This window comes from Dermacentor albipictus, chromosome 1 (assembly GCF_038994185.2).
Source record: "Dermacentor albipictus isolate Rhodes 1998 colony chromosome 1, USDA_Dalb.pri_finalv2, whole genome shotgun sequence".
Lineage (NCBI taxonomy): Eukaryota > Metazoa > Arthropoda > Arachnida > Ixodida > Ixodidae > Dermacentor > Dermacentor albipictus.
In genome coordinates this window covers 285,309,861-285,803,125 of record NC_091821.1, presented here as the reverse complement: position 1 = coordinate 285,803,125, position 493,265 = coordinate 285,309,861, and the positions used below count along the sequence as shown (strand labels likewise).

The 493,265-nt window shown below is 47.3% G+C and overlaps 1 protein-coding gene and 1 long non-coding RNA gene across 4 annotated transcripts; both read left to right on the top strand.

The window, feature by feature from the left end:
- The first annotated feature begins 111,218 nt into the window (after window positions 1-111,218).
- On the top strand, window positions 111,219-449,116 carry LOC139054432 (uncharacterized protein ZK1073.1). 3 transcript variants are annotated; one of them, XM_070531380.1, is made up of 15 exons: window positions 111,219-111,434; window positions 184,458-184,499; window positions 186,154-186,183; window positions 221,309-221,359; window positions 267,657-267,720; window positions 302,339-302,456; window positions 341,070-341,132; window positions 357,241-357,301; window positions 360,655-360,741; window positions 364,789-364,866; window positions 388,729-388,838; window positions 391,951-391,989; window positions 428,842-428,977; window positions 442,356-442,407; window positions 448,145-449,116. In XM_070531380.1, exons 1-15 carry the CDS (start codon window positions 111,231-111,233, stop codon window positions 448,300-448,302), a joined length of 1,293 nt encoding a protein of 430 aa, XP_070387481.1. In that variant the 5' UTR covers window positions 111,219-111,230; the 3' UTR covers window positions 448,303-449,116. The 3 variants fall into 3 exon arrangements, with proteins under 3 accessions (XP_070387481.1, XP_070387482.1, XP_070387484.1); XM_070531381.1 differs by lacking the exon at window positions 184,458-184,499 and having other exon boundaries at window positions 364,789-364,867; window positions 388,727-388,838; XM_070531383.1 differs by lacking the exons at window positions 184,458-184,499; window positions 186,154-186,183 and having other exon boundaries at window positions 364,789-364,867; window positions 388,727-388,838.
- Window positions 449,117-478,539: 29,423 nt separating this feature from the next.
- LOC139057157 (uncharacterized) lies at window positions 478,540-481,549 on the top strand. Its single transcript, XR_011512600.1, has 3 exons — window positions 478,540-478,898; window positions 480,291-480,500; window positions 481,326-481,549. It is a non-coding gene; the product is annotated as an uncharacterized lncRNA (long non-coding RNA).
- Window positions 481,550-493,265: the final 11,716 nt, after the last annotated feature.

Sequence of the window (493,265 nt, the reverse complement as noted above, 5' to 3'; positions counted from 1 at the left end):
GACGGAGACGGCGTAAGCGGGCCTGGAGTTTCCATGTACTATTGCAGTAAAATAAAAGATAAAGATCGCAGTTTCGCCCGACAGGCGAAGTTTCAATTGCGATTGCAAATTAGCAGACAACAATAGGAAATAAGGATAGTAATAGTACACCGGTCGTATAAAGTTGGAAACATTCGCTTACTAAGGAATTAGCAAGCGTGTCTTTCAATATTTTTCTCTCTCTATCAGCATGTGGTACGTGCACAGGGAAACATAAAATTACATAAAAAATATATAAAGCGCCAAGTATCAAGTTCTAGGCTGGCAATACCAGATAAAATGTGTGAAAAGACAGTACAAAGGTAGGATCAAAAGGGAACGTGAATAGAATCTGAATGTACCACATCAGATATTTTCGCACCAAAGCACATGTGTACTCATGCACAGATTTTGCAGAATAGTGAAGCGAATACGCCCTTCTACTTCTACGGACGTCACTGGTCGTCCTTATACGAGTATAATGGTACGCCCTCATGTTGTTTTCCCCACATGGCTCTCGTGGCTCCCTGTATATAGCCTGCCCGCGTAACACATGAGGCGTTCGTGGTTGCGCAATAGTACGATATATGGCACAGGATCAGCTCGGCGGATCTGACGGCGGGAACTGTACAGAGGCTTGCGCAGGCCGCCTATCTTATGCGCCATAAGCGATGCTCGGCAGGTGTAACCAAGAAGCACCGAATACATTATCATAAACAGGAACATTAGCTTTTTTAGTAGGCCATAGTTATCTGGAATGGAGTTATTTATTTGGCAGTGTTCCGGTGAAGCATTCTTGAACATTATTTCGTATCGCGACAGAAATCATAGGGACATTTGAGGCTCATTTTTCCAGTCACCGTCGCTGTGATGTTCTGTATAAAGACCAATGGCGATACCCAGTCACACAGCGCGAGACAGCAGCTTCGACTTCGTCAACACGTGCACACATTGCATTGTCGCGTGCGCACTCACCTGCCGTGTCTTGAAAGGGATCTCTTAACACATTTGAGCGCGTGAGCGCTCATGGGCTGAAGCAATGGACGGTCACTTCGCTCGCTGCTGCTGCCGCGCATGCTCACACCAGCCTTATAACAGCGAGTGACCGCGGTCATAAAGTGTGATGTGTTCATGCTTGCTTGTGCGCGCTGACACCACGCTTGCTAATTCCTTAGTAAGCGAATGTTTCCAACTTTATACGACCGGTCTAATATGTCTGCTAATTTGTTGTAATTTGTTGCCTGCTAATTTGCAATCACAATTGATACTTCGCCTGACGGGCGAAACTGCTATCTTTATCTTTTATTTTACTGCAATAGTACATGGAAACTCCAGGCGCACTTACGCCGTCTCCGTCGGCGGCGTCGAAGAGAAAGAAAGTCAACAAGAGGGCACACTCGGCGAAAACTGGGAACGCCATCACAACTGGCTACTGGAAACTTTCATTCGAATCAGCCTTATCTGCAAAATCGAGCATACAACACCAGCCCAAATAACCCAACATTTTTGTGAGAGCGGCACCACTTCAGTGACCATTTCGTTTCAGCACACATAGCGCATCTTACAGATCCTGCCGCTGGTCACCAACACTTTTCCGCCTGGAAGGAAGCCCGCGGTTTTTTCTAGAATCATCACTGCGTGCCGGGATCGTCATCACATCAGGCTACTAGAAAATTCCAAGGGGATTGACCTTATCTCCTGAAACAGAGCACATAAAACCAGCACAAATCGTTCCAGTCTTCAGTGAGACGAGCAACACTCCAGTGACCATCTCGCTTCAGCACACATGGCTCGTCTTACAGATCCTGCCGCTGGTCATCAACACTTCAACGCGGGGAAGGAAGCCCCCGGTTTTTTCTGGAATCATCACTGCGTTCCGGGAACGTCATCACAACAGGCAACTGAAAAACTCCAAACGGTTCAACCTTATATGCGAAAACCGAGCATATAAAACCAGCCCCAATCTCCCCAGCATTCAGTGAGAGTGGCCGCACTGCAGTGACCATGTCGCTTCAGCACACAGGGCGCATCTTACAGATCCTGATGCTGGTCATCAACCCTTGGCCGCCTGGTAGGAAGCCCCTGGCTTTTTCTGGAATCATCACTGCGTGCCGCCAACGTCATCACAACTGGCTACTAGAACAATGCATGCGGTTCCACCTTGTCTGCCAAAACCGAGCATGTAAACCAGCCCAATTCTCCCCAGTCTTCATTGAGAGGAGCAACACTGCAGTGACCATCTCGTATCAGCACACATGGCTCATCATACAGATCCTCCCGCTATTCATAAACACTTCGCCGCGTGGAAGGAAGCCCCCGGTATTTTATGAAATCATCACTTCATGCCGCGAACCTCATCACAACTGGCTACTAGAAAATTTCAAACGGTTCAACCTTATATGCCAAAACAGAATACAAAACCAGCCCAAATCTAACCTGTCTTCAGTGAAAGCAGCAACACTGCAGTGACGATGTCGTTTGAACACACATGGCGCATCTTACAGATCCTGCCGCAGGTCATCAACACTTTGCCGCCTGGACGGAAGCCCCCGGTTTTTTCTGGAATCATCACTGCGTTCCGGGAGCGTCATCACAACTGGCAACTGGAAAATTACAAATGGGTCAACCTTATATACCACAACCTAGCCTATAAAACGAGCCCCAATCACCCCAGTCTTCAATGAGAGTGGCAGCACTGCAGTGACTATGTCGCTTCAGCACACATGGCTCGTCTTACAGATCATGCGGCTCGTCATCAACAAGCAGGGGCCTGGTAGGAAGCCCCCTTCTTTTTATCGAATCATTACGGCGTGCCGGGAACATCATTAGGACTGGCTAGTAGAAATTTCCAAGCGGTTCCACCTTGTCTGCTAAAACCGAGCATAAAAAACCAGCCCAAACCTCCCCAGTCTGCAGTGAGCGCATCAACACTGTTGTGTCCATGTCGCTTCAGCACACATGGCTCATCTTACATATTCTGCCGCTGGTGATTAACAATTCGCCGAATAGAAGGAAGCCCCCGGATTTTTTGGAATCATCACTGCACGCCGCGAACGTCATCACAACTGGCTACTGGAAAAATCCAAACGGTTCAACCTTATATGCCAAAACAGAAACTAAAAACAGCCCCACTCTCGCCAGTCTTCAGTGAAAGTGGCAGTACTGCAGTGACCATGATGCTTCAGCACACATGGCTCGTTTTACAGTTCCTGCCGCTGGTCATCAACACTTCGCCGCCTGGAAGGAAACCTCCGGTTTTTTCTGGTATCATCACTGTGTGTCGCGAACGTCATCACAACTGGCTACTAGAAAATTTCAAGCCGTTCCACCTTATCTGCCAAAACCGAGCATATAAAACCAGCCCCGATTCCCCATTCTTCAGTGAGAGTGGCAGCACAGCAGTGACCATGTCGCTTCAGCACACATGGCTCGTCTTACAGATCCTGCCATCGGTCATCTACACTTGCCCGCCTGGAAGTAAGCCCCTGTTTTTTTTTTTAATCTTCACTGCGTTCCGGGAGCGTCATCACAGCAGGCGACTGGAAAATTCCAAACGGTTCAATCTTATATGCAAAAACCGAGCATATAAACGATCCCCAATCTCCCAAGTCTTCAGTGAGAGTGGCAGCACTGCAGTGTCGATGTCGCGTCAGCACACATGGCTCGTCTTACAGATCCTGCTGCTGGTCATGAACACTTGGCCGCCTGGTAGCAAGCCCCCTGCTTTTTCTGCAGTCATTACTGCGTGCTGAGAACATCATTACAACTGGCTACTCAAAAATTCCAAGCGGTTCCACCTTGCTACCAAAACCGAGCATGGAAAAGCAGCCCATGTCTCCCCAGTCTTCAGTGCGAGCATCAACACTGCAGTGACCATGTCGCTTCATGACACATAGCTCGTTTTAATGATCCTGCCGCTGGCCATCAACACTGCGCCGCTTGCAATCAAGCCCCCGGATTTTGATGGACTCATCACTGCGCGCCCGGAACGTCATCTCAACCGGCTACTGGTATATTCCAAACGGTTCAACCTTATATGCCAAAACCGAGCATATAAAACCAGCCTCGATTTCGCCAGCCTTCAGCGAGGGCATCAACACTGCAGTGACCATGTCGCTCCAGCACACATGTCTCGTCCTACAGATCCTGCCGCTGCTCATTAACAATTCGCCACCTGGTCTGAAGCCCCCGGTTTTTTCTGGAATCATCACTGCCCGCGAGTGTCATCACAACTGGCTTCTAGAAAATTCCATGCGGTTCCACGTTGTCTACAAAATCCGAGCATATATAATGAGCCCAAATCTCCCCAGTCTTCTGTGAGAGTAGCAACCCTGTGGTGTCCATGTCGTTTCAGCACACATGGCGCATCTCACAGATCCTGACGCTGGCCATCAACAATTGGCCGCCTGGTAGGAAGCCCCCGGCTTTTTCTGAAGTCATCAGTGCGTGCCCGGAACGTCATCACAACTGGTTACCAGAAAATTACAAACAGTTGTACCTTATATGACAAACCCAAGCATATAAAACGAGCCTCAATTTCCCCAGTCTTCAATGAAAGTGCCACCACTGCAGTGACCATGTCGCTTCAGCACACATGGCTCGTCTTACAGATCCTGCCACTGGTCATCAACACTTTGTCGCCTGGTAGGAAGCCCCCGAAGATTTATGGAATCATCACTGCACGCCGGGAACGTCATCACAACTGGCTACAGGCCAAAACAGAAAATAAAAACAGCCCTAATCTCACCAGTCTTTAGTGAGAGTGGCAGCACTGCAGTGACCGTGTCGCTTCGGCATACATGGCTAGTCTTAGGATCCTGTCTTTGCTCATGAACACTTGGAACCTGGAAGGAAGCCTCCGGTTTTTTCTGGAATAATCACTGCATTCCGGAAACGTCATCACAACAGGCAACTGGAAAATTCCAAACTGTTCAACCTTATATGCAAAAATCGAGCATATAAAACCAGCCCAAGTCTCCCCAGTCTTCAGTGAGAGCATCAACACTGGAGTGACCATGTCGCTTCAGCATACATGGCTCGTCCTACAAATCCTGCCGCTGGTCATCAACAATTCGCCGCCTGGTAGGAAGCCCCCGGTTATTTCTGGAATCATCACTGCATGCCGGGAACGTTATCACAACAGGCTGCTAGAAAATTCTAAGCGGTTCCACGTTGTCTACCAAAACTGAGCATATCAAACCAGCCCAAATCTCCCCTGTCTTCTGTGAGAGCAGCAACATTGCGGTGGCCATGTCGTTTCAGAAAACATGGCGCATCTTACAGATCCTGACGCTGGTCATGAACACTTTGCCGCCTGGTAGGAAGCCCCCGGCTTTTTCTGGAATCATCACTGCGTGCCGGGAACGTCATCACAACTGGCTACTAGAAAATTCCAAGCGTTTCAACCTTATATGCCTAAACCGAGCGTGTAAAAGTAGGCCAAATCTCTCCAGTGGTCCGTGAGAGTAGCAACACTGCAGTGTCCATGTCGTTTCAGCACACATGGCGCATGTTACAGATCCTGACGCTGGCCATCAACCCTTGGCCGCCTGGTAGAAAGCCCCCAGTTATTTCTGGAATCATCACTGCATGCCGGGAACGTTATCACAACAGGCTGCTAGAAAATTCTAAGCGGTTCCACGTTGTCTACCAAAACCGAGCATATAAAACCAGCCCCGATCTCCCCAGTCTTCAGTGAAAGTGGCAGCACTACAGTGACCATGTCATTTCAGCAGACATGGCGCATCTTACAGATCCAAACGCTGGTCATCAACACTTCGCTGCCTAGAACGAAGCGCCAGGTTTTCTTTCTGGAGTCATCTCTACTTGCCGGGGACGTCATCATAACTGGCTACTGAAAATTTCCAAGCGGATCGACCGTATCTGCAAAACAAAGCATATTAAACCAGCCCAAATCACCCCAGTCTTCAGCGAGAGTGGCGGCACTGCAGTGGCCATGTCGCTTCGGCACACATGGCTCGACTTAAAGATCCTGCCGCTGATCATGAATACTTCGCAGCATGGAAGGAAGCCCCGCTTTTCTCTGGAATCATCAGTGCATGCCGGGAACGTCATCAGAAATGGCTACTTGAAAATTGCAAGCGGATAGACCTTACCTACCAAATGCGACCAAATAAAACCAGCCCCAATCATCCCAGTCTTCAGCGAGAGCGGCAGCACTGCAGTGACCATGTCGCTTCAGCACACATGACGCATCTTAATGATTCTGCGGCTGGTAATCAAGACTTCGCCGCTGGAATGAAGCGGCAGGTTTTTTTTCTGTAATCATCTCTGCGTGCGGGGAATGTCATCGTCACTGGCTACTGGAAAATTCCAAGCGAATCGACCGTATCTGTCGAAAACGTGCATAATAAACTCGCCCAAATCACCCCAGTCTTCAGTGAGAGCAGCAGCACTGCAATGACCATGTCGCTTCAGCACACATGGCGCATCTTACAGATCCTACAAGTATTCATCAAACAGTGCCGCCTGGGAGTAAGCCCCCGTTTTTTTTCTGGAATCTTCACAGCGTGCTGGGAATGTCATCACAACTGGCTACTAGAAAATTTATTTATTTATTTATTTATTTATTTATTTATTTATTTATTTATTTATTTATTTATTTATTTATTAGTACCTCAAGGGCCCAAAAATACATGAGGGGTGGGCATGTAAAAGGCGGGATTGACGATGTGGAAATTAGAAAGATGAGTCGGAACACTCAATGGCAAATCTAAAGCGTGCTGTATCGCGGATGAGTGCAGTTTGTCTGCGAAGGCCATTCCAGTTTCGGGCAGTTCGGACGAAGAATGACTGTAGGAACGTAGTGGTGCAGGCTTGTGGTGGGATCGCGGAGTTCGGATGGCCTGTTCGACGAACACGATGAGCCAGCTGGACCAGCTTGCTGTCACGAGGTAGGGAATAAAAAAACCTGTGATAGAGGCATAGGCGAGAGATGCGAGGAGGAGAGGCAAGCGGCGATAGGTCTAGTTTAGCGTTTAGTGAGGAAACGCTGTTGTGATATGAGTAATGTGAAAGAATAAATCTAGCAGCATGGTTTTGAACGCTTTCAAGGGCTTATGCGAGATTAGTTTGGTAAGGGTCAAAGATGGCACATGCATATTCAAGTTTTGGTCGCACAAGCGTTTTATAGGCAACTGATTTCACGGGTGGTTGTGCCATGAAGAGATTACGTCGAAGATAAACAAGAATATTGTTAGCTGAAATTATTATGTGGCTTACGTGATTTGCCCAAGACAAATCTTCTAAGTACTTGAAGGAGTCGGTAGTAGATATAGTGCAGTTGTTAATCTTGTTGGCAGGGAGAATGTAGTTAGGTCGACGATGGAATGAAATATGCAGACTTACTAACGTTTAGGGACATAAGCCATGTAGAACACCAGTCTTGAATATGAAAGAGGTCTTCCTGAAGAGTAGAGACGTCTGCGACGGTATTTATAGGGTGGTATAGGACACAATCATCAGCGAAAGGACGTATTGCAGAGGTTACAGTGAATGGCAGGTCATTAATGTAGATTAAAAATAGGAGTGGCCCAAGAGCAGTGCCCTGAGGTACACCAGATAGAACGGAGGAAACGGAAGATGTAAGGTTGTTAGCATATACAAACTGTTTTCGGTTAGTTAAAAAATACTGGATCCAGTTAAGAACAAGTGCGTGGATGTTTAGGCGTGATAATTTTAGTAAAAGGCGAGAATGTGGAACCTTATCGAAAGCTTTTTCGAAATCTAAAAAGAGGGCGTCAGTTGGAATGTTAGAGTCGAGGCTTAAATGAGTATCATGAATAAATAAAGCAAACTGCGTTTCGCATGAGTGATCTTTCCTGAAGCCTGAAGCCATGTTGATTAGGGCGAAAGAACTTCACTGAAGTTAAGAAGTTAGCAACATGAGAGCAAATGACATGTTGCATGATTTTGGAGCATACGCTGGTGAGTGAAATGGGGCGGTAGTTACCTGGGAAAGACCAATCACCTTTCTTGAAGACTGGAATGATCTTCGCTATTTTCCAGTCTCTTGGAACAATGCCTGTGTAAAGTGATTGCTGAAAGATGATACAGAGGATCGAACTACAGACATACTTCGTATTTTTTAACACTTTGGCATTATTGCCGTCGGTCCCACAGGCTGATGAGCACTTTAGGCCATCTATTACCTTAACGATGCCTTCCGGCCTAGAATTAATACCTTCCATTGGTGTAAAACCGAAAAATGGTAAATCTGGTAGTTTATTGGCAGGTTCTTTTGTAAACATTGAACAAAATGCAAGGTTTACGGCATCAGGAACATTTGAGTCAGAAATGGGTGAGCCAGAATTATCACATAGAGAAATAGAGCTATTAGTTTCGGGTTTTGTCGTTTTCCAAAAACGCTGCGGGTTAGAGTGCAACATGTTTTTTTGGGACGGTAGTAGAAAAGAAATAACGTTTTGTGTGTGCTTTTCATCAGTTGTATTCTTTAGTAGCTTTGTTATATTTTTCCCAGGGAACCTGAGCATTTGGCTGCACGAAATAATCGTTTTTTCTTATTGTTTAAGCGCTTTGAAGTAGTGTTGAACCGGGGGGAACGCGCTCTTTCATTTATCGTGATAGTTGGAATGTAAAGACCTATTAAACGCAGCATTTTTCTTTTGAAAAGTACCCAGTCTCTCTTAGTCAACTGCTGCTGATACGTAAGGGCAAGTTGCTCATGAAAGATAGAAAGTTCTCGATTAATGCTTGAATAATCGGCTTTATCATAAAGTGTTAGTACTTTCTTTGATATTTTACTTTTGAGTATATTGCAAGGAAACGTGGCATGAATGACGGTGTGATCGCTAAGACCACTGACGTACATAAGAGGAGGCATCTTATCGGGGTGCGACGCTAAGACGGGATCTAGAATATTTGATGAGTGTTGAGTTATTCGCGTAGGTTTAGTAACAAGCTGCGATAGACCGAACAGCAACAAATGTTTATAAATTCGCTAGCCATTTTTGTGTTAGACATGACGCAACGTTACTCCAATCTATAGTTGGAAAGTTGAAGTCACCGAGTAAAAATATGGGGGTGTTAGGATAAACCGTTGTTAGTTCAAACAACGCATCGTCAAAAAACGAAAGAAAGGAGCTATCAGTGCAGCGTGGACGATAGCAACAGCCGATGAGCGTGCACGATGAAGTGGCGTGGCAGCACGTCCAAATCATTTCTAGAGGCGTTCTTATATTCACAAAAGAGCACTTAAGTTGGCGATGAGTAGCAATAGCCACACCGCCGCCACGGGTTTCATCGCACCTATCTTTGCAAAAATAATCAAACTCTGGTAGATAAGGAAGAGTTTCGCAATCAAGTATTGTGGAATTTAACCACGTTTCCGTTGGTGCAACAATGTTACTGGATGACGAGGAAATGAGGTTGCATAACGAATCCTGTTTGGGTATCAGGCTGCGGATGTTAATGTAGAGGAACGATAGATTGTGCTTAACACGCTGAGTCGGCCTCAGTGGCTTTTGCACTTGCTGCTAGGATTGAAGTTCGACGACCGACTGTTTGGCGTGATCGTAAACGTAGGTTTTTCGGCCAGAGATAAGTTTGTCGTAACAGAGCTTGAATGAAGATTGCTGCGCTTTTCCAAATTCGATTAGACGTCTCCTGGCCAGACGAGTTTCTGGGGCGAAGTCTTCGCTAATGCCGTATTCGGTGCCCTTCAGCTTACCGCTTGAGAAAAGGATGCTTTATTTATCTTTAAAGTGGGTGAATTTCACTATTATTGGCCTCCACTCTCCTTCCTGAAAGGTACCAAGTCTGTGGGCACGTTCTATATCACGACTCTGAATAGTTACGCCAAGGTTTTTGTGGCAGTGTTCAATTAATGATTCCTCAGAAACACGCCACGACTCATTTCGCGCATCGCTGAGCCCGTAAAAAACCAGGTTACATCTTCGGGATCTGTTTTCGATCTCATTAATGCGGTCAGTCAGCACAGTTACCTGAGCAGCGCTGCGATTAGCGACGCTTTATAAGTTATTTACTTCGAACATTATATTCGAAAGTGACAACAGTTCGGATTCAATCTTGGTCAACCATGTGCAGAGTTTGCTGAACATTTTCTCATGATCAGCAAGGGTTGACCTAATTGAATTTAGCTGCTCTAGCATGGCCGACTGCCCGATTTGCAACGTCTTCAGAACATCAAGCATATCAGCAGGAAGTACAGTTGGATCATTTCTAGGTCCAGAATTAGTCTCAATATCTCCAGCCAAAAAAGTAATTTCAATAGCATGCGAGCACAGTCAAATACTACACAAAGAGAGTGCCGTGGGCTCGGCAGCACAAGTAATGTTCGGTAACCAGTGCGTTTAGCGAAAAGGCAACAGCAATTTGTTACCTGCGTAGCGAAGCAGTGAAGTCGGTTAAGATGGCCCATCACTGACATGCCGCCAAGCCCACTGAGCGTGGCGATGGTTTGTCTAGGCTTTATATGGGGAATCCGAGGGAAGATGGCGCTGTCAATCGAAGATAGTGGGCCAGGAAGCCAGGGCGTCAGCCGATGACACCGCAGTGACAGAAGTGGCGTAATCTGTGATGCGCACTCTCATGTTCTGTTGAGGTAGGTCCGGCACAGCTAGCCATGGCAATGCGGGGCGTCCTCATCGGCAGGCAGTGGAATCCAGGCAGGCTGTTCAAAGCACGGTGTTAGCTTCAGAATCCAGTACAGCACCAAGAACTGCGTAGCGAAAAAAGTGAAGTCGGTTAGGATGCCATCACTGACATATGCCGCCAAGCCAAGTTCCAATTCCAAGCGGACCAACCTTATCTGCTGAAACCGAGCATGATAAACCAGCACAAATCACCCCAGTCTTCAGTGAGAGCAGCAGCACTGCAATGACCATGTCGCTTCAAAACAAATGGTGCATATTACAGATCCTACCACTGGTCATCAACACTTCGCCACCTGGAAGGAAGCCCCTGCTTTTTTTTCTGGAATCATCACTGCGTGCCGGGAACGTCATCGCAACTGGCTACTGAAACATTTCAAGCGGAGCGACCTTATCTGCTGAAACCGAGCATATAAAACCAGCCCCAATCACCCCAGTTTTCAGTGAGAGCGGCAGCACTGCAATGACCATGTCGCTTTAGCACACATGGCGCATCTTAAAGGTACTGCCGCTGGTAATGAACACTCGCCGCCTGGATCGAACCGCTAAGTTTTCTCTGGGATCATCTCCGCGTGCCGGGAATGTCATCACAAATGGCTACTGGAAAATTTCAAGCGGATCGAACTTATCTGCCAAATCCGACCATATAATACCAGCCCCAATCATCCCAGTCTTCAGTGAGAGCGGCATCACTGCAGTGACCGTGTCGCTTCAGTACACATGGCTCGTCGTACAAATTCTGCCGCTTGTCATCAACACTTCGCCGACTGGAAGGAAGCCCCCGATTTTTTCTAGAATCTTCACTGCGTTCTGGGAACGTCATCACAACTGGCTACTCTACATTCCAAGCGGATGAACCTTATCAGCTGAAACCGAGCATAAAACAGCAGCACAAATCACTCCCGTCTTGAGTGAGAGCGGCAGCACTGTAGTGACCATGTCGCTTCAGTACACATGGCGCATATTACAGATCCTACCGCTGGTCATCAACACTTCGCCGCCTGGAAGGAAGCGCCCGCTTTTTTCTGAAATCATCACTGCATGCCGGGAAGGTCATCACAACTGGCTACTCGAAAATTCCAAGCGGATCGGCCTTATCTGCTGCAACCGAGCGGATAAAACCAACCCAAATCACCCCACTCTAGAGTGAGAGCCGCAGCACTTAACTGACCATGTCGCTTCAGAACACATGGCGCATCTTACAGATCCTGCCACTGATCATGAACACTTCGCCTCCTAGAAGGAAGCCCCTGTATTTTATGGAATCATCACTGCGTACTGGGAACCTCATCACAACTGGCTACTAGGAAATTCCTAGCGCATCAACCTTATCTGCTGAAACCGACCATAAAAACTCGCACAAATCCCTCTAGTCTTCTTTGAGAGCGGCAGCACAGCAGTGGCCACGTCGCTTCAGCGTACATGGTGCATCTTACAGATCCTCCCACTGGTCATCAGCACTTCACCGCCTTGAAGAAAGACCCTGGTTTTTATCTGGAATCGTCACTGCGTGCCGGGAACGTCATCCCAACTGGATACTGGAAAATTCCATGCGGATCGACCGTATCTACCAAAACCGAGCATATTGTTACAGTTAATCTTAAACCGGCTTTATTTAAGGGCCGAGATTGATGGTGAAGTCAAGATGGCGTCCCGAGGCTGCACCAGCTAACGTCTTCTTTCTCTTCTGCTCGCCCGGCTCATGCCGTAGCAATCCCCGTTTGCCAGACAAAGCCCGCTGGGCTAGTCCAAATCACTCGGAAAGCGTAGGGTGAAACCGCTTAAAACGGGCAACATGTACTAACTGGGTCCGCCTAGACCGACGACCAGCGGACGTCAAGCGTGCCACCACGTACGTCAAGTCACTCAAGTGATCTACAATGACGAATGGGCCCGTGTACTGGGGTAAAAGCTTTCAGATAAGCCACGTTTACATTCCGGAGTCCACAACCACACAAAGTCTCCTTTAGCGTACGAGACAGACTGGTGTCGGCTGTCATAGCGCTCTTTCGATCGGTGTTGCGATGCCACAGTACGAAAACGAGGCATACGCCGGGCTTCTTCGGCAAGACAAAGCGTCTTGGCAACAGAGTACTGGATGTGAAAGTCAAACGGTAGTATAGTGTCAATGCAGCTTATGGTGAACGTGCGTAAAGGAGATAAAAAGGACTGTAATCGGTCGTCTCATGCTTTGCAGTATTATAAGCATAGGTGATCAAGGGGAGTACGTCATCCCAGTCCTTGTGATCGGAAGATACGTACATGGCCAGCATGTTAGTTACGGTTCTGTTCGTACGTTCTACAAGCCCATTTGTCTTAGGGGGGTAAGGCGTTGAGTGACGGAACTGCGAACTCCAGAGACGAAGCAGTTCTTCTACGGCATCCGCAACGAACTGACGACCGCGATCGCTAACGATGACACGGGGGGCACCATGTCGAAGAATAATGAATCGAAGCAAAAACGTCGCAACAGATGCAGCTGTTGAAGATGGTACGGCCGCCGTTTCCGCGTAACGGGTCAGATGGTCCACACATACGATCACCCATCGGTTGTTGTTAGATGATCGAGGAAATGGGCCCAGAAGATCGATACTCACTTGTTCAAATGGCAGGCGAGGCGGCGGCAGAGATTGGAGAAAACCTGGCGGAGCGGTCGTAGGACGCTTGTAGCGTTGACACTGTTCCCAACTGGCGACATAGTGCTTGACTGTGTCCCACATTCTGCGCCAGTAAAAACGCTCCTGTGTCCGGTTCAAAGTTTTGATGAATCCTAGATGGCCAGAGGTCACATCGTCGTGCATGGCTCTCAGTATATCCGTTTGGTGACTCTGTGGCACCACCAGAAGGAAGCGTGTGCCTTTAGCCGAATAATTGGGCTTGTAAAGCAGGCCGTCACGGACAGAAAATCTACCGGTGGCTCCAGGACGTGATGCGGCTACAAATAGAGGTTCCAAATTAATATCATTTTCCTGCTCTACTTTGAAAGTCATCGAGTCTGGGAATGTAGAAGAAATGGGAGCAAAACAGTCATCAAAATTGTCTTCGTCACACTCCGCCGTCGTCAGGGGAAGGCGGGAGAGACAGTCCGCATCTGCGTGGCGATGTCCGGACTTGTAGGAAATAACGAAGTCGTACTCCTGCAGTCGAAGAGCCCAACTTGTCAGTCGTCCACTCGGGTCACGGAGATTCATTAACCAGCCTAACGCGTGGTGATCAGTAACGATAGTGAATGGCGTCTAGAATAGGGCCGAAATTTCTGGACAGTGAAAACAGCTGCCAAGCATTCTGGCTCGGTAACAGTGTAATTGCGTTCCGCCTTAGTCAAAGAGCGACTAGCATAAGCCACAAAGTGTTCAGCTTCTTGATGACGTTGTACTAGTACGCAACCGATGTCGGTGCCACTAGCATCCGCGTGCACTTCCGTAGGTGCGAATGCATCGAAGTGACGCAATATGGGCCCTGACGTCAGTAGAAATTTTAGCTGGCGGAACGCGTCGGCGCAAGCTGATGTCCAGTTGAAAGGGACGGCTTTTTGGAGAAGACATGTTAGGGGGTACACCACGTCGGCGAATCTTAGGACGAAGCGACGAAAATACGAGGACAGGCCCAAGAAACTCCTCAACTCCCGCGCTGACTTCGGCGCTTCGAAGGAGCTGACTGCCTCAATCTTCCGTGGATCTGGCCTCACAGCGTTTTTGTCGACCAGATGCCCAAGTACTAATGTCTCGGTTTCCCCGAAACGACATTTCTTGCAGTTTAGGATCAAGCCGCCTTGTTTGACACAATCCAGAACAAGACTGAGACGGCTGTTACGCTCACTCAATGTGCTGCCAAAAAATCACCACGTCGTCGAGGTAGCACAAACAAATTTCCCATTTAAGTCCTCGGAGGATGGTATCCATAAATCGTTCGAATGTTGCTGGCGCATTACAAAGGCCGAACGGCATAACATTAAATTCATAAAGACCGTCTGGTGTCACGAATGCCGTTTTCTCCTTATCGTCTGGGTGCATGGGTATCTGCCAATACCCTGATCGAAAATCCAGTGATGAAGAGTAGGCAGCGGAATGTAAACAATTGATGACACCATCAATTCTAGGAAGTAGATACACATCCTTTTTGGTGACCGCATTCAGTTTCCTGTAACCAACGCAAAACCGCCACGATCCATCCTTATTCTTTACTAAGGTCACTGGTGCTGCCCACGGACTAGAGGACTCTTGAACAACACTTTCCCGCAGCATGTCTTTCACCTGTTCAGCAATAACTGTCCTCTCTGCTGAAGAAACGCGGTAAGGCTTTTGTCGAATGGGGTGCGCAGATCCGGTGTCAATTCTGTGGCGAGCACGAGAACGCGGGAGTGAAGCGTGCTTGTCGCTTTGTGTGAAATCGAATACAGAAAGATGTCCCACAAAACTTGTGCGAGAGCGTGGTGCTCCTGTGAGGGCAGCGCCTTGTTGATCATCCATAGAATCTGGTCTTCAGAAGTGCTTTGGTGAGGAGCGCTAGTATGAGACTGGTCCTCCTCGCTTAGAACTGTAATGGAGCTGTAAGTAATCTCGTCAAATTCAGCGAGGTTCATGTCACGTGGAAGAACAGCAGGGACGCAAGAACAATTAAAAGCCCACAAATTTGAGGCGCCATTGACTACTCTCACGACAGAGCGCGGTACAAGTACATCTTTCTTTGCGCAGCTCGACGTAAGTGGCTGGACTTGCACGTCAAACGATGAAAGGTCGGCAGCAGCGAGTTTGACAGAGACACGTGACAGCGACCAAGGCGGTAGCAGCAAATTGTTCGAAACAACACAATAGTTTTTCACTGGTAAGGATGTGTCGGCAAGGGTGGCGAGAAGCGCGCTATTCAAAGTAATTTCGCCTGTGCCACAGTTAACCGATGCACCACAATCCTGAAGAAAGTCAATCCCGAGAATCAGTAGGAGGAATGTCGGTGGAATGTCATCAGTACTGGCTACTAGAAAATTCCAAGCGCATCAACCTTATCTGCTGAAACGGTGCGTAAGATACCAGCACAAATCACCCCAGTTTTCCGTGAGAGGTGAAGCACTGCTGTGATCATGTCGTTTTATCACACATGGCCCATCTTACAGACCCTGCCACTGGTCATCAACACTTCGTCGTCTGGAAGGAAGACAACTGTTTTTTGTGGAATCATCACTCTGTGCAGGGAACGTCATCACAACTGGCTACTGGAAAATTCCAAGCGGTTCAACTTTATCTGCAAAACCGAGCATATAAACCCAGGCCAAATCTCCCCAGTCTTCATAGAGGGCGGCAGCACTTCACTGACCATGTCCATTCAGCTCACAATGCGCATCTTACAGATCCTGCCACTGGTCATCAACACTTCGCCGCCTGGAAGGAAGCCCCGGTTATTTCTGGAACCATAACTGCGTGCCGGGAACGTCATCATAAACGGCTACTAGAAAATTCCAAGCGGATGGACCTTATCTACCAAAACCGACCATATAAAACCAGCCCCAATCATCCCAGTCTTCCGTGAGAGCGGCAGCACTGCAGTGACCATGTCGCTTCTGGACACATAGAGCATCTTAAAGATCCTGACGCTGGTCATAAACACTTCGCCGCCTAGAAGGAGGCGCCCGGGTTTTTCTGGAATTATCACTGCGCGCCGGGATGCTCATCACAACTCGCTACAGCAAAATGCCAACCGGATCGACCTTATCTGCCAAACCGACCATATTAATGCAGCCCAAATCACCCCAGTCTTCAATGAGAGCTGCAGCACTGCAGTGACCATTTCGCTTCAGCACACATAGCGCATCATACAGATCCTGCCGCTTGTCATCAACACTTCGCCGCCTTGAAGGAAGCCCCCTGTTTTCTGTGGAATCATCACTGTGTGGCGGGAACGTCATCACAACTGGCTACTGGAAAACTCCAAGTGGTTAAATTTATCTGCAAAATCGAGCATATAAACCCAGCCCAAATCTGTCCAGCATTCAGGGAGGGCGACAGCACTTCACTGACCATGTCGATTCAGCACACCTGTCGCATACTACAGATCCTGCCGCTGATCATAAAGACTTCACCGCCTGGAAGGAAGCCCCCGGTTTTTTCTGGAATCATCTCTGCGTGCCGGGAATGTCATCATAAATGGCTACTAGAAAATTCCAAGCGGATTGACCTCATCTGCTGCAACCCAGCATGTACAAACCAGCCCCAATCTCCCCAGTTTTCAGTGAGAGCGGCAGCACTGCAGTGACCATGTCGCTTCAGAACAGATGGCGCATCATACATATCCTGCGCTGGTCGCCAACACTTCATCACCTAGAAGGAAGCCCCCTGTACTTTCTGGAATCATCACTGCGTATTGGGAACGTCATCACAACGGGCTACAGGAAAGTCACATTCGGATCGGCCTTATCTGCTGAAACCGAGCGTATAAAACCAGCCCAAATCACCCCACTCTACAGTGGAGTGGCAGCACTTCATTGACCTTGTCGCTCCTGCACACGTGGCGCATCTTACAGATCCTGCCGTTGGTCATCGACCCTTCGCCACCTGGAAGGAAGCCCCCGTTTTTTTCTGCAATCTTCACTGCGTGCGGGGTACGTCATCACAACTAGCTTGGTTTCTCCTATTCCAAGTTTCTTTCTCCTTGATTTCAGGCTGTGTCCATTTTTATGGCTTCACCAGTCTTTCTCACGAGGTAGTTTCCAATATCACTTACTTTCACCTTGTTGATGAGTTGAGACAGTTCTGCTAATTCTATCTTATCTCTTGAGTTGGACATTTTCATTCTTTGCCGTTATCTTATTAGTTCATTTGTTAATTGGGAGAGCTTGCCTACTGGTTGCCTTCGTCCATTGCCTTCCAAGTGCTGCCTCTGAAGCCAGCCTAGTTATGCTTTAGTTCATTACGTCTATGTCAGCTTCATCTCTCTAAGGGTTCATATTTGTTTGGAAGTACCAAGTTGAATTGGTCTGCTTTTACTCTTACTGCCTCTAGGTTGACCTGTTGCTTCTTGACCAATTTTACTCTTTCTCCCTTCAACTTTTGGTGAATCCTAGCCCACACTGGCCTATGAATCACTGCACTTTACCCTACCTATCCCTTATGCATCCTCTACTATGCTGGGATCAGCATAAAGTATGAAGTCCATTTTATTTGTTTCACGATTAGGGCTTTTGCCGGTCCATTTTCTGTGGCTTAGCTTCCTAGAAAATGGTGTTCATTATTCCAAGCTTATTTTTTTCTGCGAATTCTACCGGCCCCCATCTCACCTATATCCTTCCTAGAATTGATGCCGTTGTTGCCAACTTCTTGTTCAGCAGCCTGCTTTTTCCCTACTTTTAGGTGCACGGTAAAGAACCCTAGGTGGTCCAAATTTTCGGAGTCCCCCACTACGGTGTGTCTCAATCTGGTCATGATTTTGGCGCGTAAAACCCCGTAATTCCATTAAAATCTAGAGAATGACATCAGACGTTATTGTAAAGTGGGCACGGCGGACCCAGCATAGGCATTTGGCCTAACACGCGTTTCCTCTGCTTCGCGCATTTTTTTTTTGTTAGCCTTGCCGGTACGCCATCACAGCAAGATGACTCAACGAATGACGCATGCCTGGCGGCCTCATCCATATCAGCGACGCCCTGTTGCTGCCCTCCTGTGATTCGTGTTAATACCAACCTAGCCCCATCTACCAGAGGCGTTACGTCATCAAACGCTCCTATAAAAGACTATCCACAAGCCTTCGAGTTCAGTAGGCGCGGCGGACTCAGCATAGGCATGCGGCCTAACACGCGTTTCCTCTGCTTTACGCAGGTCAGTTATTATTACTCCACAATTGTGAGGGATTCGCGCTGTCTCTTGGTTCTGCCATGCCCACGTCAGTGCATTTCTATTCTTTGTGAAGTGTTTATTGTGTGCAAGCTCATGCTCTGCGGGGACGTTCAGTTAAAACCCGGTCCGAATACGGGAGACCCCAGTACAAAAGATCTACTGAGGCAGTTGCTGGCTGGCCAGAATAAACTTACAGACGAGGTTGCAGCTCTTCGGGTACAACAGGCAAAGATGGAAAAACTGATGTCTGGTTTCACCTACAAGTTCGCCGACTTGGAAAGCCGTGTAGCAAGAATAGAGGGCATCGCAGAAACATTCAATACACTTCAGGCGAAAGTCGTCAGTTTAGAGGACAGAAGCAGGCGCTCGAACTTGATGGTTTTCGGTTTGTCCGAAGACGACGGTGAAACTGTGTTGCAATGCAACTAAAACAAAAAGTTGTCGATACATTTACTGAAAAGCTTAGCACCCCCTGCAACTCAATTGGAAGAATTCATCGGGTTGGAAAGCCTGGAAAGCGAAGGCCAGTTATAATAATCTCCCAAAAGTGCAATGAAAAACAGGAAATTATGAAAACGCTTACAAACTTAAAGGAACAGACTTATCGGTTCAACACGATTACTGACGCGAGACGCATCGCAAGCGAAAGCTTCTTTGGGCTAATGCCAAACGGGGGAAAAAAGACGGAAGGAAAATAATGCTTATAAACGATAAACAGAAAGTGGACAGTGAAATTTACGCTTGGGACGATGCCACATGTGCGGGGGTCAAACTGCCTCGACGTCAGTCCAGTTCAGGCAGTGAGTGACGTCATGCTTCCAGCGATAAAGAGCTATGCCTACTGAACCTTAATGCCCGTGTTATTGCTAATACAAGCGACCAACTTGAAGCTCTAATCTTAGATTAAAATCCGCATAGTGTGGTAATAACGGAAACTTGGCTCATAGATGAAATAAATGACGAAGACGTTTTTCCTCCGTTGTCTAACGCGTTTCTTTGCGACAGAAAATCAACGGGTGGTGGTGTAGCTGTGTTGGTGAAGCAGGGTATCCAAGCTTTTGTTTTACCGCATCTTACTCATCCCGAGAGCGTCTCTTGAAAACTGTGCTGCTGGGGCCGGTTCTTGCTTTCATCTGTGGTTCACCGACCACCTGATTCACCACAAATGTTTTTTTTTTCCCGACTTGGCTAATCACATGTTTAAGTACATTCACAATAAAATAATTCTTGGTGGCGATTTCAACCTGCCTGGATTGGATTTGAATTGTCTTGTTTCTCGTTCTGCCCCTGGCACGCATTACATTTTTGATATTAGGTTACAACATGACCTTCAACAGGTAGTTGCAAAACCCACGCGTGTCCAGGGTACTTGTGCTTCCATACTTGACATGGTGTTTATCACCTGAGCGATTGAAAATTTGTGTGTCTCGGTGGAAAACGGGCTCTCCGATCAAAATGTGGCGTAGTTTTCGAGCAGCATCCAAAACCCCAACAACTCTTCACCTACAAAGCCTGTCTGTGTAAGAGACTTTTCGCTAGCCAGGGACGAAAGCGTGCTTGATTACCTTGATCTATGCCTGAGCGATTTTAAAGAAAATGATGTGCATATACTATGGGATAAGTGTAACGAAATCTGAACGTACTGCATAAAACATTTTATTCCCAATAGTAAAATATAGAAAACCCACAAACGAAATCTCTGGATCACGCGTAGAGTCTTGCATTTAAAAAGAAAACTAAAGTGATTAAAACGTACACGTGTCTGCCGAAACGCTATAGCAACTGCACGACTTGCACTGCGTCAAGCTGTGAGCCAATCAAAACGCCCTTACTTTGCACACACGCTGCCGAGCTTTGTTCAAAACGCTCCGCAGAAGCTTTGGAGACACTTGTCCCGGAAAAACAAGCCTGTAGACCATGTTATGAACAATGACGTTCTTGACGCCGATAAAGCTGCTGATAATTGCTGACATTTTAATGCATATTTTTAAAGGGTGTTTTCGAAATCCAACTCCAAAATACGACAAACAGCTCCATGATGTCCCATGATGTCCTCAATCAAGCATTTTATCTTCTGCAGGCATGTTATCTTATCATCAAAGCAGACCAAACAAAAGTGCGAAAAATATGCAGAGCAAGTTTCACGTTCTGCCTCTCACTATTTGTGGGATTTAATGCTTTATACGTTAGCCCAAAAACCACTTTCACACTATAAGTTTGTTCAGCCTCATGAAGCTTTCTCAGTTATGTGACCTTCCATTTTCGTACTTTCTGTGGTTCCACAGGGTAAAGGTGGGTAATATAGACATTTGTCAGGATTTCTTTGGTTTAGCGAATTGTTTTGATGCATTACAGGCTCAACAATATGAAAAAGTGGCTGCTGCGGATTAGCTGGGTGTGGGTAAACGATATCGAGCTTGGCGGCCTCACTGAACATAGCCATTACTTTCACGTTAATGGAATTATTGTCTTTGATGACTGCAATGATATGAGGGTTCGCTTCTTGAAGTCTCAAGACTACTTTCTTTACAGTTTCGTGCAGTTCCTCCGCAGTAATTTTTGACACTGGAGGGATGTGTCCAACATCTTTGAACGGTCACAGGACAGACTGCACCATATATACATGCGCTGTCTTCGCAGGTTGAGAACAGTTCGCAGCAGCCCCTGTTATGCTACCACCCTTGTATTCAAAAAACTGCTGTAAGTGTATTACATCTACCATTAATGTTGCATTTCTTTCATGAGCTTTCAGCATACTTGCCCTCCTTTTCATATATCTTAGGAAGCCCTCTTCATTTTGCTCCTTTAAAGGACTAACACTACGTGCACCACAGACACGCTTGATTGTTTCAGTATTAGGCAACACTAACTTTCCACTGCTCCTCAAAAACTTGCAGCCATGCGGTGAAATAGTACACAAAATGCTACACACCACCAAAAGTTCCGAAGAGTACCGAACAGCATTATTCTCCTCCATGAGGAGATGACAGTACTCGTTGGGGAACGTCACAGCGCCCACCTTTTCGTCCTCCAGAAGGTCTCCCCTTGAAATGTCATCAAGAAGTGAGATCACGAATTTGAGTGCTGCCTTTCCTTTGTCCACCTGTTTTGGTTCGCCTTTAGTGCAGTGGTCCACGACATTAGCCAAGAGCTTAACAAGCGCACGGAATCGTGGATATGATCCGGGATCTCAAAACAAGTGTTAGATGTAAGACGAGCACCTCTCCAAAACACACGCACAGACATATCCGACGACACAGTCACTCACACCAAAATCTCGGGAGCATCTGTTGTCACTTTAATGCGAGCAAAGATCATGCAGCTGTCGCAAGGTACCGCTGCCCAAAACCTTTTCTCTCCTAGCTTGTGCAGGCGTGAACTGATGTCTTGGAGGGTGTTAACTTTCTTTTCTCGTTCCTCGCTCTCGTGTGCTAAAGCTGACTGCTTTAAGGTCCTTTGAAGCTGTTCTTTCTCCACACGTGTTCTCTTTGCACCATGGTCTTCTCTCGACTGGCGAGAATCCGAAATATATTGCGGGCAGTGGGGAAAGATCGTTGGAATGGCATCTGGCGTAAGCCGGGTATGCTTCATTAGAACCTCGATGGTCCGTCCGTCGCAGCCCGTGTATTTTGATGTACGTAGGTGGCTCGGGCTTGAAATGCCGTTCACAAACCTGCTAAGCAACCAGCGCCGTCATAATGACAGAATGATGTGGGGCTCCCGCACCATGGGACGGCGCGCGCAAAGGTTGGTGCCATGAAAGACGATGAAGCGCGTGAGCTGCACGTTCTCCTGGCCCGCCATTAAACAGAAGCGTCTATTTTGTAACACTCCGTCTTCAATCTACGTTACATTTTTTCTGGTGGAGGTGCTGGGTACATGACACCACTCCCAGATCGAACACCGCCTATAAGCCCACTACGAAGTCCGGTCGAACTGACTCCAGTTCACGTACGGAAAAGCCGTCGACTTCAAGGACTGCCACCTGAACACGAGCCTCTACCCAATCGAATCATAAGGATGAGTACCTCAGTTCCGTCTTCTTCCTCAACCGCACCGACCGAGGTCGTCCTTAACCATCCGCGAATCCCCACATCCTTCCATGCGGACACCTTGGAAGATGTTGAAGACTGGCTCGATCACTTTGAGCGTGTCACAGAATTCAACGGCTGGATTCCAGAGCGCAAGCTTCGCAACGCCTACTTTGCCCTCGAGTACTATGCGCGGAAATGGTTTGAGAACCGTGAGGCGGCCCTATCGACATGGGACGAATTCCGACGGCAGCTAATCAGCACATACGCCAGCCTCGATCGCAAGGAGCGAGCTGAATCTGCGATTCAGGCGAGAGTGCAGCGGCCGAGCAAAAGCGCCGCAATTTTTGTGGAAGATATGTGCCGACTTTCGCGACGCGCGGATCCATCCATGCCGGAAGAAAAGAAGCTCAGGGACTTGATGCGCGGCGTCAAGCAAGAGTTATTCGGTGGACTAATACGCAACCCACCAAAGACCCTTGCAGAATTTCTCCCGGAAGCCATATCAATGTAAAAGGCACTGCAGCAGCGAACAAGGCAGTACAACCATGATGTGCCGACCCTATCGCGTGAGCCTCTCGCTATGCCCTTGGAAAATACCGACGCCTTGCGGGAGCTCATTAGGCTTGTTGTCAGAGAAGAGTTTAAAAAGGTTCAGGTGGCTCTGGCATCGGTACCGCGACTCGCTCTGGCTGAGGTCGTCCGGGAGGGAGTCAGGCAGGCAGTACAAGTCCCTGAGCGAAGCGAGACACCACAGCACGAGGTACGGCAGCCACAGCCTCGCATGTCATATGTGGAAGCTGCGCGAAGTCCGTTGTCCCCGACTTTTTACGATGTGCGCGACGTCCCGGACTTTCATGTTGCGCGCGCCGTTGAAGAAGCAACTGGCGACTTCAGGAATACCCGAACGCCATTCATGTCTGAAACACGACCACCCCGCAAGAGCGACGTATGGCGCACTGCAGACCGGAGGCCCTTGAGTTTTCATTGCGGTGAAGCCGATCACCTCTACAGGGCGTGTCCTTACCGCCGAGCTGGGTTCCGTGGATTTTCACTGAATGCGCCGTGCCCGCGCAATGATGAACGCCCCCTGGAGATTGAAGCCTACCTCGCGTACGCCCGGACCTCGTTTTCCCCACGATTCTGTGTCCCCTGGTCACCATCACCCGCCCGAAACAGGTCTTCCAGCCCCATCTTCACGCCTAGCGCAACGAGGCGTCGCTCACCCAGCCCTGCCTCCCGGGAAAACTGAGTCTAGCGAACTGTGGAGGTGAGGTCGCTGACGTTGCGAACGCTGAAGATCCTCCACTAAGGCGACCGCGATATGACGTGATTGAGACGCAGAGAAAGCAGTGTAGTTCGGTGTCAGTATTTTGCGACGTACCACTTACCATAGATGACCACGAAGTCACGGCTTTAATCGACACAGGTCCGGAAACGTCTGTTATGAGCCAGAATCTCGCTCGTATCCTGAACAAAGTTTCGACGCAATGGTACTCCAGGAGGGCACCTCATGACTCCAATGGGCCGGTGCACGGCACGAGTCAACATTCGGGGCTTCATGTACATCGGCGACTTCCTCATTCTTCCTGAATGTTCGAAGGACCTTATACTCGGCATGGATTTCCTTCAGGCGAATGTTGCCATCACCGACATGCAAGAGTTTAGAGTCAGCTTCGCTATTGCGCAAGCCATAGCCAACAGCAATGGGAACGACCGCGACATCGCGTAGCTGAAGATCACGTTACGTTACCACCCAAGAGCAGCGTACTTGCCCTTGTCCGATGCGACATGGAGGACGACGCCGAAGGAATTGAGGGGTCAAACATCCCTCTGCTTCTGGAGCGCCACATCTACACAGGCAGAGGGCTTCTTCAGGTGTGCAACAAATGTTCAGTCATCTTGCTAACAAACATAATCAACGAATATCGGCATGTACCGTGAGGAATGACAATCGCATTTCTTCGCGAAATCATTGATGTTACTGACATTGCCACATTGGCAATTGCATAGTCTCAGCAATCTGAGTTACCCAGCCTAAAAGAACGGATTCACATTAACGCTGCTCTGCCAGAAAATCAGAAAGACCGTCCACTGAGTCTCGGGAATCAATTTGCGGACTGTTTTTCAACGTCGTCCAAAGTACGGCGCACGTCCATCACAAAGCACGTCATTATAATGGACGAGTGCACACGTCCTGTTCGTCAGCATCCTTATAGAGTGTCTCCAGTGGAAAGGGAAGCGATCAAACAACAGGTGAAAGAGATGCTCCAAGACGACGTGATCTAGCCGTCCACAAGCCCATGAGCCTCCCCTGTAGTGTTAGTCAGAAAGACAACACACTACGCTTCTGTGTAGAATATATAAAGTTGAACCGTGTCACCAAGCGTGATGTTTACCCATTGCCACGTATCGACGACGCATTGGATCGTCTCCAACATGCCAATTTTTTTTCTTCGTTGGATCTTAAATCATGGCATCGGCAAATCGAAGTCGATGAACAGGATCGTGAAAAACACAGCGTTTGTGACACCTGACGGGCTTTATGAGTTCAAAGTTCTCCCCTTCGGTCTCTGTTCCGTGCCTGCGAACTTTCAGCGGATGATGGATACCATGCTTGCTGAACTCAAATGGCAAACCTGCCTCGAATACTTGGACGACGTCGCCTTGTTCTCGAGCACGTTTGACGAACATATCGCACGACTCGAGAGTGTCCTCGTGGCGATCCGTACTGCCGGCCTCACCATAAAGCCTGAAAAATGCTACTTCGAGATTCAACAGCTCAAATTTCTTGGCCATGTCATTGGTCCTAAAGGCGTCCGGCCAGACCCCGACAAGTTAGCTGCCATAGACGAGTTTCGCCACCCACAGAGAAGAAGGCTGTCCAACGCTTCCTTGGTTTGTGCGCATATTATAGGCGCTTCGTCGAGGGATTCTCAAGAATCGCTGAGACTCTGACATGGCTCACAGACGACGATGGGCCTTTCATTTGGGCGGACGAGCAGAAGCAGTTGTTCAATGAATTGCGCAAGCGCTTGGAAGCGGCTCCGATACTTGCTCATTTCGACGAAGGGGTTGACACTGAAATTCATACTGACGCCAGCAATACGGGTGTCGGCGCAGTTCTTGTACAGTGGCAAGCTGGTGCGGAACGCCCCATTACTTATGCAAGCCGCAGTCTCACCAAGGCTGAGAAAAACTACTAAACCACTGAAAAAGAATGCTTAGCGGTTGTGTGGGCAATTGGAGAATTCCGACCATACTTGTACGGTAGACCCTTTAGGCTGTCAGCAACCAACCATGCCCTGTGCTGACTTGTCAACCTCAAAGATCCTTCAGGCAGACTAGCCCGTCGGAGCCTGTGCTTACAAGAGTACTACATTACAGTTGTCTACCGATCTGGAAGGAAGCACAGTGACGCCGACTGTTTGTCACGCGCACCACTCCCTACAATGTCCTCGGACCCTGACTATGACTTACTATCTGTCGGCGTTATCGATGCTATAAAGATGGCTCAGTCCCTGTGCGCTGACCCTGATCTGCTGCCGCTGATCGAGCGCCTTCAAGGAGCTGAAGGTATCTTACCTCGGTCGCTCGTGCGCGGCTTATCATCGTACTCTTTGCACAACAACGTCCTTTACAGGAAAAGCTGCGGAAGCGGTCCAGATATGTACCTTCTTGTCGTGCCGTCGACGCTGCGCCAAGACATTTTGCAGGCCTGCCATGATGAACCATGTGCGGGACACCTGGGATTCGCTAAGACATTAGCAAGGACAGGCCAGAAGTATTACTGGCCCCGGCATTTTTATACTGTGCAACGGTACGTGAAGATGTGCCGTGATTGTAAGTGCCGCAAGAAACCACCAGAGAAACCAGCTGGCTTCCTCCACCCTGTGGACCCTCCTCAAGCACTGTTCCAACAAATAGGAATGGGTCTACATGGGCCATTCCCAGTGACCTCTTCGCGCAACAAATGGATAGTCGTCGCTACCGACTACTTTACCCGGTACACCGAAACCGAAGCTATTCCGCAAGCAAACTCGTATGAAGTGGCCAAGTTCTTTGTACGCCACATCGTCCTACGACATGGTGCACCGTCTGTTCTCATCACCGACCGCGGTGCAGCATTTACAGCTGAACTTATGGAGGACGCTCTCCAGCTGACGCATTGCTCTCACCGCAAGAGCACTGCGTATCACCCCCAAACCAATGGAATAACTGAACATCTGAACAGAACGCTGGCTGATATGCTCTTCATATATATCGACGTAGAGTACAAGACGTGGGAGGAGATTTTACCCTATGTGACCTTCGCGTATAACACTTCTGTACAGGAGACTACACAGCTTACGCCGTTCGAACTTGTATACGGGCGCCACGTCACGTCAACACTTGATGTCATGCTACCTCTGGTTGATAATAGCCCGACCAGCGAACACGCGGTAGAATTCGTACAAAGTGCCCGAGAAGCACGCCAGCCTGCTCGGCATCTTATTCGGAGTCAACAGCATACCGACACCCGTCGATACAACCAGGGTCGACGCGACGTCCATTACAATACCGGCGCCTTCGTGTGGGTCTCGACGCCCATCCGTCACCGTGGACTCTCGGAAAAGTTGCTCTGTCGGTGTTTTGGTCCCTACAAGATTACACGCCGCCTCAGTGACGTGACCTACGAAGTCGTTCTTGCAGTTCTGACCCCGGTTGGCTCCGTTGCCGTCCTCGCGCGGAAGCTGTTCATGTAGTGCGCATGCAACCATACTATGCGCGTACGTAAACGCCGAGATGCACTTGAGGAGCTCCATTTCGTGCCGCCGAAAGAACTTTTTGACGCGATCGAGACGGTAGCTTTTCACCAGGGGGGGGGAGGGGGGGGGGCAATTGACACAATGATGTGGGGCTCCCGCACGGCGGGACGGCGCGCGCAAAGGTTGGCGACATGAAAGACGATGAAGCGCGTGAGCTGCACGTTCTTCTCCTGGCCCGCCATAAAACAAGCGTTTATTTTTTTAATTATGAGGTTTTACGTGCCAAAACCACTTTCTGATTATGCGGCCCGCCGTAGTGGAGGACTCCAGAAATTTCGACCACCTGGGGTCGCATTTCGCCCCCATCGAAATGCGGTCGCGGTGGTGGTGGTAGTAGAAACATTTATTGCCAAAGAAATGAATGGTGGGGGCGAAGCCCCCTAGCAGCCCAACACCAAAGCCACTGAGCAACCACGGCAGGTCGTCTATATTGTAAGACTCCGTCTTCAGTCTACGTTACAATATTACGAACACACCTTGACGCCTACAAAATTGTGACATACGCATACAAATTTAAGTGCGAGATAGGTGAAAAGAGCATTTTACTGACCCATTCAACGAATGAATATACACACACCATCACAAACGCACGCAAGCCCACGTGGTTTACACGTGTAAATAAATGGTCACTTGAAAACGGATTTATATAACAATGGAATATCGTAGTTTGAACTAATTCACTTTCATTCTACATTACTTGTATAAATCATCACTGCACGATTCGAAAAGCGAGACAACACTTACCAGCGGATCTTTCAGTTTTCCAACGTCGACATCGTCCCGCTACCATATTTTCCTTCGTTCGGGATCACTTGGGAACCCAAACAGCCTGACCTTTGGACCGTTGTCGTAGTTTCCTCTACAGTTTGGCACACAACATTGGCCCACGACATCGAACAGACTGCACGTGTACACAGAGGAATAAATGCGAAAAAGCGAACCACTTGCAGCGACGTTCTCCTGCGGTGTCTCGACGGCGCAGGATATGCGCGTCCCGAGCGTCGCGTACCAGCTAGAGTTACTGTATATGCTACCAAAGGTAGCAGAGTTGCGCGTCTCATTTATCACGCCGCTAGCGCCTCTATTGGCAGAACGTCATGACGTGGTAGTCAAGCAACCGTGCATTTCGGAGAAGCAGGGGTGCTATTCCGGCCATTCCGCCATTTTCTTCGATGCGTGACGTAGGCGCGACGCAAACAAAATGGCGCTGGTGGCCCAGTTTTGCTCACGTAACGTGACGCCAACTTTACGTTTTGCCTAAGAAACTGAAATGAAGGCACTGAATGTAGCGTTATCGGTAAAGCAAAACAGTTTTCCTGCGCAGTAAAAATAAAGCAGCTATTTCAAAGCGTATGATTATTCTGTCGGAAACGCTTCTCGCTTCCGTCGTCTGCTGCATACAAGCCGTCGTTTGCTTCAATAGCTAGGATGCGTGTCCCCGGAAAATGGAATGAGTGATCGCACGTTGGCGCCAACGCGCTTGTTTTCTTTCTCGAGACAACATACGCGACCTACCAGTGGTGATGCGCGCACGTTCTAGGCCACGTTATCGCTATTTCGTGAAACTCAAGTGACTCTGCAGCCCGACTCGGCTGGCTGAGAAACGGCCGAATATCACCGATAGCGTTGCGTGCGCCAGAGATATCCACTAGAGCGACGCAAGCGCCGGCGCTGCCATCTCTTGTTCACTTCGCTGGTTACTCGCACCGCGGGAGGAAACTTCAAGGCGCTGCCTTGCGTACATTGCTTTTTATAAATTAGAAATAGGCCGTTGTCCTAACTTTTGATTGTGCGAAAAGGCATTAATCTCGATTACAATACAAATGCAGCAGTGAAAGGTGGAAAACATTGCTGAAAGTTTGCTATATTCAACCAATATTATTTCGTATAAACGCGTTCTTTTAAAAAACGATGGCCCCAAACACAAATGCCAACACCACCCGAGAGCGATGCAAATACTATGAGCACGCGTTATTAACAAAATATTTTCGTGGTGCCAAACGACGGGGAAAATGTGGCGATACGCATTCCTCTCGGCTGCCATTGCATATGGCTGCCCATTAGCATAATTCGCGCGGCTCGTCGCAGTAAAAATTATGGCGGAAAATCTCAGCAATGGCGGCCCAGCGCAACGTCACGCATCGTCAAAATGACGTTTACGAAACAGCCTTTCCTGCGACGCTCCCCACGAGATATTCCTTCAGCCAATCAGCAAGCTGGCATGGTGCATATCTTGGATCGCCACCACATATTCGCGCAATTGCAGATGCATTGCACTGGCTTTTGCACGCTACCGCTCACATTCTTTTTGAAGCGCTAACATCACAATATATCTGCCAAGGACCAAAAAAAATGTATTAGTCCATAAAATTTGCAGCTCCACGTCACGTTTCGTCATCTTGATAAAAACACAAAATTGCATTTTGCAATACTTCCGCTTCCCGGCACAAAGTTCAAAACACGTGACCTCTCGACTGCCAATCAGAGAGTAAACATGGCGGATAATGGCGGCCGTGCAGCCGCCATGCGTGTCCAGAATAGCGCCCCAGATGCCCGGGCCAATTTTTGTATTTCCCAACGCCGCCGCTGCCGCGAACTGGATTGACACAAGTTATCGCCAGTCAAATTCAAAGCGAATCCGGCCGATCTTGGCGTTCGCTGTTCGCGTGCGCGTTAGCTGCGGAGCAACAACACAACGTGCGCAGCGCATCTCTCAGTTGGTTCATCGCAGTGTCCTCCTCTCAGTCCCATCGGAATGATTTATTTATTTATTTACATATACTGCCATCTTGCATAGCAAGATTTTGCAGGAGTGAGTGCATACATATGTCAATCAGTTGAAGAATACATTTGAGTGGCAAAAAGAAAACAAACAATAGAAAAAAACAATATCAGGAATAGCTAGTTGATTAATGAACATGATTAGGTAATAGGTTGGCAAATACATCACTTGGTAACTCGCGCAAGGACCCCTCAAGGCCATTCCAAATCACAATTGTATGCGGAAAAAAGGAAAACTTAAAACAATCAATCGTTGCATTCAAAGGAACAATGTTAAGATGATGACTTCTTCTGGTGGGCCGAGAAGAAGGGTTAGTGAAAACAATAGGTGCATTGACATAAGTTTTCTCATGAGCAATTTTATGTAGCAGAACAACACGGTCACAAGTACGACTATGGGCCAGTGGCTTTAGTAGTAGCTTGCTCGCATGTGATGTCGGTGAGAAATGGCGGTCATAACGATTATATATAAACCTTATGGCCTTTTTCTGAATAGACTCAAGCATGTCTATGTCTTTGGAATGATGTGGCGACCACACTACCGACGCGTATTCAAGTAGAGGCCTTATTAGTGATCTGTATGCCATTAACTTACATTCTTTAGTTGCATCTCGTAAGGTTCTTTTAAGAAAACCCAGTTTTCTCAACGCCTTGTTGGTTATACAGTTAATGTGAGCATGCCATTTTAGATCAGGGGAGAAAGTAACACCAAGGTATTTAAACGTGTGGACGCTTGCAAGCTTGTGCGCTTCATTAAAATATGTAAATTGTAATGGTTGTTTTTTTATTCGAAAAAGTCATTGATACTGTTTTCTTAAAATTAAGTGACATTTGCCATGTTCTGCTCCATTCGCAAAAACGGGTGAAGACTTCATTCAGCTCTAACTGATCATGATTACTACTTATAGTAGAATAAAGGACGCAGTCATGAGCATATAGTCTTATTTTGACAGAAGTGCCCGCGGTTACTTCAACGACATCATTTACATAGACTACAAACAGCAAAGGACCCAAGACAGACCCCTGTGGTACACCGGATGTAACATTGACACGAGATGAGTGAACATTGTTAAATGCAACAAACTGCGTTCTTGTACTTAGGTAGTCCTGTATCCAACCTAGTAATTTATAATCATGAATTATTGCCTTGAGTTTAATGAGAAGCTTTTTATGGCACACTGTGTCAAAAGCTTTACTGTAATCAATAAAAATAGCATCAAGTTGTCCTCTAAGGTTAAGTGTGGATGCAATATCATGGGAGAATTCTAGAAGTTGTGTTACCGTGGAGAATCCGGAACGGAAGCCATGTTGAGCATGCGAAAGAAGACTATGTTCAGATAAGTACTCAATGATATATTTATGAATAATGTGTTCCAATAGTTTACAAGATGTTGATATTAAAGAAATAGGTCTGTAGTTAGATATTTCCTGCTTATTACCGTCTTTGGGAATTGGAACAACTTTAGCACATTTCCAGAGTATTGGAACAGTGGATGATTCTACAGATTTCGAAAAAATTAGGAATAAGTACCGAGAGCTCCATTCAGAATATCGCCGTAAAAACATATCTGGTATGTTATCTGGCCCAGTACTTTTCATAGTCTCGATCTTGAGTATAAGATTGTGTACACCAGCTGAAGTGATTGCCATACTAGGAAAAGGTGATGACGAAAGAGTAGTGCAAAACGTGGGGGTGCGTCCATCATCACAGGGGAACACTGATTTAAAGTAATTATTAAAAGCTTCAGTAATGCTAAGATTGTCTGAGCATGGTTGATTAGCAATTATGAATGAAGGAGAGCTCTCACTTGGTGGACTGATGGTTCGCCAGAACTTTGATGGCTTGTTTTTAATGAAGTATGACAAGGTGCTATTAAAATAGAAACTTTTCGCATTTGACATAGCAGATTTTAATTTGTTTTTAAGTGTGGTCAATACTGAAGCTTTCATTGGATTGTTTGCATAGGGTTGTTTGCGGAGACGCCTGATGCGACGAATTAGGTGTATAATTTCACGTGTGTACCAAGGGTGCTTGGGATTGCGCTTTATACACTTGATTGATTGATTTGTAGAGTTTATTGGCACAAGGGCCAGATGTGGCCAAAGAGCGCCAAGTCGATGATCTGTTCTTGTCAATGATATGTGAGTTTTGATTGTGGGGAGTAAATGATACACGGCTGCATAGTGGCCTAAAAATATTCGCTTAAAGGTGGAAAATATACATGTGATGCAATGTGGCTGTAAAAGGGCCTAAAATTTATTCGCTCTGAAGTGCGTAAAATACAAGTATAAAAACATGACTGTGATGGATGGTGTCTGCGATGAAAATAGATGTTTCATGAGATATGCATGATCAGTAAAACAACAAATGGCTGTAGCACTAGTGCCTCAGCAAGGCCTTGAAAGCAAGGGATGGGAGGCACGGGCTCTAGAAAATGGTTTCATTGCAGCTACGACCTCCAGGTGGAGGCCGTGCTACAAGTAGCCTGGCCAAATTACATTTAGTGTGCCAGTTTCAGTTTTTTTTTTTTATTCAGCATTGATTCAGACACAGTGAAGGTCTTGGATGGCAAGGCTAAAGGCAGTACATTGTCTGCCTGACTAAGGCCCTGTCACCCATACATTGCTCAACAGTGTGGTAGCATATAACATACAGATAGTATACACACATATCAATAGCGTGGATTAGACGTACATAGCATACATTGCAAACATACGTGCATTAAATACAACAATAACTATACAACTTTCTAAGCAGAAACCGTTTAGGATCAACAGAGTAATATAAGCACAAAAAAAACTATATACATAATATATATACATATACACATATATATACACATATATACACACACACACACACACACACACACACACACACATATATACAATGGCTTAAAAAGTTTAATACTGTTCCAAAAGTAAAAAGGGGTTCGTTGCTCAGAAAGAATGCTGGGTGTAATGGTATGTGTTGGAGATAAGCGGAGGGGAAGTACTTTTTCCTTTCTGCCTCTATTTCAGTGCATTGGATGAGAACATGAATAACTGTAAGCCTGTTGCCACATTTGGGACATGTAGGGGGTTCGCTTCCCGTCAAAAGGTAAGAGTGAGTGGCGTACGTATGTCCTATTCTTAATCTACACAGAAGTACTTCCTTATGCCTTGCTGTTCTTTCAGTTATCCAGTTCCCTAATTTTGGTTTGATAACGTGTAGCTTATTCTGTACTGCATTATCCCATTGATGTTGCCAGTACTTCCTAAGTTTATGGCGTAAGAAGGGCTTAAGTTCTGTTGCTGCTATGGGTCTATTAACATCCGTTTCATTAAAGACGACTGACGTTGCACTTTCGTCAGCAGCTACATTACCTTTTATGCCCCTATGGCCAGGTACCCAACATAGGACGATGTTTTGGTTGCATACTAAGGCTAAGCATAGTTCTATGTACAGTTTATTAAAAACAGGATTCCTATGTTTTCGAAAACTGATTAAGGCCCTTATTACGCTTAATGAATCTGTGAAAATGATGGCCTTATTGAGATTTGTTTGTCTGATATGTTTTACAGCAGAGAGTATCGCGTACGCCTCAGCCGTGAAAATACTTGTGTAGGGATTTAGAGAATCCGAGGTGGAAAAAGATGGCCCAAGAGCTGCATACGCGACACCAGCACATGATCTGGAAGCATCTGTATAATATTCGGCACAGCAGTACTTCGCTTGGAGCTCGAGGAAGTGTGACTGTATGTGTGCCTCAGGTGCATGTTTTGTTATTTCGACAAACGAGGTATCGCACTCTATGGTCTGCCAATCCCAAGGCGGTGGAATGCGAGTGGGAGGCATTAGGATATTTTCTGGGAGATGTATGTCTGTTTTTTCTGTCATTGCTTCCAAGCGTAGGCTCAAAGGAGTTCTAATACGCGGGCGGTTGCTATAACGTCTTGGCGGCACCGCGATGAAAGGACTGACAAACTCAGTTTTGTTCTTCACACAGGCGGTGTTGCTGTCGTGTCCGGTTCAAGCGCAAGCCGAGGATGAATTCACACTTCTTCCCAAAATCGAGTTCTTCAGTGCGACTGCTTCCGTGTACTCCGCTGGAACAACCGACTTCATACCGCTGCGCACCCGGGCATTGACTGCATCGTGGGAAGCACTGAGGTCATCGATATCACCGAAGAGGGCGGTTTCTTCGACGATGGACTATCGCTCCGGCGCCAGTGGGCTTGGCGGCACCGCGATGAAAGGACTGACAAACTCAGTTTTGTTCTTCACACAGGTTGGTGACAAACGCTCTTATATTTGTTTCAAAGACGACTGTCCTGGTTTGCTAGTGCTGCCGAGCCCACAAGCCATTTGTGCAATTTCCAGTGAATGCTTGGATGTTATGATGCAATTGATATGTTGTGGTGACGTTGAAACGAATCCGGGTCCTGAAAGACAGTTACTAGAACAAATTCTGGCTGAAATTAAAGGGTTGAAGACTGATGTGACCGACCTAAAGGCAACAGTTGCTCAGGTTGAGACTATTGTGTCTAGTATTCCTGAGCTAACTAAGAAAATAGAACAATCAGAAATAGAAATTTCTAACTTACGTACGTGTTTGCATGGCATGCAGAAAAAACTCGAAGTTCTCGAAAACCGCAGTCGAAGCAATAACCTCATCGTAATGGGACTCTCCGAGACAGAAAATGAAACATCAGAGTCATTGAAAGATGAAGTAGTTGGCAGAATTTTTCTAGAGAAGCTAAATGTTCCTGTTACGGGTGTAGAACGCATGCACAGAATTGGAAAGTATTCTTCAGGCAAAACAAGGCCAATATTCTTGCGTCTTACTAATTTTGATGAAAGGCGGGCTGTACTTCGGAGTGCTCGGAAGCTGAAAGGGACAGGTATTTTTATTAATGAAGATTATTCAAAAGATGTTAGACAGAAGCGACGGAACCTTTGGAACAGTGCTTTGGGGGATAGAGAGAGCGGGCACAAAGTTATTCTTGTTTACGACAAGATGAAGATTGACGGCACCACTTACGCTTGGGATGACGTGAAAAAGCAACGTTATGTAATGTATCAGCAAAAGACAGACCCGAACGCAACTGCAACTAGAGCGATAGCATCTGACTGACGTCACCCGACGCGCAGGCTTCATTTGCTCAATATTAACGCCCGTAGCCTCTTAAACAAAAGCGTTGAACTGGAGTATGTTTTGACCGAGCACGAGCCGGATGTAGTGATTGTGACGGAAACATGGCTCTGCTCTGAAGTTTATGATCACGAAATCTGCCCGCCGGGGTACAAAGTGATAAGGAACGACCGTAGCAGCCGTGGTGGGGGTGTGGCGATTTTTATTGATAGCAGACTGCAGTATACAGTATTTGAGTATCCTTTAAATATAGAAACAGCGTGGTGTAAAATTTTTTGGGGGGTAACCGAAGTTGTAATCGGTGCAGTGTATCGCCCACCTGGGACAAGTGCAGCAGCTATCGAGAGACTGAATGATTTCATGCATTCCCTGCGTGTACAAAACAAGAACGTTATTGTAGCAGGTGATTTTAATGTTCCTGGAGTATTGTGGGACAGCATGTTGCCGGGAAGTAGGGAATGCGAGTCTGCCACCGCATTAATCGAAATGTGTTTTTCGCACAGTCTTCACCAAGTTGTCAATGAATACACTCGTGTCCAGCAAGCCAGCAAGTCTGTCCTTGACCTCGTATTTCTGAGTGAAAAGTTGTTCCTCCGGCCACACAAAGTTGAGATTTTTTCTGGAATTTCTGATCATTTCATCGTTGGCTTAACACTGACGTTGCAGCAAAATGGAAATATATCCAGACGTGTTTCGACTTACAGGGAATACAATATGGCCGATGATACGGCTATACTTGACGAATTGGACATTTCTTTTGAACGGTTTAGGGAGCTTTGTCTCCAACAAAATACGGATATAAACAAAGCTTGGCTAATGTTTAAAGCCCTTGTACACAAATGCATAGCCCAGTTTGTGCCCTTGAGGGTAAAAAAGAAACGTGTGCATAACCCCTGGATATCACGCGAAATTATCCATGTGAAAAGGAGGGTACAACGATCCAGAGCAAGGTACAAACGTGTTCCCGATCTTGATCTGTTAGAACAGATTATTGCGCTCAAAAAAGAGTTGAAGGATAAAATAAGAGAGTCCAAACAGAAGTATTTTAATGTTACAATGCCAAAGTTCCTTAAAGACTCACCCCAGCAGTTTTGGAGGCACTTTTCAAAAGATAAAAAGGCAATCTCTGAGTTGTGTACGCCTCAAGGCTATATTACTAATGAAGAAGATATTGCAAAGGAGCTTAACAGCTTCTTCTCCAGTGTCTTTACTACAGACAATGGCGAAGTAGACGACTTTAGCGTTTATCGTTGCTTCCCTCCTCTAGGCGAACTCCAGCTTTCCGAGCGAGGTATATTTAAACTATTGCTCAATCTAAAACAATGTAAATCATCTGGACCTGACGAAATTCCTAATGCATTTTTAAAGAGGTATGCGGAGTGGATGGCCAAATACCTCTTAGTTATCTTTCGAAAATCACTGTCGTCGGGGGCCCTGCCTGACGATTGGAAATTAAGTAAAATAATCCCAATACCAAAAGGCGGAGATCTCAAATGTGTTTCCAACTACAGACCTATTGCACTAACGTCAACACCATGTAAGATTCTTGAACACGTTGTCTCCAAACACATCAGAGAATTTCTGACGCGCGAAAATTTCTTCAGTGAGTCTCAGCATGGTTTTCGTAGCGGCCTCTCGACAGTGACCCAACTTGTGGAAACAGTGCATTTCATCTGTGAAGTGCTAGATCGAAGAGGGCAAGTAGATATCATTTATCTAGACTTTAGAAAGGCATTCGATACGGTTAGTCACACGAAATTATTATTGAAGTTAAGAGTCGTGTTAGGTAACTCCAAAGTCGTCCAATGGATCGAAGCTTTTCTAAAGAATCGCCGACAGTTCGTTAGTGTTAAAGAAAGCCAGTCTACAATATGTGAGGTCGTCTCCGGAGTGCCGCAGGGCTCTGTGCTGGGACCCCTGCTATTCCTAATATATATCAATGATCTGATAGCAGACCCATCGATACAAGTCAAATTATTTGCAGATGATTGCGTTATTTTCACTGAAGTAACCTCCGCACATGACCAACTTAAACTTAATTCTTACTTATATCAAATACATGAATGGTGTAGAAAATGGCAAATGTCACTGAACTTGGATAAAACTGTATGCATGACAATATCGCACAAACACGCCCCATTACAGTTCAACTACTCCCTATCGGGTACCCCACTAACTCGAGTGACAGAATACAAGTACTTGGGTGTAACTTTGACTGCAAATATGAGTTGGACTACCCACATTGACAATATAGTAGGCAAGGCAAATCAAAGATTAGGATTTATTCGGCGGACTTTCAAACAAGCATCCGCAGAATCCAAGCTTATTGTATATAAAATGCTAGTGCGTCCTATAATGGAATATGCATGTGAAGTCTGGGATCCTTACGACCAAAAGAACACACTAAAATTAGAAGGTGTGCAACGGCGTGCCTTGCGCTTCATTTTTTCCAAATATCGAAGACGAGACTCGGTGTCACCGCTTTATGAAAAGGCAAACCTTCCATTGCTTAAAATGCGAAGGAAACACAAAAGGCTGAGCCTTTTTTACAGCATTATGAATCAGATGGTGCTGGTAAACAAGGAACGCTACATAACGGAGACAACGTCACGGGTAGTGAGGAATAAACATTCAAAGCACGTGAAAGAAGATAGATTTTCTAAGGATTGTTTTAAATATTCGTTCTTTTTGCAAACTGCGAGAGAATGGAATAAACTGCCGGAGAGAATGATAAGCGCGAGAGACTGCGAGCAGTTTCGGTCCCAACTTCAAGAATACTCTTCCTAGTTTGCTGGTGATTTCAGTTTTTGTTACCCTATAGTGCTGTACTAAGTACCACAAGCTGCTGCACTAAGGGTCACGAATTGTTCTTAATATTGTTTGTGTATACCTGATCATATGCACTGCTGTGTGTTTAGTGTTTGTTGTTGTACAGTATGTAATACGTTATTGTACTCATTCCTATCTTGGCCCTGTAAAGGGCTGATAGTATGTTCAAATAAAATAAAAAACAAATAAAAAAAATAAAGTCTGGCAGCACCCAGGTCGCTAACGATCGAATGGCATGGATGTTCGGTGTCTGATTTTACCCTAATATAGTATGATAAACTTAAGAATATTCTTCGTAGATGTAAGGACCATTCGTTGGACTCAACGTAGAGACTTTCAACAGGGCTTGTTCTAAAGGCGCATGTTGCCAGTCGTATACCGAGGTTGTGGACTGGGTCGAGAATCTTTAGCGCGCTGTCTGTAGCGGAATGGTACACCACGGCTCCGTAGTCGAGGCGTGATTGTACGAGACTCTTATACAAGCTAAGCAGACACTTCCTGTCACTGCCCCAGGTTGTTCGAGAGAGCAGTTTGAGGAGGTTCATGGTCTTCAGGCACTTTTCTTTAAGATATTTTAGGTGGGGAATAAAGTTCAGTTTTGTGTCCAGGATAACACATAAGAATTTGTGTTCAGGGCTGAAAGTTAGTGTTTCTCCATTAAGGTTAATATCGGGTTGTGTTAGTACACTTATCTTGTTAGAAAACAGGACACATGTGCTCTTTTGGGGGTTCAATTTGAAACCATTCTCGTCCGCCCACCTTGAGAATCTATTCAAGCCAAGTTGTAGCTGCCTCTCGCAAATGCTAAGATTACATGACCTGAACCCTATCTGTACGTCGTCCACATAGACGGAATAGAAAAGTGTGCGAGGTAATACGGTGTGGAGGGAATTCATTTTAACAATAAATAACGTACAGCTCAGTACTCCACCCTGCGGTACGCCTGTCTCCTGTATGAATGGTCGAGATTGCACGTTGCCAACTCTTACACGAAATATCCTGTTAGAGAGATAGCTTTCAATTATTCTCAGCAGGTTGCCGCGAATGCCCATTGCAGAAAGATCCCGAAGGATCCCGAAGCGCCACGTGGTATCATACGCCTTCTCCATGTCAAGAAACACGGACAGCACAAGCTGTTTGTGGACAAACGCTTCCCAGATATACATTTCCATGCGTACAAGCTGATCTGTCGTCGATCTGCCTTCTCTAAAGCCACATTGATATGGATCTAATTTCTTGTTAATTTCTAGATAATGTACCAGGCGACTGTTTACCATCTTTTCAAAAACTTTGCATAAGCAGCTCGTCAATGCTACAGGCCTATAACTATTTGCCAAAGAAGGGTCCTTACCCTGTTTCAAAATAGGAATTATGATGGCCTCTTTCCAAGCAGAGGGAATGCGGCCGGACGACCATATAGAATTGTAGAGACAAAGAAGGGTTTTTTGTGTTTCAGGCGGCAGGTGTTTAAGTATTTCATATAGGATGCGGTCAGATCCAGGGGCAGATTGGTTGCAGCTGTTTAGGGCTGCCTGAAGCTGTGCCATGCAATAGGGGCTATTGTATGCCTCGTATTTTGTGCTTTTCCGTTCTAATGGTTGTCCTTCTATTTGCCTTTTGTATCTTTGGAATGTTTCAGAGTAGTGCGACGAGCTGGATATCTGTTCGAAATGTGCGCCAAGAAAGTTCGCCTGATCTTCCAGGCTGTCGCCTTGAGTATTCACTAAAGGCAGAGAGTAAGACCGGCGACCCTTTATTCTATTAACTCTATTCCAAACCTTTGTTTCATCGGTGTAAGAGTTAATGCCTGATATATACTTTCTCCAACTCTCTCTTCTAGCTTGTCGCCGCGTTCTTCGACCCTGGGATTTGACCTGCTTGAAATTGACTAGATTTTCTGCTGTCGGAGAATCCCGAAGTAAACCCCATGCCTTGTTTTGCTTCTTTCGCGCTTTCCGACACTCATCGTTCCACCACGGAAGACGGCGTTTTGTGGACAATCCACTTGTTAAAGGGATACATTTGGAGGAGGTGTCAAGGAGAAAAGCCGTAAAATATTCAACCCCAGCGTCTATGCTTAAAGCACACATGTCGTCCCAGGATAAGCAAGCAAGCTTTTTGAACGTTTCCCAGTCAGCCGAGTCAGTTCTCCAGCGAGGTAATTGTAGGAGGCATTCATTAGCCATTGGTGTGCTTAGAACTACAGGGAAATGATCACTGCCGTATGGGTTTTTAATAACTTTCCATTTAAAGTAAGGTAAAAGAGTAGGAGATGCTATGCTAAGATCTATTGAGGAGTATGTTTTGTTTGCCATGGTATAATACGTGGGCTCCTTCCCGTTCAAAAGACATGCACCTGAAGAAAAAAGGAACTGTTCAATCAAGCGACCTCTCGCGTCGCAGCGCGAGTCGCCCCACAGGTTGCTGTGCGCATTTAAATCTCCAAGCACAAGATATGGTTCAGGCAACTGATCTATTAGTGTTTGAAATTCTTGTTTGTGGAGCTGAAAATGTGGCGGTATATATAGGGAGCAGATGGTTATCAGCTTATTTAACAGTACAGCTCGAATGGCCACTGCCTCAAGGGGTGTTTGTAGCTGTATGTGTTGACAGGCTATAGATTTGTCAGCTATGATGGCTACGCCACCGGATGATGCGAGGGCATCATCGCGATCCTTCCGAAAAATAACATACTGACGTAGGAAGTGTTTGTGTTTAGATTTCAAATGAGTCTCTTGGACACACAGCACTTTAGGAGTTAGTTGATTAAGGAGTTCTTGGATATCATCGAGGTTGCAAAGCAGGCCTCTGATATTCCACTGAATAATCAGTGTATCCATATTAAAATAAATATTGTGCTATGTGTCAAAGAGGACTTGATTTAGCTTACAGCGCCCTTTTGAGGCCCTGTAATTGGAGTTTTGTCTTTCCTGGTGCGGTCGACAATGTCGCGCCGCTCCTTAGGCGTCAACTGCGCCTTCTGACTGGGTGTTGTGTCCATGGCCTCTTGAGAGGCACTGGACACGCGCTCTTGCGAGCGGTGTGTTTTACGCGAAGGCCTTGTCTCTAAAGAGAAGGCCTTGGAGCCCACCGTCCTGGTGGTTGGTGGGTTTGTCTTGACCTCGGAGCTGGGCTGACTCGTGCCAGCACCAGCAGAGGCCTCCACTGTGAACAAATTCGGGAGAGGTAGGGCAGCCTTCGCTGCTCCCACCGTGGGGGCGGGTGGCGTTGCCGCATGCTCGCTATGCGTGGCGCTGGCGTCCGCCAAGTGCCGTTGTGGTACTGCCCCCCGAAGTACCACTTCGGCGAAAGATGTGCTCTGTGCAAATTTTGGTGAGATGCGTTGTCTTGCTTCTCTGAAAGTTATGTTTTCTTTTACCTTTATCGTAATTATTTCTTTTTCTTTTTTCCAGACTGCGCATGATCGAGAATATGCAGGGTGGCCACCGTTACAATTACTACAACGGGGCTCAGCCTTACAGTCATCTGCAGAGTGATCATTAATGCCGCATTTCGCACATGTTAGCCGCCCTCGGCAGCTCTGGGAAGCATGGCCGAACCTCTGGCATTTAAAACAGCGTCGCGGGTTGGGAATGTATGGTCGTACTCTGATTTTGATATATCCAGTTTCTAATGTCTCTGGTAACGTGCTAGAGCCAAAGGTAACTATTAGGTGTTTAGTTGGCAGCTCCTTGTTGTCCCGTCTGATCTTAATTCTTTGTACGTTTATGACATTTTCATCCTTCCATCCTTCCAGGAGTTCTTCATCGGTCAAGTCCATCAAGTCGATGTCAGAGATTACGCCTTTGGCCGTATTCATGGTTCGGTGTGCTGTTACACTGACAGGGATGTCTCCAAGTTGTACAAGGTTCGGTAGCTTGTCATGTTGTGCTTTGTCTTTCAGTTCAAGTAATAGGTCCCCACTGGCCAGCTTGGTGATTTTATAGCCGCCTCGAATGGTCTCTGTGAGATACTTCGCCACAATGAATGGTGAAATAGTTCGTGCCTTCTTGTCAGGTTTGTCACTGTGTACAACGTGAAATTTCGGGAAAGTCTGAGAGGGTTTTAGAGAAAAGTGAAATGTAGCATCGGTGCGCCCCCTTTTAGAGGGAGGATCGGTTGAAAAAGGGTTGGAAGTTCCCATGAAATATGTTGAGTGTTCAGCAACGATGCCAGTCACCCACCACCGAGCCCAACAAGGGGACAAGGCAAGGTATGTGGTGAGACAAGCCCTGCCATGCCAACTGTACATCGTCGCTATAACCACATATGTTATAACCAAGGTAGGTCATACCACACCAGGTTAACCCTCGCCGCCAGGAATGTTGGAAGTTATCAGAAAAAAAAAAGAAGACAGGAAAGACTAAAAGCGAGAGGGAAAGACGAAGATGTGCGAAGAGAGAGACAGGAAAAGGCGACTGCCGATTTCCCCCGGGTGGGTCAGTCCGGGGGTGCCGTCTACGTGAAGCAGAGGCCAAAGAGGTGTGTTGCCTCCGCCGGGGGGCCTTAAAGGTCCAAACACCCGGCATCGGATCAACCCCCAGGATCCCCCTTTCCCCGGACACGGCTAAGCCGCGCACGGCTACACGCGGGAGGGTCCAACCCTCGTGTGCTCGGGTACGTGGTGTCGCAACACACCAAACGCCTGCTGAAGCAGACGCCCCTGCGGGGGCTTTATACACTTGGCTGAAATGTAATCAGTTATACCTTGATTGACAATTGAGTAAAAACGGTTCACTAACACGTTAACAGAGGAATGGTTTACGCAACTCGAAAATTCATCAAAAGAGCATGCGAGCAACTCAGTTATGGAGTTGTCATCAGCACGTTCAAAGTTCAATACTGTTTGATGTGAGGGGCGCTTAGGCATAGTTGTTAAATTCAAATAAACAATGACCCCCTTATGGTCCGAGAGGCCTTCAACGATAGTACTATCGTAACCATTTTGTCTAAGTTGCTCATTTATGAAAACAAGATCTAAAATTGAGCTTTCTCGGGTTGCGGAATTCACAATTTGCGTCAGATCGAAAGAAATAGACATGTTAATCAAGTAATCACAAATGGCTTTGTGACGGCCACCAGCAGATAGCGTTGGCCAATCTATGCCAGGGGTGTTGAAATCACCAGCAAGTAACATTTTACAACAGTTAAGTTTATGTTTGCTTATATAATCGGTAAGATCGGAAAAGACACTGAGATCTGTGTCAGGGGGTCGATAAACAGCTCCTACAGCCAAAGTGAATCCACAAAGCCTTATTTTGCACCATACTGATTCGCAGTTAGGAACGTCAGGCAATGCTGTAAACTCAATGTCTTGGTTTACGAAGAGTGCCGCACCGCCACCGCGCCGGTCACTTCTATCTTTCCTGAGGACGCTGTAACCTGGTGGTAAAATTTCAGTATCTAAGATGCGTTCACCAAGCCACGTTTCAGTCACGCAAATCACAGAAGGATGATAAAATGCCACGAGGTGGTGAAAGTCTTGAATTTTGTTAAGAAGGCTGCGGGCATTAATGTTTACCAGCGAGAAATTAGCATCGGAATGCAGTCAAGTTTCGTGTACTGCAGAGGTTTGATTTATGGTTTTAATCATTGAATCACCTGACTCACTCAGCACATAGCGTACATTGTCTATCAGCAAGGAATCATATTGCAGACGAACGGTAGATGCATTTTTCCTTTGATTTACAGAAAGCCTCCAAAGAGCTTTGCGTATCTTTCGAACCCGTTCAGAGAAGTCCTCATTTATATATATATATCTGTACCTTTAGGCTTTCGGGCATTCTTTAATATTGCAATCTTTGACCTGTAGTCCAAAAATTTGAAAATAGCAGGACGTGGTTTATCACCTCTACGCACCCCAAGCCTGTGCCAACGTTCAATGTCTGCACACTGAACACCACGTTTATCAGATATCAAGTTTGTGAATGCATCAAGTAGTTGCCCGGAGGGCTCAGAATGGGGTTCAGGTAATCCATAGACAACAAGGTTATTTCTGCGGGACCTGTTTTCAAGATCGTCAGACCGACTTTCCAGCTTCAATACCACGTTTTTAAGATGAGCGACAGTTTTTTCAAGTTCCTGAACTTGCGGAATCACTTCCGCGACTGGCAGTACTGACGTCTCAAGCCTGTTTAGCCTCTCTTCAATGGAAGAAAACTTGGCTCTCCAAGAAGATATTTCGGAACGAATTTTTTCCTGCCCTGCGAGCAATTGCAATAGCGTTTCCTGTAACTTATCGGGACCAGGATTGGTCTCGACGTCACCAGATAACATCAACAACATTCTACGGACAGAAAAAATAGAAAACGCTCTCATCAGTGGGCCAGGCAGCAGCACTACTCATCGATCATCGCTTCTATAACAAGGAAAATTGTACTTCAGGCATACCTGAAAGACAGTGCAGACAAGTTTGAACCACGTGCTCATCGTGCCGCTGCAAGACCCAGTGAAGAGCATAGCGTCCGTCCTCGGCTTTATAGTGCAGTGTAAACGACCAGGTGACGCTGTGGTAGTACTCCATGCGCAGAAGGGCTCGCCAAAGGTCAAGCCATGCAGGTCCGGTGCTTCAATCCAACGATGATGCGATGTTTGTATCACATCCTCCGATATGGCGGTCCTCAGTAACGTTTCGAAGGATGGGCCAAAGGGATCATGCGCAGAGGTAGCACATTCCTGAAGACATCTGGATTTGGTGCAAGCGGCAATCTGAAAGACAGTGCAGACAAGCTTGAACCATGTGCTCATCGTGCCGCTGCAAGACCCACTGAAGAGCATAGCGTCCGTCCTCGGCTTTATAGCGCAGTGTAAACGACCAGGTGACGCTGTGGTAGTACTCCATGCGCAGAAGGGCTCGCCAAAGGTCAAGCCACGCAGGTCCGGTGCTTCAATCCAACGATGATGCGATGTTTGTATCACATCCTCCGATATGGCGGTCCTGAGTAACGTTTCGAAGGATGGGCCAAAGGGATCATGCGCAGAGGTAGCACATTCCTGAAGACATCTGGATTTGGTGCAAGCGGCAATCTGAAAGACAGTGCAGACAAGCTTGAACCATGTGCTCATCGTGCCGCTGCAAGACCCACTGAAGAGCATAGCGTCCGTCCTCGGCTTTATAGCGCAGTGTAAACGACCAGGTGACGCTGTGGTAGTACTCCATGCGCAGAAGGGCTCGCCAAAGGTCAAGCCATGCAGGTCCGGTGCTTCAATCCAACGATGATGCGATGTTTGTATCACATCCTCCGATATGGCGGTCCTCAGTAACGTTTCGAAGGATGGGCCAAAGGGATCATGCGCAGAGGTAGCACATTCCTGAAGACATCTGGATTTGGTGCAAGCGGCAATCTGAAAGACAGTGCAGACAAGCTTGAACCATGTGCTCATCGTGCCGCTGCAAGACCCACTGAAGAGCATAGCGTCCGTCCTCGGCTTTATAGCGCAGTGTAAACGACCAGGTGACGCTGTGGTAGTACTCCATGCGCAGAAGGGCTCGCCAAAGGTCAAGCCATGCAGGTCCGGTGCTTCAATCCAACGATGATGCGATGTTTGTATCACATCCTCCGATATGGCGGTCCTCAGTAACGTTTCGAAGGATGGGCCAAAGGGATCATGCGCAGAGGTAGCACATTCCTGAAGACATCTGGATTTGGTGCAAGCGGCAATCTGAAAGACAGTGCAGACAAGCTTGAACCATGTGCTCATCGTGCCGCTGCAAGACCCACTGAAGAGCATAGCGTCCGTCCTCGGCTTTATAGCGCAGTGTAAACGACCAGGTGACGCTGTGGTAGTACTCCATGCGCAGAAGGGCTCGCCAAAGGTCAAGCCACGCAGGTCCGGTGCTTCAATCCAACGATGATGCGATGTTTGTATCACATCCTCCGATATGGCGGTCCTGAGTAACGTTTCGAAGGATGGACCAAAGGGATCATGCGCAGAGGTAGCACATTCCTGAAGACATCTGGATTTGGTGCAAGCGGCAATCTGAAAGACAGTGCAGACAAGTTTGAACCATGTGCTCATCGTGCCGCTGCGAGACCCACCGGGTGCTCTGCTCCCGACTGCACAAATCGCTCTGAAAGCGGAAAAGCTTTTTATTCAATCCCATTCAATCCCATGCACCACACTGCTTTCACCGAACTGTAATAAAAAAGCCTGCTCCCATCTTCATGATAATTCACCACTCGGGTTGTTGTTTCTGAACATAAAAGAGGTTACACTACTAAGTACAAATATTTCATCTACTACTGCTTATGTGAAGCAGGATGCAAGAGGAATTAATGTCGTTATTTACCATACGGTAAGGGCCTTACTGTGTTTTGCATTATTACCGATAATGTAGCTAAGTCAATCCTGTGAGAGAAAAACTTTCACTATACTCCCACAGAAGGTTACTTTTCGAATCCCTGCAGTGAAAAGGCACATAATGAAGTGGCACTTCAAGGTCTGGCTGCTATCCAGTGCCTGCTAGTAGGTGGGTACGTTCGTACAGCAAATTTAATGGGGTACCAGAGTCGAAATACTAATGGTTGGTTGATGGTGGTTGTAATGGTAATGGTTGTAATGGATGGTGGTTGTAATGTAATGGTGGTAATGATGGTTGGTTGGTACTAATGGTTGATTCCCCAGTAATATTTAAGACTGCCCACACGTTGAGACCTTGGGCACATAAGCAGGTATACCTATTGCAAAACCCAGTATTCAGAGCAGAGTTGGATTATGGGCCCAGTGGCGCGCGCTGGATGCTGAGGCGCTGGGCAGGCGCGGAGTACTGGGAGGACCTGGGTACTGGTGCGAAAAGCAGCTCTAGCGCGTTAAATACATGGTGTCTGGACACCGTATATATATTTTTGAGAACATAAAGTAACAGAGAGCGTTTTTGCGCAAAAGAAAAAAAAGCATAAAGAATGCCAGGATTCGGTCGTCGGACCTACAAATCCAAAAGCCTGGTACTTTACCACTACGCCACGCCGGATGCCGAACGTGGTTGCATAATTTTCCGCGTCAAGGACCGAGAAGCAGTTGTAGAGTCATAGTGATAAGTCTCGCTCAGTCATGGTAGATGCGCTATCACCCAGCAACTTAAGCTCACGCCTGTACCACAAAGAAAATTTTGATGTCCATATTCAGTAGCATGCTCGGAAGTGCCACAACACCGATTTTCACTTGCGATTGGCATTTCAACTTCGAAAAAAGTCCTAAATGAACCACCGACCCGGGACGCTGCATGGGCTGTTACTACCGATTTGGATAGCCGTTTCTTGTTCTTCACGCGAAGGATATGCAACGTTTTCTTAGTTCAGTGATGCCTTTCAGTCGACAGGTCTCTCTATTCATATATCTTTGTCAGAGAAGCGCAGGCTAGGGCTGTAAGCCTTCGGCGACAGCACATATATACTTGTGTTCATGACGCGTCATATCGGCGCTCATCGCTACTTGTGCAGGCACTATAAACATGAAAAAATGGCTTATTAAAGAACACTGATGCAAAAGCTGAAATATGGTGATTTCTCCTTGTTAGACTTCTTGATTCCTGAGCCTCGACGCGCCGAGAGCGTGCAGACGGACTCGGCGGACACGCTTGGCCTAAGCTTCGGTGGGGACCGATCTCGGTGCCTTTTTCTTGATGATCTTGTTCAGTCAGCTGTTTCGATATGCTTTGTTTGCGATAAGGCGGAAGAACCGTCCACAAGCGATCCAAAAGCGTCCGCGGTCGATCGACGATTCGGTAGGCATGTCGCCCGCAAAAAGAGAGTGCGGCATCGCCGCACAGATTTGGTTGCTTCCCAGGCAAGATGGCGGACCTACGCGCAACCCTGCTACCTTTGCTAGTATATACAGAAACTCTAATACCACCTAGCGCCATCTGGTGGTCAGGGGCGATACCACGCGCAGTGGACCGGCTAGGGCATAGCGGGGTGACGTCAGAAGCTTGGTGCGGGCGAGTGTGGAGGCCTTCTCCTAGTCTAGGTGGTTCTGGGCTAGTTTGTCCCTCGTCACGCTCTAGCGATCACGTCCCAACCGGTCCGGCGAGTACAGGAACAATGGGAAGCTATCGTCCCTATCGCCGTGTAAGCGGCTGCGGCGGCAATGGCGGCCATGTCGAGATGGACACAGGAACGCACTTTGTTGCACCACACCGACGACAAGAATGTTATTCTAATAACATTCAAAACCAACCCAATGCTGTGCACGCGCACCTTAAGGAGACCGCACTCGCTACGCAACTCGTAGGACACGCGAACTATCACGTCGTAATGTGGGTCATGGTTCGTGGAAGGTGTCGCACAAGTCATTAGCCACGCACATCTCCACCACGCTATCAGCCAGTCAGCGGGCTCCACAACTCACGTGCGAAAAGACAAAACAAAACTATCGATAAAATAATGGTCACGAGAATTCACAGCTTCAAAATAAATGCGAGAATGTATTGTCCCCTTGGGCCGGGTGACTGGCGCAAACCACGGCAGAGCCCATAGGCGTATTCGGCACGCAACAATTACCACACACGAAAAATACACAAAGAACAGAGAGACCGGTAAATTAAAGGGCTGAAAAATCAAGCAATAAACAAATGCATCAAACATAAAAAAGTAACATGGCAAGATCCACAAAACGAGATGATCAATTAAGTACAGGCTGCCCTTCTAAATACCCGCTTTTCTTCAATCATACTCGCTCGGGTCGCATTCCTGCCGACCCCCAAGCTCTGCCTACGCAAAGGTGGCGAGACACAAAATGCGCTCCGCAACCGCATGCTATTTCGTGCCTCGGCTGCGTGCTCTCGACTCGGTGATTGGGGTACCCTGTCCTTCCTTCGGTCCCCGCCCATGCGCAGCGCATGACCACATGGGTGCTCAGTGGTGCCTGCCGCAGACAAGCTGAACTACCCGATCGCGTCCTGTTTCGCGGCGACGAGCGATGCCCCACGCGCGACCGCCAAGGTCTGTCGACACCTCCGCCGTCGCGACCTCTTTGTCGTTTTGATTGACGGCCTCTGCCTCACTCTCTGCCAGCGGTCCGTACCTCGTATCCCCGTGGTGTGCTGTCGCTCGCCAGCCTCCACCGCGCCACACACTTCACTCTCGCCTGCGATGGCACGATTTGCCTGCCCGGCGGCTGACGTTTTTCGTGGCCAGCCTCTGACTATCGTTAATCGTTACCCACCACACCGCCTGACTCTCGAAGCCCCGGCCCCTCGTTCGCTTCGTAGGCCCCGGCACCCAAGAGCTGAGGCACGAGGGAGGATTTGGGCTGAGCACAAACCTGAGGAAAGCTCACTCCAAAGGTATGACGTTCCTCAGCGGCGGCGGTCGAGCTCGGCAGGCCCTCCGAATCGCGAATGCTCTCGACACGCCCTATCTTCCCGCGCATCAGCGCAATCTCGCTCTCCAACTTGAGGACGTGCCGGGAAGACCGTGGCCAAGCATCCTCGTCGGTCTCGCATTGTCGAGCTTCCCCGCGCCTCAAAGGCTGCTCCTGTTTGAGGCACTGGTCCTTCTTGCGCTGTCGCAGCTCTCGCGCTTTCCTGCGCCCGCAACGATCAGGCTCTTCTTCGGTGTCTATCTTGCGCAAAAACTCCCGGAGCGCTAGGCCCTCAAGGCCCGTGTGCCTTCCGACGGCTACGACGCGCTCCAATTCATGTATTAGAACGTCGGCCGTATCACGGCCTTCTTCCGCCTCGGCGGTGCGCGTTTGCTCCGCCCGTTATGCCTCGTGGTCACGGAAGATTGTGGTCAGCAAGTCCTATCGTGCGGATGCCAGTTGCTAAAGGCTGGTTGTAATGCGTTCGCACTCTCCGAACCGGAAGGGCTGGGGCGACAGCAAATTCACCCCGCGCGCATTTACGGATGGTTTGACTGCTGACCGGCGATAAGGACCACGACGGATCGACCGTGGACCAGAGGCATGAGACGGGAGTCAACGTAAAAACACACGCTCAATTTAATAAAATAAAATCAGGCTAGAGACACGATGAAAAAAAGAATAAGCAAACTGCAAGCAGATGGTGCAAAGCTTCGCGGAAGGCGAGCGGATAACACACAACACACTCTCACGCGACGTGTGACACAAAGCCCACCACGTGGAAATTTACAGCACTCGCGAAATAATAAAAAAATACGTGGTGCGAATAAAAAATACACGTGACAATAAATGCGCCAAACACTACACTAACAGAACATACAAAAATCAACACGCGATCAATAAGTAAATGGAAGATGAAACGCGGTTGAAAGAAAGGATCTGGCGGAAAGTTCGGAGAGCAGGTTGGGACACGAGGCTTAACTGTGGCGTGCTCGCCGAGATGGCGACCTGAAGAAGCGTCGCACTGCTGGTAGCTCGCTGCCGAAGATCTTGACGGACTTGCGCCGTCTATCGATCTACCGACGAAGGCTTCGGCATGGGGGATCCAGCCTGCCGACCACATCTCCAGCTGTCGGTGGCCGACCATGCCGCTCCGTCTTCCAAACCACTCTCACCGTGGCTTGCTCGCCCGTCGTCACGCTCTGGCGACCCACGTGACCAACCGGTTCGGCGAGTACAGGAAGAATGGGCAGCTTTCCTTCCTATCGTCGGGTAAGCGGCTGCGGCGGCAATGTCGAGATGCACACAGGCACGCACTTTGTGACACAGAGTGAACATACAGTGTTATGCAAAAGCCCCTTACATTGATGGCTTCTGCAAGCATAATGTTTATAGGGCAAAATTTAAAGCATTTTTGCACATACTAAATTTCTGGACTTGAAATAGAGTGCACTGTGAAGCACTGTATTAGCCTTCGCAGACACATACATACTTGTTTTGCGACGAAGACAAGGTTCTGTGAAGCGCGATAATTTTTCTTACTTTAGTGTACATGAACCACTTGAGTAGGAAAAAGCTTTGGTTTCAGGTAGTTGGTTCATTGCGCAAGTATATGTATAGCCGCATGCAAAATCAACGGGTATGGAAGGGATATGTAAAACAGGATGGTACTTTTCCCCATTTATGATTTGCTTCATTGTTTTTCGTGCAGTACCCTACCTGTACTTATGCTTATGTCGCCTTTGATGCATCATATTCATCACATATCATTCTTTGTTCACACCTGAAGCCCTGCTGTACTTCAGTCAGACTACGTTTTCAACTAGTCACAACAATCTATGTAATTTTACAAGCTGCTCCTCACAAGTATAGCGTTCGTACTCTAATGCAGATGAAAAGATCTTATATATGACAAGAAATTTGATGCGCAAGATTTTAATGCCAATGCGCCTGCAGTTTTATACTCATTTGCTGCACACTAGATAGTATTGTAAATTTTATTTTATTTATTTGTCAGAAAGTTCGACGGCTCAATCCCAACAGTACCAGGAAACTACTTTAGTGAGGACGGCAACCGAATAGGAAATATCATACACCTCTGTACCGCTTTGAGACCGGGCGGGGAATTCGACACACGCTTAGAAACAATGAGGTGCAGCCCATACATAAATAAGCTTGTGTGAAATATTTATAACCGATACTTATTTCATAATATCATAAATATTATGAAATATTTATTAAGATTATAAATATTATAATATTATACATATTATAACCTGTGGCCTCACATGAGAATATAGGACACATTTTTATATGCACTGTACTATCAGTCAGGAACAGCCATATATTGTACAGGGCGTTATCAAATGAGCTGCTGTCTTTGAATATGGCACAAAACGTTTCTTGCACAATTTGTCTACGTTAACAGTTCCATCATTAGCCGCTCAACTGGTAACCTCTGGCACATAAGTGCATGCATTTTGTGCTAATATTCCGTTCGCTGGCCAGTAATGTGGTGCATATTGATTGACAGCACTTAAAGAATATACATATCTTGGCCTAGTAATATCAAACCATCTCAGGTGGGATTCTCATGTTAAAGCCGTAACATTTAAAGCTTTGAAAAGACTTTTCTTCCTCCGAAGGCGCCTCCATCCAACTACACCAGAAATTAAACTACTCACCAATACCAAATTCGGTAGACCTATCCTAGAATGCATAATAGTCTCCTGGATTCCACATACCAATAAACTAATAACAATGCTAGAGAGAGTGCAGAGAAAGGCAATCAGGTTTATTTACAATGACTACAACCTTACTACATCCAACTAATTAACAGAGCCGGATTACTTACTTTACAAAATCGTGCCGAACTTTCTCGTCTGAAAGTAATCTACCAACTACTACATTGGAGGTTATTTTTAGATAGCTCCCGCTGCTTGTCTAAAACTGAAACTAGACACACGCGTCATAATCATCCCCAATCACTACAACATTACCGTTTTAGCACCGACTCTTTTAGATTTTCATTCTTTCCACTCGCTGTGGGAGAATGGAACTTACCTTCACATATTATCCTCCGTCCATCACTAGGAGCCTTTATACAATTTTATGAGACTTACCTACATGCCTCGCAGACGTGACTTGTCCACCTCATTCCATTGCGTTGCGAATACCATTAAAAAACTTGTTAATTCTTCGTTTCCTTAAATCATTCTCTGCTTTAAAAATTTACGTAATGATAAAAAAAATCTGAAACCTAATCCACTTCGCACTACCCCTTGTGTTTGTGCATATTGATGACGTACACTTGATGACTAATATTGCATGTTTTCTATGAACAACACTGTAATACTCTCACTACTCCGTAAGAAATCAGTCTTCCTGCATATCACTCTTCGATTTGTATTTGTTGTTGTGTACGTTTCTTCCCTCCCTCCCTGCAATAATGCCTTCTTGGGACTGGAAGTATGTTTGCATAAATAAATTATATTTCTCTTCAATTGTAGTGTCAATACTTTGTGAGTTTGCACACGTTGGTTTCATGTTTAGCTTCCCATTGTATGCATTATTTTGAAAAAGAGGAAGCCAATTTAAATAAAGGATATTTCTACACTGCAATACCGATGAACTTTTAGAGAATATACTTGTTTTGTTAGAAGATATGTTGTAAAGTTTCTACACAGCATTGTAATCTGATTTTTGTGTGTGTCAGTTTGTTTCATGAACTATAATTTTTGTCTTGTGAATAATCAATAAAGATTTTGACCTTTTAAGAGAAAAAAATGTTTCATTTGAGTAACACGTCGACTACAGATTACATCCAATTCACCAAGCATAAGTGCAAGGGCTGCTTATGAAGGAATCAAATATTCCCCTTATGTAAGTATTGCGAATCCCTTCTAACGTGATCATGGCTCTACATAGCAAGTGCTTTTACGCTACTGGGAAGAGTATTAGCACTTTGTACTAAATGAGCACAATCTCGTTGTTAAGAGTACAAGCACTCTGTATGGGGGTGTAGAAACACTCGGTTTGTAGGAGTAGAAGTATTCGGCTTTGAGGAGTAGAAGCACTCGGTCTGGGTGAGTAAAAACACTCGTTTTAGAGGAGTACTCTTAAAAAAAGTACACCTTTTGGGGGTTATCTTGTCCCACAACAATAATCATCTGTCTTGCCCGCATCTCCTTTCTTTATTGATGCGAGCCCGGTACCCCCAGTCACGAACGGCGTGCGCGTTATCAGCGTAACACAGCATTCTCGACAGGAAAGTAGCGAGTCCCAAGTTTTCAAGAAAGGAAACGCAAGACGCAAGCAAGGCAGATGACGCTTATTGTTGTTGGACAAATATACACACCAAAGGGTACAACTGTTTTAAGGGTGCAGAAATACTCGCTTTGGAGGAGTAGAAGCACTCGGTCTGGGGGAGTACTAGCAGTCCCCTGCGGTGGAGTAATAAACCTCTGTCGCAAGGAGTTGAAATTCAACTCTCTCTCATAGGGTGTCCATCTACTCTAGAAAAGGGACGTAAATATGGGACAAGCAGATACTCCCTCAAGGAGAGTTCCTGGAACTCTTTGTTTTTAGAGTGAAGGCTAAAGCGATGAATGATTATTCGTTAATGGAATAAAAAAATTAATCGACGATCCCCGCAGACCCCACACACTAAACAAAAATAACGCGAAACGGGAGTAAACCGCTCGTCCTGTATCGCATTCCCGTTTCTGGGTTTTTTTCACTACGTACCAGTCGAGGTAAAAATGTACTACCATGCTGACTAAGGTTTTTGTATGTAGAAACGAGAGTAATTTTTTAATCTGTGGGAAGGTTTTTAGGGACGATAGTGGGACTATATTTTTACTGCCATCACGAAGTTCTAGCGGCTATTCCTGAGAGTTATTTTTCAAGCCCATTCGCGAGTTTCTTGGGTCTGATGTGGGAGTATTTTTTTACCTCTTTCATTAACTTTTCTCAGCTTTATCTGATAGTAATTTTTCAAGCCCAAACTGGAGTTTGTTGGAGGTGATGTGGGATTACTTTTTTACATCATTCATCCAGTTTTCTAGGCTATTCCTGGGAGTTATTTTTAGGCCTATTCTCGAGGTTGTTGGCACTGATGTCGGGGTATTTTCTTACCTCGTTATCAAGGTTTCGTAGCTCTACCTGAGAGTAATTTTTCAAGCCCATTCTGGGGTTTGTTGGAGCTGATCTCGGAGTATTTTTTTACCTCGTTCATCAGGTTTTCTCGGTTCTTTCCGAGAGTAATTTTTCAAGCCCGTTCTGGAGTTTCTTGGGGCCTGATGTGGAAATATTTCGAAGACAATTGAAAGATTACAAAGATGATTTCATGGATCCCAAGCATGAGTGATTGTTTATTAGTTCTGACATGTTTCTGATAAAAAAGTCAGGCATGAGTTAATCATCACAAAAGTATAGCCTTAGAAAATGCTGTGATAAGCATACTAAATATTTGTACTAACACACAGACTGGGGGCTGGTAACTGCCCATTAGATCTCTCATAGCAAAATAAAATACATCACAACACATTTAATGTGCAATCCCACTAAAGTACAGTGAAAACAAGCAACATACAATATAAAATCTAACTGATAAATATACAGTCAGTACTAGAGACGTTCACATTAAACCCACTGAATATGCAGGTCATTTCTTCAAACAGGCAGTTGTCCAGAACATGGGTGTGCAATGCATTCAATTGGTTAGTATGAACATAACTATGCAACATAAAAATATTGCACTTTAGGCCAAATGGCATCTACTGCTAATGGCCATTACTGCGCCAGACAAAATGAAACAACCATGTGGTAAATACAGCAAGCATTCGTACTATCACATTAGTGCCGGCCACTCCCCACCATATCTCTCACTGCAAAAGGAAAACTATCATCGCATTCACGATGTAGTGAAACTAAAGCACAGTGAAAACAAAATGACACACAATACAAAATCTAACTCACAAATACACAGGCAGTACTAGAGATGTTCACATTAGACACACTGAATATGTAGATCATTCCTTCAAACAGGCAGTTGTCCAGAACATGGGTCTGCAGTGCATTCAATGCATGATTATGGACAAAACTATGCAACATAAAAATATTGCACATAAGGCCAAATGACATCTGCTGCTAACGGCCACTAGTGCCTCAGACGAAATGAAACAACCATGTGGTAAATACAGCAAGCATTCGTACTATCACATTAGTGCCGGCAACTGCCCACCACATGTGTCACGGCAAAATAAAAACTATCACAACACATTCAAGATGTAGTGAAGCTAAGTCAGTAGTAGAGATGTTCACATTAGACCCACTGAATATGCAGACAATTTCTTCAAACAGGCAGTTGTCCACAACATGCGCGTGCAGTGCATTCAATGGATCATGAACAATACTATGCAACATAAAAACATTGCACTTAAGGGCAGCTAGCATCTGCTGCTAATGACCATTAGTGCCCCAGCGAAATGAAAGAATCATGATAAATACAGCAAGCATTCATACTATCACATTAGTGTCGGCAACTGTCCACCATATCTTTCATTGCAAAAGAAAAACTATCACAACACATTCAAGATGTAGTGAAACTAAAGTACAGTGAAAATAAACAAGTGACACAATATACAAAATCTAACTCTTCGGTATTGCAACAAGCAAATGAGAGGGCACTAGAGATTATCATTAGACCCATCGATAGCATACTGACCATCAAACAGCTAGTTGCCCAAGACATGGGTGCACAGTGCAATGAATGGATAGTTAGGAAGAAAACTGCAACAACCATGAGCAACATGTTCTATAAACTTTCAAACTTTCTAAAAAATGACCTCACTCAGATAAGGAAAGTGGTGATTGCTAATACACACGACAAAACATATATGTGAAAACAGTCATTAACTGATACTAAAGCCCCTCCATACACGTTTCCGCCGACCAGGTTAAGTACCGCCAACCTACCCTCTTCCTCCACGCTCCTCTGCCACTCACCCCCTTAGCTTCCGGTGTCAAGCGGAACTTCCGTAGCTGCAGCTTCCTGTTTCGAGTGGAAGTAACGCTATGTTTTTCTTAACGTTGTTTACTTTCGCGTCGATGGAGAGGCTTTAATTGCACCAGCTGCGGTTTAAACTGTGAATGCGATTCCATCCAAGTACCACCGCCTATTGTAATCAGCGATCTGATCGTGTTCGCTGTTTCACGTCAACCTGCGACGGGTTGTGCCACGAGAGACAACGTACAGTGGAATGTAGTGCCTGGGCGCTTGGAGACCACTGCCGTTTTTCATGCATTTAGAAAACAGCGACCGCAAATTACTACTTCAGCGGAATACAACAGCTTGTCGCCTTTGCATTCTTCTCATGGTGACTCCCACAGCTCTGCTAAGCACGCGTGGGCCTCTCAACATCGGCAGTCAAAGTGGAAATTCCCGCAGCACAACTCCAGGAAGCGGTAACGCCGGAACCGAAAACTTTTAAACCTGAAATGCTGGAACCGGATTTGGTGTGAGGGGAAAAGGCGGCGCACAACAAAGGTTGTCGCTACTTAAGAAAGCGGCAGTGGCGCGTGGATGGAGGGGCTCTAACTGATACCACTCCCCCTTGTGGTCAAAGGAAACATATGCAGCCCTTTTTCCACACAAGAGGAACATGTTGCACAACTGTATTGCAGTACTTATGGGTACAAGCCAGATTTCAATTTCGTTGCCTAAAAATTGTAGTGCTTCTTAGACAGACTAAAAGGGAATTGAGTGTGTTGCCCTTGTCTGTTTCTAGGCATGCAGTTGTGATGGATGCCATATGCTTGTGGGATAAATTGAACATAGTGCTATAGGTACGACTACAAGGATGTATATTTGTAGCTGCCCTCAAACCCCTTCATGTTGCCAGTCAGCATCTATGGTGTATCTTTGTATTGCTCACCTAACACTGTTTACACACAGAAGGCATGTCTGAATACCAAACCACCTTATTCTCCACAGTTACTTTAAAGTGAATGTGTTGTGACAAAGTGTAATGTGAGAAGTCCATGATAAAGAAGAAAAAAGAAATAAAAATAGCTAATTCAACTCCTCCCTGAATTACCAATTTCTGGGCCATTAAGTTTTGCATAATACACTTGTGGTGATTAACACAGAGCCACGTTGGCCTAACCCTAGTGGAACAGGACATCCTTCAAGTTATCAGTTGGTACAGAATCATTGAGCATGCTGCTGGTGCTTTTACCCCGCTGAGAATACCTGTGGCATACTAACACACATTTTGTTGCTGAAGGTCCATTACAGAGATACTAAAGAGAAACAGTAAATCATTTTAGACTGATAAAACAATCTTTCAGAACTGTATTCATGAACATTGTGGCAATAAGCGGAATAGATGAGAAAATGAAGATTTAACTTTCATTTTTCAAGTTTTATGCAGTGGCCGCACATCAGTGTGGAGTCATACTTCAACTAAGTATATGCTTTCACACCTTTACAACAGAATTCATCAATATTGGCCAGTAGAACATTTGCTAGACCCGAACAGACACCGTCAAATTCCATATCACAGCGAGCTGGTGCAGGAACTATAAGGTGGTGGTGGCGACACCAGTTTTCGTTTTTGCAAGTTATCTGGCTTATCAAGCCAATTCTCATGGTGGGAGCTGTTTTTTCGGTGTTGTAGAAGAATGATTTAATAAAGCTCAAAAAAATTTTCTCTTTTTTTCCCTTTAAAGCAAGCACTGTGCTACATGGCTTGGGCAACCTGCCAGCCACAGAACCCACGAGTGCTTTTGTTAGGCAAAATAATTTTTACAGAAACTTTCTTGAGGATATGCATCTGAAAATTTTGTTGCCTAGCAATAGTTCTTGTAAAAATTGACTAAATCCAATGCTTTGACCTGCGGCTTTGTGTAGCGAAAATCGAGAAAGCAGTGCTCAATAAATGTCAAAATCCTGTGGGCCTTTTTCGAGTAGATAACGTGGAAGACCCAGAACGAAGCGAAAAGGCAGGCCAGGCCTGCCAGCAGTGACGCTGGCACAAACAATCGCTGCGCATCCATGTGTAGCGCCTCCCTTAAACCTCTTCTTTTGTAAAAGGAGCCTTAAGGAGGCCCCCCGCGAACTGAAAGCCTGAGTTATTAGCATCCAGGCGCAGCCTCTTCAGCAGGCCCTTTTCAACATATACACCGTCACCGATGTCTACCTGTGAAACAACAGAACAAGCACAGATTAATTTTCTACACTTTTGATCAAGGAAAGGTTAGGAAATAAGGTAAGGTTTTCAAAAATGGAAGTAGCTGCTTCTTGTTGATACGGTTTAAAGAACAAAGTACCCTTACGTATACCATACATGCGTTGTGCTGAGCTGTGTACTTTCACCTAAGACTAGAAAGTATTGGGAACTTCAATGCAAAAGAAACACATTCATCTGCCTAGCTCTAAGCAAATGCGTTCCACCCCTTGGCACAGAATGAAATCTGGTGCTGTTCTAGCAATTAGCACACATTGAAAGCTTCAAGCCTGATTTAGTATTAGGCCAAGGGTCAAGCTGTGCTCGATTATAGTCGGATACAACTTTAGAAAAACAGGGGTGTTTACTCCTCAGAGGCGGATGCACACGAGCATCCACTAATGGGTGCGCACTCTGGACTGACGTCATGCGCCGGACGGCCGGTGGCCCGCCGTCGGAGAAGATGGCCGCCCGGGCTTCGAACTGGGCCAAGTCGCGTCAGCTGTGCGTGTCAAGTCCTCGTCACAGTGAATTCCCAAACTGTTTGTCATTGTCTATCATGCCGGAAATATTACTGCGAGCTTACAATGCGGCATCTTTCCCGCGTGCGTTTATTCTAAGCCGTGATCCGGCGAAGAAACATTGCAGCGAGCATCGCTGATGCTGCGCTACACTTTGCCTGAAAACAGGATGCCTCGGTGACTACTGCAAACACACATCCTGCCTGTTTGTTTCATGTCTTTTTTATTTCGCTCCTGAGTGAAGTTAGGACAACAAAAGTTTGCCAAAGTCTGGTGCCTGCTTTCAGCGGCGGGTGAGTTCGTGTACCGTGTCGCTGCATTTTTCGTCGGACGGGGTAAAGTGATGGAGCAAAACCATTCTGAGGAGAAATTAGAAAAGCGTGCGCACGTGAAACAAACCTACGAGCGTCTCAACAGAAAATATTTGACAAAGAAGCCTCCAATGCAAAGATTTGTCGCCGTCAACTTAGCGTGAGTGATCGTTGTCAACAGTGAGATAGCCGAGCGTCTAACGGCGGTGTTCGAGCGTTGTGTATAGCACCGTCGATCGATTTCTTTCCACCAGTGCTCACCGCGCACGCAAGCTGTAGAATGCGTGATGTGGCACAGTCACGCATAAGTTGTGTTGCCAGCGTTCCTGCTTCCATGCGTGTTTGCACTTACTCATATTTGTCCTTTTATTTTATATTAGCATTTGTTTTTGATAGTTTTCTTTCAGCAAAGTCCTTACACATTTTCATTAGCCAATCTCATTCAAAGCACTAACTCCTGTACACTGCAGGACTGGCCTCTTCCATCGCATTAAAACCTTTCTCACTGGTCTACCTCGTCTTCTCAATCTGCCTACTCGCTGCGTTTTCTGTCCTTGTTTCTTGTGTTGTTGCTGCAATGTGATTAACCAACTTGCTCAAAACAAATTTTGATCGCCGTTCAAAACAGAAAGGCTTAGAGATACATTTTCTTAAAAGCGTCATGTGGGTTGCACAGTAACTTTGCCTCTTACCTCTGTTCATGTTTATGCGTCAGTGCATGTGGCAGCTAGCCAGAAGTGCGCATGAAAGGCTGCATATTGTGAAACACCTTGCTATGCTGTTGCATTTTTCATGCATTCAGTCTTAGTAAACAAACGGTTTCGCTGCCTATCACATATGATGGCGAAAATTTTCAGCACGAATAACGATGTGCAGTGGGCTGTGATTTCTGTCTGACGCTTTCGCCGTAGCAAAGACATTCTTCAGTGAATGGAGCCCAGCAAAGCAGTGCACTGAGAGCTTTTGCAACTTTCACCATTTATTACTTCACAAATGACGTTGTCTGAACCTGGCCGTTGATCGACATGCCGATGGTTTGTAAATTAAATAATTGCCTCAATAAAACACATTCAACTTCACTCAGCATTTTTTAGCACAATGCTAGCAGAGCTATTCAGGGTGAATAATTGTGCTTACATTGGTGTTACTTGCCCGGTCAGATAAACAAATACAACAATGGCTGCGGTATGACTGTGATTTGACGTGCAGACTGCTAATGGTCCCTTTCAAGCGTGCCCTTGACTACTGCTATTAATAGCTACCCGCCTGGGTATATTGGGCCTAACTAAGCTAATGATGTTTGATAATAGTTCTCTTATTCGCATTGCTTGCCTGGGCCAGGTAACCAAAATAAACAATGCCACCACATAAATGTGTGTTTGCATGCAAGCTGCCAACAGTGGCTGTCATTCTCGCATTGATAGCTGCCGTTTCACCAACAGTGGTGACGGCTTGACTGGGCTTTGACGTGCAGACTGCTAAAGGTGCCTTTGAAGTGTGCCCTGATGACTGTTATTTCATCACAGGGCCCGTCATGCTCATATGTGGCTGCCCAATAGAGTATTTTGGGCCTTCTGACATTGGCATTATTCATCTCAACGGGCTGGAAAAAACAGTAGGGGCGGCACAACTGCACGCAAAGCACAATGTGCTTTGGCGTGCAGGCTGCTAAGAGTGGCTATCAATTTCATTCACGTTGACTACTGCTTTTTCATGTGAAGCTGGACAGTGGCTGCCCGAATGAGCATTTCGGGCCCCACATAGTTATTCAGAGTTAATAAATGCATTTGCATTCAGATTTTCCGGCATTTCAGCACGTTTCCATGCCAACGCTTATATTGAGCATGATCTGTGCAGGACTTTGCTTTTTCAGAATTGGGCTTCCATTAGAAGGAATATGTCATCAAATGAACCGCTTATTTATTTGAGAGGCCGCGGGAGAATGCTTGGCTGCTGTGCTTGACACACAGTACACCGCTTCAGTGATGGGAGATCCATTGTTGCGTTTGCCGAGGTATGTGTGGCTGGCAGGAGGTCTGGACCTCGCTTCACGCAGAGTCAGAGACGAGGAGAGTTTTCTCTGCGAATAATTCTTTATACGATGTTTACATGTTGTCGTCGTTATCAGGACAGAGACCAACAGAGCAGCTGCAAGCTGCTTAAATAACACCCCTCAGTCCAAAGATCCCCCAGACAGTCCCCAAGGACGAAACAAGGTCGTGAGAGAGAGGGTCCGGGCAGCCTCCGGAGACCTAACGCCACTATCGGTGGCCGGCGCTTCCTTGAACCGCGCTGCGGCGTCAGGACGATTTGGCGGTCGGTCAGAATGGTGCGCCGGGCAAGTTTTATGGCCCGCATAGGACAAAGGGAACCAACTGCAACGCACCGGGTCGAAACACAGCCCTCCTTTGGAAACTGTCCCAAACACAGCGGGAGTCGTTTGTGGTGCGAACACCGCCGGACAAACGAGGGGGGGGGGGGATTGCATTGCTGCCGGGACGGGGAGGGGCCGAATAGCAGTCCGTGATCCGGTGGCTGCTTCCGTCGTGGACGCTGTGCAGCAGCGAGGAAACTCGAGCCGTGCACGTAGTCGTGTCCGAAGCAGGCAGGCACCATGCGGGGATGAATGCTGCCTCCACGGTCGACAAACCATAGCACTGGCCTTCCGTCAGGCAAATCCCAGGGCACAAACACAACACAGTATACGCTTCGAGAACTCGTTAGTGATCTTCTCGATCGTCGGTATCTCGTTGTGGTGAAAGAAATCGTGCACACGACCTCAGCGCACACGTGTCCTACTTCGTGCTGCTTCTTCTTTTCTCCACATTTTGTGGGCGTTTTCGCGAGGGCGTCGATAGTTTGCCACCCGAAATATGCGAAGCTTTGACCTCCCTCCTCACCTTTAACACGGTGCTTTCGCTGACGCTGAGCATCTTGGGTTTGTAATGGTTACGATAAATGCATTGTTTTATATAAGTACTTGTTCAGTAGCAACTGATTCATTTGAAGCTCGGAACAGGAGTAGTAAATGTGCCGTGTACATGTAAACAAGCACAAATGCCATGCAGAGTTGCTCTTTCTACTTTTGCCACTTGCAATGAAGCTAAAAAGCAGACGACGGGCAGCGTTGTGTAAGGCACGGGGATATTTTTCTGTCGCGATCTGGAATGTGCTGTAGCACATGAGAGCTCTACTAAACCAGTCATCAAAGTCTTTATTTATACTGAGAATTGCGCGTTTCCTAAGCACGATTTTTTGAGCGGGATTATTTTAGTCGCGGAGGCAATCGGACGTCGCGCTTCATTCATCTGGGCGGGGCCTCCCCTTTTTTCTAAATTTGTATCCGACTATAGTGACGCACAAGTGCGCGAGAACTATTGAACAAGACGCAATTGTTTTCGATTTACTGACTGCACTTGGGTGTGAAGCTTTTGTCTGAGAAATGAATAAACCACATACACAAGCAGCATTTTCTTAGTTAGCACAGTCTTTAATAGGTACTGATACCTTCAATTTAGAAAGCCCTGTATATTGGGCCTCATCAAACTAATTTCATAAAAGGTTTGGCAAGGTAGAAGCATAGAATTTTAGAGTCATTAGAAGACAGGTGAAATGAGTTATTTATTGCAATTATTACTCAAATTTAAAATTTGAATTTGAATTTAAAATAGAAATTGATGCAAGCAGTTTGTACATGCCACATAAGCATTTAGATATCAAAAATACGGATTAGAGAAAACCTTTTCTTGGAGGTTCATTATTGCAAGCAGTCATGCCCTCGAGGAGAAATAACTTCTTTTTCTGCAGGCAGAAATGAGGCTCGAGTATTTTATTCACACATATATATGCCCATGCATATATGTTATATCCCCGCAGGGGCGTCTGCGCAAGCAGGCGTTTGGTGTGTTGCGACACCACGTACCCGAGCACACGAGGGTTGGACCCTCCCGCGTGTAGCCGTGCGCGGCTTAGCCGTGTCCGGGGAAAAGGGGATCCTGGGGGTTGAGCCACTGCTGGGTGTTTGGACCTTTACGGCCCCTCGGCGGCGGCAACACACCCCTTTGGCCTCGTCTTCACGTAGACGGCACCCCCGGACTTACCCACCCGGGGGAAATCGGCAGTCGCCCCTTCCTATCTCTTCTTCTCGAATCTTTGTCTTTATCTCTTACTTTTTTACCTTTCCTGTCTTCTCCTCTCTTCCATTTACTTCATTCTCCTCGGCGGCAAGGGTTAACCCTGTGTGGTTATCCAACCTTGGGTACACCATATTTGGTTATAGTGGCGGCGTACGGCTGGCGTCGTGCAGACTTGCATGCAAGCTCTGCCGCGTCCCCTCGTTGGGGTCCGTGGTGGGCGGTCGGCGCTGTTGCCGAATCTTTATATATTTCATGGAAACTTGTTTCCCCAAACTTCCTGATCGCCCTCAGAAACGAGGGCGCACCGAAGATCTCCTTCAATTTTTCGGACAAGTCCACAACTTTCCTTGATTCCACGTGATTCACTCAGAAAAGCCAGACAAACTTGTGCGATCCATTTCATCCTTCCTTGTTTCCAAGTCTCTGACCGAAGTTTTCGGTACAGGATATAAGGTGTCGAGAATGTCAAGTGGTGATCTCCTTTTGGAGCTCCAAAATCAGAAGCAGTATGAGAAGCTGCCGAAACTTGTGTCATTTGGGGAGACCCAAGCAACAGTAACCCCGCACCGTACCATGAACACAAGCCGCGGTGTTGTCTCGGACGATGACTTGCTGGAGCTCACGGAGGATGAACTCTTGGAGGGCTTCAGTGACCAGAACGCTATCAATGTTAAAAGAATTAAGATCAGGCGTGACAGCAAAGAAATCAAGACCAAACACCTTATATTGACTTTCGGCTCAAGTATTCTGCCCGAGTCTGTAGAGGCCGGGTACATCAAGCTCCGTGTTAGGCCATATGTGCCAAATCCGCTTAGATGTTTCAAATGCCAACTCTTCGGTCACAGTTCGCAGAGCTGCCGAGGCCGTCAAACCTGTGCGAAGTGCAGTGCACACGAACATACTTCTGAAGCTTGCGTGAACACTCTCCATTGTGTAAACTGTGAAGGCGAGCACGCCGCATACTCGCGGTCATGCCCGTCCTGGAAAAAAGAGAAAGACATAGTCACAATCAAAGTAAAGGAAAACATATCATTCGAAGAGGCACGCAGGCGGGTAGCATACTTGCCAAAGAAAAGCTTTGCCGAAGTGGCGCGTCAGGGGGCAGCGTCACAACAGCCTCCGGCGGCTGTCCGACCCACAGGCAGTGAGTCGGCAGCTACGCCATCTGCCCCCACGGCGGTTGCAGCTAGCGCTGCTCCGTCAACCCTGAATGAGGGATCATCGACCCCGAAGGTGGGCGCAGCCGAGGTTGCCCCGGCCTCCCCGGCCCCTTCCTGCGCTGGCAACAGCCGGCACAGCCAAATCCCTCAGGGAGCCCCATCGACCTCCGGGCTGATGGGCGCAGGGGTCTTGCCCTCCAAGGCGGGACCCTCTCTAGTAACTTCTCGCTCGCAAGAGCACGTGTCCGGCGCCTCACACGAGGCAATGGACACTACACCTGTCCTCACGGCGCGCCAAGCACTTAAGGAGCGGCGAGGCTCCCTCGAACGCTCCAGAAAGGGCAAAACCCCGATTACAGGGCCTCGAAAGAGCTCTGTAATCTAAGACATCTTTCCGTTTCCGTACACACAGCACCAACTTACTTTAAATATGTATACACAAATGATACAATGGAACGTCAGAGGTCTTAGTAACCTTGATGATGTGCAGGAAATCATCCAACAACACAATCCAAAAGTGCTGTGTTTACAGGAAACACACCTAAAATCCAAACACACAAACTTTCTCCGACAGTACATAACTTTTCGCAAAGATCGCGATGATGCCGTCGCATCATCGGGTGGTGTGGCGATTCTCAACCATAAAAGTATAGCATGTCAGCCTTTACAGCTACGAACGCCCCTTGAAGCAGTGGCAGTGCGAGCTGTTCTGCTAAACAAACTTATCACTATTTGCTCAATTTATATACCGCCACACTACAAACTAAGCAAACATGAATTTCAGTCCTTCATAGATGAATTGCCAGAACCTTACGTTGTACTTGGGGATTTCAATGCGCACAACAGCCTGTGGGGTGACTCTCGTATAGATGCGCGAGGTCGTCTTGTTGAACAGTTCCTATTCTCTTCTGGTGCATGCCTGCTGAATAAGAAGGCACCCACATATTATTCTCTCGCCAACAGAACATTTTCATCAATTGACCTCAGCCTAGTTTCCCCGTGTATACTGCCTGAACTCGTATGGGAAGTTATGAACAATCCTTACGGGAGCGACCACTTCCCCATACTGATAAGAACATCTAAAGAAAACGAATATCCTCCACAAGCTCCTAGGTGGAAGATAGACACAGCCGACTGGCAGAAATTTCGAACTCTCTCTAGGATCTCATGGGCTGACCTGCCTTCTTTAGAAATTGATGCTGCTGTGGATTATATTACAGCATTCATAATAGATGCCGCATCAAGATGCATATCCGAAGTAAGTGGTTTGGTATGCAAACCACGTGTACCGTGGTGGAACAGTGAATGTCGGACCGCCCGTAAGAATCAGAACAAGGCGTGGGGGTTGCTGCGAGCTTCTCCCACCGCAGAGAATCTTATCAACTTTAAAAAAATAAAATCCCAAGGTAGGAGAACCCGCCGGCAGGCCAGAAGAAAAAGCTGGCACAAGTTTTTATCGAGCATTAACTCCTTTAGGGATGAGGCCAAAGCCTGGAACAGAGTTAATAGGATTAGAGGGCGGGAAACACATTCACTCCCCCTGGTAAACACACAGGGCGATACACTGCAAGACCAGGCAGACTCACTTGGGGAATATTTTGAGAGCGTCTCAAGTCAAACAAATTACACACAATCCTTTCTCAAATACAAACAAACAGAAGAACGTAAGCCACTAACAAGAAAAGGTCGAGAGAATGAGTCCTACAACCTTCCTTTTGGTATTGCTGAATTGAGAGCTGCCTTGAGCGCATGCAAGAGCTCCGCACCAGGATCGGATCGAATCATGTATGAAATGCTCAAAAATTTACACAATGACACGCAAGTTACACTACTCACACTTTTCAACACCATCTGGGATGCAGGGTACCTTCCAATTGCGTGGAAGGAAGCCATTGTGGTCCCTGTTTTGAAACAAGGAAAAATCCCTTCCTCGGTGGCAAGTTACCGCCCGATAGCCCTCACAAGTTGCATTTGTAAGGTGTTTGAAAAAATGATAAATCGGCGACTCATCTTTTTCCTTGAACAGAGCAAAATGCTTGATCCTTATCAGTGCGGCTTCCGAGAAGGGCGCTCCACTACCGATCATCTTATACGTGTTGAAGGGAATATCCGGGACGCATTCATACATAAACAGTTCTTCCTATCGATATTTCTCGATATGGAAAAGGCGTATGACACAACGTGGCGTTACGGAATCTTAAGAGACCTATCAGAAATAGGCATCCACGGTAATATGCTTAATATAATAGAAAGCTATCTGTCAAATCGTACCTTCCGGGTAAAAGTCGGCAATGCACTCTCACATCCTTTTACGCAAGAAACGGGTGTACCCCAAGGAGGCGTGCTCAGCTGCACCCTCTTTATCGTGAAGATGAACACGCTTCATGATTCACTACCACCCGCCATCTTTTACTCTGTCTACGTAGACGACATTCAAATAGCTTTCAAATCTTGTAACCTCGCAGTCTGCGAGAGACAGGTACAGCATGGCCTGAACAAAGTGTCAACGTGGGCAGACAGGAATGGATTTAGGATCAATCCTAACAAAAGCTCTTGTGTTCTTTTTACAAGAAAGAGAGGACTTATCCCAGATCCTTGCATAGAACTGCGTGGACAACAGATACCTGTAAACAAAGAACACAAATTTCTGGGTGTCATACTTGACTACAGACTCACTTTCGTCCCACACATTAAATATCTTAAAGAAAAATGTCTGAAAACAATGAACATAATCAAACTTCTATCCCAGACAACATGGGGTAGTGACAGGAAGTGTTTAATGAATATCTATAAGAGCCTCATTCGATCACGACTAGACTATGGTCCCGTGATCTATCATTCTGCAGCCCCAAGCGCGCTAAAGATGCTAGATCCGGTCCACCATCTAGGAATCCGACTGGCCACAGGCGCTTTCAGAACGAGTCCCATACAAAGTTTATATGTAGAATCAAATGAGTGGTCACTTCATCTGCAGAGAACATACATTAGCCAAACATATTTTCTGAAAGTCCACTCAAATCCACAACATCCCTGTTTTAATACCATTAATGACATGACATATGCTACACTCTTTCGCAATCGTCCCTCCGTAAGACAGCCTTTCTCGCTGCGTGTGAGGGAGCTTAGTGATGAAATGCATGTCCCACTCCTCGAGCTCCCCCTAATGCATCCAGCCAAGCTACTACCTCCTTGGGAGTGGCAGCTCATACAATGCGATATATCTTTCATGCAAGTTACAAAACACGCTTCAGACATTGAAATCCAAATGCATTTCCGGGAACTCCAGCACAAACACTCCTGCACGGAGTTCTACACAGACGCATCGAAGTCACATGACGGGGTGTCCTATGCAGCCGTCGGGCCATCCTTCTCGGAATCCGACGTACTGCATCCGGAAACTAGTATCTTCACGGCTGAGGCCTACGCAATATTGTCGACCGTGAAGCATATAAGGAAATCAAAACTCAAAAAATCAGTTATATATACGGACTCCCTAAGTGTTGTGAAGGCTTTGATATCGTTCTGCAAGCACAAAAATCCTGTTATAATTGAACTCTATTCCGTCTTATGTAAAGCATATGTATCTAACCAGTATGTGATTATATGCTGGGTGCCAGGTCATAGGGCCATCGAAGGTAATGTTCTGGCGGACCAGATTGCCACGTCAGTTGCATGGCATTCTGCTAATCCCACCGCTGCAGTTCCTGTCATAGATCTGAAGCCCTTCTTACGGAGGAAACTACGCAACCACTGGCAACGCCTATGGGACGCGGAAACAAATAATAAGCTCCACGTGATAAAGCGACAGTTAGGATTCTGGCCCTCTGTAACAAAATCACGCCGAACAGATGTCCTATTCTGTTGTCTGAGAATAGGACACACATTTGGCACGCATAACTATTTACTCACTGAAAATGATCCTCCTACCTGCGGTAGATGCGGGGAGAGGCTGACCGTCCTCCACGTCCTCCTGGAGTGTCGGGAAGCCGAATATGAAAGAAACATTTTCCCTTAGCCTACCGGCAGCGCATCCCCCTCCATCCTGTTATGTTACTCGGCCAAGAACCTTTATTTGACACCAACGCAGTCCTAAGTTTTCTGAAAGATGTTGTCTTGCGTGTTTTTAGCCCTACATGTTCATAGCGGGTCCTCTCTTCAGAGGACGCCACTGTGATAGCTCCTTGGTATAGCACATGCCTCTAGACCCTTGTTTTCAAGGGCTCTGGCGAGGCAGCAGTGCTCCAAGTAATTTTACCATCTTATACATTTTATATTTTGCATCATTCATTTACGATGGATTTTATTGTTCATAGTATTCGTCATTTGTCATCGCCATAATTTTATAGCACGTAGATTTTACGCACTTTACAGCGAATATTTTTAGGCCACTTTACAGCCAAGTCACATCTTCCATAATACATCGTCAACATTACCACGTGTCATGGCGCTCTTTGGCCAAACTTGGCCCTTGCGCCACAAAACACCACATATCATCATCATCATCATATGTTATCTCTGTTGTAAACCTTTTTTTCGTGTATATGAAAGGTGTGTGTGTAACATCTCATTGTGCACAAAATCAAATCCATAAGAACCCGACAAGAAGCTAAACAAACAAGAGAGCAATCCCAGTGACAAGCCATGTTAAACCAACGAGGTAGCCATCCCAGTAACAAACCGTATCAAAAATTTTACTGACATGAATTCTGACCTTTGAAACATAACATGTGTATATGAATACTATCTACATTAGAGCAATGGGCAACTTTACGCAATGGCTACGCCAACATCAGAACGATGTGGATGAGGAAAGAGTGGCATCCAATGCTTTGGCAGAGCATGCAGCAATGACTAAACACAATAGTTACTGGATATTGTCTAGCATAATCGGCCAGGAAAGAAATTGGAAGCCATGCCTCTACCCGGATTCCCTGGAGATGCAATCAACAGGACACACGTTTATCTGAAACCAAGGAGCCCACGCCCATCTTATGCTAAAACTTAATTAAATATGCACTTCCACTTTTTTTAGCCTTATTGTGAACAAGGCTTCCATATGGAAGCCAAAATGTATTGCTTTTAATGTTGTATTTGGTTGGTCTATGTCTGTCTTTGTCATGTTTCATACCGACCACACAGGCTTCTCTGAAACTCTTGATGATACAACTTTTGTGCGAAAGCATTGCTTAAGGCAATTTTGCGTAAACCATGTCTTTAGGTGGTACAACGCATTTTTCTAGACACTCTAGAGCACATTATTCAAGGCACGAAACCGGAATTCATGGTTCTTAAAAAGACATTTTGGCTAGATTAATATAGTCTATATGGAGTATATAAAGCATAATTACTCAAGCGCCCAATTATATTTAACTCAGAGGAGGCTACTTTAGGTAAATTCATTAAACTGAGGGCACTCCACCAAAACATGAAATTCGTGATCAGCCACTAGAAATCCTGAAAATGGCAATACAGTAAAATGATTGCATATAACACAAATGTATCCTACAACTCGAAAGGCAGCGCCAGTTTTGTATGCACCTATGAGAAAGCACACAGATCACGTGCTTTATTGTCGTGCTGTCCAGCTCCCAGCAGTGTAGCAGGTTCCTGCTCGATGTAGGGATGCCTCCAGAATCCGCATAGTCTTCAAAAGTAAGAAATGTTTAATTTATTGTGCTGTGAACCTGGGAATTTGTGATTTACCAGTGTCATGTGGAATTGCAAAGAGAGCCTCACACAGCCAGCTGCATGAATTTGCGCCTGGTTGCACAAATGTCTCTTTGTTATATCTAAAGAGGTTACACTGATATTTTGTAACAAGTGAAGTTTCAGGAAGGAACGTAATCAGGAACAACAGGCTACCAGGACAATCAAAAACAAAACTCATATATGCAGTAAAACGTGGCGCAGTGGATTAAACAAAAATATTGAGCACATGAAAAGCATTCTGAAAGCTAGATCGCGATTTCGTAGCGATGCTATTCCTTTTCGTTATTATTGGTTTGACCGCCGCCCCGGCCCGTGCTACGTACTGGAACATCCGGCCGTTTGCGGTGGGTGACAAGAGTGGTATAGAATCGAGGGGTAAGTATCGCTACAAAATCGCAGTCCTTACTTTATTACGCGCTGCCGTATAACCTACGATTGCAAGAGCTGGCATCCCGTTCGTAAGAATTGGTTGGTCTATGTCTTTCTTAAAGGCCGGTGTCTGAAATGTCTCGATTAAGAATAAACTTCGTTACTGTAATATCGGCCTATGTCGGGTTTGTAACATAGAAGACAAATACCCGAAGACACTCAAGAACATAAACAATACACAGGTTCTCGCGACGTGGTCCTCCAAACCAAACTGTATACATACAAAAATCTTCATACAAGCTTCTATCCGCTTAAGAGGAAGCTTTAGCTCGGGCCCAACTCCGACGCTGCCTATTCAAATACATGTAAAAACGCAAAAACGTTTTTATGAGATAACCCCTGGACCGATTTTGATGAAATTTGTTGCATTTGAAAGAGAACGTTAAATTCTAGTGACTGTTGGAAGCGGAATTTCGATTTATGGCTTGAATTTTCTTACAACGATTTTCAAATATTTGACCGCTTGAAAAAAATAGAAGCACGAAGTTTACAAATTCATAGCTCTGCATCAAGAACTGATATCGCGGTTCTGTAAACGGCATCCATTAGATCATTCAAAGCGGACAAATGCAATATGTCATTTTACATCTTACGTGAATTTGTTACGTGTGTTACAACGGTTTTGCAAAAGTTGTATTACCCTATGATTCAATTTTTTCATGTTCATTTGTAACATATCAATTTTGTCCGCTTTAGATGTACTATTAAAATCAATTCACAGAATTGTATTATCATTTTCAGCTGTTGAGTTACAGAGTTGTAAACTTCATAGTTTCGTTTTCTGAAAATTTTCAAATTTTCCCAATTTTCAATAAAAAATTGACGACCTAACTCAAAAATTCGAAACCAACAGTCACTAAATTTTAAGTTTTTCTTTTAAATGCAGCAAACCCCGTGAAATTTGGTGCAGTGGTTGCCGAGAAAAACGAATTCTCCTTTTACATGTATTTAGATAGGAGCACCTGAGCTAAAGCTTCCTCTTAAGCGTCAAACATAGGAATCGTGTGCCAACGCGCGAAGCCCATGATACATCGACGGATACATTACACATGTACTGTACTTGCGGGAATGCATATATAACGAATAACTTCGTGCCAGAAAACTACCGAACGACAGCAACTTTCAGTGTTTTCATAATTGTGTGCCCATTCAGGCATAGCAATCAAGGCGGGTAGCATATATTTTACAGCAGAATGCAAGTACGCTGTAACATCAGAGGAAGCCTTCGTGAAATTGCTTGCTAAATGTGCACAGCAAGACGGCCAACCTACGATCAGAAAGCGCTTTGATCTAGCTAGTTACACAACGTTCATTACGTAAATCATAAGTTCAAGAATACGCGCAAGGGCCAAACTTGCTTACCTTTCAAATAGACTTGGCCAACGCTCCTTCGTCTCAAAGGTACCGAGGCACCGACGTCTTTCTGGCGCAAGCACTGCAGAACTTCCGATGAACTCCAGCTCCACAAAAGCACAACCTTCAACAGCCTTCCATACATTACGATTCGAAGCTCCAGTACCAGACTTTTCACGGGAGCGCGGGCAGGCAGCTCGGCAGAACAAAGGCAGCTCGGACGGGCGCTGTAGTAAGACACTCACTGTCGACACTGGTAGATCGCACGAAACACACGGCGAACTAACGGCGTTACACGAGTCCGGAGGGTTTGCGATGGTTACTGCACACGACAAGGAGCACATTTTGTCTAGGCACTTCTAAAATATAACTCAAATACCGCCTTACTGCAATGTGCATTCACTACAACCAACGTGGTATGTCGACCAAACAAATACTGCAGTGGCGCCACTCTGCGGTTTTTAGAAAAATGTGTCGTAAATGAGAAAATTACGTGTTTTTTCCTAACAACAATCGGTAGGGACACTTTAACAAATTTCTTGGGTCCAAAAGTGTGAACTCTGTATAAGTATGCACTTTTTTATACGAAGTTTAAGAAAATGTACTGTATATATTAAAAAAAAACGAAGCGGATGTCACCTTCAAGATTCGCAACCGCTTCAGTCACATGCAGTTTGCAAAAGCACGGCCTACGAAATCAGACTTTGTCGCTCAAACGAAAGTGTAGCTGGGAGGAGGGCAGGCATTTAGGCCCCGATTGTTGGGTTTACAGTGCCTAGGTAGGCTTCCTTATTTATAAAGAATATACAGGGACTAACGCCGAACCATGAGCGAGCTTTAAGCAGGGGACACACGGTACGATTCGGCATCCGATCCAACGTGCGTGTATCCGAACGGTCGAGCGGCGCGTAAGCTCCGCCCAGATCCAGCCCCCCTTCCCCCCCCCCCAGCTTGAGTTCAGATTCACGTCGAGAAACGCAATATAAAAACTCTACACAACACTGCTTCGCTTTACATGAACACTGTCAATAAAATTATGCCCCCTGCAAGTGACAGAACACTTCACGACGGCGCGTTGTCCACTGACGGCTTCGGTAACAGTCAGCGATACAGCCGGCAGGCATAGCTAGGCGGACGCTGCGGCCGACGGCGCTTGATTCAGCCCGAGCTCGATGAAGAGGGCTTATTTTTGCCAAAACAATTAACGCTGTGCACTTAGGTAGCCCGTAATCACATACAATTGGCTTACTCGACGCAGTCGTTGCGAAGGGCAAACGTGCAAGCGAAGCGAGCAGCCTCGCTCGGACGGTCGGTGCATAGAGATCGATGTGTGCTGTTTCTCCGCGGAAAGGCCCTCGCGTCGCGGCTCCCGATTTCGACGGTAGCTTAGTGCTAGTGTACTAGGCGCTGTTTTGCATAATAAGCACATGTTCGAGATAACTTTATTTAACTGGTAACTATTTCGTGTCGGCAACAAACTGCAGCAGGCAAGGGAAAAAAAAAAAGACGGCGAGAATTTGGCCTGCCAGCGCCGCCTCCGTGGAGAGAACGTCACATTAGCTGCGGCCAAACGACGGTGCGGAGAGTGCGGTTGTCTGACACATCGGACGATGAAAATTTGCCCGATTTAATTGTCGCACGCCGGACGTCCGATCCGGCGCTTCGGCACGGCAAAACACCTCGTTTCCGGCTGCCGTTCAGGCGCGTCGGACGCCGGATCGGACACCGAATCGGACCGTGTGTCTCGCTTTAGTCGGCGAACACGAGCCCATCAGCGCGCCGGCGCGTCCGTGCTGCTCCGTCTGCTTGCAATGGTGGATGGCCTACGGGCTTCTTTGACGCCTACTGAGCATAAATTCTTGATCACCGCTCGTATACATGCTTCCTACAGCGCTAGCTGTCGTGTTTACGAGATTATGTGCCCTCACCTTGAATTGGTGAAACCGCCCGTCATGATCGCATCTATTTCTAGTGCGTGAGGCTTTCCATTGACTGTCACTACAACTAACCAACGTTTTGTTCATTTTGTGCTACAGTGGGTCGTGACGATTCCGTTCACAGCTTCAAAGTGGACAAGAGACAGCCGTTTTCTCGCTCGTAGAAGCATGAAAAAGTGGGCTTGTGCTTGGCAATGAACTTTGACCGACACGCTTGCTTCCGGCCGGAGCAGCAGACGCGACAACTCGCCGTTTGTAGGCTGCCGGCCGATGGCGGTATCCCTCGCGAACGGCAAGATATTTACCTGCCGTAGAGAGGATCGGTCCAGGAACGATTCTTGAGGCGATTTTTGTCGCTGAATGCGAGCATGGCCACACCGGTTCGCCGTGCAGAGCGGAATCGGAACATTATTTTTCGATGAGTTCGCACTGACGCAATGCAGTCGATTGGCTCGTCGGTCGTGCAACGGGCGGCGCGCCGGCAGGAAGCCGCGTCCACTTGAGACACCTCTTACGCGGCGTATGTAGTACATACGTTCCAAGTTTCCAACGTTCTGCCGTTCCGCTGGTGGATGCACCGCCACGGCATCGATCTTTGCCATTCCTGCCGCGGCCGTGCCTGTCGCCGAGCGTAGGCTTAACTGGATTGGGCGGAGCTTGCAACCTTGGGGAGTAAAGTGGTAGTATTTAATCACGTGATCTTCAGGTTGGTTCCAAATCACGTGGTTTTAAACTCTCAATAGATGGTTTTCGGTCACGTCATCTAAAACTCTGTACGTCGTAAAGCCGGCTCATGACCCTTTTACTACGTTTCTCAGAGATGGTAGTAAAACGATGTAATGTAACGCATTTTACTGCCTCATGCCAGAGTAATTTTCTGGTGCAAGGTAGTCTTCAAAGCTGATGAGCCGCAAAAACCCCAATGTCGGCTAACTTTTGCTTACAGTGCAGCCAAAGGTTGAACGCGAAACGGGTCGCGGCGGCTGAGGGAGCCACGCTACCGGTTTAAGGACTTCAGAGATTGTGCGCGCTGGCAGGTTTTGTTCCGGCCGTCTCATTCGGTGCGTTCTCCAGGAAAGAATGTAATCCGTCGCGGGCGGCCCGCGGCCCTGATGCGGCGTGTTAGCTGAGGGCATTAGAGTTACTGCATAGGCTCCCTTTCAAGGGAGCTTAAACAGTAATTCTAGGGGATATATAGGTAGGCAACGATTATATTTTTTCTACAAGTAGGGTTACTTTTTTACTACGCCGTGTTAGCGCAAGATCATGGTCGGTACTAGGAGGAACCCGCGTGTGCGTTGTTCTCATTGCGAGCGTTCCTACGCAGTGGAAAAGACGCGGTTTGAGTCAGTACACGAACCAAACCGGCCGCTTTTATCCGTTGCAGGTGTGCGCTAGGGTCACGACTACACCGTGTAGAGCAGAAGAAGAATAGCTAAGTGGGTTGGAAAGCTAGAAAAGCAGCTCAAGAGCGAACAGAAGCAGAGAAAGCGGGTAGAAGAAACGGGAGCCAACGCTTAAAGATAGCGGGGAGCCACCATTACGCAAAGCCATGAGGAACACTTGAATGCGAGCATGGCGAACGGAGCTGGCTTAGAAGCCAGAGCAGGTAAAGACAAATCCACCACGCCGGTAAGCAGTGGCGGACACCTCAGTGATGGTCACGAAGGGGCGACCACTGCCGTGCCGACCACAGAACGCAACCGAGGGAACGGAGCAACAGTTCCGCTAAACTAGTACGTCAGGGAGAGAGGGCGTTGCGGGCCCAGATGCAGCTTTCGGCGGTGAGGAGGAAGAAAGGAGTCAAATTATCTTTGTGGTCTTGAAAGAATTCTGTGGTCCAGAACGAAAGCGACGTGGATATTTCTCAGTGAACGTAGGCTTTATTTGTCCATTGTGCGAGGTGAAATCATGCAATGCATTCCATTCTGTTTAGCTTTTCGGGTGAATCCCTATTGGGGGCGAGCTCCACCACTGGAAAAGCTGGCGCTGCTGTCGGCGTGACGTGGTATGAGGAATCACGTGGACACAGCGGCCGCGTCGGTTGCTTTGGAAGCGCCGAAGCGAGCTGAAAACGAAAATTTAAAGTCCCACCTGCGCTGCGGTTCTGATTAGGTGGGGGCGTTTTCGTGCTTCGCGTGTCTGCTTAACAACTCTTCAAAGTACTATAATAGGTAGTAGCTACCTTTGAACGCGTCCAAAAGGGTAGACTACTGCTCGATGCCGCAGTGCCGGACATGCGCACTGGTGTAAGCCTTCACACGTACTCGCAGGATAAGAACCTGCGCGAAGCTTGGATCGCGAAACTTAGAACCGTCAGGCAGCCATCGGCTAGAACTCGGGTGCGCAGCAAGCACTTCCCCGAGGAAGATTTCTGCTACGACGTCGGGACTGCGATGTTCGGTGAGTAGCAGAAAGCGCGCACTGAGACGCTCACCCCCGCGCGCGCTCTGCCCGGCTAATGTCATGAAGCTTTGATCTATGAACTTGTTGATGCTAGATATTGGCAAGTTTTATTTATTTTATTTATTTCTCTATTTATTCATACTGTCGATCCCATCAGGGATCATAACAGGAAGGGCATACATAGTTATCTTGCAGTGTAACAATAATAATTAGCGCAATAATAAGATTAGACATATTAGACATGCAGTTAGCAGAGGCAGACAATGTAGTAGGCAGCAAAGTAACGTTATACACTGTAATTATGTTACGAAAAAAACAACAACAACAGGTAATTAAAGGTAGAAAATTTACAAAGGTGAACAAAATGGTAGGCATAAATTATACAATAATACATAGCATTAAATTTACGAGTAACAAGGGGCGATGAGGTAGTATGTCAAATATCAATGGTGGTAAGCAATAATTACAAAAGGAAAGAAGTAAGCAATTTCCATAAATATACAATAGTACTCAGTAATGGCAAGTAATACAAGTTATAAAACTGAGGTATACACAAGAGGTAGTAATCCATAAGATACGTTTAAGGTGTCCTTAAAGAAATTGTGATTATCTTCACAATGTAATGAAATAAAATGGCGCAAAAATAGAAGGTGACACAGGTACATCATAATTGTGAAGCACGCAATTCATTTTCTGCTAATGTTAAAAAAGTTGTTAACGATGCGCTGTCTGTAATACTAGGGTCCAGCTTATTCCGTTCACGTGTCATTAAAGGGAAAAACGAATGCTTATGGCTTTCCGTATGATATGGGTGTTCGTTTAATGATAGTGAATGTTTATGTCGGGTGAGTCGTGGTTGTGCTAATGATAAGCATTTGGAACTGTCTATTTTCAATTCATTATGAATAAGTTGATACACAAATTTTAATCGTGCAAGCTTGGCTCGTTTTTGTAAGGTCAGCATACCGGCCTGTTTTAGCAATTCTGTGGGTGAGTCTGTTAACATATGTTTGTTGTAAATATATCTTAGTGCCTTCCTTTGAATTGCGTCTAGTTTGTTAATGAGTTCTTTGGTGAAAGGAAACCAAACCACGTTAGCATACTCGAATACAGATCTGACAAATATGTTATATGCTAGTAGGTTTGTGTTTGGGGGTGCTAGTCTAAGACGTCTGTTCAGGAAAAACAATTTTGTTGCGCGGTCGAGGTAACGTTGTTAACATAGCGCTCCCATCTGATATCGTGTGTTACTAATGTTAAGCCAAGGTACATGTACTCCTTCAATTTGTTTAGTGTGGCGTTATTTATAGTGTAGTTAAATTCTGATGCGAGCTTTCTTCTAGTAATTGATAAAATAGCTGATTTTTAATATTTAATGTCATTTGCTATTCGTCACACCATGTGTACACAAGTGACAAAGCGTCGTTCAAGGCCACATGGTCATTATGAGAATTGATTACCTGATACAGAACACAATCGTCAGGAAAAAGTCTAACATTCACTGGAATATTAGAGGGCAGATCATTAATGTATATGAGAAATAAAACTGGGGCCAGAACACTTCCTTGTGGAACTCCGGATCTTACGCTAGATTTTATGGAATATTGCTGATTAACTTCTACAAATTCAGTGCGGTTAGTAAGGTAGTCTTGATCCAGTTCAGAATAGGGCCGTTTCCCAAGGTAAGTTCGAGTTTATAAATTATTTCTTATGTGTTACGCGATCGAAAGCTTTTGAAAAATCTAGAAAGAGTAGATTGATTTGTTTCTGTACTTAACGATACATCGTGGACAAGCGCAATTAGTTGTGTGACTGTCGAAACTCCTTTGCGAAAACCATGCTGACAATTCGTTAGTACTTCTTCCTGCTCAAGGTGTTTGGTTATGTGCTTTAAGATAATGTGCTCTAGTAGTTCACAAACAGTGCATGTTGGTGAGATTGGTCTGTAGTTAGCGGGTTCTGTTTTACTTCCCGATTTATGAATTGGTTTCACTTTAGCTGTTTTCCAATCCTTAGGGAGGGTACCTGAGGAGATTGATTTGTTAAAAATTATTAATTAGTACTTGGCCATCCACTCAGCGTATCTGCGAAGGAATGCATTTGGAATATTATCAGGTCCTGGTGATTTCTTTGCGTCTAAGTTAAGCAGTAGGTTAAGTACGCCTGATTCGGTTAATGTGAGTGGCTCTAGTGGCTTATTTCTTGAGAAGCCTGCTTGTGGTAGTGTACCGCTGTCCTCAGTGAAAACGGAGCAGAAGTAGTCGTTAAGCAAGTTAGCAGAGTTCCTGTTATCTTCATTTGAGACTTCGTTGTCGTTACGATTCCTTTGGTTAATGTAGCTCCAGAACTTTGTGGAAGCAGTTTTCAAAAATTTTGGGAGTGTATTAGTAAAGTAGAACTGTTTGGCTGTCTTAATTTTTTATTTCATAAGTTGGATAGCTGCGCTGAGATTTTCATGCGTAAATTTAATGGGTTAGTATTCAGCAATTTTCGCATTCGGTTTACTTTACGTTTCGCATGTATAACGTCACGCGTTATCCATGGATTACGCCTAGTAAGTTTCTTTTTTCTAGTTGGTATGTAATTGGTTATACAATGAGATATAATGATGGAAAATGCGAGCCACAATGTATCGATGTCTGTAGTGCTGTTATGGGAAAGTTGCGAAAACGTGTGGTATTCATTAATCAGGTAATCAAGTGTACTAGTGACGTTAGCTTTACTATTGTCGCGGTAAGCGATGATTTGCTGAGGGGTAGCGCTGTCATGAAGAGGTATAGTGCAATGGTTAATATTGTGATCCGAAATACCATCTGGTAAGCTTAATCTTGTTTCGTCATTTATAAAGTGATTGCTGAGGAATATTAGATCTAGTATGGAACTGCTGGATCCCTGTACACGTGTGGGTTCAGTTATACTGTATGTAAGGTTGAACGATAACATAAAGTCAAGTAACACATCCGCACAGGGTGAATGATGCTGCATTGGTTGCCAATTCACTTCAGGAACATTAAAATCACCTGCGATTATTAATCTGGACCCTGATGCATATTGCTCAGTATATTCATGCAATCGGCGCGCATTGTCGAGGCCCGAAGAAGGACTGCGATAGACGCAGCCTACGACAACGGTGTAAGGTGCGAAGCGCAGTTTACAAAGGATAGCCTCAACGCCCGCAACATCCGGTAACATTAAAAACGGGATTTCTTTCTTCACTAGAATGGCCACGCCACCGCCTCGTGTTGTACGGTCTTTCCGGATGATAGCGTAGTGGCCAGGGGCTCTGTCAACATCTTTAATATCAGCTGTTAGCCAGGTTTCTGTTAGTGTTAGAAAGTCAGGTTCATATGCAAGAAGCAAGGCTTCAAGGGAGTCCGTTTTTTTTAATATGCTACGGGCATTTATGTTCAAGAAGGATAAGTCGGATATCAAGTCCGGCGTGAACGTAGGCTTCGAGGGCCGTGTTGCTGCTTTTTTAGATCAGGATTGACGGAACCTGGTTTCAAAGGAGCTACATTATTATTTTCTTCGTACCAGTAGAACATCTCGCTATTGATTCGTAGTTTGTCATAAATTAAATTAATTTTATCTCCAGATTCTTTCCTAGGTGTGGCAGAATTCCATAACTTCCTTAAGTTTCGTACGTGAGGAGAAAAATCTTCGGAGATCGAAAAACTTGACCCCTTTAGCTTGAAACAGTTTCTCAAGATTTTAGTTTTGTCTCTAAAGTCGAGAAGTTTAAAAATTATTGATCTTGTTTTTGTGGTATCCGGCCTGCCTAATCCATGAATACGTTCGATACTTACAGCTTCGAGTTTCAGGACATTTTTGACATTTTTTTTCATTTACTGTAAGTTGTAATGTGTCTTCATTTTCCTTTTCCTCTTCTGGCACACCATACACAATTAGATTGGATCGTCTGGAGTGGTTTTTTCAAGGTCGTCTAGTCTTAGTTCCAGCGTTGAAACGACTTTCTGTAGTTTAGTTACCGTCTCCGCGCAAGAAGAAATCTTTTTGTCTAGGGTTGCTCTAGTTTCTTGTCTATTGCGGTAAAACGCTGCACCTTAATTTCTTTTAAATCCTTCAGGATTTGTCGCAGTTGCCGCAAAATATCGGGTGTATCCGGACCCGGGTTTCTTTCGATATCTCCAGCTAGTAGCAATAATTTCACGAGATCCACTATGTCAAAGATTAGTTCACACAGCAGCCCCGGGCACGGCAGCACAACTAAACAAAGCTCGTTCGAATGCATGCAATCTTTAAAGTGCTTTCTTACCTGCGCGATGAATACAAAAGGGTTATCCATGTGCCCCTGCGGCCAGCTGCCGGGCCCTATGGCCCGCGGAAATGTGTCACCCCTTCTTATAGCACGAAGCGATTGATGCGCCACCAACGTCGAGTTGAACCCTGGACTGGCGCTCGGAGTGGTCGAAGAAGTATGTCGATAGTGCGGGCTGTTGCTGTGCAGGCTGTGCAGTGCCAGCGGGACTGGCTCGGTGGTATAGCGGTCCGGAAGCGGATGCGCAGCCTGCGTGTTGTCCATCTGGAGGCTTGGTGTTTCATAGGGGCCATGACCTGCGGCTACAGCAGCAAGGTTGCGGCTATCGGCATGATGAACACAAAAGGGTTATCCATGTGCCCCTGCGGCCAGCTGCCGTGCCCTATCTCTGGAAGTTCACTGGAATGGAAAGGAAATGGTAAGAAGCGCATTACAAAAAAGGCATGGCATATTCTCATGTTCGTGTTAGCACCAAAAAATGTATGTACTGGATAGAGTAAAAGAACCAGCGGGAAATTGCTCGGGGAGAAGACCTCTAAACATATAGTGCGACGTTACTTAAGAAATAATGATATTGAAATATCCAAGAATTTAGAAGGAAAAAAAGAGAGTACATCGTCGCAACGGCACTCCACAAGTCGCCGTAGGCGTCGAAGGTCTGAGTTATGAAGAAAATATTTTTGAACAGCTCTGATAGTCCACACAACAGTGGCTGCTTATGCACTATCAAATGCTAATATGGAGTGGCGTAAAGCTCACAGCACGAAGCGAAACATTGTGCGCGGACATGCATGCAGACGCGCAGTGGGTCGCTGCGACCCCGTGTGATCGCTGAATTGAGGCTTCAGTGTTTATGTTCCGTTTGGTTATATAGACAACCCCCTAGAAGAATACATTTTACTTTGCTCTCAGTGACTACCTACCTTTCACGCCAGAAGACGGTTTGATGGACTCCATCGCAGTGACTGCACGCTGTGGGCGTGCACGGCACGTATTCTGTAAAGATATAGTGTCTGTAAACGATTCTATGCTTCCTGTTTGTCCAAGATCATTATTTTGAGAGTAAAAAAACTTCCATACTTTCGACAGTACTTACAGAAATGTCGACAGCCAAACGTAAGCAGGAGCGCGCCGCGTTATTCCTCCCGCGTTATACTACAAAAGCGAGGCGCTTACTGCAGATGGCGACTCCGTAAGTCCCCGTGCCCAATACATGGGGACGATCTACTCATGCGGGGCTTTGTTTGGTAGTGATGATGAATGCAACACTGCGTGTTACTGCAGTGATCCACTTCAAATGTCTGCACTGGGTGGGTAATAGAGCGGTCGCTGATCGGCTGGCCATCTGGTCTTTGATTTGATCCCACGATTCGTCGTTTTCAAATATGCCCTTCATGTAAAAACGGAAGGCCTCACTGGTGGTGTATTCGTTGAAGTGTTTGACCAACCAGAATGCAGCTGTTGCATGGATCTCGCAATGGTGTAACCATTCCCCATCTTTCGCTGATCCGGCGTACTTGGGGAATGTCCAGGGCTTCCGACGATGCAGTGATGACTGTGTATAGGCTGTGGGAATCTGTGTTGGGGTTTCACGGCTCGGTGTTGAAGATTCTCTTCATAATGTGAGGCCTATCAAATGGCTGCCAGCTCCTCTTCATTCCGTCTACTTGTGTGACACAAGCAGGAGGCTGCGGACGTAGACAAACATTGTCGCCCGAACACTGTCTTTATTCGTCGTCTACCTCTCCTTTCCAGACACCGTCATTCCGTCCACCGTTACGTTCATATGGTATAACTACCAGTCGTTTTTCATTGCGCAGGTGCCCTTTTGATTTTTGATCTTGATTAGAGCCTATAATAAACTTGATAAATGTTTACCGGCCCTCTCGACGTCAGCGCAGCCCAGCAACTTCGAACCTTCAATCTGGCTCCAGAAACCTTCCAGTAGCACATGTGTACATATTTTCTAGAGCTCAGGAAGCAGTGCAGTACCACCTTACACAACCCGGGAATGTCTGAAAAAAATCGACGTTAGGGAGCGGGGCATATATTGCCAGCAAAAATCTTCATCCCGGAACCTGAGTCTGGTATCTAGAAATTCAAGCTATCTATTAACAGGTAACTAAAGGGTGAAGTTCAAACTTTCTTTCCCTTTCACATTTCTAGGGCGCGTCCTTGGTTAATCTATTCGCCTTTCCTGGTCACCACACTCTCTCTCTCTCAAACGAAAGCTGCATTCTCTGAAATGTTTAATATATCAACAAAGTGACGGTTCAGGTCAAATTTGTCTGTGGTGACTAGACAGCCATCAATATACCTAAAGACCCCCTTATAGGCATTCCACTTAAATGCTTGGCGATGCACCTGTCAACGCTACTAAGAAATTTAAATTCGTGGGAACTGTTTCTAATCCTTACGTGAGGGATCCTTCCATAGGCAAGTGGCAGCGACCACGTAAAGGTAAAAGAAACCGGCGGAGGTGTGGACCGAAACAGATGGCCACCGGGGTTCGGACCGGGAATCCTAAGCGACCTTAAAATTGGCGTGCACCTTTGGTCGATGCACACCCCAGACTTTTGCTCAAACGTCTTCCCATTCCACTCAGCCCACGTAGAACGTAACTAAAAGAAAGTTTTTTTTTTTCAATGTAGTGCCAGAGTTAACAGTGAACTTCGTTCAATCTTTCTCCTCAACTGAACATGACTTAACGCTCTGCAATATTTCACCACGTTGAAGTAAATAAAACAAGTCTTCAATGTCTATGCTAGACACCGAACAAGAACGGGGTTTGTGGGCTCGTATTGGTAAAGTGAAATACTAACAAAAAGCTCTGCAAATTTCGCCTCCGTGTCTAATGAAAATTAACGTCACAATTCGGACGCTTGGCTATAAAAGGGCGTACAACATTAGGGGCATCAAAATGTGTCTGTAGGAAATCAGAAATTGCGCATTGCCATGTTGCCCGTTTCGAAATTATGGTACTAAATGGGAACTCTGGTTTGTGGGTATTAACTGAAAAAATGTGGCCGTAAATGTAAACCCGTCACTTTCCTAGCTCGAGACATTCGACGAACTACTTGTCATGCCTTTACCTCAGCCTGCTTGAAAGTTTTCAACAATACAGCTTCAGATTTCGCCGCAATATCTCTTCCAACATGACCACGAACATTCCTTCCTTTAGCCCACCCTCTTCTCCGCCAGTAAGTCCACAACAAAATTCACTGGCGAAGGCTTATTCCTAGTGAAGGACGACTCGGCACAAACGTCGATGCATCTATAAGCAAGTCGTGCTTGTCACCCTCAGGCACATACCAAACCACAGACCTTCAAAAGGCCACCATCAGGTTCAAAAGCATACTTTGGTTCCAAGCCAAGCAGCGAAACAGCATGCATGCACCCCAAATTTCACATTGTATGAGCCTTCTCTTCTTCCTAGTCGGTAACGCTGGCCGTACCACAGTCACATAAAGCTTGGCGGTCCACAGCGTTGTCAACCGGGCCACTCTTGAAGGTTACCCGGCTGCCTGTACGTTCTTTGTCGAGAACGCAACCCACAAACAGTACTCGAAAATCGCATCCGCGGGCTACATTCCCATCTGAGCATTTTTATCCTTCTTGTTAACGCAGTTTTTGTCAAGTAGGAGCACAAGAATTAGGTGCTTGAGACAGACGCCATGGAAAGTAATATATCAGGTGTTTCTGAAAATGCGCTCGAAATTCTATAAAGATATGAGAAATGCTTTAATGAAGCTACTACCTCGGGAACGTTTTTGCGAGGCTTGGTTGAAGATATTAATCAGACAATTGGTGTGGTGTTGCCAGAGTCGAGATAAGTGGAGATATGTAGTATTGCATGAAACTAACGAAGGGACGGCGAAGACGGAGAAACAGAGTGGTGACAGCGCATCGCCCGCGTGGGGAGCTTTGGAGGGACATGGCTAACATACGACGGAACGGAGAAGATGGTGTCCAGGCAGGGGAATAGCGGCCCGTCGGGTTTTTAAGCGATTGTTGCCCAGCCACACACACGTCATCAAGCGCATTTCCCATAGCCTGTGGCTCGCCAATGTTGTAAGGGCGGACGCGTCTGTGTCTTGTCCACTGTAACTATAAAGCAGCAGAACTGTAACCTTTAAACCTGTAAAGCTAACTGTTAAATGTAAACCGAGTGTCTCCCGCGCTGTGTTCAAGCTTCGGCTGGCGAACACCGAGAGGGCGTCCGGCCGCTTGCTCTCTCCGCCGGGCCTGCTCTACACTACGAACGCCATGTGCGCATGTCCTACAGTGCCTCACTGTCTCATCCATGACCAGATAAAGCTTAGTAGTCCTTGTGCTCTCTGAACATTCTTGTCAAAGCATAGGCTAGTTTCTTTTGTGTATTTTGTATTTGGTTGTTCTTGCGCGAATGTACAGGTTTCACTACTTGCAATTTCTGAAAGCCTGCCAAATTTAACCCAAATACGGCTCTAAGGATGAATTATCTGCCCAGGCGGACATTATCTGCAAGAAAAACAAGAACAATCCATTACCTACAAAATTCGATTAATTGACTTTGGAGCTACAAATATTACGGCCCATGTTTATATTAGAAATTTCAAGGTAATCGTTGCCAACGTCTAGGTCTGTCTTTCAACATTTCAATATGGTCATGTGGACCAAGATAACTGGCGCCAAATGATTCGTTTCCCCATTACGCATGCAGCACTGTGAAGCACGGCTCGCCTTGCGGTTCGCCGTACTTCGTTACGTGGCGTGAAACGAAGCCTCTTCCCCACGAACTGATTTCGATTGGAACATTGCTCAAATTGAACGCCGCAGCAGCGGCTAGACAAAGCATTTAGCCAAGCTTCAACTCAATCCACCCCACTACGTCACAAAGGGGTAGCACCGCTAGCCGCTCTTGGCAGTTCAGCGTGCCTAAGGAGAATAATTTAACGGATAATCTTGTACCAATTATTCCGGCCTGCATGGCCACTTTCAAGTTAAAAAAATCATATAACAACGATCCTCATAGCTTCCTGGCAATAATTATGACATTAAACTCATTAGCTTTTTGACAGAAAGTAAGACGATTGATCCGAACGCAAGATTTGAAGCCCGTCGACTGAAAATTCACAACCGGTTGAAGATACGCAAACATACCGTGCTGTTACTTGCTGTAGTGCAGTGTATTCCAGTTATTCCTCCCATAAGGAAACAGTTCGCCAGCAACCAGAAAAAGCTCTTCTCCTAGAATTGTTCGGGAGTATAAATTGATGCGAGAACAGACAATTTCCCGAATGTTATTGACTAAATACTTACAAGTATTCAAGCTACTAGACTGGGGAAGATTAAGAGTGAGCGTGAACGGAGAATCTCTCAAGAACCTGCGGTTTGCAGGTGACATTGTCATGTTCAGCATCGGCGGGCATGAATTGCAACAAACTATTGAGAGCCTTATGCGAGAATGTGTAAGAGTAGCGTTGTAAATTATTATGCAGAAAACAAAAGTAATATGATGATATCCTGGCAAAGGCACGAGAATTCATGATTGCCATTCAGCCTCTAGAGACTGTGCAGGAGTGCGTTTATCTATATCAATTACTTGCAGGGGACCTTATTCGTGAGCAGGAAATGTACAGAAGAATAAAAATAGGTTGGAGGGCATATTGGAGGCATTAGCACATCATCACCGGCTCCATGTTGATTTCCTTGACAAGTGTACAATCACTGCATTCTTCTGGTACTTGCATATGGGACAGAAACTTGGCGGTTAACAAAGAAGCTCGAGAACAAGTTGAGGACCGCGCAAAGAGCGATGCTACGAAAAAATGTTGGGCGTAAATTAAAGCGACATGAAGAGAGTGGTGCCGACTGGAAAGAAAACGGGTGTAGCCGACATTCTAGTCGACAATAATAGTAAAACATGGATTGGCCATCCTTGGGCCTTGCTCCATAAAGAAAGAGTAAAAAAATGGAGCTCGGCAGGTCATAGAATGTGTAGGGTAGATAAGCCGTGGTTTATTAGATTTATAGAATGGGTGCGAAGGGAAGGAAAGCGCAGTCGAGGATGGCGGAGGTCGTGTGATGAAATTAGAAAATTTGCGGGCATAGCTAGAAATCAGTTAGCGAAATAAAGGGATTCGAAATCGTTGGGAGAGGTCTTCGTCCTGCAAAGTGGGCTCATCAAATTGTCTGAAGGTTATGATGACGATGATTACAAATTGCAGTGAATTGCTGTGCTGGACACGTAATCAACGGTGGTGGCCGGCCAATCTCAAAGATGGAACGAAAAACTTCTCTGCTGAGGAGCGAAAGTGTAGAGCACTACATGCAGTGACGTTCCGCTGCGGAGCCAGAGGGCCAAGGATGCGGCCACCACATTTCTATGGGGACGGCATGTAGAAGCGTCCTCGTGCCAGCCATTGGGTGCACGTTAAAAACCCCACCTTGGGCAAATTATTTCACAGTGACCCCCTACCACATGCGTCTTACACATATGGCTCTAGCACATGAAATCGCAGGACTTAACTTTTCATGCTCTGAACATATGCTATGGGAATGCCAGGAACTAATACAGGACAATGCGAGCGCAGCCTCCATTGACCGCCTCCGCGCGCGATGGCAAGCCGCGCTGCTCAGCTCGAACCTGGAAGACCAACTCTAGGCAATCCAGCGGGCCAAGGAAGCCGCCGAGAGGCAAGAAGTCTTGGCCGTAACCTGGGCAGGTGCCCCAGCCCACTAACTCACCGGACGTGAATCGTCCTGATTCGAAATAAAGTTTTCTGACCGACCGACCAACTGACTGACTGACTGAGCAGGCGCCCACGCCGCACTGCCGGGCGAGCATGAAGCTAGCGTCCTGGTTATGCCACGATCCAGTGTGCTAAATGCTCGGCCAGCGGTAAGCCCAAACCCCGCAACAATTGCAAACCGTGTAGTAACCGCAGAACATTTCTGCGGGCACTTGTTACCGCCATGCGTGTTTTGAAATGCGCCAATTTTGTGCAAGAAGGTTGTTTTTACTATCATCATCACGTTAAGCATTACACACACACACACACACACACACACACACATATATATATATATATATATATATATATATATATATATATATATATATATATATATATATATATATATATATATATATATATACAGTAAAAGCTCATTAATTCGAACCGCAAGGGGAAGCCGCTTCAGTTCGAATTAACGAAAGTTCGAACTAACGAAAGTGAAGGAGAGCAACAGTACACTGCGATTTGGAAGCAGTAGGGCATGTCAGAAATTTGGCGTGTCAGAAAGTGATGGCGTGTGCCGCGGGCACACGCCATCTTCAAGGCGAAGCTCTGGGTCCGACTGTGCCACACCACCGATGTCCACCGAAATGAACGTTAGCGGAGGCTTAACACTATCACAATGATTCGCGATGGCCGATACCTCCTAAGCTGAAAACAGAGGTGCACAACCGATGAAGACTGCCGAGACAAAGACGCTGAACATGTGAAGGTGGCGAAGGCCCTGATTCGTTATTTCTTGATTGCAAGCGCAGCTGCGACGTACTTGATTCGCTGTGTTTTGGCGCTTGCCGTGCCATCTCCGCACAACATTAGCAGCTGTACAAGATTTGCAAAGCCTCCGAGATTCGCAACGGGCAAGAAGTCTTGGAGGTTACGTAGAACGGATAGGCGGCAGCCGCCACTGCCTTCTGGCAGACCCCGCGTCGGTTAGATTTTTTTCCGATTTTGCCTTCTCTCGCCGTTCTCTCCATTTCGGAGGCAATACAGCCTTGTGTGTAGGCAGTAGGCGCTTTTCTCTGGCCGTGTGCCAGGTGAGCGTAGTTCGAATTATCCGTGAGGGAACCTTCTCGCGTTCGAATTAACGGACTTTTTTATACATAGACTTCTGTGGAGCTTGGCCGGACCAAATCGTACAGTTCGAATTATGCATAAATTCGAATTATTGAAGTTCGAATTAACGAGCTTTCACTGTATAGTCACCTGGGCCGTTTGCTGCTGGGTCCTCGGATCCTGCGAGCGGACCGACACTGATCGCCTGCCTCTTCCCTGGCCTACTGCAACCCTTCCGTGGCCGTACTGGGCCACGGAAGCCGCAACCCTTACTGGGCCGTACTTGGACGTAATGGGCGCTTCAATCTGGCAACACGGAACTTCGTCATCGACACGTGACTTCAGCGGTTGTGCAAGGCGGATTTAAAGTGGTGGCGAAGGCTAGGCCGAAAAGTGGTTTAGCGCGACTGCAGCACAACCAGAGGATGGGGGGCAAAACACTCATATAAAGAAATGATAAAGCTACAAAATTGGAATGTAATCTGCCAATAGAAAAGAAAAAATATATTAGCACCTTGTTTTATGAAAGAGGTAAGTCATGTAGCGTTCCTACTTAAAGGACACAGTAAACGTAAAGCATTGCTGTGGAACTGGCGTCCATCTTGTCTACATTTTATTCTCACTTCCTTCTTCTCTTCTCCTGAACCCAGACTCCTGCGCTTCTTCATCTTCTATTCCAAGGCTCATACCGCTTCACCCTTCCAGGTTTCTTTTGCTAACCCCTCCTGGGGTAATACTTGAAAACGTTTCCAATCGAAGCACATTCAACTGAGCCACGTTCGCCAATGTACCACACAGTCTTCAATATTCCTTTCTGAGTGGCCGTCTTTGTCACAGAGTAAGGACCATAAAATTTGGCATTGGATTCTCTTACTCCTTTCCTAACTAGAATGAGGTCGGTGACTTGAATGTCTGGAATATCTGAGCAATGTCTCTTGTCAAAATTTTTTTTCATTCGTTTACGGTACCTCTCCTCCTGCGATTTCTGTTTCCTTTCCTCGACGATCTGGAGATTTTCTAACAGCCCAAGTTCACGGTCCGCCTGAAGAATAGGGGTTTCTCCTGAAGAAGCGAATTGCGGGCTGCATCCCAAGCCGCTGGTGTAGGAGTGATTGTGATGTCTTACAGCTGCTTCTAAAGAGCATTTCCTACCACCAGGGAAACTATCGTACATCCTGATGTATTGTTTAACATCTCGTATAGCACGCTCTGCAAGCCCATTCGCTGCGGGATGGTATGGCGCACAGAACTGGATTGATATATTATGGTCTCGAGCCCATCTTGCTAGCTTTTCGCTCTTGAACGCTGGACCGTTGTCACATACAATTGTCTTGGTTGTCCTAAACATATCCAGTTCGAGAAGGGCGATGACACTATTCGCATCTTCTTTTCCTGCCCGTGCCGCGACCATCCTGGTGCATTCGTCTATGGCCAGAAGAAAAGCTTGCGTTTTTCGGACTCCTTCTCGTTTCTTATTTAGCTCGGCGAAATCCAGGTGTATAACTTCAAAAGGCACGTTTGAGTGGCAAGGTATTATCATGGCGTCCGTAGGCTGCTTATATTTCACTTTGTTGATTTGACAAATGTGGCACGAACGAACGTATCGATTGACGTCGTCTTTCATGTGAGGCCACGTAAATCTCTTGACTAGCTTGTTGCAGGTGCGCCAAAATCCGTCGTGTCCTCCAGATTCTGGGCTATCGTGGTACAAATAAAGCACCCTGGAAACCAGCGTTGGCGGGACTTGATAGCGACCTTCCCTAAAAATCAATTGTTCAGTGCCTTCCCACAATTTAATTTCATTGATTTCTGCCGATTGTTCGTTGTTGGCCTGTATCATCAGTCTAGACAATGCATCTGCATCAGTCAAAAGGGGTCCAGGTCTGTGGGAGATGGTGAAATCGAACTGCTGCAAATAGTTCACCCATCTGGCGATACGTCCCTTAGGTTGGGTCATATTCAAGAGATGAGTGAGGGCTTGGTGATCGGTGAACAAAGTAAACTTCGCACCTTCTAGGTACGTACGGAAGTACTGAATTGCTTTGAGGACTGCAAGAGCTTCCTTTTCAGTAGTGGTGTAGTTAACTTCAGGTGGCTTGAGGGTGTAGCTGTAGCAACCTACTACGTGTCGCTTTTCTCGGCCGGATGCTTCTGGACATTTCTGGTACAAGACTGCACCTGTCCCATAGTGTGAGGCGTCGGTATTCAGTTCAAAGGGTAAAGTGAAATCTGGTATGCGTAGAATAGGGTCAGCAGATATTCTGTGCACCAGATCACGGTAGACTCTCTCACATTCCTCATTCCACTCAAATGGAACTTCTTTCTGTGTTAGGCGCGTGAGGCATCTTGTTTTGATGGCAAAGTCTTTTATGAAGGGCCTGAAATGTCCTGCTAATCCCAAAAATACACGCAATGAGTGTACGTCATATGGTTTTACCAGTTGGGATATCCTCTCGACGGACTCTTGTTTCGTGCTTTTGGTAGTCCCATCAAAGACTCTTCCAAGAAACACCACTTTTCTTTGAAAGAACGCACTTTTCTTAAAATTAACCTTGAGGTGTGCCAAGCTCAAGGCATTTAATACCTGGGACAGGTGTGCCTGATGCTCCGTCTCTGTTTTGGAGAAGACGATAATATCGTCTATGTACACGTTACAAAAGACACCTAGGAAAGGCTTCAGGACTTCGTTCATAATCTTCTGGAACCATGCTGGTGAGTTTTTCCAGCCGAAAGGAAGCCGGTTATACTCGTACAGGTCGAAGGGCGTGATAAAAGCAGTGTACATTTTTGTTTCTTCGGTTAGCGGGATCTGCCAGAAACCTTTGCACAAGTCAATACGTGAAAAACATCGGCAACCACCTGTCTCATCTATAATCGTGTCTATCTTCGGCATGGGAAATGGTATAAGTTCTGTCTGTCGGTTGAGAACCCTGTAATCTGTGCACAGTCTGAAAGTTCCATCTTCTTTCGGCGCAATAGTTATGGGAGAGGCGAAGGGTGACACCGAAGGCCGGATTATATTGGCGTCTAGCATCTCCTGCAATTCCTTCTTCAACCATATCTTGCGCTCTCTTGACATGTTGTAAGGTGATTTTCGGATGACGGTCTTGTCGGTGAGTTCGAAAGGCACCTTGTGTGACGTCATCGCCGGTGGATAGCTTCCTATGCATACTAGTTCAGGATAGGTCGTTGCAATATCCTCCGCGCAATTGACAACTCGCAGGTTATCCTTTCTATCCGGCTGTGTCTCTTGCCTTGATAGTCCTTCCACTAAAACCGCATCGTCCCAGTATACGTTGATTTTTAGTTTCTTTATATCTGGTCTGGATAGCAGAAAGTCATACGTCACCCCCTCAATCACCAGTACTTCACTCGCTATTTCATGACCTTGGAACCCGATGTTTACTGAAGCCCACTGATTATGCATTGTCACTTTTCCATCGTAGCCTTGCACCCGTAGTACTCTTCCACTATGCAGGTGACTTGCATCTACCAGCTTGGCATTTATTATAGACACAGAAGCACCGCTGTCAACCAAAGCCATCATGTGTCTGTTTCCCACTTTCACAGGGATGTGAAGTAGGCTAGAGCAAGTTAAATAAACAGTCTCAGTTGTGGTCATCGGGTCGGACTGATCGCCCTTGTTTATCAGTTTTTTGTCGTCGGAGCCTCTTCAGCGTCCGAAAGTAGGGGAACAGGGTCGCTGTCGATGTTATGCACCCGACCTCTGGGAGCGCGCCAACCCAAGCTCTCTGTGCCGCCTGCAAGGCGGCGCGGTTCTCGCTGATTACGGCTTGACCAATCCGTGCCGGACCGTGTGAAGTGACCGCTTGAGCTAGCGTTTATATTTTCTTCTGAAGTAAATGATATGTCGTGAAGGCACTCCAGGAGCCCGTCCATAGTTTTAGGTGACCGTAGTTGCACTTGCTTCAGGACTTGCGCGTGCAGTCCGTGCATTATTAGTGCTACTACGGCAGACGGAGGAAGCATAGGCTCGGCCAGCTTTAAAAGGCGGCATTTGTCAAAGTAATACTCTACGAGGGAGCCTTGCTTGAATTTGAAATTAAGCGCGGCGTCCCACCTTTGCACCGGGTTGCTTCGGAATGTCGTCAAGAATTTTTCTTTCCACTGATTCCAAGAGTTGCCAGCCTCTTCAATAATGTGCAAATCATACCACTTCCGTGCAACACCGCTTAAGTAACTACGCATGTTAGTAATCTTGTCCTCATTAGAGTGCCAGTTGTTCTTTCCAGCGGCATATTCATAGAATTCAAGCCAACCTTCTGGACTTGATGACATGCCGTCGAATGCATCAGGTTCTACAAATTTAGTCACTGGCTTCTCAGCGTTTAAAGAGCTTATAAGCGATGTCACCAGCTGGTTTTGTTGCGAAATCTGTTCTTGTTGTAGCCGAAGTGCTTTCAAAACGAGGCTCACCTCTTCCGTCGACGACTGTGATCCAGAGTCCTTCCGACGCATCGGTTGAAGAACTAATTCGTCGAAGATCACCAGAGGCAAGTTCACGTTCACAGCACCCTTCCTACGTAGTTCATCAGGGTCCATGGAAGCCTTCTCTAAAATCAGGTTCATGAGTTCTGCCGAGTTGAGTTCGCGAGGTAGTTCCACCGCTGGTTCATCTTCAGCTTGGTATCTCGAAAAGATGATCTTGTCCGCGGAGGTCTCCTCAAGGAAAAATCTCACCCACATGTTGGAGTTCGCTGTCGACTGCGCCAAAATAATGTAGCGTTCCTACTTAAAGGACACAGTAAACGTAAAGCATTGCTGTTGAACTGGCGTCCATCTTGTCTACATTTTATTCTCACTTCCTTCTTCTCTTCTCCTGAACCCAGACTCCTGCGCTTCTTCATCTTCTATTCCAAGGCTCATACCGCTTCAAGTCATTTTATTAAAACCTGGCAAATTTTGTATTTTTGCAACACTCTTGACCTGCCCCCTATTTATGAGTGTGCGGTGCATTACAGCGCGTCTTTGCAGGCCTTGTTTTGATACCCGGCTAACCCGGCCACAGTGGCGGGAGCTTACGAAGCGATTTGTTATCGCCAGCTGTCTGCGATGGCGCGCCTGGTAAAGCGTATAAATTTAGCTCGCCGGTCTCAAAATGCTCCTTTTGCGAAGTTTTCGTCGTCCTTGCACGTCGCTTCTTTGTCACCGTTCCGTAAGATTTGCAGCCCACTGCACCGCTGCGGCAGTTTTCTCGGTTTTGTCGTTTCCTTCGGCGTGCGGCCAGTGCGAAGTCTTTTTCCGTCTTTGCACGCTTCGCGCTCTTCTTTTGAAGCGCTTAGCGCTTCATTTCAAGATGAGCTTGCGGCATGTGAAGAAACGATGCTCCGTGGTACACTGCGACAGCGTGTACTTTTGTTGACGTACATGTGTACTTTTGTTGACGTAAAATTACTTCAAATTGATCCGGCTAACGACTAGAAGTACTCTGGAGATGGTACGCCGGCTCAATGTTTGGTATTTGCTCCTACGTTGAGCACGTTTGAGGGTGCTAAAGCTGGCTTTAACATTGCCTTGCAGATGTAAACGCACCTGCTATATTCTTTCAGCTGAAGAAATTAAATGTGAAGAATAATCCCAGTGTGCTCTATGGTCTGTGTTGGTGCGCCTACTTATGTCATGTTATGTTTGCTTCAATTGAAGCTGTCGTAGCATTGTTTTCTATACTTTGCAATTTCCTAACTGACAACGTTCGTGGCACTACAGGGCTTTTTCCTATCTTCACTGTGACTATTGAGATGATTAGCCAACTTAAACAATACTGCTTGTGCTGCCTGTGACATGTATTTTTTGTTTGTGTGCCAAGGGTGTGCGTTGTGACTGTATTTGTTTGGTTGCTGCAATAAACAATGAATATGAAACAATGAAAACCATACTTGCCGTACACTCTATTGCGAACTGTGCACGTGAGCCAGTGCTTTGTGCATCATACCTTGCTGTACTCAAAAGCTCTCAAAAGTACTAGCACCAGTATTTGCACTATGAATCATGCATGCTTCGCCAGTGTCTGGAAGTGTTGCTGCCTTTCTATGCTGCCCCTCCTTTACCAGTCACTTTCATTGCGTTCCCAATTGCACATTAACAAGGCCATAACTAGCAGGAACTCGAGCACATTTGACTGGCAAAGGTTAGGGCGCGCTGAAAGGCAGCAACCTTCGAGAGGTACGGGCTCGAAAGCGCGGATTCTACGGAAAGACCGCTTTATAATTCGCGCCAAAAGCATACGTAAGCGTGACGTCATTCTACGTCACGTTTGCGTTGTTTGCCCCCCAAAATCCAGGGGGCGCTGGAGTGCCCACGAGCCGCCATTTTTTGGACCAATGGGCGTCTATGGAGCCTTCGCTACCAGTACATCTACCTTGGGTTGTGCATACAATCGCCAGCCTTCATCCGCCTGCTTTGGGTATGGCACCGCATCTGGGATGGGTGACTTACGTCTTCGGCTGTTACAGGTTAGTTATATGAGGGGTGCTAATTCCTGTACCAAGTGCAATCATTCCTGTCTTATTGCGGTGTCGTGCCCACCAGACTTTTACGATGACTTGAGGCGATTGTTGTGCATTCCGTACAAACTGTGTTATGACGTCCTGAACATATTGCTTATGCTCTCGGGCTATGTGGAATCGAACCCGGGCCCCATGAGTAAAGCGAAAGCTGATGCCTTTGCTTCGGCCATAAAAAAGCATTGATAAACTAGTAGCTGATCATGCCACAACGTTAGCTCATCTGAAACAAGTAAGTGACGAGCAAGAAACGGCTAAAAAATCAGATCAAGGGTGCTATGCAGGATGCGCCGAGTTTGACGAAACTCGGGATCTTCACGAGCTCTGGCGACACCCCAAGATGAAAGCACGAATCGTACAGAGACGCAGTTTATCTTTCGACAAGCCTCCAGTTTCATTGGTTTATCTAGATTCACTCTGGCTGGCTATCATTCCTTGGGCGTTGCCTTCTGGGCGGTCGACAAACTGGGGCTCACGTGATCACACCGTCGGTGCATGGTCGTGCCTTCTTTCACTTGTTTGTCGTTCCACTGAGTGCATTACATGCACAAGCAAGTTATAAAACAAATGCATTTAGTACAATATTATTAGTTACTTTAACGTGGTTTAAAAGCATTTTAAAGCTTACAACATCTACACTGAATATGCATTAGACTAATTTGTAATTTAGTACGTTTCGCATTATACCACGAGGGAACGCTGTGGTGGCGTCATCACATCCATTCACCGGGCGAGCATGGCGGCTAAACATCGAAGAGGCCCAGTGTAAAAAAACTCGTACAACGAGCTTGCAGTGCGCGTCGCAGTGATCAGGCTCGACGATGACCACTATTTCTTGGATAGTTCTGTACCTCCGTCAGCAATCTTTCCGGGCACTCCGTAAGACTGCCAATAGCTTCGGCGATTTTACATATCGCAACGTGCGCCTACTGTTCACGGCGCAGTGCTGAAGAAACGACTTGTCCGGTGCTGCTTCTGCGAGGAGTTCATCCACTCTGCGTGACTGCGAGCGTCACGAACATTACATAGTGTGTGAAAAAGGAACACAGCCTATATAGCTACGATGCGACAAGGAGGTGGTACCGACGATGGATCTGGCTAACAACACAGTCAAGGAGACATCGACAAACCGCAGATAAGTATATTTCTACTGTTTCATATTTAGCATAATAAGAGTGCACGGATTAGGCCACTTTCGTAGTAACGAACTGAATGTCCAGCAGTTTAAAGAAAGCAGTGAGAACCAATGAGTGTTCGTGCTTTTACATGCAAGTGGGCCCGCTAAAATATGGAAAAGATGAAGGTAACCTTCACTAACTTCGCGAGATAACAGAAATTTATGAGTCACATTAAGCCCGCAAAATTTATGTAAGAGTACCTTTATCCAGGTGAAATATCAATAGCAGGTATTGATATAAAGCAGGAAACTTATAAAAAAATTTCATGGGTTGATCAGCACATGACAGGCATTACCGAATCGTGATCGCCACGTTACCGATATCCTTGAAAAAAGTTTAGAATCATTGCATTCTACCGGTTATGCAATAGGGGACATAAACCTGGAGGTTAACAAAGAAATTTGAGATGTCAAGGACTGTGGAGAAAGCGAAGTAACAAAAATTGATGGAGATAGCATTAAGGCAGGAAGACAGTGGCGTAGTAAACCGTGGCAACAGATATGCTAGTTGAGATTAAGAAAAGAATGGAATCGGCAGGCAGGCCATGCATGTATTCGATCACTTGTTGCCAATTCATAACAGGTGATCAGATAAGCGTAACAGAATGGATGTCAAGGAGAGAGAACTACAGCCGAGTATGGTAGAAAATTGCGTAATGGGACAAAAATATGATGTTTGTAGGCATAGGATGCAATCCGCTCGTATAAGACGGGATTGTAGGGTGAGGCATTTGTTTTGCAGCGAACAAAAATGGCCGCCATTAGAATATGAACCTGGCAACGTTTAACGCTACAACGTTATCTAGTGAGGCGAGTCTAGCACTGCTATTGGAGGAATTAGAGGGCAGTAAATGGGATATAATAGGGCTCAGTGAAGTTAGGAGGCCAAAAGAAGCATATACAGTGCTAAAAAGCGGGCACGTACGTCCTGTGCTACTGGGGCTTAGCGGAGAGAAGAGAACTAGGAGTCGGATTCCTGATTAATAAGAATATAGCTAGTAACATACAGGAATTTTATAGCATTAACGAGAGGGGGGCAGGTCTTGTTGTGAAACTTAGTAAGAGGTACAAAATGAAGATTGTACAGGTATACGCGCCTACATCCAGTCATGATGACAAGGAAGTCGAAAGCTTCTATGAAGACGTGGAATCGGCGATGGGTAGAGTGAAAACTAAATACACCATACTAATGGGCGACTTTAATGCTAAGGTAGGCAAGAAGCAGGCTGGAGACAAGGCACTGGGGGATTATGGCATAGGCACTAGGAATAGCAGAGGAGAGTTATTAATAGAGTTTGCGGAACAGAATAATATGAGGATAATGAACACCTTCTTCCGCAAGCGGGATAGCCGAAAGTGGACGTGGAGGAGCCCGAACGGCGAGACTAGAAATGAAATAGACTTCATACTCTGCGCTAACCCTGGCATCATACAAGATGTGGACGTGCTCTGCAAGGTGCGCTGCAGTGACCACAGGATGGTAAGAACTCGAATTAGCCCAGACCTGAGGAGGGAACGAAAGAAACTGGTACATAAGAAGCCGATTTATGAGTTAGCGGTAAGAGGGAAAATAGAGGAATTCCAGATCAAGCTACAGAACAGGTATTCGGCTTTAAATCAGGAAGAGGACCTTAGTGTTGAAGCAATGAACGACAATCTTGTGGGCATTATTAAGCAGAGTGAAATAGGAGTCGGTGGTAACTCCATTAGGCAGGATACCAGCAAACTATCGCAGGAGACGAAAGATCTGATCAAGAAACGCCAATGTATGAAAGCATCTAACCCTACAGCTAGAATAGAACTGGCAGAACTTTCGAAGTTAATCAACAAGCGTAAGACAGCTGACATAAGGAAGTTTATGATATGGATAGAATTGAACATGCTCTCAGGAACGGAGGAAGCCTAAAACAGTGAAGAAGAAACTAGGAATTGGCAAGAATCAGATGTATGCGTTAAGAGACAAAGCCGGCAATGTCATTACTAATATGGATGAGATAGTTCAAGTGGCTGAGGAGTTCTATAGAGATTTATACAGTACCAGTGGCACCCACGACGATAATGGAAGACACAATAGTATAGACGAATTGGAAATCCCAAACTTAACGCCGGAAGAAGTAAAGAAAGCCTTGGGAGATATGCTAAGGGGGAAGGCAGCTGGGGAGGATCAGGTAATAGCAGATTTGTTGAAGGATGGTGGACAGATTGTTCTAGAGAAACTGGCCACCCTGTATACGCAATGCCTCATGACCTCGAGCGTACCGGAATCTTGGAAGAACGCTAAAATAATCCTAATGCATAATAAAGGGGACGCCAAAGACTTGAAAAATTATACACCGATCAGCTTACTGTCCGTTGCGTACAAACTATTTACTAAGCTAATCGCAAACAGAATCAGGAGCACCTTAGACTTCTGTCAAGCAAAGGACCAGGCAGGCTTCCGTAAAGGCTACTCAACAATAGATCATATTCACACTATCAATCAGGTGATAGAGAAATGTGCAGAATATAACCAACCCTTATATATAGCTTTCATTGATTACGAGAAAGCGTTTGATTCTGTCGAAACCTCGGCAGTCATGGAGGCGTTACAGAATCAGGGTGTAAAACAAGCCGTATGTAAAAGTACTGAAAGATATCTGTAGCGGCTCCACATCCACCGTAGTCCTCCATAAAGCAAGCAGCAAAATCCCAATAAAGAAAGGCGTCAGGCAGGGAGATACGATATCTCCAATGCTATTCACAGCGTGTTTACAGGAGGTATTCACAGACCTGGATTGGGAAGAATTGGGGATAAAAGTTAATGGAGAATACCTTAGTAACTTGGGATTCACTGATGATATTGCCTTGCTTAGTAACTCAGGGGACCAATTGCAATGCATGCTCACTGACCTGGAGAGGCAAAGCAGAAGAGTGGGTCTAAAAATTAATCTGCAGAAAACTAAAGTAATGCTTAACAGTCTCGGAAGAGAACAGCAATTTACAATAGGCAGCGAGGCACTGGAAGCCGTAAGGGAATACGTCTACTTAGGGCAGGTAGTGACGGCGGATCCGGATCATAAGAGGGAAATAATCAGAAGAATAAGAATGGGCTGGGGTGCATTTGGCAGGCATTCTGAGATCATGAACAGCAGGTTGCCATTATCCCTCAAGAGAAAAGTACATAATAGCTGTGTCTTACCAGTACTCCCCTACGGGACAGAAACCTGGAGGCTTAAAAGGGTTCTACTCAAATTGAGGACGACGCAACGAGCTATGGAAAGAAGAATGATAGGTGTAACGTTAAGGGATAAGAAAAGAGCAGATTGGGTGAAGGAACAAAGGCGAGTTAATGACATCTTAGTTGAAAATCAAGAAAAAGAAATGGGCATGGGCAGGACATGTAATGAGGAGGGAAGATAACCGATGGTCATTCAGGGTTACGGACTGGATCCCAAGGGAAGGGAAGCGTAGCAGGGGGTGGCAGAAAGTTAGGTGGGCGGATGAGATTAAGTTTGCAGGCACAGCATGGCCACAATTAGTACATGACCCGGGTTGTTCGAGAAGTATGGGATAGGCCTTTGCCCTGCAGTGGGCGTAACCAGGCTGATGATGATGATGAACAAAAATAGGTTTGTGATGCTCACAGTAGAGACTCGAGAAGGTGGGGGGCACCTGAGCTGCTGGCACACTAATCAACATGACAATTGGCTCTGAAAAAGAAAACCCCAGTTATAAAAAATAAAGCAACGTTGTCCCGATACATTGTTTTATTATGCATACTACACTAAAGGCTTCCACAGTTAAGGGCACTTGGTACTAATAGTGCAACAAGCATTTTTTTTTGTAAATAATGGTTTGTATGCGGCTGATTCATTCCAATACACTTCTTTGCAGTAAAACGTTCTGCTGCTGGAGGCACTGAACCGCCTGGGGGCAGTAGGCGAGCTCCAGGCACGTGCTCTTGAGAGTGTGGCAGAGGTCCCGAGGGTTGCTCTGCAACAGTAGCATCAGTGCCCTCACTGCTCTCCTGTCGAGCCCACAGAAGGCACCTTATAAAGGAGCTTTCAGTTTCATATTTTGTTTATTATTCAAGAACATGCATAAAATTATTGCAGTAAACATTGTGCTGTGCATATTAGGAGACTTGTAACATGCACTTGGTGTCCTTTCAAAATAGGCAAAAACGTAAGACAACCTGTGCCACTCTTGGACCATGTAAATAAAAAATATACTAATGCAGGCTACACGTCCTTGCGCTGTTTGTTCATTCTATGTGCAAAAATACAGTGCGTGTTGATTAGCCACAAGATGAACGGTGTGCGTTATTCACAATGAAGACAGGAAACAGCAGGAGCCTAATAATGCTATCACCTATACACTGTGCATATGACTGCAACACTCCCCGATTCAAATGTGCCATTACAGATATGTTCGATACCACATATTTTTTAACATTGTCTTATAATTGCATGCACTAATTTTCACACATCTTAAGCCCTTACATAGCCCACTTCTCATGTATCCATTTCATAGGCCAAATAATTGTACACTTTGTCCTTTCGTGTTGTATGAAAAGCAGCAACCTTTACAGTCGGATTAAACTTCAGAAGACAGGAGAGGCCCCGCCTAGATGACCAAAGCGCAGCAGTCGATTGCCTCCATGTCTAAAGAAATAGTCCCTCTCCAACGAGCAGGTATTAGTCTGTCTGGCGGCACGATGTCAGTCTAGAGTGCGTGCCCACTGGTACAGGCTTGTGTTCACCTGCCTTAAAGTGCAGATTCCGCAGCCTCCTAAAGTTGTATCCGACTATAGAAACATGTAATGCCTTGCACCAGTTGCATAGACTTCTGCAACTTGATAGCACACAATGATCAGGAGCAGAAATCTATAAAGGCATCCAAGCAAAGCTGGCTGGCCACACTTCCATTATGAGGGGCTGTAAAAAGGCCTCGCCAAATATTCCCATGTCATCCTTGAAAAAGAGTTGGTGTTTGGCACTTCTTTAGAATCAAAAACAGATTACAGTGAATGTGGTGTAGCACGTCAAAACAAACTGAGCTTGGTTATCTGCACAGCATGTAATGGAAAGTTGTGCTTTACATAGGAAACAAACTGCTCTGTCCAGTACAATTTTGAGGCCGGTATGACACCTATCATGTCAACAGTGTCAATACACAAATTACACTTTTCACAGGCCACTGACTTCACCATTTTTTTGTATAATGGTTCTTTCAATCAGTGCTTGTATTACATGAGCAGGTGGATGTGAAAGCAAAGCTTTGTTTGCAAACCTTCCGACTTCCATAATTGTGTGGCAAGGCACTGGCATATTGTCGAATAGCTCACACTTCCTCGGTCCTGCACCAAAGAAGCCCAATGCTTTATTTGAACTTGGATCGCACAACAATTCAACGGCACACGAATAAGAGTAACACACACAGCAGAGCATTCTGCTGTGTGTATTTCTCTTTGTGTCCCGTCGAATTTTTGTGCAATTAAACTTCAAGCTTCTATACCAATACACCCAGTCTTCAACCTAACCAATGCTCTAGTTATTAGGCCACAATGGGGCACATCTTTGAAATGTCCTAACACAAATTAGCTCTCCAAAAAATCACAAGTGTTAAATTTTGCAGCACAGGTGTATATATGCACGTGCCATATTCTTACCACTAAGCTCACAGGAATCAAAGGGGCAAGCATTAACCAGCCTTGCTGCTGCCATTACCATTATCATCATGACACCAATGGAAAGACAGTGCCACGTTTCAGTAAAGGGCGTGCCGGAGGGAAAGGTGTGACAGAGAGGGCGTACAATAAAAATAACGGTTACAAGACATGTTCAATGCCAATATATGCTGCATGTCGCTCATCCTACTTTGGCATTGCGGCAAGTGTTTACTCATTTGAGCATATCACGTTTTGTGTAATCATTGCTCTAAAGCTGTACAAACGGTCTATATGCTCGGCAATCTTTATTTTTATCATGGTGGGTTAAAGACCCACTTTTCATTGGCATCTGCACCACGTTTCTCCCGATATGTAATTTTGCCTTGGTGCTTCATGACATCTTCACGTACAGAGAGTTCTGCAGAGCATTGGAAGTGCATTGTTCTACTGCTTAAGAATTAGAGCCCCATTATAAGACGAAAATATATGATTTATCCATCCAGAATAACGCCGCCCCCCCCCCCTCCATAAAAAAGAAGATACACTGAACCTCTGGCACATGCATCGACAGTGAACACAGCAAACAATCTGAAGTATTTTCTTCATGCAAGCCAACACACTAAGATTCTCAATGCATTTTCATTTCGCCACAAATGCATAGGCACAACCGGCTTGGCGCAACATCCACATCTCGCGCTGCAACAAATTGTGCAATGCCTCGCTGTTTCATAGTGCGGCGATAGATTACGCATGACCAAAATTCAGCATTGTGCATACTAAGTTACTTCACCAATGAAGAACCCCAAGTTCTATATGAAATTGGCATTCATAGGCTACTTCACACAATTTAGTCTAGCAATCTAGTTATACTTAATTAACCTCTTTCCCAAGAAAGTGAGCCATTTGGAAGGCGCCCTGACAGACAAGTAGAACAATCGGAAAAAGGTCATCAACCAGCGAGAAAGTCAGTATCATAAGCAGCCGCATGTGAAATGTCGCTAACACAAAATTTCAGTCGGCTACACAGAAGTGACAAATTTGGCAATATGGTGCGTCTAAATATTGCTTCAATGTTAATCACAGTAACACTGACATTGAAGGCGCATTAATTCCTACGTACGTTCCGTCGACACACCCGACTACGTTCGTAATGTTCCCACGAAGTAGGAAGCATTCTTTTATATATGCCCGCTCAGCCGCAGTATTCGGGAAAGCTAGCCAACGCTTACGCACTGCCGCATCGATAAGCGCGTCAGACACATCTCTGACACAGTGGCTAACAGTAGTTTGATGGCGTCCAATGTAACGCTCGGCGCCGACGCTTCCCTGAAAAGTCCCAGTCCAATAGAAACGGAAGGCACAGAGGGCTTGCTCTACGACGGTGAGCGAATGAAGCCCGCCACGCTGTTTCCGCAGACGAGAGCCTTCGCCTAGCACGTCACACAGCAAGCGCACTGATGTCTTCGACAGGCGAAAATGACGCTGAAACTCCCCGTCCGTCATGTAGGTGAACGGGTCCGGACGGTCATACTGACGCTTGCTGCCGCTGGATGCATTGACACAGGCTGCTGCTGCCGCCGCCATGTTCCCGAGTTGAACTCGGAGGGGGTTTCGCGGTGTACGAGTTTAGCACGAGTTCGCCTGTCAATCAAAACTAGAGGTCGCGCCCAACGCGAGGCATGTAACTCTTGTGCGCGCACCCACTATAGTTGGGCCACGCCCAACTTATCTTCCGGCAACAGCGACGCGGTGTTGAGCTGAGAGGCATCAACAATCTTGACCGCCGACATAAAGCACGCACAACGCACTGTCATCGGTGATGTACTGAGCACCACTATCAAAAACAAAGCGTTGACTGTCGCTGGCTTATGCATACATCTCGGGCTGAGATGGCCCCACAACACGGTTTCATTGCCTGCAATGTGGCGCGTAGCGCACAGTAAATAATTATCGGCACGTCACTGCAGCTGCTTGCAAGGCGTCGATGCGCCGAGGGGGACGACGATGCTGAGCAGTGCGTATTGCAGCAGTCGTTTGAGATGGCTGCTCTGTCATCGGTGATGAAATGGAGCCACAGCGTCGTAAACACGATCAGCGCCCGAGAATCGCTCGCTCTGCTTGACCCAGTGCAATGGCATTTCTTCATCACAAGCACTGCGCACTCAACAGTTCCAACACCTCTCTCCGTTCGAAGTCTGATTTCATAACTGCACACAAGAGCCCTCACCTGCCAAAATGCGTGTGCTGCGGTGTCATTACGATATCCATCTGCGATCGCTGCTGGTTCCACCAGCGGTAATCCGCAAGCACCTTCGACTGCACAACACACTCATATACTGCGTGCATGCGCTCAGAGGCACCTTCACTGGGCAAGCGATGACAAGCGATGAATTGTGTCGCTGGGAAGCACGCACTTTTCGCAACGTATCGCAGAGGCTTCGTGTACAAAGATAAACTGGCACATTTCCGCGGAACTGCGTCACTACGGACCCTAACATAACATACCGCCATTCAACAGCGACAGCCGTTGCGTCGTTTTCAGTTGCTAAAGCGGGGCCCTTAATAGCCTAGTGAAGCGCCTGCGATGAACAGCCGTACCGCGGCGCTGCGTTTCTATTCTCCTAATAGAGAAAGAGTGGCCAGGACCGTCCATGGATCATGACCGACTTTATTGAGAATGGCACTGCAGCGCCCCTTGGCGACTTATCACCGTATGAACGCCCTCGTGTGTGTGACCCCCTTCAATGTATCTGCTTCTAAGCTTTCGCCTCACTGTCGCCACTCGCGGCAAGAAGTGCAAAATTTAATAATTTGCTCGATCTGCGTTTGTCATCACAAATTTCTAGCACTGAAAACAAAAAACAAACACAAAGCAATAAAAATGTTCGTTATCTTATTTGTTGTACTTTAACGTATTCGTTTGAGGGAAAGTGTAGGTGCAAGAATGCGCCGCATGTACCCTGTTCGCATTCGATGGAGGAAAGAGTGATAGTGCACGAAAGAGGAGGCACGCCCTTGACGCGCCCGGGAAAGGCGTGGCCAGCGGCTCACGGCAAGTGTGCAGACAGACAGCGGGACAGTCACGGTATTGCTAAGTTGCGATAATCCGCTGATAACAATACGCGGCGCTGGCGCGTTTCGTTGTGCAGCCGTCTTCGCTTCAAACGTGGTAGCAGCGCGCCGCGCAGGGTGCACTCACGTTGTCATACGCGGCTTTTTGTCAACGTATTTTTTTGCCTGTAGCTTTTGCGCGTTCTGCGCTATCTCCGTTCACTGACTGCCGTCGGGCAAACTCGGGTAAAACTCGGGTGAACGAGAAACTCGGCACATCTTGCATAGCACCCCAAGTTACTGAACGCTAAAGTCGCTGCCCTCGAGACAATGATTGCATTGCGGCGTAACACCGAAGGTTCTAATGACGACAGCCTATTCAAGGTTTCAGATCAGTTGGCAGCCTCATTGCCACGATGCTGAAAACAGGCAGCGACGATGAAATCTTCTCTTTTTAGGGATTGAAGGTAATGAGGGAGAAGAATGGGCCAGTGCCGAGGAGAAAATAATAAGCTTTTACTCTGAACCATTAGAAATAACGACCACTAGTTCACAATTCGAGCGTGTTCACAGGATCGGCAAGTTCACCGAAGAAAAAAAAACAGACCGATTATCGTAAAACTGCTAAAATGAGTGATAGGTGTAACGTTAAGGGATAAGAAAACAGCAGATTGGGTGAGGGAACAAACACGAGTTATTGACATCTTAGTTGAAATCAAGAAAAAGAAATGGGCATGGGCAGGACATGTAATGAGGAGGGAAGATAACAGATGGTCATTAAGGGTTACGGACTGCATTCCAAGGGAAGGGATGCGTAGCAGGGGGCGGCAGAGAGTTAGGTGGGCGGATGAGATTAAGAAGTTTGCAGGGACAACATGGCCACAATTAGTACATGACCGGGGTAGTTGGAGAAGTATGGGAGAGGCCTTTGCCTTGCAGTGGGCGTAACCAGGCTGATGATGATGATGAATACTGCTTCGCCTTTCTGGCGAAACTGCAGCTTCTCTCTCTCTCTCTTGTGAGTCCGCGTATATTCGCTGCAGCGCATGAGTGCTGTTGATTCTGATTTCGAGGGAATCCGGATTTACCTCATTTTGGTTATTGAGTGAATTATACGGGGTGCCCCAACTATCACGTACCAAGACATAAAGAAAGACCACTTCGGTTACTCTAACAAAACCTGGTGCATATATGTTATTTCCAGTGCAATGAAGTAGCCGTCAGTAATTTTTTTGTTACTGAGATTTAATTCGTTAATTGCAATAAATTATCTAACTCGATAAGTACTGTCCTAATTATTTAGGTGTCAATGAGGCCTTTATGGGCTCCCGCAAATGACATCTTACTACGGTGTTTTCGGCAGCGTACTAATTGCGTACAATTTTTTCCGACTGGCAAAGAAACCTTAAGAAATAGGAAAAATACACGTCACTGCGCTCCCACACACACCCATTAAGAAGCGACCTGAAATACGCTGATTGAAAGCAACTGCATTGCCTGTGGCAAACCCGAAGACACAGCGCATCACCTTGATAATGGTATACGGAAGGAGAACAAACAGCAGGTTTCGCGGCTTCGCAGCTATTCCTTCCTCTCATTTCTACGTCACACTTATTATCCGTCTCTCAAGGCCGACTGATACTGTTGATACCGAAAACCCTTGATAACGCGGCCGAAGCCCGGCTCTAACCACGCACGAAACGCGAAAAGCAATGGAAGAGGCTCTTCTCGCACCGCATCGAAAAAGTGCGCGCGCAGCTTTATTTCATGCCAGAAATTGCTTGACGGTTTTATTTTTCATTAGAGTGTATACGTGCTGCAAAAACCTTGTTCGTGGCAAAAAATAAAAGCGAGATAAACAGAACGGGAAACGACTTACGTGTAGAAAAAAGGGAAAACCGATGCGTTGAAGAAAGTAAGTGTACCACTTCTAAATGAGCCGAATCGGTAATTGAGACGTCTGCACAAAAAAAGAAGAAAATAATATGCACGCAGAATCTTCTCTGCGATTTATTTGAATGATGCGTAAGCATTTCGTAATACTCACGTGGTGCTTCGTGGCGGTATGTAGGGGTCTTTCGTATAACCGCGAGAACGACAGCGAAAGAACCGTGAAACGGAGAAGCGTGGTAGCAACACCAAAATGTCAAGTAAAACTGCACGAGACGACGTAGAAGAGGCGACTAAAAGCAATGTAGAAGCGGATGCGGACGTGGGATGAAAGGACCAAGTAAATGTAGCAAATGAAGAAAACATGGGGGACATTTGTTAGGTAGAGTGAACCATGATGAAGCGTGATCAACCGTTCTCCGGCAGAGTCTACGTGTGGCGCGGCGGTGCGGCCCGTGTCCCGAAAGCGGTCTGCGAAAGCGGCCGAGTGCGGCATGTGCTGAGAGCTCCGTGAGCGCGGTGTTCTCGCCGCTTCGTTGGCGTTCAAGCGAGAGGGAGCACGCAGGTGAATTCGCTCGCTGCTGCGAGCGCTGTGTTGAAAGCGATCGTCTTACGGCACAGATGGAGGGATGGTTTTTCCGCTGGGTAATGATAGGAACGCTTGCGCATTTAAAACCATCAGATTTCAGTGTGCCCTTGTTATCTTTGAATTCGTCAGCACCATTGAACACCAGCTGCTTCCTAAAGGTCTCCTTTTGCAGCTACGCAGTACTATACTGAGCCCGCTTTATCACATCTTCTGTGACTTTCTTGATGACTGACGCTGGAATTCTACAGCAGACATCCGTGATTCTTGCCTTGAGCTCATCTGATGTCCGTCACGATCATGCAAACACGATCTTTCGCATAACCCTAAAGAAAGAAAGGGAGTGGAGCTAGATCAGGTGACCTAGCCGGCCAAATTACAGGCCCCTGCCTTCCAACCTATTGAGCGTGAGAAGTCGCATCCAGCCAGTTTCGTGCTCGGCTACTGCTGTGTGCTGGCGCCCCGTCTTGCTGATACCACAGAAGTTGAAGACGTGACAGCGGGACTTCGCCTGGAAACTCATCCACTACTCGTTCAAGGACTTCGTCCACGTAACGCTGTTCAGTCAATATGTGACCAAAGAAGATGGGACCGGTTATAGCACCGGCGTAAGTTCCGAACCACACATTGAACGACCACTGGTACTGGTGCCGAGTGTGGATTGGAGTAACTCCAATAGTGTGTATTGTGCTAACTTATGGGGCCATTTCTGCAAACATTGGCTTCATCTGTGCACGTGTCGTTCCTCAAAACGTCAGGTGACTCACTAGCTTTTGCGAGAACCGAATTCCAGAAATCTAGACGATTATGCAGGCCGCTATCTTCCAAGCATTGGTGCAGCGTAAGGTAGTACGGGTCATTTAGTACCTGGGCGGCCACGTCCCGCGCGCAAGCATCAGGGCTTGTGACCATAAATGCCGGAACATCCGTGCGTAGGCTACGACTCAAAGATGGAGTCCTCCGCCACTGTTTTCATCATTTCTGATGATAGTCGAGGCGTTTGGTCTACCGCCACACTTCCATGACTGATATACATGTGCGGCCTTCCTCTTGTTGCCTTTGCAGCTCCCAAGGCAAGGACCATGTTTTCCTTCTGCTCATTAGAGAAGGACATGGCGACTGGGACGACACATAACGCACATTTAAACATTTGCACTCACATTGTCAATTCGCTTCTGTGGTGACCGGTCTTGTGGCAAAAAAGTGAAGAAAAACCATCCGTGCACTTTATCTACGCTAAGACAACAACTATCGCAACTTGTTGCCAACACCAAACACGACGTGTTACTGCGGCAGATAAGGAACTACATCAGGATGTTTTTATTTATTTGCTTATTTCGTTCTGGCTAACCCAGCGGAACTTGTTCTAGGGCACTGCTTTATGGTGTGGGTGGGAACGCATTCATGTAGCCTTTTTCATATTTCGCAAGGTTTATTTATCGGTCGGAAAAAATTTGTTCGCAGCTAGTGCGTCGCTCAAAATACCGCAAGTAGAGCTCCCTTGGCTGTGTCTACAAATGCCTCATTAACGCTTTAATAATCAGGATAGTACGTCTCGAGTTAGATAAAGTACGATTACCTAACTACATCTCGGTAATGGAAAAATTACTGGAAGCTACTTCACTGTACCGGAAACAATATGCACTAGGTTTTCTTCGCGTAATGCAATTGCTCTTCTATTGTAAATCTGGGTGCACGATACTTAACTGGGACACCCTATACATATTTATCACCTCTGTGTGCAAGTGACAATGTTTCCATCCCTAATAAATGTTGTAAATTATTAGAAGTGTTCTTGTTTCATGAGTCATTTACATTGCTTACCGAAAAGAGAAGCAATACTGAGGCACATATCATTCGCGTGCATTTCACACGCCGCTGATGAAAGAGTCTGCCGATCGGGTCACGGAAATCTACATTTTTGTTTTTTATGGTCAAAAAAGCACGTAAGGCAATTTGAAGCGAAGCGAATTTGAAGCATTGATTACGAGAAAGCATTTGATTCAGTCGATACCTCAACAGTCATGGAGGCATTACGGAATCAGGGTGTAGATGAGCCATATGTAAAAATACTGAAAGATATCTATAGCGGCTCCACAGCCACCGTAGTCCTCCACAAAGAAAGCAACAAAATCCCAATAAAGAAAGGCGTCAGACAGGGAGTTACGATCTCTCCAATGCTATTCACAGCATGTTTACAGGAGGTATTCAGAGACCTGCAGTGGGAAGAATTGGGGATAAAAGTTGATGGAGAATACCTTAGAAACTTGCGCTTCGCTGATGATATTGCCTTGCTTAGTAACTCAGGAGACCAATTGCAATGCATGCTCACTGACCTGGAGAGGCAAAGCAGAAGGGCGGGTCTGAAAATTAATCTGCAGAAAACTATAGTAAGGTTTAACAGTCTCGGAAGAGAACAGCAGTTTACGATAGGTAGCGAGGCACTGGAAGTGGTAAGGGAATACATTTACTTAGGGCAGGTAGTGACCACGGATCCGGATCATGAGACTGAAATAACCAGAAGAATAAGAATGGACTGGGGTGCGTTTGGCAGGCATTCTCAAATCATGAACAGGAGGTTGCCAGTATCCCTCAAGAGGAAAGTGTATAACAGCTGCGTGTTACCAGTACTCACATATGGGGCAGAAACCTGGAGGCTTACGAAAAGGGTTCTGCGGAAATTGAGGACGACACAACGAGCTATGGAAAGAAGAATGATGGGTGTAACGTTATGGGATAAGAAAAGAGCAGATTGGGTGAGGGAACAAACGCGGGTAAATGACATCTTAGTTGAAATCAAGAAAAAGAAATGGGCATGGGCCGGACATGTAATGAGGAGGGAAGATAACCGATGGTCATTGAGGGTTACGGACTGGATTCCAATGGAAGGGAAGCGTAGCAGGGGGCGGCAGAAAGTTAGGTGGGCGGATGACATTAAGACGTTTGCAGGGACAACATGGCCACAATTAGTACATGACCGGGGTAGTTGGAGAAGTATGGGAGAGGCCTTTGCCGTGCAGTAGGCGTAACTAGGCTGATGATGATGATGATGATGATGATGATGAGCATCCAGCAACGTATTCTTTCTCTCGGCATAGGCTATCCATACCTTTAGAACTAAATTTTAATTGGCTACCTGTATATTTCTAACATCCTTTAAACATTGAATAAACTTTGTCCTGTGTGTATATTTAAAGATATTGTGTACGTGCTTTGTGTATGCAATGGAAAATTAAAACAATGCTGAAGTGAGAAAATAAGGATGAAGCAGCCGCCGCTAGTGCTTCTAATGAGCTTGTCCTCCTTTTCAGGATTTGCAGAAGTAAAGCGAAAGTACGAATTAAAAGCCGTGCACGTCCGCGCCAACAATGACGCAGTAAACTATTAGCAATAACAAAATTTCCAGTGAAAGGGTCGAGGCAAGTGAAAAGAAACATCAAATGACGTGGGTGATGAAACTGTGGTAATGACATTTTAGGTGTTTCTGTGTGTAGGGGGGGACTCTGCTCTTTCCGGACAACTCCGGAGCGGGTTCGAGCCCCGGTGATCAGCGCCTATGCAACACATAACACGGCAAGCGTAACGGGAGACTAGTGCACAACGTCGTTTGCGAGCGTTTCGACCTCTCGCCGGCCAGATAGGGCGGCGCGCGAGAGCGAGAAGGGGCCGGGATGCGCCGCGCGTCCGCCAGCCGGAGCCGCGGTCTGTGCCCGCCGAACGGGCGGCGGCAGAGCAGCTCTGGCGATCAGCGTGCCTGGAGCTCGTGGCGCACCCTCTCCCGCGACGCGGCACCCCGACGCGGAGTTCGGTCGAGCGGCCTGCAGCTACGAGAAAGTATGTCCGCCGCCAGCCCGGCCCCCGAAGAGGCGACGCAGGTGCGAACCCTTCTTTACTTGGAGAACAGACCAGGAGCCCCTGGCGCCTCCTTGTCTGTTTGCGCGCGGCCACTCGTTTGGTCCAAGCTCTTGTATGCTCTACGAACGTCGCTCTAAGCAGCACAAGCGTGCGGGCTCGCTATTGATACACGCTGCACTTGACTGCTCAGTATTGCGAGGACGCGGGGCAAGCTCTCGCTTACCACAGCATTGGACACGCTGCAGGCGGGAATGGCGAACGGACGCCCCGACGCCCTTCCCGCCGGCTCCATTCGGCGCGGCCATTTTTTTTCTTGGTTTCTCTGACTGGTCCCGTTCCAGCGCATCCAACGACGCCAAAATTTAAGGCGACACCGTTGCTTCGTCAGAATTAGCTTGCTCCGTACTTGCAGCACAGAGACAGTCAGACTGCAACGATGCGTTCTATTTTTTCGCATGTTTTTCTGTTTGTCTTGTCATTAATAGCATTGGTAAACACGAATCCATGATTCAACGTTATTCGGGCGACAATGAGTGCTCGCCTGTTGTGCAACAAGAACTGCGTTTTTCTTCCCTTGTTGAGCACCCCCGAGAGGGGGCTCATATCAGCCGGCTTTGAAATAAGAGAGCTCCTCTGAGAAAGCCTCTGCTCCCGCGTTGTTGTTGTTATGCACTTGCCTGCTCTCGCTTGTCTTTTTTTCCTCCTCTATAGATACTTTTCGCTCGCCTTCTGACAACAGATTGTCTGCGTTTCCTAGGAATTTGTTCGTGTAGAGATTGCCAAATGTATATTCTTTGAATATTCGTTTTAACCTTCAGCCTCATTTTTCATGAGGACTAACAATTCTTGCGCATGTCATACTTTCTAGGCCCTCTGTGCTTCTTTGTATTGTGGGAAAATATATCCAGTAGTAAAGAATGCACAAATATTAGCGCCAGGAAGCGGCATCAGCTATATTCTTTGTGGACTAAGCTTGTGTGAGAATTCTGAGTTACGAGATAATCGATAAAATATCGCGCATAGAACCCGTACAGAGCGCACAGTAACAATGCTCAAAATGACATCTCGCACAACTTTGTCCACTTTAGACGATGGTGCAATTTGCGCATTCGAGATTTTTGCCTTTTTTGCGCGAGAATTTGCGAGTATTGAACTTCATTTTTTGTATTTGCTATTTTTTTGCAGCCTAAGGAAACATTCATCTTCCAGATATTAGTATATGCCATTCATTTATTGCTGAAATTTAATTCCTTTGTATTCAGTGGTTGCCCAAGGTAATTATTTCTGCAGTTTACGTGTATACGAATGGGAAGTTGCAGTAGGTCCTCAACGAGAGCTTCCTTTTAAAGCTCAGTTGTGATAAATGAAATTGTGTTCTATGCTATGCGACACGGGCTCATACTGTAGTCCTTCCCTTTATACATTCCGGTGCGTTAAATAAACAACACTTGTTTAGCATGTTACCAAATCCAAGCAATGCTTCGACCGTAATACTCACTATGAGTAAAGAGTAATATTGTTAAAGGGTTAAATTAAAACAGTCATTGGCGCATAATGGAATAGTTCTGTCGAATGTGTTTCAATGGAAAGAAGTTTTCGGTTTTTGTCAATTGCGCTTGAGAGCTGCTGCCACATGGGGATGAAAGGTGGAACGAATACACGCGAGCCGTGCAGTTTATCGGGCTCGAACCTTTGGCCTTGCCCACCTAGTGCAGTGGGCTCAGTCGTTATTTCTCTTGTTATTCAAGTCAGTGTACGGCTTTGCTGTTTGTCTTCTTCCTTGGACTACATACTGAGATGCGCCAAGAAAAGGTCATGAAATATCAACTCGCCCGAACCGCCACTCCGGAGAAATCTTGTTTCGCAATACCGAAAAGTCAAATATTATCACGGCAGTTGTGCCCAATTTGGTGAAAGCTCCAACTACGGGAAGCCGCCACTTGGGGCCTAATTTACCTGGTACCTAGAAGGGGACACTTTTTAAAGGGTGCATTGTGTGCGCTTTCTATAATGGCGTTCGTCCTATTCTGTTTCTGATGTAAAAGTGACATTTCCACGCTACCTGTTTAGTATGTCTCAGTTCTAACTTGTACTAGAAGTTGACGAATCAGTGCCACTGGCTTTGCAACGTAACGCAAGAAGGCAACAGTAAAGACGCCACTTGATCGAATTCTAAGCAACGGTCCGTTCAAGGAACTGCTATAGCAGCGTAACCAAATAAGTGAATTTCATTTCAACAAATTTCAGCATGTGGTGTCTTGCGGTTGTGCTAAAATTGCAGCCCGCCCTATGCCTCGAGGCCGTTCTTGTGCACACATCGTATTTTCGCTCAGCGAAGCGTGTTATTTTGTGAAGACCATTGTTATCAGCCTTCTTGGTGGCTGTGAAATGGGGCACAAAGCAGGCGCCTCGGTGGCAGAGCGCGTGCAGCGGATTCACGTTCCTCATTGGTCCTGGCCTCGCCACCATACTCGGCTGCTGCTCGTGAGTGGCATTCACTGTCAGGAGTCACTGTCAGCCTGGAGCTTAAAACGTCAGGGGTTTGAGAAGGGAATTTGTAAGTTACAGTATATAAGTATATTCAAATTGTTCTCGAAAATTGCTGCGAATAATTTTATTGAAGTGAGTTTTGTCCCTTTCCTCCTGCTGCAATTGAAAGATAATTTTGAGATGGACACAATACTATCCTCGGCTATTGGTCCAGTGCTGGTGTGTGTAAAATGCTGGTGCTCAATAAAAAAAAAAGTGCTCAGGTTCCAAAACTACCAGGCGCTATCGTCTTGCTTCCTCTTTTTTGACTTAACGTGCGTCTTGTAATGATTACGCTGCTTGCGACACCTGGCCTTAATTTTATATTATGTGGTGTCGCTTGATCTAACCGCCTTTCCAAAATCATTTTCACATTAAGATTAGAAGTGACCATATACGCGGCATGTAATGCCGGTGGGACACAGACCATTTTCATGCCGGTCGAGCCTGACGGGTATAAAATATTTTTTTTTTATCGCGATTGCCCCCTATCCGCGAGCTAGCGCCTAGTGGATAATCGTGTAATAGTACGAGTTTGATCACGCTTGATCCCGACCAGACTCTATCAAGTTCTAAATTGCCTGTCTGCTTGTTCGTGAGAAGCGCCTTTTCTGCGTGTATCATTGTATCATTGTCGATACGGTCTTCGGTGACGTCGATGCACGTAGCTTGTAAACAAACCCATACGACTGTTACGAATTTGTAACGCGAATTATTCAAGCGTTATCTGTGGCACGAGGAGTGCACTTTCCCTCGCTATCTCGAGACATCTGTGAATTCAAAGGTGTTCAAATCTAGCAACTGATGACAATAGTGTAACGACGAAGGTGTGACGACGAATGCGTGACGACCCTGTGCATGACGATGGTATAACGACTGTATGACTTGACTGCCGCACGGCTGCGTCGTCGTCTTATAACACATTTATTTTTTATTTGTACATATACTGCAATCCTAGGAAGGGTTATCGCAGGAGTGTGCTAAAAACAAGCATTGCAAAATACGCATTCAAAAACCTAACGCAAATGCCAGCAGCCTGTCAATAGCAGCTACAAGGTGCTTCGGTGTGAAAGACTCCACATCACCAGGCAGCCTGTTCCAACATTCGATACCATGAGGGAGGAGGCTATGCTTAAATCTGTCGGGTTTAGCATAAATCGGAGCACGAGGTCGCGGGATTGAATCCTGGCCACGGCGGCCGCATTTCGATGAGGGCGAAATGCGAAAACACCCGTGTACTTAGAATTAGGTGCATGTTAAAGAACCCCAGGTGGTCGAAATTTCCGGAGTCCACTACTGCGTGCCTCATAATCAGAAAGTGGTTTTGGCACGTAAAACCCCATAATTTAATTTTTTAGCATAAATCGGTACAATATTGAGATAGTGACAAGTTCTAGTGGAAGAAAGATAGGAAAGCTTGACATATTGTAATGGCGAGGAGCGCTGAGTATTGTAAAAAAAATGTAAGACATCCAACCTGCACAGACAGGTGCATGAAGGGTAGTGCGATTCAAGGAAGATAGGTTTCAAGTCACGATCGCCTCGCTGGCAAATAAAAGGAGTGGCTTTCTTTTGAGCCCATTCTCACTTCAAGATTTTAAATAGGGATTCCACATTACCGAGCCACATTCTAGGATAGCGCGCACTAGGGTCTTATAACTGGCGGCCTTAGGAGCTGAACGAAGCATGCCTTGTAAATCATCGAAACGAAAAAGTGCTTTAGTACAGGTGAAATGAATATTTATAGACCATGACTAATCGTGCGTAAATAGAACATCCAGGTACATCATATACTCTTTGCTGCGAAGAACCATTATATGAGTAAGTGAGAGATGAATGTGAAATACATGTTGAAAAAGACAGAACTGTTTTATTGAAATTATTGCCCATTTGCGAAGCATCGCACGAAGAATAAGAACGTTCACCGGAGGTACTAAAAGAAAGGTGATCCTCACTGCAGGTAATGGCCTGATTAATGACACAGTCGGCAACGTATAGTAGTAGTTTTGCTGAAGCATGGTTGGGTAAATTATTCATATACAGCAAGAAAAGAAGTGAGCCCAATGCCGAACCTTGCGAAACTCCAGACGTAGCATCGGCGATAGGTGATTTACCAGGACTGAAACAGACATATTTTGAACCATGAGTAGAAAGTAGTATATCCAATTCAATATTGTCGGGTTATTTAATATGCGATCCACTGCATTCAATGATTTTGAGTGAAAAGCCGTTTTAAAAGCTTTTCAAAAGTGTAGTAATATGCATGGCTACAATTTGAAAACTTAAATGAGACATTCGCAGGCATCATGACTTGAGTGGTAGTATTCACTACTATACGAAAACCATGTTAACAGGCAGTTGAAATGTTGTTAGGTACAAAGGACTCAATAATATGTTTATAGATTGCGTGCTCTAGACGCCTGCTACATTTAGAGGCTAAAGAAATTTGTCAGTAGTTGGAAAGATCGTGTTTACTCCAACACTTATTCAATGAAATCACTTTCGCTACTTCACAGGTTCAAGAAGCAGATAAAATTAGTAAAGTATTTCTGAAATATCATTGGGTGGAACCTGCTAGACCAAAACGCATTCCAAACAAAAATGGAATTGGCAAGTTCATCAGAACCACAGCACTTTTTAGAATCTAAGCTAAGAACCAAATTTAAGACGCCTTGCGGTGATATAGTAATTTCAATAATGCAACACTTCAACGTACTGTAAAGAAGGAGGAATGTCGAAGTTCTCTGCCGAAAATGCTGAATGAAAGTGATTGTTAAAAGTCGTAGCAATTATGCTCGAATCGTTAGTGTATGTATAATCTATGGAACCGTATTAGATTACGTTTTGGCAGGTGGAATCAGGCCGCAAGATTTCTCAGGATCTGATGCTATTATATTTGACAAATTAATGGCGTAGGAAAACTTCTTTGTCGCATTAGTTTTCAGTTGAATTTGTGGTCTGGAACTGAGCAGTTGCGTCAGAATTACCGGTGCGCCTACGACGCCGTAATCTCGCAAGGAGATGGGAAAGATAATCTCTGGTTATTTTTGAAAGATCAACATTCCTCTTTATTGTTTTCAATGGAACAAAGCGGTTGGTTCATGATTCGGCAGTACTTAAAAAAAAACTGGACGAGAGTCTTTACACCTACTGACACACTGAGATGTTCAAACGCTTGAACAGAATTGGCAAGAAAATTTGTGACAGATAGTCTTCCTAGAGAAATCATAAAAAGTACACTAAGAAAATTAATTTTAAAAATGGAAATATTGACAGAAACGGTGACAGCCTTTTGGTAGAATATTCCATCAATGGCATAAGATGACAACAATTGTCAACGAGACGTCTGCTAAGAAATACCAAGTCGAGAATTGTTGAGGTCACACCAACTTGCGCCATGTTGCACGAGAGGGAACTATTAAAAAGCACAAACCAGACACCGGGGAGGAAAGCCATGGCGAATTGAAATTGAAGAAACTCAACATTTTTCAAGCAGAAAAATCTTTAAAAAAATACAAAAGTTCAACAGTGCTCTATGGGGGCAGTACATTACACAAATAATTATATTCTATTCAGGAAAGGTAGCTTGGGACCATACAGACATTACATCATTAGGGCCGTGGAGCAAAGAGCAGTTAATTATAACAACACCGCGAGCTCTTCCATGTTTCCTGTCGCAACGGACATTGAAAAAGCCAGGTGGCGCAATATCAGCATCCTATATCGACACGTGTACTTGTTGATCTTTTTCGAGAGAGCGCTTTTCACCGTCTAACAAATGTTCTCGCTCAGCACGAGATGCGCCCGCATGTATCGGAAGTTTCTGGAGTGATATCGATGGTTCTGTGGTCACTGAAGCTTGTGTAGTCGAATTGCATGTGCGACGCGAATTGTGTAGAACTTTCGGGAAGACCACGGGAACCACCTATTACTCTGGAAACTTTGATGACTCGTGTATAAAAACCGACGCGCTCGACCGACAGATCAGACTTTTGACGATCGCCAACTGTGTTCGCCGATATCGTTGCACTTTAAGAGTAGCTTGCTTTTGTGGGCAGAGGTTCGCCCAATAAAAGTTAGTTTTGTCATTCAGAGTATTGCTACTGTGTTCTTTGCCGTCACTACCACATGACATTTGGTGGAAGTGTGGGGTAGTGACGAAATGACGAACTCCACCACCGACGATGACGCTTCAAGATCCATTTCAACGACGCAGTGACGACATGCCGCCATCCCGACGAAGCCTGGACACCAAGAATACGCCAACGAAAAACGACCGGACGACGCCACGTACCAGCCACAGGTCAACGCGACGCAGCCGTGGCCCGATGCCAAGGTCTAACCGCAACGGGAGACAAATAACCACCTACCTCGACGTGCTTCTCGACGGCCCCGAAGTTACCGCGCTTGTAGACACTGGAGCCGACTGCTCGGTCATCAATGGCTTATTCGCCTCCAAGCTGAAGAAAGACTGCATGGGATGGCCCTCAAACTGGACAGCTGGAGGACACCTAATAACGCCGACTGGAATCTGCACGTCAAGAATAACCGTTCATGACCGGACCTATCCTGCCACCTTCGCTAAGCGCCCCCGCCCTGACCCAGTGAGCAGCATTGGCTGCTCCATGCAGTTATCACCACTCCAAGTTCATAGCCGCGTTCCGCATTCGAGAACGTTTTAGTGTGTCCACCATCTCCCGAGGACTATTGCTGAACAACCTCCGACGTATAATTAGCGCTACTGGGCCAACCTTAATTGTCACATTCAACAAGCCACAAGGACCATTGCTATAAATGTCTACGACGAAGCCCGCTTTGGGTCCCTGACCACAACGGGGGATCGTGCAAATATACCGCACCCTTGGCCAAATGTTGGCTTATATAGCACGATGACACGGACTCGAGGACGTACACTCGGCAAACCCTTGACTACTACGCAACTTTTGAGGGGCAAGAAACCCGCGCCAGGGGTAAAAAGAGTGCCTGTCTATAGTTGCTTTCGGCAGCCCCAAACTGCCGAGACTGTGGTCGAATATTACGCCGGGTGCATGACTCCGCATACCGGCGACAATAACGTGGAAACACTGCCTAGGGGCCGACATTTGTGCCACCTCTGCCCGCTGCTCAGCGTCCTTTCGAATGTTCACTGGTGCAACATCCAGGAACCCTACTCTCCGAATTCCAAGGACTAGCAGTGCTCGGTCACCGCTCGTGTCTGTAACAAACAGCTCTTCCAGCACCCTCGAAAGCGCCACAATTGGGACAAAGCAAAGACCACGCTCGCCCCAGCCAAGTCACCAGGGCAATCGATAAGCACAGCACTTCTTGAGCTGAAATAACACAGAGTTGCTTTTTGCCTTGCAGAAGTTTCATTCACTTGCTTTCTTGGCGTATGTTCAAGTGGCTATAAAGCAAAGCGCATAGTCGAAACTAGGCTGTAGAGAACCACGTGAACATAATAAATAGCGTCTGAATTATGTCTTTTACAAACTCTCCCACGCAGCATTTTATAAAGCAAGAAGGCACGCATCACTCAATGACTTAAAGAGGAAGCTCTTTCGACCACCAAAAATGCATTTAGCGTGTTTTGACCGGCACGGGGGTCCTTCATTCTCCAATAAGAGGATGCTTTAGAATACATTTTTTTTAACTTAAGCATTGCGTCCCGCTACGCTGTCAAAAATTATTGTGCAGTTGCAGAGCGGGTGTTTTGAACTCGGGCATTGCGGGCGAAAAAATTTTTTGTAGTGGAAGGACTGCGCAGGATGAAAGTAACTTGCAAAAAAAAAATTTGCCTGTGGCTTAGCTCAGCAACCGTGGATATGCAAAACGAAAGCTTGGTTTAGCCTGGTTAGTCTTGGTTTCACTTGGTTAACCTTTGATTTAGCTCTTATTATGCGTAGGTATACAATCATCCCTAAAGCGAGGCATGACGGCTGTGTCTAGGTCGGTGGCTGGACATGACATTGATTATTCTTCGCTAGACAGACATCGTTCGACTGTGCGACTCCTCTTGTGCCAACGGGAAAGCGCAAGTGCTAGACTTGCAATGAGATACCTCGAAGACACCGCGAACTAGCGCAGCGTTGAAGCACAAACGGACAGGGTGCGAACGCGGTCGCTAAATTGATCTCGACGGTGCGGTGCGTGTTGCATTCCGGACCTTCTCCAGTGACGCAGCTCGCTGGGCGGTATCCGCGGGGTGGTCAGACGCCGCTTGGCGACGACGGCTGAAGCCTCCTGCTTCCGCGTAACGCACAGAGGAGACCACCCGGCCTCGCTCTCATCCATGGCTAAGCTCGCACTGGATGGTTGAATGGATGTTATGAGCGTCTCCTTTGGAAAGGGGTGGTTGGTTGCGTCACCAAGCTCTTGCTATTATACTGCCTAATGTCCTACCTAAGTTAAACAATAAAAAAAACACTATGAACTCCCACACCCAAATTTTCTGATCCCCTATTGCTAACTGTGCTTTTGTACGTCTCCGTTCCTTGTTGTTTCCGTACTTTTCGTCCACCAATCCTCCAATCGCCTCTTACTAATGCCTATTGCGGACATGTTTACTTTTCCACTGCTCCCGCTGAACCCAAGGGCTTCAAGGAGGCTAGTGGTGCCTAAATCGGCCACTGGGTAGACGTCTTCACATTCTAATAAAATAGGCTCCATAGTTTCCCTAGCTTTACAGCAGCAAGCACATGCTTTTTGTTCCTTCTTATATCTCGCTTTATAGGTGCGTGTTCTAAGGCATTCCGATCTTTTTTCGAAAAGTAATGAGCTTCCTCTTGAGTTATCATAAATTGTTCCTTTCCTGATTTCATTTGTTTCCTCTTAAGTTGTTACTCATGGCAGGTTTCCTCTCCATTGCCGCCACCCATGAGATTATTTCAGCCTCTCTGACTTTCCGCTTGACCGTCTTTGTTGCTGTGTTGCCCACCCTACAGGCCACATACTTGCTGGTAAGCTTCCTAGTTCTTTTCCCCCACTGTGAATCAATGTTTTTTCTGTACAGATACCTCAACACACTCCCAACCCATTTACTTTCTTCCATATTCCTCAGGCGTTCTTCATACTCAATTTTACAGCGAGCTTCCCTCACTTCAAAACTAGCCCAACCCGTATCACACTGCACAGCTTCATTTGTAGTCTTCCCGTGAGCGCCCAATGCGAGGCGACCCACTCACCTTTGTTTCCCATCGAGTCCTGATTGTACACCTGATTTAAAGCAAACGACCGCATTTCCAAAAGTAAGTCCTGGAACCATTACACCTTTCCACATACCTCGGAGCACCTCGTACCTATATTATCTCCATAGCGCTCTGTGCTTCATTGTGGCTGCATTACTCTTCCCCTTCACTGTTATTGTTTTTCTCCTGTTTTTCCATATATGTATTGGCCTCGTTTATCCATATACCAAGGTATTTATATTCTGTCACCGAGGTATTTCCTGGCCCTGTATCTCCACTGCCTGTTCGCTGCCTTCATTGAATACCACACCTGATTCTCTAACACTAAGAGGAGCGCGGCGCTCCTCTTAGCCACGCGTTGACGATTTGTCTGCGGTGCCTTCTCTGCGCCGAATCGACGAAGCCGGACGTAGCGCCCTTGTCCGTCGCGCTGTCGAGGAGCGTCGCGTCCTTTCCTGTCCGCGCTTGCAGGCTGAGCCTCGCGCAAAGCCGTCTGCACAACATATCGTCTGTATTAGTTGAAATTTGCATGGTATATGATAAGCACACGTGCATTATACCCTGCGCCAAAAGTGCTTGCTGCTGCGCCAAATCGGTGTTTTGCCTGTGCCCTGGCCTGCTCCGAAAGGTGAAATGGCTGTAACACAGAAAATCAGACAAGGTAACAAAATAAAAGGCGACAGCAGGTTGTCATAAGGTACCTGGAATGGCAATGGCGTGATATATAGGTCATAGCGCTATGCACGTGTACGCGCACGAGAAAAATAAAATAAAAAGCAAGAAAAATCAAATGGAAAGAAAGTGTTCACGGAATGCGTAAGGGTTAGTAATACTGGCGGCTGAGGCGCGCAGCTGATAAGGGCAATGGGAATATATTGGAGTGGATTGAAATTTATTCGCAACCAAGAAATGTCGCGAGGAGGACAGGTAAAATTCTCTAAAAACAGCTTGAGGAGTCCTGACCTCCGAGTATACGAGCAACACTGTGACGTGCGGCGATACACATTTATACAGAAATCGGCTCACCTTCGATCAAAAAGCAAGCTAAAAATCAGGGCAGGCAAAAAAAGAAGAAAAAGTATATTATTATACAAACATAGCACGCAATCCCATTGATGAAATTGTGGATATCTCATTATTTGTTTCCATAAAAATGTGATTTAGAATCGTCGGCGATGAATATTTTAACATTTGATTCTCGTTGTTTGTTCGGCATTTGGTGAGGTACCAGGGTTCCTAATAACGTATGTTATAAGTGGGGGTGTTTTTCTGCAGTTGGGTTCTTCGCTAATGTATCATAATTTTTTATACCCCTAGTTTATATAAAGGCGGCATAGTTTGTAATTGTAGAAAAATGTAATAGGAACATTATTGTGTTTTTTGAATAGGTCTGGAGTATGAGAACGATGTGGAACTTTGCAGACCAGGCCTAAGATGTTTTTCTGCAATATTGACGGCTTGCTAATGTTTGCAGCTGTTGTTGTAGACCATACTAAAAAGGCACAGTTTGAAAGAATTATTTAAAAGTGCAATAACTGAGGCAGGGAAATAACAGTGATGGCGAATGATGTCAGTAGTCCTTTATAACTAGTTAACCATGTACTTCACCTGTTCATCCCATGCCATATTTTCTGAAAAGTCTACACCTAGTGATTTAAAGGTCTTTACTATTTCGATATTGGTGTTGTTTAACACAATGTGCGGCAGTTGAATTTGTCTGTGGCCGTGATGAAATAGGATAGCTTTTGTTTTGTGATTGTTCAGTGCTAAGCAATTACTTTGAGCCTATGTATTTATTTTACACAACGCACTATTGGCTTGATTAGCTAACTTTTGGGATGAATTGTTTGAAAAGAATAGTGTCATCCGCATAGATTATGTAGTGGGCAGTTTTATCAAGGTGTACTGTTTCATTTACATACAGGATAAACATAGACGGACCCAGAATACTACCCTGTGGGAGGCCTGTTTTTAAAGATTTGACTGAAGAATTTTGTACTCCTATTACTAGGAACAGATCTATGTTGTAAATATGATGTGGTTAATTATTGTGCTGTGCCCCTAATGCCACTATCTTCAAGTTCTTTACTGAGCAACCTGTGATTTATAAGCTCAAATATTTTTGAAAAGCCCCAAAATAGTCCAAGCACCATATTTTTCCGTTCGAAATTCTCCAGAATAAATTCTTTTTGAGCCAAAAGTGCCAGCTTTGTTGACTTGTTCTTTCGAAACCCATATTGGGCTGAACACATAAGGTTATGACTGTCAGTAAATGAGCATAAGCGCTTTAGAATTCTTTTCTCCAGACCTCTGGAAAAAAACGGGTAGAACCGATATAGGACGATAATTTGACATATCGCTCCTATATCCTTTCTTAAATATAACTGTGACCTTTCCTATTTGCATGGTACGTGGGAAAATTGCAGTCGACAAGCATATATTAAAAATGTGGGTAGAAGAAGGAGCTATTACGTTAATTACATATTCTATAGGCTCTATCTGAATGGCCCCGGCATCAGTTGCTTTACTGTTAATAATCGCCAAAAATGTAGTTACAACTTCGCTTTCCGAAACTGGTTCTAAAACTATTGTATGTTCATTTGGGTTATTCATAATAGTTAAATCAGGAGTGTTTTCGCTAACGTCGCCAAGTGACAGGGAAAAAAACTATTAAAGGCATTGGCTAGTTCAGCACCTTTTAACACTATTCCAACTTTTGTTATTTTACTTACTGTTTCGGTTGCAGTTGTGCTTTCCAGACATTCCCTGTACGCCCTTCTGTCGAGTTAAACAGGTTAATATAATATTCTTTCTTCAGCACGAAGGTGTTTGGTGACAAAATTTGTGTATGTCTCGGATGCTTTCAGAGCTTCCCGAGAATTATCACGTATGAATGTTTTATATAATTCATCTCGTTTCTTCATAAGGTTTAGTCTTTCTTTAGTTCTTTAGTTACCCAGGGTTGGCGACTTTTTTTACCTGTTCTACACTTCTTCACGGGAAAAGATGCAAGGTATAATTCAGAAAACTTGCATAAAAATGTGTCATACGCTACATTCGGGTCACTTGCTGCGAGCACATCGTTCGAACTGACTTCGTTAGACGGTCTCTAAATGCGCAGAGCGTTGCAGGATTCATAAGCCGGTAACAGAACATGGAACGTGGTTGCGTTACTATAATAATTGGCTGATTTACTGACATAACTATAGGCAAGTGGTCGCTAGCACTATAAATTGAAGTACAAGCTCTAACTAGGGATGCGTCAAAGTTGGCTAAAAACAGGTGTAAAAGTGTCGTTGATTGTATGGTGATTCGTGTTGCTGTTGTTATAATATTTTGACAGGAATGTGTTTAACAGTGATTCTGGTTCTAATATTGCATTGCTATCAATGAGCATATTTATGTTCATGTCACCACCAATTATTAATTGATTAAATCTAAAAATGAAAAGAAAGCAAGTGGATGTTGGTTGAATGAGGACGGCACCATACACAGAACACTGTTGTACCACATCTGATCACAAAGATTTCATAAAGGGGGGTAGCAAAACAAAATTCAGACAGTATTTTGGAATCCATTGAATTTGAAACAAACATTGGTACACCGCCACTGCTTTTGTTACCTCGTGCAATGGGATATGCGTTTTAAATGTATACACATCCCCTTCCGAAGAAAACCAAGTTTCAGAAAACATTAAAACATCAAAGCGTGCTTGCGCTTCAGTAATGAGATAATCGAGTTGATCTCGCTTGTTTCTTCCAGCTCTAAGATTACAATGAATACAATTCAGGCATCGCCGATCATCAGCGTTGAGAAAGTTCTTAAGGTTTGACAAGTCTACTTTATATGTAAAAAAAGGAAACGTTTGAAAAGAAAGCGCACTGAAAAGAAAATGGAAGGAATGCCAGGTCAAGGGGCATCACAGACTGTCAAGGTCTGCGGCACAGCGAATGTGAATGGTGCTATCACCTTCTTTTCTCCTGATAAGTATATTGCCTTTGCGGTGCCACGAAAACTTATCATTGTCATTTGCCCAATCCCTTGTGCGGCGCAACAGCTATCTGTTCTGGTTAGTCATGTTCTCGGTCATTGAAGCATTCGGTGAACTAAGTTGCTTCCGCCTTTGAAACGACAATTCACGAACTGACTGCTGGACAAATCGGATGATTATTCCAGGTGCTTTGTTTTCAAGGAGGTATATGAATAACACCAGTGCCATTTTTTGTGGCCTTGTGATCTTGTGAACCCTTGTGATCCGATGTGGTACAACAGCATTCGGTGTATGCTGCCGTCCTCCTTCGACCAACGTCCACTTGTTTTATTTTAATTTTTCGTTTTCTTCTTTCGTTTTTAGAATCATTCAGCTTGCACATCGTCTTTTTCCGTTACCTGGATGCCATGCACTTCTAGACTGAGTTTTCTGCTACGCCATTCAATGTTATTTACGGTCGATTTCATTTGTTCAATGTCATTTGCGGTACAGCTAGCCTCAAGCTTGGCTACATACACGCCTGTTGAAGTTACCAGCATCATTTTCCTGTGGAACATGTCAGTTCAGAATCTAATTGTACTTTGCTGACATCAGTTCATTTGAGACCTTAGTCTCTCTAACTTGAACAGGCAGGTGCACGAGAGCATCAAGCAGTTTAGGCATGTCTGCCACACAGACAGCAATATCAGACTGTGTGTGTCGGCAGGCCATGTGCGGCGGCTGCTCTCGCCTTTGGATTTCAACGTTGACTCTGACCGGCCCGAACAACTACCTATGTGAAAAGACCTCTCACGTTCGCCAGACTTCAGGAAGGGTTCATCTTTAAGCTCACTACGCTGTTTTTGCTCGAGGATTATGAACTTTGTAATGCTAGTCAAAGCGTAGTGATATGAAAGCAGCAGGCTGTATCTAGCGTAACTTAAGTACGTGATTTTGACATATCTTTTGGAGGGACAGAGGCGAGACAATTTTCTGCGCATGACAAGGGAAGGGAGATTAAGGCTATCTTTCATGGTAGGTGCACTGAATGTGCAATGATAGTTTCTCAGTATGAAACGTGCTCACCGATTTTCAACGGCTTTGAGCTTGCTGATTACTAGTACCTGGCCGGGATTCCATTCGCTTGAAGCGTATGCAAGCACAGGATGAACGTGATATATATATATATATATATATATATATATATATATATATATATATATATATATATATATATATATATATATATATATATATATAGTGCAGAGGGGCAAGAAAATAAATTGTTTTCGGTAACTGAGCATGCGTTGGATTTGTGTACCGCGTAATCAATGCGATCAGCCTATGACAAAGAGTTAGTAATGTGTATACCAAGATACTTATAGACCGAGCAGATTCAAAAGCGTGATTGCTTTCAAAGAATACGCGCAGTTAGGGAAGGGTGCGTGGTCACGGGAAACTCATATCTTTTTTTGCATTCAGAAATGTTGTTTCATGTTTCAGAGGTCACAACAATGCGTGTTATTATTTAGGTGTGTTCGAAGGAGTTCAACGTCGCTATCATTAGTAACTTCCCGGCACACAACGCAATTGTCATCAAAAAGACAAATAGACCAGTTCACAGGCAAATCATTAATGTAAACTACAAAAAGTAGTGGGCCTAGAACAGAACCCTGGGATATGCCCGAGCGCACGGGTGCCTTGGGAGAGTCTGCATCGTTATTAGTGGAACTGCGGGCGGTGGTGACTTTTCTATCTACTGGGAGCAATTACCGGCGAGTCAATACGCAAGTGGTGTAGTAGGAGCAGCTGATGGTTAACCTTGTACATGTATAATGTTTTCGCGAAGTCTAGAAAGATGCAGTCAATCGCCACACCTGTGTCAAGGACCACGTACAAATGATAAGTAAATATGACAAGTTGCGTTTCGCATGCAAAGAACTTACGAAAGCCATATTGGGGGCTGTGGAACGAGTTATTTGAGTCTAAAAATTAACTACCTGAGTGTAAATAATATGCTGCATTCGTTTATAAAGAGGATAAGGGAAATAGGGTGATAGTTACCGGGTTTATGCCTGTCGCAAAACTTGTGAAGAACTTTGCAGTTTTGCAGTCTTTTGGCAGATAGCTATCCTGAAGCGATTCAGTATAAAGGGAACGTAATATGATAGAACTATATTCTTTTGTATCCTGGAGTAATTTAGAGCTACTTACGTCAGTACCAGGCTATGACGATCGTTTCGATTTCTTTGTGATAGCCGCTATACCGGTGGTTTCAAAAGTGATGGGATCGCTAGGAAAATAGCTCAAACCGTGCGGTAAATTAATACTGTTTTGGTCTAAGAAATCTTGAGCAACCGTTCAAGTAATGAGTTACAAATATTCTTTGGAACTGGATCACCAGACTCATCAATGAGGCATATGGATATTTCATTTTTTGGCTTCACTGCGCTCAAAAACTACTTTGGACTAGCTCGTAGTAAATTTGAAGCGTAATGTGAAAAAAGAAACGAATTTAGTAGTGTCGAGAGCGTGAGCATACATACAATTTAGCAGCCATTTGACAGGGAGACCAGCGCTCGGCGATTTCATTGCAGCGCGAAGGAGGCTTTTTGTGAGATATTCCCAGCGGATAGTTAGAGTCACTGTATATGGTTCCTGAAGGGACGTACAGGTTAAACAGTTTTTGCTTAACAGCTGCCAGAGTACTTTTATCTGAATAATTTTCAAGTAATAGCTTCGAAATGGGTCTCGTATCATATGTGCTAGGTAAAATGAATGATCACTCGACTCGTGTGCTTGTTACAGATAGCTAGAGCTGGTACCAAATCAAGTAGTGACGCTGTGGTGGGGGTCACACGCGTCGGCTGACGAACAAGTTGACACAGATGGAAATCTGAACAAACTTTAAGGAAACTGACATCTTCTGTGGATGATAGGTTAGCAAATGGGCTTAGTTCTGACCATTGTATGTCTACAAATCGCCGGCAAGAAAGAGAACCACTTCAGGAAATGGCACAGTCATCATCATCATCAGCCTGGTTACGCGGACTGCAGGGCAAAGGCCTCTCCCATACTTCTGCAACTACCCCGGTCATGTACTAATTGTGGCCATGCCGTCCCTGCAAACTTCTTAATCTCATCCGCCCACCTAACTTTCTGGCGCCCCCTGCTACGCTTCCCTTCTCTTGGAATCCAGTCCGTAACCCTTAATTACCATCGGTTACCTTCCCTCCTCATTACATGTCCGGCCCATGCCCATTTCTTTTTCTTGATTTCAACTAAGATGTCATTAACTCGCGTTTGTTCGCTCACGCAATCTGCTCTTTTCTTATCCCTTAACGTTACACCCATCATTCTCCTTTCCATAGCTCGTTGAGTCGTCCTCAATTGAAGTAGAACCCTTTTCGTAAGCCTCCAGGTTTCTGCCCCGTAGGTAAGTACTGGTAAGACACAGCTATTAAACACTTTTCTCTTGAGGGATAATGGCAACCTGCTGTTCATGATCTGAGAATGCCTGCCAAACGCACAGGAGCCCATTCTTATTCTGATTATTTCTGTCTCATGATCCGAATCCGTGGTCACTACCTGCCCTAAGTATATGTATTCCCTTACCACTTCCAGTGCCTCGCTACCTATTGTGAATTGCTCTTCTGAGACTATTAAATATTACTTTAGTTTTCTGCAGATTAATTTTTACACCCACTCTTCTGCTTTGCCTCACCAGGTCAGTGAGCATGTATTGCAATTGGTCCCCTGAGTTACTAAGCAAGGCAATATCATCAATGAATCGTAAGTTACTAGGGTATTCTCCATTAACTCTTATCCCCAATTCTTCCCAATCCAGGTCTCTGAATACCTCCTGTAAACACGCTGTGAATAGCATTGGAGAGATCGTATCTCCCTGCCTGACGCCTTTATTTATTGGGATTTTGTTGCTTTCTTTATGGAGGACTACGTTGGCTGTGGAGCCGCTATATATATCTTTCAGTATTTTTACATACGGCTTGTCTACACCCTGATTCCCTAATGCCTTCATGACTGCTGAGATTTCGACTGAATCAAACACTTTCTCGTTATGAATGAAAGCTATATATAAGGGTTGTTTATATTCTGCACATTTTTCTATCACCTGATTGATAGTGTGAATATGGTCTATTGTTGAGTAGCCTTTACGGAATCCTGCCTGGTCCTTTGCTTGGCAGAAGTCTAAGGTGTTCCTGATTCTATTTGCGATTACCTTAGTAAATAGTTTCTAGGCAACTGACAGTAAGCTGATCGATCTATAATTTTTCAAGTCTTTGGTAAAAAAATTTATAGACCGATCAGCTTACTGTAATTTCACAGTAATTTCACATGGAGTAATTTCACATGGCACAATAATTTATTCCGAAGAATCATGTAGCGACTCAGAAAAACTGCTAGCACAGCTTGGTAAATGACAGCAAGCGCCAAGAATTTTTTTAATGAATCGTTCAACACCAAATTATGTCCAGACTACTACGTACGTTCATTAACCTGAACTCAGGTTCACGGTGAGCTAGCGTCGCCTTCTTTCACACAAGCTCCGATACGGCGCTCGTATCCAAGGTTCATCTTGCTCGATACTATATTTGGTTTTATAAGCCGGGATTTTACAGAACACACTGGTATAGTTGAAGAAGGTTTATCGGAACACTGTCTTGTATATATGTCAATTCCCCTAGTGAAATTTGTTTCTCATAAAACTAGTAGCATGCGCTGTTTTAAAGATTACGAAAGACCTGATGATGCTTTTGTTATGGCGTATATGGAAAATTGCCTCAGTGATTTTCCTGAAGAGCATGATAATGTATGTTTGCTATGGTAAAAGTTTGCTGAAATGTGCAATTGTTATTTGAATACGTTCGTACCAAACAAGCGAAAGAAAGTGTACAAACGTACACCCTGGGTAACGCGAAAGATTATTCATTTGAAACGGAAACTAAAGCAGGGCGAATGGTCTACTCCCAATCCTATTATCATCAATGATATCAAAAACGATATCACACGTGCAATGCACGAGTCTAAGGACTTCTTTTTCACAATCACTTTACCTAACTTGATAAAAAAGGAACCAAGAAAATTTTGGGATTACTTGAGCGATGCTGACAGGCGCGTGGCGCAGGTTTCGGTTCATGGTAACTCTGTTACAGAGCAGCAAGTTATCGCTGAGTGTTTCAATACTTATTTAACTAGAGTATTTTCGAAAGCAAGTACACCCGTCAATCTGCGTCATGGGGCATTTTTAGCATCCCAGGTTGATATTATCTCATATCAGGGTGTAATCGCAATGCTGTTAAATGTGAAAACAAAATCGACTTGCGGTCCTTATGGTTTCCTAATATTTTTCTTCGTCGTTATGCCGAAACAATAGCTATATTTCTTGTTATTTTGTTTCGATGTTCACTATTAAGTGCGAGGCTACTTGATGAATGGAAGACAGCTCAAGTTATACCCGTCTATAGAAAGAAAGGTGACTGTTTGCTATCAGAAAATTATCGCCCTATATTCTTAACATCTTCTTGTTGTAAATAATTGGAACACGTTGTAGCTAAACGTATCGTTCAATTCTTGAGGAAAACTCCGTACTATCAAGCTTTCGGCACGGGTTTAGAATTTTTCTACTGCGACGCAACTAGTCACGGTAGTGTATTCATTTGCAGCATGCATAGATAATAATGGACAAATTGACGGGATATTCTTAGATTTTAGCAAAGCGTTTGACAGAGCTATTCATGATAAATTGCTCGATAAACTCATCAATATTAACCTTCCCGACATTTTGGTCTCTTGGGTTTCGGAGTACCTACATAACCGAACGCAGTTTGTTTCAGTTAATGGTTTTGATCCCTGCAGTCTTCCTGTAACATCAGATGTGCCTCAAGGAAGTGTTCTGGGACTCTTGCTATTTTTTATATATATAAATGACATTGTCTCTGTAATTACTCCTGGAACTCATATTAGGTTATTCGCAGATGATGTTTTATTTTGTGAAATCAGAGGTATACATGATCAGGTTGAGTTGAATTCTAATCTCACTAATGTATCTAAGGGGTGCACAGATTTTGGCTTGACTGTTAACACCGATAAAACTGTTATCTGTGTGTAACGCTTAAGAAAACTCCTCTTAAATATACTTATAGCGTGACATCTCTTCCTTTGAAACAGGTTACCAGTTACAAGTACCTAGGAGGGACAATCACTAATGACGTATCTTGGAATCTGCACATTGATAACATTTGCTCTTCAGCTATCCGCTAACTTCGTTCTTTAAGATATAAACTTGGAAATTCTCCTCCTAAGCTCAAACTTCTTAGCTATTTCACATTTATACGACCTAAACTTGAATATTGCTCTATTCTTTTGGATCCTTACACTAAACTTAACATCAAAAAGTTAGAAAGGATTCAGCGAAAAGCTGTCAGGTTTATGTATTCTAAATTTAAGTACACTGATTCTCTTTCTGAGCTCATGAAAGCTAACATTGAACTGCTTGAATCGAGAAGAAAAAGTCTCGTCTGAATTTTCTAAACTCATTTCTTAACGGTAAAATGGCTATTGATAAGATCTTTCCCCTTTGGCCACAAGACCTACGCGACACTTTCTAACCCCTTACTTTGCGAGAACAAACCTTTATAAGTTTTCATTTGTTTTCCGCGTTCTGTGTCCGACTGAAATAGCCTAACAGAACCTTATGACGCACTGTATAAATAGATGATTGTCATTTTGTGTTCTTTCCTCAGGTGGTATCATGTTTCTTTTCTTGTTGCTGTTCTCTTTTTGTGTAATAGAGATGTACTGTAAATTGTATTGCCCGTGCTGCTTGGACCAGATTGGTCTGCAGTATGTAATAAATAAAAATAAATAAAATGCCTTGTATGAATCAATTTTATTGACTAATTGTCTCACGCGCCGTCAGAGAGCGAGGAATAGACCTCGACATGTGGCCGCCAAAAGCCTGCTAGAAAAAGGACTTGTATGGCAAATGTGGCTTGTAAAAAAGAAAATGGAAGAAACTTGTATTATAATCCTTCCATGGCGGGAAGCGTGGAAGATGGAGGCCTGCTGCTTTTTAAGTGACGAAGAGTGTTGTTGACCATAATCATGGAGAGCAAAGCAAGTGGTTATCTGAGACAGTGGCCCACTTTTCGAACATTCAAAGCCGACCTCCATGATGGAAAGATTCTTGTTTAGTTGGATCCTATTTACTTCTTTTCATCCACCGTTAACCACCGGAAGGTTCTCGCTCAGATCCAAACAATTAAGGTCCTTACAGCCCAGGGTAGCAAACCACACACCGGATCGAGAGGCGAGAATCACTGTCGAACACGCTGCTCTTTTCTCGTCTACACGGGAATATAGTTGATATTTTTTGCGTGCATGATAACCTCTGCTTTGTTACAAGGCACGAGAAATTACAATCACGCGCTGAGTGAGACGACTGTTTGTGTGTCTTGAGGCGGCCCGCAGGACGAGAGGAAGACACAGCGCTCTGTCCTTACGCCAACTTGTCTTTGACGATACGGCTTTCTCGTTATTCCGTCCCTGAAATGGATCGCAGAGGTTGCTTGGCAGAGTAACGCCTGTGTGTGTTCGTTTAGTTAATGAGGCTATGTCATAAAGAACAAGTCATAAGCTATGTCATAATGAATAATGCTATGTCAATGCCAATGTGGCGTCATTTCGTTTGTTTAGTGATTATTTGAAGAATAAAAAGGCCTGCACTAGATGACTCAGCCAAATCTTGAGCTTGCGGAGTGCTGCTTTCATTGAGTCCCAACTAAAACAACGGCTCACACGTCGCGGATCGAGTAGGTTTTAGTGACCGGTGGGCTTCTTTTGCTTGGGAAAGCTCATGATGACAAACGATGTAATGACGACAGGTACCTGTACTGGTATTAAAAAAAGAATCAGCTGAACCAAAAGAATACTCTCTGAGGACCCTGGCACTTTCTTACTGGCAACATGCTTATTTCGTGTCTAGTTGTACACATAAATAGAACGTGTCCTTAAACGCCCAATGCATCCTTCTAATGCTGCATTGAAGAATTCCTGTGGGATGCACGGCGTTCTGCTTGTAACACGAAGAGCGCCATGTTCGAGGGCGTTTCTCCATCGCGGCTGCGCAGAAAGCCGCAGCGCCGAGCCATCGATCGGCGGCGCGAAATGGCGTTCCTCGCGCCGCGTCGATTGGTGGCTGTGCCCCGGCAGTCACAATACGCCCGAACGCGTTGGGCCAGGATTTTATTGCTGAGGTGGCCCGTTTCAAAGCCGAGAATAGAGCAAAGAAGCTCAATGGCCGCACTGCTCAACAAATGCCGGTTTCACCGATACGAGCGTGTCTGTGCCCCGTGAAGAGCGATTAAGCTGCTCGGCAAGAAAATAATTTTTTTTCCAGTATGCCACCGTCATGCCGTTGTGAATTAATATAATTAGCGGCGAAGCGCATGGACAAAGAATTGCGTCAACACAGTGTTAGCATGGCAATACGTAAGGAAAAAAAGGATCTTGGGATGGGTTTCACACACTCCACGGTAGAATTTACGTTCACCATTTTGGGTCCGTGTCCACAAAAAGCTCTTGCGTTAGAATTCATCGTAAGAGAAAAAAATGTCACTCAATATTGACCCTCAACGTATCATCACCTAAGGCGCCCGTGCAATGGCCAACAGCTCTTCTGAACGAAAACCTTCGTGAATTGGGCCCCCAATCGTCTTGTAATTGACCAAGTAGGCGCACCTTGCCGTGAGAGTTGAGCACTAGTTCACATCGCTCCTTGTCTGACGCCACGTCACCCTTCTAACCCTGCTACTCCCAGCCAACAGCGTTTTTCCTGTTCGCTTTATGGTGTGCACCTACTCTCGGATGGTCGCTTTGCCACTTTCAGTGCGTGCTTATCGGCTGGTTGAGCAAAAGCGGGTGGACTGATTGGCTGGTTGAACTATACGTCACACGAAAGCGTTAGTATAACCGAAAGGGATTGTCCGAGAATACGTCTCCTGATTCTCATTTGAGCCTTTCGTTTTTGAGATCGTTCTCCATATAGCTTTGTTGCCTTACATGGCCTACGCTTGCTCAATCCGCCGTCCGCTCCGTCCGCGTCTCCCGAGTGCGGATGACTATCCGGTCTCTGGGCGAACGGTCGCAGCTTTGCCATTGGGCTCGTTTCTCATGTCCGAGGTGGATGGCGTTGGGCGTCTTAACGGCAGACATGGCGCTTGCTCGAAGTGGCGACGCGAGGCCTAAGCTACAGCCGCGTACAGCCTATTTTTCTCCTTCTTAGGATTTTACAGCGCAGCTGTTCCTGCGCTGAACGTTGGCGTGCCTCGTCCGCCCTCGGTGTAACCTGGCGGACGAACGAAGGGGGAACGCGGACCTAAACGACCGATGAAAGTCGGCGACAGCAAAGAGAGCGCGAGGAGGAACGCGGAGGAAGCCACTTAATGCACATGGCGCTCACCGTGCTTCCATGGCGCGCGCATAGTTCCGTCGTGGCAATGGAGAAAAAAATCTGCTATGATGGGAAAAAACAAAATTAGGAAACAAACAATTTATAACTCAAAGCGCAGCTCATTACTTTTCTAAGCGAGATCAGGGTGCCTTAGAACACGCACTTATAAAACGAGATACAACAAGGAAGAAGAAGCGTGTGCTTGCTGCGGTAAAGCTAGGGAAACGATGGAGCATGTTTTATTATAATGCAAAGGTATCTGCCCAGCGGTCAATTTAGGTATCTCCTTGAAGTCCTTTGGTTCAGCGAGATCAGGGCGAACGTATACATATCCCCAAGAGAGATTACTAAGGGGCGATTGCAAGATTGGCGGAAGATAAGTAGGGAAGCGATAAACAAAGGCGGCGTACAAAAACAAAGTTCCCAGTAGGGGTTCTGAATGTTTGGGGATAGAAATTCTTGGTTGTTTTTCTCCTTTCCCCTTTTCCTTTTTCTAACACAAGTAGGACAACAGGCAATATAATTACAAGAGTTTGGTGGTGCAACCCATCGCCCCGTTGCAAAGGGAACGCTCACGTCATCCATTCATCCATCCATCTATCTGCGGCAGCGGGGGCACCGGCCGTTCGGGGGAACGGAAAAAAAAGAATCTCAGTGCCCTTCCACTCCGTGAAGAAAGGCGACCAACGGAGCTGCGTATGTGGGCCCCCTAAATAGAGAGTTTTAGTATAGCGTAAAGCAGCAAACGCAAAGAGTTAGCGTTAGCGTTAGCGTTGCGTGCACCACACTGCGCATGCGCTATACGTAAACGCTGCTGGAGCTCTTACGTACGTACGCTATTTTCAGGATTTAGCGTTGAACGCTAACGCACGCAAGGGGAGCCTTACGTACGGCAAGATGGCGGCGCCAGTCGAAGTGAGAGCAGCCCGCTTCGGATCTATCGAGCCGTCTGCTTGCACTGCTAGGCTCTATCCTTCCCCACTAATGCTCGTGTTCGCCTTAGATTTGTGTGATGATGCTTCGGCAGCGGTGCACAGGTGACAAATGGGCGTTGTTTACGATATACGTTCTCGATTAGCGGCGCAGTAGGCTTAACGAGAGGGTTTGCTCATAGAGTTAGTAGAACAACTCTATGGGTTTGCTAAATGTGTTTGCTGTATCCGCCTCGAGATGGCGCCCAAGTGTATTTCGCTCGTTCGCTTGGTGTAAAGCCGCATGTGGAACCGATGCATGTCATGTTTTCCGCGGCAAAACACAGTCGTGTGGTTGGTGCTGTGGTCACAATGCGTGTGCGTTTTACCAACGACGACGATATGAACCTCGTGAAGGAGGTTTTCGCCTTGAACCCATTCGGATGGACGTCAAGGTGGGCGTCCGTTGCAAAAAATTGGAAACAAGTGGGAAATCGGCTTTCTGGAAGAGAAATTGCCGGCGAAACGTTCCCTCCGGTATAGCTTCGACGTTGAGTGGATCTTGAGGACACGTAGAACCTGCGCGGTCGCTCTCATTCCCGAAGCATGAGGGTGTCTATGTCATCCCAACTTAAAAAGGACACGTAATATGGGTCCCACAGAACACTCGATCGCAGCATGCCAAGATTAATCGGTATGTTTCGCGACTCTCGACAAAACAACGCTCAAACCAAACACCTACATGCGTAATTAACGCAGCGACTGTGGCTTTCAATAAGCTTGACTTAGGGACACACTTGTGGATTCGGCATTGGATAAGCTCGACATTTCGTGTGGATTTGGCTTTCCAGTACTTTGTGTCTTTGCATCTAGATGGCGCTGTATTTGTTTGCGTTAACGTTAGCGCTTTTCTCCGTTCCGCTATTCTAAAACACTGCCTTGTGCCGCGCAGTGCAGTCTTTCTTTGCGTTAGCGTTGCGTCGCACGCTAACGCTAACGCAAGGGTTTTACGCTATACTAAAACTCTCTATTCGAACTGCACCTCCGCCGCGGGTAGGCCCAGTGTTGCGCTATCTTCGGGATCGGCCTACGTAAGGGGATTGCTTAACGTCTGCTTCACCTCAGCCGTGAGTCGGGCCGGTATTGCACTAGCTTCGGGATCGGCCCACGTAAGGGGCCGATCCCTAAGGAAAACTGGGAAAACATGTAAATTGTTCAGTAAAAAATTGTCTAAAGGCATTTACGTGCACAATCTAACATAACCAAAACGCCGGTAAGCTTCGCAGCAGGGAAACAGGCAGCTAATAAGCTAGGAAAATAGCTTCTTGAAGAAAGTATCAGGAAATTGCAAAAAAAAGACGAAAAGGAAACGTCATGCGCTAAGTTCGGCTGGCAACTTTATCTAAATGCGCCTAGCGCCCAAAAGTGAATGGAAAACGGCACCAACTTTTGGTACGCGGAAAAGAAAATGCATTGGAGCGTGCACGTTAGCCAGCGTCACGCTGTGAAGAAGTGCAAGCTTTCGCACTGGCTAACAGATGAGGATAAAATTTGGTGGGCGATGCTGGGAGCAACAAGCAGTTTTCTCAGCACAGAGGTGGCGATAAAAGAGCTGGCGCGCGACGCGTTCGGGTGCTGCACATATCCAGCTGCCCTTGAGAGGGGATTGGACGAGCCAGCCTCCACGCGCGCCACATTCATCGACGGTGGCGCCGGCTCAATCAAAAGCCACTGCGCGCTTGTTGTGCGAGGCCGGCGCTCTTGTCTGTGCGACATAGAAACGGCGCACTGCTTATAACCGGGAAAAGCTCTCTGAGCGGAATACTTCTGTTACAGTTGTGGAAGCTGTTTTTGCTTTGGTGCTGCTGGAACGAGCGCAGTGGGTGACAGGATCGAGCTGCTTCACGACCCCAAGAGCCCGTTTGTGACACTTCGTGCCTGTAAATAAAACTTCGGGCAGAAAATTCACCGACAATTGCGATACTCCCTAATGCCAAATTTGAGCGCAGCCTTAGCTTTGTTGTAAACGCCCGCCTCGGCTGCGGCAGGTTGTGAGTTCGATTCCCACTGCCGCCGGGCACCCACTGGATCTCAATGGGCTCAAGTGTACCCCGGCCTGGCGCTTCCTTCAGGGGTGATACGCTTGGGAAATGGAGCCTTGTCGAAACCCTCCTGCATATTGGAGGCAACCTGCTCTGGTTTACAAGCCTAGACGACCGGAGAAAGCGTGTGGCTTCGTGTGCGCCGTCTTCTTGCGCGCCTAGTTCGCGTTGAAGCGATATCTCTGCGCCAAACAGAATTCACCTGCCGGCCTCTGTTCATCACGCCAGCGTGATGAATGTCCGCGATCATCGAGTGGCATTCGTGTGTGTGTGCGGGTGACAACGTGCTGGTTAATTCAGTTAGTAAGCGAATGCTTACAGCAGCTTACGAAACTCATAAAACGACTGAGCTTACTTCTTATAGCTGTCTAATAACTTGCTTTCGCAATGAATGATTCGACTTTGGGGTGAAACCGTGATGCTTCTCCGACTTTCGCCGCTACCAGATCTCTCGGGTGCGCTTCTGATAGACCAGCGTCATCTGTCGCCGTCCATGTGCGCCTGAATCTCGCAGAACAGTCGCAGTGAAACACAGACACTGCCCTTCTGCACAATGCACATGAAGCCAACAGACCGAAAGTGCCCTCGCCCCTACCACGAAGCAGTGGCAGGGAGTCCCGCTCTGAAACAATATGAGGACATCAATACGCATACAAGTCTTGCGCCGCACCTGCCAATGAGCTCAGCGGAGACGAAAAGTCGTGCAAGTGCGTCAGGCGTCAGCAATGCTGGACCGCGCGAACTCAGCGTGGTTCAGGCACCAGCTGCAGAGCGGACCTTGACCGCAGGCAGTTGATTGGCCTGCTCGCGTCGACTTGCCTGCAGTGTGACAGAAAAAAATTTGCAAGAACTGCGCTAGCGCTGCTAAGACCCGGGTTCAGTGCCATTTGAACCATTTGCCGGTTCCTTACTTATGAAAACGTCCCAGAAGAATGTTCAATGATTAAATAAAAGAACGCTTCAAATTACTGGTAAACCGGGACCATCTTTGGGACGATGGACATTTCTGTGCTGGTCTGGAAATGTTTGCCCCTGGCCCGCTTGCACATTCCCACACGTCGGAGAAGAATAATCCATTATAATTACAAGTAGTTCATCCAGTCATTTTTTATTACGGTGACCAATTACTGCCGTATAATCGCAATTGAGCAATTACTAAAATGTAATCGATTATATTTACGTTATTTTACTCTCAACTTTTATTAACGATGCACAAGTGCAAAAAATACAGCGATTTGGCCTGACTCTTTAAATGCGTCCTGTGTAGTACTTCACAATTTTGTTATCTTCAATAGCATATTTGATTTTTAAACTTTTCATCGGCCATCTTTCCTCAGTGTGCGCGCTCGAGCGAAGAACGGTATTGTAGCGTAAGTTAACGCTGTATCCACTTGAAATGAGCCTCCAGGTTGACACCAGTTTCGAGGTATATTTCCCAATGTGTGTGGCTAAATACATAGGCGTTACATTTACTTTGAGCTTCCATGCATAAAAGAGTGTTTTCTTGAAGAAGTAAGTGGAAATACAGTGCATTCTTACGGCGACTTTGATGGCACATATCTCCAAACTGATGTAATTCTGGAAATTCATTCCAAGTGGATACGCATTGCTACCTAACCGCGTACAATTCGTAAATCAGTATATGTGCCGTAAGGTATTTAATCAAATAGATAGTTTGCGATTTTTAATTATTTGAATATGTGTTTTGATTTCTCGTGAATGTAATGTTCTCCTCACTGAATAATCCAGTCTAAAGGGACACTAAAGACAAATGTTAGTCAAGCCAGAGGGATATATTAGTGCTCTAGAGCGTGTAAGGCGCCAATAATATCAGGAACAGAGCTTTAAAATCGATAAATTAAGTTAAAGGCAGGACACGATTCGAGACTCCTCCGGGACATTCAAGTACATGGTTGGATGGTACTTGCAGCACACTGGTGGCCTGGGAGTACCATGCAACTGCATGTTAACCCCTTTTACCTTATCATTCATCCCATTTGAAACTTGTTAAAAGAGCAATAGTTTGACAGTGCCTGGATAACACTCTGAAGAAATCTTTTCATTCCATGGCAAGATGTTTCGAAAGGCAAGTGGCACGACTTTTGTCAGCAGGGTATCCTGACAATGTTCTAGTATCCACAGCAGAGGCGAAGTTGAAAAATAAACAAAAAAGGAAAGATGCTTTCAAGAAGGAAATACATACCCCACTGTAGTAATTCCATACATGCACAATACCTCGCACCGCCTAAAAAAGATAGAAAATCGTAGAAATGTCAGAGTAGTGCTTTCCGCCCCTGAGAAGCTACGGAAACTGAGCCAAATGACTAATTCTTTCCAAAAAAGGAATGAGCCGCTCACTTTCAAAGATCTTGGTCCTTTTGTAACGTTTCTGTCTAGCGTGGTGTATGATGTTCCCATATCGTGTGGTTCCAGCTATATCGGTGAGACAGGAAGGTGTCTGAATGAAAGACTTATAGAACACAGGAGGAAGGTGGGGAATAACGGCGATGTGAATCTTTCTGTGCATCGTCATGACTGTGGAATAAAGAAGAAGCCGTGTAAACCTTTGTTCAACACGTGTAAGATGGCAGACAAAAATAAGAACCAGGATGTCAGGAGATAACTGAAGAAGATTGCATTAGAAAGGCGGGTGTGTCGTGTGTCAGCACATCTTCTGTTTTTCTGCCATCCAAAGAAACGTAAGTTTCTGAGCGTGGCCACCTGATGTCGGCATTTCGGTCTTGTGACGTCATGAAGGAAAGTGTTCATATGATGTAATTTTGTAAATACAGGATCAATTGTAAGTAAGCGCTTGTGGTGTCTACTCCTTACTTTATTCTTGTTTGTCCGCGCTTAACCGTGATCTGCTATATGCGTAACCTACTAGCCCAAAAGTCTGTGCTCGTGGCACATGGATGGTTTGTAATTCCACAGAATTAAGTTTCATCTACTCTACTTGTCTGATCGCGCTGCCTAAAGCTAAATGAGCACGCCAAGTCGCCTGCCCACAAAGCTATCTCCGCTTATCTCCGAGCTACGGAGCTCTAAAAACAGGTGGGTTGCTAAAACACAATATAGCCTGTTCGCGAAGCTTTCATCGCTTGCCTCAAAGCTACGGAGGTCTAAAACAGGCGGGTTGTTAAAACTCAGCATAGCCTCTTCGCGAAGCTTTCATCGCTTACCTACGAGCTACGCAGCTCTAAATACAGGCGGGTTGTGAAACACAGTATAGCCTCTTCGCTAACCTCCGGGCTACGGAGCTCTAAAAACAGGCGGGTTGTTAAAAAACAGTGTAGCCTCTTCGCGAAGTTTTCATATCTTACCTCCGAACTACGGAGGTCTAAAAACAGGCAGGTTGTTAAAACACAGTATAGAATCCTCGCGAAGCTTTCATGGCTTGCCTTCGAGCTACGGATCTCTAAAAACAGGCGGGTTCTTAAAATGAATGCCTTGCATGAACTGAAAGATAACCAAGAAGCGCTGGCACACAAAGTTTGCGACCTGACGATTAGGTTGACTGCTATTGAAGCAATCGTTGAAATTATTGAATGCAATAGATCGGAAACTGAAATCTCAAGCATTGTATCAGAGGTAGCCCAGCGACAGAACGTTTTAATACAATCCCGTCTGGACGACTTGGTAGACCGTTCCAGACGTGACAACCTTTTGTTTTGTGGCATCCCTGACAATTCAGCTGAAACATGGGCTCAGTCACAAAGCACTGTGCGTGATTTGCTCTCAAGACAGCTTAACTTGCAGTTATCCGATGGCGATATTTTTAGGGCACACAGACTAGGCAGTTTCAATGACAGCAAACCTCCCCCTATTATTGCCAAATTCTCTTCAGCGAAGCTCAAGGACACGATCTTCTCCCAAAGAAGTAAAATTAAAATGTCCGGCATAACTGTCGGTGAAGATTTTTGTAGATCAACCCGTCAGTCGCGTAAGAAGTTAATTGAATTTTGTGAGTCGAAGGGCCAGTCAGGTTCACTGCGATATAACAAACTCATCATGAATAATAAAATGTATGCTTACTGCGCAGTCACTGACTCAGTGCGCGAAATAGAACCTGTTGCTAAGACGCATGCGCGGGGCAATCGGGGCGCAACTTCAAGTTCATCATAGCTGAGAACCGTTAAGAAAGACGGAAACGATGTGATGTATCGCTGCTCTTTACAAATGCGCGGAGCATTCTTAACAAACGTGTCGCGTTATCATCAGCCATAGACTCATGCACTGCTGATATAATTGTTATAACTGAGACCTGGCTCTCTGCTAAGATAAAGGACTACGAAATATTCCAATGTGAAAAGACTTACAATATATACCGCTGGGACCGTGACGTCCGATCTGGGGGCGGTGTACTTATTGCTGTTCGTGACATGTTCGCATCCTCAGCTGTTGCAGTCGTATCGTCTTTGGAACTTGTTTGCGTAAGTGTATCTATTGCAAATCGTGAATTTATTTTCTGTGCATTGTACCGTCCTCCAGCTGCCCCATCTTCTTTTTGTAACGATCTTTATGATGTCCTTAATAGCCTTGTAATTAGGTTTCCCAATTCACCTCTGGTTACTTTAGGCGACTTCAACTTTCCCACAATACTATGGAACAATGATTCCTCTACCGTCGAAAATGTCTCATCGGAATGTATGCAATTCCTTAATATTTGTGCTGACTTTAACCTTACTCAACTCGTTCATGAGTCGACTCGTTCAACCGCAGCATCTTCCAGTATTCTTGACCTACTATTTTCTACAATTCCAGAGTTAGTTTCTGACTTAACTTACCTCCCAGGATTAAGTGACCATTGATTGATTCACTTTACCTTAAAAACACGACACAGAAATGAGAAAAAATATACAATACGGGACTATAACAGAGCTGATACAAGTTCAATAATAGCCGAGTTAGAATTATTTACAGAAGGCTATGTCAGCAACTTCGACAAACATTCCATAGAAGAAAACTGGACCATGTATAAAGAAAAGATTCTACATCTCGTTGAACGATATATTCCGAAAAAGAAAATCATCTACAATTCCCGGTCACCATGGTTCAACTCTTCGTTAAAGCGCCTATCAAATAAAAAGAAAAGAATGTTCCGTCGCGCAAAGCGAACTAACAATACTGATCATTGGGCAGCACATCAGCGAGTTCATAAAGAATATACTGGTGCGATTCAGTGCGCAAAAGATTCTTTTCTTAACAACTCCCTGCCATCGGTACTCCGAACAAACCCTCGCAAATTTTGGAGCATTGTCAGTGGTTGAAAAACACGACTCATATAGTTATCTGATAGCGATGACACTATCCTTCCTCTTAGCCACTCTTGCACAGCCTTAAACAACGCATTTGTTTCCGCCTTCAATACAGCTTCTCCTGCATTATTACCCCGTTTACCTGACCAAAACTTTCCCCCTATGGACCCCATTGTTATAGATTGGGTTGGTGTTAACAAGCTCATTGACAATCTGAAGATATCCTCTTCCGCTGGTGCTGACCTACTCAACTCAAAGATGCTAAAAATAACCACAGTGTACTCAGCAGTCATACTCTCAAAAATTTTGAGTTCCACATTACACAGCGACTGGAAGGTGGGGAAGGTGGTCCTTATCTTCAAATCGGGTAATGCTCATTCAGCAGATAACTATCGTCCGATCTCACTGACTAGCATACCATGCAAAATGATAGAACACATCATACATTCACAGCTAATTGAATTTTTGGAGAACAATTCTTTTTTTAATAATTCTCAACATGGATTTAGGAAATTGCTTTCGTGTGAGACCCAACTACTAACGTTTACTAATGATCTGTTTATAGCTGCTGACCTCGGTTTCGATATAGACTCCATTTTTTTCCATTTCGCAAAGGCATTTGACTCAGTACCTCATGACTTACTCCTATTCAAGCTTAGTAAACTCAATATCGACACTGGCGTATTTAACTGGATTAAAGACTTTCTTTCAAACCGTACTCAATATGTAACTGCTAACAATTATTCTTCTGCTCTTTCTCCTGTTACGTCCGGCGTACCACAGGGGTCTGTACTGGGCCCTTTGTTGTTTCTTGTATGTATAAATGATCTTCCTGACAGTATTGTTTTTTCATCAATTGAGCTTTGCACACCTGGGGGAGCGCGAACGGAAACGAGCGGGGGGGCAAGAAATGGACGGCAAAGGGCCACTCGAGGCCCGAGTGGGTTGCCTACGCGCATGTACGCGCACCCTCGCTGGACGGATCCCGATGGAAGGTGTTCGAGGCAACGTCCTTCTGCTGGATCTTGAAGCGGATCGAGCCATTAACCGGTCGGCAGTCGGCGTTAGCGATAGATGTCTCGCTGGGGAACGCTAGCCATTGGACGCACAAGGTTTCAAGAAAGAAAGGCAAAATGGTGAGCGTGTCCCGAGGCAGCCGGTCCGTTCGGGGGCGCGTGACGTGGCGAGCCGTATGTGCAACAAGCATCGCCAAGTTCACGATTGGTTTGTAATAACAAGTCATCATTGGTACCGGCGAAACATCCGCGCGCAAAAAAATGCTAAACGCTTCCCCGTTGCAGGGAATCTCGATTCGAACTCGCGGTAGCTATAAATAACCTACTTCACTTACACTTGCTCCATTAAATTGTATGTGAACGATACAGATCAGCTTTGGTGTCGTTTTACGTTGTTGCGAAGGGACAAACAGCAGTCGACGTTATTACATGTCACATGGTGCTGTTGGTGCTAATGAAAATTATTGTGCGCGATATCTTTCAGTGTGTGTACGCTGTGAAAAATAGCGCTGAATGTACTGCAAGCATTCGCACACAGCACGAGTACACAGCTCCTTAAGTTGCGGCATGTCTCACTGTGACAGGGTGGCGGCGCCCAGTCCAATGGCGGCATCGCCACGAGAGCTTCATTGAAAAAAGATGCTTGCATTAATTGTTCCGTTTCTTGCGGTATGTGCCATTGCAAGAAAAGGACTTGTGGATGCTCTTTTAACCCCTTCCTCTCTCCCTCTTCTTTCCTGTAGGCACTAGGGACCGTGTATGAGGAAGTTAGTTGCAATGTGAGCACTTCTAATACCTTTTGACAGCCTGCGCCTTGCATGCGATTGCCTGGTTGTTACGCCCGCTAAACTCGCTAGGCCTGAAGCACGACACAAGCAGTGCGTCGCCGTTTATACGAGCTAATGGCAATAAGCTCCTGCCTGGCTTTTTTTCACTAAGCAGAAGTTCAGCCGCGACTATACAAGGTGTTTCACGTAACTTGAGTCAAACATTAAAAATATGCAAATGACACGTAGCTAGAAAGAACTAATGTAATGTTGTTTGTCGTCGCTTGGAGGTACTCTGATTATTTCTTTTTTCGCATTCCGCCTATTAGATACTCTTAATTGATTAATCGACTTCTCCGTTACTATAATTAGATGAAAAGTGCGCGCAGTGTTTTTCATTGCTGTTAATCCCTTGCAGTTTATTCACGCCAGTGAAAACGCAGGCGGATGCGATACGCGGAGCGATAAAATGGCGCTATAACCGGCCACATACAGCGGTTGTATAGAGGGGCAGTAGATTACACGGGGCAGAAAAATGCTCACGCTCGTTCCCACAGGGCGTTTCACGTAACTTGAGTCAACCTTTAAAAATTTGCAAATTCCACGCAGCTGGGCCGAAAAAAGGCAGTGTTGTTTGCCGTCGCTTGCAGATAATCTGGTTGTTCCTTTTTTCGCACTCCGCCTAATGAGACAGTATTAATTGATTATTCAACTGCTCCATTACTACAATTAGATGAAAAGTGTCAATGAGAAAATTGTAGAGTGGCACGAAAAACTCCCGATGCAGGTTTGTGTTGCTCAATACATGCTACATAAAAGTGTTCTTCCGAGCGTGTAAGAGGCCCTCGAATCCGTGTATTCGCGGCTTCTTTCACGCTCGGAAAAACACTTTTATGTAGCGCGTATTTAGACAGAAAGCTGTATCGGGAGTTTTTTATGTCGCTCTACAATTTTCTCATTGACACTTTTCAACTAATTGTAGTAATGGAGCAGTTGATTATTCAATTAATACTGTCTCATTAGGCGGAGTGCGAAAAAGGGAACAACCAGATTATCTGCAAGCGACGGCAAACAACACTGCCTTGTTTCGGCCCAGCTGCGTGGAATTTGCAAATTTTTAAATGTTGACTCAAGTTGCGTGAAACGCCCTGTAGGAACGAGCGTAAGCATTTTTCTGCCCCGTGTAATAGCGCCATTTTATCGCTCCCCGTATCGCATCCGCCTGCGTTTTCACTGGCGTGAATAAACTGCAAGGGATTAACAGCAATGAAAAACACTACGCGCTTTGTGTAACGGCCGTCATGCCGGGATTAGGCATATGCTATTTTTGTCGCAAGGTTGACGACGAAGTCATATGTTCAATTCGAGATGACGCGTCAAGTGAAGTGTACAAAATGTGGAAGGCTAAGGTGCTCGCACTGCAAGCACAGTCGTTTTCCGGTTTGTATCACTGGACTTGAGTAGTCAACAAGGAAGATGTTTTGCAAGTTCCTTATGGTAACCTTTGGGGTGGGATCAAGCCTCGGGCAGGGAGCACAGTTGTTGAAAGACAGCGATGACCCCCTTTACAGCCACTGCATTTTCAAGTTGACATTATATTTGCAAGTCTAGTAGTCCAGGGCTGATCTGCTTAGGACTCCTTGGCAGTCGACATTAAGCGCGGCATTTACGTCAAGAACGAGAGAAAGCTGAGCGTCCTGTTCACTTCTGCATGACCACACTTTTTCTATGTCAAATCGAGCTTCTCGAATTTTAAGGGTTACAAATTGCATATGCAAGAGCCGCTCGCTTGTCAAAATAGTCGCCCCAATTCAAGGCACTGCTTAGCTCGTCGTGTATCACTTTCCTGTTAACCAGAATGAACTAGCACCTGCTACCTGCTTGAAGCGCATGTCGATGAAGGTCATGTCTGCGAAAACTTGACCTGAACTGCCACCCTAGTCTGCACGGCTCTCCGAAAGCGGGTTCATTGTTTTGCTTTGCATGCGGCTTTCGATGTTGTGTCCATGTGGGTTTCAGCACCTTTTGGCGAGGCCCCAAACAAAGCACTCACAGCCACCGAAGGAACACAAAGACTAGTCAGTGCGCGTTCAGCACTTATGCTGTTTACTGCGGGCTCTTGCATTAATTTGTTGTTAGCCTTGCCGCAGCGACTACTGCATAGGTCGCTGCGCACAAACTGCGACAATGAACAACCGTGGTTCCTCTCACCGTCATTCCACTCGTAAGTTTATTTACTGAGGTGATTTCATCTTTATAGCAACATCTCGGCGAAGTTTTTTATTGGTCTCTACATATCTACGCGCAAAAATGTTTCGATGCAGCTTTTTATTCCAAAGAGGTGCTATGGTCACTCGTAATGTCGCAAAAAAGGAGTTTCCGTCAAGGCTACCTGGCTGGGTATTTCGAATAGTCGGCAGCTACCACTAGCACAGAAAAATAAGCGTTAATTCAAGTGCCGTTTCGAATGCTCCGTCAATATTTGGCTAAGCATTCCGTGCAAACCGAGTGCAGTCGCTCGCTGAACCACACAGAAGTCTCAAAGGCTGGTCTGTACATGCGCGGGAACCTTGGTGTGGTTGCACTCACGTTTAGCAATTAGCAGAATAGTCGCCGAGAGTTGCATAATTTCAGTAGAACTTCTGGAGCTTCATCTGAGGAGCGAATTCACATTTCGCTAAAGAACAGCAAAGACGTAGAGAGTATTTACAGCAATCGGATAAGACAAGAAGAGCCATTCTTGAGCTGAGCATGTTTTTGAGGAGTATCTGTGTTCAGCAGCTGCGCCTGTGTAAGGGCCATTGTTCTAGCGCTGATACAGCACTCGATACACAAAAACAATAAGTGCGTCTTTTGGAGTTGTGTCCTCTACGAAAAGCCCAGCCGGACCCGCCATATGAAAGCAAGGATATCTGCAACACTCACCACTTGCTTCTTTAATCATCTTGGCAAGGAATGGGCTTTCATATGAAAGAAACAATTTCAGATCATTTGTATGGGAGAAACAGATATGTGCCAATATACTATGGCTTCTGCAGTGAAGCGCACGATATCAAAAATGGAAAGGGCCTCAGAATTAGGCGACCAAGTTTTCTTTCTACGGCACATCTAAACCGTGACTGGGAGCATAACAAACTCGAAACGAATGCACCGAGCATACTACGAACGAAAAAATAACTGTTCTTCCCCATTTAGAATTGCTCAAGCTGGCGAGCCACGACGCACCTCGGTTTTCTCTTCGCAGTGCACTAACAGGCACACATTCTGCCTGTTCCTTTATTGGCGATGTTTACAAGGCAAGCAGTACACAGGCCCATAATACCAAGTTCATAATTGCGCCAAACTTGCGCGCTATCACTTATTCCGCTTTGATTCTATTCCGTTTCTGCCATTAGCGATTGGTCACGGATGCGCTAACTTGAACGGTTTCTCACGAGACACCACGAAACCGTAACAACTTGCCATTTTAAAAGACATGTGCGCAGTAATTATGCATGAGTATGCCAAACAGAACAATTTTTTCTCGATTGTGTGCCTTTGTGGTCATTAGTGCTCCGCTAATTTTAAAGAAATGTCATGCCGCACCCTCTAGGCATGTCTGTCACGCAACGTCACCATACCGCCCAAATTCACGACGTCAATAATAATAATATTTGGGGTTTTACGTGCCAAAACCACTTTCTGATTATGAGGCACGCCGTAGTGGAGGACTCCGGAAATTTTGACCGCCTGGGGTTCTTTAACGTGCGCCTAAATCTAAGCACACGGATGTTTTCGCATTTCGCCCCCATCGAAATGCGGCCGCCGTGGCCGGGATTCGATCCCGCGACCTCGTGCTCAGCAGCCCAACACCATAGCCACTGAGCAACCACGGCGGGTACCATGACGTCAAATGGACGTACTAATCGTGCAACATCATTCCGAGCAAACCCGATTATTTTTCTGGAATAGCCGGAGACAGCCACGTCCCGAATTAGTGAACAGAAGACGTGGCTGCCCGCCAATGCTGTTCGGAGCCGCCGGCTGGAACGCATTTTCCCGAGCATGTGTTGGCTGTTTCCAACACTCCCGAAGCCGTTTTCATTGACTGGAAAAGTCCGCTGAGATTGCGTGACAAAGTGGCCAGGAAAATCGCGAGATGTTCGAGCCACTGCGGTGACTTGCAAAGCGAATGTTGTGGTGCGCTGGTGAGTGATGAGGCGATTGACCATGCTCGGCCTTTCGTAAATCCTTCAACTGCGTACATGCGCAGAAGCACGTTTATCACATCCTAAATACGTAAATCGGGCCATCGCAGCCCTTCAGTGCACAGTGAATGCAATATTACGGTTTGGTAGGACAGTACGTGTGACCAATACAACGCACTCATGTCCAAGTAAAACACTTATACAGAGCACAACTTAAGCGCGTCACTGAAATATTCATAACATTGATATCAACATATCATAATGACAGTACTAATTGGAGAACTGGCACATTATACACTATTAGAGTCGTCGGACGATCCCACCGCTGTTACTAGTTGTAGGGGTTGTCGGACGCCCCCACCGCGGCCACCAGTTATTAGAGTCGTCGGACGATCCCACCGCTGCCACCAGATGTAGGAGTTCTCGGACGATCTCGCCGCTGCCACCATTTGAAGGAGTTGAAGGTCGTAGAGAGGAACTTGGGAGGAAGTAGGTGAATAAGGTTTATTGACATTATTTACATCTTAAAAAAGAGACACATCGACAGTCGAGCGTGACTCCCAAATGGAGTCCGCAAGACGAAGCATACAGCAATAGAGCACACAGCTCACGAGTGCATTTCGAGCACAGAGCACGACGACAAGCACGCTCTAGCAGCCGACAATCGCTGTTTATGAGCACTCCGTTCGACGTCATCGTTCGAAGACATCGCAGACTACAGGCCTTTTTGGAGGAGGAGGGCTCACACACACGTGCCGCATAGGTTTCGGTGCTCTCTCGAGGGCAGTCCACCTTTGCAGCGCAGTCGTCGTGGTATCCATTGTCTGGCGTCCCCGTAGTCAGCTGGTCACGCCCGACCTTAGCCGGCACCACTAAATTCCAGAGCTGCTTTTTTCCTGTAGTCGCCACGTGTGTCAGCAGAATGTGACGAATCCTGGGGCCCCCGTACCGCAAAGCACGAAAGAGTGTAGGAAATTGATGGCAGGGAAAAATTCGAAATGGAGGAATAGGTGAGGTTAAAAATTAAGGTTACTGGTGGCGCAATTTGTTTTGTGCCTTGGTTGATGATATGAGAATTTCAGATTTAAGCTACAGCTTTTAAAGATTATATGTTGCCACATGCCAAAGAAATTCCCGTCGGGTATAGGCACTTAAACTTGTGCATGAGGCATGATTCCGTATATTTCCTCTAGCGAGGTGAACGGAAATTTGTGTGTAGTATATAGAGCTTTCCTTTGTCGAATATATGACCATGTTCCTTGAAGTGGCTGGCTACTGCTTTATGTAAATTATGTTTTGTATCTGCGCGGTGACCGTTAAGACTGATATGAATTTGTTGTCCAGTCTCACCTATTTATTGTTTGCTACAAGCGGCACATTCTATAAAGTATACTACGTTGTGTGATGTGCAGGTGAAACTCGAAGTTACCTTGTGTGAGTAAATGTGTGAGTCCAATACTCACACAAGGCAACTTCGAGTTCGTGAAAACTTAGAATCTTTAAAAGCTGTAGCTTAAATCTGAAATTCTCATATCATCAACCAAGGCACAAAACAAATTGCGCCAATAGGTAACCTTAATTTTTAACCTGAGCTATTCCTCCATTTCGAATTTTTCCCTGCCATCAATTCCCTACACTCTTTCATACTTTTACGTTTTCGTAAACTGTACGACCCCTTTTCCTATGTACACCTGCCCCCGACCGCATTTACTCATGTCACTCTCCTATTTGTTATTCAGGTTTAGGTCCCGCCCTTTTTATGTCAGTTTTTATAATATTTTCTTGAAACACCCTCACCAACACATTCCAATGTCCCAGACGTTAGGATACCTTTTCCGGTGCCTCAGTCACTCAGCGTATCGCCACTTGTGTATACCACCGTGACGACAGCTACGTTAAGCTACAGGGGCTAACGTCCCTTGAAAGACCATGCCGCGTTTTTCCAGCTACTCCATGCATTGCATCCCAGACTCCTTGCCGCCGTCTTAACTCCTTGAACATTACCCGATGCACTGCTGCTACGCTATTTAAGTCCTTCTTTCAACTCATGTATTTTTGGGTCTTTTTGTTACTCGCGCATTGACCGCCGGCCCGGCTCTGCTAATGCCACAAAACATGCCGCCAACGACATCCCTGATTCTTCCTAACTTCTCGCTTCCCCAACACCTCTGATGCCTTTTTTTTCTTGTTCTTTTTTTCCCCGCTTGCCGTCCGTTTTTTCTTTCTTTTCTTTTGTCCCCGCCTTCCCGCCCCCGTTTTTGTACCCTCGTCTTAGAAACCACGCTTACAGACGTCAAACGACAACGCTCATTCTCTTTGAAGTCTATTCCTTTACAACCAGCCCCCCACCGACGGCAATCGTGCGGGACGTCACTATACTAACCCTTTAAAACTAACACGCCGCGGATGAGGAGACCGCCTTTGACGAAGATAGGTGCACCTATCTAAACGTAGGCCAGCCTTTCTGAGGCACTTCTCCCTGTCTATAACGTGTATACTACTGTGGATACACGTAATGTAATTCATCGGATCGAAAACGGTACGAGACAGACTAAAATCCAGCACAAGGACCATTTCGGTGCGTAATTTTAACGACATTTCGAAAAGCTCCAGTTACACTCTTATCCTTTGTCTACCATAAAACAGTGCAACCTCTTTAGTTTCACCGTCATTTCACTTTTGCATTTTGCATTCGTTGCGTGTAATCATAAAAATCTGCTCTTGCACACTTTGAAGGAGGATGACCAGCGAACCTGTGTCTATGGGCCCATTAATGGCGAATGGCACATCCCCCACGGATCGGCCCATGTATGGGTAGTGCTTAACGCCAGCCTCACCTCCGCTGCGGGTCGACTCGGCATTGCACTACCTTCGGAATCGATTCACGTATGGGGAAGGTTTAACGCCTCTCACCTGCGCCACTTGTCGGCCGGGCGTTGCACTACCTTCAGAATCGATTCACGTATGGGGAAATCTTAACGCCTCTCACCTCCGCCGCCTTACGGTCTGGCATTTCAACACCTTCGGAATCGGTTCACGTATGGGGAGGGCTTAACACCTCTCACCTGCGCCGCCGGTCGGCCGGGCATTGCAATACCTTCGGGATCGGATCACGTATGGGGAGTGCTTCACGCCTGTCACCTCCGCCGCGGGTCGGCTCGACATTCCACTACCGTCAGAATCGATTCACGTATGGGGAAATCTTAACGCCTCTCACCTGCGCCGCCGGTCGGCTGGGCATTGCAATACCTTCGGAATAGGTTCACCTATGGCGAGGGCTTAACACCTCTCACCTCGGCCGCCTTACGGCCGGGCATTGCAATACCTTCGGAACCGGTTCACGTATGGGCAGGGCTTAACGCCTCTCTCCTGCACCGCCGGTCGGCCGGGCATCGCAATGCCTTCGGAATCGGTTAACGTATGGGGAGGGCCTAATGCCTCTCACCTGCGCCGCCGGTCGGCCGGGCATTGCAATACCTTCGGAATCGGTTCACGTATGGGGAGGGCTTAACGCCTCTCACCTGCGCCGCCGGTCCATCGGGCATTGCAATACCTTCGGAATCGGTTCACGTATGGGGAGGGCTTAACGCCTCTCACCTGCGCCGCCGGTCCATCGGGCATTGCAATACCTTCGGAATCGGTTCACGTATGGGGAGGGCTTAACGACTCTCACCTGCGCCGCCGGTCCATCGGGCATTGCAATACCTTCGGAATCGGTTCACGTATGGGGAGGGCTTAACGCCTCTCACCTGCGCCGCCGGTCCATCGGGCATTGCAATACCTTCGGAATCGGTTCACGCATGGGGAGGGCTTAACGCCTCTCACCTGCGCCGCCGGTCGGCCGGGCATTGCAATACCTTCGGAATCGGTTCACGTATGGGGAGGGCTTAACGCCTCTCACCTGCGCCGCCGGTCAATCGGGCATTGCAATACCTTCGGAATCGGTTCACGTATGGGCAGGGCTTAACGCCTCTCACCTGCGCCGCCGGTCGGCCGGGCATTGCAATACCTTCGGAATCGGTTCACGTATGGGCAGGGCTTAACGCCTCTCACCTGCGCCGCCGGTCGATCGGGCATTGCAATACCTTCGGAATCGGTTCACGTATGGGCAGGGCTTAACGCCTCTCACCTGCGCCGCCGGTCGGCCGGGCATTGCAATACCTTCGGAATCGGTTCACGTATGGGCAGGGCTTAACGCCTCTCACCTGCGCCGCCGGTCGGCCGGGCATTGCAATACCTTCGGAATCGGTTCACGTATGGGGAGGGCTTAACGCCTCTCACCTGCGCCGCCGGTCGATCGGGCATTGCAATACCTTCGGAATCGGTTCACGTATGGGCAGGGCTTAACGCCTCTCACCTGCGCCGCCGGTCGGCCGGGCATTGCAATACCTTCGGAATCGGTTCACGTATGGGCAGGGCTTAACGCCTCTCACCTGCGCCGCCGGTCGATCGGGCATTGCAATACCTTCGGAATCGGTTCACGTATGGGCAGGGCTTAACGCCTCTCACCTGCGCCGCCGGTCGGCCGGGCATTGCAATACCTTCGGAATCGGTTCACGTATGGGGAGGGCTTAACGCCTCTCACCTGCGCCGCCGGTCGATCGGGCATTGCAATACCTTCGGAATCGGTTCACGTATGGGCAGGGCTTAACGCCTCTCACCTGCGCCGCCGGTCGGCCGGGCATTGCAATACCTTCGGAATCGGTTCACGTATGGGCAGGGCTTAACGCCTCTCACCTGCGCCGCCGGTCGATCGGGCATTGCAATACCTTCGGAATCGGTTCACGTATGGGGAGGGCTTAACGCCTCTCACCTGCGCCGCCGGTCGGCCGGGCATTGCAATACCTTCGGAATCGGTTCACGTATGGGGAGGGCTTAACGCCTCTCACCTGCGCCGCCGGTCGATCGGGGATTGCAATACCTTCGGAATCGGTTCACGTATGGGGAGGGCTTAACGCCTCTCACCTGCGCCGCCGGTCAATCGGGCATTGCAATACCGTCAGAATCGATTCACGTATGGGGAAATCTTAACGCCTCTCACCTGCGCCGCCGGTCGGCTGGGCATTGCAATACCTTCGGAATAGGTTCACCTATGGCGAGGGCTTAACACCTCTCACCTCCGCCGCCTTACGGCCGGGCATTGCAATACCTTCGGAACCGGTTCACGTATGGGCAGGGCTTAACGCCTCTCTCCTGCACCGCCGGTCGGCCGGGCATCGCAATGCCTTCGGAATCGGTTAACGTATGGGGAGGGCCTAATGCCTCTCACCTGCGCCGCCGGTCGGCCGGGCATTGCAATACCTTCGGAATCGGTTCACGTATGGGGAGGGCTTAACGCCTCTCACCTGCGCCGCCGGTCCATCGGGCATTGCAATACCTTCGGAATCGGTTCACGTATGGGGAGGGCTTAACGCCTCTCACCTGCGCCGCCGGTCCATCGGGCATTGGAATACCTTCGGAATCGGTTCACGTATGGGGAGGGCTTAACGACTCTCACCTGCGCCGCCGGTCCATCGGGCATTGCAATACCTTCGGAATCGGTTCACGTATGGGCAGGGCTTAACGCCTCTCACCTGCGCCGCCGGTCGATCGGGCATTGCAATACCTTCGGAATCGGTTCACGTATGGGGAGGGCTTAACGCCTCTCACCTGCGCCGCCGGTCAATCGGGCATTGCAATACCTTCGGAATCGGTTCACGTATGGGGAGGGCTTAACGCCTCTCACCTGCGCCGCCGGTCAATCGGGCATTGCAATACCTTCGGAATCGGTTCACGTATGGGCAGGGCTTAACGCCTCTCACCTGCGCCGCCGGTCGATCGGGCATTGCAATACCTTCGGAATCGGTTCACGTATGGGGAGGGCTTAACGCCTCTCACCTGCGCCGCCGGTCAATCGGGCATTGCAATACCTTCGGAATCGGTTCACGTATGGGGAGGGCTTAACGCCTCTCACCTGCGCCGCCGGTCAATCGGGCATTGCAATACCTTCGGAATCGGTTCACGTATGGGGAGGGCTTAACGCCTCTCACCTGCGCCGCCGGTCGATCGGGCATTGCAATACCTTCGGAATCGGTTCACGTATGGGGAGGGCTTAACGCCTCTCACCTGCGCCGCCGGTCAATCGGGCATTGCAATACCTTCGGAATCGGTTCACGTATGGGGAGGGCTTAACGCCTCTCACCTGCGCCGCCGGTCAATCGGGCATTGCAATACCTTCGGAATCGGTTCACGTATGGGGAGGGCTTAACGACTCTCACCTGCGCCGCCGGTCAATCGGGCATTGCAATACCTTCGGAATCGGTTCACGTATGGGGAGGGCTTAACGCCTCTCACCTGCGCCGCCGGTCAATCGGGCATCGCAATACCTTCGGAATCGGTTCACGTATGGGGAGGGCTTAACGCCTCTCACCTGCGCCGCCGGTCAATCGGGCATTGCAATACCTTCGGAATCGGTTCACGTATGGGCAGGGCTTAACGCCTCTCACCTGCGCCGCCGGTCGATCGGGCATTGCAATACCTTCGGAATCGGTTCACGTATGGGCAGGGCTTAACGCCTCTCACCTGCGCCGCCGGTCAATCGGGCATTGCAATACCTTCGGAATCGGTTCACGTATGGGGAGGGCTTAACGACTCTCACCTGCGCCGCCGGTCAATCGGGCATTGCAATACCTTCGGAATCGGTTCACGTATGGGGAGGGCTTAACGCCTCTCACCTGCGCCGCCGGTCAATCGGGCATTGCAATACCTTCGGAATCGGTTCACGTATGGGGAGGGCTTAACGACTCTCACCTGCGCCGCCGGTCAATCGGGCATTGCAATACCTTCGGAATCGGTTAGCGTATGAGGAGGGCTTAAGGCCTCTCTCCTGCGCCGCCGGTCGATGAGGCATTGCAATACCTTCGGAATCGGTTCATGTGTGGGGAGGGCTTAGCGCCTCTCACTTGCGCCGCCGGAGGGCCGGGCATTTCACTACCTTCGGAATCAGTTGAGGTATGGGGACTGCTTAACGTCTGCTTCACCACAGCCGTGGGTCGACCCGATAGTGCACTACCATCGGAATCGGCTTACGTATGGGGAGTGCTTAACGACTGCTCACGTTTGGGGAGTGCTTAAAATTCGCTTCACCTGCGCCGCGGGTCCGCCCGGCATTGCACAATCTTCGGAATCGGCCCACGTTCTTAACACCCGCATCACCTCTGTCGTGGGTCAGCCCCGTATTGCACTATCTTCGGGATGCTCCCACGTATTGGGAGTGCTTAAGGACTGCTCACGTTTGCGAGCGCGTAACACCCACTTCACCTCCGCCGCGGGTCGGCCTGGCATTGCACTATCTGTGGGATCGACCCGCGTATCTAATCATTAACACCTTCGCTGTGAAAACAATGACGTCATGAACCATTCCATTCGGTGAAGGTGGATGGCCAGCGAAGCTGTGTAGCACACAAGACGTACCACAGAATTTTGAACAAAGAAACGAGCATATTTGTTGTCTTGATCGCTTGTCACCGTAACGAAAGATACGCACACAGATATTTTTATACATTCGTGTTCGTTCGTGTTATACATTCTTTATATAGGTTCGTGTTTTCATGTCGCGATATAATGCGGCAATGAATTTGTGAGCGAAATCTGCGTTTAAACTCACTAGGCTCCAGCACCTCGGAGCAGCGGGACTTTCGCCGCATAATCTTAGCCGCCATACTGCTTCGACGCAGGGACCATATTATCCGTCCTTCCTGGAATTTATAAAATCCGCCAATCTTATTTCATTCTTCTAATTATCCTTATTCGCCCGCATCCCATATCCCTGTATGCCTTGAGGCATTAACCCTCGTAAATAAATAATAATCGCCCCAATTGCCATGAGTCCCCTTCGCTCAGTGAGGAGCACTACGGGAACACTGGCATGACGAGCGACAACAGAGCGTGTTGTGGAAGAAGACGACGACGACGAAAGCGGGAGCAGTGGCACCAGCCATCGCTGATGATAATATTTTTTGCCCTCGCAGGTATGCATACGGATACGAAAAATGTGTGGAACCCTAGCTACATACAGCTTCGCTTTAAAATTGACACTGATCGCATGGTTTAGAGGAGTACTGACACAAACATTTTCGATCTTGTTTTTTCTGCTGCAATAAGTAGCTAATGACCCATGTTGGAAAAGGAGGACAATCCCAATTGCTGTCCCCCAGATATTGGACCTTGCCGTTGGGTGCGGGAGTTGGCCGAGGTTGAGGAGGACTTTGAGATGAAAAACGTGAGGTTTATTTACATTATTTACAGTGAGAGTACATAGAAATTAACAGTCATAAAGTCATTACGGGCCGGCAGCAACTCGGACGCTGCGGCTCATGGCAAGAAGCTCGATAGAGATGAATGAAGAAATGCTCCCTTGCTGCTCCCGGTCTCTGGCTTTTAAGCCCTTCGGTGTCTCGAAGTCACGTCACGTTCGACCAATCGACGAGCCCGCTCAGGTGACGCCATTTTCGGCCAATCGGCGAGCCCGCTCAGGTGTCCTCGTTTTCGGCCAATGGTAGGCGCCCGTGCGATTTTGTCACACCCGGCGCAGGGGGTTGCTCCTTGGGCTGCGATTGTCCGAGGGCTTACTTCTCTCTGCGGTACTGCCTTGCGGGCTTGCAAGCGCCGTCACAATAGTCGGAAGGGGGCGACGTTCAGTGCTGCAAAGCAGCTTTGCTCGAGACCTGCATTACCTGGAACCGTGCCAGGCTCCCGCAACACTTTCGGGAAGAGTCAAGCAATGAATAGCTCCACCTGCGGCGCACCACGTGGGGGACGCCAACTCGTTTGCACGTGCCGCGCCTCGGGAGCGGGGTAGATGTGCTTCTGCGCTCCTTAATTAGCTGTGGCGCGATTCGATGTGGTCTGGTGAACTCGAAGGAGGCTCAGAAAAAGGTCCCGTATCTAAGAGCTCCTCCTCGCCCCGGAAGTTCGGAATGGCCGGTGAAATAAATTCGCTGACCACGAGGAACGCTGAAGGAACCTGCAGGGTATTGGTGTCGAGCCTCGTTTGACGAACTTCGGGATCTTGGGCCCTGGAGAACGTACGTCAAACAAACAAAACAACACAGCGCTGCACCACGTGCAAGCGCAGGCTCTTCACCCCTGACTCGCCAGGCTATTACTGAGTCAAAATGAACCCTGATCTTTTATTTCCCCAATTTTGACAAAGCAGTTCCAACCACCTTTCCAAACCGCTATCCATTGCTCCCCGAATGCCGACAAGGCCAGAGTGACATTGTTGTTGCAAAACAAAGGGCCGTTGTCGTTGCAACCAACAAATGAAAACAGCCGAACATAACTTAAGTGGCCTAACTACACGAACAGCATGTTTCCAACCAATCGCAGCGGTGTGCTTATCGCACGTGTTGGGGCCACTTAACAGTCCGGTCAACTCTACAAGTACGTAATCACAAGCGCGCTAGCTTTGTTGTCACTATTGAGACCGCGTACTTGCGTCGTAGGCAAACGTTTCATTATGCTTACTCACGTTTCTTCCTTTAGTCCCTACACGACATCTAACTTACGCGAGCAATTAAACTTGCGGGACTTACGCACTCCGTAGAACCATTAAAAAATGCGTCTGCTTATAACTAGTCCCATGCACGCTAACTAGAGAAGTCAGAACACGGCCGCCCTAAAGACACACGAGCAACCCAGTCATAAACTTTCTGCTTGCTTGCGTCCGCACAGGACGCGCGCTAATTGAACTACGAACGCTTCTCAGTGCAAATTACGCACTTACTGCAAATCTACGCGCTTAACCTTAGAAAATTGAAAAACACTTATAAAAAAAGAAGGTTAACTAATACACATGCGCGTTACCATAGGCCTCTCACCGATAACCTTGACACTCAGCTTACTCACACACAAAAAAAGCCTATCTACTCATTAATGAACACCTCGCGAAACTACAGGTTTACATAAAAAGCATCTTTCAAATCTCGGAGCTTCTCGAACAAGAACACAAAGCTCATATCTTACATATTGAAAGAAATTTTAGTCTTAAATCGCGAAATTTTGAAATGCTAAAAAAAAACAACGCGTTTCACTTCTACGGAAGCTCCCTTGGCCTCCCGTTACAAACATTTACGTCTGACTCATACTTTTGAGCCGTACTCGAGGTGGTCGCGGTTCGAAAGCTATTGTGGCTACCGAGGAACAACAAAAGGGCTGATTCACTATCAGTTCCTTCAAGACGTTACAGTTTCTTGCCAATTCGCGTCCTGGCGCCACGTTTTCCTCACGAACTCGACTGACCGCATCGTGACTCCTCATCACCTCCTCTCGTCTTGCCACCTTGCAGTCCTTCGCACTACAAGCTGCACCCCGAAAAGAACGACGGAACGACGAGGAACGTAACTGCCCCGTGCCCTTTGTCCGCGTCCGTGCAGAACATGATTCTGGGTCTCTTTTTGACCGGTGGCTCCAACGTGCTTGATGCGCACACATCGACAACGACGACAGCATCTTTCTTTTCCTCGCGCCCTGGCTTTTTGCCTCTGTCGCCGTGTTTGGCTGCGCTACCTTATTCGCCGCATTCCGTTCTTTACGGCGTTTTTTTTTTCTGCGGCGCTTTCTCTTCGAACTGGCTTTTATGCCGCTCTCTCGCGCCTCGTGCTAGCCGGTACACATCTCTTCGGCCCAGATCGGTCTCCTACCCGCACAGTCTGAATGATCCTTAACTAACTCATCCTTCTCTTGGCTACCTAGACTGGCGGAGAGCTGCAACGATCCCTGAACTATGCAGTTGTTTTCCCTTGAGCTACGCAGCTCGCAATCCTGCGTACTGCCCTCAACTGCATCGTCCAGCTGGCACTGCACTTCGGCACGCAGATCCGACTCGACAGTTACGTCGACATGGATGCTTGCGTCTGTCGGGTCAGCGGTATTCTGTGCTTCGTTAACTACCTCGTTAACGTTACATGCAACGCAGACGCGTGGTGACTGTGTCAATTCATTCACAGCTGACCTAGCTGTCTCTACAGTGCTCTGTTAGCACAGCACCTCGTCGCTCTCGCTAGAGCCTTTAACGGCCTCTGTTGCCACTACGGCATCGTTAGTAGCTAGCCCTTTCCGTTCGCGTATGAATGGGCCGCTAATCTCACAGGCACTACTTTTCTCGTCGCCTTTTGGTGAAAATGCGCTAGATACTTCCTCATTATTTTGCTTTGCACTACCTACAAAATTTTTAGACAGCCGTTGTCTCTGTGCCTTTAACTGCTCACAATATTGTATCTGTTTAATCAATGGCGCCTTCTCTCTCTCGTACTTTTGCTCACGCTCATGCTTACGTTCTTGATACTCACGTTCACGTTCATTCTCACGTTCATGACGCTGACGTTCTTGAAGCTCACGCTTCCGTTCATACTCGCGTTCTTGACGCTTACGCTCACTTACGTTCACGACGCTCACGCCCACGTTCACGACGCTGACGCTCCCGTGGTTCTTGTATCACCTCCCAAGCAAGCTCAATGCTTTTATCATCATTGCCACTATCTTGAATCGCCTTTATGATAGTTGGCGTTTTCATCTCTTCGTCCGCCTCAACTCCCAAATCCCAAATTAGACGTGACCAACCACACTTGATTGGATCCACTACAAAGCAGCGACTGGGAAAGTGCCGCTAGCGACAGCTATATCAATATACGTACGCACCGGTACAAGTCCGCGAGGCCGCTTTGGGAATGAAGCATATTCCGGAGCAGGACACCAGGCTAGGTAAAAGTCGACACAGCATGAGGCTTGGGGGTATACGTAGTTTTTGCGGAAGATCATCGGGCTGCTCGAAGCTCTACCGGTTTTGTTTATACCACGCTCGCTCGAAATGAAACGAAAAAATCTGGCTGCTCTTCAGCGCGGTCCATTCTACGCGTCCAGCGGCGCGCACGAACTCGGACCACTTCTGCCGCTTAAGGTGGATACACACGGGAGGGCAAAATCCCGCCTGCTCCGCGGACAAATAGTGACGTCATCACTTGAATCCGGCGCAGCCGAGTTAGGTCGCATTCACACAGCCGGAGCACCGTTTGCGGAATCCGCGTGCTTATTCTCGACGCCAACGCCACGCACGTTGCCAAACTGCTGGGTACGAGTGCGCATTCCAAGATAGACAGCTATCGGAGGCGGCGTTTGTCCGCGTTGGCTGTTCTACTCGAAGTGAGTGAAGACAGCTAGGTGTAGGCTGTAAAAAGAAAACGATTATGCTTGAAGAAACCACGGATGTCGAAGAATACGCTTTGTGTTCAGAGCTTGCTTTGTGAAGATCTGCTAGAGTGTGATCCGCACGAATACAAGCGCCTACTGCGCGTCAGCAGCACGCAGTTTTTCGAACTTCTGGCCCGCGTTCAACATACAATCGAGCGGCAAGAAACCATCGTGAGACCATCTGTGCCAGCGAAGACACGGCTTCAAATCACTCTTCGCTTTCTCGCCGCAGGTAAGCACTAGTGTTCGCTTCAATTTGAAGTATCAAGTGTCACTTTTCATGAGGCGCGCTGACTTTTAAAGCGAAGGCATCCCCTAGCTTTCTCGACTGTGACTGCTGCCGCTCTCTTGGGAAGTGCGCGCTTCACGTCGCGTGTAATGTGCGCGTGCACTTATTTCCGTTAGCCCGCGGACGCAGGAATAAAATGAAAAAAAAGAACCAACCCACTCTTTAGCGCCCTACATCTCTATGCAGTGTGTACAATGACAAACACATCTTCGTTGTGACGTGACTGCCCTTACCTCTCGCAACGAACAGTTCGTGTATTTCGGCGTAGATATAGCAAATGCTACGGCGCATGAACATCGTATAAACATGTTGCATAAGAATGTTGGAAATATGGTGAAATAAAGGCAACTGTGTGTATGAAATTTAGTTTTATAGCATGAAAATAGCCGCTTTATAAGAGATCCGCTTTACACAGATTCCAGTGTGAATATCAGATGTGCATATTTTATTCGAATGCGGAGTTCTGTCTTTCTTTGTTAATTTTTAGCGTAACCAACAATTTCTTGTTTTTCTTTTTTTAATAGGAGAAACGCACTACTCATTAAGCTGACAGTTCAGGGAGGACACTCAACTGTCAACCAGCTCATAAAAGAGACATGTGTGGCAATCTGCCTGGAGCTGAAAGACGAATTCTTGAAGACCCCCAAGACTGACGGAGAGTGGTCTAGAGCCATGCAAGACATCAAAGAAAAGTGGCAGTTCCCCAATTGTATTGGTGCTATAGATGGAAAACATGTGTGCATCATCAAGCCAAATATTCAGGCTCTTTGTATTTCAACTACAATAAAACCTTCAGCATAGTGCTATTTGCGCTTGTTGATGCGAACTATAGGTTTCGCTATTTGGACATTGGCGCCCCTGGTTCACAAGGTGATGGCTGAATTTGGCAGTCAACACCTCTGCGAAAAGCAATTGATGAAATAAAATGCGGGACGGCCCAAAACCGTAAAAGTGGCAAGTTCGCCGGATCTTCAAATGCCCCCGGTTATTGTAGGAGATGATGCTTTTCCTCTGGGTGAAAATTCCTGAAGGTGCGGCGTTTGTTCGCGAAAACCGTTTTTAGAAACTCTGCAGAGGTTCAATCAGATGAAGAAAACAATGGGTCAAATCTAGAAGAGCATTCCCAAAAATGAAGTAAATTTTTCGGCTACATGGTTCATATTCAACTGGTAACATGCTGCTGACCACAAAAGAAAAAAAAAAGAGAGACAGGGCTGAGCGCAGAAATGACAGAGCGCCCTGCCCTCTCTCTTTCTTTATTTTTTGATTACGCAGCACGTCATTATCCCAGAAGTGACGTTATAGCTAATAATACACGCCGACAGAGTAAGGTGCTGATTCTGCATGCCGCTGAGCCATTTCGAGAGCGATCTCTTGCCATAGCCTGTTACGCAGCTGCGCGCTTGCATAAGCGGTGAGCTCTACATTCAATAGCGCTGCGAATCCATCAACAAGAGCAAAAAAAGTACCGGTTGCTTCGTCACTTAGCATTTTCTTGTGCACCTCACTCATGTTGAGGTCACGCAGGCTGCGCGGTCTAAATAGAAATGCGCGCGCAACCACGACTCGCTTTTCCCGCTGCACCACAACAAAAGCACATGCGGTGACTCCTGCACAACAAAAACACACGTGGCATCAAGCCACGGATGCATCAAGCCGACAACACGCCATCGTAGCCACGCCAACCCGTCCAATGTTGGCAGATTTGACGCTGACTACGTTAAATTGAGGCCAGACGACCGCCAAACGGACGGATGGAAATACCGGCGAGCATTTTCAATCCGGACCGCGAGCGGAGGAGGCCGGACAAGGCGAGGGCGGCAAGTTTTGATGACGCGCGCGTCACGTGATGCGCGATCCGCTGCGAAAATTCCTCCTCCATCCGGTCGTGTGAATGCACCTTTATCGACGCTGAGGAAGTCAAGCGAGCTGGCGATCGCTGGGAAATGCCATACAGGCCTAGCTCGCTAGCCGTAGGATCCGAGGCCGATGGTCCTTGCGACCCGTCCGCAGCTGGTAATAAAGCATCGGTATTCGTCAATACAATCAACGTCTGCACATTTATGTCGCTCTAAGTGACAATACCATTCGTCTTCCCGACGCCGCTAGTAGCGATGAGAAAAAAATTGGAGGACGCTTAAGCTTCGCCTTCAAGAGTGGGACGCGACAGCGTTCCCGTCGAGCCGCCAAGGGGTGTGAGACAATGCGCTACGGCACAGCGATCACTTACGATGCGCCCCGCATCGGACTTAGCGCCCACCTATCACGCGGTGAGCGTCGAGCAACGCAGCGTTCGCCGCGGCAACGAAACGTGCGCCTGAGCGAAAGAAACGAACCAAAGAACTCGGTGTCTCGGAGGGGAAGCGATCTACGCCAGCCAAACGTCGTGATCGGCACGGGCAGAGAGATAGATAGTAATCTAAACCGGGAGCACGGCGAAGCGTCGTCAGGGGAGAGGGAGTCCCGCGACGCGCCTGGCAGCGGTCCCAATGCGCGCGCGGCGCGCCTCCTGTCGGGGCAGCGCCGTACATTGAGAGGAGCGGGTCTTCTGTGTTTGCCGCAAGATGGCTCTGCGTGTGCGGAAAGCGCAGAAGAAATGCAGCGGAAACGCACTTCGCAACTCGTGTAATTGTGACTTCTGTACGTTACATGTTCATAATTACCGATATACACTGCAGTATAAGTTTCCACGGCTCGTTTCGAAGGCAACACCGCATTCACTAGAGGCGCGTTTGCACCGCTTGGAAGCATCGAACTCGTGGCTGAGTGGTAGCGTCTCCGTCTCACACTCCGGAGACCTGGGTTCGATTCCCACCGGGCCAATCTTGGAAGTTGCTTTTTATTTATGAAGGGCCTGCCGTGATTTATCGCTCACGGTCAACGCCGCCGACGCCGACGACACCGGCTTTTCTGCGACACGAGCTCCTTAACGCTATCGCGTTAAAACACGCTAGCCAGGCGAGCCGCTTCGCAGAGACGATTGCACTGCGCTGACTGCGTGCGAGTCAAAATCATGGCAATGATTTAATATATATATATATATATATATATATATATATATATATATAATGCGGTTTTTTACGTGCCAAAATCACTTTGTGGACTATGAGGCACGTCGTAGTGGAGGACTCCGGAAATTTCGACCACCTGGGGTTATTTAACGTGCACATAAATCTAAGTGCACGGGTGTTTTCGCATTTCGCCCCCATCGAAATGCGGCCGCCGTGGCCGGGATTCCAAACTGCGACCTCGCGCTCAGCAGCCCAACACCATAGCCGCCGAGCAACCACGGCGGGTCCGATTTACTCTATCGCGCAACGTTTTATAACATACACACTTTCGAGGTCGCTTTATGAGTTATTTCGTGTCAGAAACAAAGTTTAGCTGATTTTCGTGCCGCCGTCAGCTGCGAATGAGGTCAGCGTCACGACCATGGAGAACAAAAAAGACACCAGCGGAGGGGAGGGGGGGGCGTTATTCTGTATGAGTCCACCTAGTGAACTGTCCATTCGGGCTGCTGCTGATTGGATGCAGCTGCACGAGAGAGGAGGAGGCGGGCGGCCCATCAGCAGCGCCCGAAATGGGCAGTCCACTAGGTGGCAGGACGATGGGATCGGCGAGTAACTTGCTCGCAGGGCCCGCCCCGACGGCAGCGCAAACTCCTGACGTAGCGTTTTCTCGGTTGCTTACAATCCTTTCTTGTTATCGATGTCGCGAGGTGCTGCGTTTCGGAGTTGGCTGCGCGATCGTACTTTAAAATTTATATTAAATATGTCCGAATATCAACGGCGAATATTCGCCGTTGATATTTTGCAGACAATGTGTGTGTGGCCACATAAATCGATCTCACACGTTACCTCGACTTGGAATTTTTGTGCCAGTATTCCTTTAGCGTTGCGCTGGGACTCTTCGGATGGTGTCCGCAGCATACGCGGCTGTAACGTCATAGCGCATCGCATCGTGCAACTGCTGTTGGGTAACAGCGCCCAACGAACCGTTTCACAACGCTGACGCGATGAAGAGCGCCTGCACTCCGGTCGAGCAGCTTCCGCGTGAGCAAGGACAGGTTCTGCTATATAAAAAAAGATAATTCTGGCGGTTGCCAGAACCACCACATTATGAAGAGGCATGCCGTCGTGGATCATGTTGACCAGCTGGAATGCCTTAACGTGCACCCAATGCACGGGCGCTTCTTGCAATGCCAGCCGATACGATTGGTGTGATTTCGCGCCCTCGGGCTTAGCAGCGCAACGGCGGCGGCTCACGTCCCCGCGCTGGCCACGCTGACTGCGCCAGACGCTTGACTGTACGAGCGTCCACTTTTTGCTGGGGTAGCGCAAGTGCGCCGCGCGTTCCCGCTGCTATCATAACTCTTGGCTTACTCGAATACAGCGGCGCACTTAAAGGGACACTAAAGGTTACTATTAAGTCAACGTGGACTGTTGAAATATCATCCCAGAAACCTCGAAACGCTTGTTTCGTGCCAAGGGAAGACTTCTTTTTAGAGAAAACGCGTTCTGAAGCGTCCGCGTACCTCTAGCGCAGTTCAATTCGCCCGCCTTCCGATTGAGAAGTACTAATATCATGGTCTCATAGTGACGTTGCGCCATCGGTGAGTAGAACGGCGTCCGCAGACGGCGCTACGGCTTTTCTGCGCAAAACGCAAACGCGCGGCCAGAAACAGCCAAGACAGAGCCGACAGTAGAGCGAAAGCGGAAGTATGGTGGCTATAGCGGAAGGAGAAACGCGCGACCATAAGCTGGTATTTCATTCTATGACGCAAACTTCGACGCTCGTCGCAATGGACCCTGACAACGACAGATTGGCTCGCGATGCTGCGATCAACTTCAGCGATTTGAGCACTGACGAGCGCGACCTGCTGCTGAGGGCTCGCGCTGCCGATATCGTTGCGTACTACGACGGTGGCCTCGACACCGGCTCTCGGGAGCGGGAAAGCAACGAGGGCTTCCCACGACATCACATGGACGTGGCATTCTCTGTGCTTGTTCCAAATGAAAGTTTCGCGAGCCAGCAGAACCCGCACAGCACGACGCGATAACGAAACTACTCAAACTCCAAAGCGTGCGCGGCGCAGAGTCGAGCGAAAACGAAACCTTTCGACCACCCATACTATTCAAGAGTAACGTCAAAATGTTATTTTTTCTTAGAATCGAATAGACGTAGACAAGCAGCATTTTCTTCCGTCTTATAATCGAATGAAATGATATTTTTAATACGAGTAGTTGAGTATTAGTAACACAAATTATGAGGAGTGCTTTCGTCATCGGGCTGGTACTGGAATGTCGCTGGGGGGTCTCAAATTGTGTCATGCATTTACGTCAATTTATTGGTTACTAAAGCTCTGTTCGCGATTATATTGACGTCTTAGACGTTCTAGAACATTGCTCTACCACTTTAACTTGACTTTCTGGTAAACTTTAGTGTCCCTTTTAGGTCGCGGCCACTGAGTAGCGATCACTTTCGCCTCCGCGCGTACCCACGAGAGACAGCGCGCACTTCTCCCACTCAGCTCCGAAGCCTAGGGTATCCAGGCTGCCTTGATTGGCGCTCACTCCCTCTCGCCGCACGCGCACTGATACACGGTATCGATGATGTTGAAGATTTAATGACATCCCCTGTGAAATGAGGCGGTGACGAAGTTACCGAGCCTGCTTGAGTTAATCGGAAATGCTATAAACGCCTTTCATTCTAGCATTTTTGCATACATCTCCTTAGTCTTTTTTCTTGTCCTCAAAATCAAAGCTTCTCTGTGTTCCTTGTACTGTTACCTGTGCGAATAATTCAACTCTGGCACTCCACGTGATCTGGCGGAGACCGCAGCTGTTGAGTTCGATGGGGCGGCTCCACAGCAGCAGGCCACAGCAACATAGAGACCCACCCCGGCTAATTACACTCACCTCTTACCACGGCTAATTACACTCGTTGTTTAGTATATCCGTTGTTTCTCACTATCGCTATGCATTCTCGACATGACATGGTATCACTTAACGCCATTGTCATGTTTATGCGACACTTCCAAGTCACCTAACCAACCGTTTCTCTCTAGAACTGGTCACAAGATACCCAGATCCGAGATATGCGAAATCCGTTTGAATTCTTCTAAGAGCTCGTCTTCTAAATCCAACGTGCACGGAACCGTTGCGTAACGTGGTGGTGAAGCTAGGATACCTGGCTGGTATCACTTGGCATGGGACAGAAAACGGTTGCTTTAACGAGGCCGCAGAGGGGTCTTGCGATTCTCGTGTTAAGTGAAGGTTCATTTGTGGCGTTCTTTTGTGACCGACATGCACTGCGCATATCTAAACGTGATGCACCGTTTCGTCTTACCTACTCGCCTATTTTTATCCGACGGCGAAAATTCGCCTGGAGTGTCCACCTAATCGCTATCACAACGGAATTAAGTTCCAAGCGTAACATGGAGCGACAATTTGAGTACATTGTGCGCTGAACACGCATTTATTGAGCTTATCCTCGCGCGCAACGTAGTTCCTCAAAACGGTTCACCTATCCTTTCATGGTTTGACCCGCTTGATTGCAGCAAATACAATGGATTTAAAGTACACATTGGAAGCCGAGACCTCAATTCAAGTACAGGAAGCGCGGCTCGTAGAGCCGATCAGATGTTTCCACTGCCATCGGCGCTGAACGAGCTCGCCACCAGCGCTTTTCGAAGGGGCCCGAAAGGGCGCCGCCAGGGGGCGTCGTTCCAGCCTGCTTGCTCAGAGTTGGTTTGGATTTTGTGGCGAATGGACGTGCTTTTCGGGGCTCCGTGGCGACGACGAAATCATAAGTTTTTGTGCATGCTTTGAGCTTGCTTCTGTTTTTATTTGCTGTTTTTTTGCATTTAAATAGTAATTGGGAGTTTTTCCGTTTCTTTCCTTTTTTTTCTTTGTCTCTCGTATTTCGGGTGCGCGGGTGTGCTTCGTGTACGTTTGTTTTGCAGGATGATTAGAGCGTCCTTTCGTGCCCCGTGTTCCAACATGTGCAGCCGAGTGGGACGTTGAGTGACTTTGTAGTCTTTAAGTAGTAGCTCGGAAGTGGCAAGAGAAATAGCTATTAGTGGTTTTACTGTGCGTGTTTGGCAAAAAAGTGAGAGCGTGACCGCGTGGTTGAGCGCGTCATTCCTTTGGTCTCCGCGGCATTGATTGTTTTTGAAACAGTGGTGAGAGTTGCTTTGCGGCATTTTGAGGATTTGAATCCTGTGCGTATCGGTTTTTTCTAGAAGGCACGTGCTCTGCATTGATATAGTATTATAGTATTTGCAAAAAGCCGTGCAATACATGGCGAGAAAGCCGGTAAAGCAGGCAGTACGGGGGGCGACCCTCAAGGCAGATGAGGAGACATGTGAGAATGGAGAGGGCGTCGAATCAACCGGCACACAATGTGATGTCGAAACTAGGCTGCAGAAAATGGAGAGTTTCCAGGAAGAGCTTCTCAAACAGGTGCAAGAGCTCAAAAATGAGCTAAACACGGAGCGTGAGGCACGGAAGGTAGTTGAAAAGAGACTGGAAGCAGCCGAGGAAAAGCTGAACAGGGCCGCCATTGTGACCGAGAATGTGCGTGACAATGGAGCGCAGACCCCCGACGCGACAGGCGCGGGAGGGTCAAGGCGGAACCGCATGGCGCGATTTCAGGCGCGATTGACGCGCGCGTCATTTTGACGCGTGCCCAGCATAATCCGTCACGAAATCGCGCCGCCGCGTGCTGCTGCTCGGAGTAGAAAAAAAACGCGTCGCGCGGCGCGTCCACCAATCAGAGTTCAGGCAAGTCACGTGGCATTTGGTCACGTTGTATTTTGGTTCTTTTTTTGCCACCAGATGGCCCTGCTCTCCGCGCATCTCTAAAGCCCCTTGATAATTTGAAAGTAGTGACACTCTCCTCCTCACGGTGCTTTCCTCCTCGATTCTCCTCGCCCGCCGGCTGCGCACGGCACGCTATTCCTCCTGGGCTCCCTCGGACGGGCCGCAGGATTCTATGGAGGCGTGTTATATTGGGCCAGTTGCGCGCCCCAGTGGGGTTGAAAATTTTGAGAAATGCTAATAACAGCATCGATAATGCTGGAGGCAACGTTTGTGAGGAGGCTGGTTTTTTCTTAAAGCCGTATGAACGCGGCATACTGATTTAAAGGGAGCTCTGAGGCGAGTTCTATACTCCAGACGATTTTTCTGCCACATGATCAGATGCTTTACTTCGTGCTTCTGGTCTAGTATTGCTTGTGACACATCCCTTTGTGTGTGGCTTATGAAGCGAAAGCCTTAGACCTCTGTTTCAAGGTCCCGTTGTGAGCTACAGAAAATATCACGTGACCGAAGGAAGGCGGGAAGCGAACCAAAGCATGTGCAGCCGCGTATAAGAGATGATTAATGATTACCAAAGTAATGATTGATTAGTGATTAGATTGTTGTTCATGCAGCCTAATCTACCCCAATCGGTCTTAATACCCTTTCATCAACACTTCACCCTAATCCACCATAATCCGCCTTAATTCTCCTCCACGCACCTAAATCTTTATTCATGCATCTTAATCCTTCGTAATGCACTCTAATCCACCTTAATATTCTTTAATACACTCTAATCAACCTTAATCCTCCCTAATCCACCTTATGTCAACCACTAATGATTCATTAATTAACTTGGGTAATCATTCTCTCATACAGGGGTGGACATGCTTTGGGTCCCCTCTGGCCTTCCTTGGGTTACGTGATACTTCCAGTTTAGAACGCGACCTTGAAACATAAAGATCTAAAGGCTTTCGCCTTAAAACTTAAAAGCTCAATTTTGACTAGTGAACGCTCATCACCTGCAATACTACGGGGATACTTGCCACTAATTTTTTCAGGGCGCAAAGCAGAATCAACAATACTGCGCTTCCGACTGAATAACAACAGTTAGCGACGTGCGAAGTGATGGAGCCACCCCAGAATATTAAGCATACTGAGGACAACCGCAACAAAAACGCTGGTGAGCAGGCCGGAAGAATGATAAAAAAATGCAGCATTACGGGATGCTTTGCTACGAGCTATAAGAAAGACTCCTCAGCTCGCAAACAACGCTGTTCTTTCTCAGAACAAAGTTGCTTCGGCCAATGTCATGCAGCCACTGCTTCCTACGCAAGCCGTTACGCTTTCGTTGTGGTGTCATAAAAACGGCATAACCATCTTCAGGCTTCTTGCTGCAGTTATATGCGCAACAGCCCGGCATAGCGCTAGCACATAGACCAGAAACACTGCGCACAACGTTCGCTACGCCGAGCTAAAGCACCGAGCCAGCCGTGCTCAGGAGGAAAATGGCGCGAACGAAAAAGAGAAACACAAGCAAAACTCAAAATCCGCGCGTTTCCAAGGGCAACGGCAGGGAGACCAATCGTCGTGCAGAAAAACGGGGGCAAAACTGGTTGCCGCGGGGAGGACACGCAAGGGGTGAGGAGGAGGCGAGGAGGTCGCGCGGCGGCGGCAGAGTTCAAAGAGTGGCGGTACTTTCAAATTATCAAGGGACTTTACGCATCTCGACGGAACCTCCTCGGCAGAATTTTTTTTTTCTCGGCAGAACTGGCGCGCGCGTCGAGGAAAACATGTGCTACCGTGATTTCGTTCGCGCATCGTGTTGGTTCGCGCATCGTGTTCACCTAAAATGAACAAAGCAACCTTTAACGAGGCCCTAATAACTAAAGTGGAGAAGCGTCGCGTCTCATCGCTAATACTGGCAAGACAATTTGCTAATAATACCAGTGTATGGTGCTCGCTCTCTTCTCAACCAGGCAGGCCGCACCCACATGTACCTCTTGACCCGCATTTTTTCTTGCTTCAGTATCAGCATCCCCCTTAATAGTAGCAATCGCCTCTTCTGCTCGGTAGTAAGCGGCCGACCCTCCTTTTTATATGTGAAGTTGTAAACAAGCAGCGGCTTCTCAGCATGCGGACGGTACATAGTCGCAGTTTCGCACACAATATTGCTGCTTGAAATTAAGCTTGACAAGTACACTTGGGAAAGAAATGTCGCTGTCTAATTACACTCAGATTATTTTTATTGTAGTGTTCTGTAAGTTTAAGGGCATATTATATATGCGGTAACAGAGACAATACATGTCGTTGAGAGTTATGTTGTCTGGCAACCCGGAAAACGCGGCGCGAAAGCGCCGCTCCTTTTTTTTCGTACGGGTGCTCGCGCGTCGGCGGCAACGCGGGCGTTTGCCGCTCGTCGCGTTTTTCGCTCGCGAAAAACGCGCCATGTGGTTCCAGCTTTCAGAGAAATACGTGGAACGCTGGCAGGGTGATGATGGGTTAGCTGGAAAGAGCAGCACCTACCTTGAGGCCGCTACGCGGAAAAAGCAGGAGCCGAGGGGACAATGCCCCTGGTCGAGTCCGAATCACGTGGAAAGTGACAAAGGGAAGCAGGGAGAGGTAGGAGAGAGTGAAAGGGTGATTATTGCAGGCGATTCAAACCTGGCTTGGTGCTCAAAAGCAATTGTGGAGAGGGTGAAAGGCGACAAAAGAGTGGCGCTAGGGACATTTCCAGGGCGCACACTGGGTGCTGTCATGGAGCGAGCAAAAGAAAAGCTCGCGGAAAATGCCCACGTGCGCAACCTCGTCATAGTAGCAGGTGGCTAAATGACGTCCTAAACAGGAAAGGGCCAGGACTAGCCCAGCGCTTAGCGAAGGGGGTGGACGACTTGCGTGAGCTATCCCCTCAGGTGCAGATCGTGGTGTGCACGGTGCCGGAGGTGCCTGTGCGTGACAGTCACGTACAAAGAGCCGTAGTGGCTGCTAATGAGGCAATATGGAAAATGAGCCGAGAGAAAGGCTTCGAGGTTGTTGAAGTAAACAGGGAAGTGAGAAGTTGCGGTGGTTTTAAACGAGACGGGATCCACTTCAATTACAGGTTAGCACGAGAAGTGGGCTGGCGACTTGGTGGTCGCGCTGTTGCTTTTTTAGGGGGCCCGTGGGCGCTCAGGAGATCAGAGTAGATAGTAACGAAGAAGGTCCCCTAGGGGAACATCAGAAGAGCATCGCCGTCGATAATAGAAAAAGGAGGAAAACAAGAAAAAGAGCTCGCCATGCAATAGGTTACGTAAACATGCAGGGCGGCAGAAGCAAGGAAAAGTGGGCAGAGATTGAGGAGCAGTTACACAGAGAACAAATAGGGGTGTATGCGGTTACAGAAACGCACCTTAGAGACGCAGAAGTGCCACCAGTTATTGACAATTATGTTTGGGAAGGGTGCAACAGAACTAAGTCGGAAAGAAAGGGAGGGGGAGTCGGAACGCTCATCCATCAGGGAGCCAAATGGAAAAGAGTAAATTCACAATGTCAAGAGCATCTTTGGTTATCAGGTACAATGAGTGGGAAAGAAACTTGGGTGGGCGTTACGTATTTGTGGACTGGAAAAAATTGCACAGGGAAGAATAAAGAGTTAGTGGAATGCATAAGCGCTGATATTAAGGGTTTCGGGAGTGGTGCTGAAATTGTCTTATTAGGTGACATGAATGCCCACATACAGGATTTATATGGCAATACTGACAATAACGGGAAGTCAATGCTGGACCTTTGTGAGCAAAATAACCTCGTGATCGTGAATTCAGGGCCTAAGTGTGAAGGACAGATCACGTGGGAAGTGGGAAACCGGCAATGGACCATTGATTACTGTCTGATGACAGAAGGAAGTCATGATAAGTTGAGAGAAATGGTCATCGATGAGGAAGGGTTTAGCAGAATAGGGAGTGACCATAAACGCATCATATTGAAAATGGGATATGTGGTTGGGAAAGAGAGCAAGGAGAGCAAAATGGCCAGTCCAAATTTGGACGCTGAACAAATAGCAAATACAGTCACTAGAGTTGAGGAAGAACTTGGCAAATGGCCAAGTAAAGAGTGGGAATATGGTGAGCTTATAAGTGTAATAAAGACAGAAATACGGAAAGAGAACCAACATGTTCGTTGGAAAGGAAAAAAGAAACCGAAAAGCTGGTGGAACAAGGAGATACGAGAAGCGATCGCCGAACGACAGAAAGCATCTCGAGAGCACAGGCAGGTAAAGAAGGCGCAGTTGCCGAAGGATGAAGTAACTAGTAAATGGGAAATATACCGGGAGAAAAAGTCTATGGTTCAAATACTGGTGCAAGCAAAATTAAAAGGTGAAAGTGAACGTTGGTTGTCAGAAATACGTGAGAAACAAAAGGCCGCACCTAGAGTATTTTGGAACCACAAAAAATTATTAGGCAGGAAATCAACAACAATACAACAACATATCCTAGACGAAGATGAAAACAGACTCGAAGGAGAAGCGGCAATAAATTACATCCGAAAAGCAACAGCCGAATCTTTCCAAAGCAATGACGAGGTTATACTTGTTGAAAAAAAGAGCATGAAAGAGACCCAAGGGGAAAAGCAGCTGATGCTAACAAATTTAAACTGGAAGAAAGCGGAAGAGAAAATTCCTAAGCGTACAGCCACAGGGCTAGACGAGGTTCCCATTAGGCTGATAAATGAACTATGACCAAAAAGTAAGGAAGCTCTGGCGAAAGCAGTGGAAAGAACTTTGAAAGATAGAAGAATACCAGACAGTTGGCGACAAAGTAGAAGGAATTTGATTTATAAAGGAAAGGGGGAGAAAGACAGAATTCACTCGTATAGACCGTTGACCATTACATCGGTAATATACAGGCTAGCAATGCAGGCAGTCAAATTAAAGCTTCAAGCATGGACAGAGAATAATGGCATTTTGGGGGAGCTTCAGAATGGCTTCAGAATAGGTAGGCGTTTGGATGACAACTTGTTTGTTCTTACTCAGTGTATTGAAATATCAAAAGCAGAAAGCAGACCGTTGTATGTGGCCTTTTTAGACATTACAGGAGCCTAGGACAACGTGGACCGCAACATTTTGTGGGATATCCTGGAAGGGGAAGGCTTAGGTAACGATTGTATACAGCTTTTGAGAGAGATTTACCTAGAAAATACCGTTTGCGTTGAATGGGAAGGGATGAGGAGCGAGGAGAAAGTTCGAATAACCTATGGCTTACCGTACCAAATCCTGAACAGGGAGGAGGAAAAGCAGGCTGACACAATAATCCGAACCGCTTTCAAAGCTGCTCTGGGCCTGCCTAAATGTACTTCAACGGAGCGCATGTTAGCTTTGGGAGTGCACAATACTTTCGACGAACTGAGGCAAGCCACCCTGATGCGACAGAGGGAGCGCCTCAGCTTCACAAAAACTGGTAGGGCAATATTGGCTAGACTCAATATCCCAGCATACCCCATTTATCTCACAGAGCAGGCCGTACCTCTCCCTCCTTCGATGAGATCTAAAATTACAGTAGCCCCAATTCCAAAGAATGTGCATCCAGAGTACAACAAAGAAAGGCGCAAAGCACGTGCACAACACATTCAATCAGCCTACTCTAACAACCATAGGTACAACACGTACTACACGGACGCAGCTCTGTATGCAGAGACGACCGGGCAGCGCTACCAAAGGAGGTACGCCCTGGCAGTCGTGAACGCTGTCAGCCAACAGCAAATTACCGCGTCGGCCACGGCGGGATCCCCAACCTCGGCCGAAATATTAGCAGTGGCGATCGCACTCGCTCACGCGGAGCGTTCGCAAAGGGACTCGGTCGTGGTCACGGACTCCCAGGAGACATGTCGCATGTTTCTCAAGGGGCACGTGACTGCGGCTAGCCTCGCGATAATCCCGAAATCCTTCAACCACCATCATCGCCTACTCTGGTGCCCGGGCCACGCGGGGGTACAGGGGAATGAAAAGGCTAACGCGTTAGCTCGAGGGTTCACTAACCGAGCGACGGCGTCCTCTTCTAACCCCAACCACCCGCACTACCCATCACAAAATTCCACCAATTTAAATGCCAAAGACATCCTTGCTCATCAGCGTGGAGTCCGAAGAAAATACCCGCCGCCTCACCCACAACTTAACGGGGAAGAGGCCGCCGATTGGCGTAAAATACAGACCGGGGTGTTCCCCCATTTAAAATTGCTAAACGCCATGTATCCCACTCGTTATAGGGCCAACTGTCCTTGGTGCGGTGGCATACCTACTCTAATGCACATAACCTGGGAGTGCACTAAGCACCCTCATAGGCCAAACACCAGTAGGACAATGGAGCAGTGGAAGGCACAGCTCGCCCGCTCCGATCTGGCAGGACAAAAGTCCTTAATTAGCCAGGCCTGGCAGGCGGCAGAGGCCAGTGGGGCCCTGGACTGAGAGGCTCCGACCACCCCTCCTTCAAATCTTTACAATCACAATAAAGTTTCTCTCTCTCTCTCTCATATCAACAAGGGACTGAGGCAGGGGTGCCCTTTATCCCCGCTGTTGTTTATGATGTACATGGTGAGGATGAAGAGGGCGCTAGAAGGAAGTAATGTCGGGTTTAATCTCTCGTACAAACAGGCGGGTACAGTAATAGAGCAGCAACTCCCAGGTTTATTTTATGCGGACGACATTGTGTTGCTAGCTAACAAGCAAAGTGATTTGCAACGTCTGGCTAATATCTGTGGACAGGAAGGCAACGATTTAGGTTTGAAGTTTAGTGTTAGAAAATCAGGTGTTATGGTATTCAATGAAAACAGTGAACAGACAGTGGAGATACAGGGCCAAGAAATACCTCGGGTAACAGAATATAAATACCTTGGTATATGGATAAACGAAGGCAATGGATATGTGGAAACACAGGAAAAAACCATAACAGTAATGGGGAAGAGAAATGCAGCCATAATGAAGCACAGAGCGCTATGGGGATACAATAGGTACGAGGTCCTCCGAGGTATGTGGAAAGGTGTAATGGTTCCAGGACTTACTTTTGGAAATGCGGTTGTTTGCTATAAATCAGGGGTACAATCAGGACTCGACGGGAACCAAAGTCAGTTGGTCGCCTCGCATTGGGCGCTCACGGGAAGACTACAAATGAAGCTGTGCAGGGTGATATGGGCTGGACTAGTTTTGAAGTCAGGGAAGCTTGCAGTAAAATTGAGTATGAAGAACGGCTGAGGAATATGGAAGAAATTAAATGGGCTGGGAGAGTGTTCAGGTATCTGTACAGAAAAAACCTTGATTCACAGTGGAGGAAAAGAACTAGGAAGCTTACCAGCAAGTATGCGGCCTGTAGGGTGGACAACACAACAACAAAGGTCAAGCGAAAAGTCAGAGAAGCTGAATTAATCTCATGGGTGGCGGCAATGTAAAAGAAACCTGCCATGAGTAACTACTTAAGAGGAAAAAACGAAATCAGGAAAGAAACCATTTATGATAACTCAAAGGGAAGCTCATTACTTTTCGAAGCGAGATCAGGATGCCTTAGAACACGCACCTATAAAGCGAGATATAAGAAGGAAGAAGAAGCATGTGCTTGCTGTGGTAAAGCTAGGGAAACTACGGAGCATCTTTTATTGGAATGTGAAGACGTCTACCCAGCGGTCGATTTAGGCACCACTGGCCTCCTTGAAGCCCTTGGGTTCAGAGGGAGCAGTGGTAAAGCAAACATGTCCGCAATAGACATTAATAAGAGGCGACTGGAGGATTGGTGGAAGAAAAGTAGGGAAGCGACAAAAGACGGAGACGTACTAAAGCACAGTTCGCAATAGGGGATCAGAAAATTTGGGCGTGGTAGTTCATAGTGTTTTTTTGTGTCTTTTTTATTGTTTACCCTAGGTAGAATATTAGGCAGTATAGTAGCAAGAGCTTGGTGGCGCAACCCACCGCCGCGTTCCAAAGGGGACGCTCATAACATCCATCCATCCATGCTGGCTCGGGCGGGTCCTCGAAGGACCGCGCCGTTCAGTTGGACATTATGGACAAGTGCTTAGCCGCCCTCCGATTTGTATTGGTAGTTTCGTTTCCAGCATCATTACTCTAACGGGTGCATCTTAAGACAAGCTTTTATTGTGCAAAAAACGGTCTCTGTTCTATCTGGCCTTACCATATCATGTGTGCCTCTTTTGCCATTACTGAAACGAGAGAGAGTGACAGATACAACAAACTTGAGAGTCGGAACTCACATGGGCGTTTTATTGCGATAGCAATTATATGGGCAATCCAGGTGCATTTCTGCCATGGCTGTCGCCGTTAGGTTCCGTATAAAGTCCGGGGGCAATGAGCGCCGTATGATGTGCAATGAAAAGCGTGCGAGCCCTTGTTAGTAGCTCAATCTCACGCACGCAAAGGAGGGAAGCGCGCCCTCTTCCGCCGCGCGCAAGGCTTCGGAGGGAGGGTAGGGAGGAATGGGGCGCTTTCTAATTCGGGCCGCACGGGCGGCCCCTGCCCGGACCGCTACATCTTGAAACAAGCCATCTGCGACAGCGCCAAAGCCCACCGTGCGCTTTGATTCCGCGGCTTAGTTCGCGTTGATCCAGCCTATTGACAGCGAGCTTCCGCGGTCATCGAGTGAGATGCGTTCTTGTTTGCTTGTGCGCGCGTGGCAGCTTGACTGTTAATTTAGTTAGCATGCCTATGTTCTCAAGTTTACGCGGCCCATAAAACTGCTATCCTTACTTCGTATACCTGTTCGCTATAGCAATGGATGCTTCGCTTTTAGGGCGAAACTGCAACATTTTTGGGTGCCCTTTGCCATTGAAGCGCACATTCAGGGCCATACAACGTTCGACAGAATGCCAATGTTATGAATCTTTTTTCTCACTGCGGAGCTTGAGAATACCGCAGCCACGTGCCCTCCACATCAATTACCGAGTTTCAGTAACGCGCCCTCCAACTCTGCATGCGCCGGAGCCGTGTTTACTGAAGGGCTGCAGAGCTGCTTGCTCTCCGCAACGACTCTCTAGCTTATATAGATAAAGAAGACCTGTCATGGTCGGACAATGCTATTCGCTTTAAGACCAAATAAATTGGACCCTTTGTCAGCAAGATCGTTTGATTTGGCTGTTCAAAAAACGTCGCGGGTCCCCGCGAATGTTTGCGATGGTGGTTGCGTAAATTCGACGCCAGGAGATTGGAATGTTATAGCTTTACGTTATCGCGACTCTGGCCGATTACTACACGTTCCCTAAGCCTATTACAAGTTTTCAGTTCATGAAGAGGTTGAAGGTGTTCCAAGGCTATAGGACAGGCAGGCCTTTTCGAACTGGTTGAGGGAATTTCTAAGCAACTGGCCGGCTTGCGGCTACCTTGCATGTTTATATAGCAAACTGTAAAACCAATATTAGGAGCCTCTGTGCGTGGTCGTTTATTAACTCCTTGTGTTTCAGCTTTGGTCCTTGTCTTGCGTGTGAGTTCCCGGGATGCAGGCCTCGCCGTCAATCGACTACCTGTACGCGCTCACTAAAGTGTATTCTGTCACGCGCGTGAACAGCTCGCACTTCCCGATTGATGTCAATGATTGTAAAGTTCATTAGCGTTCAAACCACCCTGTTTACTGCAAACACTGCTTTATCAGTATGGGACCTCTGCCTTTCAAACTCTGGCACCGTGCAAACCACGATATATGCACTCCCTCGGAAACCGCCCTGAGTTCGCTGTCCCACTTGTCTTGGCGATCTTTTCCTCCTATCCTGTAGCTCATCAATTCTACATGGCCCCTCCTCCCCCCAAGAAATGAACACCACCAAGAGCAGTAACGTTGGGAGAATTAGTTCACATTGATGAGCGGAATCGACCAGTGGAAAAACACTAAGAAGGACAGGAAACGCGCTGCAATCAACTCATATTTATTGAAACGATAGCCCCCGACATCGAACCTGTAGTGCATGCGTCCACCCCGCCACCTGACAGTCTGTGAATACGGAGTGGTGGGTTCAGTTCTCTTTAAAAGCATTTTTTCAAGCGGCCCCGAAAATATGGAGAGAACGGAAATAGGCCAATAATTGCTTACGTTATTTATGTCTCACATATATTTTCTCCTTTCTCATGTTGGTTGGGTTAATACTTCTGGTTATTGTGACAGGTTAAACATTGACGCCGGAGCGATGGTGCCTCCTATAAATTTTGTTGGTCGTATTTAGAAGTTAGGGGAGAAAGGAAAGAGCGCGGCAAGCGTGTCCCGAAATACGGTGTGATTCACAATGGCGGACTGTATTGAGCCGTGTGATACGACGCCAGAGCACATGCATCCAAGCACTGCGGCAATAGAACAAGAAAGTTTCACCTTACCCCTTTTTAAAAGTTCAAGCACATGTAGAAACTTGAACTGCTTAAACCACAATTTACGAAAAACCACCTTTTACGACAAAAAAAAAACTGATTCCTCATTAAGCCACACTGCATAAAACCGGCTTTATCTTATGCATAGCACACCAATTAGACCAGCATTATGTGAATGCACATAGTATGCTTATACTAGGTTCGTTATGTGAAACTTTACAACTATGTGTTTCTTGAAGGAAGTCGACAATTGCTCACCACTATGATCTGTACCGCGAACTACTCGCACATTCACTTGTCAGTTACTCGGCGTGGTATTCCATATCCAAAGAAATATTAGCCATGCCTAATTTCTTGGCAGCAACGATAACTGCTTGCCTAACGCACGACGATCGTCACAAGTCGACATGCTCGGGTCGCGCTGACAGTCGTAGGGGTTACTTCGCTGGTTGCCACTCCATGCACGTTAACCACCTCCTTCCTCGCTCGTCCCCTCAGCTTCCGGGGTCAAACCGGACTTGCGTCTTGCTTCGAGTTTCACTCCTGCATAGCAGGGCGAACGTGTGAACAAAGGGTTTCGTTTTTTTAACCTTCTTGTGCACAAAACACGAACATTTGGGAACTGGGAATCACGGAAGTGGAACAATTGAAAACAGAAACCCCGGAAGCGGAAGCCTCGGAAACAGAAACCTCGGAAGCAGAACTGACGTGAGAGACGAATCAGGTAATAGCGGCGCAAATCAAAGGTTGGCGCTACGTAGCGAAAGCGGCCAGGGTCGATGCAAATAGGTCGCGAAGCTTCGGGTGAAAAGTGGTTCAGTACAAGTTGTCACGACATCAGCAAGGGGAGTTATGGGAGCAGCGATTGAAGCGGGAGTATGTTTGGAGGGAACAAACATTTGGAAAGTGTTTCTTTATTTCAAACGCGACACAGATTCATTCAACGAAACTAAAATTCGTGGTCAATTTTATATATTCGTCAGTAGTTAAGAAAATACAATTGTATTTAATTTTAATATAATCAATAAATACATTTCTTTTCAGCGCCCATTGTTACAGGGGGCGTTGACGCCGCTGTCACTCGCAATGCATTGCACCTCTTGAAATGCGCAGAAAGGCGCACTCGTAAAGTTCACCTGTTGAAATACGCCCACCTCACGCGTTGTGCTTTTTTGCTTGTCGATGTTTGTCTGAATTTGCTGACGCAGGTAGCTTCATAGCTTCTTAACCCTTTCAGTCAAAAATAGTGAGTTACGACCGCCAGATGATTGTTTAGTTGTTTTCGTTCGACTGTGCTGGCCGACGGGCTTGGCATCCGACGATAGAATCAGCGCTCTACACCTAAAGCTTTCGTCGACCTCTAAAAAAAGTATATTCTGTGCAGGGGTGCGATTTCGACAACCGTACGGCTGGCCTTTTCCTGCATCGCTTTCCGCGCTGAAATCTCAAAACGCCCATCAAGTCGAATGGCGGGGCACTTTAATATATAGCTCTAAAGGCAGGCCAACAAAAATTTCGCGCCTTCGAAAACAAAATGACGTCGCTTGTGTTTTTAACGGATGTGGCGTCAGATTATTTTTTCTTCCGCCGGAAGTGTTCCCTCCACGTACAGATGGCGGTAAGCCCCATGAACCGCCATGTTTGGAACGTATCGGCTCCTATGGAAGCTTCGCTACCAGGCATATTTTCCTTGAAGCGGCGGTGGGGCGTGGACAGTGGGGCTTTAGTTGCTCTTTTCTGCTCACGTATCCCAACGATACAGTGGAGGCGACACACAGCTCACACCAGTGCGAGGCCACCGAGAGCCTCGGAAAAGCGCCCACAAAGCCGAGCTCGCATGAAAGCCATTGATGCGACGTGGTGGCTACGCTGTTGCGCCCGAGGGGTCCCGGCCGCATCTCGATGTGGGGCGAAACCGCCCGTGTATCGTGCATTGGGTTAAAGAACCGCAGGTGGTCAAAACTAATCGGAAGCCCGTCACTACGGTGTGCCTCATAATCGAATCGTGGTTTGGGCGCTGAAAACAGCACAAGTTGGTTTTAATTTGGTGCGACAAGAGATTAAGCAGTTCATGAGTCACGGTCATCCCTAAGGCGTTCACAAGATGCCATCGAACGAAGCCTGCGCGACAAAGATTTCTGCTAGATATCCGGAATACGCGTAAATGGTGTTGAGTTGCATGGTCGGTCCTCTGCCGCGGAAGTGCCGCATCCTCTCTGCACCTGTTTGCGCACGCCACCAGCGATGACCAGGCGTTGTCCCACAGCCGTCGCTGGTTCCCCATCTGCTTTCCTTGCCGTCACGCGGGTCTTTCGTGACCAGTGCAACGGAGCTCCGAGCTGGCGGTCCTGGCTTTCATTTTCCGCTTCGGAGACTGCCCTTCGCAACGTTGCCTGGCTACAACGTTGTCTGCTTGGCTACAACGTTTCTCAACTACTTTTATCTTCTGCCTTGTGCTCGCTTTTGCCTCCATACACTCTTAAAACAGTTGCACCCTTTGGGGTGCATATTTGTCCCACAACAATAATCGTCATCTGCCTCGCTTGCGTTTCCTTTCCTGAAAACTCGGCGCTCGCTACTTTCCTGTCGAGAATGCTGCGTCACACTGATAACGCGCATGCCGTTCGTGACTGGAAAGTACCGGGCTCGCAGCGTTAAAGAAAGGAAGCGCGGGCAGCACGGATGACGATTATTGTTGTGGGACAAGATACGCCCCTAAGGGTGTAAATTTTTCTAAGAGTGTACACTCTTAGAAAAAAATTACACCCTTTGGGGCGTATCTTGTCCCACAATAATCGTCATCTGTCTTGCCCGCGTTTCCTTTCTTTAATGCTGCGAGCCCGGTACTTCCCAGTCACGAACGGCATGCGCGTTATCAGTGTGACGCAGCATTTTCGACAGGAAAGTAGCGAGCGCCGAGTTTCCAAGAAAGGAAACGCAAGCAAGGCAGATGACGATTATTGTCGTGGTGCAAATATACACCCCAAAGGGTGCAACCGTTTTAAGAGTGTACTTGCGTCACCAGCTCTCGCATGCTGCGTGGCGTATGCCGGTGGCTTAATTTTATGGAGAATTCTGGAGTTCTCACTAATTTCGGTGCACTGCTGACGTAGTACTTGCCTAGTCTGTAAGAGCACGCAGGCCTTCATATAAATTTTAATCACGTTTTATAGTGCACAGAGGTGTGATACGTTCCAGTCACGGTTTTTGCTGATTGACACACGCAGCACCCTTGTTTGTTTGGATGCTGAAACCTAATGAGGAGCTTCGTATGAATATTAAGATTATGTGCTGTGAAGCATTTCATTGACAGTGTGGGCGGTAAAGGGGCTCACCATTAAAAGGACAATAAAAGCAAATATTATGTCAAGCTGAAGTGATATATTATTGCTTGACAATCTGTAAAGCGTCAATATTATCGCGAGCAGGGCCTTAATAATCGAGAAACTGAGGTAAATGCAGGACACGACTAGAGACTGCCCCGAGACATTCAAGCATTTGCCCGATGACGAAAGCACTCCTAAGTTAAATTCTGTCATTAGTACTCGAGCACACGTTGGAAAAACACATCACTGTATTGTATTACAAGACAAATGCTACTTGCCCAGTTCTATTTCATTTTTAGAAAAAAAATATTTGAAATCACCCTTGAAAACGACGTGGTTGGTCTAACGGTTTCGTTTTCGCTCGACTCTGTGCCACCCACGCCTTCGTGTTTCAATAGTTTCGTTACTGCGTAGTGCTGTGCTGGTTTTGCTGCTCGCGAAACTCGCACAAACTGGAAGTAGCAGAGAATTCAACTTCCATGTGATGTCGCGGGATGCCCGAACGTTCTACGCCACTTAACCAAAAAGTAGCTGTAGCGGTGAATCTGTCTTCGCTCGGTGCCGCCGTCTTTCGAGCGCAGTTTTACTCACCGACGGCAGCAAAGAGCGGTGATGACGTATGCAACGTCACCACTCCCCCGGTTGGGAGGCGGGAGATCTGAATTTAGAAAAAGGTATTTGGACCCTTAAGATGCAATTTTCTTGTAAACCAAGTCCTTTCATGGCCACGAAACAAGCGTTGCGAGGTTTCTGTAATGGTATTTAAAAAGTCAACGTCAACTTATTATTTGCCTTTAACATCCCTGCAAAAACATAGTTTCTTGAACATGCTCGCCTTGCACAACGCTGAGAGGTCATGCTACATGACAGAGACCTTTGAAGGACAGACTCTGCCGACTATTGTCAATTTTAGCTCCACTAAGCTGTGTTATCTTTGCTGCATCAATTGCTCAAATTGGTTTGAAAAATTAGCTTAGTGGTTGACGTTAGGAAACGCTGGCTTAACGTGATAATTGCCAACAGCATATGTGCGTGCGGGTATAACAGCAGGTGCCACATACTCACCTGCTGGTTTCTACCGATCATGTCAACTTGTGGAGTGCTATCAGCGAGGGGGCGCCGATTAAATGCTGGTTTGGTGGCGCCCAAGTAATGACGGTGCAAGGTGTACTGTGAAATATGGCACCCTTCAAATGGCGCCCGATATCTGCAGAAAGGCGAGTAAGCGGGCCAGTTTTCAATTACTTTATACATTTATTCAACCCGAGGTGGTCTAATTTAATCTGGGGACTTCCAATATGGCGCCATTTATGGCCCCTGGGTTGAATTTAATTCATATTTATTACAGGGGCGCCATTCATGCAGTGCGAAAGAAAAATGAAGACAGCAGACAGACAGATACTTTTGCGCTGCATTACTTTCCCAAACAGTCAAGTAGTGCTCGGCCAATTTCATTTTGTGGCAGGCCCGATGCAGGCCCGCAGAAGTAATCTAAGGTGCTTTTCAAGACGCACCTCTCAGTTGCGGCTTGCGGTAATCGTCTATAATTGACCTTGTTCAGGCATATACAAATGTACGTTTGTACGATGCTCACGAAAGTGTCCGACCCGGGCCTGTTGCATTGGAAGATAATAAAATGCACATTCAGAACCAATTCCTTCCTTCTTCTTTTGTCTCTTTTTAGGCTCCAAAGGGGCCTCCAGCATCCAGTAGAAAGTGCCTAAGGGTAACTACGTGTGTGTCGTCATGCTTGCCTATGTCGCGACACTAACTCTTTTTTGTCTACACTGACGTGTTTCTCTTGTGCCTCCCTGTACTACATTCCCGAGTTGCCCTTACAGTGATCTCCTTTAAGGAAATCTCGAGATCGCAACCTTTGCACAATTGGCTCCAGCAGCCTTCCATGCACGCAGCTGGGGTCGTTTTGTTTTGCTCGATAATGATTGCACAAGAAAGCATGCGTGTTCGTTTGCCATGGCTGACTAACTACGGCGATGTCATCCATCCGTCTGCGCTTTCACGCTCAGGCTGAGAACACATGTAATGAGCTACGCAGTCCTTGCCGTCACCTGTCAGAAGATGATCGAGAAGCTCTCTAAGTATATATACGCCTTTTTCCCTACTATTTTTCCGTTCCTAATAAATTAATGGATAAAATGAAAATATCTGTTAGCAACGGTAAGTTTGCTTATCTTCGCAAAACGTTTGATGTATGTCCCAAAAAGCTGCGGCGCAGACGCCGATAGCAATGCCCGAAGGGCTCGATTTGAGGTAACACACATTGGGCTACAATACGGCGTTCGTCATGTAGTTATAATGTTCCGTTGGACTCATCAATAAATGAATCAATAGTTTCTGGCCTCATCCAATTCCGTAAATTTTCCGCGACATCCTTTAGAAAAACAAACGTCGTTTCAAGTAACTCGGATTTTCAATATTGTGAAAAATTTATAATATTAATTCTTTCTTCACTTCTTTTTTACGCAACCATTTCACCAAAATAAATTTTACTTTTTTGAATGGGGGCCAGTAAATAAGTATACAATTTACTTGAAAAACTAAATAGGACTATACGCATACGTTCACCCTAAGCTTGACGCATAGTTTCGCCAAACTTTCTGTGTAAAGGGACATGATTCTGCCATATTAAGCTTTGAAAAACGGTGAGAAGAATTTTAACGGAGACAATGCTAGCGCGAACTTGTGACTTCCCCAGAGATTATGCAAAACATGATCTTCCAGATGTGTCTACGGCATTTACACCGTCTACGCGATGCTATATTTCACTCGTCATAGTTGTTCAGAAGCTACGAACAGTCAGAGAAAGCATGCCCGTCAAAAATTCCCTAATATATTGAGATAGGGAAGATTTTAGCCAATAACGAAGAAACGCCGACAAAACGCAGTGCATAGATGAAACATTCTCCAAGTTGCACTGCTTCGCAAACTGTCACATTTGAGCCCTGTCCTCCGCATTTTTTTTTTGCCAACCCACCTTGATTTCTTCAATCCTGAGCAGTTTTCAATAATTGTGAAGGACCTAACATAATTGCAAAATAGTATTCCTTGGGAGCAGGACATTGTGCAGTCGCAAAGCAGATTCCATGCTCATACGAGTTTTCAGTTGACTATATGACGGGGCGGCCACTGTATAAACGATTAATTTGGATCTCACACGTAAGGGTGCTGACTTTGTGGTCTGTCATTCCTGTAGAGAGAACCCCTCTGCTGTTTCTCAAGGCCGTTGTGCCGTATCAGTCACAGTTGCGTACCACGCCATGCAGATCAATCGTTTTGCACAGCGTACAGTTGTGCGCTCTGGCGCCTGAGTGGCATGCATCCCACGCTGTGACTGACGCATCCCGTTTGCTTGTTTTCAGGACATCCAGGAACACGAGGATTCGATGATGGTACGTACTGCCACAAAGCACTTGCCTCCAATGGGATAGATCAAAAATCTGTGCTTCTCAAGCACCGTCAATGAATGTGGTCACTCTTAGCTAGCCGCTGCACTGAGGCGCATTTATTTCACGCCACGAACTGACACGGGAGCCTTGCGCTTTTTCTATTACTAGCAGACTGCGTGGAGTAGTAGGGCCTCCTTTAATGTCGCGAGAGACTCTCTTTTCGGGGTGATATAGCTAATTATCGTTTGAGAAAAAGAGAAATAAGCACTGCCAGTGGTCAGACGCCATTCAGGACGTTGAATTTCTACAGCAGGTGGGGGTAATGATGAGCCATTGTGGAGCAGCTTCAAATGGCACAGCCAAAGTTTCTGTGCCAAATGTCATTGGCGCCACTCATAAGTAACTCATTTGCTTGATGCCACAAAGCCTGCGTGCTTAAAGAGTGGCCGGCTGTGAATTTTTCTGGCCACGTCACCCTCAATGCAGTGTTCTCATTAGATATTTGAACGTCGCTGTACATGCTTGTACATGCTGTAGAAGCACGTACAAATTGTACATGCTCCTGTCATTGTCGACGTGACATTTGTTAGCTCCTCGGCACGTGCAACGCCAATCCCTTGAATATTGTTCCCGTCCGAGCTCACTTAGCTTCAAATTTTCTTTCTTGTCATTTACCATTGAATTGTGGAATAACCTACATACTCATCTCCGAGAATTGCCACATGAGCGTGTTGTAGACCAAGTTGCCACTTGCAGCTGTCACGGGACAAAGTTTTGGTTCGATAAATTCTCACGACATTCGTGAACTCGCTGAGAACGAGAGCGGGGTTCCCTCGTCGTGTGGGTGCACACGCGAGCCGGTCACACTTTTCACGGGCTGTGCTGCGCAGTGCAGCGTAAACAATGCTCGCGGTCTCGCGCTTTGCAACTGGTGTGCGACTAGGGGTGGTTTCTTGCCTGAAGCAATGGCGCCAAACGATTGGTGTCGCGACGCGCGCATCATTCGCTGCCTGATTGTTGTCCCATGGGTGGCGCGCGCTCCCTCGCCGGGTCGTTTGTAGGTCTGCAGTCTCGCGGGAATGAACTGATAGCTCGGCAATCCAGTCTGCGGCGAGACCTTGTGACTGCACCATTTCTATGAATTTTGTCCACAGTTTGGTAAGTATGGAGTAGTAACCGATAAAGAAAACGAGCATGATTGCAAAAGGGAGGCAGCGACAAATAACTAATTACTCGAGGGTACCAGTCTGTTTCAAGTTCTTTTTGGTCATAGATCTGCTTTAGGGGAACAATCGTTCTACTAAATTGCACTGGCCAAGAAACAACGGGCTCAGCATTGCGGTCCAACACGTGTTTTACATAAACTTTGTAGTCCAACTACTAAAAACATACGTAAACGCGCGAAACATAGTAAACATGCGTCCTCTTATCGAACACACCCAAGATAGAACGGTAGGCGGGTTCAAATTTTTTATATTTTCACTCTTACAGAAAAAAATCTCTAATTTGAAATGTGTGCTCGCAATCGCACTCTTGATGAAGGCTGGACACCGGCCAAGGCGTCGAAATTAAATGCTTGATTTTTCTTTTCTACGTACCCATGCACTTTCTACATACATACATACATACATACATACATACATACATACATACATACATACATACATACATACATACATACATACATACATACATACATACATACATACATACATACATACATACATACATACATACATACATACATACACACATACATACATACATACATACATACATACATACATACATACATACATACATACATACATACATACATACATACATACATACATACATACATACATACATACATACATACATACATACATACATACATACATACATACATACATACATACATACATACATACATACATACATACATACATACGCTCTAATGCTAATCTCCCATCCCCTCTCTGCCACGTTGCCACAATTCAAACACACAGACTTTTAACTTTGACACTGCTAATGCTCACGCATTATAAAAAACGAAATACCGTCGCACTCAATGCACTAGCCTTCATTTTGCAAGCTGCAAATGGTGCTTTCCCGTTCGGCCAGTTTCATCATCATCATCAGCCTGGCTACGCCCACTACAGTGCAAAAGCCTCTCCTATACTTCTCTGACTACCCCGGTCATGCACTTATTGTTGCCATGTTGTCCCTGCAAACTTCCTAATCTCATCCGCCCACCTAACTTTCTGCCGCCGCCTGCTACGCTTCCCTTCCCTTGGAATCCAGGCCGTAACCCTTAATGACCATCGGTTATCTTCCCTCCTCATTACATGTCCTGCCCGTGCCCATTTCTTTTTCTTGATTTCAACTAAGATGTCATTAACTCGCGTTTGTTCCCTCACCCAATCTACTCTTTTCTTATCCCTTAACGTTACACCCATCATTCTTCTTTCCATAGCTCGTTGCGTCGTCCTCGATTTGAGTAGAACCCTCTTCGTAAGCCTCCAGGTTTCTGCCCCGTAGGTGAGTACTGGTAAGACACAGTGGTTATACACTTTTCTCTTGAGGGATAATGACAACCGGCTGTTCATGATCTGAGAATGCCTGCCAAATGCACCCCAGCCCATTCTTATTCTTCTGATGATTTGAGTCTCATGATCCGGATGCGCAGTCACTACCTGTCCTAAGTAGATGTATTCCCTTACCACTTCCAGTGCCTCGCTACCTATCGTAAACTGCTGTTTTCTTCCGAGACTGTTGAACATTACTTTAGTTTTCTGCGGATTAATTTTTAGACCCATGCTTCTGCTTTGCCTCTCCATGTCAGTGAGCATGCATTGCAATTGGTCCCCTGAGTTACTAAGCAAGGCAATATCATCAGGGAATCGCAAGTTACTAAGGTATTCTCCATGAACTCTTATCCCCAATTCTTCCCAATCCAGGTCTCTGAACACGTCCTGTAAACACGCTGTGAATAGGATTGGAGAGATCGTATCTCCCTGCCTAACGCTTTCTTTATTGGGATTTTGTTGCTTTCTGTATGGAAGACTATATATACGGTGGCTGTGGAGCCGCTATAGATATCTTTCAGTATTTTTACATATGGCGCGTCTACACCCTGATTCTGTAATCCCTCCATGACTGCTGAGGTTTCGACTGAATCAAACGCTTTCTCGTAATCAATTAAAGCTATATATAAGGGTTGGTTATATTCCACAAATTTATCTTATCACCTGATCGATAGTGTGAATATGGTCTATTGTTGAGTAGCCTTTACCGAATCCCGCCTGGTCCTTTGATTGACAGAAGCCTAAGGTGTTCCTGATTCTGAGTCCTCATTCCGGCCAGTTTACTGCTTCCGAAATTTTACTTTTGCGCAAATTCCGAGCTCTGAAAAGTTTTGCACTGTGCCGTATGTTAGCTGTATGATCTGGGGCATTACACACGCGGTAACATTTTTTTTCTGTCTTTTTATTTATAAAAACGGCAGTACTTGCACTGCTGATGCAGGCCCGAAAACACGACCTCTCCTTTGCTCGCGCTTTTGAAAAACACTCGCGCACGTGTATTTCACTGCACATTGCAGCGTATTGTTTATGGTGCTCGAGCACCGAAAATGAGATGCACGACACGCTGCTGAACAACTCTCTTAGTGGCTGCTAACTATACAGCTCGAACAGGCTGCTGTTCTTTAATGCAAGTTTTCGTTGCCTGTCCTGACGGACTTGGCGTAATAGTAATAATTTTTTATTATTTCTAGAAAATATACTACATTCATCAGGCCGGCCAAAGCCACAAGGGCTTGGCTGGCTATGTACTGTAGATACGAAGGCTATATGTGCGCCGAATGCGAGTACGAGCGAACGGGCTTATTTTGACCCCCGTATTCACCGACCGACACAGTCGAGACAGTAAGCGCTCCTCTGTTCTGAGTGATAGAAAGAATGATTACCTACATAAACCACTCAACGGATATTTAGGCTCACACGTATCTCTGAAGGAAGCCAATGGATTGGGCTTCTGCCTCCGGGTGTGTGCCCAACTGTTGCCCACCACACCTCAGAGTAGCCCAGTAGTGCTTTGCTGAACTGTGTACACCGAAGCAGCCTCTTGCACCACTAGACTGTGTGCGCGGAGAGGTCAGCGTCGCGTGTGTTGGCGCCATTTCTTTCCTGGTACCCAAAAGCACCAAAATAAAAAGAATAAAGACCGTCGCCATGGCAACGGTTGATGGCGCTGACGCGCGCGCGCGAAAGCGTGATTTTGCACCACTGCGATCTCGCACTGCATTCGAGGATTACATAATATCATTGGGCTACGAAAGAATTCTTTCCGACTGAGAATGTTGTCTGTTTTCTTTTCTCACACATTATGTTGTCCTCCTTTTTCGGTGCAGGGAAGTTCACCCACAAGGATGTAATCACTCTACTGAACCTACAAAGGCTACGCAGATTAATTCTTTGTGCCGGCCCTCTCCATGGTTTCTGACCCATGCACTAAGTAGGCCACGTGATTCTACTACGTCCTAAATATATTTGACAAAGCCTCCTTTTTTGCCCGATGGTGTCACGGGACGCCATCAGGCAAAAATAATGCTTCACATCCGTCCACATTGGTTCGGAGTGGCGCTAGCTAACACTCTTTGGGCTCGATCTAGTAAACACAAGATTAGTGGAGGGATTGAAACCCGTCGCCGTAGCACCATTGGTAGTGCAACTCACGCGCAATGCGGATGTTGTGCGGCCCACTCGTCGTCTTTTCGTCCGTATCCCTTATTATTTTCTGCATTTCACTTTCCACTAAAGCTAATTTCCCTGATGCTTTCCTTGGATGGCGTAGTAATAAATGCTTCAATGCCTAGCTTATAAACGTGATCAACGCGTGATGAGCTGTGATGCGGCGAAGGAATGAGATCACCTTGTAGGGCTGGATGGTGAAACAACTTGTGAAACATCGTTAAACGCGTAATTGTACGACGAAGCGAGAGTATGGTGGCCAGAAGGCGGTAGTGTGAGGGGCGGGAGCCGGCTGGGCGCACAGAGGTACGATGAAAGACCGCGCTACTTGCAGCTGGTGTGCAGCTTTCGAAGGGGGTGGCGCGTGGCAGATAGCACGCGCGTCTCGTTCACGTCGCGTGTGAATGCTTAATGCAGTGCGCGATGCAAACATCACCAAGTGTTTGCAACTCAGAGGTGCATTATTAAGACTGGTGGCACTTCCTCGGAGAGAACGGAAAGGTGACATCAACGCCGGAACGCGCAGCAGATGTTTAGCCATGCGATTTGGAGACAACATTTCAAGGCCACTCTGAACAAATTGGTTTTTACCAAAATGCTTGGTGTTGGCGCAAGCGAACATGAACCATGAACACAAACAACCCGAAACGCCGCTTTCATCTTTTTTCCATTCGCTGATCTGCCGCATATATGGTCATTGGTGGCAGAGAAAACTGTACACGCAAACAGACAAAAACAACTCCGGGGCTGCACGCAATGCACCGGGGAATAAGTCGTTCAGTTCACCTTCTGCCAGCAACATGCCCTTTAAAAAGCTTTCTAAAAAAATTAGGTACATATGTGGTCGCTTTGGCGAACCTCAGCATGCACCAAGTATTTTCCATCACTGTTTATTTTGTACAGGTCACTTTATTACATAGCACAGTAACCTACACATCAGACCGAGCCGACCGAACTTTCATCGCTCATCGCTTCCTCGCACGGCGCAGATACGCCGCCCGTCACACTGCCCCCTTTTACCATAACAATAGGCTAGGTATGTTTAGGCATGCTTTCATGTGAGTATACTTGCGGTACGCGAATAATTGGATAGTATATGAAACGCACGGACTTATTCTGAACAAGTTCAAGAGGCTTAATTAGGTTATCGGGACAAGTGTCTCATACTGAGGCAGCATGCCCAAGTTTTGAACGTCTTGCTGGCTTGTTGGCCTGCGGGATCCTTCTGGATGGCTGCACATTGGCCATTACGCCTTCAAGAATATACCTTTTCTGTCAGCTACAAGAGGGGTCGGTGTCATGCTGACTGCTTGTCTCGTCTCCCGTCGCCACACTCCGTCGCCAACGATGACGACTTCGACGACCATCTTGCCAGCATAACCGAGTTTCCTGGCCTCGGCACCTTCAAACATGAATAACGTGGTGATCCTACACTCATACCCCTATTGTAGGCTGCCCACACGTCAGGTCAGACAACGCCCTTCACGCTGTGTAACGGCCTGCTTTACAAAAAGAATTACTCTGCGATGGCGCTTCCATAGAGTAACATAGTAAACGTAAAGAGCCGACACTCCCATAGGCGCCTGCGGCCGACTTTGGCTCTCATCGCACCTAGCGGAATCGGCGAAACGCACCAGCCTCCAAGATGGTCGCGCACGCTGCCGAATCTCGGAGGCTACAATTTCAGTTTCTTGTATTTTTTTTTTTAACCTTTGCTTAAATCGCGTGATTTCATGCAGGCGCTTGTGCCGCTGTTTATATGTTGTGACGACGAGTGCGCAAAGGTGTTTCACTCACGTTAATTTCATTTAAATTCATATTTGCTGTTTCAAGCTGTAGCTTGCGCAACAATCATGCCAACTGTTGAGGAAGAACTTTATCGCTTATGATATTGTACGTCTAGTAATTCAGGCCAAAAGGTGTATCGTACATTAATGTGCCGTGTTCCTTAAATATAAATAAACTTGCTGCACAGTCAAGAACACGAAAATAGCAGACAACAATTTATTGCAGCAAGGATGTAAGAGGCAGATACATGAAAACGGGAAGAAACAGCGAAATGCAAGTAATACGGGTGTCACACGGCGCACTTTTAAACGCGATCAAGCATAATCCGATTTGAATTTCTAAGTCACGATTGGTTCTTTTGCGCAAGCTGCGCGATGGCGCCAATATCAGTCGCGAATTTCAATCCGGATTCGACTTAATTGTTTGCGATCGAAAGTGGTCGTGTGACACCGGTATAATGGAGAATAGTCAGAAGTCAATGGCGTGATGCCAATAACTTTGGCGTCATGCCCACACATAGAAGATGTGTTGCAACTATCCAGATAATGAAAAAAGAACTGCAAATACACGACAGCAATTAATTTCCTCAAAATGGGATTGTTTTATAAGGAAAGAAATATTACGTTTCTTCTTGTACTTCTGCGAAGGAGGGTGAATTACGGCAGCAAAATTATGTGAATGGTAGCGGGCCGAAATAAAATGGCTGCAAAAATAATTGAGTACGCACCAACATCTTCATCTCGAATGTGTAAGCCAGTGTGTCCGTCATAAAAGAGCTGCAATTAAGCACTTTGAGTTGGGGGTCTTCACCGGCTGTCTTCGAAGCCTTTCAATCGTCTTCTGATACTTGGAATTTCGCCCTTGAGTATGCGTGATGTCCTTTGGCTGTGCAGTGTATTTTGAGGAAATGGTGAAGATTCTGGCAATACGTAGAATGACAGACAAAAGGTAAGCAATACTGGAGCCTTCAAAGCTATTCAATGTAGACGCAGCGTTCCTTCGTATAAGCAATATTGGAGCCTGCAAAGCTTTATGATGGGGATGCTTCGTTCTTTCATGCAATGCGTATTTTAATTTTGGTTAAGGAAGTACTGTTATAAAGGCTAAGAAACAAGGAAAATTCTACGGTAACGACTCCATACACAATTAAAACACGAAAACACGTATCTTCAGCCCAATGCAGAACAGCTAACAACGCTCGAGCGCACATAAGCTGCTACAGAGGTTGGGAGAGAGCGCATTATTGCCATACTGCAAATATTGCACGTGTAGCGCTTAGTAATAACTACATTTCTTTCTACGATTCCGCCGGGCTCTTTCTGTAAAATGCACCTGAGCATCGTTGTTGGGTTCTTCTGCCAGCGTCTGCTTCGTCGCCGTTTCATGGTAAGGCCACAGCAAGTTCTTTTGCGCGTTGTTAACGACTTAGGGCCAGACAATGAAATCTTCCTTACCTCAGTAAGGAAGCCTTCATTGCAGTGAGGCTACCTTATGTCACTCTGAAAGGTTCCTTACTGAGGCGCCCTCGGTGAAGGCTTCCTTGGTGCTTCCTTGGTACTTCCTCAGCATAAGAAGCCAAACAATGAAATCTTCCTTACCTCACTAAGGAAGCCTTCATTGGGGTGAGGCTACCTTATGTCACTCTGAAAGCTTCCTTACTGAGGGGCCCTCGGTGAAGGCTTCCTTGGTGCTTCCTCAGCATAAGGTAGCTCCAAAGCTACCTTCATGCGTCCTTACGCCGCTCCTGGCCCTGAACGAGCGCTTCACCTCACTGCTTAACCACATGGCATTCGCTTGCGCATGCGCACTGTCGCCCACCTGCGGAGAAGAGCGAGCACGGAACGTCTTGCCAGGCATGTTCGTTTCAGTCACGCGTGCGGCATGCAAGCATTGCTAGGCGTTGCTAGGCGTTGCAAGACGCCGGCGTGCCAGCGTTGCTGGAGCATATCAAGTTTTGCACTGTAATGCGCAACTTTTTTTTAACTTTAGTAAACGAAACTAGAAGAAAGCGTCCACGCTTCTCTATATTAGCTATTCAATTTAAAGATTGTGCGACGATACAACTGTTTTTAATAGAATAATGGTGTTCGCGGAAAGATTTGAAGAGATAATCTCGAACCCAGGCACGCGGCAACCGCTCCTTAGGTGAGGACGGGTGAAGGGAGCTTTCAGAGTACGCTTGCTTCCTCCATCGGTCCTTCGCTGTAAGGAGGCCTCACGTAAGGTTAGGAAGCGCTCGAAGGAAAGGAACTAGGGGTGTGCGAATATTCGGAATTTCGAATACGAATCGAATATTTTCCATATTCGAAGCGTATTCGATTCGAGAAATGCATGTTCGGAAATTCACGAATATCCGAGGACGGCCGAATAACGGTGGAAACGGCGAATATTCGGATAGACTGCGAATAATTGAGCAATTAACCAATTGTATGCTTGCTCCGCATTCTCCTAAGAACATGTTTATTAACTGAGAACTTCGCATGATCCGCTCATTATCTGTATGCTCTGTTTCAGTCTATCTGCTTCAGGCATTTGAGACATGATCAGTTTCCGTTTCTTTTTCACCAAGCTTTATAATTCCAATTATTTTGGAATGCCCCATTGCCTCAAAGGTTGCAAAGGCAACTCAGGGTTGCCTTTGCAACCCTGAGTTGCCATTATCTGTATGCTCTGTTTCAGTCTATCTGCTTCAGGCATTTGAGACATGATCAGTTTCGGTTTCTTTTTCACCAAGCTTTATAATTCCAATTATTTTTGGAATGCCCCATTGCCTTGAAGGTTGCAAAGGCAACTCAGGGTTTGCTAACATTGATTCAAGATGTATCAAGGCTCTTTGTGCGGAGTGGAAATTTGATGAAGTGGCCAGCCTAGGCATATTTCTTGATCCGCGCTTTATGGCCACAGTTCATCAGATGATCATGTCAGATGATCTGGCTGAAAAACCTTGTGACAAGGGAGCTCCAGGAAGCCGTCGTGGAACATCATGGGGACACCGCCGTGCCAGCGTCGACTTCGTGTCCACTGGTGGCATCGAGTGTATGGAATGCTTTTGACGATCTAGTGATGAACAAAGAGAAGACACATTTGGCATCTGCCCCTGAGAGGGAAGGTACAGACTACGCGCAAAAGCCTCTTCTGGAAAGGGGCATGAATCCTTGTGAGTGGTGGCAGTCCATTGGCCGCTTCAGGTACCCGCTTTTAAGTGCACTCGCCCGGAAGTACTTGGCGATCCCTGCCACTTCAGTTCCTAGTGAAAGAGTCTTTTCTACCGGTAGAAATGTGACAGTGCATAGAGAGCGTTTACTTTCTGGCCATATTGAGCAGTTAATTTTCCTTCACGACAATCTGTAACAAGCGTTTTACCTGACTGAGGGCATTACCTGAGTCCGTTATCTATAACTGAGTACCTCTTTAATTTGAAGCAACCTTGTAAAATGCAATGTTATTTTTAAAAGGGTAATAAAGCTATTGTTACCTCTCTTGCAATTTTTTAATACTACACATGTATTCGATATTCAATTCGATATTCGAAGAGAGTTCTTCGTCTTATTCGTATTCGATTCGTAATCGAAAATTTCAATATTCGCACACCCCTAAAAGGAACGTTTTATTGTTTGGGCCAAGCTACCTTCATGCGTCCTTACGCCGCTCCTGGCCCTGAACGAGCACTTCGCCTCACTGCTTAACCACGTGACGTTTGCTTGCGCGTGCGTGCTGTCGCCCACCTTCGGAGAAGCGCGAGCACGGTACGTTTTGCCAGGCACGTTCGTTTCAGTCACGCGTGCGGCATGGAAGCGTTGCTAGGCGTTGCACGACGCCGGCGTGCCAGCGTCGCTGGAGCACATCAAGTTTCGCACTGTAATGCACTGCTTCTTTAGATTTAGTAAACAAAACTAAAAAATAGCGTCCACGCTTCTCTATATTAGCTCATCAACTTAGAGATTGTGCGACGATACAACCTTTTTTATTGAATAGGGGTGTTCTGGTGTTCGCCTAAAGCTTTTAAGAGATAATCTCGAACCCAGGCATGGCGGCAACCGCTCCTTACGTGAGGACGGGTGAAGGGAGCTTTCAGAGTATGCTTGCTTCCTCCATCGCTCCTTCGCTGTAAGGAGGCCTCACGTAAGGTTAGGAAGCGCTCGAAGGAAAGGAACGTTTCATTGTTTGGGCCTTATTCTCTTTGCATTTCGTTATGTCACTGTTAGCCGCATGAACGAGTGACGGCGGCCTTGCAGCCATGAACAGCTGCTTCCCATTTGCTACGCTAACTTTCATTTCACTTTTTTTTTTATGCGCAGCAATGAGCGGTGATGCTAGCGATAACAGCGATGCGGCAGCATCCGAGCTGCGATACACGTTCGATACAATGACGAATTTAGAAAATAAAACAAAATGGTTCGTTAAGAAATGCGGCCTATGAACACATGCCGTTCAGGGCAGAGAGCTTTATGACACGCGCGGCGACTGCGGAAAAAGTATGGTGCTCTACGTCTGCAAAAGAAATGTAGTTATTTCTAAGTGCTACATGTGCAATATTTGCAGTATGGCAATAATGGGCTCTCTCCCAACCTCTGTAGCAGGTTATGTGCGCTAGAGCGTTGTTAGCTGTTCTGCATCGGGCTGAAGATACGTGTTTTCGTGTTTTTTGATTGCGTATGGAGTCGTTACCGTAGAAAGTTCCTTGTTTCTTAGCATTTATAACAGTACTTCTTTAACAAAAAAAAATAAGCATTGCATGAACGAACGCAGCATCTCCATTATAAAGCTTTGCAGGCTCTAATATTGCTTATACGAAGGAACGTAGCGTCTACATTCAATAGCTTTGAAGCCTCCAGTATTGCTTACCTTCTGTGTGTCATTCTACCTGTTGCAGGAATCTCCATCATTTCCTCAAAATACACTGCACAGCCAAAGGACATCACGCATACTCAAGGGCGAAATTCCAAGTATCAGAAGACGATTGAAAGGCTTCGAAGACAGCCGGTGAAGACCCCCGACTCAAAGTGCTTAATTGCAGCTCTTTTATGACGGACACACTGGCTTACACATTCGAGATGAAGATGTTGGTGCGTACTCAATTAATTTTGCAGCCATTTTATTTCGGCCCGCTACCATTCACATAATTTTGCTGCCGTAATTCACCCTCCTTCGCAGAAGTACAAGAAGAAACGTAATATTTCTTTCCTTATAAAACAATCCCATTTTGAGGAAATTAATTGCTGTCGTGTATTTGCAGTTCTTTTTTCATTATCTGGATAGTTGCAACACATCTTCTATGTGTGGGCATGACGCCAAAGTTATTGGCATCACGCCATTGACTTCTGACTATTCTCCATTATACCGGTGTCACACGACCACTTTCGATCGCAAACAATTAAGTCGAATCCGGATTGAAATTCGCGACTGATATTGGCGCCATCGCGCAGCTTGCGCAAAAGAACCAATCGTGACTTAGAAATTCAAATCGGATTATGCTTGATCGCGTTTAAAAATGCGCCGTCTGACACCCGTATTACTTGCATTTCGCTGTTTCTTCCCGTTTTCATGTATCTGCCTCTTACAATCTTGCTGCAATAAATTGTTGTCTGCTATTTTCGTGTTCTTGACTGTGCAGCAAGTTCATTTGTATTCAAGGAACACGGCACATTTATTTACGATACACCTTTTGGCGTGAATTACTAGACGTACAATATCATAAGCGATAAAGTTCTACTTCCTCAATAGTTGGCATGATTGTTGCGCCAAGTTACAGCTTGAAACAGCAAATATGAATTTAAATGAAACTAACATGAGTGAAACACCTTTGCGCGCTCGTCGTCACAACATATAAACAGCGGCACAAGCGCCTGCATGAAATCACGCGATTTAAACAAAAGTATGGGTCACACACACAAAAAAATACAAGAAGCGAAACTGACATGGGAGCCTCCGAGATTCGGCAGCTTGCGCGACCATCTTGGAGGCTGGTGTGTTTCGCCGATTCCGCTAGGTGCGCTGAGAGTCAAAGTCAACCGCAGGCGCCTGCATATGGGAGTGCCCACTATTTACGTTTACTATGTCACTCTATGGCTCGGCCGCGAAACGGCTCGAGTGTCCGCTCTTGTCGTTTACTATGTTACCCTATGGCGCTTCCTTGTTCCTAGTCGCTCCCGATCGCCTGCGTACTGCTATTCTTCGCGCCATGCATGATGACATCACATCGGGCCACCTTGGCTTTGCGCGCGCGCTTCATCGATTACGCCAGCGATTTTGTTGGCCGAAGCTATGGAAGAGCACAAGACAGTACATTGCAAGTGGCCCAGGTTGTCAATGTCGTAAGAAGCCGGCGGCAGCTTCTGCAGGCTTTTTGTAACCAGTGAAACCACCTACCTTACCATTTGAAAAAGTTGGTATTGATTTGCTCGGCCCCCTTCCCATGAGCCCTACCGGCTGTCGCTGGATTATTGTGTGCGTCGAGTACTTGACTCGCTAGACTGAGCATAGAGTTACTATACTGACTCTAGAGGACAAGCTACCTATAGGGCCCATGCATTGAAATGGGGAACCGCAAGAGCGCCGCCATGTTGCTACTCGCCGATGTTGCCAGCTCCTGACATGCTTGCTAGACTTGGTGACAGGAGTCAGTTTTAATCCGGCAACCGTAGCAGCATGGCGTCTCGCTTGTACTGTCGTGATGTGTGCGTTTAGCCGTGTGTTTGGGTTTTATAAGTTGGTTCTTTATTCTATGTTGCGGGACGGTGTGGGTGTGGTCCATGTTGGGCTTACAGGTGGCAGTTAATGCAACCGAGGGATGATCCTGTTGAAGTTTCCGGCGGTATGCGGTTTTCAGCGGTCACGCCTGTTGCAGGAGTTTCACTCGACGAGGTTACGAGCTCGAAGCTGCGGTCAGATTCCTCGTTGCCGTTCCGTGAGTCTCTTCGCACGGGCGCGGTATGTTGCAAAAGCCGCTTTCGCGATCTATCGTCGCGACGATAGATCGGGTTTTTTTTTATTATAAGTACTGATCCAGCTGTAGGGCTCATGTAACCGACAAACGGAAGCCTCAGGAGAGCACCTGAGATTATAATAAAGCAGGCGTCGCAGGAACTCCAGGGCACTCAAGGGACAGTGGGGGGATCAAAGCTCGAAGCAGAACGGTACGTAGGCTGAGGCCGCCGAGGCAGGTGTGTGCCAGGGAGTGTTCGCACGGCAAGCTCCTCTGGCACGCGCAGCAGTGCCTCGCCAGATCTAAATACTTTAAAGGCACCTGCGCCCATGATCTTTCTTTTGCCTCGGTGCAGTGAGCACGATTAACGAGAATAATATGGAGGGCATCCGGTGCAGTCCCGAATGCGTCATGGCAAATGTAGCTCGCGTCGCCTGGCATATGTAGTAATGTCAGAGTTGGTTGTATGAACTTTATGCATAATACGCTTTGTTACGGTACCTTAACGGATTGGGTCTAGAGGACGGTGTTGGTACATTTTTCCGTACCGCCCTAATCATATACCCCCCACTACAAACACACACACATACCCCCCTTTTTATGTATACATACAATTCCTTGCCATTGCGCATCATAGCCTCCTTTATTTTTGAAAAATAGAGGAGGATATAGACGGATTGACTAGTTGAAGTTGTCAACTTGTCAGTAACTGTCATAGGAATCACTGTAATAAACACAATTCGACGATCAGATTGTTTACTTTCATTTTTTGTTGTAACACCGAGGACTACATAGAACTTTATTTTGTGTATGTGAGAGAAGTATGTGGATATCACGAGCTTAAGCCAATGTGCGATACACAGACAAAGCAGCTGCTACAACATGAACTGCATTGAGGGCCACACAACACATAAGTAATTAAAGATGCAAAATATAGGGGGAAGCTTCAAAATACGCTCTGTAGCGCTGCAAATAATAACATATATTGTATGTGTGCAATAAATGTTAAAAAAACAGTGCATCAATGTCCAGTTGCCTTTAAGTTTATTATGAAGTTCAAGTTTTCTGAAGTTTATTACGAGTATATGTACAACAGGAATCTACTGACACACCCGCAGTCAAGGTGGCTGTTCGAGGTGTGCTGGCTGCCTCACTGTAAGAAAAAGAAATTGGGTGAATGTCGACACCAGTGCCACTGCTTCTTGCCTCTGACCTGCACGTGCCTCCGCGGCATGTTTGTGCACAAGTGTGCTGGCGTGGCGAGGCGTAGGTGTTATCTGAGAGAAAGAGTATCGTTTACGTGGAGAAGTGGCTGTTCACATTGCCTGTCTCTTTCCCTCAAATGTTTCCTTGGCGACCTGGGTGACACAACCACAGTCAAGGTGGCTGTTCGAGGTGTGCTGGCTGCCTAAACGAAAGAAAAAGAAAGAAATTTGATGAATGTCGATACCAGTGTTATTGCTTCTTGCCTCTTACCTGCATTTGCCTCCACGGCCTCTTGGCTTGCGGAGTCTGTATGAGGGAGCTGCTGTGCCTAGCCGTAGGCATTGTCTAAGCAAAAAGGCCATTCAAATGGGGAATTATGGAAATAAATGCAGTTGTTATGTCTGCTTCTTGCACTGTTCTTGCCTAAAAGCTTTCAAAGATAGTGTCCAGAATACACCAGCACTTTGACTGCTCTTGCTTTTCACCTGCAGGTGTTGCTGTGAGATCCTTAGTATGGCTGCATGCATCATTGTAGCACTTGGTGGAAGTACTTGAAGAGGTAGCCAAAAATATAAAGAATCATCCTTGTCTGCATGAATGCTTGCAATTTCTAAATGCAGTGGTAACTATCACTATTGGCACAAGCCCCCCCCCCTCCCCCCACATCTATGCGGCAAGTGCCATAGCTCGAAATTCAATTTTTCCTTTAGTGTTTCACAAGGTGTCTGATATATCCATTAGATGTGATCCGCTTCTTTTTATTTATCCCAGTGTGGAGAGAGCATCATTAATTGTTTTTTTTTGTTTTTGCGTGTCTTGTTTTTTGGTTTACTTCTGAATTTATCAAGCAGCAGTCTCATGATGCTAAAGTGACTTATGTAATGGCAATCAGCTTTTGTTTTGCAGAAAAACACGCATTTTCTGACCCATTGTTTGACATCCCCTCACTCGCATAATATTGCAGAGTATTCTACCTATATTGACCTGCTTGACCTCCACTAAAGAGTCTTGCATTTTCAAATACGACTCTTTCCTTAAAATCATTCAAAACTTCTCAAAATTTCTGTACTTTGGGCTTCTGATACTTTGCATTCACCATTTTTGCTTGTTTCTGTCAAGAAATGTCTTGTTTAATTTAGAGCTTAAATTTTACCTTTGGAACACACGGAAGGGCTTGCTCTTGCATATCTGCATAAAAGGGAAACATGTCTCATTAAACATTGGCAAAATCCTATTGAAGATTGATGAATGCAGCTTGCAGTGTGATGTGACTGAATGAGCCATAAAAGTAACCCATCTCACTTGGTAAATTAAAGCACATATTAGTGTGATGTACAAGATGTGTTACACTAACGTGATGGGTTCTCTTGCTTAATACAGCAAAATAATCGGTGGGCGAGAAAAAAATTATTTTTGCATACCCATTGTACACACTGATTTAAGGAAAATGAGCTGGAGCTGTCCACATGATCTACTTATTTTACCTGCGAGTATGGTCAACAAAAATGTGTCCCGGCTGCTTAGTGGTATTTTAGATTATGTCAGTATTGCATATGTGCTTGTTGTCTGAAATAATTGAATTTTGAAAATGCTCGCAGGGTTCTGATGTGCATATCTGCAGTTTATGGATACACGTAAAAGACTCAGCATCAAGTGCAAGTGAACGGTCCCACAGGCCCGGAGTGGATCATGTAAATAGATTCGCTGCACAAATTTGCGACAAGAAAAGATATTCCACATAAAATGGCATGCAAGGAAGTGTTGAAAATATTCCACAGTTAATAAAACGCCTACGCTATTAATATGTGGGTTGATGCACTCGTTATGCAAAACGGAGGTGAGGCGTGCAGACAGGACACAAGGTAGAGTAATTACAAGCAAACAACACGAGCGCCGCCCACTTCTCTACTCTTGAACTCTAAGTGGCCACCGCGAGAACGAGAGGCGGAGTCGTCCGATACGGTTCCTCCCACTTCGCCACACGCGCTCTCGTACAAAATACTAGCCATGGTGCTCGAAAGGAAGGAGACCTTCATCTAAGCTTCATTTACAGCCGTGGTCTAGACTTGTTCGTATTTACCATATAATAAATCTGAAGCATAGATTTATAAATATACCTTGTGTTGTCGTGTGTTTTTTTTTACTTTCTTAGCAAGCGAATTGTGAAATCGGCCTCCCGTAACAAAAGGGACCTTTTAAAAATGAAAGGCTCAGTTAAAAGGTGTACAGCATGCCTGCGTGCTTTGATAACTGATTCAGAGCGATTCCTGTTGACGCACTATTGCTAGAGGGTTCGTGTACTCCAAAGCGCGCGCACAATCTGAGCAGACGACGCGCAGCTGGCTCTGGCACAGAGTGCGCTTGCGCCGCCATACTTGGCGCGGCAACCCGCGGCTGACCACAGGAACTGGGATACCGTGCTGCCCTTGGTCACGTGCAATACAGCCAAGCACGAACGAACCGGGTGTGTGCCTTTCTATCGGTTGTACGCTCGCAGTCCCCAAACGTCCTTGGACACAATTTTGCCGTAGCCACTGAACGCACCCATTGCGCAGACGGGCCGAAGAAGCGCGCCGGCTCGCTCGCCGCTGTCTTCGCAAGAATAGGCGCGCTATGACGGCCGGCCTATTCCTGTCGCTCCTGGCGACCATGTGTCACTGTGGACACCTCTACGGAAGGAAGGCTTGCATCGCAAGCTCGTCTAAGCGTACAGCGGTCCATTCGTGATACTCAACCGATTAAGTGACGTCAACTACGCCGTCGCAAAACTGACCGCCAATAATCGCCGGTCGCGGAAAATTCAAGTGGTTCGTGTGGCCCGCCTGAAGCACTACCATCATGGGGTTCTCGGACTACCAATTATTAGGATGCCTAACTCGCTCGACGAGCTTCTTCCGCACCGGAGGAAGATGTCACGCTGCGCGGCGAAGAACTGCGCGCGGTGTGTCCGACTGTCTCTATGCCCCCTCGATCATTTTATAAATAAATATATCGCATCCGTGACAGTGCTAATGTTTTCTGTTTTTTTTTTAAGTACAAGTTTCAGTGAAGCAGGCGCACTGAAAAAGTTGCGGCGAAGGTAACCTAACATGCAGTTAGCGTCGTTTATTATTTAATCAATATGTAGTGACCAAGTTAGGTTGCATGCTATGTGAACACCTAAGTATTGGAATTCATAAATTCTAACCAAGTGTTATTTGAGTAGTAGGCACAGGGGCTGGCTACAACTACGGGATACACGCTTGACTTTACATTTATTAATCTTTAATTCCATGTGCGGTTGTAGACACCAGTTATAACATTAACGTCGAATTGCACAATTTTAATATATTCTTAGCTACACATTTCGTTCAAACCTACACAAATGAAAAAAATTATATTAAGGGCTTTTACGCGCCAATACCACGATCTAATTATGAGGCACGCTATAGGGGGGGGGGGGGGGGGACTCCAGACATTTGGGCCACCTGGGGTTCTTTAAAGAGCACCTAAATCTAAGTACACGGGTGTTTTGGCATATCGCCCCCATCGAAGCGCGGCCGCCGTGGCCATGATAACTACACAATAGCCAACAAAAAGATAAATGTTTACTGAAGAATGACGGTCATTGTCGTATATAAGAAAAAGCAGAGGACCCAATACAGATCCCTCGGGGAACGCCTGAATTAGCTTCCCTCAAGAGAGAGTTATGACCATTTTTATGCGAAGCATATTACGAGAGCTCAACCCAGCTCCTCAGGGGCGGCGGTGTCGCCTTCAATACCACGTGACACCGTGACGTCACGACAGAGGAGAAACGCGGCTCCAACTCGCGCCGTCGCTCGTGGCGTCGCCCCCCGCATCGGACGCGGTGAGCGTCGAGCAACGGAGCGTTCGGCGCGACAACGAAATGTGCGCCTGAGCAAGCGACGCACGCCTGAGCCGACGACACCGGCTTTTCTGCAACACGAGCTCCTTAACGCTGTCGCGTTAAAATAAAGGCTAGTATGCTTTGCATCCTGGGCTTAACCTTGGCTAAGCCACAGCCATTTTTATTAGGGAACTAAAATCGGTTAACAAGAAAATTATTAATTCATCCTAATAGATTGCACTCAATATTTAATCGGTTCAGTTTATGAACGAGGAACTTGTGACACACTTTATCAAATGCTTTGGAAAAGTCTAAAAAAAATTACGGGGTCTCTTAAAATCTCTCGTAAGAGGGGGACGGCGAAAGCCTACTCTTCCGCCTCTTATCATTAGCCTAATTAGTAAGCATTCTTAGTCATTTGTAGGCAATTGTAGTTACGATTCGTTCGTTAGACATATTGGTCATTAATAGTCATTGATAGTCATTACAAGTCATTTGAGTCATTATTTGTATTTACTGCTCACTACTAAGCATCTTTATTAATTTGTAATGAATTGTGGCCATTACAAGCCATCGTTAGATATATTGGTCATTTTGTAGTCATTAGTAGTCATTACAAGTCATTTCAGTCATCATTAGTCATTGGTGGTCATTACTAAGCATTTTCGTCATTTCGCATCAGTTGTAGTCGTTACAAGTTGTCTTAGACATATTGGTCATTTCGTAGCCATTACTAGTCATTACAAGTAATTTCAGTCATTATTAGTCATTACTGCTGACTAGTAAGCATTTTTAGTCATTTGTAATCAATAGTGGTCATTAGAAGCCGTCGTTAGACACATTGGTAATTTCGTAGTCATTAGTAGTCATTAGTAGTCATTAACATATACCAATCTCTATTATAACGTTATCATTCACTGTCACTATTATTCTTTTTCAATTCTTTAATCGGTCTTCATATGGCGTTATGACGCTCCGGCGGATACTCCGGCGGTCAGGTCTGCTGACACAAACTTCACCATGAGCCTAGAAAGGTTTTCGCCTTAATATATAGTCGGCTAATGATGATCGATCATGAATACACTGTAGCCGATGGGTGAAAGGTGTGAGCTGTGTTTTCATGGGCGTACGATATTCGAAAATCATGTTGCGCAGGGAAAAAATTTCACAACGGTTACGATACTCCCTAAGGCGTTTTTTTTTTATTTACAAATACTGCTGTCTCAGATTCTAAGACAGCAGAAGTGTGTACAAATAATAAAAAAAATTACAATTAAAGATACATTCAACAAAATTGACCAGAATAGAAGAAAACCTTAACAGAATATATAATTACGTACTTCTTTTTCAAAATGCTCAGTACCGAGTCTGTGCAGAGACCCACCAAATTTGTTCCATAAATCCACTGTCCGCGGAAAGAAAGAAAACTTAAAACAATCAAGGTTCGACCTGAAGGGCACAATGTTCAGTGGCTCAGATCGTCGATTACAGCGTGCTACAACAGAAATGGGCGCCAGAACACTCAAGCCGGTGTCAGCTATCTTATGCAGAAGGATAACACGATCACAAGTGCGCCGATGTTCGAGAGCTTGTAAAGTTAAAACGCGTGCATGCGAAATAGGCGAGAGTTGCTGGTCATAGCGACGGAAAATGAACTTGGGGCTCTATAAGTAAAATTATTCCAACATGTTTCTATTCCAATCTCCTGACGTCAAATTTGCGTAACCACCGACGCAAGCACCGGGCGGTCACCCGCAGCGTTGTCTGAACAGACCAATCAAACGCTCTCCTCGTTCATAGGAGGTCATTTTGTTTGCTTGTAAAAACTAATAACATTGCCTACACTGAGCGGCTTGTCGTATCTAATTGGCTGACAAGAAGCGAGGAGAACGCTCAAGTGGAGAGGGATTCACTGGGGCAGAGCCAGTGCACTGAAAATCGATAACCGAATGAAGAGGGTGGTGCCGGCGTCTGTGATTGGTCGGCTTTCCCTTACTTAGCTTGTGATGGCTGGTCGAAAATCACGCCGGCATGCAACGGAAGCTAAAGAATAACGCTAAAACTGACCCTCAGCAAAGAAGAGTTGGCAGAATGCGGTGGTAAACGGGCCGAAAAGGCTGGAAAACGTTACACGGCCACGCAAGAAGTTTTATTATACGCAAGTGCACCCATGCTCTCCGGCAGGTGCGAGTAGCCAGCGTCTCGGCGATCGGCGGCAGCCATCTTTTATACCTTTCGGAATGGGGCAGCCTGTGGCTATTCCGAAGAAAATTCAGTTTTGTTCGGTATATTAACGCATCTTTATCGCGTACACGTCACTTTGACGCGGTGAGTTTGTGCGGTTTTGTGACGTCGCGAGACAGGCAGGTGAAGTGGGTGCAGCCCGAAAACTTTTGACCAATAGCCGAGGGCTAATGGCAAAAAGGGGTCGAATAAGAAATAACTGTTTTTCTTTTTTCTGTCAAATCATGCATAATCAGTGAGTACACAACATATCAAATGGGGAGGTATCGCGGTTTTCGTGACGTCGCGTGACAGACACGTGAAGTGGGCGTGGTCGAAAAACGTTTTTGACCAATCGTGGAGGGCTGATAGCAGAAATGGAATAGAAAAGTTTGGAATATTTTTACGTTATAGTGCCCCTGATTGCTTTTATTTTTTGGACAGATTCTAATATAGCTATGTCGTGCATGACGTGAGGTGGCCAAACAAGCGATGCATATTCTTGTATGTGCCTGACCAAAGTTTTGTACACAGTCAGTTTGCATTCTCTTGTCGAGCTGCTTAACGCCCGTTGGAGATACCAAAGTTTTCGACGAGCCTTATTGCAGATTATTTCAACCTGCTTGCGCTATTTTAAATTTGATATTAGAGTTACACCGAGGTACCTAAACTCCGTAACATGTATTAGACTGACCCTGTCATTAGTATAAGTAAAAGAAAGGGGCTGTTTCTTGTTTGGAAAGGTCATAGCTAGTCTTTTTGAAGTTAATAGACATTTGCTAGGTTTCACTCCTCTTACAAAACAATGAAAAAACATTCAGCGCAACCTGATCATGAGCATCAGAGATGGTGTTGTAGATGACGCAGTCGTCTGCATAGATTCTATTATTAACTTGAGTATCACCTATGATTTCTGCTACGTCATTTATGACAATAATGAACAAAAGCGGCCCCAGTGCTTTTGAGCGCAGTGGTTCAGGTGTTTTGAATTAGCAATATACTGTGGCAAAGATTGGGCCTCATGAGCAGCTTGTTCTTCGGCAGTTTAAGCCAATTACACGCAACCTCCCCATACCAGCGCACGCAGTATATGAACTTACTATTCGGTTCTTTGCGCAGGCGCGGAAATGCAGCAGATAACTTGTGAGCAACCACCTGTCACCTCAAATGATCTATACGCGCTAGGCCATTAGCGCTTCTTCGGTGCAGCCAAACCGACGAGCTGGCTACGTCAGGAGCTGGGGTAGCTGTCAAAACCTCATAAAATTCACGCGAGGTCTCGAACGTTACCACCGACCATCAGATCGTTCTCGAACCGCAGTCTGTCGCACACCGCACAACTGAATCTAAAGTGTCTGTCCATAAAGTCGCTCTGAAATTTCGCATACGCACCCTTGCGCTCGCCCAATTTACGGGCGTGGTACCTGCGTCGCTAAGCCGCGTTCTTCGCTTCGCAGCACCCGTCTTCCTCTCTCGGGCGCGACCTTCTCTGCTACTCGCCGCCACTTTCCTCTTTCTACGCCAGATGTCAGCACATGTATTACTGGTTTGCTCCGCCCCCTCATAGAGGGCAGCGTTATGCAGTATTGGGTAGAGTCACTGGAAAATATTTCAGAGTACCGCAAAGGTCGGGATTTGACTGGCAACACTGAGCGGCCACCGCCATATACCTTCCAAGCGGACGGCGTCGCGGGAATGCCGCCGTGTTGGAAGAGCTTGATATTCGGTGACACATCGGGTTGAGTGTTTACTGAAGTACAAATACTTTGTGCCCGGAGATAACCGTTGCTAAGAACGAAAATATAATGTTATTTTGTGCGAAGTAATGCAGCCGGTGGTTGTTTTGCACGCCGATCGTGTTTACTGCTGGAACTGTGCTACGATTGTAGGCAGCAGCTTAGCGCTGCTATCGGGAGCTTATGCACGCGTTTTTTTCCCTTCCGCGGAGCGAGTTACGAAGGTAACATCTCGTCACTTCGAGCCGGAATGAGGCAAGCTTGTGCTTTTGAACAGGAACATCGTGGACCGCCGTCGGCTTCTATTGAATGTTTCCAAGCAGGATGAAACTAACCCCTGACAGTGTCACAGGCACGTACATTCATTGTATAATTTCACAAGCTAAATCGGATACATCGAATTTAGTTTGTAAACGGATACCGCGCGTTCTCGATTCTGCAGGGCGACTTTGTCCGCCGTATACGCAGACACACTGCGACTGCCGTGTGCGCACCGGTGTTTTGCCGTGATCGTAAGACGATCTATACAGCAGGCGTAAAAACCAAATTTGATGACCATTTTGCGCACTAAATCTTGTGGAAGGCTAATATGAGCCATTTGCGTGATTACAGCAACGTATATGTACTTCTGTACACTGATAATGAGCGAGAGTTTGCTACATTGCGATTTATGAACGCGGCTGTCTAGTGCGTTCATGAGCGGCTACTCTTCTCGACTTATTTATGACTGTTTTTTTAGACTGCCAAGATTTGCTGCCTGTGTAAAAAAAAAGCAGGAACGCCCGCTGGTGACGCAGCACTTTTTTTTCTAAGTTACATAGGCGATGTATAAAATTCTTGTGCTTGTAGAGCGGCTTATGTAACATGCATAGTGACAGAGTGAAACCAAAGCTACTGGGTATTCTGTTGTTTTGTATTTCCTGTTATGCATCAAGCACAACATTATTTGGTTAAGCACCGTAGCATTTCAACATAAAACATATGTACGCTGACTTCAGTTCACGTGCTCGGCTTACAAGCTCAAAATTTGAAGCAAGTGTTGTGAATATCACCTGGCCATTGGTTTCAAGCTCGAAATGCGTATGTATGAATGAGCAAAGGATAAGTGGAAAAAAGGAAGTATCATGGGCCTCGTATTGACCATGTTTTTATTGACTGTGATCGTCACGATCTGCGAAAAACGAGTGCCATATGGGTCGAGTGACTCGAGGCGAGAGCGCGCTCACGTGCGCGGAGAAATCATGCGAGTACTTGGTGCACGTGAAGATGCGGAATTCTCGCGCGACAAGTGTGCCTTCGCGTGCTACGAGCACGGAATAACCGCGTGTGTTGAGCAACAAACGCGTACACTTGTACCCGCGTCAAGCGTGCAAGACGCAAACGATCCCTGCAATTAACTCTTATTTTCGTAGCATCGCTAACACCGCGTGCACTTCGCTTAAATATCTTCTAAAACAGTGCCGAAAAGCACAAGCAAGGTGTGGGTGTTTTTTGTAGGCTTGAAGTTCTCCCGGCCGATTCTGTGTAACCACGCCGAACGACGCTCTCGGTCATTTTTCCCGGTCAGAATCTAGAAAAAAGTCTTTCCAGACTCAGTTCGATTGCTGCATCCGAAGGCGCAGCAGCTAGGCATGATTTCCTTGCAGTCAAATGCGAGCGTGAAATGCGAGCGTGAAAAAATACGTAGGGAACCGGCGCTGCCTGCGCTCTAACTCAGCCGGCCCGCCCGGCGCTTGGAAGGTATATGGCACCCCAGAGATCACATGGTACGGTTGGGCCAATGAACGCGTCGGCGGCGCGGGGAAAACGAATGCGGTACTCTGAAATTTTTTCCAGTGACTCTAGTATTGGGTGGTTTCGTAGCTTTCTTCTTAGTATGCCAGCTGCCAGCACATGCCGCGCTCGTTTGCTTCACCTCCTCAAAGAGGGCGCGGGAGGTTTTGAGGCACGGACATTGAAGAATGTATGGGGCGGGGGGTAGATATATACAGCCCAACTGTGAAAGCTTTGGTGACAACAGCCAACGGATAAAACTATCAATAACATTCGAGAAAGTTGTTATACACACAGACACGTCGTGCGTCGAAGCAAAACGTGTAACATTTGTTAGCCGGTGAAAAGTAACGACCGAAAAATATAAAGGAGTGACAGACGACGCGTGGTACTCTGGCGCCATCTCGTCGCTATCGTCGCAAAACACGTCTTGCGCGCCACTACGCTTCCTGTTCCTCATGGTTCCGCTGCACCCTCCTGATCCGATTTCCTCTTCGCGTTCTCTTCCCTATCGCCGCTGTTGCGCTCCGCGTTGCTCTTTCAACTTTCGCAGTTGTGTTTGTTCGCTCGGATACGCCAACGCTTGCCACAGGAACGGACGCCTAAAGCTGCGCTGTAAAAAAAAAAGAAAACGTTCACCGACGATTACGATACTTTCCAATGTGCAATTTGAGGCAGTTATATACGTGTTTTCGTTTCGCGATGTATTGGCTGGCGAGGACAATCTCTCTCATGCGGCACGCTGCAAACGGAGCGAAGTGTGGCGCCACTGCCTCGTTAATCGGGAGATCGCGAGAGCCAGCGCGTTGGCGAGACCCTCAGCAACCGACAGGCCTCCCAGACGACGCGCGCTACTCTAGCGTCATCTCGTAGCCATCGTCGCCGCACTACGCTTTTCTTCTCACCCCTTCGCCCATAGAGTTTCTCACTTTAACAATAATAGGGAAATCTGGCGCCACCGTCTATGGGAGTTTCTTAAGGGGGCACCGTGCCGTCATGGGAGTGACGGTATATATGTCTGCGAGGCTCGTGTTGGCTGGTATTGTAAGAGGCTTCGTCTAAAGCGTGGATACGTCTACACACATAGCGCGTTCTCAAAGTAAAATCTCCATAAAATGTTTCCATTCACGCATATTACGTATTCACTCACCTGCAATCACCTACAATACATGACCAAAAGAAAAAAAGCAAGAACAGACGAGAAACTGTTTCAAAGCGAGCGCGAACCTTGTCGTCTGTCCTCCAACTTTAGCGGCCCGCTGATACTTTTTACGTAACATATAGTCGTACACGTAATAACAAGTTCTCATAGTTAAACGCAAACATGTTTTAGCGTAATAATAAAGCTAAAGCAGCTTTTCTCGTGCTGTTTTAGTAGAAAATTAATCATTGTGACAGACGGAACGGCGCTTTCCAACCGCGTCTTCAAGGTGTCCTGTCTCTCCGAGAACGATGCCAATCCGAATTCACAATATACCGGCATTTCCATGCATACCACAGCGCAGCAGCGCCAGATTTCCCTCTAGGTAATGTAGTGAGAAACTCTATGCCTTCGCCATACCCTCCTCCACCGATATCCTCATCGCGTCTTTCATCCCCCGCTTCGTCTTCGCTCTTTCATCTTTTGCTGTGCTCGTTCACTCGGTTACGTGGACGCACGCCGCAGGAACGGACGCCTAAGAGCTATAAAAACAAATTTGACTCTAGAAATGTTCTGATGTTATTAGTATGATAATCATGGTAAATATTATATGCCTAACCTAGTAACTTAGAGCAAATACTTGGGATTGAAATTGGGCGGTAATTTCAGGACTTTTGCAGCAGAATTTATAGAGAGGAACTACCTTAGTGATTTTGAATTAGCTAGGAAGGCTAGATGTGACGACAGATCGCTGGAAAATTTGAGAGCGTAGCTCTTAGGCGCCCGCGTCGGCGTAAGCGCGCGAACGAGCATAGCGAAAGAAGAGCGAACACGCGGTGGGGATCGAAAGACGCAATGAGGAAAGCGGAGTATGGCGCAAGGGTGACAAGAAAAACGTAGTGCAGCGACAATGACTACGAGATGGCGCCAGAGTAGCGCGCGTCGTCTGCCTGCCGGCGGCGGCTGCTGCGAATCGCGTCGCCCACGCGCTGGCTCTCGCGATCTCCAGATTAGCGAAGTAGTCGCGCCGCACTGAGCTCTTTTGCAACCTGCTGCAGGTGAAAGATTTTCCGTGCCAGCCAATATATCGCGAAATGAGAACACGTATAGGGCTACGCTCAAATTTCGCATTAGAGAGCATCGCAATCGTTGGTGAATATTATTGCGATGGCAATTATATGGACACTGCAGGCGCATTTCAGCCGTTGGCGTCGCTGTGAGTTTCCGTGTAAAGCCCAAGGGCGATAAAAGCGTCGCCGTTTGCTGTGCGTGCGAGTGAAAGCGTGCAGGCGTGAGCCGGTCATCGCGGCCGTATAGGCAAGCGAGGAGGAAGCGCGCTCTCTTCCGTCGCGCGCAAGGATCCGGGAGGAAGGTAGGGAGGGGGCGTTCTACTCCGGGTCACTGTGTCTTGGATGCCATCTGCGACGGGGTCCAGCTGCGCGGCTTTGTTCGCGTTGATACGAGGCGCAGCACGAAGGTCAATTCCCTGCGCTTCATCACTCCAGCGTCTCGACAGGCAGTTTCTGCGCTCATCGAGTCAGATGTGCTCATGTTTACTTGTGCACGCCTGACACCATGCTTGTTAATTTAGTTAGTATGCCCATGTTTACAAGTTCGTACGGCCGATAAAACTACTAGCCTTACTTCTTATAGCTACTCTCCACTAATTTGCAATCGCAATGGATGCTTCGCCTTTCGGGCGATATACTGCGACTGTTTTCTTAGTATTCTCGAAATGAAGGCACAGGTGTTGTTTAAAAACTTTGCATCAGTATAGCCGTAACCGGGAGAACGTTGTTCCCCTAGCATCAATAAGTAGATCTACACTAGGTGTTCCAACGCAGTTGGAGGCATGCATAGCTATGCAATTGTAAGGCGTTATGACAGGTAAAGCAAGATTGAAAGCTGAGAGAAATTTCTAACAAAATCATCATTCAGAATGCTTGACAGCGGTTTGCAGGAACATTATCGCATATACTCGTGTATGGCCGCACCCGTGTAAAAGCCGCATCCAGAACTTTTGAAATATATTTTTACCAGATTTTGCTTTACACCGCACCCTTGATTTTTCTGAAGGTTGGCAGTATTATATGTTGTGCGGTGCGAAAGTTCCTTTGAAGCTTCTGTGTTTTTTTTTTTTTTTTTAGTAGGTGTCAAAACAAGGCAGCCGTGCGGGTTTTCGGCGCCTCCAGGTAGCAAAAGCACAGCCTCCGGGATTATTTAGTGGCTGCCTTCGAGACGCTGCCGTCGCTGGTCTGTGCGGCGCCACCATTTATTCCAACTGTAGGGGACGCGCTACGGGAATAGCCAAGAATTGCCAGAGCCAGTAAAACCTAGTACCATAGTTCAATAAAGGCAAGTACCGTATTTGCACGATTCTACCGCGCGCCAGATTGTAACGCGCAGTTATATTACCACCAAAATATTCCAAATTATCTACTTGGTGCCGATTCTGCCGCGCGCATCTCGTAACGACACCTGAGTCGACGTGTAGCGTGTTGACAACAATTTTGTGGAACATACAAAGGCACAGAGACACGCACACAGCTGAATCTTAGTGGTCGGTCGCCATCGAAGTCCGACGGCGCTCGCTGTTTACCGACCACAGAAAGTCATCTTCAATTCCGTGCATTTGAAATGCCACACGTATAGTAAGCTAGAATATTGTGACCACAGACCAAGGCAGGAAAAAAAAAAGTCCGTTCGATGGCACTGGGGTTAGCTACCTTGCACTGAGTTTCTTTTTTTTTTTGCTAAAAATTGGCTTCGCTTTTGATTTTACCTTGAATTATTTACGACTCTAACCTGCTTCCAAATTTGAATGCACCTTTTATCGAAAAAATGTGCACGTTAGTTAGAATTGTGCAAGTAATAATAATAATAATATTTGGGGTTTTACGTGCCAAAACCATTTTCTGATTATGAGGCACGCCGTAGTGGAGGACTCCGGAAATTTTGACCACCTGGGGTTCTTTAACGTGCACCTAAATCTAAGCACACGGGTGTTTACGCATTTCGCCCCCATCGAAATGCGGCCGCCGTGGCCGGGGATTCGATCCCGCGACCTCGTGCTCAGCAGCCCAACACCATAGCCACTGAGCAACCACGGCGGGTAATTGTGCAAGTACGTACCGCCGAAATATTTACGAAAAAAAAAAGATATTTTCTCCGTGTAATGGCCGCATCCCCGATTATCACCTGAAATTTCGGGGAAAAAACCTGCGGCCATTACAGAAGTGCATACGGTTATCAGCTCATGAATCGACTAAAGACAGAGTCATTAGATGAAAGATTAATGATGCGCCAAGATTTTCTGATGGTATTTTTCAGCATAGATTGTAGTACAGTAGATAAGAAATATTTCTTTCCGTTTTCAAATGCTGATACATATATTTGTGACGCCAATTTGAAGGCAGACCACCGCAAGTCGGGAACGTTTAGCCGAATGGAAAACACGTTTTTTCCATTATATAAACGCTTGAGGTTAGAGTTATACCACGGATTATGAGTACTTTTTTTATGTATTTAATACATACTATTAGCCTTATATATAAGGTTGTAGCAGGGTGGGCAGACAAATACAACTGTGAAAGTGGTATCAAACATCGTTAACAGTTTCTGTTTCTAGCAATTCCAAATATTGTGGACAAAGAATAAAGGCGGTGCAGTGCAGCGAGCCTGCAAGTCATGTCAATGCATCCAATTCGTATACGCAAAGGTATTAATAGCACTATAAACATATTAAGAGGCAAAGCCCAAGGGTGGGTCTAAAAATTAATCTGCAGAAAACTAAAGTAATGTTTAACAGTCTCGGAAGGGAACAGCAGTTTACGATAGGTAGCGAGGCACTGGAAGTGGTAAGGGAATACATCTACTTAGGACAGGTGGTCACCGCGGATACGGATCATGAGACTGTAATAATCAGAAGAATAAGAAAGGGCTGGGGTGCGTTTGGCAGGCATTCTTAGATCATGAACAGCAGGTTGCCATTATTGCTCAACAGAAAAGTGTATAACAGCTGTGTCTTACCAGTACTCACGTACGGGGCAGAAACCTGGAGGCTTACGAAAAGGGTTCTACTTAAATTGAGGACGACGCAACGAGCTATGGAAAGAAGAATGATGGGTGTAACGTTAAGGGATAAGAAAAGAGCAGATTGTGTGAGGCAACAAACGCGAGTTAACGACATCTTAGTTGAAATCAAGAAAAAGAAATGAGCATGGGCTGGACGTGTAATGAGGAGAGAAGATTACCGATGGTCATTAAGGGTTACGGGCTGGATTCCAAGGGAAGGGAAGCATAGCAGGGGGCGGCAGAAAGTTAGGTGGGCGGATGAGATTAAGATGTTTACAGGGACGACATGGCCACAATTAGTACATGACCGGGGTAGTTGGAGAAGTATGGGAGAGGCCTTTGCCCTGTGGTGAGCGTAACCAGGCTGATGATGATGATGATGATGATGATGATGATGATGAAACATATTAAAAAGAAAAAAACTTACCACGAACAATTACCGACATGAAAAAGACCGATACATACATTCAATTTTTCAGGCTAAGGCAGGAGGTAAATATAATTGGTTAATCTTGAGACAAACATATCAGTTGAACTACTACTTCCAACGACGTGTTCAGGTAGTGCATTCCATTGTGTTATTGTGCGTGGGAAAAATGAGAACTTAAATGTATAATTGTCGAATCTATACTCTTTCAAGTGTCTACTATGTTTTGTTCTAGTGGGCCTGGTGTTTGAGAACGATAGGAGTCGTCGGCTATTACCGTTTACTTCATTATTTAAGAGCTAGAATACGAACTTCAGACGAAGAAGCTTTGCACGCTTGTTTATTGTGAAAAGACCTGGTCTCACAAGGAGTTCAGAAGGCGAACCACGGCGTCGATACTTGTTATACACAAATCTAATTGCTTTCCTTTGTACTGCTTCTAATTTATCAATACATCTTTCCGTGTGCGGTAACCAACCTAAAATTCCATATTCAAGAATTGAGCGAAATAATGAAGTATATGCTAATAGTTTTGTGCTTGGTGAAGCAGTCCGGAGTGACCGTTTTAGTGAGCAAAGAGCAGAAAAGGCCTTACCTGAAATATATGACACCTCTATATCCCATTTTAAGTCTGTGGAAATAATTAACCCGAGGTACTTTTAAGGGTCAACGACTTTTAACGGTACTTTAATTATTACAAAGATGAACGTCAGAGCCTTCTTTTTTCTTGATATTGTCACACAGAGAGATTTATCTAGATTAATATTCATCTGCCATGATCCTCACCAGTTCGTAACGCTAGTGCATTTTTCAGAATAACTTGGTCTGTAGTATTGTTGACTTCTTTATATATTATGCAATCATCTGCGAACATGCGGACTGTCACATCCGAGTTCTCAGGTAATTCATTTATAAAAATGAGGAAAAGAATAGGAGCTAGTACTATGCCTTGCGGCACTCTATATAGAACAGGTGAGCGTTCGGATGAGTTTCCGTTGCAGTGAGTATACTGGGTCCTGTCTGAAAGGTAATTTTTAATTCATTTTGTGACCTTGCAATTACCAAATAAGTGATCAAGTTTCCAGAATAACTTATAGTGCGATACCCGGTCAAAGGCTTTCGATAGATCGAGAAATATAACGTCTGTTTTTCCGCCGTTATTGATGGAGGTTGCGAGGTCATGAATTGTTTCTGTTGAGTTGTCGTCGACCGGCCTTTTCTGAACTCACGTTGATTTTCACATAGAAGTTCGTTGTCGTTGACGAACTGCATAATGTGTGTAAGTATGATATGTTCAAACATTTTGCAAGCAGTACAGGTTAAAGAAACCGGCCGATAGTTAGAGGGCTTTGTAGCAGCTCCAGATTTATGAATCGGTATAATCTTAGGAGTTTTCCATTCACGCGCTAATTAACCAGTGTTCGTAGATTTTTTATAAATAAGTGAAAGTTATTTGGCCGTCCACTGGATTTTTTCTCATCGATGTTTAGCAGCAGTGAAAAGATCCTTGGTTCCGTAATAATTATCCAGCCCATTGGTTCCCTTCTAGAGCCTTGATCAATTCCTATTGGGGGTAAAACGCCATTATCAATGGTAAAAACAGAGTTGAAATAGTCATTAAACATTTTCGCTTTCTTTAAAGCTTCAGTGTGTGGTAGGTTCTTTTTTTTTATCAGTTCGGGAGTTCAAATATGGCCAGAATTTATGGGTAGCCGTTTTGATAAAGTTATTTAAAGTCATATTAAGGTATCTGTCTTTAGCTGCGCTTATATTTGCTTTTAGAGAATGGGAGAGCTTGCGGATTAGTTCAGTTAAGTGAGATTCGTCAGACCTATTTTTAGCTTTTCTTAGCCTTGTAATCCTACGTTTCATGTGTATTATATCACGGGTATAACACGGGTTCTCTTTATGCACTCTCTGTTTCTTTACGGGTACAAATGATGGCAAACAGTTTTGAACAATATTCTTAAACATAGCCACAAGCCATCTGCTCGAACTGTATTGTTTTGGTAATCCTTAAGAAAAGCTGAATAACAGCTTTCAAGAAAATCAATAGTGGCGACGTCATCAGCATTTGACCAGCCTAAAATATTCGTGAAAAGCTCATCCTTACGCTTTGTGAGCGCAATAACATAGAACATTTAGTTGCTTTGTGGTCTGATACGCCGCCCAATACTTCCCACGTGGCACTCTCTGAAAGGACATTGTCACTTAAAAATTTCAAATCCAGAATACTGCAGCTTGTGGAAGTGATGCGAGTGGGTTATCAAATTATCTGTCGTAAACCGAAGTTGAATGCTATCTCGAGCAGTGTTTTTGCAGAGGCTACTTCTGTGTGCCCACTGCAATTGAAATTCCAGTCTATGTGAGGAAGATTCTAACCTCCAGTAAGAATGATTTGCGTTTTTAAGATAAATTTGCATATATTCGGTGAAAGCTTGTAACCCGTCCACTCCTGAGTGTTCCAACCGCGCAGCAGATAAGTTCGCCGCCGTCGATGTGCGGGCGTCGCCCTCGACGAAAATTCCGCCACGTGTCGCTGCGTACGGTGGATCGAGTGGGGAGAGCCATGTTTCGGTGATGGCGACGGCATCAGGAGTATGCTCGAGAAGAAATGCTTCCAGTTCTTTGTTTCCGACACTTCCGGCATTGATATAAATGACGGCAAAGTTTTCTTATGTCTTGTAGGGTGAGTGGTTGCGTGCTTTGCCTAGTTTTTGTGACTGCTACTCTGGTGTTCGTCTCCTCATCCCAAGTGAATAACGGATCCTTGATTTTAATTTTGTCATAGTGGAGCGTAACCTTGTCTCACCCGAAGAAGAAAAACGATGGGGTTTGAGGACCACACGTTCGTTGCGGTGCCGCCGTGCCCAATGCCGGAAACCCATAAGCTGTTCTTTTTATAAGCGGCAGTCGTTGATGACGTCACGTAGCCTGATATCACGGTATGATACCTGTCCAGTTGATATACCCGTGTGTCGGCCAACAGACCAGACCATGGAACGTCGCAGAATACCGTGCCTGCACTTCCATCGATGGTTTGTTCGGGAAGTTGCGAAACGTGGTGCTTGCTCTGGGTCGCCAGCAGGATTCCCGGTATTGTCTGCAGAAGAAAACGAAGTGGTTTGAAGACCACATGTTCGTTGAGGTGCCGCTGTGCCCAATCCTGATATTAATGGCGCGACAGGGAATGTATTTTTTGTTAAACGGTCAACCTCAGTGGAAGGCATGCATGTCCCAGTTAGTCTGTACAGAGCGGTCTCCAAAGTTATATAGAAAACATCAAGAAATATTGATAGGTTAATACTAATAGCTTGAAACTGCCTTCTTGTAGTCTGGTATGGTCTTAATTTCTTGATAAGGTTTTGGGGTAAGGACGAGCATTGCACGCGTAATAAGACAGCGTGGGATCGACCTGCGTCGAGTTATTTTATCATTCCCGTTCAGTGTCATTAATTTATTATTTCTTTAACTCAGTTAGTAAATGCAAGTAATTTCCCCTGTTTTCCTGGGTGTCTTTGTTTGCTTCTCCTGATATGATTAATAAAAAGTCGGGCCGCTCGGTTAACCCTCTTTCTTCTCGTCTAGAAACAGACCGATTGCCACGTCGTTGAGACTGCAGTAAATGGAAGTGAACATCCGCGCGTGATGCGTGTTGTACCCATCCTTTCATGGGTCACGCTCTTTGCACAGGCCCCGCTCGTGGCCATGCTGGCGAACGCCATTAAACTGCATTTCCGGACACCTTTCAACGTGTGCACACCCACGGCAAGGACGCGCGCATGGTTGCGAGGTCCACTTTGCCCATGCAACCAATGAGGCCCGTATATTACATTCTCTCACATGCCGCTGCGGCCGATGGCTGAGGTTATGCCCGAGCCACCGACGAGAAGAACGGGGGCAGAACGAGTCGCGCTGTCGTCGCGAGGTTTCAGGCATGACGCCGGACAGCTTGCGCATTCAAAGCTGTGTGACACCGATTATGCAAGCAACAAAAGAGATCGCTGCGCTCGCAAAGTTTTTATTATCATCATGGCAGGAAAACGTTCATATACTCATCTACCATCAATAGAAAAAAGAAAGGCCATTCTCAAAAGTACTTTGACAAAACCAAGAGTGATAACAAAGCAATGACGGAGCATAGTAAAGCAGAGAGAAAAAGCGGCCGTTGCACATGTGCCATTCACTCAGGTTATTGCGATGTGTGGCCTCCAAAGCATTGCACTACCCGAACGCGCCCATGGCGCTCATCCGGCTCCTTTCGCCGCACGTGGCCTGACCCTCAACGGCAGTGACTCAGTGGGCTGCTGTACTACATAATCCTGATTCGCGTATAAAACTGTTGACGGGACAGCAAAACACAGGGTAGCTATCATGCATCGCGGTCTTTAAAAAAAAGACGGGCGATTCTACGCGAAGATGACCGAGTGCATATGCTTCGCGCTTCAGTAGAGCCAGTAATGCTTTTGTTGATGCCATTCAATTTAGCAGTAAATTGCTATGTTTTTTTATTTACTGCTGCGATGCCGCAGCGAAGGAAGCGCGGAGCCCGGCTGCGTGCGCGCCACGCATCGCGGAGGCCACGCGAACAAAGCAGCGCGACGCCCAGACGGTGCGAGACGCGTTGCACATTTCGGCAGTTACCTTGAGGACGCGTTTTGATGCGACGGCTAGTCACGTGATATTTTGCATTTGTCGCGGGCTTTCTTTATCAGCCGGGAAAAAATAGGGGGCATTAAGTAGCTGCTTGAAAACATGCCAGTTTTAACTGTATGTCGATTTTCTAGAAATTTTTCATTGACAGCACTTTCATTCAGAGTAGTAATTAAAATATTAGCTAATTGCAATTAATTAATTTTTTCCACCAACAAAGAAATTACTGCCGGCTGCTCTATACGCGTCTGTGAACAAGATTCACTTGGTTATCTTCGCGTAGAGTGACCCTTCTCTCTTAAAATACGCAATGTAAGACAGCTGGGGAACCCTGTATTAACCTATTATGTTTTCTTTACATGAAGTTATCTTTTGCAATCCCGTCGCCAACCGTGATACTATGAATTATGCGCCTACTTTTTCCGTACCTGTGTAGATGCAGCATACAAAGTGGAATTGTACTGTGTGTTTCTCAGGCTCCGATTCCTTTGAGGCATTTGAACTTTTGGAAACGTTTCCCCTCTGGAAAGATTGTAGCTTCCGCTGCGCAAGCTTGCGCTACTTTCTCTCATCAATTTTTTTCTTGTTCTTTTCAGAAAATGGAAGTCATGACGAAGAACTGTGGCAAGCTGACCGTTCACGTCCAGGTGAGCACTGCCTCATTGAACTGTGCGCGCTCTCTGATACCTTCGATTTTACAAAAAAACTAGGTTAACCATAAGCAATGCTGGCTTGCATAGATTCGTTGTTCTTGGCAGACACACTGCACATGAAAAATTATGCGCCAGTAAAGGTATTATTAAACCTAACACATTCACTGTTTTACTTTTTCCGCCTAAGCTTTACATTTATACTGTAAAGTCGAAGGCCAGTCGTAACCTAAAGTGTTTTCTTGGCGTTTTCTATAAGGCTCGCATTCCACCATATTCATTTTAATAAAACGTGTGACCATCTCTGGGCCTGCAATCATCTGGCCTTTTTTGCCAGGCGTAAGTGACAACTGCTCCGCCCAGAATTAGCGCCACTGAGTGACGAGCCTTCTAGGAAAAATCAAACCAATTGAGGTTGTCCTTGGGAGCGGTTTTTGTTTTCGAGATTAGAATATGTGCGCCGCAAACACAGTGAATGAATTTTAGTTCGCTATGCTCGCTTATGTCCAATATTTTTGCCCTAAGCAGCCCAACGCATATATTTGCAAAATCGCGTAGTGTTTAAAGTGGCCCCGTAGAGTGCGCATCGACTTGGTCGTGTGCACGAACATCAGCGGCAGCCACGAAGGCCGGTTGCTTTGGATATGCGTTCCTATAGCGCCAGAAATAATGGACACACATTCGCCAAAAGAAAGGCAGCAAAGCTTCGCACGTGTCTAAATTATGAGCCATTTTCGTCGTAATAGTGTTTTAGAGGCGTAGCACTCGCGCTGTATCGTGTTAGGCCACCAGCCGTCAAATCTGATTATGAATAACTTTCGCACTTGAGAACTCAGCGGCCAATATTAAAGTATGCGATGTCCCACTTGCACACGCATGCAGAGCCGCCACGAAAGTAGGCACCGTGTTCGAAGGGCACCGGAACACCGAGAGTTTAAGCGCTCCGGTTTGGGGCTTGTGGCGGAGCTGCATTCACTCGGCAGCTCCGCAGAAGAACCTCACGCGCGCCCTCGATCGGTCACAGAGCAGCTCGCGTGGCGAAGAGTCAAGTTATGCCAAAACCACGATCTCATTATGAGGCTCGCCGTGGGGGACTCGGAAAATGTGGACCACCTGGGCTTATTCAACATGCACCTAAACCTAAGCGCCGTGGCCGGGATTTGGTGCCGCGTGCAGCCCAACACTTTTGAACGAGCGACTGTGCGAGCCCTGATCGCTGCTCACCCGCCGCGCGACGCCTGCCGCCAAGCTCGACGAATGGCGTCCACCAAAACGACGATTGTCGTAGAAGAAAAAAAAAATGGCGGTTCGCACGTGTTGTGGAAATTGATGTAAGTGAAGTTTTGTATGCTGTGTGCTTTGATTGACCTGGCAGAAGTGTTAAACTCTAATTACGGGGCTGTGCGAAATTCAAATAATTCTATAATTGTTCGTATACATTGCATGCATACAATCGCGGTCTGCACCACGTTTCGCTGCAAAGACGCTCCTGCTTTGCGCGACGCTTCGGGCCTGGGTTTCCTCGACGTGCACGCCTTGGAGCCATCTTGCTGTTCACGTGCTCCTCGTGCATACTTGGCCAGCACGCTGTTGAGACGCCTGGTCCAAGCGCGCTCTACAGGCTGTGGACGATTGTAATGCTTCCACTATCACAGCCCAGCACGCGAGCTCCACAGCACATCACCTGCATTTTTTGGCGCATAGGACAGAAAGCACAGCACATGCCATGCGCACAAACTGTGAAACGCTGCCGTGGCGGCGCCGGCCGGGATGCACGGAGGTAAGCGCCATCTGGTGGTGTTGCCAGCGGTGGACGCAGCCAACCGCAGCAGCGCCCGAAAATTCTGGAGGCAACAAAAGCTTCGCTTGAAAAATATCCAGCTTCGTCATTTCTGGCCGAGGTGGTCGTGGTGTAGCTTCTGACGTCACAAGCACAGAGTGGCCAGTAAAAATTCATACATACGTGGGCATGAGTCGGGAACACGCAACCAATCTTTAAAATTTTTTTTCAGGAAAACTGTGGCAATTACAGCCATTAGGTATAGCGCAGGTAATCAGAATGCAAAAGAGAACATTTATTCGGAATTTTCCTAAGCTTACTGGCCACCGAAAATTGCTGGAGTTGCCCGCTAACCCACGTAAGACGCTGTCCATTATGATCTCGAATGTTGCTGGCGCATTAAAGACGCCGAATAACGTTTAACGTTGAACTCGTGTCGCCCATCTGGAGTTGCGAAAGCAGCTTTGCGGCGATCAGCTGTAGTGTCATATGAACCTGGCAATAGCCAGATATTAACTCGAATGATGAAAACAATCGGGCTCCTTGCAGACAATCTAAAAAAAATTATGGGGTTTTACGTGCCAAAACCACTTTCTCATTATGAGGGATGCCGTAGCGGGCGACTCCGAAAATTTGGACCACCTGAAGTTCTTTAACATGCACCTAAATCTAAGTACACGGGCGTTTTCGCATTTCGCCCCCATCGAAATGCGGCCGCCATGGCTGGGATTTGATCCCGCGACCTCTTGCTCAGCACACCAACACGCAGACGATCTCAGGCACCATCGATGCGCGGTAAAACTTTGCGTGTAACGTTGTTTAGGGTACGATAATCGACGCATAATCGAATTAAGCCCTCCTTTTTATTGACAACAGGTGGCGTCCATCGGCTACAGGATGGTACAATAGGTACGAGGTCCTTCGAGGAATGTGGAAAGGTGTAATGGTTCCAGGACTTACTTTTGGAAATGCGGTTGTTTGCTTTAAATCAGGGGTACAATCAGGACTGGATGGGAACCAAAGGTCAGTGGGTCGCCTCGCATTGGGCGCTCACGGGAAGACTACAAATGAAACTTTGCAGGATGATATTGGCTGGACTAGTTTTGAAGTGAGGGAAGCTCAGAGCGAAATTCCCTATGAAGAACGCCTGAGGAATATGGAAGAAAGTAAATAGGTTGGGAGAGTGTTCAGGTATCTGTATAGGAAAAGCATTGATTCACAGTGGAGGAAAAGAACTAGGAAGCTTACCAGCAAGTATGTGGCCTGTAGGGTGGGCAACACAGCAACAAAGACGGTCAAGCGAAAAGTCAGAGAGGCTGAAATAATCTCATGGGCGGCGGCAATGGAAACGAAACCTGCCAAGGCCTTGAGAGGAAAAAAGGAAATCAGCAAAGAAAGGATTTATGATAACTCAAGAGGAAGCTCATTGCTTTTCGAAGCGATCGAGATCGGGATGCCTTAGAACACGCACGTATAAAGCGAGATATAAGAAGGAACAAAAAGGATGTGCTTGCTGCGGTAAACCTAGGGAAAATATGGAGCATATTTTATTAGAATGTGAAGACGTCCACCCAGTGGTTGATTTAGGCACCACTGGCCTCCTTGAAGCCCTTGGGTTCAGCGGGAGCAGTGGAAACGTAAACATGTCCGCAATAGGCATTAGTAGAGACGATTGGAGGATTGGTGGACAAAAAGTAGGGAAACGACAGAAAACGGAGACGTACAAAAGCACAGTTAGCAATAGGGGATCAGAAAATTTGGGTGATAGGAGTTCATAGTGTTTATTTTTTTATTTTTTATTGTGTAATTTAGGTAGGATATTAGGCAGTATAATAGCAAGAGCTTGGTGGCGCAACCCACCGCCCCGTTCCAAAGGGGACGCTCATAGCATCCATCCATCTATCCATGGTAGAAGCATGTTGTCCACTTGTTCGGTGATCACATGGCGCTCAGCAAGTGACACGCTGTATGGCCGCTGTCGCAGGGGTATGTGGCATCTGGTGTCAATCTTTAGACGCGTAATCTGTCTTTGTCATTTCTCCGGCTAACAAATGTTAAAAGTTATCGCCCGGCGCAAGACACGCCTTTCTGGATCGGAAGCTTCTCGAATGTTATGGCGAGTTCTATGTGCTGGCTATGTCTTTTGCCTAGTCTTGTGTAACATACTTACGCGAGCAGCAGCGATTTCGCTTGAAGGGTCCACAAGCTGTGTGCAAACAGCGTCTGATTCGCAGGCCAGATTTGGACGATCGACCAATGTGCTCGCCGATATCGTTGTTCAGTGGTACTTCTTTTGTTGGGCACAGGTTCGCCGAAAAAGACAGCTAGTTCCGTGAGTTGCGTGCAGCTGCGGTGGTTATTCACCGCCACTACAACGTGACAATATGGTGCACAACAGCGTGTGTTAGGCCTAATGACGTCGTCTGGCGACCGAACGAGCCGCTAACCTGGTGAAAAAGTCGTGGAAATGGTGGCACCTCCCCGAGTTCGCTATCAGTCGAGGAGCCATGCGTGTTTGAAGGTGGTTGGTGAGACTCGTAGGCAGATGATATCCGTTCACTGAGCGGCAAGCCATGCGCGCCATCGAGAGAAAAAAAATGGCGGAGCCGCATAATGTTGTCCAGGCACTTCCCACTGACCAAGTTTGAAGGGTTATTCGTGACGATCAAGGCGGTAACATTACTATGGATGTCGAGCACAGCAAGCGACAAGGAAAAGCTGCGGGCGGCGAAGGACAGTGTCGGAGGGCGCGAACTGGACCGTATCCGAAATACCCGCACAGGGACAAGGGCGGCACTGTAGGGCGGTATCGTCGGCGAAAAGCACTTGTTCCATTGAGCCTATCAATTCAGCGCTATACATCGCTGAGAAAGCCACCTGGATACGGGCACAGTCAATAACAGCATGATGTCGATACAGAAAATCCCATGATGACGGCATGCGTACAGTCGGAATTGTCTGGAGCAGGCGGCTGCACAAACGCCGCCTCTCAGTAGCTGCTGCGTTCGAGAGAGGTTGGAATCAAGTGCCAGAATCGTGCATCCGGCTTGTGTCATCATCATCAGCATCATCACGAGCCTGGTTACGCCCTCTGCAGGGCAAAGGCCTCTCCCATACTTCTCCAACTACCCCGGTCATGTACTAATGTAGCGTTGAAGGAACTTATCACTGGGCCTCGAGTGCGGAATGGAATCCAAAGCAGGATTTGATCTCCAGAGTGAAAACGGAGGTCACGGCGTGTGTTGTTGCAGCGACGTTTGCGCTCAGGTTGGGTAGCTTCTGTGCTATGGCGGGTGATTTGATGGCAATGTGCAACTCGGGCAGCAAAATCTTCTGGAAGGGACGCGTTAGGCGAAGGAGGTGTTAAAGAGAATTCTCTGTCGAATATTGTGGAAGGACACCGTCCATGCACAAGGAACAAAGGGCTGTAGCCGGTAGTCCGTTGTATAGCAGTATTATATGCGAATGTCACAAAAGGAGGAATTTTATCCCAGTCAGTGTGTTCAGGACGGATATACATGGAAATCACGTCAGACAGCGTACGGTGGAAGCGCTCAGTAATGCCAATGGTTTGCGCATAACAGGTAAAAGTAGATTTGTGGGCGGTATCAGCGGCCCGAAGAACTTCCTCGCGAACTTGGGAAATAAAAGCCTTGCCACGGTCACTCAGAAGAACGTGAGGAGCCCCGTGGTAAAAGACGATGGAGCGCAAGAAAAAGTCGGCGACCTCAGAAGCGGTACCTGATCGCAGAGGGGCAGTCTTGGCCATCATAATCGTCATCATCATTATCAGCCTGGTTACGCCCACTGCAGGGCAAAGGCCTCTCCCATACTTCCCCAACTACCCGGGTCATGTACTAATTGTGGCCATGTTGTCCCTGCAAACTCCTTCATCTCATCCGTCCACCTAACTTTCTACTGCCCCCTGCTACGCTTCCCTTCCCTTAGAATCCAGTCCGTAACCCATAATGACCATCGGTTATCTTGCCTCCTCACTACATGTCCTGCCCATGCCCATTTATTTTTCTTGATTTCAACTAAGATGTCATTAACTCGTGTTTGTTCCCTCACTCAATCTGCTATTTTCTTATCCCTTATCGTTACACCTATCATTCTTCTTTTCGTTGCTCGTTGCGTCGTCCTCAATTTAAGTAGAACGCTTTTCGTAAGCCTCCAGGTTTCTGTCCCGTACGTGAGCGCTGGTAAGACACAGCTGTTATACAATTTTCTCTTGAGGGATAATGACAACCTGCTGTTCACGATCTGAGAATGCCTGCCAAACGCACCCCGGCCCATTCTTATTCTTCTGATTATTTCAGTCTTATGATCCGGGTCCGCAGTCACACCTGTCCTAAGTGGATGTATCCCCTTACCACTTCCAGTGCCTCGCTACCTATCGTAAACTGCTGTTCTCTTCCGAGACTGTTAAACATTACTTTAGTTTCCTGCAGATGAATTTTCAGACCCACCCTTCTCCTTTGCCTCTCCAGGTCAGTGAGCATGCATTGCGGTTGGTCCCCTGAGTTACTAAGCAAGGCAATATCATCACCGAATCGCAACTAACTAAGGTATTCTCCATTAACTGTTATCCCCAATTCCTCCCAATCCAGGTCTCTGAATACCTCCTGTAAACACGCTGTGAATAGCATTGGAGAGATCATATCTCCCGGCCCGACGCCTTTCTTTATTTGGGTTTTGTTGCTTTCTTTATGTAAGACTACGGTGGCTGTGGAGCCGCTATAGATATCTTTCAGTATTTTTACATACGGCTCGTCTACACCCTGATTCTGTAATGCCTCCATAACTGCTGAGGTTTTGACTGAATCAAACGCTTTCTCGTAATCAATGAAAGCTATATATAAGGGTTGGTTATATTCCGCACATTTCTCTATCATCTAATTGATAGTGTTAATATGGTCTATTGTTGAGTAGCCTTTACGGAATCCTGCCTGGTCCTTTGGTTGACGGAAGTCTAAGGTGTTCCTGACTCTATTTGCAATTACCTTAGTAAATACTTTGTAGGCAACGGACAGTAAGCTGATCGGTCAATAATTTTTCAAGTCTTTGGCGTCCTCTTTCTTATGGATTAGTATTATGTTAGCGTATTTCCAAGATTCCGGTACGCTCGAAGTCATCGGCTTGTATACTCACGGCCACACTGCGATATCGGCCGGTAAATTTTGTCATAAGAGATATTAGTTATTATTTTTTGCTTGATGTCGCTTGTGCAACAGTCGCCATTCTTGATAAGCCCGGTTTTGCGCCGTAATGTCTGCGCCAGCTCTAACAACCACATGTTATTCAACATGAAGAATGGCAATAATTCATCTGCACCGCGGTAAATGCTCACGTCAACGCCAATTGGCACATGAAGTGATAAACGCAGACGACGACTGACGCGAACGCTCTTTTTCGCCGTGGCTCCACGGCTGACCAGGGAAGAACAGCGAATGTCCCATAGAGCTATTTGTATTGTTGCAGATCGGGAACTGTGAGCCAAGTCTTGAAGGCGTACCGTGAAAAAGGTCGCATCGAATACGCTCCATGTGGCCTCCCGGAAAGGGCCACGTCACATGATAAAGACCTGCTGATTGTGGCCGTATGAGTAGCAGATCCCTTTCTATCTGCTAAAGAGATCAGGGATGAGCTCGGCTTGACAAGTGTCAGCCTACCAACGATAAGGCGGAGGCTCCACGAAGGTGGCGTTCACAGCAGGGTTGCGTCCCAAAAGACGTTGCTGGAGAAATCGCACAGAAGGGCTCGCCTTCAGTTTGCCTCCGCATGCGAGTCGTAGAGTCCCGACAATTGTTCAATTGTGCGATTGTCTTCACCGATGAAGCGTCATTTTGCATATGGTGGAGCGTTGAGCGAATAGTCGGCGGCGGAAAGGTGTCGGCAAGTAGGGAAAAATTGCATTAGGTGCTGCTATCTTGATGAAGTCGGTTTTCTTGCGTTAGGTCTACAAGGTCCAGATTTGACATTTCGGCTTTCTATTTACCATTACGATATAAATTTAAGCTGTATTATTTTCCTTGCTCAAACAACTGGGGTGCGTTACCATTTGCCTTGCCCTGTGAACTCCTATTATGTTGTCTGCCTCTAAAGCGTGAAAGTTATTTATTTTATGCATCCTTACCAGCCTGCCAACGTGCCGCTCTCGTAATTTCCAAAATGACGTCCGGCTTATTCAAGTGGCATAAGCCGCCATCTGTATAAGAAAAAGTGTGACTTGATTTCTTGGGATATAGCAAGATAATCACCTCGCGTTACATTGTAAAAGCTTGAAAGGGGTTCACCTCAGACTACAGGCGACACCCAAGCTACGCCGAAAGCCCGTGAAGTGCAGCCGATAATGCCACATTGAGTTCGATTCATTAGTGCGAGCATAACAGCTTCATTTACTCCGCTCGCTACCGACAGGGTTCAATTATTTTGCGCGCTCGCCTTTCAGTTTTGTTATACGGGATTTTAACATTTGTGGTGCAGGTTCGACGAACGATACATGTGGAATATTCGTTCCAGTGGCTCCACATCTCTCCAGGTGTGGGGTACCATCAGCTATGCAGGCCTCGGACCAATTCACCGTGTAACAGGTCGAATGACGTCCTATGACAACATGGACTTCTTGCAATATAGCCTGGTGCCTTACGTGGGGGAAGTACCATTTCCCGATGGCCTTTTTTGGCTTCAGCAAGATGGTTCTGAAGTAACCCTCCATGGCTTTAATGTGGTTCGGGGAGACAGAAAATTCGGGAGAGGAGGCGGTGTTGCTCTATTTACTCAATCTCACCTCCACTTTTCTGCCCTCCCAGCCCCACCTAATATTGAGTCCTTATGGTGCAAAGTCCAACTTGAAAATATGTGTTTGATTATAGGGGTCGTTTTACCGTCCGTCCAGTTCTAATATTGAGTGTTTGCACAATCTAGGTGAATTTTGGCATACTTATAATACTTCTTGACCCAATGTTATCTGCATTGGCGATTTTAATGCTCCTGGTGTTGATTGACCTTTAATGAAAGTTAGCAGACACGATGTAGCTATTGGTCCACATTTCATTGTCATGTGGCCTGCACCAGATCGCTCAGGCTTTCACTCGGCTAACTTCAGTCCTTGATCTTGTTTTTCCTACATCTCATTTTAATGCCGGTTATGATTGCGATGTTATTCATTGAATATCGGACCACAATGCCTTTTTAATTTCAGTTCCAGGCTTCGTCCCTAAATGCGGGTTTATCTACTGCACATTTCCTGATTTTACCCGCGCTGATGATTTTGCCATAACAGACGCCATATGCGATTGTTTTGACGAGTTTGAACTAATAAGTACCACTAGTGATACTGATACCGTAACAAGTTTCTTCGAAAATCTTGTCAGTAGGTGTATCAACCTTTACATTCCTTTAAACACGAAGAAAACAAACACTGAAATTCCTTGGATGACTATGGACCTTTTGAATTTATCACGTCGTGTAGCCAGATTACGTCGATCGAAACGCTCTGGTGTAAGATTTGGGAGTCGGGCTTGTTGGACGATCGGAGGAACTTGGGCGACAGGACTAGGCGAGCAGGATTTCTTTACATATTAACATTTTGAACAAGAGATACATTTACACAGTCTATGCGTGACTCCCAAATGGAGCCCGCAAGACGAAGCATACAGCAAACGAGCACACAGCTCACGAGTACATTTCGAGCACAGAGCACTACGACGAGCACCCTCTAGCAGCCGACAATCGCTGCTTATAAGCACTCCGTTCGACGTCATCGTTCGACGTCAGCGTTCGACGTCATCGTAGAAAGTCCCCGCGGTCGCCTTTGTGAGAAGTGGGTAGGGGTTTTTCACACACACATGCCGCACAGGTTTCGGTGCTCTCTCCGAGGACCGACGACCTTTGCAGCGCGGTCGTCGTGGTATCTATTGTCCCGCGTCCCCGTAGCCAGGTGGTCACGCCCGACCCCAGCCGGCGCCTGTAAATTCCAGAGCTGCCTTTCTCCTGTTCTCCGAACGAGGCGCTTGGTGGATGAACGCCGACGTAGTCAAGTTCTCGAAAGGAAGTTCACGGTTGGTTATGTCTGTCCTAGCTGGTTCTCTGAAGGGCGGCGCCACCGCGGGTCGGTCGAAGCACGTGCAGCGGGCTCAAATAGCAGGCACTTTGCCACCCCGGCCGGCCATTCCTAACAGCTCCTCCATGGCCAGGAAAATCTCACTTAGCCAGTGCTGGCAACCGCTGGGCAGGAAAAGAATGGCTAGCGAGTAAGACGATGGCTTTGCTCTCGGCAACCCCTGCGCACTTGGAATGCCTTCAACCATCTCACAACAACTGGCACAGAAGAGTCGATCCCGGCAACACAATACCACTCAGCGTGCAAACGCCCGGAACCAACTGGTAACTCACCAGGCTTCTTATCAAAATTTCAATGCAAGCCACTCAACTGGGAACCCCAAATTTTGCCCCCAAAAGTTTGTGCCGCCAAAATGAGCGTTCACGTTCCCCTTGAGTCCGACCAAACCCGGCCGCCGCGCTGCACAAGAGTAAAGGTATACGCAGAACTGAACCGAAGGCTCTCAACCGCCAATACTCAAACATAACTTAAGCAGCCTAAGTTCACGAACAGCCTGTTCTTACTCTATCGCAGTGGCGTACTTATCGCACTTACTTGTGCCAATGAACAGTCTGGCCAACTCGACAGCCACGTAATCACAATCGCGCTAGCTTTGTGGTCTTTATTCCGAACACGTGCTTGCGTCACACGCAAACGTTCCATCACGCCTACGTTTCTTCCTTTGGTTCATACTGGACATTGTTCCTTAAAAGAACTACCTTGCGTAACTCACGCAAACCGCAGAACCCTTTAAAAATGCGTCTGCCAATAACTCGTTCTACGCACGCTCACTAAAGAAATCAGAACACGGCCGCCCTAAACACACACGAGCAACCCAGTCATAAATCTGCTTCCTTCCGTCCACACAAGGACACGCGCGAATGCAAATAAGAACGCTTCTCATTGCAAATTATGCACTTACTGAAAACCTACGTGGTCTCCCTCAGAAAGTAGAAAAACGCATAAAGAAAGAAGCTTAACTAATACACACACGCGTTACTCTAGGCCTCCCAACGATAACCTTGTCACTCAGGTTCCTCACGCAAAAAGAAAGAGCCTATCTACTCATTAATGAACATCTCACGAAACTACATGCTTACATAAAACTCATCTTTCCAATCTCGGAGCTTCTTGAACAAAAACACAAACAAAGCTCATACTTTTACATATTGAAAGAAACTTAAATTGCGAAAATTATACGATGCTCAAAAAATAAAACAAAACACGCTTCACTTCTACGGAAGCTCTCCTGGCCTCCCGTGCCAAACGTTTACATCTGACTCATACTTTGAGCCGTACTCGAGGTGGTCGCGGTTCGAAAGCTATTCTGGCTACCCAGGAACAACAAAAGGGCTGGCTCACTATCAGCTCCTCCAAGACGTTATAGTCTCCTGCCAGTGTGCGTCCTGGCACCCCCCTTTCCTTACGAACTCGTCTGACCGCGTCACCTACCATCTCGTTTCGTCTTGCCACCTTGCGCTTCTTCGCTCTACACGCTGAACTTCGAAAACAACCACGGAACGACAAGGAACATAACTGCCCCGTGCCCTTTGTCCGCGTCCGTGCAGAACATGCTTATCGGTCTCTTTTAGACCGGTGGCTCGAACGTGTTTGAGCCGTGAACATCGTCAACGATGACCGCACCTTTCTTTTTCTTGCGCCCTGGCTTTTTGCGGCTTTCGCCGTCTTTGGCTGCGCTACATTAGCCACCGCATTCCGATCTTTAGCGCGCTTCTTTCTGCGGCGCTTTCTCTTTGAACTCCCTCTCATGTCTCCTTCTCGCGCCTCGTGCTGGCCGGTACACCTTTCGTCGGCCCGGATCGGTCTCTTACCCGCACAGCCTGAGTGATTCTTAACTAGATCGCCCTCTCTTGGCTACCTAGACTGGCGGAGAGCCGCACCGATCCCTGAACAATGCAGTGGTCTTCCCTTGAGCTACGGAGCTCGCAATCCTGCGAACTGCCCTCAACTGCATCGTCCGACTGGCACTTCTCTTCGGCACGCAGATCTGGTTCGACCTGGGTGCTCGTGTCCGTCGGGTCAACAGTACCCTGTACCTCGCTAGCGACCTCGATACCATGAGATGCGACGCACACGCGCGGTAACTGTGCCAATTTGTTCGCAGCTGGCCTAGCAGTCTCTACAGTCCTCTGTTGGCACAGCACCTCGTCGCTCTCACTGGGGCCTTTAGCGGCCTCTGCTGCCACTAAGGCATCTTCAAGGGGAGTATGGTTGCGCGATTCAAAACGGGACAAGGGAAGACACAAAGGGACACACACAGCGCACTGCATTACCAACAAGCCCACATTGCAACCCTCGTGAACTAAGGCATCGTTAGCTGCTAGCACTTCTAGTTTACTTGTGAACTTGCTGCTAATTTCGCAGGTGCTACTACTTTCCTCGGCTTTCGACTCAAATCTGCTGTCGACTTCCTCCCGCATTTGCTGCGTCCGGCCTACAGATTCCTCAAGCCGCTGTGGACTTCGTGCTTTTAACTGCTGCAAATATTTTGTCTCTTTGTTCACTGCTGTCATTTCTTTTTCAAGCTCTTGCCGTTTTTGCTTACGCTCTTGGCGTTTTCGCTCGCGCTCTTGGAATTCTTGTTTTATTGATTCCTGTTCCTGTCAGTTTTTTAGAATTCGGTTACCTAGGTTGTCGATTAGTTTCAAATCATTGCCACTTTGCAGAATAGTCTTACGAATCTCTGATTCCGTCAAGTCCTTGTCTACGTCTACCTCGAGCTCTTCACACAACCACAACAGGTCAGCTCCCGTCAAACACATTAGGACTTTGGTTGCTACTTTAAGCTTTGGCTCTGCTGTAACACAATACTTGCTGCGATACCCACAAAAATCAAAATACAAGTAAAACATCCCCAGCGAATCAAATCCAAAAACACAGTGAAATTGAAGCCTGTTAAATCTTACAGCCAAAACCAAACGCCTACCCACTGAAGCAGCGCCATATCACCAGTCCTTCCCCGCCGTATCCAGTCAGTTGCAAGAGGTGGTCAATCCCAAGTCGCCTCCAACTTGATCAGGATGCCGGTCGGTCACCATGTGCCAACGTCCGTCAGCTGCCGTTGCTGTCTCCGAGTCGTAGGCCGATTTACGAGCCGTAGGCCGATCTCACCGCTGCCATTCAGTTATTAGATTCGTCGGACGATCCCACCGCTGTCAACCAGATGTAGGAGTCGTCGGACTATCTCGCCGCTGCCACCATTTGAAGGAGTTGAAGGTCGTAGAGAGGAACTCGGGAACAAGATTTATTTACATATTTTACATTTTAAGCAAGCTACATTGGCAGTCTAGCGCGACTCCCATATGGAGCCCGCAAGACTAACATACAGCAAACAGCTTACGAGCACATTTCTAGCATGACAAGGAACACTCAGCTCCCGACGACGAGCACAGCCTAGCAGCCGGCAACCGCTGCTTATAAGCTCTTGATTCCAAGCAAACGGAAACGTTGGTCCAGTCATCGTTCGACGTCATCGTTCGACGTCACCGTTCGACGTCACCGAAGATGACCCGCCCTTTTTGGAGGAGGCGGGCTCACATATTCGTGTTGCGCACACACACAGGTGTCAAGGTCCGGAGCCGACGTCAGAGGGCTTCGTAGAACTCTGCTTTGTCCCGGGCGGCGCGGCCCATTACCACAGTCCTGAGCTGACACCGCGCCACGTGGCTGCCGGTCATCCGCAGTTCTCTGAAGTGCGCCCCGTCTGGTGGGATTGGAACACGTGCAGCGGGCTGAAAGCTGGCACGTTGCCACCGCGTACGGCCATTCCTAAGACCAGTGGTCCTTTTAGTCATATGTGGCCTCCTTGAAGCCCTTGGGTTCAGCGAGAGCAGGGGGAAAGTAAACATGTCCGCAATAGAGATTACTAAGAGGCGATTCGAAAATTGGTGGGAAAAAGTAGGCAAATGACAAACAACGAAGACACACAAAAACAAATTTCCCAATAGGGGCTCAGAAAATTCGGTACATGGGCCTGGTGGGACAACCCACCGGCCCGTTCTAAAGGCAACGCTCATAGCATCCATCCATCCAGCTTATCCGACTACATGGAGTTGACAGCAATGCAGCGTGTCGCATGTTGTTATACACAAACATTACAATAACTACGGTGTCACAATATCATGTAGAAGCATAATGTAAGTACTGCACAAGTACCGTTGTAATATACCTAACAAAATGTATCACATTATACAATCCTCGTAAAACAGTCGTGAACCATTTGTACATAGCAAGGACTACATATAAATTGAAACGGAAGTTAAAAGAAACCCTGCAGAAAATTCATTTTAGTGAGTACGGCAATTAAAATTTCATGGAACTCAGTAGAAAAAAAGAATGCTAAGAAATGAATACACCAATATAATGAATGTAAGCGCTTGAAATAGCCACAGAGTTAAGCTGTCTGGGTGTCAGCGCACATATATTCAGCCCCGAGTGCGCTGCATGTGTTAAGAAGCCCTGCTCGCCTTTCCTCGGCAACAATATGTTAAAGAGCTGCACAGCTTTCTGACTTCTTATTTTAGCGTGTTAAGGTCTCCCCGTGCCGCAGCTCCGGGTGTCGCAATGGCAAAAATAATTTCGAACTAAGTTCCGCTCCACGCATACCCAACCACTCTCCTACCACCAGAGTTGCTCATTCCTTGTCTTTCGTTTTTTACAAATCTGTTCCTCGGAATTTTGAGAACGGCAGCCCACAAACAAATGTAATGAAAAAAAAAACACCGACAGCGCATATTCTTTATGTTAGCTCTGCTCAGACTGAAATATTAAATGTGCGAAACAATAACGGAAGATCGACCCACGCAAGAGGCCGCGTTTCTTACAGAAAGCTTGCATTCGTGCATAACGTTACCGCCAGCGTTTCCCGGTAAAGCTATGTTCACACTACGGTCGTAACGCGCGTAACAGCTCTTTCGGCGTATCCAACGTAATGGCTGTAAAAAAAGTTACGGCAGTTAAGCCGGCACCTTTGTTCACATTTACTGCTGCGTAAATTACGGCTTTTACAACAGGCCAATCAAATTTGGAGCTGCAGAATAATAATAATAATAATATTTGGGGTTTTACGTGCCAAAACCATTTTCTGATTATGAGGCACGCCGTAGTGGAGGACTCCGGAAATTTTGACCACCTGGGGTTCTTTAACGTGCACCTAATTCTAAGCACACGGGTGTTTTCGCATTTCGCCCCCATCGAAATGCGGCCGCCATGGCCGGGATTCGATCCGGCGACCTCGTGCTCAGCAGCCCAACACCATAGCCACTGAGCAACCACGGCGGGTGAGCTACAGAATCGACGTCACCAGCGGTCCAATATGGCTCCTGTCAACATGCGAGCGCTGGCCGAGATCGAAGAAATTCAGGCGCAAAACAAACTTATAGTCATGTATTCAGTCGCCCAAGGGCGATGAAGGCGACGCAGAAGGGTTTGGGTGCGGCAAGCATTTCTCGACAGGGCCGTGGACGGCGATTTTCACAACCTTTTCGCCAAGCTCCGAGTTGGTGACGCTGTGATGTTTCATAACTTCATGCGCATGTCGCCCCAGCAGTTCCGCTTCCTTAAAAACCTAGTGAGACCACCCATCGAAGTTCGGAGCACGCATCCGCGGCCATCGATTTCCTCGGCGGATAAACCAGATGAACTGAAAAAAATCTCGCAAGGTGCACTGCACAAATTTTCACGAACACAGCCAACAAAATCGTGCGCACGGCATGGCGGAATGGCACTTCCCGCGCCCGGAGCTGTCTGCAGACGGGAGGACGGAAGTGTCGTCACCGGTTGTTGAAAACTGAAAGCTTATCGGTCATTGGCTGTGTCGCAACGGTCGTAATATCACAGTCGTAAATGTTGCCGACCCTTTAACACTCTCACCCACGATTTTTGCGTGAATTGCGCACGTTGGTACCTTTACGTTCGCAGTCTGAACTAGACGCATACGCTTGTTGCTCTTTTGCTTACGCATGTTACAAAAGTCGGCGCCTTACGAACATAGTCTGAACATAGCCTAAAGGTCGCGGTTACATAAGCTGCAGCTGCCGGGAAGCATGAAAAACATTCAGGGGTCTTTGAATGCGTTCCACTCTAAAAGGCGAAGCTTAAGCTTGCTCCAAATTTTTCGTCGCTTCATTATTGAAAATGAAGAAATGCAAGCTCACTGGTCTTCACTTCGATCGCCGCCACCGCGGCAGCTCTCCACAAGCAGCTGAATTACCGCACTTCTTTCATGTTGATTGACGATTGTCATACTGCCTTTCAAGACCTTGAACGGGTCCTGACATCAGACCGTGTTGTCTGTCACTTTGAGGAGTCCGCGCCTACACTTCCGCATACCGACGATAGCATTTGCGGAATTGGCGCTGTCCTCTTGCAGCGTGACGGTGATTCTCGAGAGGAAGTTTTCGGCTATGCAAGTCGAGCATAACACACCACCATCACTCAACTAGAATCTCTCGCCGTCGTATGGTCGACAGAAAAACCCCGCCCACGTGACCTTGGGGCTTAGTGGCTGTGACGTTGCACTGCTGAGCACGAGCTCTAAAACCCGGCCTCGGCGGATGCCTTTTGAAGGGGGCTAAATGCGAAAAACGACCGCGTTACCGTGCATTGTGCGCAGGTCAACGAATGTCAGGTGGTCGAAATTGATATTGAGTCGCCCGCTACAGTGTGCCTCTTAATCAGATAGGTGCGCGCAATAAAACCCCATATTTTTTTAATCCCGCCCCTACTTGCGCGGCCGCCACTTTTATCTTATCACTGGTCATCGCGCATCGCAATAGTTGTTTGCATTGAATAATTTATCTGGACAGTTCGGCCACTGTGTTCTTCGTTTTCAAATCTATTGACCCTTTTCGCGGCGATCCCGTGGGTGCTGCTATGTTTGATCACGTGGTGAGGCGTCGATTGCTTGTCTCAACTGCCTCCGTGGCCTCCGCGTTTACAATGGGTCTGTATGACGCCAGTGTGGCCTAGCAAACCTATGTTTCGGCAGATATTGTAGACGGTGACTGGGTGGACGACACGAAATTTTGGCCACAGCTTCAGAGGGCATGCAAAAGCGCTTTCAACCCGATTTTAAAAGCGAGGCTAAATGTGTATTACAAGCTATCAAAACTTTCCGCTCATGAATTGAATCAGGATTCGTGTGTTCTGATCTTCGTTCTTTATTTGGCAAATATATTGAAGCAGCGGCTTGTCACATTTATGACTCAGTAAATTTCCTTGGTGTGGTGACTATCTGATTGTTTCTGCCTAATCACTCGCGGGTGTGCTCAGTTCCGATAGATTTGTTCTTGCTACGCGCAAGGCTTGAAACGTAGCCGTTTTGTACATTATAATACCTTGTAGCAATTAAGGTATATTATCGCTAGTAATTCGCTTACTCTTGTGGACCGTCACGAAACATTCAGCTTCGACCATTCGTGCGCTATCAGTGTAATCCGTCAGTTATTGTGCGCGTATGGTGCCCATATACGAATATATATATATATATATTGTGGGTTCACCGTACGTTTCCGCGCACGGCGTCGCCAAGTGGCCCCCGAGAAGTGGAGCCCCACGACGCGGCACGACGGCGCACGGCGATAGACCCACCGCAGGTTCGAGCACTCCGAACCGCCACGCGTGCAGGGCACCGCGCGCCCGCGCCTGTGCCGACGCGCAGCTGCGCGCGTACGCGCCCCGCCGGCCCCACAGCTTAGGGGAAGGCGAGACCGCGCGCGCGCAGCAAGGGAGACCCTAGGCAAAGCTCTCGAGAAGACAAAGTACATTTATTACACTGGGAGTCAATACAAACACATGTTTTAGCATCACGTCCGAATATAAATCTGATTAGACAAAACATGGCCGAATGGTCGCCGGTGGCCGCTAGAATGGCGCACCACGACAGAGAGAGAACAAAGAACAAAGAACCCCCAGCAGTAAGAATTTGCCTATCCTTCGGTCAGCGCCTGCCATCGTGCGCCCCACAGCAGAGAAAAGGGAAATAGAGAGAAACGACAGACGAACAGACGGGGGCACGATCGGCAGACGCTGCCTCAGGACATCGAGACGACGGAAGAGTGCGCGCGCGCCCGCGAGGCCGGGACCCCGACGAGCCGAAGTAACCATCGGCCGGCGGCGGACAAAGGGGGCCGCCGCCAGCAGAGAGGAACACGTACGCACCTTCCGACGTCCCGATGTGGTCTCCGCGGGCGCCCGTCTTGCGCGCGCTTACCCGGAGTGCACGCAAGCCGGGCCCGAATCCCGCCAAAATGTCGGCCAATAGGCAAAGCCTGTTGACCTTCGCGTGGGCGGGGTGACAGCAGAGCGACAGTGTTTTATGACCCGCTGCCACCCCGTCCAGGCAAGGAGGAGAGGGACACGGAGCCCCCTCGGCAATACAACGTAATGGCCTCCACACAGCCATCGCGAGAGCCTGAAAACGCTGCGAGAGCCAGAAACCCCACATCCCTCCCTCCTTAAATGCTCCCTACCAATGCAAGGCTGGTGGCTCCGATGTCAGCCAAAGAAGAAAAGAAAACAAAGAACAAAGAAATAGTCATTACATTACGGAGCTATCCATTGGCAGTTTGAACCTAAAATCACCAGCCCCCCAAAACATAAATAAAAATGCATCAAAGGAAGAAAAGCAAGCTATTAGAATAAATTAAATAGGGACGTCTTAGGTACACAACAGCAACACAAAAGAAAGTCCACAGGAAACCACGCTTTAACGCGAACATGCACAATAAAAACATCCACCGAAGAAAATGTAAGAGTAACAACAAAAGACAAACGCTTAGAGACATAATGACATCCCGACACAAACGCGGACAAGGGAAAATAACAAAACATTGGCCTATACAAGCAATCAAAACAAAAGAGAATAACAAAAGGTTGAGAAGACGTACAGAGAATGTCCGCGCTAAGACTCTCCGGTGAGCACGAACAAATACCACATGCCACGCGTGCGACTCCAAGTCGCTCTAACAGCGTCCGGCAACGGCCTCTGGGTCCGGTGCCTCTGGCGGTGTCCGCTCCATGGTACAGCCATGGTCCGCGCCAATCGTCGTGACCGCACAGCCCGATCCGCCGCCCCACCGTCGCCAGGCCCCGATCCAGTTCGACATCACCCGTTGACGCAACACGGCAGCGGAAACACACGCGAAACACTCTCGAAACGCAAAACACATAGATACAAATAAATGACTAACACAAAAGCAACACGAACCATACCTAAGGAAACACATACACAAAAACAAAACGAAGACGGCTAGGTAAGACACTGAGAAACAAGAAGCCTAACGCAGAAACACTGAACAAAGGGAAAACAAGGACCGAGAAAGGCGGATAGCAGCTTGCCTGATTGCAGCGAAGTGGGTAGCTGAGAGCTTTTTGAAGAGAAAGGGGTGGCTGATCCAAAGTTCTGGATCCGCATAGGCATGCCTCGTCTCAGTATAGGTGGTTACTCCGTCTGAGTTCAGCCGGACACAGTAAACGTGGTCTTCACTAGCGCGATGACATACGACTTCGACGCTAGCGGAAATTCCTTCCACGGACGCACACTGTCCATCCGCGACACCAATCAAAATTGACTTCGAATACGCGATGCCTATGTGATGAACAGACGTGGAAGGTTCGGCGATAGACGAAGAGTCGCTCCACGCCGGGCCAAGTCACAGCGCGAATCGGTTTTAAAGAAAACCTTGGCGCTGCGATGACCGTGCGATACTTGCCGGAGTGGCGCTAAATCGCGTTTCTCCGGCGCCTGGGGTTACCACCTTGAACAAAGCTCTCAGATTGTAGTGTTGGCGGGTGGCACGCGATCTTCATCGGCCGAGCTCGTTGTGACCCCGCAGAGCGAACCCACCCGGGGCAACAGCGACACACGCTGTATCCGGCCCCGCGCGCCCGTTGCAACACAAGCAACGCTACGGCGCCCGCGCCCGTGCAATACCAGCCACGTTCCGGCGCTCCGCCTCCCTGAGGCCGTCGAAGAACTATTTACAATTATTTACAAACGGGTCACTCTGCGGTCCCTTCGGTGCTCTTCGGGCCGTTTCAAAAAAAATACAAGACGATTCCGACACCCTTTGGTGGGGGTGGCGGGTTTTCGTTCCCCCGGCTGGCTTACCAACCGGGCTGTCCTCCCCGTCATCGCCGCGGGGTAGCGGGGGAGCGTCCCCTTCTGCGCGCGCGACGGAGGGATGTCCGGGACGCTTGCCTCTTCGCGGAGCGGGCCTGTTTCGTGGCCTTTGTCTCCGCTCGGCTATGCGCTGCCACACGGTGTAAGAAAAAAAATTACCGACGATTACGTTACTTCCTAATGCGAAATTTGAGCGCAGCAAATAAGCTGTTTCACCTTTTCGATAGATTGAGGCAAAGAAATCGAGCAACACATGTATGCGCTATCACAGATTTTTTTTTTTATTTTTCACACGTATTCCTTTAACAAAGACTCCACTAACAGTTCTTGACAGTCATGAAGGAAGCTTTGTGGTCGGAGAAATAGACTGATATATGTTCGACTTGGTACACCAATGCTTGATTCTCAAAGACGAGATCTATATAAGTGCCTCGCGAGGTTGTCACAGCCGTGGGACGCGTTACGAGCGAGAGGACCGGGATGTTCTCCCGCATAAGTGTTAGGAAATTGCTGTTTGTCTTTATGTCAACATTAAAGTCCCCCACTACTAACATCGGTGTGGATCGATGGACGGTTAATGCGAGTTGCAGGAAGTGCACGACGTCTTTCGTGAGTGCGGTAGCGGACTCACGAAAGCGGTATCAGTCGGTCGCTGCTAGCGCTGGGGGGATGAAAGGGGGGCGGAGCTGGTTACGAGGCCGACGATAACGCCGACGGCGACGCGAAACCCAGGAACGGACGCCAAAGAGCCATTTGTGTAGCCAGCCCTCCTCCACAGCCTCTCCTCCTCCCTTCCATCATCCTCCCTCGCCCGGAGAGCCGACAGCGCGCATGCGCGGCGGCGGAGCAGATTCGTCGGCGAGCTGGTTACGAGGCCGACGACGCGAAACCCAGGAACGGACGCCAAAGAGCCATTTGTGTAGCCAGCCCTCCTCCACAGTCTCTCCTCCTCCCTTCCATCATCCTCCCTCACCCGGAGAGCCGACAGCGCGCATGCGCGGCGGCGGAGCAGCAGATTCGTCGGCGAGCTGGTGACGAGGCCGACGACAACGACGACAACGCCGACGACAACGCCGACGACGACGACGACGCGAAACCCAGGAACGGACGCCAAAGAGCTGCGCTCTAAAATTGGAGGACGCTTAAGCTTCGCCTTCAAGAGTGGAACGCGATAGCGTTCCCGTCGACCCGCCAATGGGTGTAAGACAATGGGCTACAGGGCAGCCATCACTTACGAGGCGCCCCGCATCAGACGCGGTGAGCGTCGAGCCATATGGTCGAGCAACGCGGCGTTCGGCGCAGTAATGAAACGTGCGCCTGAGCAAGCGGAGCGAACCAAAGAACTCGGTATCCCGGAGGGGGAAATGATGCACGCCAGCCAAACGCCGTGATCGGCACGGGCAGAGAGATAGAGAGATAGTGATCTAAAGAAAGGAAGGACGCTTGATTCTTCGGAGGGAGCGAGGCGAAGCGTTGTCAGGGGAGAGAGTCCGAACCGCGACAGCTCCAATGCGCGCGTGGCGCGCCATCTGTCGGGGCAGTGCCGTACATGGAGAGGAGGGGCTCTTCTGTGTTTGCCGCAAGATGGCTCTCCGTGTGCGGAAAGCGCAGAAGAAATGCAGCGAATCGCACTTCGCTACTCGTGTAATTGCGACTTCTGTAAGTTACATGTTCATAATTACCTATATACACCACAGTATAACTTTCCACGGCTCGTTTCGAAGGCAACACCGCATTCACTAGAGGCGCGTTTGTACCTTTCGGAAGCATCGAAATCGTGGCTGAGTGGTAGCGTCTCCGTCTCACACTCCGGAGACCCTGGTTCGATTCCCACCCAGACCATCTTGGAAGTTGCTTTTTATTTATGGAGTGCCTGCCGTGATTTATCGCTCACGGTCAACGCCGCAAAAACGCCGACGCCGACACCGACGCCGACACCCGACGCCGACACCGACGCCGACGACACCGGCTTTTCTGCGACACGAGCTCCTTAACGCTATCGCGTTAATAATTTAGGTGTTGACACTGCGGCCGGCGCACCGTCCTGGTTGTGTTCGCCGCCGGCGCTGTTTCCGTTTCCCGGCGACAGGTGGCGCTAGTAGGTGGAGGCTCTCGGATTTGCGCTGCGTAGGTTATCGATGCTAAGCGTTGCTCGTTTGTCGAGCTCGATATCGGGGTATATAGAAAAGTATGCACAGGCATGAATACACCGGGATTCTGCAGTAACAAGACTGATTATCTAAATGAATGTGCAACTGATTTCTCGACGACGTTTTTATTATAGATCTGGTATCTAGCATACGTTGAAGCCAGTGTATCAATCGTATTTTCTAGTTGCGCCCGCCAATGTTAGCTAATTAAAGCAAAAATAAATAAATTGTAGCCGGATTTTCGGGGAAATAGCGTAAGGACAGCTAGCCAAAATGCCGTTCCGAGCTTCGGTCGTCAACCCAGCAATCTCGCGCTGTGCGCTGGCGGTGCGGCTGCCGCCGCTGCTCATCTTCCTCTTTACAAAATAAACGTCCTCAAAGCACCTTGAACCATTGCACCTCTAGCTTACACATGTACTTGGTTACAAACTTCGCTCGACACGCGACCCCTACGCAGGCTTCTGCTCAGTGTTAAGGCGATGGCGGTTATACTTTGCGCCAGTACTGCAAGCCGTGTGCAGTACAGCTTGATGAAGGGCATGTCACACGGCTAAATCCATCGCAACTCTCAAAGCAGTATATCTTGCGCTAGTTGCCCATGAATGGGCATAATTTTTCTATTCTACTCTGTCATTTCAAGAGAACAATGCGCGCTCTTATATTAGAAAAAAAAATGTCCGACCTGAAGTAGGTCTGGTGGTGTGTACAGTGCTCTTACATTTGTGTAGAATATTAGGAATGGCATGCTGAAAGGGGGGCTGAACATATAATTTATTCTGTTACAAAACTATACATTGCATGGCACAAACTGTTTAATACATACATTCACAAAAAATCTAACAAAATTAGTACATTCTGTCAACTTGGCAACACGATTCAGGATGAACAAAGTTTCGCAAGCTTTTTTTTCTCTTGAGCTTGTTTTTTCAAGTTCATGGTTGCAGCTTTGCAGTGCTGCCTCATTCTCATGGTTAAGAAATAGTGCAGAATTTGTGCAATGACCTCTTCTTTGTGCTGAGCACATGGAAAAGTCAAGGTCTTTGTGTCAAGCACATGTTCCACCGTTTCCCAGTATACAGACTGACTGTCGGCATTTTTTGCAAAGTGCTCCTCAGCTACTCTCAACAGCTCAAAGAGATTCGCGTTGGGGTGCAACAGTCCACCCCTGCTCTTTGTGTTGGTCAGGGATGCTTCAGCAGAGCTGTTTTGCGGAATGGTAAAAGCAGACCGGCAACAATCGCACGTGGTGGCTTTCATCAACTTTCGGCTCAAGAATCCAACCACATAGTAAAGTATGCAGTCAACGACTTGCGCTGTATCCTTTCCGTTTACTGTGATAACATCCTCACATTCCCAGTCCTCAACAAGAATCAGTTTATCAAGCTTTTCTTTTAGCTGATCAATGAAGCCAGGCGAAGAGTTGCTTGCACTGCCTAGTTCGATCAGGGCTCTGAAGTCTGATGCGTCTAGTAATGGCTTCTCATCGACCACGCAGCAATTGCCAAACTTGGGAGGCCTCAGAAGGCTGTAAATGGACATTGTATTGTACAGTTGCATAAATGTTGGCATTGAAAGATGGTCATTCTGGCTTCCAGCAAGTCTTATCTTGCCAAAGAATCTTTCGATCGGATCTTGATTCATTTTATTTGTAAGAACGTATCTGAACTCGTACTGATGCAAAAGAACCTCACAAAGCTCTTTAGTTGATCTCAAGGTAACTCGGAGCCCTTCAGAAGTGCTTTTTGTCAGGAACATATCTTTCGTGATATTTCCACTCTGCAGCTCTTTTTCCCAGTTATCCAACCATTCTACCCCACGTGACAGAATGCCTAGGTCAGAGCCCTGCTTTGTGACACCTTCATGAGGAAACCGCCGGTTCAAGGCATCGAAAAGATTATTAAGAAACAATGTGAATTCTTGCGTGGCTTCAGTGTCTCCCAGACTGCGCACACCACGGTTTCTGTAAAATTCAATACCTGCTGCCATCGAGCGACTGAACACTTGCGTGGCAAGCTTTACCCGCATCTTTTCACAGTTGCTTGGATAAATGTGGGAATGTGTTATTTTTGGACACACCTTCAAAGCTCCGACATTCGCTTGGTCTTCTTTATAAACTGCTGCATAGTCCTCCCACCTAATCCAACGTCCCTCCTTTTTCAGGTACCTTTGTTGCAAAAGACGGTTCCTGATGCATTTAAAGAGGTGTGGAGCATCAGAAAATGCAAATACTTTTCGTGTGGGGTCGCTTGGATGTGTGAAGGAGTTCCGGCAGGCTTCTAGTGACCCACTTATACCCAGTGTTCGCCACATAGTCCTGTTTGTCGAAGCTCCATCACAAACAAACCCATGAATTTTTGCTCCAGCTTCCTCCATAAGTAAAATTGCCTGAAGGAGCAACTGTGCAAGAATAGTACCCCTCGTGGCACCTTTTGCTGCAAAAACACCTATTGGCTGAGCATAACTTTCACCAAAAGGGCAGAACATAAAAACAAGAGCATGGTCTGCAAGCTCGGTACTGTTTTCCGTCTCTGATGCCAGACCGACGTAGGTCATTGTCTTTGAGTTGACAGCCTTACTTTTACGGACTTGCATCTCATCAAAGATGATAATACCGTGCCGCTTGAAGTCATCTTTCTTTTCAAGTTTCTTTTTTAAGGCTATGAAGAACTTACTATCAAAGCCTGTTTTAAAGCCCACCAATGAGATGTAGCGGTGTATTGTTCGTACTGAAGGCAAGGCGAGAATTTCACTCTCCATCAAGAATCTGTATCCTCCAGGTGACCTAATATGGAGGAGAAGGCAGAGCAAGATCCAGTCATCTGAGTATCTTCTACCGTTTTTTGAGCGAGCTTTGCCTGCAGCTACACACTCTTTCAACACCAGCTTTTGCGCTTCAGGAAGGTTTGCTTCTCTGGAAAGGCGTTCGAGTGTTTCATTACTGATTTCTAGTAGTTTTGATTTGCAGTTAGCCAATTCTTGTTCAAGATTATGTTTTTGTTTTTGAAGCCGCACTTTTGACTTGTAGCAGGCAATCCTGGCGCGCCGCAACATTTCAATGCGTGTTTTTTTCGATGGACTGGCCGGAATGCGAATGTGTTTCAGTTGAGAATTCTTTTTCTTTCGTGCAGCATGAATACGAAGTACATCTTTTAACTTAGCACATGCATTGCAACTTGTACTCTCTGTCACTAGTAGGCAACGGTTGTGCCGCCAGGTTCCACATTTGTCAATATATGCGCACTCGGGGCGTATATTATTGTACATTTCACCACTGGGACCACCTGCACACACATGCATTTCATGAAAGACCCGTACTGCACACTCTATATCAGCTAGGGAATTCATGGGCAAACCAGAACTTATGGTCTGTACGTTAACAAAACGGCCATAAACAAAACATTTCACTGACAAGGAGTCATTATGTGATGTGGTTACTTCTAGTACTTTTCTATGAAAAGGCGCCTGGTTACTCTCTTTCGGCAATTCTAGCTCACTGAAAACAACAGATTTAACCCCAAATCTGTCAGAAACTTGGACTGCCCAGGCTTCACTTGGGAGTTTAAGGCTGGAAGCACAGCCTGACAGAGCGGAAATTGTCATTTGCTGTCCTCCGTCCTGGAGGAACAGGGACTCGGTGGGTCGCTGCTCTTGCGTTGGTCCATGACTTCTCTCTTGCTCCGTAGTTTTTTGAGGTGAGGAAGAAACTTGTTGCTGAATGAAAAGAAATGATAGAATTAGGAATGTTTCTGCCGTCCGAACTAAGCCAAAGTTTCGTTTACGTCATCTATATTATGTCATTACTTCTCTTAACAAGTCGGTGTTATATGTTTCTTACTATTTTATTATTTCTTATTAATCTAAAATTTTCCTGTTACCAACCTCTTCTTTAACGCCTGAACGGCGCTGAAATTAAATAAATGAATGTGCACTTTCCGGATGGCACCTAATAGTGAGCAAAGCTTATGCGATTACTAGCACACTGTGCTCTTAGATGTCCAATGAGATCCTGGCTAATTAATTATAACCAAATAAATATACTGAAGGGAAGAAAACACGGCTGCAGCAACCGTATCGTATTTACGATAATTTCCGCTCAGTAGGTATTGTAGAACAATATCATGATTTGTTGCACCTAGTGAGCTTAGGTGAAGCGGCTGGAGGAATGCCACCTGAATTTAAAACAGGAAATTACCTTTTCAGCTGTGTGACTAGGTGCGTCGGCAGTGCATGTGCCACTCAATGTGTCAGTATCGTGTTGAAAAGGATCCTTTTCTTCACGTGGAGGGGGCGCGACGCTGCTGAAATCGAAGCGTGGCCTCTTACAAGGCGCGTCTGTTGATTCGGCATCAGAATATTTTGAACTCGTTGTGTCAACCAGCAATAAACTTGGTGTATTTTCAACGGCCAGGTGTAGCTCTTCAGAAGCATTCGACGCTTCTGGCTGTCCTTGCTTCTTAGGCTTCTGAGAAGTCGGCGGCAGAGCCTGCCGTTTCCGCGGAGGTTTTCTCGTTTTTTGCTGCACAGTCAAGTATCCTGGGCAATTCGGGAAAATGCTAGGCACAGCGTCGGGTGAGAGCACCGGCTTTTTTTGTGCGTGCAGAAGGACGTTCCCCTTGTATTCCGCGTGATATGTTGCAGAGATCACTTCATTCGGGAAGTGCTTCGCGCACACGTGGTCGGTAGGCTGCAAAACTCTGTCTGCTCTCGGAATCGCCCGTCGCCACTTTTCTCAACGTTCGGGTTCACGCGGAGCCTTGAAAAGCGACACACGCTCCGTGCATGTCCGATACCCCGACTTGCAATTCGGTACAAAGCACTTCTTGCCCATTTTGAAGCGCAGCAAGCCTGAGCGCAACTAATTGCACTCGGCGTCACATGACGCGGCGTGGTATACGTTGAGTGAATCCCAGCAGAATACCAATCAGCCGAACAATGCAGTCACAGGACTGACAGGCACAACCAAACACTTTTCGAGAATCCGGAGAAGCCTTCACACACACACACACACACACACGAGTTTCAGCAAGTACACTTCTGCACCTATACCACGTGTATTCACCCCGCGCGTGGCGTGAAAATTTCTGAACGCACCCGAGCGGGCAGCGCGGGCCCCTGGACTCCCATACTACAGCGCCATCTGTACCCTTGCGGCGAAAACTACCGCCGATTCAAGGTCATCTGCGAACACAATCTGCCCGCGCGTTCTCTCTACGGGGAGCGGCGAGTGTCAGCACCTAAATTATTCTTACACCGTGGCGCTGCCAGCTTCGCCCTCAATTGGTGGTGCAGAAGGCACCACCACTAACCGGTCTTCCTAAAGGTGACAGAGGGCATATTAATTGTGCGTCAGCTATCACGGCATGAATTTTGCGAGGAAAGGCGCGCATCAACTGAGAACTGCCGGGCAAGCCACTGAGCCGCGCCAACAATAGCAAAACCGAGAACTTCTGCAGAGTTAGCCGGCCTTAGAGGCACTGTACCCGAGCAGTCCGCGCAATTAGCAGCCGCCAGAATGGTAATGATGGTAGAGACCCACGAAAATCCGTCGGACTCACCGAATCGTTGAGCAGATGGAAGGACGGAAAAGTCAGCCCTCCCGGTACGAATCGGGGAGACCTCCGGCCCCGCATGGTCTCCACAATCGATGACGACTGCAGCATCTTGGCGGCCACTTGACTCCTTTCCTCGTCCGCGCTTCGCAGCGAGGAACTTCGAAGCGGTGGTCCGATACTCTTACCACGCTACATTTACTGAGGCAAGGTATCACAAAAAGAGCGAGAGGAAAATAGAGGAATTCGGCACACGGGGGAGAGACATGGCTCGGTTAACAAAGCACGTTCGCAACGCAACCTCAGCAACGCAGCGGCCCGGACACTCGGCCAGAGGCTGATTGGGCCCCTGGCCCCACGTTGGGCGCCAATTTGTGGGTTCACCGTACGTTTCCGCGCACGGCGTCGCCAAGTGGCCCCCGAGAAGTGGAGCCCCACGACGCGGCACGACGGCGCACGGCGATAGACCCACCGCAGGTTCGAGCACTCCGAACCGCCACGCGTGCAGGGCACCGCGCGCCCGCGCCTGTGCCGACGCGCAGCTGCGCGCGTACGCGCCCCGCCGGCCCCACAGCTTAGGGGAAGGCGAGACCGCGCGCGCGCAGCAAGGGAGACCCTAGGCAAAGCTCTCGAGAAGACAAAGTACATTTATTACACTGGGAGTCAATACAAACACATGTTTTAGCATCACGTCCGAATATAAATCTGATTAGACAAAACATGGCCGAATGGTCGCCGGTGGCCGCTAGAATGGCGCACCACGACAGAGAGAGAACAAAGAATAAAGAACCCCCAGCAGTAAGAATTTGCCTATCCTTCGGTCAGCGCCTGCCATCGTGCGCCCCACAGCAGAGAAAAGGGAAATAGAGAGAAACGACAGACGAACAGACGGGGGCACGATCGGCAGACGCTGCCTCAGGACATCGAGACGACGGAAGAGTGCGCGCGCGCCCGCGAGGCCGGGACCCCGACGAGCCGAAGTAACCATCGGCCGGCGGCGGACAAAGGGGGCCGCCGCCAGCAGAGAGGAACACGTACGCACCTTCCGACGTCCCGATGTGGTCTCCGCGGGCGCCCGTCTTGCGCGCGCTTACCCGGAGTGCACGCAAGCCGGGCCCGAATCCCGCCAAAATGTCGGCCAATAGGCAAAGCCTGTTGACCTTCGCGTGGGCGGGGTGACAGCAGAGCGACAGTGTTTTATGACCCGCTGCCACCCCGTCCAGGCAAGGAGGAGAGGGACACGGAGCCCCCTCGGCAATACAACGTAATGGCCTCCACACAGCCATCGCGAGAGCCTGAAAACGCTGCGAGAGCCAGAAACCCCACAATATATATATATACATATATATATATATATATATATATATATATATATATATATATATATACCAGAAAAAAAGCAGTTCTGGGTCCGGGTAAATATTCACAGTGAAGTAGACGCGCGTATGAAGCGGTTTATTGACGTTTCGGCCGGGGTCCGGCCTTCATCAGCCTGATGAAGGCCGGACCCCGGCCGAAACGTCAATAAACCGCTTCATACGCGCGTCTACTTCACTGTGTGTGTATATATATATATATATATATATATATATATATATTCAAGTGTGCGCCCATTCACCTATTGACACGTTGGCGATAGAGTGGGCGTAATATTTCGTGCCATTTGGGGTAGATGTGTGTAGATACTGCGTGCGAAACGTACTATGAGAGGAAGCGGCGCTACTCCCTTTGTCATTGTTTAATGAATGGTACTCACTCTTACCGATGTTCTGGGGCTGAACTATTTTCTTTGAATGTTAGCGATAGAACGCTGGCGGATGAGCGAATTTCTGTATCCTCGAAGAAAGTCGTACGTCTCGAAATGCCGGTAACACGCACGGACACTTGCATCAACCGTCCGCGAACTTGCCTACAGATTCATTCTATTCCTTAATATGCCAGTCACTATTTTTGCAGCCACCTACTGCGCACGTCTTCAATCCACATCGAGCCCTATAACTTAAAACTATTCCAATGGGTTTTTATTTCCATCTCCTCACGTCAAATTTACGTAACAGCTGACGCAAGCATTGGAGGGTGAGCCGCAGCGTTCTCTGAACAACCCAATCAAGCGCTCTTGTCGTTTATAGGAGGTTACTTTTGTTTGCTTCCACAAGAAATAACATTACCCGCATTGAGCGGTTTTTCTTATCTAATTGGCTGACAAGAGCGAGAAGCACGCTCAAGTGGAGAGGATTTCGATGAGGCAGCGCCAGCGCTTTCGAATATGGATAACCGGATGAAGAAGGTGTTGCCGGCGTCTGCAATCGGTCCTCTTCGCAGTACTTAGCTTGCGGTGGCTGGTCGAAAATCGACGTGGCGTGCAACGGCAGGATAAGAATGCCGCTAAATCACATCCTCAGCAAACAAAAGTAGGCAGAGCGATGTCGTAAACGTGTCGAAATGGCTCAATAACGTTATGCCGCCACGCAAAAAGCTTCATTATACGCAAATAAACCGATACTTTTCGGCAGCCACGAGCGATCGGCGGGCAGCCATCTTCTATTCCTTTCGGAACGGGGCAATCTCCGGCTATTCAGAAAAGAAAAGTTTTGTTCGGCATATTAATGCATCTTTATCGCGTACAAGTCACTTCGACGTGTTGAGTTTTCGCGGTTTTGTGGCGTCGCGTGCCAGACAGGGGAAGCGGAGCAGCCCGAAATTTTTTCACCATAGCAGAGGACTAGTGGCGAAAAGGCGTCGAATCATAAATAATTATTTTTCTTCTGTTCGGTATAAACATACATAATCAGTGTGTACACGTCATATTAGATGGGGAGTTGTCGCGGTTTTCGGGACGTCGCGTGACAGATATATAGGCGAAGTGGGGTTGACTCAAAAATCTTTTTAACCAATTGCGGAGGGCTGATTGCAGAATTGGAATAGCCTATACTCTCCTGAGGAATAGAAAAGTTCGGAATAGTTTTACATCATAGCGCCCATGATCCAATGCGGCATGATTGGAGCACAGTGCGTTAACTCAGTGGCACTTCCGACAGCTGATCGCACAAAAGCAAGGTGGAAGCGCGGTCTCCTAGGCGACGCGCAGCGCGCCGTGGAAAGCGCCATCAAATCGGTCGGTTCTCTAGAACAAACTGCTCCGCAAGAAGGTCAATACCTGTGATGCTGTCTACAAGTCTGGCAAGAAACATCTTCATTCCGACGCTCCTTCCAGATGCCCCTTGCCACCTTCGAATACTATCTTCGTAACCACTCTCGGCGAACTTTTGGACAAGGTCGCTCAGAGACCATCTTTTGGTCTGTAGTTTTGCCAATGGCGTCTGTTGATTGGTTGCCTTGTAATACGAATCGTACGTTCGCGTCTTGCCAGCACTCGGTTTCGTATTGGGGGTGAGCTCCACTACTGGAAAAGCTAGCGCCACCGTCCGTGGCATGAGGGATCACGTGGACACAGCGGCCGCGTCGGCTGCTTCGGAATCGCTGAAGGGAGCTGAAAACGAACTAGGGTGGTTGCTCGGGCTAGTTGGTAATTCATGATCAAAAATAACGTACACCGCGAAGCACAAGGACTGCGATATATGACACACACAGCGCTGACTTCCAACAATATTTTATTGCGTTGCCAAGCTTCACGCTTCACGCTTCACGCAACTCCTTGCCCTGCGGCTACGTGTAAATAAGGCTGACACCGGGCTCCATTGCGTACGTCCGGACCTTCGGCAGCGAGCAGTAAGTATCCTGCCATGCGGCAGCCCTTCAAAGGCCGCCACTACCTATTATAGTACTTTCAAATGTTGTCAAGCAGACACCCAAAGCGGTAAAGCCTCACCACTTAATCAGAACCGCGGCGCAGGTGGCACTTTAAACTTTCGTTTTCAGCTCAAAAATAACGTACAGCGCCAAGGACAAGGACTGCGATATACGACATACACAGCGCTGACTTCCAACAATATTTTATTGCGTTGCCACATCGTGTGTATGTATACAAAAAGTGGCATGCGCAGAAAATGTACGAGAGTCAGATGGGGTGTTCTAACAGCAAGTCACTGAACTAAATGCATGGTCACCTGAAAAAAATAAAAAAAAAATAAAGCATTACGATTTCTATCTGCTTAGATAGATGACTTCACCAGGTGTCAGCGCGATAGAGGGGGTACTAACGCAATTGCTCGTTTGCCTTGGAACCTCGAAAGTCGCCGCACGAACTCCTCACCCTTGTTAGGCAAGTTGCTGGACGTGCCCCGGACACTGAATCTGAAAGGTGTGTTGCGGAAGGTGTGGATGTTTTAACGCGTTGCAAACCTTCCACAAAGGTACTCCCGATCGGATATGTTACATCGTTGCTGAAAGCGAACTCGTCATCACTTCTACCCTCTGACAAAGAAGGTGGTTTTGCTGTCCTGCCATTGGGTGACTTCAATGCGAAGGCCACCGTTGCCATTGATTAAGTTTTTAAACCTGATGACAGTGTTTCCCTTGCAAACGTGAATTTGAAAGCAACAAAACTATGCAAATCCCTTAGCCTTGACAAGCTAGCAAAAGTGATAGAAAAAACTAAAAAGCTAAGCCTAGACATTTTCTTCTCAGCTAAGACGCATAAGAATGACTGCCCTCTGCGAGTAATCGTAACTGAATCAGCGACTTGGCAGAAAGCTGTTGGCTTGTTTTTGCAAGATAAACTAAACCTTCTAATCTTTGACGATCATTTGCTCGTTAGAGATTCTGGTGAAGTTATTAGTTTTTTAAAAGAGAATGAAAAGGGACTCAACATGTTCTCGATCGACGTTAAAGATCTGTACTATTCACTTCCGCATGACAAGTTGCTTCTGGTTGTTGAAGAATGCGTTGATGACTTTGGATCAGTTGGCTTTCAGAATGCTGCAGGTGTTTCTGTTAGCGGCTTTCTTGAATTGCTCACCTTCTACTTGAAATCAACTTACATCTCATGGAAGGAACAAAATTACATACAAAGGAATGGTGTTTGTATAGGATCATGTCTGGCGCCCGTACTAAGTGATATTTATCTAGTTCATCATGATCGCAATATTCATGGTCACCTAGCCGCGTCCCCTGGCGTCAAGGTGTGCAGGTTTGTGGACGACTACCTGATATTTATTGATTGCACTAATCCCGCTTTTGAGCCTGCTGTTTCTGAAGTCTTGGAGATCTTTAAGAAAGAGCTAGAGCCTCTAGAACTTACGCATGAGGTCCCCATTGATGATTCCTTGCGCTTTCTAGATCTCAGGCTGAGCCTTGCTAACAAACATGTGTGCTGGTGCTTCGAACCGAGAAGTAAGAAGCCACTCTTGCCCTTTAACTCCGCACACTCAGAACTCGTCAAACGAGGTATTATAAAGTTATGTCTCGTTAACAGCCTCAGTGAATCGTGCCCACACCAGATGCAACATAGTCTTGCTGCTCAGATTGATCGCCTTTCTTGGGCTGGCCACCCTTTGGCCTTAATTTCAGCCTTAGCGGAACAGCTTTTGATGCGCACAAAACGTGATGATCCCGCTCAATCAGGGAACCAGCGGGCTGAAAGACGCAGGTTTGCAGTGCTACCGTATGTGCATGATGTCTCCCATAGGCTAAAAAAAATTGGGCAGCGTGCAGTAATCACAGTCGTTTTCTCAGCCCCGGAAAAATTGGCAAGGCTCTGCAAGCGTGTAAACGCGCCTAAATTGCATCAGAGTTGTTCTGTCGGGCACAGAAAACGTTTTGTGACGTGCACAACGAATGTAGTCTACCAAATTCCCGTGTCTTGCGGCAGAAAATATGTTACACAGACAGGCAGGTGCTTAAACGATCGACTAAGAGAGCACTGTAACAACGTCCGCAGCACTGTACAAGGCCACTTGTGCATCCATTGCAGGGACTGCGGCTGCGTGCCATTCTTTGAAGATACTGAACTTTTAGCAAGACACAGCTCACAGCTCACTCCGGAAATTGTGGAAGCTGATTTCATCAGAAAACTTGGTAGTAATTGCGTTAGTGCCCCCTCTATCGCGCTGACACCTGGCGAAGTCATCTATCTAAACAGATAGAAATCGTAATGCTTTATTTTTCATTTTTTTCAGGGGACCATGCTCTTAGTTCAGTGACTTGCTGTTAGAACACTCCATGTGACTGTCTTACATTTTCTGCGCATGCCCTTTCTTGTATACACACACACGATGTGACAACGCAATAAAATATTTTTGCAAGTCAGCGCTGTGTATGTCGTATATCGCAGTCCTTGTCCTCCGCGCTGTACGTTATTTTTGAGCTGAAAACGAAAGTTTAAAGTGCCACCTGCGCCGCGCTTCTGATTAAGTGGTGAAGCTTTACCGCCTTGGGTGTCTGCTTGACAACATTTGAAAGTACTATAATAGGTAGTGGCTGCCTTTGAAGGCGTGCAGCATGGCAGGATACTTACTGCTCGCTGCCGAAGGTCCGGACGTACGCAATGGAGCCCGGTGTCAGCCTTATTCACACGTAGCCGCAGGGCAAGGAGTTGCGTGAAGCTTGGCTGGCGAAACTTAGAACCGGCAGACAGCCATCGGCTACAACTCTGGTATGCAGCAAGCACAGACGCGAGGAACATTTCTGCTACGGCGCCGGGACTGCGCGATGTTCGGTCAGTAGCAGAAAACGTGCACTGAGACGCTCGCCCGCGCCCGCTGCCCGGCTAATGTCATGACGGTTTGGTCTATGAACTTGTTGATGCTAGATACTGGCAAGTTAACTGGAACGGAAAGGGAGCGGTAAGACGCACATTAAAAAAAGGAACGACATATTGTCATGTTTGTGTTATGAAATAATGCACTGGATTACGAAAAAGAAGCAGAGGGAAATCGCACGCTGAGAAGACCGATAAACTTACAATGCGACGCAACTTGAAAAATAATTTTGGAATGTCCAAGAATTTAGAAGACAGAAAAAGATGGAATCGTCGTGACGGCACATCACATGTCGCCGTAGGCGTCGAAGACTCTATAACGAAATTATTTTTGAACAGTTCTGATAGCGTACACGCAACAATGGTTGTTAGTGTGTTGTCAAATGCTCATATGCTGCGGCCCAAAGCTCACGGCAGGGTGCGAAAACGCTCTCACAGGGAAAGCAAAACATTGTACATGGACATGCGTGCATGCAGTCGCGCAGTCGGTCGCTCCATGCGATCGCTGCATTGAGGCTTTTTTTCTGTTATGCTCCATTTGGTTATACAAGCAGCCCACTATACGAACATATTTCACATAGTTTACTCTCAGCTTGTGCCTAGCTTTCGCGCAAGAAGCCGGTTCGGGAGACTCCACCGCGGCGACCGCGCGCAGTGGCGTTCACTGTACGTATTCGGTAAAGAGACAGCGTCTGTAAACGATTCTGTGCTTTCAGTTTGCCCAAGATTATTATTTAGAGAGCAAAAACTTCTCTCGTTTTGAGAGTACCTACATAAATGTCCAGGAGGGCTGCCGCGTGGTGTTTTTATTGAGCGCCGTAAGTGAAACGTATGAGGAGCGCGCCGTGTGATCCCTCATACTACGCAAGGGAGGCGATTTCGACTGATGGCGACTCTGTAACTCCTCACCGCCAATCGCCGCCGCATTACCCAACTTCTGCGGGGGCCTCTGTAATTCTCTCAACGTCCCACTTTTCCGATAACTTGCACTTCAAACTCGAAGACGATGTATTATACCGCTACGTCTACCAACCATACAGCAGTCGTTTGTTTCGTCTTGTCCCACGCTTGCTCTGCACCCAAGTTTCCAACAACAAGGGATGCACCAAGGGATTGCGCCAACAAGAGCGCCAGAGCTGCCATGGCGTCACTCTCCGCACCGTTTCGTTAAATTCTGGCGATGAAGTGTTGCTGTGCACCCGTATTCGCATTGCTGATTTAGCGCTATAGTCGCGCCATATTGGTTCTTACACGGTAGCGACACAAAACTGTGCGTCCCGTTTGGTCCCTCAAAGGGCACCTCACCAGGTCCGGACATTTTGAGTTGACAAACGCAGAGCATACAATACGCGATACGTATTACATCGCTACGTGCCGCAGAAACACGTAAAATTTCAAACCGAATGCCGGTTTCCCTTATAGACGACAAAACCATGGCTAGGCGGCGCTACTGCGCCTCCTGACAGCGCCCCCAATGTGGAAACGTTATGCAGCGCGGTCGTGCCGTGGCGCGGTCTCCGCTTTGTTGACATCGGTTCGCCCGCGCGCTTCTTCGCTGCTCATTCTCACGGCGATCAGTTTTCGACGGCGGCACATAGCCTGCTTGCGCAACAGCGATGCAAAGATTGCAATGCGGTTTCAAGAAGGTTGCCGACGCCGACAGATTTTTTTTCGTGGCGTAAACCTCACGAAAGGGGAGCGTCTGCTTCCGCACGTGTACGGCATTGAAAAAATCGAGGAGCGTGATGTGACAGTGAGAGCCAAGTGCGTGTCACAGGTGTCCGACAAGATCGTATACGACGTCGAGTTAGAGGTATGCACCAAGTTCAGAAGTTTAGCCACTTTTATTTCTATATGATGCACGCACAAAGCGGTTATGCATACTTGGGGAGATGTGCAGGAACGGCGACGATTGCCGGTAGTTTCCTCGGTAGCCGAGCGCGCACACACGGCTGCTCTTATTTTGTGCTTCCACCTTTTGCTGCTAAATTTCTTGGCTGGAGCATTAGTAAATTACACGTTTGTGTTCGTTATGATTTGCGCGGAGCCGTCAGCGAACAACGGCAAGCGTTATCGATGTCTTCGCTTCGCGAAGCCTGCTTGTTTTTGCGTTGAACCAGTGTCACTGCGAGGTTTCATATGACATATCACTTGTTGAGAGAGTTCAATGCTTAGAATGCGATCCGTTGCCTTCATCTTCCGACGCTGCTCTCTTATTAAAAGATCATCATCGCCCACTCACTTGCCCCATAAATAATTACAAAAATATTTTCTTTGCAGCTGTGTAACATCAGCTTTACCCTTTACGCTTATCTGCTGGGGCACATCCCATTTAGGACGAGCGAGAGGTGGTGTTCCGGCACCCCAACATTCGCGAGCGTTTGTTTATATATAACCTATTTAGATAGGGGCATTAAATGCCCCCATGGCTACGCTTATGCTTGTCTGCTCTACTTATAACAAATCCAAAATTGTCTACTTACGGGCAACGGCGCATATCTTGCGATTCCACCTTTATTGCACAGTTTAATCAGCTCTGCTACGTCACGAGAGCAAATAGTGCAATAAAGAGTGTTTTCAGGATTCACATGTAATTTTTGCAGTCACAAGCGTAAGTTACATCAGCAACTTCCGCTTGTCTGCCCTTGGTATGCATGGTAACAAAGGTAAAATTGCATATTCGCGTGATGTGCGCAAATTTTTTTTTATGTACTTGTGGACTGTAAGGAGTAATCTTTTAGCCTAGTTCAACTTACCTACTAGGTGCATGTTTTGGTCGAGCGGCAAAGTGTTCTTGTGCTGCGATTTGAGCAGCATAACTAAATGCGAATTCTCAAATAATACGAACAGAGGCAGCAACACGCCAACCACACAACTTCTAGACATGCAGTCTTGCAGCCACTACATGCAGTAACCAGTGAAGGCACAGTACAATCAAATAAATTCGGGGTTTTAACTGCCAAAACCATGCAAAACCACGAAATCATTATAAGGCACGCTGTAATGGGGAGTCTCAGGAATAATTTTAACCTCGGGGGGCTCTTTAATGTGCACAAAAATCAAAGCACATGGTAACATGGGTGTTCTTGCACTTCGCCCCTGTCGAAATGTGGCCGCCGTGGCCGGGAATCGAGCTCGCGTCGTCGAGCTCAGCGGCGCAACACGCATGCATTTACCGCTAACAAGCGGCGGATGTCAACACAATTCAACTACGTGGCACGACTAAACAAACGGTTGCGCGCTAAAAACGGGCATATCATTATTCCGTTTTCATCGAGCGGCCGTGATATCGCACGCGAATGCGAAAGTATGAGGCTCACTTGACTCGGCTCACTGCAGTTATCCATGCTTGTCGTCTGTCTTTCTCGTACTACTTGCCCGGAAATCCGTAGAATTTCACGGGCGGCATTCCACCTTTCGTGTTTTCGGTGCTGTTGTGGCAATCAACAACACAGCAGTATTGCGTGCCACCTTTACTGGCTGATGAGGTCGCACTCGCCATCGCAAGAGCAACGCGCATGAACCAGCGCTCCCGCCGAACAGAACACGGGCGCGCGCTAGCGCAGCGACGACCTTCGAAACTTCCATCGGTCCGCTAGGGGAGCATTCGGCACTGGTGCCGCGCGGACAAACTTTAGCTTGCCTCCTCCATCCTCGCGGCCGCCGCGCTGCAAGCCGGAGGATGGCGTGCTAGTGCGATTACGTGCGCGTGTTTGCTGTGGTGTCGCTCGTAATGACACGTGATTTGTTCTAGGCAACATCTGTTATTTGTGTAATATGTTGCATGAGTAGACGAATTAAAGCTTATAGAAATAATATAACCCACAAACCGAATGTCTGCAGGTTTTTGTTCTACTCTCACTGCGGCAAGGGAGATGTACTTCCGTTTCGTCTGCTTGTTCCCACATCGTGCAGTCGCGCGCGCGGACACCGAAACTATGTCATTTTCTACCGTGTTCCAGCGCGAAATCATGCTCTGTAATCCGCTTGTGTCTGCCCTAGTATTCGTGTAACACTGACTCTTACTGCTAGTCAGGTGTTCTCGTGCACAGCGTGCAAAATGAGACAATCACAACAGCTCGCGCACAATGCCATGAGCAGAAGTGCGCCGCACCGTAACATAGCGAGGAGAAAAACAATGAAGGCGGGGCCCATGACGTATGCGACACGCGAACCTAGAGGTGCGGTATAGGAGAACGCAGGGAAGGAATTTCGCTTGCGAAGGCTAGACCGGGCAAGTGGAGAGAGTGTCTTACTCGGCGGTGGACCTCGCCTCCTGAGATCATAAGTTCGCGACACTGAAATATTTCTACCTCGGCTAATAATGAGTCCACTTGAAATTTTTTTTTTGCTGCAGAACGCTCCCTATAAGACGTGTACCAACTTACAGCGTATAACCAAAATTTGCTATGGGGCCTGGTGAGGCGTCCTTTGACACCGCTGCTACGCAACAGCTTAGCTTGCGCCCAGGCTTTCATCCACGTGGAACAGTAGTGGGATCACCTTATGTATTTCACCTTCCTCATATCTGCACTTACTCATCATCATCCCGTCTCGTCGGTTTCATCGCTGGGCGCCGCTCGTGCTCACAAAGCGCCAGTTGCCGATTGAACGTCCGCCTTACAATACTGCCACGACAAACTTGGTGACATTCAAGTTGCGCGCCCTTTGCATTGGGCACTGTGCACGCCTTACAGTGGCGTTGTTCGGCAACAACAGGCAGCGATCTTCGTGGCACGGGCAGCCAGTTGGACCCTGCTCGCATGCGCCACGCGCACGAGGTGTCACGCGAGGAGAAGAGGAAGACGGTTCGAGCCCAGCTTGAGAACGCGACTGCCGCGGATTTCTGCACGACCTCAGTGACTTTTACTTGTGGGCACAAGTTCGCCTTTAATAAATATCCTTGTTTTACTAACATCGTTACATTTCTGGTGGAGGTGCGGGGTATGAGTCGAAGCCCCACGAATGAAAGTCAGCGTAGCCCCGACAACCCGCGAGTCCATCCCGTGGAACTGACACCTGTACACCAGCGGACCAGCCGCCGTCTTCGAGGTGACTCGCCCGAATTCGGCCCTCTTCTCTTCTTGACAAGAGAAACTCCCACAACGGACGCCGCCACAATGACTACCCAGGTAACACCGACACAGCTAGTCGTAAGCCAACCTCGCAAACCGCCAACATTCCATGGTGACTCGGTCGAAGACGTGGAAGACTGGTTGGAACTGTTCGAGAGAATGGCGAGCTTTAATGAATGGAATGAAAGACAGAAGCTCCGTAACGTATATTTCGCGTCGGAAGACTTCGCAAAAACGTGGTATGAAAACCACGAACCCTCTTTGACCTCTTGGGAGAAATCTCGGCGACAACTGCTAGCAACGTACGCGAGCACAGATCGTAAAGAAAAGGCGGAAATCGCCCTTCAAGCCAGGAACCAGCTCACAAACGAGAACGTGGCAATGTACATCGAAGATATGTCCCGCCTGTTCAAGCGTGCTGATGCCACCATGAGTGAAGATAAGAAGCTGCGCCATCTCATGCGTGGAGTAAAGCAGGAACTCTTCGCAGTTCTCGTCCGCAACCCACCGCGCACGGTCACCGAGTTCAGATGTGAAGCGACGACCATCGAAAAGACGCTGGAACAGCAGGCTCGGCAATACCACCGTGAGGCAAGCTGCGCACCTGTCCATGTCTTCCCTTGAGGCCTGCCAAACGACCTGGAAGCCCTGCGGGAGCTTGTTCGGTCAGTGATCAGGGAAGAGCTCGACAAGTTGCAGATACCTCAGGCTCCAGCTGCGCTATCTATCGTCGACGTTGTCCGGGACGAACTCAGGAACGTCATACGGGATCCAGAGCGTGAGCCACAGCCGACGCGGCGCACCCACACGTACGCCGACGTACTCAGGCAACCCGCGGTACACAGTAGTGGAGCAGTTGCGACGACCGTTCCCTGCCCGTCGACAGTACGCAGTGCATCTCGTCTACTGGAACCACCGGCTGCCTATCAGCCTTTAGGACGTAGTGCACCTCGTTTTGTGGAACAAAGGCCCCGCAAAAGTGACGTCTGGCGTGACCACGAGCGCAGGCCTCTGTGTTTCCACTGCGGAGAAGCGGGTCACCTGTATAGGTTCTGCCCGTACCGTCAAGTTGGGTTAAGGGGTTTTCCCTTAAGCGCACCATGCCCCCGAAACGGTGAACGGCCAGCGGAGATCGAAGAATACTTGTCAACGCGCCAAAGCCCCGTTACTCCTCGCCAACATCAACCACGGGCACCGTCGCCCATGCGCTACCGATCGCCTATAGCCCACGCGCGTCTCCAAGATTGCCTAGGCGTCGTTCACCAAGCCCACACCAGGAAAACTGAAGCAAGCGACCTGTGGAGGTGAGGCCGCTGATAACCAGAGTTACGAAGATCCTCCAACGCGATTCCAGTGCGGTGACGAGATAATTCCAGTCTACAGGTGCAGGAACGAAACGATTACGTCAGATTTGCGGTTGATAATATACGGATGCGAGCTGAATGCCTTAGTCGACACCGGCGCTGATTATTCAGTAGTAAGCTTCAAGATGGCGAAGCACCTTAAAAAAGTTGTGACGAAGTGGACTGGTCCGCAGATACGCACGGCAGGCGGCCATCTTATTACGCCCCTTGGCCGATGCACCGCAAGACTTACGATAAAAGGCTTCACATACGTCTCTGACTTTATTGTACTGCCAGAATGTTCACGGGAACTTATATTGGGAATGGATTTTCTACAAGCTAACGGCGCCATAATTAACCTACGTAGGTCCAGTGTATCTTTCTCGACAAAACAAGCTATACCTGTGGAAGAATCGGAGGAGCGACGTCTCGCTGCACTGCGCGTCGTTGACGATGACGTAACTGCGCCGCCACGCTGCAGTGTAATGGTTCTTGTGGAGAATGAAAGATTTTCTGACCGCGAAGACATAGCGGATGGAAACATAGAGCTCCTTTTCAACAAAGGTATTTGCGTGGCTCGGGGCCTTGTTCAGTTAAGCGATGGCCGTGCAAATGTCGCACTTACAAATTTCGGTAATGAATTCCAACACATCGCACAAGGAACAGCTATTGCCTATTCCCACGAGTTCTGTGAAGCGACCGAATTATGCAGCCTAACTACGTCAACTGCCCTGCCAGGAACCTGCAGTGTCGACAGATCAATTACCGTCAACCCGAGACTCCCTGAAGCCCAAAAGAAACAGATATATGCCCTGATAAAGGATTTTTCTGACTGCTTCTCCACGTCCTCGAAGGTACGGCGCACGTCTGTTGCGAAGCACAGAATCACAACAGAGGACGCCACAAGACCCGTATGCCAGCAGCCGTATCGAGTGTCGCCAAAAGAAAGGGAGATCATCAAGAAGTAGGTAGAGGAGATGCTTTCAGATGACGTTATTCAGACTTCCAGCAGTCCATGGGCGTCTCCGGTAGTGCTGGTTAAGAAAAAAGATAACACGCTTCGATTCTGCGTCGACTACCGTAAACTGAACAGCGTAACCAAGCGGGATGTGTACCCCCTTCCGCGTATCGACGATACGTTAGATCGAATTCGATGTGCAAAGTTTTTCTCCTCCCTGGATCTCAAGAGTGGATATTGGCAAATAGAGGTGGATGAACGGGACCGTGAAAAGACAGCATTCGTAACCCCTGATGGCCTCTACGAATTTAAAGCCCTTCCATTCGGCCTCTGTTCCGCACCCGCAATGTTCCAGCGAATGATGGACTCTGTGCTTGCAGGATTGAAATGGCAGTCATGCTTAGTGTATTTGGATGATGTGGTCGTATTTTCCACCACATTTGACCAACATCTAGAGCGCCTGCGACTAGTATTAGAAGCTATTCGCGTAGCAGACTTGACAATTAAGCCGGAAAAATGTCAATTCGGCTTCGATGAACTTCGGTTTCTCGGAGACGTCATCAGTGCTGAAGGCGTTCGGCCAGATCCCGAAAAGACAGCAGCTGTTGCGAGGTTCCCGACACCCACAGACAAAGAGTTAGTGCGATGTTTCTTGGGCTTATGCGCATACTACAGAAGATTTGTGGAAAACTTTTCAAACATTGCTGAGCCCCTTACAATACTGACAAGAGAAGATCAACCTTTCATGTGGAAAAGCGAACAACAAGACGCCTTTGACGAGTTAAGGAAACGCCTGCAAGCTTCTCCAATCCTTGCCCATTTTGATGAGACAGCCGACACTGAAGTTCATACCGATGCGAGTAACGTCGGCCTCGGTGCCATACTAGTGCGGTGGAATAACGGCCAGGAGAAAGTAATTGCTTATGCCAGCCGTAAGCTCTCGAAAGCAGAGGCAAACTACTCCGCAACCGAGAAAGAGTGCCTTGCAGTCATTTGGGCAATATGTAAATTTCGGCCCTACCTCTATGGTAGACCATTCCGAGCAGTCAGCGATCACCATTCGCTTTGCTGGCTGGCGAATCTCAAGGATCCATCCGGACGACAAGCAAGATGGAGCCTTCGGCTTGAAGAGTATGACATTACTGTCGTATACCGATCCGGGAGGAAACACAGCAATGCCGACTGCTTGTCACGCGCACCCGTCGAGACAACTGTGTCAGAAGAAGAGGATTTCCCGTTCCTTGGCATTGTTGACGCGTCACAAATTGCTCAACAACAACGAGATGACCCGGAATTGCTTCCACTTATACAGCGCCTGGAGGGACTCGACGTTCAACTGCCGCGTATTTTCTCTAGGGGGCTATCCTCGTTCTGCCTGCGAGGAAGTATCCTCTACAAGAGAAACTTCGAGAACAGCGAGACAAAGTTTTTACTTGTCGTACCCACATCTATGCGAGAAGAAATTTTGCATGCCTGTCACGATGAGCCGACGTCTGGACACTTGGACACATGGGCGTGAGCCGTACAGTCGCCAGGATTCGTCTGAAATACTACTGGCCCAAGTTATTAGCATCAGTGCAGCACTACGTCAAGACTTGTCGCGAGTGTCAAAGGCGCAAGACTCCATCCGTAAAACCGGCCGGCCTCCTCCAGCCAATAGAGCCACCAAAAGCCCCATTCCAACAAGTCGGTATGGACCTCCTTGGACCCTTCCCAACATCATCTTTAGGCAAAAAGTGGATAGTTGTGGCCACGGACTATTTGACCCGTTACGCCGAAACTGATTCCCTGTACAATGCAACGGCTGTCGAAGTTGCAAAATTCTTTGTCCACAATATCGTGCCCAGGCATGGCGCTCCCACAGTTGTTATTACCGATCGTGGAACGGCCTTTACTGCGGACCTTATGAAATGCTTGTTGCAAATGACACATACTGATCATAGGAAAACTACGGCGTACCACCCTCAGACAAACGGTTTAACTGAACGCCTTAACAGAACACTGACCGACATGCTTTCGATGTATGTCGACTTTGAACATAGGCTGCTGGACGAAATTTTGCCATACATCACCTTCGCATATAATACGGCCGTTCAGGAAACAACACGAGTCACCCCGTTTGAACTTGTATTCGGCCGAGCAGTATCCACAACTTTGGATGCTATGTTGCCGTTAGATGAAGAAAACCATAACTCATCTGACCTAGATGATTTCTTGCAACGAGCCGAGGAGGCACGACAGCTGGCAAGGTACCGAATACGCCGCCAACAACGCATCGACTTCAGGCGGTACAACCAGCGCCGTCGAAGCTCATTACCAACCCGGTGGCAAGGTGTGGGTATGGACCCCAGTGCGACACCGTGGACTGTCCGAAAAGCTTCTGTGCCGATACTTCGGCCCTTACGAAATACTTCGTCGTATAAGCGACGTCACTAACGAAGTGAAATCCGCTAGACACGAGAGCCCAAGACGGCGCAACTCCACGGAAGTTGTGCATGTTGTCCGCATGAAACCCTACCAGGAGAGGTCATGAACCACAGCAACAACAACAAAAAAAGTGAGCGCCCACAGGAGCCCCTACTTCCTCTCACGCATCGGGCCGATGCGGTAAGGAGGGGGATAATGCCACGACAAACTTGGTGACATTCAAGTTGCGCGCCCTTTGCATTGGGCACTGTGCACGCCTTACAGTGGCGTTGTTCGGCAACAACAGGCAGCGATCTTCGTGGCACGGGCAGCCAGTTGGACCCGGCTCGCATGCGCCACGCGCACGAGGTGTCACGCGAGAAGAGGAAGACGGTTCGAGCCCAGCTTGAGAACGCGACTGCCGCGGATTTCTGCACGTCCTCAGTAACTTTTACTTGTGGGCACAAGTTCGCCTTTAATAAATATCCTTGTTTTACTAACATCGTTACAATATTCTTAAGCACGAGAGCATAGAGGATGACTTCGCGGAGCTGCTCGGTTGATATAGAGGGAAAACCAAGTAAAAAGAGTATAAGATGCCGCAAAATTCAGACAGCTAGAGGAAATTCACTGAGGACTGAAGCAAGGATTTCCTCTGTCTCCCCTGTTGTTCAGGCATAAAACGACGATTGGAAAGCATCGAATTCGGTTTTGATTGTCATTCCGTAATGGGCAAAGGATGAAAAAGAGGGCGGATGTATGCGGATGACATAGTGCTACTAGCGGACAGTGCAAGACGTTTACCGACTTATGGGAATACATTGCAGTGAAGCGACATATCTAGGCCTTAATTTTAGCACTACAAGATCGGGAAACATACTCTTTAGTCAAGAGAGGAAAACAACGTGATATCGTTGAGTAAGTCGTACCCACAGTCATACCCATGCCTAGGCGTGTGCATAAACGAAGAATATAATACCTGCTCAAATATCCACCGACGTAATCTCAAGTATGAAGTGCAGTACAACAAGGATGAAACGGGGAGCGCCTCGGGGCTACAATAAAGGCGAGGTGGTGTGATGAATTTCGAAAGCAGCAATGGTTCAAGCGCTAATATTCCCCAATGCAAGTATCTGCTTAAAATCGGAGATCTTGTTAAGGTTTGAAGTTAACGAATGGTCGGAGGGACGATTGGCTTTGGAGGCTCGCGACAAAACCACTAATGAGACAGCGCAGGGTGACATCATTGGGCAAGGTCCTTTTGAAGTCAGAGAAGTGCAAAGCAAAATTTGTTCTCAAGAATGACTCGGGACCGAGCATAGATGAAAATAAATGAGTGGCTGAAGTGCGCATATATCTGTGCATCAAAACGCAATATGGAGAAAGAGGTCAAGAAAGTTCACAACAAGGTAAAGGTCAATTGAAAGCGTAAATAGACAACCAGGAGTCATAAAATAGAAGGTGAGTGAAACAGAGACAGTGAACTGAGTGGAAAGGAGGCAAACAAGAAAGACTATGGGGATTTAGAAATACCGAAGAAGTTACCAGGACAAATCTGTACGGTAACACAAAAAGCAGTGCTTTGCCTCTTGAGGCCCCAGCTGGTTGCCTCAAGAAAAGAAAACTTACCGCAGTGTCGCAAGAGGCATGTGCCTGCTGGAGAAAGTCTTGAAAATGCCTTAACACATTGCAATGGAATGCATTGATATTCTCCCAGAAAGTCCCATTTCGACTTTTCAGAAGCGCTGCGATTCAGAGCGGATGCGGTCAAGGTAAGCAAGACATGTTTAGAGTACTGGTGAGAAAAAAAAAAGGGCAATACAGTAATAGATCCGGAGTCGTTACAGGCATGTAAGTAGCTCTACAACATAGATGTTTTACTGAAGAAAGAAAATATCAAGAATAGGTAGCAATGCCATTGATTCAGGAAAAGCTGATTACATCAAGCAGGCCAGGTGATGCCGCTCCATCCTCCAATACAACTTCGTCTCCGGGAAACGCGTGACGATCTTGCTGCTGCCGTAATTCCGGTCACCATAAGCAGCTCGTTCCCTTCCTGTAACGCCCTATAGCTTTTCAAACATTTATCCACAAACGTTTGTGTGACAGTCTGCTTTCTCTTTGCAGGGAGACATGGACAACCTCGAGAAGAAAGCAGTATTCCTGACAGTGCATGACATAGGAAATAACCGTAAGTGGCTTCGTTTAAATGCTCACTACCTTCTATTCTCTTTATTCGTGTACTGGTTGGTCACACATTCCCTGAGCGGACGAAAGGTGCCCTTGGCGTGCAAAGTTTTACCGAACCTCGTCACCGCGGGCAGTGTGATCTCGGGGCGACCACTTCAGCCGGCATCCAACAGCAGCGCGGCTGTTCGTTGCCGACAATGACTGCGTGCAAGCGAGAAGCTCCGGAGGACATATCCATCCTTTCGAGTTCTTATCCAAACGTTGCAAACACTGCTACATGGTGTGGCACTAGGGGTTCTACGTTGGTGGGTACTTTCAGCGGCTGTATTAAATCACCATTCCGGTCATGCACCGCTCATCGTTTTTTTTCCGTAATTTTAGCCGATGACCTGGAAGCCAAGGGCTGTAATGTCTTATTTATTTTACTTATTTTCTACCGAACCATTTGTGCTAGGTTTTCCGAATTTCTTCCGCGCTCCATATTTGAAATGTAGTAGCTTGCAGACGATAAGTACGGGTTTTCTGGTCTGTGCGTGCGCTTCAACACATGCCAGTGGGCGTCCGTGAATTCTTCAAAGCACACGTCTGCTAGGTAGCGAAGGCATACTTACGATTAGACACCGCGCTGGCTGGTTTGGCACATATTTAACATGAATAGGAAGCTTCGATGAATCTATACTGTAGAATGTCAATCCACAAGGAAACCACCCAAGGTGTGAGAACAGTCAAAAGTATCTATGAGAACGATATGACACGTAACCAATCACACACACTACATTCGTGACACCAGTCAATCACATGATCACAACATATTCTGCGTTTTCAGTTACAAATATCAGGAGTCTGTCTGTTGTTAGCTTGATGTCTATTTGGCATCCGTTTCTCTTTGAAATTCGCATTCATTTCAATACGTGTCACGCAATACATCAGCGTTCTTTTTGTTTACACTGCCTTAAAAGTCATGCTAAAGGCACCTAAGAAGGTTGTCTGGGGAAGTTTCGAGAGTGAATACTGTTAGGGTTAGCGTCTGACACCACGTGCGACAGGAATTTCGCCCGACCTTCTACCAGGATTCGTCGAAATGAGGGTTGACTTCTCCTGCGATGGTTAACGTCAGGCACCTTGCGCACAAAGGGCCTTCTACCAGGATTCGTCGAAATGAGGGTTGACTTCTCCTGCGAGGGTTAACGTCAGGCACCTTGCGCACAAAGGGCCTTCTACCAGGATTCGTCGAAATGATGGTTGACTTCTCCTGCGAGGGTTAACGTCAGGCACCTTGCGCACAAAGGGCCTTCTACCAGGATTCGTCGAAATGAGGGTTGACTTCTCCTGCGATGGTTAACGTCAGGCACCTTGCGCACAAAGGGCCTTCTACCAGGATTCGTCGAAATGAGGGCTCACTTCTCCTGCGATGGTTAACGTCAGGCACCTTGCGCACAAAGGGCCTTCTACCAGGATTCGTCGAAATGAGGGTTGACTTCTCCTGCGATGGTTAACGTCAGGCACCTTGCGCACAAAGGGCCTTCTACCAGGATTCGTCGAAATGAGGGTTGACTTCTCCTTTCCTTGCTCGGCAATGCAGGAGGAGGGGCCCTCTCTCTGTGCCTGTCACGTGACATCGACGGAAGCAAGATCCCGCCCACACTTGTAGAGAGCCTACTTAAGGGGCTCCGAAATGTACTTTTATATACTTCATGCTTTTCTTATTTTCTTCCAACTACCTTTGAATAAACCGTGCAAGTTTCGCACTAGCAAATCGTCTCGCCCTTGCTTGGTCGCCATGGTCTACCGGATGCCTCCAGCCCGCCGACAACACCACGCTACCCAATAAGTAACGTCGGTCGAGCTTCGATAGGCAGGCGCCGTTACTTCTCGGCAGCAGTACGATACGCTACCCTGGAGTACGTTACACTACAAAGGTTATATAAGAGGGTCAGCAAATTGACTATTGTACGTGTGGAAGTTGCGCCATCTATGTATGAAAGTCTACAAAAATACTGTAGAGTAACGTCAAAAGCATACAACACCAGTGGCTTATACTAACCTTCACACTATCTCCGCTATACTCTAAAGTAATTTACACCTTCAAAAGTGAAAAAGGCTGTAAATGTGTCTATAATCACACTTTTAGGGTGTCAGTTATATAAATCACACCCTAAGATGTGTGAGTTGTACACACATTTACACCCTTTTTGACTTTCAAGGGTGTGAATTATCTTACAGTGTGCCTCCGCTTTGTTTCAACTATCTCCTAGATCGGCCCTGGCTTAGGGGATTGTCTAGCAAATAAAAAGACGGGAAGTAGCGCTGAAGAAATAATACATTTGCAGCGACGATCTGCTTCTCCAAGGTGTTCGCGTCCGTGTGGCTCGTTTGCGTGAACATTGCCGACGTATAGGCTCCACCTGGGATCATGTCGAAACTCGTGCATCAATGCTACTTGAACTTATTCTGGTAAAATCCTAATAACCATAATTGATTGACAAAGAAACAGAGTCCACAAATGTAACCGTGTGGGTGTGCAATATCTATAGATCTCAAAATGACTTAAGCACCTGAGCAACTTTTATATAAGCACCATCTATAGACAAGGAGTACACTAAAATAAATAGTTGCCTTAGCGACTTGCCCAATAACGGTATCTATAGACAAGAAATAGAGTAATAGAAATAGGCAACTAACCACATTTCGTCAGTAGACTGTCCATAGACTGTCCATAGAATGACTAAAAGTAGTGGGCAGGCGACTTTTGTCTCTAGACAATCTCAAGGATGGGAATTAACGCAACGACTTTTCTCTATAAACACACTATACATTGTGAATTGACTAAAATAGAGATACAACTTAATGACATCTGTCTATAGACACACTATAGACTGGGAATTCACTGAAAGGTAATTACTTTTTGTACGCGTATCGACTTGCGTCAGCCTGGACAGCAGCGCCAGACCTAATGGCGGTTCTCGAGCCACGGAGCGCGGGGCTGCGAGTCACGGCAGCTGCTGCAGGCGGGCTGCGCGGTGAAGCTTGGGTTCTCCAACACTGTTCTATGAACACAGAAGAAGTAGGCTGAAATTGGGGCCAAGCTGTTTTCCGATAAATATCCTGTCTAATAACTAAAATAGTGTGCTTCGTGACAACGAAGAAAATATTCCATTTCTGGCACATGTTTTCCCCGGTTGGATTACTGATTCGGACAGTGCCATGGAATTACTCAATTGGCAGCACACCGTGTAATATGAAAATGAGATATGTTCATTAAAGCTGCTCTACAACTAGCACTATAGTAAATTATCAGCGTGTTTTTTTTATTAGAATTATTTTTTTAATTGTCTTTGGCAGAGAAGCGCGATTCTAACCCTTTATCTAAGTTACTCAAGCAGCCATTACTTCTGCGAAAAATCAAAATGCTTAATAGACTAAATAAAGTTATTACTCTAATTATCTTGTTAAATAATTACTGTACGCACATATTTCAATCTACGGGTTGTAGCTAGTGAGTATGCAATGCATGTCGACTTAAAAGGAATTCTTAACAATACGCCAGTTTCGAGATATGAATTTCAATGTGTCCGATGAAATGCATTGGAGTTCCAGTTAATCTTGTGCTTTAATGCATAAACAACGTTTTCTTTAAAACGTAGACGGAACAAAAGCGCATGCATATTTACGGCAAGTTTGTCGACGCGTATTTTGAAATCGGGGCCACCCTCAAAGTTCTTTCTAAGTTGATGTGCCTTGCATACTCGCTAGCTACAATTCGTAGATTAAAATATGTGCCCTAAGGTAATTAATTAAAAGCGTAGTTGGGTGAATTGTTCAATTAAACATTTGGATGTCTCGCAGAAGCCGCACGACTGGCCGCTCGCGGCACTTTGCGTGTATCCGCGGGCGTCTTTCACACTCAGAAAAACACTAATGTAGCAGGTTTCGAGCAACAGCAAGCTGTATCGGGAGTTTTTCGTGTGGCTCTCAATTTTCTCATTGACACTTTTAATTCATTTATAATATTGGGAAAGTTGACTAATTAATGAAGAGTAATGATCTAATTAAGCGGAATGAAAAAAAATAATCTGAGTATCTCCAAGCGATGGCAAACAACATCACGTTGATTCTGTCGAGCTACGCGGCATTTGCGTATTTTTAATGTTTGGCTCAACTTACGTAGGACACCCTCTATATACATACATGGGATTCGGCAGGAATTCGATATATCTGAATCGGCAGGAACCCGCAGCATCGGTATCGTCCGATTGATCCACGGTATTGCGGAATAGGCAGTCAGCGTCTTTATGCTGGTGCCCTGACTTATGCGTAATAGAAAATGTATGTTCTTATACGCGCAATGCCCATCGTGTGTCCAGTTGGTCCCTTCAAAGAGGACAGCCAGCAGAGGGCGTGATGATCGGTCACGACGCAGAAGCCCCAACCGAAAAAGCATGGTCAAAATTTCATGACCACCCATACGAGCGCGAGACATTCCCTCTCACTAATGGTGTAAATTGGCTCGGACGTGGAAACAAGGCGGCTGGCGTAAGCGATGACACTGTCCTGGCCCTGTTGAAGCTGAGCGAGTACCATGACCACGTGTGTCAGTTCGTATTTCAGTGGGCGCAGAAGGATGACAGAATCGACGAAGCCGCTCAATCAGGGTAGAGAAGGCTTTCTCTTGCAATGGTCTTCATCAGAAAGATACATCGTTCTTAATATGGTCACTGAGAGGGCAAGCGATGTCGGCAAATTTTCTCACTAATCACCGGAAATAAGAGCATATAATCCCATAACACTACGCACATCTTTTGTTGAACAAGGTACGGGAAGATTTCGCATGGCGTAAACTTTCTGACGCTCAGGTTGGATTCTTGCGGATATATATCGGATTCCAAAATTGAGTATCAGCACGCGAATGCTGTTTTCGATGATCTGGATTACGCTTTTCGGCAGGGTAATATTGCGGGACAGCGCCAGTAAGTGGTGGTATGCCGTACTCGCCGTCAAGGAAGACATTTGTAGCAGCTTGGGGAGACAGCCTCCGCAGGACGTAAGCGCTGTGATGTGGCGTTGGCTGGTGGCGGGAAACATCAAACCCGCCTGCGGTTTGAGTAGAATGTTTCGAAAAGAAGTTGAGGTCGTGCGGACTGTGTTCAAGGACGATAAACGAAACAATGGTATAATGGCCCCCCACGGTTACTCGTGCGGTGCACATTACAATAACAAAGTTGCAACGTTTCAAAGTTTATTTGTCAATACAGCAGACAAATACACAAATTCTGACCTGCCTAAGCATGTTATGCTTGTTGGTTGGTCAGGCAGCAGGTGGAGAATCTTCTAAAAAAATAAACTTCATATACATGCATTTCATGTGATACGCGACATTGCCGATAAATCTGACAGCACAAAATTACATATACAAAACAATTAAAGCTATACAGAAGGCAATAAATTTACGCCCCAATCTCGTAAACCAGTCATCATCTTTCTCTTGTTGTTTGCAAGACATAGATCATCAGGAATTTCATTAAACATAGCTGGTACATAGTAATTGCGCATCTTTTTACCATAATTACGATAGACCCGTGGTTTAACAAACCATTCTGTTTTCCTCAACGTAACATCTTTTTTACAGGAGTTTTATATTCATTTGAATAATAATACCACGTCAACACAACAAAATAAAACAGCTCATGAATCTGTAGGATGCCTAAATCATCGTATTTCTCTTTCATGTCTAGCGAGTGTAATTTGTTACCGTAAGATATACTGTTCACGATTCGTTTTAGTATGACATTTAATGCTTGCTTCTGATATTCCGAACAGTCTCCATATAATATAATACCATATTTTAAAACAGGTTCCATTAGTGCTGTGTAGGTTACTCGTCGAAGGTTTCCCCCGAAGGCGCTGCAACATGGCCGCCCTAATCTTTCTAGAGAGGTCAACGATGTGCTCGTTCGAAGTGAGATGTTGGTCGAAATAGAGGCCCAGATATTGAAGTGTTCGCTCTACTTGCATGGCTTCGGAATCACATGGGCGACAATGGGACATGTACAGTGGTTGGATTAAAGAAACTGTTTCGTGGGGATTTTTAAAACAAGTCAGTTTTGTTTTGCGAAGGTTTAAGAAAATAAAGTTTTGCGAGAACCAATCACTTACTTCAGTATCTGCTTGAAACGTTTTAACGTCAGTACAATAGTCAGTGACTTCATGTGCGAGCGCTGTATCGTTAGTGTATCGAAAGATTTTCGATTTAATCTGCAATAGACTCAAATCAGACACATAAACGTTAAATAGCCGTGGGCCGAGTGTACTTCCTTGAGTACACCGAAAGTAACATTCTTCAAATGTCCGTACGTATTATCAAGCTTCACACTGCAACCTGTTCGTAAAATAACTGTTAAAAACTTTTTAAAATGACCGCGGAAACCAAGTGAGCGTAATTTTTTGAGTAGTAACGCATAATGTATTCTGTCAAATGCCTTCGTTAAATCCAGGAATGGGGCTAACACAACGTGATTATTTTCTATTGCAATGTAAACATAATCAGAAAATTCTACAAGAAGTGTTGTGGTATTTCTATTCTTTGTAAAGCCAAATTGCGCAGCATTGTTCAAAGAGTATTTTTTCACAGAATGATTGCATAACGTATGCAACATGCTTTTCCATAATATGTGCTATCGACGACACTATTGCAATGGGCCTATAATTTATTAAGTCGCCTTTCTTGCCGTGTTTGTGCACAGGCCTGACAAAATATATTTTAAGTTTGTCAGTTTCAAATATGCCGTTCAGTATGTTCAGAACGTCTTTTAAAATGACAAAGTTCCTGTGCGAATCTTTGAGGCGGATGTCATCATATTCTGGTGGCTTGAACTGTTTCATTATGTAAATAATGCTCCATAGATCATCCGCTGATATGAGGGGCCGATACGCTGTATGCGCACATGCTCGTTTCAATTGATATGGTGCAGGACTACTGATTTATGTTTCTCAACTTTTCTGTTGTATTCAAGAACACATCATTAAATATATCACAGGGCACCTTCACATTTTCCTTTGGAAAATTCTTCTTTACTGTTTCATCAATGGAAGCGTTTTCCTGCCTACCCATTAGTTCATACGCTATCTCCCATGTTTTCTTTCCGTCACATTTGTTCAGTAAAAAGTGTCGCATTAAAAAAAAATATTTTCGCCTGTCGCATTTTAGCCGTTGCTTGATTCCGCAATGCGCGATATTCATCTCTTAGCGCTTTATCGTATGGTTGTTTCCTGCATTTCTGCCATGCCTTTCGCGCAGCACAACTCTGCTATTTCATGAGTTATCCATTTCTTATCTGGGCTTTTTATTTTGATATTAACAGATTTAGTTGACTGTTTATAGACATTGCGAAGGATTCCTACAGTTTTATTGTATAAGCTGATGTGATCCAAATGTAAAAGGGAACTCCTGTTAACGTTATGAATTAATTGGTCTACTTTTTTGTTATCTAAAAGAGAACCTCCAATAATGCCCACATCCGTTCTATGATCGCTAGACATAATTGCAACCGCTACAAAGTAATGATCGGCTAGTTTTTGTTTGATAATTCCGGAAACATATTGCTGGTTTCGCAAACGAATTATTATGTCGTCAATGGATGACTTTGTTTTATTAGCACCTAAGTGTTCTTCTCTTGTACATTAATTAATTGTGCTAACGAGTCGAAATTCTGCCAGCAAATCGAGGTAATCAGCGGTGATACTTTCTGTCTCTTTCATAGTGTCTATCTTAAGATCCCCCGCAATAATGAAGTTCTTCTCATTCATGTACTTATAGAAAAAAGTATACAGCTCATCTAGAAATCATTCATATTCGGTGGCCTATATATTGCGCATAAAGTGCACTCTGTATTTGCTTTCGAAATAGACAGAGTCTGCATGAATAAAACAAACATCAGTTCTATTCGTCATCCACACATTTTCTATGAACACCGCCTCCTTTACGACTTTCGCGGCACAGTGCATATTGAGAATACCCAGCCAGGATAAATGTACATTTTGTCGGCGCATCTATGTTAACTTCGGTTAAAATAATAATATCAAACGGAACCGCAGAAGTCTTGAGCTTCAGTCCTAATTCATCCCAGTATTTGTTGAAACTTCTGATATTAACAAGTAGCAAACTAAGTTCGTGGTTTAATTGTGCTTCACTCTTAGCAGTTTCTACATGAATATTCCTCTCACGAAATGAGCCAGAGGAAGCTATTACGCTAGTTTACCGAGGTCTCTCTCTGAGTTGATACTAATTACCGATGCACCTTCACTTTTCCGGGCAAGGATTTTCCCGTTGCTCACCCAGACGAATTTGAATCCTCGATCTCTTGCAAGCTTCTTACACTCCGAAAGCACCATTTTCTGAGCCCTTGTCAGGTTTTCGTTGATGTAGACTTTGCCTGCCTGCAGCGCGCGCTTTTTCGCCAGCCCCATGGGCCTTGTGGTCTGGTCCACAAAGCGAACAGTAATCGGCGCAATCTTATCTTTATGTGTCTTGAACCGATGCAATGCTTCTATCACCTGTCGCTCCGGGGACTGTATGTTGAGCTTTATGCTGAGGTCAGTCAGAACTTGGCAAAGGTCCTGATTAGGGGCTTCGGGTATCCCGTGTATTTCTGCAGTTCTGCGCCTTGTGTATTGTTCAGCGCTTTCTACACACTCTTTCAATCTGGCAAGCTCAGTGTCCTTTTCAGTCAACTTCTCAGTCAGTTCCTCAGTTGTTTCTTTAGTTTAGCTATTTCATTTTGCTGATCGGCAATCTTTGACAAGAGTTCGTCGTACTTGGAAGCAAGCAGCTCCACTGACTTTTCAACTGCCTCTGTGATTGTGTTGTGTTTGTCAACTTTGCCTTCGAGGGTTCCCAGTCGGCTCAGTATTTCGGCAAGCTTCTGGCTCAAGCCTTCAATCAGGATATTCACAGAGGCTGTAGTCTTCCTGTTTTGCCTTGTCTCGTTGTCACTTTCACTATTTGATGCATCAGGCGAAGTACTACCACCGGCGACTCGCACAGTGCACGGTACGTCGAGCGTCAGAACCTTTTTGAGCCCTTGGTGGAGAGCAGCGCTCATAACGGAAAGTCCTGTGTCAGCGAGAGATGTAACAGGAACACCATCAACGTCCAGTAGATTTCCGTGTGTAGGCAGGCTCAACAGAGGAGTTGTAGGACGGGTCGGATTGGCTGCCTAATTTCCTGGAGTGAAGCGACCGGTTGCAGATGGGGACGAAAAGCGGCGAACGGGACCGACGATTGGACGGGCAGCCGCTGGACCTTGGTGGAGCACTGCCAGCGTTGATGTTCCTAGTCGCCGAGAAAGTGCAATTGCCTGACAATTCGTGATGAACCCGTAAATAAACCCGTAAATGAAATTGAAGTAAATGATATAAGTAATAACCGTAAGGAGTAACGCAAAAGACATCGATGGATTCCAGAATAAACCTATTAAGTATGCTGCCGATCTTCTAGCCCCCTTGTGTTTCTTATATATTTAACCTCTGTCTTAACCAGGCTCTTTTCCCTTGTCAAAGGCAAGTAGCTCGTGTAACAAACAAGGTAATAAAAATGACTTGGGTAATTATCGCCCCATATCAATCCTTCCTTCATTTTCGAAAATTCTAGAAAAAGTAATTTTGAATCGCTTTATTCAATTCGAACAGAAAGATGATCTTATAACTCCGTTCCAGTTTGGTTTCCGTAAGGGTCTCAGCACTGAGCTTGCGTTATTAACTCAGAAAGAATTATTCTTAACCGCTGTTCGCGATGGACAATTGGTCTTGGGAGTTTTTGTACACTTTACCAAGGCCTTGGACCATATCAACTATTCTGTTCTAATTGAGAAACGTTTACGCTATGGCTACCGCGGCAAAGCTGCACACCTGAATAAATCCTATATACAGTACCGTGTTTAGACAGTGGACATAAATCAAGGTATCTCTCGTCTGCTTGCTGTATATTGTGGTATGCCACGAGGCAGCATATTGGGCCCTTTACTTTTTAATCTGTACAATAATGACATCAGCATTATAAACTCTGCGGCAAATGATATAATTAATTTACGCTGATTACACCAGCATCTTTTTAATAGGAAATTCAGTTGATGAATTAACTGATGAAGCCAATTTAACCTTATAGAAATTAGATGAATGAGCATGTCAAAATAGTTTTAGGCTAAATACGAAAAAAACAAAAGCTATGATATTTCGCAGTAAAAATAAAGACGTTGTCCTTAATAAACCGATTCTACTAAATTCTTGTCCTATCGCTATCGTACCCAGCTTTAAAATATTGGGTGTCATATTTCAAGAAACCATATCCCGGGGTACAAATGTCGATTGTTTAGCAGTAAAACTGTCACAGGTAATTGGTATTGTTTATCGTAATCGCCATTTACTGCCACAAAACGTTCTGATGATTTTTAATAGTTTGTTTCAATCTCGGCTTAGTTATTGCCATTTAGATTGGTCTACTACCACTCAACAAAATGTGCACAACGTTCATGTCTTTCAAAAAAAGTTGCTACCGTTAATTGCAAATGTCCCTGGTTATTTTCATGCACTTCCTTTTTTTGTAAAATATAAAGTTAGGCCAATCGCAACACTGTACGATTGTTGACTGTGTAGAGCTTATCAACAAGAGTTAAACACTGGAGCGAGCTTTGTTAAGCAACTTGCCAACTTAGAAAACAATAGCACTATATGTGCAACACGCAATAAGGAATGCTGGAAAGTACCAACACTAACAACTAAATATGGGCAACAGACGCTTTGTAATAAACTACTAAGATTACTAAATAGGTTGCACAGCAAAGCGATTCAACTGGTGAACACTACCTTTAAAGCTATTTGTAGTTATTTAAACTTAAAACTAGACAAGTTTCCTTGTTTTTTTTCATTTCGTTGATTTTTCTAACAAAACAATTTTTTGTTTTTGGTCTGCTGCCCTTTCTTTTTTGGACAAGAAAGAACAGTATGTTTGCTTTGTTCGTCCTTGCTCTGCACCTACAAATAAAATATTTGCATAATAATGGGCTTTTTTTTTCTCTTTTGCATCTCTATAGAAGATTGCATTTGTCTGTGTAGGAATATATGCTTACATTTCATGCATATCTGTAAGATTATGTAAGTTTGCATTTCTGCCACACAACTTTCTTCTGTTGCCTGCACAATATTTCTGTATAATATTTCAAAAGTTATAAACTTATTGTGTTTATTGCTGCTGTAATCGCCAATGCGGGTGCCTGCGGCTTTGTCAGGCTGTGGAAATGACAGCTTTTTCCGCACGCCCCTTCGTATCATCACACTTTACTGATGCAAAAATAAACGTGATTGTGATTGTCATTATCAATTAGCGGTAGTGACTCGGAGACGATCACCGAGGAGGCGACGACCTGTGGCTGCGGCACTGACGGGCGCTGTACTGGAACAATTAAAACATATCGCTCTATCATCCGCTCTGCGCCAGTCAGCTGGCTTGCGATGGAGGACAGCTTGGCCTCTGGAAGCGAGCGGCCGCAGAAATGTGGTAGGTGTTCGCATGGCGGACCGAGAGATGGGATGCCCAAAATCGCTATTTCCTCCCGAACAACCGCTTGCATAAGCGAGATAGAGGGCACGCTTTCCCCACGGTCGGAACGAACTGGAAGCGTTGTCATGGACTCAAGCTCACGGCAAACGATGCGCGTTATATCTTCCGGTCCTATTGGCTCAACGAACCGCGGCGTTCTTCGCATGAAGATGTCGCGGCGGTATTGGGCAATCTGTCGGAGGTTGAGCCACGCGGTGGACCTCCGCTTGTTCGAAGCGCCGACACTTCTTTATCATTGCATCCCCCGTGGCACACTCCTTACACATCATGAGATTGAAGGCATTGTCGGCAGTACCCTTTAGTGTGTGACCGATCTTGTTTTCCTTGGTCATGTATTACAGCGAAGCTGTATACATCTACCGTCCAAGGATATTTTCGTGTCATCTGCGTGGTAAGCTAAAAACTCCCCATATGTGGGCCGGTCCCGGATATAGTGCAATGCCCGGCCGACCCGTGGCGGAGGTGAAGCAGGCGTTAAGCACTCCCCATACGTGGACCAATAGCGAAGATAGTGCAATACGTGCCCGACCCGCGGCTGAGGGGAAGCAGGCGTTAAGCACTCCCCATACGTGGACCAATAGCGAAGATAGTGCAATACCTGCCCGACCCGCGGCTGAGGGGAAGCAGGCGTTAAGCACTCCCCATACGTGGGCCGATCCCGAAGATAATGCAATGCCGGGCCGACCCATGGCGGTGGTGCAGTATAACATTAAGGGGACCACATACACAGCTTCGCTGGTCATCCTTCTTCACAGAGTGGAAGGGCACTGAGATTTTTTTATCTGCCCTGCGACAGAGGGCCAGCACATTCTCTATGTGCACGACAAGGGGTTCTGTTGATGTCTGAGCGCACCACGCAAGTTCTCTTTTTGGTTCCAACCGATGACTGACAGGTCTGCGAAACAGGTCTCGCATTTTTTATTTGCAGACATCTAGGCTTGCTAGGTTAGGTTCGTGTGTATCGCACCATTTCTTCGCAGTTCCTCTCATACTATCAAGAAAGCAGATAGTTTGACTAGTTGGTTTAAATGCATACTTGGTTGGCATACTTGGTTGGTTTAAATGCATAAAAAAGTCAAGAACGAGCGCAGTATATGAGGTCTGCTAACTTCAATGTTGGATCCCACCTGTTGTTGTCGCACACTCGGTCGTACATCGCAAGCCGATCCTCGGCGTCGGCGTAGTCCGTGCCACAAAATGTGTCCGCGTCCCGCGGATGAGTGAGGCTCACCATTGGCATAGACTGCTGAGGCGTTGTCGGTTGTGTAGGTTGATCTGCCATTCTGGCGGCAAGCAGATGACGTCCGTTGCGAAGTTCCGTGATTGTACCCCGCACCTCCACCAAAATGTTGCAGGAAGAAAGGAGGCCCACGAGTGTAGAATAATGTATATTTGCAAGTGCTATATATGGCGCTCAGGAAACGGCCAGAGATTTCATCTTCCTCTATTCCGTGTCAGCTTCTTCACCGTAACACACACACACACACACACACACACACACATCATGTATATATATATATATATATATATATATATATATATATATATATATATATATATATATATATATATATATATATGATCGAGACCGACCCAGCTGTCCAGCGCTTTATTAAAAACAAAGGCAACGCCCCAGCTCATGCACCAAGAACAACAGGGCAGATGATGATGATGGCTATGTGCAAATGAATACGACGAATTACGTTAATAGTGCTTACACTAACTTCCCGCCGTCATGGAAGCGGCCAGCCTGGCCGCAGATTAGAGATTATCTAAACGGGGAGTGAATGGCTTCATCTGCGAGACGTGAGCAATTTCGGCATTCCGGCGGCGTTGGTCAGTGACGGAGTGTACTAGGCGGACGAGATAGTTCACTGCATATGTTTGCTGCACAATGGTGTATGGGCCAATGTAGCGTTGAAGTAACTTATCACTGGGCCTGGAGTGCGGACTGGAGTCCAAAGCAGGACTTGGTCTCCAGGGTGAAAACGGAGGTCACGACGTGTGTTGTCGCAGCGACGTTTGCGCTCAGGTTGGGTAGCTTAATTCTGTGCTATGCCGGGTGATTTGATGGCAATGTGCAACTCGGGCAGCAAAATCTTCTGGAAGGGACGCGTTAGGCGAAGGTGGTGTTAAAAAGAATTCTCTGTCGAATATGGTGGAAGGAGACCGTCCATGCACAAGGAAAAAATGGCTCTAGCCGGTAGTCCGTTGTGTAGCAGTATTATATGCGAATGTCGCAAAAGGAGGAATTTTATCCCAGTCAGTGTGGTCAGGATGTATGTACATGGAAATCACGTCAAACAGCGTATGGTGGAAGCGCTCAGTAAGGTCATTGGTTCGCGCATAACAGTTAAAAGTATATTTGTGGCCGGTATCAGCGGCCCGAAGAACTTCCTCGCGAACTTGGGGAATAAAAACCTTACCGCGGTCACTCAGAAGAACGTGACGAGCCCCGTGGTAAAAGACGATGGAGCGCAAGAAAAAGTCAGTGATCTCAGAAGCGGTACCTGATCGCAGAGGGGCAGTCTTGGCCATCATAATCGTCATCATCATTATCAGCCTGGTTACGCCCACTGCAGGGCAAAGGCCTCTCCCATACTTCCCCAACTACCCGGGTCATGTACTAATTGTGGCCATGTTGTCCCTGCAAACTTCTTCATCTCATCCGTCCACCTAACTTTCTACTGCCCCCTGCTACGCTTCCCTTCCCTTGGAATCCAGTCCGTAAACCTTAATGACCATCGCTTATCTTCCCTCCTCATTACATGTCCTCCCCATGCCCATTTCTTTTTCTTAATTTCAGCTAAGATGTCATTAACTCGCCTTTCTTCCCTCACCCAATCTGTTCTTTTTTTATCCCTTCACGTTACACCTATCATTCTTCTTTCCGTAGCTCGTTGCGTCGTCCTCAATTTGAGTAGAACCCTTTTAAGCCTCCAGGTTTCTGTCCCGTAGGGGAGTACTGGTAAGACACAGCTGTTATACACTTTTCTCTTGAAGGATAATGCCAACCGGCTGTTCATGATCTGAGAATACCTGCCAAACGCACCCCAGCCCATTCTTATTCTTCTGATTATTTCACTCTCATGATCCGGATCCGCAGTCAGCACCTGTCCTAAATAGATGTATTCCCTTACCACTTCCAGTGCCTCGTTACCTATCGTAAACTGCTGTTTTCTTCCGAGACTGTTAAACATTAGTTTTCTGTAGATCAATTTTGGACCCACCCTTCTGCTTTGCCTCTCCAGGTCAGTGAGCATGCATTGCAGTTGGTCCCCTGAGTTACTAAGCAAGGCAATATCATCAGCGAATCCCAAGTTACTAAGGTATTCTCCATTAACTCTTATCCCCACTTCTTCCCAATCCAGGTCTCTGAATACCTCCTGTAAACACGCTGTGAACAGCATTGGAGAGATCGTACCTCCCTGCCTGACGCCTTTCTTTATTGGGATTTTGTTGCTTTCTTTATGAAGGACTACGGTGGCTGTGGAGCCGCTAAAGATATCTTTCAGTGTTTTTACATACGGCATGTCTACACCCTGATTCCGTAATGCCTCCATGACTGCTGAGGTTTCGACTGAATCAAACGCTTTCTCGTAATCAATGAAAGCTATATATAAGGGTTGGTTGTATTCCGCACATTTCTCTATCACCTGGCTGATAGTGTGAGCATGGTCTGTTGTTGAGTAGCCTTTACGGAATCCTGCCTGCTCCTTTGGTTGACGGAAGTCTAAGGTGTTCCTGATTCTATTTGCAATTACCTTAGTAAATACTTTGTAGGCAACGGACAGTAAGCTGCTCGGTCTATAATTTTTCAAGTCTTTGGCGTCCCTTTACTTATGGACTACGATTATGTTAGCGTTCTTCCAAGATTCCGGTACGCTCGAGGTCATGAGGCATTGCGTATACAGGGTGGCCAGTTTCTCTAGAACAATCTGTCCATCCTTCAACAAATCTGCTGTTACCTGATCCTCCCCAGCTGCCTTCCCCCTTTGCATATCTCCCAAGACTTTCTTTACTTCTTCCGGCGTTACCTTTGGGATTTCGAATTCCTCTAGACTATTTTCTCTTCCATTACCGTACACTGGTACTGTATAAATCTCTATGGAACTCCTCGGCCACTTGATCTCATCCATATTAGTAATGATATTGCCGGCTTTGTCTCTTAACGCATACATTTGATTCTTGCCGATTCCTTCTTTCTTCTTCACTGCTTTTAGGCTTCCTCCGTTCCTGAGAGCATGTTTAATTTTATCCATATTATAGTTCCTTATGTCAGCTGTCTTACGCTTGTTGATTAATGTCGAAAGTTCTGCCAGTTCTGTTCTAGGTGTACGGTTAGAGGCTTTCTTACATTGTCGTTTCTTGATCAGATCTTTCGTCTCCTGCGATAGCTTACTGGTATCCTGTCTAACGGAGTTACCACCGACTTCTATTGCACATCCCTAATGATGACCATAAGATTGTCGTTCATATCTTCAACACTAAGGTCCTCTTTCTGAGTTGAGGCCGAATACCCGTTCTGTAGCTTGACCCGGAATCCTTCTATTTTCCCTCTTACCGCTAACTGATTGGTCGGCTTATGTACCAGTTTCTACCGTTCCCTCTTCAAGTCTTGGTTAATTCGAGTTCTTAGCATCCTATGGTCAGTGCAGCGCACCTTGCCGAACACGTCCACATCTTGTATGATGCCAGGGTTAGCGCAGAGTATAAAGTCTATTTCATTTCTAGTCTCGGCATTCTGGCTCCTCCACGTCCACTTTCGGCTATCCCGCTTGCGAAAGAAGGTATTTATTCTCCGCGTATTATTCTGTTCTGCAAATTCTACTAATGACTCTCCTTTGCTATTCCTAGAGCCTATGCCATATTCCCCCACTGACTTGTCTCCAGCCTGCTTGCCTACCTTGGCGTTGAAGTCGCCCATCAGTATGATGTATTTTGTTTTAACTTTACCCATCGCCGATTCCACGTCTTCATAGAAGCTTTCGACTTCCTGGTCATCATGACTGGATGTCGGAGTGCCGACCTGTACGACCTTCAATTTGTACCTCTTATTAAGTTGCACAACAAGACCTGCCACTCTCTCATTAATGCTATAGAATTCCTGTATGTTACAAGCTATATCCTTATTAATCAGGAACCCGAATCCTAGTTCTTGTCTCTCCGCTAAGTCCCGGTAGCACAGGACGTGCCCGCTATTCACCACTGTATATTCTTCTTTCGTCCTCCTAACTTCACTGAGCCCTATTATTTCCGATTTACTGCCCTCTAATTCCTCAAATAGCACTGCTCGACTCGCCTCACTAGATAACGTTCTAGCGTTAAATGTTGCCAGGTTAAGATTGCAATGGCGGCCTGTCCGGAACCAGGGATTCTTAGCACCCTTTGCTGCGTCGCAGGTCTGACCGCCAGTTGCTTCGCAATCTCGGTATATCTTGTTAAATGGTTGACCCAAGGGTCAATCCAACGCTGACCGGAGGGTGTTAAAGGGAAGGGACCATATAAATCAATGCCAACAAATTCAAAAGCTGCGTCCGAGCAAGGGAGAGGTTGTAGTAAACCGGCTGGGGGGGTGTCGAGAATTGGCGGTGCTGACATGACGCAAAAGAGGCAATGAATTTGGGCACCGTTGAGGATAGGCCAGGCCAGAAGCAGTGGGTCTTATGCGGTTGTAAGTCTTGTGCATGCCCGAGTGGCCAGCCGATATGCCATCGTGAAGTGCCTCTAATACTCGCATTCGAAGGCAGCAAGCTAGAACTGGGACCCACCGGAGACCAGTTGGGTGGTAAACGTCGCGGTGTAGCACGCCACTTTGAAGGCGGAATTGTCGAAGTTGGCGTGGCAAGCGGCTGTTGGGTGGTTCGGTGAACCCGCTCAGGCAATCCATGATAATTCCACAGTAGGAGTCGGCCCGCTGAAGCAAGACGAAATCAGAGCGTGATGAAAGCGTAACTGGGACCAGGGGCGTCATCGAGAGCTGGCGTGAGGCAGGCGTAACATCGGAACGACTTGGTGGGGAAGACGACGGCGCGTTACCGGGAGAGAGCGAGAGTGGGCAGCGAGACAATGCGTCTGCATCATGATGACTTTTTCCAGACTTGTACATTATTGTAAAATCATATTCCTGCGAGCGGAGTATCCAACGTCCTAAGCACCCTGACATGTTTTTCATTGATGACAGCCAACACAGAGCATGATGGTCGGTCACGATGCTGAAGTGGTGGCGGTAAAGGTATCGGCGAAATTTCTGAATCGACAAAATGATAGCCAGGCACTCTTGCTCTGTAAGGGTGTAGTTCCGCTTAGCTGGAGAAAGTGTTCGGCTGGCATATGCTATGACTTGCTCTTAGAGGCTGCATTACATTGCAGAAGTACTGCGCCAATACCTTGTGCGCTTGCGTCAGTATGGAGTATGGTGTATGGTGGGGGCTCGATCATCGAAGTGGCGAAGCACTGGTCCGGAAGTAAGATGTTGCTTAGGAGATTGAAAAGCCAACTCACAGTCGGTAATCCATGTGAAAGAGGCACCGGCAACCAGTAGCTTGTGTGGAGTAGCTGCTATTGCAGCCAAGTTACGTATAAATCGACGAAAATATGACGCCAAGCCGAGGAAACTACGCAGATCTTTCTGTTACTGGGGGCGAGGAAACTAGAGAACAGCACTAATATTTTCGGGTTCTGGCTGGATCCCATTGTTTTAGATGATGTGGCCCAACATTTTTATTTTCTTGCTTGCAAATTTGCATTTTTTTGTATTGATCTGGATACCAGCATTTGCAAGGCACTGGAGAACTTTGTCTAATTAATGAAGATGTTGGCTGAAGTTAGACGAAAAGATTACAATATTGTCCAGATGACACAGGCAGGTCTTCCATTTTAGTCCACGAAGTACGTTGTCGATCATGCGCTCGAATGTGGCGGGAGCGTTACAAAGGCCAGAAGGCATCACGTAAATTCATAAAGTCCGTCTGTTGTAGCGAATGCGGTCTTTTTTTTGTCAATCTCGTTCATCAGAATTTGCCAATATCCTGATCGAAGATCAAGACTGGAAAAACACTCCGCCCCTTGTAGTGTGTCCAAAGCGTCGTCAATTCGAGGTATTGGATATACGTCCTTGCGTTTGGTCTTATTCAGCGCTCGATAATCGACGCAGAAGCGAACGGAGCCATCTTTTTTTTTTCTTTACCAGAACCACACGAGAAGCATTGGGGCTAGATGAACGTCCTATTATCTTCCGCACAAGCATGTCAGCAACCTGTTAAATGACCTTTCGTTCGGGCGTCGATACACGATAGGAGCATCGTCGTGTTATAGCGGAACCATTGCTTTCGATGCGGTGTGTAGCCGCAGAAGTCTGGCTCAACACAGGGAACAGCTATCGAAACAGGCTTTGTGCTTCGCCAAGACCACCAGCAAGGCTTCGGACTGCGCAGCTGTTAGGTCAGAACCAAGAACGTCTGGAGGAGGGAAATAATCATCCGTTGGTGCTGGCAATGAAGAAGGGCAAATCGTGACTATAGAGATAGGTCGAGTGCCGGCGAGGACAGTCATCCCTTTGGGCAGCATCACATGATCTGTGGTCGTGTTGCAAGCAGACAGAAGGGCGCGGCCACGTGAAAACTGGATGAGACTGGTGGCTATGAGAATTCCGCGAGAAGTACAGCGGGAAGAAGGTGCGACTAGGGCGTCTCCGATCTGACTGGATGTTACGGCTACAACGTCTTCGTGACCAGGGCGCAGGACGTAGTCTGCAGCGATGGTAAAGTTCACGCATTAAAGGGAAGAGTCCCTAACAGGTGCAAGCACTGCATCTGTGTTATGGACAACTTCCTCTCTACATGAAATGACGGCTGAAGCAGGATGTAGGAAGTCCCAACCCAGTATAAGTTCAAGGATACACGTTGGAAGGATGATAAACTCAATGTGGTGGCGTATGCCGTCCAGGAGAACACGAGCAGTACACTGCCCGTCGGGTCGAATGAATGCATTATTAGCACCACGCAAAATAGATCCAAGGTAAGGCGTTTTTACTTTCCGTAGCCGAGAACACAGATCACCACGAAGAACAGAAACGGCGGCACCGGTATCGATGAGAGCTGACGCGGGAACACCTTCGACAGTTACAGAAAGCATGTTGGCTGTGCGAAAAGGAGGAATTTTTGAAGACCGATAAAAAGCAGTTTCCCCTCCAAAAACTGCAACAGTTAGTTTTCCGAGTGTTGGTCGACAAGATGGGAAGTGGGGCGAAGCGGTGATGTAGAGCGCCGGTCAGGTGATGGAGAACGACGTCTGGCCGAACGGGAACTATGAGGCAGATGGGGAGGCCCGGAGACGGAGAACGCTGTTGCGGGAACAAGTACGATGCGGGATAGTAGGCGTCTGGTCGGCGAGTGTGGTCTCGCTCGTGATCCGCATAGCCTCGACTTTCATCCTGCTGACGAGCGCGGCAGAAGCGAGATATACGGCCGCGTATACCACAGTAAAAACAAACTGGACGAGGTGGACGCCACTGAGAGTAGGATGACGCTGCAAGTGCTCTGGTTCCCATCGAAGCCAAATGGTCATAGGAAACGTCAGTAGGCACGGAGGTCATGGTAGGTGTGGGTAGCGAAGCAACATCCGCATAGGTAGGTGTGGGGCGCGTTACCGGAACAAGATGCTTCGTGGGTGTAGTCATGACTGTCAACTCTTGCTTTACGACCTCGCGCAAGTCGAAGGTGAGGCTTGGGGCATAGGCAGTAGCTGAACGCCTCAGGTCTTGTATTTGAAGCTCTTCGCGGATGATCGTGCCGATAAAAGAACGTAGATCTGAAGAATGGGGAACCTGAGGATCGCTGCTGTCATTTTGAAGTCGAAGAGACTGCAGCTCGTCCAGGCGCTGACATGTGAAAGAGATGTATTGGACAGAAGCCAGATTTTGCATGATTAAGGCGTTGAACACGACAGACCCAATGCCTTTTAATATGTGTCGAACGCGTTCGGCTTCCGTCAAGATAGGATTCGCACGGCGGCAAAGAGCCAAGACATCTTCTATGTATGAGGAGTAAGACTCTTGTGGAAATTGGAGGTGTGTGCCCAGCTTCTCTGGCGACTTCTGCACGGCCAGACCAGGAAGCGAAGATTTGCCGCAGCTTGGAGGTAAACGTGGACCAATCCGCGATGTCGGATTCGTGACTGAAATGCCACGTTTTTGCAACAGCGGTCAAGTAGAATGCGACGTGCCTCAATTTCTGGGTGTCGTTCCACTTATTGCAAGAACTGACGTGGTCGTAGTGGTCAATCCAATCGTCGGCGTCATTACCGCGGAGTCCTGCAACGCAGGGGGACCGCGTTAAGGGCTCGTCACAGTCCAAGAGGGCACCGCAGGCGGGGTCGTCTGTGTGGTAGGGTTAAAGGCGCCGGAAGAGCCGGGGTTGGAAGTGTACATCGTTGTAGGGGTAGCCGGGCGCACGCGGCGACCGGAACGTTGCTTCATGGAGAACAGGAACGCGAGAGGACGTCGGGGACTTGACGTACGTCCACCGCATTGTAAGACCGAGACTGAGCAAGCTGTCCAGCGCTTCTTTATGCTAAAAAAGGCAACGCCCCAGCTCATGCACGAAGAAGAGCAGGGAAGATGATGATGGCTATCTACAACTGAAAACGGTGAAGTACTTAGTGCTTACACTCTCTCTCTCTCTCATATATATATATATATATATATATATATATATATATATATATATATATATAGTATGGGGGAGGATTGGAACGGTATACGCGCCGTGCACGCCGACGGACGCGCCACTGGTGGCGGCCTTGCGCAGAACATGCGGGAGAGGAGCCTGGCGCGCGCCGTAGTTTGTTGTTTCGTTGATCGTGCTTCTCTGTCTGATTCACGTTTTCACAGCAAGATAGGCAACACCATTCGCACGTGTGGGGTGGCCAAAGCTTCATAGAATGTCGAAGAAGAACTGTTGCAGGGTGGGGGGCTCAAATACCGGTGAAAACGTGCCGGCGATACGGTTCTAATCATTCCCGGCAAAGCCTCATCAGCGGGAGCAGCGGTAACAAAAAATGGGTCGTCGCTTCGAAGGGAAATTTCTTCTTCTCATCCTTTCCTTTGTCTCGTCGGTGGTTTTTTCCACTCGATCATAGTTAGACGCGTGAGCAACGAAGTTTGTCTGCAATGCAGCATGAGGTTTAAAGGCATTTCGCGAAATTTCGTATTGCTGTTTGCCGCTTATATTGTTTTTCGCTCCTTTACTGCGTTGCGCTAGCTAGGCAGCACGACTGTACGAGCGCATTGCGTTGTATGTTAAAGCTACTGAAGTTTGCAAGAACTGAAATTGTTGGTTTCATGTGGCGCGGTAAATCCTAGCACCAGCTGTCGCGCACTTCATGTTTTTACATCTATTTTATGCGTGGCTTCGCATATGTTTAGCTTATGCTAGTTGCTCCATGCATAACTCTTGTCGATTCCTTTGAGCTGCGAAGTTTTCACCCTGCCTTGTTTGTAAAGGGTATAAATCACGCTGTGTCTTATCGGAATGATACCAACGAAGTGTTTCTTTAACAGCTTTATTCTTTTCGCCCGAGGGCATTTTAGATATTGTTTACGTTTTTGGAACTGTGTTTAGAAAATAGGTAGTTGAGGACGAGAATTGCTAATAGCTGCTGCATATGGTATTTTTCTTCCATTTCTCGCTGAAAAGTTCGCGTCCCGTTTGGGATGTCGTCACACCTCGATGCTGCCTGAGCAAACTTAACACGCCGAGTGATTTTTTTGTTTCACAACGTAGTCCCTTGCATGTGAGTTTTGTACTCAACTGAATTCTTTCTTATACTTACGCTTGCAGGCGACTAAACCGGGCCTTGCCGCCAGCGCTCATCTTTGACTGGCGCTGCTCTGCATTTAAATATATCATGTGGCACCTCTCTCTAGTAATATAAAAAAGTACTGAAATGTTAGTCAGTCTTTAGCTTTGTACGTTTCCACGCGGCTCCCTCGGGGAATTTAAAATTGCACAAACTGCAGCGGCAACGGTAGTTCATCGGCGCATGCAGCAGAATTGCATCGGCGGTACAGCACTAACACGCGCTTTTATTAACCCATGTGTTTGGTGACTTCGTTGGCTAGTGTACGCGTTTGAATCAATAAATTGGCAATTACTCTTCTTGAGGTGACTTCGACTGCACTTATTCGGCGATGTCACATGTATTCATCGGCAGAAAAATCACAACGGCATATGCATAGATTGCACCGTGCGGATTTGTTTGATATAAGTCTTCACTAACGACGGGTGCTTATTATTCAGGTACAGAAGCAGCACTGCGGCAGAGGTAGAATAAAAAAAACATCGAGAAATCGCATCACTCAACAAAATTTATCGGCTAGTGAACATGAGCTCCACGTCATGTAAATGGGGTTAATGGCGTTTGCCTGCGAGACACACCTTGCACGTATGTGGACCATGTTGTCCCAAACACCAGTCACATGGTGTTCATACCCGCTCGCACAGAGGTCAGCATCTTCCCTACATCTGTCACCGTAGAAGAAGCAGCCTGGCACCCGAACAAACTAGGAATCGCAGCCGCGAACTTCAGCCATCCTTGCTGCAAAGGCTTGTCGTCTACTACTGCTCCCGCGTGTACTGTTGGAAGCGTCCGCTAGGTGGCTTTCAGTGGCGCCTCTATAGGCGGTACACGAGGCGTATAACGGGTTGTCCTCTATCCCTTTCATGACATGGAGTGTTTTGTCGGACTCCGACGTCGTCGCTTAGACTCTCTTACACAAGTCCAGGTCATTCTCAATGTAGCTGGTAAATGATTCACCCGATTGTTGTGCACGTCCTCGCAAACGCGATTCTGCACGCAGCTGGGACACAGCCGGGCTACCAAACACAGCCACTAATGAGGTCTTGAACGAGGACCATGTCAGTAAATCGGATTCATGGCTGTACCAGAGTGTTGCCACACCTGCAAGACAGAAGAGCGCATTGCTCAGTTTTGCGGGGTCGTCCCAGTTGTAGGCGTTTACCCTCTGATAAGTCGGCAGCCAGTCCTCCACGTTGGTGTCATCCGCACCGCTGAATATGGCAGGGTCCCTGTGGCGAAGCACACCAGAGCACATGACGAAAGGAGGAGGCACTTGCTGAGATGGAGTACGAGTGGTTTGCTGGGATGCGTCTTCTGGCATGTGTATAATGCGCGTCTGAGCAAGACAACACACGCAGTGCTTGGGCATCAACAAACTGGCTGTCTCTTTATTGTGGTTGCTTTTATATCTTCGTGTGAGAGGGTGCCGCATGCGCAGATGTGCTTAGGAAAAAGAAGGATCCGCTGCTATCAGCTCATCTGCTTCCGGGTAGCCAAGTATGATACATCTCCTTTCCCTTAACGAAAAAAAATTTATGACCTGAAGACAAGAAAGAATAGCTAGGAGACTTTACGGAAATTCGCTTCATATTGCAGCCATTCAGGCTTGTTGCGCTGACGGGTCGACCTGCGGGGCTCTGCTTCTGATGCCTCCATTTTGGGGAAGACCTGCATGTTGGCTTGCGGATGACCCGTGAACTCGGGTGCACTTTGGCCTGATTCTCGAGGCTCCTGTCTTTCGTTTTGTAAGCTACTATTTTCAGCGTTGCTGTTGTCGTCATCTTCGTCTACCCTGCGGTATTTTTCCCGCGTTTGACGCAGGTGTTGTCTGTTCCGCCTTAGAAGCCTTCCATCCTCTGTCTCCACGATGTGGGACCGGGGAGCCACTTTTGAAGCACTCTTGCCTTACGTGACCAATTGTCGTCCAGTATGCGTACCGTGTCTCCTTGCTTCAAAGGGTGCAGTGTTTTGCCCCTGGCCTGCTGTTGATGCTTGAGTATTGGGCATCCCAGCTCAGTGCTGTATTCCGGAACGTTGGTGCGCAGGCGCCGTCCGTGTAACAGTTGGGCAGGTGAATGGCCATCCTCTAGCACAGACACACGATAAGACAAGAGTCCTAACCAAAAATCGTCGCAAGATTCAGTGGTCTTTTTCATAATGTGCTTAACTATCTGTACTCCCTTTTCAGCAAGTCCATTTGATCTCGGAAATTGCGGGCTTGATGTAATGTGCTCAAAATCATATCGCCTTGCGAAGTCGGCAAACTCTTTAGATGCAAATTGAGGCCCATTATCTGTAAATACTTGCACAGGGATCCCGTAGCGTGCGAATATCGCGGATGTTTTTTGTACCACCTCATGGGCCGTCATTGTCGACAACTTTTCCACTTCAGGAAAATTGGAGTGTGCATCGAACACTACTAGATGCTCTTCCCCGGCAAAATGGAATATGTCGATACCTACTCTGTACCATGGCATACTAGGTGTCGGGCGCAAAATTAGGGGCTCGGTCTGCTGCTTGTACGCATATTTTTGGCATGCGTTGCACGAACGAATCATTGATTTAATGCTACTGTCTAGTCCAGGCCAAAAAATAAGTGCGCGCGCTCTTGCCTTGCACTTATTCATACCCAGATGACCTGCGTGTACCTTTGTTAGCATTTCGCTCCCCATTGAATTGGGTATGACAATTTTGCATCCTTTCAGCAGTATCCCGTCAATGACAGATAGCTAAGCCGTAAACGGACGTAATTCCCCTTGAACCGTTCCACGCGACAGTTGATGCATTACAGTACTCAGATAGAGATCCGATAGTGTCTCGTCCTGAAGGCGACGTTTTGTCGATGGGGTTACCATGCACGAGACGACACGAACTGCATGAAACTCGATGTCCTCCATTGCCTCCGGGTTTGGTGAAAGGGCGGGCGCACGGGAGAGCATGTCAGCCAGGAGCAGGTGCTTTCCAGGAACGAACTGCAAGTCATAATTGTATTTTCGAAGGCGAACAAAGAAACGCTGTAGCCGGGGTGGCATTTCTCCGATGTATTTTTTTGCGATGGCCAACAGCGGGCAGTGGTCCGTCTCTATGAGAACCTTGCGGCCATAAGTAAACTGGTGAAATTTTTCGCAGGCGAACACTATGCCAAGCGTTTCTTTCTCGATTTGCGAATATCGCGTTTCGCTATCAGTTAGCGTTCGCGAAGCATACATAACTGGGCGCCATTCTTTCTGGTGTTTTTGCATTAGCGACGCGCCAATGCCGATGGCTGACGCGTCTGCCGAGATCTTTGTTTCTTTAGTTTCATCCAAAAACGCCAGGAGCGGCGGTGATGTTAATGCCTCGCAGACGTCTTGCCACTCGCACCAATGGGCTGTAGTCCACTCAAAAACCGTATCGTCCTTGACGAGGCTTCGCAGCAACGCCGTTTTATCGCTTAGGCTGGGTACATACTTTCGGAAATAGTTGACGACACCCATAGTGAATTTTCTTTACCTTCTCTTCTTACTTTCGTGGCACAGAGTGCCTCCAAGCTGGCGTAACCAGCTTACTTGGTAGAGAAAACCTTGCTTCAGCTGTCGTCGTTTCTCGTCTTCCATCAGAGATGGGACGCCATAGACGTTGCACTTGGAGAATAGACTTTATGTACACATTATATACACTGACAGCTATTTACAGTGGGTCTGACGTATCAACTCGACATAGCCGATAGTACATAGCACCTTTCGTACGTCAAGACCCTTGGGTTACACTGGGACCGGCGCCTTAACTCGGCAGAGCCGAAAGCGCAGAGCACCTTTCTTGCGCCCGGAACCCCTGTGAGAGGTCGGGAGCCAGGTTTTAAACCTTCGGTTGCCCCTCCCGAATCCCCTCACGGCAAATCACGACACCCCAGTGACCTGATTGGGTCAACTGGGCTGTCACTCATTGGGCACTCTCTCTCTCACCCTCTCCCTGCGTTCCTCGGAACATTCAGAGAGATAGAGGGAGAGAAAGTAACCACCAAACAAAAAATAAACAAATAACATCCCAACCGTTTCGCCTCCGCGACATACATGGAAAAGTCTCCCGACACTTTGAAAAACACTTACGGGGAAACGGCCATCTGCGTCGCCCCGTCCTCGCGCTTTCACTAATCCCATCGCGCACTGCGTGCCGCAAAGGACACCCCTGCCGACGTGCGCCCGCCGATTCGCAATGCCGTCTTGTGCATTGTTCGTCTCGTCCGGCGGGCCCGCAAAGCTAAGTGCACCGATGGATTTGTCTCGGTGGCGCCAGCCTACCTTTCAAGAGACTGCGCGTCGGGTCACCGATCCCTCGGGTTTTAAGCTGCCACTTTGTACCCCCCCGGCATGACCATTGACGCCCTAACGACGCTTTGCCTGCACGCGTGACAGGTTAAAATGTCCCGACGCGTCGGCGCGGGCTATCTGCCGTCAAAGAGCGTCTCCCGACTCATTACCAAAGCGCCCGGCTGGCTTTACTCTCGGCTAAGCCTGAAAACGGCGACCTCCCCCAATCCTAGGAAGGGAAATGACCTCTCAGCGTCCATGCCGTTTGGCAACATCCTTTACACGTCCTCCCTAAGATTCATGTACGCGCTCGAACGAATTCATGTACGAATGCGGGTACCTGAATAGTAACAAAACAAGAAGGATGGTGCAAAGAAAGTGAAACAAATGTCACGCTTTCGGCACTAGGATTTCTCTGTCCCTGCCCGGGCGGCCTGAGCTAGGATCGCTCCTCAAAAACCGAGCCCCTCTGCGCTAAACACTGAATGCAAGCGCACAATGGTCATACAATAACTCTACCTGAACGAAAGGCCGTACAGGCATATTAAATGCACAAGCACTAACGAATGAAAAAGAACAAAGCAATAACAAACACCGAACATGGCTCATGCACAGCACTGCGAGTCACAGTGTCACATTAATGACCGCACACACGAAAACAAAAAAGACACACAACAGAACAACAAGAACTGCTTGAACGCATGCAATAATGCGACAGGAAAACGCCTATTTCACTGAAGAACACACTTCTTCGCACAGCTCTGTTCTATAGTTCCGCACATCACTCTTTTCCGCGCGAGTGTTCACTGTATAGTCCTCCCGTATCTTATCTCCCTCGGAAACACCGCTGGCTTTACCCAAGCATGCCTTCAACTATGCCATAAGCATCCTACACCTTGAACTAAGGTGAAACATAGGTGGAGTGGACCCCCCCCCCCACAGCTCCTACTTAGCCACCGGGGTCGAAGGGGTGATCCCCGCAATGGGTACGGGTTACCTCGCAGCGTGCTCTGCGACAAACCATCTGTCCCGAAATGACGTTTCCATCACGCCACGACCGCTTCGAAAAACTCATGCTCCCCATCGGCCTGAGCACACCTGGACTCAGTGCTACGATAGAAACCGCCTGACCAGCCCTGCACGCTCGCCCTTTCGGAGGCATCGAGAATCGAGCCGAGACCTCGGTTGGTTCGCACATGGCGTCCTCTTCTGCTTTTCTCAACACCGCAGCTCTCGCCTCGGGAACACTGACGTCAGCGCTTAACTTCAGCACGGCCGTCACTTGTGCCTCGTGAATGGGAGCACAACCATCGCTTGGTTCAGTTATAAATTGAGGATCTTCGAGCGGGACCACGTTTAGCTCTACTCCCCGAGAGCTCGCCGTGATCCCACCGCGTTTCTGGCCACCACGCACCTCACAACGACACTCCACAACGTCGCCATCAGTGGAAACCATTGCACCTGGGGTCTTCTCTTCTTTTGGGACACCTGGTACTTTCACCAGAGTGACGTCGGCCATTGCCAGAACCTGATCGACCGCTGATGAGCCCACAGACGATGCAGCTGCCGGCTGCTGCTTTTCTGCAACCTCAGTGCATGCTTGCATCGCAACCGCAGCGCCGTCGCACTCTCTGTCAACACAGCCATCAGCCCCGAATTCGGAGACACTCGATCCTCCTGGCTCTCCCTCCTTGATCTCCTGACCGGATTTCTCGTCATCGGGTGGGCCGCTTAGCGACACTTCGGGATTAACCCCGTCACCCTCTCTCGACAACTCAGCCGTTCCCGCCTGTCGCCGCTGCGCCTGCGCAAGCGAAGCTGAAACGGTAGTCTGCGCGGCTGCGCCGCACTCCCCAGAAAGGCACGCCACTGGCTTCTCGCGGACTACGTCGGACGCAAACTTCTCGTTTGGCCTCACAGCTACTGTGTCCGATGGAACGCCTTCGAGTTCTGGCTGGGCGCCATCTGCCTTTTGGTCTCTGACTTTCACTACCCCCTCAAAATCGCGCTCGGCTTTAAGCAATTGCCATGCTTCCTCCGACAGGAGGCAATCGGTCCGTGCTGTCAGCTTGTCAGTTAAAGCACACAGCACCGGCACCGACTCATTTACGTCTGCGAAAACGCCACAATCGTGGGACATGGTCAGCGGAACCACGGCGAGTTTCGCCCTCACCTTTTCTCCGAAGGCTGAGGTGAGGCTGATCGTTCCATGCGACTGTACGATCTCTGGCGGCAATACGCTCTCACGCAACTCTGTAATTTCCGCTCCCGTGTCTAAAATTGCGTCGATATGTCTATCCTTACAGTCCAGAACAACGGGAATGAGGTCGCTATGCCCAGCTGCTGGCCCTCCTATCGCGACGTGCGCCGCCAAGTTATCACTCTTAGCGCTCGGAACCTTCGAGGTTTGCTGCCCCGAGCCTAGGGGGCAATTCCACTTCATATGCCCACTAGAGTCGCACGAGAAGCAACCTCTAAACTTTGGTTTTGTCTCCGCACCTTGACCTTTCCCACTGCCGCGACTACCTTGCGGTACGCCTGGCTTAACACTCTGGCCTTGCGACTCTGCCGTCATTTGTTTCAGCTGCTTCCCTGCGCTGTTTTTGCCTTGCGCCTCCTCGAATGTCCGAAGTAGCGCGGCTAGGTCCGGTGCTTTTAGCCACGTTTTCCCTTCCTGCAGCGTGACGTACCGGAGTGCGTCATCTGACAGGTTTTTCTTCAATTGGTCTGCAACCAATAGTTTGACCAGCTCCTCGAACGTCGACACGCCTCTCGAGTCAAGGTAGAAGTGCAGGTAGCTTTGAAGGCGAGTTGCATAAGGTCTCCATCCTTCGTTCATGCGCTTTCCTGACCCCAAGAACCTTTTGAGGTATTCCCCTGCGGAAAGTATGAGCTCGTCAAGTACTGTTTCCTTGACTTTCGTATACTCCTTGTGTTCTGCCGGGCTAAGTCTTGTGGACAAAAACGGAACCCTGTCCGCCACCAACGGGAAAACAATCTGTCCCCAAAACTCCCTCGGCACTTCATATGCTTGCAGGGCGCTCTCAACCGACTCAAACCACACCGGAGCCTCCGCCTCTGATGGAAATTTGGGAAGCACACCAGCGAGACATTTAGCATAGCGTCTGAGCTCACTGCAGCGATCCTGCACACCCAACGCGTGCCCGCTCCCCCGTGAGCTCCCGCTTCCGTTCTGCCTAAGTCGCGCAAGCTCCACCTCCAACTCAAGCACTCGGCGCTGATCCGCGAGGCTTCTGAGGTCCATTTCCCTCTGGCTCTCCGATGCGACAGACCCCTCTGAGTGGTCCTCGACATTCTCGGCTCCCGATTCTCTCATCGTGGGCTGATTTCTCCTGTTGAGGTTCAAGTGAGCGAACCTCGCATTCATACGCTACAGTACGACCAGGCAGCGGTACCCCCGAGGTGTAAGAACGAGAGGACTCACCACTTGCTGAGATACTGCTGGTCGCCGCTGCCACGCCTTGCCCGTTGCGGAGTCGGCACCGTCGGTCGCACCAAAGTTCCAATGTCCTCACGGGACCTTGCCCGAAGTGGAGATGGCCAGGAACCGTCGATGCCCTTGGATTGACGGCTTGCTTCGCCTCAGCTGCGGATTTTCTTGCCCAGGCCGAAGTTTGATGTCTTTGCCGAGTTGCTTCTTGCAGTCTCTGGCGAACTTCCTCGCTGTCGGCGACGCTTCAGTCGGAATGCAGAGCGTTCCTTGTCGTCGACTGTTTCGATCCTGTCCAGACTGCGCCAGTGAATTTTCTTTACCTTCTCTTCTTACTTTCGTGGCACAGAGTGCCTCCAAGCTGGCGTAACCAGCTTACTTGGTAGAGAAAACTTTGCTTCAGCTGTCGTCGTTTCTCGTCTTCCATCAGAGATAGGACGCCATAGACGTTGCACTTGGAGAATAGACTTTATGTACACATTATATACATTGACAGCTATTTACAGTGGGTCTGGCGTATCAACTCGACATAGCCGATAGTACATAGCACCTTTCGTACGTCAAGACCCTTGGGTTACACTGGGACCGGCGCCTTAACTCGGCAGAGCCGAAAGCGCAGAGCACCTTTCTTGCGCCCGGAACCCCTGTGAGAGGTCGGGCGCCAGGTTTTAAACCTTCGGTTGCCCCTCCCGAATCCCCTCACGGCAAATCACGACACCCCAGTGACCTGATTGGGTCAACTGGGCTGTCACTCATTGGGCACTCTCTCTCTCACCCTCTCCCTGCGTTCCTCGGAACATTCAGAGAGATAGAGGGAGAGAAAGTAACCACCAAACAAAAAATAAACAAATAACATCCCAACCGTTTCGCCTCCGCGACATACATGGAAAAGTCTCCCGACACTTTGAAAAACACTTACGGGGAAACGGCCATCTGCGTCGCCCCGTCCTCGCGCTTTCACTAATCCCATCGCGCACTGCGTGCCGCAAAGGACACCCCTGCCGACGTGCGCCCGCCGATTCGCAATGCCGTCTTGTGCATTGTTCGTCTCGTCCGGCGGGCCCGCAAAGCTAAGTGCACCGATGGATTTGTCTCGGTGGCGCCAGCCTACCTTTCAAGAGACTGCGCGTCGGGTCACCGATCCCTCGGGTTTTAAGCTGCCACTTTGTACCCCCCCGGCATGACCATTGACGCCCTAACGACGCTTTGCCTGCACGCGTGACAGGTTAAAATGTCCCGACGCGTCGGCGCGGGCTATCTGCCGTCAAAGAGCGTCTCCCGACTCATTACCAAAGCGCCCGGCTGGCTTTACTCTCGGCTAAGCCCGAAAACGGCGACCTCCCCCAATCCTAGGAAGGGAAATGACCTCTCAGCGTCCATGCCGTTTGGCAACATCCTTTACACCCATCATTCTTCTCACGGCATTTTTGTCCTCCGGCGCGGGCATGGCTCGGACGCCTTCAGTCAACTCGGGGCTCGGGCGCACGCCGCCTTCATTGATTATGTCACCTAGGAATGTTATCTCCTTCATACCAAACACACATTTTTCACGTTTAAACGTGAGTCCTGCTTTTTCTGCCTTTTCTAGCGCGGCACGCAAACGTTGGTCATGCTGGGTTTTGTCAGCACCCCAAATGAGGACGTCGTCGACGTAAACGCGTACTCCTGGGATACTTTCAAAGATCTCAGTCAGTGTCTTTTGAAAGACCTCACTGGCAGACGAACTGCCGAACGGTAGCCTTAGGAACCGACAGCGCCCGAAGGGAGTGGCGAACGTGCAGACGCGCGATGTAACTTCATCAAGGGGTATCTGATGGAAACCAGAGTTGGCATCCAGTCGCGAAGAAAATCGAGCACCTGAAAGCTCACTCTCTATATCTTCGTGGGTAGGAATCGGGTAATTCTCACGCAATATACTTTTGTCTAGGGTCCATGCATACTCGGAGAGCGGCGTTCTTTTTTCTTACTACAACCAGAGGACTTGCCCGTTCGGCGGGTTCTTTGACGCCTTCTCCATGCGAGCCAGCTCGTCACGCAATGGTTGCTTCAGTGCCAAAGGTACTTGCCGGGCAGGTTGTACGACTGGAACCGCGTCTGGTCGCAGAACCATCTTGTACGTTCTTTGTACGCAGCCCGTTCCATGAAAAAGATGTCCAAATTTTATTTCTGGGCCTGCTTTTTCACTTCGTCTGATTGAGTCGATGTTTGCTGGGACAATGCCGAACTCGATGCATGTTTTCAAGCCAATGATCGCTTGGCGTCCTTTCTTGACGATAAAGAACGCAGTATCTCTCGTGGTACCGTTCATCTCTAGTGCTTTAGTGGCGGCACCGATACGCTTGATCTCGGAGCCGTTGTAAGCACTCAGCACTGCTGCGCGCTTGCGCAACGTGTTCACTCTCGAGATGCGCTGAAAAATACTAAGCCGAATCAAGTTGGCTTGGGAACCCGTGTCGACATTCAGTTCTATCTCGTGACCAGAAACCCTGCCACGCACTGTCCAGTCTTTCCTTGGTTTTGTGCTTACGCCACAGATGCTGACGTCAAGGACATCAAAGCTGTCTTCGCGATCTTCCTGAATGCCGTGAACTTGCCGGTTCTTGCCGTACGATGGAAAGTTATTCTTCTTTTTACATGCGTAGCAAGTTTTCCCGTAGGCTGGACATTCCTGTGACGCGTGCGCTCGACCACAATGCTTGCACCGGCCTTTCTGTTTTTTGCCGCGTTCATACCGGTGAGAGTAGTCTACTTGCACGCGCTCGTTGGCCCATGCAGCCTTTTGTTGTGCCGCCGCTTCAGCTGCTTTGCATATGTCCTCGGCTTTTTGTGAAGTCAAGGTTTTGTCCCGCAACATTTTCTCTCGGACAGTCTTGTTATTAGTCCCGAATACAATCTGGACCCTAATCAGAGACTCTTCAAGGGTCCCAAAATTACAAAGTTTGGCTTGCGTCCTCAGGTCACGTACAAACCGCTCGAATTGCTCTCCCTCATCTTGGACTCGCATACGGAACAAATGGCGTTCGTAAACCTCGTTCCCTTGCTCAATAAAGTATGCGTCAAACATCCGCACTAGCGTCTCGTAGTCATCCTTGAGCTCACCTTTGGCGAATGTGAAGTTGTAGTAGACCTCAAGCGCTTCGTCCCCCGCGGCGCTTAGGAGGATGGCCGCCTTGACCGCTTCTGTCTTGGGATGGTCTGTCGAGGTAGCCCTCAGGAATAGGTCCAGTCTTTGCTTGAAGAGTTCCCAGTTCCTTCTGACATTGCCGGTCAATTGTAGTGGGCAGGGTAGTTTTGAGGCGTCCATGGCTTGCTTCCTGCCGCGCGGTGTCGGGCACTTCTGACACCATGTATCATGCGCGTCTGAGCAAGACAACACACGCAGTGCTTGGGCATCAACAAACTGGCTGTCTCTTTATTGTGATTGCTTTTACATCTTTGTGTAAGAGGGTGCCGCATGCGCAGAAGTGGTTAGGGGAAAGAAGCATGTGCTGCTATCAGCTCGTCTGCTTCCGTGGTAGCCAAGTATGATCCAGCATGGGTGAGCGTAGGGTGCGGAATCGAAGTTCTAGAATGAATGTTGTAAGCCGAAGCACCCTAAACCACTTGCAAAGGCGTTTATTACTCAGCGGCCTTGGGGCTGACCGCTAGAGCAGGGCACGGACTGCCAGCACGAGCAGTGTTTTCCGAGCAAGAGCACTTAAGAGAACGACCCACTAGAGAGTGCTGCAGAAGACAACCCACTATGCCGTTCCAATCCTCGTTTACAATATATATATATATATATATATATATATATATATATATATATATATATATATATATATATATATATATATATATATACATATAGCACTTTTCATATGATTGGACTACAGGATGGCGTCATCGGTGACCAACGCGTTGCAGTGACTGGAGCCGTACCTACGTTAAGCTTTCTTTGCCTGCAGTGTCGCAACAGTTCGCTCAAATCATATTTAATTGTCATCCAAAATCAATAACTGGAAACGCATTTCAGGCTATAGGCAAAAATTCAAAGCTTTTGGTCTGTAGAGAAGTTCCTTTTCTCATTGGTAATGTGTTCGGCATCATGAGTGGCTGCAATTTGCTCCTACAAACAATTTTAGTGTAAGGGCTTTTCGTGGGCCCTCTTTCTCGCAACTGTTGAATGTACAGTATTACTGTCAATTACTTCCAACACCGTAGCCCCCTCCTCGCTGTAGTGCTTAGCTAAGCCAAAATTAAATTAAAAGTCGAACATCACATCAGTACAAAGATGGCTAATATCCGCTCAAGATTTCGATGACGGGTATTGTTACGTGCTACCGAAAACACAACAAGCAGCTCTTATTTTCTATCAGTGGCACCTTCGAACCAAATTCTACATCTGATTCCACGTTATCCTTTGCAGACTCGTCCTTCCAGGATTTTGTGGATCACCCGTGCATGGCGGAGATCAAGCAGCGGTCCGTCTTCATTCACGTAGACGTTCCGGGCCAAGAGGACAACGCCACTGAACTCCCCAGCGAGTGGGTGAAACGTTTGTGCTTCATCAGCACCACAGTAGCAAAGCCCATACATTAGAGCTCGTAATTACCATTAATGTCGCCAGATAGGACGGAATGTGTCAAGTAACTACAGCAGAAGCTCGCACACTGGGTACAGCGAATGCAGTATATCCATGTGTCTGTCTGACCGCCCAACACCACAAACGAATGTAGAAGACGTCTACATAGAGGCTTGGACAAGTCGAAAGGTTGTTTTCAATCCATGTTCCACTAGCTGAGCAGTACTCAGAAGCGTTTAGAAGAGTCCCAGAACTCTAGAAGCGTTTCTGGCCCAAAGATAATGCTCGGTCCGTATTCGCCTTGGGTATGTTTTAGGAACCTGTTCGTCAGACTATGTCTAGAAGTTACGTATGAAGGCTTATTTTGCTTGCCCGAGAACATTTGCAATCTTCACATAAAAAAAAGATTAACTCATGCATATATTAACGGTGTGCTAATGCAGATCGCTGGTACATACCATGCTTTTCTGGAACCGGTGCCATTATTCAGGATTTCTAGGAAATGTACATGTACTGAAGGCGACTAGCTTTAACTTCTTAATTAAAAAACACCAAAAGCTACTAATCTGTAAACAGTTCAGTATTACGCGCTAAACGCATGCTTTTGCAAATACATACATTAATAAAGGCAGCTGCATAGATTCCACAGTTTGTAATAACATTTCTCAAGGTATAACGTTGATAGCCTGTACATGAATGCAAACATCTGCACATATGGCGGCCATGTCATTTCAAAGCCGAAATGCAATTCTTCAGAAATGAATTGTCTCCCAAAACCATTATTACAATTTGCAAGTAAGTAGCACTTTAGATATTTGGGTATACTGCCAACAAAAGAAAAATTCATGCAGCGCACAAGGGTGTTGAATGAGGCACATTGAAAGGAGATCGTGTAAGCATACTGTATAGTGCCTCTTCCATAGCCAGCATTTCATGGCAATGTCTGAGGCAAAAAAATGCGAAATTTTATTTTTGCAAATTATGTACATGTGCTTGCCTGGCATTGAGTGTGACTATTGTGGGGGTTCCACTCTGCGTGCGGCTAGGGCTGAAGGCGAGCTCCCGATCTAGCCCCACGCAGTCGCTCCGTGGTACTCCCAACCCGTAGCGCGGGAATCGCGGCTACGCCGGGTTCGGACGAATAAGGCAAACAGCGGTGTCAACGGTAACAACGTTTATTGCTAATAGCAATATCAAACACTCGCAGAGGGACGTCCTCTCAGTAAAAGTAAAAAAAGGCTTGCCTCGTTGTCTGGGTGGGTCAGACAAACGAAGTCACTCACGGGATCCGGCAGGTGCAGTCCAGGCGGTCCAAGGCGTCGGCGTCCCAAGAGAGGGAGTCTCTCCCGGTCGCGCGCTTTTATGCCTTTTTACCTTGTTGCGAGGGGAAGTCCTCCTCGCCCGCCGGATACGTTTCCCTTTCCCGTGAGCCGCGTAGGAGAAGGGGAGTACGCGCGTCATGAGAGCGACGAAGAAACGGAGGGCGCGTAGTGCCTCTCTCCCCTGTCTACGCCGGCACGACCCGTCGCCACGTGCGAACGGGTTGTGCACGACGGCGCGCCTCGTCGCCACGTGCGAACGGGTCGCCGCGGTTACGCGGGAGGAAATGGAGGCGAGTGCTCCCCACACTATACGCTCCTGACAGTGGAGTTTCCCGGCGACGGCCGCGCCACCTGTAGCGTTGAAAGCGCAACTCTGGTACTGATACAACTTCAGTCGACGGCGTAGTGGCGCACGTGTTGTTGTTATGACCGCGTGTGATTTGAAACTTCTGAACCACGTGCGCCACCGTCCTGCGGGTAAACGTTCTCATACCGCTGTTTTACGATGACAAATGTGCAAGACATTGAAAACTGCCCAGGAAAAAATAGCGTGGGGACGGCGGTACTGCTGCGTCAAAGGCTGTAACAGCCGTGCAGGGCTGCCTGCTCTCCGACTCCAGATTTCCTGGCCGGCCGTGGTTTTGTGCTCGCGCTTCCTTCCTGGAGGATCGTACTAGAAAGCATTGTAGTCAGTAGACTGAAGTTTTTGGTCAAGAAAGAGTCTTGCCGAGCAGCCGACTTACATATTTTTGAAACTTCTCCATATCTTTTAGAGCTATTTATTTTGCTGTGTACGAGGCATACTGCGCGGTGGCTGCAGGTGTTCTGGCTTGCGTGAGTCGCTCAGCACTTCCCGCTGTGTGGCTCTGCTTGGGTTCAGATTGCCGGATACGGTCACCCGAGTCTTGGCGGCAGGAGCGGCCCAAGCTTGGTCGTGCCGGTGCCTCGGCAGTTGTAAACAAAGTACTGCGGTTGCTTGTCTAATAGCAGTCTAATAAAAATTTTCTGCAAGTTGTTTACAAGAGCCTTTTAGTAATTTTAAAAGATATGGCGCCTATCATCCCTGGCTAATGAGGCTTTGCAAGCGTGTCAAAACAGCACCACGGAAGGACACGACACGGGTCTGCGGCACGGGTCTACGGTAACTCAAAAGGTTGGATAAGAACATCTACGGTTTCATTAGTAGCAATTGCTACGAACGGGTGGATGTATGATTTTCCCTTATTTAATTACTTATCTCCACCTTACGGGTTTCCGCAGAACTATTACGTCAAACTCTTGCCTTTGCTTCATGTTGTCGACAAATTCGACTTCGCCCTGCCATCTGCTAGCCGCTTCGTTAGCTCAGATGGTAGTTGCCCCGGAAAGGCGGTGGTCCCGGGTTCGAGTCCCGGACCAGGACGATTTTTTCTTCAACTTTGAGGCTTTTCTTTTGAGCAACCCGTTTAGGTTTCCTTTGTAGCACGAACGGGTGGATGTCTGATTTTCCCTTCTTCACCTGCCCCTAACGCTTAATAAGCTCAGCCATGCCTGCACACTCAATTGAGCTGCTTGATCACAGCATAATGTGATAGTTGAGTGTACTCAGGCTACAGATACGCTGCAGTTGTGTTTGCCTTGGTGGAAGTGACACTTCTCATGATTCAGTTCTCATGAGATGACTAATAAAAAAATCGGGCCCCTCGGTTAACCCCTTTTCTTCTTATTTACTTCGCCAGCACAGTCACACCGGCAACTTCTTTCACGCTGTGTACGTGCCCGGCAGCGTAGAACTTTTCCCCTTTACGACGAATGGCAGGGCGTATCCGACCGTCTAATTTTAAGATTGGTCTGAAACCTTACAGCAAAACTTGCGCCATTTCTTCGTTTCAAAACAAGCATGAACAAGCGATCACATTGGCAGATCCGCGTGGGCAGCGTGAGTAGCGCGGTCCGTCAGTCACGGCCGGTCACTAGGAGCGCGAGCGCGCGCTCCCCTCGAGACCGGCCGTGCATCAGTGTCAGTTTTCACGGAAGGTACCGCAAGAGGCGCTGACGATCGCTGCTCGGTCGCGCCGCCTGGGCAGTGTCAGGAGCGTATATATATATATATATATATATATATATATATATATATATATATATATATATATATATATATATATATATATATATATATATACTCGAATGCATGCATATGAATGGCATCTCGAAAAACTGACCCCGCATAATAACAGGGCTAAGGAGGAAGAAGCAATGCATGTCAGCTGCTGGCAGGCGTAGTGGCGTTTGAAAAATATACGCCTTTAAAAAAATGGGGGGGACGCAGAAAAAACACTCATTTAGGGTACAACCAGTAGAAAAGAGCTGAATGCTTAGCGTAAACATGATCAAGAAATAACAGCTATATTTAAGACGATAGCGAAGACACTATGTAAAAAGATAGTATGCCCCATTGACAGCTGTCAAAGGTATATACCTGAATGGTTTGTCTAATTTTCACTTTCAACCATTATAGTACTGAATCCATCCTAGTTCGACATGCTGGTTATGAAATTACGGTATTTGAGGACCTCAATTAGTACTTATGATGCACAGTCGCTTGTTTTACGCCTGGCGATTCAGTGGCTGCCCTTGCGAAACTGAACAGTAGCATAAAAAACAAATACGACACAAACAAACGTCATCATTCAGGGTAACGTAGAAGCTTGGGCGAGTTGGTGATTCAATGTCGAGATGTTTGCACCGCGCAAAAAACGAGGACTGAAGGAAGAACACAACACAGGCGCTGTGTTGTGTTCTTCCTTCAGTCCTCGTCTTTTGCGCTGTGGAAACATGTCGATATCATACAGGGACCAAAAATATAAGAGACGTGCCGGCATAAAGAAATGCAGGCATAAGCATAGTGCCAGAAGACCTGCATTATTCAGTTTATAATTTAAAATGCCTAGTTTCATGTTCACCCAAAGCATCCCTCATGTTGTTTTGCTGCCTGAAAGCAAACAGTTATTATAGTTTTCCCTTACTTTGCATCTTGTAAGCAAGCAACCCTGAACACCGATTACAACTGCAATAACTGCATGTCATACTTTACTTTGTCTACCCAAAATTTTTTCCGTCTAAAGTAGAATTCATCAAAATATATCATTATCATCAGCAGAAGCAGCCTGTTTTATGTCCACTGCAGGACAAAAGCCTCTCCCTGTGATCTCCAATTACCCCTGTCATGCGCCAATTGATTCCAGCGAGCGCTTGCGAATTTCTTAATTGCATCACTCCACCTAGTCTTCTGCCGTCCTCGACTGCGCTTGCCTCCTCTTGGCACCCATTCCGTAACCCTAACGGTCCACCGGTTATCTGGCCTACGCATTACATGACCTGCCCAGCTCGATTTCTTTCTCTTAATGTCAATTAGAATATCAGCAATCCTTGTTTGCTTTCTGATCCGCACCACTCTCTTCCTGTCTCTTAACGTTCTGCCTAACATCCTTCGTTCCATCGCTCTTTGCGCAGTCGTTAGCTTGTTTTCGCGCTTCTTTGTCAGTCTGCAAGTTTCTGCCTCATATGTCAGCACCGGTAGAATGCATTGATTGTACACCTTTCTTTTTAATCATAATGCTAAGTTTCCAGTCAGGATCCGACAATGTCAGCTGAATGCGCTCCAAGCCATTTTTATTCTGTAAATTTCCTTCTCATGTTCAGGGTCCCCTGTGAGTAATTGACCTAGTCGAACGTGCTCCTTCGCAGATTCTAGAGGCTGACGGCGGCCCTGCTATTGATCATTATCTTTGTCTTCTGCATATTAATCTTCAACCCCACACTTATACTCTCTCTGTTAAGGACCTCAATCATTTGTTCTAAGTCATTTCCAGTCTTGCTGAGCAGGACCATGTCATCTGCAAATCTAAGGTTGCTGAGATATTCTCCGTTGATCCTTACTCTAAGCCTTCCCAGTTTAATAGCTTGAACGCTTCTTCAAAGTATGCAGTGAATAGCATTGGAGAGATTGTGTCTACTTGTTTGACTCCTCTCTTTATAGGTATCTTCCTACTTTTCTTGTGGAGAATTAGATAGCTGTGGAATTTCTGCAGATACTTTCCAAAATATTTACGTAAGAGCCCTGTACTCCTTGCTTACATGTTGCCTCTATGACTGCTGTATCTCGACTGAATCAACGGCCTTTTCGTAATCTAGCTATAAAAGCCATATAGAGAGCCTGACTGTGCTGTGCGGATTTCTCGTGGATTAATGACGTGGATGTGATCCATCGTAGAGTATCCCTTCCTGAAGTCAGCCTGTCCCCTTGGCTGACTAAAGTCCAGTGTTGCCCTTATTCTGTTGTAGAATATTTTGCTGAATATTTCGGTCCCTATAATCTTTCAATTCTTTAACGTCTCCATTTTGGGGGATTAGTACAATGTTTGCATTCTTCCAGTTTTCTGAAACCCTTACAGTCAATAGACACTTCGTATATAGAGCTGCGAATTTTCCTAGCACTATGTCTCCTCCATATTTGATTAACTCGACTGTGAACATCAAGCTTGTTCTTTCTGGAAGGTCTGAGGATCATTACGTGGTCACCAGCGTTAAACATTCGAAGCCGTGCATTCCTGTGGTAATCGAGCTTGGCGTTCTTTTCTGCCACGCCCATGCTCTCTTCGACTAGTTCTTGTGTTGCACTTAGCCTATCCAGCAGATTTAGTACGTACTCTACCACGGCTTGACTCTCTTCTTTCCACCCACAGCTTCAAAGATTGTCGGATGATTTTGTAAGACTGCTTTAGACACATGCATACAATAATAACGTCTCTGATCTCCTATGCTTCCGTGATTTTTGAGCACTCGGCTAGGTTTGCCTTTAAGCCATATGCAAACTCCGGATATTCCTCGCTATATTTCTTGTCCGTGCTTCGAAACCTTTGTCGAAACGCTTCGGCCTAAATGCGGTAATTCTTCAAAAGGCTAATCTTAACCTTAGCATAATCATATGAATTTTGCGCACTGAGTCCGGTGATTACTTCAGCAGCCTCACCCGCCAACTGGACCGCAACCGCTGGGGCCATGTACTCGGAGTGAAGTTCATCTTCTCGCAAGTGCTTTCAAAATTTCCACGGAACAAACCTATGTCGTTGCCGACCTCAAATGGCTTTAACAAGCAGTCCATGCGGTAAAATTCTGCCTCACTCGCTCGAGACAATTCCAAACGTTTACTTTCAAGGCTAAGTTGCATTTTTCTTAGCTCGCGATCTTTCTCGCCTTCCTCTCTGTCCTGTTCTTTCTTTCTCTGTGTATCCCGTCCTTCTCTCTCTATGTCCCGTTTCTCTTTCTTAAAAAGTTCTAACCCAATTTCACTGTCCTCCTCACTGGCCTCACTGGCCTGTTCAGGAAAACAAGTTTAATATTTCCGGTTTCATCACTTCCTTGTGTGCCTTTAGGCCCTCACCGACAACCAACAATTCGTCTTTCAGCAGTGTGCTTAAATCCATGATTGCTGCTTTACTGCCTTGCTCCTGCTCGCTAAACACAACGTGGTAAACAGAGCGTAGCTAACAATGAACAATCCAGCTTCCCTACTGTTCTGAACTGAGCTAGCACAAAACGAAGCCTAGAGAGTCAAAGCCAAAAATCAAGCACTCACAACAGACACAGCATCAGATCGCAAACTCCATCCCACCGCGGCCACCAGTTGTAAGAGTTGGGGTGTGGCATGTCAAAAGGGGTAGCTAGCCCATGGCGTCGTCCGACTCATCCACGCTAAAGACGTTGTTGAAGGGAGGAACGTGTTCTCATCGAGAACCGAGAATTACTGATTTTATTTACAATATCTACGTGAAGAGGGGAGAACGTTACATCTCATCAGTCTAGCATGACTGAAGCGAAGCACACCGAGGAGCCGAAAACGGCTGCTTAAAACCCCCTTTGTCCTCTCTAGATCCCTAGGCCAGGGAAACTGCCGCCCAACCTTCGTCCAATCGGAGCGTCCAGAGTTCTCGAAGGACTCACTCCCGCACCTTTGTTTCATTGAACACACAGAAAGGAGACAAGGGTTATCGCGCTTGACTCAAGCTGGCGTGTCTTGGTTCCTGGGATGACCCCGAAGTTAGCTGGGGCGTTTGTCAAAGGACTGTGGTGGTTACGGGAGTGCGCGAGGGAATGCCGTAGAACACCCTTTTCTAGGAGTTTTTTTGCTCCCATTGGTCCGTGTAGGTGACAGTGAACCAGCTAACAATACTCGGTCCGCCAAACGTGTCTCGCCTTGCGGGCGCCGGATTACACCCTTTAGGGCTTATCTTGTCCCACAACAATAATCGCCATCTGTCTCCCGTATTTCGTTTCTTTAACGCTGCGAGCCCGGTACATCCAAGTCACGAACAACTTGCGCGTTATCAGCATGACAGATCATTCTCGACAAGTATCGAGCGCAGCATTCTCAAGATGGGAACCACAAGCAAGACAGATGGCGATTATTGTTCTGGGACAAATATACACTCCAAAGGGTGCAACTGTTTTAAGACTGTAGGTGGAAACAAGTTGTGTATTCGCATGCACACTGTAAGAAAAGTTTACACTCTCTGAGGTTTATATTTGCCACACCACAATTATCGTCATCCGTCTTGCCCGCATTTCCTTTCTTGAAAACACTGCGCTCGTTACTTTCCTGTCGAGAATGCTCTGTCATGCTGATAACGTGCATGCCGTTCGTGACTTGGAAGTACCGGGCTCGCAGCATTAAATAAAGAAAATGCGGGCAAGACAGGTGACAATTATTGTTTTGTGGCAAATATACACTCCAAAAGGTGCAACTATGTTTAGAGTGCATATGACTCTTGAGAAAGTGCAAATGATCGCTGCAGAGCCTTTACAGTATGGGTATATAAGTCACATAGCTCTACCACTACGCAAGTTCTCACTTCTTAAGTCTATACTACGGCCGTGGGGGTGAAAATTTACCGTACTTTTGCTTCAGTTTTGTTTCAGTGGGCACGGTTGACATTTTGGAATATTCGAAAGGTATTCGAATTTGCGAATAGCAACCATTCGATTGGAAGAGCGAATAAAATAGGACACTATTCGATTGGTTATTCGGAAGTTTCGAATACCCGCACACCTCTAAATAAGACCAAACAAACAAACTCACTCGCACTCAGGCTCAACAGAATTCTATTCGGCCGGGCTCACTCGGGCACTGAGTCAACAAAATTATATTGAACCACGCTTCTTCGGACACAGACTCAAGAGCAGTATACTCAGGTGCGCTCACTCGCACTCAGGCACGACAATTCTATGAGCGGGGCTCACTCGCTCAACAACGCTCAGTCGCACTCATGTAAACATTCTATTCAGCGGGGCTCACTCATTCTCTGGCTCACCAGACTTACCCACCGTCAGACACAAGAACTTGTGGGATTGCACGCGCATCCCGATATCTCCGGAGCGGCCACGCGGTTATCATGCAATGATCACGTGCTCGCTCGCGGAGGGTAGTTGGGGGAGGGCACGTTCGCCGCCCGAGGGCCCGAGCGCGGATCCACTCTGGGTGAGCTGAACTCTTATCAGCCTCTTTTGTGGTTCCAACATTGTGCGGTTTCTTTTGCCTCAGGCGTGCGGAACGCTTCGCCGCTGTGGTTTTGTTTTGCATTGGTGTTTGCTGTTGTTGTCCAGTTGGTACTTGTATCTTAAGGTGAATATAAACACCTTAAGTCGAGACTCACCCTGTCCGCCTGGCCTGTACCCGCCGTGGTCGCAACTCACTGCGAACCGCAGGTTAGGGGTCACAGTTCTGACTGTTAGGGCTGCTGCGAAAGTGCTAGCGAGCGACTGTTGCTCCGCCGGCGCTGTGCGATCCAGAGAAGGGTCAGGCATGCACGCGCGAACTTGAGTAATACCCCTACATTTGGCGCCCAACGTGGGGCCAGATGTGCATGTGACAGGCTGAGTCTGTTTGAGTGACAGCCACCACACAAACGAACCATGGCAGCATACGGGGCTGACTTACAGCCGTTGTACACGCTGTCACAGGTGGCTACGAACAGGCGACAATTCGAAGCGACAGTAACTGCTACCGCTCAGTCATACCCTGCGGCGAAGCTTAGCCCTGGGAATTGGCTCAGCTTCGAAGAGGGTAGCGCTACACATGATGCGCTCTCCCCGGCAGGACGTACATTTGAAGGCGTGAGGCACGCCGAACCCTTCGACATAGTTTGCGGAGAGCATGGAGCCACAGCGGCACACTTGCTTTACGTGTCGCGCTCTTGTGCCATACATTATTGGCCAGGGCGAGCCTCAGCAGGTGTGGTTGCGCGATGCGATGCGCCTGACTGAGAGGTTGACAGGTGCTGTGCAGAACACTCTGCTGACGTCCGCCGCAGCTACTAGACCGAAAGTGAGGGTGGACTTACCCACCTACAGTGGGTATCATGATTCAGTAAGCGTCAACGAATACCTCGATCGCGTGCTGACTTACCAGTACGCAACGGGCCTGTCCGATGGCGAAATACTAGAACGCGTCGTACCAGTGTCGCTGACTGATCATGCTGTCCGCTGGTTCTGGCTTACTGGTTACCGGTCTAGCACGCTGTCCGAGTTCCGAGCGACCTTACACGAGGAATTCCTGCCCGCAGGTTTCCAGCGTCGTCTGCGGCGCGAATTGCAGCTACGCACTCAGCATCCGGACGAATCCTTCCTCGACGAACTTTATCGTACCGCTGACCCTTCTGCTCCGAAATGCGATAAGGTAGAGAGAGTCACGCGATAAGCTCATGCCACCTTCGCATCATACCTAAGAGGCGGCAAGTTCAGCGATTTGCATGAGCTGGCCTCGGAGACAAAGCGCATACAGGCGGACATACTCGCCTCGCGCTCATACTGGTCTCCACGCCGAGCGTCGCAGGCACTTGAGCCGCGATGCGCGTGGAACGGGGACACTTTCCGCACTCGTTTCCGGGCAGACGGTGCGGTTGCCTTCAGTGACGGACCCTTGAGAAGCGGTTGGGACTTATCTGACGGGGCTCTCGACCCGTACGCTTATGCCATGCGTGCAGCGCGCGCTGCCGATTGTCGATGTAAGCAGAATCGTGGTCGACATGCCGGCCCGAGGATGCCAGAGCAGAGCGGGCCTGCGAGGGAGTGGTCTATAGAGAGGAACAACGCTCAAACGGCGCGAGGCACTGGACGCCAAGCCCAACAAAGTCCGGCTATCCTCTGTTATCGGTGCAACCAGCCGGGGCACTACGCCCGGGATTGCAGACAGCCTTCGGGAAACGAGCGGGACCGCCGGTGAGCAACGCTGCATGGCCGGCGGTGGTTACAGCGGCGCCAAGTGAGACACATGAACACCTTGCCCCGCTGGCTTGCCGTTTCGGACCACCCCACGACACGCCACTGCCGCCCATAGAGGTTACAGTCGCCCGGCGCAGGTTTTTTTGCGCTGTTAGACACAGGAGCAAGAACTTCACTATTTGGCGACGAGGTGCGTGAACATCTCCGTCGGAACGCTATCCGACTCAGAGGGCGTAATGTGACCTTCCGACTCACCAGCGGCACGGCGAACGTGAGCGGTGCTGCTAGGCTTGTGGTGCGGTGGGCGAAACGGCTGAGGCGACAACGCCTCGCTCACCTTCCCGGCCTGTCGGTTCCTATAATTCTTGGTGGAGACTTCCTCGCCAGGACGGGCATTGTTATTGACGTCTGCAACGGAGGATATGGGGAGCGAGCATGTGGCATCCTGAAACCTTTCGTTCCATTCCAAAAAGCGTCAGAGACAACATCGTTCGATGATGCTTCGCGCGCAGACCGACCCAACGATTGCCCGAAAAGGTCCCTCAGAACGGTCGCGGCCGGGTCGACCTTCCGTCCGGCCAACCGCGCTGAGAAAAGAGGCGCGGAGGAGAACTGCTCCCCTCCCTCACGGCCCATAACCCCCGCTGCGGTGGCACTGTGTACCGCATTGAGGGGCGAACGAGACCATCCGCTGCTGAACTGCTCAAGCAGTTTGTAGGGGGAAGAAAAGGCTCGTCTCTCATCACTTCTGTCTGAATATGACGCCGTGTTCACAAAGCGGCCTGGTTGCACTGCGCTGATAGAAGCGAATTGCGAAAACACCTGTGTACTTGGATTTAGGAGCACGTTAAAGGACCCCAGGTGGTCAAAATTTACGGAGTCCCACACTACGGCGTGCCTCATAATGAGAAAGTAGTTTTGGCACGTAAAAGCCCAGAATGTTTTGTTTTTTTTTTGCACTGCGCTATACAGGCGCAAAATTGACGCAGGCGACGCCTCTCCTTGGAAGTGCAATCCTCGGCCGGTGAGTTTGGCTAAGAGGAAAGCACTAGACAGTGCTCTGGACAAACTGCTCGATACAGGCGTTGTTGAAAGGTCGAACAGCCCATGGTGCTTTCCTGTGGCGTTGGTTCCTAAGAAGGATGGTTCCTAAGAAGGATGGTATGGCACCGTCTTTGCGTTGACTATCACTGCCTGAACGAGGTGACACGCAATGATGCATATCCGCATCCTAGCATTCCCTCGATCGTATCCAACGTTGGCGAAGCGAAGTACTTCACTACGCTCGATGCATACAGAGGATACTTTCAGGTGGAGGTAAATCCCTGTGACCGAGAGAAGACGGCCTTCACTTGTCACAGGGGGCTTTTCCAACTTACCCGTATGCCCTTCGAATTGGTCTGCGCGCCTGCGACTTACCAGCGCCTAATGGACCGTGTGTATGGTGACGCAAGGTGGAACTACGCTCTTGCTTACCTGGACGATGTTGTGCTATACTTGCGTACCTTTCATGAGCACTTACGCCATCTCAGGGACGTGTTGGAGCGTTTGAAATCTGCGGGGATAACGTTAAACCCGCCCAAGTCCCAGATCGCAGCAACCCGAGTACGCTGCAGGGGTTTAAACTGGATGGCGGACGCCTTCTGCCGTGTGATGACAAGAATCACGCATTATTGAACTACCCGTCACCGGCAGATATAGGTGCACGGAGACGCTTTTTGGGGCTGGCGAACTTCTATCGACAGTTCATCCCAAACTGCGCTGCACTGCAAGCCCCTTGACTATGCTGTTGAGGAAACGTGAGCAGTGGAGGTGGGGTCCCAAGCAAGAGGCGGCACTGCGCAACCTCGTAAACGCGCTCGTGGAAACCACCAAGTTAAAACTACCAGATTTGAACAAAGAATTTGTCATACATACGGACGCCAGTGACCTCGGCCTAGGAGCAGTTTTGCTCCAACAGCACGAAGGTAGCTTGCGCCCGGTAGCATTTGCCAGCCGCTCTTTGAGTCCCGCAGAGAAAAATTACTCCGTGACAGAAAAGGAATGTCTGGAGATCATTTTCGCTCTCAAAAAGTTCGACTACTGTATGGATAGAGTCCCATTCATTATTGAGACTGATCATATGGCACCAACTTGGCTTAGGCGCTTAGGAGAGCCGAGCGGCCGGCTACCGCGATGGGCACTTCTCCTGCGGCGAAACGACTTTGCCGTTCGCTACAGGAGAGGAAAGAAGAACGTTGTGGCGAACGCACTTTCGCGCGCGCCCCTTGACTGTGCGAACAGTAATATTACTACTTAAGTCACCTCGCCCGAAACTGAGCTTGAGAGCGGACTCAGGAGGGGTAACATAATTACCCAGCGTGACTGCTCAGTGGCTCAACCTAAGAGCAGTGTAACTGTTACAAGTCTCGACGGCGCTGGTCCCGGAGGAAGGGCGGACGAACCCCCTTCTCAGGACGGAAGCGTGAACCACTTGGACTGCGTCAGTTCAGTGGGAAGCGTGTTCGGCAGAAGGGAGCTGTTAGAGGCACAGCGGGAGAACCAGTTTTGTAAAAAAGTGGTTGACGGGCTCCGTGAGCCCGGCGGCGGGGCCGCGGCGCACATGGACACAGCTGGTATTGCTGTGGGTGCGCGGCGCTCCGAAACAGCTGGTAATGCTGTGAGTGCGTTGGATTCCTACCTGCTAGACTCTGACGGCGTCCTGCTGAGATACATTTTCGCGCAGACGGATACACATGAGTCCATCATAGCGCTGATTCCACGCACGCTGAGAGGAGCACTTTACGCTACTTTCACGATACGTGCCTGGCCTGGCATGCGAGTGGTCCTAAGACTTACCTGAAGTTGTGCCGCTTTGCCACCTAGCCGGGAATGAAGCGGGATGTGATGCGCTACGCCCGACCGCTCAAATCCCAATATCTCCTAAATCGGCTCACTGCTCCTAAATCGGCCTACGACTCGGAGACAGCAACGGCAGCTGACGGACGTTGGCACATGCTGACCGACCGGTATCCTGATCAAGTTGGAGGCGACTTGGGATTGACCACCTCTTGCAACTAACTGGATACGGCGGGGAAGGACTGGTGATATGGTGCTGCTTCAGTGAGTAAGCGTTTGGTTTTGGCTGTAAGATTTACCAGGCTTCAATTCCACTGTGTTTTTGGAGTTGATTCACTGGGGATCTTTTACTTGTATCTTGATTTGCGTGGGTATCGCAACAAGTATTGTGTGATAGCAGAGCCAAAGCTTAAAGTAGCGACCATGGTCCTAATGTGTTTGACGAGAGCTGACCTGTTGTGGTTGTGTGAGGAGATCGAGGTAGACGTAGAGGAGGACTTGACGGAAACAGAGATTCGTGAGACCATTCTTCAAAGTAACAATGATTTGAATTTCATAGAGCAAATTGGTAAACGAATTCTAAGCAAAAAACGGGAACGGGAATCAATTAGGCAAGAACAGGCAAAAGTTAGGCAAGAACAGGAAAAAGTTAGGCAGGAACTAAAATGAAGTTTGCAGGAAAAAGACCTAACAGAATTAACGAGGCAGTACGTTGCTGCATTGAACAAGGAGATAAAGGTTTGAAACAGGAAATCAAACCGCGTCAACAGCGGCTTGAGAAATCTGTAGGCTGGACGCAGCGAAAGTGGCAGGTAGTCGATAACAGATTTTGGTCGAAAGCCCAGGAAAGGAGCCGCACTTCCGATATTAGCAGCACGTTCATAAGTGAACTCGAAGTGCTAGCAGATAACGATGACTTAGTGGCAGCAGAGGCCGTTAAAGGCCGTAGTGAGAGCGACGAGGTGCTGCGCCAACAGAGCACTGTAGAGACAGCTAGGCCAGCTGCGAATGAATTGCCACAGTTATCGCGCGTGTGCGTCGCTTCTAATGTTAGCGAGGTTGCTAACGAAGTGCAGAGTACTGCTGACCCGACAGACGCGAGCACCCATGTTGAGTCAGATCTGCGTGCCGAAGTGCCAGTTTGACGATGCAGTTGAGGGTAGTTCTCAGGACTGCGAGCTATACGTAGCTCAAGAGAGGACAACTGCATTGTTCAGGGATCGGTGCAGCTCTCCGCCAGTCTAGGTAGCCAAGAGAGGGATGATTTAGTTAAGAATCATTCGGACTGTGCGGGTGAGACAGCGATCGAGACCGACGAACTGTGTGCCGAGGCACAAAGTGAGCTGGGCGATGCAGTAGAGAGCAATTGGCAGGAGTGCGAGTTGCATGTCTCGAGTAAAGCCTGCTGCATTGTTCCAGAGTCGGTAGAGCTGTGCGCCAGTCGAGGCACAGATAGAGTAGATTTAAATGATAATCACTCAGGTTGTGCGGGTAGAAGGCCGATCCGGGCCGACGAGATGTGTACCGGCCAGCACGCGGCACGAGAAGGTGGCATGAAAGAGTTCAAGGAAAAAGCGCCGCAGAAAGAAGTGCCGTAAAGGTAGGAATGCGGTGACTAATGTAGCTCAGCCAAAGACGGCGAGAGACCCAAAAGGGCAGGGCGCGAGGAAAAGAAAGGTGCGCTCGTCGTTGACGATGTTGGCACATCAAGCACGTTCGAGCCACCGGTGAAAGAGACTGAGAAGCATGTCCTGCACAGACGCGGACAAAGGGCACGGGGCAGTTACGTTCCTCGTCGTTCCGTCGTTCTTTTCGGAGTGCAGCATGTACTACGAAGGAGCGCAAGGTGACAGGACGAGACGAGGTGATAAGAAGTGGCGACGCGGTCAGTCGAGTCCATGGTCAAAGCGGGGCGCCAGGACGCAAATTGGCAGAAAACTGTAACGTCTTGGAGGAGCTGATAGTGTGTCAGCCCTTTTCTTGTTCCTTGGTAGCCAAAGTAGCTTTCGAACCGCGACCACCTCGAGTACGGCTCAAAAGTATGAGTCAGTCAAAAACGTTTGAAACGGGAGGCCAAGAGGGCTTTCATAGAAGGGAAACGTGCTCTTTTGTTTTATTTTTTGAGCATTGAATAATTTTCGCGATTAGAGACAAAAATGTATTTCAATTTGTAAGGTATGAGCTTTGTGTTTTTGTTCGAGAAGCTCCGAGATTGGAAAGATGCGTTTTATGTAAACATGTAATTTAGCGAGGCGTTCATTAATCCGTAGATAAGCTTTCTTTTTTTGTGTGTGTGTGTGTGAGTAACGTGAAGGTCACGGTTCTCGTTGAGGGGCCTATGGTAACGCGCGTGTGTATTATTTAACCTTCTTTTTTTATAAGTGTTTTTGAATGTTCTAAGGTTAAGCGCGTAGGTTTTCACTAAGCGCGTAATTTGCACTGAGAAGAGCTCTTAGTTCCATTAGCGTGTGTCCTGTGTGGACGGAAGGAAGCAGATTTATTACTAGGTTGCTCGTGCGTGTTGAGGGCAGCCGTGTTCTGACTTCTCTAGTAAGCGTGCGTGGAACTAGTTATTAGAAGACACATTTGTTTAAAGGTTCCTTTGTGTTGCGTAAGTTACGCAAGTTTGGTTGTTCGCTTAAGGAACGTGTCCTGTGTGGACTAAAGGACCAAATGTGAGTAAGCGTGATAAAAACTTTGAGTATGACGCAACAGCGCGTTCTGAAAAGTGGCCACAAAGCTAGCGCGATTGTGATTACGTACCTGTGGAGTTGACCAGACTCTTCAGTGGCAACAGTACGTGAGATAAGTACGCCACTGCGATAGGGTAAGAACAGGCTGTTCGTTAAGTTAGGCTGCGTAAGTTGCGTTTGGGTATTGGTATTTGAGAGTCTTCGGTTTAGTTCTGCGTAAACCTTTACTCTTGTGCAGCGCGACGGTCAGGTTTGGTCGAACTCAGGGGGAACATGAACGCTCGTTTTGGCGGCACGAAATTTTGGGGCAAAATTTGGGATTCCCAGTTAAGCGGCTTGCATGGAAAATTTTGTTAGGAAGCCTGGTGGGTTAACCGCTGATTCAGAGCGTTTGCACGCGGAGTGATATTGTGTTGCCGGGATCGACTCTTCTGTGCCAGTTGTGAGATGGTTGAAGGCATTCCAAGGGCGCAGGGGTTACAGAGAGCAAAGCCATCTTCTTGCTCGCCAGCCATTCTCTTCCTGCCCAGCGGTTGTCAGCACTGGCCAGGCGAGATTTCTTGGGCCATGGAGGAGCTGTTAGGATCGGCCTGCAGAGGTACTGCTCTGGAAAACTATCTCAGCCCGTTGCAGGTGCTTCGATCGATCCGTGGTGGTGGCGCCCTTCAGAAAACCAGCGAGAATGACAGCGCTAACCAACCATGAACTACCTTTGGAGAACTTGACTACGGCGGCGTTAATCCACCATGCGCCTCGTTCGGGGAATTCGCGACTACAGGAGAAAGGCAGCTCTGGAATTCAAAGGTGCCGGACAAGGGACAACCCGCGGCCATGTTGCGAAGGTCGTCTGCCCTCGGAGGGGGGGGGGGCAGTGAAAGTGCGTACGTGTGTGTGTGAGCCCTCCTCCTCCAAAAAGGTGGGTCGTCTACGCTGACATCGAACGATGACGTCGAACGGAGTGTTTATAAGCAGCTGTTTGTCGCTGCTACAGTGTACTCGTCGTCGTGCTCTGTGCTCGTCAATGTACTCGTGAGCTGTGTGCTCGTAGGCTGTATGCTCGTCTGGCGTGCTCCATTTGGCAGCCACGCTGTACAGTTGATCGTATCCTCTTGTTTAAAATGTAAATACTGTAAATAAACACTGTACGTCTAGTTCCTCCCAAGTTCCTCTCTACGACCTACAACCCTTACAAATGGTGGCAGCGGCGAGATCGTCCGACAACTCCTAGAAGTGTATGCCAGCAGTGGAATCGTCCGACAAAACTAGCAATGCTCGTTGCATTTGCGGAGACGCACAGTGAGTGGGACGCTTGTCTTCCTGAAATTAGATTTGCGATCAGGTCGACAGTGAATCGATCGACTGGGTATACACCCGCCACCCTCAACCTTAGGAGGGAGCTGTTGAATCCGGTAGAACGTACTCTACAGGAACGCAGCAACACGGAACTGGGTGTTTCGTTGGGACGCGCCTATTAAACGACTGGGCATCACGCGAAGGTAACGGAGGCTTTACGAAAAGCGCAACGGAACCTACACGTGCCGAGCAAAAAGCGCAGTACGACCGCTCTCATCGGGAAGTTCACTACAAAGTGGGTTACCTGGTGTTGAGGCGGAATCATGTCCTGAGCGACGCCAGTAAGAAATTCTCAGCTTCTCTGGTGCCGAAATGGACATAACCGTACCGGGTGCGAGAGACGGTCTCTTCGCTCGTGTACAGGTTGGCGGACTTGAAGTTAAGACCGATCATTGAGTGGTGCATGTCTGTGATCTCAAACCCTACTACGACAGAGGGAACGAATGGCCCGAGGAGAACGCTCTCCCGCGCCCGCAGGCAGCGGCATCGGGTGTCAGTAGTAGTAGTAGTATAAACTTTTATTTAAAAAAAAAATCACATTCAGGCCCAGTGACAGCTCGACGTTCGAGCCCAGTGCGGCGTTACAACCTGCGATCTTGGCAGAACTAACTCTGTCCGGTTCGCGCAGGCTATCTTATTGTGCGCGATATCGGACGGAACGCTCCTCCGATGTCTAGCACGCAGGCTTCCAGAGCGAGCATGCGCTTTCTCTTTGGAAGAAGCGAGGGGCTAACCAAATTGTCCCAGCAGCAGACCGCCCGTCAGGAGCCGTGCAACAACAGCCAAGCAGAAGAGACCGTCTCCGCTGTGGGTACGAATGAGCAGGCCGTAAGCTGTCAGCAACGCCGTTCACGCAGCAGGCGGCGAGAAAAAAGGATCCTCCGGCAGCCAACAACGAGGTGAGAAGCGCAACGAGCGGCTTCCGGTCCAAAATGGCGGCAGCGGCGCAGAATTCGCCGAAACGCGCCGCACAACCCCGCGACCGAGTTGCGAGCCCCGCAACCAAGCACCCAGCTTCAAGGCCGAGCGGAGAACCTAGCCCGCAAAAACAGAGTGGACCTCTGCGGCGCAGCGAGGTGCAAGCCATCGTCAGGGGTGGGTCGGCGCGCATTTGCCGATCTTGCGTGCCAAAAGCCGCGGGGGTGCGCAACGACAGAGAGAGAGCTGTGTCGGGACGAACAGAAAGAAAAGCGTTCGACCATACCAGAGGGCAACGACCTCCGGGAACATCAGAAGACAGCGGTCCTGCGCCATCTCGAGGGTGGTTCGGGGATCGCGTCAGCGTAATCGAAGCAGCCAAGAGAAAACCCGGGGCCCTCTCGCCACCACGTACCCGGCACGTCCGACTAGGCTGGTGACGCCGCCGAGAAGCAGGGTGACCCGGACCCAGCAACCTTCTTGTCTCCTACTACATCCCGTTACAAACTGTCAAGCTGCTCCGTACCATCATTCAATGTTCCGGCCGGGCTCACGACTACCCACACGGCGACAATGGCGGTCTGCAACTAGAGCCAGGGGCGTAGCCAGGGGGGGGGGGGGGGGGGCTTATGGGGCTTAAGCCCCCCCCCCCCCCGAGAAATGTTTTAGTGCTGTCCATGCACCGCCGACCAAAGCAACCTCTTGCGCCGGAAATCATTCTAGATTGTCTGTAGAATGTCTTTTTCACGTTCGAAAAACAATTCACCGCGAACATTGCGAAGTCGGGCTGGATTTCGCGGCCATGCCAATGTACCGGGAGTCGCATAACGCAATCAGCCCCACCTGAGCACAAAGTTTGAAGGGCGTTTTGATGGCGAAAGGGCTCGCCGAGGCTGCGTAATCTACGAAGCGCATGTATATCAATTCCAAAACTTTATGGGTACAAATTTCATAAACTTTTGATGTGAAATGTGCATTGACATTTCCAAAGCTGTGCTTTAGACTTTCAATTGGTGAACTTTGTGGGTTTAATGCTGTTATAAACATTTGACGACAAAGGGGCACTGACTTTTCTAAAGTCTTACATGGGAACATGCAACGAGACAAGCGATATCAACACACTATTAGACAAGCTGACAAAGCACGCAGCGAGGTCCGATGAGACGAAGCGTTGTGGTGGATCTGTTGAAAGTCGCAAACGAGCAGCTAACGTTGTTGCACCTGTGGTTGGGAGACCGACGACACAAGAGAAAGAGGGAGCCGGCGAACGGTCGAGAGGCGCCCTACTGCAGCACGTGCCGGCCGGCGCATCTACCAACAACCTGATCCGTTCCACCGCCTTTTCGGCGAACCGCCCACTCAGTGCGAGGCGCGGGCGCCCCCGACAAGGACGAAGGCCTCGGTGCGGCCAAAAGAGAACGTGGACTTTGCGTTTCTTCTCCCTTTCCCTTCTCCTTTCTTCAATATCTTTTGTAAATAAACCAGTCTCGAAACGGATCCCAACGAGTGAAGTTCCTTCCTTCGAGGCTCCTGCGTGCACGGCCGACACCGTCCACCTTAGTTAACACGCAGCAAAAGTTAGCGGAGTCGTCCAAGAGCGACAGCAATTAGAGTTAGCCTAAAGGCGCGAGCATTCATTTACATTTTTTGGTGCCGAAACCCGGGAATACTTCGCCTGCTGACATCGAAAGCGCTATGGAACGACTACAGAAGAAGCAAGCTGCCCTGCGACAAGCAATCCAGAAAATCATCGCAGCGACCAGCGACCTACTGCAATCGCCAACCATCAAAGTCGGCGAGCTTGAGGAACGCCTCGACCTTCTCCTTGAACAAGCAGATGAATTAAAATCTGTTAACGAGAGCATCGAAAAGAAGATAGATCTTCAAGAATTAGATGCAGAATTAGAAGCTTGCGCTGCATACATGGAGAAGATCTGCTTCCTCAAAACAAATATCAGGAGAGCTCTCAGGAGTCAGACAGCCAACGAGAGCCGGCCGACAACTCCGTCAGTGATAGGCACCGCGTCAGAGCAGGAAGCATACCAGGTTGGTTCCGTCCCACCTGCGGCATTCCAGCCACTATCAGGAACCACCGGAGTGATGCGGGTAGGTGTGTCCACAGCACCCGACGAAATTTCTCACCAACTAGGATCATTCTGGAAGATGGAGCACCTTGGGATCGTCGACGATATACAGCTGACTGCCAAAGACGACAGCGTTCTGCGGGTCTTTGAAGAAACCATCACCCACAAGAACGGTAGACACCAAGTAGCCCTCCCATGGAAAGAGAACGCGTCAGACTTGACGGACAATCAGAGCGCATCATCGCACAGACATCGCTCATTAACGGCGAAGCTGCTGCGACATGAAGAAGCCATTCTAGACTACGATCAGGCAATCAGGAACTACCTGCAAGCTGGACACACCGAGGAAGCGAACGAACTGGGTGAGTCCCCGCTGGGGCCCATTTACTACATGCCACACCGAGGTGTTGTCCGGCCTGGTAGCGAAACTACCAAGTTGAGAGTCGTATTCGATGCCTCCTCCAAAGCGGCGGGAAAGCTGTCACTGAACGACGTCCTCTTCGCAGGACCTAACCTAAATCCAAACCTAGCGGACATCCTGATTCGATTTCGAGTCCATAATGTGGCCATAATGTCCGATATAGAAAAGGCTTTCCTTCAAATCGAGCTTGCAGAGAGTGAACGCGACGCTGTCCGCTTTTTGTGGTATCGAAGTACACCAAGGCAGAGTTGCCGAGCTGCACAAGAGCCCACTGCCCCGCTTCCCCCCTACAGAGTGACCCAGGCTGAGCCATTTGAGACGACGGGTATCGACTTTGCGGGGCCCATATTCTACAATGATAGCGGGTCCAAGCACAAAGCTTATGTTGCTTTGTTTACTTGTGCGACAACACGTGCCGTTCACCTGGAGCTTGTTAGAGACCTCTCGGCGAAGTCATTTCTGACGGCGTTTAAGAGATTTGTGTCAAGGAGGGCAATCTGCAAGACGGTTCTGTCCGACAACGCATTGACATTTAAACGGGCATCTAAAGATCTGAACCAGATGTTCCACGCCATAAAGGGAAGCGAGGTCCAGTCCTTTTTTAGTGCACAAAATATCAGTTGGAAATTTATTGTTGAGAGAGCGGCGTGGTGGGGTGGCTTTTGGGAGAGAATGGTGAGAACCGTGAAGGCCACCCTTCGCAGAGTGCTCGGAAGGAGCTGCCTTGACCATGACAGCCTCTCCACGGTTCTAACCCAAGTCGAGGCGACCGTAAATTCTCGTCCGTTGACTTTCGTCTCTTCGGACGCGGGGGAGCTTATGCCCTTGGCTCCAGCACATTTCCTAGTCGGTCGCAGGCTAACGAGCTTGCCTCCCTTCCGAGAGACCACCGAAATCAAATCGTCAGCACAGACACTAACACGCCTATGGAAGAGACGCGCCAGGCTTGTTGACTCGTTCTGGAAACGGTGGAGACGCGAATACCTATTGCAGCTTCGCTCAGCGCATGTTACAAAGCCAGGCAGAGGAAGAGGGATCGGTGAGGGAGACATAGTTCTCGGGGACGATCGGGCTCCACGCCAGATGTGGAAAATGTGTCGTGTTTTGCAGACTTTTCCAGGAAGAGATGGCCGAATACGTGCTTGCAAGATCCTTCTCCCGAACCAAAGCGAACTGCGACGATATTCTAGTACACTTTACTTGTACCCACTCGAGCTCAGTGAGGCGCCAGCCTGTGCTAACAATGGTGGCCGGGAATGAGCCGGCGCTCATTGCGGGGGAGGATGTTGAAAGTCGCAAACGAGCAGCTAACGTTGTTGCACCTGTGGTTGGGAGACCGACGACACAAGAGGAAGAGGGAGCCGGCGAACGGTCGAGAGGCGCCCCACTGCAGCACGTGCCGGCCGGCGCATCTACCAACAACCTGATCCGTTCCACCGCCTTTTCGGCGAACCGCCCACTCAGTGCGAGGTGCGGGCGCCCCCGACAAGGACGAAGGCCTCGGTGCGGCCAAAAGAGAACGTGGACTTTGCGTTTCTTCTCCCTTTCCCTTCTTTTTTCTTCAATATCTTTTGTAAATAAACCAGTCTCGAAACGGATCCCAACGAGTGAAGTTCCTTCCTTCGAGGCTCCTGCGTGCACGGCCGACACCGTCCACCTTAGTTAACACGCAGCAAAAGTTAGCGGAGTCGTCCAAGAGCGACAGCAATTAGAGTTAGCCTAAAGGCGCGAGCATTCATTTACAGGATCATTTGCGCCGTCATGTCACATAACAAATACCTACATTTTAGAGCGCAGCTCTTTGGCGTCCGTTCCTGGGTTTCGCGTCGTCGTCGGCCTCGTAACCAGCTCCGCCCCCCTTTCATCCCCCCAGCGCTAGCAGCGACCGACTGATACCGCTGGATGCCGCTGACGCCGCTAGAGAGTCAAGATAACGTGACTGCATAGAACACCGTCGCCGCCATGCAGAAAGAGGAGGAAAGGGTCCCCCCTCCCGTGTTCTTGTGTGGCGCATAGGGTGCTCTTCAGTTGCCGACGCGCCGGTTATTTCACGTAGGCCCCGGCACGTCGACGAATACGTGACCACCTTCCCACGGCTAGACCTGGTTCTTAGCGCTGCGGAAGCGAGGGTATCATATTGTTTGTGACAATATCAACGGACTCTACCTGACCAATGTTGACAACGACTTCACATTCTACCACGGAAAAGCCAATCCGGACAGAAAGCTAGCCGATGAATTTCGTCGGTTGCAGTCCCACAAACTTGACACCATCACCGCCAAGTGCCTCGCCATGACTGAACAGCCGCACTACTTGTTGATCTCCGCTCTTAACGTACGCTCCCTTGCCGCACATGCCAAGGACGTACACCACGATCACATTCTGTGCCATTCCTCTGTACTTTGCTTTGCTGAAACCTGGATGGATCCCGACGAGCCTCTCGAAATCATAGATTTCCTATACTGCTGTGGTGCTCGCAGAGACCACAACAGAGCGGCGGGAGTCGCTATCTACTTGCGCACAGGTCTCTCTGCAATACCAGTCGAAATGTTTGGCACGTCACATGAAGTTGGCGAACTGTGCGCCGCAAAGTTGCCCAACGGCTTGCTGGTAGTAGCTGCCTACTTCGCCCCTACCGCACTCACGAAAGACGTCGTGCACTTCCTGCAACTCGCATTAACCGTCCATCGATCCACACCGATGTTAGTAGTGGGGGACTTTAATGTTGACATAAAGACAAACAGCAATTTCCTAACACTTATGCGGGAGAACATCCCGTTCCTCTCGCTCGTAACGCGTCCCACGGCTGTGACAACCTCGCGAGGCACTTGTATAGATCTCGTCTTTGAGAATCAAGCATTGGTGTACCAAGTCGAACATATATCAGTCTATTTCTCAGACCACAAAGCTTCGTTCATGACTGTCAAGAACTGTTAGTGGAGTCTTTGTTAAAGGAATACGTGTGAAAAATGAAAAAAAAATTCTGTGATAGCGCATACATGTGTTGCTCGATTTCTTTGCCTCAATCTATCGAAAAGGTGAAACAGCTTATTTGCTGCGCTCAAATTTCGCATTAGGAAGTAACGAAATCGTCGGTAATTTTTTTTTTCACCTACGCCAAAGCAACCATGTCAAGACACTAAGTCAGCCAAGGTAACTAGGTTCTTATTTATTTTTTCTGCTTTGACTTTTATTCGCGCGGACACATTGAGCCTCTTCGATTTTTTTTGTTCTCGTTACCCTACCCCCGAGCTGCCAGAGCCAGCCAGAGCGCATACGTTTTTCTCGTGTTGCCCCGACCACCGCGCGGCGCACTTCGGTGTGCGGTCGCTTTGCTATGGCCAAGTGTATCTTCACCTGGCAGAGTTTTGGACGCTTAGTGGATAGTAGACGAGAAAAAGAAACAATGGTCGCTCGCCACCATCACTGTGGGGAGTCGACGGATTGCACCGCGTTCGCTTCAGCGCAGCCTCTCCGTTAAGTCCCGTCTCGCCGGTGTAGGATAGCGAGCACTATGCGTATGGTTCTCGGTAGACCAAGCGTCGCACGTTTTCTTCGATATTCCTTCGGTAGCCACATTAGGTGCCCAAAGTAGGCATTCGATTGCAGCCAACATACTTTCCTTTGCGTCTCTTCATTTCGGTTCCCCCGCCCCACAAGAGGAAAAAAAATACATTGTTGCGGCGAAGCGTATTGTCGCATGGTGAAAGTTCGATTTTGTTACTTCTTCTGCGGAAGGTAATGGGCCACGGGGCGCTTCATTTGCTGGATACTCCTATATTATTCCGATACCAATTATATGGACACGCCAGGCGCACTCCTGCCGTCGTCCTCATGTTTCATATAAAGTCCAAGGGCGATAACATCGTGACCGAGCGCCGCATGCTGTATGTACGAGTGAAAGCGTAAGGGAGGGGGGGTGGGGTTGAATCGGTGAGCCGACGATGGTGACTCAGTCTTGTGTGCGCAAAGGAGAAAAGCGGGGAGCAAGCGCGTCGCGCGTGATACATCGGGGGGATAGGATAGAATGGGGGCGGGATCTAGGATTTTGTGAACCTGTGACTGCGCAAAATATGTTTATTTGCCTTGTTTGACGATATATATACAGTGACTTTTTCTTAGATACATATATTTATTGGAGACTTATACGTATATTTAAATGCCCTGTTGCGAGGTTTTGTGTATACGTGCATTGAACTTTGTTTGCACTGACACTTCCTTGCCCTTTATCAAGCTGTATCTTCGCATTTGTATATCTCATTGTATCTTCGCATTTCTAATGCACGAGGGTGAACCAAATGAAAGTGAGCCTACCCACCCTGCGCAATAATGGTTCGGTTCATTATCTGCGAGGCATGCGGGAAGCAGAGAGGCATCTCGCATTTACAAAAGTGACATGCAGGTGTGAGGATAAAGGTTCTTTAATGCTCTCATACTGTCAAGGATTGATGGTGGGGTAGTTCGCACTCTCCGAACAGGAGGGGATGGGGCGACAACAAACCCACCCCGCGTGCGTTTAGTGAAGGTTCGACTGCTGACCGGCGATAAGGTCCACGCCTGATCGACCGTGAACCAGAGGCATGAGACGGGAGGCGACGTCGTACAACACACACACTCAATTTAATACAATAAAATCATGCGCGAGACATAATGAAAGGAAAAGAACATACAACTTCCAGTAGTGGGTCCTAGCTCGCGGAGAGCGTGCGGGTCACACAACACACGCCCTGACGCCACTCGCGCGACACTAAGCCCACCACGTGGGAACTATTAACACTCGCGAAATAACAAACAAAATACGCGACAAATACGAAAAATACACGCGACAATAAATACGGCAAGCACTACACTAACAGAACATAAACGAATTAACACGCGATGGATAGACAAATGAAAGATTAAACGCGATTAGAAAAGAGAGTCCGGCGGAAAGTTTGAGAGCGGCCTGGAACACGAGGCTTATCTGGGGCGTGCTTGCCGAGGTCCCGATCTGAAGAGTGTCGGGCTGCTGCAACCTCGCTGCCGAAGATCCTGACGGACTTGCACCGTCTGTCGCTCGACCGGCGAAGGCTTCGGCCTGGAGATCTCAGCCTGCCGACCACGTCTTCAGCTGTCCCCCGGTGCACGACCTCGTTCCTTCGTCCTCCAAGCTGCTCTGCCGCTCGCCGAGCCGCGTCGTCCCTCCGCCGCGCTCAGCCGACACACGTGACCAAACCGGTCTGGCGAGATCAGGGACAATGGGGAGCGCTCTCCCTCATCGCCGTTCAAGCGGCGTTGCTGCTGCTGCGGCAATGGCGGCCATCTTGAGAGGAGCGCGGGCATGCAACTCTGTGACACATACGCTGGGTCGAGCATGGTTTCGTGACATCAATGACACTGCAAAAGTTGAATAGCGTGTTGCCGTGCAGTTTTTGACAGCTGAAGATATTTCCCGAAAAGAAATTAGTCGCTGTATGGCTGCCGTGTACGTTGAACATTGCATTTCATTGTCCACTGTGAAGCGTTAGAGTAAACGGTTCAAAGAAGGACATGAAAGTTGCAAAGACGATCCAAGACCGGGCCAAAGGCATCGTGCAATCACCCCCAACAAAATTGCAAATGTTGATGAGCTGATCAGACAAGAACGGAGGATAAGCATCGACGAACTTGCAGAGTGTGTGAACATCAATCGCGGTTCGGTTCACGCCATAATTCATGAAAAGCTCGGTTATCGGCTCTTGTGTGCGCAATGGATGCCCAAGATTTTGAACAACCGCCAGAAGACGGAGAAGCTCGGCGCTGCCTTGAATCATCTGATCCGGTATCACAATGAGGGTGACGACTTCTTGTCTGCAATTGTGATCGGGGACGAGCCATGGTGCCGCTACTACGAGCCTCACACACGACGGCGGAGCTTACAATGAAAACATTCGAATTCACCTCGCGCAAAGAAAGCAAAGGTCGTCATTTCCGCCGGAAAGGTGGTGAATTTAGTTTTTTCGGTCTTCAGGGGCCATTACATAGAATTTGCTAAATCTTGAGAGACTATCAATTGTTTCCGATACTGTGAAACGCCGGAGCGGCTGCATGTCGCAATCAAGAATAAACGACGTGGAAAATTGAGGAATTCAGTCATCTCGCTCCACGACAATGCCCATCCCCACCTCGCTGATGTGGTTACTACAAAACTAGTAAAGTTCAAGTGGGAAACGCTGTAGCATCCCCCATGCAGCTCAGACCTGTCGCCTTGCGACTTCCACATTTTGGCGCAACCGAAAAAACAGCTCAAGGCAACCAGATTTGTGTAGGACGATGACGCGAAAGAATCAGCTACAGACTTTTTGATGCAGCAACCCAAGAAGTTTTATGAGGCGGGAATCACGCGACTCGTTAGTCAATGGGGCAAACGTCTAAATGCTCATGGAGACTACTTTTAAATAAAGTACCCCTCTTGTCATATATTCGCACTGGCTCACTTTCATTTGACTCGCCCTCGTACATTTTGCACAACTCCTGCTTTTTATACGTGCTCTCTTTTTTTTAAAAATTATGGGGTTTTACGTGCCAAAACCACTTTCTGATTATGAGGCACGCCGTAGTGGGGGACTCCGGAAATTTCGACCACCTGGGGATCTTTAACGTGCACCTAAATCTAAGTACACGGGTGTTTTCGCATTTCGCCCCCATCGAAATGCGGCCGCTATGACCGGGATTCGATCCCGCGACCTCGTGCTCAGCAGCCCAACACCATAGCCACTGAGCAACCACGGCGGGTACGTGCTCTCTGTTGCGACTATTATTTCAGTGCAAATACTCACGATACACGACCGGTGTCAGCTGATACTGCGTAATACATTGGAACAAATGACAGCATCATTGATATTTTTCACTGGCCGTTCTTGAACACGGTTCTTGAATGACAAAGATATAATACAAAGAATGACATTAACATATTTGTCTTCAACTTGTTCATTTCATGGCCATTACATTTTTCATATCAACGGTATGCACTGCTTTGCTAGTTTCGAACTGATGTAGTTATAAAGTTCGCGTTATGCATTCTTTACTTATTAAATAGACAAAAAACGTGGAAGCATTGATATCAGTTATTTCGGGCAAAATCTTTGGCAAATACAAGTATATTCTTTTATAAAAGAATACATATCTTGCTTGTTTAGCCATTGCGTCGTGTTACAGAATTCGTTTGCAGCTTCTTTTGCAGTGGCAATGCAATTATTATTCACGTATTTGATCCCTCGACAAATTGTTTAAGTGGAAGCTTTAGCTCGGGCCCAACTCCAACGCGGCCTATTGAAATACGCGTAAAACGCAGAAACGCTTTTCTGAGATAACCCTTCGGTCGCTTTGAATGAAATTTGTTGCATTTAAGAGAGCAAGGCAAATCCTAGTGTCTGTTTGAAGCGGAATTTCAAATTAGGGCCTGAATGTTGTTTAAAATGTTTCGAGAAATTCGAAAGTTCGAAAAAAATAGAAACACAACGTTTACAATCTAATAGCTCTGTATCAAGGACATATATTGCGGTTTTGTACACAGCAAAGCGGACAAATTTGGTATGTCAATTTGTACCTTACTTGAATTGGTTACGTTGTGTACAAGGGTACTGCAAAAGCCGTATTTCTATAATAATTTTTTTTAAGATTCATGTGTAACATATCAATTTTGTCCGCTGTACATGTACAATTATGATATCATTTTTCATTGTTCAGTTACAGAGTTCTAAACTTGATTGTTTCGTTTTCGGAAAATGTGTGAATTTGGCCAATTTTTGACTAAGAATTCACAACGTAAATGAAAAATTTAGCAGTCAATAGAATTTAAGTTTTTCTTTTAAATGCAACAGAGCTCTTCAAATTTGGTGCAGCGGTTGCCGAGAAAAACGAATTCCTTTTCTACGTGTATTTAGATAGCAGCACCAGAGCTAAAGCTCCCTCCTAAGGAGGAGGCCGAGTTGCAACTTGAGACCCCCCCCCCCCGAACGAAATTTCTGGCTACGCCACTGGCTAGAGCTACTCCCTCACCAACATGGACTCAAGCCGTATTGCTGTCGGAGTAGCATGTCCCTCTCGGGAAAGCCTCAGGTGACGGCGGCCACTTAGCGAATAAAGGGTCATTTTAAGGAGGGGGGGATGTGGGATCATACGCGCATCCCGATATCTCCGGAGCGGCCACGCGGTTATCATGCAATAATCACGTGCTCTATCGCGGAGAGTAGTGGGGAGAGGGTCCGTTCGGCGCTCCCGCGATGCCCGAGCCAAGGCACCCCATTCCCTCCTCTCCCTTTCTTGGAACCGGGGATACTCCTCCTCCACCACTCGGGAGGAAGCGCTATTCCCCCGATGCATCTTTGTCTTTCGGCTGAGGAGCTTGCGACTGGCCGCATCTCAATTCAGGCACTGAGACCGCCGCACGCAGTCTCCCTGCTGCGCTCGGTCTTCGTGAGCGACTGACCGCCCCAGGGCCCGAGCGCGGATCCACTCTGGGTGAGCTGAACTCTTATCAGCCTCTTTTGTGGTTCCAACATTGTGCGGTTTCTTTTGCCTCAGGCGTGCGGAACGCTTCGCCGCTGTGGTTTTGTTCTGTATTGGTGTTTGCTGTTGTTGTCCAGTTGGTACTTGTATCTTAGGGTGAATATAAACACCTTAAGTCGAGACTCACCCTGTCCCCCTGGCCTGTACCCGCCGTGGTCGCAACTCACTGCGAACCGCAGGTTAGGGGTCACAGCTCTGACTGTTAGGGCTGCTGCGAAAGTGCTAGCGAGCGACTGTTGCTCCGCCGGCGCTGTGCGATCCAGATAAGGGTCAGGTGCGCACGCGCGAACTTGAGTAATACCCCTATAATCTCTACTCAGCCGGGCTCACTCGGACTCGGTCACCAAAATTATACTCAACAGCGCTCGCTCGCTCTCAGACATAAACATTATACTCTGCCGTGCTCACTCTGAATCAGACTCACCAAATTATACTCAGCACCTCTTACTCGCGCTCAGAATCACAACAATTTTAATCAGCGTCTGCATTCGCAATCAGATTAAACAAAATTCTAGTTAGCCGGTAGCCGGGCTCAGTCAGCCATAGACTGACCAAAATTCTACTCATCCGGGATCATTCGGACTCAAGCTCACCAATATTCTCCTCAGCCAGGCTCACTCGGACACACACTCACGAACATTCTACTCAGCCACTATCACTCGGACTCAGAGTCACCAAAATTATCAACGGCAGCATCACAACTCGCAATCAGCCTAAACAAAATCCTACTCACCCGGGCTCACTCGGCCACATGCTCACCAAAATTCTACTCATTCGTACTCATTCAGACTCAGGCTCACCAAAGTCCTCCTCAGTCATACTCAGTGGGACACACTTACCAATATTCTACTCAGCGACGCTCACTCGGACTTCCACTCACCAAAATTCTGATCAGCAGCATCCTCACTCGCAATCAGACTAAACAAAATTCTACTTAACCGGTCTTACTCGGCCGCAGACTCACCATAATTGAACTCAGCCGAGCTCACTCGGACACAAACTCACCAGAATTATACGCAGCAGCGCTCACTCGCATTCAGAAACGGAAATTATACTAAGCCGGGATTACTCACACTCACCATAATTATATTCAGCAGCACTCACTAACACTCGGGCTCACTAAAATTCTATTGAGCCGAGCTCATTCGGAGTCACGCTCGCCAGAATTACACTGAGCCTCACTCGCAATCAGATGAAACAAGCTTCTACTTAGCCGGGTTCACGCGGACACAGGCCCAACAGAATTCCACTCACGGGTGCTTACGCGGGCACAGACTAACCAAAATTCTCGGCCATGCTCGCACGGACACACATTCACCGGAATTATACTCAGTCACGCTCACTCGCAGCCAGACACGAAAATTCTACTCAGCCGGGCTCACTAATTCAGCAGCGCTAACTCGCACTCAGACCCGAAACTTCTCTTCCACCGAGCTTACTTTTACTCAGACTGAACAGAATTATACTTAGCAGCGCTCAATCGCACTCAGACAGGAAAATTCTACTCAGCCGTGCTCACTGGGAGTCAAACTCACCAGCATTATACTCAGCCGCGCCAACTCCTACTCAGAGACGAAAATCTTATTCAGCCGTGCTTCAGACTCGCCAGATTATCCTCAGCAGCACTTACTCGCACTCATACATGAAAATCCTGCTTAGCCGGACTCACTCATACTGACCCGAATTATACTCAGCTGCTCTCACTTGCACTCTGACTCGCCAAACTTTTATTCAGTGGTGCCTACTAGGACACAGACTCACCATAACTTTGCTCAGCCTGGTTCACAGGGACTGAGGCTCACCAGAAGTCTACTCCGCTTTGCCCTCACTTGGACTAGGACTTACCAAAATTCTACTGATCCCAGCTCCCTCAGACCATGACTAACCATAATTCTACTCAGCCCGGCTCATTCGCATTCAGTCACCAAAATTGTACTCGGCGGGCTCATTCGGGACTGAGTCCCAGCAATTCGTACGTCAAGGGCAGCAAAGTTTTATAAAGGACATCCATTGGAAGGCGTTTGTTTTGCCACTGTTCGAAAAGTCAAACGCCTCCAGTATTTCTGGTACACTCATTCGTTATACCCGACATTTTCATGTAAGTATACCGTATATCCGCATTTTCTACTGAGACCTGTGCTTTCATTTTAACCCGATAAAAAACGAACCTTTTCATCATCAATTACATATTGTATGCTGTCTGTGATCAAACGACGTGGTGGGCGTGTCGAAAGCAAACCACCTTCTCCGGAGGCGTAGACCTCTCGACGCCAAACTTTTACATTGTCCCCCGAAAGCGGCGTTTATGACGGGCTGAGGCGTGCTAGATGGCGGGATATCTATAGATGCGGCCTGCGGATGCCCATATGAGACAGGAAGCTGGTTGCGCGGGAACATGAACGTTGAGGTGCTTGGTATACCACACAAACTAAAATTTTACTGTTTACGGCTTACGTTTACTGTGGGTGCGAGGGAAAGCGCGTGATTAGCCCCAAGAACGAACTACAGGGGCGCTGCAAGCGCCGCTCGCCGGACGTCAGGGCACGGACTCGCGTATGTCGTCTGCTGCAGTTCGGGCCGTATCCGGGCTCCTTCTGCAGTGGTTTCGTTAGTTCGCCCTCGTTTCCTCTCCTTGTATACTTATGGCGGTCGTCTCAAATATATTTTTGCGACGTCTTCGTTCGCGAACATTTATTCAAAGAGCTTATTTCCTAGTCGACAATACAGTCCTCAAAGGGAACGCTACAATGCCTGCCAAAGGAGCGCAGACCAGCCCACTGCGAGTTTTTCATGCATGAATCGACAACCATAAAAAACATAGCCTATAAGAATCTAGTTATGGGGATACCATACCTGCTCCGGTGCAACAAGTATGTCACAAACACTGGTTATATATGACTTCTCAGCACTTACCTTGATTTTAATCGGCTAAAACAGGTTTGCTCACGACAAGTATTTCATGGTATAATATCGAACTTTTGCATTTCTTCATAGAACCTAAACGCTTGGCACTAACACGAGGACTTAACACTGCAGTATAGTTTCTACCAGCACCACTTGCTTCTTTAACTGCTTCTCAAAATTAGGAGGTTCTTCACGAGTTTATTATAGGTGCCGTTAATTTGAAGCAAAGCTAAATGAAGCCTACAGCTCTTTGCAGAATACGAAAAGGAATGTATCGATATATAATCCCCTTTTCCGTGCTGCACATTCAACTCACTTGAACAATTTACCGGTGTTTGTTGCTTGAGGAGTATACATGACAAATCTGTTTGGCCAACTGACACAGGCTGCTCGGCCAAAAATTTTTTTGGAATAGGCCTTTTGGACCATATGGCTGCAGCCTGAAAGAAGCCGAAGCGTTATTCATTAGTAGTATGGGACATAATGAAGATATCATAATTCCCCGGTAGAATGTCAAAAATCAAGTGAAATATGTGAAGCGGTGGTGTTTTCCTTATGAATGTTTGCGCGGTTCTGTTTTATGTACTGACGAAGCGAACAATTCTCCGTTTGCGTAATTAAACAACGCTAGATAGAGACATGGTGAGGCAGGAGGTGCTTCAATTTTTCTTTTCTAGGCACCCGAAGCTGCGCTGTAGTACCTCAAGTACACTTTAGGCACTGCAATTGACGCTGTAAAAGCTGCTTCATGGTTTCAATTCGAAGTTGTAGTGAACTGATGGGCTTAGCGAACAGTGCATGCCTCGCCATAACGACAGTCGGTTGCTAACGTTGCTTGAGGGGTGTGCATATTGTCGGTAAAGGCTACTGAGGGACACCATGAAACATTTCTTCGCTTACACTTGATTGGCTCTCAATCCTAACCACGAAACCTTTCTTTCAGGTGATTGCTACTATAGTATTTGTGAATTAACTATGTAAATACTCTACATGACGTGCCGTTGTGTGAGCAGCCATGAGCAATTCGTTTATGGGGGCCTGTTTCAGAGAGCGGTGAACGTAGCAGCAGACTTTTTCATACAAAATGCGCGCCTCTTCCTTTTACGTACGCATTAATAAAGTTGCCATATTGGACTACAACAACTCACCAGAGTAATACGAATTATGGTGACAGCTTCGCTGGTTAGTGTCTCTCTAGCACGGATAACATGACATCAAATATTAAGATTTTTCTTCCATGTAAATTGCAATGTCTCTCATAGCTAAGTACTAACGGAATCTTAAGCGTTTAGCAAAGCATCGTACACAACTTCGCGAGTTGAATTTACAGACATCTTACGCTAAATTTGTGGACAGACATGGCGCATATATGCATTGCAAAACCAATAGACCCCTTGAACGCGCCACAGCTTGTGATATTCAAGCCAGAAAGTTACACGACTCACGCGATTTTGAAGGAACTGTACTTCAGGCTTGACAGCAGAAAAAAGCCGACATATCCTTCAATAGGTACGGCCCGAGCCGCCCATACACCAAGAATACGCGAAGGGAACGAGCGTGCATGTCAGCAGCGTGCGGCGTCCTGGCCGTCACTCGCGAGACGGCGCCAAGGCCTCGCCGCTAATAGAACAGAAGCTAGGAAAGAAAGCATATTTAGCGCCAGCAAACAAGGACGGAAGGGAGACGACAACGAGCCTTATGGATCAATCGGGAAGGCTATCAGCAGCAGGGTTTCCGGAATCAGTGCAAGTTTCGGTCGTCGAGGGGCTGCTAAAAAGGTGAAGGTCGGATAGCACAATTCAGGACACGGCAAATCAAGGGACGGAACGTAGAAGGAAGGTAGCGGTAGTGCCCTACCTGCATAGAACGGCACATAAACTTAAGAAAATGGCTAGCCGGGTGGACACAAAAGTGGTCTTTTCCGCACCAGAAAAGCTGGCAAAAATATGTCGATTGACAGACCCGTACCGTAAGCCAGCTGCCGGGTGCTCCACGAATCATCGGAAAGCGCCAGTGGGATGCGCAGAGAGTGTTGTATATAAGCTTCCGCTGTCCTGTGGGAAGAAATACATCGGACAGACAGGGAGATGTCTTAATGACCGATTACGGGAACATTGCCAAACTGTGAAAAATAAGCAATACGGTCATCTGTCAACCCACTGTCAAGAATACGGCTGTGCGCCGGTCTATGAATCCTGTCGGGTTCTTGCGAAGCACAAAGATAAAGACGTGCGAGAGATCATTGAAGCGCAGGCTATCTGGCGGAATAGAGACACGTGTGTTAGTGCCCCTTCAATCGACCTGTTAGATAAGGAGATGGCTTTTTTGGATGGATAAGATTTGGATAAGGTGGCGCCACTGTGCATGGTTTATATAGGTGTACTTCCTGAAAATCAAGTTGTTGAAGTTAGCGCATTGTGTTGTCGTCTCCCTTCCGTCCTTGCTTGCTGGCGCTAAATATGCTTTCAATTTACCAACACGCCCAACAAATGGCAAGTAGGAAAGAAAACGTGGCAACCGCAAAGGCGCCGCCATTTTCATACCCTTCATTTTTGTAACACTACAAATATTCAAAATCTTATGCAAAAACAAGCATTTACATGTAGCACGTAGATATAAAAAATGTGCGAAATTCCGTATATTTTGCAGATCCCAAGGCTAGTTATAAAATTTTGATTGAGAACACATGGTGCATGAAACAATGCCTTTGCAGGCACCTGAGCTAGAAAGTTCCACGATACTAATAGAGGCTTGAGATCGCGTTGATTGTGCGTATCGTCTGAATCGCATCTCGCCGTCCGCGCCTGCACAGAGTAGCAACACAGCGACGCCCTTGCGGTTACCAATTTCAATGCATCGGTGCTATGGGAGCTCTTTCCTGTAGAGTTTGTTACTCTAAGCTTGATGTGTATTCTATGCTTGTGTGTATTGTCCAGCCGCGTGCCTATTGGAGGTCACATGCTCAAACGCATGCTAGGGACTTGTGGCAGATTAGGTCTCGTTTTCTGCTCTACCGCCATGGCGGCGCATGGCTGTGTGCGCGCTGAGCGCCTACGCTAGCCACGCGTTGTATCTTGCATGTAATAATCTGTGACGGGTGCAAATGTTGGGTGAGCCGATATAGCTGGTCGCTTCACGTACGCTGTTTGCGGGCATGCGAATTGTCAAGAAATTACGTAATCACACGTAATCACGTAATCCCAAGTGTTGGACAAGCGTTGAAGTGAGAGGCAGCCCAGAAAGTTCGCTCGCCGAGGCCGGCGCTGTTCACTACTCCATTGTTGTGACAACAAGTGTTCGCGGTCATTGAGCGAGATCTGTTCATGTTTGCTTGTGCGCGCGGGATACCCTGCTTCTTAATTTCATTAGCACGCAAACGTTCCCTGCAATTTATGCCGCCGATGAAACTACGGACCTGACATCGAAGAGCCGTCTAATACTTAGCTATTCGCTGTCAATGGAGAGTTGTACTTTATGGGACGCAAGCGGCTTGCGTACGCAAGGACTAGTGGCGACGGTACTGTCCATGCTCAGAACGCTACGTCTTCTTGCGTCCTGGGGTTGTTGGGCGGCCTAAAACATCACTGCCCCTAAGCGGTCACGTTACCCACGCGACTCTCGTGGTGTACGAGAACTTACGAGAAGCGAGACCAGCCGAGACAAGCCACTCATCCCGCCACACAGACGGAGAACACGGCTGCGCCGGCGAGGACGCGTGCACGTGTGCATTACACGGTTGACGTGGTAAAGAAGCTGGTCGCAGAGCACACCGGCACGCTGTCGCCGCAACGGCGGCATGAAATAAGGTGTACCTCACAGGTACGCCCGTGCGATACACCACTCCTTTACTTGGCAAACAAGCAAGCACATCAAAGGGACTCCCGCATGACAGAAGCGCAGGAAGAACGCTGCCAAGAACAAGTAAACAAGCGAACGTAAAAAATAAAGACTTCTAGTAGTGTTTTCTCAATTAGCCCTGGAAGAATCATAGAGAAATATATATGTTTCCGGAACAATCACGGTTCTTTTGGATCCCTCACTTACTGCTCAACCAACTAAAGGGTCAAACCCGACCCGTGTTGCTATTTGAGAAGTTGCGCAACGATGCGTGGTCACCAGCCCTGTAAAACTCCAGTAGAGCGCAGGACGCTGTGGTTCCAGACATACTGCGCCCACCGCGGAAGGTTATAAAAACACTCACATTAGCACAGCAGAGAACTGGCTATATATACGTCAGGTGGCTCCACTGATAACTGTGGAAGCGTGATTCAAAACACGGAATTATTCTCCACTTCCGGCGCCCTTTTCTATACTTCCTTTGTAAATAAAGAGATGTTGATCCATAAATATTTTCACAAACAACAGTTGAATTTGTTAATTTTCGCTTTTCCTTCATATTTGGCTGTTCTCTTCGCTCTCTCAGTAGATCGCTTAATTTCTCAACTCTTTGCGACACTTATTTCAAGTTACCAATTTTTCACGAAAAATGCTGCACAATTAGGGAAAAGCCAGACGAGGTAACGGGTGACTATGATATTTTTTATCGTTTTACCGGTTATTGCAGGGTCTGATGATTGACGCTGTTTGGCATTATTTTCCACCTTACCAAACCCATATCGCGGGTATATGCTTCCGAGGATTTGCGAGCGCCGCGGCGAGCCGTCGCTCGAGGAAATAAAGAAGCAAAACGAAAGGTTTAACGCACCTGGCGTTTTCTCCAGCCGCAACTCGTTCCTCGAACATGCAGACTAGATGACTACGAACCGAATCAATTTCCTGGTCCCTGCATAAGGCTGAACAAAAAAGGTTGAACTAACAAAGCAACTGCGATGTGCGTGATCGTTGAATAGATGGTGACAACTGAACTCATCTCGAGTTAATCGCGCGGGCACCGAATCGATGAGAAAACTGGCCTTCACGCCTCAGGAGATGCCGATAACTACCGCCATCTAAAAGTAGTGAAAACATTGACAAGCATTCCACTTTGTGAAGATGGAATGGCAGCGACAGCTGACGACAGTCAAAGCTCTGAAACGAAAAGCGACCCGCCCGTAGTGCAGGTGAAGCAGGCGTTGAGAGCTCCGCATACGTGGGTCCATCCTAAGGTACTGCAATGCCGGGCCGACCCGCGGTGGACGTGAAGCAGGTGTTAAGCACTCCCCATACGTGGACCGATCCCGACGATAGTGGAATACTGGGCCCACCCGCAGTGGAGATGAAGCAGGCGTTGAGCGCTCCGCATACGTTGGTCCATCCAAAGGTACTGCAATGCCGGGCCGACCCGCGGTGGAGGTGAAGCAAGAGTTAAGCACTCCCCATACGTAGGCCCATCCCGAAGATTTCGAAGGGCAGGTTAAAGGTTCCCGAGCCCACACAGTTATGTGCCATTGAGCTTGGACCCTTTTATCACTATCAACAGGATCGGCCCACATGATGATTTGTACTGTCGACGTATGACGAAAAAACTACGTAATGTAAGTCATGTACAGCTCTCGCTGTAAAAGGCATCAATATTTTGACTGCCGAATGGATTGATTTGTCAGCGCTTTAGGAATGTGTCTGAGGAGTGGCGGTGCAGGCAGGGAAGGGGGGGATACGCCGCTTAATTTCGGAAGGGGGGGGGGAAGAAGGCCGGGAGGCCGGGACCCCCCGGCCCCCCCATGGGTCCGTGCCACCTTGGGTCCAAACACAGTTTATATATATATATATATATATATATATATATATATATATATATATATATATATATATATATATATATATATATATGTGTGTGTGTGTGTGTGTGTGTGTGTGTGTGTGTGTGTGTGTGTGTGTGTGTATAAACTCCAGTTAATGAAAATAGGTTATTGTACTTTACGTCATATGCTTGATTTCTAATTTGAAAAAATTACAACGCAGCAACGACGCAACCTCACCCATGCGTTAGGGGCCCCAACGCCTTGCGTCCCCTAAAGTAAAACTGTTTAATAGGTTACCTTCCGAGCGAAACTGCAACATTTTTAAACAGCTTTCCCCTCATTCCAGTGCACTGCTTGACGTGCAATATAGTGTTATGAGGTACTTTAGAATAATATAAAGTCGTTATGCTTGAGACGTAAGGACAATTATTTCAGTTGATTATTAAACATGGTGCGCCATTGGCTTTTTAATCCTAGAAAAATGAAGGTAATCACAGTGGTAAAAGCCGCAAGAGTACGGATTTTATAACGCTGGCGAACATAGTTAACGCCCCCTTTTTTTCTTTCTTTTCAGGTTCAACTTTCCCACCATCCAAATGATGGGTGAGGACCTGATATCGGTGCTGGACCACTTGAAGTACGTACCTTGTTCATTTTGCAATTTTGCTTCATAAATTCTGGTCTACACATGTACACGGTCGTCCACTTCCAATTTGAACACGGCTCCGGGCGGCCGGCGCTCGTGGACGCCGGCTAACGCGCCGGCGCACTGGCAGCCACCGGCGTGGCCTCAGCCGCGTCGTCTGCTACAGCACGCCAGCTCACACTAGTGCTGGCGCGCTGTAGCAGACGACGCGGCTGAGGCCACGCCGGTGGCCACCAGTGCGCCGGCGCGTTATGCCCCAATCACTGGGACGCGTCGGCAAGCTTCGGCGCCGCGCCGACAAGCGAACGCTTCGCTGCGCGTTGGTGGGAGGAAGAGGGCACGCAACCACTAGACAGAAGCTAGTGGCTGCGTGCCCAAACATGAATGTAGTAGACAAAAAATGGTGGAGAAATAAAAAGGGAAATAAGGAAACGAGGAAAAGTAAAAGGGAGTTAATCCTACGTGATTATCTACAGATACACAAAACACAGAAATGAACTCTGAAGTATGTTTTGGAGTCGAGTCTTATATAGCACAATCTTGCAACAAGCCCAGACAACGAATGGGGAATGCTACCTGGTATACTGCTGCGGCATGAACAAATGCATATGATCAAGAAGCTTTAAGGAATGTATAATGTCATGGACCACCTTATACAAGAACAAAAGGTGTGAATAATTAAAGCGAAGCTGAAGAGTCTGTCGAATTCAATAAGACGCTCATATACGGATGCGGGAACCTTATAAACGATATAGGTAAATTTGGGAACTTTTTTATCAATTAGGAGCGACGTAATCGTCGGTTGAAATTGCGCTGTAGCTCCGCCCCCCGTCGAATGCCACGCGCTGCTGCTGACACTGACGATGCGAGTGGAGACCGGAAACCGCGGAGTTGTGACGTCAACTCTAGTGTTTCGTTCCTTCGCAGCGTCCGCGACCGTGCCTGACCGCGCTTGTTTCTGCGTGCGTGCCATCGTAATCTGCTTCGATCGACCCTGCATTCCTTTGTTGGTGCGTCTGCGTGTATGTAGAGTGGTAGTCAACGTGCGTGGTAGTCAACGTAAGTGGTAATCAACGTGAGTGGTAGTCAACGTGGTAGTCAACAGATGAAGGTCACTACACGTACTGCATGAACCGGGATGCTTTTCACGCGTTTAAACCATCTTTGTAGATCGCCGACAGCTTTGGACAGCGCGCAAATGCCGACGATCGCATCCCCGTTTACGTTCCACGAGGAGGCATGCAGGAACAGAACATTACAGTTGTTTGACCGGAAACGAGCTCACTAGATCGGCGAAAGATCAGCGAGATCACTAGATCGCTTTGCAAAAAACATACTCACCAAAGAGCATATCCAACACGAGGAGATCCCAAGACTTTGCTTTCGTTCTCGTCGAAAGCACTGCTCGCACCACCATCGTTTGCTTCTTCGAGAGGCCGGCTCTTCGCAATCGGTTCGTACATGTTGGGAGTAACGCCGAACTCCTCAGAGAAACGCAGTCTCTCTAAATTTTCCATTACCTCTTAATTTTCCATTACAGCACCAAACTACCTGGCACCGCGCTTCATGTGCAGCGGCAGCGGTCGGTCACTAGAGTTGACGTCATGAGGCGCCCGACCAATCACAGGTGGAAACGAGACGCGCGAGCTGGGCGTGTCCGCTGCTGCACTTTTCGTCGAAATAAAATAAATTTGCGCTTTCTTTCGATCAATTTCGATACGATATTCGAATTCGGAGGGTTGAAAACCATTATGTACAGATGTTCACTCATTTTTTTCTGGAAAACCTTTCAGCTTCCCTTTAAGTCTTGAATCTAGAGGTGCGAGCTGAAATATATTTGAGAAGGCTCAACTGTGGACGCCAGAATGGCAAAAGTGGTGCTTTAAGATAGATATCAATTTATTCTGGATGCGTTCAATGAGGTCAGAATTAGATTTGCTCATTGCACCCCCTCCTACAGAGGCATACTCTAGTAGTTGGAGGCACACAGCAGAATTTCAGAAAGAACAGGTCAGTGGAAATCATGCAATATACGGCCTGCAATTCCAAGAGCGTGAAGGGCATGTTGTGTAATTATCTATGGGAAAAGAAGGTTAGCATTTTGTCGAAATACACACCAAGATCTTTCATTTCATCGACCCTAAGGTGGAGCACCAGGTAGGGTGTATCAAAATTTCACATGGTGCGTTTTCTGCAGATAACTTAATGCCGTAGTGTTGGAAGCATTTAAGAGTACTTATTGTTTCTGCACCAGCTTGAGAGTGAAAATATGTCTTTTTGGAAGTCGATACAGTGGTGAACGCTGTTGACAGTCTGAAATAATTTTAAGTTGTCGGCACACAAATTCATGCTGTTCATTTATTAAAATGCTCTTAGCACTAAAAGAAAGCGAGGAATCCCATATCGATTCAAACACCTGACGCACTGAAGAGGATAGATGTAGGTCGGCAGTTAGTAACTGCACATCTAGCACCTGATTTTTGCACGGGCAATGTTCATGCTACCTTCCGAGTGCTAGAAAAGGTACTAGACTTTAGGGAACTATTGAAGATGCTTGTGAGAATGGGGAACAAGTATGCTTCCATACGTCTTAACCCTTTCAGATACCACTTTATCCCGTTGATTGAAAAGTTGCTTTCACCACATCTCTTGCATCTTCAGAATCGTAGAAAGGTGCAGCTGCAGCAAATATGAAGAATTTTCAATTGTTTAGCGAGTTTTGTCAAGTTTACAAAATTTCGACTCCATGCGAGAACATACTACAGGAACACAAAATATGAGAACATGTACTATTTCGTGTTTTGAAAAGCTTGAAAACCACTTATCCAGCCACTTGAAAATTATGCCTGGTGCACGACATTGTAAAAAACAATGAAAGAAGTGAACCTGCTACATACAACATACTGACACAGAGTAAAAACACCCAGACGTCTACCTTCCCACTAATTTTGTTAAAACATTCTGCACGTTATTCAAAACTTCAGCAAAGTTCCAATAATAGTTGTTTCAAGTGTATGAAACACATTTTAAAGACCATTACTTTCATCAGTGCTTTTTCTATTGATGCACTCTCCTGCTGCGCACAATTGTGTAGACAGCGCCTCAAACGGTTAAGCTCTGCAGAGGAAATACCATCAACACCACAAGAAAGCGAAAGTTTAAGGCAAGGTTTAAGGCACTTCATATTCTTGGAAACAAGGTTTTCATTGACTGATAGCATACACTGTGCCAGACTGAGAAGGAAGGTTGATTGAAGCATATTTCACACCATATAGCAAACAGAAATGTTCTGCAAAGGCATCAGCAGTGTTCGAGACAACACCACTATTTTCATAAGGAAGACGTACACCTTTAGCACTGTTTTTAAAAAACGGAGCCCACAAAGCTCCAGAAATATTTTGAATTATGTGTCACGCTGGCTTCAACACAATCAATGTAGTCGTAGTGATGATTCGAATAATAATAATAATAATCTTAGTGGTAACTTGGCATACTAGACTAAAAAGAAGGCTGATGCCTGTATGTTAGAGCATCTGATAACCAGCCATCTAGAGCAGGGATTTGAAGGATACAGAAGACACTTCCTTCCCCTCCACGAGCACACACACACGCTCAATCACACAGCACGGCACACACGCACACATTCGACAGGTGCACAACACACAGGAGTGCTAAATCGGTCTGGTTCCAAGGAAGGAGAATCCAAATCGCCAGGGGGGGGGGGGGGGGGGTGGAGAGAAAGGTCTTCATGCCAGATATAATCATGGAGTTGTGGTGTCGGGCCATAGAGGCGCGATGAGGGCTCAGGCTGTGCTTACCACTTGTTCAGGCGAACTGAAGAAAGATTGGTGCTGTCCAGAGAGTCATCAAGCACCCTGCAGTATAGACTAGCGCAATGTTGCGCTGGTATTGCAGAGTGTGCTACTTGAGGGGTTTCAGGCAATCCTCGAAGGCTGGCGTGAGCTTGTGACAACCCAAAAGACGGGAGTAGAGGGTGCGTGTTGTCCGGCGCTGAACAAGCTTAAGTTTGTTAGCGTCGCGAGTTTGGTACGGGAACTATACCGATGAGCAGTACTCAAGTCGTGACAGAATGATAGAAGTGTAGAGTGCTCGGAAAACCTTAGGTCATCAGGGAAGGGAGACACGGGACACAAACCCAAGAATGGGCCGGTGCTTACATACAGTGCTGGTGACATATGCGGAAAAGTTGAGAGAAGAGCTAAATGTTACATCCAGAATGGGAAGGGCCTGAACAGTCTTTATAGAGGTGCCTCCAAGGAAGAAGGTTGGACGTGCAGCAGTTTCGTTGTGGCTGATACGCATGGCAGCACTTTTTACGGTTCTACTACAAAGTTTGATATTGTAGGCCCAGTCGTTCACCTTTACGGAATGTATTTATTGTAAGCAGATATGCTGTGCGTCGGCATATTGTTGTTGTGGAAGTGTTAACTTGTTCATCAAACACATTCTGCGCAGATGCATTAGTAACTTGGTTTTGAGTAGATCTTTGTCCTGACTACAATTTATAGTATCGCAGCAAGAAACATTTTAGTAGAAGCTGAAGGGATTCCAGCAGTTTAAGCATACCGACTGCACAAAACACTGATGACACCTTTTCACCTTCCCCACAATGCACTCACACCATCTACATTTTCCATAAGCAAAAAGTGAGATAAAAAATCAATTACAGTTTCATTGACCCAGTGCTTGCTGCTTCTGAAGCGGACATCGAAGCAATCGTGGTATACGCTGCTGCATGCATAGGTCTTGCATGATGCAGGTCCTGCTATGCACTGCACACAGGGCATACGTTGCAAACAGATAATTTCTTTTTGTAGTGCTCAACTATAAAGACACACTGAAACAAACATGACTGCATTGTCACGTATGCTTCAGTGCGTCAGTGTTCTTGATTGCTACACGAGCGAATTATCCCCAACTAGCCCAAAAGACGGACGCACTTGAAAGAAGTGAGTGAATGAGTAGAGTGAACTTGTACTGAACTGGATTCACATGCGGAATAGAAGAATGCAGCGTCAGCTGAAACAGGCGGAACGGCTGATTATGTAAGTACTTCCCATAGTTCGGCTACTAGTGTATTTCGCTTTCGGAAGTTATCTTTACCACTCGAAACAGTGCAGAGCTTGCCCGTGAAACTTGAGTCAACCGACACTACACGAAACACGCCGCGGTTTACCAACGCAATTCCACACGGTTCATTCATCGCATCACACGAAGTCAGGAGTGCCATATTTTAAATCACTGCAGCACCAAACGGACCTGAAAATTCATTTCCTTCGACAGAGTTTCTCAGGTGAGTTCGTTCACTCGCCAGTCACGAACTCGATGGACGCGCTAGGCCTACGCGTAGCGTGAACAGCATCGGCGATAGGCGACTGTTGATTATCCAGACTTCGGAGCTCGTAAACATGCTTCCATTCGTTTTGAGCACAACAAAATGCACATACAACAAGCACAGACGTTGCGGCAATCGCGATTCGGTTGGCTGTTTTAGCAGACGATCGTACCGAGCCCGGCGGAACCCAGTGGGCAGGTTAGTCGGCGTCGTTCGAAGTCGCTTCAGACCCACGTCGCACTGCCACAACCCACGGTCGTCGATCGGTCGGTCGTGTCGTTGTCGGCCTACCATTACAACACTGTCTTTCAGAAACACTGTCGTGCGTCCAAAAAACTCGGACGATTGTTGGTGCCGGCGCCTTCGCTTGGGCGGCCATTACCGGCAATGGCAACCGGAGGCTGCGCAGCCTTCGATTGGTTGACGCCTGCGACGCGTCACAACCTCTCATTGGTGCACGCCGGCGCAGCTTCGCCGCGCGTCGGCAAACTTCTAGCATCGACAGTAGACATAATCGCTGGACGTCGTTACGCTTCACCGTGTTCCCGACCGACGTTTTTGACGCTTTTGACGCTTCGGCGCCTGCCGAAGCTTTCCGGCGCGTGCCAGTGGTTGGGGCATTAGTTACCCCAGCGCCCACGAGCGGCGCTCCGCGGAGCGCCGGCCGCCCGTAGTCGTGTTCAAATTGGAAGTGGACGACCGTGTACGTTTAGTTGTTCCTCTTCACTAATTATTATTTCTGTTGCGTTACCAAATCTATAGACATTCCAGACGAAATTATGCCGTAGCCGTGACGGTCAGTGTGAAGTCCAAGGGGGATAAAATCGCGCCTGGTGCGCCGTTTGCTGTGGATGCGAGGGCGACCGTGCGGGCTGTGCGAGCCGTCATCCTGCTTGCCTCATATTGGTAGTCGATTGATAATCATGCGTGCTAAGCCGGGGGAGGGGGCGAGGATAATGCAGCGCTCGTCCTATTGTGTTCCTTTTAGGTTTCTGTACTCGCCTTATTCGCGCTGCTTCAAGTTGTACTCAAGATGGACCAATTCGCCTAAATAAAGTTTTTGCTACTACAGATTGGCGCAGCGTTCGTTCTGTAGTGTTTCTTTTGAGTTCCTGTCCTCGCCTTCTTCGCGCTCCTTAAGGTTGTATTCAAGATGGACCAACTCGCCGAAATCAAGTTGTTGCTACTACAGATTTGCGCAGCGTTCGTCCTGTTGTGTTTCTTTTGAGTTCCTGTCCTCACCTCCTTGGAGCTGCTTCAAATTTTACTTAATATGGACCAACTCGCCCAAATGAAGTTGTTGCTACTACGGATTTTTACAGCGTTCGTCCTGTAGTGTTTATTTTCGGTTCCTCTCCTCGCCTTCTTTGAGCTGCTTGAAGTTATACTCAAGACAGGCCAACTTGCCCAAATCAAGTTGTTGCTACTACAGATTTGCACAGTGTTCGTCCTGTTGTGTTTGTTTTTGGTTCCTGTCCTCGCCTTGGCGCTGCTTCAAAAGAACACAAACAATCACTTAACAAGCCTAATGATTCAATCTAGCAAGGTTTGGGTACGGGCTCGTTGGTATTCCATGGTATGAATCATCAGTTACAGCGCATACATAGACGAGGGACAAAAAGGACGGTGAAGACAAGCGCTTTTTGTCCCTCGTCTATGTGTGCGCTGTAAGTGACGATTGATATCACATCTAGCGTGGCATTGTTTCAGTTGCGGCTGTAAAACTTTGTTTGAAGACACAAAAATTCTTTTAAGACACAAATGCCAAACCACACGGTGAATAATCGAGGCATTTTGCACTAAAAGATTAGGAGAGACTTGCGTTTGCCACGTATCATTGTCTTTGTTAGAATGCGAATTCCAATAGTAATTTTCAATATTAAAGGTTAATCTCAAGTAGCGTCTCTTTGTTGTCTTTTTGGCTTCCGTACCTCTTGGTATGTTTAACCGATCTCTTTAGACCTTGCCATGTTCATACGCTGCGGTATTTGCAATCACCTATATATGATCATGGCTCAGAACAAACGCTTGCAGCATAAATGGTGCATCGTAAGCTTGCAATAATTTTTCCTGCATGATAGACCACCACAAACAGTCTGGAAATTCAATTTGACGAGGGGCAGGCCCACACAGCTGACGCAACTCGCCCCAGTTCGAAGCGCGGGCGGCCATGTTCTCCGTCGACGGGGTCACCGGCCGTCCGGCTCATGACGTATCTCGGCTCGTGTGCATTCGCCTTTAAAGGGATACTAAAGGCAAATCGAAGTTGACGGGGAATGTTTAAATGCCATTCCAGAAACCGCCTCACAATGCTTGTTTCGTGCCATTAAAAGCCTTCGTTCACGAGAAAATTGCATCTGAAGGGTCAGAATACCTTTTACGAAATTCAAATTTACCTCCACCTAACTGGGGGAGTGGTGACGCCGCACACGCAATCACCGTCTTTTGCTGCCGTCGGTGAGTAAAACGGCGCGTGACAGATGGCGGCACTGTGCCAAGAAACAGCGGCGGATTTGCCGCTGCAGCTGCTTTTTGGTCAAGGGGCGTAGACCGTTCGGGCATGCGGCGACATCCCATGGAAGTTGAATTCTCTGCCACTTGCAATTTGTGCGAGTATCGCGAGCCAGCAAAACCAGCGCAGCACTACGCGCCTACTGAAACTCGAAAGCGTGGGCGGCGCAAAGTGGAGCGAAAACGAAACCTTTCGACCGCCCGTGTGGTTGTCAAGAGTAATTTCAATGAGTTCTTTTTTCTGAAAATAAAATAGAGCTGGACAAGTAGCATTTTATTTCATCTTATAATACAATACAAGGAAGTTTTCTGCAACGAGTAGTGGAGTACTATTGACCGAATTGAACTGAGGAGTGCTTTCGTCATCGGGCAAGTGCATGAATGTCCCGGGGAGTCTCTAAGCATGGGCTGCATTTACCTTAATTTCTTGATTATTAAGCCTCTGTTCATGATAATATTGAAGCCTTAGAAATTCTCGAGCACTAATCCATCACTTTAGCTTGACTTAGTATTTGCCTTGTCAGGATTTGGGGCTCAATCCCACCGTTCGTAACTCGTTGTCAATATTGGAGTCGGGCATGAATTAGAAAGTAGCTGGCCCATGCCGCCGTCCAACTTATCCACGCTGAGGACGTTGTTGAAGGGAAGGACTGCTTCTGATCGAGAACGACGAATATGGGTTTATTTACAGTATCTACATCAGGATGTTGCAGTTCATCAGTCTATAGCATGACTGCGAGAGAAAGTGCATCAGTCTAACATGACTGCTTGTGAAAGTGCACTGAGCAGCCGCACAACAGCGGTTTATAAACACACGGTCCTCCCTCGATCCCAAGGGGAGGGAAACGGCCGTCCAGTCATCGTAAACAAATCGCCTCCCTGCGGGATGCCTTATACACACACACTCACACACACACACACCTCTTTGCGCGGGGTTTACGGTTCGGAACCGAAGTCAGACAGACTTCGTAGAACTCGGGGCTTACGTCAGGAAAGGCGCCTTTTATTCCCCGAGCTGACCCCGCAGCGCGCCGCCAGGTGCCCATTGTCTTGCGTCTTGAACGGCGCGTGGGAAGAGGCCTCCGTAGGCCTTCCCGCGGGCACTCCCCCGCTCATAGCAGATCAGGTAGGCGGTGTTGTGTTCAGGCACAAAGCCTGCTTCTTCGAACGTATTTAGTCACAACGGCGACGAGGCTAGAGCGTAACGGTGGCGTTCCAAGAAAAAGTTGCCGCCGCTGTCGCAACTGGCTGGCAAAACTTGCACTTCAGCTGGCCGTTCTTAGCAGCCTTTAGTGTCGTTTTGGGGCAAATTCCGCTGTTTTCTAAACTTCTGCCCGACGATAGACGTGATTATACGGGTGGCACAATTTTGAATAACTTCGAGGTTAGACTCCCAAAGAAATGCAAATTATTCTTAGTCATACAAACTGCGTGACAACTTCAGTGTCATCTACGCTATCCCACGCGACACTCGCAGCGACCCTTCAAGGGTGCTTTGCCCGCTGCACGGGGAAAGTGCCACGTGATGTCACCTCACACTGGAAAAGGCGCATAGAAACACCCCCTCATAAACATCTTTTTTGCAATTCACATACTGTATCGCTTCACTTGACTTCTGTCAAGCCTGCTGATACGAGAAATTCACACGCACTGAGCTGATAAACAAGCTACGTTTATGTTGGCATACTGCGCGCTCCCTTTCGATTATGCGAAATTTTAATGCGAATGCGTTAAGGAGACCATGTCGAATTCGGTGTCGGCGTCGGATGTGGTTTTGGCGAAAAAAATTTCGAACCACCCATACCCAGGCCCTCCATGTGACTCAAGGAATTTGCTCAACTAATTGAATTTATCAATCTAAAATACGTGGAAAAATAGTAAACTATCTTGCAGGGAAGCTACAGACATGATAGCTCTCGGACTGTAATTTAACTATACGAGAAAACATAATTCGGTTATCCGAAAACTCAAAGACACCCCTTTTCAAGCGTTTCTACCGTTCACAAACCAGCCATGGCGTCCGCCATTTGCTCGGGGGCCACGGAACGGCGCTCCTGGCTCCTGCAGATGGCGCTCGCCTCCGTCGCATGCTTTGTGCATGCTTTCAGCTTGTTTCTCTGCTTGATTTGCTGACAGCCTTTAAATAGTAATTGGCTAGTTTTCTTTTTTCTTATATTTTCCGTGTGCGCGAGTATGTTTCGTGTATATTTGGTTTTGCAAGATAGTCAGAGCGTCCTTTCGCGAAACGTTTCAATACGTGCAACCGTGTGGGACGTCAAGTTTTTATGGTATAGCCTTTAAGTAGTAGTTTGGAAGTCGCAAGACTATTAGCTTTTAATGGTTGTAGTGTGTGTGCTTTGGTACCGGGAATATTGCTTTGGTAGCACAGTGAGAGCGTAGCCGCTGGTTTGAACACGTGTGAACACGTTTAATACCTTAAGTCTGTGTGACATTTATTCCTTCTAAATCATTGGTGATAACATGGCATCATGTTAAGAATTTAGATTCTGTGCGTATCGGCCTTCATTAGAAGGCACGTGCTCTGAAAGCTTCGGCGTTTGTGTTAGAAAAAGCCAAGTGCAACATATGGCAAAAAAGACGGTAAAGCGTGCAGTGTGCGGAGCGTCCCCCAAGAAGAAAGATAACAAAGAGAGAAAAGGCAGGGAGCTCAACGAGACGTGCGTCCGGTTTGCTACCCTACACTGGGGGGAAGGGAAAGGGGGAACAGAAAAAGGAAAGCGGGATAGAGGGAACACTGTGCGTGCACGCAGCAAAGCGCCTTAAACTCAGTCAAGTCCAAGCAAGTGCTCCGCCGATACGTTAGGCTGCCGTCATTTTGCTGTCTGAAGCTAATCTTAGCGCTTCCCCGTAGCTGGTGATGCACGTTAAAGTCACCAGGGAAGACCAAGGACCAGGTGGGCGTCAGCACTACGTTACAGTACGTCGCAGTGTATTGTTAAGGTAAACCCCAGCCTTTTTGACTTCAGTGCAAATATAATTCTGCGGATGAGCCATGATGCTTACTAAAGACTTACAAGTACTGAATTGAGGGCATCCAGCGCATGCATTACACTTCGCGCTCACGGAGTGTGCAGGTTATTCAAGAGCATTCGGAAAGTATTCATGATATGTAGACAAGGGGACGGATGAGAATGGAGAAAAAATCGAGTCAATCACCAGACACTGTGATGTCGATGCTATGCTGAAGAAAATAGAGGCATTTCAGGATGAGCTTGTCAGACAGGTCGAAGAGCTCAAAAATCAGCTAAATAGGTAGCGTGATGCATGAAAGGCGGTGCGAGAAAGACTTCAAGCAGCCGAGGAAATGCTGAACAGGGCCGCCATCGTGAACGAGAATGGTCGCGACAATAGAACGCAGTCTACCGACGTGACAGGAGAGTGAGTGTCAACAAAGCACGTGGCATGCGCGCAACGTAGCGGGAAAGAGCTGCACCTACCCTGATGCGACCACAAAGGAAAAGCAGGAACGCAGATGTCAATGCCCGTTGTCAAGTCCAATTACACAGAAAAGGTTCACAAAGGAAAGCAGGGAGAGGCCTCGGCAGTAGGTGAGAGCGAAAGGGTGATTATCGCCGGCGACTCAAACCTGCCTAGGTGCTGAGAGGCAATTGTGACGAGGGTGAAAGGTGACAAAAGAGTGGCGCTAGGCACAGTTCTAGAAGGGACATTGCGTGCTGTCATCGAGCGAGCAAAAACAAAGCTCGCGGAAAATGCCCATGGACGCAACCTTGTTGTAGTAGCAGGTGGGCTAAATGACGTTCTGAATAAAAAAGGAACAGGACTAGCCCAGTGCTTGGGGAAGGGGAGTAGACGATTTGCGCGAGCTGTCCCCTCAGGTGCAGATCGTGGTGTGCACACTTCAGGAGGTGCCTGTACGTGACAGACAAAGAGCCGTAGTGGCTGCTAATGAGGTGATATGGAAAATCAGCCGAGAGAAAGGTTTCAAGGTTGCATAAGTAAATAGGGCAGTCGGAAGGTGTGGTGGTTTCCACCGAGACCGGATCCACTTCAATCACAGGCTTAGACGAGAAGTAGGCTGGCGACTTGCTTTTAGCGTGGTTGCTTTTTGGGGGGGCCCACGGGTGATCAGGAGACCAGTGTAGGTAGTAATGAAGAAGGTCCCCTAGGGTAACCTCGGAATGGCATCGCCATCAATAAGAGAAAAAGGGGGAAAACAAGAAAGAGAGCCCGCCATGCAATAGGCTACATAAACATGCAGGGCGGCAGAAGAAAGCAAAACTGGACAGAAATTGAGCAGTAGTTAAATAGAGAACAAATAGGGGCGTATGCGGTTACACAAATGCACCTTAGAGACTTGAAAGAGCCGCCAGTGATTGAGAATAATGTTTGGGAACCTTGTAACAGAACGAAATCGGAAAGAAAGGGAGGGGGAGTCGGAATGCTCATCTATCAGAGAGCGAAATGGAAAAGAGTAAATTCAAAATGTCAAGAGCATTTTTGGTTATCATGTACAATGAGTGGAAAGAAAACTTGGCTGGGCATAACTTATTTGTGAACCGGAATTAATGGCAGAGAGAAGAATCAAGAGTTAGTGGAATGTCTAAGGACCCATATTAAGGGTTTCGGGAATGGTGATGAAATTATCCTCTTAGGTGACATGAATGCCCGCATGCAGGATCTCGATGGCTATACCGACAACAACGGAAAGTCAATGCTACATGTTTGCGTAGTTCCTCGTTATCGTGAATACTGGGCCTAATTGTGAAGGGCAGACCACGTGAGAAGTGGGAAATCGGTAACCGACCATTCATTACTGCCTGATGATAGAAGGCATCCATGATAAGTTGAGAGAAATGATCATTGACGAGGAAGGGTATAGCAGCATAGGGAGTTACCATAAACGCATCATTTTGAAAATTGGATATGTAGTAGCAAAAGAGGGCAATGAGCACAAGATGACCAGTCCAAATTTGAAGGCTGATCAAATAACAAATATAGTCACCAGATTCGAGGAAGAACTTGGGCAAATAGTCAAGCAAAGAGTGCGAATATGGTGACCTTCTAAGTGTAATAACAACAGAAATACGGAAAGAGAAGCAACGTGTTCAATAGAAAAGAAAAAGCAAACCGAAAAGCTGGTGGAACAGGGAGATACAAGACGCGATCGCTGAACGACAGAAAGCATCCCGAGAGCACAGGCAGGCAAAGAAGGCGCAGTTGCCCCAGGATGAAGTAACCAGTGAATGGGAAATACACCGAGGGAAAACGTCTATGGTTCAAATACTAATACTAATAAGACAATTAAAAGGTGAAAGTGAACGTTGGTTGTCAGAAATACGTGAGAAACAGAAGGCCGCACCTAGAATATTTTGGAATTACATAAATTTATTGGGCAAGAAGTCTGGAACAATACAACAACATATCCTAGACGAATATGGAAACAAACTGGAAGGGGACGCGGCAATAAAATATATGCGAAAAATTACAGTCTAATCTTTTGGAGGAAATGATGAGTTTATATTTGAAGAAAAAAAAAGAGCATGAAAGCGAACCAGATAGAAAAGGAGCTGGTGCTGACAAATTTCAACTGCAAGAAAGCCGAAGAGACAATCCCGAAGCGCACACCCACAGGGCTGGACGAGGTTCCCGTTAGGCTGATTATTGAACTACGTCGAAGAAGTAAGGAAGCTCTGTTGAAAGCAGTAGAAAAAAAATTAAAACATAGGTGAATACCAGACAGTTGGTGACAAAGTAGAATGAATTTAATTTATAGAGGTATGGGGGAGAAAGATAGAATTCACTCGTATAGACCGTTGACCATTACATCGGTAATATACAGGTTAGCAATGCAGGAAATTAAATTAAAGCCGCAAACATGGGTAGAGAGTATTGGCTTTTTGGGAAAACTTCAGAACGGCCGCAGAATATGTAGGCGTCTGGATGGTAACTTATTTGTCCTTACTCGTTCTATTTAAATATTCGGAGTAGAAAGGGGACCGTTATATGTGCGCTTTTTAGGCATTACAGGAGCGTATGACACCGTAGACCACATCTTGTGGGATATTCTGGAAAGGGAAGGCTTGGGCGACGATTGTGTACAGCTTTTGAGAGAGAATTACCTAGAAAACACCGCCTGCGTTAAATGGGAAGGAATGAAAAGCGAGGACAAAGTTTATATCAACAAGGGATTGAGGCAGGGGTGCGCTTTATCCCCACTGCCGTTTATGATGTACATGGTAGGGATGGAAACGGGGCTAGAAGAAAGTAATATCGGGTTTATTCTTTCATACGAACAAGTGGGTGCAATAGTTGAGCAGTAGTTTCCAGGTTTGTTTTATGCGGATGACATTGTGTTGCTAGCTAACAAGCAAAGTGATATGCAACGTCTGGTTAATATCTGTGCACAGGAAGGCGAAAATTTAGGTCTGAAATTGAGTGTTAAAAGATCAGGTGTTGTGGTATTCAATGAAAACAATGAACAGACAGTGTCAATTCAGTGCCAGGAAATATCTCAGGTAAAAGAATATAAATATCTGGGTATATGGATAAACGAAGGCAATATATGTATGGAAACAAAGGAAAAAACAATAACAGTAATGGGGAAGAGAAATGCAGTCATAATGAAGCACAGAACGCTATGGGGATACAATAGGTACGAGGTGCTCCGGGGTATGTGGAGAGGTGTAATGGTTCCAGGACATACTTTTGAAAATGTGGTTGTTCGCTTGATATCATGGGTACAATCAGGACTGGATGGCAACCAAAGGTCAGTGGGACGCCTAGAATTGGGTGCTCACGGGAAGACTGCAAATGAAGCTGTGCAGGGTGATATGGGCTGACACGCTTTGAAGTGAGAGAAGCTCACAGTAAAATTGATCATGAAGACTGACTCAGGAATATGGAAGGAAGTAAATGGGCTGGAAGAGCTTTCAGGTATTTGTACAGGAAAAAAGATTGATTCACATTGTACGAAAAGAACTAGGAAGCTTACCAGCAAGTATGCGGCCTGTAGGGTGAGCAACACAGCAACAAGGAACATCAAGCGGAAAGTCAGAGAAGCTGAATTAATCTCATGGATGGCGGCAATAGAAAAGAAACCTGCTATGAGTAACTACTTAAGAGGAAAAAACAAAATCAGGAAAGAAACAATTTATGATAATATTAAGGGAAGCTCATTACTTTTCGAAGCGCGCTCTGGATGCCTTAGAACACGCACCTATAAAGCGAGATATAAGATGGAAGAAGAAGCATATGCTTGCTGCGGTAAAGCTAGGGAAACGATGGAGCATGTTTTATTAGAATGTGAAGCCGTCTGCCCAGCGATCGATTTAATCTCTGTACCTCCTTGAAGCCCTTTGGTTCAGCGAGAGCAAGGATAAAGCAAACATGTACGCAGTAGAGATGAGTAAGCGGCGATTGAAAGATTGGTGGAGGTAAAGTATACAAACGACAGACAACGGAGGCGTGCAAAAACAAAGTTCACAATAGGGGTTCAGTAGGTTTGGTTATGCGAATTCATCGTGCATTTTTTTTCCCTTTTCTTTCTTTCTTTAACATACGTAGGGCATTAGGTAATATAATGATAAGAGGTTGGTGGCGCAACCCGTTCCGAAGGGAACGCTCATAGAATCCATCCATTGCCGCCCACACAAGAGGCCGCGTTTCTACCAAAAAGCTCGCCTTCGTGGACAGTGTTCGCGGCCAGCATTTCCTGGCAAACATTACGGTTGCATACGCTCCAGTTGCCGGGAAGCGTGAGAAGCAGTCCGGGATCTTTGAATGCTATCGCGTTCCACTGCCAAAGGCGAAGCTTAAGCGTCCTCCAAATTTTTTCGTAGCTACGATAGACCAGGCATGCCATTGCCTGCCGTGGCTTCCTCAAAGAACGTGATTTCCGTAAGCAAGGCATCTGAACCGCGCTTCGGAAAGAAGAGGATTTCCGCCACTAAATGGCAATACAAAGGGGTTTGCAAAACAGTGACAATGCTTCTTTTTTGAAATTGCACGGAAGTTATTATCGCTCACAGCACACGCGGAGAGCATGTTGAATGTAAATATTATATGGAGAAATATTGAGGGGTCGTCTTTAACAATGCCTATTACTTTCAAACGAAACAAGTTGAGCACATTAAAACATGTGTTTTACGGAAAGTAAAAGAAACTGAAACAATCTAAAATTTCTTTGTATATGTATGAACATTTTTAGAGCAGATAGAGGTCAAATTCTCACCCCGAGTGTTCTCCTTTCAGGATCAACCTGGTAGTGGGATTCGGAGAGGGAGCAGGAGCCAACATTCTGGTCCGGTTTGCGGTAAGTGCCATCTTTGCTCTTCATCTTCATGATGATGATGTCGATTGCGGAAAAGGATGGAGTAGTTAAGCAGGCAACTTTTGCAAGACCTGCAACACCCCTCCTCCTCTGTCACCGATTACCAAGCTCCGTGAGCTTGTTTAAAACAATAAACTATTCCTTTAGATCGCTCAGTGTTTACACTGATGTATGTCGATACGTTCATTTGTATGTATGTATGTATGTATGCATGTATGTATGTATGTATGTATGTATGTATGTATGTATGTATGTATGTATGTATGTATGTATGTATGTATGTATGTATGTATGTCGATACGCTCATCAACTAGCAAGGTTGTTGATTTTCACGCAACAGGAGAGGCGCTGTCTTTGGGCGTCCTGACATTGTTTCAGTTGTGCCTTTGGTTCACTGTGTTTGAAGTTTACAGCAACGATTTTTTAAAGGCCACTTAGAGCATAGCAGTAAATGTGTGATTATACGCAGATGACGTGTTCTGCTCTATCGAAGATATATGAATTGTGCACGACGAACAGGTTTCAAACAATCTTTTTCTTAGTGGAACGAGCATCGAGTGACACTCTTGGTTCTTGCGCAGCGCTTCCGGTTCACCTACTGAGACGACCGGGGAGTAAATTCAAAATAAATCGAAAAAAATAGAAAAAATATACTACAGTAGAAAATTAATAGGTTTCATTATAGATATGATATCAGAGCATTAGTTACAAGTCGAGTTCCTGAAATGTCTGGAATAATTAGAATTACTTAGTGATCACTGATTACCGCACACGAAAGTACAGAATCGTAGAATTTAGAGACCTTCTATGTAAGCACGACTTTGGCGAAATTGCTGGAAGCCCGGAAGTACAAAGCGCCGGTAGTGACGTCGCTAATGACGTCACACACATGAAGGTGGTATGATGCTTAACCGGCTAATTAATGGAAAACAGTTGCCACCAAGTTCGATTTATGCATCACTTAAAGTGAACCTAAAGAACACCAACGCCGAGGGGCGAGTGCCACTCAGCTGTCAAAGATTAGGGTCGCCCACCTGGCACTCATGGCATCTCGCGACCAATTTGACGCTTTGAACGAATCGAAAGGCATGCCTTGATCTTGCCCACACTTACAATTATCAAAGGACAGCTTCAATTAATTAGAATACCTTGGGTAGCATTTTCATCTAACTTAAGGTGGCAGAGATGCATAGGTTGCATTTATTCAAAAGTATTTCGCAAAGTCGACTCTAAAAACTCATTTAAAACGTTCTGCGAGGGGAATGCAAGCTTGATCGTGGAAGGAACAAGCCGATATAATATGTCTGCATTGTTTTGTCTCCACACACTTACTGTGATGCCAACAAATTTGTATCATCGCAAAATGAAACTATTAGAAGTATGGCCGATGTTGTTGTTTTTTTTTTCAGTACACTCCATATGCCTTATACATTCACGTGCATAGTTGATCGCTCATTCAAACCACTCAGGCTCTTCTCAGTTTGTTTTTTTGACAGAGACGCGGTTTTCTAGAGGTTCGCCGCACCCTTCAACAGAAATTACGTCATCTCCTGAGATGACCACATTTGGCCAACTTCAGACCAAACGGATAACCGTTTCTGACCGGTTTGCCTTCTTCGCGGAAAGGGAATCGTATAATAGGCTTCCGCTGTGCTTTATCTCAACTCGGCACCTAGACTAACGTGCGCACAGGCAGATCGCGATGTTGCTGCAACGGAACGGTGGCGCCATCTGTGACCACTATGGCAAAAAAAAGGAAAAAGATAACGGGGCGAAATATGCAGCGCAGTGACAGTTGGCTCGACCGCTCCGTTGCAGAGATCTTTAAAGCCGACACATCCTTGACGTTGTCTTGAATTGCTTCATGCAGCACACGCCAGCATATATGCTCTCCTCGCTCGTGCATCCATGCTTGGATGCGTCCGATCGGTTTTATAAATATTTCGGGAATCCTTAGCGCGTTTCACATGTGTAGGCTTCTGGTGGCTAAACTTTGTGCTTCTGATATGTGTGTGGCCACCCTGCGTGCCTCCGTCAAGAGCGACTGCTGCATCGACGGCAAATGATTCAACGGAGCACTGTAAGTGGCAGCGCCAAAGAAAGCCTATGGATGACAATTCAGTAGAATCTTGAAAAGGAGCAAGGAATGCTGGGACCAGGCTTCAAACTATGCGCATCGGCAACCACGGGCTAAGACACCATTTCAATGCCGCTCACTTGCTCACCTATTTGTGACTATTTTCACAGTTCCTATCGTACGCTGCGGCCGCAACTTCTGTGGTAACATACTTTGGTTCTGAAATTGAATAGGCATAATTTTATGTCCTCGGCAGTTGTACTCTGGAGTAATCATGGTGGCAAAGTTCAGGTATTATAACCTGGACAATTTGGAAAATGACATCATGTAGTTTTTACGTTTTAGCAGCTGCAGTGGGCCGGACATAACGAAGACACAGACAGCGCTATTTCAAGTCATGAATAATGCATCCCAACGGCGTGCGCTTCTGCTGTTGTCATAGTCGTGCGCTCATATAATATATTGTTCTGCATATACTTTGTTACTCAATGTGTCGCGATTTATTGTCTCCGTAGTAACTTTACTCATTGTGTGAGGAATAATTATGCAGTTGCCACTTCAATTTTACTGGCTCATGCTGTCTCCCGATGAGATGGCTGTATAGTCAAACAAAAAATTGAATTCTTCGGGGAATATCCTTGTCGGGCTATCTGATGAAACTTTATCTAATATGAAAGAACCCGTGATACGATCGATTAAGCCCTAAATGGCTCATGCCATGTGACATCACTGCAGTGGTCCAAGGCGGCGGAAAACGTCTGTTGACTAATATTCTCTCCACAGCACCAACAATAATAAGAACAAGAAGAATCAAGCAGCTGCACAAATACTACACTAGTATATGCGCAAGTCGCCATACGGGAACAAATAGCATTTACTGATTATATTGTGAGGGTTGCATGTGCATTTATTCTTCCTCATCTGTAGATACTCATTACCACTCGGGGCCATAATAGCTGGTGGTTCTCTCGCTTATGTAAAAGGGAGGCCTGCGGCCCAACTGTTGTCTTATAATATGAATGGAATAGACACTAATTTGAAGAACTGGAAAAATAAACTTTTTTGCAGATATACCAACATGCCATCATTGCGCCCGCCGTATCTTGAACCCGTGGTCAGAAAATGTGTTGCGGTAAAGGTATAATCACGAAGGAGTGATTACGCGACGCTCCGCTCAAGCATAGCATACGCCATGGTGCGCCGCCCTGTTTCGCTATATATATGAAGAGCAGAATTGTGGTTCTTTTTTTCTCCCCAGCTTGCCCACCCGTCCAGAGTGCTTGGACTGATTCTGATGCATCTGGTATCAACTGGAGTCGGCATGATGGAGTACTTCAAGGATAAGGTACGCTTCATCACCTTGCTACTCACCTACGACAGCAGTGCACCAAATGCTGTCCGCTCATGAGGCGTTCGTCTTCAAGTTTCCAACATACGCCGCTGAAACTGGCAATTTAAATGAGTGACAGCATTCGCTGATGCATGACACCCTCAAGTGACGTCACTTGATCATGCGTTCTGCGCACATGATATTTGGTGGCTCAGTGGCTAGGCTGGGGTCACGGGTCCAATCTTAGCCGAATTCCGATGGGCACGGAATGCAAAAACGCTCGTGAAAAATGTTTTGGATGAACGTCGAAGAACCCCAAGTGGTTAAAATAATACGGAGCTATCCCCTAGGACGATAACTCACTGTGCAGTTTCGGGAAGACGTTCAACCTCCCGTGCATTGTGTAAAGCTATATAAGTGCAGGGGAGAGTTATTAGTAGAGTTTGCGGAACAGAATAATATCAGGATAATGAATACCTTCTTCCGCAAGCGGGATAGCCGAAAGTGGGCGTGGAGGAGCCCGAACGGCAAAACTAGAAATGAAGTAGACCTCATACTCTGCGCAAACCATGGCATCATACAAGATGTGGACCTGCTCGGCAAGGTGCGCTGGTGTGACCACAGGATGGTAAGAACTCGAATTAGCCTAGACCTGAGGAGGGAACGGAAGAAACTGGTACATAAGAAGCTGATTAATGAGCTAGCGGTAAGAGGGAAAATAGAGGAGTTCCAGATCAAGCTACAGAACAGGTATTCGGCTTTAACTCAGGAAGAGGACCTTAGTGTTGAAGCAATGAGTGACAATCTTGTGGGCATCATTAAGGAGTGTGCAGTGGAAGTCGGGGGTAACTCCGTTAGGCAGGATACCATCAAACTATCGCAGGAGACGAAAGATCTGCTCAAGAAACGCCAATGTATGACAGCCTCTAACCCTACAGCTAGAATAGAACTGGCAGAACTTTCTAAGTTAATCAACAAGCGTAAGACAGTTGACATAAGGAAGTATATTATGGATAGAATTGAACATGCTCTCAGGAACGGAGGAAGCCTAAAAGCAGTGAAGAAGAAACTAGGAATCGGCAAGAATCAAATGTATGCGTTAAGATACAAAGCCGGCAATATCATTACTAATATGGATGTGATAGTTCAAGTCGCTGAGGAGTTCTATAGAGATTTATACAATACCAGTGGCACCCACGACGATAATGGAAGACACAATAGTATAGACGAATTGGAAATCCCAAACTTAACGCCGGAAGAAGTAAAGAAAGCCTTGGGAGATATGCTAAGGGGGAAGGCAGCTGGGGAGGATCAGGTAATAGCAGATTTGTTGAAGGATGGTGGACAGATTGTTCTAGAGAAACTGGCCACTCTGTATACGCAATGCCTCATGACCTCGAGCTGACCGGAATCTTGGAAGAACGCTAACATAATCCTAATCCATAAGAAAGGGGACGCCAAAGACTTGAAAAATTATAGACCGATCAGCTTACTGTCCGTTGCCTAAAAACCATTCACTAAGATAATCGCAAATAGAATCAGGAACACCTTAGACTTCTGTCAAGCAAAGGACCAGGCAGGATTCCGTAGAGGCTACTCAACAATAGATCATATTCACACTATCAATCAGGTGATAGAGAAATGTGCGGAATATAACCAACCCTTATATATAGCTTTCATTGATTACGGGAAAGCGTTTGATTCTGTAGAAACCTCAGCAGTCATGGAGGCATTACGGAATCAGGGTGTAGATGAGCCGTATGTAAAAATACTGAAAGATATCTATAGCGGCTCCACAGCCACCGTAGTTCTCCATAAAGCAAGCAACAAAATCCCAATAAATACAGGCGTCCGGCAGGGAGGTACGATCTCTCCAATGCTATTCACAGCGTGTTTACAGGAGGTATTCAGAGACCTGGATTGGGAAGAATTGGGGATAAAAGTTAACGGATTATGAGACTGAAATAATCAGAATAAGAATGGGCTGGAGTGCGTTTGGCAGGCATTCTCAGATCATGAACAGCAGGTTGCCATTATCCCTCAAGAGAAAAGTATATAATGAGCTGTGTCTTACCAGTACTCACCTACAGGGCAGAAACCTGGAGGCTTACGAAAAGGGTTCAACTCAAATTGAGGACGACGCAACGAGCTATGGAAAGAAGAATGATAGGTGTAACGTTAAGGGATAAGAAAAGAGCAGATTGGGTAAGGGAACAAACGCGAGTTAATGACATCTTAGTTGAAATCAAGAAAAAGAAATGGGCATGGGCAGGACATGCGATGAGGAGGGAAGATAACCGATGGTCAATAAGGGTTACGGACTGGATCCCAAGGGAAGGGAAGCATAGCAGGGGGCGGCAGAAAGTTAGGTGGGCGGATGAGATTAAGAAGTTTGCAGGGACGGCATGGCCACAATTAGTACATGACCGGGGTTGTTGGAGAAGTATGGGACAGGCCTTTGCCCTGCAGTGGGCGTAACGAGGCTGCTGCTGCTGCTGCTGCTGATGATGATGATGATGATGATGATGATATAAGTGCTGCTTCCTGATGCCCAGCCGCTTGTGATGAACTTAGAGGTGAACGGCATGTGTGTTCGTGTATGCTGTCAAATTTTTTTCTCATACTTCATTCCTAGTGCAGGGTCGTGAACTGTACTCAGCCTTGGTAGCCTCCCCCTTATTACTCTTCGCTCTCTCTCTGTCTTAAACCCCACGATTTCTTTGATCATCCTCCAAGTGGTAGTACAGCCTTCAAGTGTGTGAAGCCACAGGTGGTGGAGACGTAATATCTTGACTTATGAGAACGGCAAAATGTAAAAGTTGATAACAGTTGATAATTACAACGAAGCAAAGCAAAGGACACAAACAGGACCAACTAGCAACAGACGTTTATTTTACTCAACAGAATGTGCTTCACCTCGCAATATAAAAGCACAGTTACTTTTCTAACAGGGTGTCCGGCCGACATTATCCCATCGCACCTTAATTAAGGTACCGGCAAAGTGATTCCAGCGCAAAAGTGAGAATGGAGCAGTTGACGAAGGCTTTTTCTAATGCCAGTGCACAGTATGCGAAACATGTCTACATAAAAATTATCTTCGGTGAAATTAGCGTCCGCAGCACTTGGTGCGGCGTTTTTCCTTTGTCTTGGTTTTTAATGTACAATACGAGCACACCCAAAAATACATTCCGCTCACGAGGAAAGTACGAGCCACCAGTTGCTGCTGAAAAATGGCAACTTGGACAAAATTATGCCCACCACCATTATGGCGTCCAAGTGCCGCTGCCAAGGCGTAGATAAAGTCCATCGTTTGCGGTGAGCCAAGGAGCGGCTGGCGAGGCCGACACACTGCACGAAGCGCCGCAATGCAGGCGCACAAGTGAGCCAGCATTCACGGTAGGCCGTCATTTGCGATGTCCAAGATGCCAGTCGAGTGGCTGTGCCGTGATAGTAAAGGGTAGCGGCACCGCGTTACGGCGCAGTTAGGTCAGTTCCTTTACAGCAGACGTGAATAGAGCTGTCGCGTGCCTCTTCCTACTTGCGCTAATCATTGTTCAGGTTGGTGGACAACCTTTTTCACGAAAACTGTGTTCAGTAAATATGTGCGAAATGCGAAAGGCTTCAAAAAACGGTCAATTTACTTTCACTGCCGCTTACATCTCTTAACCGAGCCTTGGTAATCACAGAACCATAAGACCTCCGCGACAGGCAGACGGATGGTGATGCCCATACCATCTGCATGTGAATTTTTACTGCTATCGATGCTGCATGAAGCAGGAAAATTTTGAGTGCGTTAGCTCTCGTCGTTACTGCTTTTCAGTGTCCGTGTTAAGCACACTGGACGAGAAAAGGCTTTGTCACCCCCCCCAACCCCCCCCCCCCAAAAAAAAAAACTTCTCACCATTCTACTGAAGTCAACAAGTTTAGTTGTCGGCGACAGTATAGCGTAATGGTGTTACAAGTTTGTGAATGTATTTCAGTGGACACAAATAACTAAATGCCTCGCGCATTGACAGTCCTGGTTCAGAAAGCCTGCATCACAGTTCTGTTGGTACATTTCAGATTATGAACTGGAAACTCCAGAATGTTGGCATGAACCCCTCTGCTGAGCAGTACCTCGTTCTTCACAAGTTCGGAGCGGTAAGGAGCCCAGACCGCACCTGAGCCACAGTTTTTTCGCCCCGGCCGCTGCTTAAATCTCAATCCAAATACTAAGCCGAGTCAGGTAGATGAAAATGTAAATGATAAAATTTATTGCGAAATGTATTATTGTGTACTGATGGCCTGTCATTGAATTATGATAATGCGGTCGCAGTTATTTGCCACGTTTGAATTGTAACGGAATTAGTGCCGCTGATATTAGACGACATGAATGCAGCCACTTCCCGGGGGGCTACGGTTGGCAAGAGATCGGCTTGGGTTGATGACCACAAAAATTGAGCTTAGTTTTGTTGGGAGAATATGAAACAGGGAGACATGAAAACAAGTCTCACAGCCGGTCTTGCCAGGCTAAAAAGGTGCCCACACAAAGTGTCTTTCCCTAACTTGTATGAAGCAGCCGGTGTTACCCTGCTCGCAGCCTTTTCTTTCTACCCGTGTCTTCGTGGACAGCTGTCCATGACGCGTTTTGTCCGACTTCCATTTAAAAAAAAACAATGCCGCAAGTGCGATGCTGTCATTCCTGCAATGTTTCTGATTTTTTGTCGAGTCTTCAGCCTTGAATAGATTTACGGTAGCGCGAATAAAAGACAGGACAAAAGAAGACACACAGGGACACACACAGTGCTGCGTGTATCCCCGTGTGTCTTCTTTGGTCTTTTGTTTTAGTAGTGCCACAGTAAGCCTATACAAGATGCGTTAACAACAAGCCCACATTGCAACCCTAGTGAGTCTTCAGCCAGCGATGGCTAGTTATACGCGTCATGCATCTTAATCGCTTATACCAGATTTCATGAGCTCTGCTGCCTGTACGCTGTGAGCCATATTTGTTTAGGCACAGTTTAACAATGATGTGCGTCAAAAGTTTTTAAATATCTCCACGGCTGCAACAACGAACCATCTTCCCACTATTCGTCTTCGGTCAGCTTTTTTGCCAGTGATTGTCCCAGTGAGGTCGTCACGTCCGGTAACCAGTATCGAGCCTCTGGGGCCCGACAAGCCACAAAGTGCAAACACATCAATCACTGGTACACGCGATAAACCTGCGCAGGCTTAGCGGCATCTCCGACATGCTTTGAAGGCTTCCTCTTTAGCCCATCCCGGCTGTGGGTCGGTGCCGGCGCGCTGCTTTTGAAGCCGAAGCGCTGTTGGCAAATGAAACCATCCATAGGCTTGCGTTCTAGAGCGGATACATTGGCACATAAATAAACGGCTATCACTCATATATTTATTTATTTACTTGCCAATTTATTTCCGACAGAAAAATCACTGCATTGGCACCTGTAGCACAGACTAGCATTCGAATGACGCTGTTTGGTTCAAGAGCGACGAACTTGCTCATGTCTCCTGTGTCGGTCGCCTGATATGAGACGTCATTATTTATCGTCAGCTAGTGCACGCATGCTGTGCTGCTTGTCTGCAAATTGAGAAGGTATTTTGCGCGTTGTTCTCTGTGCACTGTGTGTGCTCAAGAAAAGTGCTTTGTTCCCCTGGCTCTTGTGTGGCTGTTTAGCGCTTCCCAAGATGAGGCGCGGCTCAGTCAGCCACAGGATACTGTTCTGTTCTAATTGATGTTTTTGTCATCTTGAACTTTATCGTCAATATCAGCTGCACAATAAAATCTAAGGCACTTGTCCATGTAAGCGTATCACGAACAGGTATAGCATGGCTGTGAAATGCTGCTTTGTCTATACAAAACGTAAAAGTGCCATTAAATTGTGGACTGCAGTTGACAGCTCCCGTATCTTCTGGACCGGACGTCTAATTCAAACAAATGGGACAGCGACGCTTTTAAGTGCCTAGGATGACTGCAGTTATGCCCGCCTATTGGCAAAACTTTTTCGTCTACCTAGTCCACTCGGGCCATTTGTAGGGTGGGAGCTATGCGCAAAATGTGGCAATTGATCAATACTGTTCTCATTAGTGAATACTGAGTGCAGCACGTATGATCTTCACGCAGACATCTGCATGAATCGCGTGTGCATGCTGTGGCTCTAACAAAGTCTCCTGCAAAGCAAGGTTATTTGTCCAGACTTATTCTGGTACTCTGCAATGGACGAACTCGATTTGTAACAAGAGCCATCTGAGGAAGCCATATGCAAATTGCTTTTTATTCAACTAATTACAAATTAAGGCAAAGGGAACTGAAGACAATGTCCCGACCGGTGGAACATGACGCGTGATCTGTAGCGACAGTCGCCTAATACTTGGACCACCTGCAATGTAGTGACGATGAAGCAGTGACAACACTTTCCTGCAGGGAAAAAATTAACGTGCGTCAGTGTGATCTGAAAAATGATCAAGTATTTCAAATTTAACCCTGATTTATGAACAGTTCAATAAGAAGCTAAGGCCGATTTCGCAGCCACTCAATGCGTTAAGCAGCTCCGAGTGCACCCCGGTAACACGACCGAACGAACGTTTTGCAGAATCAAAATTGCTCTTGGCGTCTTATGGCTGGCTATTAAAGGATGTTTCGTAACACGCAATTAAATGTAGGCGCATTGGATTTGCATCAAACCTTGTTCCATCGGCGGTAGCGAGCGTGGTTGCTATGATTCCAGACAAGACAAATGCGTAGGTTTCCACGAGGGAGCCTTTTATGACACAAGCCCACTGCGATGGCTCAGCGGAAATTTCACGCTGAGCCAGCGTATTTGTTAGTTAGAAACCGTCTCTGATATTTTATTAAAATATAGCAGCATTGTTGGATATTCGCTGACTGCCATGCTCGTACCCGTGCCCCGTACGGTAGAGTTCCCGCAATTTTTAGAATATGTTTCAATGGGATATTGCGTAAGGCCACTAATTCTGTGGGGATAGAATCCCTTAATTATTTCAAGCTCTGCAAGTCGACCTAACCAACGGCATGACACCTGTTTTGTCCAAATCATCGGTTGCTCGAATGATCAAATGCAACACTGTGGCTGTGACAGACGCTGCTTTATACAGCGATTCGCGCTCCCAAAATGCGTATTGTAAAACATGCGGTTTGGTGTTAGTAGAAAAAACAAAAGGCACTGGCTGAGGTCGCGGGCTCGACTCCGGGCTGCATTCCGATTTAATGCAAAACTTGCACATCGAGGAACCCCAGCAGCTCGAAGTTAATCGTGAGCCCTATCTCAGCGTCAGTGCTGCCACGTGATCCCATAATTTATATTTCAACTTTTCCAGGCGCTTATTGGCCAATTGAGCGCTGCTATCCTTCTGAACAAATTCAACGACGTCCTTATAGAGCGCCCGGTCGGTATCCTTTCTCTTTCTCGTTTGTCTTCTGAACTTTAGGAGAGATCGCGAGTAAATCTTTCCTCACGGCGCAGTGCGAGTAACCAGTATCAGTCATCGTGCGCGAAAATGGAGAAGCGGTCCGAACGGCGCTCTCTGGGAGAGCCCGAATGTCCCGCCATGCTGTGGCGCGGGCGTTGCAATAACGTCTCTGCGCTTTTGTCGAGCGCAGAGGCATCGTTCAAAGCAACCTCGAGCTCACTCTCGTAAATTACAATCTCAAGGCTTTCCTAAATAAATGCTAGAAAAGCACTACAGTTCGCAATCATAAAATCTTATTTACATCGCCGCAGAAACAAAGCTTCCAGTGCTAACCTTCCTAATGCTTCCTGAGCGCAAAGAATCGTTTTCAAAGCTCGCGTTTGCAAGTACCGCGTTTGAAAAACGCCACCCAACGGAAACCCTATTTCACGTTGTGGTCAAATGCGACTGCGAAGCAGTCATGTGTCAGTAGCACCCATCACGCTCTCTGCGGACAGTGCCAGCGCCTCAAGTGCCATGGCGAAGGCCCAAGATGTGCTGCTGGACGCGATGCCGCGGCCTCAAAAGCAATAAGTATGGATGTTTCATATTTTCGGGGGCAGTGGTAAGTTTGGTAGTTGCCTTTAGAGAGCCAGATATGGAATAAGACGTAGACTCGAGATGTGTTGAGCTGACGCGTGTGTTCGCACTTTGGGCTCGTTCTGCACATGTTGGCCTACTTGCCTGCGAAAAAGAAAAAAAAAAGGTCATTTAATGGTGCGCACTGTGAACGCACTGAGGCACTCACTGAGCAAAAAAAAAAGATGTGGTATTGTGTGTGTCGCTAGCGTGCTGTTGTCTCTACTTTCTCGTCACCCTGAGTTTCTGCTGCCGAGTGTCTAACTGTTGTCTGCCTTTTGTTTTCTCCCTTTTCGCTTTTTGTGCTCCTCTTTTTTTAACCTTGCTCATCTTGTGGCCCTGTGCAACTGGATCTGCAGGAGGTAAATCTTGTTCACCCTGCTCTTTACCGCCCGCTGCGAGTGTGGCCGCTCAGTGCCGTCGTTGGTCAAACCTGGCAATGTAGTGTTTGCGCATATTCAGTTTGTTGGTCGTGCAAGGCCTACCCGTGTCAAACAGCGCAGCCGCCAAAAGCCCTACGTCAAAATATCACCTGAGCAACCACGTGATGAAGTGCATTGTTGTGAGGGAGCATCTAAACATCCATCTAATCTAAACATCTTAATTGCGATCAACGAATCGGAGCCCATTCTCAGGTCGTCTTGTGATCTTACAAGAAGCTTCCAACCATGCTCGCAAGCGCTCATGGCGGTTTCGTTGCGATGGCAATTCGCACCTGGCGGGTGTCATTCACACTGCACATTGCTGCGTCGAACGCTCATCCATTGCATAGAAATAACTCGCATTTGGCGTTCCTCAGTGAACTTAGCAATAAGCGTTTTCCTTGACCGCCAAATTATACCCGCATGCAGTAACGCCACCACGTATATAGACCGACCACGATATCACAATTTCGCACTCGAGGTCTCGGGTAACCTAGATAGTTGCACCTTCTTGAAACGGTGTATTTCACACGGAATTTCAAACTCACTTATATCAGCCTTATTCGCACGAAAACATTTGTCAGCACATTTTCTTGATAAGCCTACCTCCTACTGCTCGTTGCCTTATCTACAGAAACGAAAAGCGACCTAAAAGCAATGGTTGTCAATTACACTCGCCACCCGCTATTCGTTAGGTCCAGAATGAGCGCGACATCAGGCTGTGTGCACTCGGTGGCACGTCGGTTCGAATGCCATATGGATTGCATTCACACCGTCATTGGTTCGCATACCGCCGGTTCACTGTCATGGCCGGAGCCCCAGGCACTGAGGAGCCCCAGGCGCCAAGGGCTCGTGACACGGGCTCGCAAGACTCTCATCAGGTGCTCAGTCACCAGACACGAAACTCTGCCTGAGTTTTTTGTAAAAGTGTCTTGGACTGTAATATTGAGCAGAGTCGCACTTTTCAACGCACTATGCTCAGAGGAGTTAGGTTTTCGTTACATGTGTAATATGGTTGCATCTCTTGCACAATTTTCTTGCCATGACGGCGACTTGTATGGCGTTACCGCACTTTTACGTGTCAACAAGTAGAAAGCAGTACATATTCAGGCGTTCTTTGCTTTCAAGTGCGTAGTTCACATATGCAGTCTGATTTCATGTTCAGGGCTATCTGCAAAAAACTTACTTAGCCTGCAATGAGACAAGCTGTGAAGGACCGCTTTTGAATATCATAAATTATTGTTGTTTCGACGAAGGACCGTGGTCAAACCACCCTGAACTAGGCTTCATGCTGGCGAGGCACTGAGCGGACGGCCCAGCATCACGCTACTGGGCCTGTAAGAGTAGCACGGGAATGAGGTGCCATCAAGTGCATGTATTTGGCTCCGGCCTGTGTTTGCGCTGAGGCTTCGCGACGTCTGCATTGCCTTCAGTCAGCCAACACTCTAGTTAGACGGGCACATTCACTGGTACTTCGAGTGAATGCACTTCGCCGTTAGTGACACTGTCAGACGGAAAGTGGCACTCGCTGTGGAGTGCACTTGCTAGCGACTGTGTTTGAGGAACTAGCTTCGCTCATTCGAAGTGTGCAGCCTCAATAGTAATGAATAAATGATTAAATGCTCACACCTGAGTTGGCACTAATTCCGAGACTAATTTTTCGTCATGTCGAATGTTATGAGCTTCCTTTATATAAGTGAAGTAACAAAACTGGAAACGTTAATCTTCGACAGATACCGCGACTTTGACCCTCAGGGTGTTTACATGAACCCGACAGAAGCGGGCCGAGTCGGCTTGTCGGACTGGAATATGTATGTGACGTCGCGGTTTATACACCGCGGCAACGGGAACAGTATTAGGACAAAGCAACGACAAGCACTGTGCACTGCAACCTCAATGTAGCGATAAAACTTATTAAATATCGCTGTTGCAGATGGAAGCAGGAACCGGAAGCCCAGTTCAAACCCCTTGATGTCTCTAGTCGTCGCTGTGTGCCGTCGTCCAAGTCTGCCAGAAGCGAATTCATGTGGTCACGACAGGCTCAATTAGCCCGATTTCTGACTCGACCCGCTCGCATCGGGTTCGTGCAAAAGCAGCCCCTGTGGATTTCGGATATGTTCGTTGCTTATGGGGCTCAAAACAACTAAACGTGTTAATTAGATTACGGTATTTCTATTTTAGATGGCGGAGGTCCTTTGATAAGCTTTTTTTCGTAAACAAGTGGTAATCGTTTCTAAAACTCGAAATGCTTAAAATCTTATCAGTCCCTATGGCTTCATAGATCGTCATTGTCACCAATCTCGAGTGACACTTCGTTTTGCCATCTAGCACCACGTCGCCGAAGGGACCCTCAGACAAGAGAAGTGCACTCGCTCCAAGTGTCGCTGGATTTTCTCGTCTCACTGGGGTATAACATGTTCTTCCTTCTTTTTTCGCCAAAAGTGACTCGAACAACTTTACGTCATGTCATGCTTAATATTTACCATGCGTTTCTCGTGACGCACTTCGTGTGCTTGCATTGTCCGAATTGCTGCAAGCGGGTCGAAAGTGGCACACTTTTATTAACCAGTGGACCCTTGTCGCATGAAGATGTTGTACCGTTGCACCTTGACTCTCTTGTGACGTCGTGTGCTGCTGTGTTACATGTGTTGCTTGTGTCTCTGTAACAGCATCTTGCACATTTCATCATGCTGGAACTTTTGGAATAAGTCCGCAGGCAAGAGTGATCGCGGGCGCTTCACGTGGCCGTCAGCTGATGTAACTATAAGTGCATTTGACGCGCAGCAGCCGTGCTTTTACCTTGCGATAAGACGGAAAAGTCGCAGTGCTTACGATAACGTCTACTAACTATTGTCGCTGCAGCAAATGTGAATCAATGCATGAAGCAGCCTGGAAGGCGAGAGGTGTTATGCCTTTCAGATCAGCACTTCAGAGCGTCAAATTAGGTAAACTAAGCGGCTCTTTATTTCATTAGCCTCAAGGATAGTACCCCCATCTCTGGTGAAGTTATACAAGGGCCTCCGATGAAAAAACGTGCTTCGCCGAGGCTTGGCTGAACATGTTTGGGGTGTTCGAAACCATCATAGCAAAATATCCACTTCCATTTGGATCTCTTGTTTCTTGATCTCATCAAATCTTCGGCGAACCTCTTTTCAATTCTCTTGGCATTCAAAACAGACCATCTGTCTTGCATATTGCATGGCCTGGCAAACTTAAACGCTTCGTGATGTTAACTGCCAGTGTCATTTAACAGCGTCAATCCTCTTACCGATGTCACGCGAGCGCTGCACCACCATTCGTCGCCCTGTAGTATGTGGCTGCTAGTCACATAAGCCACACCTGCCAACCTTCGACCCTTAAAATTCATAAAAATCCATCGGTCGCTGGGGAAGAGAGTGAGGGAGGGTTAGCATCCATTCTTGAAATCTTTGCCCTGAGCAAACACCTTATGTGCCATACATACACACTTTATTAACTCTGATTAAGGCTTTAGGTGCAGCATACAAGCAGCAAACTTGGCACAGCAGAGACTGAGAACAAGAAACACGTTTTTGTTTTTAGATTGCAGTGACCTTCCTAGCCATTTCGCAGTCGCTGATTGAAATTACCGCCAAATTACCACTAAAATATTAACAAATTTCGCTTGCTTTATACAATATACTGCAAAAGCTTGCTCAAAACAAGTAGCCTTCTAGTATATGAGGTCTTGCACTGCGAAAAGAAGGCGCCTGAATTACCATCACAATTTCTTCTTTTGCATGCTTTTCTTACCCTACATAGTTTCGCCCATTCATTTTTCTACACTTTTGGAACTTTTTCGCTTACAGAATTGATTTTTCGTAAAAGATTCCGTAGCATTCATAAAATTGTAGAACGGGGCCGAGTTCTTAAGCTGACGAAAAATTCGGGATAATTGTCATGTGTGCTGCGCATACAAATAGTGCTTTTTCATTATTTCTAAGGTGAGATGTATTGGCTTTTGCCTGTCTAAAGTTTGCATGTGATGTAAACAATGTGCGATAACTTTACGATAAATTGGCGAAAATTTGTATGCGTAAGCCACGCTTAAAAATGTGTACCTATTAGACGTACCGACAGTGAGTAGCGATTTCACAGGAAGTTTCAATGTGAGTGGTAGCTCTCATTTTTTCAGCATAGTAGAAATTGTGCACTAATGACATAATATCGCAAAGTTTGTTGATGTAAGCAATGTCGCCAGAAAGGCAACCATGCACTTTGGCCGCAACACCGGCTCGCCATTCAGTCATCTCCCGAGCGTCTCTACTCTCAGCACGGCACAAACCATGCCGTCTCAATCACAAACGTTTTGGATGCAGCATTCCGTGTTGATAATTTTAAAGCAAATAGCCTTCTCTTGATCTTTTGCCCGTTTTCGTCGGCAGCAGTTCGACTTTCAACGTCGATACAAAGCGGACGATGCAAACAGCACATGCTTACCGAGTCTCCTGACGCGTTTAGTAAGCCTTGATAAAAGGCCCTGTTCAGTGCTTTAGCATGTTTGTACGAATAGCTTTCTTTTACTCTTTCGCCCATTTTCCTGTAAGATGGTGGACCTTGCCACGCCGATACAAGGGCGCCGTGGCAAAGGGCACGGGCTTTCGCACAATCGAGTTTCCGGGTGCGTATGGGAGCCTTGATACGAATGCCCTCTTCATCACTTTAGCAGTTTGCACGAATATCCTTCTTTTACTCTTTCCCCTGTTTTCGTAGACGGTGGTTCGACTTCAACTTTCGATACAAAGGTGCAGAGGCAAATAGACGTGCTCTCACACAACCGAGTCTCCGGGCGCATATGGGAGCCTTGATACGAATCCCTGTTCAGCACTTTAGCATGGTTGTACGAATAGCCTTCTTTTACTCTTTCCCCTGTTTTCGTAGACGGTGGTTCGACTTCAGCTTTCGATACAGAGGTGCAGAAGCAAATAGACGTGCTCTCACACAACCGAGTCTCCGGGCGCGTATGGGAGCCTTGATACTAATGACCTGTTCAGTGCTTTAGCATGTTTGTACGTATATCCTTCTTTTACTCTTTCCCCTCTTTTCGTAGACGGTGGTTCGACTGCAACTTTCGATACAAAGGTGCAGAGGCAAATAGACGTGCTTTCACGCAACCGAGTCTCCGGGCGCGTATAGGAGCCTTGATACGGATCCCTGTTCAGCACTTTAGCACGGTTGTACGTATATCCTTCTTTTACTCTTTCCCCTGTTTTCGTAGATGGTGGTTCGACTTCAGCTTTCGATACAGAGGTGCAGAAGCAAATAGACGTGCTCTCACACAACCGAGTCTCCGGGCGCGTATGGGAGCCTTGATACTAATGACCTGTTCAGTGCTTTAGCATGTTTGTACGTATATCCTTCTTTTACTCTTTCCCCTCTTTTCGTAGACGGTGGTTCGACTGCAACTTTCGATACAAAGGTGCAGAGGCAAATAGACGTGCTTTCACGCAACCGAGTCTCCGGGCGCGTATAGGAGCCTTGATACGGATCCCTGTTCAGCACTTTAGCATGGTTGTACGTATATCCTTCTTTTACTCTTTCCCCTCTTTTCGTAGATGGTGGTTCGACTGCAACTTTCGATACAAAGGTGCAGAGGCAAATAGACGTGCTTTCACGCAACCGAGTCTCCGGGCGCGTATAGGAGCCTTGATACGGATCCCTGTTCAGCACTTTAGCACGGTTGTACGTATATCCTTCTTTTACTCTTTCCCCTGTTTTCGTAGACGGTGGTTCGACTTCAACTTTCGATACAGAGGTGCAGAAGCAAATAGACGTGCTTTCACGCAACCGAGTCTCCGGGCGCGTACAGGAGCCTTGATACGGATCCCTGTTGAGCACTTTAGCATGGTTGTACGTATATCCTTCTTTTACTCTTTCCCCTCTTTTCGTAGACGGTGGTTCGACTGCAACTTTCGATACAAAGGTGCAGAGGCAAATAGACGTGCTTTCACGCAACCGAGTCTCCGGGCGCGTATAGGAGCCTTGATACGGATCCCTGTTGAGCACTTTAGCATGGTTGTACGTATATCCTTCTTTTACTCTTTCCCCTGTTTTCGTAGACGGTGGTTCGACTTCAACTTTCGATACAAAGGTGCAGAGGCAAATAGACGTGCTCTCGCACAACCGAGTCTCCGGGCGCGTATAGGAGCCTTGATACGGATCCCTGTTCAGCACTTTAGCATGGTTGTACGTATATCCTTCTTTTACTCTTTCCCCTGTTTTCGTAGACGGTGGTTCGACTTCAACTTTCGATACAGAGGTGCAGAAGCAAATAGACGTGCTTTCACGCAACCGAGTCTCCGGGCGCGTACAGGAGCCTTGATACGGATCCCTGTTGAGCACTTTAGCATGGTTGTACGTATATCCTTCTTTTACTCTTTCCCCTGTTTTCGTAGACGGTGGTTCGACTTCAACTTTCGATACAAAGGTGCAGAGGCAAATAGACGTGCTCTCGCACAACCGAGTCTCCGGGCGCGTATAGGAGCCTTGATACGAATCCCTGTTCAGCACTTTAGCATGGTTGTACGTATATCCTTCTTTTACTCTTTCCCCTGTTTTCGTAGACGGTGGTTCGACTTCAACTTTCGATACAAAGTTGCAGAGGCAAATAGACGTGCTCTCACACAACCGAGTAGTCTCCGGGCGCGTATGGGAGCCTTGATACTAATGACCTGTTCCGTGCTTTAGCATGTTTGTACGAATATCCTTCTTTTACTCTTTCCCCTGTATTGGTAGAAGTTGGTTTAACTTCAACTTTCGATACAAAGGTGCAGAGGCAAATAGACGTGCTCTCACACAACCGAGTCTCCGGGCGCGTATGGGAGCCTTTATACTAGCTACCTGTTCAATGCTTTAGCATGTTTGTACGAATATGCTTCTTTTACTCTTTCCCCTGTTTTCGTAGACAGTGGTTCGACTTCAACTTTCGATACAAAGGTGCAGGGGCAAATAGACGTGCTCTCACACAACCGAGTCTCCGGGCGCGTATAGGAGCCTTGATCCGAATCCCTGTTCAGCACTTTAGCATGGTTGTACGTATATCCTTCTTTTACTCTTTCCCCTGTTTTCGTAGACGGTGGTTTGACTTCAACTTTCGATACAAAGGTGCAGAGGCAAATAGACGTGCTCTCGCACAACCGAGTCTCCGGGCGCGTATAGGAGCCTTGATACGAATCCCTGTTCAGCACTTTAGCATGGTTGTACGTATATCCTTCTTTAGCTCTTTCGCCTGTTTTCGTAGGCGGTGTTTCGACTTGAACTTTCGATACAAAGGCGCAGAGGCAAATAGACGTGCTGTCAAACAACCGAGTAGTCTCCGGGTGCGTATGGGAACCTTGATACGAATCCCTGTTCAGCACTTAAGCATCGTTGTACGATATTCTTCTTTTACTCTTTCCCCTGATTTCGTAGACAGTGGTTCGACTTCAACTTTCGATACAAATGCACTGAGGCAAATAGACGTGCTCTCACACAACTTAGTCCCCGGGCGCGTATGGCAGCGTTGATACGAATGCCCTGTTCAGTGCTTTAGCATGGTTGTACAAATAGCCTTCTTTAGCTCTTTCGCCTGTTTTCGTAGGCGGCGTTTCGACTTGAACTTTCGATACAAAGGTGCAGAGGCAAATAGACGTGCTCTCACACAACCGAGTAGTCTCCGGGCGCGTATGGGAGCTTTGATACTAATGACCTGTTCAGTGCTTTAGCATGCTTGTGTGTATATCCTTCTTTTACTCTTTCCCCTGTTTTCGTAGACGGTGGTTCGACTTCCACTTTCGATACAAATGCACCGAGGCAAATAGGCGTGCTTTCACGCAACCGAGTCTCCGGGCGCGTATGGCAGCGTTGATACGAATGCCTTGTTCAGTGCTTTAGCATGGTTGTACAAATAGCCTTCTTTTACTCTTTCGCCTGTTTTCGTAGGCGGTGTTTCGACTTGAACTTTCGATACAAATGCGCCGAGGCAAAGATACGTGCTTGAGCTTATTTGTATGAATAGCCTTTTGTTACCTCGCCCATTTTGACGCGGTAGCATTAAGCGCCCTGTGTCAAAGAAAATATGGTGTCGGCGTCCGGCGCCGACCTTCCAGTGAGCGAAAATTCCGTCTACATTTAGGTATAAGTCACGCCTTGCTATATGACTTGCGGTATGTGTGGGTTATATTGCCGCACCATTCTATCACAAAATTGCTCATACCTTGTCTTACATTCTTGACAAACCAGAGAAAAGATGGGGAATGCGGGAGATGGCAATTCAAGACGATGAGCAAAACGTGAACAAGGTGAATGCAGGAGCCAACGTTTCGACAAGTGGACTTGTCTTCCGACTGATGGATATGTCGCCTTGAAGAAGACAAGTACACTTGTCGAAATGTTGGCTCCTGCATTCTTGACAAAGTTATTTCTCGGAATTTTTAGGATGTCAACCCAAAAACACATGTCTTGAAAGAAAACGCCGACAGTGCATGCCTCTTATGCGCGAAATAATAAAAGAAACCTGAAGGTAATGTAATCTTTGCGTGGCTGTGCTGCACCTTCGGGGTCGGTCCACAAAAGAGGCCATGTTTCGATAAGAAAGCTCGCATCCGCGCATAGCGTTTGGCGGCAGCGTTTCCCTGTAAACATTAGGGTTAATAAGCTTAAGTTGCCGGGAAGCGTGAGAAGCAGTCAGGAATATTTCAATGCTATCGCGTCATACTCTTAAAGGCGAAGCTTAAGCATCCTCCAAATTTCAAAGACGCCGAGGCAAAAGAAACGGGCTTTCCCACAACCGAGTTTCCGGCGCTTTTAGAAATCCAGGGTACTTGAATTTTGAATCCTTGTTTAGTGTGACGTAGTAGTGCTTGATACTGTTTGTACGAAGCCTCCCTAGGCGCGTTCGTCGCCATACCCCAACTAATACATCTCTTTGAATAGCTGGTGCAGTTGCGCATGAGCACACCTGAAAGTGATGGCATTCGCCGGCCACTTAAGTCAACACGCATATGATGAATGTAGTTTTGTGCCGTCCATGTGCTATCTGTTGTGTCCAGTGCAGGACGAAGGCCTCTCCCAGCGATTACCACTTGCCCCTGTCTTGCGCTTGCTGATTCCAAGTTGTGCCTGCAAATTTCCTGGTTTTATCACCCCATTTAATTTTGGGCCTTCCTCGATTGCACTGCCCTTCTCTTGGCACCCATTCTGTAGCTTTAATGGTCTGCCGATATTTATGTTACGCATCACATGGTCTTACCCGCTCCATTTTGTTTTTTTGTCCTAATAGAGTTTGTTGCCCGGCGAGTGGGTAAATGCGGGCGGACTGTGCGTTTTAGCAGATGGGTGAGAGTCGTAAACTTGAGCGGTTTGACAGGTGCCCTGTTACCTCTTGGGGCAGAGCTGAACCACAGAAACACGGATCTAACATAGCGTCAACGAAGTATAATCGACTTGTGACAGAATTGTGACACACTTATGCCGCTGCGACCATCAGCGACCCTTGGTTGCTGCAGTGCTATGCGCCACCAGGCGGCCGCTCATGTGCTTCGGTAAAACGCCGCCTGCGTTATCTGGACAAACTTAAACTCTCGGTTGTCAATTAGAATATCGGCTATCCCCATCTGTTCTCTGATCCACACCGCTTTGTTCAAGTCTCTTAAAGTTATGTGTAACATTTTTAATTCCACCGCTTTTTGTGCGCTCCTTAACTTGTTCTCGAGATTCTCTGTTAACCTCCAAGTTTCTGTCCGATATGTTAACAGGAGTAGAATACAATAATTGTACACTTTTCATCGAAAGCAGTAAGGTCACGGTCAATATTTGGTAAAATCCGCCATATACACTCCAACCAGTCTATTCTTCTGTAGATTTCCTTCTCATGATCAGGGCTCCCTGTGAGTAACTGACCTAGATAAACTTACCCCTGCGCAAATTCTGGAGGCGGACTGGCAAATATGAATTCTTGTTCCCTTTGCCACACTACTGCATATTACCCTTGTCTTCTGCATATGAATCTTCAACCAAAGTCGGCACCTTCTCCGTTAGGGTCCTCACTAATTTGTTGTAATATGTCCCCAGTATGGCTGAGAAGGACAAAGTCATCTGCAAAACAAATTTTGCTGAGACATTCCACGTTCATCCTCACTGCTGGGCTTTTCCATCCTGGCTATTTGAAACAAAGTTGCTATGGAAATCTTCTAGATATTTCCGAGGATATTCACGTGTGACTTCTTTATTCCTGGATTACACAATGCCTCCATGGCTGCTGGTATCTCTATGTACGAACTGTTATTTCATAATCTATGAGAGCCATTTCTAGAGGTTGATTGTATTCCACAGATTTCTCAATTACCTGGTTGAGTACATGGACATAATGTATTTTAGAATATCCCTTCCTGAAGCCAGCGTGTTCCCTTGGTTCTTTGAAATCAAGTAATGCTCTGATTCTATTGGAAATTGGTGAATATTTTAAATATTGAAAGCAAGCTAAGGGGCCTATAATTATTCAATTCTTTGGCGTCTGTATTGTTATTCCATATAAGACCAGGGCTACAGATGTGCTGAAAGCGGTTCTCTTCTCTACCGAATCGCGCAATGAAACAGCAACCCAAGTAAGCTCACTGCAACAAGTGCGCGCCTCCAGGCGCACCATTTTAAAGCAAATAGCTGCGTTCGGCCACACAGGCCCTCGATGGTACGTTTTTGTATGCCGTGGATCTATCGACAACTGCTGCTCCAGAAGGGTGCATGACGAAAGCAGCGCGTGCTATGACAGAGCGGATCGGTATGGCTTTGTGCGCACTAGGGCCTACGCTCAGCCAATGAAAATTAGTGTCGCACGACATGGACCTTCGATGTGAAGGCTAATGGTTGTTCAAACTAAAAGCTGCACATTGTCGCGTTTATGGCTTTAAAATATTTTGTACAGGAATTTGCCCTGTAAACTCACATCTTCATCTAATAAACTGAACAGAAAACGCACTGCTTTGAACGTTCAGTGCTCCGAATTGCAAGAGAACATCGGGGCTTTAAAGAGAAGGTTGGCCCTAGTGGATTCATAATTGGAATCTCATAAGTGTACGAAAAGCTCTTAAATTTTCACTTTTGATTAGATCGGTAGTCCAAGCTTGCAAAATTTAAAGCGAACAATAAAGCGATATAGAACTTTTAGAACTGAATTTTCTTAACATTTAAGGTTCGTCACCGCTGTCTGTACTTGTTCTCGGCTCCGTTAAACTTTTTAAACAGGGTTAACTTGGTTTAAGAGGAAGCTTTAGCTCGGGGGCTCCTATCTAAATACATGGAAAAGGAGAAATCGTTTTTCTCGGCAACCAATGCATCAAACATGATATCTCTTGAATTTAAAAGAAAAAGTAAAACTCTAGTACATGTTGGTTGCGAATTTTCGATTTAGCTTGTCAAGATTTTAATAAAAATTGGCATAAATCGCAAGCTTTCATAAAAAACTATCATGCTTGTGACCCTGTAACTCGTAAATGAAAAATGCTATCAGAATTCTGTAAATTGCAACTAATAGTACATCTAAAGCGAACAAAATTGACATACCATACATGGCTGTCAAAGGACCACTAGTATGTGACTAGAACTTTTGCGAAACCCTTGTAAACAATGTAACAAATTCAGGTATGAAATTAATTGGCAAATCAAATTTGTCCGTTCGGGATGCTCTAACGGTTGCAGTTTACAGAAATGCGATACCTGTTCTTGGTGCAGAGCTATTAATTTGTAAACGTCGTGCTTCTGTTATTTTTTTTTTGAACTTACGGATTTTTCTAAATGCTTTATTAGAGTTCAGCCAATAAATCGGAATTCAGCTTCCATTAGTCACTAGAATTTAACTTTCTTTTGCAAATGCTGCAAATTTTATAAATATTCGCCTAGTAGTTACCTGTGTTTCAGCGTTTTACATGTATTTGAATAGGTGGCATTGGTGTTGGGTGCAGCCTTAAGCTTCCTCTTAAATACGTCCTAAGCTACGTAGCATTTCAGGTATCTCGTATGGCCTACATAAGCACAGATGTACTCTAAAAATTTGTTACTTTACTTAAAAGAAGCATGGATATCCTAAAGTGGGACATCGCTGTTTCGGGAGCTTCTCTAAATTTACTCAGTGATCTACATTTGGTCTGTTTGTATTTTCTCGAGAATGAAGAACAGCGGCTGACGTCCCAGTGACAACAATGACGTCCTAAGCATATCCTATAGACATCCGTATCCCGGACATGGATATCCTAGGGGTGTGTGAAATACATCCAAGGGTGACCCTCACATGACTACTTGGCCGCACTTTCTTTGGCATCCCTTGCCAGACGCCATATGCCAGCGCTTTTTCCAGTTTTTGGCGTAGTGTTCATTACGGTCGCAGTACACCATGTGTGACATGCAACGAGCACAGACCGCAAGCATCGAGGACAAATAAATTAGAGAGTTTTAGGTTAGGGAACCCAAAGAACCCAAAACAAGAACAGAAGAGCGCGGAGGAGACACAATAGAGTTTGCATCCCCCAATGTTTGGGCGTGGCTTGCGTCCCTAGCTTAAAACTCTCTATTGTGTGCACACGTCAGCTTTGCGGATGTGCAGCATACCCCTCAATCTTTTAGGCGTTTCGCCAAGCGCAAGTGTCATATTGAATTAATTGAAGTTTTCAGAGTGAAATGTGTCATAAAACTATTAAAGTACGACGTACACACAAGCTGCAGACATGATAGCTTTGGATTGTAATTCTAACATTTATTTACATGCCCGAAAACATTCCTGTTACAAGGAAACTCAAAGGCAAAGCATCATTTGGAGGGCAAATATTCACCTGTATGTCAAGAAAGGTCCATGTGGGACATCCGTGGTAGCATATCTAAAACTGGTCCTCCAACGGATGACCTATTTGTATCCGACCCTGCAGGGGCGTCTGTGTCAGTAGGCGTCGGGTGTGTTACGACACCACGTTCCCGAGCACACAAAGGTCTTAACCTCCCGCGAGTAGCCGTGCGCGGCTGAGCCGTGTCTGAGGAAAGGTGGATCCTAAGGGGGGGGGGAGTTGAGCCGATGCGGGGTCCTTGAACCTTTAAGGCCTCCCGGTGGAAGCAACACACCTCTTTGGCCTCTGCTTCACGTAGGTGGGAGCTCCAGACAGACCCACTTGGAGAAAATCGGCAGTCGCCTTTTGTTGTCCTCTTCAATCTTTTTTTTTCTCTCTCGCCTTCAATCTTTCCTGTCTTCTACTCACTTCTTCTTACTTCCGACTTTCCAGGCGGCAAGGGTGAACCGTGTGTTATATTACACACGGTTCACCCTGGTCCTTGGTATATACATTTGGTTATAGTGACGGTGTATAGCTAGCGTCTGCAGGTTTCTTAGAATTTGAAGGGTCCCCTTGTTGGGCTCGGTGGTAGGTGGCTGCCATTTTGAAAACATGTTGTGGCAGAAGCGTTCCCCTGACTTCCAGATCGGCCTCAAAAAAGAGGACGCACCAATGCACCCTTTCGATTTACCCTTCGAACCGACCTGGACATCTTCCCACGGTACCGCGCCTTGCATAGTGAAGGAACAACAAGTATGCATAAGCTATATCCCCTTTCTTGGTTGCTGAATGCCTCATAGAAAAATTGGTAAAGAATACAAAGCCTTGAAAATCACCAGCGCAGACTTCTTCATCCAATTGAGAAACAAAGAACAAGTGCGAAAGCTGTTCGATCTCGCCAGCATTCGTAATCAGTCACGATTTCTCCCCATCGCTCTGTAAACACCTGCAGGGGCGTTATCTCGGAGGAAGCTTTTCTCAGCTTGAGCGACGAGGAACTCCTCGAGGGGTTCCAAGAACAAAATGTGATCAAATTTCAAAGAATATCAATCTGAAGAGATGATCAACAACTCCGCACTAAACATGTGATTCCTACCATTCTCCCCAGCTCTCTCGACGCGTGATACCTAAAGATCAATGTCAGACCATACATACCGAACCAAAGTCGGTGCTTCAAGTGCCAGAGGTTCGGCTATGCATCATAATCATGTAGAGGCAAAGAAACATGGGTGAGGTGCAGTGCCAACATCCATCTGTCTGAAAACTATAACGCTCCCCCAAGCTGTGTAAACTGCAAAAGGGATAATGTAGCGTATTCAGGATCATGTCCCTGTTGGAAGAAGGAGAAGGAAGTAATTGCCCGCTCAGTAAAGGAGAAGATATTATTTTTGGAAGCGAGGAAGACTCTTACGTACCCTTACTTCAATTAAGCTTTGCCAATGTGGCGTGGCAGGGGACAGCACCACATCGGTTTCAGGGGCCTGCTGGGGTCAGAATCAGTGGTCCCTTAGCAACTCCATCGTCCCCTGGGTGGCAGCAGCCAGTGCTGCTCCACCATCATTCAAGACGGCCCTGCAGACGGCTGTTCCGCAGGTCCCAAAGCTAAACCGAAGGCCAAGGCCCGAGACGCGTGTCTCGGCGCCTGACTCTCGATCATGCAGCGCCTGAATGAAGGCGATGGAGGACGACGCCACTACCCTGGAGGCATCGAAACCAACGCAACAGCGTTCTTTTGAGCGCTCTAAGGACAAGCTCCTTGTAACTGCGCCGAAAAGGGGACAAGTAACCTGAATGGTTACTGCCCATGAAACGAGTACTGCTCCCTAAAGCATGTCACCTTTAATTTTTCAGTTCACACTCATAAGTACGTTCTTCATTTTATAACCATGAGTTTCATTGTACACTAGGTGACATCAAGGGCATCAACAATGTATAGCCAGTGGCAGTGTGTCTTCAGGAAATGAACTTCGGTCGAAAAAAATGTCTTATGCTCAAAGGTTTCACCGTTGTCCAAAAACACCGCGAATATTCCAGCCGCTTGTCAGGAGGAATCGCTGTAGCCGTGCAGAGCGGTACTCCTACCCGAAATATCTAACTGAATACAACTTTCGAGGCTGTAGCAGTTACCATTCTGTCCCACAAAACCATCACCATTTGTTCACTGTATATTTCACCCTAGCCCACTGTGCTACTAAACACTTAAAAATTTAGCAGAACAATTACCGCAGTCATTTGTTTTGGTAGAAGATTTTAATGCCTATCGTACTCTTTAGGGTAGTGTCAAAACTGACAAAACAGGGCAGCCCATTGAAGATTTTATTCTGTCCAATGATATCTGCCTTTTAAACTCAGGTGCATCGACCTGCTTTTCACCGACTTCCCGCACTTTTATTTGTTTAGATTTACCTTTTGGCTCACCATCTCTGAATAATTATGTTAAATTGGAAGCCCTCGACACGTCATAGGGTAGCGATCACTTACCCGCAGTTATCAAACTCTTTCCATCACCGCCAACCTTAGGCACTAAGCCACGCTGGTTGAAATTGCAGCTCCCTGACTCATTCACTCCTTCATGCACTCCTTCAGTTTATGAAGAAAATATGGGAATCTGGGATAGTGCCTAGAGATTCAAAAAACGCAGTGGTTGGGCCACTTCTAAAATCTGGTACACCCGCAACATCCCCAAGCAGCTACAGACCCATCGCACTAACAAGTTGTCTAGAGAAATCATATGAGCGCATTATAGACAAGAATCACTTTCATCCTTGAATCAAGACGTCTAAAGCCTGTTTCACGTGCAAGCGACATAGCGGCAGCTTAGCGGCAGCGCGGCGCGTAGACGCAGCGTCGTTTCACGATTCGTTCTGGCGCGACGCATGCCACTGTGAGGCACAGTGTTGCTTGCGTAAAGCGCCCATGAGCCGCGAATTTTAGCGGTCTTCAAGGGCTGCGCCTTGCTCCACATTTCCATGATTTGGCGCGCCTGGGCTGCAGCTTTGATCGGTGTATTAGTTTGGTGCTCCACTTTCGTGCTTGTAAACCTTGCAAAAAATAAAAACACTGTGTGTCGAACGGTGCATACGTACAACCTTTTTTTTTCACTTTTATGTCTCTTTTAGCTTTTTATAGGCGACAGCTTGAAAGTCTTGTTAAGTACACGCACACAGAATTAGCAACGTGGAAAAAATGAATGGGTTGGTTCGTATACTTCCGCGATGTGAGCTTGAAGCACGCCACTGCCACGTGATCTTAATGCCACTGCTCAAGGCGCTCCGCCATTGGTTGCCGCTCGGAAAGTTGGTATTTGGAAGGAGGCTTGCTCAAGCGACGGGCGCCGCGCCGTTGCTGGTCCAAAATCGCTTGCATACGAAACAGGCTGAATAAACACGCACAAATTAAGTGCGGGTACAAAAAGGACTGCTCCACCTATGACCATCTCGTCCAACTAAAACACATAATACGAGATGCGTTTCTGCACAAACAACACTGTCTCGCGGTTTTCTTTGATATAGAGAAACTTGTGATACGACGTAGCTGTATGGAATCGCTAGTACTAGGAGATTCGTGGCAGAATGCTAAACTGCCTATCTGACTTCATGTCAAGTAGAACATTTCGGGTACGTCTAGGCAAATACTTTCACGTAAATTTACGCAAGAAAATGGTGTTCCACAAAGTTGTATTCTCAGCACACTTTTCATAGTCAAAATTAACTGTGTTAATAACATCATTCCATCCTCTGTTATGCGTTCAATATACGCTGACGATTCGCAAGTGGCTTGCCGCGCCTTAAATGTATCAACCTGCGAAAGACAACTACAAATAACAATAAATAATCTCACACAATGGGCTGAGAAAAATGCTTTTGGCTTCTCGGCCCCAAAAACTGTTACAGTTCTGTTTTCCTAGAAACGAGAGCTGCGCTGCATCCAGTTCTGAAATTGAACGATACAACATGGCGGGTTAAACAAGAATATAAATTTTTAGGTGTAACTTCTTACACAAAACTGAACTTCTTGACCCTCGTTAACAAAACAATAACTAAGACAAATAGAGCACTAAACATTCTTAAAGTCTTATCGCACAAGCACCGGGGATCTGACCGAACATGCTTACTACGTGCTTATTCCGTAAATGGTACTGTGTACTATGTAGTGTAGTCTATGATGCACCTAGGCAGTCTTACGTTAAACGACTTGATACAAATAATGATGGCGGCCTGGGACTGGCGAGTGGTGCCTACAGAACATCGCCTGTGCAAAGTTTATACGTTGACAGCGATGAGCCTTCCATACAACACCGCAGAGCACTACTTACTCTTTCCTATGTACGGAGGATTCGGTCATCACCACAACGTATATGCTACAACATCGTAACACAATGTAAGTTACGGTTGCACTACACAAATAAACCGAACATTGTTGCGCCACTTGTCTTACAACACGAGGAATACTGTCAGATATATTCCTTATGAGGTCATGCATGTTGCTGAGAGGTCATAATAACTGGCCTCATGGTGCAATATTACACAGCCATGTGGCTAGACACTAACACATCTAAAGAAAAAAGACGCCCCACAAGAACACATAATGCACGAGTTCCGCACTATTCAAGGTATATATAAATATAACACAGTTTTACACAGATAGTTCTAAAACACAAGAATACGTGGGTGTGGGAACCGTAATAAAAAAATTTAGAAAACAGTATTCGGATACATCGTTTTCAATCAGTCTTTACCGCTAAAATTTATGCAATTATGAACGGCAGTACAAAAAAAAATTGTCACCGGCAAGCAGAAAACTCCGGTCATTTATAACGATTCATTGAGTGCACTCAGAGCTTTGAATTTAGACTCCGCGTGTGAACCTCTCCTTATTGATATCTTAAACATGGTGGTTTATAACAAATACGGAAGAACCATACGATTCTGTCGCATCCCAAGCAACGTTGGGGTATCAGGGAATGAAGCAGCAGATAGATGCGCATCCATGGCATCGCAAAAAAGCATAAATCACACAACATTTCTATACAAAGACAGTATCCGAGCGATCCGTAAGGCCCTGACATCAAAATGGCAATAAGAATGGGACTGTAGCAAAAGTAACTAGTTACATGTAACTAAACCCCTGCTTGGTGAGTGGAAATTGTACACTCACCAGCAACAGTTCTATGAGGTGATATGACACACACATCTTACAGACAATTTTATACTCCGAAAAGAAAACCGGCAAACTTGCGATAGGTGCCATTAACTTCTTAGAGTAATGCACATTGTTATGACATGCCCACATATTGAAACACAGACTGAAATTTTTACGGAATCTGTATAACTTGCAGATACCTTTACATGCCACCTCAATATTTATTTATTTATTTATTTATTTATTTATTTATTTATTTATACAATACTGCGCACTCATGGTCCGAACAGGGTGGTCGATACCAAATGCAAAATAAATACAAAAGAAACAGCAACAAAAAGCAATAATGATGCAGGCTCAGAAAGGTTATTTCTTAGTTTGATCACTTGCTTTGATAAGGCAGTTCCAGGAAAGGCGGATAAGGCGGTTCTCGGGAAATAAGAAAACTTAAATAGGTCTGTGCGAGCAAAATATGGGTTTAGGGCGTTTTCATTGTGGTGTCGGGTAGGCCTGCTCGTCCAAGGTTACAAATATGTTGATGGATCTAGCGCTAGTTTGTTTTCCAAGAGTTGGGAAAGAAATTCTAATCTAAATTTTTGTCTTCGTACCTCTAATAGGGAAATGCCATTTGCTTGCATTAAATCAGAAAGCGAGCCTAACGCTGAAAATTTATTAGAAACAAATGTTACGGCCTTTCTCTGAATACTTTCAAGACAATCAACGTTGCGGTTAGTATGAGGATCCCATGTAATGCGTGCATATTCCAGTCTTGGCCGCACAAGAGCAGTATAGCAGAGCAGCTTAACATTAGTGGGAGCAGTTTTAAGTCTATGTTTAAGGGCACAAAGCTGCACCCAAACCGGATGAACAAACATTATCAACGTGAAGATTCCAAGACATTGAGAGAGAATGCGATCGTGCCATTCACTGACTGTAATGTAATGCAGTTTTCGCTGCCTTAACATTTGATTTCTTAACATCTTGTGGCTGACGCAGCATAGCCTTAGTCACTTTCCCGCCATTAAATCCGGTTTTTATAATTAACTATTTGTGTCCGAAATTGTGCATGGACATTAGTACATGATTCGGATGTCCTATGGACGAAGTGGAATGTCTGTCCTGGGATGTCTCTGTACATGCTTATTGTAAGATATTTGGGAATTTTCTTATATTTTGTTCTTCCATATGTGCTGTATTGAAATTTTCTTTTTTTGGCGCGCATGGAAGAAAAGTTAATCTCACCGTAGCTACGTAGGCCAATTTATTTGTTTTGTCAAAGAAAGGCAACCATTAAAACTCATCTCACGTGAAACCTTTCACTCTCATGTTTCTAAGCACTCTGAATATTTCAATTGCATCAAGTTCATGGAGCGAAACAAACACTTACTGTGTAGTTGGTATGAGTGAGCAGATGAAATAAAAATCTTGTGCATAGCGGGTATTTTTTTTTTAATATCGGGTAATGTATAGAGAGAACACGAACGCTTGTGTGTGTGTGCGCACAGCCATCGTTCATATTTCCATGACGCTTATGATAAGCGCCTTCATGGCCCAATTTATAGCATGTGCTCCCTCTGCGCGCGCAGCAACTGGAGATGGTCGACAACAAGGAGCGCCTCATCTCGGACTACACCGAGAAACTGAAGAAGCAGATCAACCCACGGAACCTGAAGCGCTACGTAGAGTCTTACATGAAGTACGCAATAACTTTTATGTGTGTATTGTTGCAAACCTTAACAGGAGAGACAATTAAGCTAGACTGGCTGTATTTAGAAAAGGAGGGGTCCCCGACTATGTTTCGATTTCAGCGAAATTCTTATATGACATAGCGAAATGCCTGCACGCATCAGCACATATATTATTTTTTGTCCCGGGCCCAGGAGCTCCTGGCCACCTGACCACAAGCTTACCCGTGAACACCTTGTTTTTTAATAAAATTTACTCACTGACTTACCCAGCGCACGCCTTTGTTTCAGCATGAAAAAAAGCAATCTTTACTGAGAAAAAGCGAGAAATGCCACTTGCGCAATCGCACAATGATGTTCCGACTTTGTGACAGTCTAAAGATATGAATAAAATGTCCGATGCTTTTATACTCTTTTATGCCTACCTTGCAGAAATGTGTTACTAAAAATAAAATAAATTTAATACCTGCACAAGCCCGTAACACAAGAAATAGCAAAATTTACTTTAAAAGGCAAAAACTTATCGTTTTCTGGCAATTTTGCTTTGTATCTTGTAACTCCGAGTTTCTTTGAATGTATGTTTTGCGAATACTGCGCGACTTACTATACGGGCTGCAAATTGCCTTTAATATCTCTTACGTGCGGTTATTTTTAATTCTGGCGGGAAAATATTAAAACGCTGCTAAAAGTTAATGCGGCTGGGATTGAAGCCACAGCACAAACGCCTCATGTATGAAGCATGTATCTTCTGGACATGGTGCGCCATCTAGTGCCGCGAACTACACATTTCGATATACATGCTCAGTGAAGTGCGGCACAGCGGCCGAAATCAAAGGTTTAGAATAGAATTCTTTCGCGCAATAGTACAGCGGACCCTGAGCAAAAAGCTGCTGAAGGCAGCTTGAGGGAGCACCCAGGTACACATGAACAACAATGGGCGAGTATATACAAGATTTACATGCAACATTTCTCAACAGAAAATCAATATATAGCGCATTCATATACTAGAAAAAAAAAGAAAAACTCAATACATAATGTCAGCCTAAACATGCTACAATACAGTAATTCATGCCTATTCACAATGTTGGAGGCATGGTTTCAAGATCCAAAAGCATGGATGACAGCTGATTTCTGGATGTACCTCCTAAACATACATTATTTTCAGCAAGTATGTTAAGATAATGAGACACACTGTATGATAAAGACTGCTTGCGATGTAAGGTGCGGTTTGGATATGAGGTTTGGATATAAGGTGCAGTCATTGTTGATGGACAGTTGGCGTAAAATGAAAGTGGTGACAGAGCGGCAGAGACAGCGAAAAGCGCGTCACGTATCTAAATAAGGCTAATAGCATTAAAAGAATCATCTCCGATTTTGTTGAAATTTCCCCGGGATCATCTCCTGTCACAGGTTATTTGTTATATGGAAAAGAACATGCTGCATTATCTCTGCGGTGTTCGTCGCCCGCGGCATATCGCGTCGGCTTTGATGGTGGCTTCCGTCTGTGTCACGAACTAGTCGGGAACTTCATGTGCCGCAGTGGGAACGCAGGGTTTTCTTAATGAAAAAATACAAAGCGGTGACTAGCTCAAAGTACGGTGGTTTTGTGGATATATATGACGTTCTCCTGTTGAACACGACGTCGCAGCTTCAACACTCGGCTCCGGTGTCTGTATTTGAATGGAGATGATCTGGGAGACCCCATTACGTTTATTTAGGTAAACTTATGTAGAACAGGTGGTATAATATATAATCCACAGCTGCGGCATTTCTCGAAGCCCTGCTGTTGCTTCGAGGCGATGAAAACGTTACGTGAGCGAAGCAGCCAATTTATTGTTCTTCATACTCAACTTATTCTTCTTGTGAAATCTTCTATGCATCGTGTATGCCTTAGCACGATACAAATCAAATGAAGCATAGAAATGGAGTAGCTGGGTTTCCTTGACAAACGTTGTTGTGCCCTGCGTTTTTATGCGGCTGCTGCTGCTCAATGCGTTCGCTTATAGTCGCAAAACTCTACACCAAACATCTACGAACACCGGTTGACTTGAGACGCATGGAATCTGTGTTTATCATTGCACGACTCGATCTTACGCCAGATGAACAATATGTCTCAAAGTATTTTCATTTCTGTGGTGTAGCTCTAACTTTAACACCAAAGGACACACACTTGAAGCTTATTTCCAAGTTGAAGAGCGCCAACGTGAGCTAGGATCTCGCGGATATGTATGTCTTGGCTCAGCACGTGATCGCGCTCGCTACAGTAAATATCAAAGGAGATCATAGAAGCAAACCTTCCATTTCGGAAGTTCTCAAGTCGGAACATATCAAGCAGTTGCTTAAGCTACATTTCTCATCTTTTCTCGGTTAAGTGTTTTCGTGCTAAAACAAAGGCGTGCGATGAAAAAGCAAGCTCGGTTTCGACGTGTCGAGGGATTTTGTTATGTCACATAAAAACATTTTGCAATAAAAGAAATAGTTGGGCCCTCCTTCTGACTGCTGTTGTCTGAACGCATCTCTCTGTTCGCGTATTCAGTGTGTCTGACAGGCATGCATCTAATGCTGGCCGATTGTGTCTTACACCTAGTGCATGCTAGAGCCAACATGCATGCATTTATTTCCTCGAAGACAAGTACAGTGTCTTAGCTGAAAAGGTGACAATATAGAGGATTGCGTGCCATTCCTCGTTTTGCTGTTGCCTGTGGCTCTTTATAGTACTGCGTACACACTTTGGCCAATGGGCTTCTATGGAGAACTGCGTAATTGAAAGTCTGAAGCTTCTCGGCATTTGCGGAACCGATTCTCAGCCGTGACAAAGGCGGTGTGTGTTGAGACTAGAAAAAAAAACTAATTCGTGGTAGTTCATACTGGAACTGCCCAACACTACACATCTAACAGTTCAGGTGCCAGTGCTCAAGCAGAAAAATAAAATCAACCCCGGCCTCGTAAATTACACTAAAGCTATTATACCGAAACACACCAGAAGGCTACGAGTATGGCGTATCGGATGAGTCAAGGTAAGATACAGCAGAAGTGGAGCTTAGCGAGCAGCCATAAATGTGGCAACAAAGCGAGAAGGCACACCTGCAGAACGTAAACAGTTTCTTTTCTTTTCCCTTTCAGTCGCAAAGACATCAGCAGTCTGATTGAAGCAAACCTCAAGTAAGTTTCTGTTACGTCCGCATAAGTGAAGTGCAATATCGGAAGCTGAAAAAATAGTGCTTTGGTCCTGTATCGCGCAGAAAACGTTTCCTTTGAAAGCATTTCAGCAGACGCATGATTTAAAGAGGAGGGACAGGCTGATTCAGTTTTTTCATATGTCCATTAAATTTCTGCTTCAGCTTAAGCCTTTACGGACTTGTGCTGAATAATATCAGGCCTTAATTACGTAACCTCGACGTAAATAGATGCTCCGAGCGATCCGATGTGCCCCGGTGGCCTTTCTGCTGGTGCTTCAATGGAAGTGTTCTGCCTGCGCTTCATTTTCGCCTTTATACAAAAGGTTCGTGCTGGTTAGCGTACTAAATATTGCGCATCTGTCGTCATTTAACGAGTGCCCAGGTGGATTGCGGCCTCAAGAAGGCTAGCCCGCACCGCCATATCCGTCTTCTTTCGTGCTGCTGAATCCCGTTTCACATATGTTGCGATACCGGCCGCAGCGCCAGCAGAAAGTGCGCGGCACGAGAACTGTAGCAGCGTCTGACGGATGGCAAGGCGTGACTTGCCAGTGCTCGCTGCTGGGAGAATTGCGTCGAGAGACGCCGTGAGAACAATGCTTTCGCAATGGCCTCGCGACGGCGCTCATTGGAGCTCCACACAATGTGGAACGGGCTTCAAGTGAAACTAAAGAGAAACATGGCGAGTTGCGTTAGGTAAAAATAAAATCACCGCCAAAGCACTCCGTACAGATGGTTAACCAACGAAGCTGAAACGTGCGGCCCCGGTGTGTATCACTGGATCAGTACCGATGGTTCATTAAACAACGGCTTGGTAGGCTGCCGGATCCGCGGTATACGCAGTTGCGGCTTGCGCTCGGCTGCGCAAGCCTGTTCTTGTGACCTGGCTGCAGCATCGGCGCGGCGTAGACAAGCTCGTTCCCGCTTCTGCTCGTGGTGTTGCTGATCACAAGCTTCCTGCTCCTAAGAGTATGTATGATGCGTAGTTACCCGTTTCGGAGCCGGAGAGAAACTGCTGCGCGCGCACTCGGTTGCAACAGAGAGCAACTACGTCGCTACTGGCGCAGCTAATCCAACGCCACCTAGATAGTACAAAGCCTTTTCACTCCGATCCATGACGTCATGTTCCCTTGCCTGACTGCCAAAGAATCTAGTTGGGATGCTCCCGAGTAGGCAACAGGGATTTTGACGTCACCGCTTTTATCGCGCCAGCCTTGTCAATGGAAATTTCGGGCCAGGTAGCGTGACGTCATGGATCGGAGTAAACAGGCCTTGTGCTATCTAGGTGGTGTTGGCGAATCGCGCCTCTCTCTTTCTCTCTTTCTTTTTCGCGCATGCGCATAGAGTTTTCGGCGTACAGGCGACCAACAGACGGACGGACGGATGGACGAATCGGCTAGCTATATACAGCTTCGCTGTAAAAGGCTGAACTTGGGGAGTTTCAACGACTTTTAGTGAGCCGCAACGGCCAAAGTGCGAAAAAAGAAATGCCCAAAATAGTTTCCAGTCCGTGACGTCACACTGACGTGCCAGTCTTGGGCTGCTGGGGCGAAATTCTAAAGTGAAACTTTGACCGTGATTTATTTTAAAGAACCAATCAAAGTGAAATCAATGGAAGTAAAGCTCTTCAATAATACTTTCTTTATCTAAGGTGATTCAGTGTTTCTCATTGGCTCCCCTCCCATCCCGCAATATAATTCATAAGTTGCGTCACGCAAGCTCTTAGAGCTGAATGCTTATACTAGCTATCATATTGATTAAGTGATACTGCTTAGATTGACTGATATAAGTATGCAAACATAAAATGTCCTGGCGGGTGGCCGCTCCTTTTGGTCGTGTTCAATGCGGAGCATACAGTCCTCTCACACCACTTCCTCACGAGGAACGGTGGAGTCACATTCTGTTCTTTCGAGTCGGTGCAAAACAAAGGCCAGGTATAAAAATAAGCAGGCCGGAAACGTCCATCACATATTCCAGGACATCTGAGCAATGTTTATAGCGCAGTAATGTCACAAAATATTTCCAGGGTGCTCGAAAAGCCTAAGAATTGCTGCGCGACAAGCGTCCGAACTCCAAGTGTGTGCGCCATCTTCTTTAGCATAAATTGGCTGGCAACAGAGGAAACAAAAAAGGCCACGAGAAACAAGGAATATTATCAACAAGCACTTCCGGTTTACTACCCTGCACTCGGGGAAGAAAGAAAGCAAGGAAGAGACCGACACTACAGATGGTCAAAGCGACTTCAGGTATTGTGGCAGCGCCCTCGGTGCTTTCTGCGCCAGTGACGCCATGCACTCTAAGAACAGTTTACACCCTTTGGCTTGCCCCTTCTGCCACACACAAATAATCGTCATCTGCCTTGATGCGTTTCCTTTCTTTATCGCTGCAAGCCCGGAACTTTCCAGTGACGAACGGCACGCGCGTTATCAGAAGGCGCACTCCAAAGGGTGTAAACTGTTCTATGCTGATAACGCGCGTGCCGTTCGTTACTGGAACGTTCAGGGCTCGCAGCGATAAAGAAAGGAAACGCATCAAGGCAGATGACGATTATTTTTGTGTGGCAGAAGGGGCAAGCCAAAGGGTGTAAACTGTTCTTAGAGTGTGGTCCAAGGACTTCTGTAAACTATCTTTAGTCCAATGCTGTCGGCAAAGGGCGGCACTGGATTTCACAACGGGAAAAAAAGCACAGTACATATTCTGCACTCTCCGTTTCTACAAGAGGAGCACATTGGGGTGTCACAAATTCCAATGTGGAATCAGTAAGCTATTGCGAATACCGCCCCGATCCAGAGGTAAAATTACAATGTTGCGTCGCAGCATGAAATTCGTTGCAAAGTTAAAATAAATTGTAGAACTGGTTTCACGTGCCAAATCCACGATCCGATTAGGCGGCATAGGGGGGGCTCCGGATAATTTTCACCACCGGGACGTTGTTTTAACGTGCACGTACCCACTGTGCACGGACACGAGCGTGTTTGCATTCCGCCCCCATTAGAGTGCGGAATTTTTTTTTTACAATCTGAAGAGGGCTCAACAGCTCGGAGACCACCACGCGCGCTCGTCGAGGTCAGACGTGCCACTGATCCACGGCACGTACTTCGGCCTGAACCGCCGCCCCCAGCCGGGGCCCGCCGAGGCACCGCGAGCGGCACGGCTGGCATCGAGGCCCCGGCGGCTCCCCAGCTCCGGAATGAATAAAACTTTATTTGAAACGGCTCTTCGTCCGTGCCGTCCGCCGCTTCGGTGCCGTGTGATCATGTAGTTGCACCCGGAGCGGGGGGTGTGGTGGCTCCCTGGACGTGCCTTATGTGTTGCACAAGGAGCGACCAAAAAGCGGCTCGGTGGGGTTCAGGCGGAGTGGTCCAGCTCTCCCAACAGTAAGGAATAGATGGGCTCAGGGAAGAGGTGGGGAGATAGTAAGGCGAGTACTGTGCACGGGGGCGGGTCCAGTACGTGTGGCGAACGTCGGGATAGCCGCCGCACACCGGGCATGCCGGGTGGCCGCGGCGTTGTTCAATAATGTGTTGCATGGCGTCATTCGCCAATGTTAGAGTTTGAGCCTGACGAATTAGGGAACTGTCGCGGCGGGTGAAGGAGGGATCGGGGGCCGGAAGGGTACATGCAGACGAGCGCAGTTCGCGGAGCCTAGCGCGGCTTTGCTTGCGGTGTTCAGCGCGGTGCATTCTGGTGCAATAGGTGTCAGGCCATGGAATAGGAGCGCTCGGTATTTTAGACTCGCGAGCGAGGGAATGAGCACGCTCATTTCCCTGTATCCCCTGATGGCCCGGCACCCACTCCAAGAGGACGTGTAGTGAGGGATGTTGTTGCATGTGTAGCGCGAGGGATGCCCCAATATGACAGGGAAGTAGGTTGTTTGCGAAAGAACGAAGGGCTTCCTGGCTGTCTGAGCGAACGATTATGGTTGGCGTGGAGTGAGGGGGAATAGTAATGGCTTCCGATATGGCAAGGATCTCGGCGTCAGTTGGAGACGGTACTCCGCTATGCCAACTAGTGATGTCACCCTGAGAGCCGATGACTGCCGTCTTGGATGCGGTCGACGAGAAGGCGGCGTCAACATAGTAGGTGTCATGCGCTGGGTCAGTTAGATGGGTCGCCCGCGCCTGTCGCCTGCCTGCGTTGCGTTCGGAGTGCATATTCCGGGGTATCGGTCGGACTTCGATTCGAGGGACAGTTATCCATGATGGAGGGTCGATGGAAAGAGGTGGAAGGGGTGAAGTGTCGTGTTCCAACATTCGCAGGATGGCGCGTCCTTGGGACGAGGTGCTCAGACGGAGATGCTGAGACTCCCGGTGTGCTTGGACCTTCACATCCTTCACATTCACTTTCACTTTTACTTACGTATTGGCAAGTGTATGTAATGTTGTGGTGCGTAATATCTGAATTACTTTTATCTGTCCTTATCCCATTTCATTGTTACTTTCTTGTTTGTTCCGTTATAGAAAATTCTCTTGAATTGATTGATGATTGTAATTATTATTTATATGCATTGTTCTTTGTGTACGGCTGATTGCGCTACTCACTGCCACCATGTAACACGGGGGCTAAGGGCACCTCAAGCTGCCTCATTGCAGCTTTTATCTTAGCCCCCGTCATTGTATTTAGCAATGGAAACAAATAAAGAAAGAAAGAAAGAAAGAAAGAAAGAAAGAAAGAAAGAAAGAAAGAAAGAAAGAAAGAAAGAAAGAAAGAAAGAAAGAAAGAAAGAAAGAAAGAAAGGTGTTGTGCAGGGTTGCGCGTTCAACATCGATGCTACGGGCGTACCTGGGAACACCCATTTCAATGCGGTGACATCTTCGCAAAGAAGCCTCGAGTCGTTTGGTCTGGGTGCGTGTAAGTGCAACGTATGGCAGGCCATAGAGGATTCGGCAGTAGATTGCTGCCTCAGCAATTTTACGGAGTTCGTGTTCACGCAGGCCTGTGTGGCGCTTGCTTACGCGTGTCATCATGTGTATGAGCTGACTTGCCTGATGGAGAATACGCCGTAGCCACTCCGCACTACGTCCATTCTCTTGCCACAGAAATCCGAGGATGCGGACGGATTTTCTGCGCGGGATAGGTTCTCCGGTCATAGTCAAGGTGATGTGGGCGCGTTCAGCAGCTGCTTTGCGCGTAGAGGAATTTAGTACGACGATGTGAGGCCTAGATATGTAGGTGTCGACGATGTCTAAGCCGGTTTGAAGTGTGGCTTCCTGCTCGCCTGGGTTTCCGGTGGCCCACCAAAGTGTGATGTCATCAGCGTATATTGCATGGCGTAAACCTGTAACGAGGTTGAGCTTTCCGGGGAGGTCCTTCATCGCCAAGTTGAAGAGAGTCGGTGACAGAATGGAACCTTGTGGCGTCCCTCGGTTTATAGGGAAGCACATGGATGGCTGGGTGTCCGGACCCAAGAAGCGCACTTGCCTAGCACTGAGGAAGCCGCAGACGTAGCGAACCATGCGTTCTCCGGGTTTGGTGGCTGCTAGGTTGTCAATGATGGCTTGGTGCAGGACGTTATCGAAGGCACGTTTGATATCCACGCCTACAATTGTCCGGAGTTGTGCCGAGCTAGGGTGATCGTAGACATCTGTGGTAATTTGCAGGGCCACGTCTTGGGCGCATACGTGCCTGCGGAAGCCGATGAGTGTGTCTGGGAGATGGTCCTGGCTCTCAAGGTGCCATTCTAGTCTCGTCAGGGCCATCTTTTCCATCAATTTTCCCGCGCACGATGTGAGGGATATCGGTCGAAGGTTTTTAAGCGTGTTGGGAGGTTTGCCAGGTTTGGGGAGGAAAATAACTAAAGCTTCCTTCCATGACTGTGGAATGTTCCCCGTCTCCCATGCATGGTTAATGAGGTGTAGAAGGTGCTTCTGGTGGTTTTCGGGCAAATTGCGGAGCATGGTATATGTTATCTGATCCGGACCCGGAGTCGTATTTCGTCGGAGCTGCATGAGTGCTGACCGCAGCTCCTGGAGTGTGAATGCGGAGTCAATCCCTTCTGGCTTAGTTGGTGATTGCGGAAAGGGTGCAAGTGGTGGTGGGTTGAACTCCGGGTAAAATGTCTCTCGCAGTTCTTGGATAATTTCTCCTGTGGAGCGCCCGGTCTGCATTTGATATCGTTGGAGGGCGTAGCGAGGTTTGGCTTGGCCCATGAGAGTGCAAAAGATTTGCCATACTCTAGGTGTGTGAAGCTGGCCATTGAGGTCTTCACATGTTTGCCACCACCGTTGAGATGCCAGTTGGTCAGCGTATGCCTGGCTCTCCTGAGTTATGGTGTGTATACGTTGGTGGAGCGTCCTATTATTCTTTGCACTGTGCCACCAGCTCACCAGTCTGCGGTGTCGTTCCCAGAGGGCTAAGAGGTGAGTGTCGACCTGGGGTTGATCCTCTGTGGCGGCAATGCGGGAAGCATGTTGGGACACAATTTGCAGTACATTGTTTGTCCATTCTGTGGGGCAGTGTTCTCATCAATCTCATCCAGTTCGAGTCGTTTACGCGCCTTGTTCCAGTCAACGAGACAGATGGTTTTGTGGCGGGGTGTCCGACTTGGCCTTTGTGTACGCAAGGGAAGCCGGATCTCAATAATAGTGTGATCGCTCCCCCGGGTGTCTTGGGTATTCTCCCATTGAATGTTGTAGCGGCTGATTGACCAAGTGAGATCAGGGTTTGTGTCCTTCTCACGTGAGTTCCCCAGTCTGGTGGGAGTGGTAATGTCGTTTAGGAGAGAGACTTTGTAGTTTGACATGGAGGTGTCTAACTTGCGGCCGAGCGCTGATGTTTGGTCATATCCCCAACAAAGGTGTCGACAGTTGAAGTCTCCGAGGATTAGGACAGTATGGTGAGGTGTTAAGCGTTGCTGGGAGGGGTTGTAGCTTGATAACGGCCAGATATTTTGGTTTGGCGTCCAATAACAGTTTAAAATATCTAGACTGTGACCATGAACGTCTGTCCTCGTGCTCACGTGCTCAGCAGTCGATGTATTCATATGCGTAGTGTCGAGTTGGACTGTGGGCAAGGAGCTCTTGGCGTAAGTCACCGTCACTGTAGGAGTAAGTGGGTCTGACGTGCCCCGTTGTTTGTATGTAATACTAGGAGCAACAAAATGTTCATAGCCAGTGAGGGGAAAGGCACCGTGGGTCTCCTGCAACACAAGAATGTCCGGTTCTGTTTTCATGAATAGCATATGTTGCAGGAGATGTTGTTTCTTGCGTCTGAAACCACGACAGTTCCATTGCCATATCGTGAGAGATGGGGATGGTGGGGTTGGGATCGGAGGTGTTTGCCTGGAGTTAGTGGCCATGTTGGGATTCAGAAGGGTTATGGGGGATGGGGCGTTTGTGTGGGTGCATAGTGTCCTCTATATGTTGGAGGCGGGTGGAAATTTGCGCAAATTGGTTTGACAAGGGGGTTAGAGCGGTCAGAATGGCGCGTTGTATCTGTTCAGTAATTATAGCTGCGATAGTAGATTCGATTGCTTGTTGCACGATGCGACGAATACGTGCATCTAACTCCTCTGACAGCAGGTCTGAGCTCATTGGGGAGGGCTGCGGAGCGGGGGCAGTTTCTGGGAGAGCTGTACCACTCACCTTTAAAGGCGTAGGCTGCGTCTGTCGCTGGTTGGGTAGCGCAGGCCAGTTAGGGTCGTCAGCAGCAGGCTTGGGTTTAGGTAGTTGCTGCCACGAAGGACGGCGCGGATCGTGTTGATCACTTTCTGATTTAGCTGTCTGGCTCTGTCTGAAGTCCATCTTCTGCTTGTGGGCGGGCTTCGGTTTTTGTTTGGGCCCATTTTGACTGGGCTTGCGGTTGTGACTTTGACTCTGGTTGCGACTGCGGCTACGGCTATGGCTGCGGTCGGTGTCAAGTGCCGAAAACCGGTTGCTGGTTAGCACGCTGGAGTCTTCTCGAGTAGGCGGTCGTGGGAGGTGGTGGGCTGCTGGGTGATTTGGATTGATCCGCGTCGGTGGTTTGCGTCGGCGAAGCGCCTCCTCTGCGGCGCGGCGGTGTGGGCAGTTTCCGTCCGTAGCCGGGTGGTCACCCCCGCAGTTGCAGCAGCGCATATCGCACTCGTGAGGAGTAGTTGACGTGTCAGTTCCAGGGGGGAAATGTTGCCCACAAGATCTACAGCACGAATGTGTCGAGGCGTTGGGGCAGACATCAGATCTGTGTTTGAAGCTGTAACAATGCCAGCACTGAAGGCATTCCGGCTTGGGTGGGTAAAGCCGGTAGACCGCTGAAAACAGGATGGCGCTCTTTGGTATTTGAGGCCCCTCTACCGTGATGATGAGAGACGCCGTCTTGCCAAGTCGCCGAAAAGACAGGATTTTTCGGCCCGGAATGAGGAGTTCTTCCTGTACGGCATCTTCCGAAAAGGAGAGTGGTACACCGTGCAGGACGGCGCGGGCGTTCTGTGGGTCGTTGGCGCAGTACGCACTCACAGGGTGTGATTTTCCGCAGACATCCACGGACTTTAAGGCGAGCAGTTTGGTGGTGGCCGATGCACGGTACGTGTTGATGGCGATGAGGTTTTGGGTAGTTCGAATCTTTACAACTGTGTCCTGCCTCTCGAACTTGGCAAGGTGGGCCGCCCGACGAATTTGTAGGCTCAACTCGACTGGTGTTACTGTGGAGAGGTTGAAGCCATCTGTCAGCTTCACAACTATGGTGGTGGCCTCGTCCTGCCGTGGTGCTGAAGGGGTCACGCAGGTAAATGCTCCCTGCGAAGCGTCACCAAAGTCCATGCCCTGTGGGTTCAGCGTGGTGGAGTGCGCAGGCTGCGATGCAGTCGTAGCTGTTGAGGGCGGCGGATCCATGCCGAGCACGGCAGCGGCGGCGGCGAAGCGTCTGCAGTGCGGCGCGGGGTCGGGGGGCCCTGTGTTGGGGCCGACCGAGACCGCCGGTGTTTAGGCGAGGCGCAGTGCGGCGGGCCAAAGTTCGCGCGGCGATGACAGGGGGCTCTCAGAGTTCGGCGGAGCTCTCGTTGCGCACGTCCGCTCGGGGCGAGCACTGAGCGCCGAGTCCAGCTCCGGAGAGACGCTCAGCTGCCGAGCCTCACTCGGACTCCGCCGGTACCGCTGGCGACGCCAGCCGTTAACATGGAATGAACGGTTGAAGGCCACACCGTAACCGCACAATAGCTTCAATCAGACGATTGGACACCAGTTCTGCATAAAGCCTCCCGACCAGCCAGTTTGCCTAAACCACCTCAACGCTCCGACAACGCTACCTCCGATGCAGCAAACCCGAACGCCAGGAACGCGGCGCGCGACGCAGCAGCCGCAACCAGCAGCGGCAAGGCCCGCCTACCACCCGCGACCAAGGAGGCTCGCCTCGCAGTGCAACTCAGCAAGCAACTGCCGCCGCTCCCAGCCAACGCTATTGGAGTGGTCGTTCGCCCGCGAGGTGAAGTGCGACATCCCAACACCTCGACTCAGGAAGGCAGTGCAGACCCAGCTCCAAATCACTCTACCGGACGACTTCTGCCTACGCATCCACCCGACCAACAATACTTTCACCATGGCAACAACACATTTCCTAACAGCCGAGACTCTGAAGACGCTGACCTCTCTCACGATTGGAGAGCGAACCTACCCGTGCGCAGCTTACGTGGCACACCCACCGGGGGCTACCAGAGGAGTCATCACAAACGCCTATGACGACGACACCCCAGCGCAACTCTACCAAGACCTGGTCAAAAGAAATTCAGAGCACACCATATTAGCAGCCCAAAGTATGGGAAAAACGCACACCATCGTAATCACCTTTGACGCAAGCGCAGTCCCGAACACCATCAGATACATCGCAGCCATCCATTGCTGCACCCAAAAATGCTGCAGTCCGGATGCCTGTACAAATTGCAGATGATCGGGTCACCGTCATGACGTATGCCCAAGCCCCAAGACCAATCGTTGCCCCCGCTGTAGAGCACAATATCCGCAACAAGAACCCCCTTGCACCCCTTGCAGAACCCCCTTGCAAGTGCATTCTGTCCGACGGCCCTAACCTTACCGGCACGGGATCGTGCAAGGCACGCAACCTTCACCAGACACGGAAACAGCGGAGCCACCCACAAACGCAGCATCAAGAATTGGTCACATCCGGGACAATTTTCCCCAGTTGTCGCCTAACCAGCACAAGCAAGCCTGAGCAGTGCCGTTGAAGCACGCCTGGGACACCCCTCTCTTCTCACAAGCATATGCTATCCATGACGGCGACTCCCAATCTACAACACGCCCTTGCGAAATCTCAGGAGGAGTCAGCGGCGGCCAAAGCAGAAGCTGCAGCAGCCCGGAAAGAAGCCGCCGCCTTTTATCAACATATCGCGAAACTGGAAACCGAGATGAGTCCTCTTGCCTCTGGATTTCCCATTCCACCTGCCCTCACTCCTGCCGCATCCCAGCCTCCCACCCCCACTCCACCCACTGCCCATACCTTGCCCAATCACTCCAACTCTAATTCCTCTCCTGATTTGCTAGCAATGGAGGCTGACGCGAAACCCTCTACAAATTCAACCCCATGCACAGCACCCACTCCCTCCACCGCTACCTCACGAGACGACATTCCAACCCTGATTGAGTCCTTCGCTGCTCGCTTTGAAGCAAAATTGCTGGACGCTATTACTCACATCAACCAAGAATGTGCAACCTTCAAAAACGCTGTAATCCACTTAACACAAGACTGCTATTTTTAACCAACGATTAGACGTGCTAACCCAAGGATTCTCTGACCGTTTTAGCGATCTTGAGTCCCGGCTCAATTCTTACTCAAGCTCCCTCCCGAAGCGGGACTCCACCCCAAATAGACATAAGAAGGCTAAAGCAACGGAAGGAAAGGACAACCCTATGCCTGTCATAGCTCATGACTCTCCCCCTGACGTTTATTCGTTCCCTTCCTGCTGACTCTCATGATGGCGGCTCCAAACCGTAATCTTACACTCTGGCAGTGGACCTGCCGGGGCTTTCGCCAGAAGCGTCATGTGGTCCGCCAACTGCTATCCTGCGCAATGGGGCCCGAAATCCTTGCCCTGCAGGAACCCTCAAACCCACTTACCCTCCCTGGCTATACTCCTATTCTGCCGACATCCCCCCTACACTCCCGGGTAGCGTTTCTAGTTAGTCGCTCAAACACCACCATCTCCCATACCCTAGCGATTCAAAACAATGATCACCTTCTAATTGAGCTTGTGCCGCAACGCGCTCGAGCGAACAGTCTCTTCATCCTAAATGTATATAGCCACCCAAAGTGCCTACAAAGCAACTTCGAGCGCCTCTTTGCACTTGCGAAGCGCAAAGCAAACAAGTGCCCCTTACTCACTGTAGGAGACTTTAATGCCCCGTATACGGCCTGGGGTTACCCACTTGGCACACGGAAAGGCCGTCGGGTGTGGTTAGCAGCGCAACAAGCCGGTCTCTCCCTACTCACCGACCATACCTCTCCTACACGTACGGGAACCAGCGTCTGTAGAGACTCTACGCCATACCTTACGTTCGCACATCGCCTCCCTCATGCCACATGGTGCAACACAAAATAATTTGAGTAGTGACCATTGCATCATCGAAATTATCTTAAACATTCAACTACCCCGCAGACCTCTCAGAGGCTCCACTTTCACGAAGTGGGATTCTTTCCGATCATGTAGAGCAGCCCGCACCTCCGCCCCGATGAAGGACCTCACCGAATGATCCAAACAACTACAAAGTGATGTCCGCTTCGTAACTCGTCCCCTATAAGAGGACTACCGTAGCGACACAGTTGACTCCCGCCTGCTACATTTATAGGAAGCTAAAGCAGGCCTTGAATAACGCTGGCAAAGGCGGCGTTGGAACCGGACACTTAGATGCCGCCTCGCCCGTCACAACAAAGAGATAGAGACGCACGCAACGACTCTTTCACGACTAAACTGGGAGTCACTTTGCAACAAGCTAGATGGCAATATGAGCTTACCTCAGGCCTGGAACCTCTTTAGTCAACTGATAGATTCCTCACAGTCTAAGACTACACAAAGACACAACCTCACAAACTCATCCATACTTCCGATACACCTCCATTGGAACTCCTTCAAGAACTTGGAAATCTGAACTTCCCCACACATCCTCCTTTAGCACACCCCGACTATGCAGGCCCCCCTGACGACTTCCTCGACCAACCCATTACAGAAGCAGAAGTTCAGACTGAACTCCAGAGACTTAACACGTCCTCAACCCCCTGTCCAGACGGGGTACATAACAAGGCACTCCGGAATCTCGACGCCAAATCCATTACGGCCCTTACCGACTACTTTAACGGGTGCTGGCAACAGAGCCCCCTCTCACCGCAATGGAACGAGGCCGAAGTCGTTTTCATACCTAAACTCGAGAAACCTCTGCTCACCTTTAACCTCAGACCCATCTCTCCGACATCTTCCGTGGGCAAACTGGTGGAACACGTACTCCAGACCAGGCTCTGCCGTTACCTAGAAAGCAATGATCTGATGCCCACCTGCATGTTTGGATTTCCTCCCAGACGTTCCGCATATGACGTCTTCCTACAGCTAAAACACCACATTCTAGATTCCCAAACCAAGGATACCAAAGCTATCCTAGGTGTGGACCTTACTAAGGCATTTGACACTGTTACACACTCAGATATCCTACAAAACCTTACAAACGTGGGAGTCGGCGCCAGGATGTACAACTGCATCCGAGACTTCCTCGGCAACCGCACAGCCACACTTACTTTCGGCGACCACCACCTGCCAGGTTTCACACTCGCGACACGAGGTACGCCCCAGGGAGCCGTCCTTTCCCCTATATTATTCAATATAGCGCTCCTTCACCTACCCCAACAACTAGCTCAAATTCCGGACATCCATTTCAGCCTCTGAAATGTACGGTACGCCGGTACGCCCCCACTACGTAAGTAAAATGGCTAACTCAAGCAATCTAGTTATCTGGCAATGGAATTGCGCCAGCTTCCGCAAAAGGAAGGCAGTCTTGCAACAACTATTTAGCTCTGCTAATGAAAGGCCGTCAGTAATCCTCCTCCAGGAAACACTCACCGATGTGATCGCTCTTCGCGACTACCATGCAGAAGCGCACTTTTCGGAGGGCAAAAGAGGAATAGCCACACTCGTCTCAAAGAGCCTCGCCTATTTACGTCACGACGTTAGGCCGAACTTAAAAGTCGAACACATCATCCATTGTCCAGACGATATCTCTGTCTGGACAAACCGAGGCAGTGACGCCGATATAGAACAACACCTACAATTGGCACTAATTACCATCGACACATATGTACGAGAGCGTGGCCTGACCTGCTCCCCCTAAAAATCGGAGCTCTTTCTCCAACGCCACAAGCAACATGATTCAGTCGCGCCTCCCATGACCCTGACGCTGGATACACACACCATCCCACTAGTATCCGAAATCCGAGTGCTAGGGCTAGTTATCCACTCTCTGGCGCGCACGGAGAAGTCATCAATATTCCAAACACACGCTCAACAGACAACCCGACTGATTCGCCGCATAGCAAACCGCCGGGCTGGCTTATCCGAGGTAAACACGTTTCGCCTCACCCAGGCTTACATACGAAGCCGCACCGCATATGCTCTTTCTTACCTACCCCTTCGACGGGAGAGAGACGCTAGATGGCGGCGTGACGTGCGGACGTGTCTGCATCAGCTCCGCCAACCGAAGTTGTCCTACTTGTTCCAATGTGCTTTTTCCTCACAATTTCTGCTGCAACGACTCCGGGAAGTTACAAGGAGCAATTGGATGGCGCATCTATCACGGTAGGTCCACTGAAACCTTTTTTGTGGGTCCTTTCTCCGACACCAAGGGTTAAGCCTATTTTGGCTTAGCACGACATCGGCTCCACCGTAGCGCGGGCAGGCGCGGCGGCTCGCTGAGCCGACGCCAGAGAGCGTTCTAGAACATTCTGCCATGCCTTACGAGGCAATGGTAGAGGGAGAGCAAATCTCCAAAGAAGACGCCGAGTCCAACGGCTGGATTGCCGCTCACAGAAAGCGGAACGCGGACAAAACCTGCGTCGAAAACGAGACGCGCAAGGCAAAGCAAAAACTCGTGGCTGAGTGGTAGCGTCTCCGTCTCACACTCCGGAGACCCTGGTTCGATTCCCACCCAGCCCATCTTGGAAGTTGCTTTTTATTTATGAAGTGTCTGCCGTGATTTATCGCTCACGGTCAACGCCGCGGACGCCGACACCCGACGCCGACGACACCGGCTTTTCTGCGACACGAGCTCCTTAACGCTATCGCGTTAAAAGGCGCCCGCGTTGGCGCCAAACAAGCCAGCCAGCTAAGAAAGGTTGCCGCAGCCTCCAGGCTACCGCGCCTGCCTAAATCCCACTTTCGAGTTGTCGTCCGCCCGGGGGGAGGGCTGGACGTGCGAAAATGCAGTCAGATCAAAGTCACGAACGCCATTTTAATGGCGGCCAAGCTGCCCCCGGTGGCAGCCGAGGAGGATATCGTGTGTGCGAATGTAATGCAGAACATCTTTGTTATAAGCACACCCTCCGAATTGAACGCCAATGCATACTCCCAGGTCCGAGAGATTATCTTGGCGGATAAACGGCACCCTATCGCGGCATACATTACGCCTCCGGGTAATACCTGCAGAGGCGTGGTCAGAGGCGTCGATGCCGATCTGCCCGAAGCTGCACTGCAAAGCCTTTTTGTCACACCCAGAAACCCGATGGTGCTCGGAGTCAGGCGCATAAAAGAGTCGACTACCGTGATCATACTGTTCAATGGCATGAAAGTGCCCAACTATGTGCGCTGCGGCCCCAACATGGTGCGCTGCACGCTGTACAAGAGGCAAATAGACACTTGCCGCAACTGCGGACGGGTCGGTCACAGGCACGACGTTTGCCCCAGACCGACCGAAAAAGTGTGTGAAAAGTACGGAACTTTGCAAACCACAAACGGACACGAATGCGTGCAACCCAAGTGCGCGCTTTGCGGAGACGCTCACCTCACCGGCGACCGAACTTGCAAAAACAGGTATCAAGTTCCTTATGTCGTGAGGAGACGACGCAGAAGAGGAAGGAAACGCGGCAACAAGAAGAACAACGCAACGAGCAACGCTGGGGGTCGAGGAACCCCAGCTCCAGCCACAACGCCAACTACGAACGCTCCCAGGAACGCCACCGCGGAACGTTCTAGATCGAGATCCAGGAGCAGATCCCGGGTCGGGATCAACTCACAACCCACCTGGGCGGAAAAGGCAGCCAAAACAGGTGAGACCCGTGCTCCCGCACAACAAGGGCAACTCCAAGAGCAAACGCTAGGCAAAATTCAATCACTCGAGCGCGAAAACGCGTCTCTTAAAAAGGAACTGTCTGAAATTAAGTCATTATTGCAGGAAATGCAGCAGAGAGAACGCGCGATCGGCGGCCAAGCTGCCGCAGCAGCCGCCTCTCTTAACAGGGGCGCTAAACGCAGGGCGAGCACCGAGCCCATGGACGACGAGGAGACGCTTAACGTCTCGGGGATTAAGCAACTGCTTGACCAGCTAAGATCGGACATAGTTTCCGAAATTAGCCCCATCAAGCTCCAACTGAACGAGCACACAGCGAGGCTCCAAATTTTAGAATCCGACAGACAGCTTGCGCTGCTCGGTACGCCCCCACTACGTAAGTAAAATGGCTAACTCAAGCAATCTAGTTATCTGGCAATGGAATTGCGCCAGCTTCCGCAAAAGGAAGGCAGTCTTGCAACAACTACTTAGCTCTGCTAATGAAAGGCCGTCAGTAATCCTCCTCCAGGAAACACTCACCGATGTGATCGCTCTTCGCGACTACCATGCAGAAGCGCACTTTTCGGAGGGCAAAAGAGGAATAGCCACACTCGTCTCAAAGAGCCTCGCCTATTTACGTCACGACGTTAGGCCGAATTTAAAAGTCGAACACATCATGATCGAGCTCATCCAAAACGCTAAACTCAACCAATCCGTTTTCATTCTGAACGTGTACAGCTTGCCAGCCGACAGAAGGGAGACATTTAACGCTCTCTTCCAGAAGGCATGTCAAATTGCAGGCAATCATCCGCTTATCATAGCAGGGGACTTTAACGCACAACACCAAGATTGGGGTTACATCAAAGATACGGCCAAGGGCAAGGCCCTCGCGGCACAGATAGCAGCCTGCGGTCTCACCTTGGTCACCGATCCAAAATACCCCACCAGAATTGGCAACTCAGTCAGCAGGGATACCACGCCAGACCTGACCATGGTTAGGAATGCGGAGGAACCGGTATGGACCAATTTACAAGAGAACCTCAGCAGTGATCACTACATCAGCAGCCTCGCGATAAGAGTGTCATCACCACCTCTCAGAAAATTCAGAGTAACGGATTGGGACCTCTTTAGAGCTATCCGAAAGAAGGACGAGACTAAATACAGCTCGTTAGAGGAATTATTCGCCCGCCTCCGAGAAGACGTTGCTGCTTCTACAAAGGAAATAGAGACGGACAAAGAGGTAGAGCGCATGGACAGTAGATTAGCACACCTGCTAGAAGCCAAAAACGCGCTACAGGCACAATGGAAAACACAAAAGTTAAATAGACGTCTACGCAATAAGATTGCAGAACTTAATAAGCAAATAGATGAACATGGCCAAACCCTCGCTCGGCAGCAATGGGACGAAGTATGCAACGCCGTCGACGGGCAAATGAGCAGCGGAGCAAAATGGAACATCCTCAAGCATCTGCTTGGGGACAAACAATCCAAAGCCAATCAGAGGCTCACTATTGATAGGCTCATCCACAACTTAGAAACTCTGGTATAACCGAGAAAGAAATTACAGACGAGTTGGCCTCGAGGTACTTCTGTATCGAACCCGGCTCAAACAATGACTACCTCTCTGCGACGCACGAGAACGAAACGGACCCTCTGGGCTCCCCCTTCACGTACGCGGAGGTGAGAGAGGTATTATACGAACTCAATTGCAGATCAGCACCGGGTCCCGATGGGATCACAAATAAACTCTTAAAGAATTTGGATGATGGGGCCATCGAGCTCCTCACAAATAAAATCAACGAGGTTTGGGAGACAGGCGAGGTACCACTGGAGTGGCGTAACGCGACCGCAATCCTCATCCCGAAGCCAGGGAAACCCTTAGAGCTTGGCTCGCTCCGGCCGATTTCACTCACTTCCTGTGTGGGAAAGGTCGCCGAGCACGTCATTCTCAATAGGGCCACTAAATTCACAGAGGAAAGGAATCTATTTCCGTTTAATCAAATTGGATTCAGACCATCCATGTCCGCACAGGACGTAATGCTGCTTCTAAAACATAAGATTATTGACAAGGCCTCCAGAGACACCAGGGCCGTCCTGGCACTGGACCTAGAAAAGGCCTTCGACAAGGTAACACACTCTCACATACTCGAATCGATTAAAGAAGCAGGTCTAGGACAAAAATTCTACAAGTACGTCAGCTCCTTCCTAAAGGATAGAAAAGCCACTATTCGCCTAGGAGCTCTCGGCTCGAGAACATTCGATCTCGGACCCAGAGGCACCCCGCAAGGGGCAGTCCTCTCCCCTTTTTTATTTAACTTATCCATGAGAGCTCTTTCCCAAAAGCTGGCCGAGATTGAGGGTATCGGTCACGCCTTCTACGCCGACGACATCACAGTCTGGTGCGAGGGAGGTAGCGACGGGTACATCGAAGAGAAATTACAAACAGCGATCACAGTCGTTCAGGAGTTTCTCGCGAAGGCAGGACTCTGCCTGTCGGCTAAGAAATCGGAACTGCTACTATACCGACCCACAATCGGTGCAAAGAAAGGGACACCTCCCGATATCTCTATCACCACCGAGACCGGATCCGTCATTCCGGTAGTACACAGAATCAGAATCCTGGGCATGTTCCTGGAGGAGGACGGCAGTAATGACTACACCTTAGAGCGCATCGCAACCAAAGCCGATTCCATGACAAAGTTAATCACGAGGGTGGCCAACAAAAAAGGGGGGCTATCGGAGGATAATCTAAGGCGACTCTTCCACGCCTTCCTAATCAGCCACATAAACTATATAGCGCTGGCCCATAAATGGAGCAGAAGGGACGCGGCCAGAGTAGAAACAATAATTCGCAAGAGCATAAAAAAGGCACTGGGTCTCCCACAGAGCACCAGTACTGAAAGGCTGCTGGAGCTAGGTGTCCACAACACCTTTGAAGAGATAGTCGAGGCGCAGCAGATGTCACAAGTTGCAAGACTGGCTTCCACGGAAGCCGGCACACAGCTACTAGCGCATATCGGTCAAGGTTCGTGCATCACCAAACAGAGGGAGTGCGCGCTCTCCGTCAAAGTCAGAGAAATGTATTCAGTATCCCAGATACCTAGAAATATGCACCCTCAGCACAATTACGGCAGACGTAAAGCGAGGGCCAGGGCCCTCCTTAGCCTGGCGGCTAAGATTGAGGACAACGTCGCCTTCGTCGACGCTGCGCAATACGCTGCTTCCAATCATTTTGCTTCGGTGGCTACATCGCTGCGCTGGGAGCTGCTTACGTCGCTTACGCATCAAAATGTGAACGCCGACAAAGCCGAACAGGTGGCTGTAGCCATCGCCATGGCCACCACGAACCGTTCCACTATCTTCACAGACTCGCGAGCTGCCGTTAGAGCATTCATGAAAGGCTCGGTATGCAAGGAAGCCGCTCGCGTTCTCTCTGCAGCATCTTGGACAGGCAAAAAGCACTTAATCTGGTTCCCCGGTCACATGGGCAGCGATGCTCATGAAGCCGTCCCCAACGCCAACGAACTTGCTCACTCCCAGGCGCGAGATCTCACCCGCCGCGCCGGAAGTGGGCAATCGGAGGCTGGGGGATGGCAATGGCACAGGGACCCTCTCCTTACTTTTAACGAGGTCTGCAGGCACTATCAGCTAGGGCGTCGGAAGTTTCCACTTCCACACCCACACCTAAACAGACCACAGGCAATCACCCTGCGGATGCTGCAGACGGAGACGTATCCGTCTCCATTTATTTGCTCAAAGTTCCTAGGTGGCATCAACCCGGGCTGTCCGCGCTGTGGACATCCCAGATGCACTCTTAAGCACATGCTCTGGCAGTGCCCCGACTTGTGCGGGGGCTCAGGGTCTCCCTCTTCAGAGGAAGACTGGCTCCGGCTCGTCACCAGCTCCTCCAAGGAAGAGCAACTCAGGGCTGTCCAGAGAGCCCGCGATATCGCCGAGAGTCTCAACCTCCCGGCTCCGTCGTGGGTGCGGCCCGCAGACGCTGCCCCCTAACGGGGACACTCATCGTCTTCTCAGGACCAAAATAAAAGTTCTTTGTCTGTCTGTTCGACGGGAGAGAGATCGGGTAAACGCGCTCCTACGGAGTTGCACGAAAGCAGCTCTACGCCTTCTTATTCGCACATCATGTGACCGATTCTTCAAACACGGTGTCCACATCACCTTAGAGGAACTTAGAGAAGCCACCTTTACGGGAGAAATATCCCGTCTGTCTAACTCAGAGGCTGGCCGCACTCTTATGCCATTTCAGCGTAACCCCAATTACACACCCTACCGAGGGTGTGCCCCCTTTCTCCTATCCTCCACTTTAACCTCACCTACCCCCTGTCCCCAAGGGCATGAACCCTGAGCGAGACGGAAACCGCAGGATAGCAAGGGCTCGGACCCTCCACAAACAGCACGGCGAGGACCATGAGGGGGTCTGCGTGGACGCAGCGGAACATACGTCAGGCTCCCGTATGGCCCTGGCGGTAGCCGACAATGAAGCAAAGCTTCTAACCACCAGCTCAATCATCACCAATTCCACCACAGAGGCAGAACAGGCAGCCATCTCGCTTGCTCTCATCTCTATATCTGCCACCAAAATTATCACTGACTCCAAATCCGCCATTCTCAACTATGCCAATGGCTACATATACCGAACCGCTGCGTGCTTACTACGCTTCTGGCAGCCCTGGCGCCGCATAACCCTAATCTGGACACCAGCACATGCCGGCCTCCCCGTCAACGAGGAGGCTCACTCCTTGGCCCGTGGTCTCACATTCCGGGCAGTGGGAGCAGAGCCCCCTCTACCGGCCGAGGATTGCCTGCTCTCCTTCCGTGATATTCTCTCGTACTTCCGGGGCAAACGAAGGGAAGACACGCCCCCAACTCCATCCCTCACCATAGAGCAGGCCGCACACTGGCGACGACTGCAAACTCGGAGTGCTCCGTACCCCATACTACTTACTACACGCCCGATACCCAGGCGAATTCCTCTCAACATGCAAACTTTGCGGCAAACCAGGAGACTCCCTACACCCCTTCCTCACAGGCCCCACCTTCCCTCATTCCTCATCACCTGGTCGTGGCGGTGTCTTAGTGGGAGACTCTTCTGGCCTGCACTTCCGCTAAAAACCAGTGCCGGATCATCACCAGTGCAATAAGAAGGATAGCGCTTCAAGGGCTCTCCTTCGCATTGTAAAGGTGCCCCCTCATAGTAAGGAAGCACCGAAGTGCCATGTTGGGGGCTTCGCCCCCAGCCTTATATCATTGGCAATAAATGTTTCTACCACCACCAACAGCTCAACGTTACATGTACTTCGGCGTACCCCAAAGAGGAGTATTAATCCACACTTTATTCAGTGTGAACTTCATTGTCGCAAGTCTCACTGAAGTTTTACCAGAGCCTTACCTTATATGCAGATGGCACTTCCCTTAGGGCTGTTGCGGTTACTCACCTTCAGGTGCGTGCGGGACTGCAGTGGTCAGCAATCTTAGCATCAGCTTGACGGAGAAGTGTGCGTTAATTGCCTTCACAAACAAATGCTTGACGCCATACGCAGCCTCCATTCTTGGGTACAATAATCGATATGAGCATTCTATGGAACGCCCATTGCGCATATCTGAAGAAGAGACTACTGCGCATGTACAGAGATTCACGAGTGCGAAATCAGTGTGGGGCATACTCCGGGCTGCAGTCGCAGAGAGAGCATTATTTCGGGGACTTTTACGCTAGAGCTTGCCAGTGATATTATATACGTGCAATGCCAGACTTCGCGCATTGTAGAGTTCCAGGCACTGCGCACATGTCTGGGACAATCTTGAAGTGCTTGAACTTGTACAACAATCGTGTTTGCGAAATATCATTCTAACTTACATCGCTGTCTCACGGCAAACATTCGTTATCTTTGCCGCATTGCCGCCTGGCCCTCTCGCTCGCACAAAGACACCAAACTGTATTTGCAGGACTTATCGCCGTTCATCAAGACTGTCTTCTACCAAGATATATAGCGAGACCTTCATCTCCCTTGTGCGTCTGTAGCAGCCACAGATCCGCTTTTCGGTGATAACGAATGCTGCCGATCAGCCAAGATGAATTCTAAAACGGACGTTATTATTATTCAATGCTACATATTGGAACCTGATGCACATCTATACCGATAGATTGGCCTCGTCCGTTGGCTGAACAGGTGCCGTTGTCATTCCGGTTACGCTAAACACAAACTCCCGCATACATCAACGGCGACAGAAGTGCGTGCTGCTAAAAAGCGAAATAGACATTCCCCACTTGTGAGCATCACCATGTTCCATAGAATGTCGGAAATATTCCTTGTGAAATTAAAACTCATAACGTACAACTTATTACACTTCAATGTTAGGGTGCAGCCTTCTGTTCCCCATTGAAACCCCAGTAATAAAAGGGCACGTGCAGCGGCAACAGTTCGCTGCGGTAAACATTTCATCAACTTACTCGATGTCCTTATTGTGACTTCCGGAGCACCTTCCTTTTCGCACTGTGATCCTCGCTGCCATATCTTCTTTCACAAGTGATATAACCATGCGTTCTGGCCGATAAAAGATTAAAATCAACTCCTGCTACAACGATTTATTTACAGCTGTTACGACGGTAGCGTCAACCTCCGCTCCATGTTTTACTAATCTCTAACAAAGTAACACTTGTCCCCTTGCGGAACGTGCCATATTTCATTGAATGCAATAAGGCATTGTGAACCTAAACTTCTTCGACGGCTTCAATGAGTTCTGTGCTCACCTGTATTGGCACGCATCAGTGCATGTTGTGTACAAAGGTTTGAGCTTACACTGAATTTATATGTGCTAGTCGTTCTCACGTGACCAAATACTGCTACAAAAAAGATCAGAACACTTTTATTTCTGCGTCTATTCTATTCATATGCTTTGGGAGTAGTTTGCAATGTGAATTCACAGCTCAAGTCGATTGGAGTTGAACGCAGGCATTTTTAATCCAACCCTCATTCAACAACTCCCGGAGCAGATTTTGAAACCAGTGCGGCGCCGTTGTTGGCCACTCAGAGTCATTGCATTTTTGTCAGGCATGTTATTTGCTGCAGTCAGTAATGCAACACGGAGCTAAGGATATATTTACTGAATACAAGCCACGCTTCTGTGGTTGTAGAACAGGAGTTGTGAATACAAGGATTCAATGCAGAAATGAAACCGCCAAGAAGGTAGGCATTGACTGGCAGCTGGCTTGGAGTGCCAGTCCGGTTACATGTTTGCGTTGCGGCACAGCATGAAAATCTCCTTCCAAAAGAAAATCACAGCAGTAAAAAGAGACACTTTCGCCCGAAAGGCGAAGCATAGATTGCGTTAGCGAATTATTAGGCAGCTGTATGAAGTAAGGTTAGTCGCTTTATCAACTGCATAAACTGCTGCAAACATTCGCTTACAAACTAAATTTACAAGCACGTTGTCACGCGCACACAGGCAAACACGAACAGATTTCACTCGATGACCGCGCACACTCGCTGTCAGAACACTGACGAAATGCCTGTTTGTTGATAGAATGTGTACGTGAACGTGTGTTTTAGTATGCTGCTTCAATGTCATGGCTCACCAACTAACCCATCATTATCTGTAAAGAGAGCCGCAGCAACGGTTAGCGAATCGCCCTTCGTGCTGTGTCTCGCTTCAACGAGAACTAGGAGCGCGAGAACACAGCGCACACGAAGCCATCAGCTATTCCAAGTCAGCTAGCCTTCGAACCCACGGACGCACGTGGCCGCCGCAGCTAAAGTAGGAGAGGAGAGTAACTTGCCCCTCTTCTAGCGCGCGTGTGAAGCGCACCCTCGCCGCCTTCCTCCCTTGCAAGCACCAGAAGACACCGCCGCACCGATCGGCCATACTTCTCGGCTCACCCTCGCAAGTTTTCGCTCGCACCTTTAGCATGTGGCGCGATGTTATCGCATTTGGGCTTCATACGGAACATCACGCCGACCATGACGGCAGAAATTCGCCTGGTGTTTCCATATAACTCCAGTTAATTTCCTTTCCCTTGTCCTCTTGTAGCTTCAATGCTAGCCAAGGAGGGAAGGTGTTGAAGGTCCGAAGTCGGCGCCCCTCGATGATTCGAGTGTACGGTGGCAGCGCGAAGGAAGAGCCGTTGTCCGACGAAGTGACGTTTTATTCAAACGCCGAAGCGTCTCTGTCCGAGTCCAAGCCCGAAGCTCCGCTCCTCTTCACACAACCAAACATGACTTTTTAAGCCCTCAGTTGTACAAAGGATTCGCAAACCAGCCAATCACACATGCGAGTTCACATCATTGTAACCAATAGCACAACCACCTTCGTGCCGCACACGGCATTGGTGGAAACAGTGGCACTCTTTAGAACACGCCAGGGGATAGGATTTCTCAAAGACACATGCCACTTCCCTCTCCCCTACGTTGGGCTGCGAGTATCGGCCCCTGATGTCTTCCCTCTTTTCACCTGCAAACGGCCGCCATGCAAGCTGCCGAGAATGTTCCGTGAAATCACGGATTATTGACTGCATATCCGCCGGACAGCGGGCTACCCTGCCAGTACTGAGAAATCTGTCTCCCGTGCAGATGTGTGCCGGTTCGCTTGAAATACAAACGCCATAATTGGGACCCGATGGCAATCGCACACAAAAGCATTCCTCGTCCATAGCCGGCTAAGTGGTTTAAAGCTACCGCCATCTTCCCGGTCATTCTTAGCAGGCGCACGCGGATGCCAAACATCAAACGGCTGGGCAGCGTCGCGTCGCCCAATTTCCGTGACCGTCGACGGGACATTTGAGAAGTGCATGGGCACTAGCGGTGGCGGCGACCTCAAGCACCACCCAACTTTCATTTTCACGCCTGAGTGTTGCCCGCGTCCCCTCTTCGTGGAACCCACATGCGTGCCTCATTTCCGGTTATTGGCCGATACAGCAGGTGTGAGCTCGCCCTGCGCTTTGCTGTAGTCGCCTAAACTGGGCCACAAAATAACAGCAAGGTCAACTCCCTAATCTCAAACTGACTCCTCCCCCCTCAAGAGTGTTACTGGACACTCGATGTCCACGTAACATGATAAAAACATATAAAAAAAAACTTGCACAAAAATTAAATCAAGCCTTTCGGCACACGGGACCAATCTCCATTTCATAAACAAAAGGATAACCTCGTGTAGTAATGGCGAAGAGGAACACATGACAATGCTTACGATACCGTAGACTTCACACTCGCACTAGTAAATGAAAGTCTCGCCATACTACCAACGCAAAAGCCATTGTGACACACTCCGCGCTGCAATCAACAGTATTAATAAGTTCGCGTAGGTCTGACTCCTCTAACACAAGGCACATGAACAGTACGGAGTCCCAATCGTCCTGCTGTATAGTGTCTCTCGCGGTGACCAGTCCGCACCGTGATTGTCCCAACACATGAGACCAACTCTGTGCACACCGAGGTCCCCCAGAGCACACTCTACGGGAGCGACGGGATCAGTGTAGGCTATAGCCTCAGCTCAATCGGTCGCACCAGCAAATTAGTGACTATTTGACACGCCACCAAAGACATTTCGACATTATAAACAAAATATTCAGCTTTTAGAGTTACCTTAAAACTACACTTAACACTTGTATTCGAACATGAAAAACCAATCCTGCACGGTGTTTCGATATACACACTAATTCATGGCTAAAGATCAACTAATATACGCGCCTGAGTCAAACATAACAGCCTTTTGACTCAACAAATATATAACAAATCCCGAATGTTCATCCGAGACGCGAAAGTGCATCAGCAGCCTTGTTCAGCGCACCCTTGATGTGAACAATTTCTATGTCGTACTTTTGGATCGCCAATGCCCAACACGTCAGCCCAGCACTGGAGAGCCGCGCAAGTCAGGGAAATCAGCGGATCATGGTCAGTCATTATTTCAATCTTTGTGCCAAATAACCATGTACCCAAAGACTCTAGCGCCCACACAATTGCAAACGCCTCCCGTTCAATCGTGGACCACTTTTGTTGCGACTGGCTCAACTTCCCACTAAGATATGCAACTGACCGCTCGATTTCACCTACTTTTTGGGAGAGGCAAGCGCCAACTACCATGTCCGATGCATCCATGGCCAAACAAAGAACCTTTGCCGGGAGTTTGGTGCTGTCAACCCTGGATTTGACGCGAGCGCCTTTTTCACCGAGTCGAACGCAACCTGTTCCTCCTAGTTCCACGGCAGTGTGTTCGGAGCCCTTTTGTTTGTCAGTCTTGTCAGTGGCAAGACGAGTCTTGAATAGTTGGGCACATAGTCTCGATAGTAGTTGAGAAGCCCTAGAACACTCCTCAGTTCACGTTTTCTCTTAGGCGGTCCCAGCTGCAGCATAGCGCGTACCTTATTAGGGTCTGGAGCATGTACATCTGATCCCACTACGCTTAAAGCATATTTATGACCGCGTGACGAAGCTGGCTCAAGGGGGCCTCTGCGGTCACGGTAAACTTTCTGAGAAGATGTCTACGGCCTGTTCAGGGGCGTCATGGGCACCGGATCGGTTTTCAGCTTACGCGCATGAACCTGACACTCAGGACAACTCTAACAATGGCGCTTCACATCAGACGCCAATGATGGCCAAAAGAAGGCCCCTTTAATGCGCTTGTTTCTCTTTTTTTCTGAGAAGTGACCACCGCAAGGACTGTCGTGCGCTAACTCCAACACTTCGGCTCGGCGCGACTTTGGTACTGCTAACTGGGGACATTGTTTCCTATCTAATCGTTCCCTGCAGGGGTTTCTGAGGCGACATTGAAATCGAAGGGCGACATATATCGCAACAACTGGAAGTGTCAACAATGCAGAGTAGGAAAATCCCACACATAAAAAGTTGAAAAGACGGAAGTGCCTAACCTAAAGGCTGTGTGGTTATGCTTATAAACATGAATGAAAAACCTGATGTGTTTTTGCCGCTAAGAGAGACAGTAGGCCGCAGTGAAGGTGCAGTTCAGTTTATGCCTGATAAGATGACTGCGTTGCCATTTGCCCTGCAGTGGTCACGCCCACTGCAGGGCAAATGCCTCTTCCATACTTCTCTAACAACCCCGGCCATGTACTAATTGCGGCCATATCGTCCCTGCAAACTTCTTAATCTCATCCGCCCACCTATCTTTCTGCCGCCCCCTGCTACGCTTCCCTTCTCTTGGAATCCAGTCCGTAACCCTTAATGACCATCAGTTATCTTCCCTCCTGATTACATGTCCTGCCCATGCCCATTTCTTTTTCTTGATATCAACTAAGATGTCATTAACTCGCGTTCCTCACCTCACCCAATCCTCACCTCGTTCCTCACCCAATCTGCTCTTTTCTTATCCCTTAACGTTACACCCATGATTCTTCTTTCCATAGCTCGCTGCCTCGTCCTCAATTTAAGCAGAACCCTTTTCGTAAGCCTCCAGGTTTCTGCCCTATACGTGAGTACTGGTAAGACACAGCTGCTATACACTTTTCTCTTGGGGGATAATGGCAACCTGCTTTTGATGATCTGAGAATGCCTGTCAAACGCACCCCAGGTCATTCTTATTCTTCTGATTATTTCAGTCTCATGATCCGGATCCGCGGTCACTACCTGCCCTAAGTAGATGTATGCCCTTACCACTTCGGATGCCTCGTTACCTATTGTAAACTGCTGTTGCCTTCCGAGACTGTTAAACATTACTTTAGTTTTCTGCAGATTAATTTTTAGACCCACCCTTCTCCTTTTCCTCTCCAGGTCAGTGAGCATGCAAGTGCAGTTGGTCCCCCTAGTTACTAAGCAAGGCAATATCATCACCGAATCGCAAGTTATTAAAGTATTCTCTTTTAAATGTTATCCCCAATTCTTCCCAATCCAGGGCTCTGAATACCTCCTGTAAACGCGCTGTGAATAGCATTGGAGAGATCGTATCTCCTTGCCTGATGCGTTTCTTTATTGGGATTTTGTTGCTTTCTTTATGGAGGTCTACGGTGGCTGTGGAGCCGCTATAGATATCTTTCAGTATTTTTATAATACGGCTCGTCTACATCCCGATTTCGTAATGCCTCCATGACTGCTGAGGTTTCGACAGAATAAAACGCTTTCTCGTAATCAATGAAAGCTATATATAGACGACCGCACGCCAAGTTTCATCCTAGACGCCAGCGCTCGTTTCTCCCCAGGCGGAGCGATTTTATCTCCAACGGGTGTAGGTTTCCGCCGCCGCTTCCCTTCACGGTCGCGCCCGCGTTCAGTTCGCGCGCTTGTTTGCGACGGCACCTCTTCGGATGACCGGAAATTATTATTGTGTTGTTAACTGTCACGACAGCAATGTAAGCGTGAAATGGTTGATGCCACCAGTGAAATTCTGCCGATTCACAAGAAAATGGTACGAAAGAAGCAGACGACAGACCTGGATTACTGCGGTGCGCCGAGCGAAGTAAACATCTGGCAAACGAAGCGAGCTCGTTCATTGATCACTCCTGAGTGTATGACGGTTTCTATATGTAACCCACGTGAAATTAATAATTACTCGGTACATAATCCTTTTATTCATATAAAAACTTTAAGTTAAACGAGCGCTTGTCCTGTCTTCTTTCTCGTGTTTCGTTTGTGTGTGCGCTGTCTAAGAATGGAAACCACGTCTGTTGTATGCGCTAGCAGTGGCCGAAGTTCACGCGTGCCGAGAAATTGAATATGTGCATGATGCATTGAACATGACCGGAGTTCATTCCCGCTTCACCACTGCACCGATCGATCGGGTTACTGGACGATACACACCCGCGTCTTGGTCGCGCCGGCATTGCTGAAGCAGGAATGATTAATAATACTTTCAACTTCCGTCTCTTGAGTACTATTAAAAAATGACCAAGCTGTCTACATTGCTGCCTCTATTCCATATTGTAGGGGACATACTAGTTAAAGTTGTGTGCGCATGTCGTACTTGTGCTATGCAGCGATATATCTTGTTTATTTCCGCACAGTGTCGATAGAAGTCTGTTGTCGCCATCAGAGACAACACGGATTTGTAGCAAACATAATGTGAGAAACTGCAAAAATGACTTTAGCTCGTATGTGCCGCATCGTATGTGCTGACGATTTTTCCGGCGGCACATACGATGTCGTTTCCAATTACCGGCTCAGCGTCCCTTACATGGTTAAGCAGACGCTGCCCTTTCGCCGCATTGCAGCCATAAAAATAATCGTCAAGCATACCGATCTTTTTAAGGGCAAATATAGCGTGTGCAGTTTGTTTCACACTAGGGGGGAAACTCGGAACGTATTGCATCGCGATGCGGCAAGCAATGGAATCGTCCGGAGGCAGCAGCTCGAGCAGGCGCACACGCTTGAGGGGCAGTGTCGTGATCTGCGTCGTCTGCTACGGCGGCGCGCGCTGGCCGCATTTTCAGGAAGCGTGGTACTGTCAGGGGCAGTGCACCGATTTCATCGGTACTGCAGGAACTGAGCTGATATTCTTTACTAAACGTTGTGCGTCGCCCCACTCTGATCCTTCATTGGCGATAATGGAGTTCCACAAACTTCTTTTGACAACATGGTTCATTTGTTCTTTCGAAAGGCCGGAGTACTGAGCGTGTGCACGTATATTTCTTCACTGTGTGTGCTACCGTAATGAGCAGCGACAAAACGCACCAAGATATGCGCGCAACGTGCTCAGTCTTTGTTTGACTCGAAAGGAAAACAAAGCACTCAACAATGGGAGTCGAACACGGTGAAACAAACGGACACGATTAAATGAACGTTTTAGGTTCAGACAATTAGCTGGAAGTGATTTTTATCGACAATCATTCGCTACACCAGACAGACCCTGCCCGCCGGTGGGGAATTGGACACGTCACGCTCGGAACTTCAGTTAGTATCTCGTCATGTCCCCAGCGGCAGCGATGACAGCGCTCATCCTGGAAGGCAGTGAAGTGCAGAATGACTTGATCAGGGATGTGTTCATTCGCTGCACATCTCAGTCGCTGACGATGGTAGAACGAAGCCTATCCTCGGGCGACTGATAGAGGGGATGTTGCGCCAGCGATACTTTCAACGAGCCCCAGACATTTTAAATGATGTTGGCGCCCGGGGATTGAGGCGGCCGCTCCAAGAGAGTGACTGCGCGCTCTTCTAGCAGTTCTTGCACAGCACGAGCAGTGTGGATCGGCGTCCTATCGCGCTAGAATATATAGTCGCCTTCCAGAAACGGGCCGTCAAGAATGTATGGAATCAGTACGTCGTCTATGACTGCCATGCAGCGATGAACTTACATTCGAGGCGTATCAGTGGGCGTCGCGCAACGCTTAGCAAGGAATACCGGCTCATTTCACGGAGTAACGATGTGATCGGCGCCCTGCACCTGACAGTAGAACGTTTCTCGACAATGCGGCCAGCGCGCGCCGCCGTGGCAGACGACGCCGTTCAAGATCCCGCCCCTCGAGCATCTGCGCGAGCTGCTGCCGCCGCCTGACTCAAGCGCACGCCGCATCGCGATGCAATGCGCTTCGAGCTTTCCCCTAAATGTGAAACGGACTGTACACCGCCCTTCGAAGGAAATGTCCACGCGCACACACTGCGCGCCGTATTCTCTGGCAGGAGGCAATCAAGGCGGCGCGAACGAGAGATGGGAGAGGGGTACCACCCGCTAATAGAATTTTGCTTCGCATGCCGCGCTCTCAACGCCGGCGCAGCAGCGCCGCTCTCGGTGCCGTTCTTGTCTATAAAGGTTGGTTATATTCCGCACATTTCTCTATCAGCTGATTGAGAGTGTGAATATGGTCTATTGTTGAGTAGCCTTTACGGAATCCTGTCTGGTCCTTTGGTTGACGGAAGTCTAAGGTGTTCCTGATTCTATTTGCAATTACCTTAGTAAATACTTTGTAGGCAACGGACAGTAAGCTGATCGGTCAATAAGTTTTCAAGTCTTCGGCGTCCCCTTTCTTATGGATTAGGATTATGTTAGCGTTCTTCCAAGATTCCGGTACGCTCGAGGTCACGAGGCATTGCGTATACTGGGTGGCCAGTTTCTCTAGAACCATCTGCCCACCATCCGTCGACAAAGCTGCTGTTACCTGATGCTCCCGAGCTGCCTTCCCCCTTTGCATAGCTCCTAAGACTTTCTTTACTTTTTCCGGCCTTACTTGTGGAACGTCGAATTCCTCTAGCATATTCTCTATTCCATTATCGTCGTGGGTGCCACTGGCATTGTATCAATTTCTATAGAACTCGTCAGCCATTTGAACTATCTCATCCATATTAGTAATGGTATTGCCGGCTTTGTCTCTTAACGCATACATGTGATTCTTGCATAGCATGGTTTAACTAAGCGTAATCGACATCAACTCACCGAAAATAATAACAATGGGCAGACCGCATCCAGATAACTATGCAAGTGTGCAAATTGCCGGAACGCTTCATGTATGATGTCCGCACATGCCCAGTGTGTGCACAGTGACCCAAGTTGGCGTCAAGCAGGTTCATTACTCCATGGCGCACACACACGCGCGATCGGCCCACCTTTTCAAGACGAGTTGCCATCCCTTTTCTGCATCGCGTATCTTGAAAATTTCTAGCCTCTTTTGTGGGCCGATCCGGGAGATAGTGCAGCATAAAAATGTGTGCTAATGCCGAAGGTAGACATGGTACCGGTAGTGCTGGTGCTCCCGGTGGTATTGGTACTGATGGTACCACCATGCATGCGGTACCGGTGGTAGTACCATGTGGTATCGGTGGTACTACCGCGTGGTGCCCGTGGTACCGGTGATATCGGTACTGGTGATAATCTGTACAATGTGGTTAAAAAAGATTCACTACAAAAAAAGCTTAGTAGTTGAAGGGTGCGAGGAACCCACCCGGGACCGAATGCCTGTTTATTGGTTTGGTTGCAACCAACAAAAAATCTAGCTCTTGGATCCCCTTATTCCTCCTGCTTATTGCATAGCGAGGGTCATATAATGTTATCTCATAAAAAATTCTGTTCGAATGAAAAAACAGTCGCCCCTGTCCGCTTATTCTTTTTCCTGGTTTTAATGCAAGATAATAAATCCTCAAGTTGACAAGTTATCGCGCAGTTCCAGTGAAAGGCAACACTACGTCACGCATGATGAGTGATGAAACAAAGGGTAAGCGATACCTGTTCACTTTAATTCGAGAAATCTCGACAAGTTTTAGGAGAACAGTAGAAATTTATCGCACCCCTATCTTGCGTCGAGTGCGACGACGACGATCAATAATGCCAGCTTGGCTCTGCGACTACGGCGGTACTTCTCGCAATCCTATGCTCGGTGAACGGCGGCATTGGTGGAGCTGCTAAGCACTGCGCCGTCGCCTCGGGATTCCTGCCAGCAAGACGTCGAGACGCCGTCGACGAGCCGAGAATTTAGTTTCCTGCAAAGACCACTTGGCAGCAACCATCAGCCCGATTGCGTGATCGCGAGAACAATTGTTGATCCTGTCAGTTGAATAAATGAAAAATATACACGTCGGCGTAACGTAAACAACATCGGCGATAGGCGAGTGCTGATTATCCAGACTTCGGAGCTCGTAAACATGTTTCCATTCGTTTTGAGCACAACAAAATACACATACGAAAAGCACAGACGTTGTGGCAATCGTGACTCGGTTGGATTAGTCGGCGTCGTTCGAAGTCGCTTCCTATCCACGTCGCACTGCCACAACCCACGGTCGTCGGTCGGTCAGTCGTGTCGGTGTCGGCCTACTATTACAACACTGTCTTTCAGGAACACTGTCGCGCGCGTCCAAAGAACTCGGACGATCGTTGGTGCCGGCGCCTTCGCATGGACGGCCATTATAGGCATAGCAGGCTCCGATTGGTTGACGCCTGCGACGCGTCGCAGCCTCTCCGTGGTGCACGCCGGCGTCGCGTCGGCAGTAGACATAGTGGCTGTGCGTCGTCACGCTTCGCCGTGTTCCCGACCGACGCTTTTGACGCTTCGGCGCGTGCCGAAGCTTTCCGACGCGTGCCAGTGGTTGGGGCATAAGGCCCCGTCGGCGAAAAAGCTCTGCAGGGCTATAAATAAAGTTGTCACCAACCAAATAAAGCATGCTCGGTACCTGTACTGCAGCATTAATTCTTATCGCATTTACTTTTTTTCCCACCTGCGGCAAGTTGTTTTTTTCATTCAGTTTAATAATTTCCATTAATTTATAGTTTCTTTATTTCATTTATCAAGCACAAGTAATTTCCCCTATGTTCTTCTTGGCGCCAGTGTTTGTTGGTTTCTTATGATATGACTAATAAAAATCGGGCCCCTCGGTTAAACCACTTTCTTCTCGTTTATTACTTCTTTTGGTAATTTCGGTTTCCATGTCCTGCAGAGTACGTTAGTAGTTTACATTCAAGTTTATCGTAAATCCGTCGCGCGAAATAATAAGTATTTTTATACACATAATTTATGTTCGGATTTTACGACTCCCGCATTTTACGACGCTGTTTCGCGGTCCCGAGAAAGTCGTATAATCGGGGTTCCACTGTATTCGGTCGAAATTTATTGCTGAATTACGTATAACAGAGAGTCACTTACTGGCACTACAATGCAAGTCGAAACATCGGGGCTATATGAGATGATTCCGAGGCACATGGCTGTAGGCAGCTCGAGCAGCGATTGTGTATAGTATGTATGAAAGTTCTTCGTATTGCTTTACTCTTCATAGTATATATGTGTGAAAGCGTTGTATATTGCTGTGTCGAGGAAATACACCGCCCGTTATTTTATTGGATGGATGGATAGATGTTATGAGCGTCCGCTTTGGAACGGGGCGGCGGGTTGCGCCACCAAGCTCCTGCTATTATACTGCCTAATTTCCCACCTAGGTTAAAAAAAAAAACACGATGAACTCCCACAACCAAATTTCCTGACCAACTATTGGGAACTTTGCTTTTGTACGTCTCCGTTTTTTTTTTTTTGTAGTTTCCCTACTTTTCTACCAATCTCCAATCGCCCCTTAGTAATCTCTACTGCGGACATATTTACTTTTCCCCTGCTCTCGCTGAACCCTAGGGCTTCAAGGAAGCTAGTGGTGCCTAAATCGACCACTGAGCAGATGTCTTCGCAGTCTAATAAAACATGCTCCATCGTTTCGCTAGCTTTACCGCAGCACGCGTATGCTTCTTTTTCCTTCTTATATCTCGCTTTATGATTGCTAACGCTTCATCGGCCTTTAGCGCCATCTACCGGGCCGCACAGTAGCTATATGGTTTTGTAGCTTGAAGCCTCTCCAGGTGACGCTAAGCACAATGTTTACATAAGCGACTGTGTGCGTGTGTGTGGAGACGGATTGATGTATGGATATCCCTATATACGTAAGTTCAACGCCGCGATGTCTAGCAATGCCTTTTCCAATGCCATTCCTTTTCGCGCTTCAATAGTGGTTGGAGCGACGCTCCGCCCGCGTTATCAACATGCTCAGCCGGCCGTGAACAGTGGGTGATACGAGTGGCAGTAGAGCGGAAGGTATCGCCACAAAATCGTGTCGTACCGCGTCCCTTGTATGCGCCAAAGTAAACGAGAGTGTTTCTTTTTATTTTGCAAATATAAGTGACGTACACTACGCCTATGACACGTACGTTGTAGAAGGGTTGAAATCTGGGCCAGTTGGTACATACTTGAACGAAAAAAACCAGTCAAAACCACAAAGGACAAGAGGATCGAGAGGTTAACACCACAACGACTGTCGTTGTGATGTGAACCTCTCCTCTTGTCCTTTGTGTTTTTGACTGGTTTTTTTCGTTCACGTACGTTGTTTTCCAGCTGCGAAATAGCACAGTTCGTAGGCCTAGTCGCATCCATCGCTTCGCTTCGCTTGCCTGGAGTTGGCCATGTTGGTTTTGAAGAGGGAGAAACCGATGCTCCCATGCATGACGGAGGAAAGTTGCTCCACTTAAAGACGAACATAGGGGATATCGCCGTTTCTCCCTTAGTGGAGCATGCGTAACTCCTGTTTTTCTTAGATTGTAAAAAAATAAATTATGGGGTTTTACTTGCCAAAACCACTTTCTGATTATGAGGCACGCCGTAGTGGAGGACTCCGGAAATTTTTACCACCTGGGGTTCTTTAACGTGATCCTAAATCTAAGTACCCGGTTGTTTTCGCTTTTCGCCCCCATCGAAATGCGGCCGCCGCGGCCTCTTAGAGTTTACGTCTAACTTCGTGTGTGCCTGAAGGATACCAAATTTTTTTGCGGGCAGGAGAGCATACACTTCCCCACCTCCACGACAAACTAAACAGACCACAAACTATCATACTGCGCATGCTTGAGAGAGGATCGTATCGAAACTTGGCTTTATTTCACTCCATCAATCCAAACGCCTTTTGTTCGGACTGCCCGAGCGGTGAACGTAATTGAGAACACATGCTCTGGGAATGCCCTTCGCTAGAGAGAGGCCTGCATAGCTGTACCGCAGAAGAGTGGAGCTCTGCGCCACGGAGGTCCGAGCTTTTTTTCACGTCAAGCATGGGCTGTCCAGAGAGCCCACGATGTGGCGGTGAGGCTTGGCCTTACCGTCCCAACGTGGGAGTGGCCCGCGGCTGCATCAGCTCCCTGAAAAGGGGGCATCGGAGCCTCTCAGGATCATCAATAAAATTCCTTGTTTGTCTGGCTGACGGGCAGGAGATTCGTAAAGCGACGTAATTTAGTTGTGATGTCATTCTAGGATTAGCTAGAAAAGTGTTTCAGGGTCCATTTAAAGCGGCACTCAATCAAGTTTTATTGAAGAGGAGAAATGCATTTCAAGTTTGGCTATGTCAGAAATATTTTACCGCATAAAAGTACTTGAACGCGTACAGCAGAAGCGGAGTTATTGGCAGTGAAACACCCCCCCTTCGCGGTGCTTCCGCTCCTTCAATGCTTTGCACTGCGAAGGCTACGGCAGAGCCGGGCATGTCCACAACGCTGCGCCTACCAAATGTCACCGTAACGCGCAGTTCAAATTTTATTGGGGATGTTCCGGTGGATGCCACTATTTACGACTTGGCGCCTGCGACGCGCCAAACGTAGCCAAATGTGTCACACGAAGTTGAATGAATTGTGGGGTTTTACGTGCCAAAACGACGACTTCATTATGAGGCACGTGGGAGGCTCCGGATTAATTTTGAACACCTCGGGATCTTTAACGTGCCCTCAGTGCACAGGACACGGGTGTTCTTGCATTTTGCCTACATCGAAATGCGGTCGCCCAGATTCAAACCCGGGACCTCGTGCTTAGCGGCGCCACACCAAAGCCACCACGGTCACATCAAGTCCTCAGCGAGCCGCAGTGTGCCCAGTCGGTAGACTCGTCGCGGCACCCCGAGGCAGCCGTGGTATCTGCCCAACGTAGCAGAACGCAAGCTACATTAGAGTGACTTAGAATACCAGTATTCTAGGGCACTCTAGCTACATGCAACATCAGCGTTTGCTTTGGGCATGACATGGCTAGTTTGCACGCTCGTATGCTCCTTGTCTGTCTGTGCTACGTGGAGCGGACCAGCTTTGTCTTACACCAACCAGCTTTACCGACGGACAGTAGCCGCATCCAACTTGCGCATATCAATAGCTCGATCATTACGAGGCCAAGTCTGCCAAGACGTCTAACCAGGAGTGAGCGTGTGCTGGCAAGCGTGCGTGTGGGCTGACCTCATCTTTCTCGTGGTTCGAGGCTGGCCGAGTGTTAAAAAGTAGTCGACGTATAGGACACCAACAAACAAGGTGGCCAAAGTTCAATTCCTACGCTGGCGCCCATGGCCCAGCGGGAGCAGACGATAGTCAGCTTCTTCCAGAAGTACGTAATTATTATTTATTATCAAAATTCGACAGCCTATTTTCGCTTACTTCAGCCTGTTTATTAAACTGCGTCAGTAAGCATACACAGTAACAGTAGGAAGAAGCACACTGATCCACACACACTTCCTGATTGTTGTCAGCTGTTGGCCAATAGCCAGCCACGTATATTATGAAATAAAGCGTCCTTAAAAGGCTGAAGGGCAGGCTTCCATTGAAAAGACTGCGTTTGAGATAGAAGTGACTCCGCGCTCCACTCGCGAGATCCACGCGCCGCGCACGACTGCAAAACTTGGCTGAGATGTTCACAGTAGCGTATGCCATCTTCGATCTGTTTTTTTTTTTTTTCACCAAGCCCGAAGGTTCGTTCAGGGCCCCCGTAAGATGGTATAGCTATTACGTGTGCCGTTCGTTTGTTGATGCTAAGTTGTGCCGAACTTTGAGCACACAAACGTATACATACGTTTCGGAAAAAGTAGAACGGGCAACATTATGTACTTGTGAGCTTTTGTTTACATTGCTGGTCTTCGAGATGACGCATAGCCACAGCAACCCGCGGAGCTGTTCCTGCCGTTCTCTACTAATTGGTATGACGCGCGATGACGTACGTTTTGTTTACTCACAGGGAGATAGTGTTGTGAAGAAATGTGCAAGCGCTTGATACATGCTATGAGTTTCAGCGAATTATATCCTTGCTTATCTTGTTTATACAACGGGCTTACCAAGCTATTTATTTTAATAACCTCACCATTGCTTTGTTCGCGTTACTCTCAACCTCGAAGGGCCTAAGGGTTTGTCCCCATTCAGTGAAGCTTGTCAGTATAGCGTTGTCCTCTGCGCCGATTGCGCAGGAGCATGGACGTGCTGCTGGTGACGGGCAGCAAGGCTGCTCACGCACAAGCCGTGCAGAACATGTACGCTCGCATGGACAAACAGAAGACGTCACTGCTCAAGGTGGACGCCGTCGGGGACGTCCTGCAGGAGTCTGTAAGTTCGTCTGTTGCGATCATCTTGCACTCACTGCGCCTGCTCTTCCAATCGAGGCATACTTTTCGTTTCAAGTAAAAATAATTATTCGACATCTAGCCCAATTCATTGGATCTGTGCGTATTACATATCACATTACTTAATAGGCTAGGTGGAACCGTCAGTGCCGTTTGTGTTCCTCACTCAACTGTAGTGCGTGTGTGCGTGTGTGACCACATTACGGACTGTCGTCAGTGCACAGTAGGACGGGTGCCATGCCGCAGCAATGTTATCTAAAGGATTCAGAAAGAAGTCAATAGAAATTTAAGTACTGCAGATTGTAGCACGGCGCTTCTTCAGACAAACTGACTCTATGCGTGAGGTATAATAACGCAGAGTGAGAGAGCTGCTTGGCGCATATTTCTGCGCGAATATTTATTATCACCGGTTGTGCCATTCGCGCACTCTCATGTAGAAACCGGTCGAAAACCAACAGACAAAATTAACAACCACACGTTTCGACGACGCCTAAACTTGACTACCCTACTTGCTCGTGATCTTATCTAAATACACTAAACATATTTATTCTGGTACCAACTTGTCCTGAATTATGATGTAGGCCAGGGTTGGTGTTTCTTTACCGAAGCGCAACCATATGAAGCCATCAGATAATGAAGCAAAGGAAAACATAACGGAAGTTATTTGTAGTTTTAATTCAAGTTTACAAATGATAAATGATAAGCTAAATGGAAATAGATGAAAGTGGACAAAGGTTTTGGGTTCGTCTCCCTCCGGCAGTAAGTTGTTAGCAGGGGTAAGCAACATCGCTGCGTTGTTGACAGTGCTTTAGCATGGTAGGAGGGCGAATCAAGAAGTCTTTGCCCCTATCTTTTATTATCCAAAATGAGGTACATATACGTAAAAACACATATACATACTACTCTACTTATCTTACACTATAATTCCACATAGTCCCCACACCGGTTCAGACATTTGTCCCATCGCAGCAATAGATATGAGATGCCCCTGCGGTAGAAGTCGGTAGAACCACTCACTGTCATGCAAATCTTCACGGCTTTTTGCGAACTCACAACACCACCACCTCACACTTCTCAAAACGAGACAGCTTTCACCATGTGTAGGCTGCATTTCCCTGCGGATTTCGATGGGTCTTTGTCCCTTACTCCATAGAAAACGAATCGCACTTCGTTGCTCGTACGCCGTGGACACGTCAAGCAGAACCGCCGTCTTCTGCAACTGATAGCAGTGCCGTGCCGTGGAGCTACCGGGAGATAAGGCCGGTCCAAGAAAGGTCCACCGCTGGGAATGAATATGTTGACTTGGCATTCACAGCCGTGATTTGGCTAAAGAAAAATAGAAGCAAAGACTTTCTAATTTGCCCTCGTATATAGTACAGAAACATGGGTGAGTTGCTGGAAGCTCATGTTTGAAATGCAGCAGCGCTAGCTAGAAGAAGATCACAGCGCTTCTGTTGCGATCATCTTCGTATAGTTATAGAGTTGCAGCGCAGCTGCTTGTCAAATATGGTATATAATTTCAAATACGCCCTAGCTTTAAAGATGACTTTGACGTTTTCCCCTGTGCCAGGAACGTCCACTAATATCCTTCGCGCTCCAATCGGATATGATATTGTTACGGTTAATGTTAAACCGGCTTTATTCAAGGGACGAGATTGATGGTAAAGTCAAGATGGCGTCCTGAGGCTGCACCAGCTCACGTCGTCTTCCTCTTCTCCTCGCCCGGCTCATGCCATAGCAATCCCCGGTTGCCAGACGAAGCCCGCTGGGCAAGTCCAAATCACTCGGACAGCGTAGGGTGAAACCGCTTAAGACGGGCAACATGTACTAACTGGGTCCGGCTAGACCGACGACCAGCCGACGTCAAGCGTGCCACCACGTAGGTCAAGTCACTCAAGCGATCTACATTGACGAATGGCCCGTGCACTGGGGTAAAAGCTTTCGGATAAGCCACGTTTACATTCCGGAGTCCACAACCACACAAACTCTCCTTTGGCGTACGAGACAGACGGGTGTCGGCTGAGCACTCTTTCGATCGATCTTGCGATGCCACAGTACGAAGACGAGCGATACGCCTGGCTTCTTCGGCAAGACAAAGCGTCTTGGCAACAGAGTACTCGCTGTGAAAGTCAAACGGTAGTATAGTGTCAATGCAGCTTAGCGGTGAACGTGCGTAAAGGAGATAAAAGGGACTGTAATCGGTAGTCTCATGCTTTGCAGTATTATAAGCATAGGTGATGAAGGGGAGTACGTCATCCCAGTCCTTGTGATCGGAAGATACGTACATAGCCAGCATGTTAGTTAGAGTTCTGTTCGTACGTTCTACAGTGACAGTGACAGTGACAAGAACTTTATTGGATTGTCCTGAGGAACTTGATTGGGGGGAACCGAAGGCTCCCCGGTCAAGTTGGTCGCTCCGCCCACGACGGGACAGGGAGATGGTGACTCTCCGCGACGTCGCGGGCCCTCTGACGGAACTGCGAACTGCAGAGACGAAGCAGTTCTACGGCCTCCGCAACGAACTGACGACCGCGATCGCTAATGATCACACGGGCGGGGACCACGCCGAAGAATAATAAATCGAAGCAAAAACGTTGCAACGGATGCAGCTGTTGAAGATGGTACGTTTCCGCGTAATGGGTCAGATGGTCGACACATACGGTCACCCATCGGTTGTCGTTAGATGATCGGGGAAATGGGCCCAGAAGATCGATACCCATTTGTTCAAATGGCAGGCGAGGAGGCGGCGGCAGAGGTTGGAGAAGACCTGGCGGAGCGGTCGTAGAGCGCTTGTATCGTTGACATTTTTCGCAACTGGCGACGTAGTGCTTGACTGTGTCCCGCATTCTGCGCCAGTAAAAACGCTCCTGTGTCCGGTTCAAAGTTCTTATGAATCCTAGAGAGGTCACATCGTCGTGCATGGCTCTCAGTACATCCGTTCGCAGACTCTGCGGCACCACCAGTAGGAATCGTGCGCCTTTAACCGAATAATTGGTCTTGTAAAGCAGGCCGTCACGGACACAAAATCGACCGATGGCTCCAGGACGCGATGCGGCTACAAATAGAGGTTCCAAACTAATATCATTTTCCTGCTCTGCTTTGAAAGTCATCGAGTGTGGGAATGTAGAAGAAATGGGGGCAAAACAGTCATCAAAATTGTCTTCGTCACACTCCGTCGTCGTCAGAGGAAGGCGGGAGAGACAGTCCGCATCTGCGTCGCGACGCCCGGACTTGAAGGAAATAACGAAGTCGTACTCCTGCAGTCGAAGAGCCCAACGTGCCAGTCGTCCACTCGGGTCACGGAGATTTACCAACCAGCACAACGCGTGGTGGTCAGTAATGATAGTGTCGAACGGGCGTCCATAGATATAGAGTCGAAATGTGTGGACATCGAAAACAGCTGCCAAGCATTCTTGCTCGGTCACAGTGTAATTGCGTTTCGCCTTAGTCAAAGAGCGACTAGCATAAGCCACAACGTTTTCAGCTTCTTGATGACGTTGCACAAGTACGGCACCGATGCCGATGCCACTGGCATCAGCGTGCACTTCCGTAGGTGCGGATGCATCTAAATGACGCAATATGGGCCCTGACGTCAGCAGAAATTTTAGCTGGCGGAACGCGTCGTCGCAAGCCGATGTCCAGTTGAAAGGGACGGCTTTTTGGAGAAGACATGTAAGGAGGTACACCACGTCGGCGAATCTTGGAACGAAGCGACGAAAGTACGAGCACAGGCCCAAGAAACTCCTCAACTCCCGCACTGACTACGGTGCTTCGAAGGAGCTGACTGCCTCAATTTTCCGTGGATCTGGCCTCACACCGTTTTTGTCGACCAGATGCCCAAGTACTAACGTCTCGGTTTCTCCGAAACGACATTTCTTGGAATTTAGGATCAAGCCGGCTTGTTTGACACAATCCAGAACAAGATTGAGACGGCTGTTATGTTCACTTAATGTGCTGCCAAAGATCACTACATCATCGAAGTAGCACAAACAAATTTTCCATTTAAGTCCTCGGAGGATAGTATGCATGAATCGTTGGAATGTTGCTGGCGCGTTACAAAGACCGAACGGCATAACGTTAAATTCGTAAAGACCGTCTGGTGTCACGAAGGCCGTTTTCTCCTTATTGTCTGGATGCATGGGTATCTGCCAATACCCTGATCGCAAATCCAGTGATGAAAAGTAGGCAGCGGAATGTAGACAATCGATGACATCATCAATTCTAGGAAGCGGATACACATCCTTTTTGTGACTGCATTCAGTTTCCTCTAATCAACGCAAAACCGCCACGATCCATCCTTCTTCTTTACTAATATTACTGGTGCTGCCCACGGACTAGAAGACTCTTGAACAACATTATTCCGCAGCATGTCTTTCACCTGTTCAGCAATAACTGTCCTCTCTGTTGAAAAAACGCGGTAAGGCTTTTGTCGAATGGGGTGCGCAGATCCGGTGTCAATTCTGTGGCGAGCACGAGAACGCGGGAGTGAAGCCTGCTTGTCGCTTTGTGTGAAATCGAATACAGAAAGATGTCCCACAAAACTTGTGCGAGAGCGCGGCGCTCATGTGAGGGCAGTGACTTGTTATCATTCGTAGGATCTGCTCTTCAGAAATGCTTCGTTGGGGATCGCTAGTATGAGACTGCTCCTCCTCGCTTAGAACTGTAATGGAGCTGTAAATAATCTCGTCAAATTCAGCGAGCTTCATATCACGTGGAAGAACAGCAGGGACGCAAGAACAATTGAAAGCCCACAAATTTGAGGCGCCATTCACTACTCTCACGACAGAGCGTGGTACAAGTACATCTTTCTTTGCGCAGCTCGACGTAAGTGGCTGGACTTGCGCGTCAAACGATTAAAGGTCGGCAGCAGCGAAACTGACAGGGATACGTGACAGCGACCAAGGCGGTAGCAGCAGATCGTTCGAAACAACACAATAGTTTTTTCACTGGTAAGGATGTGTCGGCAAGGGTGGCGAGAAGCGCGCTATTCAAAGTAATTTCGCCTGTCCCACAGTTAACGGATGCACCACAATCCTGAAGAAAGTCAATCCCGAGAATCACATCATGAGTGCATCGCGGTAGTACGAGAAATTCTGTTTTAAGATCTTCTCCTCCGAATAAAACACTTGCAACACAAATACCAAGGGGAACTAGGCACTCTCCACTGACACCACGAAACGTCACACCACCATTCCACGCGAACATAACTTTCCGACCCAGCCTCTCTTTGAAAGTCACACTCATGATGGAAACGGTAGCACCAGTATCCACTAATGCTGTTGCAGGGATACTATCAATTAACACACGCACTTTGTTCTTCACCATCATAATAGGCAGAAGAGTATTCCGCAGAGACGCAGACTGTCCGGCGACCTTACCCTCCATCGGCCGCGCTGGCTAGTTTCCCGACGGCGGTGGAGACGTAGCACGTCGCCGTGGTGACGGTGAACGGCGTTGGCGACTGGTTGGGGGCGTCAGGTTGCGGTCTGAAGCTGGCGAGCCACTCCATCTACTATACTGACGGAAGGTATTCCGAGGTGGCGCGCTTGTGGTGTTTGCAGGGTCTATCGGCCAACGATCGTCATAACTATCACGTCCAAAATTAGGCCAAGTTGGTGGTGGGCCATATGTTGTTGTCTGTCGGCGCCAGCGACAAAAACGAGCAATGCGTCCTGAGGCGCCACAGCTGTAACATACAGGTGATGCGCGACCGACGTTGTATGCCTCGGAGTCAAACCTGGGACGCTGCGAATAATAAACGCGAACTTCCGAATTTCGATTCGTGGTGGTAGCTCGACGAGTTCGTTGATCGTGCGTCATGTCGTCGGGAAAGGTACGTCGGTGCTGTCGCACCTGATGGACTCGACAGTCTGCAACGCCTGGCATGGCAGACAATGCTGACACAGCAGATGCTTGTTCTTGTGGTTGGTTGGAAGCGCAACCAAGCTGTTCGACATCCGCCCCTTTGGTGTGTCGTTCAAGTTCTTCGCGGACCATTTGCCTTAGCTGTAGTTATCGTTTTCGTCAACGCTTGCCACCGTTGTGACATTTGCTAGCCTGCCAAACTTTGGCGTGATACGGCGCAGCTTCAAGGCCTCAAATGTGCGGCAATGCTTGATGAAGTCGGCGACAGAGGCGAGACTCTCCTTCCCGATTAAATAATTGTAAACATCCTCGGCTATGCCTTTGAGAAGGTGTCCAACCTTGTCCTCTTCTGGACATTCGAGGATTTACAGTCTTGCAAAGCTTCAGGATCGCCTCTATGTACGTAGTACAGGTCTCACCTGGGACTTGAGCGCGCTGAAGCAATGTCTGCTCCGCCCGCTTCCTTTTCGTGGTGGAATCGCAAAGCACTCTGTGAGGTGAGTAACGAAGCTGTCCCACGTTGTGAACGTATCTTCATGGTTCTCGAACCACACTAGCGCCGTGTCTGTGAGGAACAGAACCACATTGTCGAGCTGAGTCGTGGAGTTCCAGCCGTTGTACTTGGTCACACGCCTGTAGTGGGTGAGCCATTCCTCCACGTCTTCGCCTAATTTTTCAGAGAAAGGGCGGGGCTCCATCTGATGCATTCAGGCGCCGGTTGTTCGCAATGGAGCAGCCAGAGAAGGCTGTTGGTCGCTGCTGTGAGACATCGGGATCTCAAGTGGTGTTGGAGGCAGTCGAGCGAGGCATCGGCTCCGGCGTGGCACTTGCTGCAGCAGCTCCGCCGTCTTGGTCGAATTACTCAGCACGCACACCCCAAAACTGTTGCGGTTAATGTTAAACCGGCTTTGTTCAAGGGACGAGATTGATGGTAAAGTCAAGATGGCGTCCTGAGGCTGCACCAGCTCACGCCTTCTTCCTCTTCTCCTCGCCCGGCTCATGCCGTAGCAATATTTTAGGTGAATCAGCTTGCGTATGTAAATGGACAACAAAGTGTTGAACTAAAACAAAAGGCAAAAATTGGTCGAGAAAAAGTGGTGATGTATTTTTCCACTCATAAGAATGCTCGTTACACGAACAAAAATTGTCTTGGCAGTGAGCATCGTACATTTACATATGCTGATACCCGTGAAAGACAAAGACAAGTCCCCTTGTTCACGTCGCACCGCCATCCAGGAGAAAATGAGGTCAAAGCAGTGAAACACAGAGCGGCCCATCCACTTTGTGACCTCTAAGCAGTCAAGAAACTTGATTTTATCAAAAATCCTGCGGCGGTCATAACAGCGAGAACCGAACGGCGGCCACAATGGCACAAAAACCAATGGAAGAAATTGGGATGTAGTTCAGCCTTGGTGGACTATTTTCTTTCAACCATCCTCATTCAACAGACGCTTGAACAGAAGCTTCTCGGTGACTTCCCGTTTCAATTTGACAATGTAATGATAACGGAAACATCGTATAGATCAGGGGAAGAAGTGTTTCGAATGCCTGGTTTCCAAACCTTTTATTTGAACCATTCTGATAGGTGTGGCGGGGGTGTATTACAGCTGGTATCTGATCAAATTTCATGTAGCGTGCTTCCAGCTTACTCTACATCGACAACAGATTACGAAGTGTTAAGTCTAGAATCACACAAGTGTGTTTTCACTGTTGTGTATCGTACCCCTAGCGGCGACATTGACAATTTTTTTGTGTTTCTTGAAAGATTGTTGTGCTACATCAGCACAAATCACCTGGAACTTGTCATTGGCGGGGATTTTAATATTAATCTTCTAGTAAATACGCCGAAGTCTCGAAGATTGCAGATTATTCTTGATTCTTTCAGCTGCAGAAACGTAATTACGGCACCCACACGAATTTGTACCAATTCCGAAAGCTTGCTTGATTTGTTCATCACAAATAGCTCGGAAGGCTATGTACAGTCTGGTGTAATTGAAGGAAACATAGGAGATCACTCGCCCGTGTACATGATATATAAGGTTAATCGCGCATTTTGGAAGTACCATCGTTCTGAGCCACTTCAGATTCAAGCAATTAATAAAAAAACTCTAGAAACTTTTAGAACGGAAATTTAAAAAATTAATTTCAGCTCTGTACTTGACTGCACAGACGCTAATGAAGCGTATAATATATTTATCCATACACTTTTAAAAGTTTACGAAGTTTCTTTCCCGTACAAAAAACTTAAATAATCGAGAAAGATTAGGAAACCGTGGCTTACTGATGAATGCCTCAGAATGATCCGAGAAAAAAATTCTTTGTATGCAAAGTTTTTAAGACTCGGGATCCTGCGGACTTCACTTCCTTTAAAAAATACAGAAACAGTTTAAATAAATTCTTGAGCAATGCCAAGAACAGGCATTTTGAAAACGTTTTTAATAGAGCGGGAACTAGAAGTGATGTCGTTTGGCGTGAAGTAAATAAACTTCTACTGCCGGAATCGCATAATAAGCAGGAATTTGAGCTGACAATTGATAACAAAGCAATTAGTGCTGAAGAATTAGCTAACAAATTTAACGAACACTTTACGTCTTTAACCCCAAGCACGCATAACATAAATGCAACTTCCTTTCTGGGTACTCCCAATGCTTACACAGCTTTTTTGAACCTGCTGCACCAGAAGAAGTATACACGACCTTTATGTCCTTAAAAAACAGCACATCGCGCGATATAGATGGATTGCAAATTAAACCCATTAAATTTGTGCTCGATCATGTGCTTACTCACATTTTTAACATTTCCTTATTAAACGGCGTCTTCCCTGAGAAAATGCAACATGCCAAAGTGATTGTTATATTTAAGTCCGGAAACAAAAACGAGCTAACAAATTATAGACCAATATCTATACTTCCTGTAATTTCGAAGGGTCTCGAAAAGATCATTTGCGCAAGAATTAGATCATTTTGTGATAAACATAGCATTCTAACAGATATGCAGTTCGGTTTGCGGCAGGGAATGTCTACAGAGCTTACCTTGCTGTCGCAAAAAGAAATAATTTTAAACAACTTTGAGAACAAAATGTTAACTCTAGGTGTATTCGTTGACTTTTCCAAGGCTTTCGATTCGGTTAACTATAATACTCTATCTTCAAAATTAAACCATTATGGCTTTCGCGGGACTCCCCTTAAACTTTTGAAATCATATCTTGAGCACAGAAGGCAGTGCGTCGCAGTAGGATAAAAATTTCTTCAGCAAGAGAATTAACACAAGGCGTTCCACAAGGAAGTGTACTTGGACCGATTTTATTTAACATTTATATTAATGACATAACGAATATTAGTCAACATGCACAGTTCTTAGTCTATGCGGATGATACTAGCCTTTTTTTCAGGTCACTCGATATTGTGCAACTTACAAATATGGCAAATAAAACTTTAAACTTATTGCAAAAGTGGAGCAATCTAAACTCATTAGCAATTAATGCAAATAAAACTAAGGCTGTGTTGTTTACGCCACCACAACAACAAGTAAACTGCAATACTGTTCTTTACCTCGGCACAGAAAGGATAGAAATAGTTGGTACTGTCAAAACGTTAGGTGTAATTTTTCACAAACAGTTAGCTTGGGATGCACACGTTGAGCGTATTATGTCCACTTTGGCGAAAGCATGTGGAATAATCTGTCGATTACGACACATACTGCCCTCTAAGGTAAAACTAATGTTATATAACAGTCTCTTCCTTTTACATGTTAGCTATTGCAATTTAGTGTGGGGTACGACATCGCAAGCAAACATACGAAGCTTAAAAACATTACAAAAGAAAACTGTCCGACATGTTGTTAACGCACCGTTTGATGCACATACATGCGAGATATTTCGTGCTCTAAATGTGCTCCCTATTGAATTTTCTATGATTATAACCTAGTCTTAAAAATTAAAACATATTTTCGCTGTAACAACAACGTTTTCACAAACTTGTGCAACTTAGTCAAATCAAGGGAAGCGTTATATGATTTCCGAAAACAGAGCCAGTGGGCGTTACCTTTCACAAGAACAAATTATGGTTTCAGGCGATTGCAGTACCAGGTGCCGAGAATACTAAATGTGATACAGGCTTCCCATACCGAACTAAATGCTATTAACAGAAGGGCACTGAAATTTAATTTAATTAATAATGGTCAAATCTTACAACATTTGCCATTTATATATTTTTTTTATTATTATTCATTTTATTTTTTAGCATGTTCCAAACCTCGCTTTTCCATCGTTCCGCATTTTTTTTTGTTCCGCTGAACATTGCTGTTAGATTAAGTTGAATTTATGGTATTTTAAAGCGTTTTTGTTCAGGTGTTCCTTGTCATTTGTGCATGATCTCTTTTTTTCTTCCACTTTTTCTGTATACAGATGTATGCCTACATGTACAGATGCAAATATGTATAGATGCTGGGTTGGTGTAGATGCGCATGTGAATATATGTATACAGATGTTATAAATGTTCTGCTGTGAATATCAATATCTGCATAATATGAAATTGTTTTTGCACATATGTAACTGATTTTCTTTGTGAATATTCTGCAACTGTTTGTCAAAGACAGGGGACAGGAACCTCGTCAAGCTGCGATTGTGCAGCTTTTTGTTCCTGCCCTTGCATTTTCTTTTTCTGTGCAAAGGAAAATGCGAAATAAAGTTTGAAAGAAAGTTTTGAAGCGGCTCCGCATTACGTTCAAACCCGATAGCCCCCTAAATTATGCCGAACACGCTTGGCAAATGAGAGAGATCGCATTCGCGTTAATATACGGAATGTATTAAATAACCCAACACGTTGTCGAAAGATGGTCGCATGGCCCCGTCGTGATGTGTGAATGAAACAAATGAAAATGCAAAGCAGTATTGCCAACTGGAGATTCATTATCCTGCTGTTGGCAATGCAGAGTTCATGGGTTTAGTTGCGTGCATGGCCATCTACAGATCATATATTAATTCAATATTTGATGCTGCCTTTGGCAGCCATATTACGAGGGGTAATATTTTTTCCGTGTTTTACTTCTGTGTCCAAATATAGAAATTCAAAGATGTTCGATAGGGCGTGCACAGTCTTGTACAGCGTGCAAAGTATATCTAGTTTACATAGTACATTTACAGGTCGCCGGCAATATTTGAGAAGCAGTAAAATAAAGCTATGTAGAGAAATTCATATGTATACCTTACGGCAATAAGTAAAGAGCAAACTTTAGCTCGGGGGCTACGTGGGAAAGAAGTATCTTCTCGACAACGACTGCGTCAACACTCACGAGTTTTATTGCATTCCAAGAAAAAGGTTAATCTGGTGATTATTACCAGCAGGTTTTTTACTTCGCTAGTCGATTATTTATTAAAATGGTTGAAAATCGCACATTCGCCAACATCTAAACTATCGAGTTAACAGTTCTGTAACTAAGCAATAAAAATGATATCACAATTTTATCAGTGGAATATAATAATACCTCGAAAAAAGCAGTCAGATTTCATGCATTATACATCGTAAATACACCGCTATCATAGGAGTAGAACACTTGCAAAACCCTTGTAAACACTGCGACAAATTTAGGTAAAATATAAATTAATACGTCAAGTTTGTTCTAACGGATGCAGTTTGCAAACGGCGATATCTATTCTTGGTGCACAGTTACGGATTTGTAAATTTCGTGCTTCTACATTTTTCAAAGTTACCAACCTTTGGCAATTTTCGAAGAAAAATGCAGGTCCTAAATCAATATTCCGCTCGCTGTGCTCATTAAAATGTAACTTTATTTCTGCAATCAAACAAATGTTATGAAAATCAGCCGAGGTTTTACGTTAGAAAAGCATTTATGCGTTTTAAATGTATTTCAATAGGCTGCTGTGTCGGAGTTGGGCTCGAGCTCAAACTTCCTCTTCAGAGGAAGCTTTAGCTTCGGGCCTCCTATCTAAATACACGGGAAAGGAGAAATCGTTTTTCTCGGCAACCACTGCACCAAATTTCATCACGTTTGTTGTTCTTAAAAAAAAGAAATTGAAATCTAATGGCTGTTGCTTGCAAACTTTCGATTTAGGTCGCCAATTTACTGGATAAAAGTGACAAAAATCGCAAATTTTCAGAAGACGAAACTATCGAGTGAGAACTCTGTGACTCAGCAATCGAAAAGTATATCACAGTTCTGAAAATTGCACCAATAACACATCTAAAGCGGACAAAATTGATATATTATACATGGCTCTCAACTAGACCACTAACTTCTCAGTAGAACTTTCGGAAAATGCTTGTAAACAATTAACCAATTCACGTAAGATATAAATTGACATATAAAATCTGTTCGCTTTGGATGCACTAATGGATCCAGTCTACAGAACAGCGACATCTGTTGTAGGAGCAGTGTTATGAATTTGTGAACTTCGTGCTTCTATATTTTTCGAACTTACCTAATTTTGAAAATTCTATTTAAAAAAATTCAGGCTCTGAAGTGATATTCTGCTTCCAACAGTCACTAGAATTTAACTTTCTCCTTTAAATGCAAAGATGTCATTAATGTCGGCCCAGTGGTTATCTCAGAGAAGTGTGTCTGCGTTTCACATGTATTTGAATAGGCAGCATCGGAGTTGTATCTTAAGCTTGCTCTTAAGTTACAGCGGAAATAGCTTGAAGGCCCTGTATACATCAAAATAAAGGCTATTGTTTGCGATAGAAGACTCTTGGTATTGTGTAGCAAACGCACGACGACAGAAGCTGGGGCGTGTTTTGCCCGTTATACCAAACTGCTACACGAGAGGCTCTACGCAGCAAAGGGAGGGTGTCACTCTGCCATTTGTGTCGCCTGAATGCGTATTGCTCGATGTTATGGCAAGCACTTCATTTCGCTGCACCAGAGCCTTTCTTCCTTAACATGATGACAAAGTGCGACATGAGTAAGCACGTCGAAGTGTTTCAGCACCTTTAGGAACTTGAAATCGTCGCCAACAATTTCTAGCAAATGGAGACAGAAGCGCCGCCAAGCTTTCATCAAAATGACGGAATTTTCAAGCATTGCGCAAGAGAGATGACAGGTATATTTTTCACGTTCGCGAGAAGCGATTTCTTTGTTAGGAGTGTTCCTATGCAGTGAAACTTCCTTTCGATGCACTTTACACGCGTGGGTGAAACACGGTAGCGAAGCAGCGAAAGCACACCCGCCGCGCTTTTTCATCGAAGGCCGAGGTTCCCAGCGAGATGCCCAAGAAAAGACGCTGTTGTAACAGCACCCATTCGGCCTGTTCCCCTGACGTCTTCCCTATTTAATCCCCTAGAGGATAACGTCGCTGGAAACGGGGTAAAAACAATTATCGGATTTAACAAAATAAAAATGTAAGAAACTTTAGTAACAATATTCACGAACCTGTATTTTCATTCGGAATAGAAGTTGACTTGTGCACATATGCGGTGACTACGGTATGTAGCATTTCACCCAGTGACCTCTCATTGTGTTGTCACTTTCAATTTCAGCCTGAGAAACTCGCCCAAAGCCTTTTGTTGTTTGTCAAAGGATTGGGATTCCGTAAGTGCCTTCTTCTTGTACTCTTTCGTAATTATGTCACGTGGCATGCACTCAGCCACAGAGTTGATTTGTTGACGCATGGCCACCTCGCTGTACACGTGGTTGCGGATCTAATTGGAGGTTCCAGCAACCCACTTTTGTATGCGATTGCAGCCAAGGATTATAATCAGTCATACCGTTCAAACCCCGATCGGTCTGCAACGTTCGGTCTTTCTAAGCTGTCGTCTCTCTCTGCGGGAGAAGCAGCTCGCACCAAACACCGCCAGAGAAACGTGGTTTCAAAGCTGGGGTGGCGACAAACGATCCCTTGGTTTAGTAGAGCTGCCCTCAGGTACGGCCGCTAAGTGTTCCACGCCTGCCGCTACACGTGGTCATGCTTTCGGGTTACACGTGCGACCCAAGAAAGTGTAGGCATCAACAGCCGTGGCACAGTAATACACGAGCATTGTCTGTGTCACTTCTCTTGGCCTTCATAAAAATATATGAAACCCAACTCTTATCACTGTGTACTTACCACGTTTTTCTCTGATAATGCGACATAAGCATGTGCGACCAAGCTGCGTAGCATTTGTGTGATAATGTCAATACGATAATTAATGAACAAAAATTGATTACGTTTAAATATTTACTTTAGATGTTTTAAGTGCACAATTGAAGTAGACTACCGTTCACTTCGTGCGCAGCACCAGCTTACGCACTGTAAGTGTGCCGGGAAATGCCCTGGAGTTCTAGTTACCAGATTTCCGCTGTGTATTTTTGCACAGTGCAGGAGCAGCAGGAACCGCAATGCATTTCACTGCAGATTTACTTTCTTTACGAGGTCTTGCGATCCTCTGACGATGATGATTTATTGACATCCCCTTTCAACGGTGACAGTCACCGAGCCTGCTTGAGTTACATGCCTTTTATTCTAGCATTTTGTATACATCTCCTTATTCTTTGTTCTCATCTACCTTGTACCTGGTGCCTTTAACGGGTCCGGTTGCATCAACTTCTTCCCTGCTTTTTTTTTCACTCTAAACGTCGTTTGCTTATCTCGACTGCTGATGCTTCCGTCCACTTTAAACCCATAAGCGATTCTGTATGGTGTACGTTACCTACGGGTCTCGCTGGGTAAAGACCTTCTCATTTCACTGGGATGTGTGTCTCCGGATTTCTGCTGCAGCAGATGCATGCTTCGTCTTGTTGGGGATGTTTGCCCCGGTATGTCCTTAGGCAACTGGCTTGAGCCTCGTCTAACAAGCTTTGTGTTGTTGTGCAGAGATCTAATTTCTGTCTTGCCGTAAATGTCCGTCTTGTCCATCTCTGACGGCCGTTTGTGGTCGTCATGTGCGAGCTAGCCGAACAACACGTTTTTCAAGGTGCAGAACTTTCGTTTGTGGCTGTGCTTTGTGTACTGCCTTACTTCAATTTTGCAAATATAACATGTCCCCAGAAGTCATTGGTTAGAATCAAATTAGGGATCTTTTAATTAGTAATCTAATGTGCGGCGCTAACTATAAAGCTTTGTCAGTAAAAATTATTCCATTTACTGGCGTCCAAATTTTGATCTGATACGGTCTTCGCACAAGCACGCGGTGTCTTGCAGCGATAAATTCTTTTTTCATGTGAACAGATTTTTGAGAAATCAAGTTTGAGCGATGCAAGGAGGCTTTCTTTTTGCGAGGAGACACGAAAGAAAGCAAAAGCTGCAGAATGCTCAAATAATAATAAAAACAAATACTAGAAATAACAAGATGCATGAAAAGAAAATGGAGGCGCATCCTACAGTATTGCGGGAATATAACTAGCAGACGGCATGTAGCAGGAGATCAGACCAACACGGTTGCAAAATTCTAGGAGTGGAAAGGCAAAACCGCGTAGTGTTGGAACAATCAAATAAGGCAAGCTATAGAGGAGCGTAAGCAGGCGTCTAGGGATCACAGAGAAGCCAGAAAGTTGAGATTACACGAATAGGAGGTGTTGTGAGATGGAGGAACTACCGGGATAAGAAAGGGGCTGCGAGTCGACTAGTGCGGGAAAAAAAAACACGTATGAGTAAGCGTTGGGTGCATGACATTCTCGTAAAAGAGAAAGGCGCACCAAGTTGATTCTGAAACTATGTCAGGGTAACATCTTCGAAGTAGACTACGCGCTGTAGTACACAAGAGACGTAATTAGTGATAGCTTTGGCGAGAAAGAACGCGTACTGCGCACTCAACCAAATATTGCAACAAATAGCAAGAGCCTAATGTATAAAGCTTTAGCTGAAAAAAATGCGAAAGGAAATTACTCTAATAGCACATCAACGGTACCTGATGAAATACCAATACAGCTGGGTCCAGAGAGCAAGGCACGGCTGATTAGTACCACTAAGCAAGTGATTAAAAGAAAGAAAATTCATATTGGGTGGCATGAAAGCAGGAGGAGCTTTATCTATACAGGCAAGAATGATAATGATAATGATATTCGTTCTAAATACGTGTGGCGATCTCACTGCCTACAATTAATAAATTTCAATATGTGCCGGACAATAACTAATTATTGAATTAATTAGTGAACGTTAGTTATTTCGTTTAATATGTGTTTCGATTTTTGGTGCAAGTAATGTCCGCCTCTCTGAAGAACCCAGCTCAAGGACTAGAATTGTGGTATCGTAACAGGCGATTTTTAAAAATCCCATAAAACTGAAAAATGATCACCCCGTATACTAGCCACCGTCTGCTGTGCGGCAGACGAGGAGAAGAGCAGACGACCAAGCGCAGATGATGACAAGCACACGATGAGGAGAGCTACTGCACATATGCAGTGAGCCTACTGGTGATATTGGTTGTTGACTTCTAAAACTGTTTTCTCGCTTCAGACAAAATGTGCTCTAATAAAAACTTCTAAATCGCAAGCTAAGAGGTCGGTGCGGATGTGGAGCTATCTGACATTCTTATCTGGAGGGCCTTAATGCTTAAATTTGGCTTGAATATCACAAAAAATTCATTTCTAGTCAAAATTGCAGGTATTTTTCTCCAAAAATATATTTATGATCAATTCCAAAATATTTTTGGCATATACTATAGCAAAAGGCAAAAATGGAGAAACATTATGGTAGCTAAAAAATAACGCAGTTTATGGAAAATATTTCTGAAAACGCAACCTTTATTGCTTTTTACTGAGCGAAATAAACAAGGAAAATTCTAAAATGCATTGAATTATGACGTCATATGAAAGAAGAATGCTAATACAATGCTCTAAAATAAACCTTATTATTGAACCTAGTTTGAGACCTGATTAAAAAATATGTACCTCCAATTAACTTTGGCTTCTTTGTGGAAATTTCAAGGACTGCTCACGTGATCAAAACATTTTTGCAACAAAACTACTTTGGTGAAACCTTATTAACACAATAGCCATCTAGTCCAATGTTTTTCAAGAAAATCAATTATGGTCACTTTTGGTGTCTGGGAAGTTTCGCATGGAATTACCCACCTTACGATAACGACAGAAAATGACTGGAAAGCAGTGGCTTTGTCTCACATCCGTAGCGGGTCGTGGGTTTCAGAGTCTCCTACTAGCAGGCAGTACGTGGGATTTCGAATACGTGTGCCAAGGAAGTGACATAGGTTTCACTTTGAGCACAGAAAAATAAGGAATTACGATATTCAATGAAGGCGCGCGTAATGGCGTGGTAGCAATTCAACACAATTCATGCGCATAGTCAAGGAATGTGGAATACCACGATATCCACCCAACAAAAACCGTAGGGGGCTTCCACCTTCTAGAAGTGCTGGGATTCAAAAACTGATAGAATCATTAACTGGCGTGTGATCAAGATCAAGCAGGTTTTTAAAAATCTGTGGCGAATTAGCGCTAAATGCGAGAAAAATATGTTAGCATTACGTCGCACCTCTTTGAGCTCCCGCATCCATGGTTTAAGCCGCGTTCGCCACACTACAAGGGGCTCCCTCGACACAGGTCTTCGAGGACCGAAGTGCAACTCATGGTGCTCAGGAGCCGTCAGTTGCGCTCTACACCACGTGACCGGCTTCGCACACTTTGACATTTCTAATGCTAACGCATAAAAAATCCTGGAGTGGCAGCTCCCACTGATTATGACCAGCGCTTGCGCCTACTTTATCTTTGAAATCAGGCTAAACTAGATTGAGAAGAGTACCACTTGAACTGTTCTTGCTTTGGTTATATAAGTTGTAGCTTAACTGGGAAATAAAAGCTTGTTGTTTCGGCCTAAAATGTGTAGCTACAGCTGAGTATTGATATCATGATCTTTCGTACAATTCGGCAAGACATTCAAATTTCATCCTGAACCAGTGACACAGACAGACACATAGAAAAGGATGTGTACGGCAAAATTGGCCGCGTGAAAGCCAACAAAAGTGAGAACACTTTCTGTTCTCCGCCACATGCTAGCGTTAATCGATGTCCCTAGTAAGAGAGCGGGCTTCACCTTGACGGCGTCATCTCTACTCGCAATTTTTTTAAACCTCCGTGGTCGAGATTAGCGAGAGACGTTTAGAGTGGGACGGAAATAACAGGAAAGAGATGGATTCATTCGGGATTGTTACAGGCGTCGGTGCAATGTAGAGGTAGTAATAAAGAGAGAAAAGATGGGCAAAGTACTTGGCTCCAATAGCTCTTTGTGGCCATTTGTCGCCAGGCTGCCAATAGAGAGCACACGGCGCCTGTGTCGCTGCAACGTCCGGGGGCCGCATGTTTCTCTCGCACCCGTTGTCCTTCGGGAGACCAAAACATGGCGACGGGCCCGCTTCCATCCATGAAACGCGCACTGCACGCGTCGCACTTTGACCGCCGTTTCCATAGATCCTAAAAGTAGTTGGTGACTAGGAATACCTATAGAAATATTGTGAGAATCCACTAGCTAGATCCATGTCTGCGATTGTATGCGACCTGGAATGCAGGATTACTTGTGTTCGTTATATCGTTAATCATTACACCCGCACCAAAGTGGTTGGCGAGAAAAAGTGATTTGATGTCCACTGGTTATAGTGCTCGATAGCTTTGCTGAAACACAGCTTAAGCGTGGTGGAGCGCCTGTGGCAGTGGACGATTTGCGCAGTGCCCTCCCCCCGCTGCAGGAGGGAGAATGTCCGTTGTATGGCACCCGTCATTCTTTGCTCAAGCACTTTGCGTGGGCCTCGTGAATAAAAAAAACTGATGCTGCAAGCAGCGTCCAGAGCCACAGCTCGATGCAATTAGACGCATGCACCGGAAACACTCGCTCACGTTCAAGTGAGCACCCTCGGGCCTCGTTCCAGCCGCCGCGAAAGTGGTTGCAGCTAGCGCTTTCATGTGCTGCACGACGTATCGCCTTCAGCCGAATGCCCTACCTTCGTATTCTTTCCAGGTCGTCAGGGTTGTTTCATTGTTGACTGTAAATAGGTCGCCATGCCGCTGTCGTCACACGTTTTCCCACTCGGCGTTGCGCCATCTAACACATCGCAAAACCCGAAACAGCGCTAGACAGCCTGCGACCTGCAAAATGCTTAGTGTAAGACTCATTCTCGCAGTTTGTGAGATATGCATATTATTTTTCACGTTGACTCCAATAATTAAGCGAGGAGAACTTGTTTAGGGGATTGGTGCTTACAGTTAACGCCTACAACCAACACCGATGAAGCCAAGCTTGGTCAGTGCCTGCAAATGAATCTGTTTAACAAATGCACTTGAAATACTGTTGAAAAAGTGCTTGCATTGGTCCTCCTATATAAGGATGTTGCCGACCTTGCAGTGACCTCTATCACCTTGCCTGGTGTGGAAAGACAGAGAACCTTTTCCGGAGGCGACCACAAAATGCTGGGCGCCGTGGGCCGGCGACACACCCTCTCGATGGAGGACTACGACATACCTCGGACGAGAAGGACCTCGCTCACTGCTGTACAGAAATAAGGGCGCCGCCGAAGCACTGCTGACCGAGAGCGCGGAGGACATTCATTTGACCTTTCTTTCGGGTGCTTCCTTCGGCAGTGCTTAATTCCATTCTCTGTGGGCGGCAAGCGTGCCAAAGTGCGCCATTAAACGACCCGGAAAGCCCGACAACAGTTTACTACGAGTCCCGTCAGGTAGCGGTGGGCAATCGGAGACCGTTGAGCAGCCCTGCGGTAAATGGACGGGACGACACCCTTTGTAGGCCTGCATGCTTGTGTGTGTCCATCGATGTTCCCCGCCCGCCAGCGCGCTTTCCTTTCTCCGTGTTGCACTCAGTGCCAAGGCTGTCTCGAGCTCGGCCACTTCGTGGAGGCAAGCTGTCGTCTTACACGAGAGGGGAAGAAAGAATGGCTCCTATCTGTGTGTAGATGCTTACCCCTCCCCACTCTGTAGCCGTCATACACGAGGCGCGTGTTGTATCACCAGTCTAGGAATCCACTGTACCCGTACGGCGGCTGTCGCAAGGTAGATTCTCCCGCGCATGCGCACTATACATGCAAACACTTGTTGGTGGCATTCTTTCTGTGCGCGCTCTGTCCTTTATAATCAGTGTTTGGCTGCATTCATGCTTCACAGGTAAGCGTAAAGACGTGGTAGAAACAAGTGGCTACACTTTTCTTGTAATTATCTAGTTAAGCCTACTACGACTGGCAACATCATCTCCTCCAGCGCTTTTATGAACAGACCCTGTAGTTATTGCTGCAGTACAAGGTATTATCTGTATTATTAGTGCAAGTTGCAGTCAAACAATAAAAAGTATACAAGTTGGAATAAATTGGACTCGTGTTTCCTTCATGGCGGGGGAGGGGCGGCGACAGCTGTGTAACTCTTGCGCTTTTTCCTCCATCTTCACGTCCACGAATACAAGGTGTCTTTTTTTTCGTTTTTTTTTTCCGAAGGTCAAATTTTTTTTTAATTGCTGCGGCAGATAGCACAAGTCTAACAGTTGATGAATTACTCGATGCGGAGGGCATAATTTCTACGTGAGATCTTAATTCCTAATTAAATAATTAGCATAATTATCCTATTTCGTGACTTTATAGCACATATTACATCTACGAGTTATAGCCGCTGAGCTTGCAAGGCGTGTCCACTTGGAACGTATTCCTTTGACTGCACCAGTTTTGATATATTCATTTTCAAAGCGTCAGACGAAGTAAAGTTAATAAGAAGTTTATTTGACTATCACATCATACATTATGATACAAGGGGACCGAAGTAAAAGCTGTCTTTCAAAAGCTTGACAGAGCAACGACCCCTTTTTTTGCAGTAGCATACAAAGTGACATAAAAAGGAGATACACAAGAAGAAAGACTGCACACGGCGGTCACGTTCCACTACAGAACAATACATAAACATGTTACATAAAGGCTGCATCTGGCACATAAATTGTTTTTAAAAATAATTAGGCCATACACACATGGCAAAAGAAACGAAGGATTCTAATAGTTTACACGATGCAATGACATGGCAAAGACACTTTAACAGAAAAACATAGGAATAACATGGAGCAATACCATAATTCTGTAAAGCGATTGGGGCTTTCGTTGCATAAAGAAATAACCAAGAAACGTTTAGGACAGAAAGTAAGCCAAGAGTGTCCGAAATTTGACACATAGCGGTGCTACATTCTGTCTCAATAGGTCATTAAGAAGTCGTGGAAGCCGGTGTTCTAACGTTTGTAGACCATATGTTGTTCGAAATGTTTTAATTTCCCACATGCACTTATTTCCTGTATTGTAGTTTTGTTCGCGCTTTCTCAGGCCTAAAGGAGTTTCATTAAAGGATGTTTTATTTTAATGTTCTTGTTCAAGTGTTCGGCTGAGGCGATAGTCATAGATTTCTGTTATTGGAGCAATTTTCTGTTCTGAAAATATTTATCTTGTGTGATGTAACCTCGGTAATTTCTTAACAATCCGCATTGCTTTTTTGTAATAAAAGTAATTTGTTCGGGCTTGCCTGTCTTGTAGTTCCCCAGGTAAGGCTGCAATAGTTAAGGCGAGAATGAAATAAAGAGTGATAAACTAACATCATAACACAAGACGGTAAGATATCACGGTTGCGATAGAGCGGACCAATTATTTGTGACAACTTGGAAGTAATGTGGGCCACATGATCGTCCCAGGATATCTCCTGTTTAAACAGAACGCCCACAGTTTTGAGCTGTGGTACTATTTCCAGAATAACAGAACAAAATAATATGCGGATAATGAATACCTTCTTCCGCAAGCGGGATAGCCGAAAGTGGACGTGGAGGAGCCAAAATGGTGAGACTAGAAATAAAACGGACTTCATACTCTGCGCTAACCCTGACATCATACAAGATTTGGACGTGCTCGGCAAGTTGCGCTGCAGTGACCATAGGATGGTAAGAACTCGATATAGCCTAGACCTGAGAAGAGAACGGAAGAAACTGGTGCATAAAAAGCCAATGATTGAGTTAGCGGTAAGAGGAAAAATAGAGGAATTCCAGATCGAGCTACAGAACAGGTATTCGGCTTTAACTCAGGAAGAGGACCTTAGTGTTGAAGCAATGAACGACAATCTTGTGGGCATCATTAAGGAGTGTGCAATAGAAGTCGGTGGTAACTCCGTTAGACAGGATACCAGTAAGCTATCGCAGGAGACGAAAGATCTGATCAAGAAGCGCCAATGTATGAAAGCTTCTAACCCTACAGCTAGAATAGCACTTGCAGAATTTTCGAAGTTAATTAACAAGCGTAAGACAGCTGACATAAGGAAGTATAATATGGATAGAATTGAACATGCTCTCAGGAACGGAGGAAGCCTAAAAGCAGTGAAGAAGGAACTAGAAATTGGCAAGAATCAGATGTATGCGTTAAGAGACAAAGCCGACAATACCATTACTAATATGGGTGAGAAGTGACTGAGGAGTTCTATTGAGATTTATACGGTACCATTGGCACTCACGACGATAATGAAGAGAGAATAGTCTAGAGCAATTCGAAATCCCGAAGGTAACGCCGCAAGAAGAAAGCCTTGGGAGCTATGCAAAGGGGGAAGGCAGCTGGGGAGGATAAGTTAACAGCAGATTTGTTGAAGGATGGTGGGCAGATTGTTCTAGAGAAGCTGGCCACCCTGTATACGCAATGCCCCATGACCTCGAGCGTACCGGAATCTTGGAAGAACGCTAACATAATCCTAATCCATAAGAAAGGGGACGCCAAAGACTCGAAAAATTATAGACCGATCAGCTTACAGTCCGTTGCCTACAAAGTATTTACCAAGGTAATCGCAAATAGAATCAGGATCACCTTAGACTTCTGTCAAGCAAAGGACCTGGCAGAATTCCGTAGATGCTACTCAACAATAGACCATATTCACAATATCAGTCAGGTGATAGAGTATTGTGCTGAATATAACCAACCCTAATATATAGCTTTCATTGATTACGAGAACGCGTTCGGTTCTGTCGAAACCTCAGCAGTCATGGAGGCATTACGGAATCGGGGTGTAGACGAGCCGTATGTAAAAATACTGAAAGATATATATAGCTGCTCCACAGCTACCGTAGTCTTCCATAAAGAAAGCAACAAAATCCCAATAAAGAAAGCGTCAGGCAGGCAGGGAGATACGATCTCTCCAATGCTATTCACAGCGAGTATACAGGAGGTATTCAGAGACCTGGATTGGGAAGAATTGGGGATAAAAGTTAATGGAGAACACCTTAGTAACTTGCGATTCGCTGATGATATTGCCTTGCTTAGTGACTCAGGGGACCAATTGCAATGCATGCTCACTGACGTGGAGAGGCAAAGCAGAAGAGTCGGTCTAAAAATTAATCTGCAGTAATGTTTAACAGTCTCGGAAGAGAATAGCAATTTACAATAGGCAGCGAAGCACTGGAAGTGGTAAGGGAATACATCTACGAAGGGCAGGTAGTGACGGCGGATCCGGATCATGAGACGGAAATAACCAGAAGAATAAGAATGGGCTGGGGTGCGTTTGGCCGCATTCTCAGATCATGAACAGCAGGTTGCCATTATCCCTCAAGATAAAGGTGTATAATTGCTGTGTCTTACCAGTGCTCACCTACGGGGCAGAAACCTGGAGGCTTACGAAAAGGGTTCTGCTTGAATTGAGGACAACGCAACGAGCTATGGAAAGAATGATGGGTGTAACGTTAAGGGATACGAAAAGACCAGATTGGGGGAGGAACGAGGTGAGGATTGGATGAGGTGAGGAACGCGAGTTAATGACATCTTAGTTGAGATCAAGAAAAAGAAATGGGTATGGGCAGGACCTGTAATGAGGAAGGAAGATAAGTGATGGTCATTAAGGGTTACGGACTGGATTCCAAGGGAAGGGAAGCGTAGCAGGGGACGGCAGAACGTTAGGTGGGCGGATGAGATTAAGAAGTTTGCAGGGACGACATGGCCACAATTAGGACATGACCGGGGTTGATAGAGAAGTATGGGAGAGGCATTTGCCCTGCAGTGGGCGTGACCACTGCAGGGCAGATGAGAACGCAGTCATCTTATCAGGCACAAACTGAACTGCACCTTCACTCCGGCCTACTGCCTCTGGTAGCGGCAAAAACATCAGCTTTTTCATTCATGTTTATAAGCATAACCACACAGCCTTTAGGTTAGGCACTTCCGTCTTTTCAACTTTTTGTATGTAGGATTTTCCTACTCTACATTGTTGACACTTCCAGTTGTTGCGATATATGTCGCCCATCGATTTCAATGTCGCCTCAGAAACCCCTGCACAATTGCCAGTGTGGTATGGACCCTCGCACGCACTACAGGATACGGAATCACTGATCTTATCCAACTGCTCTTGGCAGTTGGAGCACTTCGTGAGATAAGACATAATAAGAAACTCAGGCAGGAGCAGTAGCAACAAGAGTAAATCAAAATAGAAGGTGCAAGATAAAGCACAAACCTGTAAAAATGCAGTAGTGGTATTAGGGTGTAGGTTCCGTGGCCAATGCTGCTGCCATTATGCCCGGCGCAGCCCGATGACGCCAATATATAGCGGCTGACTGCAGCGCCGGCAAACGGGGTGTATCCACGAGCGGCAATGCGGCAAGGTGACATACGTGCCGTCCACGTAATATGCCCATGTCACGGAAGCCAGCAACGCCAGGTAGGACGCAGCAGCTCAGTTGCGACGATGGAACACGCGACAAACCCACACGTGTCGTAGCGTAGATCCTGCCGTCCACAGAGTAGCTCTGTAAAAGTACAGTAGTGGTTTTAGGGTGTAGGTTCCGTGGCCACTGCTGCTGCCAATATGCCTTGCACAGCCCGATGACGCCATTATATAGCCGCTGACTGCAGCGCCCGCAGTCAGGGGGTGTATCCACGAGCGGTGATACGGCAAGGTGTCACACGTGCCGTCCGCGTAAGCTGCCCATGTCACGAAAGCCATTAACGCCACATAGGATAGGGCAGCTCAGTTGCGACGACGGAGCAGGCGGGAACCGCGCACGTGTTGTAGCGTAGATACCTTCGCGCGCAGAGTTGCTCTGTAAAAGTACAGTAGCGGTTTTAGGGCTTAGGTTCTGTGACCACTGCTGCCGTCAGGATGCCCTGCGCAGCCCGATGACGCTAACATATAAGGCTCACTGCAGTGCCGGCAAAGAGGGAGTGTATCCGCGAGCGGTGAGGCGGCAAGGCGTCACACGTGCCGTCCGCGTAAGCTGCCGATGTCACGGAAGCGAGCAACGCCAGGTAGGATGCAGCAGCTCAGTCGCGACGATGGAACACGCGTGAAACCCACACGTGTTGCAGCGTAGCTCCTTCCGTGCGCAGAGTAGTTCTGTAAAAGTAGAGTAGGGGTTTTAGGGCTGAAGTTCCGTGGCCACTGCTGCTGTCATTATGCCCGGCATAGCCCGATGACGACAATATATAGCCGCTGACTGCAGTGCCGGCAGACAGGGGGTGAATCCACGAGTGGTGATGCGGCAAGGTGTCACACGTGTCGTCCACGTAAGCTTCCCATGTTACGAAAAGCCAGCAACACCAGGTAGGATGCAGCAGCTCAGTCGCGACGATGGAACACGCGTGAAACCCACACGTGTTGCAGCGTAGCTCCTTCCGCGCGCAGAGTAGTTCTGTAAAAGTACATGGTGGTTTTAGAGCTGAAGTTCCGTGGCCACTGCTGCTGCCATTATGCCCGGCATAGCCCGATGATGGCAATATATAGCCGCTGACTGCAGCGCCGGCAGACAGGGGGTGAACCCGCGAGCGGTGATGCGGCAATGTGTCACACGTGCCGTCCACGTAAGCTTCCCACGTTACGAAAAGCCAGCAACGCCAGGTAGGATGCAGCTGCTCAGTTGCGACGATGGAATACGCTTGGAACCTAAACATGTCGTAGCGTACTGTGGTATAAAGTTTGCAAACAGGGATAAGATGCCTCAGAAAGGCATCTTATCCCTGTTTACAAACTTTATACCACAGTGTGCTATTCCATCTGTCAGCCCCTTTCTTGTTTTGGATGTCGTAGCGTAGATACCTTCGCGCGCAGAGTTGCTCTGTAAAAGTACAGGTAGGGGTTTTAGGGCTGAAGTTCCATGGCCACTGCTGCTGCCATTATGCCCGGCATAGCCCGATGACGGCAATATATAGCCGCTGACTACAGCGCCGGCAGACAGGGGGCGAATGCACGAGCGGTGATGCGGCAAGGTGTCACACGTGTCGTCCACGTAAGCTACCCATGTCACGGAAGCAAGCAACACCGGGTAGGCTGCAGAAGCTCGATTGCGACGATGGAACAGGCGTGAAACCCACACATGTTGTAGCGTAGATCCATGCGCAGGGTTCTGTAAAAGTACAGTAGGGGATTTAGGGCTTACGTTCCGTGGCCACTGCTGCTGCCATTATGCCCAGCGGAGCCCGATGAGGCCAATATATAGCCGCTGACTGCAGCGCCCGCAAACAGGGGGTGTATCCACGAGTGGTGATGCGGGAAGGTGACACACGTGCCGTCCACGTATTCTGCCCATGTTACGGAAGCGAGCAACGCCACGCAGGATGCAGCAGATCAGTAGCGACGATGGAACTCGCGTGATACTCACACGTGTCGTAGCGTAGATCCTTTCGTGCGCAGAGTAGCCCCGTAAAAGTAGAGTAGTGGTTTTAGGGTGTAGGTTCCGTGGCGACTGCTGCTGCCTATATGCCCTGCGCAGCCCGATGACGCCAATATATAGCCGCTGGCTGCAGCGCCGGCACACAGGGTGTGTATCCACGAGCGGTGATTCGGCAAAGTGACACACGCGCCGTTCACGTAAGCTGCCCATGTCACGGAAGCCAGCAAAGCCAGGTATGGTGCAGCAGCTGTTGCGACGATGGAACACGCTTGAAACCCACACGTGTGGTAGCGGAGATCCTTCCGTGCGCAGAGTTGCTCTGTAAAAGTTAGGTAGAGGTTTTAGGGCGCAGGTTCTGTGGCCACTGCTGCTGCCAATATACCCTGCGCAGCCCTTTGACGCCAATGTATAGCCGCTGAATGCAGCGCCGGCAGAGACGGGGTTGTAACATTCGCGGGACTGGTCGCATTCTACGTTGTTTTCTGCAGATAAGATTGCTCCGCTTGCCGCGATATCTCGCTTTCTTTTGCCACACTCTGATTGACGTCATTGTCTTTCTGGTGCTGCGTGGGTCGTCTGTTGCTTGGGCCGGTCGTCCTGCCGCCCTCGGCGTATAGCCGTCGAATACGTAACAGCTGGTGGCAGCGGACTGCGGATGGAGCGCACGTCGGCGGCGGCCTTGGCGTCCGGTTTGGTGAGAGCATGGCTTACTTGACTTCATTGGGACCATTAGCGACATTTGCTTGGTAGTCGAGGCTTTTTGACTTTGATAAAGATTTGTACATGTAAGAGTAGCACTTGTTATCAGCAGTCATGAACTTCACTTCGTTAACGAAACCCGACCTAGTGTTGCTAGCAGAAAAGTTAGGTATCCCCGTACAGAAGTCGATGCGTAAACCTGCAATTATTGAAGCAATATCCAAATGCGGAGCGAACGACGAGAATGTTGGAAGGCAATTTCCCTGCAGCTAGAAGAAAGAGAGAACTGAAGAGATGCAGCTGCATAGCCTTGAACGAACTTACAGTTTCGACATGCGCGGATACATGCAACCTTTCAGGGCTAGCAGCGACATCACTTTGTACCTCGTCAACATCGAGAGGACGTGTACTAGAGCAGCACTTGCAGAAGAGACTTGGTCGCAACGCCTCTTGACATTGCCTCCAAACGATGCAGCGGACGTAATCGCGAGAATGCCAGATCAAGATGCGTGTGACTACAATAAAGCAAAGCTTCAGCTGAGGCGAAGGTACAGCTTATCTACGGAAGCCTTAAGGATGAAGTTTCGTAACATGAGGTGTAGTCAAGGGGAGCCATTCTCGGAAGTCGCCTACACTGTAAACAAAAGTTAGCCGACATTGGGGTTTTTGCGGCTCATGAGCTTTGAAGACTACCTTGCACCAGAAAATTACTCTGGCATACGGCAGTAAAATGCGTTACATTACATCGTTTTACTACCACCTCTGAGAAACGTAGTAAAAGGATGTCATGAGCCGGCTTTACGACCTACGGAGTTTTAGATCACGTGACCAAAAACCATCTATTGAAAGTTTAAAACCACGTGATCTGGAACCAACCTGAAGATCACGTGATTAAATACTACCACTTTACTCCCCAAGGTTGCAAGCTCCGCCCAACCCAGTTAAGCCTACGCTCGGCGACAGGCACGGCCGCGGCAGGAATGGCAAAGATCGATGCCGTGGCGGTGCATCCACCAGCGGAACGGCAGAACGTTGGAAACTTGGAACGTATGTACTACATACATCGCGTAAGAGGTGTCTCAAGTGGACGCGGCTTCCTGCCGGCGCGCCGCCCGTTGCACGACCGACGAGCCAATCGACTGCATTGCGTCAGTGCGAACTCATCGAAAAATAATGTTCCGATTCCGCTCTGCACGGCGAGCCGGCGTGGCCATGCTCGTATTCAGCGACAAAAATCGCCTCAAGAATCGTTCCTGGACCGATCCTCTCTACGGCAGGTAAATATCTTGCCGTTCGCGAGGGATACCGCCATCGGCCGGCAGCCTACAAACGGCGAGTTGTCGCGTCTGCTGCTCCGGCCGGAAGCAAGCGTGTCGGTCAAAGTTCATTGCCAAGCACAAGCCCACTTTTTCACGCTTCTACGAGCGAGAAAACGACTGTCTCTTGTCCACTTTGAAGCTGTGAACGGAATCGTCACGACCCACTGTAGCACAAAATAAACAAAACGTTGGTTAGTTGTAGTGACAGTCAATGGAAAGCCTCACGCACTAGAAATAGATGCGATCATGTCGAGCGGTCTCGCCAATTCAAGGTGAGGGCACATAATCTCGTAAACACCACAGCTAGCGCTGTAGGAAGCGTGTATACGAGCGGTGATCATGAATTTGTGCTCAGTAGGCGTCAAAGAAGCCCGTAGGCCATCCACCATTGCAAGCACACGGAGCTGCACAGACGGCGCGCTGATGGGCTCGTGTTCGCCAACTAAAGCGGGAGACGCACGGTCCGATTCGGTGTCCGATCCGGCGGCCGACGCGCCTGAACGGCAGCCGGAATCGAGGTGTTTTGCCGTGCGCATGCCGAAGCGCCGGATCGGACGTCCGGCGTGCGACAAACCGGGCAAATTTTCATCGTCCGATGTGTCCGACAACCGCACTCTCCGCACAGTCGTTTGGCCGCAGCTAACGTGATGTTCTCTGACGTTCCCTCCACGGAGGCGGCGCTGGCAGGCCGGTTTCTCGCCGTCATTTTTTTTTCCCCTTGCCTGCTGCAGTTTGTTGCCGACACGAAATAGTTACCAGTTCAATAAAGTTATCTCAAATATGTGTTTATTATGCAAAACAGCGCCTAGTACACTAGCACTAAGCTACCGTCGAAATCGGGAGCCGCGACGCGAGGGCCTTTCCGCGGACAAACAGCACACACCGATCTCTATGCACCGACCGTCCGAGCGAGGCTGCTCGCTTCGCTTGCACGTTTGCCCTTCGCAACGATTGCGTCGAGTAAACCAATTGTATTTGATTACGGGCTACCTAAGTGCACAGCGTTAACTGTTTTGGCAAAAATAAGCCCTCTTCATCGAGCTCGGGCTGAATCGAGCGCCGTCGGCCGCAGCGTCCGCCTAGCTATGCCTGCCGGCCGTATCGCTGACTGTTACCGGAGCCGTCAGTGGACAACGCACCGTCGTGAAGTGTTCTGTCACTTGCAGGGGCATAATTTTATTGACAGTGTTCACGTAAAGCGAAGCAGTGTTGTGCAGAGTTTTTATATTGCGTTTCTCGACGTGAATCTGAACTCAAGCTGGGGGGGGGGGGGGGGGCTGGATCTGGGCGGAGCTTACGCGCCGCTCGACCGTTCGGATACACGCACGTTGGATCGGACGCCGAATCGTACCGTGTGTCCCCTGCTTAAAGCTCGCTCATGGTTAGGCGTTAGTCCCTGTATATTCTTTATAAATAAGGAAGCCTACCTAGGCACTGTAAACCCAACAATTGGGGCCTAAATGCCTGCCCTCCTCCCAGCTACAGTTTCGTTTGAGCGACAAAGTCTGATTTCGAAGGCCGTGCTTTTGCAAACTACATGCGACTGAAGCGGTTGCGAATCTTGAAGGCGACATCCGCTTCGTTTTTTTTTTATATATATATAGTACATTTTCTTAAACTTCGTATAAAAAGTGCATATTTATACAAAGTTAACACTTTTTGACTCAAGAAATTTGTTAAAGTGTCCCTACCGATTGTTGTTAGGAAAAAACACGTAATTTTCTCATTTACGACACATTTTTCTAAAAACCGCAGAGTGGCGCCACTGCAGTATTTGTTTGGTCGACATACCACGTTAGTTGTCGTAAAGTGCGGTATTTGAGTTATATTTTAGAAGAGCCTAGACAAAATGTGCTCCTTGTTGTGTGCAGTAGCCATCGCAAACCCTCCGGACTCGTGTAACGCCGTTAGTTCGCCGTGTGTTTCGTGCGATCTACCAGTGTCGACAGTGAGTGTTACTAGAGCGCCCGTCCGAGCTGCCTTTGTTCTGCCCACGACCGGCTTATAAAGCCGGTCGTGGTTTTGCCAAGCTGCCTGCCCGCGCTCCCGTGAAAAGTCTGGTACTGGAGCTTCGAATCGTAGTGTATGGAAGGCTGTTGAAGGTTGTGCTTTTGTGGAGCTGGAGTTCATCGGAAGTTCTACAGTGCTTGCGCCAGAAAGACGTCGGTGCCTCGGTACCTTTGAGACGAAGGAGCGTTGGCCAAGTCTTTTTGAAAGGTAAGCAAGTTTGGCCCTTGCGCGCATTCTTGAACTTATGATTTACGTAATGAACGTTGTGTAACTAGCTAGAGCAAAGCGCTTTCTGATCGTAGGTTGGCCGTCTTGCTGTGCACATTTAGCAAGCAATTTCACGAAGGCTTCTTCTGATGTTACAGTAAGCGTACTTGCATTCTGCTGTAAAATATATGCTACCCGCCTTGATTGCTATGCCTGAATGGGCACACAATTATGAAAACACTGAAAGTTGCTGTTCGTTCGGTAGTTTTCTGGCAAGAAGTTATTCGTTATATATGCATTCCCGCAAGTACAGTACATGTGTAATGTATCCGTCGATGTATCATGGGCTTCGCGCGTTGGCACACGATTCCTATGTTTGACGCTTAAGCGGATAGAAGCTTGTATGAAGATTTTTGTATGTATACAGTTTGGTTTGGAGGACCACGTCGCGAGAACCTGTGTATTGTTTATGTTCTTGAGTGTCTTCGCGTATTTGTCTTCTATGTTGCAAACCCGACATAGGCCGATATTACAGTAACGAAGTTTATTTTTAATCGAGACATTTCAGACACCGGCCTTTAAGAAAGACATAGACCAACCAATTCTTACGAACGGGATGCCAGCTCTTGCAATCGTAGGTTATACGGCAGTGCGTAATAAAGTAAGGACTGCGATTTTGTAGCGATACTTACCCCTCGATTCTATACCACTCTTGTCGCCCACCGCAAACGGCTGGCTGTTCCAGTACGTAGCACGGGCCGGGGCGGCTTACGAATAACGAATAACCACTTACGAATAACGAAAAGGAATAGCATCGCTACAAAATCGTGATCTAGCTTTCAGAATGCTTTTCATGTGCTCAATATTTTTGTTTAATCCAATGCGCCACGTTTTACTGCTTATATGAGTTTTGGTTTTGATTGTCCTGGTAGCCTGTTGTTGCTGATTTCGTTCCTCCCTGAAACTTCTCGTTACAAAATATCAGTGTAACCTCCTTAGATATAACAAAGAGACATTTGTCCAACCAGGCGCAAATTCATGCAGCTGGCTGTGTGAGGCTGTCTTTGCAATTCCACATGGCACTGGTAAATCACGAATTCCCAGGTTCACAGCACAATAAATTAAACGTTTCTTACTTTTGAAGGCTATGCGGATTCTGGAGGCATCCCTACATCGAGCAGGAATCTGCTGCACTGCTGGAAGCTGGACAGCACGACAATAAAGCACGTGATCTGGGTGCTTTCTCAAAGGTGTGTACAAAACTGGCGCTGCCTTTCGAGTTGTAGGATACATTTGTGTTATATGCAATCATTTTACTGTATTGCCATTTTCAGGATTTCTAGTGGCTGATCACGAATTTTATGTTTTGGTGGAGTGCCCTCAGTTTAATGAATTTACCTAAAGTAGCCTCCTCTGAGTTAAATAAAATTGGGCGCTTGAGTAATTATGCCTTGTATACTCCATATAGACTATATTAATCTAGCCAAAATGCCTTTTTAAGAACCATGAATTCAGGTTTCGTGCCTTGAATAATGTGCTCTAGAGTGTCTAGAAAAATGCGTTGTACCACCTAAAGACATAGTTTATGCCAAAGTGCCTTAAGCAATGCTTTCGCACAAAAGTTGTATCATCAAGAGTTTCAGAGAAGCCTGTGTGGTCGGTAGAAACATGACAAAGACAGACATAGACCAACCAAATACAACATTAAAAGCAATACATTTTGGCTTCCATATGGAAGCCTTGTTCACAATAAGGCTAAAAAAAGTGGAAGTGCATATTTAATTAAGTAAGTTTTAGCATAAGATGGGCGTGGGCTCCTTGGTTTCAGATAAACGTGTGTCCTGTTGATTGCATCTCCAGGGAATCCAGGTACAGGCATGGCTTCCAATTTCTTTCCTGGCCGATTATGCTAGACACTATCCAGTCACTATTGTGTTTAGTCATTGCGGCATGCTCTGCCAAAGCATTTGATGCCACTCTTTTCTCATCCACATCGTTCTGATGTTGGCGTAGCCATTGCTTAAAGTTGCCCATTGCTCTAATGTAGATAGTATTCATATACACATGTTATGTTTCAAAGGTCAGAATTCATGTCAGTAAAATTTTTGATACGGTTTGTTACTGGGATGGCTACCTCGTTGGTTTAACATGGCTTGTCACTGGGATTGCTCTCTTGTTTGTTTAGCTTCTTGTCGGGTTCATATGGATTTGATTTTGTGCACAATGAGATGTTACACACACACACACCTTGCATATACATGAAAAAAAGGTTTACAACAGAGATAACATATATGCATGGGCATATATATGTGTCAATAAAATACTCGAGCCTCATTTCTACCTACAGAAAAAGAAGTTATTTCTCCTCGAGGGCATGACTGCTTGCAATAATGAACCTCCAAGAAAAGGTTTTCTCTAATCCGTATTTTTGATATCTAAATGCTTATGTGGCATGTACAAACTGCTTGCATCAATTTCTCATTGGGATGAGTGGTCTAAATTTTAAATTTGAGTAATAATTGCAATAAATAACTCATTTCACCTGTCTTCTAATGACTCTAAAATTCTATGCTTCTACCTTGCCAAACCTTTTATGAAATTAGTTTGATGAGGCCCAATATACAGGGCTTTCTAAATTGAAGGTATCAGTACCTATTAAAGACTGTGCTAACTAAGAAAATACTGCTTGTGTATGTGGTTTATTCATTTCTCAGACAAAAGCTTTACACCCAAGTGCAGTCAGTAAATCGAAAACAATTTGCTCTTGTTCAATAGTTCTCGAGCACTTGTGCGTCACTATAGTTGGATACAAATTTAGAAAAAAGGGGAGGCCCCGCCCGGATGAATGAAGCGCGACCTCCGATTGCCTCCGCGACTAAAATAATCCCGCTCAAAAAATCGTGCTTAGGAAACGCACAATTCTCAGTATAAATAAAGACTTTGATGACTGGTTTAGTAGAGCACTCATGCGCTACAGCACATGCCAGATTGCGACAGAAAAATAACCCCGTGCCTTCCACAACGCTGCCCGTCGTCTGCTCTTTAGCTTCATTGCAAGCGGCAAAAGTAGAAAGAGCAACTCTGCATGGCATTTGTGCTTGTTTACATGTACACGGCACATTTACTACTCTTGTTCCGAGCTTCAAATGAATCAGTTGCTACTGAACAAGTACTTATATAAAACAATGCATTTATCGCAACCATTACAAACCCAAGATGCTCAGTGTCAGCGAAAGCACCGTGTTAAAGGTGAGGAGGGAGGTCAAAGCTTCGCATATTTCGGGTGGCAAACTATTGACACCCTCGCGAAAACGCCCACAAAATGTGGAGAAAAGAAGCAGCAGCACGAAGTAGGACACATGTGCGCTGAGCTCGTGTGCACGACTTCTTTTACCACAACGAGATACCGACGATCGAGAAGATCACTAACGAGTTCTCGAAGCATATATTGTGTTATGTTTGTGCCCTGGGATTTGCCTGACGGAAGGCCAGTGCTATGGTTTGTCGACTGTGGAGGCAGCATTGATCTCCGCATGGTGCCTGCCTGCTTCGGACACGACTACGTGCACGGCTCGAGTTTCCTCGCGGCTGCACGGCGTCCACGACGGAAGCAGCCACCGGATCATGGACTGCTATTCGGCCCCTCCCCGTCCCGGCAGCAACGCACCCCCCCCCTCGTTTGTCCGGCGGCGCCCGCACCACAACCGACTCCCGCTGTGTTTGGGACAGTTTCTAAAGGAGGGCTGTGTTTCGACCCAGTGCCTTGCAGTTGGTTCCCTTTGTCCTATGCGGGCCATAAGACTTGCCCGGCGCACCATTCTGACCGACCGCCAAATCGTCCTGACGCCGCAGCACGGTTCAAGGAAGCGCCGGCCACCGAGAGTGGCGTTAGGACCCCGGAGGCTGCCCAGAACCTCTCTCTCAAGACCTTGTTTTGTCTTTGGGGACTGTCTGGAAGATCTTTGGGCTGAGGGGTGTTATTTAAGCAGCTTGCAGCTGCTCTGTTGGTCTCTCTCCTGATAACGACGACAACATGTAAACATTGTATAAAGAATTATTCGCAGAGAAAGCTCTCCTCGTCTCTGACTCTGCGTGAAGCGAGGTCCAGACCTCCTGCCAGCCACACATACCTCGGCAAACGCAACAATGGATCTCCCATCACTGAAGCGGTGTACTGTGTGTCAAGCACAGCAGCCAAGCATTCTCCCGTGACCTCTCAAATAAATAAGCGGTTCACTTGATGACATATTCCTTCTAATGGAAGCCCAATTCTGAAAAAGCAACGTTCTGCACAGATGATGCTCAATATAAGCGTTGGCATGGAAACGTGCTGAAATGCCGGAAAATCTGAATGCAAATGCAGTTATTAACTGAATAACTATGTGGGGCCCGAAATGCTCATTCGGGCAGCCACTGTCCAGCTTCACGCGAAAAAGCAGTAGTCAACGTGAATGAAATTGACAGCCACTCTTAGCAGCTTGCACGCCAAAGCACATTGTGCTTTGCGTGCAGTTGTGCTGCCCCTACTGTTTTTTCCAGCCCGTTGAGATGAATAATGCCAATGTCAGAAGGCCCAAAATACTCTAGTGGGCAGCCACCTATGAGCATGACGGGCCCTGTGATGAAATAACAGTCATCAGGGCACGCTTCAAAGGCACCTTTAGCAGTCTGCACGTCAAAGCCAAGTCAAGCCGTAACGACTGTTGGTGAAACGGCAGCAACCAATGCGACAGTGACAGCCACTGTTGGCAGCTTGCATGCAAACACACATTCATGTGGTGGCATTGTTTATTTTGGTTACCTGGCCTAGGCAAGTAATGCGAATAAGAACAATTATCAAACATCATTAGCTTAGTTAGGCCCAATATACTCAGTCGGGTAGCTATTAATAGCAGTAGTCGAGGGCACGCTTGAAAGGCACCATTAGCAGTCTGCACGTCAAATCACAGTCATACCGCAGTCATTGTTGTATTTATTTATCTGACCGGGCAAGTAACACCAATGTAAGCACAATTATTCACCCTGAATTGCTCTGCTAGCATTGTGCTAAAAAATGCTGAGTGAAGTTGAATTTGTTTTATTGAGGCAATTATTTAATTTACAAGCCATCGGCATGTCGATCAACGGCCAGGTTCAGACAATGTCATTTGTGAAGTAATAAATGGTGAAAGTTGCAAAAGCTCTCAGTGCACTGCTTTGCTGGGCTCCATTCACTGAAGAATGTCTTTGCAACGGCGAAAGCGTCAGACAGAAATCACACCCCGCTGCACATTGTTATTCGTGCTGAAAATTTTCGCCATCATATGTGATAGGCAGCGAAACCGTTTGTTTACTAAGACTGAATGCATGAAAAATGCAACAGCATAGCAAGGTATTTCATAATATGCAGCCTTTCATGTGCACTTCTGGCTAGCTGCCACATGCACTGATGCATAAACGTGAGCAGAGGTAAGAGGCAAAGTTGCTGTGCAACCCACATGACGCTTTTAAGAAAATGTATCTCTAAACCTTTCTGTTTTGATAGGCGATCAAAATATGTTTTGAGCAAGTTGGTTAATCACATTGCAGCAACAATACAAGAAACAAGGACAGAAAACGCAGCGAGTAGGCAGATTGAGAAGACGAGGTAGACCAGTGAGAAAGGTTTTAATGAGATGGAAGAGGCCAGTCCTGCAGTGTACAGGAGTTAGTGCTTTGAATGAGATTGTCTAATGAAAATGTGTAAGGACTTTGCTGAACGAAAACTATCAAAAACAAATGCTAATATAAAATAAAAAGACAAATATGAGTAAGTGCAAACACGCATGGAAGCAGGAACGCTGGCAACACAACTTATGCGTGACTGTGCCACAGCACGCATTCTACAGCTTGCGTGCGCGGTGAGCACTGGTGGAAAGAAATCAATCGACGGTGCTATACACAATGCTCGAACACCGCCATTAGACGCTCGGCTATCTCACTGTTGACAACGATCACTCACGCTAAGTTGACGGCGACAAATCTTTGCATTGGAGGCTTCTTTGTCAAATACAGTAAAAGCTCGTTAATTCGAACCGCATGGGGAAGCCGCTTCAGTTCGAATTAACGAAAGTTCGAACCAACGAAAGTGAAGGAGAGCAACAGTACACTGCGATTTGGAAGCAGTAGGGAATGTCAGAAATTTGGCGTGTCAGAAAGTGATGGCGTGTGCCGCGGGCACATGCCATCTTCAAGTCGAAGCTCTGGGTCCGACTGTGCCACACCACCGATGTCCACAGAAACGAATGTTAGCCGAGGCTTAACACCATCACAATGAATCGCGACGGCCGATACCTCCTAAGCTGAAAACAGAGGTACACAACCGATGAAGACTGACGAGACGAAGACGCCGAACATGTGAAGGTGGCGAAGGCCCTGATTCGTTGGTTCTTGATTGCAAGCGCAGCTGCGACGTACTTGATTCGCTGTGTTTTGGCGCTTGCCGTGCCATCTTCGCACAACATTAGCAGCTGTACAAGATTTGCAAAGCCTCCGAGATTCGCAACGGGCAAGAAGTCTCGGAGGTTACGTAGAACGGAGAGGCGGCAGCCGCCGCTGCCTTCTGGCTGACCCCGCGTCGGTTAGATTTTTTTCTGATTTTGCCTTCTCTCGCCGTTCTCTCCGTTTAGGAGGCAACACAGCCTTGTGTGTAGGCCGTAGGCGCATTTCTCTGGCCGTGTGCCATGCGAGCGTAGTTCGAATTATCCGTGAGGGAATCTTCTCGCGTTTGAATTAACGGACTTTTTTATACATAGACTTCTGTGGAGCTTGGCCGGACCAAATCGTACAGTTCAAATTATCCATAAATTCGAATTAATGAAGTTCGAATTAACGAGCTTTCACTGTATTTTCTGTTGAGACGCTCGTAGGTTTGTTTCACGCGCGCACACTTTTCTAATTTCTCCTCAGAATGGTTTTGCTCCATCACTTTACCCCGTCCGACGAAAAATGCAGCGACATGGTACACGAACTCACCCACCGCTGACAGCGGGCACCAGACTTTGGCAAACTTTTCTTGTCTTAACTTCATAAGGAGCGAAATAAAAAAGACATGAAACAAACAGGCAGGATGTGTGTTTGCAGCAATCACCGAGGCATCCTATTTTCAGACAAAGCGTAGCGCAGCATCAGCGATGCTCGCTGCAATGTTTCTTCGCCGGATCACGGCTTAGAATAAACGCACGTGGCACAGATGGCGCATTGTAAGCTCGCAGTAATATTTCCGGCATGATAGACAATGACAAACAGATTGGGAATTCACTGTGACGAGGCATTGACACGCACAGCTGACGCGACTTGGCCCAGTTCGAAGCCCGGGCGGCCATCTTCGACGGCGGGCCACCGGCCGTCCGGCACATGACGTCAGTCCAGAGTGCGCACCCATTAGTGGATGCTCGTGTGCATCCGCCTCGGAGGAGTAAAGGCCCCTGTTTTTCTAAAGTTGTATCCGACTATAATCGAGCACAGCTTGACCCTTGGCCTAATACTAAATCAGGCTTGAAGCTTTCAATGTGTGCTAACCGCTAGAACAGCACCAGATTTCATTCTGTGCCAAGGGGTGGAACGCATTTGCTTAGAGCTAGGCAGATGAATGTCTTTCTTTTGCATTGAAGTTCCCAATACTTTCTAGTCTTAGGTGAAAGTACACAGCTCAGCACAACGCATGTATGGTATACGTAAGGGTACTTTGTTCTTTAAACCGTATCAACAAGAAGCAGCTACTTCCGTTTTTGCAAACCTGACCTTATTTCCTAACCTTTCCTTGATCAAAAGTGTAGAAAATTAATCTGTGCTTGTTCTGTTGTTTCACAGGTAGACATCGACGACGGTGTACATGTTGAAAAGGGCCTGCTGAAGAGGCTGCGCCTGGATGCTAACAACTCGGGCTTTCAGTTTGCGGGGGGCCTCCTTAAGGCTCCTTTTACAAAAGAAGAGGTTGAAGGGAGGCGCTACACATGGATGCGCAGCGATTGTTTGTGACAGCGTCACTGCTGGCAGCCTGCCTTTTCGCTTTGTTCTGGGTCTTCCACGTTATCTACTCGAAAAAGGCCCACAGGATTTTGACATTTATTGAGCACTGCTTTCTGGATTTTTGCTACACAAAGCCGCAGGTGATAGCATTGGATTTAGTCAATTTTTACAAGAACTATTGCTAGGCAAAAAAATTTTCAGATGCATATCCTCAAGAAAGTTTCTGTCAAAATTATTTTGCCTAACAAAAGCACTCGTGGGTTCTGTGGCTGACAGGTTGCCCAAGCCATGTAGCACAGTGCTTGCTTTAAAGGGACACGAAAAAGAAAATTTGTTTGAGCTTTATTAAATCATTCTTCTACAACACCGAAAAAACAACTCCCACCATGAGAATTGGCTTGATAAGCCAGATAACTTGCAAAAACGAAAACTGGTGCCGCCACCACCACCTTATAGTTCCTGCACCAGCTCGCTGTGATATGGAATTTGACGGTGTCTGTTCGGGTCTAGCTAATGTTCTACTGGCCAATATTGATGAATTCTGTTGTAAAGGTGTCAAAGAATATACTTAGTTGAAGTATGACTCCACACGGATGTGCGGGCACTGCATAAAACTTGAAAAATGAAAGTTAAATCTTCATTTTCTCTTCTAATAATCCTCTTATTGCCACAATGTTCATGAATACAGTTCTGAAAGATTGTTTTATCAGTCTAAAATGATTTACTGTTTCACTTTAGTATTTCTGTAATGGACCTTCAGCAACAAAATGTGTGTTAGTACTCCACAGGTATTCTCAGCGGGGGCAAAAGCACCAGCAGCATGCTCAATGATTCTGTACCAACTGATAACTTGAAGGATATCCTGTGCCACTAGGGTTAGGCCAACGTGGCTCTGTGTTAATCACAAGTGTATTATGCAAAACTTAATGGCCCAGAAATTGGTAATTCAGGAGGGAGTTGAATTAGCTATTTTTTTTTCTTTATCATGGACTTCTCACATTACACTTTGTCACAACGCATTCACTTTAAAGTAACTGTGGAGAATAAGGTGGTTTGGTATTCAGACATGCCTTCTGTGTGTAAACAGTGTTAGATGAGCAATACAAAGATGCACCATAGATGCTGACTGGCAACATGAAGGAGTTTGAGGGCAGCTACAAATATACATCCTTGTAGTCGTACCTATAGCACCATGTTCAATTTGTCACACAAGCATATGGCATCCATCACAACTGCATTCCTAGAAACGGACAAGGGCAACACGCTCAATTCCCTTTTAGTCTATCTAAGAAGCACTACAATTTTTAGGCAACGAAATTGAAATCTGGCTTGTACCCATAAGTACTGCAATACAGTTGTGCAACGTGTTCCTCTTGTGTGGAAAACGGGCTGCATATGTTTTCTTTGAGCACAAGGGGGAGTGGTATCAGTTAGAGCCCCTCCATCCACGTGCCACTGCCGCTTTCTTAGGTAGCGACAACCGTTGTTGTGCGCCGCCTTTTCCCCTCACACCAAATCCAGTTCCAGCATTTCCAGTTTAAAAGTTTCCGGTTCCGGCGTTACCGCTTCCTGAAGTTGTGCTGCGGGAATTTCCGCTTTGACTGCCGATGGTGAGACGCCCACGCGTGCTTAGCAGAGCTGTGGGAGTCACCATGAGAAGAATGCAAAGGCGACAAGCTGTTGTATTCCGCTGAAGTAGTAATTCGTGGTCACTGTTTTCTAAATGCACGAAAAACGGCAGTGGTCTCCAAGCGCCCAGGCACTACATTCCACTGTACGTTGTCTCTCGTGGCACAACCCGTCGCAGGTTGATGCGAAACAGCGAACACGATCAGATCGCTGATTGCAATAGGCGGTGGTACTTGGATGGAATCGCATTCACAGTTTAAACCGCAGCTGGTGCAATTAAAGCCTCTCCATCGACGCGAAAGTAAACAACGTTAAGAAAAACATAGCGTTACTTCCACTCGGAACAGGAAGCTGCAGCTACGGAAATTCCGCTTGACACCGGAAACTAAGGGGGTGAGTGGCAGAGGAGCGTGGAGGAAGAGGGTAGGTTGGCGGTACTTAACCTGGTCGGCGGAAACGTGTATGGAGGGGCTTTAGTATCAGTTAATGGCTGTTTTCACATATATGTTTTGTCGTGTGTATTAGCAATCACCATTTTCCTTATCTGAGTGAGGTCATTTTTTAGAAAGTTTGAAAGTTTATAGAACATGTTGCTCATGGTTGTTGCAGTTTTCTTCCTAACTATCCATTCATTGCACTGTGCACCCATGTCTTGGGCAACTAGCTGTTTGAAGGTCAGTATGCTATCGATGGGTCTAATGGTAATCTCTAGTGCCCTCTCATTTGCTTGTTGCAATACTGAAGAGTTTTGTATATTGTGTCACTTGTTTATTTTCACTGTACTTTAGTTTCACTACATCTTGAATGTGTTGTGATAGTTTTTCTTTTGCAATGAAAGATATGGTAGACAGTTGCCAACACTAATGTGATAGTATGAATGCTTGCTGTATTTATCACGATTGTTTCATTTCGCTGGGGCACTAATGGTCATTAGCAGCAGATGCTAGCTGCCCTTGAGTGCAATGTTTTTATGTTGCATAGTATTGTTCATGATCCATTGAATGCACTGCACGCGCATGTTGTGGACAACTGCCTGTTTGAAGAAATTGTCTGCATATTCAGTGGGTCTAATGTGAACATCTCTACTACTGACTTAGCTTCACTACATCTTGAATGTGTTGTGATAGTTTTTATTTTGCCGTGACAGATGTGGTGGGCAGTTGCCGGCACTAATGTGATACAGTGAAAGCTCGTTAATTCGAACTTCAATAATTCGAATTTATGGATAATTCAAACTGTGCGACTTGGTCCGGCCAAGCTCCATAGAAGTCTATGTATAAAAAAGTCCGTTAATTCGAACGTGAGAAGGTTCCCTCACGGATAATTCGAACTACGCTCGCCTGGCACACGGCCAGAAAAACACGCCTACTGCCTACACACAAGGCTATATTGCCTCCGAAACGGAGAGAACGGCGAGAAAAGGCTAAATCGTAAAAAAATCTAACCTGCACGGGGGCAGCCAGAAGCCAGCGGCGGCTGCCGCCTCTCCGTTCTATGTAACCTCAGAGACTTCTTGCCCGTTGCGAATCCCGGAGGCTTTAGAAATCTTGTACAGCTGCTAATGTTGTGCGGAGATGGCACGGCAAACGCCAAAACAGCGAATCAAGTACGTCGCAGCTGCGCTTGCAATCAAGAACCAACGAATCAGGGCCTTCGCCACCTTCACGTGTTCAGCGTCTTTGTCTCGGCAGTCTTTATCGGTTGTGCACCTCTGTTTTCAGATTAGGAGGTATCGGCCATCGCGATTCATTGTGATGGTGTTAAGCCTCGGCTAACGTTCGTTTCGGTGGACATCGGTGGTGGGGCAGTCGGACCCAGAGCTTCGACTTGAAGATGGCGTGTGCCCGCAGCAAACGCCATCACTTTCTGACATGGTCTACTGCTTCCAAATCGCAGTGTACTGTTGCTCTCCTTCACTTTCGTTAGTTCGAACTTTCGTTAACTCGAACTCAAGCGGCTTCCCCTTGCGGTTCGAATTAACGAGCTTTTACTGTAGTACGAATGCTTGCTGTATTTACCACATGGTTGTTTCATTTCGTCTGAGGCACTAGTGGCCGTTAGCAGCAGATGTCATGTGGCCTTATGTGCAATATTTTTATGTTGCATAGTTTTGTCCATAATCATCCATTGAATGCACTGCAGACCCATGTTCTGGACAACTGCCTGTTTGAAGGAATGATCTGCATATTCAGTGTGTCTAATGTCAACATCTCTAGTACTGCCTCTGTATTTGTGAGTTAGATTTTGTATTGTGTGTCATTTTGTTTTCACTGTGCTTTAGTTTCACTACATCGTGAATGCGTTGATAGTTTTCCTTTTGCAGTGAGAGATATGGCGGGCAGTGGCCGGCACTAATATGATAGTACGAATGCTTGCTGTATTTACCACGTGGTTGTTTCATTTTGTCTAGCGCAGTAATGGCCATTAGCAGCAGATGCCATTTGGCCTTAAGTGCAATATTTTTATGTTGCATAGTTATGTTCATACTAATCCATTGAATGCACTGCACACCCATGTTCTGGACAACTGCCTGTTTGAAGGAATGACCTGCATATTCAGTGAGTTTTATGTGAACGTCTCTAGTACTGACTGTATATTTATCAGTTAGATTTTATATTGTATGTTGCTTGTTTTCACTGTACTTTAGTGGGATTGCACATTGAATGTGTTGCGATGTATTTTATTTTGCTATGAGAGATCTAATGGGCAGTTACCAGCCCCCAGTCTGTGTGTTAGTACAAATATTTATTATGCTTATCACAGTATCTTATAAGGCTATAGTTTTGTGATGATTAACTCATGCCTGACTTTTTTTATGAGAAACATGTCAGAACTAATAAACAATCCCTCATGCTTGGGATCCATGAAATCATCTTTGTAATCTTTCAATTGTCTTCGAAATATTTCCACATCAGGCCCAAGAAACTCCAGAACGGGCTTGAAAAATTACTCTCAGGTAGAGCTACGAAACCTTGATAACGAGGTAAGAAAATACCCCGACATCAGTACCAACAAACTCGAGAATAGGCCTAAAAATAACTCCCAGGAATAGCCTAGAAAACTGGATGAATGAGGTAAAAAAATACTCCCACATCAGAACCAAGAAACTCGCGAATGGGCTTGAAAAATAACTCTCAGGAATAGCCTCTAGAACTTCGTGATGGCAGTAAAAATATAGTCCCACTATCGTCCCTAAAAACCTTCCCACAGATTAAAAAATTACTCTCGTTTCTACATACAAAAACCTTGGTCAGCATGGTAGTAAATTTTTACCTCGACTGGTACGTAGTAAAAAAAACCCAGAAACGGGAATGCGATACAGGACGAGCGGTTTACTCCCGTTTCGCGTTATTTTTGTTTAGTGTGTATAAGTCCATGAGCTTGTTGGAAGAATGGCTTGAAAGTGCCGACGCAAACGAGAACAAGCAACGTCTGATTGAAGTGTTCGCGCTAGAGCAATTCTATGTGTCTATTCCGGAGCAAATGCGCCTGTGGATTAAGGACAAGACAAACGTAGATACGTTGCAAATGGCAGCCACTTTGGCTGACGAGTACTGTTCCCGTAGAATGGAAACTTCAGAAGTGCAAAAGAAACCGTCGGGAGCATTCAAAGAGTGTCAGAAAGGAGTGAGAGAAAGCAACCCAGAGAAATCCGACAACGTTCCCGCCCAAGTGCACGCGGTCAACTCGAGTGAAACAAAAGGTTCCAAGTTTGAAGAAAGTCGACCGTTAGTCTGTCACAAATGCCAACAACCAGGCCATATCGCAGTAAGGTGCCGACAAGCAACTGTGTCCGTTAAGTTGCTAACTTAAGAGAGCGATTTACTCTTGCCTTACACCTATGACATTACGGTGAATGGCGTCCGTTGCAAGGTTCTACGTGACACAGGAGCAACATTTGATATCGTCCACCCGTCGTTTGTTAAGCCCGAAGACTTTACCGGATGGTCTGTATGGGTGCGTCAGGCACTAGAGCCCGACACGAAGTGCTTGCCGGTAGCCAAAGTTGCAATGACGGGCGCTTTCGGCAAATTTCAAACTGAAGCCGCTGTTTCAGATAAGCTGCCGCAAAGAATCCCTTATATTTTTTTCTAACAGATGAATGAGGGACTTGCAAAACGCCGGAATGGAACTACATGTGAACCCTGTCAGGGTCGTCGCGAGGTCTCACACAAGAGCGCAAACTACTAACGCTACTCGTGCCGCCGACATTCCAGAACAAACTGATTCGTCACTAGCTGCCGCAACGAGCGAAGCCGTTCTAGCCACACCATCCGTTGATAACTGCCCGGTCGCTTCCGCGCCCGGAGACGAAACGATAAGGCCAGTCAGTGATAGCTTTCAACTTCTTGAAAAAATAGACAAAAGCGTTCTCAAAACGGATCAAGCGAACGCCGAGTCGCTGCAAACGTGCTGGGAAAGGTCAAGACGGAACCAAAAGAGACCACTATCGTTCACTAAAAGACAGCCTCTTATACCGAACATTCAAAAACAGGAAAGGCCGCTCTTTCGAGCAGCTGGTAGTTCCCCAGAAGTATCGTGCTGCATTTCTTGGCGCTTCACTGTCTCCCTTTCTTCTGTCCCTTTTCCAGAAATGTATTTTGCGCCACAAAGTATACCTAAGAAATCTAAGCACCAACTTGCCCAAGAAGAAGTCCTTTTGGAACATCTTTATCGTGCTGCACTCCTCGATCTGGTTCATAGTAATAGCTGGGCTGCCCATTTAGGAAGAAATAAAACTAAGAGCAGACTATTGAACGACTACTACTGGCCGATGTGCTTCAAGGAATCTGAGCAATCGGTACGTTCTTGCAACGTTTGCCAAAGGACCGGACGTCCAAACGAAAAACTCAAAGCGCCTTTGGTCCGAGTGCCTTTGATTGGCGAACCTTTTCGCAGGTTGGTAGTTGACATCGTTGGTCCATTACCAGTAACAGCGGCGGCCAACAAATACTTGCTAACACTCATTTGCCCTGCCACGAAGTTCCCGGAAGCAGTGGTGTTGCCCGAATTAAGCTCCACAGCTGTAGTAAACGCGCTACTCGGCGTCTTTTCCAGAATTGGATTTCTCAGTGAAATCCAATGCGACCAAGGTTCCGTGTTTAAGAGCGCGCTTACCGCGACATTCTTGCAGAAATGTGGCATATCCATTCAATACAGCTCTGTCTACCACCCGCAAAGCAATTCAGTTGAAAAACTTCACTCAGTAACGAAGCGCATTCTGCGTGCGCTCTGCTTCGAGAAGGGCACCGACTGGGATGCAGCTGTTCCCGCAATGCTCTTTGCTCTGCGCTCTGTCACTCACGAAGCAACTGGATTCACCCCGGCGGAACTTGTTTACGGTCGAGCCCTTCGCTCCCCGCTCACCTTGCTAAAAGAAAAGTGGCTAGACAAATTTGTAGACAAATCCGTTATCCAGTACGTGCTGAAATTCTTGAAACGCCTTCGTGAATCGCAAGAATTGGCGCAGATCACCATGGCAGACGCACACCAACGCGCGAAGGTGTACTACGACAGATCTGCACGCACTCGAGCCTTCAAGGAAGGCGAGGGCTGATTTTGAAGTCGTCGAAGGCAAACAAACTGGAAGTAGCATGGGATGGCCCGGTAACGGTTAAGCAAAAGCTTTGAGACACCAATTACCTGGTAACGATGCCCGGTAAATGCAACGACGGTACAATCGACCACTGCAATCTAAGGAAGCCATTTATCGAACTCAAGGAGACGCTGAGCATCTTCCTAAACGAACCAGAGGAAGTAAATGTTCCAGTCCCTTAATTACCGACCCCTTGCTCTTCCCCGTCAACAGAAGAAATACTCGAATCTGTCGCTAAACAAGCGTCTTTAACAATCGAGCAAAGAAAGGAGTTAAAAGAGCTTGTACACAACTTCAGCGATTTGTTCAGTCCCTATCCCGGTAGGACCAACCTTGTGCAACACGACATTGACTTGGCACCTGACCAACCCTTCCATGCAAGGATGCACACATTTTCGCCCCGTCATGAGAAGCTGTTGAACGATTCCGTTCAGAACATGCTGACACTGGGTCTCATTGTGCCAGGGGAAAGCGAATACATGTCACCGATGTTTATCGTACAAAGTCCTGGCAAGGAACCCAGATACTGTATTGACTATCGTAAGCTGAATGCGATAACAAAAACGAAGACGTTTCCCATTCCTAATGTTGAAGCCTTGATCGAGAAAGTTTCCGCGGCACAGTACATTTCTACGTTAGATATGGTACGCGGCTTCTGGCAAGTGCCACTCACGGAGAACGCTCGCCGCTTTCCTGACTCCGACAGGCACATATCTCCCTTTGGTGCTTACTTTTGGTCTCAAGAATGCGCCGTTCGTATTTTCAAAATTAATGACTCAAGTGCTCACAGGCACCGAGTCTTTCGCTGCGCCTTACCTCGATGACATCGCTGTTTTCTCGAGTACTTGGAAACAGCATTTGGACCATCTGCAGCAGGTATTCCTTCGAATCCGTCAAGCAGGCTTGTCTCTCAAACTGAGCAAATGCTCTCTTGCAAGCACTGAAGTCCACTACTTAGGGCAGGTTGTTGGCCAAGGGAAGCGACGCCCTTCCGAACTAAAAGTTGAGGCAGTCACTAGCTTTCTTTTGCCAAAATCAAAGACTAACTTGCGTTCCTTGTTGGGTTTAGCTGACTATTACAGAAGCTACATTCCAAACTTCGCACATATCGCTAGTCCTCTTACAGATGCTCTGCGCAAGACCGAGCCTACTATTTTGGGTTGGAATACGGCGCGTAACGATGCATTTGCTGCGATTAAAAAATATTCTTGTCAGCGCACCGGTTCTCGCGGCACCAGATTACTCTCTCCCTTTCTTAATTCAGTGTGACGCCAGTGACCACGGAATGGGCGTTGTTTTAAGTCAGGTGAACGAAAAAGGCGAGGAGCACCCTGTTGTCCACGCAAGTCGAAAGCTAACGTCACGCGAGGAAGCCTAAAGCACAATAGAAAAAGAATGCGTTTGCTTAGTGCGGGCTCTCGAAAAACTATCATGTTACTTGAAAGGTTCTTCCTTTGTTTTTGAACCCGATCACTCCCCCTTAGTGTGGTTGAACCAAATGTCAAACAAAAATGGTAGCTTGATGAGGCTGAGTCCAGCGCTTCAACAGTTCGATTTTCTAGTGCGGCACAAGAAACCCATACAAAAATGCTTCCTTACTTTCTTTAGAACTTTTATCAACATCCTATCAACTTTAGTAACATCCTATTGACTTTTACTTTTTAGTAACGTTTGTCAAAAGAAAGTTGCTTACTTCTTTTCTAACTTCAGTATGTAAAAAGAAAGTTACTAGAAAGTTAAGACACACTATTTTAACTTTTTAGAAACACGATTCAATAGGAAGGTAATAAAAATAATTATGTTCTTAAAGTACATAACCCAAGTTACAAAACATGCATGAATATTATTCAATAAGGTTATAATTATTCAGTGAACATGGCTGGTGCAAGACAGTGTTGTTTCATGGACAGGTGCAACTTTCCACAATTTGCAATCAACTTTCTAGTAACACTGGTTACTACAAAGTTGTTAAAAATGATTTAGTGAAAAATGAACATATAACAGCATCTGAACTATAAATGAATATGCAAAGACTGGCTGCATTAAAAAAATGCTTTTTTTGCACAGTAACTGTTTTCCTAATTTTTAATCAACTTCCTAGTAACAGATGATAGTAGAATGTTCACAGAAAAAAATTGCTTCTAATACCGGACGCTAAGAGGAAATATGGTCTCACCAATTCAAGATGTGGGCACGTATTCTCGAAAACACGACAGCTAGTGCCATGGGAAGCGTGTATATGAGCGGTGATCATGAATTTGTGCTCAGTAGGTGTCAAAGAAGCCCGTAGGCCATGCACCATCGCACTAGACGGCGCGCTGATCGGCTCGTGTTCGCCAACTAAAGCGGGAGACACACGGTCCGATTTGGTGTCCGATCCGGCGTCTGACGCGCCGAAACTGCAGCCCGAATCGAGGTGTTTTGCCGTGCCGAAGTGCCGGATCGGACGTCCGGCGTGCGACAAACCGGGCAGATTTTCATCGTTCGACGTGTCCGACAACTGCACCGTCGTCTGGCCGCAGCCATTGGCAGCGCGGCTGGCATGTGACGTTCTCTGACGTTCCCTCCACGGAGGCGGTGCTGGCTTTCCGGTTTCTCGCAGTTATTCTTTTTCCTTGCCTGCTGCAGCTTGTTTCTGACATGAAATAGTTACCATTTCAGTAAAATTATCTCGAACGTGTGCCTGTTACGCAGACCAGCGCCTTGTACACTAGCACTAAGCTACTGGTGAGATCGGGAGCCGCGACGCGAGGGCATTTCGCGAGCAGACATCACACACCGACCGTCTGAGCGAGGCCGCTCGCTTCGCTTGCACGTTTGCCCTTCGCAACGACTGCGTCGAGTAAACCAATTGTATTTAATTACGGCCGACCTAAGTGTACAGTGTTCATTGTTTTGGCAAAAATAAGCACTCTTCGACGAGCTCGCACTGGATCGCAAGCGCCGTCGGCTGCAGCGTCCGCCTAGCTATGCCTACCGGCCCTATCGCTGGCTTTAGCGGAGCCGTCAGTGGACAACGCGCCGTCGTGAAGTGTTCTGTCACTCACAGGGGCATAATTTTATCGACAGCCTTCGCGTAAAGCGAAGCAGTGTTGTGCAGAGTTGTTTATATTGCGTTTCTCGACGTGGATATGAACTCAAGCTGGGGAGTTGGATGTGGGCGGAGCTTACGCGCCGCTCATGCCGTAGCATGCAGCGCCGCACGTCGGATCGGACACCGAATCGTACCGCGTGCGTCTGTATAGCTCGCTCATGGTTCGGCTGAAGTCCCCGTATACACTTTATAAATAAGGAAGCCTACCTAGGCACTGTAAACCCAATGATTGGGGCCTAAATGCCTCTCCGCCTCCTACTACGGCTTCCTTTGAGTGACAGTCTGATCTCGAAGGCCGTGCTTTTGCAACCTGCATGCACCTGAAGCAATTGCGAATCTTGAAGGCAACATCCGCTTAGTTTTTATTATATATACATTTCCTTAAACTTCGTATCACAAAGTACAAAGTACACACTTCTGGACCAAATAAATTTATTAAAAGACTCTATCAAATGTTATTAGGAAAAAACACGCAATTTTTTCATTTAAGACACATTTTTCTAAAAAACCGCAGAGTGGCGCTACTGTAGTATTTGTTTGGTCGACACACCACGTTGGTTGTCGTGAGTGCTCCCTGCAGTAAGGTGATATTTGAGGTAAATTTTAAAAGTGCCTAGACAAAACGTGCTCCTTGTTGTGTGCAGTGACCATCCCAAACCCTCCGGACTCGTGTAACGCCATTAGTTCGCCGTGTGTTTCGAGCGATGCACCAGTGTCGACAGTGAGTGCCCTAGTACAGCTCCCGTCCGAGCTGCCTTTGTTCTGCCGAGCTGCCTGCCCGCGCTCTCGTGAAAAGTCTGGTACTGGGGCTTCGAATTGTAGTGTTTGGAAGACTGTTGAAGGTTGTGCTTTTGTGAAGCTGGAGTTCATCGGCAGTTCTACAGTGCTTGCGCCAGAGAAACGTCGGTGCTTCTGTACCTGTTAGACGAAGGAGCGTTTGCCAAGTCTTGAAAGGTAAGCAAGTTTGGCGCTTGCGCGCATTCTTGAAGCTTATGATTTACGTAATGAGCGTTGTGTTACTAGCTAGAGCAAAGCGCTTTCCTATCGTATGTTAGCCATGTTGCTGTGCACATTTAGCAAGCAATTTCACGAAAGCTTCCTCTGATGTTACAGCGTACTTGCATTCTGCTACCCGCCTTGATTGCTATGCCTGAATGGGCACGCAATTATGAAAACACATTGAAAGTTTGTGTTCGTTCGGCAGTGCGTAATAATTTGAAGACTGCGATTTTGTAGCAATACTTACCCCTCGATTCTATATCACTCTTCTCGCCCACCGCTAACGGCCGGCAGCTGCAGTACGTAGCACGGGCCGGGGCGTCGGTCAGCCTACTAACGAATAGCGCAAAGGAATACCATCGCTACAAAATCGCGGTCCTTAAATTATTACGCAAATTTTGTGCACAATGAGATGTTATAAACACACCTTGCATGTACATGAAAAAAAGGTTTACAACAGAGATGACATATATGCATGGGCACATATATGTGTCAATAAAATACTCGAGCCTCTTTCTGCCTACAGAAAAAGAAGTTATGTCTTCTCGAGGGCATGGCTGCTTGTAATAATGAACCTCTAAGGGAAGGTTTTCTCTAATCCCTATTTTTGATATCTAAATGCTTATGTGGCATGTACAAACTGCTTGCATCCATTTCTCATTGGGATGAGCTGTCTGAATTTTAATTTTCAGTAATAATTGCAATAATTAACTACTTTCACCTGTCTTCTAATGACTAAAGTTCTATGCTTCTGCCTTGACAAACCTTTTGTGAAATTAGTTTGATGAGGCCCAATATACAGGGCTTTCTAAATTGAAGGTATCAGTACCTATTAAAGACTATGCTAACTATGAAAATGCTGCTTGTGTATATTGTTTATTCACTCTGTCAGACAAAATCTTTACACCCAAGTGCAGTCAGTAAATTTAAAAGTGCATGTCTGCAAGGGGAACCAGAATTGTATTTGAAGACAATTGCATCTTGTTTGATAGTTCTCGAGCACTTGTGCGCCACTAATCGAGCACAGCTTGGCCCTATACTCGATGAGGCTTGAAGCTTTCAATGTCTGCTAATCAGTAAAACAGCACCAGATCTCACTCTGTGTCAAGGGGTGGCAGACATTTGCTTAGTTCTAGGCAGATGCATGTCTTTCTTTCGCATTGAAGTTCCCAATACCTTCTAGTCTTACGTACAATGCATGTATGGTATACGTAAGGCTGCTTTGTTCTTTAAACCGAATCAACAAGAAGCAGCGACTTCCGTTTTTGCAAACCTTACCCTACTTCCTAACCATTCCTTGATCAAATGCGTATAAAATGAATCTTTGGTTGTTGTATTCTTTCACAGGTAGACATCGGTGACGGTGTATGCGTTGAAAAGGGCCTGCTGAAGAGGCTGTGCCTGGATGCTAACAACTCAGGCTTTCACTTCGCGGAGGGCCTCCTTAAAGCTCCTTTTTCAATAGAAGACGTTGAAGGGAGGTCCTTCTTTGGGCGGCTGTCAAATGCCTTCCACAGAAGGATCCGTTGGATTCCAAGAAGGTCAGCACCATAGTAGGTATGTGTGTCACAAAGAAGCATCTTAATATTCTTTGTGCAGTTTTCAACAAAACTCCTTTCATGGCAATTTCAGTGCTATCTTAGGGTATACTCCTTTCTTTCCTGCTAAAATAGCTATTAACCTGATTATAATAGCATATTATAATGCAAGCTTTGCCACCATAACTAGAAAATTGACATTACTGTTGGCATATGTATTTTTGTGATAGAGGCCCTGGTCATATGAATGCACTGATAATATCCTGTCTTGTGGAAAGCTAACATGTTTAGTAACAAGCTCACTTTGACAATGTCTGCCTGCACAACAAAGGCATTTTGTAATCTTGCTGTAGAACGTCCGTAATGCCTGTTCAACTGCTTACATGTTGCTTGTATCATTTCGTGGTTCTTAAGTGCAACATAAAAATCAACTCTTCTATGTACCTGTGCCCAAGCAAAGCTGCAGCATAGTTATGACTGACACCTTGCCTTTCCTAAGATAATTCACACATGAAACTTCCATGTACTAGTCACAATACGAATATCGAAGTTCATTAAACTGAAGTTGGTTTACAGCTTTTGTTTGTAGATGACAATCTGTACGAGAGTTTATGTGTCGTGCATCTGTTGGTGTTACGCACATCCATCACGCTCCCAGCTTTAATGCACGAATTCAGTCATTTCACGCATTTTTAGGACTTTGCACAAAACAGGTGGAGATGTTTATAGCTCACAGGATTGAAAGCTTCTCTTGTGCACTTCCTTTTTAAGAAACAGATGCATGGTGCGTTGCAATGTCACTGTAGCAAAACTAATATATTGCCTTTTTTCTTCTCGTTTCTAGACTACACAACGCAACATTTCAGCCTACTTCCAGGGCAGCTGGAGAACTCGTCCTCCTTACTAGCCCGGGGATGTTAAATGGATGTGTTCAAGCACAAATGGAAACCCGTCTTCTTCTGTTGCATGCCACACCTAGCCACTTGGCAATCACTATTCGCCAAAGACAGATAGTTGACAGGATGTTACTAGCAAGTCGTTAGGATATATAAAGGTGGTTAATAAATAGTCATTGAACAGTTTTTAGGAAGCAAATAAAAATTTTATTCAGAGATAATCAAAGCTTACTTTTGCAATATATAATTGCAAAAGTAATTACCTCTGAATAAAATTTTTATGTACTTTCTAAAAACTGTGAAGCGACTATTTATTAACCACCTTTATACATCCTAACGACTTCTTAGTAACATCCTGTCAACTATCTGTGGCGAATAGTCGACAGGATGTTACTAGCAAGTAGTTAGGATGTATAAAGGTGGTCAATAAATAGTCGCTTCACAGTTGACACTTTCTAACGACATAAGATAATAAGCAGTCAGTAAGAATTCTATCGACATTTTATATCTATACCTTCAATTCAATATCGGTGGCCAATAGTTGGTACGAGGTTACTAGGAAGTTGTTACGGTGTCTAAAGACATTTTATAGAATGTCGATAGGTTCTAGTAACATTTGTCTAAAGACGGTTTATAAAATGTTACTAAAATTTTTTGTAAGGGAAGGCAAACGCCATGACAATGCTGACTGCTCTATCCGCATTCCTTAGTTTCCTTTTTCTTTATTTTTTCTCGCGTGCATGTCATTAAATGCAAGTCTTTTCATTCTCGTGTTCAGTTTTTCAGATGTTCTGCTCCCAGTGAATTCAACTGGCGGGCTTTCCTAAACTTGGGCGCAAGGTTCCTTCTGACGTTTTTACTGCGTTTCTTCCGCTCTTTCAAAACGCCCCTTCAGATCCTATCGTGCCGGCTGACAGATAAACCCTGCGCCAGAGGTCTGTGAACTAACGCAGAAGAGCGACAACGGTCCCGGAGCAGAAAGGCAACTAACTTTATTGCCAAGAACGGCTTGTTCTTATACAGAAAACGCTATGACGTCACAGGTTCATGTGGCGTCACTATATCGGAGCATAGTTAGATATCACAAGACGTCACACACAAGCTTGCGCTACGACATTCCTTCCCACTTAGATTGAGTCCGCACTTCACTTCCTAAAGTCCTCATGTCTAAACCTATCCGGCGGACGTCGCGCACGGCCGCTTCGTCGAGGCATGACTTTGGGCTTGCTTGGAACTTCTGTGCTATGCTCTGCTGGGGATGTGTCCTTGTGTGAAGTCGTTGTTGCCGTAGTCGGAGGGTCGGTTCAAGCCCGAGAGGTTGGACTCTGCACAGAGTCTGGTAATGCAGATTCCACGGGTTCTGCGGCGGCCATCGGGGGTCTTGTAGGGGTGACTACGGGATCTGTATCTGGCGGTTGTTGCGGCTCGGCCAGGTGCCTTGTGTCGGGAAGTTGCTGCCATGGGTCAGCTGAGACAGGTCTCGCAAAGGAGTGACGCAAATGGTCAGCATGCACAAAGCGCACTTCACCCGCCACATTCACAAGATATGTCACTGGGCTTACGATGTGAGTAATTACGCCGTCCTCCCAAGCCACATTTTCACCACGTACGCATTTAACAAACACTTTGTCACTCACTAAGAATCCACGTTCAGTACCCCGGTGCTTATCTTTCTGCCGCTTGCTGTTCAGCTGTTTGTTGAGCATATCTTGCTTAAAATCGGGTTTAAGGAATGACAACTTGGTCTTAGGTTGCCTCTTTAAGAACAGCTGCGCAGGAGTGCTGCCTGTCACACTATGTGGCGTGTTTCGATGGCTCATCAAAAAGCTGTCTAACCCGGTTTGCACCGATTCTCGGTTTTGCGAGACATCTGATAGCAGCTGTTTCAGCAATGCGCGCTTCGTTGTTTGGACTAGACGTTCGGCTGCCCCGTTCGAAATTGGGTGATAGGGCGGCGTTTTTGTATGTTTTATGTTATTCTTAGCCAAGAAGTCTTCGAACTCTTGTGATACAAATTGCGGCCCATTATCACTCACAATTTCGTCGGGAAATCCGTACGCCGCGAAGACACTTCGAAGTTTGGAAATCATTTGTCTTGTGACGGTTGAGGTCATTAGCCATACTTCAATCCACTTAGAATAGGCGTCCACTAAGACTAGAAAGTTAAGCTGTCCTTTCATAGCAAAGTCAACATGCAGCCTTTGCCAAACCTTGGACGGATAAGGCCAAGGGTGTAGTGGTACAGGCTGCGCGGCTGGTTGCACGACTTGGCAAACCCGACAGGTTCGTACGTAATCCTCTACTGCTTTATCGAGACCTGGCCACCAAATGAAGCCTCTAGCCAGCATTTTCATCCTTGAGGTGCCTGGGTGGTCCTCATGTAGCAAGGACAACACAGCCGGTTGCAATGCCTCGGGCACGATCACCCTTGTGCCCCACGTGACACAACCTTGCTCGAGTGATAGCTCTAGACGTCTAACGTAGTATGGCTGGAGCTCATTAGGCACTTCTGAAGGCCAACCATACCGCGTGTATTCGACCACTCTGCACAGTTTGCCATCCCGTGCAGTGGCCTTAGCTACGTCAGAAGAGTTCAACGGAGTGCTTTCGAACACGGAAAAGCATTCCGAGCTCTCAGATTTGGGACAAGATGGTAGAGGTAGACGAGACAGAGCATCAGCCACTTCGATTTCAGCCCCTTTGCGGTACTTAAGCGTATACCGGTACGCGGACAATATCAAGGACCATCTTTGCAATCTCGCAGCTGCTTGTGACGGTGTCGCTTTGTTTTGTCCCAAGATGCTTACGAGTGGCTGATGGTCTGTGTACAACATAAACTGTCTACCGAAAAGGAACTTGTGGAACTTTTGAAGTCCGAAGACAAGCGCTAGGGCCCCTCTTTCACATTGTGCTTAATTTTTCTCAGCTGACGTCAGAGTTTGTGAAGCAAAGGCTATCGGACGCTCTTCTCCGTCCGGTAGCACGTGAAAAATAACAGCTCCAACGCCGTACGCAGACGCGTCACATTGCAATCCGAGCGGCTTGCGTGCGTCGTAGTAGGTAAGAGCATGGCTGTTTACCAGCAGATGCTTAGTCGCTTTAAAAGCATTACTACACTGCTTCGTCCACAGCCATCGTTCTCCCTTCCGTAACAATCTGTACATTGGTTCTGCTATAGATGACACATTCTTCATAAATTTGCTGTAAAAATTGAGCAGCCCTAAGTATGCTCTTAATTCGGTTACATTTGTTGGCTCAGGAGCGTGCAGGATCGCCTTCACTTTTTCTTCTGTCGGGTAGATGCCATCGGCGCTGACCATGTGCCCAAGGTAAGAGACAGAATCTTGGAAAAACTTACATTTTTCCAGCTTTAACGTTATGTTATGCTCCGAAAGCTTGCCTAGCACCCGCTCGAGCGTTTTTTGGCAATCGTCCACGTCCTGGCCTGCAATTATAACATCATCAATATAACAACCAACATTCGGAATACCAAGCAAAACCTTATCCATCATGCACTGGAACAAAGCAGGGGCACTGGCTATTCCATAAGGAAGTCTGTTATATTGATACAGCCCCTTGTGCGTGTTAACCGTCAGGATATGTCTTGATTCTGGGCTCAGTACCACTTGTTGGTATGCCGATGACAAATCTAAGACAAAATACTTTGCCTCCACACAGTGCTGTGAACAATTCCTCTGGTTGTGGTAGTGGGTAGTGGTCTATTTTAAGTACCAGATTTACAGTGATTTTGTAATCACCACAAAGGCGTATTTGATCACCTTGTTTCTTTGGGACCAGAACCAGTGGAGTTGCCCAATCGCTTCTACTCACAGGCGTGATTACGCCTTGGCTTTCGAGCTCAGCGAGGCGTTTTTCTGCTTGTTCGCGCAAAGAAAAAGGAAGCGGGCGCGCTTTACAAAACACCGGCGTACAACGTGGTTGCAAAACAATTTGCGCCTCGAAGTTCCTGATAACACCCAGCGATTGCGAAAACACGTTTGGAAACTTTGCACAAATCTTATCTACTCTGTCTTCGCTGTGTACACTGCAAAGCGATTTCCAATTCAGCCGAAGCTTGTTAAGCCAGGTTCTTCCCAGCAATATAGGTAACTCGCGTTCGCGGTTTTTCACAACAACGATAGGTAAAACGGCACTCTGCCCTTCATAGGTCGCGGTTACATTGCATTGCCCTATAACATCCATTTTCTCGCCTATGTACGTCTTCAGAACAACCCTAGTTGGTTCGCAATGCACATGCGCAAACTTCTCTTTGTACACACTATCAGGTACAACTGTCACTGCGGCCCCCGTGTCCACCTGCATTGACACTTTCTGACCCTCCACGTTTACAGTCACCACATAACCGTTCTTCACAGATGTGTCGACTGTGAAGTTGTACAGGGTGTGCTCGTCTTCGTCTGACGATTCCGTTACTGCATGTGCTTTCAGCTCAGTTTTGCTCGTTCGACACATGTTTTGAAGGTGTCCAACTTTTGAACATAGCTTGCACGACTAGTTTTTATACCAGCAATGTTCTGGTGCGTGGGCCTTGCCACAGTGGTAACATTTTTGTTTCTTGGTCTTGTTTCGCGCCGAGCTTTTACCCTTCGCTTGGTCACGGTCGCTGCGCTGATGCTCGTTAGTTTTTATTTCCACTGCGTTTATGCTCTCCGCACGGCTTCCTGCTTTTATTGCGGCTGTTTGCGTCGCGGCCAATTCGCTGTAAAGAGCTATTTTGCATGCCCTTTCAAACGCGAGTGCGTCAGCCGTGAACAACGCCTTCTGCGTTTCTTCGCTTCGGATCCCAGCTACCAATCTGTCGCGTAGAGCGTCCAGGAGAAATGGCCCGAAGTTACATTTGCGGGCTAGGTGCTTCAACTCTACTACGAAGTCTTCGACACTTTCGTGGTCAAGTTGCACTCGGCGGTTGAATTTGCACCTTTCTGCAATTACAGACGTCTTCGGGCTGTAGTGGCTTTGCAAGAGCTCCTTTACTTCCGCGAAGGTCTTATCTCCTGGTAACAATGGAACAACCAAGCTTTTAAGAATTTCATATGCTTCTGCACCAATTACTGTCTAGAAAACAGACAGTTTCTTCACTTCCGCTATCTCGTTTGCCCTTACGTAATGCTAGAATCGTTCGACATAAGATTCGAAGTTCTGAACCTTAGGGTCGTACTCGTCTAATCTGCCGAGCCGAGACATAGCTTGGTAGAAGAAGAAAATGTGTTACTTGTTTGGATTCCGGATCTCTTGCTAGCCTATGGTAGCGACGCCTCCGGTAGTAGCGTGGCCTCGTTGAGCCGCCGCATCTTCGTTGATGGTCTAGTAGGCCAGGTCACAGTGGTCCTATCCCATCCTCGTCGCCAGATGAACTAACGCAGAAGAGCGACAACGGTCCCGGAGCAGAAAGGCAACTAACTTTATTGCCAAGAACGGCTTATTCTTATACAAAAAACGCTATGACGTCACAGGGTCATGTGGCGTCACTATATCGGAGCATAGTTAGATATCACAAGACGTCACACACAAGCTTGCGCTACGACAGTCTGCAGCCGGCTCCCTGTCGCTACGTGCTCGGCAGCCTTTCGGCACTCAGCGAGCAGTGCTAATTATGAGAGTCACTTCCTCCTGGACGTGTCAACCCCTCTCCACGGGCCTGTTCTTCGAGCCTGAAGACGTTTTGTGCCTTCGCCACCCTTTCTGCGATGTCTAGCTCAAATTGACCGCCTGTGCCACCAAGCACCTCAACGTCATTTCCATGCGCAAGGACAATGCGATCTTGCAAGACGCTTCAGTGCTGTGCTTGGACAATCTTGTTGCCCACCTGTCCCGGCCTCCAGTTCTTCAAGAAGCGTCATCCTCTTGAACGCCTTCCGAAAAGGCTAGCATGAGGGTAGCTTTGGCCGAGCTGTAACATTCGCGGTGCTGGTCGCATTCTACGTTGTAACCTGCAGATAAAATTGCCCCGCTTGCCGCAATATCTTCCTGTCTTTTGCCACTCTCTGATTGGCTGCTTAGCGCTCAAAAAGCGCGTCGCCGAACGAATAAACGTCATTGTCTTCCTGGCGCTGCGTGGGTCATCTGTTCCTTGGGCCGGTCGTCCTGCCGCCCTCAGCGTCTAGCCGTCGAATACGTAAAAGGGTGTATCCATGAGCGGTGATGCGGCAAGCTGACACACGTGCCGTCCATCAATTCTCCTGATAAAGGGCTTGCAGAGCCACCCACGTAACGTAGATTCCCGTCGTACGTAGTCTAGGCAGTCCAGGCAGGCAGCGATGCAGCCGCTGGGCACGTCGGTATGGTTGCATTCAAGGCACGATCCGACCGCCCACCATCGTCATGGAAATTGCCTCTGCTGCCAAATGACGGCAAAGATCTACCAATGTTCCTCATAAAGGGCCTGCGGAGCAACCTACGTGGCGTAGATCCACGTGGTTCTCGCAATCAGTCGTAGGCAATCCAGGCACGCAGCGATGCAGCCAAAGCGTCCGTCAGTGCAGTTACTCAAGGCACGATGCAACCGCCCACCGTCTTCTTGACGGTCGCTGAACGTCGGCGGAATAGATGAAAGGCAATTGTCGGCTCCTGTTGGCTGCCTCTGCTGTCTAATGACGGCGAAGGGCCAGCAACGTTCCTTATAAAGGGCTTGCAGAGCAACCGACGTGACGTAGATCCAAGTGGCACGTGCAATCAGTCGTAGGTGCTCCAGGCGGTCCAGGCAGGCAGCGATGCAGCCGCAGTGTGCGTCGGTGCTGTTGTACTCAAAGCAGGATGCGACCGCCCACCGTCTTCTAGAAAGTCGTTGAGCATCTGACGAACCTGCAGAATAGATGAAAGGTAAGTGTCGGCTCCTGTTCGCTGCCTGTGCTGCCAAATGACTTCGAAGGGCCAGCAATGTTCCTTATAAAGGGCTTGCAGAGCAAGCGACGTGACGTAGATCCACGTGGTACCCGCAATCAATCGTAGGTGGTCCAGACGGTCCAGGCAGGCAGCGATGCACCCGCAGGGTGCATCGGTGCAGTTGTACTCAAGGTAGGATACGAACGCCCACCGTATTCTTGAAAGTCGTTGAGCGTCTTCTGAACTTCCAGAATTGGCAGATACATTGAGACATTTACACAATGGACCACTGTCGGAGGACCTCTTGCTAGGCGCGTGGCCACAGAGTTGGCAGACGACAGTGACAATGCGTGCACTTTCACGTTTCCTAGGTGACACGGGCCTGGACTCACGCCTGTGATACCAGTTTTGTAATGTGTCATTCACCTCGTTCCTCCCATTATCATCCGCCATTGTGACCCTTTTTCTTCCCCTCTTCCCCTTCCCTTACGTAGAGTAGCAGGCCAGATGCTCCATTATCCGGCCGACCTCTCTACATTTTCCATTCATTAAAATACTTCTTCTTCTTCTTCCAGAATAGATTAAAGGTAAGTGTCGGCTCTTGTTGGCTGCCTCTGCTGCCAAATGACGGCGAAGGACCCACGATGTGCCTTATAAAGGGCTTGCAGAGCAACCTACGCGACGTAGCTCCACGTGGTTCTCGCAATCAGTTGTAGGCAGTCCAGGCACGCAGCGATGCAGCCGCAGGGTGCGTCGGTGCAGCTGCTCAAGGTACGATGCGACCACCCACCGTCTTCTTCAAGGTCGCTGAGCGTCTGCGGAATAGATGAAAGGTAATTGTCGGCTCCTGTTGGCTGCCACTGCTGCCAAATAACGGCGAAGGGCCAGCAATGTTCCTTATCCAAAGCTTGCAAAGTAACCAACGTGAGGTAGATCCACGTGGTGCCCGCAATCAGTCGTAGGTGCTCCAGGTCGTCCAGGCAGGCAGCGATGCAGCCGCTGGGTGCCTCGGTACAGTTGCACAAAATATACGATGCGACCGCCCACCGTCTTCTTGAAAATTGTTGAGCGTCTGCAGAATAGATTAAAGGGAAGTGTCGGCTCTTGCTGGCTGCCTCTGCTGCCAAATGACGGCGAAGGGCCAGCGATGTTCCTTGTAAAAGGCATACAGAGCAACCTACGTGACGTAGATCCACGTGGTTCTCGCTATCAGTCGTAGGCAGTCCAGGCACGCAGCGATGCAGCCACATGGTGCGTCGGTGCAGTAACTCAAGGTAGGATGCGACCGCCCACCGTCTTCTTGAAGGTCGCTGAGCGTCTGCGGAATAAATTAAAGGTAAGTGTCGGCTCCTGTTGGCTGCCTCTGCCACCAAATGACGGCGAAGGGCCAGCAATGTTCCTTATAAAGGGCATCCAGAGCAACCGATGTGACCTAGATCCACGTGGTACCCGCAATCAGTCGTAGGTGGTCCAGGCGGTCCAGGCAGTCAGCGATGCAGCCGCAGGGTGCGTCGGTCCAGTTGTACTCTTGGTAGGATACGAACGCCCACTGTGTTCTTGAAAGTCGTTGAGCGTCTGCAGATCCTGCTAAATCGATGAAAGGTAAGAGTCGGCTCCTGTTGGCTGCCTCTGCTGACAACTGGCGGTGAAAGGCCAATGATGTTCCTTATAAAGGGCTTGCAGAGCTACTTGCGTGATGAAGATTCTCGTGGTTCTTGCAATCAGTTGTAGGCAGTCCAGGCACGCAGCGATGCAGCCGCAGGGTGCGTAGGTGCAATTACTCAGGGTAGGATGCGAGCACCCACCGTCTTCTTGAAGGTCGCTGAGCGTCTGCGGAATAGATGAAAGGTTATTGTCGGCTCCTGTTGGCTGCCTCTGCTGCCAAATGACGGTGATGGGCCAGCAACATTGCTTATAAAGGGCTTGCAGAGCAACCGACATGACGTAGATCCACGTGGTTCTCGCAATCAGTCGTAGGCAGTCCAGGCAGCGTGTTTCTATTTACGCCCAAGCCCAGCGCTCGACCGCTGCGCCACCATGCGCCGCTCGCGTGTACCACGTTTCTAGGTGCTTTTTCCCCGAAGCGTCACGGCGAGCGCTCCCTAGATCCCTGTAGGTACTTGACGCGGGACTGGGGAGATGTTTTGCCTGGGCGCACAATCTGCTCACCCAGCTGTCACTAAAAGAAAATAGGTTTTTCAAAACAAGCCGCCTAGGCTGTTTCGAAATAAGAGTTGCGTGCGGAAGCTGACGCAACACTGGACGAAATTTTTCAGTTTGGATAAGGGGATAAAGGGATATGAGAAGAAGTTGGTCGTGGTGTGCGAGGCGCTTCGATCTACAAAAGCCTGGGATAATCGTGGGGCATGGAGGGTTTAATTCTCACACCACCAGACACGTCATCGCTGCGCTTCCTTTCCTTATTGGCATCACTATCTCTCTTCCAGAAGAAACAATAGCAATGCGCTGGCGCCATACACGACGCATACTAAACGTCCAGGTACAAAAAAAAATCTCGCAGAAACTCCTCTGGGAGTTAGACTATGCGTAAGCATTGTGCCACTAGCTCATCTCCGCGCAGCCCGGTGTCATCAATGTTATGTAACTTGATTAGGCCATTACGAAAGGCAGCTCAGTGGCGACACGAACTGGTGCCGACGTCGGCGCAAGGAGCATTGATGACGCAAGCAAAGTACTGCAGGTGGAGGACCGAGGTGCGCTGATGGCCGTTCCGATCATTTTATAAGCCGTTATCGCTCTTCAGCGCCTTATTCATCCGCGTGAAACCATTGGAGACTTTTAGTGTGTCCGGTATTCCGGCAAATGGGGGTGGTTTGGGCGGATTGCCGGATGGGCGGGAGCAACGTGAGTGGCCCGCGCGGTGCAGCCGCCTTGGTGGCGCGTAGAGCTCAACCAGACACACAGAGCTAAAATTGCAGTAAGCTACTTTATTCTGCTTCGCTGCTCGTGCAAATTTTTGGCAGTGGCATAATTGTCCACACGATTACGCCGCTGTCCAAAATTTACACCAGTAGCTAAGCAGAATATAGCAATTGGCTCCGTGTTTGCGTGGTTGAGCTTTGCGCCAACAGCTGGCGCCACTAATCTGGCCGCTGACGTTTGCGCCCCCGTTCACCCGGCAAACCGCCCGCGCTCGCCGGAATACTAGACGCCCTAAAATTCTCTATTTGTGAGCCATGAACGTACTCAGGCGGCGGCTTCTTATATCAGTGCCGCGTGAGACGCCGCTTGAAAGCGATCTGCGATGCCCACAAAACAGTGACAACAGCTCATTGCTTCGCGCGCTGTGTTCTTGCCGCTTACATAATATTGAAGAGACGCGGATCCGCTTAACTTCAAAGCGATCTGCGAAAGTTGCAGAATGAGACGTTAACTGAGAGCAACGCCAGCCGTGTGTTTTCGCCGCTTCGTTGCCGTTGAAGCGGAAGGCAGCGCAAAGGCAAATTCGTTCACTACTGCGGGCTCTATCTCGAAAGCGGTCGTCTTATTAGAGACTTTTAGCTTGTACGCTATTCCAGTAAACGCGAGCGGTTTGGACGGATTACCGAATGGTCGGGGCGTAAACGTGAGCGGTGAAGCCGCCTGGTGTTGTAGAGCTCAACCAGACAAACGCATAGCTAAAACTGCAGTAACTCACCATATCCTGCTTCGCCATCCGTGCAAATTTTTGGCAGCGACTTAATTGTGAACACGATTACGCAGTGTCGAAAATTTACACCAGCAGCTAAGCAGAATATAGTAATTAGCTCTGTGTTTGTGTGGTTGCGCTTTGCGCCACCATCTGGCGCCACCAATCTGGCCGCTCAGGTTGGCGCCCCCGCTAAACCGGAAAACCGCCCGCGCTTGACCGAATACCGGACACGCTAAATGTCTCTATTACGGCACGTACGAAGGGGCGGTTTTCTCTTTGGTTAAGCATTCAGAATTAAAATATACCTACACCGCCTAAACTCTGCGAATGCGTGCTGGCCCGAACACACCGCGCGCCCTGGCACAGCCAGGGACGCAAAACCAAATACATCTAGGGCGCGTGCCATGGCACTTCGGCGAAAAAGTACCTAGAAATATAGTACGTGCGGGCGGCGCATGGCGGTGCAGCGATCGAGCGCTGGGCTTGGGAGGAAATAGAAACACGCCACGGCGAGCGCTCCCTAGATCCCTGTAGGTACTTGACGGGGGACTGGGGAGATGTTTTGCCTGGGCGCACAATCTGCTCACTTCTGCCATCTGCCAGCTGTCACTAAGAGAAAATAGGTTTTTCAAAACAAGCCGCCTAGCCTGTTTCGAAATAAGAGTTGCGTGCGGAAGCTGACGCAACACTGGACGAAATTTTTCAGTTTGGATAAGGGGATAAAGGGATGTGATAAGAAGTTGGTCGTGGTGTGCGAGGCGCTTCGATCTACAAAAGCCTGGGATAATCGTGGGGCATGGAGGGTTTAATTCTCGCACCACCAGCCACGTCATCGCTGCGCTTCCTTTCCTTATTGGCATCACTATCTCTCTTCCAGAAGAAACAATGGCAATGCGCTGGCGCCATACACGACGCATACTAAACGTCCAGGTACAAAAAAAAAATCTCGCAGAAACTCCTCTGGGAGTTAGACTATGCGTCCAGGCACCCAGCGATGCAGCCACAGGGCGCGTCGGTGCAGTTACTCAAGGTACGATACGACCGCCCACCGTCTTGAAGGTCGCTCAGCGTCTGCGGAATAGATTAAAGGTAATTGTCGGCACCTCTTGGCTTCCTCTGCTGCCAAATGACTGCGAAGGGCTATAGCCCTTAGCTGGGTAACCCTTAGTATAGGTGCACAAATTCGCATTTATAAGGTACATTGTAACTAATATATTATAAGTTACATTCTAACTAATACAAAATATAAGGTACATTGTAACCAATATAAAATAAAAGGTACATTGTTCCCTTGAAAAATATGCAGCTTTAGAGGTTACGCTGTAGTCCTTTATTTTCTAAAAGCAAATGTAACCTCTAAAGGATGTGTTAAATTTAGGGGTTACTTCAGTAA

Coding starts and splice junctions, on each gene's coding strand:
- LOC139054432 (XM_070531380.1), top strand. CDS start 111,231: ATGCGCCGCGCGTCCGCCAGCCGGAGCCGCGGTCTGTGCCCGCCGAAC. Junction 111,435..184,457: donor CCCCCGAAGAGGCGACGCAG/GTGCGAACCCTT, acceptor GTCTCTTTTTAG/GCTCCAAAGGGGCCTCCAGC. Junction 221,360..267,656: donor AGCTGACCGTTCACGTCCAG/GTGAGCACTGCC, acceptor TTCTCTTTGCAG/GGAGACATGGACAACCTCGA.